Source organism: Prinia subflava, chromosome 14, assembly GCF_021018805.1.
Source record: "Prinia subflava isolate CZ2003 ecotype Zambia chromosome 14, Cam_Psub_1.2, whole genome shotgun sequence".
In the NCBI taxonomy this organism is placed as follows: domain Eukaryota; kingdom Metazoa; phylum Chordata; class Aves; order Passeriformes; family Cisticolidae; genus Prinia; species Prinia subflava.
Genome location: NC_086260.1, coordinates 19,685,076 through 20,170,786, shown reverse-complemented (window position 1 = coordinate 20,170,786; position 485,711 = coordinate 19,685,076). Strand labels below are relative to the sequence as shown.

Here is a 485,711-nt window from a genome sequence, read left to right as displayed (position 1 = left end):
CACTGGGGTAAGTAGTTTTATCTGTTTCTTAATCCTGTCTTTTGAATTTCACATCTGCTGAGTTACCAACCTTTTCCGCCTCAGCGATTCTCTCCTTTTGTTCATCGTCCTCTGCCTCAGGCGTCCGGAAGGCAGCAGCCACAGTGAGCAGCTGTGGAGTCTCCAGACGACCCTTGTTGCTGCATTGCTGCCTTTGCTGAGACTCCTGACTTTTAACTGCTCATCATCACGTTGTCCAGAGTCCTGTGTTTGGGAGATTTCCTGCTTGTAATCTGATTTTAGTGCTTTTCTCTGGGATGTGCTGTTTGGTACCAGGTGAGTGTTTGAAACTACGTAACTCTAAATTCACAAAATTTGTTGGGACAAAATTATTGGTTAAAAGGGGCAGTTTTAAAAAACAAAACCTATGAACTTTGGCCTAAAGTTGAGTCTTTTCCTCTATAAATAGTGTGTGATAAATGATGTGAGATAATCCGTGCTTATACTGTATATGTAAATATAAACCAAGTTGTGCTCTTTAAAATAAATGGTAAAAATCATTCGAGCCGGGGGATAAACGGATTCGGGAATTAAAAACGACTCTGCCAGGAACCCGGGAACGACTGAATTTACAACAGAAAGGAGGCGAGGTCCGAGGAAGATGGGTCTTCTCTGGAGATGGAACTGCGCAGACCCAGCCTTTACCACTGAAATGGATCTCGCTCCACCAGCGGGGACGCGCATTTCAATGCACTGCACGATTCCCAGAAATCGTATTTAATATTCATCTCCCCGTGGAAGAACTATTCAACCACCCTAACGAGGCGAGGATGAATCTACATGAATATGAAGAAAAACTGAAGGGACAAAGAGAGTATGAAGTAATAACCCGTCCCGCTAAAAACCTGTATATCAACAGGACTCACAAAACCAAAGGTGTGAACAGGGGAGCTGCAGCGCGATAGAGGCCGCAGCTAAAGTTCACCCAGTGCCGAGTCACTCAGGGACTCGACACTGATTCCTTGATTGTTGGCTTACCCGAAATTCTGTTCGTTGAGTCTTCAAAAATTAATAAAATCATTTATTAATTTGGAATTTGCTTTACATTTATTATAAGTGGATTTATTTATTCAAGTTGAGAACCAGTACCAGACTCGTGTAACACTTGTTACCCTCCCCCCAAACATGCCAAGTGATTTTTTCTGAAAAAAAGAACAGCCTTTTATCAACGAATTGTACCATATTGTGTGATGAGCTGTGGTCTTAAAATCTGGGAGTACTTGAGATGATAATCACTGCATAAGCCTAAAAGTTGGCTGAATATTGAAATACAAGCAGTTTTGTATAGTTAAAGAAGCCAACAACGATGTTTTAAATCCATATTATATTACTGGCTTTTTGCAAATATTAAAATGAATGTTATATGTATGATTTTAAAGTAACTCTGCTACAAGGGTAGATTTTATGGTTTTTGCTTAGATGTGGTAGTCGGATAGCTGATATATTGTTATGTTTGTAATTGAACTGTTTGGTTGGGATAAATCCAATGAACATGTGATGGGGACCCTGCTATTCATATACCAAATTATCAGCACCTGCTGTCTGAAGAAAGTGTGGACCACAGCCCAAACTCGAGGTGATAATAAAACCACAACCAAGAAACATGCGTGCTCTGAAAGGGCAGTCCCAAGGAGTGGCCATGCTAAACTGTTCTTTGAAAAAGGTGAATATGCAACAGGCTGATGTAATAGAGTATTTAAAGAATCTCTCCAAGATAGTAGGGGTGTCTTGGCTGAATGCCAAGACACCCAGTCGACCCTTTGCTTTCTGTCTCCTATTGTCTTTTTATTAAACCTTTTTAAATTTTACCAGGAAAGTGAAATTCATTTTTCACAAAAGATGACTACAGCCATTCAGAATGCCTCCTTATCTTTTTATTTATCAAAATTCGCACACTTGAGTTCTACAAAACCCCATGTAACAGTTTACTTCTATGTTTTTGGTGGTTTGTATTAAATGGACATGTCTTCAGGTAGCATGAAAACCATTCTAAAGAGACAAACCATCACAAGTTTAAAGTAACATGACCCCATAGTCTATCAAAATTCTCATAATTTTCATAAAAAAGAGGTGGCTCATAATTAATTCGAGTAGCAAAGTGCTGTGCATTTCCATATTCAGAACATTCATATGCACCTCTCAAAACGGTGGCATGAAGTTCTCTTGAGCTACAATGGGAATCAGAGTGTTTTCCAACTCCTTCTGCTTCTGCAGGAGGCCCTGAAATAAATAAAAACGTGAATGTTCTGTCTTCCTCACGCAGCCTGAACTAATGAAGTGTCATTGTTTCATAGTTAAAAAGAATTTCCTTGTTCAGGCCCAATGGTTTTTAAGTACACAACTTGAGAAAAAACAGTAGATGTACAGCCTCATAGACTCAGGGGAGTGGGAACTTCTACAGCAGCCTTCAAGTGTGGCGGGAGTGGGAGCTAGCCCAGTTTCCAGGGATGACCATGCAGGGGGAAAAAGGACTTTTGCACTGGATGAAATGGAACTTTCTCATCTCCCTGTGCGCTGTCTCTGCATGTACAGTATTGTAGTGAATTCTTGTATGAAGCGGAACCCAGCCCTGATGGGCACTGGCTTTTAGCCTTAACACAAACAACACTCTTCAGAGCAAGGGCAGCAGTGCCACTGGAACTGGACCAGTAACAGGATACAGATTAAAATGTCAAAAGGTTCAAGGTTCCTGCTGTGTCAATGGTTCTTGTAAGTACTGATAATAGAGAAAACCTGTCACAATAACACCCTCCTGGAAATGCATCCTTGTCTATCAAGTCATACATGATAGAACTATGTCAAGTATGTGCACAGATTAAAACTAAGTATTTTTACTGTAAATTTTTACAGGATCATATATATTGATGCATCTGGCCCCTTGCTCTCCATCTATTTTAGACTTGTCAGAAATAATCTGGTACCATGGAAGTTTGTATTTTAAAAAAGAGAAGTTATTTTTTTTTTCTCAGAGGTACAAGGCCTAAAGACCTACAGGCTGCTGGCACAGCTCACTACAGACATAATGCAAGGCAGCAGCTCCTACAGCAATTTAGGCACAGATTCCTGGTGGCACCAAAGCAAAGTCAGCAGGGCAGTCTGCAAGACTCCAGTCTGACCCCTTCTAAGGAAGCAGCTGCCTACTTTCAATCACTTGCTGAATTGCTTTCTAATCAACAAGATCTGCTTATTTCTACTATGGGTCTGTGTTTTCAGTCTCTGTGTCAATAATTACTATTTTTAAAGAGCATTTTTTGCGTTTAGAAGCATGTCACAAACCAAGTTATAAAATAAACTGCCTTTAATATTTTATTAAAAAAATAAACCAAGAGCTGAGGAATAAGTAACCCTGAAAGTTGGCAGTTTAGTGTTTATCACATGGGTTGCACAGGTACTGCAATGGGAAATGCCTCCCCAGGGAGCCGTGGCGGTGTGTCCCCACCCAGCCATTGTCACCTGCAGCCCTTGGCAGCTGCTGCTGCCTCAGGAACAATGGGGTCCTCTGGCAGTACTGACCTGGGGGTGAGGGGGGTGTGCTCCTCTTTATTAAACTCTGGCCCTTCTTTTTCACAAATAATTCACTTTGCTCAGCTTATCCACTGACTTTTGATTTCAGTGAGGAAAGTGAGTCTGTTGCTAGTTCCTATTCCTGCTGTGACCTGAGACACAGGAAGAGATTTGCTGTCTTGTAGCAAATGCAGTAACAGACTCACCCTGACCTTCCCTTTGCCCTCTCTTTTCCCTGGGTCAGCCAGTCCCACTGGGCTCTTTCTGCACCAGCCCAGCTGTATTTATCACTGTGGAGTTCAAAGACTGAAGACTGGTCAAACTTATGTGACTATTATGTGAACTACCCCAGACAAAACAATGGCTAAAACTGTTGTAAATATAGATATATATGTACGTATGTATGTAGTCTGAAACTATCAGTCCACTCTATATATGTATATATAAAGGTAAAAGAGTAAAGCTAGATTATCTTCTGAAACAGAAAACTCAGCTTTTTGTATTTCAGACAAAATCCTGCACTATTCATACTTGCTCAGTGAAATAACTCATGCAAAACAAATGCCATCTGTATATCAGGAGACGTACACAATACGTAGGTATACAAGATATACTGAAATCGAACAATTCATGTCCTAAATGTGATGTATGGTATGAAATAATTTGTGTTTAATAAAATATATGGTGTAAAGTCATTCAGGCTTGGGAATAAAAAGTGTTCAGGAATGATATGGATCTAGCATCCATCATCCAGGGTGCATCCCAATACCCAGTTCCCAGAAATCAAATCAAATATTCATCTCTCCTTGGAAAAATATTCAACAGCAAGGAAAAAGGCTACATGAATATGAAAAAGAAACTGCAGGAACAAAAGAAGTATGAGGCAATACCCTGTCCAGCCAAAAAACTGTATTTAAATGGACTCTGCAGAGATTGAATTTGTGAACAGGGGAGCTCTGGTGCAAGAGGGGCAGAAGCTGAGGTTCACCCATTGCCGATGCCGGGCTCAGCACTGATTTTTGCTTGTGGTTTTCTCAGATTTCTATATTGCAATTAGCAATAAAATTCTGTATTGATATATTTGGCTAATCATTTATTACATAAATGCCTTCTGCAGCTGGCAGGGCATTTAAAAAGGAACTCCACATGTTTTAAGTTAACTCCCTTGCAGAACCAAGATCCACTGAAAGACTAATCTTACTGTTACATTTTAGCCACTGCAAAATTGACCGGGTTCACGTGGCTTTTTAAAGTTAGCTTTGCCAACTTTAACCTGCTAAAGTAACCATGGCTTTTGTATCCTCAGCAAGCACAAGGATCAAAGTGTACCTTGAATCTGGCTTCACTCTTAAGCAAAATGCCACTGGCAAGTGAAGTGAAATACAAAACATGGACTTGTCTCAACAAGGTGAACAGGACAAGGACCTAGGGCTATTGCAAACTGTAACTGCTTCCCAAACAGGACCTAGCCCTGGCCAGCTGAAAGTGAAAACACAAAGAACCAGCAGAAAACAGTGAAAGTGCAAAGTCATAGGTTCTGCTAGAACAGATATGGAACTAGAGTGTAATCAGAGAAATGGGTGTAGGTGGCCCATAAGTCTAAAGAAGAACTCTGAACCCATGAAGAACTCTGTGTAATAATTTATGTTAATTAGATTGGAATGGTGTGTTGTATTTGTAAGCTGGAGATGAGAAAACCGCAAGTTATGTAAGGCCCCAACCCCCAGATCTGGGACTGAGAAAAGTAAGTGGGCAGGGATTGGTGTCAGATTTGTACAAGTACAAAAGCTGATGTGAAATGAACAGTAGTGGGACGCAGATGGGGGTGCTGACCCCTGCATGCCCCTGGCACCAGTAAAGGTGTCTTTACTTTACAGTACCTGCTGTGGGGTAGATTCCTTTGGATCAGAAGCCAAAAAACGAGTGTAGATATTTAACAAAAATGTCAATGAGCAGTAGGGAAGACCAGATCCAGTGAAACCAATGTGGGAGCTGTTATAAACGGCTTCTTTTTGTAGTAGTTGGCTTTTGCTAGAATATATTTGCTTTAATTATGAAATTGTAATTGCTTGCAAATAATTATTGTAAGTTTTAAACTGCTTTTTAAGTATGATAAAATTTGTAATTGCTTGTGGTCAGTGTAAATGGGGAAGCAAGGCTTTCACAAGATGTAAGCAGGCTTGTGAAAGATTTCTTTTAAGATATGCTTGCTATTGCAAAATGTATATCCAAGATAGCATAAGCAGAGAGCAGAAGACCATAAGATGAAAAGTACCAAGCCCAAAAGTGGCATTTGAAGACCATCAGAAGACCACCCTGGACTACCAACATCTGCAACTATTGAATTATGCACTGTGAAAATTTGAAGCAAGATTGCAGTCAATGAGCTCAAAATATATCTGCCAAGTAATCTGAGGAAGTAATACAACTGTAACAGTATAAAAGACTGCAGACTGAGGAAGTGGGTGTGCCACTGCCTTTGCCATGCAACCAGGCCTCTCTATCTTTTGCTGTATGTTTTGTCCCTTATTACCATTTATTAAAACTCTTAAAAATGTAAGAGGAGTGGGCTTTGTTTCTCACAGAAGCCGTTAGAAACTGGCCTTTCAGTGTTCTTTGGTCACAACTTTTCTTACTGACCTGGGGAAAGTCATAAGCCTTTTTTTCACAAGGAATTTACCTACTGCTGAAGCACTGTATGTTCATGGCAGGTCTTTCTAAAGCACAACAGGTAATCAATAGCATCAACTACTGCTAATTTTGTTGTGCTTCACTGTCAGATTTTCTTCCCATTATTTTGATTATTTATGAAATTTTCCTCTCTCAAGGCAGAGAAAAATCCTGCTGCTAGCAATAAAGTACATTTAGTTTGGACCCATTCAAAAGCAGGGGAAGATACTGGTACATGTTTATTTTCAGTGTTCTTCAAAATGAAAAGGCAAGCCTGAAGTAAACATTTTTTTGTCTTGCAGTCCTGTCAGGCCATTTAGAAGCATAAAGAGTATGCTCGTGTGCATGTCCAGACCTGTGGCCTCAGTGGCTGTGGGCCACAGATTGTTGCCAACAGGTGCAGTATCCAATTCACTCGGGCTTTAATAACAAGATACCATTACCAGTACCTGACTACAAAGAGAACAATGTGCACAAACTAACAGAGGCTTTTATCTCAGGAGCTCCTGTGTCTGTGGCATTAAGCTATTTTCATTTTCTCAGAAAACCTGTCTGACAAATCCTGAATTTTCTTTTTATATGCTAACAAGTAGCAGCTTTCTTGGAAGGATGTTTTAAGTGTTTACACTTCCAGTTTGCAATTTATAATATTTTTCCAGGCCTGACATGAGACTACCCCACCTACCCTTCTGCACGAACCCTACTGTTCTGTCCTGACCTGGGAAGTGCAGACGAGAAACCTCATTAACAAGGTTCTAGTTGTGTTAAAACTGTTCTTTGGAAACTAATACCTTCCCTATAAACAACCCTAACCACAGAAACCTGGATGCCAAACAAAGTAATTTCTCTTGGTTTCAAGTTTGCTTAGGTACTTCATTGTTTTCTATCTAATTTAAGGATTAAGGAGTCCATATTCTCTCTAAGGACTGTACAAAGAGTGGAAGCAAAATGTGAAAAAGTTAGTAAAATGGAACAAAAATAAAGGACAGGGCTCAAAACATAAACCAAATTATGGAAATCAAATTAAAGATAATGATTTTTACTTCAGTATATATATATATATATACACACAAAGAGTTATCCAATAAATTTTTGCTTACCTGTCTTAATTTTGATAATCCTTTGAGAATTGCTTCTTGTCTCTCTCTGATTGTAACTACATCAGGATTTAGAAGAGGATCTCTAACATGATCTGAGCTAAAAATCTGTCGTGGCATTTGGGAAGAATCTAAAAGTAAATGTATATCAAATCAATTAATAAAACTTTATTTTCTTTTGATTTTGAAGCAGCAGATTTTGAAAGTTTGTGAAAATCAGGGGTGGCTGCTATCGAGACTGTAATCTCTATTTTTAAATCAATCAACACTTAGATTCCTAAACCCTAATCTCTATACAGTAATGGAAGGAAGTGCAATGATACTTCATGAAAGATAAACAAACAAAAAACTGATAATAAATTTTTTTGTTGCTTTTCTGATTTTTAAAAACTTTGTGGTTTTTTTTAACACCGAGTATAATTTGGCTGCGCAGCCTTTCTGTGCACTGCTGTGACACAGAGATTACCGCACAATTCAGTAAAAAGCAAATACGAAGCTGGCTAAAGCTGCAGCTCTCCAGTATAAATCACTGTAACATTTCTCCTCTCCCTGAATCGTTTCAGTACCGTGGGGGTGATGTGTTGAGGGTTGGCTCAGTGGTGCTTCTGGATGGAGGCAATAAACCTCCCGTGTCCGCACGTAGGGCACGAACTGTGCCGAGGGAGGTCTCAAGGCCTCGGCAACGGCAGGGGGGGAGCTCCTCTGCTGGGAGTCTGCCTGGGCGTCCTCTCGTCCACCCTGGTGGTTACGCACCAGGAAATGAGAAGCCTGGATCTGTCTCCGCTGTACTTGGAGTAATCTGTTCCTAACTGCTGGAACCTGTGGTGATTCAGATCTGTATGGAACAACTGAAGTTATAAAAAAGCCCAGACAATACTTCAATTATGTCATTTCCTCAAATAACAGAGACAAAGAATCTTTGGAGGACAGGATTTTTGTTCATCAACTCTGGTTTTATACCAGCAATCTATATGATCTTGTGTATTTTTAATAGTAGACAATTAGATATATCTAAATTCTTTAAAAAAATCAGGAAAGAAAAGCATGTGCATTTCAGTAATAACATATTTCTACATTGCATTAATGTAGAGTATTGACGTACCTTTCAGCATTCAAGTGATTCTTGTGAAATTTTTCTTCCTAGGAGAAAATCAAAGAAGTTAAATGTAAAACAAAAAATCTCCGTGTTTTTTATATTAGTGACTTTGATTTTTCAGAGAAAGTTTGTTCTGAAGGACTGTCTGAGCTGGGTTCAGGAGAAAGGTTTGCATTTCAGAGACTTGTAGTGTCTATGAAATAAATCAACAAATTATCGGAAGATTTGCTCCAGTTTTCTGTCTTTGGCAGCTCTAAGCACTATCAAAAAAATTACGTATATTTTCCTATGTCCTTGGTAAAAACCTGAAAGGTTCAATCCAACATATTAAAGGAAAGGTCCAGAATTCTGCTATTTGAAGATGTGAGAAAGTGAGGTGTTCATGCATACAGAGAGTGAGCAAGTGAGAGAGAGGGCAAGAGAGAAGCCAAGAATATACTTGATAGTATTTTCTTTATAAGACTTCTCCAGCCACAAGCTCTACTGACATAATGCTTACTGCAAAAGGAGAATGACTCCACTAACAAGGATACATTTCTGTGGCAGTGGAATACATCCTCCGTAATCCATATTCTTTGCAGAAATACACATTGTTTTCTTGAGCAGGTACTGCTGTACCTCACCTCTCAGCACAACACAATGACTGGACAAAAAAAAAAGGAAGTCAGTGATGTCACTGTGTCCTGCACACTGCTTACAATCAAGCTCTCTGTTTACATAATAAATCAGTGTTAGTGAGGAAATGAAAAGGAATCATCTGAAGACTGAAATAACAGTAAAAACACAGTCACAAAATCTGAATATGTTCTTCTGCTCCTGATGAACAACAGAGTGCTGACGTAAGGATGAGCCATAGGAGAATTTCAATGCTGCAGTTACATAACTGAATTCCCACCCAGGTAAAACTGGGAGGAACAAGAGTCTTAAAAACACATCATTGTTCTCACAGGCCAAACAGTGACCCACCTTCCTGCCTCTTTGGCTCTTTCTCTTCACAGCTGTTTCTTCCCGAGGTGAGAGAGACCTGGCTGAGTGCCCCTCCCTTCTCGCACTGAGCTGCCCAGGGCTGTTCCTTTCGACCAACTGCAGCAGCTCCATTTGGCGGCGCACTTTGCTCTCTTCCCTCTGTTTCTGTAGTGCTTTAGGGTATCTTTCTGAGGCCGGAATGTATCTTTTCCCAGGCTTGTTTATGTTCCAGTCAGGTCTTTTGCTGTATTTTTCTGAAGATTTAAGGTGTCTGTCTTTTCTTGCATATTGCTCATATAGATCACTGTAAATACCACCAGTCTCTTTTCCTGAAAGTTTATTTTTATCCATATACTGCATTTCCTTCTGGTATTTTTTGCTTTTAGAGGTTTCTTTATATTCCATGGAAATATCAGGCAATTCACAACATGCAGTTCTTTCCTCAGCTGACTCAAAGTATGCTGAAGTATTAAAGCAATCTAAAGAAAAAAATTGTATTTTAACTGCAAGTCTGAGCTATTCAAATTACTTGGTTGACTTTTGTATATGTATCAATCTACCATTATTTATTTTATTTTATAATGCTTTTTTATTATGTTTTTTTTTCTGTGGAAGACAGATAGGACCTGTAGAAGCGAACTCAGTGAGGAAGGGCTGAAACATAAAGACTGGAGAACCAAATCAAGTTACTTAAAAAATATGTTTCTATGTGGGCTTGTGATCCTAAGTTGACACTACATTCCAGACTATAGGACTAGTAACTGGTAAGTAACAACTACACAGAAATATCATTTATTTAGAAGAATAAATAGTGATAAATAGAGGAATAAAGTGCTACACTGTGATACACCAACATGACTGTGCAAGTCACACAGATGTGTCTGTGCAAGTATTTCTAGCTTTATTCCTTGTGAGTAAGAGTGATCTGGCTCAGTTTCACAAACAGGGTCCCCCTGCCTGTCTGGAGGTCCCTCAGAGTAACTCGGGTGCGGGCTCTGTACCTGTCTGCACCGCAGTGTCCTTCCGAGGGGAAGCCTGCTGCTCAGGGGGACTCTCCACACCATCAGGGAAATCAGTACTTTGTGCTGAAATGCCAAAATTACAGTTTCCAAACTCTGTATCACCTGAAAAGTGGTCAAGTTGGTTCCATTTAGTAACCTACATTCAATTTAAACCATGCTTCAGCAATTTAAACATGAATGTTGTGGTTTAGAGCTCAAAGCAATACTGAGAACTCTGGTCCAAATCCCAATACTCTCCATTTTCCAATGGAAATCTGACAGCACACAGGTCTGAATATTCCTGTGCATTCCTGCCAATATCTTTGCATTTCTTCCTTTATGTAATACAGTATGTGAAACTTACTAAAACACAATATTCTCCATAGGAGTTAACACTTACTTATATTTGTTTGAAAGGTAGATAAATTGTAATGAAATTTGGTTTGTGACCCAAATGCAGACAGGGAAACAAAAACCAAAAAAACCCACCCCAATCCCAGAAACAACGAGATTTCAACCACCAAAGGAACAGGCAAACTGTGAGACTTATACTTGCCACCACCAAGACTGTTCTGGTTCTGAAGTGCTGAAATGTCATGTGCCTTCTGAGCCAAGTCTGGAGTGTGCTGTTCTTGTTTTGATCCCTCAGCTAATTCCTGAGCTTTCTCCATTGTCTGATAAAGCTCTTTGGCTTTAAGAGTTACAAGTTCCTTAAAAAAAAAGTAATTATTTATTTTGAAAATAAAATCAATTGGATTATTTAATCACCATATAATCCTCAAGGTTTGTATGTATTTTTATTTAGGGTTTTTTTTTTTCAAAACTGAAACTAGTTAAGTAAATACAGTATGTAATCTATAATTTCTATGATCATAAGTTCTCTGCTGTACTAATGAAAGCTCTTCAGTCTTAGCATTAAAGTGAACATTTAGAGCCTCCAAATTATCTGGATATTTATTTCCCTTCTAATAAATTCCTCTTTTTCTAGATGCCATCTGATGTCAGCCATCTGTGACTTCCTGTAACATGTGGTTTAATGAAATGAAAGGAGTCTAAATAAAAGTAATATACCCCACCTAACTCCTACTTGCACAGGAAGGAGACAGTAAAAAGGTCCCCAGCAAATGTCAGGGGCTTACAATTCCCTGACTCAGTGGGTTTAAAGTGCAGGAGACTAGACCAAGGAAAATCTCATTTCCCAACTGTTATTAGCAGCTGATCCCACTCCCTCCTGCATTTGCAGTTGGAAAGAACAACTGGTGCTGTCACATGTTTCAAAGGAGCTGAGCAATTACAGAGAAAGATGACTTTCCCCATGTTGAACCACTCTGTTGAAGCATCTACAGGCAGATGCTGCACATTTCCATCCAGAAAATCAGGATTCCACATTTCTGCAGGCTTTGGAGAAGACTCTTTCTAGAATCACCTTGTCTTATAACACCATGGAATCTGCTACTGTTCCAAAGAAGGATCAAATAGTAATAGCTCTACTGTGCCAAAAGGAAGAATGAAACATCAGAACAAGTGTTTAACCTTCCACAGAGGTTAAAGGAGGGACAGAAGTGCAAAATCTGTATTTACGAGAGGTGAAAATGCACCTTTGTGTGGGAATCTAAAAAGCAGAAGATTTCTGAAGGTGCAAAAAGACCTCAGAAAGTAGACAAAAAGCTGAAGAAAGGCTGGGAATCTCAATACATTCCCATGGAAAACAAAGGAATTAGGAACTAAGTGAATACATTTATATCGATCATAAAGAACAAGGACTGATTGCTGGTTCAGGATGTAAAAGGTCTTAGATATATGCTTTGCAAAGATAGAAAGTTTCTATTTTAAATAATGAATTATTGTGTATTGTTTCTAGGCTTACAGAAGTTTTATTGTTAATTTTAAACCCACGTGGGTCCTTTTCTGATTTGCTAGAATTATATGACTCTGAACTTTTCTTGAAAACTATTGGTTGTGAATATATCTAGAAAAAGGCTTCGCATTAGCTGTAGTTTTCATCTCTGATCTAGCTTTGCATGGATTCTGTTGTTTTCCTGTGTCTCTTGCCTATTGCTTGTATGATACAGACAAATAATAAATCCTGAGTCTGCAACTAGACCGAGATCCATCCTGTTTGTCTTACCCTGACCGATCTGACACCTTCAGTTTAACTTTTATATGAAAGCACTGTGTAAAGCTCAGCAACAGCTACACAGGGAAAAAATGGAGAACTTGAATGACTTTCAAAATGCCTTTTCCAGACTATATCCTAAGAAGTTTTTAATTTAGGCTGAAAGCACATTCACTCAGATGAACTTCATGGTACTGACGCACCTTAAAAGCATCAAGTTACCAATAACAATAATTGGATCACAGACTTTGAGATATTTTTTAATTTTAAATTTGCATTTTAAAATTGATGTTTCTGCAGTATTTAAAACTTTTCTGGTTTTGCCAGTTCTTATCATTTCCCTTCCTGAAAAGGCCCTTGTTCAAAAAAAGAATCTGGCCTTATTCTTGTATGATGTTTTATGTTTATTAATTTAAAAAGCAGATTTTTGGTTTCAAATGTCTCCATTCTGGATAGTTTTCATTTTCAAAATGATGAGGAAAATTTTACAAGTGAGGAACAAGAACTATTTTCCTCAAAATTCAGTGTTATCACTGACTATCTGCACTAAAGATAATGCAAACCCCACCTCCTTTTGTTTTTGTTTGAGCATTTCTTCTTCAAACTCTTTCTGCAGTTGTGCTTTTTGTCGTGTCAGGCGCAGCTCTTCCTGTTGTTCTTCCCATTTTCTCTGCTCTTCTTCCAGTTGTTTCTTCTTCCGTTTTTCTTCCACCTGAGCCATTATTGCTTTCTGGCAGGATCCGGAAAAAAGGGCAAAGTAAAACATATTACATTAACATATTGTAAGGTCTTTATTTGTGTATTTTTGTGTATGTGTAGTATTGGATTTGGACAAATGAAAAATAAAAAACTGAAGACAATTTATTTCAAACACTCCTGGTTTTGTTTCTGGAAAACCACCAGCCCAATCAAGTAGTCTGAAACACTCAAATAGAAAAAAGGAGCTTTTTCTATTTCAGAAAATACTTTTTCTTCTTGTAAAGAAATGAAGGTCTGATTTTCACCTTATGCACATACAGTAATCCAGGAGTTTGATCCAGCAGTAACAGTGTGACCAGAACAGTCTCTACATTTGTACTGACACTTCTTCACACTGTGCTAGAGACACCAGCACGCAGACACACATTGTTAGGGTGCCACAGAGGTTAGGTAAATGTCAGTAAAGTAGATAAAAAACTAAAGATTCATGGAGTGGGAATCTGTAAATACCAGATTTCTCCTCCTTGTAACAGTGGAGAATGAAGGAAAATGCACACAAACCTGATAGAGCTCTAAAGACTGAACTGTACATTTTTTGAGGCAGAAATTCAGTTCCAGAAATGCAATAATCTCATGCTAATATTGAAAGAGAATTGTAGAGTCTGATTGAAGGAAATACAGACAAACAATGTCATCTAAAGCATAAAAGTCAAGTGCCTCCCTGGGTTCTGGTATTAAATCTCATGCTTTATTCATAAGACATTTCATTCTTTCTTCTTATTAAAAAAGTGTGAGGCTTTAAAACCAAAGTCTACCTGATGTTCCAGCTGCTTCTGCCGCCTCCTGTCCCTCTCCTCAATCTGTGCAGGGTCCAGCAAAGCTGTCATGGAACGGAGGAAACTGTGAACAAAGGGACAAGACAATGTTTTTAATCATTAGAAGATAATTCTTCAGCCTTTCTTAATTAGAATCAGTTAATTTCATTTTCATATTGAGGTTATCCCATTGTGTTAATTATAAATTAATATACAAATTAATTCATAGATTATGCAATCCTTTTCATTAAGGAACAAGTAAGGTTATTTGCAGCAAACTTCATTAATAAAAAATGGCAGCACTTGTGTCTTTCCGTAGTGAAACAACAGGTATTTGAACAAAAGCTAAAGTCAAATGAGTGTAAGGGATATTTTTTTTTTTTTTAATATTTCTGAGGAGGTATCAGCAACGCACTTGCTGGGAAAATAATTACCCTTACCAAGCTCACTCACCTGACTCTCTGACTTTGCTCCAAAGCACCATTTTTAGCAGCTTTTTCTGCAGTTACCATCTGTAAGGGCATGAGGTTGCCTAAAGCTGCAGGTGACAAAGGGTGAATGAAAGCAGTCGGGTCCTTGGGGTCAGGTAACAGGGAAAGATTTTCTGGCTTTCTGCGCATTCCATTTAAGGGGTGTTGTGCATTAACATTAAAGTGGTTCTTAAAAGAATCAAAATGCATTTCCCATCTGTCATGCTCTTCTGCCTAAATAAGTATCAAGTAACAACAACAACCAACAAAAAAGCAAAAACAAGGCAAAAGCATTCAGTTACACTGTTTCTATAAAGTGTGGTTAATAAAACAGACAATACACATTTTGTACACCAGGAACATTTGAAAAGCTACAACGCAGACAGCAGTTAATTCCCTAAGTGAGAAGACAAGTGTTGCAGTTAAAATGCAAGTCAGATCACAGATTATAATGCTGATCCATACCAGGTCAGCACAAACGTATTGCTACTACATTTTCATGAAAAAAATGAAAAGGTCACTCTTCGGTACTTTCAGCCCTCCTTCCACAGTACACCTACCCAAGTAACATCGAGGCAGCTAATGAAGGAACCTTTCCTAGCTGTGGTCTCTTCACAGTTAAAAAACTCAGTTTACAAAGGAAGACTGATCCCTTCAGCAACTCAGGAAAAGACAAGACTTGTGTTGTGCGTAGGTCTGTAACCACCCCTGGCAGCAAGGCTGTCTTTGGAGGGGGAAAAAAGGTAAGGCTAGTTCCTTCAGTATTTTCTGGAGAAGTGCTTGCTTTTCAACTTTTTTAAAGTTTCATGAATGTGTTTGTGTATTAAAAAAATATTTCTAGAAACAAGGTTTTAGCATCATTGCGACACGTACTCATTTTCTCTTTTCTCACCTCCTGTAGTCTACACAAATTTTCTTTTTCCAAAGTGTCTAGCGATGGTCTCTACACCACCTTGCAAACCCTAGTGCTTCTACACATGGTGGAAAAGAGAAAGAAAGTATAGCACTACTGTTGGAAATAATATAACTTCTGAATTTTTATTTTGTCTCTCTAGTTAGGCTTGACTTGACTTTGCCTTGGGGAAAGGAATTTTCTTTAGTTTTTTTAGGAGATGCAGCATCACTCTAAGGAGATAGGCTGAACATACCAACAGATTGGGAGTAACCCAAAGATACCCAGAAAGATAAAAGGCCATCAATGGAACATCAACAAAACATCAGTGGCCATCTACGAACATCCACCCTCAAATGCTGCCTTTGGCAGAACTGGAGATATCTGGTCCAGAAAGGACTGATAAAAATGAAAATTAACATCGGAGGTGAGGACATTCTGATCCAATGGGAAAATGAATACTGGGGGTTGCTCAACTCTGGACCAAGGAACTTTGAAACAGTGCATCTCTATAGGTTTTGACTGTATAAAGTTTGGGGGAAAATCCTGCAAAAACATGTGTGTTGGAATATTTTCCTTGGCACAGCCTGGCCAGAAAAAAAGTAATGCCTGATTCTCTATTACTTCAAATACAGTGCTAGAGGATTTTATTTTTCTCCCCAATTTTTGATGATGCTACTACCACTGTCTCCATTCCTGCAGCAAGCCCTCTAACACACCAGACACTGAAATACTGAAAAGCCATTGGCTCAATGTTCAGTAAGGACATCCTTATGGTGAAAACCTGGACATGCTGCAGAAAACTCCATCTTTGTTGCCACTTCACTAATTACATTTTTTATTTCTTAAAACAAAAACAGAGAAAGATTTATTTCAAAGAGTCCCTCTAACTACAGATACCTTTGATAAATTAAGTTTTTCTTCTATTTTTCGTAGTTTAGCTTCTTCTTTCTGCTTGTCCAACTCTTCAAGCCACTTCTTCTGTTGCTCAGGTTTCAAAACACTAAAAGGTTGCTCCTGTGGCACAGCTTCCTGAAACAAGATAACTGCTAGTTCTTCTACAAAAAATTAAGTATCTTGTCTAGCCACATAATAAAGACTTGGCAGAAAGTTCTGCCTTCGGTTGGTGAGCAAAACTGGGCCTTTCTCTAGCACAAAAAAAGGATATAAGTTTGTAACTACAAGTGTCTGACTGCTAACAGAAAGATGAATTCTGATTATTACTAACTTGAACCATCAGCCTCTCACTCCAGAAAACCCTACTTACTTCTATCATGAACAGAAATCCCCTTTTTTCCTGTAGTTCACTGTTCAGTCTGTGTTCCAGGTAGATTCATCACCACAATCTAATTAGCAGTGATCTGTCTCAAACTAAGGAGTTACCACCTTCATTCTTCTGTTTCTGCTTGTTAAGAGATCTCTGTTATTTAACAAGTGGCACGGGGAACTTCCGATGCCATCTGACAAATCTCTCTTCAATCACTGCCTACCAGCCATAACTTAAGACCTACTTCTTGAACCTTCTACCATAAATGTCTTGTATTTTATATAGATTCCCACTTCTCTATTTCTTCAACACATACTTAAAAACTAATTAATACTGCATGTCACTCTAGAGCACAGCTCTAGTACTGTTCTTCACATCAGCCTTGAAGGAAGTGCTGTCTTCAAAGCATTGATATTTTGGTAAACATTCATTTAGACAAAGTCATTTATACACAGCAAAAAGGTCTAAGGAATTCTTCTTGTTTAAAAGAACTTCTTGAGACAAACATTTGTTGTTAATAAACAAGTAATAAAACCCAGCATGCAATTTAAGATCTTACCCTGAAAACCAATGCTGTGCGACTGCCAGCTGGAAAGTCAGAAGAACTGAAGTCAGAAGACTGCCCAGCTGGAGCTCTTGGAACATTCAGTGCAACTCCATCAGCCTGTGTGGCTAAAGCAGCTGTACAGACAGAGCTTGCCTCAGTGCCATGAACTGAGTCAGCTGGAAACACTGTCTGCAAATAAAGGGATCATTTTAAGACTTATTTTGTTCACCTGTTTTGTTTGTTAACAAAATTGTACTTCTAGAAGCTGCTGTTCATTAAAACTTCAGCCCAAATTTGTAACTAAGTATCTTTTATCCACTATTTATCAATTATGTAGACTGAAACAAATTCTTATGGGACAGAGTCAAAACTTTACTAGGAATGCTGCATGTGCCACAAAAAAATGCAATATGCTTTTGTTGTATGAAATGATAGCAGATACAACCCTAACTTCTGTTTAACAGCAATAAATTTCACTGGAGAAGTCTCTTGTGAATATAATGTATTTATCTAACACAGTGTTTTCAGAATGACAGCTTTTAAAAAAGCTAGAAGTCATACTGGCTATGCTCATTACATAAGCAATCAAATGTATGTGAGAGCTCATGAGCAGTGTATATAATTATATAGCCAGAAATTACATTTGAGACTATTCCCCCAAACAGAACAAGAAAAGATTTATAGTTTTTAGTCAGGAATCCAAATGGAGGGACAAGAATGGGTTGTTCCTGCTATAAAGATCTTAAGCTGAGAAGTTACAAACCAGAGCAACAATTAAGTGTGGACCAGGGACCAGCAGCCCTGAGAAGGCTTAAAGCACCACCAATGCAATTCTAGAGGATTTGTACAGAAAATAAAATCTTCTATGAATTAGAAGTTAAACTCTTCTGCAACAGTTCTGTGAAAATTGTGCTCTTGTATTTATCGACAGCCTTACCTGGTCTGGGTCAGGTGTTTCCACTTTATGGGTTTTATTACTGCCAAGTTTTGCCCAGAAAAAACCCACCTCTCCCTCCACAGTTTCTTTCAGTTTCTTCTTCAGTGCTATCTGTTCATCTTAAACAAACAAAATCAAACTCTAGTATGAGTTCCTATTGCAAACATTTAGCAATTAAAAAAAAAAAAAAAGACAGCAATGCATGTCTCCCCTGTCACTTGGACTGTGAAATGGACATGAGAGTTGTCACCAGTAAGTCTGACCAATCAGTCATGACCTTGCTCTTAAGAGTGTCTGCTCAGGGATGTAGAAGTAACAGGGGAGTCTCTCTGAAGACTAACAAACACCGGAGTAACATTTTCCCAGGGAAAACTAACAAATAACCAAGTATATGAACTCTCTCCATTTTGTTACACCTGTCTTGAACTACTTTAATATTTGTAAAACCAATGGAACTACAATGGAAGCTACTGACAATGCAGAATTAAACCTTTAAACCAAATGGTCTAAATCCAAGTTTAAAACAAAACACAGCACTCCTCCATGTGAATCATAAAAAGCTTGATTTGCCAGAGAGAATTTACTACTGTATTAAACAGTTTAAGTTTCCTCTAGAGATTCCCCTTGATTGGTGATGGGGCTGGACTGCAAACTCTCTCAAGTTCAAATAGCAATTTCATAAACCCAGTCATGCTTGTAGATTGGGGTGATGCTGTTCCCATTAAAAAACAAATGGATTTTTTAACGATAATGGCTGCCAGCTACTGTCAGAATGTGACAAAACTGCAGGCAAGTAGCACCTAAAATACAAAGCATAACAATACATTAATTTGAGATAATATTTAATTGGCAAATAAGTGTTTCTTGCAAGAATTTATAATCTTGGCATAAACTTTTGAAATTCAAGAATCTTAATCCATCTTGGAGACTTATTATTTACTTTTCAATTTGTAGCAACTGTACTGATGTAAGTAAATACCAAAGGGTATCAGGATTATCAATTTTCTTGGCATCCTGAGAGTAATAAAAATTTATCAAAAATGTACTTTATACATGATAAATACCTAATTCCTTCTTCCATTGGGTCTTTTTAAATTCCAATAAGGCTTTCTCCCCTTCTCTTTCACCCAAGGTACTAAACAAGTCAGCAGGTTTCCATAAATCCTTTCTAGAGAAGAGGAAGAAGGGAGAAGAGTTTTATCCAGAAAGCCGATCTGTTAAATTTTACAGATAACTTTTTAATTAGTATTTATAAACCATATTAATGTTATTAAAAACATATTATATGAAATTTTATTGGAGACACAATTTTTGTACACGGTAACATAAATGTACCTAACTTTCTGTCCTGGCTGTGGATGTGCTTCTTCTTTCCTGCCTGAATCAGAGTTTGCTTCATCTGGAACTTCACAATCTTTTTCGAGTGATGCTACAACATTTTCTTCTGATGCATCATTAGTAGCTGTGGGAGAACATATATATGTATAAATATACATATAACCACTAAACTTTCTTCAGCTTTGAGTAAATACTTTGAGAGCAGCAGAAACTTGCAGATTCCCCACAATTTAACAGAAGTGCTTTCAGCCTTGTTTATATAGTTAAGACACATAAGTTAGACCTTCACAGGGTATTTTTAAGGTGCTAGGGTTAGTAATCATTTATTCTTGGCTAAGGGCTCAGAGTTTGGGACTCTAATTGCAGGATGTCTTGGTGCAAAAGCAGACCCCCTCCACAAATCCACCACCAGGAGGAATGATGCAATCAAGAAGATAAGCAACAGTTCTTACACTTCTGAGTAGAAGAATTGGGGAGGGGAAAAGAAAAATACTATTCAGCACTAATAGTCCAGTTAGGCAAAAAGACATATATCTATCTTTGGCCATAGGAAAATGGCAGAACTGCTCTTGAGACAGAGGAAGGCCTGAATTCTTCACAAACCAGAAAGGCCCTTCTCTTTGGGCAGTAGTACACTGCAGGTCTATGTTTTTCCCCTCAGTGTAAAATGGCTCTTATTTTGCATGAAACAGTGACAACGTTTCTTGCTGGTTCACTCTCCAGAATACTGGAAATCTATCAAACAATCTTTTTTACTGTTATAGTTCTGAAATGCTTGGTTCCTCACAGTAACAATTTCACATCCGTAATAGAAATTGTTATTTCGTCTGAGACCATCCAATGTAACATCCCTACAATGTGCAAATAAACTTAAATTATCCACTCAAAATTAAGCTTTCACACTTTTCTGTTGCCATGAACCAAATGCATCCAATGGCTGGTATCTTACCCATTTCCTCTTGCTTTTCATTATGAGTCTCAGAGATGCTTCTTCCTTCTTTAACAATCATCAAAATCTGTTGAAGCTGTGCTTGTGTTAAACACACCAAACTTTTTAAGTCTTCAGCTGATACATGTGGGGCTTGAGGTTTGTGTTTAGTTTTTTTCACAATATTAGGATCGTCTGAATCAGGATATCTGTTTGTCTTATTTCTTTGGAAAACCAAAGAGTAACCTTTAGTTGTGGCTTCATGCGAGGAGTGTTTATTAACATGCAGATTTTCACCTTTTGTCATTGATAAGCTTGATTCACTCCTCAGTTTTGTTAAATTTTCCTGCTTGATACAAGCATTTTGTGTTGGCCCCAAGATAAGCCCAGTGTGCTTTATTCTCAATGCCTGTTTAGGTGCTCTGGCTTTATTACCCATCTGTTAAAGCAAAAAGATTTCACCATCTATTAAATAAGGAAAAAAAAATGTATTTGCAACAAATGAAAACAAGATTGAAGCAACAAGGTAAATAAATGTAATTTTTCTTTTACCAGGAATACTTTCCAAGAGGACGCATCACCTGAATTTGAGTATTTCAAAATGACAGTATAAATAATACTTTAGGTATATATATTTATGTATTTATAAAAATAGATAAATACATATATATATTTAGGTTATAAATAATAACTTTAGGTAGCATGACATTTAAAAGAATTAACAAGCATTAATTCTGCTTTACTTTGGTATTTCTGAAGCCTGGTTCCAAATATACATGTTTTCACCATACAGCCAGCAATATTTCAATTTTTATTTTTCCACTCTGAACTAAAGATTTATCCTTTCCAAGGTCCTTGGTGCACACTTGTAATTATTTCCTGTGTCCTGGGACCTTTTTCTGCTTTTTCTCCTCAAACCCACTGCATTCAAGTTTACTCAGGGATAACCTGTACGACTGAACCTGAAACTAAACACACTTCAGATCTCTATTTTATCAGAATTCCTTTAAGGTGTCTGAAAGTTCTGATTTATATGATTCCCTTTGCTGCTATAACTTCCAGGCCAAGGAAACGAAAGCATTTTGAAAAGGTAAAAATAGTCACAAAACTTTGAATTCATCCTTTTGAACAGCTATTACAAACCTGAGAAATAACAGAATATCTCAAGTTAGAAGGGACTCATAAGCACATATTTCTCTTTCATAATAACTGATATCATATAATTGGTATACATATACATATCATATAATTGATTACAAGCATTTAAAAAGTTCAATTGCTCAATTGTTAACCAATAGTGAATTTGTGTGTTCTAAAAATTTTACACTTACCCTCATGGCAGGCTTTGATTTATCTTTTGGGAAACAAACACAAACATATGAAAGAAGTATTTAATAACAACTTGCTCCTGAAAAACAATCTCGAGAAATTAGTAAAACATTATATTCATCTGATTTTTGTAAATCAGCAGGAAAGTACTTTTCCCATACCATCTGCCCTGATTATTTTACTTTTTTTTTTACTTATTTCAAAAGTATGAAAAATATTTTACATACTTCAAAAGTATGTTGGAAAAATTTGAGATATATTTCAGTAACTATTTTGTGTAAAAAAACCCCCTGTATAGTTTTCTATACATCTAATCAAATTATTGTGCCAGGCTGGCCCTCCCCTGCTATTCATTGTTTCTCACAGAATCCTGTGGTAATGCCTTCTTTGGTTCCATGATGTTCATTTCCATTACTCCCACACGTGTGTCCTGAATTACTCTTCCGCCTCTTAACTCACATCCTAGAGGATCCATAGAGGTCTAGCAGTCTCAAAAATAATAAGTATCATGTTCAATATAATAGTTATGAATAAAGGATATTTTAATATTAATAGAGGGAATGCAGTACTCAAGAAATCCTGTACACAGGATTTGTACACAAAGCTATTTTCTTTGGGTATTTTTTCTGTGTAAGAGGGAAAAACTGTATCCAATAGCAGCTACTGCAGAATAATCCTACTTTAGCCCCTAAGAATGTGAGCAGTGTTTTTCAGTGCAGAAACCAAAATTCAGAAAAATACAATGGGATGCAATTTTTGACAGCATTGAATTCAAGGAAATGCTATTTATATTAGTGTATAAAGAAGTTAATTCTGAAAAAGACTGCTTGTTCAAGGCTAGTTCACAGTCTAAGAGAAGGCTTTATCTTGGAGCACTCTGGAATACAGACTGCCCCTACCCAGCCAAAGATGCTAAGGATGGTTGTAAAGAGCACTGGAATTCCTTCCTGGCTCAAAACACCACATAATGCCTAATTAGGCAGCTGTCTGGTAAGTGCAGAAAATGAAATATAATTTAAACGGCATTTTATAGAGAATTTCTGTATCCTGACCATGTAGAACAGTTAAGAAAAGTAGACTTGTACAGAAATATATGTCTGACAAACCACAAAAATGGAATTTATTGCAGATATATGTCTCATAAATCACTGAAATAGAATTTAACACCTAATTACCAAGGTTTCTCCAGTATATCTCAGATCGTAGTAGTGAGATTTGGCCTAAATATTTTTTATTGAAAATTAAAAATGTTAATCACAAATACTGGATCTCCTTTAAAAATGTGATTGTAATGTCATGTTGTGTAAACTAAGCAGCTATTAAGCCTCTTTTATCCTGGCAAGTAACGTGCTATAAAGTTACAGAAATTATCAAGTTATGCCAGTTGATACACAATAGCACTTAACTTTTTATTTTAATGACAAACTAACTAGTGGAGACTATTTGCCAGCTGTTCCCTGGTGCAGACTATTCAGAGTTCATTATCAACCTACTGTTCCAAATTGGGCTGATGAGAGAGAGGACTTGTAAATAACAATGCACAAACATTCTTCCTAATCGGAAAAATATTTCAGGAAAGCTGGGCTTTATATCTCTTGGATATTAGGTTTAACTTCAAGAAACTCAAGAAACTTTAAAGATTACTTGAGATAAATAATTTTTAAAAATACCAGAAGAAGCTAAAATTAGCCTAGGCTTTCCATCCAGCACTTCAGTTTTGAGCTTCAGTCCATCGCTGCAAAATGAGAGAGAGAGAGGAATCTGAAATATTAAGTACCCTGATAACGGTAAGATCTTTACATTAACAATAAGAACAATTGTACTTAATTGTAACACAGTATTTGCTGTTGTGCCCGATGGTCCTTCACATCGGGACATCGCCGGTCCCTCCTTTCTTTTTGAGGAGTTACTTAAAACAAAGAAATCAACATGTCTTGAAGACGGTATAGTTTTATTGATACTGAAAAAACTGGATTAGCATGCTGCAAAGTAGATCTCTAACACTAAAGATGCCACTCAATATCGTTATACAGAGCAATATGCAACAACAATTTAATAATCCAACTATAGAAACCGGGTGCTGATCGCTAACCAAGTCTCCCGGAACGCCAGCGCTGTTCACAAAGCGGGGCTGTATTCTGGAAACAGATTTTGGTTGTGCTTCCATGCACAGCAATTCGTCATTGCAAGTGGAACAAGCGCTGTCATAAGCGTTTACGAGAAGAGAAAAACGTGGCAGTGTAAAGCACCCAACTGCTTTTCTTTTTTCCGTGCGTGGGACAATCCAACATGACGATAAGCGTTTCAAGTAACACTTTATCTTTACATTTCATTATAAAAATGTTAACAATGAAAACATACAGCGCAGTTCGAGCTCGCACGCAGCTTCCTAAGGGGCACCTTAGAAAGGGGCACCTGAGCAAGCGGAGCCGCCACCGCCCGGCCCGCTCCGCCTTGTGCCGCAGCCGGCGGGGACCGGGGGACGCGGAGGGTGCGCGCTGCCCTCGCTCCGGAACGTGCTGTCCCGGGCATCCCCCCCCTCCACCGCTTCCAGAGCCCGTCCCGAGGCCCTCCCACGGGAAGGTCGCTAATCCCCGGCTCAGTCCCGCAGATCGCTCCCTCGGCCGCGCGGCACTGCGCGCCCTGGCGCGGGACCGACGAGTTCCGCGGGGCCAGGCCCGCCTCTCCCCGAAAAGCCGCGTCCTGCGGGGAGCGCATCCCGCTGCCCGCCCGGCGCGGCGCTGCCTCGCTCGCTCCTCACCCCAGCTCCATGGCGCTGCCGCCGGCGGTGCAGCCCCGCGCATCGCCCGCCCTCAGCTCCGCGCTCCGCTGAAAGAGCCGCGCGCCGATTGGCTGTCCTCGAGGAGCCTCCACCAATGGGCATCGGCAGCACTGCGGGGTGGCGCGCTGGGGAGCGCCGGGAGATGAAGTTCTGTTCATCCCGCGGGGCAGGAGCGCTGGCAATGGGATCCCGATGGAGTCCCGCTCATCCCCCGGGCCCGGAGCGCTGGCGATGCGATCCCGATGGAGTCCCGCTCATCCCCCGGGCCCGGAGCGCTGGCGGTGGGATCCCGATGGAGTCCCGCTCATCCCCCGGGCCCGAAGCGCTGGAGATGGGATCCCAGTGGAGCCCCCCGCATCCCGCGGGCCCGGAGCGCTGGGAATGGGATCCTGCACCAGCCCGTCCCGGGGGCACGGAGTCCCACACACCTTCCTGCACCCTCCCGTCCTGGGGGCTGGGGTCTCACAACCCCGCCGAGAGTGCGAAGCAGTTGCTGGGCGATTATCCCCGGCCTCGAGCAGCTGCGGAGGAAGGAGGGGAAGCAGGGGAACGAGAGGAGGGCGGCGGCTGCTCGCTCGTATTTTAATTTTATTTATTTATATTCTGTTGTAGTATGGGCAAAGCGGACGAGGTAGGAGAGGGGCGAGAGGCTGAAGGTGGGGGCCGGAACGCCGGTCTCGGGTGTCCCGGCACTGTGAGTGGAGCGGCGGCCGCGCAGTCCCGTCCGGAGAGGAGAGGGCGGCAAGGAAGCTGAGCAGGGTAACCGGGGCAGCCGAGCAAGGGAAAGCCAAGACATTGCCCATGGCTGGGGCTGCGTGGGACCGAAGGGCAGGGAGATCCCCAGCGAAGCAGCGCAGCAGTGTCCCGGTGGGGCCGTCCCATGCGGCGGGCTGCCGTGTCGCTGCCGTGTCTCGGACGTGCTGCGCTGCCAGCGCGGTTTCTGCATCATCCTGCTGCTGAACGGGGCCATCCTGTTATGAACAAGTTTCCCGGTAAAAAACAAACAAACAAACCAATAAACCAAAACAAACAAACAAAAAACCAAACAAACCAGCTAAGCGATCCCTGTCCTAGTCCCATAGCGAGACAGCTCCATCCCCCCCAGAAGAAAACACAGAGCACGCATTAGCATGTTAAAAGAGCTCTGAGAGTGCAGCCCCCCTCCTCCCAGTTTGTGCTCACCCAGCCTTTTGGAGGAGTGGGGGTTTTTCCTGTTTAACCCCCACACCCTAGCCAGGTTGAGTAGGGAGGGAAGCTGCTCTGAAGAAAAGTTGCCTGGCAACACTTTCCTACCTCATTGAAAAGTGAAAAGGAGCGGCTTTGGCCTTGATTGCCCGGTTATTGTTCTTTGTAACTACCTCCTTCAGTGGGAATATCTCTGCTGCGAACAGGACAAATGCATATACATTTGTATATGCAAATAAAACCGCCCCGGTGGATCCTGGGAGGGTTTTTTAGGGAAACTGGACCCAAGATAAGAAGCTAGATTCGTCAGAGTAGAATTAGATCGTGCCCTGGCTGAGCAAGAGGTAGATGCACCCCCTGGCCTGGTTTGAAAATTCACCATGACCTATGAGGAGCCTGAATGGAATGGGAACTGGCCAGCTGAAGTGATTGAATCAGACAATAGGAAACCTTTGAAAGTGTTCCCTGCGAGTAAAGAGCTGACTTTGCAGTTCAGTGGCAGGTCTCTTTCCACTGCTCTGCCTTCTGATGATTGACTTGAGAGAACTTTTAGCTGCTTCTATGGGAACAAGGACTCAACTGGAATAGCACCTGCTCCTTCAGATGGCTGCAACAGTGTGGGAAACTCTGATCAGACTTTGCAGTACTGCTGATGACTTTAATAATGAGCTGATCACTTTAATAAAGAGCTGAATGTTATTAAAGGCGTATGCCCTGTTTCTTTCAATCCGGCCCTTGGTGATCGCCACTGGCCTGGTGGTTTCCCAGAACGTGCTCCACGTGCTGGTGCGTGTTCCTGGGTTGTTTGTGATGCTCGAGAAGAGTTTTAGGGACTGTAGATTGGACAATTCTGTTGTGTGGGTACACCTTCTGGAATAACGGGACCATAAACCTGCAAATTAAATGAATCCACGTTTTGCAAAGGAGGATTTGGTTGTGTTAAAGGATATAATCAGATTCAATAAAATGTTTCAGAGCCCGTTATTTTACTATTCAAGATGTATTTGGCCTTGCTTAAGGCCAAATGCTTACGGAATTCCATTATTTCAAAGGAGGTTAAGACCTTAAGATCTGTCTGGAATAGTGTTGCTTCTAGATGGGGTTAATTTTGCCACAGGTACCATAAAAGCACCATAGATAAAGGGGCAGATCCTCTGGTGTGTTCTCCAGCTGACGGTAAGAGAAGTGCTGCCCTTGTGAGGTTGCACAGGAAATGAAGCAGTAATAGAGAAATAGACAGTTGAGGTGGAGTTTATTGTGTGGACAAAAATCTCTGAACTGCTTTGCTTGTATTTCTATAAAATTATTGCTCATCAGACAAAATTGTGACTATTCCCCCCCAAATATTGCTTTGCAGCTTATTTGGTACTTATCTATACATCATCTTAGAAGTCTTTGAAACATTTAGGGACTACAACACGGAAAGAAAAGAAAGCCTGGAGTTTTTCTCAGTAGTGCACTGCTTTATGAAGTCCTGTGAAGCACAGAACATACAGGATAGGTGATAAAAGCAGTGAGATTTCATCCTCTGCTTCACAGTGGATTCCCTAAATTAATAGATTTCCATTATATTTGCAGAATTTTAATATAGCCAACCAGGCCTGGCTACTGCTTTTTGTTAGAAACAGCAGGTGGCAATATAATTTCAAGCATTTTTTCAAAACTTTGTCATGGAGAAAATCATAAGGACTATAAAACAAGTTTCACAGTCCATTTCTTTTCATTTTTTGTAAATTATTAGTGTTTTGCTAGGCAAGTGATACGTTCTTTCAGAAAGCTGATAGTAGTTGATTGGTGATTTCAGAACTTGGGTAAAAGACCAGTTATGTTCTTTGTAGGCAAATAAAGACTACAAAACTTGTCCTGTATATATGGAACAGGATTTTTCAAAACTGGCAAGACTTTCAGGCATTTGATAAAATACTACACAATGTAAAATTATTTGGGCAAATAAGCAGATTGTAAATTGTGTAAAAGAACTTCCTGCATAGTAAAAAAAATGATTGATTCCATTACTGCACACTTGGCTTTATGTTATCATGAAGGCCAGGTAACTTCTTTTTTGCTTTCAAACTGCCTTGGCATGTCATGTGTCATTCCCGCATTAAGAGGCAGAAGTCTAAAAATATCCAAGTTCCTTTAACAGAGCTGCGGTTTCACAAGGAGTCTCTATGGAATGTTTACGTATTGGAGAAGGACTGCATCAATGCATTTATCAAAGATGGAAAGGAGAATACTCTGTCCCTCAGCAGCCCAGTTACCTGTCTTTCACTGAGGGGACGTTGTGCACTAACACAGACAGTACAAAATTTAAGGCAATCTATAAAGTGACATTTTCTTATATGGGTATGGAAATCTTACCTACATGCTGTAATTTAAAATGTTTTTTGAAAATCAACAAAGGAGTCTGAAGATAAATCCTGTTCTGATTCACATTTTAAAAATACTGGTTTTTTCACCCTTCAATATTTGTTACTATTTAAAATTATTGGAACCTTTCAAATTTAAGACAACTATTTTATTTAAAGACTTTTAACATAGGGTGCATCAGGGAGTAAAAACCTTAAGCTGATTTTATCTTCCCTGTATCTTTTCACAAGACATGAATTGCCTCCAACTGACATATTTTTGTAATATGTGGCTGCAGAATCTACATATTATTAGGCATTTTGGTATTTTGGATTGAATTCTTTAGCCATGCATTCCAAACTGTGGATAATATATCTATTCATAATAGTAAATCTAATGGCATGGACTACATTCTAACTTGTCGTGCTTCCGTATTATAATTACCTTTTATAGTTTTATTCACTGATTCTTTGCAGAATTTCACATGGCTATTAGAAACCAACATAATGGGCAGCAAAGGAGTTGAAATGAAATATGTGAGGAAATCTATCTGTTTCCTTTACTGCTTGTCCAAAAATATTTACAGTGCTTGTGCCTTTAGAAAGGAGAATACTTGTTTCTATAATGTAAGGACTGTTGCAGTGCTTGCAGGAAAAGCATTACTAGGCTCTATTTCATTTCCTGATAATCAGCAGCATTCCTAAGTCCTTGATTTATCATTCTAGAGGACTGAATATAAATGCTTTCAGGCTACATGCATCTCTCCTAAGGTTCATGAAACACTATACAAGCACTTCAATCACTAATTAAACTTTTTAGTAGCTCATACAAGCAAGCTAAGAGGGTAAGATTTCAGTGGGAGGTAGGTGCTATGAAAGCCTCATCAGGTGTCTGTCTTGATCTCCAGACACATAAATACCATTAATACCTGGTTGTAATTGACTTAAGAGAACAAGTCACATTGACTTTTCAATCAGTTACTTATGAGAACCCCACTTGGAATGGTTGTATTTGTTTTCTAGGTGGATAGATGGATTGACACAATGATCAAATTCAACACTGTTTCTGATGCCTTGTGGAAGCTGGAACAATGGGGTTTTGGCCTGGAATTCAGTTTGCAAATATATTTACAATGCAAATGCAGCTGAGAGGGTCCCCCAAGAATACATTTCTTTGGGGCTTGCATATGGAATGTAGCCAGATTTGTATTTGCCATTGGTGCTGCATGGGCAAGTGTTTTTGAAATAATTGAATATACTGCTAATGTGGTTTGAGTCCATTAGTTTCAGGTTTTAAACATATTTTTGGAGGAAGGGATTCCCAAACATTTTTAGAATAATGTGACTTTCATAGAAAGTGTATCCTTATACCCTACAGTGATGGGCAGAAATCATTATCCTTCCTCTTAATAGTTGTATGTAGTTTCTCTACCCAGCCATTGCAGTAAAGTAAATCAGGAGCATCCTTAAAGTTTCAAATTCATATGTAGCTTTCAGGGCTTCTGGATTTAAATGGGAAAGCTAAACAGTTTTGGCTTTGCTTCCAATACATTTTAGATAATGCAAATGGAAGTTTTTAGACTTGTTTCCTTGATTGCTTCCTGCAAAAGCAACACGATGAAGAGTAACTATCAAATGAATGCAATCAAAAGCCAGCATGAGATGGTGTTAATCTTTAGCCAGCACACACTTTGTGATTAATGGAAGGAACGTGTGATCTGTGTGCCAAATAAAATGAGTGTTTAAAAAAAATCTTTCTTTTAAGAAAATAATTTGCTTTTTGATACTCCAGTTAATACAGGACTGCATGTTCTGATTCTAAACTGTAATTCCAAACAGAGGCTTACGTGATGTCCATAAATTATCTTTATATCTGGTATCTTAGATTACTACATACTGAGGTAAACTAGAATTTTTCTAAAATATATTCCTCTCTAGCACAGCAGTTCAGTTTTTGAAACATGCCTTTGTGGCCAAGAAATCTGCAGGCCATCCATACCATACTTTTGATCTCAGTATGGGGTTTTGCACATTTCCTTCCTTTATACAGATGGATTTAAATGATAGCTTGAGATTGTGTGCATGGGCACTGTGTTTGCATAATCTGTTCTGTGGAGTAATATATTTTATATTCTCAAATATGCACAGTTTAGACCACCCAGAAGCACATAAGGAATGTAAAGAAAATATGTTCTTACTGCATATATATTACTGAACAACATTAAACTGGGAGGAGAAACTCGGGAGTAAACAACCCAAATTTATGTAAATTGAAACCTGCAGCAGCCTTTTCCTTTTGTAACCTGCAAGTGCTTGGGTTTGATTGGGCTGCAGTCAGATCGATGGGTGATAAAAATGGCTGTTGCTCCAGTGGATTTGCACCATATCAGAACAAGAAATCTTAATTTACCCTTGAGATAAACCCTTCAATTGGCTGCTTGGGCTCTATAGTATTTGCCATAAATATTTTTGAAGTATTTTGTGTATTTGGGTATCTCATGCACACCTAAGAATGCTAGCCTTTGCACTCACCTTTGTTTGTAGGAATTATTAAGAGATTACATAACTGGATCTTTCCATAAAAGGTAACACACTTTTTAAAGCAAGCCTGCTTCAAAAGAATAGGTGTAGTTGCAGAATATCAGTTTGTGCACAGCACTTTCAACTTGCACATAGCCATAGTTCTCCTCACAGTCAATTCCTGTACTGTTTCTTCACATGGAAATTTTAACTGAAAAAAAAATCTTAAATCTATAACAAAAAATATTTCAACATTTATGTGACTAAAAAGGATTTCTGTGTAGATTTATGATAGAAGTGGTATAAAGCGTAGAAGTAGAACATACGTATGGTAAGCTAAAAGGTTATAAAGAAAAGGATGAATTGTGGTCTAAGTTAAGAACCTGAGGGGCTGCAGATTTTTAGCAAGTTTTCTTTCTACATTGTTACTGGCAAAGCAAGAAAACCTCATGGTCCTTTACTGTAATACAGGGTGACTGTCAAAACATGAAGTTGTCGTAATCCTTACAAATATATTTCTCAACAGATGTTGGGAAAGAATAAATTTTGCATTAAAATAGCAGTATTTTCTGGTAATGAGAGATTAGAATGCTATTTATATAATGCCAATATGTAATGTTAACTTTGGATTTTTAAAAAAATTAAATTACAAATGATCAGCTTATTAAGTAGGAATGGACAAGTGTTCCTTTGGAACAATGTATCATTTTCTTCCCCTAAAAATATATTTTGATGTAGTTTATACTTAAACACTAAAAAAGCAAGGATTACCACTTAACATTTCATTTTTGTCAGGAAAGCATCTCCTACAAAGTACTTACAAATGAGTCTCTTCTGCAGTCTTGACTGAAATGCATTATGCAGAAATCTGACAACTGCTCAGTACAATTTGCAAGCTACAGAGAATTCAAAATAGTCTTTGATGTCTAGGCAGAAATTCACTGTACAGCAGGGAGTTTAGGTCAGTTCTCTGCATTTTATCAACCCATGTTGTGTTTAATTAAGACATGGCAAGCATCTCAGGATTAGCCTTTGACAGCGCAGAGTTTTTGCTCCAGGTTAATAAGCCTGATTTTTTTTCCTCTCCTATTTTTCCCCTTCATGAAATTCCAATAGGTTGTCAGATCTTCTACTTCTTTTCTTGAAGGAGGTTTATTTTGGATAGAGACATCAAATTGGCACTGGTGAGTTTTTCAGCTTTATGTACAGTAAAGGGCCCATGTGAACTGACAAGATTTTACTACATAGCAGAAACATTTAATGTTATAAAATTAATATCTCGCAGCAAGTATAAAATAAATGTCCAGTATCAGGGCTGAAGACACTGTACTCACAAGAAATCAATCAGTATGGATTGGAACATATACCAATGAAAGCTAAGTGAAAAACAACAAGAACCCTAGCAAGAAGAGCAGAAAATAGCCACATAATTGAACTAGTGATGATGTTTGTAATTGTTATGAAATATTAATGATTTTCATAAAACCAGGAAAAACTGTCGTAAATCAAATACTAATAAAGTAAAACCATATTATAGTTTAAAAATTAAGAATGTTGTCTTTTTAAAGAGAGTGGAGAAAAGCGGAAGAAAGTTAAGTCCTCTGCATACAAAAAATGGGTCAAGCCACTGAATTTTTTTGAGCAAGCACTTGGTCACCATCCCTCTCATCTTTAAGCTGCTTCTGTATACATACACTTTTAAAGCGCAACATACATTAAAAAGAAAATGTCCATAAATTAAAAACTCCTAAGATAAAAACAACTATATCCATTCAATAAGAAATGTTCATCAGAGCTTGGACAAATCATTATGTAGAAGATATTCTAGGAGAAAGCACTGAAGCAATCAAACTTAAACCAGCTGCAGAAATAAAAAAGAAAATTATAGCTTTGGCAAATGAATGCTAGTAATTATATTTCCATCATTTTGTATTATGTTGTTTGTCTCCTTGGGACAAGATTTAACTTGTTCAGTCTGAACCCTTCTGATTGTTAGAACTTGGGCAAAGGGACTGTTCAGAGGAACCCCTGAGGGAAAGTAAAACCATGTGTTCATGCTATAATGAATCATATCTGAAAAGTGAAAGGTATGTTCTGAGCTCCTGGGGCTTCTTGTGTTCAATTTTTAAAGCCAAAATTTTCAGGGATTTTTGGGTGGACTGAGCACTGAGTTGCAGAGCTCCCTCAACTTGGGAAGTGAAGGCAGGTATAAAGGGGTTTATTTTTGTGTGGGAAATAAATGGAGCCCTGACAGTATGTATCACTGCGAGGCCTAACCAGAAAACAGACTGGGGACACAGGTCTGGGTGCAACAGAGCATGCAGGGCAGAAGACTGCCCCCTTAGTTTATTTTGCTATTATATACCTGTGGCAAGGTGACCATGGATTGGAGAATGGTATCCCCACCTCTCCACCAGCATTGGTCAAGGAGGCTGTCATTCAACCTCCCCTTCTCTTGAGAAGGAATTCGTAACAAGGGCAGTGTTTACAAAACATGGTCCTGTGTTTACATTCACGAACGTGAGAAACTGCACATTTCTCCTTTAATATGAACGCTCGGCAAACCAGGAAAAAACCTCATGGCAACAAGTATGTACAAACAAATATTTTTTCTTCAAAACTGAATATTTAGCATACTTTTTTCAAATTTCTGATTGGGGGGCAACTACACAAGTGCTGCACATGTTAAAATGGTCAGTGAGGGTGTACTAAGCACAGATATTACACTTTATTGTAACATGACTTAGGAAAATAATTAATATACCATTGTGATGTTTAGGGAATATGGGATTATTTTGTGTATTTAAAAGTTTTGTTGAGATGACCAATCTACATTGAAGTACATTTGTCTGATAAAGGTAGAGAAGCACATCCATGGGCCACAGGCAAAAACAAGCTAGCAGACACCTCTAGAGCATTTTCAGATGCTTTTGTATTTTTGTACTTTTGCTGCTCTGATTAACAAAAATCTCGTATCAGCAGATTGAATATAAAGGTATTTATGCTGCAGGATACATAGTAGGATTTTCTACCAAATTTCCTTATCTCTCCTTTTCTTTTTACACTGCAAACTGTAACTTTCATAGTCATTTCCACATTTCTTGTCTTTCCCTTTATTAATATTGGTTTCTTCCCAAAATTTCAGCCCAGTCTCTTTTCCTTCACCTTTGAACTGTACATTTAATTGGATTATATACTTATGTAAGATACTTATGTTTGGAGGGAGGAATGATAAATTGTTGCAAACATCACCTGCTGCATTATATGGTGTTAGAATATGAAAGAAAATGTATAGTTAGCACTATTTTCTGTTTGGTTCCATGGGGTTTTTTTTTTGTTTGGTTGATAATTTATTTCTTATGGTTGTTGCTAGAGTACTTAACCTGAATGTAAAAATAATAATAATAAAAAAAATGTCCTTTTCCTTACCATTTTGGTAGTCCCAGTAACTGTATGACAATTTCTGTTTGGATAGCATACTTTTATATGTATTTTCCAAAGATACTGTTAACATTACAGGTCACATGTCATGGTGAACATAATTAGTACAGTATCATAAATGCTCCCAAATGGAAAGTTTTATTATGATTTTGCCTCTCTCCTTCAGAATTTGACAGTTGTAATTACAGTTGGCAGTGGGTGAAACTTCGTTGACTTCTGTAGATTTATGAACTGTGCCCTAACAGAACCACTTCCAGAAATTCCTTGGAATTCTTTCATATTTTGTGCAGTACTTTGGAGATCTTTGTCTGGCTAAATCATGCATAAAAAAAATTAACTAAAATGGTAATTACAGATTCAGCTCTGAGTAGAAGAAATAATTGCAGAAATTGATTTGGTTAAAAACCACCACTGAATCCTCCTGCTAAAATTAACAATAAAAAAAGGCTTTTAGAATTGGAAATTTTTTGCTTTTATGTTTGTCTTGTTTTTAACCTGTCCAAAACTTAGGTATAGCTGAAACAGAATATGCAGCTTAATGGAGATCTAACCAAAAAGAAAAGAATGACCTATGCTAATGTAATGCTTTCTGTCATCTTTTGTATAAGTGTCGCATTTTGCCAAGTTTTCTAAGCAAAGCTCTTTAACTGTAACTTGCTTCTTAAACCAAGTTAGGCTTGATCTTGGATATATTTCAAAATAATTTTAATAAATCTCAACAAATGCTACTTACTGAGTATTACCATTTTCATTAGTGCTTTAGAATTTCTGAGCGTGTAAATTAATTTAGTTGTAGTCCTTATCAGTCTTTGAAGAGAATGTTAATTATATCTGGCAATAATTGTTTTGCAGAAATCAGCCTGGATCTCTTGAACAGTTTATGATTCAATCCCACTTCATGAGTAAGCTTTGCCAACTGTTTTGTTTTTACAATGAAAGCTTTATATACGTGGGGGTCTGTGTACACATGCATATATATACTAAATATGTATAAATATATGGAGTTCTCATAAGCATACTTACCCATGAATGTAAGTATTTACTATATTTCTTTTCTGCTCACTCTGAAAGCTTCACACTGTTGTATTAGATAAGCTTTACTAGAAACAGATTGGGACACCAGTAATTCAGGATATTCTTTTTAATAGGCAAAGGAGCTTTATTAAGAAAAAGAGATAAAACTTGTGCCTTGTTGTGCCATGGCTTTCAAAAATGTTCTCTGCTTCTGCAAAACAATTATTGCCAGATATAATTAACATTCTCTTCAAAGAAAAAACACTTATCTGGCTACTACAGGACGAGCCTCAATGTGGTGATGACAAGCATGACATGGAACCATCACATTCTTACTGGAGCTCAGGTCAGGCTGGAGTTCCTTCTGCAGGGGCTTTTCTGTCCTGCTGTAATGCAAGTGCACATCTGATAGTGCTGCTGTATTATTCTGGAACAAATTAAATCTGCCAGCCATTATTCCAGTATCTACAAGTAATTGCTTCATGCTTGCACAAATCTTTATGGATTCTAAAAAGTTACCAATTTCTGAAAGGGAGTTCTGTAGTGCTGTGCCATACCTAGGCTTTTAATTGAGTATGCTTTCAAAACATGGGTAATTCAGAAGCATATATTATTGGATCATAATCATAAGAATGAGCTGAATTCTGTCACTGTAATGTACACTAAGTTGAAAATAACTGGAGTTTGAAAGGATTATTGCCAGGCAAATGAACATTTCAGAAAAGGAATCTGTATCTGGAAAGCTGCAACTCTAGAGGCTGCACAGTGACACAGCAATGACCATTTATGTTTCTGTTATAAATGCCAATATGATATTCCAATTAAAATAATAATTTGGTTTATTAATGTTATAAACATAGATGGTTAATTCATATTCTTATAATAAATTAGAAATTTATAAAGTTGTATAATGTGATATCAGGTAGAAATTTATGTTTTAAGAGACTTTGCAGCAAACGGCGAAACTGACCACCCTGAGACTGCCGGCACCTCCATTCATAAGAAAACAAAGGGATTTTCCGGGAAAGCCCGCAGCTGCCCAAGCACCAGGGAGGGGACCCCAGAGATAAGCTGGCACCAGCAACTCACACCTTGGGTGCCAGCTTCGTGGACCATCAAGTCACATCTTCCATATCTCGACCACTCATCAACTATAAGGACCTATTGAAATTGGACATTAACATTTGAACTAAGAAAAGGACTCTTTTCTGCTTGGTCGGGGAGCCTCCCGAATTTTGTTTAGTTAGTGGGGAAACAATGGTGAATCTGGGGAAATATTGCCACGGGCTAAATAAAGTGTATAAATTCCAAGCCCCAAACAGGGTGAATTTGTGAACCGTTGGGGGAGATAGCAGGCTGCCAGACCCTGTATCTCACGGTTCACCCTTGACATTTCCCGGGAAAGCTCTGTCAAGTTTTTCCACTATTGGTGAGTTATCGAAATTCTGTGATTTGATTTGTTATTAATAAACCAAATTATTATTTAAAATTGGAATATCTGATTGGCATTTATAACAATTATGGTGCCCAACGTGGGGCCAGTTTTGGAAAAATCTGCGGACCCCCGTATCTGACTGGGAGGCGCCCCGCCGTAAAAAACGGCCGGGCACATTGGGATAAGTTCAGCAGAACCTACTGGCTAAACGAACCAAAAATTACCACCACAGCGGAAGGGAAAATAGGACAAGCTAGCTTGGGTGGGCTCAGGAACTCAGCAGGGAGATATCCCTGGTAACTGCGGCTTTAGTTCACTCGTAAAAATCTACGTGCACGAAGAATCCACGCAAGAAAAACGGATCGTAAGTATTGCGAGGTTGAGTGGGGGTGACCAAGCGAATGAGAAAGTGTGTGTGTGTGAAAGAGACGTGATATTATCACGAAGCGAGAGCGGATCTTGAGATCGGGTTTCCGTTGTCACGCGAGGGTCGCGGCTGATCAACAGGGAAGCGAGTGGGTTTGCGAAATTTGTGTGTCTCCTGACAGGGTGGTTGATGGTCACTGGGAGTCTGGAAGGAAAGGAGACGTCCCTTAGGAGTTTGGGGAAGAGTAAACCTTCTTGACTGCGACCGTAGGGTCCAGTAATTTTTTCGGTGGCGGTAGTTGAGCCCGCCGTTAAACGAACCTCCCCAGATCAATCCTCTGGCGGACAACTAGTTTAACGGCACCGAGGTCAAAAACAACTTGGGATTTAATTTTTTGTGTAAACCCATAGTAACTTCTGAGCCACGGGAAGGATGGGGTCGAATCCTGAGGATTCTGTAAGAAAAAAACCCCAGCGGAAGCCGCTCCGGAAATACCCCGGAAAAGTCCCCTGGGAGAAATATTGCAGGGATGGCAACAATGCCCAATTAGGAGATGGGCATCTAAACAACATATGATTAATCTGTGTATGAATGTTTGGGGAACAAAGGAAATAGAGAAACTTGTGATTTGGCTGATGTTTGGTACATTTGATTCATGGACTTGTCAGGCTTTGTGTAAGTATGTAAGGAATAAGGAATTGAGAGAAGTAGATGAGTCAGAATATGCACTATTGAGGATTGGCAAAAAAGAGGCTTGCAGGAATTATTAAGGGAAGCTCAAAGGTGTATATGCGGCAAAAGACACAGGCATGGGTGTTGGTAAGCGGCGGTGCAGGAGATCCGGAGTGGGGGACCGCCCCTGGGACCCGAGTGTTTGGGGAGGAAGGGTGGCACTGGGGAGAGATCGGGACAGTCACCCCTGAGTCGGGGGAAGGTGTGTGGATATGGGGAAGCTCTTCGGTGGTTTTTTTTGCTGTGGGAAAAGGAGAAAAATTAGAGGAATTAACATATGTGTTGTTGTGGTACTGGGTACAGGTGAAACTGTATTCTAACAAAAGGGAAATTACCGGATAAGTTGGACTAAGGGAAAAGCCTCTCTCGTGGCTCGGTGGCCAAAAGCGCTGTCTCCTAACCCCGCCTCCTCATCGGTCTCCTCGGTGATGGTGACGTCATCCGAGACCATGTGGAACCACGAGCTCCGCGGCCGCCCCCCTCCTCCTCTCGCCCGAGGGGATTCCTGAGAGGAATCCCAGTCCCCGTTTCAGGTTCTGACATCGAACCTCGGCCACCGACACCAAATTACCGAGAGAAGGGAAGAAAGGGCAAGAAAAAGGAAGGGGGAAAGTATAATGTAGATAATTATTCATCAGGTGAAGCCCAGGCCGAAACCTGGACCCCCGAGGAAGATTTAGGACCTGAGGAAGATTCGGGGTGGGATAGTTATTACAGTAAGGGAAACAAACCCGGGAAAAAGATGGACAGGAGAATGGTTATGCTAGACAGTGGAGCTAAGCAGAAATTACCTAAAGTAAACTGGAACGCGCTAGAGAAAAACTGGTGGTGTTGGGACTCATACAAATCAGATTGGGATATTGTTCGGAAGCCAGTCAAAAGAGAAAAAGAGAGAAAAAAGAGGTAACAGAATCGTATTAATTTTTGGTAGTGGTATACCTTTGTATTTCCTGCTAAGATTTTTTTGAATTGTGTTAGTTTTGTTGCAAGACCATTAAAATGTCTCAGATATATGGGAAAGGGACAGAAACCGTGGTGAGGCGAATGCCGTCGCTAAGAAACAGAAGCGGAAAGTTTTTTTCTCTCTGGTTTTTTTCTCTCTCTCTCCTTTTACCTCTTTCTCTTTTCTGCCTCCGAGTCAATTAGATAAAAGAAGGCGCAGAGTGCTTGAATGAAGAAGTTAGGAAACTAGTATAAATAACAAAAGTGTTTTTTTGGTTTTAAGCAGTTCACAGCGGTTACATTACTGAATTTTTGGGCTTGGAAAAATAGGGCAAGGTCAGATTGGTTTTTTGATGTGAGAAAACGCTTTTGAAATTAGGTATGAAAGCTTACCTTATAGAAAGAAAGCTGCATTTCTGTGTAAAAGTGTCCACGTGTCTAGTGAGGTTTTTGTTTTGCCATAACATAGGTTTTAGTACGTGAATCATAGGTTCGAGAGGATGGCTACTGTTTGAAATCAAGTGGTGTTCAGATAGGAAATGCTTGCTACAATCAGGAGGTTAGAAAAGATATGTGATTTAGAGTTAGGATCAAAAGTGGTAGCCAGGTCATTATAACTAATTACTATTACATCTGCTGGTTAGGAGCTAAGACTTAAAGTGTTGGTTTTTTCTTTCTTTCTTCCTTTCCCCTTTCCTTCCTATCGAGTATTAACCTCTGTAGAGGGGAACAGAGTTTGAAGATTTTCCCAGGCCACATCTGGCATGAGAGATTTCTATTTGGTTGAACTGGCTGTGATTTTTCTGCAATCTTTACCTTTGTGCGTTTGTTTGATGAAGACAGGGATTTTTTTTTCTTTCTAATAGGAGATAACTGATGTTATCCCTTTTGATGTTGTGTTTTTTTGGTTTGTCCCCAAGTTTGGAGGATGCAGGCCACAGAGTTGTTCTAGTGCTTGCATTACTGAATGGTGAATGGTTGTGTAGATTTATTTCTTTCTTAATGTTTGTCAGCTGAGGAATGGCTAAGGTGTGGATTAACTTCTGTGATATTCCTCAAGAGATGTTGTGTTCTCTGAATGCTGTTAACACTACAGGCAGAAAGAAAATTTATACTAAAAATGACTGATATGGGAAGACATTTGTGTTTGGTAGATGCAACAGAAAAAAGACTGGTTGTCTGGGTTTCAATGTTATACACTGAAGGTATCATTCGATTGTCTATTAATTCAATTTCTAAAGAAAAAGTGATTTAAATAGGACTAGTTTAGATTTGAAGGCAAATTGTTGGCTGAAGTAAAAGCTAATTATGTAAAATCTCTTTAGGACAGACAGTAGTACCTATGTACTGGTATCTGTATTGGGAATCTGTATTGGAAAAGGCTGTACCTTCAGCAAGGTTACTGCTCCAAAGCCCCTTGTTTGTATCCTGAGAAATGTTCTGTGAATGATGAAGAAAATAGGTTCTGTTCTCTGTGGTATCAGGTTTTTTCTCATTCTCCCTTTTAGTGTGCCTTGTCTTTTTCTTTTTTTGTGTCGTCGGGGTATTCCCCCAGGACTGTAAGGGAGGTTTTAGGATTTTTTTGGAACAGGTGTTGTTTAGGGTTATTTTTCATAGAATTATACTGCTCACTGATTGTTTAGCTCGGCGAGTTGGGAAGGTCACTCCAGCTGCTACAGCAGGATTGCATCTTGCCACACTGAAATAGGGGTTGGCAACCGATCTTGCAGGTGAGAAATAGTTTATAGGCAGATCTGCACAACTGGCTGATGGAACTGCCCTGGTATATTCCCTGGGAATTCCAGCTTCGCATGGATGGAGTTTCTACACAGGAGTAGGCAGGGGCCAAGAAACCGGTAGGTTTCAGAATTATTAAGATCCGGTTAGCCAAAGATGGTTCACATGTTTAACAAACAAATTGTGACTGTTGCCTTGGAGGTAGGAGAAGCAGAGAAAGTAATTTTCAGTGCCCCTCATGATGTGAGGATTATAGGGCAACCAAAACGCAAATGATTAGCTGTTACAGTGTAAGACAATTCAGGTGGATTTCCCCAGTTGAAGCTCCGTGCTGCTGCGGCTTGAGGCCCTGCCTGGTTTCTGGTCAGGGGGGTGGCGGGGGGGGGGGGGAAATTGCCCTGGGGCAGTGAAATTGCAGGCCAAGGTGAGACGTGTCGGAATTAGACTAACAGCAGAGCTGATAGGGTAGAACAGTAGGTGTGGCTGAAGAAAAGCGAGAAGCTGTTGTCAGGGCCAATGTTTTTTTGGAAACAGGGTGAGAATTGGCAAGGCTGAAAATACATTTAAAATTAGAGATAGAAGATGGCTCAATTGTTTCACTAGAAATTGCTTTCTTCTTTTGGCTATGTGGCTCTGAAAACGGACTGAATAGGGATCTGAAATGAGAATTGGTAATAAAGTTAAGTAGTAGTAGTGCAAGCTCATCACACTGGAACTGCAGAAACTAAATAAGAATGTGGGTAACCTTAACAACTAATCGTTCTGGAAACTGCTGTGATTACTTAGTTTTGCAAGAAGTCAGACCTCATGAGTATTTGTCAGTATAACTATTCACTCCGAATGTGTTAAGATAGATTCCGGAAATAAGCCTGAATAGTTTGTGCCTTTCTATGATTTCTTTAACTAGGAATTTTCTTTAAAGAACTGAAACCTGTGTCAAATGCTGTAGGGTTTGGAATTGTCTTATTGCTTGTGGTCCACTTGCTGTGTGCTCAGTGGATGGTGTCAAAAGTATAAGTGGAACTTGGGAGGAACTGTTTGTCTATTTTAGTATACACCTCACTTAATAGGAGGTAGAATTCTTTTTGTTAATTTTATTTTTTTACAGGATGAAAGAAGATTCTTGAATTTAGCATTGAATAATTTAAAATCTAGATAGAGAATGGAATCATTCATACATGAAAGAAAGATTTTGAGTTGTATGAAGAACTGTGTAGTGAATTGTTTTGTAACTGTTTTGATATAAAATGATAAGTGACTTAGAAACTAGCAAATAAACCCATTCAAATTATTCAGATTGTCTGAATAGCAGTGAAAGTTAGTATTTCTCCTGAAAAGTAATCCTGAAGATTTTTTTCGAAAAGTAATATCCAAATTTAAATTTACAGTATATCTAAATATCAATCGAAAAGTCTAAACGGAAACAAACTTTGATAAAATTTCAAGGAATTGATTTATACAATAGGATAAATCTCAGAAAAGGAACCCTTTCATAAGAAAGGCACAATCTGTGCTAACCCCTCAGTTGGAGGGTTCCCCTGTTCTTGTTTTTAACAGGTACTAGTGCGAAAGAACATCAGGAAGGGTGAATCCGGGGCTCCAGAAATTTACAGAGAAGGAGTTCCACCCCCAGGAGATCGGAAACAAATGGCAGAAGAAATATCCATTCACTGCTCTGAACCTGGATGCCCCTGCAATCCATATATCCATTTCAAATGCAATTATTGTCTTGAAATTTGGGTGGTGCACTGCAAGTGGGGGTGGAGACCGCTGGGGTTATGCTACAAGTGTTCTGAGGAAGAACAGGTTCTGACCATGCGATTCTTAGACTGTGCCACACGTTTGGGATTGATAGAACCAGATTCTCCTGGATGGTATTCAATATACAAAAAGGGGTTAAAGGGAAAATTGGATGTAAAGGCCCAAGTGTTAGCCACTGAGTGCCGTTGAACTATTAAAGTGCAGTGTCTGGCAGAACCGGTAAAGCTGTCTCGGTGGGGAGCTTTTAAAAGGAGGTATGCCGTCTGAACCACCCCGAGGGTCCGAGCAGAGAGCCCCTGCTGTTGCGAAGACGGACTCCCCCGTTGTTGGTTGCAACCCGACAGACGCTGGGCTAGACAGAGGGAAGCTCCTGCGGACCACTCTAGAGAGGGTGAACCAGGCTGTGCACTCGGTGAAGGGCCAGCCCTGTGACATATGGCTCCTCCAAAAGGTTACCCCTGTTAAGACGAAAGTAACTGACGGGCACTCAAAGGCACTCAGGAACAAGGGAATTGGAAAGATCAGAGGAAAAAGCATGAAAGGTAAATGTAGTCCAGGAATTGCTGGTCAGATGTCTCTCCAAGGAACAAGAAAAATTAAAATTGTGAATAGATTTAAAGAAAAATCCGAAAATGATTGCGATGCGAACATGAATTAAATGGTTAATAAAAGAAAAATGGGGGAATTGTTGTAAACATAGATGGTTAATTCATGTTCTTATAATAAATTAGAAATTTATAAAGTTGTATAATGTGATATCAGGTAGAAATTTATGTTTTAAGAGACTTTGCAGCAAACGGTGAAACTGACCACCCTGAGACTGCCGGCACCTCCATTCATAAGAAAACAAAGGGATTTTCCGGGAAAGCCCGCAGCTGCCCAAGCACCAGGGAGGGGACCCCAGAGATAAGCTGGCACCAGCAACTCACACCTTGGGTGCCAGCTTCGTGGACCATCAAGTCACATCTTCCATATCTCGACCACTCATCAACTATAAGGACCTATTGAAATTGGACATTAACATTTGAACTAAGAAAAGGACTCTTTTCTGCTTGGTCGGGGAGCCTCCCGAATTTTGTTTAGTTAGTGGGGAAACAATGGTGAATCTGGGGAAATATTGCCACGGGCTAAATAAAGTGTATAAAACCCAAGCCCCAAACAGGGTGAATTTGTGAACCGTTGGGGGAGATAGCAGGCTGCCAACCCCTTTATTAATTGTTATAAATGCCAATCAGATATTCCAATTTTAAATAATAATTTGGTTTATTAATAACAAATTAAATCACAGAATTTCGATAACTCACCAACAGCGGACAAATTTGACAGAGCTTTCCTGGGAAATGTCAAGGGTGAACCGTGAGATACAGGGTCTGGGCAGCCTGCTATCTCCCCCAACGGTTCACAAATTTGCCCGGTTCGGGGCTTGGTTTTTATACACTTTATTCTGCCCTTGGCAATAGTTCCCCGTATTTCCCATTGTTTCCCGACTAACTATACAAATTCGGGAGTTTCCCCGGCCAAGCAGAAAAGAGTTCTTTTCTTAGTTCAAATGTTAATGTCCAATTTCAATAGGTCCTTATAGTTGATGAATGATCGAGATATGGATGATGTTGCTTGATGATCTGTGAAGGTGGCACCCAAGGTGTGAGTTGCTGATGCTGGCTTATCTCGACAGGTCCCCTCCTGGTACTTGAGAAGGCTGCAAGCTTTCCCGGAAAGTCTTTTGTTCCCTTCTGAATGGAGGCGCCTGCTTTTTCAGGGTTGTTAGTTTCACCATCTGCTGCAAAATTTCCTAAAACATAGACTTTTACCTGATATAAGTTTATACAGCTTTATAATTTTCCAATTTATCATAAGAACATGAATTAATCATTTCACATTTTTCACAGTTTCTAACAGTGATTACAAATATTTTCCCTAAATTTTGGATGATTATTCTTAGCCAATTGTATGTTTGTGTGTGCTTTTGGACTTATATTTGGGGAGTTACATTTCAGAGCTAGATACACTGTGTGCTACTACTATCCTGTCAGAAATGCCCAAATGGAATTTCCAAAGACAGCCTGTGAAACTGCCCTATGGCCAGGAGCTCAAACACATTGATTGCTATTCCTGGATAATTAGGGGGTAACCTCTTCCCTCCCTACTCTTCCATTTGCAAAAAAAGGATCAGGATTAATAAATATTTTGATAAGGTTTTTCTTCAAATATGTTAGATTATGCTCTAAGTGGCATTTCCCTTTCATAGCACGTACACTGCTTTTGTTTCCAGTAACACAGAAAAATGCAGTTTCATCTCGTCTCTGTGGCTACATGGTGTTATGCATTATGCAATATGACTCTTGAAAAATTGTAATTTAATTTTTTTCAAGGCAAATAAATTCTTTTGTTCAGTCTCAGGGAGAAGTAAAATACTGAAAATAATGATATTAGAAAGGCTACATGGTACTTCATGTGTATGATATATAATATTTCATAAATGATTTAAGTAATTGTCAAACTGAAGGACTGAAGCTTTGCATAAAAGCTTCTCTGAAAGGGATTCCCTACCCAGGCCTTGCTGTATACACATTATGCCTGATAGCAGCAGTATAGAAGGGGTGGTTGTCTGAATGATCTCTCCCTTTCTCTCTGTATATATATGTAGAGAGAGAGATAATAAGTAGTATTGTAGTAGTAGTAGTAGTAGTAGTATGTAACCTGTTGCCTTTTTTCACTTCTGTCTCTTTTGCTAATAAAAAGGAGTTACTGTGTTTTCTTCTCTCATGCTAAGGAAATCAACAACATAGAACATTTGAGATCTTTCTGAATCACCTTTGTATGTATACCTGTGAAGGTTGAATAAGCCAAATAACACCACTCTGGGATTAAACTAAATTTTAAGGTCACTTGGGAGATCATAAAATGCTTACACATTTAACTCTTGGCTTGGTCAGTGAAAAGAAGATGATGTCTGTGACAATTAGAACTTTTTCTCAAGGGTGCAAAAATTTAAAAAAGGGAGAAAAACAGGGGCACTGTGGGACTGTTGACTACCTAAATAAGCTGCTGAGCAATTTATGAGGAACTGATTTATGAGAGATGCAAGCTCAAAATACATTCTACAGGTGCTTCAGAAACAGAACTAGTTGTGTTCCTAATGAGTATGATACGGCAATGAAGGCTTTCTATTCCCTCCTTCCATCTGTGTTCTACACCATCTGTCGTACTTTATCCCTGTTTAGATTGAAAACGTTTCTGATTTATGCAGTGTTTGTATTTACAAACTAAACAACCAATAGGGTGCATGTGACAGAAGCTGTGGCACCTGTGGATGTCAGTCCTTGGCAGGAGGGCCTGTGTTACAAGAGGCCATTTTTTGTTCTTGGAGTTGTCAAATTCTGGTCTCTAATGCTTATCACGAAATAACTAAGAAGAAGCACAGTTGCACTCTACTGTCCCTAGGACACACCACCTCTGAATAATAACAGGTCATCCAAAGGATGTCTGGAAACAAGTGAGTGACCAGAATGGTAATACTTCTTAAAATATAACTCAGACTTATCAATTAATAGATACTTCTTCCTCTGATGACAAAGCCAAATGTCTGTTATTGTATATAACATGTAGATGCTCTGTAGACTTTGATGAGCTTTTAATTTGACACAAATGTAATTTTTAACTAAAATTACACAAGCATTTATTTTAGATTTAAAAATGCTATTTGAGCTACTATAAATTTATCCAGTCAATTGTATGTCAGCACTTTAAAGATAAGAATTGATCCTTTTTCCTAGAAAGATATGTATTTAATATAAACAATAATTTAGATGTATGCTTACTCAAATTATGACTAACAAACAAGTTGAAACTGCAAATCAATAACTTGGGAAATATAAAAATAGTCAGAAGTATCCTTACTGTGTTCCTATAAAATATATTGCATCAGGAGAGCAGCAGAGGGAACAGCATATAAAAATGAAAATAACGTTTCAACAATTTATGGGTTTTTTTGATAGCTTCTCTTCAAAATCAGACCATGAAAAGATCATGTATTATGAAAAGGTGGATATAATGTTGAGAGATTCAGTAAAATGAATGAATGTTTAGTCTATGTTTCTGCAATAAAAAACAGCACTGAAATGCTAGAATAGTGCTAAGAAACAGCTAATCTGTTTTTTGAGAACAGGAACTGTGCAACTTTAGGGATATTGGTCCACCTTGGGTTCTACTGTAAGAAGAAAATAGCAATCTGAGGGAGGAAACAATTACTGTGTCTTAAATGCCATCAAAACTTGACTATCAGAGGTAACTGGTGTAGGCATCATCATCCCTGTACTTGAGGTGTGGACCATTGCTGGACCTGGGCTAATAAAAAGTACTTCATCAGTAACTTGGTATCTTTCACTTATTCTTCTGGTATCTAGTCCATAATCACAGCCATAATTCCATTGCAACATGGAGGGTTTTTCTGCTACAAATAAAAATTCTAATGATTGCAGTACCTTATTCTGATCTTTCCCCCACCTCTCTTATTCATATCTTCCTTAGGTTTCTTTCCTCTACTTGTATGTGCCTTAGTCATTTCTACACCTCTGAAAGTGTTCTACATTCCAAGCTAATCTGCCAAAAGCATGTCTAAGATCCACAGTAATTATATGGGTGGCTTTGGTGACTGCAGCTTAAATTTCAAATGGCAATATGCAGATCTTGAACATTTTCTGTTCTATATCAGAACTGCATGATTTTGGAATACCTCAGTTTGCACTTCAGTAGCGTACAGGATATGTCTTTTAATAACTTAGTGTAGGAGAACTGCAGTACCCCAGCCGTCTGCTTTATGCTGAACTCTCTGAAGCATCCAATTTTGTCTTCCAGAACATGGTTGCTGCACATGCTGGGTGCTGATTGCAAGTATTATCTTAAGAGAATCAGTTCTCAATGTTTGAGAATATGACTCTTCTTTCAAAGGCATGATTTGGGGCTTTTTTTATACCCATGCTGACTTCATCTTACCAGGAGCTACCTGTCAAATACCGTCCTTCATTTCCACAGCTGCCTTTGCTGCTGTGTTATGTTTATCAAACAAATTGGGAGGAAGAAGAGGACTATAAAAAAACTGCAGCTTCTTAAGAAGCAAAGAAATTTGCCCTGCAAGAAAAGAAAACCTGTGCTGCAGTGCAACCAGGGCCTGAAACCAAGAATCAGAGCCTTTAGGCACCCTAATCTGTTTTATAGAGAGATATGAAAATTGAATGCAAGTAGGAGCCCTGCAAGAGAAAGTGTAACCAGAATACTTCTGCCAGGCATTTTTCCTTGCCTGCCAACCCTTTGTGTTAGCAGGTATGACAGGAAAGTTCAGTCATGGGTGTGCTCTACAGGCACAATAAGAGGCCCTGGAGATCTGGGCGGTTTAAGTGCTCACAACCTGAACTCACCTTATGCTCCTGAGTACCTGCTGCTGTACCAAACGAAATCCTTCCTAAGCCTGATCTTCTTTCTTCACTTGTGTTCCTTATAATACATTGTGAATCAACATAATCTCTGCTCTGTAATGATACCACAGAAGTGCCATTTCACTCAATTAATATAATTGTAAACTATTATAAATTAAATAAATATCAACTTCCAAAATTTTTCATTTTCTCTAGTTATGCTCCCATGTTCCTGTCTTTTCTTCTCACGAAAAACCACAAAGTAGTTTAGATTACCTTGTATTTCTAAATTAATCCTTCTGTCTCTCAAGCACAGGCCATGGAAATGTTTAGAATCCTAAAATTGCAAGTGAACCTTAAGACCAAAACCATGAATCCAATTAGCTGCATAAAAGAAGCAGACAATATCTTTCCAGTGAGATAAGTTTCTGCAGAGACGTAACATGTTTTCTTAGACCAATTGCTGTAGCTGCAAAATATTTCTACTAATTTTCAAATGTACTCCTCTTCATAGCTGCCTGGTGAAGGTATTAAAAAAAATTATTGTGGGAAATAAAAATATATATTTGAAAATTGAAAATACATTTAAATAAGGAACAGAGAAATTTAAGTATGTATAAATAAGATGCAGAGAAATCTTATTTAAAAGATTACTGGTGCTGTTGCTTCTGCCTCCTGTTTAATCCCAAGGTCTCTCTGGTTCTTAATTCATGTTAAAGGTGGTCATATACAGCTCTCACACAAGAGTAGCAGCACAGTCTGCTCAGAGATCAAGAAATCATGCTCTGTATTTTAGCCTGATCTTTCATGGTTTATAAAAATCTTTTTAACTGAGCTATACTCAAGTGATTAATGCATTTAGCCTTCACGGTGGCTGCTGCTGTAACATATGGTTTGCCTGTCTCTCTTGTGCCATACATATTTTCTTTTTGATTGCTCTGAAGATTTCAGAATAAATTCAGTACTACATGGCAAAACACTGCTTTACCCAACATGAAAAACCTTGTTGTTTAGAGTCATTAGTTCATGTCTATATAGGTGTCTCACATCTGGAAGGAGCAAAGAATGGAAATAAGCTCTATTTGTGAGGTTTTCCATTGCTTTTCTCTTACCTTCTCTGTGACTGATAAATGTAGTGAAATTTTGCATTGCATTACTTCCTCTAGCTTGTAATTTAACAGAAGAGTTTTACCGATACTTCTATTTGTTTCTCTTGCCTGGCTTTTTCTGGGAGTTCTAAATCTGCTTCTCATAGTTTCTATATTGCTTCAGCATAGATGATGGTTTTCTTCTGCTTTTTTTCACATCTGCCAAAAGAATCCTTGATACCAATGCATTGACAGGAGCATATATATTTCTTCACCCTTAAAGGTTTCATTTTAATTCCTGAGTTTTCAGGTGTATAATTTTTCAGCCAATTCAAGTAATTTTTCTTACCAAGACTATGTGTAAATGGACAGGGAAATTATGTGGAAATTAAAGTTGCTATGGTATATTTAATGCATAACCAGAACTGGTTGGACGTAACCCCCAAATTATTATTTATTTGTACCAAGCTTAAAGTTTGACACTTTCCTGTTGTGTGTTTTTTGTTTGTTTGTCGTTTTTTAGTGGCTCTCCCAATAAAGTCAACTAAACAATGAGAAAGTTCACAAAAATGGACAAAGGAAATCAGCAATAATCACACATGGATTTTTTTTTCTCTAAATACTTTCTCAAGTGGTAAAAATAAAAAAAAAATCCTTGAATTTGCAAGAACTTTATTACGAGAGCCACCTTCTCCCTCATGGCACAGTTACACCTCAGGCACAGTCATGCTCATGAATTGCACACACTGAGTCTTGCAGTCCACTAGAAATAGAAGTGCCAGACTGGCAGGGTGGAATTCCTGTACTTTAGCAGCCATTTCATACCCAGTTGTAGGGAAATGTTATATAATGTCAAGCTGACAATTAACAATATTTCTCCCTTTCTATTTTAACTTGTGAGCCTTCTCTTTTTTTTTCCTAAATAGATTAAATAAAGAAATTAAAAATCATCAGTTGATAAAAGGATATTTTAAAGCCTAAATTTTAAAGCCTATATTCAATCTTTCTTCAATTTTAATTTCTTCTTAACATTTAATTTTTCTTCAATTTTAAAGACCAGAACTTAAGTGAAGTAGTCAGAATTGCTTGTGCTATTTGTTATTCTGTGTCACAGCACTGACAATCTTAATGACAAAATGTATATCCAATTGCTGTGAGATCCTGTTGTGAGTAAAATAGGACAACAAAGTTAAGATTACTTCAGTGAAGATTATGGAATATGTGGCAACAGTCTGGTTGCTGGAATGTGGGACTCCTTAGGTTGTACATGAATCAAAATTTACATTAGTAAAGATAGAAACTGAACATTCTTGTGTTCTCTAGGTTATTTTCTTAGCATAGTACTGCAAAAGTTTTGGATGAACCACAAAAGCAGGAAAAGTATTTTCTTCTTAAAGGCTCTGGGACTTTGTAGTAAAGAAGACTTCAACATTGAGACAACCTGAACCTTTGTATAATAGATTTTTTTTTACTGTGGAATTTGTGAAGGTTTTTTTCATGTTTGCATGCAAAGGAGTATTAGTATATATCTAAAAGCACCTATAAAACCACATTGTAAATGGTTTAAATTAATATATAGAATAAATCCAACTCAATTCCCCATAAATGTACTTTGTGTAATCCTGTGAAGTATTATAAAGTGGATATAATGTGTTACCGTCTCAAAACAGTCTAGAAATTGCCTTTAGTGTGTCTGTATAGAGTAACAGATGGAAGACTATCAAGTCACTTTATAATAAACATAACAGTAGTGTAAAGCTCACACCTGCTGTGTAATGTCAGTTATTAGCTAATAATTAACCTTTGTGGGAGCTGGAGTTGCCATCAATGGTCAGGTGTTTTGTATTTCTTGTTGTTCAGTTGGACATGCAGCTTATCAACAGAATCCACAATGAGCACAAAAGCAGGGAAGCAGCTGTAGGTTCATTGTCAGTTTTGTCACAGCCATACAAGGCTACTGTTTTTAATTATTTTCACATTGTTCCTGAATTTGGTTGATCTAATAAGGCCCTACTCACTGCAGAAATTTGGTTCCGTTGGGGACTGCGGTGGTGGATAGAGTTTAGCTCCCTTGGCTCTGGTAGCTTTGTTCCTGCCCCAGTCCTCCCATCCTGTGAATGTGATTAAGTCAGTAACTCAGGCTTCAGTACTCAGCTGTTTAAAATCGGAGGACATTGTGCTGCCAATAAAAGGTTCCCTCAATGAATAACAGTCTTGTAGTTCTGCTGGGAAAGGGTGAAGCAGTCCTACAACTCTAGTGTTTGTACCTGATAAGTTTGCTCTAGAAGTGGGGATCATAAGCAGAGAAGGAGATGTATTTTCTGCAACTGGAGAACTGGACGAGGAGCATCTCAGCTGCCTTCACATGAAGTGCCTCATGTTGACAGTTGTAAGTAAAGTTTTAGTATCTAGGTTTACTTTTTAGGAGTGAGGTTGATATTTGAAAACTTAATTTTTACTGAAAAGTCAGTTGGACTTCAGCTCTGATGTGTCTAAACTGATTAAAAAAACCCTGCAAACCAGGATCTAAGAGTTTATTAGTTAGAGCTCATTTAGCAGCATTTCTATATAACAGTCACTGTGTATATTTATGTGTACAGTAGTGGTAGCAGTAATACCATGTTTCCAACCTGAAAAATAAAGGGCCATTGATAAAATTTAAAATGTTAAATCTAATTCAACATGTTTAAGCTGTATTTGCTACATACTGTTAGAACTTCCTGGAGTTTGAATTTTCCTAAGAAATATTTTTAATACATTGAAGAGTTGGTGCAAAAGCCTATTAATAGCCCTGTTTTGAGATGTGGAAGCTGGAGAATTTCCGTGAGATGGATATTTTTGCTATTAAATTACTTTAGTACTTTTGCTCTATTTGTAACTATGATATTAACAGCCTCTGCCAGAGTAGCTTTATTTCTGTCCTGTATAGATATTGGCTGTGCAGTACACAACAAACTGCTAAATTATGTAATTACAAAAAAATGTATTTTCCTTGTTTGTTAGTTTTTCATTATAATACTTTATAATGAATTCCTCAATGGTCTCTTGTGTGTTCAAGTATATTTAAGTAATGCATTTCCATTCTTTAGAACATATCTGATCATATAAATTAATAACAAATAAATTATACTAACAATTTTTAGACCATGATAGCAGACTTGGGTGATATGTAATGAGGAAAGTCAAAACAGAAGCTTAATGGGTAGTGGAAACTATTTTGTAATTCAGTTTGACAGATATTTGTAGGTGAATATATAAACTGATAAAGAGGAAAGAACAGTCCATAAGTTCATGACTGATGAGTACACCACCTCTGTGGACTAGACTGATAGGGCCTCATTCTGAAATGAACAGAAAATTGAATTTTATTTCAATTCTTTTGTTTTTTGGAGCTTTTTGTTTCTCTTGGGTTAAGTGCTTACTCAAAATCTGATCACCACATCATGGTAAAGGCAATATTTTTTTTTGTTTTTTTTAGTTCTGTAGCCTTCATTGTAAATCAAGTAACACTAGGGAAGCACAGAGGAATAGAGTAGAGCCAGATTCAATGACTAAAGCTGAAGTACATTTTCCTGTGTTTTTAAAGCACACACCTGCAGTTGCTTGCTAGGAATTATGCAGCCAGAATCAAGATTCTCTTTTTTAAAGACATTAAGCACTAAATAACACCCATTTTCACCAAAACATGAAAGGGAGCTAGCTGCTGCTAGAGTCTTCGGTGAGAAGAAAGAATTGGGAAGGATGAAGGGATGCACAGGAATTGAAGACAGTAATATTATACGTTATGTTATTTTGAATTACTTATACTTAGAATAAGTAAACAGAATAGTTGTAAAAAGTATGTTTTATACTTTTCTGTTTCCAAAATCAGTATAGCATAGATGGAAGAAAATAAGAGACTTGGAAATATGTATTTCATATTTACTTTACTGGGTTAGGGCCTTAATTTGGGCTAATTGAAATTTAAAAAAAAATGCTGTTAATTTCAGTGGAGTTTTCACAGTTCCTGTTGTGAAAGCAGAAGGAACTGCGAATATACTGCATTTTTAAGGTAGAAAACAAAAAACTGAAGTCTGCTAGCCAAAAATCTATTTGAAGATAGAAACTGTTGACAAGTGCAAACATTAGACATAGTATCACATGGCACCTTATAATATAAATAATGGTTTAAGTTTTACAACAGACTGTTTTCCTCTAACAGTTGCCTGAAAGATATGTCTAGTAGTTAATGGGAACCTCTTACAATAAGGAAAACAAAAAAAGTCGTAATTTACTCACATGATCTGGCTCTTTTTGGCCTTAATGGCACCTATCCTGCATCATGGCACCAAGAACAACACAGATGGTCCTGTGATTACAGTGAGGAGAACTTTCATCAGCTGCACAAAAGTCAGCCTTAAGGACACAATCGCTATTATCCTACCCGTTGGATTCCAGTGTTGTCTTGAACTCAAGGAATGACTATTATTGAAGGGTTTGGATTATGTGACCCTGAGGTTCTTTGCATGGATGTTGTTTCTACTAATACAATAAGTAGATTAGCTGTAAAATTCTGGTTACTTTTTTCCCCTTCTCTTGAACTGCACATTTTTCTAGCAAGCCTTTTGAGTACAATTTAGCAAAATATTTTTTCCCAGAAATCTCTCCAATGGTTTTATACATGGTTGGTATATTCTGTTCTTTGGCACTGATAATGCTGACAGTCCCCTGTAGAGGGTCTGCTGCTCTGAGATGGGCTGTGATGAACTCTGCTATCAAGTTTATTGAATGATAGCAAGCTTAATTCATTGCAGTGTTGTTGCAGCCTTATGACAACTCTGTCTTCCCACAGTGATTGTTCCGTGGAAAGAAGATTCTTAGGTTACTGGTCCTCTGTGAGGATGCCTCTGGCTTTTGCTGGCTATCACAAGGCCCTCAGTCTTTGCCAGTGAGTGAGTCACAAAAAGATAAGGCAGAACCTGATGTTCCTGGCCTTTTCATATAGACAGGAATGGTGTGACATGTTTAAAAAACTGTGAGCAGCTGACACTACTTAGAACAAAAGTCCTGTCATCATTAAGAGTACTGAGAAAGAATTGGATTTAGCAATATTGAGACAGGTCTGTAAGAGATTCTTATTTCACACTGAATCCAAATTAAAGGCTAAGCTGAAAATGGGCACTTCTTGTGCTCTGAAGCATTCAGTGTAGTGACCCACATTTTGTAGTGCTCATCCATTTTCTTACAGATGCAGACTTGCAAACTTTTGGGGAATACTTTGTTTGCTTTTCAGGTCAAGTGAAATTATTTGTATACGAAACCATGTCCCTTCTTGTCAATTTCTCCAGGAACAGATTTTCTCTGTATTTTTCATGGTTTTGAACAGAAATGTCTTCAAATAAATTTGCAGGTTCAAAAGCAATTGAAGTTTGCATTTTAATCATGGTTATTCCATTACTTTGAACTCAGAAAAAGTATTTGCCCTCTATTGCAATTATATCTGAGGTAGGTGGGTAGAGTGAGTCCCTTTCTTGGGGAAATACAAACTCTTGCTGGGAATGGCATTCTAGCATCTCCAAATAAACATCTCTGACAGCCAAGTATTTCCATGGGCTTTGGATAATTCAGATACAGCAAAAAAGGGATTATGCTAATTTTAAACCTGTTTGGTTGAAATCAATTTGGTTTGACATAGCTTTTAACAGTAATTCCATAGAAGTTGTTCTTCTCAATAATGTTTAATAGTGGCATTTATAGGTGCATATGTGGGCAAGAGAGAAGTAAAATTGAGATTATATTAAAGCTACTACAGGTCTATAGTGGTTCTTAAAATCAATGTGACTGCAAGAAAATCAAGAGAAGACATTAAACATATTTGTGGAATTTTGTGTAGGGTAGAGTCTGAAGGTGCATTGAAGCTGAAGACCGACGTTGATCACTTATGATTGTATACAGAGTGATCCAAACAAGCAACAACAACAACAACAACAACAAAAAAAAAAAAAAAAAAAAGGGGGGGGGGAAATAGGAGAGGAACAAACCCTCTGTATTTAGGATGAGAAGCCAGTGGTGTTTATAAAAGTTTCTCTCACTACCCTTAATAAAAACAATAAAATACCAGGAATAATTTTTAATGCAGTTTGCATTTTTTTTATGAAAAAGGCTTTCAGGCTTTGCATAGCAGCCAATCTGTGGGGCTTTTCCCCCTGCATACTACTTTTGAAAAAAATACAAATAAATATGGATGTCATCTTAACTTCTTTTACACTTAAGCCAAAACACAGACTCAGATTTCTGGGTTTTTTTCTGTTGATGCAAATGAAGGCATATAGCAATGCATTTTTAGATATCATGCTCTGAAGCACCTGCCTTTGAACGTTTCTGGCCTTTGGTGAACAGGGACGAGAAAGCAATTTAGCCTCTGCAGTTTTACGCAGACACAGGTGTATTTTTAGGCTGTTTCACAATGAGTAACACACTTGCAGCCCTTCTCTGGGTGGGGACTGGAACCTGCGGGCAGGCGATGAATGGCCAGCGCCAGACGCTCGCAGCAATCACGGGCTGCGGTGCGTGTGCCGCCGCTGCTGCCCCCGGCGGCTCCGAGCCGCGCCGCTGGAGCGGGGCTCCTCGGGAATGCTGGGAATGTTGAGTCAGGGACTGGCAACCCAGACAGCCGGGCTCGCAGCTGACTGAGGGACACTCGCTGAGGGGCGGAAAGGCGAGGGACAGGGGCACACGAGCCTCCCCTGATTGCAGCAGGTTCCTTCTCTTACCCCTCGCAGGTATTCCGCGGCTCCGGCGCTCCCTGCTGCCTCCTTCCTCCGCGCAAATGGGATGCCGGCTAAACGTGATGTTGTAAAATCCGCGTGAGGACGAAAGGCAGATGCAATGATTTGAAAGGTGAGAAGCTTAAACAAGAATATGGCTGGGATACACGACTGTAAATTTACTGTGATTAAGGAAATGCTACATATTGCTTTTTACAACTGTCTAGTAGCTGAATCTGGAGACGAATTTGCAGAATAGGCTTTTTATATTGCTTTGGAAATACACTGTAATAAATGGGACCAAGTGCACATCTTATTCTGGTAACAGAGTGCCTCTCCCCGTAGAATCGTCAACTAGAAATCTCTCTTGCAATTTCTCTTAAAAGCAGCCATAGGAGTCTATTTTTTTTTCTTTTTGTGCCTAGTGTTTAAAAATATTATTGTTGAAGTTTTCTAAAATAGGTTTGATGAGATTTATACCTAAATAATGGATAATGTTTAGTGTTTTAAAAACCATGTCAAGAAAAAGGTGAGAGATTTGTTCCCTTCTAGTGGCTGGCAAATGGAAACACGCTAATAGGATATTATTTTTCAGTTATGTAATTAATGAATACTGACTGAGGTCCCTTATTTATGATGCTTGGTTTAATTTTTTGAAAGGAAAAAATCATTTTAGGCTGGACAAGTGATGGATGTGATGAATGTGATGAAATCCACGCCTATGTTCACTAAGGATACATACATATTTTTCTGGGAGCACTACAGTAGTAGTTCGATGGAGATGATTTTTTTTTTATTAGTGTGTAATTGATTTCTAGGCGGCTACCTGCTAAGCCTTGTGATGGATGGATGGGAATCTACTCCCTTAGCGGCGAATTGCTCTTTCCCTGGTGATGGACACGCAGGCCGACCACTGGTATTGGCAGATAGAAGCTCGTTGCACACGAGCGCGGCCAATGAGTGCAGCCAAGGGGAGGGCAAATCCTACTTGCCAGGGTTAGTTTTCTGGTCGGCTTTAGAAATCAGTAATTTCACTTAGCTGTTGTCCGTTCGGGATTCGTTTTTATTTCCATCCTCGTACCCCCAGCCCCACGTGAGTGTCCAGGGCGGCCGCCTCGAACGCGGCCCCTTCCCGGCAGCCGCGCAGGGCGCAGGCCCCGCTCCGGCTCCCCCCCTCCTCGGAGGGCGGGGAAGGGAGGGAGGTTCCCCTCCATCAAGTCACTTCGCCCCTGGCATTGTTTTCTCCGTGGCCAAGCCGAGGGCGGAGCAGATCCCCCGTGTCAGCCCCGCCGCCCTGCCCTGAGAGGAGATGCTCTACTGCCCTCCTCCTGTCCTCCCTCCCCCTGGAATTGCAGAGCTCCACAGCCTAGATTGGGGCTGTGGGGAGAGCCCTCCTGCGGCCCTTTCCAGCCCAGGTGCGGGGGAAACATCGGGCACTGTCCTTCTCACCTCCCTGCAGGGCAGCGAGGGCTGAGGGCTCGGCTGTGTCAGGGCTGCGCGCCCCCACGGAGACCCCAGACCAGCCCCTCTGCCGGGGGTACTGTCTTGGCCTCTCCCCGCGGAAGGGCGGGGGATGGCGAACCTCCCACAGCCCAGTGAAGGAAAAACCAGCCATAAAACCCCACCAGCAGCAAAGCAGGCGAAGCTACCTCAGCCGCAGTACCCTCACGGTTGCGTCTGCTGGAGCAGTGCATTCCCCGTTGATTACTTTCACCGAATAAGAGGAGGAAAAGGGCCTTTTTTAAAAGGGTCTATTTCTACACATGCAGAGTGTGCAATGATATATATACAGTTCCCTTAAGGAATATGTTTCTGTGGGAAAAGCTTTCTTAGTTTCTTGATGGAAGAAACCTAAAGTCACAGCCTTGACTGTGTTAAGGGCTGTGTGTGAAAATAAATTCACATCACCTCAGTGCCTTAAAGGAAGCACTTTTACTATTTTTTAATTTTTATTTGTTTATTTTGTTGTTTTTATTTGAAAGCTCTGTGTAAAATGGCTTTCAAAGGCATGAAGGTGAGTTAGCATTTTCACTTTTCCTAGAGGAATCTGTGAGGAAGGAGAGGCTTTCTGTCCAGTGAGTGAAGAAGGGAACATAATTTTTTCTTCCAAAGGCTTATTGAGATAAGGGCAGTCCCTGGAGTTTATGGCTGTCCAGCTCAGCTTGAAACTACACATTTGAGCTAAGAGGAGCCCCATGCTGTGTTTTATGAGCACACAAGGGGTGGGGTAGGTCTTCCAGTTGAGAACGGAGAGATTTTTTGTTTAGTGTTTGGGTGCCTTATTATACTCGTTATCCTTGCTCTTGTGGTTTGCTAGCATTTGAAGCAGACCTATCTCGCCACCTCTTATCCTGTGGTGGTTCTTCAACTCCTCTAACATACTGGTAGTCAAATTCTGGTGGATGGTCAAATTCTGGATCTCTGGAGAGTAAGATCCATTGTCCATGCCAGTCCCTCCTGCTAATCCTTGCCTGCTCTGAAGGCTGGAGAATGGTGTGGGCCATATTCTTAGCGGCCAAATACCAAAATAACACATTCAACCATTTTAGAATGTCAAATGTGTGATACTTAGAGAATTATCTACTCAGCATGTGTGTTCTTGTATAAGCATGCTTAAGGTGATGTTTCTTCTTTTGCTTTAGAAAGATGATTGTTACTGACCTTTGAAGGATGACTAAGAAAAAAGAGTGGGTTGTTCACCCCTCAGAGAGGGTGAGGCAACCAGCCTGTGTATCACTTCCAAAGACAACATATGTTCCCCCACCTGTATCTGTTAGGGTGTTTATTATATTTTTATACACTATGATGCATTTGTTGTCTCTGTTTAATTTAGTTTTTAATGCCTGGGAGATATATATGGAGGATCCTAGATCCACCTAGGAAATATTACTCTGATATCGACTTTTTTTTAATTATTATGCAACCCCTCTTACCTGTGATATATTTGTTTGGTTTAGAACTGTGTTAAAGTATTTTTTGATTTAAGTCTTAGTGTTTGAATGATCTCATATGTACTTAGCAGTGATGAGCTTGCCTGCATATTTTGCAACACTAACGCTAGCTTATGTTTTCTACTAAGTCCTGGTAAAAGGATAAGAGCTATTTGAAAGTAAAATGACTTTATAATTTCTTCTTGAGGGTCATAGTTGAAACTAAATTCTGAAAATGAAATATGTAGTGCTGCTTCTTCTGAGTGATACTTTCACATTAAGAAAATACAAAGGCATATAAGCAGAAAGATCAGTTAAATGTTTTTCTGGAGCACTTTGGTTTTAGTCACTTTTAAAAGATGTAAACTATTTTTGGAAAGAAACAATCTTTTACAGTCTTTCTGAAATCAAGTGAGATGGATTTATTGGTTTGTTGGTTGGTTTGTTACTGCTTGTATGTAAGATGTAAAAAGTCCCCAAACCAGTTTCCTTGGAAAGCAGCAGTTGACTACTTGTGGATGTCCAATGTGGGTTCCAAGCATAGATATCCAATGTTTGTATGACAAAATGTAGGTGTCTGATGAATTAGCATTGCGCAATTTAAATTTTGCTGTTGCCTTCTTGGCAGTCAATTTCAGGGATTTTTATGATTTATTTAGTGATTGTGGCTTTTAGATTCCTGGCTTTAGAATATCTTAAATAGCCAGGTTTTATTTTGAAGTAATGGCAACAATTAGGAACCACGTTTCCTTTCAGGGACAGTCTGTCAGGTGCTGAGCTCTGCCAAAGGAGAGAGGGGGAGCAAAGGTGTTTTAGCACTTCTCTGGATGAGGTTCTATTACTGCTACACCATTTCTGTTCACAGAAACTTGGAATTTATATTAGAAATTTAGACTTTGCAGATTACAGACAGTGTTGTCCCTTTACTTTAAAATGAGAGTAATGAGGGAGATGTGTAGAGTTGGAATTTCTGTGCTTTTAGGAAAGCAGAAGGAATGTGTCGAAGAATTTGAGGTGTATGTCAGAGTTTCAAGTGATTGAATGTGTGTGTGTCTTTAATATTTTGGATGTTTACCAAAGCTGGAGCTTTTCTGAGAAATTTTAAGATTAGGTTTTTGAAAGGCAATACGTGGTTTCTAGGTTATCTTAAAACTTTAACAGTTTCCTGTAGTGCATTCTTTTCCTCAAAATATATTGCTGAAATACAGTTCTTACCAGTTATGTTACTTGAAAAATTCAGGTTAGTAGACAAATATGACCTGGTAAATAAAGTACAGGGTGTTTTGTTGACCTATGTCCAATAAAAGTGGAAGAAATGGGTACTCTCAAGGGCTTCTCTGGAAGACAGTTTGCTGTGTAAAGCAAGTTTATTTTTGATAGCGGAGTCTCGGCAGTCATGAGGTACCTCAGCTTTCATTTATAGACCTCATTTGAAATCTGCTCAAACCATTTGTTTTTCCTTAAGGAAACAGTTACAATAACATCTGTCATCAACTTCAAATGTTAAGTCAGATGCCTGTGAGGACTTATAAATTGCACTTGTGAACCGGTGTGAATGTGCTTAGCTGAGTGTGAGCCCAAAGGGGGCAGATTGGGCTGTGCTATGAAATTACAAGCAAGCCACCAAATGCTTGGGGAACTCTTCAACTCTTTTGGTGAATAAATAAATAAAAAGGCAATTCCTGAAGTGCAAAGTCTTCTAATGGTTCCAGGATGCTGAGTCTATGATGAATTGAAAGCTAATCTGCTAAATCACTTGCATCACTTACAGAGCCTGTAAGTTCCTTGGACAGGTTTGATCTGATGTGGCTGAAGCACAGCCAGTTTTTCTTTGGCATGGTACTGAAATGTGCATGCTCTTGTATGTGAGCAAAGAGAACGGAGGAGAGATGTTCTACAGGTTTTTAAATTGTGATGGTTTCAAAGCATGCTGAATGTACAAATATGCTTCTTGTTTTGCAGTTTGAGTAGGCATATTGCTATTCTAGAATCAAATAAATGTAAGATGCAGAATGGATATTTAGACTTGCAAAAAAATCCCAGTATTTAAGTATTCTAAGAAACTGCTGGAGGCTGCACAAGAAGCCTTCATAGCTGACTATTTGCCTTTTTAATGAGAATGAAAACTTTGTAGCAAGTAAGAAAAAAAAAACAACTTTATCTTGCAAATATGTAAACCCATGTTTAGTTACATTCATCAGAGTAGCCTTAGTGAATTCAATTGTAAGTACTCCATTGTGTGGGAGTATCTCTGTTGGTTTCAAAACATTAAGGGTTATAAATGCATCTTAAAATTGAAAGTATGATGTAAATGCATCTTAAAATTGAAAGTATGATATAATTGCAAATGACAGAATATTTTTAAGCATACTTAATGTGAAAATAGACAAAATTACAGGTCTAACTACAAACTGTCAATTTCCTTTTACACTATTTTCAGTTCTTAGGTTATTTTACTAAAATGAATGTAGTCTCCAATATGCATTATATATATATTACCAGCTGAAGAACTTTTTTTTTTTTTTTTTTCCAAAAAACAAAACAAAAACCAACACCAGAAAAAGTCTGGTCTTTTAGATTTTTCCTAGAAAACTTTTAGGTTTTCTTAAATCATGCTTGTTTTTAAGCTCTACCTTTTCAAAGGGTAATTCAGTCTATAACTGCATTTCTGTAAATTATTTAGTCATTCAAGTTAGGTAAATGCTGACAAAAACAAAACACAACTGCTAATAACTAGGCATAACTTTCAAGTACTCCTGAAGAATGTTGTATACTTTTACATTTTAATATTTTTCCCCAAAGGAGACTATTTTAGTAAAAAACTCAGACATATGGTTATTGTTGTTGCTTTTCTTTAATAGTCATTAAATGAAAAGTACTGTTTGTCTGGTATACCATGTGCCTTAGAATAATTCTCCACAAAATACTGGAGTTTGTAAATGCAGGCTTGCATTGATAAATGAGAATTCTTATTGAGAAGGGAATAAAAGACAAGCGATTAACAGTTGCAGGATGGAAGGCATGATGAATACAGACTAGGATGCAGAATTTAGCACACAAGATATCTGTATACCTGCAAAGACTGGAGTGTTAGGAAATATTTCTCTAGAAAACTGAAAGCTTACCAGGTCTTTAGCAGTATCTATGTATCCTGGGAAGGTCATTCTGGTGTGGGGAAGCTGAGAACTAAAAAACTGAGAAGGGACAGGCAGTGTTCTGGAATTTATGTTTCTATCCCTTGTTGCTTGGATTCACACCATCCAGCCTCCCACCCATTAATAAAAAATAGAATCCCAGTGTTAGGAGTTGCAGAGAGCAGGTGGTCAGCAAAACAATGACACAGTGAGTGTGGGAGCTTCAGACAGTTTAAGCCAAAGTGTTTTACCTTGCACCTCTGAAACTCTTCACACCACTGTTGGTGTTTGTGCTTCATACTTAAAACAAACTAAACGTCCCTGTTTCTGTGGAGTGACTGTTAAATCAGAAGGGACTGGATAGTGAGAAATGCTCAACACTGGCAGGTAACTTGTACAGATTGTACATGGTTGTGTTTGCCCAGATTTGGCAGATAGGCAGCCCTATAGCTTTTTATGAAGATACAGTGTGTTCTCTGGTATAACAATTAAAATTAGATGTGATGGTTCTGCCTTTGCTTGGCTATAGAAGCTTTTTTTTTAGTGCTCCATTTTCAGGTCTTTATGATTTTACACAACATCAGAAAAATAAAATGAAACAAATTCAAAATTTCTCACCTCCCTTAAGCATCTTAGAAACCCCAGAAAGGCTTGTCACATGCAGGACTGCAGGAAAGAATTGTTTTAATGGAAGTGTTAGAGATAAAATGTTAAGAATTGGAGTCGGAGCAACAAAGAGACCAAACTTAAAATTTAGAAAATAAAGAAGGTGTCAACTGGTGGAGTTTAAATACTACTTATGTTATTTAAAGCCTATTTCTAACTATTATGATGTTTTAAAACAATTCCAATGTCTCAAAAATTGTAAAGAGTAAAATGCTTTGAAAGAAATGCACCTCTTTTGAACACTAGGCTTGTTATAAACCCATGAAACTTCTATAAAAGAGTTTAAAAGGTATAGTTGACCCTTCACTGAAGTACATTTGAGAGTAATATAATTGGCAATCCTGATAATAGTGTCAGAACTGCTTGCTTTTCAAGATTTTTAATAAGGCATTTTTAGCAAATATTTCAATTGGTGGAGTATTCTGATTACATGACAAGTATTCATTGCTGTCACTGCAACTTGACAGCATTAGAGTGCCTGACAACTTTATTTTCCGTATATGTCATTAGATGCATATTGAGTAGCCACTCCTTTTGCCTTCATATTTTCTTCTGAAAGAGAATAAAGTGTGAAAAAGAAATGAAAGGCAGGCAGGCCTGGTGAACTGTTCCTATGAGGTGATAAATGCCTGTTTTTCCATTTAGCACTGATGGGAGTTCAGGCATATGAGCTGCTCACTAGATTATAAAACAGGCTTTGGAGCTAATTTATTTACAGCTTCATATGTGCAATTTTTACAACAAGCTACAAGAGAGGGGATAAACAAATGTCTGTTAACTAGTAAAAAGAAATGTATTATGCAGACTGTAGTAAAACTTAAATTTACATATGAAATGCAGCTTCAGGACACTGTAAGGAACCTAAATGAAAATGTTGTTTTTGAAGTTGTCATGTGTGCTTTGTTTTTCAAACTTGTATGGAGTAGTTGAGTAGCAGGAAGAAATTGATTATTTTCCTTTTTGTATTAAAAAAAGCTTGGGGAGAAGAAGTAACTTGGTCAGCCTGGTAAGTAGGAAAGGAGAGTACTTCGTCCTTTTAACAGAAACAGTACTGGTCTTGTACTAACACCATACAAAGAACATTGTATTTATCTTTACTTCAGTAAAAGAAGACATGCCAGGCTGCTCTCTTAGTTTAATGAAGAAAGGAAGGTTCCCTACAACACATTTGGATTCTCTGTATCTAGTTTGTATCACCTTGCTATTTTTTTTTTAACATCAGCTCAGAAAATAAAAAACATGTGAAGAAAAGAATATTCTCTGCTGTGAAAATGTATTGTGCCACTATGAAAGCAGTAGAACACCTAGGTAAACCAAAAGAAAATGCTAGAAATATTTGTGACTTTTAGTCACTACTTTTTATACATACATGCTTCAGTTTTCTGTGTAGAGAGATGTTTTTGTTGTGGTAATAGTATTATAAAAGATGTTATCAAAATAAAGAAATCATTACTGTTTGCTAGGACAACTTTTTATGGAACAGATATTTTTCTGTGTATCTCTTTCCTTTTGTGGTGCCTCAAAGTGCAGTCCTGGCAGAGAACATAGGAGCACTATGTTCTACATTATCTCTTTTTTTCCTGTTTTGCTTTTTTTATATGTTTATATATGGGGAGCTGTAGAGTACTAAGCAGTTTTAGGCAGTTTGGAATTGGATTGATAATTCCTGCACTTAACTGTCACCATATATTGTTTTGGGAGGTTAACTCCAAAGAAGAGGTTTCTTTAAAGCTTTTGGTACTTTTACAAATGCTTGAGCTCTTGGCTCATTGTTAATATTGGCAAGTAGTTGTGCAAAGCTATTACGTATTTGGCTGATACCCAAACTTCCTGCTGACTAGGTGATTCAGGCCACAGGAGGGGACACTAAAAGCCTAAATCATCCCTCAGCATGTAAGAGTGTGTTACCAGTGAAAATCAGAACTTACAGGATACTGTGTATAGTATTTCAAGGAAACTTTGTAATTATGTTAAATGTAGAAGTAAGGATTTGGAAATTAAATTGAGTGAGATCTAGTAGTGTCATATTAGAATCCTATGGTCCATGTTTCTATAAAAATAGAAAGCTAAAAGACGCATTAAAAGAGTTGTCAGGTTTCAGCCATGTGGGTAGTGTGAACCCGTGATGTTGCTGTCTGCAGAGTGCAGGTGATCAGGTGGGGCAGGAATGTGGAAAACAAGGCAAACTGGAGTTGGAACAGGCATCAGGAGGAACTTTGTCATGAATGGTGTTAGGTTTGCTGGGGTTTTCAAGGCTGATGAGAGTATGTCTAGTGCCTGCCTTCTTGCCCCCAGGTGAGAATGTGTGCTTAATTTTCTGGATCCTAGAAGGATCTAAATAAAGTGCAGCTTTGTTTGCAATGCAGAATAAGAAACTCATGATTATAATGGTTAATTTTACATTGTGTGCATTAAAGGCATTTCTTTAAAATAAGAAAATACTGAGCTAAGCAGGTGGGCATCTGGGTTTTTTTTTTCTAGTACTAAGCTGATTTGGATTTTAAAACTTAGCTCTTATAGGAAAATGTGTGTAGTGGGTCTGCAGTCTTTCCCTACCAGACTGACTGAAAGCTGGGTGATTTTTTTTTCTCAGAGAACACTTTTAAGGGGAATATGACCTTTGTGACTCCTTTGTCCTAGCTACTGTAACACCTACAACTTGGGTAAAAAATTACTACTTGAGTATTTCTTCCTCCCTGTCCAATTAATATAGCACTGTAAAATACATCTTCAAGAATAGAATTGTCTATATCTGACCTGTCCACTCTAAGTTCAACTAGAATGGCTCTGTCAGCTGTTCTGTGGGAAGATGGAATCTCTCCTTTCTCTTTTTCTCCAGGCAGATGATGATCTGTGTGGCAATTGTTGAGGTCCTGAGGCTGATATGGCTTCTTCAAGTCTCCAGTTCCTGATATGTTGAGACACACAGTAAATCTTCCTGAAGCTAGGAAGGCTTCATGTATAAACACTAAAGAGCAGAAAAGGATGTAGGTGCTTTCATAAAGCAATTATGTATAGCTTCTACTGTGTCTGAGACTTCACAGCCATAAAGAAGGCTCCAGTTTTATCATTAAGATGTACAAATATTGAAAAAGAATATTTTCATGTGCTTGCCTATTTCTGAGGTGTTTGCAGAAAAGCCAATCTGTGTAATTCAGGTTTTAGAAGGTAACGAATTGCAAATGAGAATGGAGAAACTCTAAGAATTTTTTTAAGTCAGGGTTTTCAGCTTTTTGTCTGTGAGCTGTCCTTAGTAGCCCATTAAGTAAGAAAATCAAGCATATTATCAGTGTGTTTGTGTTTACAACACAAAAGGTCTCTGTTTTGATTAGAGTACTTCTAGGGGAAATATAAAAGAAAGTGAAAATACCGTGGAGGTAATGACACTTTGATTGGTGGTGTTTTGCTTCTCTTTTCCTGTTGCTTTCAGAATTTTCACAAGCTTATGGATGTGACAGTGTTCAATCAGCATTTGAATATTAATAAAGAAGTTAAGTGGGAAGTTAGCCTCCCTTTGGATAATGAATAAGAATCCTTTTTTCAGTACCTTTTTTCAGTGGTAAGCACTGGACTGCTAAACAAGACAGAAATGTTCTCTAAGAACTTCCAAAACTTCACAAGTTGAGAAAAGACCACAACTAATAAGCTCTAAAAGGCAAAACAAGTACCTAGAAATGTGTCAGAGACATAAACAGAAAATGAAGTAAGTTACTTAATAACTCTAAGCAAGAAACATAAATTGCTGATTTATCAGAATGTACAATGAAAAGGAAAAACAGCATGAATGTGACATAAGATACAATATTCTGTACTTCTGCTTCCGAAGAACAAAAAATTTATACCAAACCCTGACAGGACACATGGCTGACATGCAGCATGGTTTCAAGAATCAGCACTTTATTATTCCCCAGTAAAACCTTTTATACCCCTCTCACATGTGTAACCCCTGCGTGCCCTTTTACTCTGTCATTGGTCAATACACATCAGCATTCTGTGCTGCTTTTCCTTCAGTGCTCTTCACCTGTCTTACACAGCTGCACCACATCAGAGATGAGGCTCAGCCACAGCCCCATTCCTAATGTCCCATAATCTGTTCTCCTACGAAACTCCACCACCTGGCTGTGTATCATATCTACTGTATCTAAAAATATTTTATTGTGTGCAGTTTAAATTGACACTGGCAGTTCCTGCTAGCAGTATTGTTTTTTCACCAGACCAGAGCGGAGTGTTTTTTATGGGGTGTTTGTTTTGTATTGTTTGTGATTTTGTATTGAGTGAGTACGAGTGCGGGGTGAATTCTATCAATTTAGAAGATTTGTTGTTGCTTTTGCTCAGGATCTGCCAGGAGCCAGTGGAAGGAAAATTATCTTCAGCTCTGGTCTCATGGGAAGTTTGTCTTTGGAGGAGCTATGGAACTATTTCAGGCAATTAGAAAGATACAAGGATGGGTTTCTCAGAGGGCTTGATGAGTTATTTGGCCAGAGGATGGCTGGCACTTGAGAATTAGGATAGAATTAGGATAAGCAGTTGCATTTCCTCAATCACCATGATGAGAATTTTTTTTAATTGGTCAATGTGTTGGAGTTGAGATGGAAGAAAAGTGAATTCTGGAGGCTCTAAGAGAGTTGTTCCTAATGTCAACAATAAATATTTTTCTTTATGTAAATATCATATTGTCTCTCATTTAAGTCCATTAACATATCAGCTGAGGTATTGGGCCCATATTGTTCATTCCAACTTAGTTTAACAAGCTTTAGCTCAATGTTTTCTAGCAAGAAAGAAATTAGGACGTCTATTTTGATTGAAATTAGTTTGAAAATGCATTTTTAACTGATCATCCTAAATATAAAATGTGTAGTAGTTTTTTGAAATTATTACTCAGGGAAGTGGGTTTGTCAGAAATTGAATGATTACTTGTAAGTTAATTTCCCAAAATGAAAACTTAACTTAATTTCATACTATTTTTTTTCAGGTCTGCCTTTGGAGGAAAACCAGATTTTACCTACAGGAAGAATGCAGTGAAACTGCTGGTATTTCTAGCTGGAATTATAAATTTAATACTCAACTTTAGTGTTACTAGTTTCTTAGTAAGTAGTACCTCAAAGTAGAAGAAAAATGTATGGAAGTGCAAGAACAATCGGCAACTTGGAAGGAAGTCCCTCCAGGTCTCCCCGCTTGCCAAGGTCCCCTCGCCTGGGTCACAGGAGAACCAGCAGTGGGGGAGGAGGAGGGACGGGGAAGACGCTGTCCATGGAGAACATCCAGTCCCTTAACGCAGCCTATGCAACCTCTGGACCAATGTACCTGAGTGACCACGAGGGTGTAGCTTCTACGACTTTCCCAAAGGGCACAATGACTCTTGGAAGGGCTACAAATCGAGCTGTGTATGGTGGCCGAGTCACAGCCATGGGGAGCAGCCCCAATATTGCTTCTGCTGGACTGTCACACACAGATGTCCTTTCTTACACTGACCAGCACGGAGGGCTGACCACATCCTCACACCACCACCACCACCAGGTTCCTTCCATGCTGAGACAAGTTAGGGATAGCACCATGTTAGATCTGCAGGCTCAGCTTAAGGATCTACAGAGGGAGAATGACCTTCTCAGAAAAGAACTAGACATTAAGGACAGCAAGCTGGGGTCCTCTATGAACAGCATCAAAACTTTCTGGAGTCCTGAACTAAAGAAAGAGAGAGTATTGAGGAAAGAAGAAGCAGCCAGAATGTCTGTTCTTAAAGAACAGATGAGAGTTTCCCATGAAGAAAATCAGGTAAGTAATGATGAAAGTTTCTTCGTGTTGATTTATACTTGATGTTTTGCTTTTGGTAGTGTATCCAGTGCTGGCACAAGAATTTGATATTTGCCACAAGAATTGTATGTCTTGGTATATCTGCTTCTGACTACTAACTGTAGGAAAGCACACTAATAAGAATCCAAATGCAAGTTATAATTTCCTTTGTGTATCATCCCTTCACATTTCACATGGAAAAAATAATTGTTTTTACCCTTTCTTTTATTTTTGAAACTTTCTCTAGGGTTTTTTGCAACAGCTGTCTAAATGTTGTCTTGGCAACATTTTTTGAATAGGTAAATGAGCCACATTTGAAAAAGCATAAATAAACACCCAGAGGCATATTTTGTTTAAGCTGTACAGGGATTTAACAGTTTTAAAGTTAAAAGAAGATAAATCCTCATATTCAGCTTTCTGTACTTCTGCGTTACAGAATGAAGTGAAAGTTTTCAGTAACATTTCAGAGACCTACATTGTAGAAAATTAGTATCTTGTAAATAGGTATTTCAAATACTTCTATTCATGATGTAACATTATTTTCCTGAAGTTAGAAAAAGATTCAAATATTTTAATCTGGATGGATAAATCTGTAAAGTCAATCTTTGAGACTTGGCTATATCAAATAAACAGCTAATATACAAAGCTATATGCAACAGCAGCACAGAATAAATAAAAAAAGATTATCCTTTCGTTCTCCACACACTTTTTGGCTTCTGGTCTTATTTTAAAGCTGTTCCTTTTTAGACCATCTGTTAACTTTCCCCATACAAAAACAGAGTCCTGTGTTTCTCTCACTTCCAGATTTCAAATCTAAACTTCTTTACTGGCAGGCAGCAACTACTGAGATTTTTAATTTACTTCCAAGTTTGTGATCAATTAGAGCATCTCAGCAGACTTTTCACCTTTTAGGCATTTTATGAACCTAAATATCTACACAGCTGGCAAGTCTGTTACTTCAGTGGGAAACTGACTGTGTTGTCATCAGGAATTCAGTCCAATGAATTAATTTATTACTTTCTTGTATAACTTTTTTATCCAATCTGATGATAGTACTTGCTGATTATTTATTTATAGCAGATGTACTAGGATGCTGCTAGAAGCAATATTAGCAAAAAGATCCATGATGGAGGTTGTTTTTGAAAAACTTTGTTGGTTAGGTATTTTAATGATGGTAGTTGGTGTCACCTTAGGAGGAGAAATATTCTAATACTCTTGTCTATTTCTTATGGAAATGTCACATTAATATACTGACATTTGGAATTTGAATCTGGTATTTAGAGACACTATCACACACCAGTGAGGTTTGTTTTTTTCCCTAAAAGCTAGTTTTCCTTATCTAGAGGGGAAAGTAAACTAGTAACTCAGTTATGAGTTTATTCATATCGTATCTTTTTGACAAATTCTCATGTTTTCTTGTAACAGTAAACCTGACAAAAACAATCTATTTTGCCCTATGTATATATTTAACACGAAATCGTACTCTATAATACAATAACACAAAGATTAGGTAGCTCAGTATTCCATTGCTTAGAGTCCAGATGTTCACAGAAGAGGCCAAGGACACAGTGGTATCCCCAGAGAGTATTCCTTATGATCTAGTTGCTGTTTCTTTCTGCTTAATAACTCAATGGACTTTAAAATTAGCCAGTTACTTTTGGGCCTGTGTAAAATGCCAGTGTCCACAGGCTCTTGCAGTGTAACTTACCTGTGAGGAACCACTGCTTTTCCTTTTGTTTTGCACTAGAATTGGCTGCTTTTGCTAGGGTTCTCTGTTCCTTTTACTGAAAGAAGCAATAAATAATTGATGTCTGGTGCCAGTCTCTGTGCCACTGTGCCATCATCACATCTCTCCCTCAGCTCTTTTTCAGACAGGAGAATCTTACCATGTGAGATAATTCTTTGCGAAATAGTAACATGTTTTTTCAGACGTATTACATATTTGGGATTTTTTTTAAGGTGAGGAGACCAAAGCATCTTAGTTTTTGATAAGGTGTAAAAAGAGTTGTGTTGATGTTGTAGTGTTTACCCTTTTATTCTGTATGTCTCTCACAGGAATTCTCAACAGTTAGTTTGTTTTTTCCAGTTTTGGATGACTTTATTTTTTCTGCTACTGAATACTAAGCTATTAATGGAAATATTTATCATAGCTGAAAAAAACCTCACCATTAATTCTAACCAGTTAAGATCCCAGCTTGTTATGCATAAAGGTAGGATTATTTTCACTTGTGTGCCACTTTTATCTCCCTGAATTTCATCTGCCAGCCTCTGACTATTTGCTTAGTCTTAAAAAATTCTTCTTTGCATTTGGTTTTTATCTTTGCTGCCCTGAATAACCAAATACCATGAGGGAAATTACTCATCTTACTGATCACTCTGCTCTCTTGGTTACTCAGGAAGTCTCAGTCAGCACAAAGCCCAGCCACAGGTTCCAGCAAAACTCCACAGGGACTTTGTTGGTTTTAGGAGTCAACCATGTGTTTCTGCTATTTCCTCCCTAGTAATGAAATATTTGTGTATAAAAGCAGCCATACTTTTATGTAATTGCTGCTTACTTTTCTTATAGGCATTTGCAGAGGAGCTTTTCTGAAGGAATGGCTTTGGAAGCCCAAGCTGGCTGTATCAGCTTGTTTATCACTCTTATCCAGAGGGTTAGTGATTCTTTCAAACAACTATTTTAGGTTAGAATCATCAAAAAGCTGTAATTTTAAGGAACCAAAAAAGTGATGTGCTCTGTCACATCTATCCTAAAAGTGGTCAGTCTATCCCTGTGTGTCTGAGCTTTATTGGCTTACAAAACTTCCTTAAAAACTGAGTGGTTTCATACTGAAACACTAAAAAGTGTTTTCACATTGGCTGTCCATGATGTGACTCTGCCTGGCTTCCTTTCCGAGTAGAGTTTGGGAATTCCCAGAGACTGGAGAAGGGCAAATCTATCTGCCTGCCAAAAAAAAAGTGAAGTGAGAGAATGAATGAAATACATTTCATTTTTTTTGTATTGGTTTCTGAAAAAATATTGCAAATGCCAAAGAATTATTTGGAAACTGTTTTTTAAAAAATCATTAGCTATGTCTAAGTATAGCGGGGGGGGGGGGGGGGATGGAATAAAAAGAAATATGCTAACACCCAATATGGATTTTGTCAAAAGTAATGTCAAAGAAGTCTGATTTTTCTTGGATGACAGGAAAACACACCTTATGAACAATGGAAAAACAGTAGCAAAATATTGATGTTAACAAAACTTTGTCTCAAAAGATTTCCCTTTAGTGAGCTGGTGGGAAATATATGACAGGAAGTTGCTACTATATGGAGAACTATTTGATTGGAAGCTTGTCAAAGTGTAATCATCAGTGATTCATGGTGAAATTGGAGATATTTCCAGTAGGATCTGGTAGGGATCTGTCATGTGCTGGAGGCTTTCATCAGTGTCCTGAAGGATGGATGTGTGTTGTACATCCAGATAATGTCAAGATATTAAAAATGCTTAAAAAAAATCCTAGAAAGTAGGATAATGAATGAAAATAAATTTGCAACATAAATGAATTAGTCTGAAATAGTAGAATCTGTTTCAGTAGGAAGATGGATAAAATTAAACCTTTTGGAAGCAGAAAGAGATCCGTGAGGAAGTTTATGGACAGTAACTTGGACATTGCTGTTTTTTCCTTTGAAAGTTGTTATATTTCTGAAAGTGTAGACTTTTCAGCACTTGTGCTTTGATATCACAGCTTACCTTTAGTTGTCTTGTTCTTCATGTTCTTTGTGATATTTTCTGACAGCATAACTGGAATTATCTAATATATACGTTGATATATATATAGGGGCAGGAAGTACTCTACGTTTTTTAACTATTTAAAGTGATTCTTCATCTTAGAATTATCCATCTGCAGTGTCTCAAACAGATTTTGCTTTTTTTTTGCCTAGGTAAATAGTTAGTCCCTCTAATCTGGCTTGAATAGAAGATTCTAATCATGTGTAATGGGTAGAAGAGTTAGTGTAGAAGGTTTCAGTAGAGAGCAGAAGCCATGAGGCAGGAAGTGGTGGGAAGACACAAGACATTATTCAACAGTATTCACTTCCAAGGTTGTTGCCTGTCTGTCAAGAGGTGAAAACTAATGTATTGATTTGGATTAGCTGCTTCTAATAGAATACATTAATGTTTATCAGTTGATATGCTGCTTTATGACATTGCAAAAACTGAATCACTATGACATTTAAAAAGCATATCAAGCTCAGCTGCAAAAAATAAAGCCCATTTTACCTACTTAAAAGTATTATTTAATACTACATAAGTAATAAAAAATGGACACTCTGCAATGAACAATGGCTCTTTTTTCAGTCATGGCATGGTTATAGGATATTGGAAATAAATGGGCAGGTAGGATCTTTTTTTCCCTTAACGAAAACCAGGTTTTTTCAATTGACTTAATGTGTTCTTTGAAAAAATATTATGAATTTTGATCTTTTGAAATATAGTTCCTATCCTGATACTGCAGGAATTTACTTCTGATTAATGAGATGGAGAGAGGGTAAAAAGGATTGTGAGCAGTTCCTCTGGGGCTTATAGTTTTAAATGCAAAATTTTCTTGAAATAGCTTCTCAGAATAACTTTTGCCCATCTGTAGCAATGTGTATATCTCAGATGCTGCAATTAGCAGAATAGCACTGATAAAATAATCACTAGAGAAGGGAATGTGTATTCACATAATTCAGAATTGTGAGTAGCCACTCAATGTTGTTTCACATGCTCTTCATTTTCACTTTGATTCATGACAAGTATCTAAATAGAACAATAAAATAAAATATACTAACAAATATTCTGAAATGGTGTTTCCCTTCTCTGTGCTAATTAAACTATGTTCCAAATAAAACATTGATTAGGCTAAGGTATACAGTATTTTTTTAAAAAGTATTTTTTAGATATTTTGTTTGTGCCCTTTGAAATTCTTGTGGGTTTATTGTAGTTGAATATGCAGGGAGTTGCAAACACTTGGGTATTTAGTGTGAGTTCATGTATAGATATTGCGTTCCTTAACGTGTCCAAGTATGCACTTGATTACTGGTTGGAAAGGACCTTTCATTGTTTGTTAATACCAGATGTGGTCAGAGGAGGATTTTTTGGGGTATAAAGTCTTTTCAGCCTATCTTATTGTGTAAATGTGTGAAACAGCAGGGATTTTGAAGCTTATTGTGAATATTAATGAAGTACATGGTTACACAACTCAAAGGTAGGAGCCTGAGGAATGGAAATGTTGTGCTTGTGGTTTGCTATGCTACCTGAGGTGTGTTTTCATATTAATAATCTTAAAAAAAAAATAAATTGGCTGTATTTTTACTAAATAAGTCTCTCCAAAAAAAAATACTTCTAATGTCAAATTTTAATGTAGCATTTACAACCTGTGGAAGATTAAGGTGTTGTAGGACGATTCTGTAAAGCCAGTAGGTTCATCACATCCATTATATTTGTTTTTCACTGTATTGTTGTTTTCTGCTCTCTTCAGCTTTTCAAAAAAATATTTCTGTCTTGAGCTGCATGCATGCTTGTTGGTTTTAACTTTATTTTGCATGTTTCCACTGTTTTCTTCATTTAAACTCATGTACATTGATGGCAATTTAGGTAAGTGCGAAATATTTCTTCTTTACTTTGTTTATTAAATGTGACAAAGCGCTTAAGCTTTTAACCACACAGAATAGATCAAATTCATTATCTGAATCAGAAAGTAGAATGAAATCAGTGGATTTTAAAATTATTTATTTTTATTAATATTTTCATTATTTATTATTATTGAAAATAATAATGTCTGAAATGGGAAGAGGCCACAACAGCAGGACCCTTCTGAGGAGAGAGGGTGTGTAGTTTGTGAGGAGGAGTGAACAAGCTGTGCTAGAAGGGTGTGTGTTTTGTTGTTGTTTCTGATGAGGAGGACAGGCTCCTGGCTCTGGTGGGCAGTAGAATTTGATAAGGAGGGGGCTGTGATACTGCAGATAACCAAGGAAAATTTGAGGGAGTAATAATCTGAAAGTGCTTAAGGGTGAAAGAGGGAATGTAGTTACTTTTAACCATTTTTCCCCCCTCTGTCTCAAAAAGCTTGGTAAGTATTGAGCTAGAAAAAGGAATAATAGGAATGTGACTCTTACTGTGCAAGTACTTGTTTAGTCTTGGCTGAAGCTTTTTGGTGCTATTCTGGTTTAGATAGTAGTCATATATACATCAAAAAGTACAAACTAATAGTTTAGGTTGTATGAGAACTGTATCACATTTTAGTGGTAAATTGGAAAGAATAGTATTAAGTTACACCATTCTGGGCATTTTTGAGGTATAATGAGATCTGAGGAAAGTAATTTTTGATTTTGTTCTGTTGCCCCCAGTATTTAAAAAAAGATAAGGACCATGCATTGTAGTGTTTAGAATTCACTGTGTGTAGTTCTCAGCTGAAAAAGTACTACTTTATTTAGAACAAAAAGGTACTTTATTCATCATGTTGGAAACTAAAAATTATTGAATATTGCAAAATACCCACTTTAAATTCAGCATATAGGTCATTCTCAATTATCCAGTGTTGAAGTGCTAGCATGAAATATTTTGAGAAGGTAGATTGACTCTATAGCAGAAAGATCATTGCAATGAAAGGTGGTTGGGACTGTACAAAGCTCTGTGACTTGAAACTGTGAACTCGCCAGCTTTGAACATAGTCACATCCTTAACTAATATTTGATGGTTCAATCCAAAACACTACAAAATCTGCTGCTGTTTCTGTTGTGGATGTTTTTGTCCTTTAATGGTGGTGACTATCTTAAAACTAAAGTATCACATGAGGAGTTTTTTGAAAAGCCATAGGTTTATTATTTATTTTTGAACTTGATATTTCAGCATTTAGTAATTTCATCCTGTTCATTAAGCTTCCATTGCAACTTCAGATGGATACTGCATTCTCTGTTCCCCAGTCTGATGCATTTTTTTCTACTGTTCAGCAGTGGTTATTGTGTTGCTGTGTGGGTAAAACCCTTTAACAGAAGCCAGGATTCTGACTGGGTCTCAGAAAAGACCACTTCAGGAAAAAATATAGACCTGGCAGAATATTAGTTGGGACAAAACTACCTTTAAGTTACCCTTGCTTTATGCTTGTAGGGCTCTACTTCAATGTGTACCTTCAGCATCTACTGCTAAGCCACACCTGTTGCATTTTACCCCCTCCTAAATTAGGGAAGTCCAGCTTCAGTTCTATCCTAGTAGGTACTTTATGTTGTCAGAATGACTTAAGGAAATTAGGAGAGAGGATATTGTATATAAGCCATCTTGAATTTTGTTAGAATTGGATGGTATTGGATGCATCACATTAATCATAAATGGTTTCATAATGCAGAAATTTGTTTGGAAAGCAAGTTTTACAAAACATTAATGAAATCTCCTGGAGATGCTAGTTAAACATTTAATCTCATCAATAATACAGTTTCTTACAGGTATCATAGATAATACATCAAACATTACCCTTGGAGAATTTCTTTCCCACTGATTATGATGGAGCCAGTAGTTTATGGAGTATTTTTTAAAGTATATTTTTATTTCTCTGTTAGGTTCTCTAAACTGGTTTCCCTCCTTGAGGTCCTAGACTTAATCTGAAAAAAATGCTGGGAATGACTTTTCAGAATTTTCTATCATCTAAAGTGGAAGAGAGCAAAGGAAGTACTGAAAAAAGTAATTTCTTTCTCATTTTACAATTTTAGTCTTTATTAGCAAAATTTCAGATATTTTCCTTACTTTTGGTCCTTTTATCTTGTATTTTCTGGCAGTTGTCCCCAAATCATCTAAGAAGCAATTGATAATGCCATATTCAATTAGCCTGCAATGCAGAACTCCTCTGGGCTGTTTCTGAGAAACGCAACCCCTTTAACTTCTGCAAAGCATTATATTTGTTTATTTTATATATGTGTACAATTTAAAGGGAAACTTGCATGACACTTCCAGCTTTGCAACAGCAAAATAAAAATCTTTGAACATGCAGTCAATTCCCCACTGCTCGTAAATCTGACTTACGACTTTTGCTATAGCTTTCATCTTTGGCTGGTCTGAAAGAACTTCCTAACCTTTCTCTTTTCTGTTATGCCCCTGAATTCATAAGATGCATTTCACTATGTTGTCAGGGTAAGGGCAATGTTGTGATGGTGACTTAACCTATTGGTCATTAATTCAATTTTCTTCTGATTTTTTGCATGTTTAAAATTATGCTTGATTGATGCCATGAGGGTCAAATTTGGACTGTTTATCACTTGCTCTGTTGAATGTGTCTGGCATTCCTGACTATGGAACTGTGTATTATCTGGTGCTAGTGAGTCACTTGTTAAAGCTGTCAGCTGCAAGATAATGTCTGTTACTTGAATTTATTGCTGGGATATCTGTCAGCTGAGTTGGCAAAGAAACTAGGATTCAGGAACCCTTGGCATATTTTGTAAAGGATAACTTTGGTTCAAGCTGGATTGCTTGTGGTAGGAGCAAATAAGTCTTTTGAATCTACTGATTTTGGAATATTTGGCCTGTGGGATGAGGAAAATATTTGCTTTTTGAATTTCCTCAAGCATCTGCCACAGGATAGTTATTGCTCTTACTCTTGGTGTTGCAAGATGATAAAAAAGCTAACAAAACACATGTTAAAAGAAGGCAGTAGATTTCATGTGAAGTAATCTTTGTACCCCAAAGAAAAAGGAGTGAATGATGAGTTTGCCAAAAGGAAAATCCTGAGACAAATCAATGTGAATATTTCAGTGCTAGAGACTCAGAGAATGCTAAGGTCTTGTAAGGTCTGTATTCCAGTCTCATCTATAATTGAATGAGAGGGTGGGGTCTAATCACATGACATTTCTGTAGGAGAAAAGCAACGGTCAGCAGAACCTACAGGAAAGCATTACACATGTTGGGGTGCAGCTTCAGAGGAGCAGCAAACCCAAAAACAAGGCCTGCTTTTTCAACTCACTCAAGTTTCCATTTAACTGACTACAGCATTAATTGTATACAGTTATACAAAGCTCACTGCAAAAGCCTGCATTTAAATTGAGAGGATCACTGAAAGAGGCAGGGAGCTGTGCTTTGAAAATTAAAAGTTTTCTATGTATTTTGACTTAAACTGTGTAAATGGACTCATAGTTCTTGAAATTTGTAGGTGGAAAGGCTGAAAGGATAGAACTGTTAGTGTAAACTTTTTCTTGTGTGTGACATTAACTTCCAGGTACCTGGTTACTGGTAAAGCATAAAACTCTTAACTAATTCAGTGAAGAAATGCCTGAATATTGTGGTATAATATTCCATCTGGTGAACTAGTGGGTTATATTTAAATCATTATACACCAAAGCATAAATAAAATATTTCAATCCTAACTTGAAAAATCACTGTTTACAATCAACATGTCTGTAATTAAAGCTTGCTTCTATTCAATTGATGTGTATATGTAATTATTCACATGTGTACACAAAAAAAATTATACAGACTTTTGCATTCAGTGGTCACTAAATTTCTTACTTGAGTACAGAAACTAAAGTGTATCTTGAGGGAAATCAAAATTCCCAATTACTCTTTATTTGGAAACCAAAATTATTTCCACATCATTTTGAAAATGTACCTTCTTGACAACAGAGCTCTCTGGACTATGGAGTATGTGCTATCTCTTGAAAAACTATTGACATTTATAGTGAGTTTCATGTTAACATGAATACATGTAGGTACATACTATATTGTCTTATCTGTCTTTATATTTTGAAAAATCCAAAATAAACCCACAACCTTTAATATTTCTGATTATTAATACTGCAATGAAAATTACAATATGCCTCTGGAATGATATTAAAATACTTGGAAATCTAAAGTTCTTCCTAAAAAATGTTTTCAGAAGCACATTGGATTGTATGCTGGTGTAAGTTTTGCTAGCAAGAGAGATTTGGCACAGTTTTTCATCACTCGTTAACAACCACTGCTTCCTACATCACCCTCTGGTAGATAAAATTTCTTTTAGTTTTATATTATTGTTATTTTAGTATATTTCTTTTTCTATTTATAAGAATTTACAACTTGTAAATTCCTAGTTTGGTTGAAATATGGGGATGAATGAGCTGCATAATTGCATATGAATGATCTGGTACTTTCCTTACACTTAAGAGTTATTTTTGTCTTCAGATTCCCTGGTGCAGTAAAGGAGGGGAGAAGAGAGCTAAGGAGTAGGAAACACAGAAGTTGCTTAAGGACGCCAAACCAGGCATTCTTCATCCTCTTCAGGCAGCTCATCCCTAGAAGAGGGAGAACTGTCAGACTGAGAATTTGAGCAATTAGATAAGGACACTTGTGATAGGCTTTTCCACCTGAGTACACTGCACTGTCCTGACTTCAGGACTGCAGAATTAACAAGCAGTGCCAGTCAGGCAAAGTCCAAGAAAAAATATTTATAAGTAACATTTTAGGGAACAGATTTTTTTTCTTAAAGATGTATATAGATGTAACAATAAAACATGAATTGCAGGTACCAGTGATTTTGTGTTAAATAGGGCAAGGGCATTATCCTTTTCAGGTCTTGTATAAAAGCATTGCCTCTCTGTGTACAGAAGTGGTGCATTGATGGCTAAACATAGAATCAAATATTGGAGGAAAGATTATGCAAACTTAGAAGAACACTAAATTATCTTGAGGAGTATATTTTTCATACCCTGAACCACAGGGTCTCCTTTTTTTTTGCATGTCACAGTGATCTCAGAAGAAAATAGTAACTTGGTCCAGTTGGAAACTGTATTTAAACTAAATTTTATTCCTGTTTTGCCGGTCGTTAATTTCCCAACTCTGTCCAGTCAAATTATTTCCAAATATGTGAGGTAGAATCTACTAATTTGATATTCCAAAAGCTTAACTCAAGGATAACTTGGGAATAAAATATATTAAAAAAATAGTGCCATATTTTTTAACTTACATATTTTATGGCAAACGTTGTGACACAGTGTTGCATTATTATTTCAGGTACTTTAACACATCTTAATTAAAACCCACTCAAAAAGGTAGAGAAGTAGTTTGGTTATAGGAAGATACTTTTGCCTCACACCAAATTGGTCCCAACTTGTACAATTATTTTGTGCAGCTGCCTTTTCCCTCACCTTTCTCCCCACCAGTCTTCTTTCTCTGCATTTGCTGCACATATGTGCCAGTTCTGGAGACTGACATTATTGTCCAGCTGGCTGGATTATTTCAGAGTAACTTTTTCAGTCCTCTTGTAGGTTTTAGATAATTGAAAATTTGTGAAACTGAGTGTTGTATTATATGAGTTTTTAAAACAAGTCCCATTGTGTGTGAAATTTCTGTCTTTATATTCTGAGGAAGGTTTACCTTCAGGTAAACCATACCTCTCAGGGCATTCTTTCACCATTTGAACATCTATTAGGAACGGGTTATTCACCTTGTATAGTTTTTAAAAAGAGAGTTTCAATTATATTTAATTTATCTCAAGTTCTACTCTTTGTGAGTTGTGACTGTGTTTTAATATCCCAATCTGAAAGTTTGTGCTTTGACAAGTGTGTGTGGCTTAATGCCTTCTGACCTTTGCCAGATCATTCTTTTTCTGCAGAACTTTGGATTTAAGCAGGAAGGGGCACAGAGCACTTGCAAAATCACTTTATTTCTGTGCCAACCAACAATTGCTCATATTCTGCAGTTTTTCCTAAGTTGTTAGTGTCACATTTAGGGTACTTCAGGTGTTTTACACTTGCATATCTGCTTCATGAGAATGTTGCATACTGAGGATATTATGACTCAGTGAAGACCACAATTTACCATTGAATTACACTCTCTTTGGCAGGTGAGTAATGCATTTTAGCTCTAATACAGTGTTTGGTGTTTGCCCTGAACACTTTATTTTGAGATGTCGATAAATATAATTTTTTAATTCTGTCTTTATATTATCTGAAGGGTTGGGTTTTTTTTTTCAGAATCTTAATTAAGATCAATCTTTCACTACTACTGTGGAAATATGTGGTGGTGTTTTGTTTTTTTTCTAATCCTGGCTTAAGAGTGTCTGCAACAAATTTCAGCCTTTAAGACTTTTTTTGGTCATACTTTTTTTTTCTAGAATAAAGTAATCATCTGTTTTTAATGATGATCTTAACAGGTGAGGAACTCTCAAATGTGCAGAAACAAACAGTTTTTACTGCAAAAACTATAGTAAATCTAGTTTGCTATGAATTTTCTTTTGTTTTGCAAATGATTAACTCATTTTTGCCAGATGGTAGAAAATTTGGGAAACCACATAATGAGGCTTGCTGCTGTTTTTGTTTTTAATTCAGCTTGCAAAAGGCTACTGGCAGGATTATCTGTGATTAAGAAGAGTGAGTCAATTTGTATAAACTCCTTATTTATACCATTTACACATCTTACACATTCACTATTTTCCCCATCTCCTCTGCTGTGCAGTTCAGCTTTGACTATGCATTTTCTTTGACTCCTAAATTTAAAGTCTGCTGTGCCTTGAGGCAGTAATTCTGTAGGACAGTGTGGCTGCTTACCTCCTTTTCCCAAATTCAAAAGTAACTCTTTCCTCTTCATCAATGCTTTGAATCATGTGGTCATTAAAGCAGTGTTCCATTCTGTTTCACTGTGCAAGGGAAGAACTGGAGCAGGCATCGCCAACATCTGAGAGGATAAAAAGCTTAGATATGAGGAGGCAGGAGAAAAGGCAATGTTTCCTGTTCCCCAGGGTTTGTCCTTCCCTTTTGCCATATTGTCTGCCTATGGAACTGCTGTGCTGCAGGATCAGCAGTTTAACTGAAACAAGCTGTCCTTTGGGAACAAGGATGTGGACACAATGGAAGAATTTGTAGATGTTTCTAAACCTTTATAATGACCATTATAAAATGGATTCATCCTGCTCTCTTCATGGTTTAGGAAAGAGGAACAGACTGATAGTCTGCAACAAGTTTTTTGGAATGAATTTATTTTCTCTAATAAATGAATACAGGAAAATAGATAATATCAGTTCAAGCTGTTGAACTTGCAGCTCATGGCTTGAATTTCCAGATGTACACAGAGAATTTAAGTATTCAATCAGATATCAATTTTTTGAAAGAAAAGACTTAAAATTTGTGGTTCATAAGCTATAGATGAAAGAAAAAATTTTGGTGCAGATTCTGGGAAGAAGAAGGCACTCTTAAAACAAACAAAAAAGCAAGACTTCACCAATGGTCCAAAAGAGAACTTTTACATTAAAAAAAAGGCTTGAAATATTCCTTTCTTTAAAGCACTAAGAAGTGCCATTGTTAAAGACTCCAAACAGAATTAGATGAACTTTTCTATTATAAAATGAATCTGAAACTCTGAAACCTAATGCTGTAGCTGTAAAGCCAGAAAACCCAAAGGAAACTAATAAAGAAGTAGTTTCTTTTTCAGGTTAAGAAGTGATTCTGTCTGTGGGTGTGAATTGCATTTCATACAACTAGGAGAATAGGGAAGGTGAATATTCTCATGTCACCTGCAGAGGCAAGCAATGAACTTCACATCAATACCTTTGCAACGATTAGATACCTAAAACCAGTGCAGACCATACAATTAAAGAGAACTTCACAATTTAGAATGATTAACTTAAGTAATAGGTTGTTTTATAGTCACTTCCTTTTGCTTCTCTGTTCAATGTTAGCTGGAAGTTGATTGATTTTTGGACCAGTATGTGTCACAACTCCTGCTACTCTGTAGGTAAAACATGGGATAAATTACAACTTCAGGTTGTTTCAGAGAGGAGATTTCCTATAACGTCCTATAATATCAAATATAGATGAAGCTTTATTTCAAAAAAGATATTAATATTTTTTGCATTTCAAGAAATTATACTGAAATGTTTACTTATCTTCTAGGAACACAGCTAGGAGAAGAAAGGTAGGAATTCTGGAGAACCCAGCAGTAGCTTTCACAACTTGCGTAGTAATGCTCAACAAATGTAGTAGCACTTTTCATAGTGTGCCAGGTAGGGAACTGTGCACACTTCTGCATTTTGCAATTCCATTTTCCAGGCTGCTAGATAAGAATCTGAAGGAAACCAGAGCAAGTTGTGATAAATGCTAGAAACAATAAATGTGCATATGCATATTTGCTGTACTGGTATTTTTAAATTCTGCTTGTGCACAGCTACACTGTTAAACTTTACATTTTAAATTGATAATTCTTGTATATAAAGTAACTCTCCTGATTTGTCTTTGCTGTTGAGATGTTGTAACTTTTTCTTTTAATGCCTTTCCATTTTCTGATATTTTTCTTGTGGATTCTTTTGCTTCAGCAGTTTACTTTTAAAATCTAACTATCTAGTATCTAAGTAATGAAATAAGTGAGTCTAAACTCAGTCTCATGATTTTGGTAGTGCTGTTCTATTTTAGTTTACAATTTCCTTTAAATGGGCAAAATCTGAATGCCACAGCAAATCAAGAGGCCTTAGCAATGTTTCCTGTTAAGAGTGGAGCCTTTAGTTATTTGTACAGAATCTTTAAAATAATTTAGCTGTTCTGTATTAATACCTTAAATACCAAGTATTTAAGGAACAAATGATTTAGAAGTGTCTGTATTTGAGAAATAGATTGTGGAAGTTTAATTTCAGAAACAAAACCCCCTGTACAGCAGCTAAAGGAGTTTGTGCTCTGTCATGTCTGGGCATCTGGAAATACTCACTGGATAAATATATTCTTTTTTGGATTTAGCTTCTTGGATCTAGAGTAAAACTTGATGTTCAGAAACCGTCTTGGCAAAGGTCTCATAGCATCTAAGCATATGAATTTCATTCCTGCATTGCTTTTTGAATATGAATTTCTGCCATCAAATAACTTAATTTGCTTTTGTCAATCACAGAAAAGTATTTTTATATTTTAGTGACTGGGCTTTCATTTTTTTTGGTGTGAAATATCACATCAGCTTTCCATCAGCTCAGACTGGTTCTCACTATTTTAGTTGCAGGGTTTCTTGCTGTGCTGTAAGGGATTTTATGACCAAAACTGAACCCAAATCTGACCTTTAAGACCACTAATTTTACTAAATAAATATTCTCATTAATCTTTTGCTAATATTATTCTGTATTGAATTTTATCTCTTTATAGTCTTTGATTATTAAAATATAAACTGAGAGGTTTTATATAAGTAGGACAACAGAACAGTGATTATGCCTAAAGGGATACAGGAAATGCTTTCTTTTTGGTGTATCTGATTCCTTACTGTGATTTTTTTTTTCCCCACTTGTAATTGATAATCTGGAATCTGCAGAGTAATATTCTAAGGTGAGACTAACTCTGTTCTCTGTTAAGCTCTTGGTATGCCTTGACTAACTTCTCAGGCATGCCTGAGCATAAGTAGCTTTTCCCTTGATAATGGAATTATTAATAATAAAACACACAAATATCTGGAATAGGTGCTGACACGTAGCCTGTTGTGTGTCTAGCACCCTGGATGCCTTTTCACAGCCCTTGCAGCATCTCTGTGACTTTTCATGGTGAGCTCCTTAAGATGAACCATGAATATGTTAAAGAATGAGTGACATTTTTTGCAGTGAAGTGGACCAATGTAATAAGATGTTCTTCTGACACTTCTCAGACTACCATAGAAGTATGGAAGCACTCTACAGAAGCCCATTTAATGAAATCCAGTTTTACATTGACTCTTAGTTATCTGTTCTTTGCTTCCATTAGATGGTTGGCAGCATTTGGCAATTCCAGGATCCTACTTTTAGTCTTGCAAAGAATCTTGACACACAAAAGTACTTGCAAGACTTGACTGCTGCTTCTGTACTGGGAAACTAGCAATCTCAGGGGCTTGGGTATTTTGTTTTTGTCTGGTTCCCCTCACCTTGTGTGGCACATCTCTTTTATTCCATAAACTGCTGAGAGATGGAAAAGCTTCTTTTATTGAAACTTCCAGGATTTTCAAACTTTGTGCAAGAATGCTTAGTAGTATTTTTAAAAGTTGCATTTTTTTTCTGAGAACTTTGAATTAATGAACTAAAACAAAATCTTAAGATCTAAAAATTATAACACTTCATTTTTTTACTGTTAATATAACAGACAGGGATTAGAAACTTTCTTTGTTAGTACACCTTCCTAATCTGCATAAGGAATAGGAATTTATACACAATAAGAATAAACTAGCATAACAAATTTAAAACAACAGGAGAAACATAAATTGTCTATATTTACATACAGTATATCCATCAATAGCATAACTGGAAAACATAGAACTCTTTTTGAAGCACAAATAGAATCTTTTTTTAATAAAAACCCACAAAAAACTTGTGTGGAGAATAAAAAAGAGGAATTTCTTGGCCTGCTTCATGGCAGAGGCTGGAATAGTGAAGTATTCAAACAAGAATATTTTTTTTTTTAAATTTTATTCAGTGGAGCAATGGGATAATAAGGCATGCGAAGGGAGGAAGAAATTTGTCATCCAGAAACAGCCAGAACTGCTCTTTTGGGGTTTGGTACAAACTCAGAAACACTTTCCTTACGTCTTAGTGCTGTCTTGAGTGCTACATGTACTGGCTGTTTTTTCCTGTGTTATCAGAATTTACCAAATCAGTAGTCAGCTAAAATTGCTAAAATTGTGTTGTATTGACTCCTCAAGATGGGTTAGGTGGTGAGTGCTGCAGTTTGTGGGTGAAATTCTGGTTACAAGTGAAGGTAGCACCACATCTCAGGACTGGAGCAGGGAGAGCCAGTGGAGGGCGTGTGCTGGTGGGAAGAAATTTGTTCCTAAATGCCCAGTTTGTTCCTTCAGAGACATGCCAAGAAAGAATTATCTTGATTAATGCCAACCTCAGGTATACTGAAGACACAGGCAAACTCTAGGCTCACCTCAGGGGAATATTAATTAGCACCAGCACACCTACTGTTCTGTCTTGAGAACTTAATTGCTTTAGCCCAGATGAGAACAGTGATTCATAAAAAAGAATTTAATGACTGTATTAGAAAAATGGTTGTGAATAAGAACATAAATTAATCCCCAGAGTAATTCCTTCTATAACATGAAATAGGAAAAGTTTCTGCAAATTTAGCTTTATATCTCACATACTAATTTAACTGTCTTTTTACAAAATATTAATTCCGTTTGATTTATTTTTTAACATATACAAAACTGACTTCTTCCAACATATTAGAGTAATACTAGAATGTTCATTTGAACGTTTCATTAGGTGGAGAAAGAAGTGTATATTTGATGAGTCAAATCCCTTGGTCTCAACTAGTTTCTCTTGGGTGAGGTCATGTCTACCGCCAAGTAATTTAATCACCTGAGCGTTTGCCACCTCCCAGCTGCCAGCTCGGCTGCTGGGGCTGGTGCCTCTGGCTGCTGACACACTGCGGTGGCCAAGGCTCTGGTGGAGGGTGAGGGCCCCGAGCTGGCAGCTGCTGCCATCCCTGAGCCCCTGAACCAGCAGCTGAATGTCAGCTCAGGGCTTGTGTCGTTTGTGAAGGTGGCTTCTCTGGAAGGACTGGATTTCCCTGCTTCGTTTTGAGATATTCTGGGTATGTGGAGGCATGGCAAAAAGAAGGCAGTAGCTTGGCAAAAAAATTGGCAGGATATGACCCATCTAAAATAAAAAATGTATTAAGTGATCATTTTAAGGTTGTCTTATTTTAAAAATGTTCATGAGTGCAAAAATGTTTACTTTGAAAAATTTAATTGAGCAATAAATTTCATTAGGTATTCTCTGCTATATTTTACCTGCATGCCTATAATTGAATTTACTCTGCTTGGAGATTATCTCTCTTCCTTACTGTGCTCTGAAGCTGGTGGCATAAATACATACATGGATAAGGAATAACTTTTCTGTCAGCACTCGATGAATATATGGTGGGAGATGAGGGCTATGGAATAAAAATATCTGTGGAACTATAAATACATGGCAATAAAAATTACAGCAAATTGAAAAATTGTGAATGTGATATTTGGTTCTTTCTATATCTCTTTGGTAACTGCTGCTGCTTGTACTTTAATAAAGAAAAACCCCACATCTAATAGCAGATAGGATGGCAACTTCTGTGTTTAATGGGAACATAGTCTTGATACACAAAGGAAGCAGGGATGTACGAAGGGCCTGGTTTTTCCTTCCTTGAATTGGAGTGAATGTTACCCAAACAATACCACTTTTGAGATAAGCAACATATTTTCGGATATCTTTTCTTGAGGTAGAAAAGAATGTTATTATTTTAAAATTAGTTTGTGCAAACTTGTACTTAAAGCTTTGGAGGGAGGTTGTGAAAAATGCCTGGGGAAATTGGGAGCAGATCTCGCTAAATTTAGCTGTTGAATTCATACTGTGAAATTCTTTTAAGGTCTTGCGAAATCCCATTCTAAAGTAAAACATAAGTTTTGAAAAAGTGATGCAATACACACTTTGGCCTTACATTGCTATCTTTTTATGACTGTGAGGTAACCAGGAGGAAGAAAGTTGGTAATTCATTGTATTTTGTATATTACTAATGCCCTCTTTACTTGCTATTAAAAGTAATGCTGAGACCTAGCTCTCCTTTTATGAGTAAAAAATAAAACTTTCTGAAATATTATCTGTAAAAATCCAATTTTTAAAAAATTTTTGTTTCTAGAGCTTTCTTCAAAAATTCCACTGTACCCTTTCTACTGGGCTCCTGGGTCGCCCTGGAGAAACAATTTCATAGGACTTTGCATTTTCTGATTAGATATTTATAAGCACATATTGATTCTTTGTGTATAAAGGACTTTCCATACAGCTATGGAGCATATTGATGTTGTTATGTTGGTATGTGAGAATATAATAATATTTCAGTTTAGTGTAGTGCCAATGGCATATCTGGAAAGCTTATTTTTGTCAACAGTCCAATTCATAAAAGAATCTACTGAATGCCATATGTTCTGTTGAAATATAAAATATGATAAATGATCTCATATCAGTGTTATCAGCTGGATCAATGAATGTCTAAACCCCCTTTTCCTTCTGTAAAAAATGCTGTTTTTGCTCAACATGTGCCCAAAGCACCTTTCTTGATGAGAATAATTTACTCTTTTTTTAAAAAGTGCAGTTATTTTGTTGGTTATGCACTAAAACCAGGGAAGAAGCAGTAAGAGGCCCTCAAGTCAGAGCTGGAATTGTTTATTAATTTATGGTATTTACAGCATACTGTAAAATGTGTAATAAGAAGAAACTATTCAGACTCTTTAATGGTGAAGTGGCTGGAGAGTTAAAAACTCCTTTAGCTTCTACTTTGCCATTTATGACCTAATTCATAGATTCAACTTTCCCAGTGACAAAATTGAAATGGAACCTTTTCAACTTCTGGTGCCAATTTTCAGTGTGCCAAATCCAACTACTTCCAGTCCTTTGCTTTCCAGCAAAACTACCATCTGTTTCACAAAGAAAGGAGGAGGCTTGAAGTCCTGCAATTAAAATTGCCATTTCAGCTACAGTGCTGTATTATTTTTATTGACTGTTTATTTATTTAACTAAGTGGCCTTCAGGTTTGCCAATCAGTGCCCCATTGTGAAGTGTGACATAAAGCCCATAGCAGTAGACAGCTGCTAAGAAGTATTTAGATTTTCTTGGACAGACTGGAGGTAAATTTTTGACAAATTAAGATTTTTTGGTTATATTTATTGCTGCATTTTGATGCAATGCCAGCACCACCAACTTCCAGTATTAGATTCACAAAAGATTGTTACTTTTTTGTTTCTCTCTGTATTTCCCCCATATCTTCTCTTTTGAGAGACTTACAGGCTGTTCTCTATGTATGCAGGTGTAAAAAAAAATCTCTCCACAGTGTTGTGATCAAATTTATCTTCACTATTTGCCTATTCACTGCTCCCATCTCACCTCCACTGTTGTGCTTTTATTGCCCTTTTCTGGGTCCAGGGTTTTTTACAGATTACACATTCTTTGCTGCCAGATTTATTATTTCTCAGAGAGCTTCAATCTGAAAGTTCACCCTAAAGATAATACCTCTTTTCATCCTCTATTTTCGCCTCTTGTGCCTTTTGCTGGCTTATGGCATGTTACTGGTTTCAGTTCTTCACCATTCTTTTCTCAGTGCTTTCTCCCAGCTCTTGTCCTGCTTTTTGCCTCACAGACGTTTCCACATGGCTGTTGTGCCTGAGGTTGCTCATTCAGCTGGAGAATGTCTTTGTACAGATTTGAATGAGTATTAGGGTTTGCTTAAATGAATTTTAACTATTGTTTCTGCTGGTGTCGTCTCCTTTCCATTTTCACCACTTCCTCTATGAATTACAGTGTAGGAGTGTTTGCAAAACCAAACTTCTGGAAGTGCAGGAATGTAAAGTGTTTGATAAGGACTCCTGGTTTCTCTTGTGTTAGTTTTGGTTTTGCCATCTTTATATTCTATATTCCACTGTACATTTGTATGAGGAAGGAAGGAGGGAGGAATTTCATGTCCCTGGAGTGACAGTAGAGGTGGGCTGTTTCATACGCAACTTAAAAAGAATTTCTATGAGCCAACAGAAGTGTGTTACTGAATGTTGAGGGAAACAGCACGACAGCAGAAAGACAAAACATGAACCAGATGCACCATATGTTACTGTGCACTTGTTTTCTGTAATAAAACCATGAGGCATGCAAGGTAAGTGTATTGTAAAAAAAAAGTAAATTTGATTTCTTTTTGCAAGGGTTGGGAAAAACCCCAAATTTATATTTGATTCATTCAGAGGAGAACTACCTTTAGGTCTGAACATAGTGTTTACTGCATTATAATCACTGACAATGGGATTTTTTTGCACTTTTTTTGTGTGCTTTTTGGCAGTTGGCAAGGCCTAAAATGGGCCTCACATGCCATCAAAATCTGGTATAAATATTACTTTTGCAAGAGGGAACCGACTTCTAGGTGAAGAATTTATCAAATGTACATGTATCCCACACTAATACCTTCCCTAGGTGTTGGGGAAATAATGGAGTTTAGGAGGCCTATATGGCTTTTATGCACTGGAAGGTGCATAGATGTGCTCAGATTTCCCTGCTGTTTCTGGCAGCCTCCAATTGTTTTACCATAGCAAAGGGTAGAAAATGGGTGTGAAGGCTATCTTTAAGGTTGCCATGCGGGAATTACCTGAATTACAGAGTATATTTATTGGCAAAATATTTTGTCACCTTCTACCTGGAATTAAAAAACGTAGAAAAAATAGTGGTTTAGTACTTAATGCAAAGTAATTGACTAGTGAGAATGAAGGCACTATGGATTTCTGTGTAAATTTCTGAGTCTATGTGTCTGAAAATAAAATAATCTTTTGTGAATTCTTCAGGACATTTTCCATTTGTAAAAGAAAGGAAAGGTCCACCGTTTTCTCTCTACAGCCCCACAGATCCTAGAAAGCTCCACAGAAAAGAGAGTTTAGTCTTGAATGAGCTATAGAGTTTAGCTCTTTGTATTTTAGAAATTGCAAATGTATTGAAATAGCAGATTAGAAACATGTTAAAATAATGTGATCAGCATAATGATTTTTCTTGTTCTGTCTTAATTTTATGATCTGTGTCACAGTAATTTATGAAATACCCACATTACTTTTATGCATGAGTAAACGAACTTGGTCAATATGTGCCTCCAGTTTCATATATGCAAGATACTGCACTTTTGTAGCTTTTACTGAAATAATATTAAAAGAGCTTCTCTTAATGCTCATATTGTAGCTGCATGTGAATATCCCAGTGTGCAAAGTAATCTTGACGTTCCTTCAGTGTATAGCTTGATGAAGAGAGCTTCACTCTGTAATGAAATAGAAATAATCTTTGAAACATGTGAAAAGTTCTTGTTAAAAAGGGCTAGTAGGATTGATACCACTATAACTCTATGAATACATAACCAAGTTAAATTCTGTGAAATCTTGTTTTTGAATAAGGGCACAAAACCTTATTGAGATGGGCAAAACTTCATGCCCATCAATGATCTGTGCTCTTTGTGTTGTTTTCAATACAATTTTTCTGTATAACTTGATTCTATGCTAAAAGCAATGATTCAACTTTAGATTTTTGAACATATAAAGTTTGCATTGTAGTATTGTTGTAGGTGTTCTGTAGTATCTTTAGTTCAGAGATAATTTTTATAGAAAGGAAGTAAAAGGGAGCCCATCTCTTTTGTTAACAGCATTTACTGAAAAGTAGAGTTAAAGGTTCTGTATTGAATAGACTAAAATGCCATTTTTTGATATGTATGTTTTAATGGGTAAAAATGAGGCCATTATGGAAAACTCCTTAGGAGTTACAAGAGGACCTTCATTTGTTATCTCCAGAGGTCTGAATATTGACGTGCTTAAAAGATTTTCATTTTATGTGCTTTTTTATACATGCATACATTCCACTGTGTAGCTGCTGTGCTGATTGACCAATAAAATAGAAAATAACCCCCCCAACTTTATAATAATGATTTAATTTCTTATATTGTATCTGGAGTAATTTTTGAGAACAGCTGAGATTTCTGCTTTCATCCTTGATTAATTTTTTTGGCTCTTGTGCTTTTTGATCTGTATTGGGAGACTAAATACTTCTGTAGCCAGGGATAAAACTTTGTGATGGCTTCTCTTGCATGCTGGTTCCTATTATCACCTAACAATGAGTTGAGTCTATGCTTTCCCAGTTCATCAAAGGTTACTGGTATTTCAGTTCCAGTTATTTAAACTGTTAATTGCTAGGTAAGCAACTGAGACACTGAGATCCGTCATCTAGGAAGGTTTTTGTTGTTGTTATTGTTTTTTTTCCATTTTTTCCCTTTTTTATTTTCTTATTTTTAAGACATTCACTAAGTCATACAATGACAATCTTTTCTATAAAAGTACAGCACTCAGCTTGTGTTTGAACTGCATTTAAACTCCACCTCTCCCTGAAAGTTTAAAAGATGAATTACCTGGTGGACCTGCTTTGTATTCCAAACCCCTCCCTTAATAAGGGCAGAGTGATCACAGTCATAAACAACAACATCATCAATGAACAGTGGCATCATCTAGGCAAATACATTAGTCTGTGTTCCAGACGTTCTTTCACCCTGCTTGTCTCAACTGGGAAACAGTCTCTAAATCAGGGGAAAATGTGCCAGAAGGACACCTCCATCTGGAACCATGCCTACAGCAAACCTAAATTAATTGTTGGCAAACCTGTTCACAGACAGGTTGTGGTAACTCACTTCACAAAAGCTGTTTGAACACTGAGAAATTTTGATCTCTTAACAGGAGCTGCTGCTATCAAATACAGGCATAATATCAAAACTGCCACATAAATTCATTACAGGATATTTTAGGAGACAATGCATTTGTGTTTAGTAAAGGCAACATTTTATTGGGGAAAACAAAAGTGTTGAGGTGTACCCTTTGATCAGGACTGTTCTGGTCTGTATAGACAAAGCTTCCTTTAAGTGAGTGCTCTTTGTTTTGGAAAACACTCAAAATCCAAGGCACTAGATATAAAGTACCAGAACTGGTTCCATTCTACCATATAAGTTTGAATTAAGAAAATACAATTGAGTTCAGAGGGATGAAGACTGTCAAAAATGTTGTAAAGTTTAAAATCAAAAGTCTAGAAGTGCTTCCTTTTCCTGTAACTTTTAAGTAAGCACATTTTGATGTTTCTTTTGTATATCAGGAAAATTTTGATTTTACTGCTTTCCAGAGTAAGAGCCAGGAAAAACCATCAATGTACTGAAAACTCTAATTAGCTGAAGCTTTTGTAAATACTTGAGTTATTTCTGCTGAAATGAAATTTGAATTCTGGCTGGTGGAAGTATCCTACATTTGGGTATTATTTATAACTGGCTACAGTGCATAGATTTATTTATTGAATGGTTTTATCACATGCTTGGATTGAATCGGGCTTCAGGACAGAAAAATATATCTGTGCACCAGTAATAACAGCCTTCAGTTACTTTGACTCATACAATTGAATTTAATACAGTAAAAATTGTGAGCATACTTTCTTTTGTAGGTATGTATGTAGTTATCAGTCTTTTGCTGTTGGAATAGCTTTGAGGAGTTTCATTTTGAAGAAACTTTGAAAAGTGGATTTAGTACAGAAGAATATATAAATGAAGCTGCACAATAAGTTTGAGTAGAGACGCTTGATTATTATGATTTATTCTGAAATTCTTGGTCAGACTTGCACATTTAGCTAAAGAGAGGTCTTTCACCAGGTCCCTAGTGTCTTATCAGGCCACCCAAGTAAGAAATCATTGAACTCTTTATCCTGAACTTACAAAGACGCTAGCATTTCCATTCTAGATATTATTAAAGAAAAAGGTGATAAATGATTCTATGGAACAAAATAATAATGTAAAATCTATTTGATTACACATGCAATTAAATGTTTAATTTCCTTTGTTTTCTGAATTACCTGGAGCAATTTTCTCTTCTATTTAGTGATAGTTAAAAATAAATGATCCAGCTGGCTGAAAGCTTTTCACTTGGTGGGTAAACAGTATTACTCTCCAAGGAGGTCAGGATATTTTGCATATCATCATTCCTGGAATTTGTTTTTTATGGTCCAGCTTGATTAAGCTTCCCGTGGCACTGGAAGAAAAGGAAGCATACTTAAAGCAAGAAAATTGTTATTTACTAATTGAAGTTTAGGACAACACAAATTTAATATCTTTTTGCTCACTTTCTAATACTACTTTTACTAAACACAATACAGAGTAATCACAGAGCAGTTACTTAGAAATATGCATTGTTTATTTATTTAATTGTCCATTATCTTGCTTGTTGTTTAAGCCCAGCTGGCACCTGAGCCCCATACACCCACTCCTCAGGAAGAGCATTGGAAGGGTGAAAGTGAGCTACAAATAGAAAAGAAATAAAGAGGAGAAATATCTCAAGAAGAAAAGCAGTTTAAACTCATAGACAGAAAAGCATTGTGAGCTTGATGGGCCCCTCCAAACACTTATCCTTGAGGGTTATTTTTCCTTCTCTTAGAAACTGAAGAGAACCAGCAGAGCCCTACGGTGATTACAGCATCTCCTGTTCCCCTTTCCAGAGGCATGTTTTGACGAGTGGATTATGTGGATATCCCAGTCCATCTATGTCTGAGAAATACCTGAGGAGCAGCAAGTTCTCCCCTTGCAAGCACAAGTAATCAGAAGAGATTCCACTGTAACACGCTGGTAGCTTCTGTGATTTGCTGAGCTGAGAGATGAAAAGGAATAGGGTTGATTCCAATACATGTTTACATTTTAGTACAACCGACAAGCTTTTTATACATAAATGTGCATACAAGGAAAGTATGTGGGATTTGGAATGGACAGCCTTTATCTTTCAAATTAATCAATAATAAAAAAAAGTGCTTGAGATTTTTTTAGGTTTTGGTTTGCTGATGAATATTTGTTATGATGAATGGAGGAAAATGGAATGGTTATTCACATTATCATATCCAGATACTTAATTCTTATTGAATATGGATAACACTCATGATTTCTACAGGCTTTGTGTATCAAAGGGGGAAAAAAATCCTCTAATCCTCTCTAAAAAGTATAATGTTTTACTAAGGTTTTTGGCAGTAGAAATGATAGAGTGCTATTTTAAGGTACACTTCTCTGTAAAGCTTTTTTGCTCCAAGTTTCAGAGTACAAGCGGCCTAGACTTCTTTCTCTTAATAGATAAAATTCAGTATCTAGGACTGAACTTGTGTTTCCAATACAACTGAGAATATTAAAAAGAGGGTCAAAGTAACAGATGAATCATGGAGCTGATCAAGGTTATTTCAGTAAAAGACAGTTGGGAGAGGTAAAAAACCCCCAGTGACTACCTTTAACATGGCTTGAATAGACTGAATGTGCTGGGTTTTTTGTTAAAAGTGATAGCAAGTGGTTCATTATTCAACTGAATTTCGAATTAGGAGTAAAGTTATATTAAATAAAAAGTATGAAATAAGTCTTTGAGCTAAGGCTCTCTGGTTCACTACTGCAAACATCAATGAGGTCAGTATGTCATGTTTGTGAGTACAATTGCAGTTAACAAATGCTGTAGTCTTTCTTCTCATTTTGGTGTGGTTTTTTTTGTAATATAATAAGTTAAGTGATAATACAGAGGAATTGAAGCAGAAACAGAAGGGAAAAAGTTCTAGAATTCATATCCTGTGTTGTCTGAGATAATGGTTTAAAACTTGACAAAAGGACAGCGTTCCATTGACCACCTATTTGTTTCTCTCATCCTGTAACATCTCTGTATGAGATACAAAAATGATCATAGGAAAAAATAATGCCTGTAATATGGTTTTTACTGCCATCATTCTGGCAAGTGTTCTTGTTAGGGACAAAAGGTAGTGTAATGCCTTTGAAGTTCCATTTTATTCTCATTTCTAGGATTCCTCATCTCTTTCCTGAACTCCATGATCACACGTTTTGATGACTAGTCCTGTTCTCCTCTGTGTCTTTGAACACAGTCTGGCTGTTATTTTTTTTTTGTACCTCTACCTCGACAGTTCCATACCACTGAGTGTGACATCATTATTTGGAGAAAAGGCTTTAATTATTTTTTTTCTTGTATAGAAATAACTTTTAGTATGTGTGCCTGGGGTGGCTTCCTGTTGTTGTTAGCAACATTATCTTCCCCCTGTAGAGTAAATTTGAAATAAATGAATTATCCTGTGATCATCCATCCACTTATTTCACCAGCAAGTTGATCTGCAGGCAGCAAGTTAAAATGTCTGCTCTGGAGCACTGAAGAAGAGTGTTGTGTTTAATGCTAATTTCTCTGTGCATCTCTAATAAAATATCTCTTGATTGGAGTGATGCTAATGTTTAATTAACAGACTCTTCTGTTTGACGTATTTCAAACATAGTGTTATACACAAGCTTGGCTTCTTGTCCTAATAGTGTTCTGACTGTAAAGATGTTAGACAGTACTTACAGAATAAAACCTGCCTTTGTTCAGTTGAAAGAATGAATGCAATTTTCTGTATAAGTATAGTATCACATTTAATGGCTTAAGATGCAGGCTTATAAATTCATTTATAGCAGCTGATATGAGTTCTCATTTATCGTGGGTTTTATCCTCTATATGAACTTCCTTTGCATGTGGCTTTCTCGTCTGTGGAGTAGCATGCATATTTGATCCAGAGAATTCTGGGGCGTATTTTTACACCTCAAGGAGCATCTTGCATTACTGTTTACCTCAGAGGAGATGCAAGTGCATTTGCTTCTTTATAGATTGAGCGAGAAGGCGGCAAACCGGAAATTATGGGAGCTGTAGCATGTGAAAGAGAACAATCCCCCTGCGATTAATCCTTTGCTGCTACAAATGATCTCATCTGTGCAGCATTAGAGTATTTCAGAGCAGGATCTCTTCCAATTCTTAGTGTTTAGATGGCCCTGAATTAGAGAGCAATAATTCAATATTTTATTACTTCTGGAAGCAGTCCAGTTGTTTGAAATATCACCAATATTAATTCTTCTGTATAATTAGTGTGTGTAAAACTGTTCAGAAAGTGGAATATGCTATTTCTCTTACTGTGAATGCAGTGTGAAAATAAGACTTTGTGGAGTGGTGATTCTTTTGTTTGTTAGGGGAAGAATCTCAGAAGGGTTGGATTCAGCTCTTCTGGATTTGATGTGCAACAGTAGTACTAAGGACTGATGACAACAATAGCTGGGCTAAGAGATGGTATTATGAAGAGTAGTTTGAAATGTTGGAAAACAAAGTAACATTTATAAAGATAATATTTCTTATCACACTCATCCTTCAGTCGTAGTGCTCTGATTGCCATAGAGGCTCTTGGGTTTGCAAGGGGAGCACTTGTATTTTCCAGCAGCTTTGCTCTTAAAATCAACAAATAGTGACCAGAGCAGGAATGCAATGATGCTTTGTTTCCCTTAGCCCTTAAATACAAATGTTTATCCCATAACCTTTACACTGAAATTAATTTTAATTTGATTATCTATTTTTTTAATATAGTCTTCAGTTTACCAGATTATTATTTAAGTGACTTGTCCTGTAAAAAGTGTGCTTTTTGCTGGAACTCTCCTAAATTTCTAGGATGGAATCCGAATGGTGTCCACCAATAGAATCCTTTATCTTACAATAATTAGGTGATATAAGGACATGAATGTAGTACGGTGTACTGAACCTAGGTAGTCTGGCTTCTGAGAGATGGACTTCAGCAATGTCTGAGTTACGAGCTTGCTAGTTAATTTTAAGTCTTTCATGAAAGTCAGGATACAAATTATAACCAGTGTTGTGAAACAGAACTGAGAAAACATTGAAATGTTTTCCTTGAGAAACACCCTTAGGAGCAGCTATCCCACTAAATAATGATTGTCAGTGCAGTCTTTGAGCACCTGTGAAGCAGAAACAGAAAAACTTGTGAACCTTTGCAACACCACAAAGTAAACATAATAAAGGATCATGGAGTTTTCTAAGTCAAATATTAAGTTATAATTATCTAACTTTTTACAAAGAAAATAGCCCATATGTTTTATTCAGTTATTGAGAGAAACTGACATTAGCTGAGCAGGATGCATGGAATGGTCTGGATGACAACAGGAGTATTGATTCTATACTCTCACTTCCTTTTATACAGAATAGAACAAATCCTCTCTAGTCATACAGTGCAAAAACTGGGGATTAAGGGAGGATATGTTGAAGGAGATACTCATTCTGATCACAAATCTGTACTTAAATTGCAATGAGTTTACATTATACAGCCAACAGATGTGTAAGCATGTGATGTGCAGGGAAAAAACCCAAACCCTGGCAGTTACAATTAAATAAACATTTTGTACTTCAAGGTGGCTCTAAAGTCTCTTACCCTGGATCTTGTGGTGTCTTATCCCAAATGTGGGGTGATTGAGAGAAAATCAATAGTAGCCGTGTGCTTGTGGAACTTAGCGTTGTTTTTTTGTGAGTGTAATGCCTGGAGCATAGAGCAGATCCTCAAATTGCTTTATTAGTTCTTAGCTTAATAATTGTTTTCTTCTGCGTTTAGTTGAAAAGTAGTTGCAGAGATTTAATAACTTCTTTCTTAATATCTGTAAAAATTGGATATTCTTACAGCATGCTTACTTAAAGCAGTGTGAAAAAACGAGAAGGAAACCAAAAGACTTTGGAAGAACAGCAGATAGTGCTAACAACTTAAAATTCAGCACTATGGAATGCATTTGGCCTGAAATGACCCCAGTACCTGTTTATTTAATCCAGATTGGCAACAAAGGGCCCCTGAAGGCTTCTGGACACTTCAGTAGTTTGAACACCACTAAACCTTAGCCCAGCATATGGGTACACTATTACTTCAGTAATTAAGATGATGCAATGCACTTGGGGGGAAAAGACTCCACTAACATGCAAGGAAAGGGTGAGGGATAAAAAAAATCAAGTAGTTTAAAATAGTATTTACTGCATACGGTTGCTCCCCTGAAGAGTAACTGTGGATTTGTATCTTAGCTAAGAAATTTCTCACGGTTTGTGAATTGGTTTCAAAATTATGCCATTACTTTGATACATGTTTCTCCAAAGAAATATACAACAGGCTTTATAATCATGTGTGTAAAGAATGTAAGGTAGTAGTACTCAAAACGTGAAATTTGAAATACTTAAATGCTTAATTATAAGTCAAGTATTTTAAGTGTTTTATGCAGTATCAGTTTTTTAATGGTGTTTAGGAAGATACACAGGTTTAACTCTGCTGTTTGTAGCTGGACTGTATCTGTTGGGGCTGCATAGGCATGCAGGCTGTTCCCCATGGAAAGATGCGGGTACACAAGGTTGTATCCAACTGCTGGTGCTTGCAGCACACAAAGGGCTTGGATTCAGCACTGCCCAACCCGCGGGGGTGTCACCAGGGCAGGGAATCACTTCTACATCAGAAAGACTCGGTTCTGTGTCAGATCTTGGAACAAAGAGCCACGGTTAACTTGGTTTCTTGTTCAGTGCTGACTGTAAGTCAATGTATACACTGAACGTGTGTGTGTGTATATATACACACACATGTGGTATATGTGTCTGTCTGTCCCCCCACTACAGCTGCTGAATTATGAAGGGGAAATGACAATCTCTTCTAAAATACCTGATTAAGGCTGTTAATTCTATTTTTCTATCCTGCGATTTCTGTTTTGTTGATAGTCTTATTTATATTATTTACCTGGCTATAGTCTATTTATGTTATGCATGGCCATAGCCTGTTTATGTTATGTACGTAGCCATAGTCTATTTATGTTATGTACGTACTCATAGTCTATTTATTTATGTTATGAACGTTACGTTACATACATGGCCATAGTCTACTTATTTAAGTTATGTACATAACCATAGTCTATTTATTTATGTTACGTACATGGCCATAGTCTATTTATTTATGTTAGGTGCGTGGCGGGGTTTTTGCCCTGGCGTTTTTGTGCTCCGTGAGGATTTCTGGCGGCTGGGGATTCAGTGCCACCTTGTGGGAGCACTCCATAGCTGCAGAATTTTTATGGCGGGTTCCTTTAGACAGCGAGGAGACTCCTACGAAATCTGACAAGAATAAATCCAGATGTAACAAAGTTCACTGCGAAACCAAAGTTCTCCCAACTTGGGAAAGCGTATATGTGTTAAATGTAGGGATCTTTTCGAGCCCTAATGATTTCTCTTTCCTGCATATCAGCATTTCTTCAGTAAACCAGGATGAAATGTCTTTCCAGATGGTTGTCTTGCGTTGTGCTGCATCATTTGTCACTGTTGGATCTAACTGAACTCTGTTTTGAATGGAGCCACTGAAATCCCTGTATTGATTAATTTTTTTTTCATTTTTTCTTTAGCTATATCAGAACACATAGTTCTAAGGCTCCTTTTCAAATTGTTTCAATGGGAAATGATTATGTATTATGGTTAATCAATTCACAGTACCATTCCTAGTAGTGAAAAAGAATTGAAGGCTGAAGAGTGCTCTTTTCTGTATTTTGTGGATTAAAATAGACCAGGGAGAGGTTGAAATTGGAACTTGTATTTCTGGCTTACTAAAAGCTGTGCTTGAATTCATCACGTGAATAACTTATGTTCATATGATTTTTCTAGTGGCTGAATTTTAAAAAAATATAGTTAGAAAGTAGCAAAATGGAATCGTGGCAAGGGTAAGAAAGTCAGCACAAATGTGAAGATGTCCCATTCCCACAGCTTTCGGTGATGCTCTGCATTTGTTCCTTCTGTCAATACAAATTTCCTGTATAGAAACTTCAAGCCCTCAGTTCACACGTAAATTAAACATCAGGGTTTGCAATACAGTGCTGAGGTTTTGCCTGGTCGTCTAGCTTTCCTCTTTTGTGTCTTTCAATATAGGGTAAAATAATCACCAAAATCTCTACTGGAGAGACTGGAAGGCTTTCTCAGTCTGTTGAAGTTCCCTGTATTGCTTCTTAGATATGACATATAAAATGTTAACTTTTACACTATGTCGACTATTAAAGTCCTCTGAGAAACAAGCACATATACTGCATATTACGCCAATAGTTGCTTTTATTTTTTAGACATCATTCAGTGTTTTTTGGCTTGCTGACAGTAGTAGCAACCATCTCTCTTCTGATTGGTTCTGACTTTATAATTGGAAACACTATTTGGACATCTCTGTAGTTTTCCTTTACCTGCATTTCTCTTTGGTAAGCTTCAGCAGAACCTGCACTTTGTCCACAGAAATCCCTTTCCTCAGATTTTATTTCTTTAATGAAGGAAGTAGGATGTTTCATTAGAGGCAGACTACAAAATAGGAAAATAGAACCCAGTTCACATTTTTTTTTAATCTGGGAAAGGATTCATTTTATTTTCATTTCTTTTCAAGGTAATAGTGAGTTCTCTGCCAGAAGCAGAAACTCTATAGCAAAAGTTCAAGCAGATAAAGGGAGGGCCTGAAGATCAAATACCACAAGTTTTTCAGTGTTTGAAATGTGACCTTGTTTGCTCTCAGTGCACTCCTTTTGTAAGGAATTTCTTGACTTGGTGCCTGAAAAAAATTCCTTTAATGTATCCCGACCTCAGTGTTTGAGAAATAAGAAAGTAATAGGCCTGTTTAGCATCAAAGATTTTTGCCATGCTATTATTTTGACTGAATCAGCAGGTTGCACAATATATTCTGCTGTCCAAAAAAAAAGGAGGAATATATTTGCCAAGCATTTTTGCTTATCAGTATTTTTTTTGAAGCTGGCAATCAGAAACTACAAATTCTTAACTTTTTGTTCTCTGTTAACTGCAACGGAGTTAACGGTGCATGGTGGTTCACACTTAACTGGTGTTACAGAATGCAATCCCATGGATATGAAAGTAAGAAGGCAAATATTCACAGGTTTTTGAACAGGTGCATTTCAGTTGTATGTGACCATGGAAGCAGGAATAGAGCTCAGTTCCCTATGACAAATGCAGACCTTAATTCACATGCAATCCTGCTTCAAAAATAAATATTCCCATTATGTGCATTTTGTTTTAATTTCTTGTTCCACTGTGGTTAAACCTAATTTCTCCTCAGACCCCAAACCATCAGTGAGTAATGCTGATCCTGTGGCACTCTACTACTGTTTGAAAAACCCCCCAAATAATTCTGTAGCCTCTAGAGTTTTCTGAGACAGAAAGCTGCACTCCAATAAATCAGTGATCTATCCTGGAACCTGACAGGTAGTGCTTAGACAGTTGCTGATCCACTGGGGACATATATGATTTCACTTTCAGGGGAGCTCTGTATTTTTTTCTTTAAAAACCCCTAAAATATTCCCGCAAAACAAAAACATGCTCGTAGCTTCTCCCAGTATTTGAGTAATCAATTCCCATGTTGGTAACAAATATGTAATTAATTTTATGGAATAAAAATGAAATAAAAACCTGTAGTTTGTTGAGGCTGAGACAAATCATGTTTTAATAGTTTTTTAGTCACTTTAGTTACCTGTTTACTGACTTAATCTAGATATGGTTGTTTCTGTACTGGGCATTGAATACATAATACCCCACTAATTATAACAAATGAAGAATATAATGCTACTTGATATAAGGCTTGATGTTGAACATCTCTGTGCTAGGAAAAAAATCTACTTTGTATGTGAAGACTTGAACTTAGCAATCGGGGAAAATTTTTAAAAATATTTTCTCTCTCTCTTTTTTTTTTTTTTTTTTTTTTTTTTTTTTTTTTTTTTTTTTTAAGTGAAACAGAAACAAAATTTCAGTCTATACTAACTACACAGTGCAATGTTTTGTTGGTGAACAACACTTATTCAGTTTTAAGAATTTTTTCCACAATGTTTTGAGAGCTTTGTGTATGTTTGCAAATATCTTGTCTAAATAGAACATATTGAAAACCCTTGATAACGTACTGTTACCTTCTGAAAGCTTGTGATTATTGCTTTAGGGGTATATTTATTGTGTTGAATCATTCTTCGTAGGAAAGCTTTAACAGCAGAGAAGGCAGTCTCGAAAACAAAGGCTTCCAGAAAGTACCAGGCAGTGCATCAGCAGAATTGAAAACTTACTGTTCCCTCAAGATAAAAGGCTGAGGAAATAACTGGAAGTCTGTTTCATGAGAAACAGAGAGCTAGAAATTTTCTGCTCTTGTGCTTTTTGTTTTTCTTTTAATCTTGTATCTGTTTGTTACCAGTGGGACTCCTGGTGAGATTCATGGGGGGAGTGGAATATTCTTTGTTGTTTGGACAAGGCCTTGAGTGTTTCCTCACTTTCCTAGCTTGTGTGTGATGATGGGAAACTCAGACGACGTTTCTGTTCAGTGATTGCAGTTACTCCCGCTGTTAGCTGTAGGACAGGGATTCTGCTCATCTTTGGTAACCAATGGGCAGTCAGAATACAAATCATAAGTATTGATTATGGAGAGCCAAGACCATGAGGGAAATTTTGTGTGGGGAGGGTAAAGGTTTATCATCCCAAATGGTTTAAAAGCTTCCTTGGGGAAAATGCTTCAATCCTGAAAAAAGAAGAAATGCAGGCAGTAGAAGAGTATCAGAGGAGCTGGAGTTCATGAGGGGATGGAGGATTTCTTACAGTATATAGTTAATTTATATGTTGAGAATAGTTTTAGAATATGAATACCTAAGATTTATTTTTGAGTATTCAGGACTTCTAAACTGTGCATTGTCCTTAGCTGGGTAGTTAATGTTGCAGACAGAACTATTGGGAAACAAATAATAATCTGTTTTTCTTAAACTGAAATTGATTTCCATGCCTTGCTAAAAAACATTCTATGTTTTCCTCCTGTAAGCCGTAAGAAGTAATCTGCAAACAGATTCTTCCACATGTGTTCATATTGGTCAAAACATTTGTCGCTGATGATTTTTCAGTCAGCTAAAGTAGTATTTAGTGACTCTGGCACTACTCGCAAACTACTACTGGCACTATTTCTCCAAAGGGAAGAGGTGACAAAAAGGAGGCCAATCTTGTCATAGCAGCATCATTGGAGCGCTTAAAAGTTGTCATGGTAAGGATCACCTAAATACAAACCCCTGCATTTTGCTATGGTATTGATGACAAATTTTAACGAACCTCCTCTTTTTAAAAACTAAAGAACATTTTTTCCTCCAACATGTATCTTTGCAGCTTATTCCCCTCAAGTCTTTGTTTGACTTTTTACATTTCTAAAAGTCTCTTCCTCTTGACTTTCTGGTTCTTGTGATTACAGTCTACGAGATTTGGCTCATTAACATCTCTGAGCCCACAGCAAACAAAGGAATTAGGAAAGATATATATTTACAGTTTGGTCCTTAAGAAATAGGTGCAAAACTACTCTGGAATTTGCAGTACTAAAACTTTTTAGCCTGTATGGTGATGCATTTTCGTTCAGTGACCTGAAGTCTTTAGGCAATACTTGTTTGTTTGCCAAAATTCTTGTGTGAGATGACCCAGAGAAGCTGACTGAATAATAGTGAAGTCTGATACTTCAGATTAAATATAACTATATTAAGAAATGGAGATTTAAATTTACATGACCAGAGTCCTTATTTAACTTGCAAAGCACAGGGTAAGCTTAGGGGAGTGATAGAGCAGCTTGGTGGGCACTTGATTAGTAAAAGAGGAGGAAGGGTTTGAACAAGAAGCTGATGGAGGGGGTGTCTTATTACAATGTTTGTCTTCTGGAGCAAGTGTACTGAAGCCCTGCTGGCCAGGAAGTGGCAGGGTATGGCCTGCTCATGGGACATGAAGAGTAAATCTTGTGTTTTACTTTGCTTCTGTGCGTGGCCTTTGCATTTATTTTATGAAGCTGCCTTTACCTTGAGCCCCAAGGTTTATCTTATTCCCCTCCCTCCCCCAGTCGTGCTGAGGGGAGTGACAGAGGGTGGCTTAGTGGAGTCCTGGCCTCCAGCCAAGGTCAGCCCACCACATCTGTGTTAAGAAATGCAGATTTGAGTGTACGTGACAAGATTCCTTATTAAACTTGCAAAGTATGGTTGTAAGGGCAAGCTTTATAGAATTTGACAAGAGACAAAATTTAAAGGCATAAAGAAAAAAAAAATAAGGAAAGTGAGACAGGAATTCTCCCTGTTCAAATATATGGTTATATCAGCAAACAGTGTTATGCAAAAGCTCTCACTTCTCGTGCTTAGAGTTTTACATGCTGAAGATGCACTGTGTGTGGTAAGAATCTCTTGTGATTCCCCACAAATTAGGTCTGTCTTTTCCTTCCAACTCTGAGTCCTGTCTTACTCAGGCAAAATTCTAGTCAACTGATTTTCAGTGGTATTTTTTAGATACCAGAATTATGAATTGTAATAGGCAGATGAGGAAATGCATGAGAGAATCCCTTTCTTAATTTATGGTAATGAAGAAAATATCTCCAGTTCTCTTTCTTTTTTTTCTTTACAGAGGAAAATTAGGAATTGCATTTTTCTTTAACAATACTTAGTTACAAGTATTTGCAAGTCTAATGCTCATACTTATTTCAGTAGCACAACTAAATTTAACATAGAAATTGATTTAGATGCAGTTAATAAGAAATCTTTAAGTAGTCTGTTTCCTTTTGGTGGTAGTCTCATACTGTGAAGAATTAAAATGGAACAGTGATAGATTATGGAATAAATAATGAAGCTTGATTTTAGAGAATGAGAGTATGGTTGACAGGATAATTTACTGTTGTATTTGTTCAGGTGTATTGTTCAGGTATAGCTGTATCTTTTTATAGCGTACAGTTACACAGGAGGATTTTTTTTGCAGTCTTTTGTATAATTTTATATTTCCCACTGCCAAGAAATGAGACTGTCATCTGATTCAGCACTGTCAATTCTCTACTTACTGGGGTGGGAAAGAAACAGGAGAATCAGGAGCGAAAATCCAGTAGACTGAGTTCTTGAATGTGTTCTTTGCTTTTGGTAGGAGTGTGATGGTGCAAAGCATGAGAAGCTGTGTGTTTCTGTAGGACTAACAATTTTAGATCAGTGAGTTTCCTTGTGAATTCATTCCCCTCCACTCTTCACCACCTCTGCGCCTTTGGGATGCTCTGAAAGTGTTTATGTGGCCCAAAGCACACTGTGGCAGGATAGTTCTCAGCAGGCAATTCTTTTGGGTGTAGTTAGTTGGCACAGACTAGAGGAACTTCCTTGCCTAGAACATGAATTGATGTCTGGGAAGAGCCATTAGTTAATCTTCCTTTTATAGTTTTCTTTCAGTTTAAGCAGCAATTCACAGTCCCATGGATTGCTTCTTGGAGCTGGGCTGTGGAGAAAGATTAAAAAAAAGTTCTGAGAGAACTATTTATTCAAGAAATTTGCATGGAAATATTTCTGGTCAACTATTCCATTTCTGATAGAAATTATAAAAAATGTGATAGATCTTACATTTTTTTCAAAATCCTGTAAAGTTCTGTCTGTAATGACAGCTGTGTGACAGATATTCACAGCACTCCTACATTCCTTCCCCTGCAGTTAATTATACAATTTCTTTCCACCCTCACAACATTTGTTCTTTCCTTTCTGTAGCAAGCTACAGATACAAAAATCTGTGCCAGCAGAAATCTAAATCTGGTCTACCATGTTCCAAGTCTTGAAAGTATACTAAAATGGATTCTTTTTTGTCAAAGTAGCAGTAGTCTGCTACAGTTGAGACTGTTAGTTTTAATGTAATTACAGAGAAGCAGCCAGAACTACTGCCATACTTAGTGACAAATGTGGGTTTGGAAGAGCCTAAGGACAGCATGCACAGGCTGCTAGGGGCAGAAAAGGAATTTGTCTCATTTATCTTAACCAGAATTGCTGTTTGAGTCTTGATTTCTAATTATTTTTGTGTTGGTCCAACAATTTTTGGTTTTACAGAAGGTTTGTGTGTTAGCAATGTGTAGGTCAAGTTTACTTTTATTTGTGGGTCATGATATTTTAGAATTAGTTTTCTTTTGCTCAGCTAGATTTTTATAGACGTATTCACATTTGGTATATGGAGGCTACTTGACTTTGGAAAAACATTCATTTCTAAATAGGCTGTAGCATGAAGTAATAAATATTGTCTGATTTAACATTAAGAGGATGTATCCTAAATCATTATTCAGAGCAGGGAAAAATTTTTACTATTTCTGGAGTATTGGTAGTTACTGAATATTGCTGTTGCTTAGTTGTAGCATAGTAGTACAGAGAAGGTTCTAGGTCAGGTGTGAGAATTAGGTCAGTGAAATAATTTTGGAATCCAGAAGGTGTAGTCAGTCTTGGGGTCACAAACAGTTGGCACATCAGTAGATTCAAAGCGAGGATGCTTCTACATCTAAAGGAGTTTTACATTTACTGGAGTTTTAAAGCTTATTATAGCTAATTAAAAAGATGATGAGATTAAGAAAAGATAAGAATTACCATTAAATAAAAGCATTGCTCTAAATGAGTGGCCTATATGCTCGCAGCTGAGTGTGTGCCTAATAAGATGCAGATGCTAAGAGAATTAAGATCCAGACATACATTAAAGTAGTGCTTATTTAATGATAGAACAGATTCAGACTGTCTAACTGAATTTTACCACTGGCAATACTTCTTTTCCATTTGAAATAACTGATAAAAGACATTTCAAAAGGTTGGTTTCTTAAGGTGATTTCAAAAGGTTTCTTGAGGTTTTGAATTTTTTATTTAGTTTAAATAATTGCTAAAACCCAACAGATTTACATGTACTTGTATAAAACATGAAGGTAGTATCAAATGAAATTAAGTTTCATTGTTAGTTTGGTGTCTCTGTTGTTGCTGTTTCTTAAGGTCTGATGGCATGCATTTAAATTGCCTAATTCCTTCAGTTACATGTCTTCTGGTACGGACTGTGAGCCTATTCAGGAGTTCACGTTTCTGAAAGCTCAGTATGCTATGTAGGCAGTGAGTAGAGGGAAAAATAAGAGGAAAAACAAATTGTCAGATAAAGCTATTATCTGAAATGAACATCATAAGCTATAGCATTTAGCAATTACGTGTACTCCGACCTTAATGTGGGCAAAATTTGTTTTGATCTTGGTCTGTGTTAAGTAAGGAGTGCAAGATGTACGTCTGAAACAGAGACAGGTCCCTGTACTTAAATGTAGTACAAATATTTTAGGACAAGTTGCAGTGTTCTGAAAAACCTAAAAGTGTAAAAGAATAGCAATGTCCAATAGGAATGTTGTAGTTTACCATGGGACTGATTATTTCAAATATATTTTTCTTTGTCACATCTGTTGAGTAAAGTCTGTCTATAAGTTTATATATTTGAGTGCTGTGAATTTGTTGTTGCCTTTCTGTATAACTCAATAAAATTATTTTTTCTGTTAAAGATACTTTTTGTTGAATTCAGTTCTTTCTGTTGAATCTCCTTTGCTTGCATCTGACCTTTATTTATGTTGATTTTGCTTCATTTTTTTCATTTACCATGCTGTTCAGTTTTTGGATGCCAGAAGAACAAAGGTTTGTCCACTATTTACAGTAAATTTGTTTTTCAAAATTCAGTATTGCTTCTTGTGGGGTTTTTGGTTTGCTTTTTAGAGATACAGTAATCCTGTTTACTAAAGTTGTTCATAGCTTTAGCTTCCAAAATGAAAAACTGAAACCAACCAGGCCAACTCAGTCCCTCCCGAAATTCCCTTTTAATTATAGTGAGGCCCTTGTTTGACTTTATAAACAGCAGTACTGTTGAGCACCACGAAGAGCAGATTTCTCTTTACTCTATGAAGTAATTTAGAAAACATGGAATACTGAGTCTTTGAGCTTTGTAGGTACACATTGATTGTTCTAATGGATGTGTCATTGCCTAGTGCTTGTGTTTGTTACTGTTAATTTTATCTGTAGCTGACATTATTTTGTGTCTGTGTATGCTTTTTTCTTTCTAGAAGTGCTTTAAAGATTTCATTACAAATATTTTCACCTGCATTTGATATTTTATAAGGTCATTTGGTATACATTCATTACTAATTCTAATGACTTTTTGTAACAGCATAGAACAAAACTTTAATCAAATACTAATTGTACATTCAGATCCTAGGCTAATTTTTTCTCTTTCTTCTTCTTTATTGCAGCATCTGCAAATGACAATCCAGGCACTTCAAGATGAGCTTAGAACCCAGAGAGACCTTAACCATCTTCTCCAGCAAGAAAGTGGGAACCGAGGGGCTGAGCATTTTACCATTGAGCTCACAGAGGAGAATTTTCGAAGACTTCAGGCAGAACATGACAGACAAGCTAAAGAGCTCTTCCTGCTGCGAAAAACTCTAGAAGAAATGGAGCTTAGGATTGAAACACAGAAGCAAACACTAAACGCCAGAGATGAATCAATAAAAAAGCTTTTAGAAATGTTGCAAAGTAAAGGTTTGCCTTCTAAAGGAATGGAAGATGACAATGAGAGAACTCGAAGGATGGCAGAGGCTGAATCTCAGGTTAATCATTTAGAAGTTATTTTAGATCAGAAGGAGAAGGAAAACATGCATCTCAGAGAGGTAATGAAAAACTCATTTGTTTAAAATACATATTTTTGTTAAAAATAGTCATGGAACTTGTTGTTTTAGAACAATGATTAGAGTATTGAAGTGTTTTCTTTATGTGGTCTAATTTTTTGATGAAAAGGATAGCATGCATTTGTTTTACATCTATAATAAGTACTCAGCAGGACTATGAAATTGAAAGCAAGAATAAGAAAATACCAAAGAGAAGTAGGTATATTTGGGCTTATTGTCTCTGAAATGTTGCTTTGCAAAGTTTCTTTATCCTTTCATTTTGACTAAGTGATATCTGGCAAGTGAAGACTAGACCTACTGAAGAGGGAAGTAACACCTGTTGCTGCTCTAACTAAAGAGTCATGAGTGCACGCTACCTTTGTGTTGGATTTTTATGCCTCTGGTGTTCAACAAGAGTGCTTTAAAATCATTTACCCTCCATATAAACAAAGACTTCTGCCTATGTGTATTTCTAATGTATTTTCATGTGGGGATACTCCAATTTTTTACATAAATATACCATAATGCCACTTAAACCATAATTTACCATAATGTCAATTGAAACATAGTGCTGCTGTCTGTGCTCTACTTTGAGAAAACCTAAATTTGATCCCAAGCCCACCTGCACCAGCTGCCCACATCACTTTTAAATGCATTTTTGGGACTGGATTTGGGATGATTGGATTAGTACAATTAATTGAAAGAAAACCTGGCCTGGTGTCAAACCCATCTGCCCCTTTAGATCCCAGCAGTGTTCTCATGTGACTCTGTCAGACAAACAAGGCAGGGCCAGTCTTCCTCACAAAGACCCTGCTAAGGAGGGTGAACATTTTCAGGGAGGTTGTGTACAACCTACACGCAGCAAGGGAAGTCAGAAGAAATATGTCTGTTCGCTTAGAAACTCAGCAGCAGTGTGGTCACTAAAAACATCAATTTGCCTGACAGATCAAAGTGCAAAATGAAATTAGTGCAAGAATTAGTGCTCGAGGTTAAGAACATCTATTTACATCTGGAGACTGTTGTCAAAATATTTTCTTTGCTGTGGACAAATTATTTTATACTTAGCTTATGTTCTTCTCTAACCTAGAATATGTATTGAGGACTCAGTTTCTGCTGCCCATTTGAAGCTTAGAAAGTGGAAAACTTTGTGATATACTTCAGTAAAGTTTTCTTGTGAAGGTGTGGATCCTGAATCTTTTCACGGGCAGAATTTTAATTAAAATTGATGTGATGTATTGATGGATTCTGAAAAGAATTGCATAAGGAGCTAATGATACTGAATTTGTGATGAGGGAGGCTTGTGAAACAAGTTCTGTAAACTAGCAGACAGGTTTCTGGATTTAGGTCTTCATACACTGTGTTTTCAAGGATGGGTGATTGTGTGATTGTATTTCATCTGTTGTATCAGTGCCAGTTAAGCTTGTGAACCCTAATGTGGCTATATATGGGACATGAGGAAATTTGAAGAAAGTTTCTAGTGAGAATGGTTATCAAGGACAGTGAGAAACAGAACTAAATTGAGCTTGAAAAATAGACAAAATGTAAGCTTCCAAGTAAAGTCCAATTGACATCCAGTCTTCTGTTTAGTCCAAGGCATGCTGAAAGGAGATAATATTGCTGCCTGTAGACTATGCATGTCTCTCCTGTATTTATACTGAATTAATTTGGTGTTCCTCCTAGTTGTTCTCAGGGGCAGGGAAAACATTATTTCTTCCTCAGTTTATATGAGAATATAGAAGTTGTCTTTTGTCTGGAGTGCTGCAAGTATACAATGGGATTTACTGCTCATGACATGCTGATATACCTTGCTAAGTGGTCAAGGTTTACAATCTTACTAGATTTGTTGCCTGGAATCTGTCCCAGCCAGATTGGCAGGAACCGTCTAATGTTTTGGAGATTTCGGCTCACAATTTCCTTCTTTTTCTAAGAATTCAAGGCTTTGGGTGCAGTCTCTCTCTTCAGCTCTCTTTCTGTTGCACATAGTATTTACAGGTTTTATTTTTATTTATTTTTTTAAGTTTCTGCATATTTGAAGTTTGTTGTAGGGAACTTGGAAATATAATGTGTAGGCTGTAGGAACTCTTTAGAAACAAAATATTTTAGTAGGTGCCTGTTTGTATAACCAGGACTCTAGATATTGTTGTTCTGGTGGACTCTTGGAAAATGTACTGAGGTTCAAATTTTTTCTTTTCCTTTCTTGTTATGGAAAGTTGTCTGCATGCTTTGAAGTAACGTCAGACATTATGTATAGTTTAAAAGCATTACGTATTTGCTAAAAGTCCAAATAGATCACCCTTTGATCATTGTGTAGCTTGGTAAATCCTTGTTCTGCAATTCATTTGAATTTCTGTCTCTGCTTTTAGGCTTCATCCTGCATGGTACAGGTTCTCAATATGATAAACCAGAGGTTACTGGGTTAAATCTTATGCAGCAGCCTGCCCAGTGGATTGATTTTTTTTCTGTAACTAGTGTTTGTAGGTTTTCATCCAAACTGTGTAAATTACCTGGCAGAGTTGCTGACCTTTTTTTTTTTTCCTGAGAATGCTTTAAAAGTAAGCTAGAACTTGGATACATTTTAATAAATTTCATTCATTAATTATTTAATATTCACTCAAATTTTGTTAATCTTTCTATACCTTTAACAAAATATTTGTCATTTTAGAACATCATCTAAAATATTCTGCTGTCTTTATTTTTACAGGTTGGAGTGTAACTCAAATGTTGAGTGTATTCTGAGAAACTAGTATTGAGTCGTGTAATGTTCTGTTGCATCAAATTCTGGGTGGCTGTTTCTTCTCTTTAATTAGTTTTGCTATTTTATTTCTGCTGCTGCACTTGAAAGTCTCTGTGTTAGGGGAGGTTGAGTGGAAATTTTCTTCATGGAAAGGGTTGTTGAACACTGGAATGGACATCTTGGGGAAGTGGTGGGGTCACCATCCCTGAAGGTGTTCAAGAAATGACTGGGTCTGGCACTCAGTGCCATGGTCTGATTGACAAGGTGGAGATTTTCAAAGACTTTGGACTTGATGATCTTGAATGTCTTTTCCAACCTTAACCACTTGGTGATTCTGTGAAACAAGGATGATAAAATTCTGTGCAGCATCATATAAAATTATTCAACAAATAGGGTTTCTGTGTGTGTCAGTTTACCTTTACAATGATAGGTTCTGCTGTAGCTCTCAGCAGAAAGAGGGCTGTCTGTGGAGAAGAAGTTAACATGATGCAAATGAAGTTTAACATAGAAAAAAATTAACTGACGATTACTGATTTTATACAGTCTCAATGCTACATAAAAATGTAGTGTAGAGATAGACTTCTCATAAGCCCCTTGCTGTTGGTATTTAATGGAAAATTACTTTGGATCTGAATTTTTCAGTTAATGAAATCTAATTGTATGCCAACCTAGCTGAAGAAAGGTCAAGGTTACATGTATTTTGCTGAGCTTTTGACCATGCTTTCCCCTAATGCAGCTGTAATTTTCTCTCTTAAGCTGTCCATTTCTTTGTGCTTTTAAACAGTGCAAAGCTGGATTTTCTTCTTTTGTTAATTCATTTTGTTTATTTTTTAGATAATTCAACATGGTAGTGTAAAAAGCTATTAATAATCACTGGTGGGTGATATTTTGACCGAACCAGACCATCAAACTACCATGTTGTGAGAGAAACTGAAGCAAGTGGTCTTGAAACATTGGGAATTAAGGACAACCTCTTCAGCACACTCATATCTCAAATGAATTTCAGTTCTCTCTCCTTGACCTGCACTCCCTAAGAACTTGTCCTACAAGGAATTGAATAGTAAGGGAGATGTTATTTGTTGTGCCACAGCTGCTTTTTTCTAGCTGGTAACTTTTTCAAAGTTCACTTAACCAGTTAGAGAGAAATAACTTTGTGTCTGTAAGCCTCTACCACCTTGTCAATTATTAATTTTCTGCCCCTTTCACACAATAATGCACATTACCAGAAATAAAAATCCTACTGTTCTGATTGGCTGGATATCCAAGAATCATGGAAAAATTTCTTGTTTATAAAGCCATTGATTGCTTCTTGCCCTTGCCCCACCACCCCCATGAGTAGCCTCAGCAGAATTTCATAATTATAGCTGCCTTCAAAGATCTGGATTTTCTCCAGGTTTTAGATGGTATTTCTTGGAGAAAATACAGGCGAGAGTTGTGGAATTGGCTAGTGTACTAGAGGCAGAGAAATAACTCCAGAAAATAAAACAATCTTTTTTTTTTTCTTTATTTGCTTTCACATTCTTAGGAGATACAGACTAACTGTGATGTGTTGACTTTCTGGCTCGCAAAGATTGTACTTTTCTGCAGTGTGCAATGCACAATTCTTTAAACTTTGTTTCACAGAAGCAAACTTGTGATGACAGTTTTACTCAAACTTTGTGTTTGAGGGCCTTAGAAATGGCAAATGTGAAGCCCATTATACAGCAGAAAGAGAATAAAGCTGAAGTTGGAATCCTGCTCTTTTACAGGAATAGCAAAGGATGTTAATGTCAGCAAGGTTCACTGAAATGTTGGGAAATAAGCTGTGCAAAAAATGGGGTTAGATTTTTTTCCCCTGTATCAAGGAGTTTAAAATCTAGGCAATAAGCTTTCACAGGGATAGCTGAATTCCCAGCTTGGAGAGAGTTATTGCAAAGGTTTCCTTAGTTCCTAATTCACAAAGCAAGAGAGAACAAATGTAGCTCTGAGTAATGGTGTGAGCATGTGTTTCTGCTTCAGTTTGAGAGATGTAGCTCTGTTTCATGCTTTCTGAGGATTTCTGCCCAGATTGCACTTGGTTTTCCATCACTGTTAGACTGAATCCTATGCCTTTAACGCCTTTAACTAAATTCACTCAAGTATTTTTGTTAGTGTTTTTCAAAGACAGATGAAATTTATTGTTGATTTCTGAAAACAAACAAACAAACAAAACAAACAAAAAACCAAACCAAAACACCAAAAAACAAACAAACAAACAAAAAAACCCAAAAAAGCTCTTACTTTGATAAAGAAATTAATGTATCCTGCCAGGAACAAAGTGGTCTTTGAAGTACACTGAAGAAAAAGAACATTCTTGGTCTGATAGTGGTTGAAAATCTGTCTTAAAGCCGTAATGTCATACTGTGGCTTTCTTCATGTTCAGAATTAAATATCACTAAATATACATTCCTATCAGAAAATATAAGATGCCTGCCTTAAAGTTCTTCAATTGGTTATCACATGTCTCTTCTAGAATTTTAAATAAACATTTGTTTCTCTATAACTTTGGGAGAACTGTAGGTAAAATGGGGATTTTATCATGTGGAAATCTAGCACAGATGTTTGGTATTAATTTTTTTTAAACATAGTGACCACACATTATTTACCCTAAGTACCATTAAGTATTTTTTTATTATTGCTATTAAAATCTTGCCTAAGGCAAAGTCCCACTAAGTCTCTAGTGAAGTCAAATGTTGAAATTCCAGCAAGTATTTTATTATATATACATGCATGTATATTACACATGCCCTCTCTGTACAACATACAATTTCATTAAAACAAATTCTGAGATCATATAGGATTTTATATACACATTTTAACTCTTATCTAGCATGTATTCTTAAAATAATGTTGCTCATGGTTTAAAGTTACAGCTTTTTTATATTTAGTAGAAAGAAAAATAACACATCTTTATAATAATTTAAAGTGTACTTCTAAACTTTCAAGGAGTTTTTTAAAACTTTGTTCTATCTTTGAACTCAACTTGGTCAAATAATGAGGGCTGCTTGATAGGATTTGAACTGCCATCATGAATTAGTTATTGCATGTTTTTAAAGTTATTAATGGAGCAAAGTTCCTTCTTCCACTATGAATAGAGCAGATGCCTTGCAGACGTTTGGTGTTTACTGTAAATGTCTTACACTGGAGCCAGTAGTAATTTACTAAGGAAATGTTTTATTGACACCAAACGTTTCTTCCCTGAATTTGGTTACACTGATTAACAACCATTCTAGACTGAGCTTTTTTATTAGGTTCATTAGTACCTCTTTCTTTTTATTTCTCCTGCCTCTACTCAAAATATAATTCTTATCATTTAATAGAAAGACAGTTGCTTTTTATCAAAATATCAATAGTGATATGTGTTTTTAAAGTGACTCTTTAAGTATCCAGAAGGACTTTGTAGTGTTGGCAGTTGCTGGAGGCATGAGAAAGTAGACAGAACCTGATTATGCTCTAGAGAATAGTTGTTACTTCTAACGTAGCCCATTCAGATTTTGCTATGTCCTGTGATATTCTTGCCAGGGTGCTTGGTTGCAATATTTTTTTAAATCCATGAGGGATTGGAAAGCTTTGTTCATTTAGAAATCAATTCCTTTAAAAGCAGGATTGACCTCCATGACACCACCACCAGTAGTTTGGAATCTCATATATGAGAAAGCAGTTTCAAACTGCCATGTCCCATAGTAGCAACTAAAAGAATTATTTTTGGAAAAGAGAAAAAACAGATCCATAAATAAGCTGGAATTCTGTACCTTTCCATGTGTGGAGGTGATCAGTATTTGATTCTGCCAGCATTCCTGGAAAGTGTATCTTTTAGAAGGCAATCTGGGGACTGGCTTGAATTGCTGTAATTCAAGTATTGTCCCCAGACATAAAATACCGTCTTTGCAAGGCTCTTTGCTCAGTTCACACGTTTACTACTTTCTGGTTCTGTGTCAAGATTTTGGAGACAAGCCACAATGAAATGGAGAAAAAATAAGTTTTGGTTTCTTTCATATTCTGTGTTCTGTAAACATGCTGCTACTCATTTCTGTGCCAATAATTTCATTATTCTATAATGTAATTAGCTTTCTCTTAGCTTCATCTTCCTGTCCTTTTTCATATGAATGACTATAGCTTATGGATGTGACTCAGAGCTCAGACATGTTGATGTGCTTTCCCAGAATCAGAACTGAATTTTCAGGGAAGGGGAAAGTTGGCCACCCTTGAATTCCAGCGTACACTTATCTGATTTAGACCCTCTGTGTTAGCTATGTTGAGACTCCTTTGTCCTAGGAAACGTTCAGCCTTTTACCTGGACTGGAAATCCATGTATTTTTACATGAGCTGGAGATCCAAAATGGCAACATACCAAGCTCCTGACAGTCTCTATCTGTATATATACATATATATGTATGAACACACTTTTTCCTTTGCAAGGATGCAAAGACTCAAAAGAAGAAAACGTTTTTTCATCTTTAAAAACAACCTCCTCCCTCCTCCACCCCCCTGGTCTGCTAAAAAAGAAGTTTTTAATTTGCTAGGTTTTTTTTTCCTTGTATACGTCTAAACTCTGTGTAAGAAAATGAGTTTTGCCTTGGTATGTGCTGACCCTTACTAAAAATATTTAGTAATAACAGTGGAAGTTTTATTGTAGGTAATAGAACACAGCTAATAATGTAAACCCTTTCTAAAGTTTCACCTAAAACTCAGCTTGATGAAGGAAAAGTGTAATGTTAGATTAAACTATTTAACAAAACAATATATCTGATTTAGTTAATAGCTGATCATATCCTAATTTTATACATGTAGCAATTGACTTGTGAGACAATCCTGATGATGGGAATTTTTTTTGGTTGTTAACAGTTTGAGGCTGATATTCCAATATGGTTATAAGAGTCTCAATGTATTTATGCACAAATACAAAATTTGATAATGGCTATAAATATATTTCATTTCTCTGTAAAGATTTGGCTAAAATATTGGTGAATAACCCCAATGTGCTTTGAAAGACAAATATGTGGATATGTTTGAAAGCCCTGAAGACAACATTCTGGTGGGTTTTTTTGGTTTTCTTTCTGTGTGTCAAAGGAGGTCAATGAGATTGACTGATTTAAGGGGAATACGATTAGACTTGAGAGAATAAAGGTATCCAGACTTGGTTACTGCTTGGTTACACTGTTGGAAGGAAATAGTTTGCTAGAACTTTTCTGTAGGTGGAACCAATGTCTTCACTTGGTTTATTTCCATTTATCATTATTTCTCCCTGAAACATAATCCTTCACAAAACAAAACAATCCAAATGTTTTAGAGCTGTTTATGTCTAATGAGTATATTTAGAATAGTTACTGGTTCTGCATGTCCTTCATTGCCCTGCTTTTTACGCAATTTACTTGAATGTGTTCTTTCTAAATACACATTTTGTGTTTTCTCCTAGAGACCTGTGATAATGGAGGATTTTTTTACATAGTCTAAGTTCCACTGATATTACTAAAAAAAAGAAAAATAATATAATAATTGACAGAGAAATGCTTAGCTGATGGCTGTACTTCGTGGTGTTTCACTGACTTCTGGCTGCTGTATCCTCCATTAACAAAGTTCTTATGCTGCTATTGCTCTGCAATGTTGTCTCATTCCTAATTCCATCCAAACCAGCATTTTTTGGGAAAGACTTCCAAGTGAGGCTAGTAAGGGGCCATTTATTAAAGGGAATGAGCTTCACACAACTTTCTGCTTAAAATATGTGTATGGAGAATGCATTATTTTTAGTTGATAATAGATAATTAACATCTAGTTATCTCTTTTTTTTGTAGTCACACTGTGTTAATTGGCTTTGGCTCTTACACATTTAATTTCCCTAAATATAAATTTATGTATAAAAGCACATAGATATTAGGTTTTAGATTTACAACAATGAATATAAGCTAAAATATGTGGGTTTATTTATCTTTAGCTGATTATTTGACTCAAAATTAAATATTGGAAAAATACTTCTCTAATACATGATCTTTAGAAAGAGAACTTTAGGAATTTCTCATTTCATGGGATCTTTTCACAGCAAGTTCCTGCAAACACTGAGTTCGTTAAATTTCTACTTTTTCATTATCTGCTGAATTTTTGGAAGGTTTATTAACTAAAGCATTGGTCTTCAGATGATGAGTAAGAAACAGTGCATTGATTTCTAGGTATTTGAAAGTAAGGGGAAAAAATACGAGGCCCTAAATAATTCCTAAAAGTCAGCCAGTAGCTAGCTTGAAGATTTGCATCCTTCACGTAGAGCAGGAAGGCACTAGATGGCTCTCTTGAATGAGATTTGTTTCAGTCTTGTTTTCATAGACAACCTCACCCTATTTGTTATATTTCATTGGTCATTTTACAATGGTAGTCAATGCAAAGACAATTCCACACGGATTTTATTTTGATCTGTGATCTGAATGCAGTTTAGAGCAGCTAAGTCTAAGAACCAAAGCAAGGAGACTGAAATGGATAGTGTCCAGCTTTCTACAGAAAATCAGGAATGCAGTCTGAAGAGGTTAGTGGAATTTGGTCCCAATGTGTTAGTCAAGGATTGTAATTTGATTTACAAAAGTGAAAGAGCAAACTAAGGTTTCATTTTCCTCTTTGAATGGGTTGGAGTTTCACCATATCTGCTCCGATACTGCAACTGCCAAAACACATCTGAAAGCACATCGGGGAGCCAGCAGTGCTCATTTCAGGTGTTAGCAAGTTTTTAGCTGTGCTGAATTAAACCACAGCCTCTGTCAGCTTGGGGCACCAGTGAGACACTGGGCCCTCCCATGGCTCCAACATTCCTTGTTTCGATATCTGGAGGAAGAAGCTGCCATTTAAAAGAACAGTGTTTCCACAGAGAGAGCACACTCGTCTGCTATATCTTAAGAATCATAGGCAATGTCATTGCTGATGAACTTTTCTGTCCCTAAATATGAGTAATTAAGCATGTTGCTATTTGCTATTTCATAAGTGATTGTGCAGGTGTCAAATAGATGAGAACACCCAATATACTATCTGCTCAATTGTTGTCTTTGCTGCCATCTATTAAATATCTGTTTTGGTGAAGAGTTACAGTATCCTTGGGGAATTGCCACTCTGATAATTCCCTAAGACGTAGCAATCATTTTCTTTTTCTTTTTTGAATTATTTTATTTTTTTACCTCACATGAAAGATGCCTGTGCAGGTTTCCATAGCTTGAGCAACATAATGATGAACAAAGTTGTGGTGGAGAATTTTTCTGATTTTGTAGTGCCTTTACACATACACATCACAAACAACTTTTTCCCCTTGTAAAGCTTTCTCATAGAGGAAGCAAAATCTATATTCTATTTAAAAATGTACCATTGTAGCAAAGGGGGAAGGGTTTTAATAGCAAATGCATTGTTATCCCAATAAAAATGTTGGTCTGTTTCAGAGCCTTGGTGGACTGAACACCTGCATGTTTGAGTCAGAACAATCAGTTTGTTCTCACTTGTTCCTGATCTGCCTGGAGAGAGTAATTTCAGCTCTCAACTTGCAGATGGCATATTTTCACATAGGAGGACATGTGGCAGAGAAAAGATTTTCTGCTGATAACAAGTTTCAGAAACCATTATCAAAAAAATGTTACCTTTCAGCCTCTTAACAGTATCATGAGTGTTTACAGAGGTCTTGGCAGTGCTTACTTCCCATCTGCATCATTAAGTCACAGGAAGATTGGCCAGAAAAAGGAATTCTTAGCAAGAGATTGGGAACAGACAAGCATAGACCCCCAGGAAAAAAGTTCATTTTAACACCAACTCAGATAATAGAATTTATCAAAATAATAGTGGGCTTCAGGATGGTAAGATAGAGCTTCTGGAAGGATTCCAAGTTGGGGCTACTTTGATCATTTTTTTCCTCTCTGTCCTTCAGCAGGAAGGGTTTCTTGTCTCTGTCACATGTATCTGGAAGCTAGGTGCCATGCACAAAATTTTTCTTTAATTTATTAACTTTTTTTTCTGAATGGCTTGCTTTTCAGGAAAGTCTAAAAAAATACTGGTTTAAACATCCAGAAAACCTGAGTGTTTTTTGTGTCTGATAGAAAAAATAGAACTGGAACATTTCATAAAAATTTCCCTTTTATTTCTTTGGAAACAAGTTTATGAATACATTATTAGCAGGGTGAGTATTCCCAGTATATGAATGTATGGTGGTTGAACTTTACAAGCATCTTTCCTTCAATTTCGTGGTGCTTTAGGTCTAATGTCAAATGTATTTGAATATTGCCTATGATCCCTTCCTGCTAGAGTCATTGGGCAGAATAACAGTGACAAATTCCATAAATAAGGGGAAGTGTGGGCTGTCCAATTACAAATACTTCCAAACACAGTTTAGAACTGGTATGTGCATTATGATATTGTGATATTTGTGAAATGCTTACTAGTTATTAACAAAATACTGACATGTTGAGCAGAAGCTCTCCTAGAAAGACGAGCAAAAGAGCTAGCTTAATATATTTAGTTTGCCAGCTGTAGGAGTTATGCAATTTTTTTGGTAGTTATTTACTACAGGAAAGCAAAATTTAGGCAATTTACAGCATGATGGAATTTATGAAGAAAGCTTTTTTCAGATTGTAATAGGTTTTATACATGATTTGAATAATTGCATTTGCTATTATGACAGCTAAATTTATTTGACTGTGTTTCCTCCAGGTCAAAATTATGTATTGTAAACTTGGCAGTCATTAGTGTTTCTGGTCTTTCACTGGACTGCTGCAACTTGAGGTTGCAGTGACTCGCGGCTTTATGAAAAACCTTCAAGAATTCTCTTTCTGCGAGAATGTCCTCCCCTCCTTTTTCAGAGCTGAGTTGAATACTCCAGATCTAATGTGTTGAAGTTTTGTCTACCATCCCTTTTCCGTTTCACTTTGAAGGAGGAATTCAGCAATAACAGTATCAGCCAGTATAAGGCTGAAACAATTGAGACTTTTCTGTGAGACTTTTGCCTCACTTTGGTATTTACTGTGTCTTATCATCAGGTCATTGTGATGAAGCTGTACTCAAAATTTTTGCCCAAGGCAAGTTTCAGAATTACACATTTAATCAGGTTATATGCTAACCTGTATTCCTTTTGAGACACATTCAAAAAATGAGAAAACTACTCGGTACTTTTAGAGATCAGAAAAGCCTTTTTATTTGAAGTTTTGGAGCCCTTCTTCCCCGAACTGTTAGTCCTAGACTAAGAACAGCTTAAAAATTGTACTGTCTCTCTGAATACCTTTGAATTACTGTAAAGTATCTGTCTCTGAATACATTCAGAACTTTTCTTTCCTGAAGTGTTAAATAGTGCTTGGGGTTCACTGAGAGGTAAACACCAGGACAAGCAACTTGGAAAAAGCGAAGTCTACAAGCTTGTCTGTCCATTGGATTTCTTTGAGGTGTTTTGACCCTTTCTATATTCAACTTCACACCCTACTCCACTCTTATCTGTACTTGGGACACAAAGATCAGCAGCAGTCATGCCTTCTCTTCCCTCTTCCATGCTGGGAGTGTAGCCCTGATGCAGGTGCAGAGTAAGTGGCAGCTGTTTTAGCTCTGTTCCAGGTGTGTGAAGCACAGCAGTAACTTTGTGTGGCTGCCTGGCTCTCACACCTGCCTGGCTGCACATCTTGGACTTCAGTTATTTTCCAGCCTCCTCAAAATTACTTGTGAGTGACAGCTGCGTCTAGATAAATACAAACAGCATACACAAAATCCATGTCAATGTACAGGTTATGAATCTTCCTTTTCCAAGTGAATTTCCTGGCTACAGGAATATAGTATTCTATGTAGAGTAATATACCATATATAGCATCATATATAAAGTGATATTTATGATATTAATGGATCTGTAAAAATGTTTTGGGGGATGATTTAGTATTGGTTCTCTTGTATGATAGGAGTACTATGTGAAATGTCTCATGAAAAAGATGGATTCTAAAGACAGTCAAATTTTCTTTTAAAGATATTTTTAGACAAGTATTTTATTTTTCCTCCAGTGTAAATTCAAACTTGTGTGTATTGCATCCATAGGTGTTTTCTAATAATTCTGAGACAGTGATAATACCAATACTTCTATCATGAACATTTCCAAATGCAAAAGTAACTTTTCTTTAGTGACACAATAAAATTTATATACATGTTAGAAAGAAGAAAATGTTTTGAGTGTAGGAATGTAATTCTCTATAGAACACCTATTTTGTTTTCAGAAATAAAATTGTACTGTCTATATTTTGCACTAATTCTGTCTTTTGCATGTCTTCAGAGTTCTGGATGTCTAAACTGTACCTTCCAACATTTAAGATTTGAAGCACTACACATCCTGATTCCTGGTGTAAAAATAAATTTAAAAATTGACACTTCCTGTGAAAGAGAGGTGATACATACACACAGCATTTTGTAACTGTGGAGTCTCTTACAGAACACCTGGTAGTTGTGGAAATGTACTTCAGAAAATAGATTTTCCAATGCTTTCTTGAGTGAACAGCCTATCAAAAGCTTGCTATTAAAAGGAAATATCTTTAAAAGTTTTCATTGTATTCTCAGCTGTGTTAAACCAAATTATTAAGAGAGGATTTATGCACTCTGGTACCTGAACAAAGTAATTTGTATTGGGATTGTTCAATGTGCTGACAGAACTGGACGTCATTATTTCATTACACTCGTATTTCTTGTTCCTGGCAAGTTCCTGAAGGACATGAGATTTTAGATGTTGTCACACTCTGGGACAGTCTCACCTAACCTGGAAACCAGCAAGATAAAAAAGGAGGAAATGGCCTGTAAAGAACAAAGTTCTTTGGGATTTTTCACGAACTGGTTGGGGATTTCTTGAAAAGGAACTGAATTAATGACTGATTGTGGAGGAAGGAGTGAAAATAATGAGGTGTCATTAATTTTTCAAAATTGTCAACACTACAGGTGATAACTGCAAGCAATATATTGCTTTGTCTTGAAAGCACATGTCAAAAGCTGTTTTAGATGTCATTGTACCATAACAGCTGAGCCAAAATACAGTGTGCTTATATATGAATCTGTTAATCTCATCTAATTTAATGCACTGAGAAATCAAGTCTAACTTTTTTGTTTGCTTTCTCTGTTGGGGTTAAATGAGCAAGCAAATCTTTGACTTTTTAGTGAAAGAAAGTCTGTCTTACTTTAAGCATTAAGATAAAATAGCAATGAATTAAAAGATGGTTTTAAACTATTTTTTTAGTAGCTCACGGACTGTTATAGTATGGGCCATGATTTATTTATTTATTTTTTAGTGGGCCACCTGTTCATTGCTGAATAGCAAGAAAACAGGAGAGGCAAAAATACCAGAAAGTAACTGAGAAAAGTCTTATACTGCATCTTGGTGGGTGGCATGTGAAAAATACAAGTTCTTCACTGACTTTTAGACTGTGTGTACATTATTGTAGCAGCGGAAGAATAGCTTTGGAGCTAAGAAGTTAGTACAGAGGATATTTTGGGGGCTTATATTGGATGGGGTTTTTTCATCTGTGCCCTTTCTTTTTGATATAAAGATCAAAATTAAAAGTCTGTAATATGTTTAAGACAAATTGTGCTAGAGATAATGATGGTTTTACAGAACAATTTCTATAGGCCATTAGGCTGTAGTGTTGCTCTTTCATAATTCCTATTACTACAATGCATTGTTTAGTTCATGCACACCATGTTTATTGCCTAAACAAAAATCCAGAGCATTTGAAAAGCTCATTTTATAGAGGCTTTGGAAAAATCTAATTATATGAGATAATGTGTTACGGTAATGCAAAAGCTTAAGTATAAAATACATTCACTTGTAACCTGAGAAGTGCCCAGACTGCTTTCTGTTAAATGTTTTCTGTTGGAAATTACTGGCATTAAAATCTCAGCAGTTTTTTTCTAATGAGAACAAACCCTTTAAACAATGCTTTTTAATATGATTTTGCTTAAAGTCTTGACAAAATCTAATTTCATAAGTTACAATGTTCAAGATGCTTTGTTTTCATATGATATCACCAGAGAAGTGGTCTGAGAAGTAGAAGTAAGATGTACCTCTTCCAGATTTGCCTGACTTCTTTGTCTCTGCTGATATTTTAGGGTATTTGGAACTTAATAGGATATGATCTTAATTTCTTTATGGTTGAGGGACACTGAGCAAAATTTGAGAAATAAATTTTAGAAAATAAAGCCCACACAAGATGTGTTCAGGGCCTGGACCTCTGAAGCCCAGTGAGCTTTATATGTATTCATGTGAAAATACAGCTTTTATGCTTTAAAAAAATGTGCAAAACTCTTAAAATCTGCAAAAACTGAGGGGAGAGTTTTCTTTGCGATACTTCAATATACCATAAGACTTCTAGCCCTCAAACTCTACTGAAATGGTAAATGCTTTTTCCATAGAACCTTGTGATTTTTTCAGAATTACTGGAAAGAAAACTCAATAGCTTTCTAGCAGTTTGACAGAAGCTCTGCATTCAGGGCAATATTCTGTTTCCCAAGTGGATATTTTAGGATGTCCAGCCCTAATGAAGGTAGTCAGTACAAGTGTGGAAGGGCAGAACGCACTCTGAGCATCCTCATTAAACTGAGTTCCAAGAGGAAGACAAAGAATGTTCTGTAATTCAGATATTTTCAGTTTTGAGCAAACGCTTTGTATCTTAGTGCTGGCAGTATTAGAGGCAATTCTGAATGTGTGCAGAAAGGAAGTGATGGACACCTGCAGTTCCTTCCACTGTTGAAAGGAATTTTTCACATAAATATTTTATTCTGAGTACCTATACTTAAAAATTACAATTAAATCTCTGAGAGACTTTGGAGATATCCTACCTTCCAGCTGTCAGAATATTCAGATCATTTGGTTTAAAGTGTCTCAGATTCTGAAGTCACAGGTTTTTGAATAGTGAGAGAAGCCCATGAGCTTCATTGTGTAATTTGGGTTGTAAGTTGGGTCTCTTCTCATTCAGGCTTGAAAGTTCTGGTCTACTGTCACCTCAATCCATATTTAATGACCTTATAGATCTAACCTAATAATAGAAGTAGAGTCCGCTTTTTCTTCACCTGGTATCTGCCGCTAAAGTAAACTTTCACAATTCAGATGGGTATAGGTAAATAATGATTAACTGCCAAATACGGATATAAACATCTGTATTTAGATGCTGGTAATTGAGCATGATCATGTTTAAACATTGTGCCTAGAATATTTGGTGTGCAAGTATGGGAAACCCTTATGACTATCAGGAAAGACCTACCTCATGAGTAAGACTGTTGAGTAATCTAAGGTAAAAATAATTGATATGAATCTTAATTATTGAAAAAAACCCCATCCCAAACCAACACAACAGTCAATCTCCTGAGAAATGCATAAGCAAAAACAGCAATGTGGCAAAAATTCTTTAATTCTAACCTCTATTGTTTATTGTGAATACATGATTGCAAACTAATTGTTTACAACCACATAAGCTGTGATAATTGAACTATTTTTAAAAGCTATTCTAATAGAAATTTGTTAGCATTATTATGCTCAGGAAAAGAGAGAAAGATATTGAGACTCAGTTTCTCTTCTTTAGTTCCTCTTCCTATAGATAGGAAAGAGAACCAACAAATGAAATTTAGAACCATGTCAGGTCTGGTTCCTGAGCAAGGAAATCCTCATTAACTTGACCATTTCTCATGTCATGAATGAGTCATTGATTAATTCAAAAGAACACCATAAAATGGTACTTGTTCTGTATGTAGGGATTGTTCTGTATGCATACATCTGCAGATGGGGAGAACATCAGGGTGTAGCAGAAGAACTAAAGGGGGCCCCTCAGGGTGGCCCATTCTTCCCGGTGAACCACAGAAGTTCTACCAGCCTTTCTGTGGTAAGTTTGCTCCAGTGAATGAATTATTTGTCAGTCACGCTCGTTTTTATGTTTGTGATCACAGAGCTAACAATTTGTGCATGTATCTGGGAATATTTTTGTTTTCTAATTTTTCAATTAAATTTACTTTATTGTTATATTTTAATTTTTGGTTTACTTTTTGTTTTAAGGGGTTGGATAATGATATGAGCTACAGATCAATTTAGGGTTCTTTCTCCCTTTTCCTGTCTTGCAGATTTTTAACATCTGGTAGGAAACGCATTGCATAGGAGGAAGGTCAGAAAAAGAAATTGATGATCCCAACTTGAAAGACTAAATTGAGGCAGGTAATGATGCAGTTCCTTGGCTTTGTATTTCTGCCTGTTTGATATGAGGCCTATATAGTGGCTGCTTCTTAGAATGCTGCATGATAGATATTAATGAAGTAGAGTACAGAATCACAATCATTTCACCTAATTGCTCTGTAAAATAAATTAAACCATTATTGTACCATTCTTTCTCTTAGATCACCCTATGATGAGCTCACGCTGTGTATCATCATTTGCCTCCCAGAAAGCACCAACAATAAGAGGATCAGAAGAAGCCTGCGAAAAGGATTACATTGCATTCATTTTTTTCTATGAAATTGTCCTTATGTTGTAAACGGTTCTAAAGAAAATGCTGTCATCCAAATGCAATAAGATGAAGAACTTACAATAAAAGTATATAAAATGTAGTTATTTTTAAGTATGTTTTTATTACAATAGCAAAGAAACTGTGGCGTTAGGTTTTTCATAGAATAATAAAAAAAACAAACTGTGTTGTCAGAAATATGGGGAGTGGAGGACTTGAACAGTGAAAGAGACAAGTGCAAATAAGAGATCTAATGTAGAATGATGCTTTAATGTTGGCATGTTTGCTACTAAATGAAAATGTTACATCCATTTCCTTTCTATTGCCTCTAAATACAGTAAGATCCTCATATTCACTTAACAGACTTGCACATGATTTAATCTGCAATGACTTTGCTGGGTGATGTCACTGACTAGAATTACACTTGTGCTGATGTAAATAAGGAGATAGCCAATCCATTGGTTCACAGAAACCTACTGAGAGCCAAGGTTCACCCTGAAATCCAGTCTTCTGAAAAAAGGCACAGAGCAATATCTAAATAGAAAATGAGTAATGCCTGTAAAGGGAGCCTGTATCATGCTGAGGTACTGACTGTGGGCCTGTTCCTGAAGATATTGCTGTTAAGGCAGGAGTTGATGCCAAGAATTCTTGACGTTTGTGGGATAAGTCCATCAATTGGCGTGATATGTGAAGAAGTGATTTTGAAAATGGAGGCTGTGTGGTAAGACATAGGGGCCTAGAAAATCTGCCTGACTCTATTGTGAGAGTCCATAGAGAGCTGTAAATAACCAGGTAGTATTTAAGCAAGAAGTAATGCAGTAAGTAAACTCTGAAATAAATTGTTTCTGTAATATGTCAACAGAGTTATGTAGTTGGCAATTTTCCACTAGCTGACTTTTTATACTCACTAGGTTTCAGTTCTTATTCCACAGTTTCTCTCTTCTCTGTACAGTTCACCTACCTCTTATAATTTTTAACCCTTTAACTATTTTGAACTCTGTGTTTTGAATTACCTTGTGCCAAAATGTCTGTGTTTATCAGCTTTGTTATCCGATGTCAGTAGAGCTTTGGTAATGGTTATTATCAGCCTACTGTTATATTTAAAGGAAATACAGGAAAGAAAAATCTGGAAAAAAGGAACATTTGCCAATTCAGAGACTTATTGGGTAACTTAGCAGGTTTTTTTTTTTTTGTCATTTAGCGACAATTTGGTGTATTTTGTACTTGCTGAGAGCCTCTAAATGTAGCATAGGCAACAAATTAAAACTGTGAAACATGTACAAAAGGCATTTATATATAGACTGAAGATTTGGCATCTTCTGTGGGTCCTGTGTGCTTAAACCAGTGACAGATTCAAGCTCCCTGGTGATTTACAGAAGGCCTAGATCAAATTCCTCACAGGGATGTTTGGGAAGGCATAGAAAATAAACTGCCATACTTGAAAAAATTGTTAGGAATGACCGTAGGATCTTATAGGATAAGCCTGTAAGAATTTTAAGAAAGAAATATGAAATAAATGTGAAATCAAACATTTTAGGTGGTACTGAGGTTAAGAGTTGTTGCTCTGTAGTGTGAAGGGAGAGTGGAAAGTAACGAATAGTCAGTAAGAGTTACAGAATCCCTAAAGAGAAGTGTCAGCATTAACAGACGCCTAACTCCTTACAGAAGTATCAGAAGTGTGAGAATTGAGGGATGGATGAACCACAAATATATTTAAGTGAGGGGTGATAGCTCATTGCAGCCTCAGTGCATAGAAATTTTCTCTTAACTTGGTAATAAGGGAGTTAACAGCATTAATATTTATGTTCTAATAACTGGGTTTAAGACTAAATGATGAAAGAAAATGATTTCATCCCCTAAAATATAGTAGTCTTTAAGGTGGAGACTTGGCAAGGAACTAGTGAATGAAATTTTGTAGTTTTCACTTATTTAGCGCTTTTCGCTCAGCTATTTCAGAGCTACATTATTATGTCTGTGAGATGTTTTTTGAAACTTGTAAGTAAAAGTCAGGAAAAGGTTAGTTCTCGTTTTTTATGCATATCACAGTCCACATGTCAGCACACAAACTAAAGTTTTCTGTTTTCTATTCTGAATTCTAGGTCATAGAATAATCTGAAAAGAATTACTTGGGTATCCACTTACCTACAAGTTTTCATTATGCAAATTTTGTCAACAGTATATAGACTGTGAAGTGTTAATGCATTTATTAGTGCTAAATAGAGATTAAGAATTTTTCAGATTTGCTTTTCTCATTATGGCTAAGGATTCTTTAGCAACATACTGTGTTTTCCGAAGAGAATTGCTCTTTATAAGTGAAACTCTACAAATCAAATCACCATAGTAACCCTGGATTCTTCTGCCAACTTGTGCTGTTGCTAATTTCCTTATCAAACTGAAGGTAGTTACACAGTTATATAAAACAAATCTTTTTCATGTAGTTGGAATGGAGAAGTAAACCAACAGTTTTACTGGTCATTTTGCTTATATTATTTTGTATATTTTCTCATTTACATGGTTGGTATTTTATGTTTTTGGCATTTGTGGGGGCAAAAAGTGTTCTGAAGTGGAATTTTAGTTGCACTACAGAACATATTTTGTGTAAGACAAACCTTGAAGAAATGGCTTATTGACTGAAATGACTTTAACAAGAGTCATTTAGCATGTTGGTGTTTCTGTTTCTACGTATCTCTGCTTAGCAATGAGATAACTGACTTTTGCCTGTGTCATAGGTTAGCCCTGGCCAGATGTTAATGCACCCATGAGTGTATGTTTTTCTTAATGAGCTACTGTGAGATGTGGTCAAGAACAGAGCAGAGCAGGCCTAAAACTTGAAAACAGAGAACAAAACTTTATTACATTACATAAGAACAGAAATAGAAAGGAAAACTTTAAACACACACAAAAACAGAAATGAAAACTTCCCAGAACATTTCATCTCTTCTCCCAATTTCTACCCCTTACACGTTACTCTCTATAGACTAAAACCTTGGGTTTTAAATCAAACAATCACTACTCAAAAAAACGAATCTTCAATTTAGCAAGGGAGAGAGGAGTCTCTCTCGCACCACAGACTGCTTCTCAGAAAACACAGGTCTACTCTTTGTGTGTTTCTATGTCCCCCGTGGCACCGCCCAGAGAAGTCTGCAGTGGTGACACTCTCTTCTCTATGTCCAGTGCTCTCACCACTGTCCATGGGCCGAAGCTGCATACAGGGCTCTTTTAAGGATGCTTGCATGCTGAGCTCTCTCCATCTTTCCCCTGGGGCCAAGGGTTCCAAGAACAGATCTTCTCTGAAGGCAGAGGGCGCTACTACACTCTCTTTTTTTCTTCTCTGTTTGCTCCACTCTTAAAGTGCCAGTCACTGTATCAAAAGCAGAGGCAGCTGCATCCACCCAAATGCAGTTTATGTTCAAAAGAGACTTGAGTTCAGTCTATGGCTAACATTATGCAAGAAAAGTCTAGCTCAAAAGCTACTCTTGTTCATCTCTCTTCTCATCTGGGGTTCATCTTCTTTAATCATCTTGGTCCCAGGCTGTTTTCTCTTTTTCTTTTGAAACTACTAGCCATGAGAATCAATGTCTGGGAAAAAGTTTCCTTCTGCCAAGAAAGGGTTAACAGTTCCTGGCTCCTGGCAGGGTCCCAGACTCGGCACCTCTTTACACAGCCAGGAACTTCTCCTCTCTCCTCCCCCTGCTCTTTCTTCGCTGCTGGCTGCTGCCAATGTTCAAAACTCTGAAGCAGCAGTCTCTCCTTGGGGGGGGACAGGGACGAACAACTTTCACAGTTTTTTACCCCTCTATCCTGGATGGGGCCAGCTCAGCTCCATTCCTGTTCACTCTCTTCCTCCCCTCCTCGGGCATCGGCTTACCTCAGCCCGGCTGCATGGTTCTCCTCCCCTACCTAGCCTAGTAAACTGGGCAGGGGAGGAGGAGAAGATGTTTCCCTGCTGAAACTGGAACCCAACAGAGGCAGACCTTCTGGGAGTCCTTGCTTTTAACCCCTTGTGTTCTCAGAGGCGTGTCCAAACCTCCCAGTGGCTACTCCAAGTGCCAACATAAAACCTGACCATTGATTGGTTTGCCCACAACTTCCTGGAAAATTCACCTCCCCCTCAAGTACAACAGCCTGTCATGGGGATCACATGCTAATTGAATCAAAATGGCATAAAAATAATTTATCTAGTTCAGAAGTATTTTCTAAATAATGAGTTAGACTTGTTCATCCAACTTGTATAAATAAAAGGAATATATTGCCATTAATACTCCCCTGCAGAGCAGTGCAGTGTATCCCTGTTCTGCTCAAGGCTGTTCAGCTGAAAGGGAGCGCTGCATGTGTTTTCCTGATCTTGGAAAGAGGCACCACTGTGGATTCCTGAAACTGCGGATCCTGATTACTTCTGGCACATAAGGTGTCCCATGAATTGTCTTTCATTGTCCTGATGAAGAAACAGTTCTTGAGTGGGACTGCTGAGGTTGTACAATCATTAGACTGGGTGGATGAGGTAGCTCTGTTTGAAGCATTGAATTTGAGTTCTGACCTTCCTTCCCGCTTTAAAATGAGGACTAGATTTAATGGATGATCAAATGCTGTTGGAATGACTTAGTTTGTAGCTTGGTGTCTTCTGTACAGAATTTAGTATCTGTCAAATGCAGTTTTTCTCCATTTGCCAGTTTTCCAGTCTTAACCTGTGCTAAAATCATTACATGGATCTGCAAATTTTTGAAGATTCTCCTATGGGGTCTGTTTTTAATTGCAACAGATAATAGCAGTAATTTCAGTCAAGATTCTTTTGATTTACATTTCTGGAGAAAACGAAGCATTTGGATATATTTATGGTATCTATGCATTCAGCATTTATTTTGGGTACAGATGCAGAATTTCTTTTCCCATTCTTAAAAAAAAATTATTTGTGATAGGAAGTGTTGTTTTTAAGAGACAACATCAGACACTTTTCACTCTGCCATAATTTAAAAACAGATAAGGGTCTGTTGTATCTTTCATGCAGTGATAAAATATGTTGTGGTTCTTTTCAGGTCAGGGGTGGGTTTTTTCTGTTCTGATAAAAATGGAAGACTGGAAGAGGAAATTTGAACAGATGGATTTGAGTTACCAGGCAACACTTAGTTTCCCAGGCAATGGAAAAAGAATTGGAGAAGGTGCTAAGTGGATTTTATTCCTGGGGGGGGTGGTTTTTTTTTTTTTCTTTTAATTATTGTGAGCTGATGTATGAGCTTTACTTTAACAGACGCTTGGCAAACTTCAAAGAATGATAAATATTCAATTAACTACCTGTGCAGGTTGTTTCCTATGTGACTTGAACTGTTCTTTTCTGTAGCTGTGGTATAACACAGTCTGTGCAGCAAAGCTGTTGTAGTGGATGGATATTGGTGTTGTTTGTTTCCCTCCAATATTCTCATATGCAATCAACTCTATTTTTCTGATTTTAATTTATTCCTGTAATTTCAGAGTGAAATAAGTGTTCGGCATTCTCAAATGTTTAGACATTACCCCCTACCTCTTCTCTCTTGAGAAAGACTGACTTGGTTGGCAAATCTCAACTGATAGGCAGAGCTGCATTGAATTGATGGGTGCCTTAAATTCAGTTTCTGGCAGACCCAAAAATAGGGTGCATTTTTTTATTGCATTAAATTAATGCAAACTAATTTCTTCCTTTCTTTTTTAAGTGAGATTGTGGTGTGGTGAGCTCTTTTGACAAGCATAAAATTTTAGCTTTAGGTTAAAAAAGCATGCTATTTACAAGTTGTTTTTTTTAAAAAACAAACTAAAATGCCCACCTGCCAAAGCATGCACATCACTCAAATTGTGTGAAAAGTTGTCCGTGTCTTATCTCTTTAGGTTCCTGCCCTCATGTCCCTCTCTGCCATACATTAACATAACCTAAGAACTGTACAGAACACTGGGGAATGTAGGGATGACATGTCGCTGAATATCTAGAGGAGATAATTTTCTTAACTGAGAACTTTGACTTTCTGTTACATGATGATATGATAACTGTAATCTTTGTTACAAAATATCTAATTATTCATCGAGTATCTCCAACTCCTTTTCTGCAGTGCTACTCTCATTGCACTCGTTCATCATCCAGCCTGTTCTGATACTGGGCACTGCCCCCTCCTGGGTGCAGCCCCTTGCCCTTGAAGGTTCCCAGGAGCACATTCCTGCAGCACTGTCCCTCTCACCCACCCCCTCCCACAGTAATACTAACAGCATTGCTCAGCCTGGTGTCATCTGCAAGCTTGCTGAGGCTGTGCTCAATCCCACTTATTGAGGATTTGGATAGTATTGCTCTCAATATAGGCCCCTGGCGGACACCACAAATATTGTCACAAAACTTTATTTGCATTTTTAAAAAACTTGCTACACTACAGAGCCAATGAACTTACACATTTAAAGTCTTATTAATGCTGGCATTTGCTGGCTTTGCTGATTAAGTTTAAATACTAAATAGCCTAAGCCAGCACTAATTTTAAATGCATGTAAGTAAAACCCACCCATATTTAGGAAAGCACTTCCTGGAGAATTAGGGAACTGAAAATCAAACCTGTAAGTTATTTTAGCTAGTGATTTCACCAAGTCCACTTGAAGAGAAAAGAGACATGTAAATGTAGGTTAGAAATGGTAATAACAGTATATCCATTTGTAAGTATGGACATTAGTGGATACAACTATGCTTTTCAAAATTAAAAAGTCCTGTGCTAATCAATTTGAAGTATTACTGCAACATGGCTGTGGGCCAACACTCCCCTGGGTTGGCTCAGGCTGCTTACAGTGATTGATGTTTTATCAGTGTAAAGTTTATAAAAGGATTCCTACCAGAAAAGTGAACAGCATGTTTGAAGTTCTGTGCATGTTAACACCAGCTAACACATTCTTCAGTAACTTTAAAAGCTCTGTGCAGCAAGTGTGTGAAATATGTAGTACTTCTGGCTTCACATTGTCAAGTGTGACTCTGGTTTTGGCAGGGCTATATTGCTGCCATTTGAGAACTAAGTTATAATTTAATAATTTAAATTGTTTTTGTGTCTGCAATCAGGCTGAAGAGGAGCACTGGTGCAGAGCAGACACTAAACAAGTATTGCTGGGTGTGTGCATAGGTTGGAAGGTGGAGAGAGCACTAAACAGGATATCACCCTTTGTCTTTTTGTTTTTCTAGGACAGAGCTCTTAGGTTTCAGCTTGTTTAAGGAAACTATCAGGAGGTTATAGCTGTATAAGTATGGGAAGAACAATTGGAAAATTGCTTTCCTCTATTTAGATGAACTAGCCTATAGAAATACCACAAGAACTATGTGTTGGTGCTGCTGGCAGCATCCTATCTCACAGTACTGTCCACATTTCTATGGTTTTGCTTTTTTATTATTTATAAAGAGTGGAGCTGGCACACGGCAGCATCTCTACTGTGTGTTCCGGATCTTGGGATTGTATTTGGTAATCTTTGCTATGACTTTACCCTTTTAAGCGTTGCCTGTATGCTTTTGATGGCAGGAGCAAGGGAAGTCTATTCTTAGTTACACCCTAAGGTGGAATTCCATTATTACTACACAGTTAGTGTTACACTTATTCTAAAACTGATGGGATATTGCTTTCTTTTTCAGCCCTATTAAAAAGTTCTTTGTGTGCTTAGGCTTCTAAATGGGAGGGAAGTAATGGAAATAAGTCTTTAAAATAATGGATTTGTTGGATAAGGATTTTTTAAACACTATGGATTACAGAAAGGATTTGTTACAATAAGGATTTTGCATTTTAAGGATTTGAAGATGTGATTTTAAAAAAAGATAATCTTCTAAAGAAAGGTCCCCACACCCAAAACCAAATAGCTAAAAATCCTGTTTTATAACTCCGAATGTTTCATTTATGTCTCCTACTGCAAATTAAGTGACTCTTTTTAGATGAGTTATTAATAAATGAATTTTTAAACATTTATCTTTACAAAGAAAGGCATATTTTTCCATGCAGTTTTAAAGCTTTATATGCACCCAAAAGAGAAAGATTTTACCCATGATGTTTCTACAGTATATTTGCTTAGCAGAAGTATAAGCAGAAGTTGGAACATCTATTTTCTGATTCTAATTGACTACCCCTGAAAACAAATACATGGCCTTCCTTTACTGCAGACACTCAAGCATTGTTATGCATTCTTAAAGAAAATGGTGAAAAGGGTGAAAACTGTTTATCATCAAAGTTTATTGTTCTCAAAATCCATGTTGAACAATAGCTCTTCCTTTTTCCTAAATTTGGAGAAGTAATTTTTGTACGACGAAAAGAGATTAATGATATTGTGCAAAACAGAAAATGATCCCTAGAAGTTTTATTCCTTCTACAAAGAAAAGAAATAAATTTTCAAGAATTCTGATAAAAGTGGAGTTTCAGTAGCTCCTTTCAGGAAACACACTGTGTGCTTTCAATTACAAACTAAATTGTCCCACGTGCATTGCAAGCTTTGTATACAAATCACATTTTCACTTGAAACTTCTTGTATGTGGTCTCTTGCCAGAGGACAAACATCCAGTATGACAACACTTGTGGTTGCTTAAGGTGTTTTTGACATACAGGTCAAAGAAAAGCTCAGTTTCTTAATGCTCAGATTATTTTTCCTGATAGTTTTTCTTTAGGTATGTTAGTAAAACATCATAAGCACCTCTTATAGGAATGAATTCAGGAATATATGGAAATCTGATCGTTGCAAAGAAGTACTTGGTCTTGTGATTCAATATGGTGGTTTTCAACTGGTATAAAATCTCCTTTCTCCCTCACACTCTTCTGTACGTCTCCAAATTCTTTAATGTAGCTCAGGGATGGTGTTAGACTCATAGTTCAAGAGTTGTACTGAGGCCATTGAAATTATTGCTGGACTTGTCTGTTGTGATAGACTATTGACCTTTGTTCTACAGTTTGATGGTGGTCCCTGTGTTAGCATAGTAACACATATTTTTATACCCTCTTCATTATATAACTGCATATTAATTATTGAACTTACATTGTTCTATTGTATACATTGATTTTACCCAAACATGAATTTCCAAGCCCCCCAAACAGAGTTTCTCATGATTCTTATTGCGATCTAACAATAATCATATTCAATTACTGAATAATCATAATCTAACAATCATATCCTTTATCATTTACTGATTACGCAGGTGCAGTTTCACATGATCTAGTAAAGACAGTCCGTTCCCAAGCCTACCCAACCCTGGCTCCCTTTCCCAGGGCCTACCTTTCTTTCCATCCCCCCTGAATCTATTGTATACAATTTCCATGATTTTTAAAACATTTTAACCCTATGCTATGACCTGATTATTGCAATTTCTTTCATATTCATTAAATTTTTTGTTTATTTAAAATGACGAATGGAGAGATAATTAGGCATACATCTGAGTATTTTGCTTAACTCTGAGAACTTAACAAATTTAAATACATCTGATTTACAAAGAAAATCTCTGCAGAACTTCTGTAGCTATCAGCTCTTAATATTTCCTCTAATTTTTCATTTCATGTCCTTATACTCACACATTCATTTCTTCAAGCTCTAAAATTTGTTGGAATTTGATGAAATTTCTTTAACAGGTTTTCCCAGAGATCAAATGCCTAAAATGGTGATATTTTTAAAAGAAAATTCATGCTAACATGATTTTTAGAATGCTTTCCAATAACAGGGCTCGTTATTCCTACACACTGAAGACAGACATGGGAATTGTGTGTTGTCAGTTTGTGGTTTCCAGAAAGCCAAAGAGTTTGATCAGGATTTCTTAAATCTACTTTCCTTTAAATTACTGTGAGACTCTTTTGGCTGGAGGTAGATGTAAAGAGCTAGAAAACAGCAGATAAATCTGTATGTTAAGAATGAATTAATTCCTGTATGTTATATTTTTCTAGTATTTTGGTTAAATTTAATTTGATCAGTGTCTCTAATGGTATCTTTGGCTAAAGAAACACTACTGTTTAGACACTTTAGGTGAGTGCTGTGCTTTTACTTAAATGAGTGATCGAAATATTAAAATACTGCTGATCTAAATTTTAAAGTTCAGACAACCTGACCCTGTGGAAGAACTACCAAGATTTTCTTTTCCAGGAGAATGGAACCAGTGTGCTTTGAGGTGTTCGAGAGAACTAGCAGCTCCGATGGCATTGCCTGCTGTGATTTGCAGATTTGTGCATTTTGTTGAAGGCAAAAAGCTGCATTTACCGACACAGTGGTTTCTCGTGCCAATTTTTATACTGCCTTTAATTTTATTTCTTCCTCCAATGCAAACACTCACTGTTTCACACCATCTCTAAACTGACTGTTTTTCTGAACATTTCCTTCCTAGCACTTTGTGTCGTTATTTAAGGCAGTTTTGCATAAATAAAGGAAAACCTTGAACTGCATTGACAGTATTGGTATCATCCAATGAGAATAACACAGTCATGGATGTCTTGGGAATCTTAATAAAATTCTTCAGAAACAGAGTAAAGAGGGATCAGTTTGCAGCACCCTGACTTTCTGCAGCCAAGGGATGAAATGTCTTTTAATAAAGCTGGGATAAAACCACAGTTTTATTTGGGTAATTAATATTAGGTTCCAATTATGGCACATAGCGGGAATTTTCAGCATCAATGAATAATACCAAAATCTTGCAACATCTTCCTATCAATTTCTTACAGAAAGGTAGAATTCACCTTCCACCAGTATTTTAAGATTATAATCTGTCTCCTCTTTGGACTTTTTTTGGTGTTTAAGTTAGTGGTAAGACTGTGTGCTAAAGTTACTTCTGAAGCCAATACAAGATGCTAACCTAATATTGTGGAATGAGAAAGCAATGGACAAGTTTTGATTGGGTCTCATTTTACTCAAAAGCAAAGACTATTAAAGTAAATTTAATTGTGAAGAAGATCTGAGTACTTGCCAGTTTTGTGTGGGTGCATTAATCACATTGACAACCAAGCACTATCAGGAAATACGAGGTGCGGGCATTTGGTTACACTGCATTATAATTAATCTGCATGTGCAGAGTGGTTACTCAGAATTACTACCATTTGCAGGTGTCATATAGAGGGATATAAAGAAAATCTAATTTTATAAATGATTGCATCTCTGAGAATTTTAGTATAGGTTTTGATTGTTGCAGAGACAATGACACAATAATTTTTTTATGGATATAAGAATCAAGAGTTCCCTTCAATACAGTTTAGGTTTAAAGATACTGTCCCTGGCAAGTTTTTGAATTTTTTCCCCCCACACTTTCTTATTTGTTTCCCTGGGCTTTTTATTAAAAGAAATTGAAAACAAGCAATACACATCATTCCAGAAATGATGTAATGGATAAAAATCTGGTTTCCTTAGGCTATGACGACTTTCTGAAATCTCTAGAATATCTCTTGCTTAGCTGTTCAGGCAAATTTGAAAGCCTCCAGATGACCTCAGACAGTAAAACAATCAGGGTAAGGTATCATGCACATAAAGTATATCCTTAAATTAGTGCCCCAAAAGTATACCCCTGAATCAGGTACCCCAAATGAAAAAGCACATACATAGAACAACATAAATTCAAGAACTGAGCCTTGTGGGAGTCTCCACACATTTGAATCTCATTGGAAGAAAACCCACACAAAGTAATAAAGTGGGAGTAATTTTCTGATCTTCTCCAGAATCCTAAAGTCTGCTTCATTTTACCATCAGGGATAGAGAAGAAAAGCTTTTAAGTCAGCCAGCATCAGATTGATTCATAAAGCAAACAGGAAAAGCATTATGAGGCAAGGCTTCATGCTATGATAGACATCTCGGAATATGCATCTTTGGCAGTCTATACATCTTTGGCTAAGAGGGTGGAAACTCTGGTTTGTCTCCCTGGGCAATGTGTGGAATCCTGTTTATATTCCAGCTCAGTTTATGTGGCCTTGGGGAGCAAAGTCTGGTCTTAGAATTAGCTGTAATTTTTGCTGATCTGATAGTGGTATGACTGGCCAACTATTCTTTTGTGTAACTGTATGACAAATTCATTACATACTCTTACTTTTTAAAACATTTGTGCAGTGAAGGTACTTATTTCATCTAAGACAAACAGCTAGTGGTGATTGAGAAATTCCTTGCATAGGAGATTTACAAAGATCTTTCTTTTTATAATATAGAAAGTTGCATTTAAATTAAAAAAAAAAAAACAAGGAAAAAGGTCTGATCAGAGATACTATTTCATAAATGCAGAAAGAATTTCATAAATGCCAAAGCATTTGAAAAATGCATAAAAGCAAAATTATAAGTTCACTATTATCTATTGGTGGTAGTTTAAATATATGTATATGCACCTGCAATATATTTAATCTAATTTAAAAAAATGTTCAGACTTAGCATTAGGTATACAAATGTGTCTCAGTTATATTAACATATTAGGCTGCACATTTTTAAAATCTATTTTATAAAGATGTTTATTAGCAGTAGGCTTTAGTTTAATAACATACAGTAGATCACTCCTATTACTTAGCCTTTGAGAGCAGTTGTTTCTCACAGTCATGGGTAAGCAATACATTTTTTGCTACAAAGAGGAAACTGATTGATAGTATGTGATACATACAATTATAACTTTTGAACTTGTGGATTGTAAGGTAGGCAAGACCTAGTCAAGAATGATCTTGACTCCTTGACCTCAAGCATAAATGTCTGTTTCATGGCTACAAGGTTAGTTCAGCAGCCTGTGTGGAACACTGCAGTAGAAAGAACTGGGACATAAAGACATCAAGGATGAGACTCCTGTCCTTTAGAACATAAGGACTCCATAAGAGTAGAAACGGGACTGTATCTGTCCTGTTTCAGGTTTTTTTATTCATAAACTTCTCAGATGGTTTATGAGAATGGAATAAGTTTCACCAAAATCTCAAACAAAAGTGTTTTGTCACACTTTTACGACTTTTTTTCCAGATACTTAGGTGAGTTTTTTATTGAGATATATCATACCAAGATACAACTATGGTTTCATGAGACTGAGTGTTGCTGTCTTCGTACTCTTTGGGGTTTTTTTTTATTATTGTTTTTTATAAAGACCAGTATGTATTGGTAGTGTTACCTTTGTCTTAACTAATGCAATCCATTTTTCTTTTGCCAGTGGATTAAGATGCGTAAAAAACAGTCACGAAAATGTGAAAACTGAAATGTAAATGCTACTGTAGCGTGTGCTGCATCAGCCCACTACATAATTATTATCCTTAAAATGTCAAATTTGAATATAATGTGTTTAAATGACTTATTTCAGACATTAGAGGAAAAATCAAGAAGAAGCTGCAGTAAAAGGTTTAACTCTTACCAGTGTTCCAATTAGTAACACAATTGAATGAAGTTTTGGTGTTTAAGCAGCAACAGCAGCATTGGATCTGGACTAAGAAATGCCTTGCTGGGTTGTCATGCTTGACATTAATTATTGATAAGGGGTTTCAGGAAAAGCGCATGTGCTGTCAGAGTTGACTGTAACAAAAGATAGAGAGGGCAGTGATGGCAGAGGGGTTACAGCCGGGGAAGCACCTGTAGCACTTAGAGTTACCTGCTTCTTGTCATCAGACTTCTATTTTGTTGCAGTTAGTTCACGTGAGTGATAAAAATAATGGAAAGATGAGTCGTCAGGCTTATTTCTATCGTGTCCCTCCACAGGAATTGCATAGAAGAACCCAACTTCAGCCTGAGCCAGCAAAGACAAAGGCTCTGCAAACAGTCATCGAAATGAAGGTATGGTCTTTGCATGTTTCCCTGTATGTTATTTTAACAGCATGAAGTCATGTACTGGATATGGATGGGATGGAGTTAATTTTCCCTGCAGCAGCCTGTCTGGTGCTGTGTTGTGAATTTCATTCTGAAAAGTGTTGATAACATGCTGATGTTTTAGCTGTTGTCCAACAGGGCTTACACAGAGTCAAAGCTTTCCCAGTTTCTTGCTCTGTTCCCACCCTACAGGTAGGGTGGGGGTAGAGAAGGAGGGAGCACAGCAGGGACAGCTGACCCAAATTCACTAAAGGGATAATCTATACCCTCGTGTCATGCTCAGCCTCTGCAAACAGAAGGGAGGACATTCAGAGTCACGGCATTTGTCTTCCTAACTCTTGTGCTTGATGAAGCCCTGGTCTCCTGAAAACGGCCGGGCATCTACCTGCCCGTACTGGGAAGTACTGCATGGATTCCATATGTTGCTTTTCTTGCATGCACAGCTTTGCTTTATGTATTACACTGGCTTTATATCAAACAATGGATTTTCCCTCTTTTGCCTTCTGGTTCTCTTTCCCATCCAACTGAGGAGGAGTGAACAAGCAACTGTGACACTCAGCTGCCTACCAGGCGTTGATTTTTACTCTTTAAGTATAGAATGCTTCGTTCCACATCAATTTATTTTGTTCTGTAGCTAGGAATAATTAGTATTTGTTTCTCCTGGTCCATTTTCTAAATTAAAAAAATCAAGTGTAGCTGTGGTGAATAATGAGAACAGAATATTGCTTTTTAAAAAGTCTAGGGTGTGTGTATGTGCTTGTTTTAGGAGATCGAAAGTACATGGAATAAACTTGCTAATGTAAAATGTTTTCCTCCTCAAACTTTAAAACCAGATTTTCTGTTGGTAGTTATTAGGCCATAATTTTACAGCCAGCCTAAGGAAAATATTAGTTGCATCAGCAGATATGACAAGATGCGGTGTAACAGCTCTCTTAGTCCTGACTATAGTTTACTCTTTTTGATATATAATATTACTAAAGTGTTGTGGCTTTTCCCTCCACACTAACAAAGAATAAAAATAGTAATTTGAAAAGTGAAACTGATATTTTTGCATAACTCTGTGAGTCTGGAATGTTCATCTTTAAGAGAAATTCCATGAGACTTGAGATAATTTGTGAGTTGGTAATGCTGTTTTCATTTCAATCTTAAAAGAAAGTACAAATTAAAGGCCTCGTTTTGCCAGTGACTTCTGTTATGAACAAATGAGTTCAGCATGTCTGAACATTGTGGTAAATACACAGTTAAAACAACAGCAGGACTTTATAAGTACAGTGTCTGTCTTTTAATAGATATTAATTAGTTTGGATTATATGAGTAACAAAGAAGGTACATGGATTACAGAATTCCATTTTTGGATGTATATTTGCTTTGGACATTAGTTCAGAAGTCTTTGTATGAAATCTATGTTTTTGCAGTAACTCATTTTCCTAAGTAAATTGGAAAGTAAGATACTGGCTGAGAAACTTGGGATTTCCTATTAATATTCAGAATTATAAATTTAAAAGTTCTGGGATACAAAAGCAATGTGTTAGAATAATGTACAGTCTTTCATGTGGGTTATATACCAATGTAAAGGCCATGTTGAAATTAATTCTCAGTCCCTCTTCCTTTACTAAAAGTCTTTCAAAAGAACGGGACACATGAATGACACATGTGATGACTGTAGTTGCTCCTGACAGTGTCTGTTCCTGAAGACACTGAAGTGTTTTCTGTCTGATTCCCTGGAGAGGTGGGCGTGGTACAATGTTCCACTTTTTAAAAATCAGATCTTTATAGATTATTATAGATATATAGGTATTATAGATAGGGCTTTCATTTGTTGTGAGTGAGGCTGTAATCCTGTTGCTGGAGTGCTGATGCAAAGCTGCTTTTTGCCTCTGAGGCACTCAGTTCTTTCTGTCACTATGAACACATGCCCCTTTGGGGTTGCCCCTGTCTAAAGTAGGCCTAATATTGAAAAGAAAAGGAACAAATGTAAGATGTTGAAATCCACATGATTAAACAGCAGTTTTCATTACAAGTTCCAGATTTGGAACGTTTTCAAGTAAATTTAAATTGCCTTAATCCAGATAGCATTTGTTTTGAAAAAATGCAGAACATTTGTTTTGAATGATGAAGCATTGAAGGAACTGTTTCCCAACAGTGTTGAGGGCAGAATGAGGGAGAGGATTAGCTGTAATATGGCAGTCTCAGGCCATCCACTCCCCCACGCAGACACTCCAAGCAGTTTTACATTTCTCTTCACCACACCCAGCCCCTCACCACTTCAGCTTTTGTCTGAGTGCCTTCCATGGCTCCCCCATGCTCTGCCAGGATGCAGCTTTCCCTCCTTCATAAATCCTGCTATTCTCTCTGTGGTTTTCTTCTGTCCCTTGCCACTGCTGAATTCTTTCTGTCCCTTTTCCCAGTCTGTATTCCCTTTAATCCAATCAAGTATACCCATTTCTCCTACCTATTCTCTCTTGTGTTTGTCCTAGGCATCTGCACTATGTGTCCTGTCCTGTCATCTGCACTTCTCTCTAAAGCTTAGCAAGTAGTTGCTTATTCTTACAGCAACTGCATTTTCTGCATAACTGGTGTCGTGTTGACCAGTGTTTAGCTCCTGTATATTCATGCAAAATAAAAAAGGGGCAAACAAAAAAAAGATGGAAAGTTCACATCCTATGCCTTGACTCCTATTTTTCTTGCTTTATTTATTCCTTTCCAGATATCTATTGTCTTTTCAGATGCATTGCACAGGCCATTCTTTCCTAACTTTCTGGTTTTGCTTCGTGGACACATTTGCTTCCAGATGTCCCATGTCTTCTGCTCTATTGTTTCTCACTACAGTCTTTACTTGGTTCTCTTTACTGCAACTGACCTTATCCTCCAGAAGCACTTTTCTGTGGAAAGTGGAGTCACAAAACTAAGGGAGGGCAGGATGCTTCCCTCTCCCACATGCTCCTGTTTTTCCCTCAGACTAGTCTAGTTTTGATGCAGTGGTTGCTTTTGACTTTCTGACTGTGGGTATATGTGATTAAACTGCATTTTTTTCCCTCATGCCTAAATCTTAGTCTCTTAAAGTCTAAAATAAAACCAGTACATGGAAATCCTTTCCTTTAACTGCAAATGCACTTGTGCTGCTTCCTTGCATATTGTGTGCTGGCAAATGCCAGATGACTGATATCTTTGAATGTATTCTGAATATCAGTGATATTCAATGTTGATTAACATGTATTAGTAAAATAAAAAAGATTAAAAGGAAACCCGCTTTTCACTTGATTTTATGATAAGTACTCCTGAGCACGTGAATCGGGTCAAAACTTGCTCATCTCTGTTGAAGCAAGTCCAGAGGAGAGCCACAGCAATGATCAGAGGGCTGGAGCAGCTCTCCTGTACTGACTCCTAGCAGAGTTGGGGCTGTTCAGCCTGGAGGAGAGAAGGCTTCTCAGTGGCCTTGTAGCCTTCCAGTACTGAAAGGGGGCATACAAGAAAGGTGGGGACAACTGGGGACAGACCTTTCAATAGGGTCTGTCGTGATAGGACAAGGAAAAACAACAGTTTTAAACTGAAATAGGATAGATTTAGATTGGACATATGAAGAAAAAGAATTTTATGATGAGCCCTGGCACAGGTTGCCCAGAGAAGCTGTGGCTGTCCCTTCCATGAGGGTGTTCCCAACCAGATTGGATGGGGCTTGGAGCAACCTGGGATGGTGGAAGATGTCCCTGCCCATGGCATGGAGTTGGATTAATGACCTTGAAATACTGCTTCCAACCCAGCCATTACGTGCTGCTATGGTCTAATACTCTCATCACTAAAACAGTGATATTACTTGAGAGAGAAAATCAGAAATTACCTACAGATATGGCCTAGAACTCAATTTAAGGATAGTATATAGAAAAATGTGTGGCGTCTAGCAACTATAAGTCTTTATAAAGGTAAGCTGTAAAGTAAATGAAAATATTTGTGATTTACCTTACTTGCAGAAAGAGCCATCTTTATGTATTGATCCAGCTGTGATATTTCAGGTATGGGTTTGGTTCTAGAGTAGTGTGTTTCTGTATTTGCAGTGCAACATCCTCTATTGTAAAGATTGCATGAACTTTCACTTCCCTTATCTTCAAAGATAAGCCTGAAATATCTCTGCATTAAATTGATAAGGTAAAAATTCATACAGTAAGGTTAGTTTTGTGTGTTGACAGCCTGTGTATATACATATGTTTAAATTAAAGCTTTATTAAATATGAAATTTCAAATATTTCCTTCTGATGGCTTGTTGAATGCCCTACAAGCAAAATTTTGCAGACATAATTTAAATTTATCATGTATGAATTTTATTTCCTTAGCATTTCCTTACTTTTCCTCTCAGAGCAAAACACCCTGGAATGCTCTATTATATAGAGTTGGACTTGACCTTGGACCTTGTGAGTCCCCTCCAACTCAGAATATTCTGTGATTCTGTGGTTATTTACAAATGTTTTGCCCTTTTCCTGACCCTCAGTTTTTAGGAAGTGTACTATAGAACTCTTGTAAGAACTGATATGATTCATGAAATGTCATTGTGGAAACTCACTTGTTAATGTTTTTCCATTATGAAATATTGTTTTCTTCAGTATCAGGACACATACTAATTTTTTTCACATTCCAAAAGAGGTGGGTTTCTGCTAGGTCCAGCCAGCAGAAACCTAAATAGCCCTAACCTCTCACAGAATATCTGCAACTGTTCTAATAAAGGAGATAAGGAAGAAGTATTGGTTACTGCTGGAAGGAGGGGATAGATTAGGGTGAGTGTCCTGATTTCTCTATCACAAATCCTGCTACATAATCTTATGTCTTTTTACAGATTTAGAGGGCCTGCCTGAAAAAATCTGAGCAAGTGCTGTATTGTTTCAGAGCTCAGAAGATGTTTATTAGTACTATTTAATACTAAACTGCTTCCTTAATATTATTGCAGTGTTGTGATTCACCATAGACTCATGTAGTTTTTTAGAAGGTTGCTGATGGGTCTAAACTTAGAGGTTTGAAGGAAATATTGCATCTGTTCCCATTTCAGTTTCAGAAAGCTTGCCAGACCTGTGCCCCAACAAGACTGGTTGGAGTTTTCCAATTGAATTTTCTGTGGGAAAATGCTGATTCAGCTGAATCAGAAGTTTTTTATGGGAATGTGTCAAAACTTCTGGCAAATGCAAAGCTACCTAACTTTCTATTCATCCTGTAAGTCAGCCCAGCTCCCCTGTGGCAGCACCCACTGGGAACTCTGGGCTCTCTGTATTATCTTTGACCTACAAGGTTCCTCACTTTGCAGCAGTTGTCCAGGCAGGAAACCTGTAAGGTTTTCTTGGCAGGCCAGCATGCAATAGGGAACAGTACCTTTGACTTCCACAAAATTTGTGAAATTTCTTGCTTCTGTTTCAATAAAAAGTTAATTAAAACTTAGTGACAATTTTTCAAGACATAGGAAAATGGCTTTTACACATATCTAATCACAGTATGCAGAGATTGATGAAAAATAAACTTTTCCTCAGAGACTTCAATTTTATGATGAAGCTTCATTTTATGATGTACTTCTTTCTGAAGAAGTACAGAAAATGCTTCCACAAGTTATTTTAGATATTTTCTCATAAAGTTTAAATGTTGTGCTGTGATGTATAAACCTTCTAAAGAGCGTAGCAGGCTGTGCTAAAAATTGTGTCTGCCATATTATATTTGCAAACACGTAAAATACAAAGGCAGTACAAAAAGGCAGACTCTTATAGACTTAGCTGGAGAGATTTGATGAAGACTATTCCCAGATGTCATGTCATAACTGTTCATGTAAGCATTAATATATTTCATTGCAAAGTCATTCCAAAATGTAGTGAAGCTTAGCTTTTGCTTTTATCTTCAAAAATAGGAGGAAAATATTTCTGAAATGAAGTGTAATGGAGCAAGCTGAATTGATTACAGTATCTGTGAGATCTACAATTATTTTTGTGTTGTGCTTAAGTCTTGAGAGCTTTTAAATACTTCTATATCTTTTCTTGCAATATTTTGCCTCTTGCGCAACGTCTTTAAATGATAAGATTCAATGAGAATTCTTCCCCTTTTCATTCCAACACAATACTTTACTTCTTTGTTTTAGAATTGAAATTGATTTTAAAATTAATTTTTGTTGGAATAAGAAAATAACAAAAGAAAACTTCTCTCAGTTTGAGATTTATTGTTGACTATAAAGATAAAAGCAAAAATGTTAGAGGAATGACAGTGAGCCATCTAAATAACATTGCTTAGTCCTTAACTTTCATTCTATTTGGATTTATAACAGTGCTCTTCAAAAATAGTCTGAGATTCTTTTTCACTTCAGTACCAAGAATTCAGATACTTTTTGGAACTTCATCCAGACTGTCCTGTGTCTTAAATTGCTAAATTTGCCTAGCTTTGCTATGAAAGAAGTTATTTCAGGAGTTGGGCTTTTTGCTTGTTTTTATGCAATCTAAAGAAAGCAACAGAAACAAAGTTGCAGTGATTCAAGCTTAGCTTGTCCTTGATAAAGGATCAATTCCATTTGTATTTTTTCCCAAATTAGCTTTCTAACATAATAACCTGGTCTTAGTGAATCAGGTTGGTTTGTTTTGTGTGTTTTTGATTTTTTAAATTTATTTTTTATTTAATATTGATTTCAATGGAACAAGAACTTCATCCATTCTCTAATATTTTATGGGCAGTTGAACCTTTATGTTGTTGAACAGATTTCCTAATGAGTAATTCTGCAATGTTCTTTCAAACAGAAAATTGTGACAAGTTTGTGTAATCACTTTTGTAATCTTTCTAACTCTCACAAAGAAACTTAGCCAGTTTCCAAATGACTGGAAATAACAAAAAAGCTTCACTCTTTTCCAGTGCTGTGCTGGCACACATGGCAGCCTTTGGCTGGGATGTAGAAATTTTTAGTGGTTGTGGGTTTTGTTTATCTTGGGACTCACAATAAAAAGTGCTAAATCCCCTCTTAGTGATGTGGCTAGATTAGTAAAGGAAAAATATATGAGAACACAACCTTTCTCCCTCTTGAGAGCAGGTGGAACTCCAGAGAAACTGGGACCCTGAGCCTCAGGCTGACTCAGACAATGAAGTGGCCTTTGTCCTGTGGGGACATGGACTGGTCTCTCTAGGCTAAGCTTGGTGTTTCAGACCTTGGAAGAATAGCCAAGCCTAGAGGGTTACTAATGATAGCATAAAATAGGGCATCTGTTACTCTCCCTTCATCCCTGTGTAGGAATTAAATGGAATTTGGACCAGAATGTATTCTCTACAGTCTGTGCAGCTATGGTGAAAGAGGTCTGGCCTGAATTCTCTATTTCTTTAAGATAAAGCTGATAGAATTATTCCTGGTTTATGTGCATTCTCTATTTGTACCTTTTATTTTTGCTGTCTCATTATTTGATATTCATTCAAGTACAGATCTACATTTGTTACTCTTTCCTATATGTCTCATATAATTTTCAATACTCTCTTTTTTGTAACTTAGGATACAAAAATAGCTTCACTAGAGCGCAATATAAGAGATCTTGAAGATGAAATACAGATGTTAAAGACAAATGGAGTTCTGAATACAGAGGACCGAGAAGAAGAAATCAAACAAATAGAAGTTTACAAGAGTCACTCAAAGTTCATGAAAAATAAGGTAAGATCTATTTATAAAAGAGATTAAGACTGTTTAAATAATGGAAAGAAAAGTTTTAACCTGACCATTTCCAACACAAGAATCTGTGTGTCTTTTGGTAAATCTCTACTATATAATAATCAGTAGACATGAAGGAGTAAAGCATTTTGTATAATTTCATTTATTTCAAATTAATTTCAAATTATTGTCCACGGACTGTTGGGAGTTGACTGCAGGCAGGTAGTAAATATGTAGTGATGTGACACATTTCCTGGTTTCAAAGTCATAAAACATTATTGCTTGCTTATTGTTTGGGGGTTTTTGCTGCAGAAGAAATGAAAGTGTTAGTGCCCATATGGAATTAATCCAGATTTATTAAGAAAAAATAATAATCAAAGAACATATTTATTCTGTTGAAAAAACGTAGCTCTTAAGGTACTGAAAAATAACTAAACCTTCTAAGTAGTATTATCATCAGGAAAATTATTTTGCTAACCTAACCGTCATTGATTTCAAAGCAATTCAGTTTTAGTGACTTATAGCAAAACTCCCAATGCATATAAGCAAGCCTGTTGATATAAAAATAAGGTACAAACCTTATTTAGACCTTTGACAGTCTCCTGATGTTTTTGTGAGGAAAAGCTTCAGTATATTTCTGTAGCATGGAGAGCAGATGAATGAGAAGAGTATTAAATATGCCTTGTTTTGTCACAGCCTTCTCATCTTTGAAAAATGCCATGTTCTGACGAAGCTTTGTCCGTTTTCTTTCACTAGTCTTTTTCTTCCACTTAAAATTAAGATTTGCAGCAGAAGATGTTATTTTTATCACTCATCTAAGAACTTTTCAAAGTGGAAAAGTATTTATGGAGCTGCCAGTAAACAGATCTTGCTGTACCTCATCTTTTGAATCTGAGGTTATTGATAAATCTGGATAAACAGGATTGATGGCAAAGAACAGTACAAAACTCTTCTGAGATGCTTGAAACTCTTAATACTTTTTATTTATTCTTGAAGTATAACTTGTTTTCAATCTGTTTGTGATTTTAATAAATGGGAAGGTGTTAAAAGAAGGCAGATACTGAACATCATTTATTTACATGAGTGACAGAGAGTGTTTAGAAGTGTTTCTTTTCTTAACTATTTCTTGGTTATATTCACTCCTTCCAAACATAGATGCTTTATTTGTGGCTTGCAGTTAAATAAAATTTGTAAAAATGAGAAAGAAAACTTGCTCAGGTTTCTTTCTCTTGCCCACATTAATACCTTGAGTTTTAGCTTTCATATTTTCCAGATTCTATACTGTGTGACTCTAAACTTCATATAAAGTGTTAGCAAGTTCTCTTCACAGTTTAGTTAGACAAAACAATCTTCTTCCAGCCTGAGAACCCAGGACAACATTGCAGCTTCAGGCCAAGATATATAAACAACAGTGAATTGAGGAGAGCAATCTGGGAGGATGGGACTTCATAACATGAAGCTGTAATTGAACAGTTAACCCTAATATGTAAATAGACCACAACTTAAAAGATGTGAAAACTCGGGACCAGTGGTCCGTCTTGGGTAGAGCCGCAGCCAGGCTCTTGTACTGCCCAAGGTGTATCCTTTAAAGACCTTTAAATAAATGCCTACTTTATTCCTTTAACTCTGTCCAGCCTCTGTTCCAGGTAACCTTTCTAGGCATCAGCTTGATAAGACCTCTCCTTGCTCAGTTTTTGAATGGAGAAAACTTGACATTACTCATATAATACAGAAATTGTCAAAATAGGTCTTAAAGTTTATATGACCAAGAGATCTGCAAATATCTTAATTGAGAATATGAATAAAATATATAGGATGATATGTACTTTTAATAATAATTTCTGCTTAGGAAGACTTCCTTCCCTTACTAGGGTTCATCCTTGGCTGTCAGCCACATATATAAATGAACACAGATGCATTTTTTTCAGGTGTGAGTTTGCAGTTGGCATTTAAATAGTGCTTTGAGTTTTAGAACTCTCATGCTATCCACTGGAGTGGGTAGGAAAATCTAGTGGTAGATTAGTACAATTTCAGCAAATTACAAGTAAGATGAGTTTTAAGTATTGATAAAGCAGTAGTAGGGTGATCTGTGATTAATGTTTCCATGTAAGAACTTTCCATACTGAATGAAGGAAGCGTGCAAGTTCTAGAAGATCCTGTAGGCAAAAAAAACAGGGAAAGAACTACAGTTTTTGGTGGGTGGTGGTGGTTGTGGTTTTTTTTTTTTTTTTTTTTTTTTTTTTTTTTTTTTTTTGGCATGGGTAGGCCTGGAAATTTAACAATGAGTTTAAAATCGCATCCTCACCAACATAACCTATAGAATCTACTGATAGACTTGTAGGATCTACTGTATGCATGGACACTGTTTGCATTGCTACTCTTTTTCCTTTTCTTAAATCCTTAATTTTAAAAAGCAGATGTCATTTGTTGCATCAGACCAAATCCTATGATATACATTAATCAGCATAGTTTCATTTAATGGAATTATTTAGTTAAAGATTTAGCCCATTAACTTGAATATAAAATATTCAGAGGAAAAGCTCTGATTTTTTCCCCCTTTGCTTTCTTGTTACTCTGCATAATGTCACATAAGAATTTGGTGTGTAAAAATAACAGAACACCCATAACAGTTTTCTGGAAATGGAAAATTAATGTATTCTAAAGAACTCAAATTATGGGAGGTGACAGAATCATAAATTGAGAAGGAAGAAAAAGGAATTGGGGTTTCAGGAAAAGAGGTGGAGCAAGATCATATTGGGCAATGTTGAAAAAGCAGTGAAGGCAAATTACATGCATGAAATATGTGAGATAGTGGGAAGGTCAGAGTCAGAGGACAAACTTGGAGTTTTCTGATGCTACAGCATTTATATCCAGACTTGTAGATTATCTTCATTTTAGTCATTATAAAGTATAGAAATGTTTTAGTTGTATTATATGAGACCTTGAGGTTTCAGTGAACCATGACAGTTGGTCTTCCACATCACTTTAAATACAGCAAAAAAGTTTGCATATCTGGTAGAGGCAGCAATCTATTTCATGTCCTGTCTAATTAGTTTTTTAACACACTGAGATACTGGAGAAGTTTAAAAAAGTGAATACTCCCATGTCTAAAATTTCTTGATATAAGTTTTATAGTTTTTTATGACACCTCTTTATTTTTGTGGCAATTTCTAAAATGGAAATTTTAGTACTTCTTCATGATCTTACTTTATTTTAAAAAGACATGAATGTATTTATTGAACAATCATTGTGTGTTTGGTTTGTGTTTTAACTCTTTTTTTTTTTTTTTTCATTTGAGAGCTGTAACACATTTTTAAACTCCTGACGATCTGTAGATCTTGTAGCCAGAACTTTACACTAAACAGATTCTGTTTCTAAAACACAAAGAACACACCTGCAATGAAAGCAAAGTCTTTTAGAAATTTTTTCTATTATTTCTCAGGGAGTGGATTGTGTCATGGAGAGAAGGGGGAAGAGTTTCTAGAAGAGATTAAGCATCTGTGATGTTCATGTGCATCTCATATAAAGCCTGTGATGTAATTCAGATTGGCTGTAGATCTACATTTTGTCTTTGTATCTTATAGACAGGTTTTCCCATTTTTCATTTCCTATCTATTTTCTCTTGGTTGCCATCCTTGCTCACATGCTCTGGCAAGGGATAGAGGAACGTGGTTTGCTTTCCAGAGAAAGCTTTCTCTAACAGCTTTTAATTGCATTCTTTCCTCATGTCTGGTTTTAGTATGTTTCTCTTATTATTTTGATATTTTCAGACTTTAAAGGTGATTTTTTTAATGCTAGGGTAGATTCTTGATATATACAGTAGTTCATGGGTGAGGACCTTAAGCAATGATGCAAACATACTGGGATTTATAAAAAGAAATAAGGAATAAATATATTAAGACATGTATATGGACTGCAGTTGGAAGAATCTTTGTTTTTAAATTTAATTTTTAAATATCCACTTGCAATGTAAAACAAAACAGAAGCATTTGATCAGCAGCAAATATTTCCAGTACCGTACAACACTGAATTTGTGAAATGTTTTAGTATGTGGATCTTTGGAATGTGGTTGAGTAGGATCAACCCATGCATATTCTTTTTTTTTTTTTCTTGGGGATTTTTGAATCATCTTCCATCCACCACTTCTAGATTTCTTGCATCCCAATTGTCTGTTGGGACATGGAAAAGAGCTCTTCATATAAAGGAAGTGATTTCTCTGAGTTATGCAGGTGCAGTGAGGCATTCTATTTCAAATAATTCTCATGAGGTGATGTATCTGGATTCATCTGGTGACCAGTGTTATACCACAAGAATTTAGGAGTAGTTATATGCCACCTAACTCACCTTTCACCTATACCAATCATTCTGTATATAGTCCAGTGCTTTCCACTGACTTATATATTCTAAATCCACTACAATTTTGTGTTCTGTGGCTATTCTTCCCATTTATCATTGTGGAAAGAGGAGAGTAATCACAATTCCATGACATTTACTGATGAACCTTAAATTCACTTAAATTCAGAAGCTCTGTCCTAGTATTGTGTTTCTGCTGCTTCCTCTGGGATAAGCTTTTATAATCTCTCAGCCCTTTTATTGTGTGGAATTTTTTATAATGTTTTCCCCAGACTTCTCTTAAGTTAGTTTTCTTGGCTTGGCTTTTCTACTACCTGAGAATTCCATGTCGACTGCCAGGGAGAAAAATAGGTGAGCAGCAACAAACTTGCAAGAAGAGGACTAAGGTTAGAAGTTCACTTTTCTGTTTTCCTCTCCTTTGTAAGATACCAGGTTTTTCTTTATCAGACTCCTAAAAAATTTCTGACTCACTCTGGCCAATGATAAGTCATGGGAATCATGCTGGTGGAAAGACTTGAATTTATACTTTTGTGAACACTTTTTTTCCTACACATTGTTGCTGTCCTGCCAGACTTGCCTTACATGGGAGACATGTCTTTGAAGTTAAGTGAGATCCGTGGTGAATTTATAGGCCAAATCATCACATATAATCTTTAGGAGTTTCCTTTTAACTTCTGCAACAATAGGGCATTTATTCTTAAGACAGAGTGCATTAAAGTGCAAGAAATTGAAGGTGTGAGTGTAAAAAGTCTGAACCTTAGTTCTCTTCCAGAATTCACAGGTGTCTGATTTGTCATATCATGGTCATTTACACCTTTTAGATTTCCAGTCATGCTACGAGTTGGAGACAAAATTAATGACCTAACTTTTTTCCCCTCCACTGCAGATTGATCAACTGAAACAAGAACTCTCAAAGAAAGAATCAGAACTTCTTGCCTTACAAACGAAGCTTGAAACCCTTAGCAATCAGAATTCAGATTGCAAGCAACACATTGAAGTGCTTAAAGAGTCCCTTACTGCCAAAGAACAGAGAGCTGCCATACTTCAGACAGAGGTATTCTATCTCCTAATCAATGAAATGCAATAGAAATATTGAGTTCGTGGCCAATATCAAGGTTTTGAAGTGTTGGATTCAAGTTTGTGTGGCAGGAAAGTTGTTAAAGAATAATTTAAAACAATTTAAATGCCAGTGTATTTGGTGTATGTGTAATTTTGGTAGTACACCAGCTCTCATTCTAAGATTTTTTTAGAAGCAGTTATGAGTGTCTTTTAAGAAAATGTTTGTGTCTAATTCTCATTGGCTTCAATGGAGGGAGGTGAACCTTAATGACTTGATTGTTGTGATATCATGACCTGTTTCCTCCTCTATTAGGTGACTGGGTTGCTCTTTTGGTTGCTCTGCTTGATGCTTCTTTTCTTCTGTGTATTTCTGTTCTGAAGGGTGAAGCTACTGAAGTATTTTTAAGGGATCTGTTGAAAAGTGCATATTATTAATCTCTGGTTATTTTTTTCAAGTGCAGGCAACATTTATTTTAAAATATGAATAATTTCATTCTTTAAAACAGACCAGTGTATTAATTATTTATGTATCTACAAAATCAGACCATAAAAATGTGAGTAATGGAATACCCATTTGAGATGGTTGTCACATATAAGGGGATGTGTAAATCCAGTGTTTAATATGGCCATTAACTGTTTTCCTGGTGTTTAAAAAACTTCATAGGCTTGGAGCACACAATACTGATTAGATTTATTGGTATTAAAACTTCTAGTTTTTATTTTTAATGCGTTTGCTTCTTTCAGGAAAGAAATACCTGTGGAATTTAGTCATACAGTGCAAATAGTTTCTTTTCAGAGAAGTATATTATTTAAGGTATACAGGAATCTTATAGAATGTTTCAAATGTCTGGCTAGCAAAACTCTAGGAAAGAAAATGGCTTAAACTCATCCTTCTTGTGGAGGCAGGAAATAAATATTTCTAAGATTCTGATTATCCCTTTTTGCAGTATGTCTTGTGCTCTGTGTGTTGAAAAGACAAAATTTGGAATTTCCAGCTTGTGTATAATGGGCCTACCAGCATATGTGTATAATACAAAATAATCAAAACAGAACAAGGATAAAAAGAAATGTTGGTGATAATAATAACTGTAGCAATTCCAGTGATCTGTATCTAGCATTTGAGTAGGAAAGACTGTGTTTTTAATCCTGGGCTCTGCAAATGTTTTGCAAGGCTTGCATGACCTGTCTAACTGCTGAGGATGGTGATGAATTCCATTGGTTCTCCGTTGATTTGACTTGCTAATCCCTTATCAGACTGGTTTGTATTCAGTGTGTTACAGTCTTATGGCTGGCTGATGGGCAGTGGTACAAAGATCTGATTTACAAAGTTCTTGATGAAGGGCTGCTGGGCTTTTGCAGTCCTGGTGGAGAAACAATTGGCTTCTGACAGGTATCTAATTCCTCTTCTCGGTTTCTGCACAAGGCTGTTGGGCTTGAACTTTTACATGATCAGGCCTAGACTGTGCTGTGGTAGCAATCCAGCAGTGCTTCTAGACACAGCAGGTCTGGTTCTCTGGGAATTGGGAAAAGATTTTGGTTGCTTAGAGGAATAGTATCATCTATCTCCAGGCCTCAGGTCTTATCTAAAGGGAGGGCAATGGCTTCCAGCAGCAGATGGGAAAGCAGCTGCAGGGAGATGCAGGGCAAATGGCAGTTCTCCAGCAGGTGGAAGTCATTAGGGAAGGAATTTTGTGCTGTACAAGCTATTGTTGGTCATTCCCAGATGAGGAAAGCTAACAACATTTTGGCCTGCATTAAGCCACACTCCTTTCTTTCTCTGTGTCTACATTGTCTATTTGTAGAATAGTTTTTGTGCCATTTTGTGTCCTAAAACACGTTCATGACTTGCCTTGAAGTGCTTCTTTCTGGAGGTGAAAGTAACCATCAAAAGGCAGTTCTAATCCTGTGCTGAGTAAGGTATTCAGAGTTGCAGTGTCAACTTCCTGCCTAAATAGGATTACTTTGTAATCACCTTGTTGTAATTAAATTAGCATAGTAAATCCTGTAATAAAAGAAACCCTCCACAGGCCCTCAGTTATTTCATAAGTAGCCTTTGATTATTATTTATCTTAATGGCACTCTGCAGGTTATCTTCAGGTTTTGCTGAAGCAGCTGTGTATGATGCAATGGGATGTTATTCACAATATCATTAATGGTTGAGTTGGAAGGGAGCTCTGGAGCTCGTCTTATCCAATTCTCCTGCTTGAGCAGGGCCACCTAGAGCCAGCTGTCCAGGACCATATCCAGATGTCTCTTGAATATCTCAAGGCATGAGACTCTACAATATCTTTGGGTCACACGGGTCAGTGTGAGTATTCCCAATGTCCAGAGGGACCCCCCTGTGTTTCACTTTGTGCCCATTGCATCTTGTCCTCTCACTGGGCTCCATCTTTACAGCCTTCCTTCAGATGTTTATACACAATGGTAAGATGCCCCATTCACTTTTCTAGGCTAAACAGTTCAGCTCTCCCAGGCTTTTGTCATATGAAAGGTGCTCCAATGCTTTAATAAAGGCCTTATTTAATTTAATGCTTTAGTTTCTTTATGGCCTTTCGCTGGGCTGTCTCCAGTATGCCCAGAACTGGACACGATATCTCAGGTGTGACCTGAGCAGTGACTGATAGAGGAGAAGGATCACCTCCCTAAACCTTCTAAGCAGCCTGCCTAATGAGCCCAGGATGCTGTCAGTGTGTCTCTGCAGGGCCACATTGCTGTTGTTCACCATCATGACCACCAGGACGCTGAGGTCCTTTTCTACAAAGCTTCTTTTCAGCTGAGTGAACTCCAGGACATGCAGGTACTTGGCATGGTTCCTCTGCTGGTTCAGGACTTTACATTTCCTTTCCCTGAACTCAGTGAGGTTCATGTCAGCACATTTCTCCAGCTTGTCAAAATCACTCTGAACAGCAGCACGACCCTCTGGTGTATCAGCTGCCCTTTCCACATTTTTTTCACCAGCACGCTTGCTAACGCTGCACCATACGCCATCATCCAGATCATTAATGAAGACATGGGACAGGACTGGATGCAGAATTAACCCTGGGGATGTAGTACTTGTTCTGCTGGAGTGTCCTGATTCCACTTGATAGCCAGCCCTCCACTTACCTACATGGTTCTCAGAAGCCAGGTCTGATAGGGCATGAGGCTTGGAAATAATGTGTTGGTATTAATGACAGGTTTTTATGTAGTTCATGTATCCCTGAAGTTCATTGGTTTCACTGTTTGTTGGCAGATTCTGCCAGTGTTTGTTACTCAGTAGAATGGATTTTTTTGGGGTATAATTTCACGTTTGGAATTTTTTCACACGTTTGGTGTCATAGCAAAATTAGCTCAGAAAATATTACTGCTTTAAAAGTGTAGTTTAAGTTTGGCCTTTATCTTACACAGTTGGTGTCAACAGTAAGAAATTAAGTGTAAGCAGAGTTATGATGATCTTCATCCTGAAGAATACTGACTACTACTGAGGCAGATGTAGTTGGTTTACATATGTTACCCAGATCATCAGAAATAAGAGGGCACTTAAATTTTTTTGATGAGTTTTTGATGAATTTTTTAGATCAGGTTTCAGGTGCAATGGCACTTTGTGACATAATGTGAGAAAAGTTAAAACCATTAGTAGCAAGCCTAGAATCTAAACACAATTTTCTTTTGCATGGTGTGTCTGTTGTTCCAGTGATGCCAGGGTTTTGTTTTGATTTAAATATGTTTAGTTGACTTAAAAAGCTATCCCTTGAAGTATTTTTTGACAGCTGAAACAAAAAGAAATAAACCCTGTACAGCAGTAACTATCACGGTGGCCAGAGTTGGGAGGTCTGAAAATGGTTTACTGCCAGTAGGAAAAATGTTTGGAAGCAGTCCTTAGAAGGTTCACCACCTCTGCTATGCACATTTCATTTTGTTCCATTTTTAAGGTTATATATGATAATAGTGCCAAACTATGCAAACTTCATACCCTAATGTATATACCCTTTGTTTTGATTATCTCTTTATTAATGATGTGAAAACCGTAGGGTCAGATAAAAATGAGCCAATGTAAGGCTAGACCAGCTACAGAAGACTGAAAACGTCACTGTGCTCCATAGAGAATTGTTAAAAGGAAGAATACAACACTTGATGAGGTTTTCCCCGCTGTGTGAAAACCTGTTAAATATGTTAATTTTTAAATGAAGCCTTGTAGTGTCACTGCAGAAGGAAAGAAGTTAGAGTCAATGATCCTTTTCAATTATTTAAAAAGATTAAACACTACCATTTGTATACTTTAAAAAGTGGTAGACAGTAAAGTTTGATTCTTTTTTGTGCATATTTGCAGTGACTGGCACTTAACAACTGCACTTACCATCAGGAAACAAACTTACTATAAATTGATGCAAATAAATTCAACTCAGCTGGGTAGCTCAGTGGAGAAAAACATTTGTTTCGTAAGCATTTCTGACATAAACATACTTTAGCACTTAGTGTATCATTGCTTTAGATAACACACCTGGAAACTGGCAGGTGTGCTGTTTGAAGCTTAATGAACTGTGAAATAAGTAAATGTCTACAAAGAAGTTTTGTAAATAGTGAGCACAGTCCTGTCAATGGAGAAAATGGATTAGAAAAATAGGTAAAGTCTGTACTGTAACTGAACACTGATGTGTTCAGCATACACATATTAATATGGAAAGCCTAATAAAAATGAAGAGGGACGGTGATTATAGTAGTTATTTATTGCAATCTGCTTTTTTGTTTAAACAAATCTGTTTATAGAGGAGGGTTGTGAAATGATTGACTTCTTGGCAGTTCTTAGTTTGCATAAAGAGCAAATAAAAGCAGACAGCACAAAATACTTGGAACAAGACTAAAAAAGTTTTATTTTTCTTTCTATTACAATGTTGATATTTGATATTTCTTGAAATGTAAATCTGCTTTTAATTTTACAACAATAATGGTATAACTACGTTTTTTTCACTCTCACATTTTTATTTTTCTAAGTTAGAGTTTTACTTTGAAATAGTGTTTTTCTAATGTTTTGTGATTTTTCTTGTTTCAAATCAGGCTGGGCCAGATCTTTCAGTGTGGTCTCTTTGCTGTGCTGCCAGGGCATTGTTCTGGTGGATGTGCTGTGCGTGCGAGGGGAGGATCACCCATGGCACAAAGACTCCTCTGGACACCCGGCTACCATTTGCTCTCTGTCACTGCAGCTGCCCACTGCTGTCTTGATAGAGGATCCCATATTTCAAGTGCAGCTTGGTCTCAGGTGGAATGTGCCTGACATTTCAGTTTCTGTGCAGCATTCACGTTTTGTAGGCCCTATGACTGTTCAGAACAGGAGAGAGAAGTGTAGTGGCAGAGCAGTGGAGTCAGAGTTAAGCTGAAAGAACACGCAAGTTAGCAAAATGCGATGTCTAAACAGAAGTAAACTGTGAAGCAAAGGTGGAAGGGTTTTCATTTGTTCTTTTTTCTTTTGGTGTCTGTCCTCTTATTGGATTCTGATTTCAAGGCTGTTCAGAGCCACATCAAATGGCCTGGTCTGATTTTAGGGGCTTCTGTGCTTTGAGCAGGAGGTTGCACTTGTGACCTCCACTACCATTCCAGTGACTTTATGGTATTACAAATTAAGCTCTCTCAAATACCTGATAGGTATTACACACAACCCCACCCCCCTCGACTCAATTAATTCTTAATTATTGTGTTGAATATTTTTTCTTTCTCATGGGGACGCTATTATCTTCATTTCAAAGAAATTGAAACAGAATTTCCTGTGAGCAAAGTGACTGAAAGAGTAGAGAATCCCATTTGCAGGGCCTGTAGAAAGTAGTGCCCAGAGGCAGGAAAACAAAAAGAAAATGGGAAAGTAGAAAAAATGGGCTGTATATTTGGTGTGTAAAGACTTTATGCAAGTTGAGACAAATAGTTTGATGAATGTTAGATTTATCTTGCTGTCAAAACACTTCTCATTTTCATCTATTTTATTGAATTAAAATGAAAATTAAAGTGTAGTTCCCTCCTGCCCACCACCCAGTTCTTAGTTTTATAGAAAATTACCTTGTTGCCGTTAAAAACAATATTCAGTTAGACAGCTTTAATGGGCTTTTATAACCAAGCAAAATTTACTCCGATAAGTCACTAGTGAATGGAAATGATTAGAGAAATATTAATACTGTTAGCTACTAATTTAAATGCTTTGCTCTAACTGGAGATGTTTGAAGAGGAACTTTGATAGGATTACTTCAGAAATGATTCTTTGTATACCCTAACTACTGCTTAAATTGTGATCTAAAGGGGCCTAGTTATGATCCCAGTGTATGCAAAGAAAAATACACTTCAAAACAGCATTGCAATCTCACCAGGTAGATGCAAACCCAAGGGGAACACAAAAATATTGTAATTAGCAGAATAACCAGTAGCTGTAACAATAACCAGTCTGAAACAAATCATGATGTTTTGCATGTACTGCTATAGTGATGAAGTGCATGGAGAAGTTATTGGAGTAGTTTTGCATATTTTGGGGTTTTCTGCTTAAGAAGCAACTGGGGAGAAAAGGCTGGAGCCACTTTTTAAATTTGTGATTTCCTTTTTCAGGATGTCCTCTTCCTAACACGGGTAACAATTCTTAATTCACAATTGCCCTTAAACTAAACACTCAAACTGCAGGAGGTGCAAAGATAGATTCTCAGTCTTCCTCTGTCTCTGCTGGGGAAAAAAGAATTACATGCTTACAACAGAAAAAGAGTTTAAAATAGGAGTATAGTCCATTTTGAATGAAAAAGCTTCTGCAGCTGTGGTCATCCAGAAATATTTAGAGATACTTATACAGTAGACCTCATATGGCTTTTTGATTATTTTCTTGGTAGGATTCTGAATAATATTTTCCTTTATGGCTATGTGAGGTGGGTTGTTTGTTTTCTTCCTTTTCCCCTTATTTATCTTTCAGAAAGAAAGAATTTTCTATTTCTTGGTAGCACAGTGGACAATGGAAGTATAAGGATCTGAGCCTCTGAAAGATTAGTGGTTTTGGAGGTAACCTGCTAAGTGTTCAGATAAGATCAGCTCAGGCAAACAGAACTTATACACTTCATGTCCCAAGTGATAGCATGATATAATTACATAATATTTTACATTTTTTTTAGTTCTTTCTATAATTAAAATCAAGTAATGCAGTCTGTGAAAATTTTTTAAAGATTTGTCAGTGTTATAGGTAAAAGTATTTACAAATTATCCCCTGCAAAAGAAACAGCAGTTGCATTTTCTCCTGAATTGTTTAATTCTGTCATTATTTGGTATGTTTTCAACTAGCTGATGTGATAAACTTAATGGAATTCCAGTTTTGTGGCTTCCATTTTTGTTTTCTGTTAAAGCCAAAGCTGCCTTTTCATTTCACGAGTTGGATGAAATAAAAACCCAGACAGAAAAGTGCCAGTTCCTTTAGACAAGCAAAGGATAACAGCAGTGTGGCAAAAGCTGTCTTTCTGAAGTAGATTTGGTACTTCTCAGCTCTACCATGGGAAGTCATGGCAGTTAAGTTGTATAGCCTTAAGGCTTTAGTAAATGAAAGTCCTTGAGGCTGGCACAGACATGTGGCAACAATCATTTTGGTTTCAGGTTGTTGCAGGGAGGAATTGCAGTTGTGCACACAAAGCCATGAAAACAGTGGCCTGACTTAAATACTTAAAAAGGAGCTGGGCTAAACAACTACTGTGCATGATAGCACCTAACTAAAAAGGATAATAATGTCCTTGGAGCAAAAATTTTTAAAGATAGGTTGTTATTGAGATCGCTCTGAATTGAATTCAATTAAAACACAAAATGCTCTTAAATGCAGGGCAATAATTAACATAGGCTGGACTTGACTAAGAAAAATTGCTTGTAACAAAGATATGAAATCATCTGCCTCCTTTGAAAAATGTTCTTTTTATATCTTTAATCATATGAGTGGTTAATGGTGTTAGTAAATTTTTCAGTTAGATGACTGCCACAGTTCTCCATTTGTTTGATTTTTTGTTTATTTCCTGTGATTTTTTAAAAAAATATGGCATTATAACTTAGCTCTTCAAACAAATACTTCATTTTTGCCTTTTCTATAGGAACACATAGTTTCTCCTTGTTAAACATTAAATTATTTCTATGCAATAAAATTCATAATACAGTAATGTTTTTAAAAGAAATAGTAGCATTAAGGACATTGAATAACTTGAATCTAACTGCCTTTAGTTATTATCTGCTCTATGAAATATGAAGAAGAAAAGCTTCTTCAGAGGGTTGCTTCCTCTGTGTTTCTCCCTTGAATGTGCTCTCTTTGTCACACAGAAGGTTAAGTTACTCCTGTGATTTTCAACATTAATTTCTGCAGTTTTGAGAGAGAACCAATGTAAAAAGTGATGACAATACCAAAGTTTGTTGATGTCATTACAGACACCACACTTGGGGGTTTTCTTGCTCTTTTATAATCATACTTATCCTACCAGCTGTAGTTGGTTAAAGGCTGCAAATGCATCCTGATGAATTTCCCCTGTAAACTCTTTGTCATAGATCTGTCTCTGTTTTTGAAGTTCTTGTTCTCAATAACTGGGAATATTTCAGTTTTACAGAAGAAACTGTGTAAGCTAGAAAAAACGAAAGTTTACAAAAGTGAAAAAAATTGATTTAAAAATGCAAACAAATATTTCTGTTAAATTTGAAGAAATAAGTTACAAAAGAAGGAAACAAGACAAGGTTTTTGTCAAGCATTAAGAATAAATCTAAAAGAGAAGATGAGATATTTTAAAAAATTGGCAGGAAATGAGTGAAAAAAGAACATGAAATTGTGGAGGGGGTTGTAGAAGATGCTGTTACATAAGAGCACTGAGACAGAAACATCTGTGCTCATGTATAGACCTACTTAAGCATTGTCTGAATCAGTGGCGTTCTGCTACAATTTGTGTTAGAAATGTGTCTAAGTATTGTAAAATTAAGACTTAACAAGATGAAATCAGGGATTCACAAGTCAAGTATTTAGAGTTTTGAAAATGTTGGTACTTGTATAAAGTTGGACTGAGAAGTAGATCAGAAGATGGAATAAAATGCATAAGGATGCTTGGTTTCTGTTACTGTAGTGTTCATCTGGCCTGTTTTAACATAAGAGGTCAGACTGTATTTGTAGAGACAAATCTTAATTCTGACATTTTGTAATGTGTGGTGTTGGTTCCCCCTCCTACCCCCCCACTGAGTAAAGATTTTCCTTTAAAAATTGTTGATTTTGTAGATATTCATAAAGGGCTTGTGAACCACTATTGCCTTTGCTCAATACTTTTTTCCTTCTGTCTTTCAGTGGAAGTAAGTTTGATACAAGCAAGGTGTATGTCAGATACTATTATCAGGGCTGGCTGGAAATAGGCTGAAACAATTCTGCAAGTACTGCTTTTATGAGAACTCATTTAGTTCTCGAGTCCTTCTGCTTTTGTTTTTGAAACTCTTCCTCAGGTCAAACAAGCATAACAGCTGTTTCTTATCTATAAAAACTACTTTATTCCAGCTGCCCTGTGCTGAGATCAGGCAGAAGATCAGTATGGGGTGGTAAAGACTGAGGAGTGTGTAAATAAAACCAGTTTGGTCTCACATTCACCGCATGTTTATTTTCCCCTTTCAGCTGCTTAAACTGTTGAAGCTCCAAGAAAATACTTGAAGTCCTTTCCATTAGTTAATTACTTTTACACTGTATCACTCATTTTTCCAAATGTTGTTGGAGCAACACTAATTTGGATTCTGGTACAGATTATAGTATTTATAAATACTGTAGAGTCTTCCTATAATCCTTAATTGAAATAAAAATCAGTGTCTGTTGTATCTGACTATTTCTATATATTTCTAATCTTTTGCATAAAAACCATTTTCCTGTTTTCCAAATATAGGTACTATTTGAGATTGAAATTAAAACATTTTTGTGGCAAGACCAGAGAAAGTGGCTTTCTATTCCAAAATATTTAGTGTTTTTCAGTAGTAAATTTGGAGGAACATTGCTATTGAAATACTCTGCATGGAGGACACAAATGTTGCCTTAAAACTCAGGAGAAATTATGAAATAAGAAAATTGTCAGTAGCAATTTATTACCACTAGCAATAGGAATTGCTAAGATTCTTTTTTCTTTGCTTTCTACAAGAAGTGTTCATGATGCCTGTGTGCCATATCCAGTATAACAGCAGTGATTCTTTGATCAGGGGCTTGCATGGAAGATGGATTACCTCTGGAAAGATTCATCTTTCACCTTTAAATTTACATAAATACCAAAATCATGTAAAAATAAGCAGAGTCCTTACTGGGCAAGGCAGGAAACTGTAGAGGAAAGTGTGCACAGGTATATTCAAGCTCCATATTCACTGATTTTTTGCATGTTTTGGAAGTTTAAAACATAACATGGTGCACAGTTGTTAATGGACTATCTGTTACACTGAATTTCAAACACAACATGTATTTTTGTGTCAGGGTTCCATATTCTTTTCTATCTTTGAATATCTATAGCTAAATTTCTCTGCTTTGGGTCAGGAGCAATAAGATTCCTGAGATGAGAATATGTGGGAATAAATGATGGAAATCTTAATTCTCCTCAATACCTAGTCAGTTACACACTGAGTTACAATAAAGTAATCTTTTTTATTATTATTAATTTAATTTTTTAGTCAAGTGTAAATTTCATTCACTCTTTCAAAGAAAAGAATTTCATTTTCTTCATTAATAGACAAAGGTAATTACTAAGATATTTCATATTAAGCTGTTTACTCTTTCTGCCTATGTGATATAAGAGAAAATTTGTTTTCTCTTACTAAATAATATATTTATTTTTGTTTTAGGCCAGTTTTATCTTTCCTTGATTCAGGTGCTGGTTGACCTTTCAATAGAAGCATTGGATTGGGTCCTTGTTTATTTTGCAATGTTGCCAGAAGTTGGGGGGAAGGGAAGGAGGGGAAGAGAAATTGCCTTTATTTTATCCCATTTTAGGATTTTATGCATGATTTTATAACATTGTGGTGAACACAATAGCACATATTTAATACAGCTTGTAGGTTTATGTTTGCAACAGACTGGAAACAATTGTCAGTACTTTTCTTAAGCATGACCAAAACCATAATGAAGTTTATTCTGCCAAGTGTCAGGCCACAAATAGACAGGCACATGTGTGGTCAACCTGCCCTCCATTTCTAGAAAAGTGCCATTGGACCAAATAAACTCATTTTAAGTCAGGCAGGAAATCTTTGCCAGACTTGACCTAGACTTGTGTGTGTTCGTGACTCTGGGCTCTGCCCAGCCCTGCAGCTGTATTGGCTTCTGAGCCAAATCCAAGTCCAGGCCTCTCTGCACTGAGGTGCCAGTGGCCTGTTCCCTTTTTCTCCTCCAGGGTGATTCTGTGTTCCAGCAGTCTGGCAGCAGGCTCCACTGTACTTTGAGCCATCTTCTGCCATAAATTTTGAAGCATGCTGTTACATACCTAGTGAGAGAATAAGCTCAAATGATGTATGTTTTTCCTGTACAAAGAATGCTTTCAGGAATTGTTCACAATAGAGGAGAATATTTTGTTACCATGCATTTTTATAAATGATAAATTTTGTATAATTGAAATCAGCTTTTGTACTTCTCTAATTATGAAGCTAAATGAAAATGAATGACATGGGGATGGAAGCAAGCACAAGTGTCTGGGAGGAATAGGGAGACCCTCTCTGAGAATCAGGTTTAGGGTTAAGAAAGACAAAGCCCATCTGGACTTGAATATAATGAGACATAGAAAGGACAAGAAGAAAGGTTTCTACAGGTGCAGCAATAGCAGGAGACTAAGCAAAATGTGGGATCAATGATGAATGGGAGGGGAGATGTGATCCTAAAGGAGATGGAGACAGTGCAGGTACTGAATACCTTGCTCACCTTGAGCATTACTAGAAACGCCAACCTTTGGCAATCCTGGGTCTCCAAAACGGCTACAGAAATCCAGTGCCAGGTAAACTTATCCTTGATCTGGGAAGATCAGCTTATACATAAATATCAGGGGATAGTCAAAGAAACCAGACACGTACAACTCCCTAGGCCTTGCTGGAATGCACCTGCAAGGGCTGATGGCATTGTGTCAGTTACCCTTGGAAAGTGATGGGAATTGGGAGAGGTTTCTGAGAACTGGGAGAAAGCCAGTGTCTTACAAAATGCAAGAAGGACGATCCAGGGAACTTCTACTGATTATGTTGATCCCTGGAAGGGTCCTAATAAAGAAGGAGTAATCCTGGAAGCCATTTCCAGATATATGACAGACAAGAAGGTGATTTGGAGTAACTATCATGGATTTATGAATTTCTGGGTAAATTCTCCCCAAGAAAAGCTGTATTTTTGATGAGTTGCTGATAGTTTAATTTGAACTGTTTCCCTGTGTTTATGTTTGTTGGATAATTAAGCATTTTTTGTTATAGTATTTATCTTTTGCGGTTACTGGCAAACTCTCTTTTTCAATAATCCTTTCTGTAGTGGTTTTAATGCTTTTTAGGCAAATAGAAGCCTTGAGAGATCATCTTTGTTCAACTTCATTGTGTAAAGGATGGTAAAAGCTCAGGTACACAAATTCTTACCACTTACCTTATGAACAAAATTACAGGATAGTTGGAATTCTGGGACCTTCTAACTCTTTCTTCTGTGTGCATTTCATACTCAATCCACCCAGCTGCTGTGTGGTCATGGGGAAATCGTCAGAGAGGATTGGGCTGTGGGTGCTCCACCGGGTAGTGTCAGTCCTGGTTAGAGGCTGTCTAGCCCAAGCTTCTGATTTAAGTAAGTTTTAGTTATTGCAGGTTGCTCTGGATGGCATCCAGACAAATTTTGGATACCTCAGGGCTGAATTTTCCATAACCTATTTAGACGTCTGTTTCAGTAGTTGACCAAGCTTGTGGTAAAAAAAAACCCCAAAACCAGCCAAACAAAAACCAGACCAAAAATATGTTTTCCCTATATCGAGGTGTAATTTTCAAGTTCCACATGCTCATCCCTGCCCAGCGCTCCCTTGAGAAGAGTCTGGCCCTGTGTCCTCATGCCCTTCCACTCAGTAATGGCTGAAGACAGCACTGAGACCTGGCTGTGGCTGTTTTGCCAGGGGGCACAGACCTGGTGCCCAGCTTCTGCAGGTACATTCTGTGTGTCAGTTCCTGGCCATCCTGGTGGGACCTCCAGTTGGACTCATACTGTCTAAGCTGAGCTCAGTGTGTTCTAGAGACTGGCTCCACGTCCCCAAGGCATGTGCTGCCTGTTCCAGTTAGCTGCCTTTGTTTCTTGCTGGCTTGGCTATTGTGAAGAATTTTCTGTTCTGCTGCATAACCAAAAGAAGCATTTCTAGACCATGAGTTTGGAGTGGCAATGTGTAATTAATAGTTAATTAATAATATTCCAATAGTTATTATTAGACATACATAAGCCCAAGAACTATTATCCACTTACTGTTCTAAGATAAACAGTTTGATGAAAAGCTCATCTTAATATTTGATATGGTATTTAACAGTTCAGTGTATTAAAAAAAAATCCCAGCATAGTAGTCTGTTAATAAAGAGAACCTTTCCTATTCAGTGAAAATCCTTGTGACAACTATAGGATAAATATGATTGGGAAGTTATCTTTCTCCACAAAGATAGGTGTAGTTTTTATGATTTGAAATTGAGGGTATGTTTTTCAAGCCCTGTCTTGGTCAGTTGCAGGATTACTTATAGATGGATTTTCTTGATATTGTATTTTCCTTGTTTGCTTCTGTTGGAACAGGGAGCAGATGGTTTTGGTGAGCAACTTCTCAAAAAGAACATGCAGAGAAGCTGTGGCAGCAGTTTATGTCAATCAGATGGCATCTGCTGTCACCCGATTTCACCTCTTCATGGAGGAGAAAGAGATCCAGGGCAGGGTGATGTGGTTCTCTGCTTCCATCTCCAGTTACTGCACTGAACCCCATAATCATCTCAAAGGGAACAGGAATAAGGACATGGCATACTTGGAAGTTCAGGGCCTCTCTTTATTTCATTATTTTTGAGCTGGCTGAAAAGTGTCCACAGTCATATGCACATGAGGGTTGGCCAAATGGGTAAGAATCAAACACAGATTTCAGATCTGTAACGTTTGATTTTGCCCATCTAGGAAAGAGTTCTTGTGCAGTTGTTATAGTTTCATAGGTTTCAAATGTAGTGGCAATAATGCAAAATTTAAAAAGATAAACTTCCATCATTTAAAATGTCAAATACAGCAGCTGAGAGAGAACTCAGGATGGCAGCTGTAATATGCCATATTGATAAATCAAAAAAATAAGTTCAAAACATATGATCTCAGTAATGTAATCCTGATTATGTATTAGAGGGTAACAGTTGTGCATTTTCAGTGCTAGAAGTTTACTTTGCCTTTGACCCAGTGCCTTGATGTGCACTAAAGGTACAGTGTTGCTGTAGTGGGATGAGGCATATTTGTGCTCAAGTGGTACTAACAATCTAAGTTTCTATTCAAATGAAACATAGAACTTTGATTTGTAGGGTAAAACTAAAAATATGTTTATTCCATAAGAATTATATTTTCTTTTCTTTGTTGCATAAGATGCAGAGGAGACTTTATGGTATCAAATTTTGAGTTTGGGGGAGGTGCTTGCTGTGGTAAAGTCTTAGAGTGAGTGTGAGAGCATTTTTACACAAGTGATGAGAACCTCCTGGACATGAATGACTTAAATTAGCTTGATTGGTTTTTATCAATTACAGCTGCTTTATTTTGCATAAAAATGCAAAACATCCAAAAATCATTTGCCTTGCAGTGTAGTAGAAATATGGTTTTAGTTAGTCTTTAAGATGTTTCAAATGTTTATTCTACACAGATTCTCTGAGAATGGATCCAGAACATATCCAGTTACAGAGAATTAGTAAAGATATTGTAAACGTTGAAAAAATTAATTAAGGAAAATATGCTGCTTTATGAATTGCGTATTTAGGATTTTGGTTTTTTCTTTTCCTTTAACTGTGTTAAAGTTCAAAGATATTTGTTGTAGTGTCATAATCAGGCATCTGCCATTAAAAGCTAAAAAAGAAAGATTGGAACTTTTGTGTGATGTGCAGTTGCCTGACTTGCTCTCTCAACCAGTGTCATGCTAGAGAGAAATCCTGAATAAATTTCTTTCTAAATAAGACAAGAAAGTTTTAGACCAGTGTTGAGAGTTGCAACCCATTGTTGAAAACTTGACCAGGGAAAAGCTGCTGCTGTTATTTAAAGGCTGTATTCTGTACATGAGTTTTGATATATGATGTACATTTTCCTTTTTGTAGAACTGTACTTGCAAACTCATGATCCTGCCTTTGTTTCAAAGTTTCCCCTATTTCAGTGGCTTAATGATTTTTATAGCATGTGACCTTAAGGCTAATTCAGTGCATCTTTGTATTCCTTAGATGCTTAATGTTGTCTAAGTCACAGGAAAAATATGAATATATAAAACTTGCATAATTTACTCTGATTAATTGTAACCAGGAGTTGTGCTGAAAAAGAGCCCTTATTTGTACATGAAATAGTAGATTATGTTTAAGAGTGAGATTACCTGAAGTCAGTCTTTTGCACACTTTTAAATGTTTTTGAAACAGGAGACCTGTTAAGGTCAAAGCATTTGATTATTTCTAGATTCATTTAGTCTCACATGTTCCTAGGATAATGATGTCAATTTAGATCTTTAGACAGGTACTTGGAATTAAGATGAAGGAAATGGAAAACCATGCAGTTAAGAGCATACTTAATGGTATAATTTCAGTGGCTGAAGAAATTAAGTATTTATATGTATGTCTATATAAAATGTATATATTTGTACACATATGTAAAGAAATCACAAGAAAGTGTGGAGACTTTTCTTTTATCCCTGTGCTATCAATTTCATACTTGCTTTACATTCAAAATCACATCTCCATATATAATTCACTAAATAATTTTTTTAGTCCTCTGTTAGGTCTTGCAGTCCAGTACAGAGATGAATGAGAGTAGAAGGTTATATTTCTTCTTGCATAAATAATACAAAGGTTTAGAAAGTTTCAGTTACAGAAGCACTTAATTGCATCTGCACAAGTTTACAGCCAGCCTGGTGAGGTATTACTGGGGATATAATACATGCAGGAAGAGCAAAGGCTGACTTTGCTGTCCTGAATTTAATTTTCAGGAATTTTAGACATAAACTCCCCTGTTTCTTATAGAGATAGAAATCAAAGAAGCTACTACACCTATGTATTCAAAGATAAGCTTTTGTAATGCAATGTTAAAGTAGATGTTAATTTAATAAATTCATTAAGTATTCCATAGTTGCTGTTATTTGCCAGCTACCTGCTCTTCACTTCTTAGGAAACATCCTTACTAAAGGGGCACTTGGAAACTAAATTCCCTAAGACAGCTTGGCAGCTGCAGAAAGAAGTATTATGACTCCTTTCACATGTCTTTTAAAACTTAGTGGTTTGAAAGGTGAAGGTTTTCTGGGGGGTTGGTTTTGGTTTTGTTTTTTTTTTGCTTTGCTTCCACTTAAGAGATGGTATTGTGATACTCTTATATGCTGAAAAATGCAATTAACTTTGCATAGTATAGTGCAAGATCCTATGTAGTTAATCTATGCTAAACTTTACATTAGGATTCCTGTTGTGTGCTTGCATTGTCCTGTTTCTTGAAATGTATCTTTATTTTCTCAATCTTTTGAGGAGGTTGAAAAAATAAGCAGAATTTCACCCATGTGCAGAATTATCCATGTCTGGGAGAAAATTACTTTCAAAATGCTTTCTTGGAAAAGAAAAACAGATGAGGAACAGTACTTTATTTATTTATTTATTTTTAGAATTTTCTTAATGGGCAGATTTATAAGGCTCCATGCTGATGTCAGCTGTCAGAGATTGGGGAATGAATTTTCATACTCCGGTTTCATTCCTATGACTAGTAAATCTGATTTCATGTAGCCTCTCCTTCTGTGTTAAATTATTTATACCCTAATTATTTAGCAGTAATATTTGTTCATAAATGAATATGCCTATACGTGTATATATGTGTTCTATTTATATATAGACTAAATAGAACAAACTCAAAATATATATACTATGTATATAGTATACACAAAAAAGAATATTAAGAATGATTAAATAATAATTTTTTTTAAAAATTAATTTTTCTTCCACGTTTCTACTTCATGTTAAGAAAATAATTTCCAGTATTTTTTGTATCTTTATACTTAAGGCTAACCTTTGTTGAAAGGGCTGAAATCCTAGAAGAGTCCACCCTAGAAATATTTCAAAGGCACAGTTTCAAGTCCAGAAACTTTCAACAGAAGTCTTTTGAACATAATTAATTGAAAAAGCAGGAATTCTGGTGATATTTTTGGACCAAAATCCAAAGTTTGCAACTTCATTGATAACATAGGATTTAGAATTGAATTTTACCGCTCCCATTCCCAGACAGGATAGCAAACTTGAACAAATACTAAAAATCTATTTATGTTTAAAGTAAAAACATATCTCACTCTGATTATCCTCTTTTGGATTTGCTATAAAAAATTATTTCCCTGATGTAGAAGAAAACCTTTTCAGTTTTAGAGAACCACTATGCATCCATTTTGGTTATGAATTTGGCTAAATTAGGCTAAAGCATTATTTTTTTAATAAGACTGCTATCTTCAAACAACAAAAAATGTCTAATTTAGCTGAATCTTAGGAGAGCTTTCCATGCTGCACCATATTCAGGTGTATAAAGTGGGACATGCTTCAGTCCAAGAGTGATAGAAGTGGTGAAGTATTGGCTAACAGAGGAGCAATGGAGATAGCAGGAAGAGGAAAGACCAGGTTGGGAAAAAATATTGGTGAACCATCTCAAGACCGAGTACTGCAATGAGGCTTATTTCATATTTGCATTGCTCATCTTGCCTGAATTTGGAAGCACACACCTGGAGACACTGAGATGGGAGTCACTGGTGATGATCCTGAATTCTGAAGTGAGAAAAATGGATGAGATAGGGGAGTACAAAATGCAGGATTATGCCCTTTGGGACAAAAAACTAGAAAATTGAAGTGTAAAGGTAATAATAGTGTGTTAGAGGATTGCTGTTAGTCACCAATAAAATGTGGCTCTAGAAAATCTGATACTAGAATGTATCAGAAGAGAGATTTCTGTTACAGAAATTGGAGAATATTTTTATGTATTCTCTGAAATCTTGTCTGAATTGCAGTCATCCAGGTTCAAGAAAGATTAATTCTAGATAGCAGAGATGAAGAGGAATGTTAGGGGGATGATCAGGAAAATAAAATAACCTTTTTATGATGTTGAAAAGGCTCAAATCTATCATTGCATTGTGATTTCATTGCAGGAATGATTGCAGCCAATTCATTTTGCTTATCACTGTTGTGAACTGGTGACATTCTTCTTTCTTTCAGCTATGATATATTGGCTAAGGAATAGTAATTTCCAATTCAATGATGAACAAGTTTTTAAACAACTGTGATTGGTTACGTGAGGTAATCTGACTGGACTCTAAAATACTCTAAAAAAAATCTCGTTTTTACCAAGGTAGAGTTGTCAGTCTGTGCTCAGCATCTGGTAGCTTAAATGTTATTTGACAATTTAGTATAATTTAGATGTCATACTCTGGTATTTCAACATTTTGAGTTTGTTTTGTGCACAAAAATATGTAGAGGTTTCTTTCTCCTATCCCCTTAAAAAGTGGAATCTATTTGTCTTTACATGAGAATTTTGTTCATCTTTTCTCACATTTGCTTTTTTGGGAAATAAAATGAAGGAAAGGTTTCATTCTGAAAGAAGTTACTTGAAATGTCCTTTTTATTTTTTCTCAGCTGAACTTTTGCTTCAAGCTTTCGAATATGGGAAACTTTTAAACAGGCTACCTGAGTAGGAGTACACTGCACTTTCTAGGGGCACTGATGAGATTTTTTGCATAATCTTAATAATAATGCTAGCAGAAGTTGATCTGGAGGGTATCTGCTCTTTAGATGCTGCACAACATATTGCAGGTTTCCTTCCAACCTACTATTATAAATTATAATAGCAGTTCTTTATTGTTTATCAGAAATCTTGAAAATTCTTCACTAGTTTCAGTGGAACAACTATCATTATGGGACAATGGATACTTCCTTGGGAATTCTTGGAAAATATCTTACTCCTAAAGGTCTTTCCAGAAATTGCTCAAGTTTCCTGCTGTCCTGATTCTACATTATATTAAACTATTTACTTTTTTGTGCCTCTGTGGCATAGCGCTCCTCTGACTTCTTGTGTAAAAACACTTCTCAAATTTTTTAACAAAATGTTGTTTTCATGTAGCTAAATAGTCCCCTCAGTTCCCCACTGATTGTTTCTTTTTCTTCCTTACGATATGTAATAATAGCTTTATTTCTCTGGCGTATTTTTCCTTTTGGCAGATAGTACATTCAATCGAGTTTATTTTAAAAAAGCCTCTGCAGGACTTACATTGTCTTTTGCCCAGCCTGGAAATGAAACTAGAGATAATTTTAGTAAGGAGGTAATATAAAAGGGGGTATTTTTTTGAAGGCCTTCAGGAGCAGTTATGGAAAGATGTCCACAAAAGCCCATCCTCCCAGGGGTGGGAACATTTTTTAGGTTTTAGGCAATTAGCGCAGCTGATTAGGAGGACAAGTGTGGATGCAATTCCTCCAAGTCAAGCCCCTTCTCTGGAGTCCCCCTCAGCACCAGCTGTACGTTGTCCATGGAAATGTATCTTCAAGAGTTGAGTTGTTTTTGGCCTTGGTTCCCAGGAAGAGCCAAGACAGCACTGAGCCTTGTACCCCCTGGGGCTTGGAACTCTGGAATTTTTGTCTTTCTCCTTAGGGAAAGGCCATGGCAAATTACTGGGAAAACTAACTATAAATACTAGAGGTGACAAGATTACAAATATATGTGTGAAAAATACAGAGGACATATAAAAGAAAAAAAGGCAAAATCCCCATGGCATCACTTAGAGGGTCTTGGAAATAGTTAAGAGATCTGTGGTTCAAGCCTTTGTGGTGAAGAGCCGGAGTTGGCCTGTGTTCAGCTCAGTTGAGGACACTTTATTTATTTAGTCCCCATGTCTTGGCTGTCACTCTTGGTTTTTGGAGGTTCCAAAACCTTTCTCTGAAAGTAGTTTCTGAGAGTTATTTCTCTGCTGATTCTTTTCCTGAAAGCATCCCTAACATATTTGACAGTGTGAGACCATTTCTGTGAAAGGGATTGCTTTCATATCTGACTTTACGTGGCTTGTTTGCTGTCAAGACTGTGAGAAAAAGCAGCACTTATCAGTTTTGCTTTATCTTGCTCAGGCAGATGCCATTCTGTCGTGAGGAACTTTGTCCCAGATGGAATATAATTGTGGTAAACTAGTAAACCTATAGCTTCCAGATGAATAAAAAACAAATGCAAGATCAGATCTTGACATATCTCTGACTTGCTGTTAGGTGATCCAGCAGACTGGATTCAGTAAAAATATTTGGCAAGGCAATCTTTGTTAGAAAGTTAGGCAGCCCGCAACTGAAACTTTTATGATTTAATTACTGCATAACTTTTTATTTTTAATTTACCATTTAACCTCTCTTAATATCACTGTATTTATGAAAAGAATTGTTATTTTTATTTCCTTAGTTCCAATCTCATGCATTGTTTTGCAGTATTGTTTGGGTCTCATTACTCATCTTAAACTTTTCAAACACTTAAAATATGAGGTGAAGGTCTATCATTCCTGTGGTTATTGAAATTCTTCAGAATAAAATGCCTGTTCCAGTTCTACCTAAAATACATAAAAAAATGTTACTGCAAAGGTGACATAAATAAGGAGTTATCAGTTTGGAATCTGAAACAGTCCTTTTTAGTATTTTGACAGGAGCCTCTCATAATCTAAGTAGCCTTTCTTTGCCTGGAATTCTTATCACAAGCCAGCACAATCTATGGAAACTGGCTTGGAATTCTGTTTCCAGGATAAAGAAGGAAATATTTTTGCAGTGTCTAAGATACCCAGAACAGTTACACTTTTGTTTCAGTAGGAGCATACTCTGCTTTTTGTTTGAGGTGCTTCGTATTAAAAAAAATCAACCCTTGCCATTTTAATAAATAAATTAATATATGTGATACAGTATTTCACAGAGCAATTTCTTAAAGGGCTTAGAATATCCTGAATATCATCTTGCTCACATATGCACGGGAAATAAGCAGGAGGGTTGCCTTGCCTTTCATGGCTCAAAAGCCAGAGCCAGTGGGACAGTTCTGAGTTCTAGAAAGGCCCAGAGAACTGAAGGTTTGGCTTGAGGACGTGTCATAGAGTGAAGCAGACCTGTAACTCTTCCTGGTACTCAAGGTCCATATCAAACCAGCTGATATTTCCTATTGTCTAGGAGATTATGGAGCCTGGCCTCTTGGGAGAGAAAGGACTTCACTCTCAGCTTTTATATTTGGGAAGTTTTAGAGGTGAATTTTTAATTTGAGGGATTACAGGTATCTGGGAAGCTTATTCACTCTCATGAAAAATGCAGCAGTTTTCAGACAAAAGGCTGTAACCTGGTTTTTGGAAAAATGTGGGCAAGAGAGATACAAGAGTCAAAATGGCATATTTCATGGAGAAAATGCTGTGTTGTACTTAAAATAAGCAATATATGTTTAGTGTATTATATTAACCTTCTTCTCTGTTTACCATGTTCTTATGAATAAATGAAAAATAATGCCCGAGCGGTTTTATGTCGCTCTTCTATGAGCTGGCTGTAGATTCTGGAAGATAAATTTGTAGTTGAGCTGATTCCAGCTTGACTTGCTGTTGTAGGAATGTCTGATAATCAAGTAGGTGACACAACCAGGTGCTCTAGTTTCAGAACAGGGTGAATTGTAAGATTCTTCTCTGTGAGATGTGTCTCAGTCAAAAGATGTGAAGTTGAGAGACAGGTCAAGGATACAGCTCATCCCTACAAGCCATAACACAGGCTTTCTAGCTCAGCTGGAGAGAGGTTTTACCTACAGGCACCTCCTTTATTCTGAGTAGGTTACATTTGAAAATCACATATTCATTTGAAAATCACATATTCATTGCTGTGTCAATTATTTTCAATTACTGAATCCTACTAGTAAAAAAAGCTAAACAGAAAAGCAGTTCATGTAAAAATTCTATTTTTACCATATATAAAATTAATGGATATTTACTGATGATTCTTTCATGGAATTCTACACATTTTTTTTTCCAGAAGCAGTTAAACACATTGGCTTGGCTTTAAAAAAAGAACACTTTGGCCTTCCAATTAACTTCCTTTTATTCTATTACAGTACAATAAAACTTGAATGGTATTGAAGACAGACATTTCAGAAGTTAAAAGCTTCCAAGATTGATAGTTTTATAAATTGGTTTTAAGTATTTTGAATTTATAACTATCTTTATGTTGCTAAATAACGTTGACTCTGGAATGACTGGCTTCCTTTTGCAATAATTCAAAAGTATAATGATAGCTATAGTTTTATAGTGAGCATAAAAATCAGTGAGGTAAATTCGATGAGGTAAGGTTAGTGTTGGAAGTTTTATTAATAAAAACTCTAAGTATTAGCACATGAGTTACAGTTCTCATGTGTTTTCCAAAATTTGCTAGAACTAAACAATATTAAAGTCTGAATTTTGGACTATTTGCTTTAAACCACTTAATTTTAGTGGTAAGAATAGGCAAAGATATAAATTAGAATAAACCAGTTGGTATGCTGTTGGCTGCCTTGATAAGGTATACTGATCAGAATTCCTTGTGGCATATGATGTTCCACAAGGAAAAGCTTCCTACTGCCTGAGGGAACCATTAATATCTTGTTTATAATCTCTGGTTCAGCTGACACCTTTTCTGGTGTAGTTTAACCTGTCCATTAACCAATTTTCTCTTTTAAAGAGCAGCATAATCTGGACTGGTGGATAAAAAGAATGTAAGAAAAATAAAGATAGATGGGTAGAGCTGCCAAAGCTGTTGATGGTAGAGATGGGAAGTTTATGAAAATTTTAGGTGTCATCTTCAAGGACAGAGTAGAGTAAGTGATTTTGAGGTGTTACCACACTGGTGCTTCTCCTGCCCTTCTACTGAAGGACTAAAAGAGCTCATGACAGGGATCCTGTCAGGGAAATGGCAGGAGTTTGTTCTCCTGATATGAGCAGCCAACACTGGCCTGTGTTTGCAAAACATCTCCTGTTGCTCACTGTCTGTTTCCCTGGACTACAACGTACTCACCTGCTTTAAACACTTCCCCTTGTGTCAGTTCTTAAATGCTGAAGTCGTGGAAATAAAACAGTAAAATATATTACGCTTTAAAGGATATAAAGCCTATAAACTATCAGCTGAATTGAAATGTGAACTAGAGCAACCATAATACTTAGAGCGATAGATGGATGAGAAGGTTGTTTGAGATAATGCCTGAAAGTGGAATTTTCCTCTGTGAAATGAAAAAGCTAGCTAGCTCACCAGAGTTTCAATTTGGAACAGAGTGTAAAGCATATTAATTGTGCAACATTCAGGTGTCTGCAGCTTTAAAATGTTCTGAATTTTACATGCATCAGAAGATTTTTGATAGAAAGGAATGTATGGCTTGCCAGGTACTGCTATTGCTTTCAAAAAGATAATCTTTATCACACCAGACTAAAAAATGAGGGACAAATATGATGAGGAGATACTTTTCATTGTATTTTCTTATTTTAGAATAGAAGTTTTTTGGGCTTTTTTTTTTTTTTTTTTTTTTTTTGTGGCTCTGGAGAGTACAGTTGGGACACATGATAGCCTTTCTATACTTGTAGTTCAGTTCTCATATTTGCAAAAGGACCCATGTGAGACTATGCTGTCTGTAATAATTCAGTTCTTCTGTATGGAAAATTGGAGTGACAGTTCTTTTATTCTTGGTTTAAATTGGTTTTCATAGTAACAGTTGAGAATTTCCCCAGATGTATGTGGGTGCATAAACACAGGCACTAAGGTCTTTAATAGAAACTTAAGATTTTTTTATTAACTGAAGTTTTTCCTCAAAAGATGGCTGCATAATATACTAAGAGACCAAATAATAGCCCAGAAAATGTGTACAGGCCTGTGGAGCACGTAGTGATCATGAGGAAGGGAGAGAATGATGGTACAACAGGGGAGCAGCTGGACTCGGGCACATCGGCGAGTATTGGTGGCAGTGTGTGCTGGAACAGGGGTGGTTCAGCAGGGGCATTAACAGTGGGTTACAATTTTTTCTCATTACCCCAGCTGTGGTACTACAGCACACTTAGGACTTCAGTAGGACCTTCAGGTTTAGTTGAAAAAAATGCAGTCAAACATTTACTTTAAATGTATCTATTTATGATGGTAAAGTAAATAATTCTTAACAGTGAAACGCAGTAGTGCTGGTTCGTGTTTTACATCCCCATGGAGCTCCTTAGCACTAAACCACTTTCATAAATGATATATGTAATATGGCATCTAAGTTAAACAGTTAACATAAGGAACTTCAAGGAATAGACATCACTACTGAAGCTGGTCATGAATGGCGGGTGATGACATGAAGATTAATAAAGTTTGACTTTGAATTTGGCAATTTTTGCCAGTTACATGAACTCTTTTTTTCCAAAAGTATAACCCAATTCTAAAGTTTTTACAGTGTGTTGCATATTTCCAGAGCAAATGACAGAGTTTATTGTATTAAATAGTAGAAATAAGTACCTGCTGAGGAAAAAGAAGTTAGACAAAATTAAAAAGCAATTTACTTGGAGAGAGGTCTTTGAAATACTGTGTGTTAGATAGCAGATCTGGTTTTGCTTTATTTTTCTTGAAAATTATGATGTTCTTCAGACTGCCAAGTTTTACTAGTAGATATACTGCCAGAGCATGGGAAAACTAAGTGAAGGACTCTTAAAATTAGATAATGTTGAGTGAAAAGCCATAGAGAGGGGTTTTGTGTACAAAAAATCCTTATCCTTTCAAATATAAATCTGTTGCTGTAAAACGACCTGAATTTAATTTCCTTTTAAATCATATTTAAAATGCCTTAGATGGAAAAGAAGTAGTAACAAAATGGAAGAGATTCCTCATAGTATGCTGGCATGCTTCCTCTAGAACACTTCGTCGTTGTGTTGCTTTTGGGACATGTGAATTCACAGTACCAGGGAAGAGACAATTTCTTATTGTCTCTTTGAATTGGCAAATTCACCCTGGCCAAAAATGTAGTATATTTTGCTTCTGGTCTTCCACAAGATGAGGAACTGATTTAACAGCATTTTGGTTTTCTAGCATTTGGAGGTTCTTATTTGACTTATGCAATGATGTCATACACCCTTAGTGCTGAGCAGATAGTGAAAGGTTGCCTGCAGTTCAGGCTGAGGTAGTTTTGTTTCCTATTATGAGAAATGTAAAAGTCTTGGTTCGTGATTACTGGAGGCAGAAAGACAACTTTAGGGAAGGAGAAAATGACTGACATAACCAATGTTCTCCTAAACCTCCACATTGCATTTCTGTGAATAGAAAATCAGTCTCCACACCCAAGACCACACACAGTTGTCTGTTCCATCTTCCAGGCTGGCAGTGGCTCAAGAGTTGGGCCTCCACTTTCAGAATGGCTTCTTGCTGTGAATGTTAGTTTGGGGGATGATATACTTATTCCATTGAAATACTTCATTGTGTAGGTGGATTTTTGAATTAAAGTGCTCTGCTGTATCAGTCTCAAGATGAGGAGATGCAAGAAACTAGATATGTATTTGGAAGATTTTTTTTTCTGCCACCTAAGGACATGCTGTGCTCTTTCCTTCCCATCTCTTGCACTGTCCTTATGTGAAATAGGGTTGATGGGATTGAGATTCTTTGGCTGTTCCTCAGTGCAATTGAAGCTACACTTTGGTTATGCTTTAAGGACTTTATTTGAAGCTAAAGCAGGATCTGAGTCTGAGAAGCTGGAGTGGACAGGAGCTCTGTTTCTGTTTCCCACACAGGTTGTCACTCTGGGCATCTAGAGCCATTTGCTCATCTTCTCCACCCTCCTGCTCCCAAGTTTTATTGCCTAAAATCCCCCCCCATTACTGAGCTGAATCTAGAGAGCCATGCTGACAGAGTGTGTGGGAAGAAATTTGTGAAGAATAGAAAATTGTCTCCTCAGGACTTGGGGTGGGGAGTGGATGGGCAGAGAGGAAAAGATTATTGACTCAGCCACCGCCAGGTTCAGCCAAGCAGGACAGAACTGCATCAGACCTGTGAAAGCTGCTTTGTTATCCCAGCCACGGGGGAATGGTGTTAGTGTTTTGTTTGTCTGGGGACCTAATCACCTCTAGCTGCCTTGATTTGAAGCTTTAGGCTTCTGCCTCCTGGCAGCTGGAAAATGAGCCTGGCGGTGCCCGACCGGGAGAGCCACTCTTGGAGAGCTTCTGCAAGGTCCTGTTGGGCTCCTCAGCTGCAGCTGAAGGGCCCAGCAGAGATTTCTGAGATTTCACTTCAAGGATTGCTTTCAGACGTGAAGCAAATAAGTGATTAGGTGTAAAGTAGATGTGGTAATGAGATTTAGATGAGGTCTTTTATGATCATTACAAGATGTCTGCAAGCTTGCTGCTACTATTATTTATTGTTTTCTAATTGAAAAAGTAATCTTTGAATCCCTTACTGCACGCTGCTTACAAGCTGGGAGATCCTATTACTGTGATATTGTAAAAAAAAGTCTTAAAAATAAAATAAATCCAGTGGAATATAAATCTTTTTTCCAGTGTCTAGAAAGGCAATGAGCCATTTTAAAAGCAGGAAGAACATGCATTTTGAGATCCAATAGATCATCTAAATTGGTCCCAAACCAAGTTTTAAAGTGGCATTGAAAATCCTTTTCTTTGAATAAATTTAGTGTTACAAAACTCAGAATATACATGAATATACATTTGCTGATTGTTTTGCACTTTCATAGTATTCTGATTAACTAGGGAACAAACTGCTTAATAGAGAAGGACCCTTTCTGACTGTTCCATCTGCAGAACTTAAAAGTTCTAATCCTCCATTTATGCCCTTTCAGTGTCTTCCATCTAGTTTTTTATTATGAGTTAACCTTATGCATGTCTAGGAAATACAAATTTTTTAACACTTGTTCTTTATTTTCTGAAATTTGAATGTTTGAAATTTGGATTAGTTAATATAATATTTCTCACTTGCCTGACTGCCTGCAGTTCTTTTGTAGATGGAGTATTATTCTAAATTGCTACATCATACATTTTCAATCCAAACCTTGACTTTTCAGGTGTGAATCTTGCAGCCAAGGAAAGCCTGTGAGTCCACTTAATGTGAACACCTCATGGTTCAGAGGTGCAGAAAAAGCCTCTTTTCAAGGAAAGCTGTCTCTGTAACAATAAATGATTGCACTCCCTTTATCTTAGTTCTCTGCTTTCCATGATGTTTATTAGCACTGATTGAATTTTGTGGGTATACATTTTCTTGTATTATTTTAATTACAAATAAGCTTTCAATAATATGAACCTCACAGCAAAAAAAAAAAAAAAAAGTCTTGATTTTCAAAAACCTCATGTAGGATGAACTCTGTTCTTTACTCCCACCTATTCCCCATCCCCCAGTATCATATGCTGAGAGGTCCTCAGCAATTCATTTGTAGCTGCTTTTCTGAAGCAGAACATGTAAACAGTGGAAGTGTTCCTGAAGGCACCAATACATATCAGGTAGGATTCTTGTAGTAATGATTGTTAAAGACAAACATATACCCTTTCTTCAATGAATTGAGATCTCTGCTATTTTATTATTGTTTGATTTGCATTAAGAGAATAACAAATTTTCATACTTGAATATTTACACAGCAAGAAATGAGAAATTCAAGGGTATTTACAGATTCTGGGCTGCTGGAATTCTTTTGGGCTTTTTTTTTCTTCTTTCTGGTATTTTTTTTTAAACCCCCCAGGTATATATGCAGACTATTTTGCTTAGGAAAATCCTTAAATATCCCTTATTTTGTTTGATGGGGCTTTGTGCTTTCTACAGAGAAGTAGTCATAACCATTTGGTAAGAGACTTGTGAAATTAACACAACTGGAGAAAAATGTAACAAGTAAAACAATGTCTTAGAATTCAGTTTGGAAAATTACGTAAGAGAGAAATAAAACATTTTTTAAGTGTGAATAAAAGAGTATTAGAAAAAAATATGATCTATACTGAACCCTAAATATGTTTGATTTACTTACTTTAGGTTGATGCCTTGCGGTTACGACTGGAAGAAAAAGAAACCTTTCTGAATAAAAAAACAAAACAACTTCAAGACCTCACAGAAGAGAAAGGAACCCTTGCTGGGGAAATTCGAGATATGAAAGACATGTTGGAAGTAAAAGAAAGAAAAATTAATGTCCTTCAGAAAAAGGTAAGACCACTGATGAAAGGATATGTTGAACAACTTCTGAGGCACATTTAAAGGAAATACTTCTGTTTCTTAAAGTGTATTACTTTTATTATAGTCAAAAAGATGCAGAAAGTCTGTAATAGTAAAATTCTCTGATATAAAATGTCTTACTGTTATCTGTGGATACATTTTTATAGTATCATATCATATATATTATATCAGAAAAATATTAGATGCTGCAGTGGTCACAAAATTATTTGAGATAAGGAAAGTACTAAAAATTCTGATAAAACTTCTTATCCCTCAGCATGAGGGATTCCAGTGTCCTTATGAACACTGATTACTACTCTTTCCAAGTAATGTAAATAAAGTGTGTGGTCCTGCTAAAGGATTGGGATTCTGTGTTTTTAGCCTGAAGGACTTTCTTGGGGGAGAGGAGGGGAGTGGAGAAGGAACCTAAATTAAATCAGTTATCTGCTTTCCCTGTGGTATAACGACATTAAGAAGGGAGGCTCCCTTTTAATTTTCCACAAATTTAACTAACTGCATTTGCTCTCTTTGGAAGTTGGATTCAATCATTACAGTTTCCACCTGGGGGAGTAAGGAGAGAATTTCCTGTACAGGCAGCTCTGCAAGGATTCTGCATGCAGTAGTAGAGTGCTCATTTCCATATCCTTTTTTCTCACACTCACGAGAATATTTATGCTACCAGGTGTATACTGTTTGTGTCCTGTGTGTCACTATTTACCATATAGAGATGCACTTGTGAGCCTACAGAGAAATGGAGGAAAAGTTCCTGGCACCACCTATATTTTACTATTCTCCCCTCCTTTTACAGCCACTCAAAGAATGTCTACTCCTCCTTACTGTATTATTATGTAGGTAGTTCATGTTACTGTGGTTTTCCTCCAGGATTCATACAGGGTTCACGTGGTTTGTGCTTCTGTCTGCAGTTGCTTAAGCACCCAATTTAAAAAGCCAACTTCTTATTTTCCAGAAACTGAGAGGGCTCCTTTTTCAGGCCTGGGAAATAAAGCCTATCAAAGCTGGAATATAAGTACTCATCCACTTTAATCCTATTTCTGAATATTTGCCTTGTTGGCTATACTGATCATGTAAAAGAAAGCAAACGTCAAGGCTTTTATCCTGAATGTTAACTAGTTTTGGACATTTCTTGAGCATTCTGAAGAACAGAATTAATCTTTTCTTATTGTTTGCATTCTTAACCACATCCCCCTCCCCTCAACCTCTGAACAAACCTACAATTTACAGTTTCTCTTGTACTTAGATCTTGAGGAAATTGGTCAGTAAGAGGAATGTGTATTCAGTGGTGAAAATTTTGTGATGAGTAACTATCACAGAGCTATCAGCACTATCTGTCATTACTTTGTCCTCAGAAATATGCAGCATAACTTTTCCTGTTTTTAATAAGGCATGGCCATTTTATTAGAGTGGGCAGTGGCCTTGGCTCTTTTGCACTTGCTTCTTAATGGACATCATCATTCTCAAGCTTCACTCTCTCTCTTCACTAGATCTTGGAGTAAAATATGCCATAGCCTCATGAGCTCTAGTATAAAACGGGATAAATCCTGCTAAAAGCTGGGTGAAAAATTTGAGCTAGTACAAAAATGACTTTTAAAACTGGAAGTAAGACTTCCAGTAGCATTTTCTATTTTGGAGGTTTTTATTTCCTTTCATTAGGGGAATTGTGAAGTTCAGTTTTTCTGCTATGGCTTAAATACTGGGTTTACTTAGAGAAGAATGAATTTTGATGATTACTTTAAAAAAAACCCCATAAATATTATGTTTGCATCACATAAGTTGTATGTAGATTTGCTTTTCTGAAGCATTTTTGATAACCACATTCTTTTAAAGTGTAGATGTTAGCATGCCCAAAAATACTAATGTCAGATTTTCATAATACCATTATTTTGTTAATAGGAGAAGAATGTTGTATTTGGAAAATACATTTTTAAAATTATCCTTAGGTCACATTTTCAAATTTGGATCTTTTTTACTTGTGTTTCTCTTCTAATATTCACTCACAGATCACTTGACCAAAGAGAAGTTTGATTGAAATATTGTTGTGCTCTGCTTACCCCTCATTTAAGTAAATCTAGAGTATGATGCTATGAATGATAATTTCAGTGTTTACTTTTCATGTGCCTGGTGTACAATTCTGAAGTAGAAAATGCTGTATGTCACCAATGCAAGCCCAGGCTTTTACGTTCATCCTGAAAAAAAAACCAACCCCAATCTACATGTCTGTTTAACCCAAGTGTTCAGCTCCATTTTGGCAGTGCTTATTAGATCATGACTTCTCATGCTTCGTGTCCTTGAGCATTCCAGTGTCCTTGGCACCAGATGAAATCTCATCTCTGGCTCACAATACTTGCATGCAGAGGGGAAAGTGTTCTGTGTCTATTTCGTTTTTCAAGATTTCCAGGCACAAGTGCCTTTCAGTTCTAGATGACTTTACTCTCACCACATGGAGCTGTGTCCCAGGGCATTCATACCATATACAGTCCATGTGTTCTGCCAAAGGCAAAGGGAGCACAGGTCCTTTTGGAGCACAGGCAGATTGTTCTTTTGGTCGTGTGTTAATTCAGCAGTTTGTTGGACTATGTATAATACTAGTTCCTAGCACTGTGGTATTGTTATTGCAGTATTTTTGAACAGGCCCTTTTCAGGGCTTTTCAGAGCATGTAGTAGTGGATGCTGTGCTTTAAGAAAAAGATTGTCCAATATACCTGTTTTCTTTCCAGTTTTGACAGCATGCCTTTCCAATTGCAAGCATAACTAAGAATAAATTTTGATAGGAAAGTATTTAATATATCCTTATTACAGTAATTTTATCCTTTATTTTAATCTAATTATATCTTTAACTCCCTTCTGGATTGCAAATGACTTTTGCTTTCCTCCAGTTTTTGCTCGTCATCTGAACTTTTTCTCACATCTTCCAGTATTGATTTCACTTTGGGTTGGCAGCCAGATGTGTCTGTGTTGAGAAACTTGTTCTCATTGTGCACATATATGTGGCGAATTCAGGAGTGGAAAGCAGGATGGACCATTTCCTATGACACTCAGGAGGTGGAACAATAGGAATGGATTGCCCTAGGTTTACATACCCTCCCTTGTCCAGGACTGCTCTGGTTGTGCTTACTCTCCTGAAAACCTTTCTGAAAATGAGGGAAGTGCTTCTGGTTCTTCTTTGCAGGTTCTGTCCAGACATCAGATTCTTCTAGCTGTAATATTATAATGCTTCCCTCCATTTTTTCTTTCTATTCAGGACCAAATTTTATACCCTTGTATTTTTGTTTACTTTTGATATGAGACTTGTGAATAATCAGTTGTGTTCCTGCCTTCAGCTGTTGATGAAAGATAGATGGCTACATTTCTCTCCATTCAGCCTGAAGTACCTCACTCAGCCTAAAATAACATTTGTTTTAATGGTTGTATTCAAGTAACTGAAGAAGGAAGAATTTGTGTATAGTGCCTAAAAATATTTCTGTCAGTAATAACCTGAAAGTGAGTAGGAAGGAATATGTAACTTGGAAATATGTAATTTCTAGTCTGTATTCCTTCTCTTATATACATTATCTGCTGTATGGAGAAAAAAGTACAAAGGAAAGAAAACCAGACCCTGAGAATCTCGCTTTGGAAACTGGAGCAGTTCCTTCTCTTTTCTGGATAGCTGTAACACTGGGAGGGCAGGACAGGTTCTGTTGAACGCTCCCTACCAAAGTAGTGGAAGAGTCAAACCCAGAAGTGCTGTGGTGAGGCCCATGGGATGCCACAGGAATGAACACAGGGTAAAAAGACACAGAAAAATTTATGGGCTAGTTAAGGATCTGATGGTATATTGTCCTTCCATGCAGAGATTTGGGTGGAATTTTTGACCAAATTGAAAAGCTGCTGCACTATTCAGTATAATTTTGAGGCTTAAGTGGGGCCCAGCACTGGAGCAACATGTGTTTAGAGGATTTGGATCAAGGTAGATTGGCATGGAGTAATAATAAACTTATGTCAATGTCAGAGGTGCAATATTGCTTAATATTTCTTTCTTTTAGGACCTTTGGCACCACCGTTCCATTTCAGTGCCAGTAAAGTTGGGTATGATGTTTTAATAGCCTTGTTTAACCTGGCAAAGCTAGTCTTACACCTCATATCTGTCAGTTTAGCATGCAGAGGGGCAGACCTCAGAAATCTTTATGTATTTCTTACCAGAACATTCCAGTTCCATGAATGTGGCCGAGTTGTACACTGGAGGGCAAAAGTGCTGAGCTGGATGACGTCCCTTTTTGCTCCCAAAGTTTGCCTTTTGTACAGTGGGTAGAAGTGAAGTGTTTTGTCCTCTAAGAATCTATAGATACTTTAAAACTCCAGTAATATATGCTGAAGTAGGAGTCTTGGTGATGAAAACAGTAGCTGTTGAGACAAGAACAGTGCACAGGGTATAGACCTGGATCATATTAGGACAACATCTTGTGGAAATTCTTTTGTGGGGACTATCATAAAAGAACACTAGCTAAAAGGAGGCTAATATAATATTCTACCTTGACTTGCTACATAACTTTTCATGTAAAATGTTACAGTTTCCATCTTTAATAGTTTAAGCTTTGTGATTGATGAAGTGCTACATGACTAAGGGCCTTAACCTACTAGCTAATTAGCATTTGTAGGAAATGTCATAAAGTCTTAGTTCTCATGTAATAATTGGAATCTCTACCTGGAGTGGCTGGACTATGCACTTTAGGTGATATTGTCCAGTTTGTGTTAAATTGTGTTGCACAATTAACTGGATGCATTGCTGTTGGCTGTCTCCTAAAAAAGAGGAAATGTACATGTGGCCAGGTTAGGAGTGATTGGTGTAAATAAAGGAATCCTACTCTTGGGCTGAGAAATTTGCGTCAGTATTATTGCTTGATACAGGCTACAAGTAGAACATGCAAGGATGTCGCTGATAGAAGATGCTTTTGGATTTTTTTTCCCTATGGTTTAATCAGCTGGAAGCATGTTTTTGTATTCCTGGGAAGGGATCAGGGCATGACAAAAGACATCTTTTATTAACTGTGCCAAATTCTATCAGAACACTGTAAATAGGCTGTTATGTGAGCTGACGTCTTGCAGTCACAAATCAGAGATCTATTTTATTTCTAGGGTCAGATGGCAAATTCTGAACAAGTTATTCTTCAAAACAGATAAACAGATAAACTATAAATGTTCTGCCTGTACATTTCTGGTGTTAAAAAATAAAATTAGGAAGTCTTTCTGATGTAGCATGAAAGTTTTGATGTTACAAAGCTGCTATGGCAACTATAAACTTTTGTATTATTTAAGAATTGAATCTTTAAGAGTATAAGAGTATAAGAGTCCATTTTAAGAGTACAGTGTTCCATGTACTGAGTATTAGACAATTGTACTTTATTGGCTATTTAGGCTTGCAGCTTTGTCAAATCATGGTATATTTTTCAGAACAGTCTGAAAGTGAAATTGAACTAAAAATAGTGAATTGTTCATCCAGGGTGGTGGGTGTTACTGATCCCAATACATTTTCACATAGAAAAATATGTCCTCAAGGATTCTTCACATTCAAATGCAACTTTGGGACTGTTTGGTAAACATAAATCCCTGTTAAGCCTAATCAGAACAGCTGTTGGGATGCTTTCAACCTGTACACAGAGACACTGAGAACAATGCCTTTAAGATCAGATGCAGGGATCCTTTTCATTTTTCTTTAGCTTAATTTCCCATTCTTTGTAATGCATAATGCTACTAAGCTTTTACAGTTTATAAAAGATCACTAGAAATATGTCACATAATATACATTCATTTTGTGAAGCCAATTTGAATGTGCATCCAGCCTAAACCCAAAGTTATGAATCTAGGTAAATCCTTGAACATTGAAATTCAGGATCATTATAGACTTTTCCAGCCTTTGCTTGAATGGTTGTCCTTTCCAATGAATTTGGGACCCACTGAGGCTTGAAGTCCTGAATTTTGTTGTTCTCCCCTACTCTATTCTCCATGACCTTCTTGCTACTGCTGCTCTCTTTCAAGCCTGCCCTTCAAAAGGAGAACAGATGGATTACACACTTCTGCTTACTGGCCTATTTGAAAGTAAGCACTTACCTTTGTAGGAGAAAATCACTGAATTCCTCAAATAGTTTAATGAGATTACAAAATTTAAAAACTTCTATGCAATGCCAGTTCTGTAAACATGGTAATTTCTGAATATCGGGTGTATTGTAAATCATGGACTCTCAAGTAAGAGGAGATATTGACTGCAGCTGTCTACACTACAATAATAGGTTATTGTAGATCAAGTTATGCTAGCTGGTTTTGAGAGGATTCCTCACATGATGAAGAGAATGGGATCATTGAACCCTCAGGTTGTTCATAGCATACACAAGTGCTCCTAGACACAGTTGTCATCTGCAAAGTGGGACTGAGCTCAATGAGGTACTTACGTAAGAGTTTCACACTCCTGGTGTGACACCAGTGCTTCTGGGGAGGAAGGAAGAGAGAGAGCTGCCCTTCAGCTCTGAACTGTCAATACTAATTAAAAAAGTTATCTTTAAATAAGATACTAAGTTTTATTCATGCTGAGAAAACAGCCAACTTATATGCTGGGAATTTTAAGCTGTGTGAAGAGTAATATTTTCTTTTTAATACAGTTGGGGGAAATTTCTTTTGAACTGTGAAAGGGCTTGGTTATGTGCAGTGTGACTGGGCAAAAGAGAAGTTGTCATATTTTGGAGGTTCAGTAGACCATAAAAGAATTACTTAGGGAAATAATGGCTACCTGTATATCTGAAAAAGAATCAGGGAAAATCAGAATTGTTTAGGAGAAAATTATTTTTCTTGAAAGAAGTGAAATTTCTTTCTAAAAATGTAATAGAAGACTACTGATTGGAATTAAAAATTATAAGGGAGATTTTTATAAGTGTAATAGAATAATTTTACATAGAGAGGTATCCTGCTGTGATGACTCACTTAGAATTTTTAGCTGCTGAGTGAGGGTGTATTCATGTGATTCCCTGCTCTTGGAACTGCATCTTTGAGTGGCAGCCTGGCTATTTCCCCACTGTCTCAACATGACAGATGCAGCTGGTTTTGTACCTGCCAGCAGTTTAGCACTGAATCCTTGACAACTCATTGAAATGACACAAAGTCAGATCCCCCAAGAAGCAGCGCATGGAACAAAGTATTGCTCAAGCCCGAAAGGCTTGTATGTCTTATTACATGCTGATGTTTTTCTTGGAAACTCTTTCAGGGTCCATCCTCTAGGTGAGTGATTTATGGCAGGGAGGAAGGAGGTTGGGTGGCTTCTCATCTTCAATGACTGACGCAGACATTGATGAGGGGGATTCACAGGGACAGGTAGATCTCAAATCATAATTTTATGAAATGTTCCTTAGTAAAATAAATGAATCAGCTTGTTAATTATATGCCATGACCTCCATGACAAGACAATTTTAAATCTTAAGTGATTCAGAAATTATACATTTTATGTATGATTTCATCTGAGAGATTAATTTTTTATAGTCTGCTGTGCAAAATATTCAGCAATACAGTGACTGAATAACTTATTAATCAGGACAAACCATCATTGCTAATCCTCAAATAGATCCCACTGCCCTTGTTCACCTACTTGCTAAGATCGGCAGTTACACTTGATCTGCAGCTTTACCTAGTGTATATCCAAGTTTATTATATCTGGAAAGGAAAAAGAAACCTTTCCTACTAAATATAAAAAAGTATGGTTATGCATTAGCAGTTGGGTTTTAGCAATTTGTAGTATATTAAAACTCTACTCTTCTGTTGGCATAGACTCAACCACCCTAATTTATACATTGCTAGAGCTCCTTGATGTTGGCAGTTGTGCTTTCCTGGTGGTATTCCATTGTTGTCCCTCTGACTGAGCACTCGGGGACTAGAGACTAATACCTCAGTAAACTGGGTATTTAATCACATTTGCAAAAGCGTCACCCTTCACCTTTGAGTGGAGCTGTTATGGACTTCATGAAAACATGAAGTTCAAAGACTCAGGAGTATGCATGCAGATAAATTTAATGGTAACAATAAATGAGAATTGTTATCTTCATACTTCTCCCTTCATATTATTGTTACCAGATGTGGCTGGAGCTAGTGGTGCCAATTTGGTCAGATTGCTTTGATAATTTTCTTGTTGCCAAGTAGTATGTATTTCTTGGTGGGAGAATCAGCAGTGATATGTTTGAATATGAGTACAGTAAGTCCAACTTTAGAAAGAATCTGAATCTAATTCACTTCCTTTTAACACACCTGATTTTAATTTTTAACGCCCAGCCAGGCACAGTGCTAAGATCAAAGTGAAAAAAAGAGAAGGGAGTAATGCAATTCTTGGAAAGTAAAAAATAAAAATGGCATAACACTGCATAATCTTTCATATATGAAAGAAATATTTGGCTTATTTACCATTCACTTAAGAATAAATCTGCAGTAAATTTGCCAAAGGTAATTATGCCAGAAACTCCCCTTGCTTATCAGGGAGAAAAATAATGTCCACTATATTTATTGCCTTAATTTAACAGCAGAAATCTGCATCAATGTCCCCAGAAGGGCAGAGTCCTTTATTGCTCAGTGCTTAACCCCATGCCAAAGTGACTGTACACCATGGGGACCTCTGCATGCTGCTCTCTGTAGAGCATTCTGGTGATCTTGAGGGAGAAGCTGCTGAAGGTCCACAGGAATTTGTCAAGTCTTCATCTTAAAGCTTGTTGACAGACAGGATTGGGAGAATGTTAAAACATAATTTGAATTTGAGTGAAGTACTGCTGTGTCCTATCCTGAAATCTTCATTCATGGTTAAATCTGAGATTTCGTTGTGGCTGTTATGGGAACCATAAATAGATTGATTTGAATGGTTTTTTTTATAAAAATCCATGACTTTTGAGATTCTTTGAATGTAGGAAGGATAGTAAACAGCTGATCAAATGGGAAGAACTTCAAAGTATGGAATTAGAATATAGTAATAGAAAACAAGAGTTTGCTAATTTTGCAAAAGAGGTCACCCCCATAAACTCTCCTAGGGAGCTTGTCTTGTGTTGGAATTACAATAATTAGAGTTACAATAATTTCTTCTAATGACATTTTCTGTTCATCAGTTCTCACTGTTTGCACACGTTAACTGTTACTGATTTCTATGTACTCTCAGTTTATGAAATGTAACGTGATTCATCTTCTGTCCTGAAATTTTTGAATTGCAGCACCTTCCATGAGTCCTTATAAATACCCTCCTTTGGGGAGGGAGAAGATGATACACCCATGGACAGTAGCTCTTTTCTGTCTCTGACTGTTCTGACAGTTTTTTAGAGAATTTTATAGTTAAAATTAAGTGCATATTCTTGAAGAGAAAGCCTGACAAAAATTAATTGGTAATAATTCCAATGCTTGCCGAAGTACAGAGATAGTCAATCTGTGTAATATATCGATACAGCCTGCAATACATTGATACAGAGATAATCTCTAAAGGACTTCCAAGTGTTCTTATCTTCAAGATCCTAACTCACCACTCTTGTGAGGGTTTCATCCAGTGTCTGTCAAACCCCACCATGTAGAGGGACACAGGGAACGAACATGAAGCTCAGTGGGAGAGAGCTGCATCTGACAGTTGCTGAAACTTCACATTATCCAGCAAAGAAACATAAATCAGGGAAAATAGAAAAAAAAAGACATATTTTGGTATAGTATGTGTGTGACGCTGTCACTGTCATTGCAGCAGCAGGTTACCTCCAAATGCATCTTCAGGATTTTCCTGTAATCGCCAAAGGGACAATAAGAGTTCTTCTTAGTTCCTTTCATCAAAGCTTTTACAATAAACAAAAAACTGAAGGAAGCCAAATGGAAAAGGATGGCTAAATTGACTAAAAAATTGTAGGCATCAAAGTCTTAATGAAAAACTGATTCAGAGAGAAAAATACGTCTGTCATAGGTGTACTTAATAAAAATTTTCCTTTATTTTTGTGTAGTTGATGGTATTAGAGTAAGGCTAAGTTTTACAGACCAACCTGCTGGTTTTGAGGAGATACAAGATAAAGAAAATTCCATCGTTTTTTTAAAGGACATTTTTCATACCAAAAGCAAACTCTCTTAAACACAAAACCATATCCGACTACAGATTACTTTCTATTCAGACATTTCCATAAAAGCATTGCTGTCTTACCTTTGCTGCTATAGAGAAACTGAGCTGTTCAGCAGATGTTGATTAAAGACATCCAAGTTGCTGCATTTAACATTTCAGTTTAAGTTTAGTGGTGCTTTGATAGTTTATATGTAGAAAGACTGTGTCTGGCCTGCAGCAACTAATGGTGAAACTCAATATGTGCATTGTCTTTGGTGCAGCTATAGTGAAAATATTAAATTACAACTCATAGTAACAAGAATCTGAGTTCTCTGATGAACATTTTGAACACTTCAGCTCTTAATGGGTCTAAACTTATGTACATTGATCATATGTTAATTTAGAACAATTTAGAAAAGACATCTTTAAATAAGGGGACAGGGTTCGATTATCCTTCTGCAAAAGCTTTTCTTTCATATAAGTATATTCCACTGTCCCTTATATAGGAATATACATGGTTTCTGTAACCAAGTAGCTATTATTTATGATTAATTATTGCCTAACCATTTCAACTTTGCTGCTCTGAGGCTTTTTCTTACTTTTTACCACCGGTACTTCAGGAAACGCACATAAAATGATACCACGTGAAACTGGATTCTCCACTACAATATTTTAAATACAATTTCTAAGGCCAGGATGTTCTTATAGTACAAATCAATATAGCTGTACTGAATTTCTATATCCCTTATTTATAGCAGTGAGGGGACAGGGCTGTTATTTTTACTTTCAATTCAAATTTTTTTGCTATTACAAATTTTTAATTTTTTTTTCATTTATAATTAATTTCAATTTTTAGGGCATCCCTCTTCCCTTGTCGACCTTTCTGCTCCTTTATGGCTTAAGTTGAGAATAAAGTAGTGTAAAGTTTAATATTTTTCCTCTGTTGATGGTGTATTATATTATTAAGTAGAATGTTTTATAAGAAAACTGGAAAATAAGAGAATATAGGAAATCTCAAGAAAATTTGTAAGAGTGTGGAAAGAGATATCTAATTAAGGACTAAATAGGACTGAGCCATTTTAAAGCACCATACTTGCAATGTTTTCCTTTCAGGTGTGAAATTTCTGTGATTTACAAATTCTATGCAATTTCAAATCAGGAGTAGTACATTTATGTGGAAGTTTCTCAACTAATGAAAGTATACTGGGATTTTTCTGGGTTCTGAAACAATCAAATAAAACTAACATTATCTGTTGAGTGAATTATCTGTCTCTGCTTTTGAAGTCTTTGTATCATATGTTTAATATTGTCACACAGTTCTGTGTTAAAGGGATGCTGTGATACTGTTCATATAAGGAGATATAAAATTACGGTTATAACGTGATTTATGGCCAGGTCTTCTGACAAAATTAGTTGTAGCATGTTGTGATTAGACATTTGCTATTTTTGGAATTATGCATGATCTGAGTTACACTGTCCTTTGGAACAGTATGATGATGTTTGAATGTGCACTTATTTTGCTTTTGTCTAGACTCTTGTATCTTTTATAGCTTTCCATTGGAATCAAAACTAAAGGAGTTGTTTAAATGGGAAATGTATTGAGTTTCAAATTCAAACCTTACAAAGCGTGTTAAATATCTCTTTAAACTTTCCAGAAAAGGAAATAAAGGTATTCTTTTCTTTCACTCAGGCTGGTGATTTAAAGAGTAACCTTAAGCCATCAATAGAAATATATAGTGGTGTTAGTAAAAATAAAACAGATATTTTGAAAATATTGCAGTGCACATGTGCATCAACTAAGATATGAAAAATAGGCAAGAAAAACTGGGATACTGCAAATTATGACAGAATTTAAATTTGGTGTCAATTCTTTAACTGGATTGCTTACATCAAGTGTATGGTGTTTCAGTGGAGCAGTGACTTTCTAGATTTGAAATATTTTTTATATAAATCATAATTCTGGATTGAATTTAAAAAAATAATCCAAGAGAGCAAGAACACAAGTGGAAAAAATACTTTAAATAGTAAAAAAAGTTTTTGAAATTGGTTGAAGAGCGATTGTGATAAACGCCAATCACTCGCTTTTTGAAATTTATGAAAATTTAATAAAGAATAAAAATTGGTAACAAAAAAATTAATACAATAATAAAAGTTTAAAAAGTTTTCAGAGACAGGACAAATAATGAGACAATAAGAGCAAAGAAGGTAGCCCGGGTCTACCGTCCCCCCTCCCTCTCAGACAAAGGCTGTGAAGGAGAAGGGCCTCCTTCGGGAGGAATGCCCCCTTTTTGAAGACCAAAATTTCACGATTGTGCAATCTTTATCTTAAGACAGACCCGTTTGCCCAGAGTCCCCCTTCTAATCCTGGGCGTCCAGGAGTTGGGCTTGACCAGGTGGTTCGTGTGGATTCAGTCTGGGTTGACCAGGTGGCTTCTGTGGATGCAGGGAGATATGCCTCTTGTCTTCTGAAAGTCCTAAGGGGGGATTCTCTTCTTCTTGTTGTAACTGTTATCTCTGTTGAGAAACACCTCTGGGCCTCTCCCTTTTTTTTTTTTTCCTTCTTGAGCTAAAGAAAATATCTTACACACAATTCTTTTATTACTAAAACTTAATGCTAAAAATTACATTTACTATATTATTCAAATGTCAATACAGCATAACTTTTCTACCTAGCATTATTGTATATAGTAAATATCTGCATAGAGCCACACACAACAAGCCTTTTTCACAGCGATCAAAAAGCAACTGCAGTTAAGATGAGAGAGACTTATTTGAAGTGAGAAGGCACTTTTATCTCAGATATAACTTTATTCAGCATTTTCATTTAGAAAATATTCTTCAGCATTTCAATCAGGAGAAGAAACCCCAAGTACCTTTGAATCCAGACGAAGAAAAGGATATGATGACTAGCCCAAAGAGAAATTTGGGGTGTTAATGCCTGGAGGCTGAAGGCAATGATTAATGCAGTTTTGAAAAGTATTTCAGACGGGATGTGGTAGTGAAAATTGCCGATATTCTGTCTCCAGAAATAATGGCTAGTGAAGCAAAAGATAACTGCTCCCTAAATGACTTTTGTGTCATCCCACCTGAAAAACCATGTGTGATTTCAGACATCTTGTGGTCAAAAGAAGGATGGAAATGTGAAGGTGTCAGACAAGAAAAATGGTTAGAAACCTGTCGGGTTTGGGTATCTGTCTAAAGTCAGTAGAGCTTAGTTTTTTATTTTAACATTCTGAAGGTATAAATATCACAAATGAGGATAAATTATTTTGGACAGTGTAAATCTTAGAAAATGAGTAGCATGAAATCAGATTGACAAGGTCATCTATTAAGTGATTGGATAGCCTTCAAATGGGAAAGGAAATTCAATTATCATAGTTTTTTTCATTGCTGGGTAACATAGGCAGTCCTGGAAAGGATCTTAGGGTATTATAATATGTTTTACTGCCCAAAAGCAGGATTTGAAGGAGATTCTTACAGTGAATGAAAACATTGCTTTTTCTCTAGGGATTAAGTCAGGCTTCGAGCCTTTCCATATCACAACCTGCTCAACCTTTTCACTTTGAAATGAAGCAGTTTGTAAGGTTTCTGCCTGTTATTCAGAACTCAAGGTTATGGCTCTTTTCTGTAATGGAACTCTTTTTTTTCTGGATACCGCTCTGTTTTTCTATCTTAATATTTTTCCAAAGGATATAAAATAACTACATTGCTTTTTAATAACTATTTTTATTTTAATAAGATGTTATAAAATGAAATAAATTAAAAGTAAGGTAATATGCCTTTTAGTGTTTTTCTTGTAATATTTTGGATACTGAGACTAAATCTGCTTTCAGAAGAGACTGGTCATCTATTTTGCAGCTTATGTTATTTTTCCTTTTGTATACATATCTTTCCCTTTGTATATTTCTGTATTTTAAAACACAGCACACACCATACACCTTTTGTTACTCCCTGTTCTTATCCAGCCTTTTGATTTCTCTGTGTTCATTCCTCTGGAAAATTTCCCAAGCTACTGTCGAACTGGCTTCCTACTCTCTTTCTGCAGCCTCTTGAGGTGCCTATTCTTACTCTATTTCTTCTGTAGCTTCCCTTTTCAGTGTTCCCTGTTGCCCAACAGTTGTCTGTACAACTTGTCAGATGCCTCTCTCTTCTCACCATCTGTTAACTTTTTTATGAGATGTGCTGTAACTTTTCAATCTGGACAGAGGCCCTCATGTCTTCCTAATTGATACAGACATAGTAGGAATGACAAGATACACACTAAAAATCACATTCAACTTCAGTGATCTGTATTAAAAGTATAAGAATACCAAAGCAGCATTTTCGTCCATGTGAATTTACATTACAGTATGTTAAAGTAGATATTCTTCTCCCACTGGCATATGACACAGTGTAATAGTTTTTCATGGTAAGTCTTCTTTAAAAATTTTTCTGTAAGCCAACATAGCCTATTTTATAGGCGTATACACCAAATAGTACAAAACTGGCCATGAGTAAAATATCACCAGATGTATCCAAGCACCATAGATATTATTGAACAGAAAGGTATGATTTTTCGTGGTTAACTTTGACAAGTAGTTCAGGTGCTCTCAATATGCAAATTGGGCTAGACTTCAAAAAAAATTCTGTAATCAGCCTGTAACTCAAAATATTGTGAGCTGTAGGTACCCAAACAACCCAGTTTGAAAATCTGGCCCTCATCTATACAGACAGACATTATAAGAAGCATTAGCATGTTAAGAATGAGTATCTGCCTCCTGTTGTCATAAATGGAATTATGTGTTAGTCTATTTTGTATTTACTATCTGGAAAATACCTATTGCACTCTGACTTACATCACAGTAAATACATTTAATGAGAGCAAAAGTTTTTCAATGGATGTCTCACAAGCTTGTGAGTTCTGCTTAGAAGAGTCCAAGAGTCAAGCTGTTTTGTTCAGAGAATTTATTGGCCCCTGAGGAGAAGGAGACAGAGACTGAGTATTTCCAGATACACAAGTGGATATTATCAGCCCAGGCTTCTTTTGGCTAGCTTCCTGGTGAAGGTTAATTTTAGCATTAAGTTCCAGCTCTTTCTCAGCTGGAGTCTGGCAACAGAAGCCAAGCTTTCAGTCCAGGAGCTTCTTTCTGTGTGACAGCCTTCTCCTCTCTTGGCCCATTTGCCAACTGACCTGCTTTTATAGCCCTGTAAAAGTATCAGTTGACTTGAGGGCAGAGCTCTTCCCTAAGCAGCCCTAGGGGAGTTTTCTTCTGCTCTCTGTATGAAAACTCAGAGCACACCTCTTCTTTCTTAATGCTTATTGATTCCTCTGAATCCTTCCTGTACCTGTACCTTTAAATCCTGTATTATGGAGTGATCTAGAATCTTAGAGTAAGTAAAAATGGATGAACTATTTCCTTCAGTGACTGCACAATAAAACAAACATACGTGCTTGTTTTGGAAGAAGAAGAAGAAAAGATACTTATCACTTTTGATCTCCAATTTTAGTTGCATTTGCTTCTATTTATTGAGGCAATGGGATGTCTAAGTTTCTGTGTATACATGAGACAGTAGACTGATGTTTCCAATCATGGAATAAAGACAATTTTTTTTAAAGTCACATATAACAGGTACTGACTATAGAATATTACTGTGTATCCCAGTAAATGACATACATTTTTCCATATTGATCAACAGTAAATAGATTCTTCTCCTTCTTTATATATATATTTTTCCTCTCTCCAAAATTATTTGGTATATGTATTTTCTCTTTAAGTGATCTTCAAATGCTATTTTTTTAATATACTGTAATAATACTTTATGCTTCTGCACTGTGCTGTTTTCCCTTGGGTTTCTCTAATCCTCAGCTGATGCATTTAACAAACTGAATCATACGGAACAAATAATGACGTGGGAAATAATTGCACATTATGTGAGTAGATCTTTGGATTCTACCGCAGACTTGCTTGCTGTCCTTAGCATACTCTGGGAAAGTTTAATTACTGTGTAACAGCTGTTCAGAAGCTTGATATGGATGTTTCATGTCTTCATTAATAACATTTTTTTGTATTTGTAGCTTTACAACTATACTATGGTAGATGTGTTGAGTAGACTGTCATAGCGATGGATAGTCAGAGTGAACATATGGGACTAAACTGTTTATAGCCAAAATGTCTTCTAGATCTTAAAATATTCCTTCATTCCTAAATTGCTTACTCCTCAGGACAGAGATTTGTTGTAAGAAAATGTGACATTTTTAGTAAGACACAATATAAAAGTAACTCTGAGTGCTGTTCAGGTGGCAGAACCCCACAGCTGTGATTCTGCTGTCAGTGTTAACTACTTCATCATACTTCATAATTTTATACCTTTCCCTTCTTTCTGCCTGTTCTATTTTCTTCAGTTAATTCTGTGAAAATTCCCATCTCCATATATCAGCATCTGTGTAAACTTGCCTTTTTTTTTGCCTTGTGTTTTTTTATATTTGGTTGCTACTATAGCTTTAGTGTTTAATTAGACACCAGTTAGAATTTGAAGTCTTATTTTGCTTAAACACTCTGTAAACTAACATCCTCCTGGCCCAAAGCACTTGCTACCTCTTTAGAGATAAATTGCATGTAAAAATCAGCAACTTCAAACAAAGGAAGAAGGAAGACGATGGTTCTGCATTAAATAAAATGGACACTATCATGTGATTAGAACATAATAATTTACATATATAGAATATAGATATAAAAGTAATGATCAAGCATAAAATTAAGTTTTCAAACCCCAGTACTAATCTGATCAACTGTGTGACCTCAACAGCAAAAATATGCATTTGAAGAAGTAGAAAATGTGTTGTATTGAATTGCTGTGACTTTGGGGGGCAAACAGTGCAAGTGTACATCAGGAAAAGTGTTCTGATTAGCATTTTTTTGTTCTGGTTTCCTATTCTGATCCTATATATATTTCTGTTTTTTAAGCTTGACAAGTAACACCAGATTCTGAAGGATTATTTTCTTCCTGCTGGATTTGGTAGGGAAGGTGGCAGCAGGGTGATTACCAGTGCTCTATGCCCTTGTCATCAGGTTGATGTGAGGGCTGATGTCTGAAGCAGCACTCGCTCCATCAGCTCCTTTGTGACAGTCACTCTGCAGCTGCACTGTGGCACTTTGGACTGTCCTCCTGAAGGCAGTTGGAGGTAAAGCCTTCAGACAGATCAATCACTTTTTGTGGAAACCTTGCAGGCCTATTGAACTGGAGATTGCTTTCTCCTTGGGAACGCAGCATATCCGTAGTTGGAATTTTTTTTTTTTACATAACCTAAAGGGCTATGTAATATTTATGGACAGCTTTAAAAATACCTTTACTGTCTCTGATGTAGTAATCCAGTAGGACTGAGCTGGCCATACGCTTTGGGCCATTTAGAGCCTCTGGTGTTGAAGAAATCCTTGTGGGGCAAAATAATATAAGAATATAGAGCTAAAAAGTACTATTGGACCATGATTACTATTGTAATCTGAAGTAAGTAATGCTGCTGTATTACTTCAATTTGGAAAATATAAATTTGTAAGGTAGTAACATGAAGGCACTTTGGAAATATTTTAACTTGAGAACATATTGTGCAATAGGCAGCTGTCAGGAAGATGTGTTACTCTTTTAAGACATAATCAAACACTTTAGTGGATATTGGATCTGCTTATGGAATCCAATAGTATTTTATCATGTCATTATAAGATTAACAAGCTTTTTTCCAGTTACATTAGTCAAGCAAAAGATTAGTACAAATCTTACACTTTAATGAACATATTCAGCTGCAAGCAGCAACATCCTATTTTATAATATTTTAAGGAGTTTTGTATTATAGGACAATTTTTTAACATAACATTTATTTTAATTTTTGAATCTAAAAGTATGTGATATTTTGCTTTTGTAAAAACATTCCTAGTTAATGCTTGTCTATCTGCCTACTTAAAAGGATGAAAAACAAAGTGAAAGTTGCTGTCACAGGTTGAGAAAGCGCTTCTGGGGCAGTCTCAAGTCCAAAGGCAATCTGCTGTGTCAAACTGTTGAAGCAGACGTTGTCCTTCAATGGGCTTCAATTTTATTATTGGAAATTCTGCTTAAACTAAGAACGCATTTAGGTGGTATTGTGACTCTAAGGAAAATTTCCCCTCTCACTCCATAGGCTGAAACTTCAAATAGCTGCTGTAAAGCCTGTTAATTTTCAAATACTTTGGGTGATATGATATTTAGTAACTGCACACGATTTGGTAAAAAAGTTCTTGCTAAAAATCAGCAGTCCTCTCAAAAAACTATACCTCTGTATTAAGTTTACTATTAGTACTCAGGTAGTCATACTTTTAAAGTCATGGTAGGGTAAAGTAATTCAATTTTTTCCAAGTGTTTCATTACAAAGTAAGCGTGCACACATCCATACACACCAAAAGGAGATGTTGGGATGTCTATAGACATCTATTTTGCTGAGTCACTACCAAAGCTGGTTTCACGTCCTGGGACATCTTGAGATGTTTCTGAAAAGGACCATATATGAGCCAGAACATTTACCATGAGTCTTACTAATAAAAATAAATGATCTGTAAGTAGCCATTTAGTTTTATATTTGAACTGTGCCTGGTTTTTTTCTGTTTTGATTAATAGTTACATTACTTTTGTCTTTTGTTATCTATACCTATAAGGCAGAAGTGAAAGTCTGAAAATGAAAACTAAGTTTTAAAGTAGTCATAGATAATGCTCATGTTGGATGAATGCTGCTTATTAAATTCCTTTTTCTTGTAATGCCATTACTTGTTTAAATTAGACTGTAATAGTACTTGTAAAATTGTTTAGTAGGATTTACTTTCTCAAAATACAAAGATTTTTTTTAGTAGGTAATGCTTCCTACAACAGAAGAAAAGTTCTGTTTCTCTCCTAGGTTTCAATTTTAAATTTATATCAAACTAAACTTATGTTATTGATCTACTTCACTGGAATTCACATGGTCTGCACTTCAATATGAAATAAATCTCGAAGACTTCTGCCTATAGAAATTTAGAATAGAGCAAAATTAACTTCTGGAGTAAAAACCCCATTGCTACAAAATACTTATTGTCTGAGTTATTAAAAATTCAAATACAGAGCAGAGAGGGAAATACTTGCAGCTAAGTTTAAATGTATGGCTTTACGGTTTCATTAGCTAGGCCCAAGAAATCTTAGGTAATTTCTCTCTCAGAGGTTCTTAAATTCTCTTTAATGCATATCTCTGGAGGCAAAGTGTTGCAGAATGGAACATTTTCTTTGAATATATAATTTTCTTACAAGTTCCATAGTACAGTACCTTAATTTTGACAATGAAAGGAATTTTCTTTTGAGACTTTGGGTTACTGGAGAATTTTAAAGCCTGTCTGTGGGTGAGATTTAATTTAATCCCTTGAGTATTTAATAAGCATTCCTGAGACTGTTGCCAAAAGGTGACAAGATTAGCACTTGAGGTTTATTGACAGGATGCCTCATAGGAAAGACATTTATCTGTAAGGGTATTGTTTTAAAAGAAGGATTAAAGTTTGGGTTAAGCCCTGGGAATATACACACTTTCTGAAATACAGAAAGAATAGAGTAGTTTCTTTTCATCCTGGCACAGGGACTTAGCAGTTTACAGAGGTAAGAAATAGATGTTGGCAAAACTTCGCAGTAACTAACTTTCTATCAGAAAAAAAATATAAGTACTTGAGGGTTAAGAAGGTCTTAACAGTCCCTGCTGTAAACTGAACTAAGGCATGCTTAAAAGTCATTATTCAATAATAGTATTGTATTCTTACATAAATGCTTGTACACAAATATATATGTGTGCTGGAGAATGACAGAGGTTACCAGAGGGTTTGTTGTTCTTTCTGGATTTAAAAAAAAAAAACTCAGGAAGAACTAAATCATATCTTGTGTTCCAAGATTTAGCATGTGGGACCTTTCAATCCCTTTGTGTCCTGTAATTTTGTTGAGAGGACTCTGTGATTAACTGGTCATAAAGTCTTGTCTGCATCAATAGGTCTTTGCTAATCCTGTGCCCATCCCAACAAACAAATACTCAATGGTACTGATTCTAATTTCACATACCCCAGTGTGGTCCTGTTCCCATCAAAGAATTTTCTTCAGGTTTATATAGCACAAATAGAAGAATAATTAGATCCTTTCCCCTAATTTTATCTATGGAGGGTGTATTGAGTGACTTATTTTAAAGCAGTTGTGATTCAGTGGGGATGTTTTTAATTTGCTGCCTGTTCTCTTTTACCTCTGAGGAAAGAATTTTGTAAATGCTGAATAATTTTAGAACATGTTTTCTTGGTTAAGGGTTGGCTCATATTTTCAGAGTTTTAAGAGGAAGGAAATCGTGTAAATGCTGTGGAATTCAGATAAGCACTGTGCATAGGAAATAAGTACTTTAATGTAGGGTGCCTAGAATTGGTAGGTCAAGCTGATGATAGTAAAGGACCATATCTTAACTTTGTTTCAAAGAGCATGTAATCAATATTCACTCTCCTGTTTTTTTTCTCTTTTACTTGAGAATTTGTTTTGGTGAAGCTGAAATGTGCAATTGCTTAAGTATTCCACAGGGTGTCATGAGGTAGTTGTTGGAATCATTAATACTTGGATGAAGTAAAGAAAGAAACATAGTGTGCAGTCCTCGGAATGCCAGTTAATGTAATTTTAGATGTGACTAATACACATGCCATAAAATAAAAAGTTCTTAACTCATTAACACGTGTATCATGTTTCTGTATCTGTATAAAATATACACACGAAGAAAAATATTTCAAGAGGTCATTCGCAAGAGTAAGCTATTCTATGTCAGGTCTTCCTAAAAAGACCTTTCTATATATTCCTTAGTATTTTATAGTTTACACAGCAAGTGGAATCTTTGGCTCATAGCAGTAATCTGATACACCAAACTATGTATCTTAAGAAAAAAAAAAAGAAAAAAGGTACAAGACTTGTATTTGCCACACTATAAAGAACTTCTAATTGAATTGTGCTCCTCCAAATTTACTTTCAAATTTTATTTTAATTTTTATTTAAATAGTTTAAAATTTTAATTTAAAAAAACCACACTTTATACAGTGCACGCAGCTGTGCTGTGGATTTTATGACTTGTTAATTGTAGATATATAACATGTCAAAACTTCAGGATTTTTTCTCCTGCACTTCTATAATGTAGTAGGAGGAAATTTTTTCCAAAGTGTGCCCCAAATTAAAGTGTATTTGAATATGGTGGTATGTTCTTGCATGTGGAGATCAAATTGTTCTTGACGTAACTGTTGACTTCTGCAGAGCTGCACATGCATTGAAGTCAACTTCAGGTTTGCAACGAAATCTGTGAAGTAACTGTAAAGGCTCCTGCTTCTGTTAAAATCTGAGTTGCTCTAAATGAAAAGATATTGGCTATGGGAAAAACAAAATCATTACATTATGAAATGAACAGGAAAACTGAATTAATTTCAGTAGCAAGAGAATGTGATCCAAAGTGAAAAATCACTGAAAGTAAGAATTTGAGTATCTGTTGACAGTAATAACGTTTGTCTAACGTTGACAACGTACTTAAAGCCAGTCTTGAGCAAATGATACTTCATGGATTTTGGCATATTTTCTTATATTATCTAAAAAGTCATACTAAAATAACAGACCGGTTAATTTTCTTGTTACTATTTATTTGTGCGAAGTCTTAAGTAACAAATCTTGGGTTTGTGCCAGTTTGTGCATAATAATGAGTGGCAGTGAGAGTGCAGGATGGAGGGAGAGGGGTTCTTCCAACAGACAATTAATGAAATTTTACACATCTGACATGACACACTTCCTCCCTGTGTTCTGCCCAGAGGTCACGGTGCCTTACAGCCACAGAAGGGGATTGCCATGACAATCAGTAGCTGAGTGCTTTACTCACATTTGCTTCCAAAGTCCACATTGCTCTGTGGACAACCTTTGGTGCAAAACCTTTGCGATTTAACTCCTCCTGATTTAACCACTATAAATCATGGCAGTGTGCTTATAGATACTTTAGCAACATGTTCAGGTACTTTCTAGATGAGGAACCAGATTTATTTAAAGAAGTTAAAATATCCAAAATAGAGTGATGTACTTTAAATATTCGTGGAGGTGAAGAAAGTGAATAGAAGTGGTGTCCCTTGAGATTTTTTGTTTGGTTGTTTGTGGGTTTGGCCTTTTTAAGAATAAACATCCTGATCTCTGCCCAGCTGAATTTTCTTTACAGTGGGGAATCATGGAAGAAGAGATTTTTAGACAGGGGGGTTATCATCTTTCTTATTCCTCATTTTAAGGCTCACTCAATTTGCTTTGCCTCACCCTTTCTTTGTCCTTCTTATTGAACTAGAACAATCTAAAGGGGTAATTCCAGACATACTTTGAATTACTGAGATAATGCAGTACCTTAAACTAGAGTGATTAATATCAGAAAATATTTAAATAATAAAATACCTGACCACCTTGAGATTTTTCCTTTATTTTATTAGAAAATTATACTTCTTCAACAAAAGAAAACAAAATAGAAAGGACTGAAGTTTAAATCTGTTGATGATATAGCAGTTACAAACCTGGCAGTATACCGAGGCATGTGTATCATATGTGTGATGTGTATGCACTCAGCACCCAAGTCCCTCTTGGAACGTTATGACAAAGTTGATGATTATTGTGATGTTTTTATTTACAGATTGAAAATCTCCAGGAGCAACTTAGGGACAAAGACAAACAACTAACTAATCTAAAAGACAGGGTGAAGTCACTGCAGACGGATTCCAGTAATACAGACACAGCACTAGCAACCTTAGAGGAAGCTCTATCAGAAAAGGTAATTTTTCTCATGAAAAGATTCATGTGCTGCTCCTGTGGGTGAAATGTGTGCAGAAAACGTCCTTCTGAGTTGGCCTGACAGCTCTCCCAAAGGCTATGCCTCTTGTCAGGGAAGCAGGTGGCCCTGTTCTGGTGGGATGAGCAGGGAGTGACTGCCAGGGGATGAACTGACACAAGACTTGGAGGGGAAGGTCCTTTGAATGCTCATGGAGAAAATGGCCCAGCACATGGGAAGATTTTGCCTTAGTCAGATGACTGGTTATTCCCTGAAAGAACTGAAAGGCATTGGACACCTGACTTAAATAAGGGAGAGTTTTAGGCATTTTTCTGTCTTTGTGATCTTGATTATCCTGTTCTTTTGTCCAATAAGCAGGGCAAGTGGCTGTACCAACTGTTACCTTGGCTTGCTGCGAGCACTATTGACTTCCTGCACTTCATTTTTAAGAGAAACTGTTTCATAGAAAAAATAATTGAGAATTCCTTTTTTTCTCCCTTACAAACTCTATGCCTTTAATTTTAAAATACCTAGGAGAAGGGATAAATCTGGGCTGTTTAAATTAGTGGCAACATTCCTACCAGTTTCAATGAGGTCAGGTTTCTTCTTTCAGTTGACTCTGAATACGAGGTAATGCAAGTGAATTTATATGCCCAAAAATTAGTACAAATATCCACATTTTGCAGGTCACAGATCTTAATATATACTACTTAAATGTCAGCAGGTGAGTGTGACTAATATGTGCCATTCTGCAGTGTGTAATCCTATGAAGGTATTTATGACTGTATATGACTTGAAAATGCCACTATGGTGTTGGCACTGACACATACAATGTTAATGTCAGATTTTTTATTTCTTGCATGTTTAATTGCTTTCTTAGCATTTGCTTGGTCAGCAACAGTGAAAAAAGTTGTCATTAGTATTGATTCATGTAGATAACCATTTATGTATACAGTAAAATTACACATTTCTCTAATCTTTTACTGCTAATCTGGACACAGTGTTTGTCAGATTCACAGCATATTAATAAAAAATGCCAGAAAGTACTTTTAAATCTGTTTTCTCTCCTTGTAAACTATCTTTTCTGGATTAGTCACTTTCCCAAAATGCCCATAGAGGCAGAGGTTTTTGAAGCAGTCCTTTGGGAAGCAGAGTGACTGTCATAATGGAGACTTGCATTGGAGTAGGAGGCAAGCAACACTGCAGAGACAGGACTCAGATTAGCTTTTGAAAAACAGGGTGCTTGATTTGAGAGCATGAGACACAATGAAGAGAAAGTTTCCAAGGTAAAATCTCTCTGTGTGATTCTGATTGTTTGTTTTACAGGGAATTCACCCTCAATTTCTTTTCCATTGTAAATCCCTTGAAGGGCACACTTGGAAGGGCAGATTTTTCAAAGTCAAGTGATTTCTGGGATGTACTTACACATTAAGAAAGAAGCCAGTAGCTATATTTTAGAAATTCCAAATGGACAATTATGTCTGGCTTTCTTCTGTCTTCTGGCAGCTAAATACTTTGACAGTGTATGTTTACACATGTGCCTCATTCCTTTCTGTGTCCAGCTTCCCAATTCCTCCTAGCTGCTCTCAGTAACTTTCTTATCCCTATTCCCCTCTGCAGCAGCATTCTTCAGACCTATAGATTTATCAATTGTTATTAAATATTTCCACTGGGAATGCTGATATAAATACGGAATAGTGGTTTGTCCCAATGGAACAAGGCAGGAACCCTTAGTGGGTATTTTCTTAACATGTGAATCAATATAAGTACTTTTATCTCAATATGTAATGCTGTCAAGGAAGGATGATGCTTTCATTTAAGAATACCTGATTTCCATTTCCATGGAAATGATTGTTTGCGTGTGCTTTGTTTTTCTTTCTGGAAATTGTATCAGACCTACTTTTTAACTATATAATTTTTTGTTTATACTCTGAGATTAGGCTGGTTTTTGTGTTATATTAATTCTTTGTCCAGTCAATAGTTTTTAGAATTTTGATTTAAAAAGAATGAATAAAATTCTTCAAGAGCATCATGGGAAGCTCTTTTAAAATAGAAATAAAATTTATTCATACCAGTTTAGCTAACCACAATTTACTGGAATCTGATTGAATTGCTTTCCTTAGCTTCTACAGGAAGAAAAACAAATTAAAACATGATCATATGACATTAATTAATTATAAAACTATTTTTAAAGCCCAAATCTCAAATGTTTTCCTGCTTTTTTCTTGAAAATACACAGATTAAGATTTGACTCTGAATTAGAAAAAGTGTCTCCTTATTCTTTATGAAAATAGATATTTTCCAAGAATCTCTCTCTTGACTTTCTGTCATATTTAGTGGTTAAGTATCTTGGGAACACTTAATGAGAAATTAATGTAGACATCATAAAACAATGTCAAATTTTCCATCTCTTAATCTTAGTATTTTTCTTATGATATTGCTGGTGTGATTTGTCCTCTTGTCAGGAATTAGAAACAAATCAACTTCAGTAGCATTTGAGTTCATTTTGGAACTAAGCTGCAAAACATTCATTCAACTATTTATCCCGAATTTCAGAGCCTCTCCTAAGCACTGAAAATTTGTAACAACAACAATAAGGATTACATTGCAATTAAAAAAGAAAAAAAGAAGTTTGAAAATCAGACTGTAAAAGTGCTATCAGCTGCCTTGATGTTATAACAAGAAACTTTTCAAAGAATATCTCAGCTCTTGGACTGGCCCAAAGCAGCTCAAGTGGTTGCTTTCATGAAGCTGATATTTATAAAGTTGATCCTACTGTAGCAGCATACAGCAGATAACAATGGAGTATGTCTGATAATGGAGCTATATGCTGGGGCAATTCAGTTCCTGCTTCTGTGATAAAGTGCAAATAGGTTAGACCTGTGAGGTCCCAGATTAGTGCATGAGGAAAGCTGGCCAATGCAAATAAGACTGAAACAAGAACACATTGTTGGGATTTCTGCAAGTTAGCTGTTAATCAAGTAAAACATGGTATATTAGGGCCTTTTAACACATTTTTGACGTTTAGCCTTATGCAGCTGACAGATAAATTAGTCTTCTTTTGTGATGGACTGAGAAAAAAAAATATACTGTTCATTATAACGATGAAATAGTGTCATGCTTAATTTGTTATGGATGAAAAAATCATTTGGGTAAATAAATCTCCAGGAAGGAATTGGTATAAAACTAATTCTGAATATAACGCGGTGGAATCTGAAAGGTGATTAAACTATTCTACTTTATGGAGGCTGGCATCTCAATATTAATATTCAAAGTATTAAAAGTTCATATTGTTTGTTATTAGGAATAAATCTGAAGTTATATAGTATCATATGTTTTGATTGGAAGGACATTAAAGATCATCACCCTGTTCCAACACCCTTGCTGTGGGCAGGGACACCTTTCATTAGACCAGGTTGTTACAGCCCTTAAACCTTCCTGGCCCTCCTGAGGACCCTCTCCAGCACACCCGTGTCCCCGTGTTGGGGCCCCAGAGCTGCATGCAATTCTTCCCTAGGTGGGTGTCAGCAGGGCAGGACAGAGGTGCAGTCACCTCCCCGACCTGCTGGCCATGCTGCTTTGGATGCAGCCCAGGAACATAGGTGGTTTTCTGGGCTGTGAGTGCTCATGGCTGAGTCATGTGGACCTTTTTGTCACTGTATGCAACAAAGTCCTTCTCCTCTGGGCTGCACTGTCTGTTCTCTTCCAAGCCTGGGATTGCCCTGACCCAGGTGCAGGACCTAAATGATGTTGCTGCTACTGCCCCCCTGAGTGCCACCACCCAAATGATGCCAGTAGCTCTCCTGATACTCTGCTTAAAGACCTGCTTCCAACTGAAATGCAATGCTGGTGGTAATTTCATTGTACCCTAAGTGTTTTTCTCTGATTAGTATTTGCATCCTTCAAGTACTGATGAAATGTGATTTTGTAGATCATTATCAGAGCTTAACAAAACCATACTACTGTGTCTGCTTTTTCCATTTCTTCCTTCCAATTAATCACCCAATCAATGACTGGTTATTTTCAGCAAACCTTGAAATAGTTATTGGAAATCAGCAAAGTATGCAAAAACATGGTTGAGTTTAAATGTCTGTACGGTTACTCTAAATTAGACAAATCAGAGGAAAATCTTCCTTTGGGTTTCTTAATTTGTACCAGGGTACCTTTTCTGTGTCTTGGACACAGAAACTGTTTTTTGACATTTCAAAATATAATACACGTAAATTGCGAATTACTGATAACGAGTGGCTGATTTCTGATTAGATCTGGAGCCTTCACAGCTTATTGAAAGCACTGTAGTGCTTCACTGTATTGAAGCTGAGTAATCTGGTCATGGCCTCTAAGGAAACTATTCATGTATTTTTTGGAACTTTTATTCAAGGCTTCAATCACTTACGAATACAGGAAATACATTATTGAAGTGAATATCTTTCTATGTCTATCACAAAATGAAACATACTCATATCAGTATAGCTCTTTAATGAAGTTCCCGTACTGTGTTACTCTTATCAAGTATTTAAAACCTTGATCTTATGATTTTGAAATCCAGAGAAGTCTTGCACTGACTTTAATACCATTAACTCAATCATCTGCTTCTTCTGAAGGTTTTTTTAAATAAGTGCTACATAATGCAAACAAATTTGATTCTGTCTTTTCTTAAAATGATTCCCAACTTTTCCATTTTGCAATTCTTTCCCTTCTTAGGAAAGAATAATAGAGCGTCTGAAGGAGCAAAGGGATCGAGATGACAGAGAAAGACTTGAAGAAATTGAATCTTATAAAAAAGAAAACAAGGACCTGAAGGAGAAAGTTAATGCTTTACAAGCTGAACTGACAGAAAAAGAGGTCAGTCTTTTCTAAAAAACTCTGCTCTTCTATCTATGTCATTACGATGAAAGAAAACGCATTAGGATTACTCTTGAATCGTGTCAAGTACTGAAATTCTGCCACTTCAGTGTTCAGCTTCAGAACTCATGTTTTCTTAAGTATTCTTCACAGTCCTCATTTGTACACAAAATATTGCTTCAGTTTTTACATAGTTGTGCGTCATAATCTCCACTTTGTCCTTTACCTAAGCTTCCACTAGGCTCAGATATTCCATTGCTGCTCCTGTTTTTGTTTGTCAGTTAGAGAAATGGTTTTCAGCGTGTTTGTACCTCCAGAATATGACACAAGCTCATCTGTATGATGAATGTTTCTGTGTTTCACTGCATGCCAGCTCCTGTGGTTCCAGTTGTATGCACAAAATGGTGTCTTTTGCTATCAATGCCTATCTTTGAGTCAGCTCTTTTTGGGGGAGGGGGAACAGGATCCAAGTGATTGCTAAGTTGGCAATGAGTTAGTGTCCTGGTGACTAGGAATTAACTTTTTACTCTTGGTCATTTTCCAGTCTAGTTTAATCGATCTCAAAGAACATGCATCTTCATTGGCATCAGCAGGGCTGAAAAGAGACTCCAAACTTAAGTCTTTAGAAATAGCCATAGAACAAAAGAAAGAAGAGTGTAGTAAGTTGGAAGCACAGTTGAAAAAGGTAAGTTCTATCTTAAAGAGCAAAACAAAAATCAGCATCCCATACCCTCATTTTGAAATGATGAGTTTATTTACTCTTTTGGAGTAAATCTAGAATCTACCCGTCTTACGCTGTTTGCTGATGCTTGCATCAAATACTGCTTTTTCTCAAGAGGTTTTTATCAAAGCCACTAGTGAGTCTCAGAAATTGTCCTGAGTACCTCTATGAGAGAATTCTGAGAAGCTGCAACAAATAGATGAGAGCAGGACATTGGAGGGAAAAGGGCAGAAAGAAATTATCAAATCAGCAATGTATATGTATGTGAATTAACACCACTTTTAGAAGTAAATTGAAATTTGAAGGATGAGAAAAAAATTAAAGGCTTGTTCAAGAAATGCTGGAATTCCTAATAATAAAAAAAATCAGCTTCCAAAATGAAAACTCCAGCTAGGTTTTATTTTGATGTATTTCTGGCTCTTTTGGTGAACACGTTTGTGATAATTAAGCAAAATAATCAAACGTGTAAATCAACTGGCAATTCAGTATTTCTATTCAGCAAGAAGTGGAAGCAAGCATTTAGAGGAAAATGTAGAAACCCTGTATTTTATTACACGGTTTTACTTAAATTGCTGCAATAAAGTAGATTTTGCTTAAATGATTTGCAAGTGTTTTGATACCATTGTTTCTTTGACCTTTCTCTGTGTTGTTCAGTAATGTCTGCTCTCACTGTTCTCATTACGTATTTGATGGGGTCAGGCATTACGTCTGCCTTCTGCAGTTCATGACTAAATGTACATCAAGCATTAATATTTTTTTAATAGTAATATAGTTTTTCATTTTCTGGTAAATAATATTTGTTCTTTGAATGTTATCACTGTTAGCATAATATTCTGACACTCTTTTTACCCAGGTTGATTAGTATCCTGCTCAGTGATTAAGCATTGTTTCAGTAGCCTGTCCTGTGAAGAAGGTATTGCAAAGTATAAAGGATACCAGAGTGTAAACCTTATACTTGTATTCTTTCTTAATTCAGAGTGAATATGTGCAATCAGGTGCCTGCATTAGATCTTCAGTTGAGAGGAGGGGAAGCTTTTTTCAATAAACATATACAAATGGAAACACAAATAATTTAAATGTCCTATAGCTTAAAAATGCTGTTGATGGCAGAATTAAAATCTGCAAAGAAAAGGTTTCTCTGGAAGTAATTTTGCTTGCTTTGATTTGTTAAAATATATGTTTCTTTACTTTGCACTCCACTACAACAGATACTTCATGACAATCTGAAATATCTTTTTTTCATAATTTAAAAAATATAGTTAAAATAACCCTGGAAGCACAGATCACTTTAAAAACCCTCATCAAAATCTTCTTGAAGGATTTGAAATGCTAAGTCAACAGTTTATGACTATACATATAAACACATAATACAGTCATGGAAAAACAAGCACTTATAAAAGTCAGAGAGTGTCTGGGATGTCTTTTGTATAAAAAGGGAACATGTTTCTTGGGTATAAATACAAACAATTATTGAATGAAAGTTGAAAACATGATAGTTTTATTATATAATAAATACAGCATGAAGCCCCAATGGAAATTCACCCGCCATTTGTAGGAGACCAGGTATTTCCACAATAAAATGTAGTTACAACCTTATTTCTGGGCATGCTTAATTGAACAGAAACAGTGACTGTTAATGACAGTAGGCTCCAAACAGTCATTTTCAATTCACATTTTCTTTAATGAAATACTTTATGTTCAAACCTGTAAATACCCTGCGTTAAAAGTAATTGGTCCCCAGAAAAATACCTGCACCGTGTTCTGACTCTTCAGGAAATGGAGTGAAATGGAAACCTGGGTCGCTCTTGCACATGTCTGGGTCAGAGGAGGAGGGGACAGCCACAGGGCCATAAATGAGCCCACATGCCCCATGAGTGTGCTCACATGTGAGCATCACCACTGCAGGAGCACAGGGATCTGGCACAGTTTACATCTCTCTTTTAAAACCCGCTCCAAGGGGCTTTCTCCTTGAAAAAATTCCAAGCAGCTTACACAGTATTCCTCTCTAAAAATATCATAGAGGAGGTACTTTGTTATGCTGCTGTAAAATAATTATAGTTCAGTGTTGATTTATAAGTTTTAACAAATTAAAAGAAATATGAAGATAGCACTCTGCACGCTTGGTGGGAGTGAGTTTTGCATGAACACTAATGGTGGTAAGTGCTATGTCTGAAGGAAAATGTGAACAAGGGGCAAGTCCAAACTAAAACCTTAAATAAAAAAACACCAAAACAACTTCTAGAGTTTCTTCTCCCCAGCTTTCTTTTCTTTCTGTTTATTTGAGACAATAAAATTCATTTTTTGATAATAAAGGTGGATTTTATTGGATCTGGTTAGATCCGAATATTTTTCAGTACTTCATAACTGGATTTTTTACATTTTGGCAAGAAATTCAAAACATTTCAAAAATAATGAAGAGGATATTTGTATAAAGTAATTATTCATGTGACTGTGCCATATTTTGGTATAAAAAGTAATTTTTAAAATTACAGATATGCTTATTGAACATTTTGTGACAAATATTATGGATTGAAATTCATAAAAAATGTTAAAAGAAAAAAAATCTAAATACCAGAGAATGGTCAATGCTTTTTTCCCAAAATTCCACAGATTTTTGTTGACTTTGTATTGCTACTTGTGAAAGAACAGCAGGAATTACCTACTAGGTAGTGAAGTTTTATATATACGTGTGTATATATAATCTTTATTATCCACTCTAGAATTTCCTCTTTTTGTTGTTTTTCATGATCTTAAATTTACTTGCTTACTGACATATTTGCAGTTGCTAAAGTATTATTTGCCAGGCTGTACTCTTTGAAAGTCATTCTCCATAGAAAATTCAGTATTGTATTAAACAAAAGGAGAGTAATAAATTTAATGATACTATTTAATTAATCTTTTATTATTACTGTCTTTAAAGCTTTGGTGATAAATAGCAGCCTCAGCCAAAACCACTTCTCGTGATTCATTGCTTGAGACCAGCACTTAATGTATCATCAAAAGTGGACACCTCTCTTTATTTCATGGGTTATTTAACTTGAGAAAGGGAAAGTAACACAAACCTTAAAGTTCTTACTCCAGCTATTCCTTTTTAGGAACCAAAGTCAACATTTATGTTTCCCCAGTGCCTATCACTTTCACCAAGGAATGTTTAGAATCTTAAATTTCTACTTTTTTTTTTTTTTTTTTTTTTTTAATGACAAATTCTTCTGTGCAAATGTTCTGTGCAAATGCACTGGTTTTGTTGAGCTAATGCTGTTTTCCTGGATCTTTCCTTCTTTTCCTGTCTGTGCTTCACTCCCTACCAACTTTGCAATGTAGCAAGCTGAGCAGTTGTTCAATCAGATGTACAATCCAGTAAGTTCATTTTTAAAACATCCGCTGTAACATATGGAAGCATGAGGATCCATTTCCTTACTGTGTTGTGCTCTTCCTCTGTAGAGCTTTGCAGAACACTCCTGATGCTCACTACGGTGTATCCATCATATCCAAATAAATGAACTTTGTGGACTTGAAGGCCATTTTAAGAATCTGAAATGTATTAAATAGGCACATACTGTGTTTCTGGGAAAACAAATGTCCTTTAGGTCCTCAACTTCTCCATTAGATAATGCATGCAGAATATTTTTTCTTTTTACTTTGGTTTTTGATTCCTCCTTCTGCAGTACTTTATTCGATCCTTCAAACTTATATAACTTCAAATTTACTCAGTTTATCTTCAGTGAGTGAGTTAATTAGATGAATAATAATATCTAGGAAATGACTGGCAGTATTTTCAAAAGTCCATATGACTAAAATAGATCAGTTCTACTCATGAAAGAGTGTATACATTTAGCATATATACATTAGGAACGTGGAAACCTTGTATTTAAGTGAAGAAAATACTGAGATATAAAATAATAAATGCAAAAGGCAATTTTTGCAAAAGCACAGTATTGCTTTGGCTTGTTTAACGTTAATATTCTCACCAATGCCTGCTTTTATTGCACAATATCTCTTTTGACTTTACTCCTTTTTTCAACTTGAGAAAGAGCAGCAATGAACATTTTCTCTGCAGAGAGGAGTTTCCATCTTTTTGGCTGAGCCTGTTACGTTTAATGTGCTGTGAGCATCACAGGACAGAAGAATGATGTAACTGTGAGAGCAATTTAAAAGCTATAGTTTACATAGTAATCTTAGTGAGAATTACTATGTAATCGGGATAGTGTATAGATAGAAGAATTTGGTTTGTAGCTTAAGTAATGTGATACCACACATTAGAGGAGGGATTGCCATCACTGAAGTCAATGGAAGCTTTGCCATGAATGTCCATGGTCCAGGGTTCCAGCTTTGGAATCTATTATGGTTACGTTTTGTAGCTCTAACCATGTAATGGATATGTCATGACTTTTTTATGGGAAAAAAGAGTCCCACAGAATGTGCTGTATTTACTTTTAAAGTTGTTGGTTAACTGTGTTTAGAATTTAGTCATAGATCATAACACAATAGCATAAAACCTGATATTATCACCTCTACTCTCTGGCACAGTGCTGGAGAAAGAGCTTGTCCCTTTCAATGATAAATCTCTTTTTTCCATATCATCCTGGATCGCTTTTATGGTAGTTATGTTTCTGTTCATATCATTTGCACTGTTCCTGTGCATATCTTTTCAGACTGGAGTCTTTTTAATGTTAGTTTTTAGCTTGCTTTTCATAAATGCTGGCCAGTCATTAGCTCAGTATTAGTGATTCTGCTGTATAAAATTCATTTGTTACTTCCCAATCTGTTTGTGTGCAGTACTCCAAAGTCAGTCCTTTTCTTAACTGTTTTTTATGCCTTTATGTGGTTAATTTTCAAAAGGACAGCCTGTTGGAAGTTGCAAAACAATGGATGCAAGATCCTTTTCCTTTGGCACCAGGCAGCAATCATACTATACCCACAGGATGATTTTTTTAAAATAAACTTCTCTTGCTCACCTTCTTTCTTCTCCTTCATATATGAGAATAAGTTGTAAATAGAATTAGACATACATTTCTTCATGCTTTAAAGGTGAACTTTTTGAAATATCAAATGAGATTTTGTGAAAAATCGATTATAAGAAATTACAATATTGCCTCTGTGCTGTAAGGAAAATATCATGCTGTACTCAGTCTGGAGTTCAGGTGAACCTCTTTCTGAATATTGAAGACTAAATTTTCCAAGATCTGTCAGAGAAATGCTAGATTAAAATTTAAACTACTTATAGAATACACTCTAAATTACTTAGAGCAGTTGCTAAAGTTAAATGAAAACCTCCTGAGTTTTAAGGAGACAGAAAATTCATGTGACAGCAATCTTTTTTCCCCATTTATTTTTGAATGTAATAAAATTTGAAGGATCTTACAAAGTAATATCTTGCATGTAGATTCTGCTGTTCCTTTTTTTAAAATTTTAAGTACTCAATTAACTTCTGTGTATGTTTGTGTCTGAAGCTTTAAAAATCAAATCCTTATCTATCCATCCATTTCTGTTATGCAGAATAATACATGCATGACTGTACCATAAGACTTTAATAGCCTAAATAATTCATGTTGCATGTCTGTGCCACACTGTTACGAAGTTTCTGTAGAAAATTTGTGGTTTACGTAAGGAAATCTTACTTTTCTTCTAAAGCATTTGCAGTGCTTGTGAAGCAAAGATCAGAATAGATGTATAATTAATGTAAAAATTTGTGAAATTCTAATGGTAGAGTGATCTGCTATTTTTACTCAGTTGTAAAAATAACATACAACATCACAGTCATAATATTGGGAGAAAAATCATCATAAAGTGAGTGGTTTAGTTTGAAGCTAACTTAATCCGCATGCACAAGGGTTATCATTTGCAGATACAGATTTAAGAAAGCTGAAAGATAGACATGGATCAGTCTCTCTTACCCATAAAAGCCCCATAGAAATGGAAAATCTATTTTCCAAGGTAACAGAGAACTTAGGGAGAAAATAGGGGTCAGAAATTAAACAGGAAAAGTAGAGAACAGCAGAAATAGGCAGAGACTTTCTGATTGATGTGATAACCATGCAGCTTCTGTCTAGAACTGATGCAACAGTCTTCAGCCTAAAAAAAGCCAAAGAAATCTGCCCTGTCCTGGCAGGAGCAGGGTCAATATCAACTGAGCTGCCTTTTAACTCCTTTGGGCCTACTGTCTGACCTCAAAAGTCAAGTTCCATCTGTCAACAAATCACCCCTGATCTGTACACAGCAAATTCAAAAAGGTACCTAGTTCTGATCCAAACACATCTTTCAAAGCCATAAAATAAAATGGGGCCTTATAAGTCATTCTATGCCTTTGTCCTGGCAATGTCAGATGGATTGTGTTTTTCTCTTTTCTAGTATCAGCAGTTTTGTTTGCAATGTGAGGATTCTCTTAAAGGAAATTGAAGGTTAAAGTACCACCTGCAGAAACCACCTTGTAAAAATTGGTTTTTGTTGCTCTCCCTTTTTAACTAACTTTCCTTTGCTTCTTCATTTGGGCAATACCCTTATAGAAATCTGGTTCCTGCTGATAGTTCAAAAAAGATTCTCTAAATGCTTTGAAAATAGAGGAAATCAGCTAATTTGGTAGTCTGCAATATTGGTGTGTTTCGATTGGTGGTTTTTTTTTTTTTGTTTTGTTTTTTTTTGTTTTTTTGTTTTTTTGTTTTGTTTTAAATAACAATAACCTTATATTGATTTATATGTGACATTGAATGGATGCCTAATCACATTTAATCATACTTTAGAAATTCCACTTCATGTTGGGGAAATGGAGTGACCCAGTTTGTGCTGCAGAATTTCCAAAAACACATTCCACAAATATGGAATAGCATGAGTACCACAGAAAACCCAAGAGCTGAAAATAATTTTGCAACTTACTGTTGATATTCTTAGCATGCTGTTTTGCAAAGATTTGAAGGGCTAAACCGAGGAATATATCTACTATTTCAGGTGATGATTTGCTTATCAGCTGTGTAGTAGATAATTTTTTTCAGTGTATTTCTGGGCTGCTGTGTGACAGGAATACTCCATGGTAGTAGAGCACTTGGCATTTCTACCTGGGTGATGCTCATGATCTTTCCCAGTTATGCATTTTCTTTGTAGAAAGTGCAATGTGGCAATGAAACATAAAAAAAGAGACAGGCTCCTCTCTCTCATCTGCATTGCTTTTTGCCCTGGGAAGGGGTAGAGGTAGGTAGGAAAAAAAGTTTGGGCTGAAGCTGAGACTTACTTTATGCTAAAGTGAAGACTGGTTAGAGGAAGGAAGGTGGGTATTTCTCCTCTCTATGAAATAATGGAAGCAAGACTGTTATGGGTACCAAAGTAAAGGGAAGGCACAGAAAGGTGACAGGGAGTAAGGTGAAAGAGCAATAGCCTTTAGAGAGAAACTGTTAAATTCTGGATTTACCTTTGGGAGAGGAGGAGAAATCAGAAGAATAGGGAACAATATGCTTTTTGCATAAGTTTCTTAGCAACTCGAAGGTGGGAGTTAGGTTGTATTTCTTTTTTCTAGAGTGAATTTACCTATGGAATTAATTTATTCCTTGCAAAATACATAATGATAAAGGAGTGTATAATATTGTAATGGCACTGATGGACAATCAAAGTGTTTTCTCAGATAATTGGCCTTGAGTCTTAGTATTACATTGACTTCAAAAATTACAAACCTAGTTCAAAGTAAATTTCTTGTTACAATTAACAACGTCTTTGAAAGAAATCCAAGCATATTATTAAGGATGATGATGAGCCTGAAAAGGAATCTGTTGCTGGCATTTCACTCAAATTTAAGATACTTAAGATACAAAATCAAGATACTTCTGGGATGTCACCTTGAAACAAGTTCTAGGTTTAAAAAGTCCCCCATCTGCATGGAATTAAGGATTGAAGCATGTACCAAAACAGAGATTTTGAAGAGTAAGGTCAGTAGGTTTATTAGGCTGCTCATGTGATTCCCTTGGCTTCTTTTGGTGACAAAATATTTCTTCTGAATAAAAACCTCTGAGTAGGATAAATAACTCTTCAAATCTACTATGTTTTTCTTATTATCCTCATGCTTAAATGATGTTACATGCAAACCCCCTAAGTTTCTTCCCTACTAATTTCAATTTTTGTTGTGTTTATAATAAACTCAGACTTGTTTTTTATTTATACAGAAAATGTTAACCATTGCAAAGAATATGGACCTTCTAGTGTCTGTAGATTATATTAATTCTTTCACAAACATGCATGCTTCATTTTGATCTGCATTTCTTTCATTCCTTGCTTGCATTGTCCATTCCCTGAAATTAAGAATAAGTAAGTCCACATCTTCTCTGCGTACTAAGATAGCTGGAGGACCTTCAGTTCTAAATATCATGAATTTCTGTAAAAATCCTGTATGTTACCTGAATTTTCTATGTTTAATGTGTACTACCTTAAACTACTTATTTTTTCCTTGCCTGCTCTTTCAAGATGCCAATTAGGAATAATAGGAAGCAAGGGGTAGGCTAAGCATTGCAGTGCATCCTTGTTTCCATCTGTCTGTGATTATTCCAGCCAACAATTTAAAGCACTCGGTGCCAGGTCATGCTCCCATTGAAGTTAATTGGGTTTTTGCCGTTAGGTTTGATGGGAGTTGGGCTGGGCTCTGCACTGTTGTTGTTTTCATTGCGTTCTCTCGTCTGTGAAACTGCCACCCATCCATGCATGTGTTTGCCAGGTTTGTGCTGTTTTCACCAATGGGCTTGTTCCTCTGATGTTTCAGGTTAAGTACTAATGAGAAGATAAAAAGGATTACTGGGTAAGATGTCTGCTGAAAACAGCTTCTTAGTTCATTGGTTTATCTTAAAAAAAAATCATCTCTGCATTAAAAACAATTTCTTTACTTTAAATTCTTCATATCAAACGGCATTTGAAACATCTGGTGATACAGGTATATACAAATGTATATATGTATCTGTATTTGTATATTTATATATGGATGAAGTGTGTATGTTTATATATTAGGGTAAGAGGACATGATTTGTTAAGAAATTGCCTATATATTCAAAACACACTGAGCTTAATGTGAATTTAATGAATTACAAGGTGAGTTTTTTTAAAATTTGAAAATGCACCCTTAAAATGGGGTCACTTACACTTTAAAATGTAAAAACCCCCTTAATAAATCCCCTCCTCTTTCAGGATGATAGATTTTGACTACATAGTTATTTTCATTTCTTTTTATAATGCAGCTGTAGAAAAGCATCATCAGACAGAAATACCCATAATCCTTTTTAATGGAAACTTGAACTCCGAGACTGAAGAAGTAAAGCTCTTAAAGCTATTTAAGTTATTGTCATCTTTATCTTTTTTGAAATATTTATTATGAAGGCTCATGAAGCTGAAGAGGAGGCACGGATGAATCCAGAATTTGCAGACAGAATGAAACAACTTGACAAAGAGGCATCGTACTATAGAGAAGAATGTGGTAAAGCCCAGGCTGAGGTTGACAGACTTCTAGAAATACTCAAGGAAGTAGAGAATGAGAAGAATGACAAAGATAAGAAAATCGCTGAGTTAGAAAGGTAATTTTTGTATTATTTGTCTTACATTTTTGCTTACTTGATCTTCATTTCAGAAGCAGAGAAGTTAAAAGCAGAATATGTTTTTAAGAGAATATTTGTGTTTTGTAAAAGAACAAAAAAAGGCTACTTGAGAACTGCATCTCCTGTTGGCTGACTTTGGAAAAATTTAAGGTCTCCACTTAGTAATACTCTTCATAAAACAAGCATATATATGAAAAGTCATGTGCAATTTACAGGCACAATCACCCTCCCAGAAAACACTCTTGGGGAACAAGCCTGTGTTTTACTAACTGGTGAATCAGACCTGTCCCCACGTGTTTCTTTAAGTTTGGACATAATCAGTCATTCTCAGAGGTCCTGAAAAGCATTTGTAATTATTTCTAAACCATCTTGTGACTATTTAATGATAGTTATAACAATTTCTCAGTGTTCCTGTAGTCTTTGTTTACTTCAAAAGAATATTTTCTGGTGTTGACCAGGCAGTGATTGTCTTCTGTTTAGGAAGGTTGTAGAGGCTTTCCCTAATGGAGAGAGGAGGGTTTGGGGATTTGTCTCATGCCCTTTGTAATTAAATAGAACCTACTCCCATATGGTGTCCTGCTATTTATTTGATTGATCTGTTTTCCTTGTTCTCGTCCTTTAATTAGACACTCTTGCTTGAAAGAAAGAAAGAATTCTGTGTTTTCAAATAATTTATGTAATTGTTTGATTGTGATCAAATCAGACAAAAACTGTATTATGGTTCCAAAAAAGAAGTTTAAGTGATTTCATTTTTGTGATCATTGCTATAGTTCCAGTCAAGACAAAGCACCCATTAGGGAGCATGACCATGAAAGAGAGTCAGAAATGTTGGTTATTTTGGGGGACAGAAAACAGTCAGCATGGAAAGAAAGATGTGTAGAGCATCTTTTTCTGGAATGACTTATCAACTTTCACAGCCACTTGCTGCCGAAACTTGTTACTCTTTGCAGATGTTTGGTGAAGATTAGTGATGGTTAAGTGTTGTGAGAATGAAGACCTCAAATTCAAAGTGAGAGAAGATTTGTATTTAAAATAGAACTGATTATGTCCATAAGGATGACTTCAGTTGGTAGTTGTCTCTCTCACCACATCATGCACCTATTTTAATGCGTAAAGGAGGTCCCAGAGAAAGTGAGTAATCAAGAGTGGTCACTTTATGCACTGTGACTATGGGCTCTGCCTACTCTCTCCAAAATGCTAGAGCAGCATATTGGAAAAATACCACAGTTAGAGGTTTTGTGTAGATGTGAAAGTGCTGCTTTTTCCATGCAGCACCTTTTCGTGGTGCAGGGGAAATGACACACCTAAACTTGTAATGCAGCAAGTCCAGGGGTGACCACCAGGTGTAAACAGCAACTGATCCCCTCCTGGCACTGTAAAGCTGAATTATCGTTTGGCACCAGACTCAATAGTAGGCACAGTAATCTTTTGTTCAACAGGGTAATCTGAAGTCCTTTATTAGATAGCAACCATGAACTTGTTGAATATTAAATTGACAAAATTTAAAGATGATCATGATGAAATACTGAAACTTGCAATCTCAAATATCTGGAAATGTTAATTTGATTTAAATAGTTTATGTAAAATGAGATAAAGAATTGATAGAAATTGATAGAATTTCATTTGAATTGAAAATTGTTAATTACAAAACAACATTTACAAAGAAAAAAGGAACTAAGGGGTCAAGAGGTACTGGTACAGCATTGTGAGCATACAATCTGTTCTTATTGTCTGAGAATCCTGTAATGGGTGATGCAATGGAGAGGATTTTCTATTTTTCTATTAATTTTCTTTTCAAATTTTTTCTACTCTTAGCAGTGAAGTTTTGAAACACCAATTTCTAGTCTGTTATTGTTGATGAGGGTGTTGACCCTGAAATAACTTTTCAGAATATAAAATACTCAGCAGGGTACTGCTGAGTGAATGCAGACTTTTGAAGTGGATGTACTGTACTTAGAATGTGATGGAGTGGTTAAACTTTGCTATGGACCTTTAGCATATATTTGACATTTCCTCAAACTTCAGATGGAAGGGCATCTCTGGGGTCCTGTAGCAAAATGAATGTGATGTTAAAATGCATTTATTCATTCATAGCTTGCTGGAATCCATGTTCGCTGCTATGCCAACATCTTTATATTGCAAGATAATTGCAACAACATAAACTTTCAAAATATATAGACATAAATTTCTGAGGAAGTGATAAGCTGGACTATTGCAAGTTGTGGTATCCTCACAATATTTATTATATTCACATACAAATTCTTCAACATAATGAAATGTGCTTGTATAAATAAGTTTGAAAAGTAAAAATGGTTGTGATAAAGTCATCATTTACAAATTCAAACAAAAGTTAAAACAAGATGATGAATACTAATGTTCTACTAGTCAGAAAGTATTGACACACAAAGTGTCAAACACTTGGGTAGAAATATCTGCTTTGAGATATGGGCAGTTACATTTACAAGTGTGTGCTACTTGACAGATGAGCATTATTAATAATTATGAAGAAATCTTCATATGAATAGTAATTATTTTGGTTTTAATGTGATTTTCTTGGCTCAGAAACTATCACACTCCTGAGCGTCATCACTTCAGATTAATATTATTGCTCCTATAAAATCATGTTGGTCTGTTTCTTAAATTACTCTCTCTATATTAACTTTGTATTTTACAGTTTCTTATTTCTATACAGAAGAACCTACTCCTTCTATACTAAAGCTATTTGACAACTTTTATTACAATTTTCACAATTTATTTGTTTATAATTAAAAAAGTTGAAAATAAATGCAAGATACTGCATTTAATGTAAAATGTGCTTTTGTTAAACTTAGCTTGCTGTTCTTCTTTGGTTTTCTTGATGAAGGAACTGTGGGTCAGGGTTTTTTGGTTTTGTTTTTGTAGGATATTTAGTAACATAATGAAAGTGGATAAGGTAGTGATCAGCTCAAGTTTGAATGTCAAGAGTCTCATCAAGGAGAGGGAGCTGCAGCTGATACAGAACTGTCAGGATTGAAGGATTATATTATTTAAAGCTTTGATTAATGGTGTTAGAATGAGAAGTATATATATGAAATGTGAGAGAGAGTTTGAGTCACAAAATGAAGTGAAACGCAATGGCATAAAACGCATGTTTGTGGAGTTAGGACCATAATGCTGCCTAATATAAACTAAGGCTAAACCTTGATACAGTTCAGGAAAAGAAGGATTGGGTGAATTTGCTTATGGCTGGGTCATTGTGAGACATCTAAATAATGAAACGGAGATCTAAATAATGAGGAGTGAATCCTGTTATGTCAGAATAAATATCTGCAGTAAGGATAGGATTAATGTCATCAGGTGCTGGCAGGGCTCTGTGTGGAACGCTGCTGTGTACTTCTCATCAGTCATATGCCAGGAAGTTGAATGAAAACTGGAAACAGGTGCAGAGAGTGCTGGTAAGAAGGAATGAAGTGCTCATATGACACAGGAGGAATCTAAGCAACAGTGGTTTATTTCTCTGGCAAAACAAAGCTCTGTAGGGATGCTTGTTCTCTATAAATATGGGAAGGGGTAAACACTGCTGGGAAAGAAGAGTGATTTCAGTAAAAGAGCACTGGCACAGAATACAATATAAATTATCCATTGGTAATTTTAGACTGAAAAGAGAAAGAAAGTGATGACTACATGATAAGGATTACAAAATCATGGATCCACTTTTCTCCAGTGGTATGTGAGATCTTTGGCCATTTGCTTGGCTAAGTGTAGCTTCTCAGCAAAGATTGCAACGATACAAAAGTCCATTTAAAAATATTATACTAGCTATGAGACAAACCTGTTTCTACTTAAACAAGAAGGGTTTTTTTTCCATTTTCTAATTCTTGTGTGCAGCATGTATATAACACTATAGATGTGTATTCAAGCTCTTGGGGTATTCAGAATAAAATTAATTCATTCTGGATTGATTTGGATTTGAATTCTCTTGAAGGTGAGTCCATACAGAAGGGACAAGTCACTGCACAAGAGAAAAAATGTCAGCATGTGGAATAATTGCATTTTAAAAATATACTTTTATGGCTGTTAAATATGCTCCTTTTCCTAAATGCACAAAATGCTGTATGTAAGGGACAGATTTAAGGACTAATCTAGCTGGATGGGGATTGTTTTGGCCTTACTTATTTGAAAAGGGTGTGTTAGGTATTTTTTTTTAACAAATAAAATTATAAAAAATCAGAGTATTTTCCATGCTGAAGTATTAAATCTCTTCATACTGAATTAAAAATTTGCTGTCAGCATTGGAAGGGGCGGCATTTCTTGGATGAGGTAGGGTGTACAAACCTCCATTCTTGATTATTACCTGCAGTGCTTTGCAAACTTTAAATATCTTTGAACAAGTTGCCAAATTGTTTAGCTGCTTTGACTCCGATTGGAAGACTTGATGAATGAGGGTCACCAGCCTATGATAGTTCAAATGAAAGACTTTGTGGCATATGACGAGATGTTTGTGTAGCAGCAAATGCTACCAATATTCATCCAATTTATTTATTTTATTTGGTGTGTCTATGAATTTGGATGGTTATAAATATGAATGTCTTTCTGCTGTCCACCCATGACAAGATGCCCTTTTGTTTTAAAGTTTGCTTTCTTCAGTGCACAGGAAGAACATAGCTCTGCAGAAATTTCATTTTAGTTCTTCCTTTTCCTTCCCTTCCCTTTCCTTTTTTAATTTTTTTTTAAAATAATCTGCTAATATAACATCTGCTTGTTATATTTTTAAAGAACTAATGTGTTCCTCCCTTTATTCTCTTTTGCTGTCTTCCTCCCTATCTGTTTTTCTCCAAACTACTGCTTTCATCCCTACTCCAACCAGCTTGACTTCCAGGTCAGTATTTTCTGCTCTCCTACTTAATGGGCCTTCCACAATGAAGGTTTTCATTGATGCTTCATTTATTTGGTTGTTTTGATTCCACATTATTAACTTCTGTTTGTATTTTGTTGTTTTTATTCTGCTTGTCTCTATTGTGAAGTTTTTGGTCATTTCATTTCTAGACCAGAAACTTTCCAGTAAATGAATCTTTTTCTTGAATGCCTATAAGAAAAAAAAGTCTATTAACAACATATTCAATTCATATGTTGTTTTGTGTGAAGATTTTTTCTTCTTTTGGTTTTGCTTACATTACCTTTGTTTAGGAGTTCAACACTGGAAATAACTTTTTGGTAGCTAATCCAACTCAGCATGTAATTAACAGTGACAATTGTATACAGAGAGATTTATACCTAAATCAGAGACTTAATACTTTGCCATTGCCCCCTTTACTGCTTACCAACAGAATATGAGGAGTTGCAGTGGTTCAGAAACTTTTAGCTGGTTTTGCTGGACCAGCACATAACTGCAAAGGAGTTGACTGTATGTGTTTTTATGCTGTGTTTGTATATAACCTCTTCTAGTCAGGTTCCTGTTTTAAATTCTTCCAGGTTGTAGATTAGTTTAGCTGGCATTTGTCTTTGCACACTGTTTCTGAGTAAACTTTTCAAGTATTACATGTCTTGTGGTGCTCATTGGAAGTAAAAATTATCTAGCTGAATTTTTTTTCTCTTAGTAGGCCTTGATGTTAATTTTCTTTCTCATGCCTGTGGTGGCTGTAAATTGTAAGTTAGCAAAATCTTAAAACATGTTAAAATACATGTTTTCTCTTGGGAACATTTTGGTCTCAGCCTCAAAACCAAACACAATTCACATTTCACAGTTCAGACATGCCAGAGAAGTCTTCGAACTGCACGTCTAAAGATGGCTCATTGCAAAAAGATTGATACAAGATTTTTTCCCCCTGATGTACTTTAGTGCATGTCACAATCAAAAGTTACTTTCCAGCTGAAAAGTTTTGTTCCTGAAATTTAAGGCTTATTGATTGCAGTAAAGATTTGGATGAACCCTAAATTTATTGTCTGTCTACTTCAAGCACATTTCTATGTGCTTGAAGGGACAGTTATTACAACCAGATTGTGAAAATACTTCAACATTTTATTTCTAGAATATTTTTTTATTCCAGAAGTTAATTAAATGCATTTCTTATGGAGTTTGCTATGATGAAATTATTGTCTGAATGTGATGACTTCGCATTTCTATCAGAGCTTACTCAACATAGATTGAAAATCTCTCTATCTCGAGAGCCTAAAGAAAGGTATTATGCTATGTGGTTATCATTATAGTTGATTTCACTTAAATTCATTATTGATATGCAGAAACATTTGTTCAGAAGTTGAAGGTGCAATTTCTGTTATGTTTTATTGACCTAAAAAACCAACTGACCTTGTTGAAGCAAACTGTCCTCATAACCCTGCCAACTTCCATTCCTTGAGTCCCAGATACGTTGTAGAGTCTGATTAGAATTTATTGTGGGAATTCAGTGAAGTGGTAAGTTTTCTCAGCTTGAATCTTCATTACAGTCAAAACTTAATTTAAGAAACAGACCTATTAATTTCCGTAATTTCTGCTGATCAGTACATTCTTTGCTGTCATTTTAGTCATCTGTACTCCTATGGGGTTATTATGGTTAGAAAAATGCTACATCTGTTTATGGTAGGTTTTTGATACTGATGACAAACAACAAAATCAAATACATTGGCATAATGCCCCCATGTGCACTTGCCTATACAAGATACCAATGTTCTGAGCACAACCATCAGCATAGTGACTTCCCCACACCTTTAGGTTACAGCAGGTTATGTGCTCCCCAGACTTTCTTACCTGCAGATAAGGAGGAAATGGGTGTTTTTTCCATGTGAATTGTACTGACCAGTGCTAGAAAGTTTCCCACCAGCTCTGACGTTGGCCTTCCTAATTGTTTCTGTGGGAGGCCAGAGCTCAGTGAGATGTGCAAGGGAAGGTTCAATGGAGTTTTAAATTTAACCTAGAAGCCATCCACAGTTTTGTCAAATGTCAGTTTGATGGTTCCAAGGGCAGAGTGATATGTTGTTCAAAGATAATTTCCCTGGAGAAATTGAGATAGTGTACTACTGAAAACTGAGAGAATCTGTGATATACATTACTCTTCTGAGAGACTGGTTATTCTGAGTGAGAAACATAGTTGTCACATTGGATAACAGGCAGATTGCTGACATGTCATTCTCTTTCAGTCTGTTTGCTACATATGCAGAACCAATGTTTTAGCGTTTAAACATTTTGAAAGAGATGACATTTTGAGATGATATTTAGATTTATCGATTTTATGTGTGGTTTTAAACTTTTGTACATTTCATTTCTTAAGCAATAGTAAAGTAGAAAGTTTGTTTCTTTGGTATTCTACTTTAAGGGAAAAAAGGGGAAAATATTAGATTTAAAAATAAGTAGAAATCATAGTGATGAACAATAAAAAGATACAAACAGGGCCCTGGGACAAGATGACGCACTGTTGTTCAATTTCATCCCACTCACTATTGAATTTGTCAGCATTGTCCTGTACTTTCCTTTTCAGTTTACTGAAAGCCATTCAAACATTAAAATAGAAAGGGATTATTTAAATAAAGAAGATTATTTTATAATTTCTAAGTGATTTACTTTTTTTAAGATTTGATTTGGAGGGTAAATACTCTGTAAAGTAAATTGTTATGGAGAATGAAGTGGATATGAGGAGAAAAGAGCTCTGCCTTGCTGAAGGAAAAATATCAACTTTGGATTTGGTTGGATGTGACAGCACAACTCTGTTGGGGAAGAGAGAACAGAAGGAGCTGTTACTCTTCCCTTTCATGATTACTTGTTCAAGACATCAGTATTTCTTGTGCTTCTCCAGACCTGCTGCCTCCACTAGTTTTCCTCAGGGGCAAGATCCAGGGGGCATATTTCTTTCTCTTGAACCTCTGCATAAAGTAGAGCCCTCCCTGGGGAGCTTGGTGATTGCCTGAGCTCAATGCTGTCAGGATTCCCTGTACATGGTGGAGGGGTGTGTGAGTAAAGAATCGCTGTGAGATAGCACAGCGTGCCCTCAAAAAGCTGTGACTGAAAAAAGACAGACACTAAATTTAGGAATTGGGCTGTTGGTGGAACCACTCCTTCCACTCTTTTGTTTGCTTTCACAATGGAGGAGCAGCATGCCTGGCCAATATGACTATGCTCTGATCTGAATTCATAATAAGGGGAAGATTGTATGTCTAAACCAGAATCATGCAAAGTGTACCTGATTTATTTGGAGGTCTGAAGAAGTTACTGCAAAACTGCAAAAGTATGGAAAGCTTGATTTATGTAATGGATGATAATGGCTGGATTGATCCTGAGAACTTCTAGGGTGAGCCAGGAGCTGCGGTCAAAAGATTTGGTCCAGAAGGAAATTGCAATGAAACGTGGAGTGCTGCAGAGGAGATGTGATCCTGATTGCTGTCAGGCTGGGCTGGACATGCTGTGGAGCAGTTGGATGCAGAGAAAAACTGGAAAGAGTCAGGAGGTGGTGGAGCTTTTTTTCCATGTTTTTCTTTTTTTGTTTGTTTGTTTGTGTGGAGATGCTTTGTTAATTTGGTATTTTAAAGAAAAAAACTTTTCTTTAAAAAACTACAGCTGGGAAGGACCTGATGGGGTAGTTGCAGTAGCAGGGCTGCAACTTCTTGTTTGCAAATTTCAGGCACAAACTATTTCCATTAACTGGTTACAGTTATTGCTAATGGTGTCAATTAATAAAATAGCTGAGCAAGCAATTGCCGTATAAAATCAGATCAAATGTCCTTCTCATCTAGTGTGCTGTCATCAGCAGTGGAGGTTTGATTTTTTTTTTTTTTTTTTTTGGTAAGAAGAACATCAGAAGAAAATGCACTACAATCTTGGGTGTACGAGAAAGATGTGTGACAGATGAGTCTTGTGGTATGAATTTCACACATGTTCATGTAAAGTGTCACCCAGCAGGAATGTGCTGAGGAAGACAGCAGTGCAATGTGCTGGGTTGGAGTTTCTGTGGTTGCAGTGTAGATCTGCGTTGAAGCAAAGTGACATGAACCATAGTTTGGAACAGGATTTTAGTACGTCTCTTTCATTCATGCATTATCCTCACGTGGATATTTCTAGCATCTCTCCAGGGCTTTGGAGGGAACTGTGTCAGACTAAACACTTCTTAAATAAAGATTTTGGAAAACTTCCCAGAGTGTGTGTGTTAGGTAAACCCTTCCTCCCACATTTTTGCCTTTGAGGTGAGAAATGTTTCAGTGACTTCTGTGACACTTGCTTTATTTCTACCAGGCAGAGTTCTCGGTTGTCCCAGGACAATAATGTTGTTTTGTGGTGCGTTGGAGGTAAAACAGTTGTCTCACTGAAAAATTATTATAATATGAGTTAAGAAACCTGAAGCCAGCCTTCAGGCAATTGAAATGATGAGATTTTAAATGGGGGGAGTGTAAGGGGATGGGAAGAAGGGCTTTTTTGAGACCTACAGGTTTCTGTGGGCTACAAGTCTGCTCCTTTCGGTGAAACTGAAATAGTTATGTAACCTGTCAGTAATAGGAGCTGGAAATGAAATGAAAACATTGAATATACTAAAATTCATTTATCTTAGCTGCTAGTTCTGGACATGATGGCCTTTTTGCATTCAACTGGAGAATTAGGGATCTAGGAATTAATATATTTTTAGATACTTTAAAATTATTTTAATATTACTTGGTTTGAATTATTTTTTGTCCCATGTTGGTGTTGGTAATTTTGTTTCCAGTTCTTTCTATCAAAGAGATCTGGAGAGAACACAGAACTCTGATGAGCAGATGATCTCAGTTCTGATGAGCAGATGAACTGTGACATGGAGTTTGCCATAGTCTCAGCATCAGGTGAATGGCAGAAAGAAAAGCAAGCATTGTTCTTCAGTCAGAGATAATATGAATTTCTTGTGATAGTATTTTCTCAGGCATATGGAAAACACTGGCCTTCATTACCTAAAGATAAAGTCACTTTGGCCAAAGTTAACCAAAAACAATTACCTGCTTTCAAATTCTCTTGCTCAAAAGACACCAAAATTTTACTCAGTTCTCATAAGCTCTGTTCCTCTGGGAAGGTCTTAATGTCCCATTAGCTTTCCTGGCAACAGGGGAGATCCAGCCACAAGCTGATGACATTTTCCTGTCTCTTCATGGGGCATCCACTCAAGTTTGCTTTCTCATCCCAAATAATAGATGTGCTAAGGAAGCTGAGTTTCTTCCCTTTATGTCACTGTAGAATAAATTTTATTACAAGATCAAATAGCACAATTGTAAAAATGAAATTTTGTGAGGTTATAGATTATGTTATCACAGATTAGGGGTTTAAGAAATTATAAAGGGAGTTGAAGTCTTGCTCCTGCTCATTTTCAGTGGGAAATAGAGAGGGGAAAATGTGGTTCTTTCAAATAGAAAAGGAAAAGATAAGGACTAAGGTCTGCTAGATTTTCTACTTTGGAATTATGACAGCAAGAAGGACAATGCTGAAACAGGATATACAGGATTTCTTTTCTATAGGATGGCAATATGTTAGTCAGATATGCAAAGAAAGGAATTCCTGGAGATTTGGGGTGAAGTATTCCTCCCAAGTAATGTGACTTTTATGAAAACAGACATGTAAAAAATTCTTGATTTTGTTTCTTTTCTTCTGAGTATGTTTAACAAAATCAAGGAATACTTACTTATTTATTATTTATTTCTCCCTCTCTTAAGAAGTTTTCATTCAAAACACTTTACTCCCCAGTGTCGATGTAGTGGTCTATATTATTTTGTGAACTTTATAAAGGGTCTTTGACTGTAGGAGTATTTCTACTTTTAATGTTTAAGTTTGGTAGACCAATTAATTTCTTAATGATTGGGATACCTTTTTTTGTTTATTCATTTAAGGTATTTAATTTGCTATCAGTGTAATACTTGTATTAGATAACAAAAGAAAAATAAGCTGAGAATAAGGAAACACCAGATTTTAGAAGATGTCTTGGACACTAATAATTTCTTAAGTTATATGATCTTGATTGAAAAAGAAACCAGTGTGAAAGTTTTAAATGCAAGTGACAGCACAGGAAGTCATTGCTTAGTTTTTTTATTACCGTATTATAAAACTTACAGTGACTGCTTATTAAATCAATTCAGCAGTTAAACATGAGGGCTTTCTTTTAGAAAAAATTGCTTTTGTTCGAGATTTGTTTTCTTTGTTATATTAAAATTCAGCCTGTCACAGATAGAGGTTTTCTTATCATGATAATATCTATTTTCTACAGAAACGTCCATCTCTGGGCTGTAAGTGAATAAGCAGGGTCCTTGTTTCTATCAGAAATGTGTCTATCAGTACCCCTCTTAACACCTCTTGTGGTGATTTTAGTCTCTTAAGAGTCCAGCCCAGGACTATAGATAGGTAGTAGCAAATGCATTTATATTCCATGAAACTTCCAGGAACAATACTTTACTTGCTTATGTCTTAATAAAATTCTCGCTTTTGGATTTCAATGAAATTAGACCTGCATTTTGAAGCATTGCCCTTGTGCTGATTTTGCCATGACTTGGTGAAGCACCTGCATAGGCTCTCACTCTTAATACAGTGAGAAATGAACTGCTTGGAATATTTCTACTGAGTCTTACTGAAGTCATGTAATTTGGAATGGACATTCACATGGTTGGGATTTGGGGGATCAGGTCTTTTGCATGACTAGCTGCTGAGACCCAGAGTGCCTAGTAAAATGTTAAATTTGTTTCATTGGTCACATACATGAATTCTTTGTTAAAGTGTGGGCTATTTATAAAGGAGAAAGAGAAAATAATTTCAAGTAATGATGAGGGTGATATTCTACCAAGTGCCTGCCTAGAACACCAGTTTATGTTTATTTATTTAAAATGAGTGTACTATACTGAATTTTAAAACACATTTTTGAGGATTTCTTATTTTATGTAGATTACTTGTTTTGACTAAATTGTATTTCATAAAATAGATTTGGCTTGTTTGGGGTTGATTTTTTTTTTTTTTTTTGCTTGTTTCCCTGAAAACATTCCTACTCTGATTTTTTTGTCTTTTATTTGCTGAGAAGCACAGCTTCCTAGCACTCTGGAGCATTTTTTGATTGACTAGCAGACAGCTGGTCCCCTTGCAATGCTGTTTAAAGTGATTAAAATTATTGCAGAGACATATTCCTTTAAAAAATGTTACAGATTTTGCTCTTGGGAGTATTTTGCATGTCTGCATATTTTGAATGCTTTGAGAGGAAAAAAACCCTTACAAAATAGAGTAAAGGCTATATTAACATGTAACACTTATTTTTGGCTGACATTACCAGCTTTGTGGCTAAGGTACCCAGGTGGCTAATTAAAGCAGGGAATTTAATGAAATAGTGTGATTTTCTATAGCTATCACAGATGAAAGCATTGGAGGTTAGACAGCACACACTACTGTAAAATAAAATCTGAGTGCTACTCACGTATATGCAGAAACTTAGTGTTTAATATTTGTCTTAGAAGTTGAATTGAAGGAATTAAATATCCTGTAGTTAGACCTGCGAGATCTATTTGTGTGCTACTCCAGAAAATGAAAAAGCCCCAAACACGGTTAAAGCGTAGTCATTACAGTTATGTTCATACCAGCAGAAACTAAGTGGTTTTGCTACTGTTTTGCTGTTTATCTTTCTGCTGGTCCCAGGTGTGGGTCTCCATGGCCCTGATGTCTGTCTGCTGCAAAGACATTAAAGAGATTAAACAGATTGAAAAGTGCATTAGAGGTAAGGGCATCTTGCGCTTTGCTCAGGAAGATTGATGGGCTCCAAGTCCTTTGGACTGGATGTCATAAGAGATAAAGCTAAAGGGCTGTTTGAGAGTGTTTTGTCTTTTCCTGTCTTGCTTGGATCTGTGATACACTAAGTGTAATTAATAATTTAGCAGTCATAGATGATGATTCTTCAGCAGCAGAGAAGTCAGAGCTGCTACAGTCTGTTGACTCCAGCACTGACATTCTGAGGCCATGTTTCTCAAAAAATTGTTGGATGCTGAGAAAAACAGAAGTGTAGGCATTGCTGTCATGGAGATATCTGATTTTAAGTCTACTGCCCAGTTGAAGTGCAAATTAATTACTGTAATTAATTAATTGATTATGGACCATTCTGTGTATTGAGAAAGATTATAAAAAATTATCCTAGGTCAGAAAGATTCAGGAAGAGGTTAATTTTTATGGAGTAGCATATCTAAGGGGAATGAATATTCAGTTAAGAGCAGTGGCTTAATCTAGGAATGATAAAATAATAAATTTAATGACTAGTAAGGTAGCTTCTAGAAGAATATGTTTCTTTATATTATCATTTGCTCTTCTTTAGGAGCAAGAGAATGTCTAATGTAATAAAATAATAAGATTTTATTTAGAATTTTTTCTTTTTCCTAGCATTCATCTCCTCTTTATTAACTGCCAATATTATTGGTGTCCAGTATTTACGTGGCAGGGGGTGTTTGCTGGATACTGCTTCTCTGGTACTGGATTATCAAAAGAGTTAGGAGATGCCTAGGATATCATCCTTTAATTTGTAACTGGAACAGAACAGAACTAATTTCCTTTTTAAAATCTCTTAAAAATTATTTTTATTTTAAACTATTCAAGATATGTTTATATTCTAGCTCTGTTTTCAAGACAGTTTAGTTTCACTCTCAATTCTTCTTTGTTCCTAAGCTGCTAGATATTCTATAACAGTTGCTGACTGGCTTTAACCACAGGAACACAAACAAATGTAAATTTGTTATCTGAAAAACTGTCATTAATCCTACTTTTTAATGTTTGGCCAAGATTAAGCATCTGTGCCGAGCGTTAGTCATCTCTGCTGCGTTTTTACTCTGCTTTGTTTCTTAAATGTTTATGAGCTCAGAACATCATTTCTTTAAGCCAAATGTAGTGTTGGCACTACTTCAGGGTGCTATGGGCTTGAGTGTCTCAGAACTGGTTTGTAGCCTGGTTTTCCAGTTCTGTCAAGTTTGCAAAATCACAAATGCAGCAGAGTGGTGGGTTTTAACTAGCTTGGGATGACAGTAATGTCAGGTTAAGAGGTTAAAAAATTAACCTAAAAGAGAATAGATAAATAATAATCAAATAATAAAATTAACCCTGGAAGAGAATAGATACACAGCTTTAAAATGAACTATAACAATGTGGAGAATGAGAGAGCATTGGATTTAATCTTCCTGCTCTGGAGCAATTACACTATCAGAAAATGTTACATTAGCAGAAGATGATTAACTTGTGATGGTAAGAGGAACTCTACTGACCAGACCCCTGAAATACACACTTCAGATTTTAAAGACATATATCTTAAGCAGTAGTCTTTATTTTATTCTGTCTACTGAATTTTGTGGTCTTAGAGCTTTAAATTCAAGCAGTGTAGCAGAACAAATGAAAGGAATTCCACATGCTAAAGAGTAATGTAGACTCAACTGTGCATATCAGCATTGTTATTATGTTACTATGTGGATGTTTTATCATATATTCTCTATGGTCATGGCATATGATATTTTATGCTGATTGAGTACTATTCCCAAATATTTTTCCATTTCTCATGCATATTTTTTACTTATCCTAATCTTCTATTTTATTGAAAAGCATTTTAGAAACAGAAGAGCTACATGAAAACATACCAGAGCAAACAACTCAAAAATTCTACTGGACTAAGGATTATATTTGATATTTGCTATTAAAAAAAAAAAAAAAAAAAAAAGCTGGGAAATATGTTTTTTGTATTTATTTGCTGCATTGAACTCCCCTAGTACTTTTAATGCAGGCCTAAAAGAAAAACTCCTCAACCAGGCTTTTTAGCTGTAGCATTTTCTTTTAATTTCCATAGGTATGTAGCTAGTTGTGGAATAAAGAGAGTCTATGACATAGCTTTCTTTTATTTCTTTCTCTTCAAGGTTTTGCATATCACAGGCACCAGATGTTTTTCCTTTGCAGCTTTACCATGTTCTACTTTTCAGTGTGGCATTAGAGAGCAGCTGAAATGGGAAGTTGTGTGGGGGAGGGGTGATGAAAGAAGTGGCTAGCGTTGTCATAAAATTGAACTTCTTACAGAGATTAAATGCAAATGAATTTATCATTTACTCAACATGAGGTTGGAAACCAATTTATGTCTTAACAGCACAAAGTCATATTGCACCACCAAAATTTCTGCCAAATACATTTATATATGAAGTTGTGGAAGTAATTTTTTTCCAATATTCATTTTGGTTTTATGCTGAGTAAGTCTGTGCTTACAATTATGATACAGACTCATGACAGGGAACTGATTTTCACTTGGAGTTGCAAACAAATAACCTCAAATATATTTGAGCTGGCTGTCCATGCTGTTTTTTTTCTCCTGGGCAGGTTTATGGTACTTTTTTTAGTTGTAATTGATTGGATTTTCTCTAATGTGCTGTACTTACAAACTTTTACATGAAGTATCTTTTAAGAATTTTTAATACCATGGCACATTTATTGATTGCAAATAATTGTTATTTTTTCAGCATAAATAAATAGTGAAAAAAAAACATTGGTAGGACAAAGAAACCAGTGATAGAAGTAAATATTAAATGACCCAGTTTCTTTAGCATAATAAAATCTGTGCAAGAAATGTATTCTGTAACTTTTTTCACTGCTTCTGATGTGGAAGCAAAGGAGGGATTTTCAGTGGTCCTTTTGGGCATTGAATAATATTCTCTTCATTTGCCACAATAGGATTAGTGAGTAAATCTCATTAGGAATTTGCACGTGGCTTTTATTTTTTTATAGATAAAAGGGAGCAAATTCCTCCAAGTCAAAGAAATTCTGGAAAATAATATCTAAGAATTCAAGCAGGTAGGAAGAATTACTGCAACGATATGTTCTCTTTACCTGACAGACAAAATTAGTTTGCCTTTCTTCTTAAAAGGGTGTATGCTAAGTCTCAGAAATGCTTCTGGTAACTTAATGAATAACATCCAATAAAATTAAATGGTAATTAAAATGGAAATGATTAATTCTTTTTTATTAATACAGTCTTAAAAGAAATCATATAAGGGTGGCAAAGATTGTTTCATTATTTAGGAATGGCTCAATAAATTTGTTTATTGATTATCTTTTGTAGAAAGAAGTCCTATTATTAAAAATTATATAAATGTTTTTGTCATGTACAAAGGTATTTGTAAAGGCATCCTTTCTTCTTCATGGCATATTTATGATGTGACCTTCTACCCCATCACACTTTAATCATCCTGAACACTGTATTTGTAGTCCAGGTTTTAAAAAATTTAATTTCACAGCATACTTTAGTCATCACCTTCACCTTCTGCTCCCTTTGAATTTAATGCTACTTGAAGCACCTATTAAAATTGTTTCTGAATGCAGAGTGTGTAAGAATTGTTGGATAATCTCTCTCTTTCAACAATTTTTCTGCATAGAGCTCAGAATATGTATGAGTTTTTGTGAGGAAATCATAAAAAAGGGGAAATCTTTTAAGCCCAAAGAATTGCTTTAACACTATAATTGAAAGCTGTTTTGATATTCCATCTGGAAAACAAGATGAAGTTTTATTGTTACAACTGATGCTTGGAAAACTTGTGTTGGAGAATCAATGTCCTGTGTTGTAGTCACAAAATTAATCTCTATTGCAAAAGAAGTGATTGCAGTCATTAACATTAATGGGCGTGTGTGTGTGCAATCCTTAGACATATGAAGGACCAAAACAAGAAGGTTGCCAATCTGAAGCACAATCAGCAATTAGAGAAAAAGAAGAATGCACAGCTATTGGAAGAAGTTCGTAGGCGAGAGGACAACATGACTGACAACTCTCAACATTTACAAGTGAGTTTATTTTTCAGTTTTTATTAAAGCTATCTAAGAAAATACATTTCTGTTCCAGTGTGTGTCTTCCAAAATGTCTAATAAATCTGTTCCCTCGAAGAGCTGATGGTTCCTTCCTTTTCTGCCAGAGGATGCACTGCTCATCTCAGTTGTATCCATGAAATATTTACTATTTAGGGTGAGGAAAAAACCAAGAGAATTTGAAGTCCTCTGCACAGTTACTACATCAGAAACTGTTTTTTTCTTACAGTTGGAAAGAAAATGTTCAAGTATATCTCGTCTGTATTTCAGATAGACTTTAAGCCTTATTCCAGGAGAATTTCTACAGTTTAAGTTACTTAGTTTGGTGGTTGAGAAATGAATGTTCTTAAATTGATCTGTTTAAGTGATACGTTACACATGGGGGAACTTGTATTGAAGGCCACAAATTTGATGCTTGACTTAAAAAGTGTTCTCCGAGATCTTACTTTGAAAAACCACGAAGAGAAGTGCTGATTTGTTGACAACATCAATGTCTCCATGCCCAGTGTTTATAGGCTATTTACAGTGCAAAATATCAATTTTTGCCTTGATCTGGTTAATATAATATGTTTCTGGAAATTTTCCAGTGGATGGAATTTGACCCTCTTATGCTTCATATGGTTGTATTTCTCGTGTGTTCTTATATGCAAAATGGAAAAATTAACACCACATCTCTTTTTTGGCTTGTGTTGGTGAAGCTTTATGTCAGAATCAAGTTCAGGAAATGATACATTATTTATGTATCTGTGCAGTGTTATATTTACTTTACAGCCTTGCATCACCATGCATTCCAGTGCACAGGATAGAGAAATAAAAGCTTATGAAGGATTTGGTCTGAAAATATGATATATCAAAATTTAATGTCAGTATTGAGCAGCTACTTGTAATTATAATGGTTCAGTAAAGAGAATAAATTAAGCTTATTTTTCAGTATTATTTTGGAAATCTGTTACAGTGGGGTGATTAGAGAATAGAAGCTATTCTCAGGATTCGTGATGTAGCTGCTATACTTGGAGGTTTCTACTCATGAGATGAGATTGGGTCTACCAAATGGAGGTGTGTCGTGGTTGGGGGGAGGTGAATTTTTCCAGGGAGTTGTGGGCAGTCCAATCAGTAATCAGCTTTTCTGCTGGCACCTGGGTTGGTCACTCAGAAGTTTGGACACGCCTCTGAGGACACAAAGAGTTAAAAGCAGGAGCCTGAGGGGGGTCGGCCTCTTTTTGGATCCCGGCTTCAGCAGAGAGAGGTCTCCGGTCTCTTCCCCTGCCTGGCCACGAGGCTAGGTGGGGGAGGGGAAACACGTGGTCGGCTCAGGTAAGCCGGAGCCCCGGCGGGGGGAGAAGAGAAGGGACAGGACTGGAACTGAGCTGCCCCGTCCAGGATGGAGGGGTGGAAAACTGTGGAAGTGCCTTCTGTGTGTGCTCACCCCCCTCCTCCCCCCCAAACTCCGGGAGATGGTGTTCAGCCACGTGGGGTTTGCCGAGCCTGGGACTGCCCCCGCCTGCAGCACCCTGCCGAGAAGAAACTGTTAACCCTTGCTTGGCAGAAAGAAACTTTTCTTAGACATTGATTCTCACGACTGGTGGTTTTCGGAGAGAGGGAAGCAGCCTGGGACCGAGATGATAAAGCATGATTAGAAAGAATTCGATGGAAGAATGAGAGGAGTAGCCTTGGAGCTGGACTTTTCTTGCATAATGTCAGCCATGGACTGAACTTGAGTCTCTTTTGAACATAAACTGCATTTTTGGGTGGATGCAGCTGCCCTTGCTTTTGCTACAGTGACTGGCACTTGGAAGAGTGGAGCGAGCAGAGAAAAGAGGGGGAGGGTGAGGTGGCACCCTCTGCCCTCAGGGCAGACCTGCTCTTGGAACCCCGGCCCCTGGGTGAAAAGGGGAGAGCTCGGCATGCAGCATCCTTAAAAAGCCCTGTATGTAGTTTTGGCCTATGAGACAGCGGTGAGAGCGCTGGACATAGGAAAAAGAGAGTGTCACCTTAGCAGACTTCTCCGGGCGGTGCTATAGGTGACATAGAAACACATAAGGGGTGGACCCCTGTTTTCTGAAGAACAGTTTGTGGTGCGAGAGAGACTCCTCTCTCCCTTGCTGAATTGAAGATTAGTTTGTTTTTGAGTGGTGATTGTTTGATCTAAAACCCAGGGGTTGGTATGTAAAGAGTGATGGGTGGGGAGGTAGAAACTGGGAGAAGAAATGTTCTAAGAAGTTTTTATTTCTGTCTCTGTGTGTGTTTAAGAGTATTTCTGTCCCTGTTCTTATGTAATTAATAAAGTTTTGGTGGGTTTTTTTTGTTTTCAAGATTTAAGCCTGCTCTGCTCTGTTCCTGATCTCATCCCACAGGAGTTGTTAGGGAAAAAACATATATTCATGGGTGCACTAACATCTGGCCAGTGCTAACCCATGACATTCTTGGTTCCCTGACCGGGAAATCGAAATTTTTAAGTGAGTAATAAGAATGATAGAATGAAAACTGTGAGATATGATCAAAGAGGAACAAGAGCAAAGCATGAATTAAGTGATGATGTAAATTTATAGATGTAATGTTAGTTGTTACTTTAAGACAGTGTGTCCTCAGAGGCGAGGGGTGGAGACTGTCGTGGTTGGGGGGAGGTGAATTTTTCCAGGGAGTTGTGGGCAGTCCAATCAGTAATCAGCTTTTCTGCTGGCACCTGGGTTGGTCACTCAGAAGTTTGGACACGCCTCTGAGGACACAAAGAGTTAAAAGCAGGAGCCTGAGGGGGGTCGGCCTCTTTTTGGATCCCGGCTTCAGCAGAGAGAGGTCTCCGGTCTCTTCCCCTGCCTGGCCACGAGGCTAGGTGGGGGAGGGGAAACACGTGGTCGGCTCAGGTAAGCCGGAGCCCCGGCGGGGGGAGAAGAGAAGGGACAGGACTGGAACTGAGCTGCCCCGTCCAGGATGGAGGGGTGGAAAACTGTGGAAGTGCCTTCTGTGTGTGCTCACCCCCCTCCTCCCCCCCAAACTCCGGGAGATGGTGTTCAGCCACGTGGGGTTTGCCGAGCCTGGGACTGCCCCCGCCTGCAGCACCCTGCCGAGAAGAAACTGTTAACCCTTGCTTGGCAGAAAGAAACTTTTCTTAGACATTGATTCTCACGACTGGTGGTTTTCGGAGAGAGGGAAGCAGCCTGGGACCGAGATGATAAAGCATGATTAGAAAGAATTCGATGGAAGAATGAGAGGAGTAGCCTTGGAGCTGGACTTTTCTTGCATAATGTCAGCCATGGACTGAACTTGAGTCTCTTTTGAACATAAACTGCATTTTTGGGTGGATGCAGCTGCCCTTGCTTTTGCTACAGTGACTGGCACTTGGAAGAGTGGAGCGAGCAGAGAAAAGAGGGGGAGGGTGAGGTGGCACCCTCTGCCCTCAGGGCAGACCTGCTCTTGGAACCCCGGCCCCTGGGTGAAAAGGGGAGAGCTCGGCATGCAGCATCCTTAAAAAGCCCTGTATGTAGTTTTGGCCTATGAGACAGCGGTGAGAGCGCTGGACATAGGAAAAAGAGAGTGTCACCTTAGCAGACTTCTCCGGGCGGTGCTATAGGTGACATAGAAACACATAAGGGGTGGACCCCTGTTTTCTGAAGAACAGTTTGTGGTGCGAGAGAGACTCCTCTCTCCCTTGCTGAATTGAAGATTAGTTTGTTTTTGAGTGGTGATTGTTTGATCTAAAACCCAGGGGTTGGTATGTAAAGAGTGATGGGTGGGGAGGTAGAAACTGGGAGAAGAAATGTTCTAAGAAGTTTTTATTTCTGTCTCTGTGTGTGTTTAAGAGTATTTCTGTCCCTGTTCTTATGTAATTAATAAAGTTTTGGTGGGTTTTTTTTGTTTTCAAGATTTAAGCCTGCTCTGCTCTGTTCCTGATCTCATCCCACAGGAGTTGTTAGGGAAAAAACATATATTCATGGGTGCACTAACATCTGGCCAGTGCTAACCCATGACAAGGTGGTATGGCTGAATGGCTTGAATTTAGAAAGAAAATACTTGCCTGGTGTGTAGTTCTTCTGTTCCATTCACTTCCTGTAAAGCATCTATCCACTAAGAACAGTTTATGACAACGAGTTAACCAAGAGCAGTTATTTATTGTTACTATGCCTTAAAATGTCAGTATTTTTAAATGATATCCTTCAACATATTACTTTCAGTAATATATGTATTAATGAAATATAAATAATATTTCGGTAATATATTACATTTCAGTAGCTGCAAGAACATCAGGAGAAAGGAAGCCTTGGTTGTCTGTGCTGCTGGATGGATTGTAGGGATAATCCTGCCTTCTCTGCCATACAGACAATCAGCTGCCCTCATCAGTTTGCTGCTCCAAATAGTTGTTGTATTTCCTCTGTCAAAGATTTCCACATTTCCTTGGCTTATTTCTTCTCAAGCTTTTCTTAACACTGAAGAGTGCATGGAAGTTTGAGGTTTCCCTGGGATTGCAAGATTTTGCGAGGTTATATTGCTCTGCAAAACAACTGTAGTGAATCTTGGAAATAAAATAAATGCTCTGACATTAGATATTCATGTCATAGTCCAGCTGACATGACTCTGATGTACATTTAATCTGTTTATAGGAAAGCATTTTTATTTAAAGTATTTAACTGGTACAGTTTGTTTTACATGTGTGAGGTAATTACAAATGCTAGGTGACAGCATCAAGTCTTGTTATATAAATCTGATAGCTAGGTGACTGACTTGTTGAAAAGCCAAAAAAATTCTAAAGCTCCAGTCAATTAGCCTTGATATAGGAAGGAAATTTTTTCATAATTTTTTAAGACAACCTCTCCTACTTCATGGAATTGTGTAAAAAGTAATGGCAGTGATCTAAGGATTTAAATGAGGCAGCATTTTTTGGGAAGACAAATGATGTGACATGATATACTTTGAAAAAAAAATTCTAGGAGTACTATGCATCTACTAATTAAAAATAATATTAGCTGATGTTCCATCAAGTGCTTAATTAGCATTTTAGTAAACCATAGCGACTTGACCACCTTTTCTTACTGTTCATAATATCTTCTACTGCTTTTAGTGGGAACACCCTGCATTTATATGCATTCATAACACACAGTGCTTGTGTCTACAGTGTACTTGTTGCATTTGTGAATGATGTATTGAGCTGTTAGGGGAAAAGTGTATCCTAAAATTCTCTGGCCTGATGTAATGGCTGTATTTGTTGGCGAGCTGTGATAAGCTGGCTGTTGGCTGGCTGTGATAAGCTCAGCTGAGAATTGAAGAGCAGTCAGACTGGTCAAATTACATTTACTCCAGCCAAGTCTCGGCCCTTTTTGCAGAAGTAGTGGAAAAGATGAAATAAGAAAGTGAGAATGGTTGTCCATGTACCATTCAGGGCCTGCTCAGGGCAAACTGAGGCGATCAAATCCCCCCTTTCTGTACAGCTCACACGGGCTGAAGCTATACCCATTCGTCTGTTCATCTGCTTTCCGATGGCTGTGAAGAGGTTCACAAGTCTGTAGTTTCTTGGAAGCTTCAATAGTATGTGACAGTTCCTGAGGCTTGTACCACCATGTGTATTGGTGACACTTTTCACATCTTTTCAGGTAAAAGCTCTCAAAGCTGGTTCATGTCCCAGTGTCAGTGCTTGCAGGGCAAGTTTGATTCTCTGGTGGCCCCATCTCACAGCACTCCAGGGCCGCTGCTGTGATGGAGATTGCTCTGGGATGCCTGGGGAGGAAATTCACTTTGGTCTCCCTCAGCTATCATCTGTAATTGTGAGTGATGCTTCAGGTGTGGTTTTGGGGGGGTTCTTTGCATCACTGTAAAATTGGAAACATCAGGGAGCCAGATTAGTTCTCGGGAATGAAGAATAGTTGTGAGATTTTCTGTTCTTTCCTAACACAAATCAAGGGCAGACCTCTGCACATCTTGCCAGACATGATGGTCATATATTTCACAAAGCATCACAGCAGGAGAGCTGGACCTTGAACACTTCGTCATGAATTTTTTTTGACAATGGTATATCTAACATGCTTTCATTTTTCTGTCTTTTTTTGGTCTGTCTTAAAAATGATAAGTCTTTTTGAGAAACACTGAGCTAAGAAATATACAGACAAATATACACACAAATCATATAGATTTGTGCATAATTCTTCATGTCTCTTTAAAGGATCTTGAAACACTAGAGATGTGAGGCTTGTTTATTCCATGAGATTAATTTTTCTTGATTCTTGTGTGGAATGTGCTTCTCCCAGTTACAGTGGTACCTCAGTAGAATTGGGAAAGGAAAAATTTGCATAACATTAAGAACTTGAATGCATTTGGTTTTGATTCTGATTTTCAAATCTGCTGCAACAATAACAACAACAAAGTCTTTTTGTTTCTTAGAGTAAGTAATAAGAGGGTGTACTAAAAATATTCCCATGTGTCTCATTACATAGACTCAAAGGGAATTGAACATACACTTTTGTTTCATTATGCTTTTCATAGATGTAATTTATCAATAAGTGATGTAAATCTAGAAACACTTCTTTGTGGAAGTTTTATGCAAACTGTCTGGTGCATATGTGTCACAAAAAAAGTGCAGGGATGAACCAGAAAAAAGTTAATAAGTTTAATCCCTATTCTGCCCTGATCTACAGCTTCTGGGTGTTTCCTCTCTTTCTTCCAGTTCATCTGCTGGCAAAGTTTTTGACTCTCCTTATGTTTTAAATGTTTGGGTAATTTGTCACAATTCTCTTTGAGGTGGCTTGGGTTTTCTTTGGCTGGAAATCCACATGTGGAAAAGAGATATTTCACTAACAAAATTGTTTTTGAGTGAGACAATGTGTAGTTCTCATTGATTTTAAATATCATATACAGGCAGCTTGATCAATGGTTTATGCCTGCAGTACTGTGGAACAGATTGCGTACACATGTACATTTTCCAGGTGTAAATACCTTACTTTTTAAACAGAATTCAGCTTGTCAGTCATGCTTTTTCATGGGATGTAGTGAGGCAAGGCAAGAGATCCAGTTTTCCAATAGCTCTGTACTGGCTGGAAATTTAGTCTTAGGCAATGAATAAAACATGATCAGGAGGAAGTCCTGTCAAAAGAGATTAAAAAACTGGCTAGTTAATGTTACTGCTTTCTGATTCTTGCCATGTGAATATCTTAATCACTGAAAATAGCTCCCAAGAGGTTTCACAGCTAGTCAGCATGAATCCTTAACCCTAGATTTGTTGCTTTATTTGTCACTGTGTGCTTTACCATGTAATTTTCAACTCTATAATAGCTCTAAAAATACAAAATGTACCCAAGGCATTGTACACTGCTGTATGTTATTTCTGTGTCTTAGAAAATAGCATGACCTAAACAAGGGGTATATCTGACATTACTATGAATTTGCTATAACTTCTCTTAATTCAGTGTATTTCCTACTGCATTGTCTCAAAAGCTTTGATACTATAATATAAATAAAAAGAGGAAGCTAGGGAGTGAGATGAGGTCTTGCAAACAAAAATGAACAGAGCAGTGTAATCAGTGCAGAGGCAGAGGAAGCAGTCCTGACTGTTATGCAGACAGGCATTAGTGTATGGAGCTGACACAAGGCAGGAGAGAATTCATTGCATAAACACACAGCTTTGTATTAGTAGTGCTGAAATTCATATGCAGTGACAAAACATAACCTTTTAAGAGGTTAAAATCATGAACTATTGTCTTAAAAGTAAATTCTAGTTTAAGCATCCATCCTAAGGTGGACCTCTACCTTTCTGGACAGCTTTAATAATTCTCAGTGTTTAGTAATTCTCAGGGTTCTGTATGTTTCTGTTCTTTAAAAGGCTGCTAATTTTTGTGGGGGACAGACAGCGGTAAGATAGGGATTTTACCTATTGATACCACTCTTGTGATTTCTACAACACGCGTGTGTGAGTTGTAACTCGTGGTGTAACGCTGATGTGTAGAATTGCAGAGTTGCTCAGTACCTCTCATGCTGTTGTGGGCAGAGGATGAGGGGAATGGAGGTGACCTCTGTCAATTTTCCTTTCTTAATACTATTAGCAATCAGAATATACAGATGAGATATATTGAACATATTTGAAATATGTTCAGAGACAGGAGGAGGATTAAGATATGGCCTGAAATGCTTGTGAAGATCTTCCTTCTCCCTAAGATTTCTGCTATCAGATATGAATATTTTGAAACAAAATCCAGTTTCTTTGTAAGTCTGTGTATGAGCTGCACCAAGTCCTTCAGTCCTTGTGTAAGATGTTTGTTGGAGCCAGTTCAGTGACAAATTCAGAAGGTGGGATAAGCGACAGTGAGAATTAAGTTCTCCCTTAAAAGTACCCATGGGCTTGTTTGGGGAAAATGCAGAATAGAAATTAATTTCTATTATGATTGTAATGAGTTAATTTTACCAATTTTACCAAAACTCTTCTATTATTAAAGCAGAAGTGTAACGATGCATCTGACGTTTAAGATTCCGGACTGTGATCGTCTTGTGTTATAGATGTCCTCTTTACTATTGCAGCCCAAACAGAAATAATTTCAGGAACAATTTTATTTCCAAAGTTTTGCACTAAATTGCTTGATTTCTTTATTTTTTTTTTCTAAATGGATATATTTGTTCAAACTGTTGCAATTACTTTCTAATAAGTGAGTTGATTTCAAGTGCGACTGAAAAATTCTTGAAATATTTTTGGCTAAGTTCCCTCTATATAGTCTATTAAGTTAATGAACATATGAAGAAATGTGAAAGTCAATATTTTATGCCAGTTTTCGCTAATATTTCTACATAATTCTTTTCATTTTAATGCCTTAAAACTAACATTGTATGCTCTTATTGTATGTACACTCCAAACTACAGTTTCTTTAGGGACTGTAACATTTTGTATTTGAGTGGTTAAGCTGAAGTTTGGTCAGTTTGTAAGAAAATTAGTTTCACATCAGTTAGTGTCACCCTTATAAAGCAAGTGTTATGTACTAGACAATGGAGAGAACGTAGCAAAGTGCACAGCTGTGAGCAGTAGTGAGGTGTTCACGGCTATTTCCTTCGGCATTTCTCTGCTTCTCTAATTGTAGGTGGATTTTGCCAAGAAAGAGTGTAGGAGTAACTACAAGCTCAAAAATAACCAGCCTTCAGCAAAATGTATAGCATATTATAAGCTTCACATAATTCAAAGAACCGTTTTTTTCTCATGTAACTATCTGGGAAAAATGCCGGAATTGCGTTTTCTTGAAGTGGTTTATTTTTGTGGAGATGAATATAATTTTTAATAGACATTTAACAAAAGTCTTTTCTGTAGTCATTGATAATGAATCTATAAAAACCCCACAACTTTGAGTGGAGATGAGGCAATAGAAAAAAAAAGAGTAAATCTGTGATGCTGTAGTGCAATGTATTAAAAAACTATTACCAGACTAGAAATGCATAGTTACAAATCTCAGGATAATCCACTCAAACACATATAAGACTATTGAAGACACAACTAGTGTACTTATCTTCAGATTTCCAATATAATAAAAATACAAATTCAGATTGTAAACATGGATGGACAGTTGGGAATTTTCCTTCCTTGGCCTGTGGAGGTTCCTTACACTGTGGATAAATTCCATATGTGTTGCTGAAAACGTGTGTTGAACTCCAGCCAGTAGTTTAAGATTATGTTGAAGAAAGTATTTCTAAAGGGTTTCAGATGAAGAAAGGTATTTGAGAAGCTACAGACGGCAGGAAGGTTGATTGGTAGGTCTGAAGATCAATACCAGAAGTGGGTTTTTTGGGGGGATTTACTCTGACATTTGTTTTTATAGTGCAGTGTAATCCCCAGAAGCCAAAACCCACTCCTGTTATAAAAAGTCCCTGTAGGCGATATTTGAAAATCTCACTTGCAGATCAATTTCTACTAGAATCAGAGCCTCGTAAATTTTTATTTTTTCTTTGTCATAATTGGTGAGTTGTCAGAAGTGGTGGGTTGACAGAAGTCCCGCAGTGTTCTGTGATGTGTTGATCTAACCACATATAATATGAAAAAAAATTGTGGTGGGCAAAGCATTATCAGCAAAACCATTCTATGTAGTTGTCATATCCTTTCTTTTGACTAATGTATTCCATTATATGAGTAAGTATAAAATAACATAATTTTTATTCCTAGAGATATCACAATATGTTGAGATATCACAATCTGTTAATTTTGGGATTTTGTGCAAGCACACAGTATAATAGAATATTATGTATAATTTTTAATACACTTTTTGCATTATTACAAAGATTTGTAGGGCATCCCATATCAGACAGTCTGAATACTGATTTTCTCATCTTTCTCTTTTTCTACAGTTAAGTCACAAACTTAATAGTATTCAGCATTGTCTATGTAATTTTAATTCCCTGCTTTAGCTACCCAGGAATAAAGCCTTGACTTCCTGGTTTGCAGTTCTTCAGAAATCTATGAACTGCAATTATGGACAAGTACTTTGTTTAAATTAAATCAAATCAGTTCTTTCTACTATATGCTTTAATATGTTTTGTTAGTTGAAAATGGCATCTATGGCACTGGAAGGGAATGTTGTTGTTGGAAAAAACAATACTGCAACAATAGGAAACAGAAAAAAATTCATGTGATACAACTTTCTTTTCTCCCCCTCAGTATGTAATAACTCACACGTGCAGGACTCCTGAAGTCTCCAGGGGGCAATTGCATTCACATGCATCAAAAGAAATACTTCAGTTAAACCAACTCTCCCTGCCCAGTAATAATTACTACAGGTTTACACTGAGATATAGTTGCAAAAGGTTAGTCAGTAGGGCATCTGCAAATCAAGTTATATGTCAACTCTACATCAATAACCTCATTATATTAGATGTTAGTATTTCAGCACATTACTGTCTAATATAGCATTCCACATATAGCTCCTTTTTAGCTTTTACATTGAGTTATAGCTCATTTAATACATTACTAAATTATGTATTTAAACACTCTATATTACATAAATTACAATTAATGACAAAGACAATGATTTAGATTGAAATTCTACAAAGTGAAATTGCAATAAAATGTCTGACCATATTTGTGTAGCTGCCTTCATATTTGTGTAGCTGTCTATTCATATAAGATGAATATAGGATGTTTAACCATCTAATATAAAAGAAGTGTAATGGCAATTAGTATTAGCATAGATTTTCCAGTGTAGGCACTGCTTAAAAATGTTATCTATAGATTTTTCATTTTCAGTTATTGTAAGTGAAAGCTGTTTTCCTACATATAAAGAAGCAAAAAAGGTAAATATGTTCTCAAAGTACAACCAATTACCTAAATTCTGTGCAAACTCCCTCCATATACTTCCTTATATTTGTAGCTTATCCACAAGCTATAACATTTTTGCTGAAAGCTTGATAGGCTGGGTGAAAATATAAAAAGGTTTTCAAAAACCTTCTTGTGGTCTGCATCAAGCTGAGATTTCTACCTAGTTCCATAATTTGGTTTTGTATTTACCTGGTTAGTAACCAGTGAGAGCTGCTGCTGCTGCTGTTTGTAACTCTCCATAGATCATTTTGAAGTCTGTTACTAATACATCTGGTCAGCAACAAAAGTTCTGGTTGATTAAGTCTAAGCAGAATATTTTGATTGGTTGTTAATAAGCCAGATTTATACTTATCTCTCATTATGAATGTTCTGTAATAGCCTTATACATTATTACTTACAGACTCCCTTGTGTACAGACTGGAAAGAGAAGGAAGCAAAGCACCTTCATATATAGTCTTGTCCTACCTTGGAAATTATTATTTATTGTAACCCCATCTTTGCTCTGAGAACCTTTCATGTGAGAGACAAAAAATCTCTCTTTCAGTAGAAAAAATCCAGGGCCAAATTGCCAATTGTAAGGTAAATAAATAGAAAAAAAAGTTTGTGTTACATTAAGAACTTTCAAACTTGACAAAACATGCTTTGTTAATAAATCTCAGAGTATCCTAAAGAATAGACTTGGAAGTAATACACTGAATGAAACTGAGACATAAGAAATAAAGGTTTTATGCAAGGTGTCCCAGCTGGTTGATGAAACCATTAAGTAGCAGAGACTTTGTCTACTCAGTATTCCCTTTACTTGTCTGAACATTTGACTCAGAATACTAAAATGTTGTTAATGATTTGTTACTGATTGAGGTACTTAGTGCAGGTGAAGTTGATACAGTTTTTGGCCCAGTGAGTGATCAAAAGTTTGTGTTTAGGACATGAAAGACAAGGGAAAACACATACCATATTAATTATTTTGCAATTTAATAGTCTCTTGAGTCTCAGAGGATGGTGAATAATAGCTGCACATGAAGAAATAGAATACTAATACTTGCAGTTTAGAGGCAGCTGCCTTTTTAAGCAGAAGTGGCAAGATAATCAGATAATTCAACAACAAACACTGGAGTGCAGTATATTAAATTTTGTAGAAAGCTCTTCTTTCAAGTTACAGCAAGGGTCCTCAACAAGCATTTCTTTGATCCATTATGTCTATTTATATTTTTCCATTTCTCCTTTTCCTTGGGAAAGTCTGTTTAGATTTTCTCCATCTGACAAAGGCTCCTCTACAAACACCTTGGAGAAAGCTTGACAGATTTGGGATATTGTTGAATTCCAAAGTTTTCATGAAATAAATGTATTAATACAATGGGAGCTTTTTCTACAATGCCTTTAATAATTGCAAATAGGAAAAAATGATCTTATTTTAAAATATGAGTACAGAAAATATAAAAATGTTAGCTTTGAATCTGAAAAATCACAACTATGCACAGAACACAGATTTTTTTTCATATTGGCTTTTAAAAAAACATTTTGATTTATTCTTTGTATTTCTACGATATTTTAGTGACATGAATTAGAAATGCTATTTCAAATGCATTTGTTCTTTAGTGGAGTACAGCTTTATTGAGCAATATTATTTGGCATTAGGTAGTTACATTTCTTTTCACAGTTGCATATTGGCATAATGAAAGAAGCATTTTACACCTCCTCTTTAGCTGTCACATACCTTTGTCATATTGACAACTACCATAATTTAGCCATCTAGAAGTTATGACAGAGATAAAAGCCAGGTGTTTGTGATCCCCTCCTCCTCTTTGTTTTTTTAAACTTCAAAGGGGCATTATAACAATGTGAACAGTGTGTCACACGAGTGTTATAGTCTCTTCATTTTGAAGAAAGAATTTTGTGTTTTCCTGCATATGGGGTGAATTCCTGGCTCTACTAAAGTTAATGAGATTTTTGCCACTGCCTTGTCAGACAAAAATTTCTCACATAAAGAAAAAATAATTTAAAAAACCCTGTACAGACAAAAAATAAACTTAAAAGGTCATTAAGAAAGCAGATTTCAAGTAAAAATGGAAACAGTCCATTGTCATTCATCATTTACATCTGATCTGTTGATGGGAATTGTAATTTGTGAGAAAGTCCTTCTGCAGTCAGCTGTAAGGCTTGTTAAAATTGGCTTTTCTGTCTGGGTGTTCTTTTATAAGAACATTTGGCTGCCAAGTCCTAGCAAATGTAATTATTTCTCTTAATACAGACATTAGAAAAGATTGCTCAGAGATTGCTGTCTGGCTCTTGTGCTTTCAACATAGGCTTTGATCCTTTATACATGATGACTTTGTTAACCTTTTTCTTATGAAACTGATAAACAATGAAATAATTAGTGTTACAGGCTGGATAACTAGTAATTTGAGCTCCTTTTTTTTTTTTTTTTTTTTTTTTTTTTTTTTTTTTTTCTTCTCAGTGTGAAGTAAGTGCATCACAAGAATACTAGAAAGCTATCATATAAAACACCACCTAGTAGCCTCCTGCATAGAAACCTTTGCTGTGACTACATTAACTGGTTACCTGAATGAAGGTATCCTAAATCCATTCTGGTGGATATGAATTATAAGCTATGCTTAGGTGGCAAACATAAACTAACTTGTGTATTGCTGGTGCTCTAAGATGCTCTATTCCAATTTTCAACTGCAAATTGCCTTCTTTGCCTTATCTAATTGATCTCTATCTAGTGACCAGAGACAGGATGTGAGGGACTGGCCTGAAGTTGTGTCAGGGAAGGTTTAGGTTGGATATTAGAAAAAGGTTCTTCTTGGCTGGGAGCTGAACAGGCTCCCCAGGGCAGTGGTCACAGCCCCAAGGCTGTCAGAGGTCAAGAAGTGTTTGGACAATGCCCTCAGGAACGTGCTGTGATCCTTGGGGATGGTCCTGTGCAGGGCCAGGACTGGGCTCAGTAACACTTATGGGTCCCTTCCAACTCAGCATATTTGTGATTCTGTGATTCTGTAATTGAAATGTGTATGAAGTACCTATTAAATTAAAACACAAATTATCTAGTGGACAGTCAAGTGAAATAATTTATCTCACATGCTGAGAATGTTTCTTAAAATGGAAAATTTCATGTAACTGTTGTCCTGGATGATTCCTCAAACAGTGATTTCCCTGTTCTCTGTGCTGTGGCACTTTGAAAAGCCTGGGCATAACAGACAGTGAAGATTTTTGAACAACGTTTATTTCTGCCACTTTCCAGTGCAGAATTCCCCTGCAGTAGTGCTCTCCCGGTTATAACAGGAGCAGCAGGGACCATGCATGTGATGGTGCTGCTGCTGGTGCCAGTGATGGAGCTGCAGCTGGGCTCGGGGACACCCCAGGGACAGCACTCGGGCTGGCGGTGGGCAGGGCCTGAGGCAGGGGTGGGAAGGCCCCAGAGGTGCCATTGGGACCAGTGCCGCTGACAGCAGCAGTGTCCTTCCTCCTGCCTCTGCGAGGGCTGGCTGTGGAGTGGCCCCTTCGCCGTGGGCCAAGTGAGCTCCTCAGGGGCCTCTCTGGGAGCCGGGGCAGGGCTGCGGCCCAGGGGCTGCAGGTGGGGGGAAGAGTTGTGGTCTGAGGCTGCTGCCACTGGGAATCCCTCCCAGCACAGTGAGGGGCCCGAGGGGGCAGGGGCAGCTGCTGAGGGACCAGGGCCCTGCGAGGAGGGGCCGCAGGTGGTCAGTCCGTGCCCCACGGCCAGGTCACAGGGCAGCTGTCCCTTGGGGACCGAGACACGAGGCCACCCAGGCCTGGGCTGAGCCCTCACCACTGGGCACAGTCCCAAAGGTCTCAGTATGGTGGGCACGGCTGGATGCTGACACCAGCTCTGCCCACAGTCCGGGTGGGACTGGGACAGGGTCCATAGTCTGCCCACAGTCCGGGTGGGACTGGGACAGGGTCCATAGTCTACCCACAGTCCGGGTGGGACTGGGATGGACAGGGACCAGGATGGCATCAGGGAACCCGGACAGGAGCTTCAGGAGGGTGGACCGGTGGCTGCCATGTATCCACAGGTCCATTCAAGAGATCAAATCCTGACAACCAAGGGCTGACCTCTGCCCAGGGATGGGGTTGGAGGTGGTAAACCTATACCTGTATTATGTACTCTGTGTCCTTCACCTTACAGTAGGTTTGACCTACTTATTTCACACAGAATCCTAAAAAAATCCATATGAAAATAAGAGCAAGAATCCTTCAGTCTGTAAGGGAGAAATGCTGAAAGGTAAAGACTCTCTGAAACCTCTGTACATCCTTTGCTCTGTCTCCACTCCTAGTGTTTTAACCAAGCAGAGCCTACCAGAAATATCCTGTACCGTTGAGTTTTATCTCAGTTGGAAACATCATTCAAATACAAAGCAAAACCCTCAAGAGAGAAAGGGGAACATTTTACATAAACCCAGTATTTTAATTTAAAATAGTTGAGTAGTAATCATTCAGTTAAAACACTTTAACTAATTTCAGTATTACTACGTGGTATATTTATTTTCCTTATCTTTTACAATGAAGAGGTATCAGATTAGTATTGCTACATGAACATTCTGAGAAAGTAATAAGAAGTTTTAATGGATATTCGAAAAATCTCTGATGCACATGTATTAAATTCTTCTTCAGAGGTTTTACCACATGTGCAGTGGCCGTTTGTTCTCTAACACAGATATAGATAAAGCAATTGTAAACCTGTGTTATCTAGCAAGGTTCTGAAGGTCTTGGTGTGTCTGATAAGGTTTGTGTTTTGTTCTGTCATCTGTTTTCTTAATTTTTTTCCTCTCAAATTTATTGTTCCCCAAACTAGTTCGCAATTATAAAACATGTGGCCAGATGTTTCAGGTAGTTTTTGAAAACCAGTAAATCAGGCAGAATGTAACTATAGCATTTGTGCTTTAAAGGTAAGTGTAATCAGTAATAAAGTCAGTGAGCTAGCAAATGTTTTTCAAAATGTTAGGATGCTGAAAAATAGCTCAGTATTTTCATGAAAATTTGAGATATTTAGCACTGAATATGTGTTCCCAAGGGAAAAAAAAAGAACTTTTCCCTACCTTTATTAATGTAATTGAATAAAATCTACTCCATAATGTGAATATGTCAGCTATAGCATGAATCTAGAATGAGTTTTACAAATAATGTAGACTACTCCTGTTAATGGAGAAGTGTGTGTGTATTTCTGGAAAATATCTCTACTTCATAGGATCAATATTTGAAATATGAACCAATGGAAGTCTGCTTAAGAGCATGTATTTTGTGAGACTTTTAGTCTTAGTCACATTCAACATCCATATTGCTGTTATATGTCAAAAAGTGTTTAAAAAAGACAGTCAAAGGAGTAAAATCTTTACAGGCATCATGAAGGCTATTTAAAGAAAATTATATTGGCTCAGAGGAAATGGATACCTCATATCATAAACTGCTTTAATAAGACCAAACGGAAACCAGTGCAATTAAACAGCAGGATAAAGGAAGCTATCAATAAAACCCCAAAAAACCAAACCAAACTTTCTCAAAACTGAAATTTGTCTATTGAAAAGAACAGAATCATAAAACCTGGCAAAAAAAGCACAACTAGGCAGACCATGAAATGCATGAAGCACAATATGGAATAAGTAATGAAATGCACTCAAACTGATAGTTTTGAAATGTGCCAGAAGGCAGAAGCCAGCCAGAGAATCTCTAGAGCCAAAGATAATCAGGGCATATAAAGAGTGCTTTCAGAAAATGGGGTCATGAAGTCAAAAAAATGAGTTATTTCTTGTTCTGGTGTTCACAGAAAAAGCACTTGGGTAGGTTCTGCTTCTAGAACTCTTTTTTACAGGTGAAGTATTGGAAGATGTATCTCAGAGTGAGGTGACAGCAGAAGACACTGCACAACAGTTACTAAAATTAACAATGCTGCCACGATGGGATCAGATGTTAATTCAGGTTGAAACGTACTGCCAAGTTCAAACTCTTGTTAAATGTACAGTGAGGTTGTAGTCAGGGCAAGTTTCTCTCAGTACCAAGCAGTTTTCATGCTAACCTTCCTGAAAATTAAAGGTAAAATATGTGAATTTCTAACTTGCCTAAGAACTGGAGGGTGACTAATGTGATATCTCGTTCTAAAAAGAGTTCCTTATAAGTTTCAGAAAACTACCTCCATGAGTTATCTTTATTGGAAAAATCAAGAAAAATTGTTTTTTAAAAAGTAGAATTAGTGGGCATTTGACCAACTAATTTACCAACATAGTAGTTGGTAAAGAAGCCAAGTGCTTTTCAAAAAAAATTGTCATTCTTCTTCACAAGTTTACCAGTTGTTATGTTTTTCAGAAGTCCCATAGGAATATGCATTAAGACTTAGTCATGGTTTTAAAATGCCTGGAAAAGAGTGAATAGTTTAAAGAAATAAAGCATCATCCACTTGAAGACCAAGGATTGCTTCTTTAGTTGTGCTGCCCTGCAAACTCAGGACACTGGATAGTATTTAAAATCAAACCTCACAAGATAGAGTTAAAACAAAAATGACAACTGTTATAGAATTAGAAACCCATTATGGTATGAAGCTATGTAATAATGTTACTAAATGCAGTACTGATGGCTAAAATTTTAAATGTTACTGGGAAAAGTTTAGTGAAAAAGGTTATGCAGAACAGAAAAGAACATTTTGGCAAAGTCAGGCTGATTTATGATGGCAGGAGGAATTCTGTGGGTTTGCATGATTTTGACCTTAAACCTGCAAAAATATGTTGGATTTGGCAATGTTTCACTTGGAGTTTTGGCTTTCTTCAAGCCCAGAAGTCAAAGAAACATTTGGGATGTGAACCAAAGCCAAAGAAAAGGTTTGGATGAACCATACATTCCATAACAGCCAACAACTCTGATTTTCATTTTTCCCCTGTCTTTATTTCTCTACAATTTTTTCCAGAGCTGCTTTTCTATTTCCGAGTCTTAATGGATAGGAATCTGTATACCCAGTAAAAGCCTTTTCAAAAGCCATGCATAAAGGGATGAGAAGGGAGAACTCAGAAGGTTATTTCTCTCATTTTTGTATTACAGCAGAATTTGAACAAAAATGTTGCACCTGAAATGATAAGGTGTCTTCACGTCCATTTTTGGAATATTTTTTAGTGGAAGTGAAAATGTTGGATACTTAGCCTTCCTTGTGTGTGTTTCGTATAATGAAATGACATAATTAAGACATCCAAAACACTGAACGGTTTAAGAAAAGGATATAGTTTTGTTTCTTTCCATCACTTATTACCAAGTATCTCTCAAATATGGTCATGTAAATACCACTTTCCATGAAGACAGACACGCCTGTACAGTAAATGGTGCATGTTCTGCATCTCATTTGGATCTCATGAAGCTGTGGGATATGATATGTTCAAGCTGCTGATCTGAGAAGTGTCTCAAATCCATGGTCTTTATGTGCACATCAGACACTACACATATGGTAAATGATAAACATACCATATGGGATTTGGGAAGTTAAGACTATCAAATTCCTATCCCATTATTTTTTCTTACATTGTATGGTCAAATCAAAAACATATTATTCTTCACATTATTAAGGGGTTATGTTTGTGGCTCCATCTATAAGGTTAGAAAACTGATCACACTTTCAGCTTTCCTTTGGCCTAGAAATTTTCCTGGTTACACTCTGGTTGTAATTTAAAAAAAGGAAAAGAAAGGGGGTGGTTAGTGTTTGTGACGTTTGCAGAGTCGGCCAATTTTTGAATTACAGTTTTGAAAACTTCATATGTAACTGTAGCCAAATATTACAGCTAAAAAACAGCTGAGCTTAAAGATAATTTTGAAAACTTAGTTTTCCAGAATTTTATTGTGTGTATTGTGAAGGTGTTATCTGGAAAAAGAGTTTCAGACCTGACAGCATGGTGGCTATATGTGCCCTTTCATGATAATTTTATTTTTTGTGTTGGCTTTCTGGACTGGGACAACTTAGTATCCTCAGCTGAACTATCAAATGTTTATCTAAAAAAAAAAAAATCAATTCAGTATGTCCTTTGCTTACTTTCAGATGGCAAAATTATTTTCATCTTCAAAGAAGATTGAAATTAATTACTCTGTTGAAAAGTTTCCCCAAACAGTACTTACTCTGTTAAAGAAACGTGAATTTACATTAGGTTTGTATTTCACCTTGGAACTCTACTATTTGTTAAGCAAAAATTTACCTTCAGTTCATTAAACAGAAACTGGAAAAGCAGCTTTACCACAGTAAACTGTGGCAATAGGAACATGTGGGTAATAGGGGAGGAACTAGAAAACAAATCTTGAAAAGTGTGTCAGGAATCACAGGGAAGGAAAAAAAGATTTAGTTCCTCTTAATGCTGCATAACCAGCCTTGTGCTGCTTGGAAAGCAAGGACTGTGTCCTGAATGCATGAGAGTTCAGCTATTTTTGTGTTCTCTTCCCATGATAAGCCAATAACTTAAACAGATTAGGGAGAGAGACTCTCCTCTGTGGTTGAAAACTCTGTAGTTTAGTGTAGACTTCCCCCTACCTGTTTTGTTGTTTTATTTTGGAGGTGTGTGCAGAATATTCCAGAAGGTTTCTTAAATAACTAAGAATAAAAAAGCTGGAATTATTTTCCCTTTCATGTCTCTCTCTCTTTTATTTTCTAGATTAGTTTTCCACTGAGACATATGTGCAATTTGTAAGCAGCAGGAATATGGCTGAGTAAAGCTTGTTACTTGTGGAATGTGTAGTTTTTTCTTTACATTAAGATATTACAAGTTTTTCTTCTAGAAGATGTCATGTTGATGATGAAGAATGTGTGTAAAAAATTATATACCACCCTTATTTTATGTTTTTCACAGCATTCTTTTCTCCAGGGACAGGCAGCAGAGAGAAGGTTCTGCATGTGGCCTTTATGTAGATTCATAAACATGTGAAAGGCTTCTGTGCTCTTGTACTGACACTTCTGGTGTTCGGACAGTTTGGTCCTGTTAATAGATATTTCATCAGTGAGGGCACTCCCTGAAAATTGCCCAGGAACAAAGAGTCAGACATGTAATAATGTAGCCTTGGGGTAAGTGGCATAAAAGTTGCTGGAGAGATTGAATGCTAAAAGTACATGGGAGTTATATGAAATATCAGGCTACCAACACGGAGAATTCTAAAATTATTTATTTTTTAACTTACTGTAAGCAATGAAAATATCTGTTTCTTTGGGAAGCAATACTTAGGGCACCAATACAAACCTGCAGCTTTTGATGATGGGCTGAATTGTGTGCAGTGTACTTAGCTAAGAAAGTCAGCAGCTGAATAGAAGGAATAGGAATTGCATTTGGAACTCCCACTTCATATATCATGACCTGATCTCATCAATTGAGCTGGGATTGAAGAACATTGTATGTAAGCTATACTTACTGTAGTTTCTATTGTATACTAAAAACTACAAGAGTATGTTAGAAAGGACATAGATGTTTGTCTGTAGGGTGAGTGAGGCTGTATACCATATCTGACTGGATTCCTTAATCTGAAAACCTTTGGACCAGATGAGAGCCACAGGCCTTACACCTTGGAATATCAAAAGTGGGGAGGTAGAAGAAAAGCTCTTGATTTTGTTTACCAAATAGGAAATTACTTCATCTCTAGGGGTTCTCTGAATGAATTTGCTTTATCCATGGAACTGGCATCTAAATCAATCTCTTCCTTTTAACTGGTTCTTTTCCTTGCCAGCCAGGGATTCAGATTATCCAGTTGTATTCCTACTGCAAAGCACTGTTATCAGTTGTGTAATGAAACCTGGTCATGAGAACTTTATTTGACCTATCCATTATATATGTGGCTCAAGAGTCACAGTGAGGAAACCCATTTAACATACGGCCAAAATGTGCCTTAGGTTAAACAAAAATAAGTATATATAAATCTTTTAAAGACAATCAACTCAAACAAGGAAACTCTTATAACTAAAGAATTAAGCATCTCCTGCTCTCAGTGAGCATACATTTGGACCTGAAGTTTAACTGAGCTCTGTTTGAATCTATTGCAATTTTCCCTTTAAAATGAAAGAACAGCACACAGATTTCATTGGTCCTTTAATTATGCAAAACATACACGTCTAGGAAATATGTTAACATGCAAAATTATCAGGGACAACAGAAGCATCAGTAAAACTGATCTAGATGGAATAGTGCTCTTATACAGCATTTTGGGGAAATCTGCACCAAGATAATTGTTGAGCATTTTTCATAGCCTGTAAGAAAGGTAAAATTAATTTTTTAATGAAATGCAGGAAACTATGACCCCCTAGAAACTAGAATGACCCCAAGACTGAAAAATATGATCTATTTCTTTCTGAAGGACCCTAAGATTGATTCTGATTGAAGGCAGGGTAATTATCAGGCAAAAGCTATAAATGTGAAAAGGAAGTGGAATATGTAGGGAAGGTACTCTTAGGCTGCAAAAGTGAAATGGAGGTGCATGGTACTGCCCTGTCTCAGATCTTCTGGAGGTGTTCAATGCCCAGGTAATGTCTAAGTAAGGAGAATACGCTTTAACTGGTCCGTGGGTACATTGAGTCTGTTGCTCAGACTTAGGTAGTAGATTAATATAATAAATTTAAGATCTCTGTTTTATAACCGTGAGCATACTACCAGTTAGTGCTGTACTTTCTAAAACACTATGGAAATATGTACAAAAATATTTTAGAATATTTGTGACTGCAGGAAAAATCTAAAAATATTATGCTTGAATCTTTTTAAGAGTCTGTGAAATAAATTTAGTTTTCATAGAGCTTTAAATTTTTTTCTTTAAACTTTTAAATCTGAACAAAGGCCCTTAACTTTTGTACCTGGAGAAGAATTGATGTAATTTTCTCTGTTCTTCTCCCCCAGGCCCCCCCAACCATATCCTGAACATGAAAAAACTTAATGATGTAAATCACCAATTGCTTGTAAAATCCCAAAATAAACTCTTGACATCAAGGCCCATAATCAATCCAGCTAGTTTCTTAGTTTCCAAGGAAAGAATCCAAAATGGCAGCTCAAAGGACTCTGTTTCGTGAGTCATCTGAACTGTGGTACAGAGTCTTTTGGAGAAAAATGGTTTCCTGAGATTTTCATACGATCATTAAACTTCAGTAAGTAATAATGTATGTAATGATATGGTATATATACATTTTAAATTCCAGTGTTGTCAAGGAAAAATGTGCATTGCATTAGTGTAACATTTTGTGATTTACAGTAGGGCACTTCTCTCTGCATAACTGAATACCAGAGGACCAAGAGTATCTGTTGGGTCTTATCTACCTACTCACAGCTGTATTTAAGCAACTAATACACGTTTCTATAAACAATGTGATTTATAGACAAAGTTGGCCACTGAGAAGTGAAGTTTTCCTGAAGGGTAAGGAGGCATGTCAGTCTTCAGGTTACTGGGGAGATCACAAATGTCCAGCTCCTGTTGTGCCTTTTGGTGTTCAGTACTAACCACTTTACTCTCCATACTTGTGAGTCCTTTTAAATGTATGATATATTCTGTCCCTTCCTAAACATTTATTTTATTTTCATGAAGCTTAAGTGCTTTTTGTACTTTTATTCTATTTACTGTCATTAACTCTTCAATAGACTTTCTTGATTTTAGGTAGAAACATAAAGGGATTTGACTTTTATTTTTCTGTTTCAGAAACTTAGTTGATTAAGATCTGTAACGGTCTCACCAAAAGTGTTTTCTTCACTCCATGCAAAAATGGACTGAAATTTTCTTCCAGATATGAATGTTTTTGCATTTCTCTAAGTACTTTTTACCCAGAGTGATTTGGGGTTTGTTTGTGATTTTTTTATTTATATATTTTAAAAATCCGATTCCATATAAGGCCATACATTACAGTACTAAGGCTCTGAGGCTGAATTAGTGTAACCTGTGTCACAAGCCTGAGTGGTTTTTAGGCATTTCCCCAGAATGACTCTTAGACTGTAAGCCATGCACAGCAGTAGTTTTAATAAACATCTGCAGTTTTTGTGAACATCTTGGAAACTTGTTCTGTAATTTTGCATAACAACTGCCCTCTGTGGATATTAGTATGATAAATACACTTTCCTGATGAATTGAGAATGCATTGGTTGCAGCAGTGTTTTCAAAGAAGGAATCATCAGCATAAGAACTGGATCAGATAAGAGATACATCTACTTCAATTTTTTTGTCCTAGTCAGCAGAAAAAAATTAAGTAAAATAATCCATGTATCGGTGCATGAAAAATTAAGATTAGGCACAGTGTTTTTTCCTCAGTATCCTATCTCAGGCTTACCACTGGGTAGCTTTAGGGATGGAAATAGCACATATATTGCCATGTTTAGAAGCCAAAGGACTTACAATCAGTAAAGCATTTAAGACTTTTGGGCAGTCATTTTGGTGCTGAGAACCACCCCAGATCCTTGAGCTGTACAATGTAAAATGTTATATTAAGAGTTTTGCCCTTTATGTGGTTTTTAAGCCTGTTGCCTAGTAATGTCCGTAGGTGCCCATAATTCTTCAGCTGTGAGAAACAGTGAACAATAGTTCCCAGTTCACCTTTTCCATAGCATTTATAGTCTCTTGCTTCTTTTTCAGTAGTGCCTTTTCCAAGGTGAAAAGTCCTGCTCGAGTCTGCCTTTCCTCATTGCAGATGGCTTTGTTTGCCTTTCTTAACTGGGAGAATAGATTCTTCTAAAATTATTTTTGGCAAGTCTGGAATGTTTTGTCTAGTGATTCTTTTGTGCATTTTATACTAGAAAATAAGATAACAGGCTTTATATACATTTAAAATTGAAATTTCATAGAAAACAAATCCAGAAGGGATGAGACAGTATCTTTAATGTGTCCATAGTATTAAGTGAGTATCAATTATACCACTGTTGTTTCTAAGATGTTTGTCTTGGTTTTAGTGACATATATAGTAACTTTGTTTGTTATTCATAGTCCACAGGTATGAAAAAAAAATCTCTATTATCTTATTTTAGTCTCTTTTTCTGTAATTTTAGGCAGTTATTTCTTGTCTTATCCACAGTGGACATAACAAATTGACTTCCCTCATCCTTTGTGCAATTGCATATTGTGTTCCTTAGTTCCTCTTCTTGAAGTTGATAGACTCTAATTCTTTCAGTCTTACCACAGAGGTTTTGTTTTCTAGTTTTCTCATTATTCTTATTGCTTTTCTTTGTAGTCTTTCTGGTTTGTTCACATCTTTGAGTGGGTAAAACTTGATCCAGTTCTCCTGCTGAGATCTTGTCAATGCCAAAGAAAGCAGAAAGATTACTACTAAATATACATCTCTTCATAGTGTCTTTTTTGCAACAACATTGTAGGCGTTGGACTGGCAGGGACTGACAGTGAGCTGGCCTTGGCCGACACTGAAGTCAGCATCAATCTGAGGCCATGGAAAATGGGATGATAGGAAGTATGAGGTTATGGAGAAAAGAATAGGATTATGGGTAAAATTATGTTAATAAAGTTGCACTACATAAGACTATGTTCTGAGTTCTTGCATATGAATGGTTAACTACATTTTACATATAAGGTAATGTAATTTTTCATTGGTTCACTGTCCTGAATGAAGTCTATATATTGTTATGTTTGCCCCATCATTGGGTCTTTCGAGGTTGCCCCATACTGTGTTCAGCTTATGTTTTTTTGTTGGCTCAGGCTATTATTAAAGTTATTTTCCAGGCTTACTTGATCGTTCGTGTCCCTATTTCAATTGCCTCCCCGGCTGGTCTGCTTCGTGTCACATTGCCAGCGACAAAACATGATATTGTTGACTTGTCACCTTAATGTCTCTTGATCCTTTTCATTAGTAGAAAAAGACAACTTCTTAATCAGTTATTCCTCCTCCTGGATTTGTGGAGTTGATCAATTCTCCTGAAGTGAATGACCTTACTTTTCTCCCTATTAAATAGCATAATTTTTCCCCTGTTCAGTTCTATCTTTACAATCCCTTTGTTTTTTACTTACTGCAACTTTGTAGTCTTAGTATTTGGGGTTGCTCAGGAGCTGAATGTCCTATGGTCCTGCAAAATTCCATTTTTTTTAAATGTCTTTCTCTTTTCACAGTGAATTGTTGGTGACTCACCAGAGCTCCCAAAGAAGTTTGTCATCCATGTTAGGTGGCTTTCAGTTGGCTTATATTTTTATTTAGTTTGGTTATGTGAATATCTTGAAATTTACTACATATGACTTCTACTCCTTTTCTTCAATAAAGCCGATTTCTCTGTCATATGAAAAATTAATTTGATATGGTTACCTGGGAACTCCATATTCATTCTTCTAGGTGTCTGAAAACAGTCTGAAGCAGATGACTTGTTCCACTAAGTCTCAGAATCAAAACTGACTTATCCATAATTCTTCAGTCTTACTTTTTTTTTTTTTTTTTTTTTTTTTTTTTTTTTTTTTTTAAAGATCAAAATTATATTTTTCATTCCCTGGTGTTTTGGTATCACCAAAACAGTTGTTCTCCAAGAGTTCTCAAAAGCACTTTTGTTTTCAGCAGCTCTGAGATTTTATCAGTCATATCTACTCCTAGGGCAAAATTGCCTATATCTAGCTAGTATGAAAACATCCCAGTGTTGATTGTACTCTTGGATCAGTGCTACCCTCGGCTAAAAATGATATGAAAGAGCCTTTTGGTGGTCTTGGCATAATCATTTAATATATTTATAGATGTGCCAAAGAGACTAAGCTTAATAGAAGCAACCTCACTCTTTCAGTATAGCTTTAGTCATTTTGTTTGTGAGTTTATTCACAACGTTCTTTTAAAAGTTTGCAAATAAGAGATAATGCTGTCTCATCTAGTAAAATATTCTTGGACATGAAAAGGCAAAAGGATGGTGGAGAATCCATTTCATAATTATGATAGTTAATAATCCCAGTGGAGTTTGATATCTAGCAACATCCAGTAACTTTAGCACAGACAGATGGTAAAAGATGGGGGAAATATAGTTGTAGCCTCAGGCAGATACTCAGCTCATGCAGCTGTTTCATGCATTCTGGCAACATGACTCAGTTAAAATCAAATAACATTCCTTATGCCAATATTTCTTACCTGCATATGAAACCAGTTGTCTTTTATTTTGCAAAAACATGATAATTCAAAGAGCATTAAAAAATGTACTGTTTCTCACACAGAATTTATATCTTGCAGCTGCACACTAATCCAAGTGAAATGGAGTAGAGTTTCACTTTATCAGCCAATCATAACTTTAAACTGTTTTTACAATATAGCGTACAGTTTTTAAAGCCAGATTTAAGTCTGTATATGAAAAATAGTCTACTTGATGTATGAAACCATAGATTAGTCAATATGTATTTAAAGAAGTACTTCAGTAATAGCAGAAGAATGACTTCAGAGAATTTACGAACTAAACTCTGAATTATACATGTGGAATGTAAGTGTTATGCCATCACTATATTTAGTACTATGTATGAGAGGAGAAGCTGAAAAATATAGTTAATTACCTGAAATAATACCTGATCCTGGTATTTTTTTACAGCTGTCATATCAAGATTATTTGTCTATCCCATATTAGAGAAAATCATAATATCATTTAGGTTGGAAAAGACCTCCAGGACTGCTGTTTACCCAGCACTGCCAAGGCCATCACTAACCTGTGTCCCTCAGTGCCACAGCTACATGGTTTTAAACCCCTTCAGAAAGGGTGACTCCACCACTGCACTGGGCAGTTCATTCCAGTGCTTGACAGTACTTTCTGTGAAGAATTTTTTCCTAATATCCAATCTAAACCTCTCCTGGTTTCCTCATGTCCTGTCACTTGCTAACTGGAAGGAGAGACCTGACTACAATCTCAGGTGTTGTAGAGTGATAAGGTCCCCTTCACCCTTCTTTTCTCCAGCATAAACACTCCCCCCAGCTCCCTCAGCTGCTCCTCATCAGACTTGGGCTTCAGCCCCTTCCCCAGCCCTCTTGCCCTTCTCTGTATAAGCTCCAGCACTTCAATGTGTGTTTTGTCTTGAGGGGCCCAAAACTGAACCGAGAGTTTGAGCTGTGGCCTCAACAGTGTCCAGTACAGGGGGACAATCACTGCCCTGGTTCTGCTGGCCACCTTATTGCTGATACAGCCAGCATGCTACTGGCCTTGGCCACCTGGGCTCACCTGGACTTGGATTCAGCTGCTGTTGACCAACACCCCCAGGTCCTTTTCCTTGAGCGGCTTTCCAGCCACTCTGTCCCCAAGCCTGGAGAGATGTGGGAGACTGTTGTGATCCAAGTGCAGGATCCATCACTTTACTGTATTGAACTTTACACCACTGGCTTTGGTCCATTGATCCAGCCTGTTCAGATTCCTCTCCAGAGCATTCCTACTCTCCAGCAGATCAACACTCCCACCTAACTTGGAGTCATCTGCAAATTTACTGAGGTTGCCCTTGATCTCCTCACCCAGAGCATTGATAAAGACATTGATGGAACTGGCACAAATGCGGAGTCCGGGAAAACACCACTTATGCCCCAATCCCTTAACCAGCTATCTCGAGGCCCTGGCTTCTAGTTTGCCCCTTTATTTCTGAGAGAAGCTATGCAGAGTAGTTGTGTTGTGTCTGGGTGTTGCTGAACCTGTTCAGTATTTCTTTAGTTAGGATATTGAAGATGAACAAACAACTAAATTTCTGCTTGTGACTACAAATGTCATGTAAATATACTAGGAGGTTATCTTTGTCTTCACAAGACACTGCTGAGAAATGAATTAAACCTCTAAAAAAAAAAAAAAAAGCCACATCATAGTTTCTATGACTTCTTTAATTCCCTCTTAGGGATTATAAGAATTAAAGACATATTAATTCCTTATATTAGGAAATAAGGGGCAAAATCATCATAATGCACATAGTCAGCACTCCTCCTCACACACCAGTGGTAGATTTGGGACTGTATATCCAGAGAAATGTTTCATACTTCATTTTCTGTGTCTGAAAGTGTCAGGAGAATTCTAAGATAATGATTTGACCTCATTTCCTTGGGTCAAGTTTGTGTTTTGCTAGGAATAATGCCGTCACGTGCCCGGTGATGTGGCACTTTGCGGAGGCACGACACTGCCCCTGGGGTCCTGGAGTCCTAAGCAGTCGCTGCTTGGGTCAGTGTAGGAAGGAGTGAAGTGGGCTTCACAAGCAGTCCAAGATTTCTTCATTATCACATCATATAACTCAAATATTGTGCAGAGGTGAAGACAAGGAACAAAGCCAGGACCGTGGGTTTTAAGGAACAGAATCTAGGTGGGGTTTAGGGTCAGGGGGCCAATAGGGAGAAGACTGGGGAGGGACACAGAGTGAAGTTTACAAACTATAAAGCCAGTGGGAAGGCTAATATAAGGAGGTTTATATAAACAAACCAATGGAGCTTGGAAGAATAGGGGATTCCCAAGGGCCAGTCCAGACAGGGGCTGGTACCAGGGAAGATGGACAGGGAACATTCAGGAATAAGGGCAGGTATCAGGGAAGACAGACAACCCAGGCTAAACCACCACCCTGCGGGGGGGGGGGGGGGGCGGGGGGAAGGAATAAACCATAGGGCATTGAAACACAAAATTACACATTGCAACAGAATAAAAGAAAGATTTTTTTTCTTTCACACCCATATTAACATACATTTTGTTCTTCTTCAGCAATCTTTTTATTCTATACAGTCTTAGATAATTTTGTTTTAATATGTGAAAAGGTTTTTTTGTGTTCTTAGAGGTTTATGGTACTTAGTCATGTAGTTGTACAATGAAAATTACAGCAGTGACTGCATGTGTGACTGTAGTGACCTCCATTTACACAACACATTTAAATATACTCAGACTTAGGTACACCCTCATGTACCAATTGATTAACAAGCTCTAAGTATGACTTAGAAAAGACAGCTTCCAGGAATAAAAAAGTATTCAAGTTTTATACCTACTCCATCCTTTAAAATTCATTTTACTGTAATGTCTGATACAATTTCTATTTGATGGTAATTAATATATTTGTCTATTTTTGCTGTTATCAAGCTATTAAACATATTACTATTCAGATTCTTTTGGGTATGAAAAAGTCTTTCCTATTTCAACTTTGTTTTTTTATAAGTAACTTCCTGCTACAATAATATTTTCTGGAAAAATGTCAAGAATACCTAAATACCTTAAACCAGTTTTACAAGTTAACAATTCTGCTATAATTAGTCTTCAGGCTACCTCTGGCTCCATGGATTTAAAGCTATCAGCGTTTACTGTTTTGTGAAAAATATGTTTTACTTTGTTTGGACATGCTTGTCATAAGTTTCTCAGTATATCATTATGCTTTAAAACCTCCCACTGGCAGTGTCTGGAAGGAAAAAATGTAGTGTAAACTATGGAAGACCTAATGGCAGCTTCCTGCCAACGTTCATTCTTGAGTCAACAACTCTAGTTTTTGTTTTTGCTTTTGTGAAAATATGTCACAATCTAGTCTTTCATATAAGTTGGCTATTTTTTTTAGCAGCCTAGTAGAGCATATATCCGTATCTTCTACTTTCCCCTATTTTTTCTTCTTTTCATTCCATGGTATCTGTGTTTCTGGTCTTGCTACCAGTGAGTGCACACATAAATTACACACCTAAAACCACTCATCGCTAGAAAATTTATTGCTTCTAATATCTTTCTCATGAACAGTTGTGTTTATTTCTGAGTTGACTTCTCTGGTAAAGACAGCAATGCGCTTAGCTTTGGTTCAGTTCTTTGTTTTTTCAAGACTTTCGTTTTAGATATTACAGTGTGTATAGGACCATGTGCGCTTTTAACCATAAGCCTGTGCTGGGAATAGGAAAATAGTTTTAGTTTATAATTACAATGCTGAGTAAAAATAATAGTGGATTGCTATCCTTATGAACTCTACTACTTCTGTCTTACTGAAGCAACGGGCAGTACATGTGAGAAGAATATATCCTCCTGACAGAGCATATAATTGACATTTTTTCCCTTTTCCCTTTGAAATGCTATTTGGAGAAGGCAGGGGGCAGGGAGGAAGGCTGCTGTCCTTTTAGGTAAGGAACTTGAGTCTTCTTTCTGCGTTCAGGACATGTTACTTGGTTTGGGAAATCTTTTATCTTCTGGGCTTCCCTTTGGCAGCTTAATTACTAACTCTGCTTAATTAAAATGAAGGAGAGACATACAAAAATAGTCTTTGAAAAGTAGATACTCTTCTTTTTTCTTTTGTCAAAAAACAAAAAACAAACCAAACTTCTTTAAGCATTCTTTGCCAGTATTTTGGCTTTTTAACTCTGAAATACTAGCTGATTTGTAGTATTAGAATAACATAGTAAGTCAATAGCAGTTATTATTTATATTATCTCATGTTATTCTGCATTTGTAGCAGTGAGGGTTATTCTTTTGTGATAGGTAATTTTCCCTGCTCTTGAGTTGGAATGTTGTATAACGTTACATCAAGTACCACGACAGATTAAACTACATTCATAATGCAGTACAGTAGGATAGCAGTTATTCAAATAACTTGTATCTCACCCCATTTATCCAGGGGACTCATGGGTTTGTATTATGAGGAGTCACTGTTGGACAGGAAGACATGTACAGCAGGGAAGTTTGGATAACCAGGATCATACTGTGATTATTTAGGCTTTTTGTTGACCAAATCCATTATATGTAGAAAGGCTATATATCTTTTTTGTTCACTTATAGAGACCCTCTGTAAAATTATGCTATGAATTTACAGAACAGATGTTGTATGTTCAGATCAAACTGTTACTTTTGATCTTGTCATGAACAGTAGATTTTAGATAAATGGCACCAGCACAAAAAAAGACCCCAGACTGAAAAAGCCAACTTAGAAAAAGAGAAATGCTGATCTTTACTTTTGAAAAATAATTTTATTTACTCACTGTACACCATGTTTCTTAAAAGGAAAAAGAAGTAAACAACAACAAGAAAAAACTTAAGTTTTAAGTGCCAAGCTCTCTTCCTAGATAAGAAAATATTAAAAGCACATCTTATATGTACGCAACATTATTTTTCTCAGTATCCCTTATACCAATCAAGATTAAGAAAAATCCAAAATCTTTCACTAAAAAAACCCAGTGGTTGTCTAAACTGTGTTGCCTAAGTGAGTGAGAATTATTGAAAGTTCCTATAGATCTCCCTCTCTGTGGAGATTTTTGTGGAGATCTACTCTTTGTAGGTGTTTCCTACAAAGGAAATTCATCTTAGGGAGGAATTCATCTTAGGGAGGGGAAGAAATTTAGATGTCATTTATGTGCATATCTGTCTGCTCACTGAAGTGATTTTGAAGCTCTTATGTATGCACCAAGAAACTGGAGAAATTAGATATTAGGAAATGGAAATTGGTGGTCTTCCAAGCAATATTGGATCTAAAAGTGCTAAACCCTTTAATAAATAAACCTTGATTCAGACTGGAATGTCTTGGCTTGATCTTAAAGGTGATATTTTGAGGGCCTTCTAGCTGTTGACTAGCCTCAAAATAATTATCTGTGCATTCCAATCTTGTTCTGCGATCAGCAGTGTCTGAAGCCTAAATGGAGCAAATGTTATTTCCACTAGAAATACATAATATTTAGACTAGCCTCATTCCCAAACATTTAAGAAGTATTTGTATCTGATTGGAAATACAAAAAATAAAATAAATAACCATATGACCTGATTCGAACAGTCCTGTGTGCCTTATTTCAGCCCTTGTAGGCAGTTTTCTAACTGAAACTGTATGTTGTGAGCAGACAGTTATATTATTGGGCTTACTACTTTTGTTGGGCTGTAGATGAAAGAGTAACCTGTTCTTTACTGAACATTTTGAACACAGTATTTCTTAAAACACATCAATACAATGTAAATTTCTTTACTGTAGCGGATACTGGAGCTAATTTGAGGGACTGAATAGCCCATCAGAAATGGAATATATGGAGTAGCCGGCATCTTGAAATGGATAGAAAAGCTTTCGTGCCTTAAAAAACTGACACCTTAATTCATATTGCATAGCTGCTTATTTAATACAAGATAAATCTAAGAATCTTTTGGGTTTGTATTTGAAGTTCTGCTTGCACAAGTCAAACATAAATTTGATTCCTTTAAGAACTTCTGAGTATAGCAAAGGCTTTTGTAATAAAGTTTTTCTGTGGGACAAAGGCATGTACAAAGTTGGAAAAGAAAGGAAGCATTAGTTTATAAATACTGTTTAGATATGTATGTTTGCATATGCACTCTAATATGGTTTTAATGTATCCTCACTTGTGGGATTGTGTGTTCCATGGATATGGACTCTAGATGTTAAAAAAAATCCTTCAAATGCACAACTTAATGTGTATGTAGTTATGTCTGTTCTGCAAAACCAAGACTGTCTTTGGAAAAGAGGGATGTAAAAATAATAAAGTATATGTCCCCATGAGAGTTACTATACAGAATATGAGCAGTGACAATTGAGTTTACAGGAAAGGTCAAGCAGATCCAAAATAAAGTTCTCATCAAAGCCAGTTTAATCCTCCCATCTGTAAGATTTTTAAGTCCTGCCATTTAGCTTGTGGTCTGAATGCCCATATATTTTGCCTCAAAACAGAGTAAATAATATCAGCTTGTAGATCTGCATTTTTTCTGTTTATACTCTCCTTAACGTTGCCTCATGTGGGAAGAGACTTGGGAGACTTAAAAGGCAAAAACCCCCTTTAGATGAGGAATAAAAGGCAGCTTATGTTAGTTAAAGATTCTATGACTACTTTTTCTATTTTCATCTGGTGAGAAATACTGTTATTCTCATCAAAGTTTGTCTAATATATTTTGCCTACAAAAATACACAACTGCATAAAACTTACATTTATGTATATGCCTAACTTATAAAGCCCATTACTTTGGTATCTAAATAATGCCCATACAAAAGGAGTTACAACAGGAAAACCTTTAGTAAATTCCACAGAGGAATTGTTATGGTTCAGACCAAGGCTTAGAGTATAATTTCTCTTGGGTTTCTTCTTATTAACTGATTCATAATTTATCTGTACAGAAAATTTCTTCATAAACAGAATTCCTCTATCTTATGAGAAAGCCTTTCATAAGGTTTCCCTTTGTAATGTAATGTAAAGTGCAATTTAGGAAGCACAAATACTCAACCTAAATACTGATAACTGCTCTTCTCTATTTTCTCTTGCACATGGCAAAAAATGCTTGTAATCACTGAGTGAGAAAAGCTGCCTTACACAAGGTTTTGAGCATATAACCCACTGACAGGCTGAGCAGTAACTGCTTCATAAGATGTGGGTAATCAGTGAACTTCCATAGGGAAGATCTGTTAGAATATTTCAGAGTGTGAAGTACCGTTTTCTGCTGCCTCTTGCTAATATTTTCTTGTACCTGTTAGATTCTATGGAAGAGCCCAGTAATAAGGTGGAGTGGCATAAATATTACAATCTTCTGCTCCCGTTTTTCAGTCTAGCAAAACAAAATCTATCACTCAGTGGAAATGCATTTGGCTAGTCTATCATTAGCTATGAGACAAACAAAAAATTTAGGTTTTACAGCAAATACTGCAACAGTGAGTTGCAGTATTTGCATTTTTATACTTGTTCCAAATTCTCATGAACTGATGTAACAGAATTGAAATATTTGTTTTCTTTGTAGATGAGGCAAAGGTCTAAGTGACAGTTATTTTTCTTCACTGGGGTACACTCACTGACATTTGTTTTGATTTAATAATAGTCAGACAGTGTGGCTTTGTTGTTTGGAAAAGTGCAAGTTCTATAATTCAGCATCTTTGTTTTTCCCAAAAATGTGAAGTACTGCTCAGTTTCCCAAAGAGATGGAGATGAACTTTTCAGGAGCTAACCTGTTATAAAACCATTGTTCTGAAGTTTTTTACTTCCTTTTCCTGCAAATAGTTATTGAGAAAAAATGTTCAGTTTTGGAAGGATGCTATTTCTTGGGCTATCTTCCTACACTTGTCAGTGTTGTCTCCCTGATCTGATTTTCTTCTCCCATCCCTGTAATCACAGAAAACCATTCTTACAGTCTCTTTTCTGCATAATGTGTTGTTGCGAGAAAGGAGCAGAGCATCAAACAGACGTCAATATGATTAGGTTTGATCTCTGAACCCACGTTTATTTACAGTATACTCTTATTTATCAGGTTACAGAGAAGAAAGCAAGCACAGCTAAACAGTTGGTGATTGGCTAAAAGTACATATACATATACATTAAATGATTGTTCATTGGTCCACGTTATTTGGCATCTAGTTTACCTTTTGTTCTACCTTATGACTAGCATTCTGTTTTCTACATCCATGAGAAGGCCTAACAAGTTGTTACACATATTCAGCATCCGTGAGAAAGCATCCGTGCGAAGGCACACTAAATTATTACCATTGCTACTTTCTTACTAATTCAAGGCCTACAAGACCAGCACAGGAACAATAAAGACTCTCATACTGTTCCCTGGTAGCAGGGATTGTTCAACCCCCCTATCAATAAATCATGACCTCGCTCTTCTAAAAATTCTATTCTAAAAATTCCTCTACAATGTGTGTATGTGGAATTGTGCACATTCTGTGTCTCTGCACCTTGGCAGCACTGGAGTGGCTGTGCAGTTATGTGGAAGGACCTGTTCAGTTGCTGCACCTCCTCCTGAGCTTGAGTGGCTGCAGCGTCGTGGAGGCATTTAAGGCCTCTGTTCCTTCCCTTGGCTTTTGCCAAGTGCTGGCAGTGCTGCTTCCAGAGGCAGCTGAGCCTCTGCCACCACATCCCATTTGGCTCCCTTTTCACACAAGTTCTGTTTCGTGGGGCTGTTGAATTCTGCTCAGCATCCTTTCCCTCAAGCCCTGCTTCTTCCACCCACAAGGAATTTCTCCCTCCCCTGTCAGTTGAGGGAGGCACTGTGATCAGGGACTGATGTACCCAGTGAGATTGTTCCTGTGTAGTAGCTGTGGGGATAGATTCATGGACAGGGAGCTACAGATTGAGCAAGATTTCTCTTTAGTGCTCTGAAAAATTGACATGCTGACTGTGAACTGCCTTCATGGAGGAATTCCTGTTGACAAATTCTGGGTTGATATTTTTGCTCCATCATGTGATCATTCCTATCTTATCATGTGTTAATAATGGAGTCCAGTTGTCAGACATTTTGTTGTCCTCCTCAGGCCTCCCCGACTGTCCCATGGGCTGCCCTACCCTGGACAGCCTCATAAGCACTTCAGTTCTGTGCCTATTGACTGGTCTCTTCCTGAAGTGACTCTCCAAAATTGTTTTCAACTGCTTTTTAAAAAAATTATTATATTACCCTATTAGTAAACTTCTGTGGCTTGTGTTCTTTCTGTATCTGAAACAACTAAATTAGTCAACTGTTTGTAGTTCTGTTCTATGTGTTCTACTTTCCCCATGGCTCTGAATAAATTTGAGTCAGGTTGTAACTATCAATTGTTATACCAAGTATTAAAATTTTTCTTATTAAGAGTGATATGTAACTGGGTGGGCCAGAGCTAAAATTTGTCTCTTTCATGACAGACATACTTGACTTTTCTTAAAGTTATTGATATAGTTGATATTGAGTTATATACAATAGGAGATAATTTTTGTTTTTAAGGAGATAGCATATCCATGCCATTGACTTCTTTATGTATGCCAAGCCAATAAAATATTACATAAATAATTTTATAGGAAAAATGCTATTTTAACTTTTTTTATTTTTTTATTCCAAAAATGGATTAAGTAAACAGGGCAATATTATCTGTATTAAGAGAAGAGCACAGATGTGTCTTCTTTGGGCATTCAGTACTCACATGAACTTTTAAAGTCACAAACTTTTAGTGATGGCATGAAATTATTACTGATGCAGAAGCTATATCTTTCAATCAGTTACATGAATCTTTTGCTGTCTATTAATATTATTGATTAATATTTACTGTGTCAAACCTTGTTAGGAAATTGTTTTTTCTGAGATTCCTCACATAAAATTATCCAAGTATTTTCATACAATAAGATTTTCACTTAATTAACTCTTACTTGCTGTTTCACAATATGTAAGCACAATTCAGGGTGTGGAAAACCTCTTACTTACGTAAACTACCTGTTTGCAGTAAGACTTTATGCACACCATGTGAATCCCTGTGTTTGGATACATTGTAAGGAAGTATTTCTAACTTTAATAATATATTGGGATTATGGATTAAGAGCAGTGGGGAAATAGATTTGTGCAGTGTAACCTAACAAGCGTGCTAAGAATCAACTTTTGGCAAGAGAACTCCCAATTTGCCCTCTCTCCCAGAAGTTGACCTGGTGGATGAAATAGTAGATGTGTGCATGATTCTAGGCATGCCTTCTCCAAAGATCAACATTTGTACACGCTTTAGTCACCTTTTATATGCAGTGCTATTGACATTAACCAGGGAGGCCGCTCTGACAGCGCTGGGCTTTAACACCAGCTAAAGAGTTGCACTGCTCTGCTTGCATGGTTTATCTGAAAGGACTCAACACCAAAATCACACAGCCTAATTGTTTTCAGCCCATAAGGGTTCTCTTCCAGATACAATATCCTGTAGGACAATTGAGTGTCCTACTGAAATCAGCATATGTTCAATAATCAACTCAATTTACTTTACTTTTGTTCTTCTGAAAACGTTAGATTAAGCTCTGTAATTTATCAACACATTATATAAAATCTGCTTTCATTTGCGCATAGAAAAAACACTTTTCATGCTACCTTTGTAATTAGATTTGGACAGTATCAAATAAGTGCAAGAGCAGAAGAAAGGCTGCTAGCTGATTAAAAAGATCATAGACTTGCTCAGATGAAGCTCAGTGGAAAAGGGGAGAAAATGAAGACATGTCAATGAAATAACTAATTTTCAAAGTAAAAGCCAAAATAAAAGGATGCTCCTTCCATTGTTTTTCCCTCTAAAAAATGGATTTGCACGGTTATTAGGTGCTTGATCTTGTTTCCATCACAGTGCATGTCTGAGTGACTGAGTTGAATGGGGCCAAGTGTGAATTAGGCCTTGTCAGGATGAAATTTGCTTTGGAAAAAGAGCATTTCTTGACTGATTCTTCCAGCACTTTAAATACTGTATCTTTATTGACATGATGTGAGGTCTGTATTTTTTTATTATTATTTTTAAATGTATACGGCCTTCAAATATTAGAATGTGATATTATTTACTTCATCATATATATAATAGTGTTTTGCTAGTGGTGAAGGAGCTTCTGTTTTGGACAAAACATTCCAGCTGCATCTGAGAGGAGTTCTCTGTTCTCTTGCCCATCTTTTTCTGTTTTCCTGAAGGTTACATTCACATTTTGTCAGTGGGTAATTATATAGTCTATTTTAGCTGAAGCTGTGAGAATATTGTAACTGAGGGCCAGTTGTGTTTCACGAGATGAAGTGTTTAAATAGATTACAGTATTCCTGGGACTGCAGGGATATAATTTTTGTTTGTACTTGAGAATAGCTTTTGTCTTCACCTGTCTAGGAACATGACCCTAGAGCACAGAGTATGTTATGTATGATCTACATAACCCTACCGTTATGTAGATCATAATTATGTTTGATTTAATAATAAAAGAAAAGGTATTGCTTTTACTTGTTGGTTTGATTTGGCTTTTTAAACTGATAGTTACTCTATTTAAGTGATTATGAGCAGTATTTTCCAAAATTATTTAATTATGTTTTTCAATTATAGGTGAAATCCCTATATTAATTGGAAAACTAAATCACAGATTATGAATCCAAGAATGATATTGTTGTGGTCCTATATTTTACTGAATTACTGAGGCTTACAATAAGATAATCAATGTTCTAACTGCCAGTACCAGAAAAGTGAACCATTTGAATACAGTTTCCAGAACTTTCTTGCAAAATCTTAACTTAATGAAGACCAGAGCATTAGTAATCCTTTTACGCAGGATATCTATTTATTTTAAGCTATGGAATCCACTAAATTCCAGAATAATTCTATGCAGAGTTGGACATATGTCTCTGTCATAACGCTGTGCTTATATAAATTAACATGCCTGGTAATCACCATGTGACAACCAGCAAGGAAATACTAAGGAAACTAAAGAACCTTCTCTCCCTGGCTGTGGTACCTGCAGGTCTGAATGGGAAATATGTGCCCTCTCTGTGCTGTGTCTCTTCTTTATCTAAAGGAAACAAACCCTCATGTATTCTTAACACAGCTCTTAGGAGGAGGATTAAAATACTTTAAATCCTACTTTTGGTAATGAAGTAATCTCAGTGAGGTTTTTGATGTCAAATTCTGCAGCATGGCGTCCCATCTGATAATTGTGCTGTTGTGTTCATAAGGACATGGCCCTTCCCTGGGGACTGCTGCTTCAGTGCTTCTGGTGCTGCGTGTTGAATTGCCATTGCATTGCTGGCTGATGTCACTGGGCCCTATGTGTCCAGTCTTTTATGAGGTGAAAAACCAACCTGGAATTTATAAATTCTGTGTAATATTCTGCCAAATCCTTCACTTGTGATGTTTATTTTAAAGCTTTTATGCATTCTAGAGTGTGGTTACTTTTCTCTTCTTTGACAATTTCCAAAGTTGTGAGACACACCGTGTATCTGATTTCTTTGTTTGGAAAGGTTCAAGAGCATTAGGCTCCATAACTGCACCAGTTTTGTTAGACCTGTTTCCTGGGTTTAAGAACTGTGATGGAAGTCAGAGGTGAGGAATTTGTCTGTGGATGATAAGTGGGATGGGAAGAGAGGAGAGGGGAGGGTGACAAAGAGTTTATTTCCATATCTTGCAAAGCTCAGGATGACAATTTTTCTGTGTCTGTTTGCTTTTGTGAAAAACACCTTTGTAATGAAATTGTTGAGGCAATTTCTCACTGAAGAAATTTGCATTAGGAGCAGGAAGAAGCAAGGGATTTACAAACGATATTGCAGGACAGCACTGGCAGTTTTAAAAGCAGTAGGTCCACATGACTGATGCTGGCCCTCCTGTAGGTGTATAATTGAATCAGCCATAAGATAAAGTGGTTCCCTGCATGGCCAGCGGCTGCTGGGACAGGACCCTGGCATGCCTGGTACTCACCTTCACTGTTTGAGGCAGAGGCAATATGTTCATGTCAAAGGCTGAGCTCTCCAGCCTGAGAGTCAGAAGAGCTGGTAGGTGGATATTTGCTGTGTACAAATTCTGACTTTTATCTGTTTTCCATCATCTCTGTGAATGTGTTTTCTATGCCCTCTTAGTCCAGTAGCAGAATAAATTTGTAGGAAAGCCACAAAGAAAAACTTTGAGGATTATATTCTTTTCTTTTTTCCAATCTCATGCTTAATCTTGGGAAAACCCCCCAAATATTATTTTTATTACATTAGTCTTCACAGAGCTGTAGATAACTGAAATTTATGTAGTGTGTGACTTGGAGTAGAGAAAAAAGGCATTTCCTTAGGAAATGGAAAAAGAAAACCCCTTTCAAAACAACTGGATGGATTCTTATGCTGAATGACTTATTATCAAAATGCATCCAGCTTTACTGAAATAATGTAATTGTTAAACTTTCTTTAAAAATGTAGTGGTTAATATTTTAATATTAAAGTAAAAGAATCTCTAAATAGATGGGTTTATTTCCTTTTACTATGTAAAATTCATAAATGATCTGTGTGCTAACACAAGATTAGGTTTTAAAATATAATAGGTATGAAATTTTTGTATAGCTACTGATACTTGAAAAAAAGTCAATTAGGGAACTCCCAAACTCTTGTATTTATCACCAATATTGTTGCCAAAATGAAGTGCCAACCCTTTAAAGGTAGTAGTACTAACCATACTAACCTTGACTGCTGGAACATTGCCAGCTCTTCATCCTGCAGATATATATTATATATGAACTGAGAAAACATGCAATTGTCCCTCCCCCTTTTCATTCCCACAAACTGGAACGGTATTATGTTAACCGGAGTTGTACTGAGCCGAATCCAATCTGGAATTAAGAATGCTCCAGGGCATTTTTAATAAACTGTCATTCATTTGAACTCTAACCTCCTTTAATTTGCAGAATCTGGTAACGCAGATGTATTCTTCAGCCACAGTTGTTTCTTTTTCTTTTCTTATCTTGGTGTGAAACACTGCTGATAGCACTTAAAAATGTGAAGCTGCAGAACAAGTAGAAAGTGTTCATTGAAAATAGATTCAAAACTAAGGAACAATTACTGTAGTTTAGTTTGCTGGGTTTCTGCCATTCTGAAATGTAAACTTAACTCTAGTGCAGATTTTAATAAAATCCTCAGAGCGCCGAGGTCAGTTAAGCTCTTTCTGAAAGTAGGGGGAAAAAAAGGCTTTTATTACAAAATGTAAAGGATAAAATGAGGCCCTTGTCTTGCAAAAGGGAAGAAAACCCAGCTAATAACATATTCAGGGCATAGAATACTCCTCAGCTAAGTGCATTCACTGAGATTCTCACTGTAAACTCTTTCAAAACTTGTATTCCTGGGAATTCAAAGTGTGCAGGGTTTGTGATTAGGAGCATTTACACAGAGGGATAGGGCAGGGAAAAGGGAGCAGCTTCCAGGTGGGAACTGCCGCAAGCGCCTCTGCCCCTGCCAGGTGGTGCTGCTGGGCTGGGGCAGGGATTACCCAAAACCAGAATTTTAATCTGTAATACTGCCTTCAGCAGTTAATTTTCCATTATAACACAACTGCTACAGCTATATAATTAACATGGTGAGAGGATCGTTTGTGCAACTTCAACATTCACATGTTTATTTTTGATAGGAGCTAATTTTAAAAAAGAAATCAATTTCTTGTGCACATGCCTACCAGTTGAGTTTGGCTGTAGGTATTGGTAGGACAGTTAACTAGGAAAACGTGCAACCATGAACTTGGGTCACATTCAAAAAATGAAGGAAGAACTAACAGGCAAATACTGTGCTGAAAGTATAAATGAAAATAAAACTTTCAAGTTGACACGTGTTAACTATTTGTGGTTTGAAAAAGTTTTCGTATTTAAATTTTAAAAGTTTTTTTCCTTCTCTTCCAAACTTTGATCTCTTGTCTGGTAATGGAAGAGTATGTTATTAATAGACATTAACAAATCCACAGCTTTGTTTTCCACAAGTCTTTAATTCTCATAAATGTTTTGAAATGTAAATTATGTGATATATGTGATATGAACTTGGGTGAGGATTCAGTCAATCATCAGGTTGGGTACCAAACTGAGAACATGGAAAGGGAGCACAATGATACTAAAAATACAGAAGTGCAAGAATTTTGTTTGTTACAGATTCTCATTTGCCCAACAAATCTGCAAGTGGGGAGTGTCTTGGTGTTTAAAGATCCTGTCTCAAAGCTGGAGTCTGTATGAATTAATGACTTTTCAGTTCTGATCCTTGCTACAGTTTCCATTAAGATATGTTGTGTGGAATTAAGTGATAGAGTGGATACTCAGCAGAAACTAGATGTGGTTTTTAAAAGATACAAGGAATAGCCTAAGAAATAACCCAGAAAACAGTTAGAAATATCATATGTTTTAGTAGTTGAGTCTTGTAGTTGTTGGAGACAACATGGGTTTATGTTCTTGCACTAAAGCAGAAGATGAAGTATCTGGTGTTATGTTAGAAATTGAATCTGTTTTTAAAGAAATAGGATCTGACTCTTTCCTTCTGGCCTGTTAATTCTTTTTTTCATGGGATTTAAGTGCAAATCCAGCTTTTTTATTTCTTTATTTCCCTCAAGTATATCTTCTCTTTGCTGCTTCTACTATGAGCGTTCACTAGACAGTCATTTTACAAAGATATCTCAAGTCATCATCCTTCTTTATGGTTTCTTCAGTGGAGTCTTGCATCTGCAGAGACTGACAAATTGCACTCCTTCCTATTTCATTGACATCACAATTACACTGCTTTTACTTTCTGAATGGAAGGCTGAACATCAGTAGTTTCAATACTATTGGTAGTTCTGATCTGCATTCATGAAATACAGCTTCTTATGCACTGCAGGGTATCAGACATGTTCTAGTATTTCATTGATGTTACTGGAGTGCTTGTATAGATGGTGTGGAAGGAATAAGTAATCAGTGTATCATTGGCAAACAGACTGTGAGTCCTCATTATAATTCATAACAACTCTATTATTTATTTGTATTATTTATTGATCTTTTTATATAGAAGCCAGTGTATACTGAAATCAAAACAAAAATGTGGCTTATAAGCACTGATTGCATGCTAGTAGGCTTTAGAGAACAACAGTTAAGCATGAGCTTAGGAGAAGTTGCCACACTGATGATATGAGCACCGTGGAATTTGGTCAGACTTTTCAATTCACAGCAAAATTGAACTCCTTTCAATACTTTGCATAACATAGATGAAAGGAATATATCCTCTTTCTCACTTTATTTTATTTCATTTAGAAGTTCTTCCTGAGGTGTTTTCCTGTTTATAAAATGATAATATTTGGACAAAGGAGGTGAGCAAGAACATACAGGAAATAAGACATTCAAATCATTATGTCTCATAAAAAAATCTATTCCACTTAATGTAAACTATATCATTTGAAGAGGGGGAAATCCCACTGGCATGCTGGTTGCTGGAGGCCATTCACATAAAATGATTCACCCCACAAGTAAAGCTTCTGCTGCCAGACAGGTGTCATTGTATAGTCTCCATTCTTTAGTGCATTCTTTAAATTTCCCCATGACATTTCTCCATGCTAAGGAAAGAGTGGGATCACAACTTTCCTACACTTCATGCTTCAGAGCTTCTCACAGTCATCAGAAGGAAAATAACTTGATTGTCATTAGAGAAGTTACAGACCTTTAAAATTCAGGATGATAGAATAATTTGATTAGAAGGGATCACTCAAGTCAATGCACTATAAAACCCTACTCAAGGCAGGAATAACTTCAAAGTTGGATCAGATTCTCCAGGCTTCATTCAATCAAAATCTTAAAACACTCAAGGACTGGAGAATTTACAGTTTCCCTGGGCAACCTGTTTTACAAAGGTGTACATTTTTAATGAAAAATGTTGGGTTTTCATGAACACTTTTTAATTAAAACATGCATCTATAGCTGCATTTAAAATTTATAAAATTACTTTCCTGATGAGTTACCACCACTCTGAATTTAAATAATACAAATGGTGCAGGACATGTTTATAAATTGTATCTGTATGTGGCAGTGGCCCAGGTTAAATAGATTTCTGCTGATCTGTGTTAGTTTTATTTTTTGTATAAATATTGCCTATTACTAATGGATTCATGGAAACTTTGAGGATTTTTTTTTATTTTGAAACACCACTGTTAGTTTTTAAAGCAGTTATGATAGGAAGAGATTTGAACAGCCATTTAAGGGAAATAATTCCTTCAAATTTTTTCCCCCCTTATATTTATATGGATTTAATATTTTCTTGTAAAGAATATGGAGTTTAAAATGTCCTCTCTCTTAGGTAGAAGAGCTGATGAATGCACTGGAAAAGACTAGACAAGAATTAGATTCTACGAAAGCCCGTCTTGCCTCAACACAGCAGTCTTTGGCTGAAAAAGAAGCTCATCTGGCAAACCTGAGAATAGAGCAAAGGAAACAGCTTGAAGAAATTCTAGAAATGAAGTAAGTACCTTGATCTCTGCAATTTCTAGAAAAAAAAAAAGAAAATAATTACTTTTGCCATTGGAGAACATTTTGATGTGTTTCTTTTGGTGTTATGTTTTAATTTTTCTCTGCATATATTTAAGGCTGAATCTAAGGACTTTAATAGTTTTAAGACACTTAAATTAGTTTAAAAACACAGAAGTGCAAAAATCTTCCTTTTAGAAGTATTCAACATTCTTTTCTAAGCTGTGCTTTGTTACATGCAAATAAAAATATCAGCACTATATAACTTCTATGAAAAACTGAGAATCCAAAGCCCCATCTCTCAGTGGGAATGCAATGCTGGAATCTCTGCCAGTGTCACATTCAAGGGAAGGGAGTTATTAACTTTCTGTTGATGGTGCAAAGCTTATTGCTTTCAATTGTTTAAAAACACCCCCAAAACTAACGAAGATGTTATTGCCTACACTTTATCACTGTGTATATGTGTTCAGAATGAAAAAGGAAGAGAGACATATAATTTAAAACTAACTTTCTCCACGCAAAGAAAAGTAAATATCTGTAATTATGGGGCATTAAAGCTCTGATATGATCTTTAAAATTGGCAAAAAGGGTGAACCTGCTATGACTTGGCTAGGCTGTTAATTGTGTAGTTAATATTCAACAAAGAAAATTTACAGTTGTAATTTTGAAACAGTTTTTTTGAGGGAGGAAGCCATATATAACTTCAGGTCAATTGTTACAGTATCTTTGTATTTTAAAGGAAAGGGAAATATTGAGAAAAAACGAGTTTTGTAAGTTTACTGTAAATATGACAAAGTGGAAATGGAGTCACCTACTTAGCAGGGTTTTATAAAGGGGAATTTTAAGAATGTCTGCCATGTAATACAGGTGTAGAAATACTGTGATGGAAGCAAAAATGTTTCCAGGGACATCTAAAGAATTTCTGGTTTTGACTTTAATGTGGTCTACATCCATACAGCAAAATGGAATTACATATAAATTAGAATACTATGTGACATTATATTCTGTATAGATAAGTTTTATAATAGATAAATAATTTGTATAATACATAAATTTTTAAAGTTTTTTTTTAAATTTCCATTATATGTGCATAATAATTGCCCCATCATAACTCAGATGCTCAGTGCCAGTCATCTGTTTTCTGTGTAGTGCTTTGATCTGTTTCCTCAAGTGCTTTTTTTTTTGTCCTTAATATAAGATTTTTTAAAAAAAATCATAATTAACAATTGCTGAACAAAATAGAGAAAAAAATCTTTAATTCTGTTGATATGAATTTTTAAATTTGGTACAAAACCCCTCACAGAACAATCTGGAAAATGAGGTTGGCAAAAAACTGGTGAGGTAAAACTCCTTTTGACAAAAGCTCTTCTATTTTATGAATGAAGGGCTGGGTGAGTAGTATTAGAGGTGAAAGACTCAGTAGCAAAGATCCTAGTTAGGAATAGTATGGAATTGAAAAGAAGATATTAAACACATAGAGTGTTTTTCAGTATAAATTTTAAAACTAAAATAATACAATTAAGAGCCTGGTCTAGTGGAAGGTGTTCCTTCCATGGCAGGGACATGGAAAATAGATGATCTTCAGGTCTCTTCAAACCCAAACCATTTGATGATTCTGTTCATCAATGTGTTTTAGAAATAATCCAGGTATTTCATTACAGTAGTGCATTTTTTGCAATTGCTCACTGAAATAAGGGAAGCAAGCTTTATAAAACTTTATAAAACTGCATTATGACAGAATACACTCAGTTTTGTTTTTTTAAAAATGAACAAGATCTTCTCAAAAACAGATTTTAGATGCTAGCTAGGACCTAGACATCTGCAGACAGAATAATGATCATTGTGTGTTGTAATAATATAATAAAAATTGTGTCTTATCTCTGGCATTTTAAGGTAATTTATTAATTGGAAGCATTGACCATAATTTCTATTTATCATTTAAAAAAAATCAAGATTGAGCAGTTACAGATTTTGGCTACTAGTTTCCAGTTAAATAGGCATGAAGTGTGTGTTCAAGTATATTCATGATGATTTCCTATGCTTATATTATTTTCATGCTCCAACCATAACTCTGCATTCTAGGGCAATCTGGCTGTCATTGTTAAGATCCATCTTAATTTACTGGCCACAATCACTTGTCAGTTTTGGGTAACTTCTTCAATTGTCATTGCTTTTTCCCGTATGAATCCAGTTATATATGGAAGTTTAGAATAAAAATGGATAGCACCTTAGTCTTGTTCATATCTGGTTGGTCTTTTTGAACTGGAAACAAGATAAGTTACCATTAAATGAAAGGTAGTTTGACAAAATCAGCACTTTCTTAACTTGATGCCTATTTGTGAAAAAATAAGGTTTATTATAAAGAGTTTGAAAGTGTAGGTTTGAAGAGGGAGTTGCATTTGCATGTTACTTTCTGAATATGGGATTTTTTTTCTGAAATGTCTGTTAAAAGTATTACCTTAATAGTTCTGGAGGAAATATTTTTATTATGGTGATATTATTTTAGCAGTGCACACGTAACTCATACTGACATTAATGGAAGTTATGCATACATGTTAACAGTAAAATGCAGCATGTGCTCAAATCCATCATTTTGTATAATTGTCTTGTTACTTTGTGCTCTATCTCTGAGCATAAAAATAAAGAAGAATGAACTTTATTTTTTAGTAAGTGATACTTTCAAAAAATCTGTATTGCATAGTGTGACAAAAGCCATGGTAATGTTTGTTTAAAAAATGTCATTATTGTCCATAGAAATATTTCAGTTGGCCTGAACTTAATATATGGTAGTTAGAAATATATCCTAAGACTATTTTTTCCAGACATTATTTTTGTTTTCTGAGAGTCCACAAGTAGGAGCACAACCTCCTGAGAACTTCTCAAGGCTTGCCTAGAAAAGCCTTATTCATTTTGTAACATGAAGAGCTTGAGGGTAGGAGAAGTTTAGTGCTGTGATGTGGTGGAGGTTTGTCAGATGTTTCAGAAATGCCATATTTATGGAGCATACTTTCATGACCACAATGCTTTCATACAGATCTCCTTTCCTATGTGGTGGTTCCTTCCAAAACTCATAAACATGCTTGTAACAAAATTAGGTAGCTGTATAGATAGATGAATGAGTATTTATATAATATTAAAATTGCCGTTTATATATATGTGTAAAATAAATGCCTGCCCTCATGGAAAGTGGGTTTTGCTCCATGGGACAGATCATCTTTTTAGAAATGGTCAAAATTATTTTCTCTTTGAAAGACATAAAGTTTGACCTAGAGAGCTAAAAGTCATAAAAGAAAGTCTAATGGCATGTTGTGGAAAAGATATAAAAATGATTGTCACTCTTTTTGTAAGTTCAAGTTTTAAAGTTATATGCATTTTATCTTCAAGTGCAGCCTCTAAAGTTAGAAAGAAAACACAAAACTCCAACACCCAAGCTCCCTGCTAACTTTGTTATCAAAATTTACTCTTTTCTTGCTTGATAATCTTTAAATTAACTTTCTGTGATGTTTACTCTATTTTTTGTTTAAATGCAATTGAATTAAATACATTGGTTAAAAAATATTTCATTGTGGTTTTGCATTCATTTGATGATCTTTCAGTGACTTAATTCCACGTGACAAACACTGTACTTAGTGAGTGGCCATGTGATTAAACCCCCAAAAGATTGAACCTCATGTTTTGACCTGAAGATCTGACAAGTCTTAATTTTTGAGATTTAGTTGTTAATTACTGAGTGTTTCCTCTGTTAACTCAGCATACTCAATGCTCTGAAGCTCTCCGAGTACCCTGAATTAAATTCTTGTCAAGAGTTTTAAAGGCAATTTCCTTGACTTTAATAGAGTTCATGCCATCACCTGTGGGTATTGCTAAACCAGTTTTGTTGGAAGTGAATTCGCCCTACTAATTCACTCCAAATTTCCAGAAGAAAATATATTTTCCCTTATGTGGAACAAATCAGATGATTAGTAATGAAGCATTAAAGATCTCCTAAGAAAAACTCAGCTACTAGTTATTTTATTCAGTAAGAAAAATAGAACATTGCTGTGCTGTCCAAAAAAGATATTTTAAATTAGATTTTGCAGTAAAATTTCTTACAGTGACAGTATAAAATTAAACATCCCTTCCTTTGTTTATGTACAGTCACCATTTTTTCACTGAAAATTATAAATGAATATTGCTTATCTTTGTTTTTAAGTAGGTTTATTCATTTAATAGCACCTGTGTATAGTCAGGGATGAAATAGTTATGGGAAGAAGGGAATAAAATGTTTTTTCCACCAAGCATTCAGTCCTGGCAGGTGCCACTCTGTGCAGAAGTGCTGAACACATAGTGCCCTTTCCCTACTGGGTCAGTGGCTCAGCTGCTCTGCCAGACAAGGAGAGGGCACTTGGATTTGCCACTAGATGCCAGTCTTGGGTGCAAGACCATGGTCTGGGGCTGCTTACTTCAACAAACTGAGAATAAGCAGCTCCATGGGGCGAGGAAGAATCTTGTCCTGTTGGGAGGAGAATGTGCTTTGTCCCCTTATAGTGGCTCTTCAAGATATTGTAGGGATGAAGAAGATCTTTGAATGGATTCTGGAAGTCAGGGTTCACAGCCTAAGGGAAAGACTGTGTAACGTGTAAAACTAAAGAATCCAAATTTGTAGGGAAGTCAAAATGCTTTATGAAGTACCAGTGGCAGAAGTATTAAGAAAGTCTAACATTCATCTGGTTTTCTGCAGACATACCCCTTTTTTCCATCTATAAATTTTACTGAAGTAGAAGTTGGGGATTTCACATCTGTGTAGTAGCTCAGCAGGAGTTGCAGCTCTGACAAGAGCCATTGGATGTTCAGAGAATCTATCTAGATGTGTTTCCAGCACCTGGACAAATCAGCTCATGTCCCTGCCTTACATTTCCTATTACTATTTCCATCCATCATGATCTGAAACTGACACCTGGAGAGGGAGCTCAACATGTTTGCCTTTATTTATGTCCTAATTGCTCAACCCTAAGAGGTTCTGACACCCACAGGAGAGTGGTTTCTTCCTCATTGCTGTGGGTGAAAAGTGCTTCTGAAATCTGTGTGAGCAGTAAATCCAGTGCATCTGGAATGTTTCAGAGTAATTATGTATGCAATTCACCTGTTCAGGGCAAGCATAGGCCAGAGGCTTGACACTCACTGACAGGAAAATCCCTGATTAAATTGCAGGGACTCTATCTGCATGTAGTCATGAAGTTAATTTCCTTTTTTTTTGGTTCTTCTATACAGCACGAAGGATGAGGAAATGAATATAACAAGGTAGTAGAAATTGGCAAAGGGATTTAGAGTTGGAACTGCTCTTTGAGATGTGTGGAACTCACTTCTTAAAAGCATTTAAAAGGATGGTTTCCCTAAAGACCTTACTGCTTTCTGTGTTACAGCCAGGCAGAGCTTTCCCCTGCACCCATCTTTTTCAAAAAGAAAGCAGGAATGGAGATAATCCGTTCTCTTCCCTACGCTGGAACCTGAGGTGTTTCCCTAAAAGGTGTGGGCAAATTTGCTTAGTTTATGCTCCTTTTTAAATGCTGGTATATTCTAAAACTAGCCAGCATCTACCTTGGCTATAGTTCTAGGCTGAAAGAGCAGTAGTGGATACATGACATTAAATGAATCTCTGAAGTTTAAGCAAACACAACAAGGGTCAGATTTCTTATCTTTTCAAGAAAGTATTATTCTGAAAGATGAATAATTTTATTTTTTTTCTACTTTTCCAGCTGTATTTCAGCTTCTATTTGGAGAACGATATCTATGATAATTTCTCTAATGTGAAATCTTTAACATGTCTCTATTCAATAGGTTAGATAACAGAACAGTGTATAAATAGCTGTAAAGAAGAGAGAATTTCCAGGAACAAGTTGACTACTTTTTTATAATTTTATTAGAAAGATTATTTTGACTTGTTTCAACTGTGGTAATTTATACTATAAACATGTTCAGATAGCAAGTTGATTGTCTCAAAAATTGTACTGTTTCAAATGCAGAATACTAGACTGTTTTTTAGTAACCTGTGGACTGCTTCAATTTAATTGCAGGATTCATGCTGAGAGTGTAGAGAGTCATATCCCAAGTTAAATACAAACAAAACAGCAGGATGTTGATACAACTGTGACTTCCATAGGAAGTAGTTAGAATGGTAATGTGGTCTCCTAACTTGGGTGGAAAGTCTCTTGTGACTGTTTTTGCCCAACAGACCTGTAACACAGCATGCCTTGACTAACATTTTTGACACCAACTTGCAAACACCATAAAGATTAGAGAAGGCCAAATGAAGGCTTTGTTCTCTGGAACAGAAGCTTTCTTGACTAAAATGAAAAGATGTTTTTCTTTTGTAAACAGTGAAGGGGCACTAAGCAATAAAATGTTTCTCTCTGTGAGAATAGAATGAGTGAGCTGTTTACTTGTCACAGTGCTTCTTAAAGACATATGAGTGTCACCAGGTTCCTACTTACTTGAGAGTCTCCTATGATGAGACTAAAGGATAGTATACTTTGATTTTTTTCTGTAAGATTCATAATGTTTGAAATTTCATCAGCATGGGAAGAAAATTTCTTTTTTAAATTTTGTTCTTTTTAAGGTCATAAGTTACTTTCAAAATAGGTTGTCACCTGCTATTGAAGCTAAGTAAGATCAGTTTAGGATTTCTACAAACTGTGATATGAGAGACTGTATTTTGCCTACTTTTATATCAATATCCAAGTAAAGGAAGTTGGATCATCTGCCATTGTTTCTTGTCCCCTTTAGACAGTGGGAGAGGGCAGTAGCAACCTTTTTTAAGTGTTTCCAGGGAGACAATGCCTTCCTCTCTGTTATGGAAAGGTAGCAGTTCTTCTGTCACAGAGGCATTGTCTGAAGGCAAACCAGGAGTTCAAACATATTCCAGACACTGCTTTGGTTATAATAATTAAGCATACTTTTCCCAGCTAGAAAGCAAGTCTGGCTTGTTTTCTTCATTTCATAAGGATTTTGTCTCTAGTTGTACAAGTGGTCTTTCAGGTTCCTTTGATCCGCATGATTTGAGGCACCTGTCAGGCAGAAAAAGAATCTGATGATCATTCCCACTCTGTATCCTAGGAGTGCACTTTGCTTTCCAGTTTTGTTGCCATTGTGTTTTACTCATTCTGGTACCTTGCCTCAATAGAAAAATAACAGTCAGTGCTCCAGAAAACATTTTATGTTGAAAATTCTGCAATACTTTTCAGGGGTTTAGTGCTTTCCCCAGGACCTGAGCAGTAGAGAGATCAAGGGGGTCCTGCAGCTGCTTTATGAGGGAAAGACTTAAAAGACTTTTGACTCTGGGGAGGGTGAGGCAGGGGGAGGATACGTTTGAAGTTTGAAGAATCGGAAAAGAAGGCATAAACTCAATGTAGAGTTTAAACAGATCTTCCAGTTTGAGAAGTATCAGGCACTTGCTGAATTTACTCAGTGATCGATTTGAGGAGGACAAGTGCTGCTTTGTGGAGTGATTGGTTGGTGACCTTCTGGAACTTGCTTCCACAGAGACATTAGCTCAGACATCATTCCAAAAGGGGTTAGACAAATTCATAGACAAGAGCTGCTCTTTTTGGACTTCCTTATACTCTTTGGATGTTGTTCTTGACCTGCGTTCCTAAATTTTTTTTCCGTCTGAAGTATCAGCTCTTTCCTCCCACATTGCTCACTTTCACACAAACACACATAGTTATGATTTCTAATCCCTTTTTAATTTTAATTTTTTTTAAAGAATTGGTTATATTAAGACCACTAATAGAATATGGAAAAATCAATGGATGAATTTTGAATGGCCTTTTGTGTCTCCCATTCCCATATAGCGTATAAGTGGATTTGCGAGACGATGTAAGTGATAAATGGTTGACTTAAAGTGCAGGTTGTGAGATATGCCAGTTACATGACATCCTCTAGTGATTTAATAACTTAGAAGACAGGCAGGATTAACAGTGTTTCAGGTTTACAGGTGTTTAAAACTGCTTGGAGGATGTGGAGATCCAGAGTCCTCTAGCCTTTTGTAATGTGAATGAAAATTTGAAGAAATAATTGCAATTGAAAATCATTGCCTTTACTTCTCCCATTATTTCCTTTTTCCCTTTAAATCATTCTCTTTAAATTAAAATGCCTTTCTGGTTTTTATGTATAAGTACCATAGGGGTTAAACTTTTCTAAGGAAGCCTGTTATTTTTATCTGAATTTAAATTACTAAGCACTTTAGCAATCTTAACTTCTAGATAAAGAAGAAAAAGTGAATATGCTATCTACTAAGTATTAAACACTTTTTGTCTGTTTTCTATTGCACAACTTCTTTATTTGCAATGTTAGAAAATATAAGGAATAGAAAAGATTGTACTCTGCAGTTAGTGATCTTGACAAAGCTGTATATACTTTATTTTAAACTTATCATTAAAATGCTTTTCTTAGGTAAAAAATTAATGATGGTAAAAATTATTTATTATTTGATAGGATGGCATTTGTTTTGAGGTTCAGCCAACATGGGAATGTAGAGGCCTCCACTTCTGATAATACACTCAACAGAGCAAATGACTCAAAAGTCAGAAAGGAAAGAGTAGGAGGCTGAAAGTAAAAAAAAAAAAAAAAAAAAAAAAAAAAAAAAAAAAAAAAGTTAAGTTTCTGTTTCATGGATTTTTTTAAAGCTGACTGAATTATGCCCTTGTCTGCTGAAACCCTCTTAGTGTAATTCCCATTGGCCTTCGTGACACCTAGGGCAGTGCTGATCAACTGCAGGCTCCATATTCCTAACCTCGGACCGCTCAATATGATTCTAGCAGATGTTTCTGCATTCTAAACCTCAGAATATGATGGGTCAGGGTTTTGGCTTTTTTTTTTTTTTTTCTTTTTTCCAGTGGCAAACCATGCATACTTGAGATGCAGGCCATGCAATTCAATGATAGGAATTATGAGCTGAAGGTGTCCCCAGTGGGGTAATGCGGAACTTAATGTAAACTCAGATCTTTGAAGATGGAGAACCAAAGTAATTTTGAAGGCTTAGATCATTTAAACTAGACTGGTGGATTATTCTTTAATATTGTATAAAAATACAAAATATAAAATGTGCTTAGAAATGCATGTTTTCTGTTAGAAGGAAAAGGTCTTAGAAAGTAAGGAGAGAACAGAGTCAGAAGCATTCAAACAGGAGCAGTTTTCTTAGCCACAGAGGGGGAAAGATTTGATTAGCTTTCTCTGTCTTCCCATTATTCCTAAGGTGCTGCTAAGTAAATCCACTTCTTCCTTCTTCCTGTGCTTCCTTAGTCCTCCCTATGCCCTCAGCCAAACAAGTACTTCTCTCTGTGTTGTGGAAAAACATGTAAAACCCATTCCTTAGTTCCCTCTAGTTGTGTTCTCTCATGTAGTAGGGTGCCAAGGTGTGCTTGAAGTTTCGTGCTCTCTTGTCCAAGAAGGTTCACTGATGGTTCTCTAATGTGCCTTCTCTTGTGCTTTGTAAGGTGTGAGCTCACAGGGCAGCGCTTCTGCCTGCAAGTTCCTAAGTAACATTTACTCTTTTATTCAGCTTATGTAGTGACACCTGTAAAAAATTATCTTCCTAGAGGTTCGTACCTCTATCTTGAAATGAGTAAAAACATTTGCCTTTTGGAGGAGACACACTTGTGGTGGTGGTGTTTGTGCCCTCCCACTGAACCATGTCTAGATTACTGATTGTGACCCTGACAAGACTGATCCATCCTCTTTACTAATACAGTGCCAGATAATGGGTTCCCATCCATCATAACTATAATAAACAAGATAATAATAAAATCATGCATGACGTTGTGACTGCCAACGCTATCTGAACAATGCAAATACGGAAACGTTGCAGGAAAAAGAGAGTTCTTCAAATACGATTGGTAAAATATGACATAGCACACAAAAATTACTAAAGCACAATCTTTTCAAGGAACAACACCTCTCCTTTCAATGCTGTGTTGCTGTTTAGTAGGGACTAACAGATCATGAATTATGTGATAGTGGAAATCAGGATGAGCTCATTTCAATTTTCTTTGATTTTGAACAAAGCTGGCTGAGTGCACACTGTGTGCAGTGTACCAGGGTATCTCTGCAAAGAAAACCGCTATTTAAGAAAGTACATTCTGTAAGTCTGTGCTAAGTCCTATAGTCAAGCTGTTTTGTTCAACATAAACATCACCTTAAAAGAACACCTTGTCTTGCTTCCTTAGGGTAAAGTGGTTTCTGAATAGACAAATTTTCAAGGTGAAACAAAAGGTGGGTGACAGAACAAACTTACACAGAATATCTTTAGTCAAAGATTTTATGGCTGTTGATCAATAGAAATGCTAATTTTGTAGAGGAGCTTGCATAGTTCTAGGAGGAGTACTATGCTTATCGTGTTACATTTTTGTACTAAAAGTTATTGGAGAATGCAAGTGAAAGGTTTGATATATTTTCCCCTCATATTTAATAATGGTTTTCTCAAAACCCATCCAGTTTCAAAGCCATCCAGTTTCAGTTTTGTAAATGTGTAGATACTGAAGGGGAAATGGTGATTTATTGCCTTAGATTAGAAATGAAAATACTTTTTTGTGGTTAAACTCTTCCCAGTTTCTAACCACTGCTACCTCAAACATGTAGTTTATCATTGTTGCATTCAGCTCTGACCAAAATTAGGCCACACAAGACTCTGATGATGACCATATTGCTAAAATCATTCTAGTTATGATGTATTTATTCTTCTCTGCTTCCCAACAAGCTGCTTGTGGAGTTTGAAAACCAGCTTACATGATTCTCATCTTCTAGGTGGGAGGGTGAAATGTAGACTGATCTATCAGAGGCAATCATTAAATGTGCTACTTTGTTCTTTTGGTTTCTAACCTCCTTGCCTTTATTATGGTTAGGGAACACAGACAGATACTTAATAGAAAACGTCAAAGGAAGGGTTTTTTGTGTAAGGGGACTTTGTGGTAGTTATGGTCACCTGTCTGCATGTTATGGCAAACTGTGTTCCAGAGGCTGGTTAAGTGCAGTTGATAGGGAGAGTTTTTAAACCGAAAGGAACATTTATCCCCACTCTAAAAGCCCCAAAACACAGAATTCTCTCATTTTGTTAACTTGTGAAATTTTTTTATGAGCTGGACAACTTTATCCAGATCTTGCATGACTACCTTGAGAAGTTTCTTGCGGTCAATAAACAAAAGTTGGGCAACCGGTGTCTGTGAGGTTTAGAGCAGGAAGCTGGTTTGGGACTAGTGTGAAATTCAGTAGCAAAAAGCAGGGATTATTATGTAACACCTAAAGAGTAGAAGCCCACCAAGCAGGGTAGATCGTCATCTAACATCCAGCAACCTGATACCCTCTTAGCAGAGTGGAAAATGCTCTGACATTCATGAACTTAAGAGAAAAGAATTTTCACCTAATGAAAAATGTTTAAACTTGCAGCAGGCATGAAACAAACTTGACTGATTTCCAGTTTTGTTTTGGGTGCCCATTACCCTCTGTGCCCACCTGGATTATTTTGTCAACAACTGACAGAAAACTGCTGAAATGAAACCAATGTTCCTGGTTCTTGTGCCTGTGCATCCCACCCAGGTGCCTACTGCTCTCTTTTAAAAGTTCTACAGAGATCCAATCAGGAAAGAAATTTACCTACAGGATTTTCACGGTTCTATTAAGAAATAGAATTTATAATTTTTTTTCTCTCAGGATTACCTTCCTTCAACACTTCAATATTGTGACATTTTGTTTAGTCTAATGTAGGTTTTAGTAGTATCTAGTCTAAAAATGAATCTAATTAACAGGTGAGTTTAGGAACTCCCTCCTGTAATTTAGCAACTAAATGAATAGGGTGTATCAATATCTGACAAGCAAGTTCCACTTAAGGCTAATGTAACCATACCTCATTAGTACAAGTTTCCACTTTTCAAATAAAACCTTTATTGAATTTAAATATATATTTGACAAAGGACTAGATGAACTTATGTGAAATTGGCTTTGTGAAATTATACTGCCTTTATTGATACTGACTAGCTTTATAAATGTTTATCTTAATTACATTTTATTGTGATTAAAAAAGATGGCAGATACTCTGCCATTCTTGTAAAGTGAGCTGTTGGAGCTTTTTTTTGTTCAAGGAGGGGGCAGGGTATGGAGAATAGTCCAGCTCCAGAGAGGAGGCCCCTCACAGGCCATATGAATCCACTTACATGTAAATTGCTTGTCTATATGAATTAAGGTGAAGGTTATGAAAGAACTGCATTTCTGTGTTTATTGTGGGATTTTTGACAGTCTCTTTCCTCTTTCAAGTAAATTTGGCTTAAGTCCACACTCAGTACAGTTTTAAGTAAACTCCTCTTTTGTTACATTAACAAGGTTATAACATCACAGAGGCAGATTTCCAGCTGCATGAATTGAGGCCTGAGCATGCAGACTGAGGGGATAATTAAAACCTTAGGGTGAGTGAGTTAAACTACCAGCTAAAATTGGATAAAAGGCTAATTGTCCTTTGCAACATAGTGCGTGTTTCTAAATATCTGTGAAATAAAGATAAATATTTCTGGTCTGTTAATTTCTTTTTAAAAGATCATATTCAGGTTATGTTTTAGAACATAACAAAAATCAAGAGAAAATAAATAGAACGCCAAAGAATTATTTCCCAGTTATTGTTTTATTTTAGTTATTAATTGCAAAACAGAATCCTTTTGAAGACTTCAGTGATTTTCTGACTTACTTTACAGTTCAGGAAGCATTTTTGTGTAGGAAGTATGAGCCTCACTGTGTGATACAGTATATCAGAATGGACTGGTCGGTACTTTGTCAAAATTTGTCATATCTCTTTTTCCTTCCTCCTTTTTTTCATTATTGAGAGTGGAGTTACATACCTTTAGTGACCCTCAAGAAGATGACATAGAGTCAGGCAAGATGATACATTACCACAGAGTTAAAAAAACAGAATGGGTTGTAATGGCAGCTTGTACTGAACTAAATGAATTGTGAAGGCCCATTTGTTATTCATTAGGAGAAGCAGAGCAGATACTGTTCTGCCTTCATAGGGAGCCTTTAAACTTAAGGTCATTTTACACTAGTACCCTTGTGGCATGGACAGCATTTAATACATTTTTAACAGCTTTTACATTTCCATGGTTTGCAGCAGTGCTTGTTGAATCATTTCTCTAATGAAGGTGTTTTAAAGTAGTTTAGAGTTACTTTGGGGGGAAAAACAGGAAAAAAAAAAAGAAATAATTGGGTTGATAAAGTGACTTTATATACTAAAGAGCTAAGCAGGCAGAACATATTGCTGTAAAGTAATGAATGCTGATTCCCCGTTACTGAAGTACAGCCCTGGGGAACTGCACTTTTGTGTTGTTGTTGATTTTGTTTGGGGAGGGCTGTTTTTAAAAATGTAAGTAGAATTAAAGTTGGTTTTTTTCACAGTGGTCATTCCTCTGGGGAAGGAAGATATGAAGATTAAAAATTTGGGCATATTTTTGAGCTATTTCTGAGTTGCTCAGGAGTCTGATGGAGAACATTTAACATTCTGGCATTTTTTTGGGAAAGTGTGCATAATGTCTATCATAACCATTAATAAGGACATCTAAGGAACCCATCATAAAATGAACATGGAGTGGAGGGTTGAATTTTACTGATCAAAATAAATGTTGATTACTTAATTGCCTCTCAAATGGTTCAGTGGTGCTGTGGAAAGTCAAAGCAAAAAGGTAGGTACCAATATCAAACACTCTGAGAATAATTTTTTCAAAAGTGCTGAACAATTCTAAAAGTTTATTAACCTAAAGAATGATTTGTAACTCTAAATAAAGGTTTAATAAACCCAGCTAAAGGAAGTAATCATTTCACAAACTCACATTTTATTTTAGGTGATAGCCTTTCATATTTACTACCTTCAAATTATGTTGTGGATTTAGCTGTCAAGAGCCAGTGACTTTTTTTCTGTTCAAAGTATTAGAACACAGTGTACTGAAGTTCAAGAATTGTTTACAAATAAACTTAATTAGGAAAATGCTAATTTAAATGTAGGATGGTTTTTCTTCCTGAAACCAGTCCATCCTTAATTTTCTTTAGATTAGCAGCATTCAATCTTTGCTTCATTGCAGATGGTTTTCACTGCAGTTTTTAAACTGATTTTACTGTTTTGTGAGGATAAATTCTGACAAAGTGCATGTGGATCACAGTCAGAATTTGAGGAAGAAAAATTATTTATTCTTTTGGAGTAGAACTGGGTTTTTTTCTGAGATTTTGAGCAATACATATTTTAATATTGAAAGGCTATCCATCTTTAGAAAATAGCAAGCTTTAAAGAACATTTTCAGTGCAACCATATTTGCTGTTATTTAAGAAGAGAGTATAATGTAAGAAGCTGTGAACTCTAAAAATCTTGTTGTTTGACCTATATATGTTTTTAATAAAATTAAATTCCATTAGTATAAGTTTAATGTTCAGTTGCAGCAGTATTACTGACTTGTCCTCTAAGAGAAATATTTGTCTTCTTTTACCTTTTCACAAGCTCCACACAGTTGTTGGTGGTTTGTGAATTAAAGCTGTTTTAATGAAAGCTGCTTTAATCTCTGTAAGGTTTTACAAGTTCTTCACACATTTGAAAATACAGACTGGCAATATATGTCCATTAAAGATGTCAAGAGCAATTTTGTTTGACCAGAAAATGAACCCCATCACTCCTGTTATTCTAGATTTCTGAAAATGCAGTGGAGAGACTGTTATCATCCTGTGTCCAAGTGATATCCTAAGAAAGGCATAGTGCCACCACTTTCATTTGTAAAAATATGTGAAGAGAGTATAAAGAATTCTGTGAAGGCCAGGCATACTTATCCTAGGAATTCTAAACTGGGCTATGATATGAATTCCATTTAATTTTTTTTTCAAGGTAAATACATGTAATTAATGGTAGTCATACAGCCTGAAACTGTTTATTTTTCATTTATGATACCTTACAACTTTATTTTCATGGTTTTAACTTATTTGTCAGGAATGTAATATAAAGAACATCCCTGTAAAAGGAGAGTTCCAATGTTAACTGCCTAAGACACTTTGATGTCCATTTAGCACAGAACTATCTCCTCAGTTGAGGATTTTACTTTCCCCAGTTTTGAAGCTACTTTTGGTGCAGCCCTGCACTTAAGCACCTCTCAGGTTGCCATTGCTTGGGCATCTTGTTAACATCTTCAGATGGATTTTGTAGCAGCTGTGATCAATAGAACATGAGGCAGCCAAAACAATTGCTGCGTGCCTCCAGAATGTTCTCTGCATTGTGTATCAACAGGATGGTCCCTGTGACAGTAGTGTGCCAACTGGGGCTTTCCTAGAACAATTCCAGATGTTTATTCTGCCACTGGAAAGCGATACATTTAGTCATATGTTTTGACTCAGGCAAAAGCTCCATAGTTTGAACAGATTAAAAAGCCACAACAAATCAAAGCAAATGAAACAATAATAATCTCTTGAACACTGGCACACATCACATGGTTTACAGTAATGACTATTGAATCAAGTAGAGACACTAGGAGGAGAAAAATCTTTTCTAGAAGGGATGCTCATATTAACATCTTGTTACAGTGAATCTATTGACACCTTCAAAATTAAATTAATATTCACTAAAATAAGACACTAAATTTGTCTCAGCTGATCTGCAGGTCGAGTTTGTCTTCTATAAGTGGTGTAAAAAGAGTTTGGTTCTACAAGTGTTCACTGATGCACTAAATTTTTAGGTTGTTTTAAATAGTGGTGACTGTATGTGTGCATCCTTGACTGAAATTTGATTATAAAAGTTGTCTGCCCCAGTCTCTGGAAAGGCATGTAAAAACCCCAGACACAGGTGATGGGCAGGCCGAATTTTATAAGAAACAGCTTTTTTCTACTCTACATTTTTTAAAAATAGCTCAATTTTGAGACAATAGAAGTGTACCTGTGGTGGCTTATTTTCTTTGATCCTGTGCAAGTCAGCCCTATGAGTGATTCAGTGCATCTGGGCAGACAGACTGTTTTTACCTCTTGTTCAGAATAAAGTGTCCCCTTTTGCTGGAGCAAAGAAGGGACATGGTGCAGTAGGATCTGCTAATGGTTAGAGCTTTGCAGTGTGCCTGCTTCTAGGATAGCTGAATCTAAGTCTGCAAATAATCAAATTTGACTAAATAGTTATTAGGTATTACAAAAAAAATTGAAAAATGTATTGAAAGGCTGGATACATGGTAATCCACAGGCAAAATCTAGAAGCAGTTGTGGGTTTTTTCTGTGTTATTCTGTTGTAAAGCAAGCAGGGAGTTGCTTTAAAGAAAGTGTAAGGAAAATAGCTTGATTTGGAAAACTCAGTATTGTGGTAAATCTGATGAAATTATGAGAGGAAGAAAATCTTCATTTATATTCCTTCAGGTAAATCATGTAAATGCATACAGGGACTATTTAATGTGTTCTAATCCCAGTGCTGCTACACCCCTTGTTTCTAAATCAGTTGAACCACAAAGCAGACAGGCTGGGGTCTCAAAAAAAGAGCAGGCATTGGTAGTACAAAGTGTAATATCAGTCCTGTGTTTGTATAGGCAAGAGTTTACGCCGACTCAAGGTGAAGAGCAGCAGGTTCCAAGGTCATCCTGCTTGCCAAATCTGTGGAAAGCCTGGAAAACTCTATAGTCCCTTAAGTTAAGGAAGCAGTATTGGGACAAGAGCTGAGCTCAAATGAACTGCACAGTAATGTGCTGTATATTCTTTCTGAAGTGTTAATGTACTACACCTTGTAGGCAGGTGGTAGTAACAGTCGAAAGTCAGTTGTTGAAGTCAAAGTCAAGAAAAGGAAGGTGAAGACATAAATAAATTAATATGTATAAAAGGGAAAAACTTCAGCAAAACAAAAGGAAACGCTCTCCAGTGAGAAAAAAGTATTTGTCTGAAATCTGGTACAAGCTAGTTTTTCGTCTATTGGGAGGTAGGGGAATTGTCTATGAAAGTTCGATAGAATTAACGATTATCAATGCTTAATACAAGAAAAAAATCAAGAATGATTCTTTTTCCTGTAGTTGTGGAAAAGCCAAAAAAAGAAAAAAACACACAAAAACAGTGAGATTGACAAGTAGAAAGAAGAGGTCACTGGTCAAGAGGTACATTAGGGGTTGTTCAATTGTAGTGATAACTGGAACTGATAAAGTTAGCTAAGGGGGTTTCTAGCACTGAAAACCCCCAGAGGATGTAAACAACTTTGTTCCCTCTGTCTTCCTTCTGAAATTGTCCAGTGAAAACTAGAGCTTGCTTCAAGCACTCTCTCACAATTTATCTTCTCTTTGACCTTTTGTTTGCATATACTGCCTAATATATAGCAATTACCTCAAAGCTATTTGTAGTCATCATTGGGGATCATGTGGCTGGTTATGTGAACTGCTTTTTTTTTGAAAAGTTGGAATAAAAATTGTTCCAGGCAAAACAACCAAAAAGCAGAATTGTAAAACTGGTTGCACATGTGTTTAATGTAATGAAATTTATGCCTGACTCTTTCCCTAATGCTGCATAATAGATCATGATGATCTTATTTCTGTGCAATGTAATCTCCTGTGTGTCTGGGTTATCTGACTGTTACACTATTGTTTAAATTGATTTGGGTACTTCTTTCTCTCCTTTTTTCCTCTCCCTCATAAAGACTGATCATGTGGACTTATATGTTTCTGTATTTCTTCTAATGATCCAGTTTATACTTATCAGCAGCTTGTATGAAGGTTTTCATGTACTTTCCTAAATTGACATACTCTGCCTCTTCTTTGACTGTATATTTATCCACAGCCTTGTTTAGAGGAAAGAGCTCCAAGCATGAAAGATCCAGAAGACAGCAACAATAGGGAACAACGATGTACGTTTGAAGTTATTGCAGTGATGTGCTGACTTGTAAACCTGAATTATTCACTTTGGAATTTTGTTCATTCAGTTTTACAAGATCTTTGTCAGTTTTTCAGTGCCTACAAAACCCATACATGCACACACATACATTTTGTATTTGTCAGTGATGTGAAAGACCCTTTAACCCCCTTCTGGTGTCTGAATAAGTTCAGGAATTACTGCTTTTAAAAGCACTTATTGACCTGATGGAGTCAGGAAAATCCCATACTTCTAAAATGCAAGGTTTTCAGTGTCAGGAATATTATTCATTAGCAAAATTGTTCATTTATCTAAATTTATCCTTAGCCTAGGCTTGAGTACTTCCTATAGGTCTGTAATTACCAGCTGACATGCCAGTTCCATGCAGATAGAGTGTCAAGAGATTCTATAAGCTCCCTCTAGGGAAGGTCAGAGACCAAGAAACATATTAGCCATTTGAACAAAAGTAGTTACATAATTTCACAAACTTTACATTTATGGAATTACTTGAATTATTCCTATTTAAGGACAAAAGCATTTGTGTTTCCTTACCTGCCCTTTCTACACAACAAATATGTTGGCTGCCAGTTTCATACAGAGTTTGTTTATGTTTGACACAGTAGGGATGGCCTGCACTTTCTCAATCATCTGCTGTATTTGCATAACCTTGCAGAGTTAATGGCTGCCATTCTGACAAATTAAGCTGGTTTCCTATGTCTTTAATGGATTAAGTCCTCTTGGACAATTTATACTTTATTTTAATCCATGAATAGTGTTTCCTAAGTGTTGTAAATAATGCATTATTTTGTTTAATTCTATTTTTTTGACTTGTGTGCTAAAAAATATATGTATGAAGAATGGAACAAAACAAGTTATTTATCTATAAAAAGATAGAATTAATGAATTCTATATTCTATTGATAGAATCAATACTTAATAGAAGAAAAAATCAAGTTATGCTTTAATTACTGTCAAATATTCAAAAAAAATTGACTGTGAGTGTATTCATACTTTCTGAGCTTTGATTTCATTATGGTAGAAGCTAAGTTCCTGATTCCTGAAAATGACATAATTTACACTGTGTGCTCCAAGTGTAGCAGGAACATTGCAGCATATGGTTCATATGATAAACGAGTTTCCTGACAGCTGCAATATATGTTGGAGTTGTCAATATGTGTGAACAGGATAGGGGCAAAATATTGGAATGGAATGCATGCTAATGTTAAAAATTCCTGAAGATGTCATGTTTTGCAAGTAAGATTGTGTTTAAAAATAGACATCTGTGGGAAATGAACAGCACTGAATTTGAGGCAACATCATCTATCCATTTATAGAATAGTATTTTAACAATTCATGAATGATCTATAATGGATATATTCTTAAGCATCCTGGTATGGTAGAGAGGTAGTGCTTCTGCAGTTTTTACTCTCCAGATAACTGGAGGTACAAAATGAGTTCTTTTCATGTAAATGAAACTTTTTACTGGAGATTTTTCAGCGTGAACATTAGGCCATTCACTAATTTCCAACTACTTCAGGTTGAGCATTTCCTACTTTGCTGCGTGTGCATTACTTCAGAAATACATCTGAGAATTGGGAATGCAAATATGCATCTCTGTTCATCACACTGGCATTTGTTTAGATAGGAGAGATTTTCTCAACTTCGCAAAATACATGATAAGATGTGTGATTAGAACTGCCTTGTGACTGAAATGTTGTATTTAGCCACAATTTAGTAGAGCTAAGTACAGAGGAATTGAATTGTTCCTGGCTACCAGACCTTCATTCAATTCATTAGACCACACATACACTGCACTGATTTTTTTTTTTTTTTTTGGTAACATGTCATATCTCTGGCAGTATTCCTAAATGCTCTGAGTTTTGCGTTCACAGGCTTATAAGCTAAGTCTTCTGTGTAAGCAAATCTGAAAATTCTCTTGCTTCCATATAAGTCCTAAGCATGAGAACTCTCCATGAACTATAGAATAAAACAATGCTATTTGTGAGATATGACATAACAACAAAATATTAAACAGGAGCTTAATTCTCCCCATCCTCCTCGGGACCATGACAGTGGGCCTCCTACTGGGAAATACAATGACCTGTTATTAAAATGACAGCCCCACCTAGGGAGACAACAGCCCAATTCAAAAGACAGAGCCAAAAGCACCTCTACTACCACCACCAGCAATTGGGATCAGCTGGTGCACTAAACAATCCCTGGATTTAAACATCTGGTGGCAGGGCTTTCTCAGTGGAGGTCCGTTGACTGTGGAATTCTCTTACACAGACACATACATGGTTTAACAAAGCCAAAGTTTTTTTACCCTCAGGGTACAGTGTCAGGCGATTTCCTTTCTCAGGCAGCAACATTTCCTGATGGTTCTGCTGGCATCCAGTACTGCATGACAAGAATTGTCCTGGAGGGATACAGCCAGTCTTGCCAGAGGACGAGCTGCTCTGCAGAGTCAGTTCCTCACCAGCTCTCCACAACTAGCAGAGCCCTGGAGGGAGTGCAGTGTCAGAATATCTCTTATTCTTCCATGAAATTTGTTATTTTTGCACATTATCCAGTTTTACACAGGGGCTGCACACAGCTAGAAACTAGGAAGTCAGGATGTATGTGTCCTCCTGTTTTGCTTCCTAGAGCTTATGTTCAACTGCCCAATTTCCCAGGGTGCTTCTTTAATTAATCTGCCCAAAATGGGAAATCTTCATTTTTGGTTTGCAGGTATGGCTCTGCAATGCTTCTTCCTGTCTACATCACACCCCTAAAGTATGTCTGTGTTAGAGGCAACATTTCAAAAACACTTGAAGTTACTGTAAAAAAATAACCAGGCTACTACAAGCCAGTTGCAGTGGCAAAGAGAAGACAGTGAATTTATCTTGCAGCTGTGGCCTGTTGTTGAACCTCATGGACGAGGGGTTGCTGTTCTCCTAGGTTGTCTCTGGACACTTTTTTTCCTAAAAGTTGAATGTTTCTTTTAGGATCAGGTGAAATCTGCACTCGCCATCATTTATTTTGTACTACTATACATATTTCAATTTATGAGCTCCCAAATCAAACATAACATGACTTATTTCACATCATGGTTTATTTCAGGGTGTTAGGAAATTAAGACCACACAGATGAAACAATACTCAATACAGAAATGTGAATGAAGAACGCTGTGGTGGAGGAATTAATCCATATCTATGGGTTTATGCAGGAGTGTAACACAGTACTAAGTGCTGTAATGTAGATACAAAGCAGGACAATTCCTCCTCACTGCCCCTAAATCTTCTACTTTGCTAAGTAAATATAAGAAAGAAGTTTAGCTGAAGAAAATAAGTGTACTGACTTTTGAGTGGTTTTCAACCACCTTTTAGCTGCTTATCTACATGATGAAAATTCATTGTGAAGCCTGTGATAAGGAGATGCTGCTACTCTTAAAATGTCTGTAAAACTTTAAGTGTAACTATAATCTAGAATTGTGCATTGCATTGGATTTCACTGTGAAAATGCAAAAGGAAAAGCTTAAGTGAGGAAAATTAGAAATGTCTTCTGTACTATTTTAACCAGCCTTGGTTTGAAGACTGTGGTAGAAAGCACATGCAAGTAACTTTTCTGTATCTCTCTCAGCTGGTTATGAATGGGAATGACAGAGGCCAGGACACCAATATATTTACATACAACGCCCTTGAAATGATGGTTAATTGAGATGTATTAATTTCAGCAAGTCAGTAAAAAAAAATTTGTTTTTTAACTAGTTATGTAGTTTTATGTTTAGTTTCTTTAATTACTTTTATGTACTTCATATAGCTAATTTTACACCCATTTTCACAGCAGTTGCTAGCTTATATAGAAATAAATAAATATGCTTTTATGTGTCAATGTAGAGGGAAATATATTTAACAAATAAATATAGGTTAACAATATGTTAACAATATATTATGCAGAGTATATGTTGTTGATGTTTGTGAAAGATAAACACTTGAAAGACACAAGTGTATAACATTCATTTAGATTTTTTAAAATTTATTTTACTTTTAGACTGGACTGGCCATTACTATTACTTTTAAGTCTCTTTGCATTTTTCTTTGCACCTAATTCTTTACTTTTGAACAAAAGAAACCAGTGCAGGGCAGGGTAAAATTCAAGATGGTTGTGTATTTAGCATATAGAAGAAAGACATTTATTTCTTTATGTGAAAAATTACGTTGATTGTTTTGGGTATTTGAAATAATTCTGTGTTTATTTCTGAAACAAAAGATGTCCAGGCTTTAAAAAGGGCATAGAAAATAGTTTTATGAGTTTCCACTTAAAGCCCTTATTGAGTAAGCGCAAGTAAAAAAAGTAATGCAAATAGCAGAATCCAAAATATTTTTGAAGTCATATTAGCAAACTTAACTAATACCCACTCTTATATAAAATAAACACCAAGCTTCACCACCTTCCCTCAGGCATAGTTAAGAATATCCGAATGTTCCAAAATGGCACGTGTCTTTGCAGTTCTAATATCATCATTATCCAATAGATGCTATCCCACAAGTAGGAAAACAAAAATGTGTTCCAGAGCGTTTTCTGCTGTCTACATGTGTGGTAAAAAATTTCCATGCACCACATGTCTCTTCGCTATATCTATATGGTGTCTGCCAAAATAAATATTTTATTCCATTTATTTCCAGTTGGTATTGCACAGGTTTTTCTAAGATTAAACAGTCAAAGGTCAATTAAGTTGAGATGAACTACAGTTTTATAACAGTTGTGCTGCTCATAATTGTGTGTATAGAGGTCTTTAGAGATATTCACATATACAGACATACATCTATAGATACACAGACATATTTGATTAAAAGCTGAGGATGTTTGCTCAGCAGAGAAGCAAAACCATCATTATCTGATTGTACATGGAATCCAGTGGCTGCTAATCAAACCCGGGGCTGCATCTAGTTAAACATACTTGGCATGGACTTGTTACAATTAGAGGTTTTGCCATGTCAAGGGAATCTTTCACTCAAAGCGGCGACCCATATTGTACTGAACAAACACATCAGTTTTTAATTGAGAACAATAGCTTAACAAACCACTTCCCAGGACCAGTGAAAGAAACAATGTGCCTGTGGCAATTCTGGCACTGAATTGTGTTTATTTGAATCCATTTATTCCAAGCCAGGATTCAATATACCAAGCAAATAAAAAAAATTAAAGTCAACAGGGAAAACAGAGTTAAAGTGAGAAAAATATAGTTTGCTGAAATGTAATGCTAATCTGTAACTGAAATACTTGTGATTTAGCAGATCTGTGTATATATACTTGTGCACGCCACTCTCATAACTTTTAAACTTGAAGATCTGCACTTAAACTATTTTGTTTCATATGTGTACGAATTTCACAATGTATATAGCTGTGATATAGTATGTATTTACATTATAAAGTGAGCACTGAATATGGCTTTTGTTATATAGAATTTATGCTACATCTGTATTTCACAAAACAACTTGGTATAAATTATTGTATATTTAGAAATAGCAGGAAATGGTAACAAGGGCATAATAAACAGTGAAGAACAAAATGCTTAGTTTGGGGGTTTAGGTGTTATATACACTAGCCAGTGCCCCAAAGTTTAACTAGTACATGTGGTATTCTAAATTCAATAATATCTAAAGTGTGAGTATATTTCTAAAGATATTAGTTAGCCCAAGGTAAATTACTGAAAGAGAATAGCAAAAACTTGACACAGTATTTATGATACTGGAATAAGAATTAGGATATTTTAGTTGTATTCTCTGTTTTTCTACAGCTTTCTCAAGATTTTGATCCCACAGTTTAATAACAATTTAATAACCTGAGGTGTCCAGTGGAAAAATATTGTCATCTGCTGATTACATGCAACTGTAGGTAAAGCTGGGTACTCAAAAAAGGAGGCAACTAGAACAGTAGAGAATTCTAAAGGTTCTATTCTTGATTTTCAGGGTTTGTCTTCTTGACAGTTGGTCTTATACTCAAAGCACTAATTTTTGTCCACTCTGCCATCCTGTTGGTTATGTTTCTCAGTCATGACTGGAATGAACCAACTTCATACCAGGGACACAAAGGTAAAAGGAAAAAGCAGGGAGGAAAGAGAAAGGGAAAGGTAGCTTGGACTGGAAAAGGTGTGTACTGTAGTCATGGTGGACATAGCTCAGTTTAGCTGTGTGATACAGCTAAATGTTAGCAAGTATGAATTCTGTAAAAGCTTGCTCTTGTGGTTCTTTTTTCACGGAAAGCATGTTGACCCTATTCTACATCAGATATTGTCTGACTGTACGACTGCTGTGCCCTGGCATCCAAGAGGACGAACTGTACTCTGGGGTGCATGAAACTCGGTATAAACAGGTATTTAAAGGAGAGTATTATTCCATTGTATTCAGCATTGGTGTGACCTCACCTGGAGTGCAGTGAGCAGTTCTAAGACCCACCATTTAGGAGGGACATTAAGTTGGTGTTGGAATGCATCTAGAGGAGGGCAGCAAAGCTGATGAAAGGGCTGGAGAGTATGTCCTGTGAGGACAGCCTAAGGACTCTGGCTTTTCCAGTTTGGAGAGAAGGAGACTGAGGGGCAAACTCTTGGCTCTCTACAGCTTCCTGAGGCAGGAAAATGAGGAGGGAGGTGCTGATCTCTCCTTTCTGGGATCCGGTGATAAGACGTATCATGTGGGAATAGCTCAAAGCTGCACCAGGGGATGTTAGACTGGATATTAGGAAGCATTTTTTTACAGACAGGGCAGTCAGACACTAGGACAGGCTTCCTAGAGAGGATGTCAGTGCCCATCCCTGTCAGTTTTGAAGATGTGCTTGGACAATGCCCTTAACCATGCACTAACTTTTAATCAGGCAGTTGGACTAGATGGTCACTGTAGGTCCCTCCCAGCTGAACTACTCTATACAGGAAGCATTTGTGTCCTCCTGCAGGTAATTTAAAACTGGGAGAAACACCCTGTTTTATGATCAGCTGGTATGATGGAAATGCAGTTATTCACACTTCAGCCTTTTTTCCACTGCTGGACTTGAACACTGCATCCAACACTGCACAGATCTTTGAGCATTTAGAGTCATGGTGTTTTGTTAAAACAAGGCTAAAATGTTTTCCTAATCAAGGAAAACTGCTTTCTTGTATCATAATCAGAATGTGTTTGTGATTTTGTATCACAAGTGCAGTTTCATCTCATTATTTTTAGTAGTATTATGTAATTTCTGTGTTAGGTCCGTTTTGATGGTGCTGCTGATGTTTACATTAGCATCCTTGAACTCTACTGCAAATAGTGTCGCTTAAGTTTTGTGTTGGGTGATTGGCAATGAAAGGTTGTTGAACTAGGGAGTGTGTGTTTTTTGTCCTGTGGGCACATGACACCTCAGTAATATGGAAAGAGTAACCTAAGAAGTAAATTACTTGACTGGATGTTGAAAATTCAATAATGTTTTATTCTTATATGTAATATTGATAATAAGATAACCCTGAAGCATTAATTCATTCAAGGAATACAAAGTTTGTGCAATCTGCTGCTTGCAGGCTGTCACAGTAAGTCATTGCAACTTAGAATTTTCTCACTGATTTCCTAAAGACTTATTTCATCACTGGAGTCTCCTCCTGGCTATAGCATAGTTTTTTCATTACTGTTTCTTTATACATTTGTCCCAGAATAAATTCCAACTTGTTGACAGCACAGCCTTGTACTAACAGAGTAGTAGAACTGAAATACTGCTATGATAAACCAGCCAAAATAGAGTAGAGGGACACACTGTTTTGTTCTTAGAGATGGCTTATCATATCCGTTTTGGAGTTTTGTTTATTTTGAATGTAGCTTGTTTTTTAAGTTAGTCTGAAAATGCAATAGCCAATGGATTTAATTTTTAACTTTGTACTACAATCTCGGTGGATGGAATAAAAATGCTGGTAAATTTTCCATGATTGATTTAACCATCCCATGTGTCAGCCTCCATTCAGACACCCTGTTCTGGCAGCAGCTGAATCTGGTTATGGAGTTGCCTCCTCAAGTTTAGCACTGTGTGTTTATACACTGCTAGTGGTGGTGGTCCTTTGTACTTATATTTGCTTTCTATCCCAGTTCTGTCAAAATGATCAAAGTTCTTTAAAGATGTTGCATGATTTTTCTAAACCAGATCATTTTGATTGAAACAGATTTACAATTACATTTGCTGTTTTACTATGAAATCTGAGGAGATGGGGATGTTCCCTCACATCAGACTTACAGGAAGTTGTGCAGTTAGGATTTAGAAAAAAGGAAGTTGGGCAGCCCCATTTTGTAGGATCTTCAGTGATATGGCAAGTGAGGCTACTGGTGAACCTCAGCAGAAAATAGTGATTCATTTACAACATGTGGGTCTGCCTGTGTTCATATGAACATTTGAAATGAAGTTATGGTTAGTTACAAAACCATGAGTTAATAAACCCCTGTATTTGCTAACTATTTATACTGACTACTCTGCCAATACAAATGTGGACAACCATCAGCAGCACAGATTTTTTCCTCATCTTTTCCTCCTGGGTACAGAAGAGTGTTAAAAGAAGAGTGTTGATGGTTAGGATTTTGGATAGAATAGCAGGAGGAAGGAGGCACACACTAGGAAGCAATTGAAAATTTTTAGATCATTATTTATTTGCAGGAATACTTTGAGCCAGAGTAGTCTTCCCTGATCCACAGGATATGACTTCCTCATTTACCTTAACCCACTGTCTTTCTTGTTTCTTTTGGCACCATCACAAAAGACTCATGTTTTTGCAAATAGCACCTCCTTGCTCCATCCACATTCTCCTAACTTACTAATATGCAACATATATGGAAGCACCTCCCTCCAGTTTCTTAATGGCAGCTTTGTCAATGCAAGCTAGTGCATTGACAAAGCCTAAGTGAGCCAGGGTGCTTTGAATTGATTCTTCATGCCTCAGTGAATATCAGTCTATGTAGCTGAGATAAAATTATGTAACTGTTATATTCAGTTACAAGGAATTTTTTTCTTTCAAATTGTTGTTAATTCATGGGCCACAAGCCACTTTTGGCAGCATTAACATGTGAATTGTGAGCCATTCAAATTCTAAGGAAGAGGGGTTTGGAAGCATCAATAAAAAACTTAGCATCCTTGAAAACTGCAGTTTGGAAATTATTTTTACTTTTTCAGGCAGGATGGTGTCTCTAGCTGTCTCTAGCAAAATTACAGTGCATGTCAATTGATAATATATGGTGAAATGTGTGGAAAAATTTAATTGTAGCTTTGTTACTTCAGTATGCACAGATGAGCTTTTCTTTGGGCTGTTGAGAGCGAGTCATTCATCACTTCTTCTAATGGAAGTCATATGTTGTGGAAATGTACTTTAGCTACTCCTATCTGGGAGAAATAAATATACACTGAAAGGTACAGTTATCATTTGGAGATAACAGAATATAAAGGAGCTTTCAGTCATTCTGGAAAGAGTCATAGGCTGTGCTCTAGTTCTGAGAATAAATTTTGTAGAGTCTTTCCAGCTGCATTAATTAAAATTCATCAGAACCTGATAAAAGAACTGAAGAAGGAAGATCAATGGTGATACATAGGCATTAGAATCACTGACACCTTTTTATGTAGTCGTTTAATGGTATATCATTAAAAGGGCAGTAGACTTTATACAAGAAAAGCAAGAAGAGATTAATGTATCTTCATACATGTAATGCACAACATAGAATCATGTTTATTTTAAAAGAGTTTTCAATTCTGCTGTGATGGATTCCACAGTATTCCTTGTTTTAAGAATATATTAAAACCCCGAACCAAACAGTTTTAGGTGCTATAGGTACTGTAATGTAGTCTAGAAAGTTCAGTGGGAGCAAAAGCATAAGTGACTTTTATTTAGTGCCTTATAAGGGTAATTATTTAATCTTGGTAAAAATCCTAAATATAAATTATTGGATATTCTAGTATATATATATTTGTCTTGTGAACTGTATTAGTTTTAAAATGAGGGTTTTCTTTAAGCTGAGAAAAAATATATTTTTGCCTCAGTTAGCAGTATGTTGTACACTGTACAGTTAGATGACCTAGAATGTGAGACTTAATGGAACATAGCTGGAGGTTATGGTTAAACTCACTTTTATTACAGCCATTTTATACACTGTTAGGATGATTTAATTAGCTAATAAGCAAAGGAAGTTATTTCAACCCTCATCTGTTAAGGGGTTGAAAGAATCAGATGGTCCATATGGCTGCATTTAGGCTTCCTGTTGTGTTTTTTTTTTTTTCACAGTTCAGATATCTTCTTTGTATTAATCTGGGGGATCAAATAAGCCAGACATGCCTTAACTGGCACCAACAACAAAGACAAACATCTTGTAGTTGTGAGACCTCATGAAAGTCAGACTTTGGTCCCTCTGACCTTTTTAATACCATTTACATGTGTACAGAGTCTATTAGTGACATTTTTCCTAATGTGGAATTGTTCACCTTTGAGCTTAGTATAAACTGAGAGCTAAAGATTAGATATTTCATATGACACAAAGTAAATGATGATAACACAGGTTTTATTGACTGCATGATGCTTACAGAATATTTAAGGAAATAAACTACTGTAGAATATGCATGGTTCCTGTTTCTTTTGGAATTTTATTTCACTTAGGATAATGACTAAAAATAACTTATTATAATGGATAAATAGCTCTATAAAGCAATCTTCCATTCAGGAAATGACTCATTACATGTAATTTTCAAGTTCAAGAAGAGACTGAGGTCTATCCTATAACAATACAAATAGTGGGTCCTACCACAAAATCTGAATTCCAACATATTTAGTAGTCTAAATAATCACTATTCAGCTAAGTAATGAGTCACTAAAAAAAAGTGTAAGTGATATGCCTGTAGATTTGCTACATGAAGAGGAAGTTTGCTACCTTGACATCTGTTCACTGGAAGAACAAATAGTCTTTCAGTTACTTTATAGCTTGGCACACTACTAAACTTCAGTTGTCTAACATTTTGGACAAATATTTATGAAGGGTGCCCTGCACAGTTTCCTTGTGCAGGGTAAGAAATATTGGCAGTTCAACTGATGTAAATCTACAGAGGACCAGAGACATTTCTTTTGATCTCTGTCTTACTAAGATCCTGTAAAAATGACCAGAACCTGATAGCACAGTCTCATCTCATAGAAGCTGATCTGCTGAAGAAGTCCTGTGGGACATGGTTTTGCTGAAGGGCAGTCACAGGTCCTGAGCATGTCACAGATACAGGTCTCTACTTTGCATTTATTCCATAAAGCTTTGGAATTGCTTTGTGGGAATATATTTCTTCTAAGAAATTAATTTATTCCCTGGAAAGTTTTGATGAACCGTGAAAGCTCAGCATGGCACTCCAGCCAGCAGGTATTTTGCTATCCCCTTATAATATTTTAAAACACTTTAGAAAAGTAAATAAAGATCTGTATTTTGCCTTTCATAGTCATGTATCCATGAAATAGAAGCAGTAAGTTTTACTTACTGGTGTAGCATGATCTACAGCTGACTTTAAAACCTTTGTAAGCTAGTAGAGAAGTCTGTGTTTACCTGTGTTTGGTAGTTGAGAAATCAACATTTCTTTTTTCTGACACTCTCTGTCTGACTTGAGAAACTTCAGTGTTTGCAGTGTATCATTAGGAGCACAGGCAGAAAAAGTCAAGCTGCATGAGTCCCACTCAAGTGGGAATAAAGTAATGCCCTGAGTTCTCTTACAATTTTTTATGTGAAAGGCATATCCTGTTGCATGTATTGAACATTGTGCAGACAAATATTGTTATCCAATCCTTGCCCATTGTCTCATTTATTAAGTTGTACTTTTGTGAACAAAACCATGGGAATCCTTGCTTCCACTGCTGAAGTAGGCTGACTGACATGTCTTAGTGATCTCAAGGGTAATCCTTAATCGTAGCACTGCAATAATACAGAATGAAGGTCAAATGGAGTGATGACCTGCAATTTTTCAGCAGCAGAAGGCTAATATAAGCTTGTTGTAATGTAAAATGAATTGTAAAGGGCAAACAAATTCAGCAAGAGTCAGGACTCAAACTTATTTTGGTAAAAGTTTCAATGTGCGGCCACATTTTACTAAGCAAATAAGCTTTCATATTTATATCTATAGAATTGTTTTGCACTTTGTCCAGTGATAGGAACAAGGGGTTTCTTTCTTCTCAAAACAAGTAAGATTTTTTTTGTTTCTCTCCTTCAGTCATTGTAGCAGAAGGAAAGGTAGTGCTTAGGTTCTCAAAGAAGGGTACTGATTTAATTTTAATTGATAGGTTCTGGTTGAATCCAAGTGCTTCATCTGCCTGGAAAATGTAACCTGGTGACTGGCAGTCAGTCTCTCCTGATACATTTGCAATAATGATCTGGAAAGAGAAAAGAAATATTACTCTGTTTATGGGACACCTGTATTCCAATCCTTGTACCTGTGAATTTAAAGGAAAAAACCCAAACATTTAACTTTAATCTTTCAGTTACTTTTGTGAAAAAAAAAAAAAAAAAAAAAAAATTGTTTTCTTTGGATTGATTTTCAGTCAGTTTTTGTCCAAGCTTCTTTCTGCTGGACTAAGATACTGGGAAAACAAGGATACTGAGGTGCTGAGTTCAATTTCTGATACAAGATGTTGCCTCTGATCAGCACACAAATGACATTTGAGTGTGTTGCTTCTATGATTTTGTGGTTTTGTCACTGTACATTTGTGTTGAGCTCTACCTGTAACTTAAAAAGAGAATTTACTCCTATTGCTGGAAACCTCTCTGTTTTTAAAGTCTGTATATGTGCACAAAACTGCAGCCCCAAATTCATGAGGACAGACTGGATTTCCTGGGTTCTTTTCTAAACTTTTAATTGAGGAAAAAAACATACTGTGTTCAGTAATGGTGATCTCCCTCACAGTTCAACACAAAGCCTTAGCTGCAATCTTAAGAACATCAACAGATATTCAGGGCTGACATATGTATGGTTTGGGTCTGTGGTATGTTGTGTGTTTGTGGGGGGAAGCATGAGGTTGTAATTAAGGTTTTACATTGTACTGTGTGGAAAGATTAATGTGTTTGTCTGTAATGTGTTTCTTCATCACTGGGGGACAGGGGAAGTTCTTAATAATGATGACAAGCCTGTCACTGAAAATATGCCATTTGGGCACTGGCATGAAATTAAGTATTGTCCCATAATTTGTCATATCCTGGGTTTGCCTTATGAGTGATGCATTTATTCATCTTTTTTTTTTAACATGGAATTTTTATTAAGAAATTTGACACTGAAGAAAAAGAAGACTAGTACTTCTTTGTAACAAATTTATCATGGAATATTAATTTTAAGAGTGCGTGAATAAGAGGCATCCTTTTTGAGATGCTTGATCATAAACTTCTCCCTATATCCCAAATCTCAGATGTTAAAATGAAAAAAAAAAAGAAAATATTTATTTTTTTTTATAAATCCTTTAACTTAGTTTATAAAAGGTACTTTACAGCATGTGTTTATCATTCTAAACAGCTATGCTTGACTCTGTGCTCATGGGCAGCATTCTGAAAAGCAGGCTGGAAGAAATATGGAAGCACGCGAAGCATTTCGTAACTAAGTTGAAATACCACTGCTGTTAATTTAAATGGCTGAAACACCTGAAATAGTTCTATCACACAATAATTAATTGAGGAGGCAAGAATCGTATAACCAAGTATACTTAATGAAATTTTTTAAGTTGTATGACTAAAGATATTTAAATTTATTTAGGAAGTGGAGTAAATGTTGGGAAAAAGGTAGCTAGTATAACAGGTCTCTGTCCATGGCTGGGTTGTAGCCAAATGGCCTTTAAGGTCCCTTCCAACCCAAACCATTTGATGGCTCTTTGATAAGTCTGTGATTTTAGAATGTCAGAAAATGATAGGAGAAGAAAAAGGTTAGGATGAGTAAATTCTTGGTGATTTGTATGGGAAGTGGAAATACCAATGATATAGCTGAACCAGGGAGGAAATACTAGAGAGAAAAAAAAGATTAGTGCAGAGATGCTGGAAAACAATTAGGAGAGTCAGTACTAAAGAGCAGCACTGTTTCTATATAAGTGCTTATTTTAATGTAAAATGTTTTTAAACCAGTTTTTGTTGCCTCAGGGACGCTTCATAAGTAGCATTCATCTTTTCCCATCAGTGCTCTGCACTGGCGTTTTACCAGTAAAGTACATGTGAAGTTGTTTCACTGCAGGGCCTTAACGTAGTTCTCAACTCTGGGCCACCAATAAAGAACCATATGTCAGGTTACTGTTTCTCATGTGATCCTATTGTTATGATTTTAAAATAGTGTCATTTTATTTCCTTTTAAATATGTGGCCCATGAAGATAAAAGAATTGTCACAACCGGTGCCAAATTGTTCATCCCACAGGGAATGGATCTGTGGTACAAGTACCTGAACTGAGCAGAACCCTGAATGTTGGCTGGACAACAGGAAGTTGAACTGCTCAGGAGTCACAGCCCCTGGCTTAGGTTTGGGAGATGAGTGTAAAGTAGACATTGCAGTCTTCTATCTCCTCCCCAGCTGTCCTTCTCCATCTTATTGGATTCCCAAGTCCTACTGTGCCTTCATAGGCTCCTAACACCTTGGTAACCTCCTTACACCCCTTACATGATGGATTTATATTGTACCCTCTGGAGATGAACGGGTCTTTTTTTAATAAGGATGTTTATATTTCAGCTGGGGGTGTCCAGAAGGATGGATGCCTGGGAAAGTCAATGATAAGGGAAAAAGCATTTGCTAACAACCGTAATGGAATGACATAAAGCAATATATGCAGGAATGTGGCAGTGAGAGCAGGGTACAAATGATTTAGCAATAAATTTCTGTGTTTAATTATGCATGGATTCAGACCACATTTTTTTCTTCCCAGGCATGCCTATCATGGGAGAGATAGCACTGTAGAGGCTTAAAAATAAAGGACGAAGTTTCTCACGAGTTTTACTGAATTAGTGAGTGAACAATGCTTTAATACACCAGACCTCTCTCTGAGTAAGAAATATTGCAATAAGTTATAAACTTAGTTCAGCTCTGAATTATGCATTGTGTACTTAGGCTATGCTAGACCTGTAGTATGTTTATCTGTTGACTTCTACTAAGATTTAGGATCTATTTTGACTTAATGACTTGCTTTATTTTGTTTGACATGTATTTTATGTCTTCCATGTGCATGGATACATAAGATACACAATCGTGGGTGAGGGTCTTGAGAGAAAGTACAGCACTTTAAGTGCTAATAATAGTGGTTGTTGCATAAAAACACATTCCTCTTTTTTTCTGATGTCTTGTCACTCCTTAACTGATGTAGAAGCCTTAATAATGGTAAGAAGCATAAAATAAAGCTGTCTGTAATGCTTTTATTATATTTTACTTGTCAAGTCCAAAACATAAAAAAAATAAATAAATAAAAATTAAAAAGATATCTCCTATCCTGCCGACACACAACTAGTGTGTTCAGTGAAAAAATAATTCCACAGAGTGTACTGATGATTGTCATCCTATTCTACACCTCAGTTTTTCTTTATGTTGCTAAGAAAGATTAATGAACAACTATATAAGCATATGGAATTCTCTTAATTTTAGATATGATTTATGATACAATGCAAATTAAATTGTACTTCTTTGGAAATTGTTTCAGAATACATATGCTTTAGAAAGCAAAAAAGTTTTAAGCATTTTGATCTTTGTTGTTAAATAGAGAAAGATTAAAGCTGAACTACTATGTATAGGAATTCTTGTACATTATTTCTGTCTTGTAGCTTTTCCACATTTGGCTTCCTTTTACTTCATGGTTTATAAAGGAAGTCAAGGGCAAACTGCTGTTGTTATGGACCCCTCATGTTTCAGAGCAGAGCTGAAGCTAATCATTGTTTTCTTTGAGATGTATATAAGAAGATTAAATAAAAAAAAATTGGACTTTTAGTGGAGGAAGCATAATCCTTGGGGTTTAATAAAGTTTTAACTGAGGTGACAGGGCAATCCTTGCCATTTTATCAAAGATGATCGAGGAATAAACAAAAAGAAATAAAATTCCAGAAACAAATCCAAAACAAGGAAGCAATCTGTCCAAAGACAACTTTCATTTCAGTGGAGTTCATAGGGGAACTTGGGAAACTTGCACTATCTTGGTCCTGCTTTTCTGACCATTATGCCCCTCTTGAAGTGCTGGTAAAAAGCACTGGTGAGATTCTGTGTGGGGAAGCTGATTTTAGTTTTACTTTGGGCATGCATTGGCTGTTTGGTATATTTGAGGATTTGGGATTGTAGGTAGGTGGTTCTGTAGGGTGGGTTTTTTTTAAAATTAAGGTGATTGACATAATAATGAATAATTCAGACTAATCTCCTGAGAAACTTTGGTTTATGCATTCTGATGTAGAAGACAGATGTGAGTGATTTTTACAAATGCTGACTCAATTTTAATGGAAATCTGTTAGCTTAGCAGGAATGCAGTGTCAGAAAACACAATAACTGAGGATGATCTTCCTGTTCTGTAGAGCAGTGTGAGTTTGAATTCTAGGAATTCTAGAAACTGCAGCAATACACCAGCATGTAAAGCAATTAACCTTGTCAGATCTTGTTAGCTGGGATGCAGCTCTGAGCCTATGGAGCTGGAGTCATCATACTTTGGAGTTATTTAATTTGTGCTGTGTCAGGGCTGCACACAAGCCCTTTGAACCAGCAAAGCTAATGTGAAGCAAGATAGATCTCACTGCTGTTCTTGCCTTTGCCTAGTTTTTTAACTGCATTACCTGAGGATCTTGGGTTATAGAGCAAATTTCACCTTTATATTGCTGTATTTATCATATTGCCTGACACAGTAGCTTTTGAAAGGCTAAGGAAAAAGCTTATCTGGAGAATACACTATTGAAACACAACTATTTGTGGATATTTTGCAATGGAAATATAATTTATCTTCCTATGTCGTAATTTCAAGATCAAGCTGAGGGCAATGTTCCAGGCAATGTAATATGATTATACTTTCCTTGGGAGCTGGACAATATATCCTTTTTGAAAAATGATTGTATATTGATGACTGAAAAGGAAAACTTGACAAACCGCAGTGAAAATAACATCCCCCTTGAGAAAGTTTGTTTGATAAAATTACGACATCTCAGTACAAATTCACTATTGCACCTTTCCTAATTTTTTTGACCCCTTGGAAAAAAATTCTGTGATCAAAATAAAACTGAAGTTTTGATAGCAGAAAGTCTTCCTTACCTGATATTAAAACCATGGCTTTTATGATTTCAGGGTTTTGTCCAATATTTTGTTGTGGTTTATTTTTTCATATACAAAACTAACTTTGAACTGTTGTTTCTCCAATAAAAAAATCAATTTATGGTATATGTATTTATGTAGAAACTGAGAAAAAATTCTGCTAATGCACTCCTGAATAAAGATCTGTTAATTTTTCTATTCTCCTTTGTGTTACATTCCTCTAAAAAAAGAAGTGAAGGAAGAAATAGTTGTAAGTGAATACTTTTTTTTTTTTTTTTGGTTGTTGTTGTTGTTTTGGTTTTTTTTTTTTTTTAATTTTAACAGAATCAAAATATGATCCATGCCTACCAATAGTTAAGTATTACTTGATTTTTAGAATGCATATACTTTCCCTGATTTTTATCTTGTATATTTGTAACCACTACCAGAATCAAAGCCTCTGGATGTTCCCAAATGAGAGCTGTAAACTTCATTATTAATACAGAAAATTATGCTTAATATGTCTCTGAGAAAATAAGCAAAATTCAGAGCTGTTTCATGAAGCTAGTTGAGGAAGCTTTGAAACCTCTGTTGAGGATGGTGTAGTAAAAATTGACACTGCTCAGACACAGACTTACCATAAACTGTTTTTTAGGAGGAAAGACCTTTTCCTAGGTGAACAAGGACATTATTTATTGACAATATATGTCTGCACAGTGAGGGATAATAAGTTTACATAGAAAAGCAGTCACAAAGTAGTTTTACTATTACAGTTGGTGTCCTGGGCCAAATTAATCCCTGGTTTTTTTCAGGTAGATCAGTAGAATGGCATTAGGGATTAATTTATCGCTTATAAAAACACCCATTCCTCAGCTGTAACTTCCAAAGCCATCACCTTCTCTTGTATCAGAATATAGTCAAATGTTGTGTATCTATGTATATATATGCTGATTTTACATGCCTTTTGGCAAAAGTTACCATAACATACCATTGCTCACTCCAGTTGTGAAAAATAAAACACTTAAGCTAGAATTACAAACAGAGAAGAACTTGCACTTAGGATATTTTTGCATCCCTTGATATGAATGTCTTGCATTGCAATCAGTCCTTCTCGATAGGGGTTTGTGAAAGCCAGATTTTCTAAGTTCTCCAAGTAAGATAAAATTTTTGCAGTGGCATAATGTCTGGTGCTAAGGTCTCGTATTTCTGATCTTGCTATATGAGGAGCCTACACTGACTTCTAATGAGTGAAAGCTATCTTGAGTCACAGAACCACACGTAAGTATGAAAAGATAGCTATCTAAATTACTCAGTTTCTTTTTGCAAATTTTTACTTAGCATATTTTGAATTTAGGAGGCGGAATAAAGGTGTGTTTCCTTAGCAAAAAAAAAAAATAAATATTTTAAGTGGCATAATATCTCTATTTTATATACATATATCACCCAGGCCTGTTTACATCTAAGTGTCATAACGACATTAATGTAGGTAACTTGTGTGATGTTCCTAATGTGATTCCTATTTGGTAGATTAGAGATGATGTAGAAAGAGACAAGCAGATTTGAACAATTGTGTATAGATCTACACAATTAAGAAACAGATCTTCAGTGTTTTCTAAAATGACAGGATCAGCAATAGAAATATTTTTCATTACATGATCTAGAAGTATTATTAGCACTAGCTTCTGTGATTCATACCTTGGGTCACCAAGCCCACAGGAGATCTATCACTAGATATAAAAGAGAGCTTTATGAATGTAGGTAGCCTTCTTTTCTCTGGAGCAGGAATGTCTTCATTACTCAAACTCTCAGGAATGTTTGGTAGAAAGGATGCAAACAAGGTGTATCACTGTGTTGAAAGCCCATGAGTTTCCAGCTCCCCTGATGGTGAAGATTTGAGATGTAATTAGCTATGTGTTATGTTTGCCATGGACTGGTTACTACTTACCAGGTATATTTTTCAGAAGTTCTGTTGAGTTTCTATCTATATCTTTAAATATTCAAATACAATTCTTTTCCTCAAAAATTTTTCAAGTATAAGTAACTTTAAGTAACTTTACCCAAGTGATTTGTAGAACCTAGAACAGAGGCAAGAGGCACATAATTATCTCATGCGTGGTCCTCCAACTGTACTGGGCTGTTAGTATTGGGCAAGTTAGTTCTGGCCTAGTCAGTACTAGACATGAAAATGTGAAGCTGTGTTCTGGAGAGGATGTTAAGAATGCTGTGAACAGGTAAAGGACATCAAAGGTGTATGACAATATTCATTGTGGCCACAGGCACATAGCAGCTCTCTTTTATATTGTGTGTTATGTTAGCAGTTCATCTTTCTCTGAAAGCCCTGCCCTGCTTGCAGTTAACAAAGATTCATTACCTCCTCTCCAGCATTCCATGTCTGCACAGCAAGAGGTGCTGACATCTTCCTCTTTTCATCATCTACCTTCAAAAGTGCCTAATGCGTTGCCTGTTGACAAAAATTGTAGCCTAGATTTCTTCTGCCTATGTTGGCAAGGATCTAAGAACATAGAAGCATAAAACTATATCATCTTATGTCAAATTCTTCAAATAGCATTCACTTATGCAGCAATATTGGAGATGAGAGATGTTATGCATCCTTTTGTGGAATTATTTTATGATTGCAACATGGAGAGAGTATATTAATTTTTAAACTTTTCTGCTATCAGTACAAAATTTCCTTGTGGTGTGTTAAGATATTAATAATGAAACTACCTTAAGTGTTAGTTCACATGGGATCATTTCAAGATACATATGTTAATGAGTGTAGTCTATCACACAGACAGCTTGGAGAAGTTTATTGAAACTCAAAGTACTTACAGGCCATTTAGTCAAATTTGTGTACCAAAAGTTGTGAGCTGCAGCTCAATTTTTGATCTTACTATTGTGTATTAAAATTATTTCTCAAATTTTATGCCACAATTCTTTGTTACTTAGCATAGTAGTGAGGAATTAATACATAAGTAATAACAAGACGGATTTTTTTGAAAGTAGTTTTTCCTCAGAGGAAAATACAGAATAAATGACTATCATAAATCTAGATATTTTGAATTAAGAAACAACCACCCTCTAATATTTAATTGGAAGAGAATTAAAATAGAAACCAAGTTTTTTGTTAGTTCACTTTTTTTTTTTCTTTTTTTTTCTCTGTCTGTGTTTTTCAAAGTTCAGCAGTTGAGCATGACTTCAAAAACAGTAAAGTTCCCTTAGGGACACTTTAGGGATTAGAGACATACTGTAGTAGAAAATGTAAACATGATAGAGCAAAGAGCAAGGTCATGCCGAGCACTGTCTGTTAGCATAAGATCTTAAAATTGATTCACTGCTTCTCTATAAATTCTCTCTGCAGAGAAATACTGATCTCTGACAACCATAGACTGGGTGATCATTCTTGCAGGAAGGTTTTGCATAAAGTATAGTTGCTTAAGAAGACTGGAAAGATGACACTTTCAAATAATCAGTTGTGTTATTCCAGTCTAGAATTAATGGTCTTAGTGTAAAGGCTTGTTAGACTTAGAGACAATCAAAATAAAGTAAATTATTGTAACCTAAAGAAGTTTCTAAAGGCTCTAGGATTATGGATTTATATTGTGCTTTAAAGAAGGACATAAAGTGAAGCCCAGATGAGTGCCAGTGCAGTATAACTGATCTAAGGTACCAATAAGTCCCAAACTCCTTGAACTCAACTTTTAGCTACAACATCAAAAGATACCAGTTATTTTTAATATAAAATTGTGTTTCTTTGGGTGTATTGCTTTTTAGAGCAGCTGGGCATCATCAGTGTTAGATGTGTGTGTTCATCACCTCTTGCAAATCATTATCACCATGGTTTTAGTTTGGAACAATATTTCCCTTACTGCCTGCCCATATTTTTGAGTGATAGTGAGCCTGTCTCCTGTGGGCAGCACAGACAAGCGACTGACTCTTATGTGGGTCTGAATTAGCATCCAATTCCGCAAAGGCAGAAGTGCTATGTCTGCCTGCCAATGTTGAGGTTTGCCACTGGAAGTAGGGAGGATTACAAAGGATTTTAATTTTCTAAGGTATCCTTTCCTTAATGTGCTGCATGATTCCATTTTTTGATCACCAAGCTTTTAAAAAGAACAGATTTGTTCTCTTAAAGAGCCTGGCAAATATTCTTGGAGATATACTTTTTAGTCAGGGAGCAGAATAGAGATATCAGGATGCTAAAACAGCTGATAGTTGTTATCTGAAGATTAAGTAAGATTCTGATGACTGTGAAGACTGTTGAAGAATGTTTGTGACCCTTTACCAACTCCTACAACCACAAATGGATGGAATTTAAGGCAGGATCTTACAAATAGGAATCTTGCTGTTCTTGACTAGCAAAGCACTTAAGCACTTACTCACCTGAAGCATGTGGGTCACATCTTATTTGGTTGTGAGAAAGTATATACTGAAATGCTTTAGTGAACTGGAGCAGATAACTCTATGGCTTTCAGGACTTGGCCGTAATAGTCAAGAAAAAATTCTCAATGGGATTCTGTAGACTTGGAGTAGAATCCCTCAGGGTGAGTGCAGTTTTTTGCCCACATCTTTGTACCCCCTGACCTAAGGAAGTCTCAGAGTCACTTGCTCCTGTTATGACTTCTACATATGTATGTATGTATCCCTCTTACAGTGTTTCTCACTTTCCTTATAAACTGTATCTTCAGTAATTTGAAAAATTTCTTTTGCTCGCTGTAACTCTGGCACTGTATGGAAAATCTTCATTGTTTGTTTTACAATGGGCATGGGGGGGGTCTTTATATTTGGGGTGAAGAGAAAACAATATTTAATCAGTGTATTTCAAATATATTATACAAGGAAATTATAACCCAGAAATTCTAGAATAGGGAAGGGATGGAAATTATTTTGGCAGCTTTGATCACGGTGAAAAACCCCTGATCAGTGCAAAGTCATTTTTATAGTTCTCAAGTTTTGGATGGACCTCTTCATTGTTGCAGTTGTATGATGTTTCATTTATTGCTGTTAGAATTACTGATTTTAAAATGTTCATTTGAAGTAAAACAGTTGTTAGTCTAACTTATGTAATAAAGATTGCATTTTATCTAGTGCACTTTTGCTTTGTCCCAGTTGTTCTCTATTATTAAAGTAGAATATGCAAATATACGCTCTACTGCTGCATTATACATGATTAATTCATAAGACAGAATCAATATATTTGAAAAAAAGCTACTGTATATAAAGCAAACTGAGCATTTAATAACATTTAGATATGAACACCTATTTTTAGTGCATTTGGCTAAATGTAGATATTTTGCTCTATAATGCATAATAGTAAAGAGGGTACTGCCATCTTACGTGCATGAGATCAGTAAAATGGAACTTTTATTTTGGATGATTTTGCATTGCAGATTAATAAGCTGTACACAATTGCAATAGCTGTGCAATTGCAATTTTAATAGCATGATCAGTTTGGAAAAAAAAAAGCTGGGTCTTTCATGTCATTGGGGAAAAGCTCTGGAGAACACCAGTAAAAACAGTTGAAGAAAATGCCTGATGCTCTTTTCCGTTTATCCTAATTTTCCTTTTTCTCTGTTATCTAAACCCTGTTTGACTGAGACATGTACCTGGTCCCATTGGCATTCAGCAAAATGAATTTTTTTCCTTTTCACTGCTTGCTTAAGTAACAGGACTGGGCGTCTCCTGAACTCACTTTTGCTCTGTGCTTCAGTCTCCTTCCCTTGTAAGTCATTCCATATGTTTATTGTACGTGTCAAATTGTTCAAACTGTTATTTCTAGATTGTTTTATTTAAGATTTATTTTTAAACTGGCAAATAGAAATTTAGTGAGCCTGCCTCTGTGTGGACCAGTGTTGACACCCTGCGGCTAACTAGATTAAATCACAGAGGAGTATTTAGCAGGGGTATCCTGAGGTACATCTCCCAGGCTTTAGCCACTGCTTGAATACAGTAGTCTCATAACTGAGCTGTGTACTAACTGCACAGCAGGCTTCTGCTCTCATTTCCTTGAGAGAATATCTGAAAATAGTGCAATAATATATTGAATAACAACCGAATTTTATGGCTCCTTTTCCTTATCCTGATTCGGTACCTTTTAACTGTGTATATGCTAAGGGAAGAGCTGGATGCCAAGTGTGCCAAAGCATTATGTGATGTATATCTTTCAAACATAAAATCAGTCATAAAATCAGTGTTCTATTCATTGACGATTCCAAACATTCAGTTACAAAGTCTATAAGTCTTTTTTATTGTTGTGAACATGGCCTTTCTCTGGAAATTGTTCCTATGTAATTTATTTTATATCTGAATGTCTGTCTTTATCCTAAGTGCAGTGCTTCAACCTTAAAGCAGCAAATTCAGAGCTGCACCTCTGAATGCAGAGACTTTAATTGACTGGGAGTAAGGTGTACTTAAAGCATTGATAAAAATATGTATTTTTAATAACATACTTTGACTTCTATGGATTTAAGACCTCATGTGAAAATATAAAGCCTTGATATTATTTTTTATTATTTAGCTGTGTAATAATGGCTTAAAAAAGTTATGGACCACTCAAAGTACTTTTTTATCATTCTTTAAGGAAACACCTCAAGTGAAACCAAGGAATAAAGAAAACCTTGGAATAATTTCACCATTTATGAAATCAAAGGCTGAATTTTTGTCAGTAGTTAATGTGTTCATTGAGTAGTCATGAATAGGAAATCGTACCCTCTTCAGGCACTCAGATGAATTGATGGTCCTTACAGCATAACCTCATGGACTGGTTCACATTAACATGTGCAGATTTTTTCCTCCTTCCCTATTCCTCTTTATTTCCTGCTGCCCCCAGACACTCACACTTCCATTGGGAGTACTCTCATACCAGGTCTCTCAAGCTGCCCAGCACAAAGGAAAGGAAAGAGGGAATCTCCCAAGGGAGCAGGTGCCTAGCCATTTAAGATTTTGTAGATCAAAACTAGAACTTTCAGTTTCACCCAGATGTTTGCAGACAGCCAGGGTAGGTCACAGAGTATTAGTGTAAAGACCTTTTTCTAAAATACATTATTTGCTGAATAGATTGCTGTTTCTGCATTAGCTCAGATCTCCCCTTGCATCAGCCCTGGAGTTGCCTCACACTGACCACATCAAAGAAATTAGCCCAAGAGAGCACTTTAAACTAAATTCTTACCTGACTTTACACTTTCTACAGTGCCAGCCATCCCAGGGTATATGGTATCTAAATCAGAACAGTTACGATATTAGTTGTTGAACTGACACCATTGTGAGCTGCTTATTTTCTGTAACTACTAACTAGAAACTTTCCTCTCTTCTTAAATAAATTGTACGTCAGCCTTTTTTGGGACATTGTACCCACTGATGCCATATGATTTGTATTATCCATTAAGAATAATGTTATATCTGTTATATCTTCTGTGATTTCAATCTTTTTTATGATCTAAAGAAGTACCAAAAAATTCTATATTCTTGGGTTAACTGAGGAGTTCTGTGGCAGTTTATTTTTGGAAAATAACTAGTTGAGACTTTTTCCTCCCTATCTCTCCATGAGGTGAAATTATTTTAATATGGTCTTTTTAATATTTCTGCTTGCATTTTAACCCTTAAGTCTGGGCAGAAAGCTGCCCCTTTGTAGTGCTCTATGGGTCCCTGCTACCCCCCGAAAGATTCTTCCACTTTAAAAACTCCACAGTCCAAAAGGCTATGTCACTTCAAATTTATGCAACCCATGCTGCTTTTGCTGTCCTGAAGATTTTTCTTATGGTTTTGAGGGAGAACAGGTCTGCCTTGTGAGCTTTCCATCCTATCTCCCTTTAACCTCTCAAATCTCTTTGCCTCGTTTCAAGTTTCATTACTTATACTTTGACCAGCTTTACTTGCTGCCAGTTTTGGACTTTTGCATTCCAGTTATTATATTCTCTTGGGAATAAAGGCTTGGTGTGCTATTAATTTACTTTTCTTTTACAAGGAACAGAATATATCGCTTTGGAGGTTAATCTATTGTCCCCATTCATCTGATAACCTTTGGGCTGTTTCTTTCTTTGAGAAAGTGAGTGAAAACATATTTTAGTGTTCTTGTAACAACATATTTTAGTATAAGAAATTAAAGTATATGGATTTACTGTATTTTAGTATAGTCTTACATGTAAGGATCTCAAAGACAGCATTTAGAAATTTTTAGACAATGGACAACTAATTTAACGAAAACACAGTGTGGATCCTCTTAATTTTTTTTCATTTACCATGGGAAAATATGTTTCTTTTCTCTTTAAGTGTTTTACTCTTCATAGTCCTCCATAAAACTTGGAAGTGTCAGTCATCTAGATAATTGAAAACATATAATAAATGTAATAGTTATATAGTTGTTAAATTAACTACTGAGTACATTTAAAGACAAAAGTTTATAGCAAAGAAAGGTTTTTTTCCCAAGTATTTTATGCTTCTAATTATGCATTAAGGAAAAAAAAATGATTTTACAGTTAGTGAGGTTAAAATATTCTCTTCTGTTTAGTCTTTCATCTTGAGTTTTGAGAAGATGAACTACCATGTTTATCATACTTATTTTGACCTTAACCTTTTTTTAATGAAAGAGAGTTAAAATGTCCCAGCTGGCATGTCTCCCACTGTTATGGAAAAAAAAAAAAGAAAAAAGAAAACTTTGAGTAGCTCTTCCTGTGCAGTAGTCGTAACAGGCTGAATAAAACTGTATAATGTATTAAGCAGAGAGTCAGTAATCTGTTATTTGGAGATGGAATTTGAGACATGTCTTGCCCCAGTTTGTTATGAAACCTATAAAGAAACACTTTAGAGAAAAAAAAAAGGCATAAAACATATTAGTATGTATAGAAAATCATTAAATTATGCTTTGTTTTTATAATTGTGAATTAATAAATACAATCCCAACAATAATCATAACATCTTTATAATTACAATGTAAGGTAGTTTGAATCAGTGCAAGGTTTATTACCAGACCATTAAGTTTGAACTAGGACATTCCCTGTGTTTTTGGTGACATTTACCAAATGTGTGCCAACTGGAACAAGGAACATTATGTAAACCTCTGTACATTGCCTACAAAAGCACACCAAAATTACAGGTGAGAATTAGTTCTGGAAATATGTTCTTGTATGAGAATCAAAAGGGTATCATGTCACATAAATCAGAAGATTATGCATTGGTGCAAAAGTAATGAAATACAAGGATTATCTTTCTTTTTAAATTAGTTTATGATTTTTTTCACAACTGCATCTTGCATCCAATTTAAAGGGGATGAAGTGTAGTTGTCTTGCTGTCTGTATCAGATGTCTGTTAGTATTATTGTTAATATTGGCTAAGAGAGCTTCTGAATGGAGAACACCTTGCTCCATATGGCTTCCAGACACATGTGGGAACCAGTGTAAGGCTTCCCAAATAACAGCAACATTTGGTCAGGGTCGAAGATGAGAAATAATTCAATGCCTTGGGTCTTATTCTAGTGATGTGTATTCTGTTCTGATTCTCAGAACCTGAAATGCATCCATTTACTTTTTGGCAGTTCCTGCAATTCTAGAGGAGTAAATAACACCTTTTCCTTTTGAGCAGAGGGAGAATCTAGCAGACATACCCTCTAGCTTATGAATAAGATTTAGGAGAAAATTTCTAGTAACTCCTTATAGGAGTACTTCCCCTGCAAGCTGTTAACAGCTACAAACTCTAGCTGTGTATAAAACCTGTGTATGTTGCTGCTGATGTTATATGCGGAATTAGAATTTTATCTAGGTAAGAAGTTTCTCTTCTCTTAGAGTACTAGAAAGAGCATCCTTTCTGACTCCATTGAGGTTATCCATGCTTTACAGGTATCACTGCTAATTAGTGCAATATAAAGTTCTTGAAAGCCGTACTTGAAAGCCACACGTCAGCAAATGCATGCCCTTGTGCATTCATGTAACCTGTTGGTGTAACAAGGACTTTACTCAGTGTGTAAACTCAAAATCTGTGGGAAGTTCCTCAGGAGTATTTGTGATGTCAGTGTTTCAGCTGTTCAGCTCTAGTATCTCAGCTTTTCTGACTTTTCTACCATTTCTGCCTAAATATGGGAGAAGGTGAAAATGTTTTTTTTTAACAGGACCAAAGTCCTTGAATTTATATGTCATGCTGAGAAGTTGCGTGCAGTTGTGGCAATGCCCTGGAAGGAGCTGTGACTTTGGTCAGTCTTGTGGCACCAGCTTGCTAAGCCTGTTTTAGCCTGATACACTGTTGGATCAGAGGGACAAAGGGCTGTGAATAGGAGAGAGATTCAAGACTTTTGTCTCAGCTAGTTTATTATTCTTGGTAAAAATCATAAGTGTTGATGGAGTAAGATGGTAAATTTGTTCTTCATGAATGATTTGAGGTAATTACAAGTTAATATTCCAGAAAACGATATTTTGTTAAAAAGCCTATCAAGTAGCAGTATTTTTAATCCAATGTCTTCTGAATAAGAAAGAAGTAAATTAATGAGATATAACTATCTAAAAAGTATTTACTTGAAAGCTGTCAATCTTGGTAACTTGAAAAAAACACCCTCAGTACATATTAAAGAAATATACCATATTTAAACATTAGATGGTCATTATCATATTAGTAGATATCTTAGGGGTTTTTTTTCTCTTTATGATACTATTGTGTGAGGGACAGGTAGTGGTAAAGTGATATTTAAAAGCTTGGTTATGGTGGCATTATGTAACAGTCACTTTTCAACACAGTTATAGTGTTTCAATTTGCAAATTTTACATACAAAAACAAAAACAAAAACAAAACAAAACAAAACAAAACAAAAAAACCCGAAAAAAACCCACAAAAAAACAAAACAAAACAAAAAAAACCCCAAAACCCAAAAAACCCAAAACAAAACAAAAACAAACAAACAACAACAAAAAAGACAAAAAACTAAAAAAAAAACAGTTCAGCAAGCTGCAAACTTTTAAAGACTTTAAATCTGCCAAATTATAGCCACTTATTTTTGCCTGACATATTTTCAGCTTAGACCCACATAGGAGCTGCCAAACTTGTTTCTTTTCATTACCTGTTCTATGTCTGGCTCAAAGTTTAGATTTTAGAAAATGGAAAAAAGCTGTTTGTGAAATCACAAGGCTCTTGAGCTCTTAGTTTCCTCTTAGTATCAACGTTTATTTATTTAGGTTTGGGCTGGGTTTCAAAAGAATGAAATTGGAAACAGAGAAGGTGACTCTGAATACCATTTATCTGTATGTAAGTGAACATTCAATGTACATTTAATTTAAAAAATTGCTGTTTCCTACAAGAGGGAGATATTTTTCACATTGTTAAAACATTTTTAGAGGTCACTAGGTGGTCATGTCACCAGCAGGGAGTTTTTGTTTGGCAGGCTGCATTAGCAGTTAGTAACAAATGCCTCCCATGATTCTGCGTTCAAAAGGAGTTGCTTTGTAAGTAACAAATACTTACAACCTGAGAACTGAAGTATAAAAAGTAGTGACAGGAAAAAAATGTTTGGAAATGTAAAACAGCATCTTTAGTGGCCAAATTGGAGTGTTTAGGGAGTTGAAGATTACATATCTACTTTATAGTTGAGCTTGGAGTTTACAGAAGCAATAATATTTTCACTACTGCAGTTGTGAGTATCATCATTTCTAAGGAACAGTAAATTTGCAGCTTACAGAAGTCCTTGGTTTGGGCTGTAATTAACTCTTTCGATATAATTGTCATCAGAGCCTTCACACCAGTTTTAAATTTTTTTTCCTTATGTAGATTTGCATACTTTATGAATTTCTAAAAATAATATGACTTAATTTTCCTTAGATTTAAAATGTTTTAAAAATTAAAAAGAAATAAAACTGAATAATACCAAATGTATACAGAAAGTTTGGCCAAATCTACACTGGGAGAGAATAGCAGCCATGTTTGAGAAACTCTGTAATCTCTTACTTTGTTGTTTTTCTGGATTGAGATATGGTGTTTAAACATTTGCTAGTGGGAGTACAATGGAAATAGTATTTGGAAAGTAAAAGTACTGAGAGTTGGACTGAAAATATCCATTTGTTATATGTGTAATACAATTAATTTTTAAACAAATGTTATTAGTAGCTGGAACAGCTAAGAATTTCTTGCCTTAAATATATGGTTGACCTTTTTCTGATAAATGTAATAGAGACATTCTGGGTATTCAAGTGTATCATTTAGGCCCATGTAACCCTGCCATGCAAAAAAAATCAGGGAAGGACTCTAGAATAAAATAATGCCCACGGTGATGCTAGTCTGAAGCAGCTACTTAGGATTGCATTGATTCATACTTAAGCTCTGACCCTGGCACCTCTGTATTGCCAAAATCTTCACAATCCCTAGTCTTTATGCACTCAGATGTCCTTGATAGGCTGGCTGTAATTTTTGTTTAAATTGACCATGTCCAGAGTGAGAACCTCTTGGTAGGGGAGGATCTCTTGTTGGACATACTGCCTTCCCAGTTTCACATGAGCTGCACCCTCTGTGGATAGTCTGCAAGGGGTGAATTGGACACATGTGGTCTTTTCCTTTGGCACCTCGAAATACATGTTTTCTTAAAACAGAGCTTTGCACTTCTTCAAGGGCATCTCTTGTTGATGGACAGTGCTGAAAGTCTGCGAATGGAGATTCTCTGAAGGATGGCAGAATGAGATCTGCAAGTAATCCCATCAGCTCACCTTTACGCTCAACTTCCACGGGAAGGAAAGTCTAGAATATATGAGATAGAAGAGAGTTGCTGTGCCCTCTGATCCTGTGACCTTGTTAAAATGGGGCTCCCAATTGGATGAGCTGAAGAGTAATATGCACCAGCTGTGCAGGCTGCCTGGAGCATGGGGAACCAAGAATCTATGACAAAAAAGGTGCTTGGAAAGGCACTTTAGGCCAATTGATACCACATGGTGACCTTATGAAGACCAGGGTCCTTGGAGTCCCTTTTCAGAATTAGACTTGGACCAAATCTAGCAGCTGGATTTTTTTTACTCTTGGGGGGTTGCTGTGGTTTAGTTAGCTATACTATTGCTTGTCTGTATTGAATAGGAAAAAACCATGCCTGGAATTCTCAATATCTCTATTTTATTATACTCAGAAGACACATTCTGGTAATTTTTTCTGGGGATTCCTGGCAGGAGCAACATGAATCTTTATCCTTACTTCAAGTTCTGTGGTGCTGTAGTAGTTTGTACATTACTGTGGATAGGGCTCGTGAAGGTGCAGGAGAGCATTTTCGCAGGTCCGTGGACCAGTGATAGATCAAGGAAGGAGCAAAGGACTTGTCTGTCTCGTGTGTGTGTGTGTTACTTGTTGCTCTAAAACTTGTCAGCAAACTCTCCTGTTCCCTGTTTCAGTGTGGTCATTCTGCTCAGGTAAGCTGGTCTGGTTCCTGAGAGAAATGCTTATGTTCATTAGTGAGATATAATCACACAACACCTGGAAGCAGTGAGTGTGCTGGATACTGACACATTCTATGCCTAATGAGATTTACTTAAAATATTTTTTTGATTAGGATTTTCTAAACTGGGGTCTTAGCTAATTGGAATAAACAACAATAAACTCAGTCCAAGAGTTTTATGGTCCTTTGTAGGTTTCTCACCACTTCAGTTTCTGTGCAAAAGTGATCTGTGGGATATTTTGAATATCTTTCAATAACTTCATTTTTCTTTAATCAATTAGGCTGAAGTTACAGGTTTTTTTAAGAATATTTAGGCACATATTTTGCTACATACACTATGAAATAATTTGAAATTTGGTAGGTAATTGTACATTAAAGAACACCTTGAAGGTGACAATTGAAAATTGATCTGTGAGTCAGTAAATGTTGGGAAATGCTATTTTTTCTTTTGGTAATTTCTCTCCTGTCCTGCAGCAGCTGAACTTTGCTGCTGGAATATATTAATTTAAGGCGACTTGTACTCGATTGATCTTAAGAAAATAAATGCCATAGCTTTTAACTAGAAAAATTTATCAACAGCTTTAGCAAGTTTCCTGTGAGGTGCAGTAGTCATTGTCAATAATCATTTCTTTGTGGATTTGGAAATAGTTCCTTAGTCTCTGTTCTATTAGTTGAAAATCTAAGGCCTCCTTCAACAATCAAAACATGTGCTTGGTCCTTGGAGGAATTTAAGGTGTTTCTGAAAGGAGCTGGGGACACAGCTGGGTTTCTGTCCATCTCTCAGTTCAAGAATTGGTCATTTTTAAATACACTCTTGAACTTTGGGGGTTTTTTTCAGCATATTTTGTTTGTGCTCTGATTTATTCATTTTACTGCATTATGGCTGGTTTTGTTGCCATATAATGACAGAAACTTAATGACGAGGCACTACAGAGAGTAAACTGCTCTGATAAGCTCTGCCAGATAGGTTTAAGGTTTATGCAGTTTGTCCATCAGTTGTCTGTCTATCAGATGACTCGAACTGGGGATGGTGGGGTGCACGGAGCAGAGATTTCAAGCCAGCCACCTTCCTGGATAAATGACAATGCTGGCACAGCTGCAGGGTGCAGAGGAGCTGTTGGTACTGAGATTAAGTGGAAGTGGCAGCAGTACCTGCTAAGAGAGGTAGGAACAGCACGGGTCTGTGAACGGGCAGGGTGTAAAGTTGGATCACTCAGTGGGATGTTGCTCCTTAAGAGATTTTCAGATGCAAAAAGGTTGGCAACTAATGACATTGGTTACAGTCAAATGGAACGAACTAAAAAATAATCTCCATTTAGTATTCCAGATCCATCAAAAATTCACTGGCTAGCACCAGGACTTGATTATAACCAGTAGGAATTATTCTACCTGTTGAAAAGTAGCTATTGAGGAAATACCTATTAGCAGTTCCTCCTTTTATTATAGTGTGCATGTGTCTTATTGACTGTATTGATTACATAGAAATAAAAATAATTTTCATTATTATTTGAGTGTCTGATACAGTGTTTTCTTAGAAAACATATTTTGGAGGTATTGTCAACATGTGTGAAACTGCGTTCCCATACACTTTGCTGATTTGCTTTTCACTTAGGTAGTCGGCACTGGTATGATGGGTTCCTTGTTCAGCTCTCTTGCTTCAAGCTACTCTGCTTCCTGTAAATGTGAACTGAATATGTCAGCCTTTATAAACATCATATGGACTCTGTTCCTCCCAAACAATTGTAGCTGTTAGTAATTGTTCATTACAGAGTAACTTCCACTAATGTTCAGAAGCATGGAAGTAATTTGGGGAGAAATATACTTTGATCTTTTGTACTTTGTATAATACCAATCTCTGCCTTAAGGATAAGCTGAAGCCAATCTTAACTGTAGAACTGTGAAAAGTGTTCAAAAGGTAGCTTTAAAATGAGTAGAACAAAGAAACAAACTATGTCTTTGCTAGGTTTTTAATACTTGAATGTAGTTTTAAATGTTTTAAATATTTTATTAGATTTTTACGTAGTGTTTCCTATGTTTAAAAATACCTCAGTTCTTTGTTAACTAAAACTTTGTTTTCTGTTGTTAAATCACAGGGTTTTGTAATAAATGCAATAATAATCTGTATACCTTTCTCTGTTTTTGGAAAAAATAAGGTAGATACAGATAAAATTTCTTTGTGCTAGAATCCTGATGTGAATTTATGTTTTTTTGGTTAATCCTCTAGTCCAGAAAGGATAATTCTCTCTTTCAGCATCTTTTTGGCAACTATTTGTGTTACTTTCTATTTGGGGAATTACTGTTATAGTCAGCTAGCATGGTTCTCACATACTTTAAAGTAATGTCTAGAATATTTCACATCATTTTGTATTCTGAGAGTGTGCCTTTTCTTTTGTACTGGAGTGCACATTCAGCAGCAGAGGTACCTGCAGAGTTGAGTTGTAGTGACTGAGGAGGTCCCTTTTGTGCAACAGGAAAAACATCCTACACCTACTTTTGTAGGTTTGGATGACTTTGATATGGTTACTTTCGGCTTCTTTGGGCAGCTGAGGTGCCATTATTTTCTCCCATCTCTATAGAATCTCTGCTCATTGCAGAAATTACCAGCTGCTGTTTCATTTCTCATAGCAATAGGCACTTCTATTAGCATTCCTGCTTCTAGTGATAGCTCATCTGAAAATGGAGCACATTATTTGTGAATCACAAGGCCACCCAGATAGCAATTTCAGCCTGCATTTTCCTTAGCAACTACTTCTTAGGCTGATTCTGCCACAATTCTTTCCAGATGTGCTGTTGATTCAGGTAATGTTCAAAATCCTGCCCAGACATATTTAAGTTTTTGTTGTCTTGGATTCTAGAGCTCATCTATGGTTGCAGTAAGTGTACAACTTTGTACAGAGTTTAAAAAAAAATCAACCATGGACATGCAGAGGCCCCAGAACATGTTCTCTTGTTCTCTATTTGGTTCTAAAGAGGACTTTTTTTTTTTTTTCTAAATTGCTAAATTTGGTTGTTTTTCCAACAGCACTATTGATTTTTGTTAAATGAACAGTCCATGTCATACATTTTGGAAGGAATTTATGGATTTTTGTACCATAGCTACTGTAGAAATTTAGCAATCTATATTAATTCAAATGTTCTTGCAAACATACCTCTTGTAGTACTATCCCTGAGGAAACCTGATTTTGCTATCTTACCTGTTTTTGGTAGCTACTTCTGAGAGAGTCTCAATGCCCTCTTTTCTCAATAATATTCTTCTAAGTTATTTTATTTTTTAACATATAATGAGAATACTGACTAGACCAGTTAATTTATGACACAGATCTGGCTGATAGCTTGAGAAGGAAGTGTTCTAACGCTGGAAAGAGATGATGGCTAAAATATTGACAAGAAAGAAAAACCAGTTTGATTGACCTACCCAACAAACAGTAACAGCCATACAGTTTTTTTATTCTAGTTCATCTGTCCTGTGGGCTCTAAACCTGATCATCTATGGTTATACCTCTTCAATCTGCTTTGAGAAAGCACAAAGTGTCTTCACTGTGAGCCAGTGTGGGTTACTTTAGAGCTCCAAGACTCTACATATGCATTTTCTAAAATGTTTCCTTAGTCAGAAACAGATTTTGAAGCAGTTAACCCACCAAAGAAGATCAATGAGAAAACTTCTTTATGTAAAGTTGAATCATGTGAGGTCTTCATGCTTCTGGCAATGCTTGTGAATAGCTCCATTAGCAGGGAAGTCACATAGTTAAATAACATCATGTGGTATCCTATCTCTTTCATTCCCAATCTTTTAAGATACTAATTAGAGAAATATTTGTGTGCTGCTGCCTAATTTCCTCTCTCCATATAAATAAAATATCTTCTTGCTACTTCAGGCTTTCATTGTCTTTACTGATACTTTTCTATTTTATAGTTATTAATTTCATATGATGTATTTTGAGTGTACAATATTTTATTAAAAATGGAATTTGGTTTTTTTTCCATTGAGATACAGTAGTGATAGTAGGGTTTGAATAAATATGCTCTGATAAAGTGCTTAGGCAATTAGGTCTTTATACATCCTGTACCTAAAGGAATTTTGGCCTGCTAGTTAGAGAAGAAATAAAAATAACTTATCTCCTTTATCCAGGTGTTCAAATACTATATTAAATTAAATTAAATTATATATTATATTAAATTTAAAAAATAATATTTTTTTTTAGTATTAGCTCCAGTAATTATTGGTGTTAATACTTGATTTTCTGTGGCTTCTTCCAGTAGTTCCAGATATAATGAAATTGTCAGAAATGTTATGTTAAAGTTTCTTCTGTGCCTAGCAATACCTTATCACCCAGGCAAATTTAACAAAAACATAGTTTTACAAAATAAAAATGTTGAGTTGTAACAATTGGTAGATTTTCCTGTATCAATCAAATTAAGTTATGTAACTTTTAGAAGACACTCTTAATGTAGAAGTAAGTGATGAATGTCATCATGTTAATAAAGGTAATGATGTTTCTGATTTCACAGATCTAAATTTAAATAGTTAAAACATGAAAATATCAGCCTTCTTGGGGATTGTGTGTTAGGGGTGTTTGTTCAAACATCTGAGGGGTTTCTTGGTTTCAGGTTCACATACAGAGTGTACTCTGACATGTATTTGTGACTGGTAGGATTTCTATGGCACTGGTTTACACTGGTCTGACGCCCTTTTTAGTAAGTGAGCATTTAAACTATGCCCTCACACCAGTTATCAAATATGAATTATGCACTGCCAAGAGAGTGCATTCTGTTAATTCTGTAGGTGCCCAGGCAGTTTTATTTGTCAAAATTGCCTTCTAATGCACTGTAAAGCTCAAGGCATAAATTCTAATATATTCATACTGATTTCTGTATTTTGTTTCAAAATGGAGCTAATTTGTGACATATTTTCAAGTTCAGTTTGATCTACATGGATTTTATGAGTTTTATGTTTGTTTTTCAAAGGGAAGGTCTTTGTAGTATCATGAAAATTAGAAGGAAGACCTTAAGTTACTTCTTTTAAAACGAGATTAATCTTTTTCTTAAATTTCCAGTGGAAAGGAAGAAAATAGAGTTTTGTATATATTTGTTAATGTGGATAATTTTCTTCATCAGCATTTATTAAAAGTTGAAAAAAGCCCAACTGGTTCCTTAATATAACACTCTTCATTGCAACAGATGATTATTTGGAATATATTGTAAACTCAATCTAAAGGACAGATTACAGTTAACAAAAGTTTAAAAAGAAGTGTAGGGATTTTTTAATATTGCATTTCTGCATCTCAGTTTTATATGTCTTTGACTCAAATATTTTGAATTCTCTGCAAATTCATTAAAACTATAACAACTCTTAATAGTAACATTTTCTCCAAGCTTAAACCTTTATTTGGCAGTTCAAAAACATTACCAAGGACTAAATTCTAAAGATCAAACCATTCCTCCTCCAAACCACTTTTATCTTTGTCCTCTATAAACAAAAAAGCAGTGTTGAAGGATGAGGGGGCTGACAATGACAGATTACCTGTAGTTTTGTTTTCCTGTTTAACTTAGGTGGACCCTGTGTAGTGCCACGTTGTGCTGTAACACAATCCCTGTGCTCAGATGCCATTGTTCTTCTTCCCAGCAATCCCCATTTCTGCACTGCTTTGGGCTGTGGCATAAAGCAGGCAGAAGTATTTTATCTTAGTGTTGATGTCATTCCTGTGGAGACTCAAACAAGGCCAAATGAGCAACAGGAGTCAGTTCCAGTAAAAAGCTGCAGAACTCAGGAATCATTGTCATCTCATTTCTTCTGCTATGCTTTGCAGGACTGTAAATTATGTTTTTCCTCTGTATTTCTCACACAATCTGAAGCTTGTTACATCTACTCCTGTGAGCAATGCTGCCTGTTTGAATAAAATGATAGTGCAGTGGTTATGGAAGCATGATCTATGAAACTATGATGTAATTGCTTTCATGATGTCTTTTCTGGGGCATCTGTTTTACTTATCTGTCATTTCTAAAATATAAATTATCAAGACATCAGAAGTACAATGTTATAGGGCTTGAAAAAGTTCCAAGAATTCAAGGGGCAGTTGAGTGGCTACTTCTTACTTGAAAACTAATCCCAAAAGAAAGGCATGAAGTTCCTTCTTTGCCTTCTAAAATCTGAATTAGTTTTCTTTCCTTAACAAAGGACCTATATGCACATTTCAAATTGCTGTTAAAGAGGGAAAAAGTGAATAATTTGAAATTGTTAATGTAAAGGAAATGTGGGAGTTGTAAGTAGAGGTGTAATTATGGGAGTAATGAGCTGTGGCTCTGGGGAGGTAGAATGGAGGAAAAGGAGATATGGATGAGGAAGCTGCTTTGTCAAGAAATTCCTCTGAGATTATTCAGAGTAAGGTCCTCTCTTTTGCTTCTTTCCTTTTACTCTGAAATTTCACATCAGGAACAGATGAATCTTCCCTTTTTCCTTGATTTTAGTCTAATCCACATCTAACATAAATCTAATACAGATGTAATTATAGAGACTATTTGTTGTTCATCTCATATAATTGTAATCATTGATATTTCATCCTCACACCTGCTTCCAGTGGCAGACTGGATCAGATGGAAAATTCAAGATTTGATAGTCGGATAATGTGAGGAAATATTCTTGGTGGGTTGGAGTGTGGAGTGGGGTGTGTAAGAGCATGTCCCCCTTTTTCTGTCCCACACTTAATGGAGCAGCCCTTTCTTGGTGTGTTTGGGCTGTGGAGCATCAATAGTCATCTGTGTTTGCTGTTAAGGGAACCAGAACAACCCAAAGTGCCATTTCATGCTTTGTCCTCTGACAGTATTTTGAAGGGGTTTGTTCTTTGACAGTGCAAGATAATTGTTCATTTAAAAGGAGTAATCTATAAATATGCTTTTGTCAAGCAATTGGAGAGATAAATTTTCTGTCAGAGAAAGCTTTAAAATACCAATAATATTCTGAAGTTTATTTTCTAAGTTGCATGCACATCCATAATGGATTAACAGCATGTTTTAACAAACCATTTATTTGCTTTAGGAGCGACAGAGAGAAGCTGTTTCAAACAGGATCTCTCATCACCGTCTATCTCTAGTCACCTCCTACTGAACTTAAGGTTGAATACTGGGGGTCACGAGGGAAAGAAAACAATAATTAAAGTGAAAAAGTTGATTGAACTAGCTTTTTTTTTGTCCTTCAGTATGATTAGCATGTAAGAAGCTGGCTGAGTACTCTACAGTATATCATTAGTTCAAACATTTCTGACTTGATTTAGCTTTAATAGTGACTTTTTAAATTGAATTTCTGTATTTTGTGGAAAACGGCTTAAGTAGTAAAGGCAGTAAAAGTTCTTTGTTAGAAGGTCTTGTTTCTATGAATCCTTATCTTGGAATTCTGTTAGGTTACAATTGGACTGTTTCTAAGAACTCACCCTACCTCCCCAAATGGCTTCTTTTATTAAAGCCCAAAAAATTATTCTTAGACTAACAGAGGTGGGGAGTAAGGCAGGAGTGTTTACAGAGCTCACTTCTAAATTGACTGTGATAAGTGGCGATGCAATGTATTATGATTAGAGGTTTCTGGGAGACTCTTTAAGAAGGTTAACTGCAAGGCAGCTCTCAAAAGAAAGCATTTATCTTAGTGGTCATCCTTCAGTGTTTTATACTACTGAGATTTTTGTGGGTGGTTGGAACCATTTTTTTGTGTTTTATTAGCTGTATCTTGAATACCTCCTACTAGCTGAATGACAGTTTAGGGTTATTAAATCTGTTCTTAGTACATTTTTTTATCCTAAGTTAATCTTGACTAAATATATGCTAGTGAGCAACCCTTTTTTCTCAGTTGTTGCCCATACTTGTTAAAGAAATTATTCCATTTGACATTTGTTTAGGCTGAAGTTTGATAAAATACTGTATACAATATACTTTTTCAGCTTGGCATTCAACAGGGACTTTCATGGATTTATTTCTTCTTGCATTATCTTATCTTCCCTTCTAGTACGCTAAGACTTCCTTTTCATATTAAGTAATTTTTTCACTCCAGGACAGATGCTTTCAGAAATGCAAACTCTTTGTGTGTATTGCTAGAGATCCTTAAGATGGCATTTTTCAGGTATTATGTAACATTTATGATTGAGTTACTTTACTATCATTTACTTTCTCTAATCCTATGTAAGGGGTTTTTTTTTAAATTCAGATTTTTCTTTGAGACCACTTCCAGTGACTTTACTAAGATTTATATTATTTTATACTTTCTGTTTGTTTAAAAGCTTTCTCTACTATTAAAAGCTAATCTCAGATTAATAAGTGATCATTCCTCCAAGGAAAGGAATCTTTGTATTTGACTATCACTGTACATTATCATTACACCTTGGCTATATATTAGGAGGAAAAATATTGCTGTTTTCTTCTGCAATTTATGGACATTTCTTCGTGCTGTGTGTGCCATGCATACAGAAAATAGAAGTTCTATTTCAGTTTGACATAGCATTTTAGGTTCTCATTATCATCTTGTCACTTGTAGACTATTGTAGTTTCTGCTGATGTTTTCTTATCAATCATTTCTCTGCCTTTTCCCACATTTTTCAGGGAGTATTGGATTCAGTATTTCATCTAAGACCTTTTGTGTAGATGAAAAGAGTCACTTCAGCATTGCAATCAATTTTTGTTTTTACTTCTTAATATGATACTTGCCTTATTCACAACAGATCATCAATATGGAGTTTCTCCTTACTTTTCTAGACAGCATCTTTGGTTTCTAAAGACCAATTTTATTCCTGTCTTCATGGCACATGAAAATTCTCCTGTTCTGAAACCTCATTGAAATGTAACAAGTAGGTTTTCTAGTCCATCATTCATTAGTTAATGAAAGTATTATACAAACTGGAATTTTACATAGAACACAACTTGTGTAAATAAATTAATTCCTGGCCATCAGACTGGCAGTGCTTCTTTCACTTGTTTTGTATTTAATATGAAGTGACATTAGGTATAGTCAGATTTTTCTGCAAATTTTCTTGATATCTCTTAAAGGAAGCCTTCAGACTGTCAGCCCAGATCCCTCAGCTGTGAGAGTGCTTATTAAGAGACTGTTGTATTCACTGGCTCTGTATTAAGGAGACTGGCCTGAGATTGCTGTGGGTTGTTGCAGTCAGCCTTTGCCAGGAGAGGAGAAATTTAATTTCATAGGTTTTGCTTTTCCAGGGAAAAGTTTTCCCTCCTATCCTTGCAATAAGCAGCATATTATAGTGGAAGTTGGGAATCCTAGGAATTAGTTTGTGCAGGTGAAAGCAAAACGTACAGAATAATTACCAACATGGAGCGTTTGCTGTCAGGTTTAATACGTATTTTTAAATTTGAGAGTTTACTTGCTTTTACTGTGAAAAGTTAGAGTGATTTTTTTTTGGTGTTAAAAATACTACCCTGTTATTTGTATAACAGATTAGTTTGCCAGAAAAAGAGAGGAAAAACTACTAATAACAAAAGGGATTACTCTTTATAAATATTACTGTTAAAGAATGTAATTTAATCCACTGCTCTAATAAATTATTTTAAAATGTATTTTATTGCTATAATTTATTAAACAATAAGGAGACATTTTGGCTGCAAATAGTGATAACATCTCTGTAGAACTGTATTTGGCTAGTCGTTTTTTTTCCTGACACAGTAGATAATTAGGAATTATAAATTATGCTTACACTCTTAGGCACATTAGCTGAGAGTATATAGCTGTGTGTTGTTCTTGGTGCCAGTTCGGGTCTTGATTTTCAAAAATTCTTGCACTGAAACTCATGATGAGTTTCATTTTCTAGCAAAGTAGAAGTGTATGACTTACCTGAGAGATTTAGGTAAAAAAACCTTGCCACCATTTTACATTTTTGAATGAACTTACTTCATGTTTATAGGTGAGAAAATCATTATTGTCAGCCACTTTGGTGGCATCTTAACCTTGTTCCTAATGGCCAAGTAATCTCATTTCAAATGTTTGCTGCAAAAATAGTTAATTTTTTAGCAAGGTCACTGAACAGCTAAAATAAATTGCTTCTGTCCATGAGGTTTTGTTCTACCATAGGAGACTTGAAGTATGATGATGGGCTAGCATAACAACTTTCACAGATGTGGTTAAACTAGTGTGCAATGTGTAATAAATAGGATATGATAACACAGAGATTCTGATCTGTCCTGAGAGGCAGTTTCATAAATGCTTGGATCTCTTCACTTCCAATGCCTCACAAGTGTGGGCAAGGTCTTTTTCAACCTCTGTCTTCCAGGGACTTAATAGGAGCTGGATCCTAGGCCATGCTGGAGTAGAGGAGGACATGGCTTTCCTCAGGTGCTCTGTCACAACCTGCATCTTTATTTTGTACTCTGAAAAATAATAATATAGTCTGTTTGGCTTCTCTATCTTCCCTCTGTACAGACATGGTTAATTAACAAGAATTAAAGCAACCAACATAGCATTTGGTAGAACACACAGTTCAGCTCTGCCAACCTCTTGTTAACCCGGATGCCTGCTTAAATGCCACTTATATTTGAGGTTATTGCTGTTCAAATTATCCATGATAATAAACATGGATAATATGCTGGCACATCCAGGAATATGTCTGGACAGAGAGGTGCTGTGCCTACACTGGCAGGCTGTGTGAGCCAGCCGCAGTCCGGAAGCAGTCAGCGCATTGTGTGGCACTATGCCTGAGCTAAAACACCTTGTCTCTCAGATAACTGAGGCTTTGCAGCTTCTGAATGGAGCCTGACTCTCATTGGGGTGGCTCCAAGAGTGCTGGCAGTGTGAATTTGCCTTTAAATTGTTCATCATTCCATGTGGCTGGGGAAGCACTTCCACAGAAATTCCCACCCTCAGATCACACAGTCATCTCTCCACATTCATAGGTTTAAGGCCTTCCAGCTCCTCTTAAATTAACTAAAAAGATAAGATTTAAAAAATGTGTTGGCAATGATTTTGAGGGTGCAGTTCAAATATATATGTGCTGTGGGTTAGATTCAAATCTTGGAGTGTCTCAGTGGACCACTTGTGGTGTCATTTGACAGCAGCTATTTCACATGACTATGAACCATCATTTCCTGGAAGTGCTTGATATGAGTCATTATTTCCTGGAATAAAGTGTTTGGTCACGTATTTTCCCAAGCATTTTTCAAGATAGGAAAATCCCCATCAGCTGAGAAAATACATGCTAGGATTTGCAAAATTTTGTAGGTTTGGGCCTTCAGAATCCAGAGTGCAGATTTCTCGAAGCATGTTGACTGGCTCTCCTCTCCCATGAAAGATTTTACCTCATCAGTTACTTTAAAGTGGAGTGGAGAATATTGCATAGCTGAACAGTTAAGAGCACAAGAATGTGTGATCATTTTGGCTGGCAATGCAAAAAATATGGATGGGACTGAATCCTATTATCAGATATTGAAATGATACCAAATAATTCAGTAGTTCTGACTATCCTTCCTCACTAGTCAGGTTTGTGTTTTTACTGGCAATTTAGAGGCAGTGACATGATCTAAACTTCAGAGAAGTGAAATTTCAGTATACCTTCATGTAGTTTTCAGCCTCTGACTTTAACCTTTTATTCAATTTTTGGCTTTTTATAGCTGTAATATGTGTTAAATAACCATATATCATTAAAAACCTCATGGGTGGCAAGTATTTACTGTGGAATTTGCTATTAGAGAGCGAAAATATTGTGTTTGGGCTGGCTGGCATGGAGTTAACCTGCACAATTTAGGAATGAACCTAAATATATTCTAAAACCTTGGAAATCCTGAGATGTAGATTTCTTTAACATGCTTACAATAAAAACAGGTAGGTTTGGGATGGTAGCATTAATGTTTATTTTCAGGTATAACTGGAACACTGTTACACTTCTAACTAACTTTTCTCTATAATTTTATCACAGTGTGCTTTCAGGAAACTGCAGAGGAGCTAACCTATTTTGATTTAATTTGGAAGAACATTTTATGCCTATATATAATATGCTGTTTCTTTTTCTTTGGCTTTAAAGTCACAGAATACCTTTATTTCTGCCAGAGAACTTGTTGTTATCACACCTGATGTCTGTCAGGGCACTGAGGCCCTGGCACAGGGTGCCCAGAGAATCTGTGGCTGTCCCATCCTTGGCAGTGTCCAAGGCCAGGTTGGACACAGGGCTTGGAGCAACGTGGGACAGTGGAGGTTGTCCCTGCCCATGGCAGGGATGGTACCAGATGAACTTGAAGGTCCCTCCCAACGCAAACTGTTCCATGATTTATGATAAATTGCTTGCTTTCTGCAAGTTCAGAGGAAATGAATAGAGCAGCAAATCACCTTTCTTCTATTTTGGTGCATTAAAAATGTAATATTTTAATGAAAATGTTATGGAATAGGTGCTTGAGCACAACATGTGAACAAACTGACAGTCTTTTACAAATTACTACACAGCAGGTTTTATGCGTTATTATGAGGTTTATAGAGAATAATATACCTATATTTAATTTCAAATTAGCATTATGGACATGCAACCCCTCTGATATATATATATTTTTGTTTGATATTAGTTATTTAAAATAATTAATAGCTTTAATTTAAATTAAGACTGTTGGAGTCTTACGACATCATTCTCTTTTAAACATCATTTAACTGAGATTTGAATGAACAAGACAGAATAATAAATGAGACTATTAAAGTGTATGAATAAAATGCAACTGTTTATCTAAAATTGATCCATGTCACATAACTTTGACTAATATAAATGGGTTGTTTTTCTTTGACTCCATCAGAAATATTGTCCTATAAATATTTATATTAATACATTAGGAACTTTGAAATAAAAGTGAAATAACTTTCTTGACATTTTTCCTGGCAAGCAAGGGACTGTGAGAATTCCAAACTTTTAGCTCACCTTGACTGTATGAAGTTCATGAGCTGTATTCTTACATTTATTAGCAGTTGGAGCCTAAGGTTAATTTATGATTCATTTATCCATGTTTATTTTTTAATGATTGATCTTATACAGTTCTGGGAAAAGGTACAAGCCATAACATATTCTTTTCTAAAAGCTATTAGGTATTATGTGCTCTTTCTTGGCTGATAAGTTGTAGTCTGTCACTGAATATGTTGCAGAAGGTGAATATATTTCTTTTATTTATGAAATTAAAGGACAGATTATGGCCTTGCCAGAGCATGAGCATTTTAGGGTATAAGATACTGAAAGATTTTTGCTTTCAACTGCATTTTGTAAAAAATTGTCTTTTTCCTATATTCTCACAAACTATTTGTGATGTGCCCCTGTGAGTGTCTATGTTATCCCATATATATCTGGGTGCTGTAAGATTAAGTTTGCTCTCTAAAACTGAGGGGTCAAGATTGCAAAGGAAATGATTTCTCATGAACAATCAAATAAAAAACCCATGTATTTTACTTCTAGAAATATATTTTTGTGTTGACACACCTAATAATAAATATATAGGAAAATATGTAAGTAAATATGAGGAAGGTATCCAGAGATTCCTGCACTGAGGACCCTAGGATACCAAGTTAACAGGATAATATAAAAATTGGTTTTATCTGTATCACTTTGCTGTCTATTATTCAATGTCTGTGATCTGAATAAGTCAAAAAAGAGATTTGTGTAAGTTATTCTAGAATTCAGGAAAGTGAATTGCAAAAAAATTCGAAGATTTTTAAAAGCAAGAAATTTCACAGAACTATTGTTAGATATCATGTTGTAGTAAAATAGACTGAGATAAATATTTGACGAAGCAAATAATGAAAATTCTAGAAGAGAAATTTTTGGCTAATGAGTTTATTTTATAATTTTTTTAGACCTGACAATGTTTGCTATTTAGAGTGTTCAGAAGGTAGATAATTCTTCTCCTAGTGATTGAAAGGAACATCTCACATAGTGTGGTATAATAGTATATATTCTGTTTTAATGAGAATGTAACAAATTTAATTTTATTTTATTTTATCAGACAGGAAGCTTTGCTTGCTGCAATTAGTGAAAAAGATGCAAATATTGCCTTGCTTGAGCTGTCTGCTTCAAAGAAAAAGAAGACTCAAGATGAAGTAATGGCTCTTAAACGAGAGAAGGACAGATTAGTACATCAGTTAAAACAGCAGGTGGGGAGACATTACTTTTCATACTTTCATGGCAACCAAAAATTTGCATTATTTTCATTTGTACTTTTTCATGCTGATGTCCCTTTGGAAGTGTTCAAGCCAGGTCTGACATGTGACAGCAGTTGCAAAAGGTAGGATGTGTTCCATTTAAGTGTTTATTGCTTCTCTGGAGTTATTAAGAATTAGCTGCACATTTGCTTCGCTCATGCTATAGGCAGCCAATACATTTTGTTTTCCCTCTTCGTATAGTTTCCAACCTTAATTCCGTGAGAGAGGAGAGCAGTTGCTCTTTGCATAAAGCAAGGTCTATCCATTCTGTTAACACTTTTTAACCTCCTCTTGTTCAGTAATTTGCTTATCTGTTGTAAAATAATTGTGTTTTCAGAAGGCTTCAGGCTTTCTGAGAGGTTATCTAGAAATTCTGATTATCCTTAAAATAAATTCTCAAATGGGTAAAAAGCACTGTGTCTTCAACAAGTAATACAAGTAATTGGAGGTCTAAATAAAAACGACATGGTTAAAAAACCCTTTAGAAACAGATATCACATATGTTCCAGCCATGATGTAGTTGTGTCTCAGGTCAGTCAGGAGACACAGGAGCCCAGGAGACATTTCACCAAAATTTATATGATAAATAGGCAGATGTGCTTCATGCTTTTTATCACTTCATCCCACTGTGCTGCACCAGAGCAGATGATGTTGAATTCCAAATAATTTTAGGGATTTTTGTTTTGGTTTGCTTTGGAAAAGAGAGGGTAGTTATTTTCCTTTTTTAGATGCCTTCTTTTTTGCATCTTAGGTTACGGAAGAGTAAATGAATATACCACTTTGCCATGTTCCATGATACTTGTCATGAATATTTTAAAAAGGTTTAAACTGTTTTTCAACAGTTTAAAGATCTGGGCAACTGTTTTATTGTTGTGCTTGCTTTGGTTTGTTTAGTTTTAAGTTATTGCTGGAAAGTGTTCAAAACATTCATAACTTTCTTCAGACAGAGAGAAGGAACAGCAGAAGAGGATTGGTAGAGAAGCATTGTGTTGGATAATTTCAGTTAGAATTGTAACCAAATACTTCAAATACCTCCATTATTTATAATGATAAAGATCTTCAGTAAAGCTATTTAACTAGATTAAATTGATGCCAAAATAATCTCCCTGTTATCTCAGACACCACAAAAAAAGAGCCACCAGGAACAGGAATGTGGTTTAACTAGGTCACCCCTTTATTACACTTCAGAATTATCTGATAATAGAGGTTGTAGACTTCACTCATACTTCTTTAATCCCTTTGGGGAAAACCACTGTCAACTCCCGAAGGTTTCTCATGTGCATCCACCACAAAGGCTTGCTCTGACTTTGCTGGGCAGGGGGTCAGTGGCAGATTCCCCCTGTGTGATTTGGCCCCCCAGTTCCTCCACTTCCTTGGGAGATGCTGTGTCTTGAGCTGTTTCTGATTCACAAGAATGTCAATGAATCATCAGCTGCAGCCTTGCTTGTTTTCTTCTGGTCTTATTTGTCCCATCCTCCATTTCCATAGCTATTACACTGCTGAAAGAGAGAATTCAAAAAAGCCCAACTTCTCCAGCCAAATGTGAGCATCAAAGGAGAAATATTTAAAAATATTAGAAGATGAATCACTCGATAATGCTAAACATTAACATAAAGCCCTAAATTCATCCCTGTTCTATATTGTAAGGAATTTTTGCTTGGAGAGACAAAAAACCATGTTGGTCCATGATTAAAAAATCTATATTCCTTTCATATATATCCACATTTTCTGGCCTTTGGGAATGTCAAACACATTGTAAACTCCTATTAGGACATTGATTTTAAAGTAATTTGTCACAATTTTTTTCACTGCAAAAGAAAAAGAAGCGTCTTAGAGAAATGAAATGTCCTGCCTTTTTTAGGAAATGAGAATATTTATGATTTATTTTAATAAAGCTACAGACAGGCATATGGTATTTTAGAGATTAAAATGTTATTTATATGAATGAGTTGAGCCATCTTTTTATGGATTGTGACTGTGACAGTTTAAGTAAAAGTTCTATTATTTTTAAGCAGGGAGAAAAGAATTGTTTTTATGTCAAAACCTAGATAACCTAGAGAAATTATTTGTATCACAGTGTATTCAGCTGTAAAATTAGTAGTAATAATTCTGACCTCTGTGTTGCAAACATATTCTCACAAGAAACAAACGTATTTAATTGCAATAATTTAAATACAATTAAGCAGCTGCAATCTGTCCGTTAAATATTTATTGTTTAGTGCTTAAATAATTGGGAGGCATAGTAATACACTCCCACAAAACAAAATCACTGAAATTGCTTTGATTCGTACATCAAATACTGTATTTTGAGAGCTGTAGAACTTTGTAGTAGGCTTTAAAAAAACCTTTCAGAAATACAGTATTAAAAAAAATTGCCATGTGGGCTTGTCTGAGTGATTACATAGTGTGCCTAATCACCTTGGCCAAGATTCCTTTTGAGAATTCTGAGAAGCTATTTTTAGATAAATTCGTACAGTGATGCAATCCTTCATGAAATAATTAGCTAAAAAGTACATTTTTAGAACATCTCAAGACATTTTGGTAAGAGCAGAAGAGACTGCTATGTTACTGATTCATCCTGAACTTGGATACTGCAAGAAAATTTCCCAGTTGTCTCTTCACTTTTAGGATATAGTGCCAAAAATGTAAGTGCAGTTGGCCAAGATGCAAGGTCTTCTAACTCCTTGAGAGCATTTTATTTTTCTTCTCAAAACATGAAATTAGAAACCTTTTCTGTGCTTTCAGGACTGCAGGTGTACATAATACTCTGGCCAGAGGCAAAGCTGGTGTTTGGCAGAGTTCTCCGTCTTTTAGTTCACTGCTCTATATTTCATCACATCAACATATTGCTAATGCAACAAAACGGATGAGAAACAATTAAGGAATTTAAAAAATGTGTGTAAGCACACTTCCTCAGCAAAATAACAACCAGCAATATTTTCTCCTGCATGTAATACACAGAATTATTTCTTACAAATTACATTGTAAATATTTTAAAAAGCTCTTTCAGCAGCAAACAAATAAAGTGGAATTGGAAGCAGTGTGTTGCATTCCATATACTGTTCTAGTTAAATACTTCAGAAATCTTGCTACTGTGATATTATGGTGGTGACATCAAGCATTCAAGAATAACAGAATACCCTAAGTTGCATTTGCCCTGATAGATTAATTCAGCTTCATTGCACTGTGAAATTTATGATATTGAAAATGTTTATATTACTGTGTGAGAAAAAGAATATTATTAGAAGTTGTTGTGATTATGATTATTCTAGCAGCCCAAAACATTGTTCTGCAGCACTGTGAATTAATTAATTGCACTTAAGCTCTCTTTATGCTTAACAAGCATGGGAGCAAATAAGTCATGCAGTGGTTTATTACAGTGTAGACATTGTCATCTCTAGCACTTGTAATCAGCAGCAGCTCTAGTGTTGGTTCCTAATCACTGTTGCTTTGGTTTCTGATGCTATACTAACTTAATCTTTCTGATTGCCTTGAATGTCACAGTGTGAATATTATAGGACCATATAATTTTATTCTTGTTGCTATTGTCACTGTTGTTGTTGCTATTTTATTGCTACTGTGTTCTTTACAAAGATCTGCTTCAGAATGACATTTATTGTGCAGTTGAATCCAATTATAACTGCACAGTGAGTAGAACCCATGTTAAGAAACCATTCACATGGGTACTGCAGTCATAATTGACCACTCTGTTCTTTTTTACCTCTTCTGCTTATGCTGGTTACTATTACTCATAATATTGATCTCATTCAAGCTTTAAGCACCTAATTTTGAACAAAAGAGAAGTATGAGATTCTTAAGTTTTAGTTTTATTTTTGTTGCACTTGTGCTACAAAGTTTTTTGTTTATTTTGGACAGGTAAAATTAGATGTCCTAATGACTCCATAATCAGGCTGTCTATTTTTTCCTTTAAAGTTCTCAGAAAACCTAGTAAAATGGCTTTTACTCTCTGATTTTAAATGTGGCTGTTCAGATCCCATTTATGACAATACAAGGCATTCAGTGGCCTTACTATCTTAAAAATCTTTTTAGTTTATACTTTTTTATTCTTTAGGAATATACTAAAGTAGTATTTCTGCATGTCTTAGCATTGGAGTTTATTCTCCTAATTTTTAACCTGATTTTTGATTCTGTGTGTTTGAACATGGGTCATGACAGTCATTGCAATTGAATTGCATCTCAATTTTACCCAGTGCAGATTCCTGGGGGGTGAAAGTACAGAATGCCACTTCTCCCTGTAGCTTAACACAGGAGGCGCCCAAGGTAGGAAAGGCAAGGTGTGAGTGGAGCTAAAAGCCTTTGCCTGAACACCTTAGTTGATTCAAAAGACATTCTGTGTTGGAAAAATACTGAAAATGTTGGCAGTGGTCTCATAACAGTTTTCACATATTCTTGGTAAGATTTGACAATTTATATTATAAAATTTGATGGACTTTGATTATAGCTGGATATGGCATCACTTTTTCCTCCTTATGCTCTCAGGAATTCGAAGTCTCTTGCATGGTGTTTTTACACAAACCTTGTCCAATGAGAGAGGCTTTTTTTACCTGTGGCAGTCAGTCCCTGAAAGCAACACAGGCTTGGTACATAAGCCCTTTCCTGCTTTAAAATCTGTTTCTACTTGTTCTCTGTTCAGAGTTTTTTGATTCTTGAATCTGTGTCACAACTTAAGCCTGGCCATGGCTCAAGGCAGCCTTTTTTACTGGTGATAATCTGGTTGTGAACTTATCCTAGAACTTAGTTCAGACAAATGGTTTAACTTCACTGAGACTGAAAATCTTAAATGGAAAAAGTAGGTAATGCAGATACAAAATAATGTATATATTAACACTAAAACTTTTGAAATTCTGGCTTGCTTGGTAGGTGAAAATTATTATTAAGTATCTCAAATAAGAATAGTGAATATCTCTATTATAACAATCTGAACTCCCAAGCCAAAGGGATTTTTCTCCATGTGACATATTTTAAACAAATCCTTATGTTTTACTGCAACGTATCCCATGATAATAAGACTAAATATAGTTTAACGTTTGATCTCAAATGCAGTGCCAAGTAGCCAGCCATTTAAAAAAATACTGTAAAAACTGGGTGTCAATATTTCTGATGCTGTAATTGCAGATAAAACTGGTAATTCTTACAATCAAGCATCAAAAAGAAATAAGTTATCTGCAAGATGTCTCTATTAAGTATATGCAGACAGTGGTGTGATCTTATCTCCAATTCAGTCTATATTTAAATACAACCCATGTATTGAAATGTATCTTTTATATAGCAATTTTTGTTGCATACAATGGAAGAAATGTAGTAATTTCAACTTAAGCTATATTTTGTATATGATACAAATGGGAGACTTGGGCTTGTTATTGAAATTGTAAAAAATACAGCTGAAACTCACTATGCAGACATTAAAGATGATGAAAAATGACCAGTGCTGCTAACTAGAGATTTACTGTTTCAAAGGTCTTATTTAGCTGCTGAAGTTTCTGATTCATGTCTGAATTTAAATAATTATTACGGGGAAATATCTTTTTAATGAGTTATTTCCTGCTGTAAAAAGGAAAAAAGAGAACCTTCCTTCTTCCGTTGCTTGTCTGTTTTTAGTAGGACCTGGCCTGAGATGTCCTCAGGCAGCTACAGTTTCAGAGCTTTAATTATGCTTTTTAACCCACTTCTTTGTGTCTATGTTCTTACATACTTCTATGTAATTACCAAGTTTAGTAGTAGGACTGAGACAAATACCTTTAGCATGACTTGAGCCTATACATTACTGAGTATGCTGTATTATTACAAGATATTTCCTGCGCTTCAAGCCATACATTTAATTCACAGAGCTTTAAAAGACTTCAAACCCACAAATTCTAAATGCAGGAAAAATGCACAAAAAAAGGTCAGACAAGCCATGTTCAATTCAACAGAGCTTTGTTTAATCACAAGTGTCAGAAAAGTTGAATTTTGGCCTCAGTACTTTAGATAAGTGTCTGCTTGGCACTTGGAAGTGCTGCCTGTCTCCATCTGCCAAGTGTCCAATATCCCAGCTGGTGTTTGGGAGGCTGTTGTCCTTCAGCTTGTGAAGGAGGACGGCTTACTCTGAGCTTTAACTTCTTTCAGGGTAAGTCAGTCACATTTTGTAATCTTGCAAAGCAGCAGGTGTAATGGTTGTTCATAGCAGTTAAATAGTGCTCTAATTAAAGAAGAACTGAAGTGTCTGTAAAGCTTTTATACTCATGCTCAACAATAAATTACCAGACCTGAGTCTTTGAAAAGATTTACATAGAAGTTGCTTTGCACTGCTGCAGAGGAGTCAGAGTATTAATTTGTCCAGCAATTGATTTGGATTTTCTGTGGGAGGAATGTTGGATTTAATGAAAACTTGGAACCTTTTCTTCCTCTCTATTTTCTGTCCTGTGAGGGCAGACAGGGCCTGAACATCAACTACTCTGGGTTACATGTTACAGATTATAAAAATTCTAAGATTTAAATGTAAAAATACCATGTGAGGTAAGTTTGATAAATAACTAAATAAGATGTGAAAAAGAAATATATGTATACTTTCTTAGCATGAAAACTTGACTGTGTTCTTTACATTGTATGGAGCAGTCTTATCATTAATGAGGTAAAACCTAAAAAGAGTTAAATGCAGAGTAGCCTTTTCTGCAGTAAGCTATTATGCACACTCTGAGCCTGCATGCATCCTGTCTCTCACACTTTCCAAGACAAGTCATACACTATAACAGGAAAAGAAAAACATGCTTATTAGCCCATTTGGAATTTTAACAGAGAAAAAATTGTGTACTTCAATGGAGGCAGGAAACAAAGCAGCAAAACTCATGTTAAAATGTAGTTAAGAGTAAGAATGTAGGAACAGATTACATTACAGGGATGTTATAAAAAGAAAATTCATAATTAAAGCACTCAGTAAAACATAACACTGCCCATAGTGATGCATTCCAACACCCATACGGTTATGATTATCATACTTATTTAGCATTTGGAGTTGCTGGTTAGTTAACATACTGCAATGTTTTTGTTATCTTTCGCTTGCTGATGAGTGCCTGCAAACTTAAGAGTCTCGACCTCATTTTGTTTCCATTGTAGTTTTCATGGTATCTAAAACCTCCCTGCATAAGCAACAAAGAAGCCTGAATCAAATACTATTGTATATTTATTCTCATTTAAGACAATTTATTTTGGAAATAATTAGCATGATGTTGTTAGTATTACACTGTTAAAAGTGGCCTGAATAATTAGCATAATGTAATACAATCTCTGGAAGTCTATTTTAGTTCACTTCTTCCATGCAGCTCTAATACTGGCAAAAGATCCCTCAAAGCAATAATAACTGATTTACAGATCCTCTGGCTTGTGGAAAAATGACACTTCTGTCAAAACCATACTTGGTGGATGTGTTTTAACAATTTGTCTCATTTAATCATGTGGATTCAAGAAGAGTGCTACCATTAAAAATGGAACAGTCTCAAAGTTTGGCTTTCTAGCAATAGCCTTGGAATTTTATTTTCTTCTACAGCTAGATAGTTAGTGAAACAGTGCCCCAAAGTATATCAAGGAATTTTCACAAAAGTTTAAACTGAAACATCACAAAGGAATCTCTCCTAAGTATCTTTTCTAGATGGCAAATGAATCTCACTCTTTGGCTTATTTTCACATCACTTGTACAGGATGCAGGTATCTCTGTAGGCTTGAGATGCTAAAAGCAGGTGGAACAATGATAGTGAGGTTGAATATGTTTTTTAAGAGGCTTCAAGGTTAGAACATGAACTTTTTTTTTTTTTTAATCTCAGAAAAATATTTAATTATGGTGAGACACAGAAGTGGAATAAAGGAAAACTTGCTGAAGAGGGCTTAAAAAATGACTAGTGAACTTTATTAAGTTCTGGAAATACAGGCTTTGCACAACATTTAATTTCAGTTTTCTTTGTGGCTTGTAGCTTATGATGAGATTTTTGTGTTATCAAAAGTCACCCTAAGGGTTACTTAGAAGCATGAGATTCTGTGGTGCCTTCTGAAATACCTTTTGTAGCTACTTTCCAAGACGGTCTTCCTGTTACACAAATGTGGTAGTCTACAGTCTACATTGTTTTATCGTAATATTTTGGGGGTTTTTATATAAGAAAATACATTGGTTTTAAAAATTGATAATTTTGTGCAAACTTTTGTAGTCCCTTAAAAGACTATGAGTGACAAGTGTAATTTCTTGAACTTTAGAGGTGCTTGAGGTCAAGTACAGCATTTGCTGTCCAACATGTAAGGAACTGTAACTTGCCGAATAACAAATCCACATATAAATTGTATTCCATGGCAATTAGAAACTTCTGAGTTGTACAGCAGTAGAAATGGTAAGAAATTCTTCCCTTGTCTTCAGACAACAACCATTTTCAAAGAATGTGCAAAAATATTGATCTAATGTGAAAACTGGATTTATCTGGAGAGAATAAAGCCAGAGCTGGCTTAATTAGCAAATATTTTGTTAACCCTCTGTTAATGCAACTGAGGCCTGAAGCACTGGATTAATTCAGGAAAACCAGTTGCAGTTGCACACGCTTCCATTAAATCTAGGTTCATTCCAATAAGTTCATGCAGCTTCTGGATAAACTTGGTGAACTCTGTAGTCTGAAGAGTGCAATTTTTTAGATCATTGCCCTTTTCTGTTTTCTAAAATATTGTCTCAGGAGAATAAAAGGTCAGATAAAATTGCCTATGATTAAAAATCATGAAGGCTTGAACTAAATGCCTGCCACATGAAGTTTTCAGAGGTTTTTTGTGAAAATATTAGAATATTTGTTTTCAAACAGTGAGATTGCAAGAAGAGTTTCTGTGTCATTCAAGACAACAAGAGGCCATTGTAAAATCAAACCTAGAATGTGGGTCCCCAGATTTTAAATTTCGTGCTTTAAGAATTAGACCCCAGGATAGCTCCAGGACAGCTTGTAAGCTGTCTCCTTCTTATGCAGGGAAAAATCCTACCCTATTGAAAGTGAATAGTCTAGAAATATTTCAAATTCCATTAAATGAAGAGAGAGTGAGAAGAAAATCCAAAGGAAAGTAATAGCTATTAAATTGTATTACACCTATATCCCAGAGCAACAAATCTTACTATTTTTCCTCATTTGAACCTCATTCATGAGAGTTTCATTGTTAACTTGATCCAGATGACAGATGAAAGCATAGTTCTCTATTGCCACCTTGCTAAAATATTTTGTAAAAGACAGTTTTAATATTACAGTTTTACAGTTACAGATTGCTGTTAAGCTGTTTAGTCTGTTACCAGTCAATCAAAGACTTTCATTTCATTATATCCTTTCTTAAACTCAACAGACTTTTAGGAGGACAAGAAATATCTGTCAGTTTTCTTACAGTGCTAGATCATAAATTCTTTGGTAAGTGGGTTAAAAATTCAGTTACACATACCATTCATGACCTTGACAGCTTAGCAAATAATGATATTGAATGATCAAAGACAAGTGTTTCAAGCCCTAAGGGTTAATATACCTGTGCAAGTAGATCTAAGCTGCTTTTAATTCCTCAATCATTCCTTTTTTCAAAATGGATGCAGTATTTTTTGAATGTAGTCAATAAATTAAGACCAAAAAGAGTCTGAGGACACTGTTTAGGCTGGAACTAATAAGGCTGTACATGGTCTTTAGGAGACAGAGTTAATTAATTGTTGCATTTTATAAGTTAACATGTTTTTGTTTTCTAGTATAAATCCAAATCAAAACCTGTTCCTTCTCAGATGTGGCCCTGTTCTCTAGACATTTTCAAAAAGAACTGTTGGCATGAATTTTTTTTTGTTAGAGCTGTGGCTATGTAAATTCTTTGAAACCCCATTTTCAGATTTGAGAGGAGAATGTGGATAGAAGATTGACCAGTGCAATATAACTATTTCAGATTGTAGTTTGACTTGTGCAGAGTAACCAGTGGTGCACATTAGATATTCCAGAGTTTGCATGTGTGGTCACCACTCTATTTTTCATTAATTGTATATTTCAGAATTTAATTTCTTGATCAACTAGAAAAGTCATATTGAGCAATGCGCTGTGCTTTCTAAAGAAATGTAAGAAAAGGTCTTCCTAGTCAAGGAGCTTGAATAGGAACTTTTTGGGCATGCTGAAGATGTTGCAGGAGACAATGGCATTGCCAGGTCACTGCGTGGTGTTTTCCCCTCTCAGGCAGTACTGAAGCAGTCCCTGAATGTGTTGATCTGGCACCCAGAACATGAGAATTTTCCTCTGACTGATAAACCAGTGTCCCAACACGTACACACCTTTCTGTGTGTGCCTGTATGTAGGTGTAGGGGTGTGAAGCCCTGGGGTCCTGAACAAATTCCAATGTGGTTAATTAATTCCTTCCTCAAATAAAAATATAGTTGGCATTTTAAAGCCTGCTAAATATCAAAAACTAGCAAAGGAAGCAAACAGAAGTAATGTTGCAGATTTTTGTTTAGAAGGATGTGAAAAGGACTGTATTGTTCTTCAGGATAGCTTTACTTTTGTTGTTCTCCAGAAACCCTTCTGCTTGTCCTTCTCAAAAGTCTTGCTTTTAAAAGTTTGAAATCATACGCTGTTTGTACATGTTAAGTCAAAGCTAAGCATACTTGGAAACTACAGTTCAGTGTGGAAGTGGAGCACTAGCAGTAGCTAAAGCAAAGACAAACAGAACATCAAAACTTTATTTGTTATCATTTGAAGAGCTAACAAATAAAAACAAAAACTTTTAATATTTTTTCAAGTAAAGTGCATAATTTTAAGAATTAGTGACAGTTACCAGTCATGTTGAAATTTAGATGGCTTGATTGTTACTAGAATGGAAAAGAAATTCTCATTTTATATTTCTTGTATATTTTGCTCCCAGAATAGACACACTCAAGGAAGGCTACTAAAGAATTAACATTTCTTTGTTCACATTTTACTGCACTCTGGCATGCAAAAGGAAGAAACATTAGAAGTAGTTTATTTATATTTCAGCACCAAATTAGAAAGATGACATAATTCATTTACAGTTCTTATCCCATGACACGCCTAATCCCCAACACCTCATTACAGAGGACACTTTTAGGATTGCATATATCATCTTGTTTAACTTTTGCATTCTTTATGGAATACAGTTGAAAGGTAGGAAATTTAAGGCTGTTCATTGATAAGAAAATAAACTAATAAAATTTTAGAAGCTTCCCCAAAGAGGCAGGGTATGACAGTGTTTAGAGTAAGTGGCTTAATATTTGTCTTTTAATTCTCCATTTTTTCCACTCTTTTGTTCAAAAGGCCTTCCTCTTTGAATTTAAAGACATACAAACCAACTGTGATGATTCTGATTGAGATGATCTTTTTAGCAAAATTGGTAGAAAATCACAACTGAAATTCATTCAGCTGTGTGCTTCCATCTTTGTATTTGGGAGGGAGGAAATGAAATATTTCCAACTGTGCAGTTTCTTCTCACTCTATAGCATACAGAGAAAATCCTCTTACAGTGCTATGGAGATATTCAGAAAGTCTGATAGTGCACATCTGACCTGTGATTTTTCCTCTGTCTTTTTGTTGTTGAGGCTTTTATTGGGTTAGTTGATTCTTTTTATTTAAACTGAGTACAGCTGCCCTCCTGTAAAGCAGTTTTCTATGATCCTCTATTGAACATCATGTGAAGTGCTTGAGAAACATTGTGACAACTGAAAAAAATTAATTGCTGAAAAGGCAAGGACATCAGGATTTCCTAGGATTCTGTGTCTGTTTTCCTTGCATTAGACTTTTTTATTCTTGAAATGTTATGTAATGCAAATATTTAGTTTGCTTGCTTTTTTCAAATCTCTTTTAAACTTCAGAAAAAACATTAAAGTTGGGGAATTTAATAGCAATCTCTGAGTTTTAGATTTTTAATTAAAATATACTTGCCTGTGAGATTTTCCAAACAGAGACTTTGATACAAGATTGTTGTCAAAGGAAAATCAAATTACAGCAGTCCTGGAAGTAAGTTTACCACATACTAGCTATGGGACACAAGTTATCTCATGGGTACTTGGCATTGGCAGTTAGACCAGTTAATATAGGAACATACTGATCAAATGAGTTGTGCTCAAATCCATCTGCTTATGTTGGTCCTTTGGAACTCATTACTGTGGGCAAAGTCCAGGAGAATGTCTTTAGCTCCCATCCTCAATAGGGTTACCATGAATCCAGCTGCCTAGGAGCATGACATCAAGTGAGTTAAGACTGCTATCTTTCCTTCAGTCATCTGTGTGGTATTAATTTTATATGCCTCTAACTGATAATTTTAATTTTGGAAGAGGTCTTTGGGAGTTAACAGCATTTTTTTCTGGGTTTTGTTAGTACAAAATTAATTAAAACTTAATTGCAGTTTAAAAGGTTTTCCTGAGAGAGTCCTGGTAACACAAAAAAATTATGACTGTATCCATCGGTATCAGACTATTGGTAATAAGATATTTTTGGTGTTATGAGCAAGGTTTGAATTATTCAAGTTATGTATTTAATGGTATGGCATAATTGTAATAGTGATAAAGAGCAGCAATGTATCTTGTTATCCCATGGTGACATAGATTTTATTATCTGTACACAGCTGTAGCTGAAGTGTTGATCTCTTTTTCAAGATCTATATATTAGACTTCCTTCCATTCAATAATGTGTCAAGTTCCATAATCACTTATTTCTCTAAGTGCCTGTGTTTCTATTACTTAGTTTTCAGATTCGTTTTACTTATTGTTTAACAGGGTGATGTGGTCTACAATTAAAATAAATTACACAAAATAGAACTTTTAGAACAACTATTCAAGATTGTTGCTGATATGCCTTTGTAGCTAACTGTAAATGTTTGAAGTACACTTAATATTCCTTTCAGTGAGATTTAAAAAGTTAACTGTTAAGACATAATGTTAGACTGGACAAAATAGGAAACAGCTTTAAAATAATATATTTAGAAAAGCTGAATGTCTTTTTCCCTTCAAACACCTCATCCATCATCATTTACTTTTCTGACTTCTTCATGTCATTCTATGGATGTGAAAGCTGAAACAGAGGATGTGTTCACAGACTTTATTTCTCTATTTCTCTTTCGTTATCTTTGTGAGCCAGCAGTCTGGATTTCTATTCTTAGATCCTTCAGCTAAAAAAAACATCCCCAAAACACCCAGAGCCAAGAACTTCCTAAAGCACTGTCAGAATAATACATTCCAACATGTAATAAAATTGTCTTGCTTTACATCTTAAACAGACACAAAACAGAATGAAGCTGATGGCAGATAACTATGATGATGACCATCACCACTACCACCACCATCACCACCACCATCACCATCGATCTCCTGGGAGGACACAACACAACCACAGGCCCTCTCCGGATCAGGTTGGTCACCTCTTTCTTCACCCTCAGTTTTATAACTTTGTTATTTTGCTATTTTGGAATGAAATAAATTTTCCAAAGAACTAATAAGCAATGATGCATTCTTTGAACCAAAACTAATAGCTCTGGTATTTATTTCTGTCCTGAAATAGTTTAAAATTTTGGCTTTTTTTGTCTGATGCCTTATTTTTCTGGAGTAGAAAAACAGTCTGTAGAAACAAGTAACTCATTTTCAGATGAAGGAGCCTGAAGAAAAATTCAACATTGCTTTTATATGAAAAATAATTTTTTGATACTGAAATAGGCTATACGTTCATAATGTCTGGGTAGAAATAAAAGTGAAAAACAGGGATGAAAATATAATGGGGCTGTATGATAGACTACTTAATTGGGAGAAGGAAGCTAAAAGGCAAATTACACTTTTTTACAGAGTGACCAATGGAATTGTGTTAGAGTCAGGGACAGGTAAGAATAAGAGAACACAATTTCTTGGATACTAACACAAAGGAAAAAACCCAAAAACACAAACCACAAACCTGAACAATATAACACATAATCCTTTGAATTCTTGGAACATGTTAAGAACAGCTTTTTCTGTCAGAAAGAGGAGAAGGGAATTAAGGACTGGCTGTCTTGGTTTGGTTCTGTTTCTGATGAACAGAGGTAAGTTGGCTGAGTTTGTAGAAGAAGGAGAAATTGTATGGAAATATCTGTAAAATAAAAAAATGTCGCGGTGCTTCGAAAGCCTGTTGCTTTCCGCCGGGCCAGCTCGTGCACCACGGCACAGTAAAGAAGGGTCAACCTGCAGCAGGCTGAGCAGGATTGATCCCTGTGGGTTCTTGTGCCACCAAGAGAGGTTCTCTCGTTCCTCTCCAGGGCTTTCCAAGCGTGCAGAAGCAAGAAGGGAGGGTCCAGACGCAGCGAGAACAGGAACGGGTTTATTAACACAACCAGGAACCAGACGATCTGAACCCAGAACAAAGCTGTGCAGCAACTTTTAAGGGACTAGAATAGGGGCGGGGAAAGGGGTGTCTCCTTATCTCTAGACAAATCAAATACTATCTCTGGGGAGCGAAGGGGAGGAGTTGGGGAACTGGGACCAATCAGGAGGAGTTGGGAGGAGCAACTCAAGGCGGGAAAAGGGATTGACAGTTAACTGAGGTGCTAAACATAGAACAGGCTGTAGGTAACTCAGCAGGGAGTCTGAATATCAATTAGGGAGGAGGGGGTACAGAGAAGGGGAAATACAGAGAACTAAACCTGTACAAACGTAATATAATTAAACCTTAATAAAACCTTCTTACTAACGTTTCCACATGTCTCTTTTCCATCCACAATAGTAACCCACTCTACAATCCTTTTCTACTTCCCCTATCTCAGTTTCTTCCTTCCGTAATCCTTCTGTCAGCGCCCTCAGCTACAACTCCAAATAGCCTTTCAAGAATCTTCTCCTTCGTCTGTCCATCATCCATCTTGACACGAACTCTCTAGATCACTTACTAAGTCCCTCATAGAGTCTCCACCCCAGCTCTCATCAAACAAGGGTCCACAAAAGGGTCTAAACATAGCTCATAATCACAACGCACACCGCCACAAAAAAAGTTTTGGCTTTTTGCAAGAAATTGAATGAAAAAAAAGCCCCAGAATGAGGGCAAGAGATGTGAAAAAACAGGTAATAACCGCTACAGTGTTACTGAAACCCAGACACTGTTTTCAACTAATTCGAGAAACCTGAACCTGTGAAAATAATTTGAGGCAGAAGACAATATAAGAGAGCTAACATTTAGTCAAGTGCTTTTCAATGCATGGTAACAGCTTATTCAGAGAAGAGAATGCATAAGAAGCATAATGGAAGTCAGTATTCAAATTCATTCAAACATATTCAAGAACATTGAGATGTTATATGAATGGTGGAAGTAGGTGCATGATTAAAGATAGAGCACGTAAAATAGTAGGTATTTTACTAGTATTTACTAGCACTTGTGCTCTCAGCTTTTTTCCTAGGTGATAGTTTTGGGCCATTGTCTAAAAAAGAATGCTGGTCTAGTATACCCATCCTATATTTAGTCTATTTGAATTTGCCAAGGAAAATTATGTCAAGCAAATCTAATTTCCTTTGTAAGGGTAACTGGTTTTGTGGTTAAGGCAGAAAGTGGTAACTTTTAATTCATCAGGTCTTTAACACTATCCCACCAGATATTTGTAATATGCAAATAAAGACATAATTTTGTAATGCAATGAGTAACTAATTTAAAATGAATTGCAGTAAGAAAAGCTTTAATTAAAAATTGTATTTTTAAATTTAAATAATTATGAGATTGCCATGAGATGGATGTGCAACCAATAGACAAATTTTCCATTGGTCATTTTCAGACAGGAGGGCCAGTTACATCTGGGTTCCAAAGAGGTCTGTCCTTTATCTGATTCCATGGAGTATTTTTAAGAGATTATTTCACTGGTGAAATAGAAATGCCATTAATATTGTTGATCATGAATCAACCTGTGAGAAGCTCCAAGCACAGTAGGAGCAGTCAAACTTCTCAATAAGGTGCTCCAGTCTTGATAAGACTGGAGAGTCTCAAATAAGTAATTTGAAATTCGGTAAAGACAAGTCTGCTTACAGGAGAGAAGTCACAAGTGCTGATGAGGGCATAGAAAAAGGAATCTAAATTGCACAGTGGAATACTATTGTAATGAAGTTGGATCTAATTCTGGGATAGATAGAATACTGGAGAAGAAGCAGGAAGAAATTATTCTCTTCCTTCGAGCACTGGTGAGAGCTCATCTGAAAAACTGTTTACAGTTGTGATCTCCATGCTTTAGGAAACATAGACAAAGTAGAAAGGGACAAGAGGAGAGCAACAAGAATGATAGAAGTTTTAAAGAACATGACCTGTGGGGAAGGCTTAAAGAACATGGTTTGTTTAGTCTAGAAAGTACCAAAGGGGAGACATAAGTCTTCTAATACATAAAATATTGTTGTAAAGAAGACAATGATCAATTGTATTCCAGTACCCAATGGAGAAAGGGTAGGAGCACTAAATTTAATTTTGCCAAGAATAACTAGGTTAGTTGTTAAAAAGACGACTTTTTCATCATGAGTCTAACGAATCTGTAAATGGAAACAAAATGTGGACATTCTTTCATATGTGTGTAATGGAAGGTCCTTTCTTAGAGATTTCTAAGAACAGGTTAGATGAATATAGCTTTATTTCATCTTGTGTTGGACTCAGAAAAGGTGATGTCCTGAAGTGCTGTCATCCCTAAATTTCCACAGACTGTGAACAATGGAGCCCAGATTACTTGTAAAGGAAGAAAATGGGAGATTAATGGCAAAATCCTTTCTGAAATAGTCTTTGAGAACAGTACAGTCAAGGATAATCATGAATGAGCTTTAGGCATTGCTTTATCTTACAATTTTTAAACATGGATTTTATTTTTTTCTTTACTTTTTGTGTCATTATTTACCCCTCTTTACAGCATTCATTTGTGCAGTAATTTGATTGTTGTGTGCCATAGAAACCTGCATTTCCCATTCAATATTACACACAGATTCTGGATATGCGACTATAATCCAACATGTTTGATAGCACAGAATAAGATGGGAAAATAATAAACCTGCAGATCATCAGAGGGCATTTTTAGCTTTTTAAGGAGATGAAGTTGTGCATGTTGTAGCATAAATACTGTTTAATTTGGTGAATGCTTGAGAGGGATTTTGAAAGATTTCTCCCAGCTTCTTGAGAGGCAGAGGCAGTTGAACAGTGTTAATTTGAAACATTCCTCATTTCTATAGATAATACTGGTTTTTCTAATCTACATGCTACATTCATATAGGGAAATGCATGCCATTATATGGCTGTAAAGGTATGTACATGGGCACTGGAGTACGTGTTTGTAGCAAAGAATAAGACATTTCTGTACCCTTTGTAAAGAGAAAGGTGTACCAGCAGGTTCTTGGAAGACCTTGGAAGACACACATCCTGTTTGAAATAGGCATAATTTTTATGAGAAGCTTCCTGTTCAGGTATTCACACTTTTTTAATGATAATGTTTTTGTTATAGCTCTCACCTCTTACCTTCACTTAGTGAAGGATAGGATCTCTGACTTCTCTTGAAGGAACTAGTTGAGCACCTTTTTCCAGATACAGTGGATGTGCTTAGGTCTTCTGGCTGCTGCTAGAGAACAAAGACAAATTTTCAGTCACTTTTTGCCTTTATTCTCTCTTTTTTTGCTGTCTAGGGAGAGCATAGGGTGACCTGTTTCTGCCATCCTTGTCTAGACCCAACTCTGGTCAAGTTGTAAGGAAACTTCAGACATTAGGAAGACTCTTAACTCTCATCTGCCCATACACATGGTCTTGTAATAGTTGGTCATGATGTGATGCCTGCTTGTGTTGGTGCATCTGATTTTTATTTGACATAAATAATTTTCTGGAGATTGGTGCTGCCATGTTGGGAACATATATTAACCATTTTTTACTAGTCTTTAAAAAACAGGAAAAAAGATAATTTTGCAGTTTTGCACGAAATCTTAAATTTATTCTCTTCAGTTCTGGCTTGGTAGTTGGCAATCTTTCTTAATTTCTACCTGGAAACATTTTGGCAGTCAGTGTGTATCCTGAAGTGCGGGTGTAATACTCCTAGAATGAAAATAAGCTTAATAAGCATTTTGTTCCAGCTTCAGTTTCCAAGGAGCATGTAGCCCCTCGTAGAGTGCATTACAGTAATCTAATCTGGATTGCTGCATCCAGGAGCTATCTGGAACAAAAAAACACCCCATGGCTAAATGAATTTGAACTTCCAGATTTAGCAGCTGTCTTGTCCCACAACAGACTTTATCCCAAACCCTACTGGTCCAGCTCCCTGTCTCTCATATGTCTCACCTCTACATCCTTACTGTTTTTGCTTAAAACCTTTTTGTCTTGGCCTCAGTTGCCCACATCATCTTTCAGTTCTTTCCTTTTAATGGAAAATGTTTTGAAGGAGGTGCCTGCTTGCGTCACACCAGTGACTGTGTGCTCTTGAAGCAAATTGCTGTTGTTGAAAGTTGTTAGGAATCAGCACATTTGTATTCCCTGCCAGAGCTGCTTCCCTGAGCAGCCCTCCTCAGTTGTATCCTGTCAGTTTGGGAACAGGTCTGTGAGTTACTAGCCAACAGAGAATTCTGCCCTGCTAACCACAATTCTGGTCAATTTGTGATATTCCCTTTGGTTTTCAAATCTCAGGAGCCCTCCCTGTTTGTTTCCTGTTCCGAGTTTGAGGCTCCAGTCACCCACATTCACTTACTGTTTATTTCTGTGGGCATTTTTCACTCCCTGCTGAAAGTCCTTACAGTCCTCAAGTTACTGGCACGTATGACCAACCTCTAACTCTAAGATGGTCTCCTTATAAGGAATAGCAATCTTCAGTTATTACCCAGGACTGCTTCAACTTCATGAGAACATTAAGATGTGGTTGAAGGTTCTAAGTTCAAGATTCTATTTATGGAAAACTTAGTAAAAAAAAAAGGTAATCAATTATTTAATTAAAAGTGGCATCTCTACATGAAAAAAGAAAAGTAGGAAATCTGACATGCATATGTCTCAGATATACATAAGTTGGTCTGATGAAATTCTTAATAGGGTATTTGAGAGATCATAGGGAAGAACTTGATTCTGCAATAACACAGTTTAAGACTGGAGGTATAATATCTGAAGAATTTTCATACTTTAGATTTTTTTTGCCAGACCTGATGATTATAACAACTATCAAATCTTCTTACTTCCCATAGCACTGGAGCTTTTTAAAGAAATAAAATATACAGTGTTCTTAATCTCCTAAGAGTTTCCTGAATACCTGAGCTGTAGTGGATTCAAAGCTGAATGCTTTACTCTGTGGTCACCAGGGCTACAAATATATTTTAATTTTGTTTTATGAGAGATTATGTGCTCATAGAAAAGAATCTGATTTTTAGAAAAATGTGAACATTATAGGGCATGCTTTAGGAATTGGCTGCTTTCCAGACAATTGGTCCTATTCTTTGAAGCTATAATTGAGGACAGAATGTCACATGGTGCCTAAGCATGTAAAAAGATGTCCTTTTACATCTTTTAATCCTGTCTGGCTATATAGAGATTTTTTTTCCCACTTAAATTGATGGCCCTTCTACAAGATTTAGTGTTCGAAGTAATTTGTTACAAACTCACCAACAAGTTTTCTGTTCCTCTGAGATCTCAGCAAGGAGGCCTAAAAGGTTTCTGAACTATCCTCTTATCTAAAGGAAAAGTCCTTATCAGGACAGCAATGGGTCAGGGTGTATCTCTGGAGCTTCCCTTCCTGCCACTCTCCAGTTACAAAGCCAACTGTTCCAAAATGAGCCTGTCTTACTATTAAATGTGCCTCATTTTAAACAGGCTTTTAAAAAGTATGCTGGTAAACTCCAGCATTTGAGAAAAGAAATCACATGCAGTGATGCATGAAACTTGACAACCAACTGACTGTCACCAAGTAGGTGTATGCCACTAAAAACTAACTTTTTGAAGAAGACCATGTACTCTGAAGAAAAAGTGTTTATTGATTTGTAAAGTGGTGACTGGTCTTGGCAACAGGTCTTTATTCATCAGCTGGAACTGCTAAATATCCTTGGAGTTGCTGAAAGATGATATGTGACAAACTCTGAACAGGTCAGATGGGATTTTGTTTGAGGTGGATGACTTGGAAATCAGAACCAGGGGACAGTCAAACAACGATTATTATTTTAGTGTCTGGATCCTGATCTACAAATCACTGTATTGATCCATGTGTAATTTTAGGGGAAGGGAGAGCATGCTACTTTGTGTATTTTGGCAGTCCTAGTTGTTAGCATAATGCTTTATATTCTGTGGCCACCCTGGAAAATTGCCAGCCTTAAACTCCTGAACAGGCCTCAGGAATATCAAAACTGAGATTTTTTTCCTTAAAAAAAAACCCCAACACAAAACCAAACAACAAAACCTAAAGGCCATAAAACATAAACTAAAACACATTATTTAATTAATGCAAATAATCATGGTTATTTGAAAAGCATAAAATTTTTCAAATTTCCTTAGAGTGTGAGTAGAAAGTTCAGTCAGAGCAGAAGTTTAGAACCTGGAAAAATGAAATATCTTATTTGGGAGTTTTCTGCATTGTTGAGACTTTGTCTTTCAGTTGTTCAAGAAAAAAGAAGAAATAAGAAAAGAAGGAGAAAAAAAATTACATTGTCCTAAATAAAAAGAGTGACATGATATAGCTGCCTAATGCACTAAATTAGAATTATTGCTTTCCTCCCTGACCCAGATTCTTTATAATATTCTGTGTGTTTCTTTATCCTGATGTTTACACCTTGTTTTTGGGCAGGTGTGAGCTTGCTCTTGTCTGTTCTCCAAATGGATGTGAACTTGTTCTGCTGGTGCCTCAAGCTGCAGGGCAGCACGCAATTGCATTAGCACCGAGCTGAGCCTGCACTAAGCTCATTGGAGTCACATGGATTTATTTAATTTAGGAATTTGGGCAGGGCAAGGTTTGCTTGTCAGTACATTCAGTATAAACAATACCAGACATATGCACTGTAAATAACTAGTATTGTGCTGAATTAGTGTTTTGAGAACTCAGAAGTGCAGTGCAAATTAGTCATGTAAATGCTTTGAAATTTTTAATCTTTCCTCTAATTTTTCATCTTTGCTACACATATTCTTCTGGAACAAAGAACTTGTGATTCATATCACACATTGTTCAGACTTGCTGAACTGAATGCAATAAAATCCTGTTTGTATCATGGTCACCTTTAAAACACCAATTTTCCAATTAAGTTTATGCAGTTATTGTAGCTATATTGTTTATTATAAACAGCTACTGTATGTCAAATACTTCTCTTCTAATGAGGAAGTAATTTCTGTCTAAGCATTTCCCACAACTCAGTGAGTGTTGTCATGTGTCATCAGGAGATATTGAAAAGTTTGCCTGCCTCTGACATCTATCTAGGTATTTCTGTCTTTACCCTAAAAAACCCCTGAAATAGCCTTCCATAGAGGCTTGCCCACATTTTGAGGTTTGGCTTCAAAACTAAGGGTCATTGTGAGTTACACTACACTTGTGATAGAAGAAAAGAAAGAGCCTTGAAATCTGGAAGAGTCTCTCTGAGTTTGAATTTATCTTTCAGGAGTACTCTGGTTCTTGATTTTGATTTGCTGCCATTTTGCAGTGACAAACATTGTGAACTACTCAAGATTTCTCACTTGAAAGTAAAAGCCAATAAAAATTTGGAATATTTGTCGATGTTTTTGTTACTCCTGCCTCTTAATTGCAATTGTATTGCAGCCGTGTTACTTTTCAAACATCTTTTACTGATATTAAATTTTTAATTTACAAAAAGACCACTAAACTGGAGTTGTATTAAAAACAACAAGTAGGAAATAGGTTTTGCTATCTTTGATACTGCTGGAGTTGGGGTTTGCACACTGAAAAGTTATACCTCTGCTTTGCTTACAGAAATGAATTTATTTTATATTTTGAGGTTTAATGAATGTGATATAAATGTATACACACTGAGCAGTGTGTATATTTATATATATCTATATTTATATGTTAGCTTTCCAGTCTTTTCCACATATGGAAGAATTTTTTGAGATCATGTTTAGCTATAGAAATCTCTCTCCTTCATTTCCCCTGAATGTGTGTGTTATAATATACAACACTTATATAGAGGTTTACATTTATCTTATATTTCTCAGTAGAAAAATTATCTGCCACCATCATAGTATAAAATAGGTCTTTAGACTTACTGAGAGAGCCAAAAATGCATTTCTGGGAGACAGTAACTTGATAACAAAAGTTGCATATCTGGCGCTGGTTACTTAAGTGAGATAACATGTCACAGGCTTTCACTACAAAGGGGACCATAAATTTTTGCATTGCAAATCTGATTTCATGGACCGCTTCTTGTAAGAAGCATTGAGTTTCCGCTTCATCTAGTGATAAAACTTTAGAATGCATGAATATCTGGTGAAACATCTTATTCATGTTAACGCTAGTCTGGGTGCTGTAAAGTAAATGGTCAGAAACAACATTTCGCTTTCCCCCATGGCTGTATTTGTGATTGATTTTAACCCAACTATATACAAACAGAACAAATGGTGAGATGGGATTTAAGGCCATTTTCATAACTGGGTGATGCATGGTCACTTGTGACCCCTTCTGTTATGGATAACTTTGAAAATAGACCTCTGACATGAATACATATTGCTGAAGCAATTTTAAAGATTTATTTAGCTTTTTGAATATACAAATGAAATATAAAATAAAGACCTTTTAAAGCTCTATGCCCCAAACACTTAAATGAATCCACTGTTAGTCTTTCCACTTTTTAGTTACAGGCTCAGTTCTTCAAATCATTCCTGCACAAAACTCTTCTGCTGTCAATTGTTCTGTGCATGGAGAGTTCATGTGATTTGTCCTCAGCCATGTTTGCTCCAAGAAACTAAGCAACTGATAAAAGTCTTTTTAAGCTCTTAAGTTTCTGATTTTTAGACTAAGTTCTTAATTTGAAAGAAATGTCATTGCTTAGCAGGTAGATTTCTTTGTAAAAAGGGGAAATTAATATTTGTAAATGTAAGTATTGCTGTAAGTAGGACAGTTTCACGGTTCAGAGCCAGCAGTTACACATTTAATGACCCATTAGTAGCTGTAGATAATAAGGAGAGCAGCATAAATCAGTCATCAGAAATTTAGTTGCTGAGATGAGCAGGTTATCGCTAGATTTATTTAACCCAAGTTAAAACATCTTAGCATGCAGCACATGAAAAGGAAATGAGATGAGCTTTGTCAAGAAGGGTCTCCTGTTGTGGGAAGAGAGCCAGAAAAGCTTAACTCATCAAGTTTTTAATGTTGCCTGTATGGTGAAAGCTAAAAGGAGATCAGGGCTTTTTTTTTTTTTTTTTTTTAAGAACAGATTTTTTAAAGATAGTTGCATGCCATAGGAGGGAAGGGAATTGTGCTGTAACCAAACTTTATACACCTATTTTCATGAGATGGCCACATAGTAATATAGTAATACAGAATTTTGCAGTCTTTGAGTGCACCTACATTAGGAGTTTAGTTCTGATCAAGAATGCAGATTTGAATCCAGTGCTCCTGGTCATTACCACTTCTTGCATATGGTTCATATCCAGATGTGGTGTTGGATTGGGCACCCCAAGTTTCTGTTTGATTCAACTTAAATGAAAGTTACATTCCAGGAGGTCCTCCAACACTATGAAATTGCTAAAGGAAATTCAGTTTTGGGCAAAATTAATTCAGAATACCCCCCAAGACAAGTGTATTGTACAGAGGCCACTCTCAGGACCATTGCAGTGGCTGTAAATCTGTTGCTGTTGGAACACACTGCTAAATATTACCTCCTGCAGCTACTCCATGTTTACCAGTAATCAAGAGTATGCCTATGACTGAGCTGATAATTTCTGGCATCTGATTATTAAAATTTTGTAGATAGACTTAATCGTGTAGAACATGATTAGAGTTCTCCTTTGTTCTAACCTGCTGTGTACGGTAGTCCCTGTTACCCAAAGGCCAGTCTCAGATTTACTGCTGACACTGATGAGCCTTAGAGAATTCATGGATGAGAAATCTGCCTGCAAAGCTTGCACTGAGATATATTCCAAAACAAGACAGAAAATATCTCTATACAAGCTTTCTACATTTATGTGTAGTTTTTCCAAGCACTATTTTTTAAGTTTCTCTTTTGATACTTTGAAGCCATATTTGAGGTTTTGTGGCAATCTGATCAGAACAGTAAATCACATTTAATGACAGCAAATACATCTTTTTAAGATAGTAGGCAATTATGGTAAGTAGCAGCACAGAAATAAAAAAAGAACTAGCAAAAGCATGAAATAAAATCAATGATTATGTAAAAGGCCTTAATGGGATTTGAGATTATTCCATTTTGCTATAAATACAGGTCCAAATTAGATACTGGGGTGTCCGTTCTAAAAAAATCAAGGCATTCAATATTTTAAACACTCTGAATTGATAACAGTTGTATAGCAAGTGTGTATACTAATTTATCAAGTGAAATGGTATCTCTCAAATTTTGGGATTTTTTTCTGCTTCACTTGTCAGTAATTGAGATTTTGCTTTGCAGTTTTTGTCATTGAATTGCTATTCTTGACCTTATAAACCAATGAAAGATCCAAGTTTAAAAAGCAGTTAATGTACACAAACAATAATGAAAAATTGCTTGATTGTAGTTTATTGTTTGAAAGAGCCATAGATTAATGATTCTGTAGGATACACACTGATATGAAAAACTAAGCATACTTCTGGAATCCTCTGTTCCAATATTAATAAATGATAAGGCAGAACTGCAGCTTTTATTTTGCTTCACAGTGTGTCAAGAATGCAAAAATAAGTAGTGAATCTAATTTGTCTCAGAACTTCAGTGACAAATTCTATATTCCCTCCATTATCTGTTTGCACTGAGGCACCAAACCTTAGCTTCTTGATACAATACTTTATTCATGGAACCTATCAGAATTACAGTCCTGATTCTTATGTGCTTTTTATCTGTGATTTTGAGTCCTTGTTGCTATCCATGCAGAAAAATTTGTAACTATAAGTTAGGTTTTACACCAGTTGAGACTGGTTTTGAGATTGCTCTTAATATTAAAAGTTTAAAATACAGTGATGTTATTTTGGGGGGTTTTGGTGTTTTAAAATGATTTTAATTCAATTTTATGTCAAAGCAGAACACTGTGGTAATTTTATGAAATTATTAGTCAAAAAATTGGAAAATATGTCATAAACTTCTTGTGTACTTCTTGTAAGGATAAGATGGATCATGGAACACACATTTTCATTGAAACAGATGTGAGAAAAAAATGATGGAAGAGGATTTTTATTAATTGAAGCTGTTGAAGGTTAAGTGGACTGTGATCTGGACTACTCAATAATTTCTTCATCAAATCTATGTTTTAAGAAAAATTAAATATAATTAACCATATATTTTTAGAAAGACTTGATGTGAAATTTTCAAATCATCCAGAAATGATGAGTTACTGAAAAATATGTCCTGTATTTGCAGTGTAACTACATCCTCTAAATCTCTGTCTAGATTTTTTACTAAAGAAAAGATCTGTCTCCTTTTCTCTGTGTTAGTTAATAATGATCAGAAAATCTTTTAATGTTTTCTGAGAGATCATTGAGGTTGAGTCTCTTGTTTCTCACTGCTGAGTTTATTTTTCAATAATTTTTTAGCTGTTTCCTGATCTGGTTACAGTCTTTCAAATATTCACAAGGGTGTGACATGAGCACCAGATGTGTAATTCTCTTAATGGTCTTATGCTTCTCTATACAGCAAAATTCTGAGTTTTCTTTCTTTGCCTGTATTTGTGTTGTTAAATCCAACGTTGTACCATGTGTTCATTTCCACCACGACCTGTAAAGACCTTTCTGACATCCTTGATTTCTGAAGTAGCTCCCTTTCTTCTAAGCCTGCCCTATATGTTTTCCAATTATCGTAGAGGATTCATGATTTCAGGTACATGTCCGATAACATTTATTCAAATAACTTTAAATCTGTTCAATTTTCCAAGAAAACTTTCTCGGGCTTTTCTTTCAGATCATGGGAATATGGAACAAGTTTGGGATGAGAAGGGTATCTGGGGGTCCCCTTCCTTCTCCAGCAAACATTCATTCATTATAGAGCAAATTGTTCTGACTCTATGTCATGTGGCACATAATCAAATGCCTTACAGAAATCTCAGCATATTATTTCAAAGCACTTACCTTATCAAAAAGAATCTCTCTGTCACTGGAAAAGACAGAAAGTTACTTTGACAGGACTGGTACTCAATAAAGCCATGTTGATTGACATTAACTGAGCTCCAGCTTTTAATTTATTGCTTTTTATATATCAGGATCAGTGTCAAACTATATTTGCCTTTAATTTTCAATGCAACTCTACAAACATTTGACAGTATTTGATTTTTCAACTCTTCTAGCATTCTGCCAAAAGAAAATTGCACAAATAATTGAAGTAAAAATGAATGTCTGCCTGTCTGAAGAATTGCAATACTCTGAAGAGCAAATCAGCTGTGTGTAGTTAGGGGAGGAGTCTCTTGGAAACCTGTTGCATTGTCCATTTTGTTGGTTTCTTGCTGTCTTTAAGGATATCACCAAAGATTAACCTAATGCATTATGTTAATGAAATAGGATCAAACTACTCAGTGGAAAAGAAATCCTTCATTCTTTCTTCAACCTTTACTCTGGCCAAAACTCTTGTCAACTTGAAAGTCAGTTCAATTAACATTTGTGAGCCTGGACAGGAGTGGCTCCTGCAGAATTCAGAGGGAATAACTTGTGTTTTCAATGAGGCAAACCCAAGTTATTGGAAGTTTTACAGAACCTGTCCCTTTGTTTCAAAAATAAATAAGGATATTCAGGCCTTACTCTGCCTTTGCTTTATGGCGTATTTGTGCAGACCTTATAACTCAGATGTGTTCCAAGTTAACTGTAAAAAATTTACCCACATTTCTTCTGTGTTAAATGATAGCTAAGTTTATAGTGGACTGTCAGATTTCTTTACTTAATTCAGCAACATGCAAGACATCTATCTTAACATCTGGTTTTTAATAACAGTTGACATCTGGGAGCTCCTTTTCATTCCAAGAACAGGTTAGGAACAGTAGGGATACTGGCAGTGTATATTTTCAGGCTAAAATTCCTGTCCATTTCAATCATAATTAATTACCATTCATTTTATTAAATTTTTAGATCTAATTAAATGCCAGCAATATGTTACACCAGCTAACTTCCAAGGTTTTGAAATTATAGAATGGGTTTATTGCATTTTTAAATGTTTCTAAGATATGAATGGGTGATTTTTAAGGATGTCTAAAATGATACGATTTTATTTGATTTTGAAATGCTGAGTTAACTGAAAAAGACTGCGCTGTGCACCTCCAAGTTCTAGAAGCTGACATCATTGGGCACAGTAGAACTATATATAGAGATAGCTGTGCACATGCAGATCTCTGTGCATAGATAAAGAGTCATTGTAAAATTGCAATCTTAGTGTATCTGGGGAAGAATATTTCAATCTCCTGATTTAATTCATGTTTATTTTTTAAATTTTATTAAAATTTATTTTTATTATTAACTTCAAGTTTATAATAAATTTGAAGAAAGACCTTCTGCTTTCACCTTGTCTACCATAAATTAATCCCTTTTAAGAACAAGTTCACGGAATCGTTATGAATTTTTGTATTTGTCATTCATGGTTTTTTTTGGTAAAACTTGAATGAACTTAATGGTTCAAAACTGGAAAAAAGGGGAAGAGCTATTTACGAGCATCCAAAAATGTGCAGTGTTTAATGTTTGTTGAAAAGATAAATTTAATTGATAGCATGTTGGGAAAGCGTGCTTTTGCTTTGCTAATGTTGAGTTTTTTCGTTATTCAGCAGTTTTGTATCTTTTAACAAAATATATGAATTTGATTAAATTTTTCTTTTGCTTACTTAAAGTTTTGACCTTTTCATTGCTGTCAATGTTGGTTTGAATTGCATGCAATTAAAAAACAGATAATCTTTTAATATTTAATCTTATAATTACCTTCCTACACACTGTTTTAACTGGGAGGGAAAAAAATTTACATCACTGTTGTTGTTTCTCGGTTGCTATAGATGCAGATTCTTGTATATGTAACACAAGCTTGTTCAGTTGTGTTCACTGGCTTACATTAAAAAGAAGGTCATGTTTACAGCCAAGAAAATTGTATTTTTGTATGCACCAAAGTAACTAACCTTTCTTTCTTTCTTTCTTTCATTCCAATGCCGACACCTTCTCTGTGCATCTCCTCATGTCTGGCACCCAGGATGATGAGGAGGGTATATGGGCATAGCCGTTCCTATAAACCAAAGTTCCAGTTTTGTTTTGAGGGGTGAGAAACTCTCTTTTCTCTCTTTCTCAAGTTGCAGTCTAATTGTTATGTTTTCTTTTACACTGCATGGAGCTGTGTATTTCTTGACAAGTGTGTTTGTGAATGCAGTCAGGATGTTTTCTCATATGCAGTGAAGTTTTTTGCATAATTTGATGTGGCTAAAGGTGTAGATGGGTACAGAACTTTAAAAGATACCTATTTGTATCTCTCTAAACAATTCTCTTTTTTTTCAGTAGGTAAGTTCTTTAAACTATTATTAATTTGATATATCCTCTCTAAAATATAATATACACTACGAACACTGTAATATCTTTTCAGAGTGTGTATCAAAGTTTGATACTTAAGAAATTTGGCCACAGATTAAGCATGCAGTTTTACTAGAATAGAATTTATGATATGCATGGAAAAACATGAGACTACCTCTTAAGCTAAAATGTTTTAGTGAAATTTTAAAACAAGTAACAGATGTTGAATAAGGAAAGTATAATCTGTTGGTACTCTTTGTATTGCTCAAAGAGCAATACATGCTCTTTGTCTGAAATATTATCATGGAGTAACATCCATATGATAATTTGCTTGTGATATTCAAGAGTACAAAATGCAGCTTGTATTGTTTGTCTCAAATTATGAGTAAATACTGTATTGTCATGGTGTGTCAGGTATTGGTTGATGCCGATCCACTTGTTTAGGGCTTGCTTTTGAAGCTGTGGGTAATTTGTAGCTCCAAATCACGATGTTCTCAACATTGTTCAGGATACCAGGCTTTGGTGGATTTCTTGTAGAAACTGTTGCTCATTACTTCTTGCAGGAACAATTTTATTTACTACAATAAATAAATTTGGCCTGTTCAGAGGAGCTAGATCTACTAACATAAGCAAACATTAATGTCTTATTAAAGCTTCCACACATTATATTGCTTTTGGCATTTTGCCATTCTACCTCTCACACTCTCTGCTGATTTTCATAACAAGTAGTATGGCTGAGGGAAATCAAACTCTCAATCAACTGAGTGTGTACTAAAACACAACATTAATAAAATGAAATTGAATGTATATCTATCTTATTTAGAAAAGCTTCTATGTATTTGTTTTGTTACTGCAGACATAATTGTGAACATGAAGAAAATAAGAGACCCAGTGAGAATGAACATGAGGGATATATTTATGTTGGAGAGGAAAACAGAATAGATACAATTTAATTTTAAAAGTACTTCAACTGCAAAAATGTGGGTTTCTAGAAAAAAAATCTTCACCTTACTATTTTATACTTTGTATATTTGTCATAATTTGTAATTACAAAGTTAAAATTATTTAAACTATGAATGCATTTCCATTGCAACATGGAACATTTTTATGAGCCAAAGTATATTTTTGTGCTTTTAGAGACTCAAACCCACATTTCATTTGGTTTAAGAAAACTTGTGCATAAAGAATACAATGATTTTGAAAGCTGGCTGACAAGAGACTCAGGGAATATTTATTTAGCATTTATTAGAGCAGTGTAAAATAGACTATATGCTTTTGAATTATAGTTGATTTTTCTTTAAGGGGATTTTTTTTTTTTCCTACTAAAACACAAAAGTGCCTGATACACCAAAACATTTAGCTTCTGGACTTGATTTGTTCCAAGACTAATTGTTATGATTGATTTATGTGACCAAAGCTTTTCTGGAGGCCATGAGGTGGGACTCTGCCTCAGTAAAGATGGTGCAGGCTGGTCCTCTAATTATGTTTAAAATGTAGTTGGTTAAAAATAAGTCCCTTTAAACTTTACCACTTCAGTGCAGCTTGGCAGGATGAGAAAGTGTTGTAACATCATAAAGAGCACAGAGAGCTGATTACTTGCTAAGGAACAGGCAAGGTGTGCAGGGAAACCTCACAAGCCAGCCCATTTAGCAGTAATGTAGCTGCAGTGCGCGAGTCTTGTTAGAAACAGGATCTCTCCCCCTCTTCTCACCCTTAGAGAGGAAAAAAAAGAAGGAAAATCATGAGGTGATGATAAGTTTTAAGAATTAAGCCTATATAGCAATCTGTCATGGGTAACTGAAGCCATGTGACCCTCAGAAAATATGTTTTGTGGCACAGCTGAGGAGTGCAGGTAGAACACAAGTGCTTGTTTTCCCTTTCCAGTTCCAACCACTTAAATGCAGCAGACACTGGAAAAACAGTTTAGACTTTGCTGCAAGCTGTCCATGTGTGTGTTGGGGAACTCAGCACAAAACCTGTTTGTACAGCACTGTAGACTTCGTTCTGTGTCAGATGTGAAGTAGATCAGATGTTTGAAAAGATGCTGAGGAATGTTTGGACAAATTTATTGTCTGTTACATCCTCAGAACAGAGTTACCTTTGCACAGGAAACAGAGCAACTGAAGCCTGTGCCTGGCAGCAGCTGATGTCTAGTGCTTTTGAAAATAGGATCATAAAGCTAGACTGCCAAATTTGGATTTAGGAGCAGCCCATAAAGTCTTTAAATTTAAAATTTGGCCAGCACTTCTTCAGAAGGCATCAGTGCCATTCAGTAAAAAACTCCTTCAAAACAGAAATTGTCTGCAACATGGATGAAAGACTATTGCTTAGGCAAATATTCACTGTTCACTTCAAACTATTGGACGTGTTTCATATGCTTCAAGGAGGAGGAGAAGGCTGTTATAAAACAAATGTGGTGCCTAGATTTGTCTTTGCTGAGATGTGGTGAACAGTTCTCTTCCAAAATGTGCTTACTAACAGCAGTACAAAACAAAACAAAATTTGGTCATGTTGTTATATAAGGATATATTTAAAGACATTAACTATTAGCTATTGTTCTGCTTTTTTGTTTTCATTATTTCAAGTTGACTTTTGTAAGTCTTTTTTTTTTTTTTTTTTTTTTTTTTTGGCCTGTTTTTGGAAAAAACATGCTAACTTTGAAATGAGCATCAGTAGCATGCAAGGCAAGGGAAAAATCAGGAGCATGATGGTTTGCAGTGTTCATTTAAATTTTCTCACTGAGTGTGTGAATACCAGCTCTATGCTTAATTGGATAAATGGGTGTTGCTGCATTGACTGGAGCCCAAGGGCATTTTGGATTTGGGAATTCTTACGCATGATTGCTGTTTTACTGTAACTTAGTTTTTGCTAAACAAAAGGAGGAACCTCCCTAGCCATGCTTGTTTTCCAAACCATGGACAGATTTGTGATTAGTCTTTATTCCTGTTAAAATACTTTTATTCTTAATGGAAGACCTTCCTAGCTTTTATTTTTATTGGGACATTTTATATTACTTAAAAAGTTACCATTCTTTTATTCTTAAAGATTTCATTACTACTTTTAGTATTTTTAGGTATTAATTGCTCACTGCTGAAGACAGAAGGTTTTCATTAAAAGTAGGAATTTGTTTAGCTGTATGTATTTGGTTATTTTTTATTGATTATATAGTGGCAATATGTCAATCACTTGACATGAGAGTTATGGCTGGAAGTTGAAACCCTGGGACTGTTAGAGTTAAGGAAAGCCCTGTTATTTATTTCAGTCCTGTCCAGTTTTTACTTGGAGGAGTTTCTTCGTTTTGCTTGTTCTATTCATAGTAGAAAAGCATCTGTGCATATACACAAATGTATTCTCAGAACTCTTTGTATGAACTAGATATTCTTTGACAGGCATTTATCTCAAACATTGTATTTATGAGGCTCCTAATCACCCTCATGTGTAGCTGTGGAAATGAACTATATAAATTCAATACTTTTTGTCTCTCAGCTGATTTTTAGCTGTGTGAGTCAGGCCATTCTGTCTGAACTTTGGCCTCAGCTTTTTCACTGCAGGTGCAGAAGGTGTACAATAAAAGAGAAAATGTAGCTGATGAACTAAACTTTAAAGTTTTTGATGTAGTCAGTCTGAAGACAACAATCACAGGGTCTACCATCATCATCTGTCGTGCTCTTTTATAACTTTCCATAGTAAAAATAAATAACATACCAGAGCAGTTTTAAACACTGTAGAAATTGAGAAAAGGCTGTATGTGTTTTCACAGCTTTCATCTTTGTTTTAAAATGCTGGAGTTGCTGTAAACTGGAGTATTAAATTACTGATTTCACACAAGTAATTAAATAATCTAGCTGTTATTTAAAATCTGAAGCTAAGTTGACATCTTGGAAAAAAGTAGCAAAAATCTGCACTAAAGATATGAATTCAGTGATGAATTGCATGGTGTTGGATTTGACTTCTACAAATTATCATGTGAATATGTGAAATTGCTATTATTTTATTTGTCTTGAAAACAGTTTCAAGGAGTTAGTGGGTATGAGAGTATGTGAATGTGGGACTGCCTGCAGATCATTCTGATAGAAGGCTCTGGTTTGTTTGGAAGCAAAAGTGCCTGCTGAGCTAATGAAAGGTCATATGACAAAAGCTTCTGAATGTAAGATTTTACAATTTTGAACACTAAAAGATGAAAAAAAACAATTTTGATTAAAAGTAGATTTATATAAATTGTTCTGGGAAGTTTACAAAGAAATACAAGAGAAAATGTTAATCAAAAGATGGAAAATTCACATCTAATTATAATATTATAATATTTATTTTAATATTCTATTAGTTACAATACTATAATGCCACTTTAAAAATAAGAAAAAAGTAATGAAACCTCCCTGTGCTGACCTACTTAACATCAATGAAATACCAGTTGTCAATACATTTGTCTCTTGGTTTTCTCAAGGAAAACCTCTGAGAGGTGATGACTGCTGTCAGAGATAGCCAGTCTCACCAGCCACAAGACTGGAGCCAGTTTGAAGTCACATCCGCCCTCTCTCTTATGCTTTCTGCTCTTCTGGCACTCTTCTGGTTTTATAGGGAAGCAGGTTTTCAGATCACACACCTTCAATAATGGAAACACATCTTCAGGGATTGGTGTTTAGAGCTCAGGCTGAGCTGAGGGAGGTGTAGCTGCAAAGAAACAAATAAAAGCATTTGGCTGTTCCAGCAGGCATCCTTGCATACTCCTTTCCTTTTTCTGACAGAGTAAAGGCATTGGGCAAGATTGGATTGTCTTGAGTATAAGCCTAAAACCAGTGGCTGAAACATAGATAATTCTACAACAGAGAGTAAAAATGCAGAAATGTAAGAAAAATACTGTGGTTTAATTGAATTCAGTATTTGCATCTTGGGATTGTTTTGAAAATATTAAGCTATTTCTACACTTTTGCTCCAGCAGTAAATACCAACATAATGGATTAGAAATAGCTAAGAAGTGCCTGCTAATATTTATGATATCACTATGCTGTCCCACTCTAATTAGTCATCTGTTTCAGCATCAATATTCTTATTTGTTCAAAAAATCTCTTGAGCTAATTGCTCATTTCAAGTGGTGATGGAGTGTCCCTCCATATCAGAAATGGCAGAGCCATGCCGTTTCATTTTGTTTCTGTTTTGATCTTTGCTTTGCAGACAGTTAACCATGAAAATGTGTATAGGTCTGTTTTCCAGAACAGCTGTGATGATTTCACTGGTTCCCTCCTGGAACCTTTCAGCACATCTGGCTGGCCAGACCATGAGCTCTTCTTCAGCTTGGTTCTGAGTTCTGCCAAAGTCAGCCAAGCTAGCTAAACAGTTTATGTACTAGTTTTACTTTAAACTAGAACTTTTTTACTAACATGAGCAAGCTGCTCACTTGAACAGTTTCCTGCAGGGTTTGAAGAGGTCTTAGTCTCCTAGGGGAAAGGGAGGAGAAGCTGGATTCCTTACACAGCACACCTGAATGGATGAGGAAATCTATGCCCAGCCTAAGCCATGCAGCTGTGCCAGCTGAGGACATTGTTGGCACCCACCATTATCCATGCTGCTATTTTTCTGCTGAGACTGTAACCCCCCAGATCCACCAGCAAAAAAAATTAATCCCTTATCAACTTCAAGCCAGCTGAACCAGGTTAGCATAAGTAGTGGTGAGTGCCCATTCATCAGGATAGCCTGGTTGTCCTTGCCTGGTGTGGATAAGGGAGCACGAGGAGCAGTGATAACACCCATCTGGTGGTTGGGGGAGAGCAGCCAGTGGCACTAATATCTTCAAGTGGAAAAGCTTAGCCTGGGAGAGAATTGTATCCCTAAGTTCAAAACAAAAGGACCCTTCCTGCAATCACTTTATTGTCAATGGCTATAGCACCAATTTAGGTAATCAAGTTATTAAAATAATTTAAATTTATCCAATGCAGTTTTCTTGTTTGACTAATCAGAATCAGAAATTCTTTGTTCATTTTGCAGATAGAGATATCTACCAGTTGCAAGCATGGAGATCAGTAATACATGCTATTTTCCATGAAGCTATAATTTTGGAGAGTAAATCTGTGTCATGTTTTAGGAAAACAAGTTCTTCTAAATTTTTTTTGGTTGGAATTTTTTGATAGATCTTGCAACAAGCTTTTTTTTAATGATATGGTTAGTTTTGTTACACATGGTTCTAGGACCTTGAAATCATGTGATAAATCTCAAACAAAGCTGGAAGCTGGCTACTGTTCCCAACGTGGCTGAGGCCTAAATCTGAGTTTGCTGGAGCCATCAAAGCAACACAGTCGCATTCTTTGTATCGTGTCTTACATCTGCTGCCTTTGCCAGCTTGTGAGCTCTTCATGAGGATTTGTTTTAGCTCTAACAATATAGGGAGGGTCTAATGTAAACACTGAGGTAAGTTTTTAATGATTTAGGGATTCTGCTAGCTAGGATGATTTTGATTATGGCAGTTTGAGGTTTTAGGTCTGACTTTAGTTCTGCAGGCTGATAGGAATTTATACCTGTGTAAGTAGGAACAGATTCCAGCATTCTGATTGAATTATGTTCAAGCCTTTTGCATTGAAAGTCCTCTAAGATCCCCTTTAAATTTTTTGAAAGTAATTGAGTATTATATCTTTATTTACATTAATTGCAGGGCAAAAAAAGATAAAGGTTTCTTGCCTTCAATGTTAAACTGCTCAAAGAAGTTTTTTCCAAGTTTTTAAATTCTCTTGTGTGCCTTACTCGATGTTGCAGCTGTGACATAAAGCTGTGGTTAGATTTAATGAAAACATAATTCCTTATCCACCCTATTTAACTTACCCACACTCATGCTATGTCTGAGATTGAAAAAGTGGTTGAAAAATTTATGTAGATCCTGCTGCACTCATTTGTAAAATATTTATGAATGATAGGACATTTTTTAAAAAAACTTGTAAAACTGCTTGAAATTTGCTTGCTGCTTTTTTTCACCAGATTTTTTTACCAAACCGCATTCAGCTTTTAATCCATCTGTTGCACAATTCATTTCTAAGAGATCTTATTCTCTATTTGTCAGTTTGCTTCATTTCTAAACTCAGTGGCAGAAACCTTAATAAGAAACTGTTGTATTGTTAACTGTTTTATAATTGAAACTATTTTTCAGTTGCAAAACTCTTTATCTTGAGGCTTATAATCTATTTGCATTGTGTGATTAATAGGTGGAAGCATGTATTAGAATTAGAATGGCTGTTCATTTTTAGGAAAACAAATAATCCTCAAAAATATCTGCTAGTAGTAATAGTTCTTAGAATTGAACCTGTTGACCAAAAAGGCCTGCAACTTATTGCAAGAGACAAAAGAGCTCAGAGTGCTAATTTTTTTTTTCATTTATCTCTTATACTTAGTAAATTTTCTAATTTTTAATTAGAAGAAGTGAAGGCAGCTTGTTCGAAAAGTGCAGTGTCTTAGGATACCTTTTCTTTTGGTTTTGTGGGAAAGAGAGGTCTTAGTATGAGAACTACTGAACTTCATTGAATCCTCCACAGATAGTGTCTTATTGCTTGAAGGAAGTTTGAAAAGTTTTATCTGAAAGTGATCCTTCAGAAGTAAAATACCCTGTCTTTCCCTCTTAAAAACAGTGTAGATCCAAAAATGTACTTTAAACAAGCTGAGTGAAAAAACCCTACCTTAGTTACAGAAAAAAGGTACAGTACAGAGAAGCATGAGCTCTCTGGGTATATTGACTGCTGTTAGCACCAAAACAAAATGAGTACTGCCAACTGTACTTTTACCAATGTGCTCTGTTTCTCCTTGAGGATTGATAGGTTTAAATGTACTGATTCTCTCCTTGAGTCTGTCTGTCAAACTTTGATCTGATGCTGAAGTGTTCAAAAGCTTCATGTGTTGCAGGGTTTCAGCGAACTTGATCTTACAGGTTTAACTTAAATATTGTTTCCATTTTGAAGTCTGTCATATGGGTGTACCACAAAGATGTTTGGTTTTTGCCCTGATGCCTTGAGTGGTGGTATGCAGCCAGTAACAGAATACTTGGAATAAAGAAAAATCCTGAAATGAATCCCTGCAGCTATGGGCCAGTTGAGAGCAAGAGAGACAGGATGTAAAGTAAAACCAGTACGTCTCCCTTTGATCAAAGGATAGATTGCCCACCACCACCCAGCAGGTGATTAACACGTAAGTACATTCTCCCCTAAATGGGTGGAGGGACAAAGCTGAGTATCTGCTTAGCACCCATAAAGCAAACTTCAGTTAATACTGATGTTAGAAATATTTCAAATGCTGTCTTTGTGCATTCAGTTTCATGGTTTTATGTGATCTGATACATGTAAGCACCACTAAATTGTCTTAGAATAGGAACTTCTCTAAAGGAAGAATTGCTAAGCACCTTGTGAAAATGCTTTTTTATTTTCAGGAAAAAAAAAGGCTACATATTTTTCATTTGTGTATGCTTTCTATATTTGGAAAAATTCATTAATAGTCAACTGCACCGTGAATTTGGAGTATGGTGCAATAGCCCTGCAGGGTGTGGTGGTACATGGTTTTATACATAAAAACTGCTCAGAAACTGACTTGACCAGCTGGAAGATCTGAAAGCCACAGACTGTTTTTACTTCAGAAATAATGACAGTGGGTGTTTCTTTTTTTTTTTTTTTTTTGTGGCTTTTTTTTTTTATGGCTTTTTTTTTGGTGAAATTACAATACTGGGTTTAGAAATCTTTATTTTCTCATGGTTTCATCATATTTTATTTATTAACTGCCAAATACATGTTTGTTGAAGAGGAAGAATGTAGCACATGAAGCTTCCACTGTCCTGAACGATTTACAACACAGCAACACATTGATGTCAGTAAACTGTCATTGTCCCTCTGACTTTTTGAGCACAAGATTTAACACCAGAAATTTTGGAGACAATGTCAGCTATGCTGTTCTCATTTTCGTGGTTTTGACTCTCTTTGCAGTACAAATCAAAATGCAGTGACCAGAATCTAAATATAACACACCTTTACTGTATTCTACTCCAGGCATGATAGAAAAATCTCATCAATGAGTGTTTTTAAAAAGTGGCCTCACTTGAATTACCTGATGGAACATCATCTTAAGAAAAAATGTATTAATTGTAGTATAAGTATTTTTTATGTGGAAAAAAATCAAAACATCTGTCTCACCAAGCAGGATCTACCACATATCATCATCATTCAGAGACCACTCAGCTAATTAGGAAGCCCAGTATTTTTTTCATAATTTTATCATGTGAGATCAAATGTAGTTATAAGTATGACACACATGTTTTTTACCAGGATCCTGCAAACACTAATTAATGTATTTATCTTGTTGCCCAAGAACTCTTACATTGTTGTAATAGCATGATGGAATTTTTGAAATGGACAGATATCCATTGCCAGATTCTAAAAAAACATGGAATATATAAATCTAAAATTAAAAAAAGCTGCCGATATAAAAAAAACCAAGTGTGGATGTGGTAGTCTAGAAAATAAAGCTCCCAAATCTATAAAAGCTGCACTGGTTATTGGCTTTGTTGCAAGACTGTACTGTGGTTGCAAGACTGTACTGTGATTGGTCCAAATTGTTTGCCTTGCTATTGGTATTATAATGCAATTTTAGCAAGCTTCAATATAAGAAAAATATTGTTTATCAGCCAATCACTTTTCCTTAGATCAAAAGCAAAACTTGAAATATAAAACCTCAAAATCTGCAGGAGGGGTGTTTGACAAAATAATGTAATTTAACAAGATGGAATAACATTGGTTTAAAATGTTATTTACATATTGTTTTTCTATATTTTTCCCAGAAGTGGTGAGTGGAGTGTGCAGAGTTTGCAAGAAACATTACTCTCTTGTCATGTTTCCATGACTGATGCTGTGGTAGTTCCAGCAGCATAGTTTTTAAATTATGACATATAAATGCTCTGTGGCAAGGTAAAAACAGGTGCTGAGCATCAGAACGACTTATTCTGTGTCTTGGGGGGCTTTTTTTAATAGTAGAAAAACTTATTTCTTCTTCAGTGCCCAGTTTTATGTTGCTTTCTGATTTTAGCTTGAGATCCATGTTTTGTGACACACTGCTCAAAGCCGTGTCTCGATACAGTTGTGACAAAGCATCACCAATCTCCTGAGCACAGCCCCAGTTGCCAATCAAGCAGGCCCTGAGCAGGTTGGTTCTGTCCTGAGTATCCCAGGGCTGAATTCTTGTTTGCATTTCCTTTACAGAAAGCCTGCGGTTGTTATTACACCTGCTGGTGTTCAGTGTCACTGACCTCTCACCTAAGGCACGATCAGGTGCTCTTTTTTAACAGGCAGTCTGGCATCCAGCCCACTTCAATTAGGTTCATTTGTCATGTACTCCTACCTGCCAGCAAGCAAACTGAGGAAAAAGAGGTCAAAGTAGGGATTTTTCAAATGTAAATGTTTCCTGCAAGCTGCTGTTGAAACTTAGACATGTCATTCAAAATGCATGTTGCTGCCTGCCCCTCGCTCAGCAAACTACAAGAGCTTGTTTTTCTCGGTGTCTTTGCAAGTGTTGTCTGGGATTGTTGCATGCATATTCCTATTGCCAAGTATTGTTGCAGGCAATAAATAAATCATTATATTTAGAGCATATTTCACCCAGATGCTGCTTTGAAATATTAAGTGAAAATGGGGGGGGAGTGTTTTAAACCACAAACAGGAAGTATCCAAGTATCTTGTTACAACTTGTGCTTTTCTTTTTGGGATGTGTTCAAATTTATATAAAATATGCATTTTAATTCTAAAAGTTTTTGTCCCTCTTTATGGTTTGGGGTTTTTTGCTTGATTTCAGTGTTCAACTTTTTGGTTTATTTTGCTAATTTAGTCCCTAGGGCCACCATATGAATAACATAGTAAGATGTAGTTTCTGGTAGTAGATTATCTTTTAAAACTTAGTGGTAATTAATGTCCTGCAGAAATGTGTAGATTCTGCAAAATTTCGAAATGTTTCAATGCCTATGACAACAGTACAGCTTATATGAGGTAGTGGTCCTTGAATTGAAATTACTGCAGGAAAACCCTGCTATTCCCAGGAACTGAAATGAAGCATGATGAGGTGACAGAAAATATTCTTCCTGCCTTATAAGATAATAATTTCATTTTGGTTTTGCCATTCTTATAAACTTTGAAACTTCATCAAAAAATGATACAATTGGACTTGGATCAAGATTTAGCAATTTTGGCTAAATAATATGCTGGCTTTCTTCTGCTTTTTCATTCCCATTGCCAATAGTTAGGAGGAAAGGTTAGGCTTGTGAGATGGGAGTGAGAAGGAAGGAAGAGCTTGGTTGTGAAGTTGGGAATTGGCTTTCTGGGACTGCAGATGGAGGAAAAGAGCCCCCTCCAAAGCTGTGATTGTCGTATGTGATTAATGACAGGCCTGCAGTCACCAGTGTGTTTTCAGCAGGGGGAAGCAGGAAGGAGCTGGAGAGAACTGGGTTACTTTTAGCACTAGTGCAGGGTGTAGTTTGTTTTGGCAGGTTTGAACTTCTGAGATGGAGTGAAAAGGTGAATGGCAAAACAGGTTATTTGGGTTATGTCCAATGAGAGGAGTAGGTAAACTGTGTGCTAAGAGCATTAGGGGTAGAATTAGGATACGGGGAGAACAACAAAGGACTGAGAGAAAAATTGTTGTAATGTCTTTCAACTCCTCAAGTTATTCTTTAGTGGATTTTCTCCATCATTCTTTTGAATTCAGTTTGTTTCCGTTTTCTCCTATTTTCTTTTATCTCGTGTTTTTCCCTCTTGTCTTTGGATAATCTCACTTGAAAGTACAACTTATTTACTGTGGCTTTTCTATAGTTCATAATGTGTATTCCTATCCCATAACTTGTTTTCTCCCAATTAAAATCATGGCTACTGCAACCTTAGGCATCCAGTTATTGACTCAAGGAAATATATGTAAAATATATCATCTACCTTTTGCTTCTGTTTCTTTGTTCCATAATTTAACTTTTCTAATAGTCTGTTTTAAATAATTTGGTTAGATTCCCCAAAAAGTCAACTTACCACAATTTGCAATTTACTTTTGCAAGTATGTAAAATGAACAGCACACAGCTGAGACCTCAAAGCAGGAAAGGAGAGGGAGGTGAGGTCTAGAATAAAAAGGAGGGCGAGGTTTTCCTTCTGTCTTTGTTTTGTCTGTGTAGTGCTAAAGCAGCTTTTGTTTTGCTGTTTACTTCAGGCTGTGAAGGTGAAAGCCCCTTTAGAAAACTGACTTTCAGAATAGAAAGCAGTTGTTTTATTCATTGCTAAAGGTGATAACTAACATATATAAACTGTCTGCTCCTCCAGATGAGTCACTACACAGAAGTTTTAATACAAAATAAACTGCCTGGGATTTAGTATGGATGGAGAAGTAGCATACACAGCATCTTACCAGCCCAAAAACAAATCTTCTGAAAGGCTCTTCTAATTGAGTTAGACAATTTATATTGATTTCATTACTACAATAAAGCATGACAAAAACTATGTAGGCAGTAAGAAATAGTCATAGTTGGCACACTGATTTAAATTATCTTCAATCATATACAGAATAGAGCATAGAAAAAAAAGTAGCTGAAGAACAGGTCAAATTGTAAGTAAAAAAATCTACAAACTATTAAACCAATAGTATTGCAACTGATATTATTTGTTTCAGATGCTTTTATTTGCTTTTGTGAGCTACCAATATCACATGAGCAATGAGAACTTTTTTTCTTTCATTGTGGCATTTTGTCAATTCTTGCAAAAGCTCTACTCCCTTTAGGAAAGACTAAAAAATTGTTATTTGTTCTCCACTTGTTTCTGTAGTGGGAAACTATACTGAGAAAAACATCTTACCTGATTTTTATTGTCAGATGTTTAAATTCAGTAAGATAGCCAGGCTCCATTTAGGTTTTGAAATTGATTTCTTTTAAGAATTGTCCATTAATGGATGGAGATTTCCGACATATATGATGGATTTAGAAACGCACATGTACAATATAGTTAGATATAGAACATAAAAAATAATATATAATACAATTAGAGATTCCCTCTTATTACTTAATGAAGTTTTGAATGAAACTCCTCAACTTTTCAAGGTTAATAATACTCTGTCTTCTGCTTTCCACTTGGTAAAGTGTTTGAAAGGTCTTCAGAGAATTTAACAAATTGTAAATAATTTTCAGGAGCTAAGGAGTAATCAGGAATGGTGTAGGAAGTTGTGTAAAAGATAAAGTAAATTACTTTTTCCCTCAGTGTGGATGGAGCATCATTGACACTCTGGTTTTCATTTCTAAGAGCCAGGGCCTTGTCTGCTGGACTCTTCACTCTACAAAGACAGTCAAGGGCTGCTATGTGGCAGACTTTCAAGGCCACTCCAAATGTAGTTTAGTTATAGGAATCCATTTTACTGTTCTCCCTCCAAACAAGCAGATGCATCCTAATTTCAGTTTGTTTTTCTACAGAACACGAAGAGGGGATTTTAGAAGGAATCTGTGAATACAGAGTGTGCAATATAAATTTACTCCTATGAAATCAGGAATGGCTCGAAGCTTTGGATATGTGGTAGAGAAAGAATTTTTGATCCTTATTGCCAATTTCCAAGGCAACTGCTGAAATGAGTCTTGAACACTTGTTCTCACTTTAGCAATTTCTGGCAGAGACAACATTATATTGTATAGGACAGCTTGTATGATATCCAAAGCAGGACAAAAATTTGGAAACAATGGAAGAATTTGGCACTTACTAATCTGTAGGGTGTGCACATAGTTTAAATAGCTTTACGATGTGAAATCTCGGTGCTTGGAGTCAATAATCAAAAGCTTTATGAGTTTAGCAGAAAGAATTCCATTTTAAAACAAAATTAACATGTCATAAAAAAAAATCAGTGTGAAACTGGAGTGCAGTATGATGTAATGCACCAAGGCTTACATGTCCAAATGCTTTTTTCTGCCCTTTTTTGAACAAAGATCAGTACACACATGCAGACTGAAAAAATGTATCCAATGTAAGTTAAGCATCAATATGTTTGGTGCACATAATTTTATATCTGTATTTGAAAATATTGATTTCCCTAAATTACTATTACATGTACATTTAGATTTATTATAATGTTGTTTTTACAAACTGTCATTGACAGCAGATGAAGGCATCTCATGCTTATGTAAGAACCTATATACTCTTTTGATAGCTTCTTTTTTGCCATTTGACATCTACTACATTTCCCTTTTCTTCTGATTTTCTTAGAATTGTGCACTATTTGCATTACTGTGGTATAAGAGCTGTATCATGGTAAAGAACATGACCAAAATGCCCATACATCATCGAAGAATTCCCAATGCTAAAAACTGTGAGTGGGTTTGATTCACCAAATTTAAGCTGTCTTTATGTCCGGGCAGAAATCAGCTCTACCAGATTCCAGATCAGGTCTGTAGTGTTTTCCCAAGGGTTTACCACTTAGTGAAAAGGCAGCTTGTTGTGCAGAAGTCTTAGAAGTACAAACTCAGCTATTTTGGTTTTGTGGTTAGGACAGTGCTGTTTATTGAGTTTCCAGCTAGGAATCTGGTAGGTTATCTAGCACTCAATAAATTACAATATGGCCATTGAGCTAAAAAAACCCCAAGATACCTGCAGTGTCATCACTAGAAATTAATTAACTGGTCAATCATCTTATTTGAAACAGTATTTCAAAAATTACAAGATGCCCTTTGGCATGACTTCCTGGTTCTATAAGGGCATATTTGCATTTGCTTCCTATTTACAACAACTTCAAAGAGAACTCATTAATTGCCTGGGCATATATGCTATGTTTTGTTGGTTTATTTTATGTTTACAAGTGTACTCTAAGCCCAAGTTGTATATATATTGTAGTGATTAGATTGGCAATTTCCTAATTATTTTATTTTCTGAAACCTTGCGAAGTTGACACGCATTGAAAAATAAATACATCAACATTTGAGTTTGAAAGAATTCATGTCTTGGCTCTTTCTCTTTGGTGATTAAGATATATTTTTAATGCACAGTTTTACTATCCTGACATGTTCAAGGAAGTCCAGATCTAAATTCCTTTGGCCAGCTGGCTTGACTCTTCTTCCAGAGACTGAGCAGTGGTGCCAATTTTTTTTATTCATCCTTATTTACACAGAGTGACTGGAAGCTTTCAGAGTCAATCATTCCAATCACTCATACCTGAGCTGAATCCACATGAATGCAAATGGCATTTACCCATCCCATTTAATTTGCATTTTGAACTGTATGGGCTGCGTTTCTTGCAGGCATAGTCAAATAGTGTTTATTATTTTGTGAGACCAGCTTGACCAGCAGCATCCTCTGCGAGGCAGGGAAAGAAGGAAGGGCTTATAAAGGACACACTCAGGAGCAAAGCCCCAGCTGCTGTTCCCCCAGGGTTCAGGCAGAACATGTGTGTGCTGGAATAGGTGCTGCTCAGTGTCCCTTTAGCTGCCCGTGTGGTGTGAGGGCCAGGGTGATGAGGCAGAGCATGCCAGATTTCCCTCCCAAAGGATTGAGCTGTTCATATTGACAGGAAGTTTTACTCACCAAAGTGGTTAGCAACTGGCAAAGCGAGCACATCCAGGTCTGAGGTGTTCCTTACACACATTTCTTCATGGGAATTTCTTGTGTTAACAAAGGTACAGTATGCAGCGTACTTAATATTCTGTTCTATTTATCAAGGCAAAGAAACAACTGTATGAGAAAGGTCAATATACAGTAAAAGTTATTTTAGGTTGAAGGTCAATTTTTTGGTCCATGTGGTTTGTTGTTTAAATCTTTAGAGATTTTATGTATTAGCAGTGATTTCCTGGAAGTTATAGGAATGATGTGAAATCCTAGAAGGATTTTCACTTTTAATTTTCCCTATCTTCCTTTGAGAGGAGAATGGTACTCTGCCTCCTAAAATTAATTCATTCCTTAGTTGTCAATTTTATAAAACTTTTGAGGACTTTAATATTTTGTATGTATTAAATAAAATGTGTGACTATGTTTTAAAAAGTACACAGATCTCATTCATATAAAAACGGAATAAAATTAGGTTAATTGAAGTGTTATGTTTACGAAACTTTTACTTTCTTCTAGTCTGCACCAAATAAAAAACTACAGATGATCCTTCTTAAATGCAGTAAGTCCAAGGAATTCCCTCCTTTCTCTGGGACATGATGTCTCAATGCACTGTCCTACCCTTAAGTGATTTCTTTTCACTACTGCATTTGATCTAGAACATTATTTTTTACTGAAACTACTAGAGTTTAAATCTTTTTATTGAGGAAACATGTTTCTTCAAATAATGCACTGAATAGCAGAATTAATTTCTACCCGTTAAAAAGTCCCCAAACTCACAAAACTGTTGTCAGTCAAATCAAAGAAACACCAAATAGCAGTTTAATAGTTTATTTAAAAAATAACATTTGCAAATACTATTGTCAATATTAAGACCCACCATGTGTTTGTCTTAAAGGTTTTTGATGGGGCACTGATGGGCTTAGTAGTTTGTAATCATTCTGATGGGCTGGCTGCTTACAGAACATCCCTGTGGTTCTCTGGAGATCAAAGTGCAACAGCTGGAGAACAAGGTCTTGGATCTGAGCAGTTCTTCTGGAAAAGGGAGCAAAAGGCTTTGAAAGAATCTTCTGGCTACCTCCATCCCTTCACCTCAGTCACAAGCTTTGCTGTATGTGAAATTTAAGGGCAGATGAGTTATTTCCACAACAGAGGAAAAATTTCCACAAAGGCTTCTGTGTTAGCAGGTTTTAAGGCTGGCTCCATGTTCTGCTGTCACTGTTTTCTCAGGGGGATGACAACAGCTGTTCTTTGATTGAAACATGACACTGCTAAAGCAGCTTTACCTCCCAATTTGCTGGTCTTTATAACATGGCTACTAATAAGGGATGCTGAAACTGAGCTTTGTACTTCAATTAAAATCTTGCAATTCATGTGAATCTCAAGAAATTTTTCTTCATGTAGCTCTGCTCTTTGAGACAAAATACACCCATGTCATTTTAAATAAAAGGCATGGAATAATAGGGCCTCATCTGACCCCAAGGATTTTTTCCTTGTTATTCCTTATGATTATGAAATTTGCCTTTTTGATGATTTATTGGTCTCTTTTTATTTTTGGTATTTGAAGTGTTTTGTGGTTGGCTAGCAGTAGCTTCTTTTATCTTCACTTCCAAAGCTGCACTTGTAGGACCACATTCAGCAGCAGATTAATTCTCAAATACCTTGGTTCAGTTTCCACAGTTGCTGCCAAGGAGCCTTTCTTTCACAGACCATTTTGTAGTTTGTGATACTTGTAATTAACAATCACTTATAGCAAGATTGCTTCTGTATTCTCCACAATGGGAAGTAATCCTCACTGATGTCAAATACTAATGAAGACAAAGAACACGAAAATTTATACGAACTTTCTGTCTCTTAATTTTAAATGCTTTGAAGAAGAGTGGACAAATAATCTCTTGGTGATATGCCCCCCAAGTGCTCTGTCAGATTTTTAGGATATAAGTAGGACTGAAGAAATGGTCAGATCTGATTTCTTCTGATCTCATTTGGTTTTTGGCTATGTGCAATGATAAATGGCATTCTCTTAAAAATGGAGTGCTGCTTCTAGTGTCTGCTTAAATACATTGGGTGTCATTGGAATTGCATTAAGAATAAAGGGGACTGGTAAGGTGTATTTCCACACAATACATCAGGTGAGAAACTAATCTCCCAGCCTTTTAGTGACTTCCAAAAAATATGTATCATTGCCAAATTTTCTTGCCATGACATTGAACCAGTACATTTTTTCAGTTCATCTGTAGAGCAGGTTTTGCTGCATTAGGAATTGTGTTTCAGCTTTAATTCAACACATGTCAAAACATTTTCAAAATAACAAAACTTTATATTCAGTTTCAGTCAAAGTTAAAAAAAGTTTCAAAAAGTTAGAAAAAACCCAAAAGTTTCAGTAGGGTTTAGTTTCTCTCCATGATGATCTGTTTCTAATCTTTGTATTGCAATTAAAATAAGAAATATATAACTTTTTGGTATTTTAAATTTGCAGTACACATAAGAATGGGAGTAGCTGCACAGAGTAAACAACAAATCTGAAGCAAGCATTCTACTCTAGGCTCTTCCTTCTGCTCCTTTCTGGGGCTCCCAGAGCCTGTTATCATTAAACAGTTTTATATTATGCAGAGACTTTAAGAGGAATGGAAAGATGGAGTGAACTAGAGCCCCCATAGTGGGAAAATCCTGAATTGTTTGGTGCAGTACTGTGAGGTCATTATAGGAAAGCAAAGAATTTACAATAAATTTGGATGAAATAAAGAAATTATGCTTTATTTTAAATCCTTTAAAATTTTAGTAAGACTGTAGTTCATTTTTGAGAAACTCCAGTGTCACTTCCAACCAATAAGCCCCATGAAAAACAGTTAGAACAGTGAGATTTTTTAGACTATTATTTTCCTCCAACATTGTTTTAAAGGAGTCTGACTAAAGTATTTAGGTATAGCTACCCTCACTGTACCCATTATCACTCTTTCTTTTCTCTTATGTTTAGTGAATGTAAACCAAGACATTTTTAGCCTCCCTGGTTTTCATTCAGTTTTTCAAACAAAGTGATAGTGACTAAACAGCTCTATCAGCCTCTCAAGGAGGCCAATTTAAGCATTGGCAACTTGCCATAAACATAAAAATACTATTTATTTATTTATTTACCACGTGGGGGGCTAAGATGGAGCAAGTGCCCCTTTTTGTTTTCTTAAACAAAAATCAAATTTGAATTAGTTTGAATCTTCTTCAGTAATAAAGAATTCTTTTTCAAATTTAAAAATTAAATAATAGCAATAATTAAAAATGTTGAAAGGGGATTGCTAGGTTGAGTACCTACATCCATTGTATGCTGGAAAGAAGGTCTCGAGTTTTTTAATTACATTGTATTTCTATCCAAGTGAGTAAAAATACCTTTTAAATTTTTAATATATATATTTCAGTGTAAAAATCAATTCACAATATTATTGATAGCATTCATACCATGTCCTAAGAAATATCTATTTTGTTTGCCATTTCCAAAGCTGAGTCAGTGTTAGAATTTAAGGTTGAAACTTTGTTTTGAAATTTTGTGTACGTAACTTTGCCACCCAGTTGAGGCCCATGCCTCTGCTTTGCTCCTAGGTGTGACCCTAGTCTTGAAAGGCTCCATTTTCAAGTCCTTGTTGCATTTATGACTGGATAACATTTTCTGGTGGGGCTTCACTTCATGGGGATAAAGTAATCCATCTCAATTTCTGAGAACAGTTTGTGAAAATTCCCACCTGATTTCTGAATCCAGCCCATCAGCTGCATACTTGGGTTGACACCTGGTAATCATTTTGTCATACTGTGAATTAAAAAAATGGACACCTCAGTTGGTCTCTGGTTTTTATTTTCCAAGCTGTAAATAATAGTGGTACTTTTAAAAAAATAATTATTTTCAGTAACATTGATATCACATTCATTTGCTTTCCATCTATTTGCTTTTTCCCTGGTCAAAGATATTTGCATCTTAAACTATGAAAATAAAAGTCCGTGGAATCAAAAACGCATATGTTCATTCTAGGAGGATCATCTATGATGTTCATCTTTTAGCATAATTTTTAAGCAGTGTGGTGCTTCCTTTGAAATACAAATCAGGGATTTTTGATGATTTAACAAAATGCACAGTATGGAGGAGTGACTGATAAAAAGCTTAGAAGCAGATGTGCATCAATATAAGAAACCTTATGTATTGTGGATAAGTTATAACGGGGATTCTTAGAGGAAAGTGATACACTGTTGATTTTAAGGTTTAGAAAATGCATCCTGCTGGATTTTATCTAGAAACTGATACAGCTGCACAGACTGCAGACTGTGAACTGGTCCCTCTTCTGTTGGAATGCGCTCTAGGTGGAGTGAATTACAACAATTTGTTCTTCCAGCAAGTTAGTGATTTCTGTCTTCTTATTGGAGCAGGAGTTTATGTAATTCTCAAGGTTAATGCTCACCAACTGTGACTCCATAATGAATGCAGAATTTAATGCAGGATTTCAAGGATTTCATGCCTTATGGAAACAAAATTTTGTGACAGTAGAGACACAAGTTGTCCCAAAATGTTCATCAGATTGCAAAGCTGGGCTTCTTCTGGTTGTCAAACATTCAGGTGGAGGTTAATACTTTAATAAAAGCAAGGTATTACCTTATATTACATAGACATACCTTTGGCTCAGAGTGGAATCTGGGGTTGCAATTTTGTGCTAGAAGAAGGCATAGATAATTTTGGAGGGAAGATTGTTTCTGTCTCCATGCTTATTTACCTACAGCAACCCATGCCTGGATAGGAAATTTCCAAATTGCATTCTAGGGGCCACTACCTGTGTATTGTGCTGACTACAAGAGTCACATAAAAAGAAAAGTTTGATGCTTCCTAGTGAGTCAAAAAATGCTGCCTATTTAGGTTAAGTGATGGTAAAACAGCACCAGGGTTGCACAGTGCTGTAAAGGATGCATGAGATGAGAGAGACATAGCCTGCATACTGCTATTCTGTCCATGGAGAATTCAAGCCAACTCCTTTTTATTTCAATATGTTGTTTTACTCGTTGTGAAATCATGCTGATAACACTGCTTCTGACAAAAGAATATATTGGGTTGTTTGCTGTCATATTGGGTGTGTCACTGTTTTCAACTTGTCTTCAGATCACCACATGGAAGTATTGCTCTTTAGGGTCAAATCTAACTAAGGAAGTCATTTTCTTGATATTCTGCTTCACTTAAAACTCTGCATTGTATTTTTTACTGGAGTCAGTATGTTTTAACTTTTTTTCCTAAACTATTCAATCACATTGATAGTTTTATTTAACTTTTGTTGATTTTACCCCAAATGAGGTGTGGCTTGAAGTGTCTTGGTTCATATACAGTTGGTTTAAAGGGTGGGTGGATATCTGTCTGGATGACAGATGTTACAAAGATAAACCACTGTCATATGCCCTAATATTGTTTCTGAAGATGATTAATCAAGTGATTAGCAGAGCTGTCAGAATTAGCTTATATTTAGTTCCTCTAGAAAGCCTTTTTTTAGCCCCTGACTTGTCTTTCTTTAATTCAGAACTGGAAACCTCTCCTGTTCCTGTGGGGAGAAAATGTAGAGATCTCCACTTCCCAGGAGGTAGTTTTTGAGGCATAAATTCTTTACCTTTAAAGAATAGTAAAAAGAAAAATGACAGTGCAAAGGATTTTCTAAAGTAAAATTTGAAAAAAATAATTATAGAAGACATTATAAAATAATATTTTTGGTTACATTGAGCTGTAGATGTATTTTCTTGGAAATGCTCTTCAGTGATTAAAGAGATGTTAGCTATTTGGTTGGTTTATCCTCTTTCGTGTGGAACTTTAACTAGGCCTGCATGAAAATAAAGCTGATAACTGGATTCCTGATTTGAAGTTTGTCTAGGAAATGTAATATTTTCTGTATTACTGTCAATAATTACTTGGACATATGATCAGTGTGAATGCACAAAGGTGACGGTTGTATTTTCAGATATGTGTTTGTTAATTTAAAAGAAAAATTGTCACATTTTAAAGACAACGGAGCTCTTGATATCTTGTTGTAGTGGTTAAACTTTATATACTTGTTCTGGAGGAAGGATATGAATAGAAAGAGATTTTTTTAGAGACAAAACTGAACAGAAATTTGTAAACAAAATTGGATTTTTTAATTTACTTTCTGCAATGCAGTTTTTTTCTGAGTTTCTGTACAGGCATGAAAACATGAAAGGTTTAACTGAGAGTCTAAGAGAAGCTTTGGAAAATGAATGAATCCCTCTTCCTTCTAATGACAGATTATAAAGGTGGTTTAATCTTACAGTGTGAGTGAGTGTTCTCCTGGCAGGTTCTCATGTGGACAGATTAGACATCCATCTGAGACACTGTTATCATATTGATTCCTTCCCTTGGAAGAATGCAGGCTTTTATTCATTTCAGAAAAGATTCCAAGTGGCTTGCTGAGATTACATTTTGCATGTGAATTTTAGCTGGGATTATGTTACATGGGAGTGACGATTTTTAACAGGCATGGTTCAGGTGATGCTGCAGGTAAGGAGTAGCTGTGCTCAAAGGGAAAAGCTGCCATACACTCATGTAGAAAGCAGGTCCAGGGAATTCCTCAGATAAAGTTCTTGAACACTGCATATGTACACATAGAGAGTAATATCATGATAATAAATAGATTTATATTCTCAGAGAATAGACAGTTGTGTATAAACCATGCTCATGTATGGGTGCTTCACAACAAAGTGGCAGCTCAGATCACTTTTAAAGGCATATTCATTGATGGACAAAGGGGAATAAATGTTTCCTGAGCCAAGCTTGATTAATGGTGTAGAGTGCTGTGGCACTCAGTTCCTATTCAGACAGATATCATGGATAAATAAAAATCTTATGTAAAACTCAGCAATTAATATTTTGTATAAATTTTCCACTATATGTTGGCATACATAGATTTTTACTTAAGGTGACATTCATGCTTGAATCAGTGCTGACTTCAGGGTTAGATTAGGTTTGTTTGGACTGAGATATTTTACCAAGAGCTTAGAGTATATTGTGAGTGAAATTTCTAGACACATATAGACAGGTAGTACAGAAATGAGAATACTTTATGCATTTGTCTGTCTGCCTTTCATGCCAGCAAAGGTGAAGCAAAGCTTCAGAGGTTATAATAAAGTACCAGATGTGACTGAAAGGTCTTTGCTGGCATCACAAGTTAAATTTAAATGAGTCTTCTCAGCAGGAGAACTTGGGGCTTGTATCAAAGAGACTAGTTCATCAGCAGTCAGCCAGGAACAGGGAAGTTAAGAATCGCTCTTACGTGTATATCTTGCATATCTACAGATCATTAAATGCCCTTCTTTTCTGCGTGAGATTGAGCTGCTGTGAAGGGAATTTTGCTCATAACTTCCTGGTGACACCACGATTGCCAACACACTTTGGGATGTGAATTTATTAGAGAAGTCAGAAGAACCGTATGAATGAACCTCTTTTCTCTATTTTCAAACTCTGAATTTTTTCTTCTCTCCTTGATTTTTCCCTTTAGATTTCTAATAATACTGTACTGGCCAACTATATAGTACTACTTAGAGTCTGGTAAGACCTCAGAACATAGATGATAGTAACTAACTCAGTGTTGTGCAGCTATGAGGCTGTTATTAGGCTATAGTAATTTTCCAGTAATTGTTTACTGGAATCTGTTACCTAAAGAAGAGCTTTATGTTCCTTTATCAATAGCCTGCCTTGTCCATTTTCCTACCTTCATAACACAGAAATCAAAGGAACTTGCAAACTTCTTTAATATTTTATAGGAGAGTAAGACGTTCTAATTAATCTTAATTTGTTATTTTATAGCCATGTGAAATGAATAACCAAAGAATACCTCTCAGAAGGCAGCAATTATGCATGAAAATAGAGAGACAGAACAGTGTATATGGGAAATACAAAATGGGAAGGCTGGTGTAAGTGTACTGGTGCTTCTATGAAGGATGCTCCTGCCATTTCCTTGACTCCTGAGTCCTTTTTGCCATTCTTAGTACTCATGCTCAGCCTACAGATCTGGCTGCACACTAACCCTTACCAAAAGGGAAAAAAAAAAAGAAGAAAAAAAAAAATTGCTCTGTTGAATCAGTGAGTTTATCCAGCTCACCAGCTGCCAAAAGTATATTGAAGCCAAAAAAGGTCACTGGTGGGAACAGCAGCCTGTGCCTGGGAGGCTCAGGGAGAGGACGCATAGGAAGGCAGGATGTCCAGATAAACTGAAAGCAATTATAAAATTATGTCCACTGGCATCCAGTGAAGTATTCAGAGTTATTGCAAGTTCGTGCTGGTTTAGGAAGATGCTGCTAAAACAAACAAAAAACAGTCCAAGGAGTTTGAATTTCTAGTGTGTTCAACCAACCAGGGGGGTTTTGTTTCCTCTAAACAGTTCAATAACACGAGGCCTTTGGATTTTACCTCCATAGCCCATTCTTTAAAGGTCAAATACAAATTCACGCTGTCATGTCTTTACTGATTCAGCATAACAAAAATGGATTTTTCCCAGCATTGTCAGCTGTAAATCATTCAGACTAGTCTTTCTTTGGATAGTTTTAAGTTGTCATTTCTTATATATAGCACTTGAAAAATTATTTCTAACCAGAAGTTGAACTTCAGTAACAAAGTGCCTATTCATTAGACATGATATTTCCTGGATATCAGAGGGGTATCTGCAATAGTCTTTTATCAAAGAAAAGATAAGATTCCTCCTTTCCCTGTGACTGAGCCAACCCCAGCAAGGAGCAAAAAGGGGAGTTCTGTAAGAGGGTTTTGTATCCTGTTCCAGGTAGTTAAGTCAATTGCTTTCCAGTTGGCATTAATAAAACATTTCTTTCAGTGGTAGATTAATCCCTGGCAACAGATGTCTTTACATAGAAATGCATTACATATTTTAAAGTTTAAATATATTAAAGATGCTTACACTAAGATTGGGTTTAAATATCCATTATCCTACACACAGAGAAAGTTTTCTGTTTGTCACAATCATAAGTATGTACAGACTTTTCAGAGCAAACTGAGTAACACAATGAGTGAAGTCAAAGTAGAGGGAAATAGAATTAGTTCTGCATAATGGGCCTTTCCCATTGTAGAAAAGAGGATTTGAAACTTAAACAAGCCAAAAATATATAAAGAAGTGGCAGTCACTGGACTGCTGTAATTTACATTCCAAAAGGTGACCTACAGTTTAAAGCCTTGGTCCTGCAGAACTCAATAAAAACAATAGAAGTCACAGCAAACTCCCTGGCTTGCCGTGACAATCCCTGACATGGAAGAGAAAAAGACATCTGAGATGATGCAAACTGAGAAGTGCTTCATAACAATGCTGAATTTTATAGGTCTTCCAAATAACAAAAAATCTCTTAGGAAAAAATTGAGTTTACACAGATTTCTTTATTTACTGATTCTTTTATCTTAATATGACAGAATTTAGTCTGATGTTAGATGTTTAAAAATAGTCTAGAAAATTGTAGTTAAATTGCTTTGCTTAGATGTGTGAAACCCACACTCAAGTCATGGTGGCAAGTCTGTAGGCATGAATTTTGCATGAGATTATTTCATGTATTCTTACAAGAGAATGACCAAATGGTTGTTGTGGTTTTCTTTTAAAGGGGTTTCATTTAGTCATTGTTTGCTTACTAATGAATCTTTCCCCAGTGCTTATATTAAAGTCATTTATATATCTTGCATATATGAATAACTGTTTCTAACAGGGAGTGTCTGTAAGGAATGCAACAGAGACAGAATTTTTTAGGGGAAAAAATCACAGTACAGAAGGTCAGCAGAATGTAGTGACCTTCATCCCCAGGACACCATTGCCAGGAGCAGGAGGAGGCAGGTTCTGTTCAGCAAGGTACAGTGGCTAGCAGGAACAGGGGAGGATTCACGTGCAGCTCTTGTACCCGGCTGCGGACTGCAGAGTGTGCCCAGCCATAGCAAATGTACTCACAAGGCACAAAGCATCTTCTGTGTCTTCAATCCCACCATGTATTTTCCCATTCTTTCTTTGCTATTCAAGCTGTTTAAGGATTCTGAAATATTTTCAAGGTAAAAATTGATCTATACGTTCCTTACAAATACCTCTTTGTGAAAGGGTTGTAGTTAAATCTGAATAGTCTTATCTGTGTTGACTTAAATCTCATTTTTTATCCTTAAGATGTCCCTCATGAAGGTTTATATTTCTAGACACCATGTACATCCACCTTCACTCAATGAGTAAATAACACTCTTCATTGTCTCTGAATGTAGTAACAGTGCAAAGATGTCTTAAGTAGCATAAGTGGGTTTAATCATAATATTGAAGGAGAGCAGAGGAAGAACCCTCAGAAATATGTGTTATAACGTGGATGCAGGGACAGTGTTCACTTACATTTTCTTGCACATTTCTATTTGCAAAGTGCAGTCAGCACAAAATCTACTTTGCTGGGTAATTCAAAAATTAAATACTGCTTCATTTTTTTTCTCTCCCTCAGTTTTCCACTGTATCTTCTAAAATATTCAACCCTGCTGTAATTATACTGAAGTTTATTTAGTAGTACACTATTTCATTATTTGAGAGAAAATAATGAGAGAGAACCTGCAAATTTGAGTTAGTCTGCCATTGCTGCTTTATCACAGAATCATAGAATGGTTTGGGTTGGAAGAGACCCTGAAAGACCTTGTCATTTTCCCACTACCATGGGCAGGGATATCATGTCCCCTCCCCAAATATCCTTCCCTTCAGTTCCAATGTGCTCATTTTCCAAGCCCCAGGATTCCTCTTGGGGGGTCATTTCAGTAAACAAATACCCTTGCACATTATTTCATATTGTTTTATTGTTGTCACTTATGTATAGTTTCTTATGGTACTTTCTGGACATTGATTCTTTCGTTACTAATATCACTTGCCTTTCATTAATTTGATTTCAGCAGTGACAGACAGGGTAGAAAAAATAAATAAATGGAAAGGATGATCACTTCTAGGATAAGTCAAATTTTAGGCTTTGGTGTTAAAAAAAACCAAACCCACAACAAAAAAACAAAACCATCACCCTATAGTTCAGTGAAGACTTTACAGTCTATTAAGTTAACAGTGTAAATGTTTATTTAACAAATAGTTTTTTAAAAACTTGTCACTGACCCAGTGTGATAAATAACCAAGGCTGGATTAATTTAAAAACTATATCCAGCCATAAGCCACAGGTCATAAGAAGTTTATGTGAAGAATGCAAAGCCGTAGTCTCAAGCACTTGCACTGTGGAGCTTACAAGCTGCAGGATCTTGCTCTTACAAAGTTTTGACTGGATTTTGTCATATACACAACTGAGGAGTGCTCCAGAAGCATTAACATCAGCCCTTTAGTTGGGATTCTGTTGCATGTGCCAAAATGTCTTCCTGTTTCCAACATTTTTCCTCTCATAATTTGGCAGTGGGAAGACGTACAGGGCACACGGTATAGCTGCCACTGGCCAGAGGAGACAAAATCAGGAGAAAGTAGTGGTTAGCCTTCCACTAATGTTTGAATTACAGCTGGTCTGATTAAACTGAGTTTAAAACTACGTTCTAAACCAAGAACTTGCTCTGTAGTATGGGGTGAGTCTGACTGTGTCTGCTGGGAGCATCACTGGAATGTGCCTCAGAGGGAACAGGATGAAATGTTCTCTGTCTCCTGGAGGGCTGCTGAAATGGGCCCTATCTTGGAGCGCTTAGACCAGTGTAATTCCTGAGTTTCAGAAAACCTGCCTGTAGTTGTTCTTTAAAGACAAAATGCGCTGGGTTTGTGTATCTCAATCCAGGTTTCACAAGCACAAAATCTCTACTGAAAAGTCCCTTGTCTGGTCTGACTCCCAGCCATGGTGAGTTGTGCAGTGGTGTGTGTGTATAAAGGCAGATACATTCTGTGCAGAAATGGGCTGATGTGTGCTTTTCAGTACAAACATACAGGAGAATTCTAAAGGGAATGGAAATTTTATTTTTTTCAGTGATAATATATACTAAGTCCTTGCATATTATATATTGTTTTTCTCATAGTCATACTTGATGGGGAATTTGGAAGACAGGGTACTAGGAATATGAGTTTTTTCAAATCCTCTCTTAAAGAGCAAATTGAAGAAGACAATTCTGCGCCTTTTCTCTCTACCCCCAAAAAGAATTTATTTATGGGAAAACAAACACATCAGTGTTCCACTGTGGACTGTATCACCACTTGATGTTTTATGTGCCTCAGTTGTTGTGTTTTCAGATTGCAAGCCCCAAGGGGCAGGGACCATGTCTTCTTTTGTTTGCACAGCACTGAGCCTACTGTCAGCACTCCATAAATAAGAAGTAATTATAGTGTAATACACCCATGTATTTTGAAAGCTGGGACCTACTCCTGTTGAAATCCAAAGAAATTTTTCCCCTCTTACTTCAGGGACAAAGGATAACATACTGTATTAACTAGCAGATTTTTTTTTGCACCAGGGGAGAGTGTTTATGTGAGGAAAATAGACTCAAAAACTATAATGCATCCTTTTGATTATGTTAAATGAATGTATTGGAGCTGTTGTGAATTACAATACTGTTTCAAAATATGATAACCAGTTTTCCAATGCTAACGACTTAGCTTATTAATGCAATAGTAAAATAAGAAATGGAACTGCTCCCAACTATGGAAAATTGTAATTAGAATGGAAAATTCCATCATTCTACTCAGTAGACACAAAGGTTTTTCTGAGTGCAGAGTGCAGAGAATACTAGAACAAGAATGAGAAACCTGTTTTGAGCTACCATGTAATCTGAAAGGCACACCATTTTTTTAATATATGTGAAACATACTTTAATGCTGAGACCTTGTGTGTTAAGGTTCTGCCTGAAGTGAAGTTTTATGGCCAATTTATAAGGTTTTGCAAACAGGAGTTTACAGTGGAAACAGTGACTCTTACCTTAATTGTAGCAATGTCAATAGCTTTGCTGTAATGAGCATCTGGCTACATTCCATCTGTTGACCACACCAATGGGTTTTGTGCATCATAAAAGAAGTGTTTCCCCTCCATATTTGATTTTCCACATGTCAATCCCTCCTACATGCTCCAGTCCTCTCAGTTTGTTGGAATCCCCACACGTGAGCCGTGTGAGTGGGAAGATGAGTGTTTCTTCCATGGCAGAGACAGCCCAGCCCATGCAGGCCCCATGCTTTTTGAGCTGCCTGAAACTGCCCTTGTCACTTCCCCACTGCCATCTGAGTCCCACTGCATGAACTTGGCTGGTCATCCTGTCAGTGGTGTGCAGTGCATTAGGTTATGGGTTTGGAGAGAAGCAGCAGCACCATGCAGTAAATGCATGAGCTCTTGCAGCAGGAGAGCATGAGATGAGGTCAAAAAGAATGAATTTCATGTTTAGCACGTAACACTTGGCAGATCCGGTTACTGGGATGTGCTTGGAGGCTGCTTACATGTGCATTTGTCCAAGCTGTGTATCTAAAATGTTACAAAAATCAAACTGCCTAATTTTTAATTAATGCTTTTCAGTTCTAAGTCACCTCATTACATCTTTAATCAAAATAATAATTGAATACATGTCCCTACAAAACTAGCTAAATTACTTGGGATAAAATATGTTTCATATGAAATGCAAATAAAATCTTTTTGTATGAAACTGCAGATGTGCATGTAGGGTTTCACAGCAGTACAAACAGCGGATTTTCTTCTTCAAGGATATGTTCTCCTGTTACTACAACTTTTAAGGGGTGATCTCTTCCAATACCAATCACTCTTCCATCTCCCCCAGGGTGAGATGCTATGAATATCCTAGCTGTTTAATGCAATGATTCACTTTTAACTTGTTCATGTTTGGGGCCTGGTGCACTTATTGTAGGAGCAGCGACAGTTTATAGTGACCTGCTGCTGTTACAGACCTGTATCTCTGTTCTAATACACAGCTTGGCTTCCTGAGCACAGAATAAAGTAGAAGTGCTTTAACTACTTGCTGTCCTCTCCTGGTTTTGTCAGCATTCAGGCCCCCTGGCTTAACAGATCACACCATCAGTTTCTCTCATATTTCTTCAAGGTGAGGGGAAGCTCTGTACAAATCTGTAAACTCACCACCATGTCTCCCTTTAAATCCCTAATAATTATCCTTAAAGGCTATTCACTTCTGTCTGACAAAAGAGGATCAAGTCATGAGCAAAGCTGATAAATACACATTCAGATCAGTGCTGTGTCTTCCTATTTATCTCACCTTTATTTGTTTCTTTATAATTTTCTCTGAAGTTGTAAAAATTTGGACAAAAGGGACTGAAGTCCATGAATGGATAATAGGCACAATTGTAGTAGAAATTACTAATTCTAAATGTTATGATCTGTGTGATTTTGAAATTTCATTTTCAGTAAATCACAGGGCATCACAAATTGGGAGATGTGCACTCAGGGAAGTTTATTGAAAGCAATTCCGTAAAATAGCAGTTCCTGGCCATTCTTGTGCAGATCGTTTTTTGGGGGAGAGAGAGAGGGTAGGGAAAATTTATCCCACAGTTTCTTAGGACTGTGACAGTTTTTGGAGAGCTGGGAAAGCTGTATCCTCACCTGTTACAGCCATTGCATTCTCTTGCTCTGAAGTAGATGATTTTCCACCCTCCTTAAAAAATTTCAATTATTATTAATTTTGGCTGCATGGGGCAAACAAAAATTTCATCTGAATATCTTTTCCAGAAGCCCTCACTACCCAATATACTTCACTTTTTTTTTCCTTATATGCATGTGTAGAAATCGTAGTATTTCTAGAAGTGTACTAAATAGTATTTCTAGTGGTAATATTTCTAAATTGCTATTGCCAGGAGTTACTTAGTTTTGCTATTTAGGCTTTTTTTCTCTGAGGGATAGTTTTTTTACTTGTTCATTGTAGTCTGCAGTTTGTATGTCATAGGTACCCTAAATGTTTGCTCACAACAGAAGATGTCAGTCTTTCTCTAATAAACCATAGAAGGACTACTAATTTTTGAAATGTCAGAAGAATACTATAACCATAGCTGTCCTTTTTAAGGACAGGTGAATAATTCCTCTCAGTGAATAACGTGGACTCAGGAAAGGACTATTGACACAGGAGGCTGAGCTTGGTCAGTTGAGATTCCCAGTTTAATGGGGTCCTTTGGCTTTGCTCTGTGCCCTGTAGGTATTCACTGTGCAGTACTAGCAGAGCTATAAATGCGTAGTTTAGATTACTGAGCATGTTGTTTAGTCCTGGATCATTCTGTGCCTCCTTTCACTGATATCTCCCAATTCACTTAGGAGTGATTAGAATTTAGGAGTGGAATTAGTTACTTTTTTTTCAATTTGTATGTGCCTGCCTCATGACTGCTGACAATGGCACTAAAAATATAGGGGGCTAACCATGCAAGTACGAGGCAATGAGAAAGCTAGTTCATGAAAGGGTTCCACAGATCTTGGTTGATAATTTTCTTTGTAAACCAATCTGTGATTGTCCCTTTTGCTTTCGCCCTATATTCAGAAATAGTTAAAAAAAAGATATTCCAGTGATCAAAAGCAGAATAGGAAAAAAAGACATATATCTAATGTGCATCATATTGTCTTATAAGATGCTTCATTGGTTTAGAGAGAATTAAAAAACAAGGTATTATTGTGTATAGTGGCTTTCATTTCCCCTGTTCTAAGCACTTCCATGGTATTGTATCTGATATTTGGTTCCTTACTGTAACATACCTCAGTCAGGTATTGTTTGCTACCTGAAAGTCTCAGGCATACCAGTTCAAAGTTGGGTTATTTATTTATTTGCTTATTTGCTTTGATGTGTTCAGAGAAGATAAGTATCCAAAGAATCAAAGACTTAGATGCTTATTTTCATAGCCAAAGGTTTTGGAGTCTTTGAGGATATATCTCTTGGAACAACAATAAAGAAATTTAATTTTATAGGAGCCAAAATATTTTTCAAATGTTAGTAATTAAATTGAGTCCATAAAAAGGCTTGGATATTAATAACAAGGGTGGCTATTTCAATATTAGGAGAGATGGCAGATTGCAGGATTCATTATTAGGAATGTAGTTCAAAACGACCATAGTTATACCTTTAACCTACAAACTATTGTATTTTAAATTCTAAACCCTACATAACCAGAGCATGCCAGTGGCCTTTTTGCACTTTACTATAACAGAGGAAGCCACAGGGGTAGGAGGCTTTTTCCAGTGATGTTTTGCAAAGTGAGACCAGGAACAGAGAATGTGGAAATCAGAAATACACTCTTGCAGGAAGAATTTAAGGAGTCTGATGAGTGAAGGAAGATTATAAATTAGACAAAACTATCAGTCATGTCTGTAGAAGAAAATAGGGGATGAAATGCTTAGAAGCACTCTCACAACATTCATGGACTGAAAATTGTACATAGCCACTTAGGATGACTGGAAAACTGTGATGGAACTAATTGCAGCATATGTTTCACACATACACACACAAAACTAATGGGGCAGATAAGAGAGAAATCTGCAACTGGAAAGAATTGAACAAAAAATTGTGCTGGGTTCTGTCGTTGTGAAACTTTCACTTAAGATACACTGGTCCAGCTAAACAAAAAATTCTGGATCTGTTGAAGAATCACTTGAAGACATGTTATTCATGATGTCATGGGGGTTCTTTATCAGTTGTTTGCTTGTGGCTTTAGCCATGAGGGGCAGCCAACCTGGAGAAGTGTTAAGAATTTTGCTATAAAGAACTGTTGATTGAACTTGCCCACCACCCAAACTGGTGCCCTCCACGATCAAGACTTTGCTCTGGAAGCCCATGTACAAATACATACTCAACACTTAGTTTTTACACTCCTGTTAATAGTTTCTAATGATACCCAGTATAAGGCAGTTGTGATCAATTCTACACTTGTGGATAGTTTTAATTTCAATTAGAATTAGCAGGTGATCTGAAAATGTTCATAACATTGTATTTAGATGACTGCTGCAATCCATTTTTTTGTCTTAGAAATTATAAATCTCAGAGCAAAACAGACTGTGTATGTGAAACAAGAGCAAGAGCAGAGGAGTGAGGAGGAAACTCCATTGCCCAACTACAGCTTCAGAGTGCGTGGTAGACACGGCAGTGTCTGACATAGTGTCCTCCCAAAGGAAAAGGAGCAGTGGTGGAAGCCCAGCAACCCCATTTGGATCTGATCTCGGACACTTGGCGTGTAGGATAAGGGACTTGCTCAGGCGTGACCGTGGAGAAAGTGATTGAAGTGCAGCCTTCTTTTCTCCAGGTAGACCTCTGCACAAGTTTGGGAGCATAATTTCTATCCCAGAATTAAAAAATAGTTGAATGCATTCCTAGTCAGTAGGAGATCAGTTTGTGGAATGAAGGGGCTTTCGTGGTATAATATTTCAGCTGGTCTCTACCAGTGCTAAGGAGGTAATTATCACTGTTACTGTTTTCCAGGGTGTCAACAGGGGGGTCCAAAATGCTTTTTCTGTCTGATAATGTGCTTAACTAGCTTTCAGTGAAGTTGCACATCATGGTTCATCGCCCTTGAATTTTTTTGAGGACCCTAAGTGACTGGTTTAGTGACTAGCAGCAATGTATCAGTGCACATCAGCAGCAGATAATTTAGTCTGATCTTGTTTGATTTTATGGGTCTCCTAAAAACTTTGTTTCCACATACCAGCAGCTTAACAGACAGACATATGATTTCAAGCTGCTAAACTTCAAGGCTTGTTGTAGAAGGGGCAAGAATGCATGGTGGAGGAAAAAAGCGTGGAATTAATGCTGGGAAAGAATTTGACTCTGGCTTATACTCTGGTGCCTTTCATTTTTGGACACACCGAGTATTACACATTTCTGCATCTGTTTGTGGTACAAAACATCAGAGATGAGATAATTAAATTTTAATAAATAAAAATGTTTTCATGTGTATATGATTCTCCATAGCCTTCTAAAAGGAAAAGAGAAAGTTCTTCACAATTCTAAATATAATTCAATCTACAGTGATTCTTGAAGTTGTTATTATTTAAAAGTAACCTTTTTACAAATAAGGATGTATCTTTCAAGTACTTAATAAACACAGAATATCAGTGGACTTAGCCGGGCTTTCAGACTATGTTGATCTCAAGGTGTAACTAAATGGATTAAAATGTAGTTTGGACTTTCTACCTTTAAAGTGAGAAAACCCAAGGCTTTTGTGTTTTTACTTCATTTATACAGTTAGAAAAACTCTTGTGCCTAAGAACTTTACAAAAAATGGAGCCCAAGGAAGATAAAATATATTTGTATTTTTATGAATTGTTTTTGTCCTAAGAAATAAGATGATATTCTCATTGAGTTCAACAGACATTGTCCTCAACCATTTTCTTGGTCAGCGAATAAATCTGATTTTGAAATATCTTATATTCTAATCTTAAAATTATATGTTGAAAAATGACAAAGATTTATATTTTAAATGTCTCTAGTTCTTGTCACTTCTTCTACTTAGGTTTATTTTTCCTCTTATAGTAAAAATTCACATTCAATATATTAAATAATAGCATTTCTTTAATTTTAGGCAGGATTAATTTGAATCAAATTTAATGGTGGTTGTATGTGTAGAAGAAGCCAAAATACTGTAACAGAGATCTGTCTGGTATTAACCAGGGATTGCGGGGTCTCACTTTTATGTGCCTAAGAGCTTGATGTATTTATGGAGTGTAGGATAGTGGATAGTTTCCTTCTAGTTTTTTTTACAGTTTGACAAGGTATTACTGGTACGAGCAGGTATTTCCTATATGCAGAGTAGGAAATACTGCTAATACAGTTAATAACCCACCTAATGGAGGAAAAAAATTTAAAGGAAATGCTTTAAGGGCCCTCATGGTACACTGTAGTATTAAACACATGGCAGCCCATGGTCTCCAAATAAAATCTTATAATTTGGGTGTGATGTCACAGGTCAATTATTTGACTGTGGCAGCAATACTGATAGTGATATCACACCTATGAAAACTGGAATTCCTCCAGCTGGGTTTGAAGGTGTGATCTCCAATCCATCAATGTCTGCTGAGAGTCAACCATTACCTTTTACATCAAACCATAAAAGCAAGTTTTACCTTCTCTGCTGAGGCATAAGGGTGTTCAAGCAGCCCATACTTTTTAGGTGTTATGTGTATAATTTATGCATCAAGTTCCTCTGTGAGGACCTGGCATCTTCAATCATAATCAATATCTGGTGTTAATTGCTGCTACTAATTTGTTCTCTTTTCAATAAACTTAAATTTCACAAAATAAATTGTAAGGAGGAGCAATTATATTTCCACTTTGAAAGTGAATTATGAAGATCCATACATAAATTCTTTGGTATTTATTTATTTATTTGTATTGACCTGGACTATGGCAAATTGTGTCCCTAATTTCACTATGGACACTAATATAGCACAAAATATTAAAAGAAAAATCATGTTATGATAGATTTAAATATATTTAATGAGCTGGCAATACTGTAGCTTGAAAGTATTACGTATTTGTTTTTCTTCCCTTGAATATATATGGACGCAATAATTTTTTATTTCTATCATTCTTAGGAAGAAGAATATGAAAATTGTATAAATACATGACAATTTAAATCAATATGGAAAAAATATAAATATATAAAAAACTGCTTGTCAATAAAAAATAATAAGAATTTTAACTATATGTATTGTTCTGCTGAGTTTTAATGGAGTTTTCAGCTACTTTAACATCATTATTAAACAAGATTTCCCTCATTTTTTATCTTATAATTGCAGCACTTCAGAATTTCCATTCTGACAGCAAAAAGAAAATTAAAGAAATCATTACAGTAAAACAGTAGTATGGGGTTTATTTATCTACATTATATATTCCCAGTTTACAGTCCTGCCTAGTTATTCTTTCTTCTTTTAAAGGTTGTCTGACCTTTCCCATAAAGAAATCCTTTCTTTTAGCTGATAATTTTATAAAATTACCTGGGACATTTGCCAAGTGAGGTATCTGTCTGAAGAGTTTATATTCTGCACAAATGGTTCCAGGTGCTTAGCTGGAAAGTCTCAGCTGTTTCCAACACAGAGAATAAAGAAAAAGAAAGCAAAACAGACAAACCAACAAACTTATAAATAATACTTGTTTTAAAAGACTTACTGATCCAGTCGCTTCAACATGGTGTCCTGAGTGTTAGCAGTTGGACCGTATTAATTTCATGGATGTATTTTGTGTTGTCCAAGAAAATGTTTGTTAAATATGGTTACTATAGAAGAATTGTGCTTTCCATGAGATTCTTAGGGAATTTATCTAGGAAAAGATATCATAGGAAAGAAAGGATAAGTCAGCTATGGGGTGAAGTAGATCTGAGGTACCTGTGCAAACAGGTGGGAATAATGGTTGGGGCCTCAGGAGACAAGGAGGAAGTTGCTAAACTCTGCAGGAGAGGGTGGGGAGATCGGAATTGGAGGAAAAAAATGATTGAAGATGGAGGGAATATTTTTACTGACAGAGCAAAATCCTTGATGGTAGAAACTGAAGAGAGTCTGCAGAGATGAGGATAGATAAGGGCAAGTGGACCAAGTAGTGGACACTGACCGTCAGGTAAATGGATGCAATAACGAAACAAGAAAGAATGTCCTAGAAAAGCCTAAATGAATCAATGTGTTTGTTTGACATTTGTGTCTGAGCAACATTCTGTTAACCAGTTTGAAGATACAATGGATCAAACATCTTGGCTAGTTGATCATAGTCCTGATATTCCTTCTGTGTACTGATTGAGGGTGGAGTCCTGGGGAAAAACAAAATATGCAGAATTAAGGGCTATATCATAGCTGATATCTAATAAGGTTCAAACTTCAAGCTGAAGAGATGATCTGTGTTCTGGAACTTTTTACATTTTGCTTGTTTCAACTCATAAGCTGATAATGCTGTTATACTATAGTGGTTTCTTCTATGTGTAGAGAACATGATGTAGATTGTATGCAAGATAAAAAATGTGATAAATGTCTAGGCTTTAATTGTATTATGCAGTTAACATTAAGGTAGGTAGCAGAAAGAAAGATCAACTTCTCAGTATCTTTTTAATCAGTAAAATACTTACTTGTTCATCCCTTCAAGAGATTAAAAACACAGCAAGAGATCTGCTAATTAACAAAAGCTGTAATGTGTTTCATCTTCAGTATGTATAGCTCTATCAGTCAGTTTGTAATATTTTTAATAATTATTTTGTAATCAATTGCACTGTTCTGCTGAGACACTGTTTCCTTGAGCGAGCTGCATGGCCTGACAGCTTTTACTACGGAACCTAAATGTGTCAACATTGGCAAATAGTTCTGTCACTTTTTTTTTTTAATTTACAGCATAAAATCTTGAACTCAGAAAAGTAAAGTAAATAAAACAAATAGGCTAAAAGAGACAGCTGTGTGCTTTTGTGAAGAGAAACAGTAACAGGATAAATCAGAAAGCTGAGGATGGCGTGCTGCAAATAAACCGTAGTATGACATATGATAGTTCTCTGTTTAGGATTTTCTCATAAAGGTTCAAGGTATAAAAACTTAAAGATGGAACAGAGTACTGCCAGAATCTCTGACTTTTCCTGTAGGCAACTTTTTGATGCAATGGAAGTATTTACATTATCTAAATATGTAGAATTTATTGTCCAAGAAGACAAGGTCCATGCATGAGCAGTGTTTACAAAACAATGGATGTCAGACTCCAAAATGGGGTTTTTATTTGACAGAATCTGGTCAGTAAGGTAGTACATAGAGTAAACATGATGGAATGGAAGGGAATTGAAGAATTCTTTTTTTTTGAGAGTCTGGTGCAGAAATCTCTAGTACCCAGGAACCACAACTTCTCTTCTGCAAAATTAGAAAGTATCTGGTTATTCAGAAAACTGATACCAAGGTGCTTGCCCTTGATTTGGGAGATTTTCTGTGTGTTCACACAGAACATTATTTTCATGTCATCAGTGTAGCATTGAGCACTAAAAGAGGTATAAAGTGTAATACGCTGGAAACTATTTCATAAGTCTGCAAATATGTTTGTAGGGTTGTTTTTGTTGGGGTGGGTTTTTTGTTTGTTTGTTTGTTTTGTTTTGTTTTCTGAATATGGAGATGAGCATTTATACTAATGTAGAAACCAAAGGTTTATCTTAACCATCAACTATAATTCTGGAGTTAAAATCAGAAAATGTGTCTCTCTGGATTTCAGCAGAGGTTGAGAAAATCTTAAGCAATGTTTTCCTCTTCCCATTATTATTGTCATAGGCTCTGGAGGACCTGTTATTAAGACAAAGACTATGTAGATCTGTCTAAATTTTGTATTGCTAAAGCCTGTAGTTCTTCTTGCCATATGATTCTTTTCAAAATTCTACGCACAGATTAGATGCTGCTTAAGCATTATGTGCAGTAGCACCTGGAAATATTTTTAAGTACAGTCAATGAGGGGAAAAACATCAGTGATTATGACTTGGAATTCTGTAGAAATAATTAATTACTGATTTTTTTATCTGGATTTGAAAAAAATCTGTGTTTCCAAGGAGTTTTTTCCATTATTTTTTTAAAGCATTTATAAGGATTTAAAAATAAAGAGATGTCGAAATAAGGCTTTTAGTGCAAGATTAAAAAAATTAATGCCACCTAAAAGATCTTCAGAGTCAGCCTGTCAGGTTCCTTATGGCAGTGAAGCTCTCACATTATCTTTTTAATGTTGAAATCAGTTCAAGTCAGTGAAATTTCTTTAATGAACTTTAGGGCACATCTTCAAAGAAACCTGCAATTGAACCTGTGGAAAGACCAATGCCTTTGAACTGTGGAAAAGAAGTTTATCCTAGATTAGCTTGATCTTTTAGTTTACTCTGCCTTCTAATCTAGTAAGAAAGATCTAAGCTTTAAGAATACCCCTGAACTGCAGTGACAACCTAAAAGTAGTGTATTGTTAGGGAGAAATTCATTGCTTCCCTTACGTATTGGCATTTAAAATTTGCAGGGGTAGCAAAGTTGTTTATTTTGTACTGTGAACATGACTACTCTGGGGCTCTTTGAGCACTACATTTTCTTTAGTTGTTAAGAGACGTTTATTTGTTTCTTTGTTTATTTCCATCACTTGTTACTACCTTAGAAACTGAAAATTTAACTTCATTTTGTTTTCATTCTCTCTCTAACATTTAAGTGTACTTCTATCTGGTTCAGTCTTTCATCACTCAAATGTGGAACAATGTACCTTCAAATGTGAAAGAAATAACAAAATCTGGAACAAATTACAAAGTGATGGTTAAGGGAAATGCAGAGCTGTATGGAAGTAAGCGCATTAATGCATACGTTCTGATGCACATGAGTCTGTTTTGAAGGACACTTCATTTTTAGTTTGAACTTCTGCTTTTAAATTTTACTATAATATGATATAACATTTGCTTGGGTGAGTACTTGAGGAACTTTCAGTGTTAGCAGTATTTTTTTCGATAGAAATTCCATCGGATTTTGGATTTTATACTCTTTCCAGATTACAATAAGAAAAACATGGAAGAGATTTTTAATAGAAAAAACCAACAGTCAGTGGTTTGCAGCTGGCAATCACAATGCCTCTACTGCTGCTTTTATTTTATTTTATTAAGTGGAACAGGTCAATTCACTATCAAAGCTGACTGTGTTCCTTCTCTGGTGAAAGTAAAAATACAGGTCTATCAAAAAAATTCAATTAAATGACCATTAGTTTCGTCTTTTCAATCATTCTGTGAAATGTCTTTTAACAACTGTCTCATTTTGTGGAATCAAGGAGGACAAGGATGGTTATCTCTCAGCTGGCAAAGGAAAATGCGCCTTTTGTCTACAGCACTGACTTCCATAAGTGACGTTGTTCAATGTCTGCTTTTAATTATGGATTAATAAGCATTTACACTATGATGAAAGTGCAGAAAGGTGAAGTTAGGTAGAAAGTCTTGTTCAGATGAAAGAAATCCTGTTTATAAAATAGGATTTTTGAAAAGGAAGGTATTGAAGGGAATAATATAAAATGCATTTGAGAGAACAGAGAAGGAGTGAAAATTATATATTTATCCAGGTTATAAATTATGCTATATTTTCCTGTATTTTTTTCTAAAATTAATTTCTTGACCTTTTAAGGTCAATGACATTTTCACCGCTAGCTTGATTGGTACTATTTCACCCTTCATCTGTGAGAAGCAGTTTCTGCTTTTTATTACTATTCCAAAATGGTAGCCTTCCTTTTCTTCTCTCACTCCAGTTTCCTAGGAATTTATTATCTATTGCATCAAAAGGAAATTTTTTTCCTGGTACATGCTGTATAGTTGATATCAAGTACCAGACAAAAAGCTGGCTGACCTAATGGGCTGATTCCAGCAGAGCAGATGTTTTGAATCTGGACTTTAAGAAGTTATTGAGAGTACAGGATTTTTAATGCTTTTATCCTTTTATTGGTGAATGCACTAAAGTGCATGCAGACAGAGAATGTTAAAGTGGTAGTCAGATAAACTTGTTAAAGCAGTGGGAGTTTTTCCTTTCTTTCTACGTCATTTTATCATCACAGTGGAGTTAAAAGGCAATTAGCCCTTCAGCTCTTTTCTGGCCAGTTTATTGGCATTTTACACACAACTGTTGAATAGACAGTGCCGTATTAAAAATTCCAATGAAGCTGGCCTGGGGATAACAGACTCTCAATTTCGTTAATGTAGGTTTCCTTGAGAGGAACTATTGCCAAAAAGCTCGGGTGAAATTATCTAAAAACAGTACCTATGCTGCATGTACTCATAGTTGATGGAAAATTGTAGTAGTCTTGCTACATGCTGTGTTACATTTCCAGGGAAATATTTTTATAAAGAGTGTTTGATGAAAAAGTTTATTCCTTTAGTAATAACAGGCTACCCACTGTGTTTCTTTAGGCAATGAACATGATGAGAAGAATGAGATGTTTTCATCATCAGAACAACAATCATACTTGCTTTGCATTTCTGTTACTTTTGTCTGAGGTCATTAAAACACTTTACAAACACAGATTACTTATTTCTTTCAGTATATGAGAAGGTGAGAAATAGATTGTTATGTCAAAATCTTGACCAAATGTAGTCCAAATTTTTTGGGGGTTTTGTTTGTTTGTTTGGATTTTCATTTGTTGGTTTGGTTTGGTTGGTTTAGTTTGGTTTGGGTTTTTTTCTGTTTGGGTTTTTTTTAATTGTTATTTTGGGGTGGGGGTGGGTTTAGAATTGTAAAGACACATTGTGGGGTTTTCTTATCATTTCAGGGTCAATAGAAGATCAAACATATATTTTGCAGTTCTTGCACCCCAAAGTATTATGAACCAAAACCTGACCTTAATATTGTTCATGACTGAGGAGAATGAAGTACAAAAACAAGACACATAAGCTCACTACTGGAGAGCAAATTGGATTTTTCATACCATTTCAGTTTTAATGTGGTCATGCCAAAGCAAATAGAAAGCTTTTGATAGATGTGACTGAGACTATTATTGCATCTTAATGATGCATTAATTGCTCCTATGAATAAATTTATTTAGTTAAATTTTGTACCTGATTTTAATTTACTGATTTTAGATCACGAGAAATCCATTGAGGTCTGTGAGTGTGATTGAGAGCCAGAGGATAAAAACAGAGAGTAGGTCTGATTTTTAACCTGACCATATACACTGCTCACACTGTTCCAAGCTGCACTGAGGAATCAGAAAAAAGTCCAACTGAGTTTTGGATCAGATCTCTTTCAAAGGGGGGAAGGAAAGCTGGTAGGTTTAAAAAATCAGAAAACCTATTTTCACTATGTTTTAGTTTGCATGACAACTCCAGAGGGCACTCAGATTTTATTTAGAGAGCAAGTGATGAAATTAATGCTTCAGTGTACCTTAACAATAAACAAAGCACATTAAAATGCCTTCATTTGCTCAGGTATATAAGTTAGAATTTCTTTCAATGCACAACACTGATTTGAAGTGATCCCCAATAGTAGCAGGTCTATTTTTAAATGGTCTGTACATGTATTTCAACTTTGTTAAATCTTAAACTTTACTTCTGATACTCACAAGCCATCATTAAAATAACCTGTAACTTTTTTAATACAGCAAATACACATTGCAAGACAACACAATGGTTTCATTAAATGGGTATTAACATGTAAATTGAAAGTCTGGAAGTTGGAAAGTGCTGGATTTAAAGTAGCTCATAGAATTATTTTTCTAGGTGTTCTTTTGTACATGTTACAGCACTTTTCAGTTACACAGCCATTTGCTGCCTTTTCTGTAGCACCTCACTGCTGTTGCATGCTTGCTCCCCATTGCACTGACTCCATTCTTGAGCTGCATTTTAAACGGGACAGTAACTGTGGGAGAGACAAACAGCTACGTTAGTGGGCAGCTTAGCCCTATCCATGCTCGTTTCAGATTCCTTATGAGCTAAAAAATTATGTAAAGCAAAATATAGGTATTGTATGAACTTCTATGCAATTCATTCAGGACCTGTCTGAGATGCAGAGAGGACCCTCAGCAACTTCAGAGTGATGAAATCTCTGCCATGATGACAGGAAGAGTGTCTGGTCATCGAGGGTAAAACCAGTGCTGAAGAAGGAGTGGTTCTGAGCTTTAGGTCATCTCTGACAGTTTTCTGGGCTGCCAGGAAAAAAGCAGTTTTTTCACACCTACAAAGTGAGGAAAATAAAAAATACAATTTTATTTTATAGACATGTCAAATATAACATCTTGAAGTCTATGCAACTGTTTTAAAAATGAAAAGGAGTATAGAAACTGAAGAACTTTACACAAGTAAGTCTAATACATCAGAGCAAATGACCAAGACATCTGCAACAAAGACTTTTGAAACTGTGCCCAGTGTCTGTGCACCATCTTTTCCCACACAGATAATAATTTTCTTCTATCACAAAGAAGAAAGTGGACTGTTAATGCTCTAGAGAGATCCAGATACGGTGATGAGCAGCATAGGAAGACCAGGAAGCAAACAGCACTATAGTTTCAGGGAAATGCTTAGCAAAAGCAGCATTTTAAAAACGTTGGTAGTGCTGAAAGCAACTGCACTGTGTAAGGAACATTTGTCCAATGGACAGAGTGACACAGAGCCCGGAGTGAAAAATAACCCTTGATCATTAGTTAGAAACAGCCATAATTTATAGACACCAGGGGGCAGAATTAAGGTTGTAAGGACACCTATAAACCTGGCATTCCTAAGCAGAGGCTATTTATGTTCAAACTCAAGGACACTTTTAAATTTAAATATTTCAGCGTATAGAATTTGTTGCAAACAGCATTCTGTTTGTAGAAACAAAAACATTTAAGTGCAGTTAGAAGAGAACTGTGGTTGTTCATTTGTTACAAGCGTGAATTTAACTAAAAGCTAATTTTAATTAGTTTCTGCTGATGTTCAAATTTTATTGTTTGGGCATAAATTAGTAGAGCTTTCTAAAGCAAAAACATCAAACAAGTCCTTTCTTGAAGGTTAGGCCTCTTTTTCTTACTTTCTGAACTGCAGAAAACACTGTAGATAACTGCAGCTTTTTATTTCCAACCTGACCTTCCACATTCTGAAACTAATTTGCCATACTGCTTCTCAAAGTCTGCTCAATGACTTGCTTTAGCAGAATAATGTGGTTCTTATTAAGCACATCCTATAAGACCCAGGAGGATTGCATGCAAAGAAAATGAGACGGAAACACAAATGAATTTCCATCCTCCAGTCAGATATATGATATTGATGACCAGGATGCATATGAAGGATATTGTAAAGAAGACAAAGAAAAAGAATTAAAGCAAATGTCTGACAAATTGGCTGTCTTCAGATGCAAGGATGACAAGTAGTCTGTGCAGCTCAGTGGAGGACATGGAGGCATCAAGCCAAATTGTTATGTAGTCAACAAGTCTCTTTGAATCCCATGGTTATGTGTAACCTCTCTTTTAAATAAGGCCTCAATTTAAATTACATCATCATGAAAGACTTAAAAGCCATGAAGTTCTATGTGAAAGCTGATAATTTTGCTTAACTCCAAATGCTGTTCTTCACAGTTATGAATTTTATATTTTTGCAGGAATAATGAGATATTCTGTTAAAGTGGAACTTCTTTCAGATATAACTTCCCTATTTTTTAAGTAGATGCACCAAATACAAACAATTGTGGAATCAGCTTTAACTCCAAATCAGTTTCTTCCTAAATTTTTTTTTCTACAAGGTGACAAAATAATTTCATGCTAGCATAATTTGATGGAAAAATGCATTGAAATAGCTTCAGTGTACTATAATCTCCATAACTTGCGATGTTCTCATTCCAATGTAGCTAAATACAGATTTTAGAAGTTCTGCAAGGTTAATGAGGAATCTTTACCCTCTGTATGCAACTCAATGCAAGTGTAATTTAGTGAATTGGCTCCAGAATTATCACTACTTTTTCATTTCATTCTTCAACAAGATGCAGAATTTGGGTACTCAGAATTGTAGTATGATTTTTCTATTAGTATGTTTTATGTCTGATATTTTCACCATGACTAATCCATGAAATTTGTCAACTTTCTCTGTGATTTACACGAGCTCTATTTATAAAGAGAACTTGTTTGAGTCCTAAGGCATGGAATATTGTTTCCCAGCATGCTTTTAGTGACTTTTTACTAACAAGTATAAACAAAATGTGCTCATTGACTATATTATTATTTCAAGATCAGGAGGTAAAACATGAGGAATTTTGAAGAGTATATTCCCTGTAGCAGTGTATATTAGTCTTAAGTCATTAAGAAGAAAATAGCCTATCGTATCAGAGTTGGTAAGGATGGTTGTGATCATAAAGTTTACCTAAAATAATTGGATAACTTGCTGGTAGATTAAAAACATATGTGATTCTTGTATGTCTTAATGCTGAGGCTTTAGAATTAATTGCTGTCAGCATAAACCAGACCAAACAAAAATAGATTTGCATCAATTCTTTGTAATGGGGGAAAAAGAAAGGCTTGAATGACAGTGAAGATAATTCTGTTTTGTATTTGGGAGGAAATGGCTACACAATGTTCACATACAGGAGTGCAATTTACTATATATGGGAAAGAATACAGATCCTTTATGTAAATGTAATAACAGGCAAGTAATACCTTCAAAGGAAAGAAAAACAGTCTCTTGGGTACAGAGAGTTCATCTGCTCCAGCTGTCGTCTCTCACTTGTTGGGGGAAGACTTTTGGGGAAAGGCCAAAACACGGATATTCACAAAGCATTAAGTTTTTAGCTCAGCACAATGTCTTAATCGGCTTTTACTGAGCTACCCTGCTCTGTACCAAACAAGCTATAAATGTGCAGCACACCCGTGCATGTAAATAAGTCCCACTGCCAGTGGTGATGAGAACAGGATGACTCTGGGTTCAGTAACAGCACTACAGGTAGGGGAGAAGCAGCATCACCTCCTCTTCCAGCCGAGCAGGGGCCTGCATGAGAATTGAGCAGGAACTGCTGAATGCCATGGCCTTCTCTATGTAATTTCAAATTCCTGATGATATGGTTTTATATGCAGAAGTCATACACATTGAGATCACAAATGGCCAGCTTGTTACCAGCCAGCTAGCAAAAGCTTGGCCTGCTCTGAAATCTGGTTATTCTCCTGCAGAAATGGCCGTAATTATTCACATGTCCATCAAGTTATCAAAAAAATACAGACACCCTCTTTCATGGTCCCTGTGGTGTGAAATGCCCCCTCTGTGATCAGATCTTAGGAGAGCTCCTGGCCATGTGGAGAAAGTTCAGGCAATACAGTGTCCTCAGGTGTCTTCTGCCAATGCCATGGGGTTCTTATGTGATTGCCCAAGCCATGGCAGGGGAGTTCTGTGCCCTTGTGCTGCTGGTTGGCCTTCTCTCTATCCCGCTTCCTTAATCACTGTAGCTCATGTTCTCAAAGGCTCAACTGCCTCTTAATCTGATTTCTGAATGAAAACAGTCAGCTGCACCATGTAGAAATTCTTATTTCCCAATGTCCTAAGAGTCTAGGGGAAGTTTGCCCTCTCCTCCAGGCTGGAATCTGACCTCAGAATTACAATTTATTTCAGACTTGCAAAAGTATTTAGCCCAAAAGGATATTTTGTGGCGGACAGAGAAGAATTTAGGGTACGCAGACGAATGTTTTACACATGATGTTTTTGCACTTCCCTAGCTAAAAGCAACTGAATATTTTTTATTTTAAGGACTCATAGAATAAAATGGAAAATAAGTGGAATCTCAGCCATTTGAAAGATATTTTAAAAATAGTAGGAGTGAAAAATAGATGTTTAGCATTACAGTTTGATTTAATACAGTACCATAAAATTTAGAAGCCAAAATGATTTATTGATCCTCTTAGTTTAATATCTCAATGACTCCTTACAAGTTCAACTGCTCTTTTTAGAGCCTGGTAACTTGTCAAATACTACTGACACATGCAATGGGGCTACATGGGTTCTGTTACTCTTTCTGGATATCCTAGATACTTGGAAGTAATATTTTTTATATCTATTATCCCAATGTACACTGAATTGCTTGAGCCACACTTGAAGCTACATCAAACTATGGAAGCTCTTTGTTTAATCCATTTACTGAATAATCGAGCAAAGACTCCTGCATTTTCTACATTTAGGCTCTTAAAATTATTGTCTTTATGTTATAAAGAATTCTGCTCTACATGGTTAACATGACATGTTTGTATAAGAAAAAATGTGTAAATTGTGTCTACAGAATTTGCTTAAATATTTGTTGCTTATGAAAGTTCTGCAGCAAGGCCTTTTCCTCAGGCATACATTTATCAGATGAAATCTTGATTGTTTTGCCTGTATTATGTCACTCACGTCTGGCAAGAACAGCATCCTGCTGTTTGTGAAGCTGACCTCCTGCTGCTGCTTAGCCACTTGTAGGCTTCTATCCCAATTCCTCTTAATCCACTCTGTTTCAATAGCACCATATTTGGGCTCCTTCACAGATTCTTTTGCTGTTCTGTTTGGGATGCTCTATGAGCTGAATTAGAATTTTAATGTTCCGTTCAAAACAGAAGGAACCTTTTTGTTAAATGAGAATATAAGGAATAATCTCCTCCAATCCCTTGGACAAAATTTCTACACATGCACTGTATTATTTTCCTTCAAACTTTTGTCCAGAAGTTTGGGGCACTATTTCAATATATTGGTTTACTTTGTGTAAATCAGATCCAATTTGAGATTTAATGTTGCAACAAAGCCTGCTACCATCCTAAATTGTTTCTTTCCTGTTGTAACTTCTCATTCAGGGTTCAGTGCTCCTTGTTTCCATTATGTCAAGGGTTTACTGAAATCTTTTCAAGCTCCTTGTGCAAGTCAGGCCTAATTAAAGCCGAGAACTGAAAGGACTCCAAAAATGGTGGTAGAAACGACACCAAAGCACAAGTGCACTGTAGGTATTTTTGCCATACTTTCAAGAAGTCAGGAAAGATTTTCATATGTGTTTTCCCAGTAGCTGTTTTCTGATCCCCACATGAAACAAGGTTTAGAGAAAACAACTCAAAGCTTAAATGGTACATATATATATGGGTGTGTGTATATATAGGGAATATTTATATATATGGGGTCTGCCCCTTTACTTCACACCTAAGTCTGTTAACTTTGCTGGATCTATTTGTGGTCAATAGAGCAATTGTAAAAAACAGGATAGCAGAACATGATCCTTTTTAACACAGAGCTCCTGGGCTTATACTTGCTTTAAGAATTATTTTTAGAGAATGAAATTTAGTTTACTGAAGAATAAACATGTGGTTAAATGATGATGCTAATTTTATTCTCTGAACAAGTTCTTTGGACACAATGTAATATTGCATGATCCTCTTATACAATCTGAAAAACCTTCAGTGCAGTATACAGAGCTTACATAATTGTTTAAAGCGAAAAAAGATATTATTGAAGTGAAACATGTTTCAAAACTTTCATAAAGTGTTGTACCAAACTTCCTCTCCGAAAAATTCATTTTAGAACATATGCCATATTTGCTGCAGCAGTAGCTTTCTGCAGTCCAAAGCTTCCTTCCAGCTGGATCTTCATCATCAGAAGCCACCTGGTGCCAAGACCTGCTGAGAAACCTTGTGAATGGGGTCAGGGATGCAGTTGGAAACTGGAAAAGACAACAGCTAGAGCAGTTTGATATAATGATAAACTTTACAGCTAGGAATGGAACAGAGAAGATAACGAAGAAAATGGGAAAGAAAAAAACTTCAGAAAGAGGGGGTGAAACAGAGATAGAGGCAGTGAAGTATGGGAGGAAGCAGAGGAAACAATAGTGAAGAAAAGAAGTGGGACAAAGAAAATATATTATTTGGTCTCCTTTCTTGCATTTAGCAAGCGATGTGTATATATGATTTGTTCACAAATGTGTTAACATTTCTAATGACAGCAACATAGAAGAAAGATGTTTGACAGCTTTTATCAAGGGATTTAATCTATGGAATCCAAAATGACGAGTTTTTTAAGTGATCCCTTCATGCAATATCAGTGAGATTTGCGGTTCTGCTGCTCCTTCTCTGTTTGTACTTTAAAATTAATTGAAAGCCTCATTGTTTTGTTTAAACTGTGAAAGCTTCCAAGGTCAATGAGTGAGGTAATTGACCTGCCTGTTGTAGGACTAAAATATGTATGTTAAATTGCATAATTAGTTTTAATTACATAATTATGGTGTTTAATATGGGGGGGGGGTCAAAGGTTACTATTACATTTAGAAGTCATGGCAAGAAACACAAAAATAAGCAACATACCTTAATTCTGTGTTTCTTTGGGTTTTAAAAAAGGGTCCACTGTGATCTATCCTTGACCTTGGATATTTGATGATTATAGCAAATAATATATTGCTGTTACCCTTTTTGGAATCATAGAGACACCTTTGTAAATGACTAAGTGACTTTACCAAAGACTTCATTTAGGTTCAGAGTACACAAAAGTTAATCAACAGTGGGAACTCAACTGACAGCAATTTAATCTGATTGGGTAAGGTAATTACATGATTACCAGGAGTGTTTATATATGGACAAGGATATTTTTATTGGAAAAAATCCTAATTGCTTTCTTACTGAGAAGAGAAAAAAACAAACAAATTTGTTGTTGCAGGTTAAGAGGACATCCTTCATTCCTTGAAATAGCTCCTTTTCATGTTTTAGTGACAAAATGAAGACATAATTCCTCACAAATTTGCACTGGGATTATTTTAGGAGTTCCTCTGTTTCTGAACTTGAAATAATGCCATCAATATCTTGTTTCATTTAAGCAGCTCATTGCTTGTACATCAATTGTATGATAGCCTAAAGATGTCATGATGCTTGTAATTAATTATCTTTTACTCTATGTAAACACTTTTGCTTAAATACAGGTTGATTTCACCAAACTTAAACCTAAAGATCCATTATACTAATGGATATTTTTGGGAAGGAAGGCAGTATTTGTTTTTCCATGATGGGAAAAAAAACAGAAAAAGAAAAAGAAAGAAGGCATCATGAAAAAGATAGGTAGATAAAAGATGGTGTTCCTAAATGCTGGAAGAAAGGTATCATTCAAGTTCTCTGAATGGTCCTTTAGAAAATGCTCTTTCATTTTATTGACATAGAAGAAAATGTTAGGAGATGTAACATCATTAACAAACTTTGACCTCTGTGCTTACCTCCTGAAGAGCACTACAGAGTAGAATGCCATTTGGCTGATAAATACTTGCTTGCTTCAAAACCTGATAAAGGAGTGGGCTGGGCCTGGCACTTTGTAGGGTTGTATCTAAGTCTAGAAGCCAAAAAAATATTTGACACTTAAAAGAGTAACTTCATGTCACACCTGTAACTTTTGAACATGTTCTACCAGTGGAAATGGGATGCAATATTCTCAAGACTGACTTCTAAGGAATTGAAAACTTAATGAGCTATATGTTAAATAAGAAATGAATGAATTTTTGAAATCAAATATATAATTATGGAAAGAAGTTCTGTGATATATTCCATGTTATAAAAAGTACATGTTCTCCCTTTTGCTAATTTTTTACTTGTGAGCGCTTTAGAAAATATTACAATTTTGAATTGTTTTTCTAAACCAGATGATCCAGTCACTGTTGGAGGCACATAGCCACGGCAAAATCTCATGCTGTACATTGATCACCTGTCCAACCTTTGCCTAGAGTGTGATCCCCAGTTCCTTCAAGAGATCCATCTTTACCTGTCTATAAAGAAGAAGAGGAGGAGGGAGACATCTGGGATATTCAAGTATCAAAGTTTAACACCAGAGCAGGTCAAATCTTGATTTATCTTATTCTCTATATGTATTGCTAGTTTTGACTGATATTTGGCTGGAGATTTTTTCAGTGATTGTATAGTATGGGTGGAAGTTGCTCCAGTGTTAAAGCGTTTTTGTTTGGACTGCTCACTTGCTGAAACTGCACATACATTTTTCATAGTTCTGTGGTGTGAAATTGAACCCAAAGTCACTCTGCTATTGAGGAAGTTGGCTAATACTGAGCATGCCTTGAGTCTGTACTTCTCCCTTGAACATGTGCTGACCACAGAGACTAAAATGTCACAGCTTGTTTAAAACTGCTCATTGTCCTCGAGCTGGACCATTCTGTATTTAGCACACAACCAAATCCAGTCCTCAGCCAGTACGATCATGTTCATTCCCTTGTTTAGCTTTCGTCTTACTCTTCATCTTTCCTTTGCAAGAGGGCTTTGATATCCCCCAAAAGCCTAGGTTTTGCTTACTGTCCTAAGGACTGCCCCTTTAGGAGTGTAGCACAGCCCACACACAAACCTGGAATATGTCCAACTTGTTCTTTGAGCAGAATGTGAACCCCTGACCTCCTGGGCCTCCGGCAAGAGTGCTGCCTACTGAGCCACCAATACCCAGGCCATCAATAAGTTTTAAATGCCAGTTGCAGACTTCACAGAGATAATGACTTCAGTGTGTAAAGGTTTTGTTGTGGAGGCTGCAGTCTCACACATGGCGTGACAGAGTAAATATGCTAAAACCATAGAGAGCCCTTGCATAACTCGCCTTGATATAACAGTTTTTGTAATATGTTTCAAGGCATGGAATATTATTTAAAGGGACCCTGTTATGTAGGCTTAGGCCCAAAATGAAGCTATTATGAAAAGAATGTTTAGCAAAACCAGAAATATGTCCATGAAATCGTTGGAGTGGGAATTTCAGGGTAACCTTGCTTAGATTTAAAGTCGCCTGCATGACATTGCACTGTTGTGCTAGGGAATGAGAACCAGCAAATGAAAATACTGTTAAGTGAGAATCAGAAACTGAGCAGAATAAGGATTTTAGAAAACTATTACTATTGTTATAACTTCTTAAAAATCTTACCTCATCCTGAGAAAGATGAGATGAAAAAATAAATTCCAATTGAGTGATTCAATGCAGCATTATTGACACAGGTAAAACCATGCATTTTAATAATATGTTTAACCTGATCACAAATAAGTTCTTGTATTTTAAGTACTTATAAAGTAAAATTAATATGAAATAAGCTTTCAGGTTTTGGCACATTTCACTTTTATTGATGTTTCCTATTTAAAATTTAGCATTAAAAACATGCAAGAGATATGTTGATGTTTGCAAACAAAGTGTTATTTATAGACTTGGATCAGGAAGGAAAACATGGCCAGATTCAAGCTGACTTAGATTATTGAAAGGCTGTTAGATAAATTGCATGAGCCTTCTGTGGAGCACAGGCCAGGGACCCAGGACTCATTTTCCCAGCTGAGTGCCCAAATCACTAGGCTACAGACTCTTGCTCCCTCTTGTGTTCTTTCTCCAGCCCAATGAATCTTGTATTATTTTTTGTACAATGCTTCAGTGGTAGAACTTTGATATCTCCCTCTCCTTGTCCCAGCATTTACTGCAGCCTGCAGCCACCTGATTGGAATGTTCTGCTAAAAGATATTGCTGGGTCCTAGGCTGAAGAAGGAATGAGACAAGGGCCTTTGGCTTCTGGGATGAGCAATGCTGCTGCCAGGCTGGAAATGACTGGTGCTCACATGCTGTTTTAGAAAGAAATAGCACCTGAAGAATTCTGTAGGGAACCCACCTGGTTGTGTTTACTAGGCTGGCTTTGAGAGCACCTGGTGGGTCAAACTCCTCACGTCAGCTGTGCAGCTCTCCACAAGATTGGCCCCAAGCTGAGCTGTGAGATGAAGCACCCTGGCTGAGCAGGTGAACTTTGGCCATGCACGGAGATGCAGCTCCTGGGTCTGGCCCGCATTACTATCAAAACTTTTATTGCCACCAGAAACAAATCCAGGATGGGGTACAGGCCTCCAGGATCACCATTTTGGCTATGCGTGCCGAAATCCTTCTCACAACCCATTTTGAATTCCTACATTTTCAGGCTTTTTAATTTAACAGCTCTTTTGAATGTAGAACTGAGAAATTTTATAAATCTGTTTTTCAAACAAAAGTTAAGTTGTAAAGAATGTGTTATAATTAGGCAGTATGACAGGAAGAATCTGTCATTCAAAAGTGCATCAACAGTTACGAACCAGAGACAAACATAGTGTGTTTTGAAGCTTAAAAATTGAAATTGCTTTGAACACGTTAATGCTGTTCAGGCAGTACTGTTGAGCAGTGTGTATTAGATCTGCACTTAGGAATAGCCAACTAAATTGATTGCATTGCAGTTATAAAACAAAAGTTTGTCAAAATTAATTACTTTATTCCTAGGCTCCTTTTTTGTCCCATATGTGTGCTTTTATGAAGTCCTGCAGTGCAGGCCCTTATTCATGAAAATGTATTTATCTGCTTCAGTGAAACTATTCTGGTGAATAAGTCAATGTCTAAGATCAAGTAGGATGAGTCTGGGTCTTTTTTTAAATAGAAATGCTAATTTCAAAAATGACATCTGTGCATTATTTTAGTCTGAAGGCCTATAGACAGTATAAAATTAGAACTGTAGATTTCCTAGGTAGTTTTTCTATGATTGTTTCTACCTGTTTAAAACATGGAGGAATAATGTGTTTCATGACACATTACTTTCCTGGCAATAGATTTATCACCTATTTTGGTATCCAAATGTGAACTATTACTGCTTTGTAATGTGGTGAATTGGGGTGGTGGAGGTGGGAATAGAAACTTTTCATCATGACAGGTGGTTGGTTTTAAAGACAAATGGTTTTTTGCCTTGCTAGTGTCTATTTTCATTGCAAGGGAACTTTCTACGTAGTAGGAGAACACTCTGAAGTAGGAGGGATGCAGTCTGTACCCAGTTGTTCGTGGTTTAGTGCAGTTCCTTTGGTTCCACACTCAGGTTCCACACTCAGGACTTTCACTGTCCCATAATCTGGCTTTAGCAGGGCTACCATTTGCTCAGGGCAACATTAATGTCTCTCCTTTCCCAGTGAACAGTAGTTGAATTGATAATGACTGTAACCATATTAATGATTCTATGTGCATTGGTATAGGGAACTGCTTAGCATGGTGTTGACTTAATTGCTTTGAAGTTGGATATGTGTTGGTATATTAAAGGGGGTCTTTAGATACCACTGTTATGAATTTGGGATAAATAGCTAAAAAACCACACTGTAGTAACGCACATGATGACAGAGAAAGGTAGAGAGGACATGATGAAAGCCAGAATGGGAAAATTGAGGAGGGGGCATTGCTGCAGAAAGCTATGAGTTGGTGGAGTGGTAAACTTGGGAGGTGAGTAGAGGTCTTAAAAAGTGAATGAGTTTTGTATAATTGTGGATAAACTTTATTACATGACTTTGGTTGATTTCAGTCAGTGTAATTTGGGAAGCCCTGCACAAGGCAGCTACCGTAACTAAGCTGAGATCAATAAGCATCTTGATGGAGGCCGTAGTCTAATGCAAGGTCAGCTATAGAAGAACAAGCTAAGAAAAACAGACTTGTAGTTCAAATGACATGAAAATTGCTATTGTGTTTAGGAACAACGTGCTTCCAAGATTATAGATTGGAAGGGTAAAAGTAAATCACTGTAAATACGACTCATGTGTTAGTGAAAGCCCACATTAAAGACATTATCCTCCCAGCTATAAAAATAGTCAACTTCGTTGTCAGTTAGGAAAAAAAAAAGTAGTATGAATCCTGTTGTTTTTTTACACAAAACATTTTTAATTTTATTACATATTTTGTTATTTTTATTTTATAGGAGAGTTGATTTGTGTATGATTAGTAGCAATGATTCCTCAGTCTTAAATCAAGTGATATCTTGAGGAGGAAAAGATTGCATGGCATGGTCTTGCTGTCCTCTTTTTAGTGTTGCCAGAAAGGAAAAAGATTGTTTACAAATGTCTGAAATTTTTTGCATCTGCTCTTGGAAATACTAAAGCTAATAGGGATTTTTCTAAGTTAACAGAGCTTTTGATAGACATTGCTGCTTTATCAAACCGTAAACCTCTCTCATGTCAAGGGCAGTTAAAAAAAATTCCTTTAAAAAGCTTTAATTTCAAATAGCAAATAAATAATTTATTGGAAATGGAACTGCTGAAAAAGAAACCTTGAGAGAAATCTGCATTACAATACCCAGAGCCTAATAGTTAGGGCATTATCCTTTAAGACATGTGACTTTGGTTCAATTTCCTTTTCTGAATCTAGCTGAATAGAGACTTAAATCCAGCTGAATATCTAATGCATCCAAGGCAACTGTCTTTACCACTGGACTATTGTCTGTAATAGCTTGGGTATCTCTGCTTTTGTGAAAATTGTGAAAGGATTTGTCCTAATACTAACAAGACCTTTCTGAAATCTTCAGAATTCTTATAGGCTGGGAAAGAACCTTTGTGCTTAGCTTTATTCATAACCCTCAGGCTCTGAAGAAATGCCTGTAATAATCATTATTTTATATATTCATAGCAGGCAACATTTGTTAATCTGGACTCTAAACTAAATATCAATCTCAGACTCCATATAGAACTGTCTTTCTACACCTCTGTTTATTCTTGTCAGCTGTCTTGGGTTTTTCTGTTTTTCCTTTATCCATTCTTTTAACAGTTCAACCAAATCTGCCTAAAAGTAGTACTTGGGTTATAGTAATGAATTTAATGCCGTTTTTCAAAGCAGTCTTTTGCATTCTTTACACACTTAACTTTATTATGATAAGCTAACTCTGTGATCACTGCTGAAGATACTTCTGGTTGAAATATCCACTTAATGAAAATAAAAAAATCCAAAACATGTAAAAAGTAATTTGATGGTGGTTAGGACATTGTTTTGGAGTCTGCGGTGGTGATGGATTCCATGAAACCAGAAGAATCAGGACTGTTTGGTGGCCTGTCAGAGTGTAGGTATTCTTCTGAGATTACCAAAAGGGATCAGTTACCTTGGTAATGTGTCTACCAATATTTATTGTGTCTATTTCTTTACACAGGCTAACAAACATTCATCATGTGGGAATGTTGGTCATGATCAACTTGAGCTGAATTTAAATTGATGACCTAAAGGTTAAAGCGTCTGTATCCCATTACCTCTCCCTTGGGCTGTCCAGTCTTCCTACAACTGGCTTTAACACCACTTTTAGTTTATCAGTGTCTTTGGAGGAAGAGCACTCTTTAGAAGTGCTGATCTGACAAACACCATGGATGGATGTCCTGTTAAAAAAAGCTCAAACCAAATCAGTCTGACTTTTGCAACTTGTCAATACTTGCTGACAAAGGTTCTGAACAAGTATTCAGATGCAGGACTAATAACTTCACCAGCCTGTTAGAGAGCTTTAATCTAGTCATATGGGAACAAAATGCAGTGTAGCAGCCCAGTGAAACATGAAACTATGAGAACAGCTGAGTAAATTTAAACACATTTTTGAACATTCTAACCTTTGTCACAAAAAATCTGATAATATAGAAGAAAAACTAATAACGCTTTTGGTTTTGTTATTTTGTACAGTAGTTGAGAAGACATTTCTTGTGGCTGCTGACTTGAAAGCAGTGAAAATTTCTAGCACTACTTTTTGCCCCATATGAAGTTTATTCTTTCTCACTCATTAAGGAATGAATCTGGTTTCTGTTTTATTCAATACTGTATATACATCTCACCCATAAATATTTAAACTGAGTAAATATAGAATCTTAAACATGGAATAAGCTTTCATTCTAAACTGGTGGCTGTGGGGGAAGGTAAAAATGTTTTATTCAAAGACCAGTGGTTCCTTTGGATGAAGAAAAAAAAATGTTTTGTGCGTGCTGTAGGGCAGTGAACTTTTTACCAGATTATGCCTTTATTGTTATAAAGTTCAGACGATAAAGGATCCATAGGAAAGGGTTTGCAGATACTCACTTCAAAAACACATGGCTAGTATTCAGCCCCTATATCTGGGGCTAATTTAATTCTTCTTTTCCATTCAAAGTGCCTCTCTCCTGTCTACAAATGCAGAACAGATTCCCGGGTAATTTTCTTTCTTGGAAGTACCGTCATTTTATTCCTAACTGGGAATAGCATGAAATGGAAATACATTTATGACTCTACTTAAAAACAAGCACCAAAGAAAACAAAAGCAGGGATAATATGAAAGATAGTTCCATACCAAACTGAGTCAGAAAAATGCAGAAATTTGAAGCATATTGAAAAAAGCACATTTTCACTGGGAAGACTTCCTTTAGCAAACTGATTTTTGGAAACGGGTAATGCGGCATACCTAGAGTAGTTAATAAATTTTGGCCAAACGGGTAATTCTAATTCATAGTTTTAATTTGGTCCTGCAAGCAAAGTCCAGTACATGTCTAGGTATGCAGCAGGCCTAGATATCTTAAGATACGATGAAGAGGGTTGCAAAATTCAAATTTAATAAAACTGAATATAATGAACAGTGGAGATTTGTGCTTTAGACTGTTATGACTGTGTGACTCCTACATGCATTACCCACTCATCTTTCATATATATATTGTAAAATCAGAAGTGCTGATGGATACTGAAGGTTACATCCTGAGTCCTGCTGAGATTTTCTTGGAAAAATTCAAGCTCTTTGTTATATTTTGTAGTCTGAGCTTCAAGGTGGCAAAAGGGTTGTACCAGCCTGTTCCATAAGGTCTGAATCCTTTTGTGGGTAATATCTAGTTGAAATGTAAAATAAGCTTTGATTATCAAAGGTGACAAAGAAAGTTACAAATTTAGGTCTTTGTTGTGTACAAGGCAAAATCAGATCAAGCCTTGAAACAGAAATGTAAAGTAGATAATGTAAATTATATAATATAGGTAATATAAATTATAAATACATAATTAGCTGATCAATATGAATTTCCTTTGGTGATTTTGATGAGGTGACAAAATTGATTTTAAAGAGCAGAAAAAAAATCCACCTTTTAATTTATTTTTGTGTGTGGACCAAGTACCTGAACTGGACAAATAGGAAAAACTGTTTTACTAAATTTAGTATTGCTTCTAATGTCCTTCTTTCCTTTCAAAACAGAAACAGGAGGGTAGAACAGTATTTTCAATAAGATTCAGTGCCTCTTGTTGACCTTATAATGTTAAACCTATGTTTATGGAGCAAAAGGCAATTTTTTTTTTTTTATTTCTAAAAGAAAGATTGGGATACGTTACTTTTGCCTACTGTAATTACCATAATAAAGAATTATTTGATGTAGAGTTTTTTAAAAACCTTGGTTTTGGGCTGCCGTGTCAAGGTCTGCTGGTTGAAGTGTTACAGTAATGAATCCTCAATTCAAAGATGATTTCTTAGGAGTGTGGCTTTGTTCTCCTGTGCAGACTGACAGATACAGGGAGGACAAAACCTTTTTTCGGTCTTAGATCAATACTGTCATGAACATGCAAATACTTGTGTGTGTTACCACAACTCCCATAGAAGCACCATTCACATGTTGAGTTTTTTCTCCCACTTTGATTAGCTGTACTGGCACACAAATTCAGCCTGTGTTGGCTCAGAGCCCTGGAAAATTAAGGCAAACAGAAACTGTCCCATCATGTCTCTCTGTGCTTTTATTTTCCAACTCTTCAAATTGTCCTTCTGCTGAAATTCTCTACTTCAGCTTTGTGGTTACTCTAAATACATCATTTTACTAAATTTGTTAAGTGAATCTAGACTTCTGAGCTCCAAGTACCATTTTCACATTAACATAAACTTTTTTTTTTCTTCTTTTTGTGGGCATCTTAACTCTGCTGTGCAGAATGAAGTACAGTCCCTTTCTCTGCAGTTGTAATATACTTCATCAGTTTCCAAAAGACAATAACTTGCTTTATTCCCATTTTATAAGGATTAATTATACTCAGAAAAATCTCTCAAATAGCAAACAGAAAAGGAAACCAGATGTTGCAGAGTTATTTAACCAGTGTAATTTGCAGACAAATATTTAAACTATGTGATTTAATTTTTGTGGAACCTTTAGAAGCTGGCTAGTGAGTGAATAAAACATGCATAGTGTATGTGAAAACATATTTTAGCTGATAGTATCATTTTTTCACTTAACTATTACAGGTAAATACTTTTTCAGTTCTTGGCAACAAATTTGCAAAAGTATTTGATTAGAACAGGAACAATCCCCAATGCATATTGTGTATAGAGTCATAATTTATAAATAGGCTTTTGTTGCATAAAGCACAGTTGTGCATTTTCAACAGTTTCAGATTTCTGTGCACTATTGAAATGGAGTAGTGATAAACCTTTGTGCAAATTTGTTTTTCTTATAGATGCAGAATCAAATAATGAATCTTTAGAACAAGCAACTAAACTCATCATCTGAACACAAATATTTATCTATGTTTCAGCGAGACCAAGCTTCACTTCTGGAAATGGTGTTTTGCAAAACAGATGAGGGTAATTTCTCTTATAGCTATGGTTTGTATAGGCAGTTAAAGGCATAAAGTTTTAAATATTTAAAAGGCATATGTTCCTCAAACTGATCTGTTTTAGCTAATGTTCGTGTTGTTTAGTCCCTATAAGATTTGTAAAATATTGTTCTAAAATATAGAAGCTTCCTATTCTAGACTTTAAAGGCTAAACAAGAATATCACTTTCTATTGTCTTTTTCATCATTTCTATGCTCTTGATAGCCAAGAAATCCTGAATTGTTCCATCTCTCCAAATTAGTCTTCCAATTTTCCTCTTGCATACCAAGAGCTTTTAGTCTGGCAACCACTCCTGTAAAAGACAATCTACCTCATGTCATTAAGAGAAATTTTCTAAATGAAAAATGTTGTAATATTCCAGTTACTAATATCTCAACACTTGCATGGATATGCCTCATATTCAACTTTGTCTTCCCAATTCAAGAAAGCACCTTATCCTTATTTTCCCAGATTTGCTCTTTTAAAATTTTGTATTCAGGATTTCAGTTTCTTCTTTCTTAGAGGCTGTAGTGATTCTTCATTCTCTTATCTCCTTTCCCTCTACAGCCTTTCCCAGTTGCAATATTTCTTCCAGGTTTTGAGGCTCATTTGATTTCTTTTCAATCCTACCTCCAGCATCTTTTCCCTTCTTCCCTCATTTGTAACCTGCAGGCTCTTCAAACCCTCGTTTTTCAAACTTAAAACCTCACTTTCCCAGGTTACATAATTTCTCCTGCCTCTTCAGCCTTTTCCTACTGATCTTCAGTGGCCACAACTTCTGTCACAGTTACGTTACAGAAACTTCCACTGTTCTCTTCTGACCTTACAATTTCCTGTTTTTTGGTCTGTGCAACTGGTCAACTTGATGAACTTTGCACTGAACATGATCAGAAGAAAAAGTATGTAGCTTCTGTCATCAGAGATGATAATAATTTGTTCATTGTTTTTAAATACCATTTCCTGTTTATGGAAGCCCATTATTGCTGACAGGTTATTGCAAAGAGGCATCATTCTTAAATATGCATCCATTTTAAAGAAGTTTCTGCAATTTTTTTACTCTATGCAATATTGTATGCTTTATGTAACTATTTCCCTTGTCTAAATGTAATTTGCAGGATGCGATGATAAATGTTTAATGGTTCTTGTAAAACTCTTTGTCTTGGTTTGAGAAGACAGGTGTCTGCCAGGGAAAACTGGAATTTCCCTTGGAATAGAGAATGTAAACCCCCCTCCCTCCAGATTATTATAATTTTGCAGTTAAAGGCTTTCAGGCAAAATTTTGGGAAATGGAACAGTTCTTTACTAGGAATATTAAAAATGCAAATGTAGTAGTACAAAAGCAAACAAACAAACAAACAAACCTAGAAACCTGACAGAGTCAGAAATACAACCTGACACCCTGTTGGTCAGGGTGTTGGAAGCAGTCCAAATAAATCCTCCTGGTGAAAGAGATGTTCTGTTGGAGTAGAGATGATCTTGTAGAAGGAGTCCGGTGGTGGTGAGATGGGTCTGGTCTTCCTCTGGGAATCCAGTGGAAAACAGGCTACCTGGTGGTCCTATGTCTCAGTTTTTATATTGGTAGGAACGGCTGGCTCCCCCCTCCCTGGGCAGTGTATCTCACAATGGGATGATGTAATGTGTCATGTCCTTGGTGAGCCTTAATGGTCCATTAACAGAAGATACTCCCTCCATGGTGGACAGTGGTGAAAGAGATAAGAAACACTGTTCCACCTGGTTTTAACAGGTGGTCTATTATCAGAAGGCATCTGCCCCTCCTCCCCCCTGGAATTACAAGAGATAAAGAAAAACATCTCCCCAGCTGCTTTCAACAGATGAAATAGAATACATATTTTTTGGTTACATAACTCAAGACACTCTTGCATTGTCAGTCTCAAAGTTTAGTGAAACAACAATGTTTGCATTTGATGGCAGCACTGAAGAATGTCCAGCTTTCATCACAACACGGTTGTTTAGTTCTGTAAAAGTCTAAATACTCTGCTCTTGGGAGATATTTCACTGTCACCTGCTCCTAAATTGAAAACTATGTGTTCAGCCAAAGGTTGGGGGCAAAGGTTTTAAAAAAAGAATATTTCTTTTTCTTTAACAGACATTTTTGATGTGGGACAAACTCTTTTCAATGTGAAGTAAATCAAAGTCTGAGAAGCTATTAAACAATCTTTTAGTTTAAATATATCCAGTTCTAGATAAACAAAAAACTGTTCCACCCTTGTTCTTTCTTTCTCTATTCAAGATGTGTAGATTTTCAGACAAACAGTTCTATTGGCTACATCATGAGCTTCTAATCACTAGCAATTGTGTTGATGAATAAAATGTAGGGCTAGATGAATTTATTTAGAACACATTTTCAGTAAAAATCTTAGAAATATTTAGAAACATTTATCTTGAACAAGAGGTGTAACCATCAAAGTCAGTAAGTTAATGTCATTCATGCCATAAAATATTATCAAAGAGCTGAATGTTTCTCATCTTTCCTAAACAATTAACAGAATCAATTCAGCTCATAATGTCAGAAAACCCTTAAAACTGTATAGTGCAAATACTGCCTTGATTTAAGTGTGCATAAATAAGACCTGTTGCCATATTCACCAAGATGCATTTAGCTTATGCATAAACAAGAACTTTTTTTAATAATGCCCTGCTTATCTTTAAGAAACATAAGATGTAGGACCAAATCAGATTTTGCTCAAAAGGAATGAAGGAATGCATCAATAAATGTATTAGTACCTAGTTGAACAATATTGTCCAGAATTCTGTAGAATTTTTTTTTGAAACAATGGTTGAGAATATCAGCAGGTAAGCTCTTCCAGAAGATATGGCTCCTCAGGATGAAAAAGGAGCATGAGGCAAATATTACAGGACTAGAGAAAAAATTTGCAGAGAATAAGAGACAGAAAGGAGGAAAGAGATGTTGAAGTGTTTTAAATTTATTTTCCTAGTCCTTGTACAACCAGGATAACCCAAAATAAAAACCCTACAGAAAGTTCATGCAAGCCTGAGGTGTATTGTAACTTTGAAGTCTTAATCTATACATCTTAAAACAGAAAATATCTTGGAATATTCTGCCCAGAAACCTATGGAATAACAAGAGTTGTCATCTGGGTTCAAAGTTTTCCCATTGGTACAGACCTCTTATTTCTCTGTCTTCCTAATCTGATGGTGGTATGACCATTTGGCTGGGGAACATTTATCTTTTTAGAAACAACCTGTAACAATTTTTCTGCTTCTTTTCTTCCCCCAATTTTTTTTTCACTTCTGATGCGATAAGTACTTCATTGCTTAGACTTTCTTTGTAAAACAAGAAGTAATTCTGTTGTCAATAGATGCTGCCCTGCTGGCACAGGGCTGTGCATTCTTGGTGGCCTTTTTAAGCAGTATCAGACATCTAAATATTAGGCATCTCCTCCTGATACTAGAAAAATGCCAATTAAAGAGGTGATGATTGGGGAAGACCTAATTAACAGAGGTCTCATCATGGAACTAAGATATACTATAGATTTATCTTTCTGCCTTCCCTCCCTTTCAGATTGCAGACACAGATATAAAACTTAAATTGTCACAAGGTGCAAAGTGATTTACAGAGGGAGTTGTGTGTCCAGGCTAAAAATCCCCATAGATTTGATAGCCACAGCAGAACATAATACTCTGTAATTCTGGACAGAACTGAAGAGCATTCTTACATGCCCAGTTAACACAGCTGCTGTGAATCCGTGTCTTCATGTCTTCTAACAAGAGGTATAAGGAAAAATCCTATTTAAGGGATTTTTACCTTAGTCTTGATCAAGTATTTGCTACAGGGGCTCAGAAATTAGAAAGTAGCAGAAAAATGTCTACCTTATCCCGTGTTCAAAATGCTGGTCAGATAATGAGCAAAGAAGGAGAACTTGATATTTTCTTTATATATTATGAATTTATAAAATGGAAGAGAATAAGGAAAAGAATTAATGCTCAAATGTACATGGCATCTATTCCACAGTGAGTACTTGGACTTTGCTTACAAAACTAGCAGGTCTCAGATGATTGTCTGCTAGGTTGCTTTTTACATAAAACAAGTGTCTACTCAGCCCACCTATGGGCCAAGAGGTCATTGCATTATACAGGATATGAAAATAAGTATTTATCTGCCATCCTGATAGTATAAAGTCATGGGTTGGAGTAGGCAAATCAGGCCTATGTGTTTGTGTGTGCAGTAAGCAGGGCTGGTGTGTGTTTGTGTGTGTGTAAACAAACATGTTCCTTTGTGTACACGTACCGGCTAAACAAGCTTAGACAACACTGTGCAAAGAGCTGTCGGAACTCGTTTCCAGGTTCCAATCCTGTTTACAGCCTCTGGGCATTATTTTAATGTAAATAACAAATGGAGGGGGGTGACAGGGGGTTGTGGTTTCCACTACGGTTCCTTATGTAGGGCATTTTTCATGCTGCTTTATAATATGGTAAATTTATTCCCGTGATGGAAAGCACTGGACAGGACATGGCTGATGTGTCAGCTTCCAGTTTGACAACAGTTGTTTGATTGAATTGGGCTTTCTAGAAGTCTAATCCAAAGTTTGCCATGTAGTGATTTTGTCAGATATTCAGATTTCCTTGTATTTAATATATCTTTTCCTAGTTTGTTTTGACTGTATTTATTTATGTATGTGTTTTTTACTTTTTTTCCAATTTTTGCTTTCTGTTATTTATGCAAGTCAGAATTTCAGCACCTCCCCTTATCCTCATATTGGGAGATTTACTACTCCTGTAGAGAACTTAGGGTCCCTTTTATACATATATACCCATATAGGAATTTCTCCAATCACTGAAACTTTGCATCTTCCAGACAACATTAAACTCCTCACGACCCAACATATAAAATCAATATGTACAATTTCAAGCAACATTTTCAGTAATGAGTATTTATTCAATACAGAATGTCCTTATATAATATGTAAATAAATAAAAATAAATATGTACAGAAAGGTTTAATCAGTCAGACTTAAGCCTTTTAACTTGCATATCTTAAATAAAATAGTTAATAAAAATTGAATCTTGATGATAGCTGAAAGAGGGTCCATTTTATATGATCTTCTCCCCCACAATACATAAGGTTTGATACAAGCCTGTTACAAGATTCCAGGTATTGCACATCTTTTAATAAAGAAATATTAATGGAAATTTAAAGGGCTCTTTAGAGGAACTGTTTCATCAATTAAATAGAATTTATCAACAATGAAAAACTTGATATATAATTGTTACTTAATGTTTATAAATGTATTTGGTACAAAATGCCTATGCATGAAATGCATTTATATGTATTTCATATTGAGTCTACATTTAGCTTATGTTTATTTTAAGATTCATGAGTAATACAGAGTATAGTAATTTTTTTATTTCAACCAGAAAAAAATGTAAATTGAAGTTGGCTGAAGTTGCTGAATTCCTTAGTTACACTTATTTATTAAATCCATTCACAACATGACTTAAGAATATAATAATTAAAAAATAAAAAATGGTATTTGGCAACTTTAAATTTGTATGAGACCGGGAATGATTTATTGAAGCACTGAAACAATGCCAATCACAGAGCCATATAAATCCTTCCCTGCTTTTGTGTCATTCACAAGGAAAGAACTTATTATCTGTTTTCAATTTCTAGTCTGCATTCCTGCTCTATACTCTCAGTTTGGATATGGAAGGTCTGGAAATATCCAATGGCAAATCTGAAGTTTCTTGAAGCTTACAGGTTATTTTTTTAATTCCTTATAAATCAATAAGTAATTATTAATATTACAGCATGAAACTAAACATTAAGAGAATATTTAAATTATAAAATACAAGAAATTACTGGTACATGAGTTAGATTCTTTCTTTCTGGGTAGAAGGGCATAGCATGACTATCAAAGCTCAGTTGTGTATGACTCCCGATGAGAACTGCCAAATGCATGAACAGCTCTGCTGTGCTGTGGGGATGGAGCTGCTGAACAGGTAGCTGTGAGTAAAGGACGTTCTTTTAAAAGCTTTTAGCTTAGCAGTACCACTGGATATGTAGTTAATAACAAAAACAGCTGCACAAGCATTCTTGGATGCCATCATTTAACTGATAAATCTGCAGTGACAGATATCTGTGATGAAGTGATCTGCCATTAGTGGATTTTATTCCTCTAGTGATCATCTGTATATCTGTAGCATCTGACTGAAGAATAAAGCTCCTTGCTTAAAATCCACTTGGCATTTTTTTATGAAAGTAAAAAAGAGCTACATTTTGTTTTAATACTTTGTTAGGAAATACTTTCAAACAGCAAAATTGGTAGTTTTCCCTAGCTTTTTGGTAAACGGAATAGTTTTACAGAAAAATCTGTGAGCAGTGTTAGTTTTGTCATCACCAATTCATGCAGCAAGTGTACAAACATAGAACAAGTTACTGTTGCTGGAGATCAGCCAGAGTCAAGACAGCACTCAATATGAGTTAAAAATCTTTCTCGTTTATTCAGCTATTTGGCATACATTTACACTGGGCTAAGCATATCATGCACCTAACTCTGAACATCACTGGTTAAACCATAGCGTTCACGTGTCCTTGCAGTAGACATAATTGGTTCAGAAGCTCTGTCCACATGGCTGGATGCTATGAGCCTTCCCCAACTTATGGTCAGCGCATCTGTCTAGCATCCTGTTACAGCTATTGCTCCAAACTTTACTTCCTCCTTATTCCATCTAACGAACAGTTCAAGGATGTTTCACTTCTACTCATCCTTTAGGCTAAAAGAGGATTGTGCACATGTCCCTGCTTTACCAGCCACGCATCCACAAGTTACTTTTGAAGAAAAATTACTGCTGTGTGTGAGACATAAGTAATTGCTGGAAAAATCACTGAATTCTTAGTGTTATGGCATGGATAGGAATGTGATTTCTTTTATCTCCACAACTCAACTTTCATTTTAATGGATAGAAAATTCTCTGAAGCGAGAACCATGTCCATTATTATAAATTCTTTGGATTATTACCAGATAATTTTCAGATATCGGCTATATTTCCCAGTCCCTGTACAACTGCAGAAATATGGACACAAACTATACTCTTTAGGCCAGAATTTTGGGGGCACAGAGGGCTGTGTTCAGTGTATGCAAGTTTGTGTTTCCACTGAACACCTGAAAGTTCTTTCCTTGAGCAGTTTTGAACTGCTGACTGCAGATCAGAGGGTCATGTCCATATCTTGTGTTCTGGAAGTTGTCCAGCTTCTGAACAGACACTCATAAATTCAAGGAGCCTGTTCTAATTCTGAGACCAGTTGGAAACTGCAGTAGCAGATGAGAGCTTGGGCTGGCTCATGGGTATAAGGTAGGCAAAGGACAAACACATTAGTTTGAGATTACCTTAGTTAACCAAGTAAGGAAATGTTCCTTACTCAGGATTGTCACAGTGATGAAGAATTTTCCACAATAAGTATGACTGCTTTGGCTAATGGGTTCAACCAATGTTAATATCTGCATTTGGATTGTTTGGATTTTTTTCCTGGTTAGGACTTTCTTCTGTGGAAAAGGTAATTATCAATTAATTTTATTGAAATAAAAACTGTAGTAAGCAACTATAGAATTGTTAACAAAACTTTATTTTAGCAAGTGTTTATATCTAGATTATGGACCGTACAGATTTATTCTTTTCCTAACTGATGTATAAAGCAGATAGATTGATGGATAGAGAGGAAATTTTATTTTAAAATTTCCGTATTCTTTAATTATAAATCAGTGCTGCTTTTGGAGAGGGTTTTTTGAGTACTTTCAGGAAGAATTGCTTTCAACCCATGATCCTTATTGTCATGGATCAATGTGGTCTGTATTTTACAAATCTTTCTTCATTGGTGGTCATTAAAACTATTTTCACTTTCTTCTTGTTATGATATGTAACAAATTAGGAAAGTAAATGCCTTAGGCTAGATGGAAATCTGTAATAAGTCATCATACATACATACATCATAAATGCTCTGATCGTGGTTCAGAAACCCTGTGGAAATTCTAGCCTGAAGTATTTTGGGAAATGTTTCCAAAATCTGGTGCTCTTTTCTTCTTCCAGATTAGTGGTTTCTCTCAAAATGCAGGTTAACTTCCTCATTTTTTTCCAGTTCTATGCTACACTTCTGATGTACTTCAAAATTCACTGCAAAGCTTTTATCAATTATTTTTATATAAAGATAGCCATCAACTAAACCATGAGATTACAAATGCCATGGTGTCATTCCTGTTTCCAAAACCAGTCAGCCATACAAAATGTAATATGGTGCCAGTTTCAGAGAACCTAACCTGAGGTGCAAACCTCAGTCCAGGTGGGCAGGGCTGCAGGGCTCTGGCTTTTCTGGCCCTGCACTCCTGGTGCTCCTGCACTCCTGGTCACTTCTCTGCTGTCCCCTGAGCAGTGGGAGCTGCCCCTCCCTGTGCTCTGGCTGTGCAGGTGACAGCCCCTCTCTCCAGCTCTGTTTCCTAGCATTATCAGCACTGCTGAAGTGCAGAATTCTTTCAGGCTGCTGTGCTCGGAAGAGCTGGAGATGCCTTTTGCCCATGGAGCAGCAGCAGGAAAATGCAAGTTCTGCAAGTTCCCCGTTCCCTGCCAGGACCCCTGGGTGAGGCAGGGCTGTGCAGCTCGTGGCTCCCTTGGGGATCACACCAGCCCTGGTCCAAGTGTCCCACGGGCATGTCAGGAAGGCGACACCGCTGAAACAATGGGAAGCTAATCATCAGGCTTGCCTGTGCTTCTGAGAGATTGCCTTGTAAGCAGTGTGACATCTTGCTGGGGGTGTTAGAGTACTTGTGACATTCTGTAAGCCAAGAGTTCTCTGTGGGTGACACCATGACTAAAATGTTGTACCTCAGCACTGCCCGTGATTGCCTGCACAAGTGCCTCTGTGTGTGTGGCTTTCAAACTCTTGTAGAAAAGTGCCTTGGCACACAGATAAGAGAGAAATCTCATTCCTTTTCCTAGGATTCTGTTGCTAGTTTGGGCCTCAGTGTCCTCTCATGTATAAAAATTATCTTTATGTGGGATAATTAGGAATACTTTTGTTGAAAAATTGAAATTTGTTTCCAAAAAAAGTTTTGAAGGATGCTATAAAGTGTGCAAATTCAGGTCAGACTTGCTGAATAGATGTACACTTTCTTTGAAAAATAGTGTTTTTTAAAAAGTTTTAAACATTTGTTTTGTTCTGTAGATTAGGCAAGTTAAGATAAACTCATAGACAAGCACAGCAGGTTTTTACCAGTGTTGAACCTTGTGTGCAGAAACCAGCATACACTTTTGAATTTTTTTTCTTTTATAAGATGTCTAACTTTACTGCATGTTTGTATGAATTTACATGCGTTTCATATACATATGGTCTGTCATTTAATTCTCCACTGCGTCATTACACAAGAATGCCAAAGCTGATTCTAATTGTTCAGCAAACTAAAGGAATTTAGGGAGGTTGCCCAGAAATTCAACGTTTCTTAAATAAAATGCACATGTATTTTAAACCTTTTAACAGACATGTTCTGTGCCATACCCCCTTTACTAATATTAAAATAAGGCTTATCAGCACAAGCTGCATAAGGTTGTGCTGCTGGAGCCAAATCCTGGGATCAACATCCAGGCCACGAGCCTGCAATCAGTTACACTTATGTTGAACTTCATGCACATTTGTCATTCTTTTGAAATCAGCAGGATTATTCACCTCCATAAGACAAGTATGTGTGGAACTGATTCTGTGAGCAGACCCTCCATTTTTATTGGCTTTGTTATGAATCTGAGAGCAGGAACAAAAAAAAATAAAATAAACCAAATCTGCATTAGGACCAGAGAATCTAGCTTCTAGGGATCACACTGGAGACAAAACTGTGGCACTCAGGCTGCTGGTGTCAGTGAAGGAGAAAAGGATCATGCAGATGACACGCATGGCCGGTGGTGGAAGGCGTGTTCTGGGGATAAAAGAGATTATGAGAACAAGAGAGCAGAAAGTTATTCCATTGGTGCCCTGGCTGAACTAAACCTTTTGAGCTCCTGTGAAAAATCACAAGCACATCACAAAATGGTAGGAATGTTAGGAAAACAGTAGAAGTGTAGAAGGAAGAATTATAAAGGGCTTTTTTGGTTTGTAAGTTCACAACATCTGTATCTAGTAAATATTTTGATCCCAGAGTTTCCCAAGAGGTTTAATTGAACCTGCAGAATGATTTTTTTTTTTTGGCTCATCCTAAATGATAATATCATGTAGGAAACATTTTATCTTCACTTATTTTTTACATCTTTTCTGGAAGTGCTATATGCATTTTCAGAGTTATGTGCAGTAGTTATAAAATCTTTTGTTATCTGTGCCAGTATTTAGCAATAAAATTTTAAATGTGTGTGCAAGTATGATATTAATGATCTGATTTCCTTTGATCCTTGAGGAATTTTTGTTTGCATATTTGGGATTGCGTCTTTTCATAATAACATGCATGCCCTCCCTTCACTGCCCAAATGAAAGTCCAATAGTACCTCTGAGGAGGCTGAACAGGCTAAATGAAATCTTGTTGCATTGGAGGAATGTAACTGCTGCAGGTAATTAACGCTTTTCATTTTGAAGAATGAGTTAAAGCACTTGAGGGAATTTGGAACAATATTTTATGTTTTATTCCAACTAGTAATGTAGAAAGGAAATTAAATAAGACTAATTTTATTTTCCATTTTTGCTGTCTCTCCTCTCTCTCTGTTCTTTCTCTTGTTGAAAAACTATTGTCATTTATGTCATTAAAACACTGAATTATTGCCCCCAGACTTTCAGTGAACCACAGCTGTTGACCTTTTTTGTCAAAAGCTTTGAATACAAAGCTACATTGGGAACATTTGTAGCCTGTGGACCATGACAGTACTGTAGACTTCTCTCCTGTCCTAACAGAAGAGAGTGCCAGAGGGTGTGCTCACATAGTGACTACATTATTTTCTGACAATTGTGGTAAAGATTTCCTGGCTTTGGGTTTTTCTGCCTCCTCTCAAGTGTACAGTCATCCTTCAGACCTATTATACCACCTTCTAAATGCTGTGGTTTTGTCCCTTAGGCTACATAACTCATTGTGTAAAATGTTTACCAGTCCTGTAAACAGATATTAAATTAAACATTGGAGCTTGACATGAAGTATGTCAATACTTGAAGCTGGATTTAAAAGACATCTTGATTTCCTTGCTGTGTAATAGTATATTACATTGAATGGGAAAGAGAGATAAAAATTAAACTTTTATAGTACAAAAAGTGCTAATTTTCAGTGAAGGCTTATGAGTATTAAAGTAAAAAATAGTGAATACTAAGCATGTGAAAAATTTGAAAGATGCCTTCACTTGAAATGTGCCATAAACTATTTTATTTTTCTGGCAGAATAAAATAAGCACTTGTGAGCAGTGCACACCAGCTGCTGCATCTGTAGGGAAACCAAGTACTTTCCCACAGTACATGCTGTATATTTCATTCTTACAGCATTTTATTTTGACAGGTAATCTTCGTTCTTTTGCACATGGAGACAAAATTTAGAGGATAAGTAAAAAGCAAAGGCAACATTCAGTGTTTTTCACAGTTTATGTGAATTTAAGTAGAGCCATATTTTTATGACAAATATGAACACATGTAAAGCTCTCATGAATACATAGTCTACATGTAGCACGAAATGTCAAGTTTGGACCTAATTTCTTCCTTCTCTGTGCAGCTGATATTACCTCCGTTTTTTTCTTGTGAGTGTGTGAAGGAAGCAGAAAGGGTGGTAGTGGAAGGGAATTCTGCCTTTTTTCATAGGCTAATTTTCTCAGTGAAACTTGATCTGTCTTGGTTACATTTATGAGACTTTGAACAGAGAAGTAGCAATGTGATGTGAATGCAAAAATCATGCATTTTCAATACAGTTCATTAGATTTTACTGCAACTTATATACAAAAAAAAAACCCAAAAACAAAACAAACAAAACAAAACAAAAACAAACAAACGCCCCCCCCCCCCAAAAAGACCAAAACAGAAAACCAAAACCCAACCAAACCAAATCCTTTCATAACTGAGGTTTCTAAGCATTACCATAATTGTAAGCATACACTTATTCTAAATAGTCTTTCCTTAGAGAATAAACAGGTACATTTTTTCTGAATCCACAGTCAAGTCCACTTAGAGGTGCAAGGAACAGAAATTGTACTTGCAACTCAACTGGTATTTTGAAATTATTCTGGCAGAAAAGAGGCTGCCTTTCAGAAAACTGTTTTCTATATGCTTCCCCCTCCCATCCCCCCCTTTTCTGTAATAGGACAATACACTTCTTTCAGCTGAGCCTCGAAGTTCTTGAATATCCTGAAAATCAAAATTGGGATTAATGCTGGAAATGTATGCACATATCCCAGCGAGTTTAACCTGTGACCCACAGGCTTCCGGTCACTCCATGTCCCAGGAAACAATGCTGGGCATATCAGGCCACAGGGATTAAACAGGAATGCAAGCTCCTCTGCCTTAGGTAAAACCAAAGAACTACAGCAGTGTCCAAAAGACTTGGTAGCAAAAAGGATGAAGAGCAGCAACAGGCACCGAAGACATGGTTTAAGAGAACTTCATCCAATAATCTCTTCTAAATTTACAGCAATTTTACTGAAAGACCTGAGTGAATGAAATGTCTACAGCTATTTATAATTAGAATGCCTGTATACATGAGTATAGTAGTTAAGAAGGTAAATGACATCAGATTCCTCAAGGGCGTGTGATAGGATGTGGATCTCGGGCTGAGGATGCACTTCAAAGCCCAGGGATGAGCGAGGGTTCCTCAGTGCTGAAGACTTCGATGGGAAAAGGGAGTAGGAGCATCAGGACATTGGCTCCTGACACTAATTCTGAATAAAGCAGTTATGTTGAGCCATATTTGTGGCAGTATTTGAGCAGAAAAAGTACATTATGTCCACTCAAATCCATCTTCTTTGGCTATTTCAATAGACTGTTATACTATTATGAGGTACAAATTTCTTCCTTTTCTTTTGATAGTGGACATAGTATATCTGTTTTATTTTCAGTGTAATTACAGGGAGAATGGCACAAACCCTACTATAGGAAAGGAATAAAATGCTAGTTGTAGATATGAATTTACCTGTAGATTCTTTGTAATACACTAGGACACAAACGGAGGGTTCTTGTCAATATTTTCTTGTCATTAATGTGATCCTGTCCTCCTGCAAAATGAAAGCTATAAACAATTATAATATGTAAAAAATAAGATGAGGATTTGTTATTGAACAGCATGGCAGTGGAAATAGGTATAGACTAAGTAAGGAGGTTAAAGGAGTACCTTAAGTAACGCCAGAGGAATCACACAAAGACCTGAGAACTGAAATTCAAAATAGCAGGGATCTAGGAAGTAGAGGTCAAATCCAGCCAGGATTTGGGGATCTAAGAGTACCATACCTTTCCTATTAGTATTTTCTATTTATATTGTTTAGGTAATTAATGTTAATCTCTAGAAAACCAAAAAACCTTAGATTAGTAAGAAGGCCCTATCTGCTCACTTGTGTGTTTTGAAAACTGAAGTTTAAAAACAAGGGTAACCTATTCTTAACATAAATATATTTTTTTTCTTTACCCAAATAAACCCTGTTCAACACACTTACTTTTGGCTGTTACTTCATTCAAAGTCTAGATAATATGAAAGGGCCGTCTTCCTGAGCTAAACTGTCAGGGATCCTTCCATCACCACCTGTTGCCTGAGGCTGCTTTGTCCCAGCCCAGACTGTCCTTTGTTTGGCATCTTTACATAAAATTATCTTCCTCCAACTCTTTTGACAGGGATTTTTAAAAAACTATTTCTGCCTGAAAACACAGGATAGCCAGTCTTCCTCCTCTCTGAGGTTTTTTCCAGTGACTCTCTCCTGTATCCCAATTTTCTTCTGTTATTTGAATAAAAATCCATTATCTCCCAACTGCCACTTGCTTCTATGGATGGCATTCTGTGACCCAAAAGTGCTTGCAAGAGACCTCGGTGGAGTATAATTCCACTGGGCCTGGCCTTATTTTGGAGAAGAACTCAGAAGTCCCAGAACACAGGTCAGAAAAAAGACTAAATGGCTGAGTCCTGCAAAGTTGGGGTTTCTTGTGCAGGGCAGGGTATAGCAAACAGGGGAGAACTTGAAATGGTGAGGGCAGAGTAGGGAAAGGTATGAGAGGAAGAGCAATCCAGAGTTTAAGGTTTCTGAGTGTATGAGATGGGAGATTACAACTTCTGCTCGTGTTACTAAAGTGCATTCATTACTTTGTTGTGCATTTAATCTCCTGAATCTTTTCAAGGTGATCTTTATCAACTTATTAGGTACCCTTTTTTTTTTTTTTTTTTTTTTTTTTTTTTTTTTTTTTTTTTTTCCTGAGAAGAGGAATCTCTGTATCCAGAAAGGGAAAAAATGCCTTACTGCTATTATTGAACTGTGTGGGAGGAAAAAATCATTAGAGCATTTGTTTTTGAAACACAGGGTTGAATTTTTTAGGTCATATGTGGGATGTTGAATACTGACAAAATCCCAACTCAGATGTGCCTCTCCACTTTGCACTCAGTGTTCTCTTTTGTATCCCAAAATTGAGCTTTATCATGGAATTATTGTGTTGTGTTACTTCATTACTGTGCTAATATCAGAAGCACATCAATGCAAAAGAATTTTTTAGAGAGAAATTAGAAGAGTCTGTAAAGCTCAAGACAATTGTCAATCTTAAATGACAATATTTTAATAATAAAAATAAGAAAACAAGTCTCTCTGGAAGAAAGAGGAAACAAGTAGGAATTAACTGGCAGTTTTTCTCCCCATGTGATATTCTTGGAAAACAAATACAGTAATGAAAACAAATTAATTATTTTTCATGTTATAAACTACATTCATAGGCTGAGATGTTTTTAAATTCTTGAGAAAATTGAAATCAGTATGTATATCTATTGCCAAAATAAAATACAAGGATGACAGATTCACAATATGAGCAAAAGAACATTTTTGAGCACATTAGATGCAAAAAGACTGGAAACTATTCATCTGATTTAATTGTAATCTTTTGCCAAAAACATTAACGCATTACCTTTGAAGAGTAATTGGTATAAAGAATATCCGCAAAGAGGAGCATTTCCACATGCCTAGGCTTTATTTTGCCTTCATTAAACTTTATTCTGAGTTGAATATTTCCTGTATATAGCATAGGGATTATTCTTGTCCTGCAAACATCTTAACATATTAGTTTTGTCACATTATGTTCTCTGATGCCTTTTCCAGATGTAAATCAGTTAATGACAATCAAAGGGAATGTTTAAGCCCTTTAATGTTTGCAGGTTTGCCTTTCTCCTTTGTTTAACCAGACAGGTTGGAAGCTCATTCTGGTCAGCCAGTTCATCAGGTGAAATGGGCACATTTCTAAGCCTTAATTGCTTTCAGGCTGAATAGGAATATGTACAATATGTACAGTGCAACTTAAGATCAACACCAGCATGAATTAAGGACTGATGAATGCTAAGAATGGTGGGAACCTTGGGCAGTACTGTCATCTACATTACTTTTAGTTCCAGATTTGACTTAAGGACTCAGTTAAGGAAATCCTGGTAGTTTAGCATCATATTTATGGATTTCTATGTGACCCTGGCTTGCAGTCTTTCTCTACAACTTTGAATTTATACCTTTTTTTGTGGTAGGCATTAGCTATATGTGCATCATGATGAACCTCTGGCTGTTAGATGCTCGAACTGGATAAAATCAAGGCTTGTTGTTTTTATCAATTTGTATCTTAGTCAAATGAACTGATGCCATTGTTTATGAACTGGATTTATTTCCTCATGAGCTCAAATCAACCAGATCCTTAGAAGTCAAGATGATGTCACAAAATGGAAGATATATTAAAAATAAAGTCTAGACTTACTATCTCTATCTCTCCCCTCTCCCTCCCCTCAACATCCACTTTTCCCTGCCCACATTATCTCATGAACTTTGCTTCTCACCATAAATTTGTCTGATACTGACATTTCCAAGATAGTAAGTCTAGACTTCTGGAAACTCTAGAGACAAATTAAAAAGTCATCGAGGTGGTTCTTAAGTGTCTTGGGCAGTGTTCCCAAGGCACCTTTAACAATCACCGTTACTTTTGCACTCCATGGTCAGAGGTCTTCTCCATTAGCTTCCTGCCTCAGGCTGACCCTATGGACCCAGCCAAAGCCTATGATAGGGATTTTGTGGGTGTGTGGTCCAGTAGGACATTTCCTTAACTTCTTGTGGCCTCTATAGTCACAACATTTCTTAGGGATCTTTGCCATTTTTTGTTATTTTGAGCTGAAGGTTCCCACTCCTGGGGGATAATCCTGGCCATACAAAGCCTGGTAAAGACATTGGCTGGTTTTGCCTGCTATTGATCAGTCACTAGCAGCAGGTGTAAGACACTGCACATGATGTAAAACCTCTGCTGTGAAAGCAATTTTACCTGTTGTTATCTGGGGGACCTGAATTTGATGTGTTTGGACACTCTCGTGCAGCCATAATGAATGCTTTGGCTGGTACTTAGCAGGATTTTATTTGGGTTTTAGTTTACTTGTTTCATTACAGCTTGTAAAGTGCTGACCAAAGCCAAAGGGGCAGAATTGCACAAGAGGAGATCTATTTTGGTAAAACAGGAGCCCAAGGGCCACAAGAAAGGATCAGGCTGCCTGCAGACACACAGTGTGCAAGCTCATTAAAAATATCTCCCTTGTTAATGTCTTTTATCACTTACTGTTAACAAGCCTTGCATAGATAGAGCTTTGAAGGATGTCATATGTTTTTTAAAAAGAGTTTTGTCTGACAGTTAGTGGGTTTGAAAGTTATAGCAGAGGATCTCAAAGCCTTGGCTTGGTTCCCCCTTTTTTTACAGATATTATATTGCTTTGTGATTAAATAATGTCTAGAGATGAATATTCCAAGTGGTCACTTCTTCCAGGTATCAAGTATTTTCTGCCAACTAAAGAATTTGATTTTTTGGACATGAAGAAACATTGCACACAACAGGTCTCTAAGTGTGGCAAATGTCACATTTCCTTTTGTGAACTGGAATTGATTATATAAATAAGACTTGATAGAGTAACTGTTTGGATGTACATTTCCATCCATTATGAAAACTGCTAATTGCTAATGGCTATGTGTTTAGAAGCATACAGTTGGGTAATATAATGATTTATTGTTTTCAAAACCTACCAGCTCAAATAATTTAACAAAATTTTCAACTCTACTGTGCTTTTCCCCCTGCTATTATGAGTGTCCACTACATATTGTCTATATTACACATAGTAGACTTGAGTATATTTATAAAGATGTTTCAGAGATGTGTTTGAGTGTCTGTAATGCAGTCACTGGTGCACAGAGATTTGTTTCACAGGGACTTGGTTCAGAAATGCCTGACTGTGCACACGCTATTGGCAGTAACATCAGTAGTATCATCAAAGCCCTGCTCACTTACATCTCCCTGATGTTATATGTGTTTTTACTTCTAGTCAGCACTGAGGAACCTGTGCAAAAGCTTTGATTCATCTGTCTGTGTGTTAGTTTTCAACCAATGTCTTTGGATGCACCAGTTCCTCTTGTATCTGCTCTGCCCATGAGTTCCTTTGACCTTTCTGGGAAGGTTGATGAATGTGTTTTTAAGTATCTGCAAGTGAATTGTAATATGTGCTAAAATTATATATTTTCGCAGTATTTCTGCCAAAAGGAGCTACAGTGGATGGCTTGTGTCAGCATTACTTTGGAATGTGCATGCTCATAAAATTTTACACAGGACATTTGATATTTTGCCAACATTCATTTGCTATCACATCACCATCACTTCCTACTTTAAACTTGTTAGTACCAAGTGCATGTACAAGCAAAGCTGTACAGTGCTTAGGACATGGTGCATTTAGAGGGGAAGGGGAGATGAAGTCACAAAGTCTGTATGAAGGCCTATATAAGCAGCATAGCAATGTTTGAGTTTTGTTCATCCTGCCTTAGACAACTGCATGAGATGTGTAAAAAAAAGAAAAAAAATATATCCATAAGTAAATTTCTGGTGTTTGTGGTATTTGCATACTAAGAGTTTCTCACTCATTAAGTTAAGGAAAATTTTTGTCAATAACATGTGAGAACTTCATTAATATGCACATAAGCTATAATCCAGGAAATAACAGGTCAGAGGCATCTCTGTTGTCAGAAGAATACAATGAAAAGACCTGTTTTCATTATTCGTTTATTTAAAACAGTATTTCTACCTTAAAATAGAATTACAGCTAGAGAATATAGAGGAATGTTGTCAAGGTAAACTACGTAGCTCCTATTTGTAACTAGTATTTTGGGATTCTGCAACAGAAGAGTGTTCCAAAATCTGTATTGATTCTAACACTTAGTTCAGTTGTACATTTTCATTTCATTTTGACAATTACCTAAGCTGGTCTATTGGTTCATAATTCTGCTGTATTCAGATTCACAGCACAGGCTAGGGACATGCAATATAAAATAATTTCAATTAATATTTATGTTATTTTTGAACTTTGAAGGCATTTCTACTCTACTCCTTTACAAAATGTCTTTTTTTAATTCTTTTTCCAAGTATTTAAAGTTATTACTGTTGGACCTGTTGATATGCCATGTCTGCCATACACCTACACATTCATACCAGCAAAGATCTACACATCCACAGGGGCTTTTGGCTGGCAGGAGGATTGGATGGGCTTTTCTGGAAATGTACATCCTTGTTGTCAAGATGACCTTTAAAGGAGATGGACTTATAAGCTCTTAATAGCAAGGTATTCTCAGTTGTAGAGGATGTTTTGGAAAGAGAAAATTGGATTCTGAGAGGAAAGCATACCGAAGTTAGGAGGAGAGAAAAAAAGTTGCTATTAGTTTGAAATAAAATCAAAATATAGAGACAGAAAAATATAAAAAGGAAATATAAGAGGGAATAAATACATATAAGAAATATAAGGAATATAAGAGGGAATAAAAGTAGAATGAATGATCCCCAAAGCTTCTGATGATTCTTCGGTTGTCCAAATTTTTCTACGTTACCTGAACCATCTAGACTTTTATACTCATTTTCCATATTACATCTGCATGAGCTCATGCTATAAGAAACAGAAGTACTTGAAAGAAAATGAATAAACAAGTCTGGTCTTTATTAGCAAAAGAAAACAAAGGACTAAAGCAAAATTAATCCCCTTTGTAACCATATAAAGTTAAGAGGCACAGCGTTATGAGACAAACAACAGAACAATTACATCTGAAGTCTGTAATAAGATTTACAGCATTATATTTGAAGTAGCTTAAAACCACATTTATGAATGTTTTGCATTTTATATGAATCTTATGAAAATATATAATTTCTCCAAGGTTTCTGTACTTTAGGAGTAAAACCTGTAGAAAAGGATAACTTGCTGCACTGCAGTCAGTTCAGAATTTACTTCTAACCCCACTGTTACTGGGCTTTGCTACTTAATTGCATTTATTTCATGCCATGCAGTCACTGTCTGCTTAAAAGATAAAAGTCAGATGTTCCATGAAACAGTCCACATTTCATATACGATGTTCTGTTGAGACCTACCTCAGAAAACAGAAATGCTTCTTATAGTGGTTGAGGGCATTACAGTAGTCTTCAAATATTTGAACAACAGGCATGTGAGATAAAACTGGTTGAGTGCAGGAAAAAAGGGATTGTAACAAAACCAACTATATTGTTGTTTCTTCTGAAACTCATGATAAATTCCTTGTAGCATGTTTTTTAGGCAGAAGCTTTTTTCCCCACCTTGCTTCTGGAAGGCACAGACCTCACCCCTCTTCGTGGGTTCTTCCTGTGGTTAACAGGCCATGGACAAACTATCAAATGCCATTTATTTCCAAAGAGTTTGGGGGATTCCCTCTGATTTTCTTACTAAAATCTGCAATAGAATTCTTTCCAGAACTGAGGATAGCAGGGCTAAAATTCAGGCTTTGGTAGGATTTGGCACACTCCAACAGGGAGGCTGTGAGTCTTCTAAAGCTCATACAGCCTAAAGCCAGCCCTAGGTCTTGACCAGGAATTATGCAATTGCAGTGGATATCTTCTTTCTTCAATGCCTTTGTAAATAAATAAAATCCCCATGGGCTATTCTGAGAATGAGACAAATTCGAGTTAAATACCAACTGTATTATGTGTTTTAATATATGGGTGGGTAACAGCAAATATTATGTAACTATTAAATTTTGGATAAAAATGCAATGCCTTGCTTTCCTGTTCTTGGGCCCTTGTTCCCTGGGGTACTGAACACTCATTTTCTGTAGTAATAACTCGGCCCATTAATTTCATCAAATGATTGCATCAGATAATACATTTTAGTTTGCGTAGCTTAAAACTAGTTTAATTAAGAGATTAATAAGGGTATAAAAGTAAACAGAATTAGTCAAATTTCACTAAGAGAAAAGATTGTCATGGTACTATTTTTATTCTTGTTGTCAATCTATCAAAAGCAGACGAGGCAAAATTTAACCCTGAGTGGTGTAGCAGCAATTCAGGATTTCAAAACTTCCCAATTTCCAGAAATTCTGCTTTGCAATTGTAACTGTACAAAACAGAATGAAGATCAATGTCAGGTGCATTAATTCTATGCCCTTTGCATCTTAAAACAAGATGCAATTAAAAATATAAAATAATATCAGATATAATGCATGAAAAATGCAGATGTGGCATTGATAAATTGATTTGAACTGGTCACTTAACATGTAGTTCATCTACAAAGAATTTATGATGATGGATCTCTTGGACTTCCATTTTGAGAAAAGCAATGTTGATTAGTAGAGATCCAAGACAATTTTTTCTGACTTTTTACTTTATATTGTTTTTTCAGAATAAATGTTGTTTTGTTTTGTCAGAATAAATTTGCGTACCTATCTTTGAAGTAAAGTGTTGAATCTCTGTCTTCCAGAGATCTTCAATCTTGTTCTAAACAGAAAGTTAATTGTACTCTGATCCCACTGGGAATGCAGCCTTCAGGGTCAATTTTTGTCCACATGGAAACATGGACAACTGAAATTAAAAAATAATGTTATCAGTTCAACCATTCCATCTTCCTTCTAAGCAATTATTTCTGCTGTTATGTTCCCAGACCTATTAATTTTGGATAATATCTCAGCTTCAAAGACAAATTTTTATTGTGTGCAAAACGAATCAAAATCATAAGGAAGTTTGTCTTCCAGTTAGGCCTGAGATTTTAGCTGGAGTGTGTTCTGAGTGACTAATTTATGCTAATTTAAGGATCTACATTTCTTTGGGGTGGAACATCACTGCAGGGAGCAAGGCCCTATAGTCCAACAGTTGTAGCAATGAGTGGGCCATTATTCTACTGTAGGAGGTGGAACAGACTGTGTCACCTCTGTCTTTGATGCTGCTTTCAGGCTTTATTTGTCTTATCTGTTTAGAATGCTTTTCACTGCGCTTGTACAGCCATTCCAAAAGCTACTTATTATACAAATTTATGATAACCACGGAGTTGGTTGCAGACTTGTCCTCCCTTTGGAAGAAAATTTCATCTCATATCCCACTGCAGAGTGAAGATCTGGAAAGGACCACATTGGCACTGACACATATTGCGCTTTTGACTTCAAGATAAATGAAAAGCAAACAAACATGTCTTTGTCTGGTGAGTTTTGTCTTGGGCACACCCACCAATCCTTCATCAGCCAAGATAAATTGCTTCAGAGGGAGGACTTCCATGTTCACAGAAGGAATGCAGAAATTCTTTTTATTTTGTACATTCTTAGCGTCTTTCCTTTGTTATCAATTTCACGTCCTCTTTGTGTTTTGAAGCTCTGCTTGGGAAAAGAGGTTATAAATATTAAAGCTCTGCACAAATTCTTAAGAATTATTTGGGATTTTTTAAATTATGTTTTGTCTTAAATATTTTTTGTTTCTGCTATTTTTAGCTCAAAACTATGCTTCCTCATCCAAGCTCTGTATTTTTAGCTCATCCAAATAGTTGAAAACCTTGTTATTCATTAGACAGAGATTACTTTTGGCTTTCCTCTTTTCCAATTCTATTGTAGTATTATCAGCACTGAGAAACACACACATTTAAAGCAGATTTTGCAAATATTATATGAAAGATACAGAATTTATATTTTGTAAGGACTTTAATGAATTCCTTACAGTAAACAGCAAGAGTTTCTAAGTACTGGAATGTGTGTCTTAAGTTGGACTTCATGAATAAACATCCAAAGACTTTGTTCATAGTTACATAGAACTTTGTAATTAAAAATTTTAATATGATCAGGCTGTGCTTGATATGGTTTCTTTATCACTGTAGACAATGCAAATATGTTTCTGGCGTGACTTGGATGTGATGAGAATTTCCATTTTCCTCTCTCATAAGCATTTACAGCAGTTATTGACACCTAAAAGGTCAGGATTTCAACATTTAACTATGGGGAAATGCATATATTATATTGAACCTCTAGCTGTGGGCCCCATTTTTTAGCTCACATCCCTTTTTTCTAGGGAAAAAAAAGTTACCTGGAACTTTTCCACATTCCTGTATTTTGTTTGCCACGTTAGTACATAAATAGACCCTTTTGCCTCACATGTGTGGGTAATGTCTCCCTGTGTCATTTCCCACAATAGGGGAACAGTGGGAAAGGATATGGAGTAAGTAATAAAAGGAAAAGTCCAAGTGCAAAGCAAAAGAAAAAAGAGTACTTTCTGTAATTGGTAGGTCCATAAATTACTGTAGCCCTGAGGTCAAATATTTGTGTGTGGAATTGCTGGATCATTTAAGCAGCTACTCATTAAAACCATGTAAGTACTCCAACAATAAAACTATCATTTTACACTGGTAGTGGTACCTGCTCCCAAGGAGGGAAAGCAACTGTGTATTGATAAGGATACCCTAAGATAGATTCCCACAAATATAGCCCTTCTCCACACAAATATCTCCTCAAAGACATACTGTCATATAAACTGCAGATTTTCAGCCAGGCATCTGTATCCTGATGTTAAGACCTGCTCTAACACCAATGGGAAAAAGCCTACAAGAAAAACAGAAAATTTCTCTGCTAGTGTCTCCATTTGTTGATGTTTTAGCCTAGAGTGCAGCAGGAGCAGTTTGATTTGCCCGCATGAAGGGAGCAGCAAATATCCCAGAGGATCCTTCAGAGCCACAAAGCCATCCTCGAGGTGATGAGTGCTCCTGTACGACCTCTGCACTTCAGTCTTCCCTCTTCCAGTTTCTCAAGCACAGGGAGGAGGGAAGGATTTGCTCAGCAATGGTAGTTTGCTCATAGTTTAATTAATCCTCAACTGTGTTCACTTTTTGGCAGCCTTCCAGTGGAGTTCAGCAGGGATGGTGCATATCACTCGTGCCTGTACCTGCCTTCTTCCTCTTCCAGGACTGGGGAATTGCTCTGCAGGCTCAAAAGCAGCAGTGCCACTCCTCAGTCCCCTCAGTGTGCCCTGGCACAGAGGGTCCCTCAGGTGTAAATCTGCTGCTGCCTTTGTTTAGCACCCTGTTTTTCTTCTAATGCAGTCTTCCCTCTTTAATTGCCTGGGGTGCTTTATCTCTTCTCTCTTTTTCCATCTCTGTATTTAAATTCAGTTTTTCAATTTTCCCTGTGCTTTTCCCTTTCAATTTTCCATTGTAACTGTTATGATCAGGTGCTGCTTTGTTCTTCTGATCCTTTCACCACCCTGCTGAGGTGAGGTCCCTCATTCTTCAGCCCCATGTGATGTGAGTGGGTGAGCAGGGAGCAGATGACAGAATTAATTTGCAGGTGTCTCCCTCCTTTTTCTTTTGACATCCTGTCATTTGCCATGTCCTTATGTCTAGGGGGTTATTTGTCAGTGTTGTGCAATCCTTTTCTAGGTTAGCATTGAGCAATTTTAATTATTTCACAGACAATCTTTATCTGAATAGATATTTGTTGAGGAAAAAGACTTTCAAGTGTATTTCTTTTAAAAACGGTTGGATACAGTAAAATGGAAAATGCAGAGAATTAGTGGCATAATTTTATGGCTCGTCTGCAGCTCCTCTAAGCCGTGAGAACAGAGTAGTTTGCAACAGAACAAAAATGTGCAGCTTGAAAAAGTAAAGATAATAACAGTAAGATATTGCTGTGTGTTCCTCTTTAATCTTAGGAGATGACATATGAAAGGTTTGGTCTACTGTGCACACAGCTGCCTCCTGGTGTGGTGGGGCATGTCTGTTTGCAGAAGTACAGGGTGGTTGACTTATATATATACGTGAACTTCTTCTTTGCACTATCATTTGTTTACTGGGAGGATTTACTACATATATTAAGTGCACACTTGAATATAATCATATTTATTTGATTGCTATTTGATTTCCTTTTCAAGATTTTAGTGAGCTTTTTATTATTTGTTGGGGTTTTTTGTTGGGTTTTTTTTTTAAATTCTGTTGGCTCATCTACCAAAAATTCATTGTTCTTAATGCCTCACTTTGGAAGGAGTATGTAAATAAAAATGTTCAAAACTGTAGGTCTTGTGAAAGATCCTTCATCTTTGAGCACTATAGATATTATTCCTTGGAATACTTGTTGTGCCTAGTCTTAAGGGAAATCATCTTTCTCCATAAGAAGTTTCTTTTCACTATTTTAAACATTTCTGAGAATGACAAGTGAGATTAGGTGAACACAGTACACATTTGGGGAAAGGAAGGAAGAACAAGAAATTTAAATGACGTGAGCACCACTATTCCTTTATATGGGCTTCATGCTAGCTATTGTTGTGTGATTATGAAGAGCAAATATTGTGAACAAGTCATTGGAAGGAGACTTCTTTAACTGTGGCCTTAAATGCATTAAGTTTTTTAGTAAAATAAATACGTGCACATCTGTGATGTAATAGATAAAGGAAATAACAGCTGGAAACAAATTTGCAATTCTTCAGTGATCACTGAATGATAGTTGTTTTTTTATGTTCAATATTACAGTTCATATCTGGCATGGAAATAAGAATCCAAAGTGAATTATAAAAACCAGAAATATTTGTCTTGATTTTTTTTTTAAGCTTTCAGGCTCTGTGCTGAAATCCTTGCTGTAAATTATGAATAATATCTAGAATGTAATATGGTTGCAGGCCACATTTCAAGACTAAATGGATTGATGATAATTTATTCTTCATAAATTACATAAATGTTCAAATTCCTTTCACTGGTTGCATGTTCCCAGTGACTTCAGTGGGAACTATTGGTACTATGATTCTTTGAAAACCAGGGCAAATACAATATTGTGAAATGCTCTTTGTGGGGTAGTTTGCAGACAGATGTGCAAAATTCAGTTCTGACACAACCAGAAATCCCCAGGAAGCTCCAGCCTCTCCCAGTGTCTTCGTGGGAAGATGGTATCTTTTCTACAAATCTATTTCCAAGCATCCCAGATTGTTTAAATTGTATTTCACATCATGTTAGGCTTTTACAATAAAGCTGACATCCCTTCTGTGAAATTGAAAAAGTCTTAACGCTCTTGTGTTGGTGCTTGCTTTGCTTTTTAAACTAACTGTCTGATAAATCACCTTTTTAATATTAGCCTAAAGATTGGCCAAGCGAAGCTGAACAGGCTGAATTGGCTTTGAGATGGGGCAGAGCATTTGACCAACTGGGAAGGGTGACAGAGTGAATGCTTAAGCCAACTTGTCTAATAAGGGTGTTTGTCACAGTTCTCCCTGTCACAGAAGGCTCTTTTACATGCTTTATTTATAATGTCATGTTGCCATTTTATTGTGCCTTTAACAGCTATGCAAGGGTGATTAAAAACAGTCCCTAAGTTTCCTGTGTCACTTTTCACTCATCATCATTGCTCTGAATGGTAACAGTTTAAACCTTTCCATGCCCCTTAGCTAATGCCTGTTAAGAATATAACATTGGTCTCTTTCTTTTTATTGCAAACTTCATGAATCCATATTATTAATTTTTCATTGTCAAGCTTATGGGAGCGATCCAAGTCTGGAAATTTAAATAACAATTAATCTTCCTTGTTTCTTGTCTCTGAATTCGTCTGTGCAAAACTCTACTTGACACAGCATTACTCTAGAATTAGTTTCAGTGCCTTTGCCTAGCAACACAAATACATTTTACACTTTCCAGGTTTCTCCTGTTAACTTCTAAAGCTGAGTATTGTCCCCGGCATATCTTTGTTTGCTCTTTATTTGTCCTGGTCCCTGACTGAGCAGGGCCCAGCTCTGCCCTGGCCGGGGCCTCGCCCGGCCCTGCCTGCTCAGGCCGGCTCTCCACGGCCTGCGCTCACGCCACATCCCCAGGAACAACCTCTTGCTCCCATTGAACTCAAATATTTGCACTGTTCTTCTTCAGGCTGAGATGGAAATTTTCACATTAAACTTTTGACATTGCACAGAATGCGCCAAATCCAAAATATAGAATCATCTCTATGTCCTTGCATCGCTTTCTTCCTGCGTTAGGAACACAGCTTTCTCAGGGGGCACGGTCCCTCTTTGCAGTGTTTCTTGCTGCCAGCCAACTCCTCTTCACCATTACACAGTAAGGAGGGTTTATTCTTTGGCCCAAAGCCTGTGCCTTTGTTCATCCCTCTCCTGCTTTTTGCATCATCTGTCTTCTTGACCCACCCTATCTTCATGGATTTAAAAACAGTGTTTAATACTGTGCTCCCTTCAGATTGCCCCAGGAGGGTGGTTCTGCCTTCTCAGGCAATCCTTAGCAAACTCACTGCCCAGCTCAGCACATTCTTGGAGTGTTAGCAACATCTTTGCTTGTTCTGTAGTTTCTCTGGAACAGAGGTGTCAGAGGACAGTGTCCTCATCAGATTTGCTTGGGGTGTGGAATGGAGGGGAAAGAATGAGGATGTGAGGGCCTAGCACAGGTTTGCTCCTGCCTGTCTGAGGCTTGGTGGGAGCTGGCACTGGTATTTTTCCTGGTACCATCTATCCTGTGTGTCTCTTCCTGAGTCACTGGCTGGGAGGGCTGGCTTTGCACCCCAGGGATTGTGTCCTGCTCAGGCGGGGAAGCAGCACTTGAGCAGCACTGGAGGCCCTGTGGCTGGGCTGCTGGATGTGTGGGACAGCTGCTCCTGGCAGCACAAAGACTGGCTCGGAAGGGAAAAAAGCAGCAGCAGGTAAATCAGTGCTGGTTGCTCAGTAAGAGCCCTACAACCACACTCCAGATTTGTCATTTCAGAGCTACCGCCAACACATTCTGCACGCAGCTGATGCCAGTGCTGGTGGGAGCCCTGAGCTCCAGCCTGATTTCCCTGACTGTCTTCTCCTCTTGCTGGTCACAGCCCCACAGGTGTCACCCATCCCAGCCCCTCTCACACAGAGGATTTCAAACACGGACAAGTGGGACAAAGCTGTGAGCGGAACCTGTGCTGAGTTGTCTGTGAAGGGCTGGTGCTCCTGGTGGCCCTCAGTGTTTAGATTTCCTTGAGAGAGTCAGTGCCTTTAAAGAACATAAATGAAATGTTACTGTAGAACATCCTGAGCACGTGTGGGTGTGTGGTTTTGGTGGTTTCGCGTAATATACATGATTCTCGGGTTTGTTGATTTTTAACAGTGCACTGCATATATTACCACATGTGGGGTTACCTATCTGTTCTTTCTTTGGACAAAAAGAAGGCATTTGACTGGAGATTGCTTTTCAGTGCACATGCCACTGCTACACACATTCATGAATCAGTTACAGTCTGTATTGGGAAATATATTGTGAATATAATTGGTTTAGTGAAATGAAACATTTACAATGAGTAGTAGAAAGATACTAAAGAATTTATATTAAAAAAATATTAAAAGCAGGAAAGGACATGACCTTCTTATGTTAGTGATGTTTTTTGTTATTATAGGAATGAGAGGCTTAATTCCTGGAAGTGCTAGATTTTTTTTGTTGGCTAAATGTGTCCTTCATAGTAGTCTGTTTGTCATCCCAACCTTTTTCTGAAATTGTAATTCAGATTTGTAGCCAAAACCAGAATATTTTTTACTTTGTATTGAGGTTATGTAACAGATGGTGAGCTAAAATGTGCTTGATGCTTCAAAATTATTTGATGAATCATAAAACTGAATAACACTTTTTCCCTCAGATCATGTTTTGTTTCTATCTAGGGATGAGTAAAACTGTTAAATTAGAGAAAACTCTATCTGAAATGTTAAGCACATATCTGAATCATGACAATCTGTTGGGATTTTTATTGATTCATTTGCCTGCGTCTTGTCATGTAGTAAGAAGTACTTGAGATCATCAGAGAAAAATGTGCAATTTCTGAAATGTTTAAAGAATAGCTATGGTTTGGTCAACATTGAAACTGCAAACAAAACCTTCAAGTTCTCTGAGAGTTCAGCTGTTCTGTTTTAACTGGAACCAACATAAAGTATCTCTCTTTAAAACTGCTGTTTTCTTGTATATTTGGAATCAGTGGGAGCCAGATTCCTTTGGAAATACTTTAGAGGGTCTATTGGGAAATTAGGTGTCCAGTTCATTAAACGTCTGTCCCTAATGCTGATGTGGTGGACAAGCTTAAAAGGCACATGTCCAGTGTGGGAAGTTTCACACCATGGACATATCCAGCTCCTGCTGGCATGAACCATCATTTTCTTGGATGTCCTAGTAGGTGCCCTTAGGTGCTTCTGCACCTCTATTGGATGTAAGATAATGTCACTGACATTAATTAGGTCTCAGCAATCCACATTTGGTCCAAACACTCCCTGAACCATAGTTCAGTCTGGTGCCTTTTAAGAAGCAAGGCTAATCACAATATTCTTCCTGGGCTAGGAGGGAAAAAGAACAGTGTTTGTGGTTTTAGCATACTTTGATTAATTTGTGAGGTCTGAGCAGATCTCAGTACCCACAGAACTGCCTGCATCAAGGGGGCAGGACAGGTCTCTGAACGGGGGCTTGCAGGGACTGACAAAGGAATTGGCCACTAGCCAGCTCTTGAGTTCAACTTAAGGATTTTCATTCAGAATACACTCTGTTTATCCAGGCCTAAGAGAAAATCTCCATTATCACACCTTACTGTGGGTATATTTTTAAGGTAACGTACACATTGCTATAGAAGAAAGCAGGAAACGCAGAACACTTCTATCTCACAAGTACACAAAAGTGTATTATATATACAAAGAATACACACTTTTGAAAGGGCTCTTAGGCCTGCTTGTGATGTTTACATAGAAACTTAGGATTGCCATTCTTCGTGTATTGGCAATATTTGCCTGAGAAAGATGCCATCCCTTGAATATTTTTTTAAGTTATATTTTTTTCTCCATCTAGTAGCTCAAAGCTTGTTTTACTACAACTGTTTTTTGCTTTATTCTCAAAGATGATAGGTAGATGTTAGAGTTCCAGCTTTTCTTCCTGGTATTCTGTGTCTCTATTTGCATTCTCTCAGCTCATGTTTTCTCAGATGCAGAAAATTATGTAATTAGTTGTGGGGTCTCATACCATCGTTTCAGAGATGTTTCCCATTTAAATTAAAGGCCTGTTCTTCTACCCAATCAGTAATTGTCTAGATCTTTTAAGATCTCCTTCAGCTTGATTTAATTGTTAAACATTAATTTAGTGGGAAAAAGGCTTCAAAGGGGAAAAAAAAGAACTGCTGGAGGGGCAAAATATTAATAGGTGCTTAAAAGCAAAACAGTAATTCTTCCCTTTCTAAGCTTGCAGCCCTTCAGGCCTAGTGGAAAAGAAACAATTGACTGTATTACAGGATTATATAGGTTTCATTGACTTAAAATGAACTGAAAGCAGCTGTAGGGAGATTTACCTCAAGTCTTTATTATTAGCCATATGAGGCAAAAAGAAAAACAATGTTTTGTTTGAGTCAGAAAATACAATTTTCAATGGTGGTTTAGAAAAGGTTAGATAAAGAGAGCATTGCTTTTCAATAGGGAAAAGGTGAGTAGAAAAGTTCTGTTTTCCCAGAATTATATACCATATGGAAGACTTCAGCCAGCAGAAAAGAGCCTATCTCATACTTGTAGGGTCTTTGTTTTGTTTCATTTCTGATGGATAATCTTGGAGTTTAGTATACTTGATATCTCTTTTACTTACTAATGACTGTAATACTTCACTCCTTTGAATACTTCTATCATGCAAATGGAGATAAAGATCACAAAAGTGTTGCTTTTTTACAGAGAAAATCCTTCTAAAGTCTGCCTCTCATTGAAAAATACATTGATACATATTTCCCTTCAGTTTTCTGCCTTTGGTTGTTAAAAATTCTAATTAAGGAAAAACTGAAGAGTTTTTAGAGAAAAGAAGTTGAGAATGCAAAGTCAGAATCTATTCTAAAGATCCAGAATATTTCCTTACCGTGAAATATTTTAAATACTTAGGACTGTTTTACCTACCACAGATTTGGTTTTTTTTTTTTTGAGCCATACATGTAATTAAAATTTAGTGAACAGTAGTTGTTTTATAAATGGTCTATACTTAGTTACTTCTGCAATTCAGGATGTTGCTTTAATTCCAGTGATGTACTGAGAATGGGAACTGCTCCCTCTCAGATAAAAGTGCCCTGATGTGCTCCAGTGTTGGGGGATAAGCAATCTGTAACCATATACAACATCAATAAAAACTGACACCTAATATCAGTAATAAGATACTCCTTTATCAGTAAATATAAAATTTGCTGTTGTATTGGGATATTTGATACAAGTTTCTTATTTTTTAAAACTTACCTTTATCCAAGGTCACATGTGTTTTGTTAGGTGGTGGTACTGAAGAGATCCTGAAATATTTTTTCTTCTGCTGGGTTGTTCAGGTGAAGGGCTTTTATATAAATGTATCCACAGCAGCATTCACTGTGATGCAGGAATTAGGCAATTTTGAACATTCTGTTAACGATGCATTATATTATATATTGGCATTGCAGCAGCAACATTTCAGTAGAGCTGAACTTGATTTAAAGATATAAAAAATAATTACAAAAATATCTATGGCCACTGAAGAAAAGCTGGAGTTAAATTCTCACTGATATCCAAAAATATTTTCTGAACTTATAGACCAGCCACTCTTTAGCTGCTATTTTTGACTGAAGAAAAATGTAGTGCTCTGGTACAAGGATGAACAACTTTGTGTAGCTGTGAGTGGTTATGTACCCACTTGGCTATAAAGTTCCTTCTCCAAAGGAAAGTCTACAAAGAAAGCTGTGGCTGATTCTGTTTGCAGCAATGTAGCTTTGAAGTGTATATTGCTGCATCTGGTATTCTATGCATGCAGAGGTGGAGTTTTTCCATGTTTAAGAGTTGTTTTACACTCTCATATTCAATTACTATTGAATAATAACTAATATTGAAAACTGGTATGCCATTGTGTAATTTCTCAAACTCTTTTCAGTGAAACAGTATCTTTTTGAGGTATTAGAAATGGGAACTTTTAGAACCTGTAGCAATGTCATCTTAAATGTCTGGTTTGATTTTGGCATATTTAAGGAAGAGATGCTCTCAGCTCTAACATTCATGGAGCCAACACAGCACTCAACTACCAATTTTTTCTCTTCAATGCATAGAATCAATTCAAGAACACAGAATGTTTTGGGTCAGAAGGGACCTTGAAGTTCATCCACTTCCACCCCCTGCCATGGGCAAGGACACCTTCCACTAGACCAGTAATTCAAAGCCCCATCCAACCTGGCCTTAAACAGTTCCAAGGATGAAGTGTCTTTCTAATTCTTACATAAATCTTTCAGTAAAAGGTTATCTTTCCACAGCTGCATAGAAGCTATTAAAAAACTGACTTCAGACTGGTGAACCTCAGTTTTGGATCTTAAGTTATGGGGAGACTGAATTCTTTGTGAAAGTAAAACTTTTTTTTTTTCAAATTTGCCATCCAAATCCACAATTTATGCTTTTAAGAGGTAAGCCATGGTTCCTTATCAGCCTGAATTCAGGTAATAATGCATATATTTATCAACCTAAAGAAAGTGAAAATGGTGTAATAGTGCAGAAGTAAGTGTAGAATTTACATTCTGCTTTGCTTTGTAATTTGAAAGGGACTTCTCCAGGTTTAGTAGCAGCTTTTTTGTTTTTGTTTTTGTTTTCAGTTAAGAAAATCTTGATAGAGATTAAGCAACTTGCTCAAGGTCTCAAAAGGAGACACTGACACAGTCAGAGCTGAATACTGAACTCCTGTCTTGTTCTCAACACTTAGGTCACAGGGAAGGTACACTTGCTCTGGTGTTTGGAGGAGTTCCATCCTGGAGTCTCACCCCCTGTTTGCTTCTCCAGCAAGAAATCCCCATCTTCCTTATCTCCTGTAGTTTCCAGTAGGGTCCTCCTTCCTCATGCTAGCAGCAGACACTCCTTCTTATCAATGTTTCTTCTAACAAGAAGTCTAAGTACCTGCCACTGTGTGTGTGTAGGAAGTCGATGCTTTTATTCAGGCTGATGGGTTTCATGCTCAAAAGTATTCATTTCTAATTGAGACCTCAAAAAGATAAGAGTTCAACAAGAATTTGGTGTATTTGCTGTAGAGGTGTTGTCAGACTGGCTCATCCCAAACACTGGTGGGGCTAGGAAGTGGAGAGTGGAGACAAGTGACCTGAAACACCCCTGAATGGTTTGCACAACTACACATGTAATTACTGGATATGTGCATGCATTTACAGTGCTGTAATTGCATGTCTGATGCACTTTTAGTTACCTGTTCATCTGTTAATCTGCTGAAGAGAACAGAAATATTGAACAAAATGAAACATTTCCAATGAGCCATCGTATTTCATGCCCATGCTCACAAAAAGGAAACTGACCTGGGTGCATTGTGAATGTGGGTTTGTGCTTCTGACACAGTAGGTGCTGCTGGTAGGACAGGAGTAACCTCCCTTCTGGGAAGTGACATCCAAGTATTTGTGTACAGGATGTACAGAATGTTCAGCTTCCTTGGGCAATGTTCTCTTTTCAGAACTGTGAGGAGCATGTTCATTGTGTTGTTAGTGATCAACAGGAGTTCTAAATTATTGAAAGTTAACACCTGCCAGGCATTTCAGGGCAGTAACCTGTAACAAGAAGAGGCACATTTCTCTAAATGAATACATTTTCATTCAGAGGGTTATTCACTTAGCCAGCATTAAATGTAATCCTCTTTGAACCTCATGGCCACCTCCTACTCTATTCCTGCCAGTTTTCATCTCCTGAAAAATCATGAATCCAGCATTCAAAAGAATAATAGTTTGGTTAATTCACTGTGTAGTTTTCTGCAAAAAAATACAAGAGGAATTTTATAGAATTAATGCAAAATAGCTCCAAGTCAGTTGCTCCAATATTTACATCATAATTAAAGTATTCTTTTCTTCTTCTTTTTCATTTATTTTTCCTTTTTTTTCCCCTTTTTTTTCCTCTTTTTTTTTTTTTTTTTTTTTTTTTTTAAGATGTAAAGGTGTTTGTCTCTAATACAGCATCGTCACCTAAGTTTATGCTGATTTCATTGTCAGACAAGGCAGATGGCAATGCTGGCCACTGCGATTTGCTGCACACCAGCTTTGCAGAATATAATGGATTGGGACAGTATTCTTTTTGATGTGGTTAATCTCTCTTGTACTTGTCCCTCTCCTGAAAACTGCACTGTGTCAGAGAGCCTTTTGTAGCCAATGGTGACAGGAAGATCAACAGACAGAGGTTGCTCCATTAACCTCTGAAGTAATGAAGTTGCATTGCTGGCAGTCAACACTCACACTGCCAATTTATTATCATTTAAGAGGAAGTGAAACTACTTCAAGCCACTCTGGTGTCCACATTTTGATGAATACCCAGAGCACTAATGTTCTAATGCTAACAATCATGCTAACAATCAGCCTTGAAGGGACCTCTAATGGCATAGGGTGCTGTGGCTGTGTCTTCTTGCTCTTGCAGAATGACCTTCACAGAATCAGCACCAAGGGAACAGGCCAAGTCTAGTTACTTCCATACTGAATATGCAGGTGTAGTTTTGCTGGTAGTTCCACCTGTATCTGTCCATGTGGAAAGGCTGAAATTAGATAAATTATTTGATAACAAATTTGTGTAAACTTTCAAGGGTACTGAATTTAGACCTCCAGATTTATTTAATTCTTCTTTCCCAGGTGCTGCACATTGTTAAGGGTATTACTTTCCCTCTTAGAAACTGACATAACCAAAATCTTGGGAACACGTTTAAACCTTCAATTCATTAAAATCTTGCAGGATTGTCTTGACCTTATAAGATTTTCACGACCAATAGTCAAATCCTGTGAGAACAGCTTTCTGAGGAAGCAATAACACTAGTCTCCCCCACCTCAGCAGTAAAACAGGCTTGTAAAAGAAAACATTGCAAAGCTGGCATGACCATACCCCCATTCTTCCCAAATTCTGCTCCTAGGCATGGTCTTTGGCACATATTTTTTTCCTGCTAAGGGCAGTGTAATTTACATGTCTGGCTTTCCATAAGTAGTGAAAACACTTTTTATATATAAAAAATCCAGGTGGTTTCATAGCCATATCATACATTCCTTTTCTCCCAGGGTGACATAAGTAGTTATTTATCCACAGTATTTGAGAGACACAGAATCAAGGTGGTCAGCTAAGTGCAGTATGTTTCTGCTGGTTCCTTGCAGGATTTCTGATGTATTTGTGTTTGTGCTGTGGGCCCAGTTTTGGCTGCAGATGGGGCTCTGAGCGTTTTCTTCCTGGGACTACTTGATGTATCTCCACTGAAATAATTTGGAAAACTCTGGATGGCTTCTTTCAGTGTCTGGGAAGATAAAGTACTCAGTAAAGCACAGGGAATGTTACCTGCATTGTGTGAAAGAACTTTGTTTATGAAGAGAGTATTCAGCCTTGGCCTTGTGCCCACAGTGTGTGATCACTGTTCCTCCTTGCCTCTCCTGTCAGTAGCCTGAACTGTCCTGCTCTCCCTCTGAACTGCAGCCCTTCCTGCTGCAAAGCACATCCTCTGACTTACTTCCTCCCCCCTGCCTCTGCCTAAGGAAGGTGGCTGCAGCTCCTTGCTGGGGCTTTCCTGTCTGGAGCAGTGATTCTTGCCTGGACTCCTTATCCAATGAGCTCTGCTGAGGGCCAGAGCAGTGGCCACAGGGTTTGGAAAAGCGCCCTGAGCTAGGCTGCTTGCCAGAGCTTGAGACAGACCTGGTGCCAGGATGAGGACCACAAGCATCTCCCACATGTGCCACAAAGCTGCATCCAGCAGTGCAGCCTGCAAAGCTTCATGGGTTTTTTTCCCCCTCCCTCTCTCCCCTGCCGTGACCCATTTTTCTCTTTTGAGACAACAGGTGTCTCAAAACTCTCCCTTTTGTTTTTAGGCAGACAGGTTTGGGAAGGACCCCCTGCCAGGTTCAAGCACAAGGTCGCTTTTGAGCACCTGACTTGACGCATAGTTGTTGGCTTTTTCAGCTGCTCGGGATTGGGAGCTCTGCCCTGGCTGCCACAGGGGTGGTCCCAGAGAGAAACCCACACTGCTGCTGGGGCAGCACATCTGAGGAGCACAGCAAGGGTTCTGGACCCCAACAGCATTGCAGGAAGATGTTTGGGATTTTGGGGGAACAGGCTGGGGAACCTCTGCCGCCTGCGCAGGCGGTGCTGCTGCAGAGCACTCACACTGCCCACGTGTCCTGGACACCGTCAGCAGCTTCTCCAGGACACCTTGCAGAGGGATGGGGAAAGCTGACAAGAATTCCACAGCAATGCTAAAGCCAAGGAAACATGGGCAGTCCTCTGTGGGTTAGTACTGTTACAGCATGCTCTGCCCACTCAACCCCTTCCTTACTCATCCTTACTAGCATTAACAAACCACACGAAAGGCACTGTGTTTGGGACAGAGTAGAGAGACAGAGTCTGTGCTGTTGGGAATTGCAGAAAGATGTTTTTGGCACCATTATCAGATTTTTAGGTGGTGAAAATTTTCATTTAACACAGAATTAGTTTATTTATTGTATCTGTTTTCAAAAAGATGGGATAAAATTAGGCAATTCTGAATTGTAAATTGTAAATCTACAATTTGTTATTAGTTTGCATCTGAATTTTTATGTGATTTAAATATACAGCTCACTGTTCTTAACTTCCCTTCTATGTTTAGCCAAAGTGAACTGCTGAAGAATATGAAATATATTATTTTATTGGCACTGAATCACAAATGAGTCAGTGAACTTTTTTGCACTTACAACTAAAATTGGATTGTAACCTCCAAAAATTTATGACAATTGCTCCTTCTTGTGGCTTGAATGTTGACATATAATTAATTTAGGATTTCTTCTTGAGATTTCCTGTCTAGGTTTGTACCTGTCACAAAAATATCCTTGGAAGTTTATCTAACAGCTGGAACACCACGAGAGTCAATTGAAATTTAGCAGAGATTTACTGGGGCCAACAGGAAGTGCTCAGAGCAGGATGGCATAAATATGGAGAAAGAGCTCTTTTATTTCAGCTGTTTTAAAGGGTCCCAGTACAGGCTGATAGTGGTGTAATGCTGAAAAATACTGACACTGTATCAGCCAGCAGCACCAGCACAGCAAAGGATTCCACAAGCATGGCTTGGCACTTTGTTGAATTATGCACAGAACGGACCTGTGTCTGTTGCCTTCCCTCCATCCCAGCTGCCATGCAGGTTTCAGCTCATTTTTTTTGAGAAACTAGATATATTTAATGGGAATTTCCCACAAAATGGTTTTGAAATCTGTTTTGTTGTTCTGCAGGACTGAAGGAATTCTGAAAATGCAAAATCTATGTTGCAGTGACTTGAGGGACTGGACAGATGTAATTACGTCTAGATAAATTTAAAATGAAGCATATGGAAGAAAAGCAAACCCAAACTCTAAGATTGCATTGTAATTATCAGGATATAATATTAGCTATTACTCTTCAGGATGGAGATGGTGGAATTCTTCAGGATGGAGGCACAGTCCTCTAAAAACTTACCTTTATTTGCAGTAGTAATAAAAAATGGAACCAATGTAATAAATAGTTGGAAAAGACAAAGTTATTTCAACACAAAGCCATTTTTAACCCCTGTACCTATTCAAGGCTTTCTCACATCTTTGCTATTCTACCCATTTCTGATAAACCACTGAGAAAGAAACAAAATCTAAAAAAGAAAAAGGAGATTTAAAATTGTTTCTATGTAAAGAGAAAATATTGTAATATAAATATTCAGTTTGGGAAAGAAATAGAAATATGATAAATTTTTAAAATCATTAAAAATCAGAAGGGGGTGAAGGTGAATTGAGTGGTAAATTTTCCTGCAATTTGGACACTCAGTGAGATGGGCTGGCATTGGTTCTGAATAGAACACGGGCAATACTGATGGGCATCACGGAGCTGTTGGCCAGGCTTGACGTTCTATCTGCAGAGACCACGAGGACAGATGAAACTGGAACTGTGCTAAGTGGTTTGTGGATGTTCTTGGCCTCCTAAGGGTCATTAAATGCCATATTCTGTGTTTAGCAGGAGCCCTGAGCTCTCAGGGCCTCATGCATTGCAGGGAGCCTGGAGGGTTCATTCCCTCTTTCCTTTTGCAGAGGGACAGTGGAAGGTGTGAGTTGTTCCTGACCCACACTTTGAAATTTGGAAGACAGATAAACTAGAAATGATAGTTGGAACAAGCTGCATTTTCTACAATGAGCCTACAAAATCTTCTCTGATCATAACTGTGGTAGTGCCTGATGATGGAAGGTGCATATCTTGGGGAATTAAAAATAAGATTTCGTTTAATGAAGTGAAAGATCCCCAAATATTCTACTGGGAAAAAAAAAATCTGCAGAGGTCACAGGTGATGCTCTTCCTCCTGTGCTCCTTTTTCACATCCCCTGTTTGTGAACTTGTGACTTGCATGAGAAATTACTGTTTGTTTTTTGGTTTTGATGGGCTTTTTTGTTTTTGTATGATTAACCATTGAGTTCTGCTAAAAAGCTATTCCTGGCTTAAACAATAACTTTTGATGATAAAAGAATTGATAAATTATAGTTGGGGTATATTCTAAAAAAAGAGGCTTGTTCAAAAGAACAAGTGGCTTGGATAAATTAATAAAAAGTTAGCTTGGTTTGATCCCTGGAAACGTTTGTAAAACCAAGATTTCCTCATTAAAAAATGCAGTGAAACTACATTCTTTGACTTAATCCTCACATTTTCATAATACAACATGCTGCATTCAGATATGAAATAATGATCCAGTTGTGCTTTATTTGCTGAACCCTGAATCTCCCACATCTTTTTGTCCAAATCCAATGTTCCTTATACAGGACAGGCCACTTTGTCTCACTTCCAGACTATAAAAATATTAATGTAGAGGTGAACCTAGAAGTGGTGACCTATATATCTTTAAGTTCCTATAGAGAATTAGGCAAGATATGCAAGTGTGAGAAAAATCGAGAAAATCAGAATTAAATGGGCTAGATAATTTTGGTTGCATTTAGAGTATTTAATGAGACATTAGGGTATGTTGTCAAATATGGTTTTACCTTCTTGAATTAAGAGAGTTGTTAAAAACAAAGTTTCTGGAAAGTAGCCCTAAAACTATCTTGTCTTTCATGTGGTTGTTTCAATGGGAAAGATTTTTTTATAAGTACCTTTTTAGTTGTTGCTCTCTCTTGGAGGAATGAACAATTTTTGTGCTGCCGTCATTATTTTTATTTTCCAAGTTGTTTCCATTAATTAAGTTCCACTCTGGGCTTTACCTTTTCCTCAGTGAGATTGGAACATTTGTGCGTGCACATCAAGAGTATCTTCTGGGTTTGTTTTGCTGCTTCTAATGAGCAAATTACTGTCCTCAAAACTGCTTTGTGTGAACTGCTCTTCTCATGTTTTATCTTGTTCCAAAACTGCAAGATGCAGGGAAAGTAGAGGGTGATAGTGTCACACCATTTCCAGCTGCTATCCAGTGCCACCACTCAGCAGTGAGTTGGGCAAAGGTTGGCAACAGAGCCTGACAGAGTGGAAAGAGCTCTGCTGCAGAGAATGACATGAAGAAAAAAGTGAGGAGAAATAAAGCTTAAGCAAGTAGAAAATAGAGAGAGAAGTCAGACAAGGTCTGTGCGCAGCTGGAATGGGACATGGAGAGGAGGAAGAAAACAGGTATAGAGAAATAGGTGCTCTCTTGAAAAAAAGGTGCTACTCAGTGTAAATTGTAGTTAGCAATGAATTGTGGTGATTATTCTTGCTCATTAATTTTCTTGTCTGGTTTTGCTAAACAGTTTAATTGCAATGCATCAATTTTGTTTTAATAGTTTCAAATAGAAAATGTCACCATTGTAGTTTTAAATGATTTCATTGTGAAGTTCATGTTTTTAGTTGTAAATGTTTACTTGTCATTTGGCACTTACATGGATGATTTGAGTATCTTTGGAAATCTTGCAGTCTAAGCCTCTGATCTCTCCAGTTCTTACACACCTTATGTTTTTTAGTGTACAGTGATTATTATAAAGATGGTGTTTGAAGATTGGGAGGGAGCAAAATTTTGCTTAATGCTATTTTATCATTTCCCTTTATGTAATACTCATTATCATTGGAATGCTGATAAATGTGGGTCCTCGGTCTGCATGGAATTATATGTGTGTTCCTTTAGTTAAATGAAAACTTCTAAGGTCCCCTTCAGGATAGACTCTTAAGCCTTCTCTTAATATTAAGCATTTTTAAGTCTCACATAGAGTAAAAATGAAAAAATTGAAACATATGCCTGTATGTTTAACAGACCTGGCCCCTAAGTCTTCCCTATCATGCACTGAGAAATGCGTGGGCAGAGCCATAATTGTGGAGAAGCTCATAATATTGGGGCCTAAATTATAAAAATTATTGCATAATTAGACCACACAAGTTAGATTTCAAAATGCTGCGTGTTACTTGGATGGGTATTTAAAAAATAAGTAGCTGGGGAGCATGTATGGTCCTGTTCCCAGTGCCACACACAGTCATTGTAAAGCTTTAGCAGTTTGAAGGGGTTTAAATGGATCCAGCATTGGTCTTCAACAGTCCAAACCTACTAACCTTGCCTTAGTTGTATCTCTTTCTTCTTAATATTAAAAGATGTAACTGTAACATTAGACACCGTTTTTATAATCAGTTTCATACCATGAGCCATGTAAAATAAAAAACATATATTTAGGATCATTAGTATATCGCATGTACTGTAAAACAGGCTTTTTGTGTACAATAGAGCTCTGACTATACTTTGACATATAGATTTATTTTATATTGTTATTACTAATACAATAAACATACCTCACAATGCCTTCCACAGTACAATCAGTATTTAGATATACCTGGTAGGACAACTTCAGTGAGTACTGGGTTATTAACTGACAGAACAAACTAAGGAAATGTCATGTTAATGGTTTATCTAAATTATGAGGTATAGATAGGACATACAGCTGTTGGTACAAATATTCAGATCCACAGAGCAATACCCTGAAGCTCTTTAGTTTATTTGCAGCTTTAGAAGATGAGAAATCTGAGGTGATTGGGAAAGCAGACACAAGCCATGAGATGCCTCTTTGTTGAATTTCTTGTTATTGCTTGGTTAAGGAAAAAATATCACTAGCAAACTTTCAATAACGTACTGGAGTCCTGTGCCTGAAGGACAGCATGCTTATGTCCAGCATTTCTAAGAAGACTTTTTTGCCCTGGCTAAGGATCCACCCTTTTCCTAGAGGCAGAAGTAGGCACACACATAAAGCACCTCAAACCTGCACTCAGCCCTCACCACCTCTCTTCTGCCTGACTCCATCCAGCCTTTGGGTGCATCAAAAGAAGGAGTACAGCCCTTGTGCTCCTCTTCAGTGGCTGGGATCCTTTTGGAGTAGACTTCCTCTCCACAACCACCAAATTTATTAGTATTTACTCTGGTACAACATCTAGTAACCAATATGCTTCTAAAAACAGTGTGGTAGCAGCTACAGTAACTAGAGTTATCCAAGCACAACAGCCAACCAATTTTAGCTATGTTGACTGACTCTGGTAGGATGCATGAAGTAAAACCCAAATTATACTCTCTACAACCAGACAAATATGTATGAGATTTTACGAATTTCATTCTACTCACAAATTATCAGCAAATCTCAAAAGATGGCAGAAAAAAACCCCACCTTCTACAAATTCTAGAATTTTCCCTTATCCAGAGAAAAGCCACAGCTCTGACCTTTCTTGGCTGAGGCAAACTCTTGAAAACAGAAAAGAAATGCTCCTTCACCACTGGTGGCCAAAGAAAAAATGTGCTTTGCCCCTGACATAATTTTCATCCCTCCAGAAGGAGTGGCCAGTCATTTCTATGGATCAGCAAGCTGGAGCTCAGGGAACCCTCAGCTGTGCTGCCAGAGCAGGGAGCTGAGGGCACCCAAAGGGCGACCATACCTGAGCAAAAACCCCTGGAAAAAACACAGGGGACAGCACCAGGGAAATGCCTGTGCTGCAGACATAAAGCACAAAAGATTGCCAAAGCCTCCCCTCCTTCAGCCTTGACCTGTTTTTATCCTGCTCTGCACATTTCACCTCTTACATAAGCTTTGGCTCATCTGGGGAGGAGGGCAGAGGCAGCACGTAACAGGCTCCAGGGAGAGACAAATGTTTCAGATGCACAAGTGTTCAGCCAACTCGTCCTTTGCTCCATATCTACAGACTGGTAGCTCTTGGCAGAGATTAATCTGCAGATGAATCATAAAACCTGAGACCACAACACAGTTTTGAGAGGCAAACAGAGCCCTCACAGCTGAGGGACGATAAGCATCCTCATCAAAGTGCAATAGAAACATTGCACTATTGCCTGCAAAACTGTGGTCCACAAAGAGATTAGAAGGTGTATTCTTCTGCGTATTAGGGTTTAGAAGTGAAATCTACTCCTCATTATGTCTTGAATACCTCCTTTCGGTAATTAATCTTTCTTGTCCATTTCACAATTCAGTTTAAAAATCTGAATTAAATGTATATTTTATCTTAAAGAAACAGAAAAAAATATATAGTGGGGAGTTGATATGTAAATAAGTGGATGCTCATAAGTGAAGCTTATCCCAGCTGAGATCTTTTTGGGTTTGTTTTTTTCTGGTTTCATTTTGCAGTGAATATCTAGCAACAAAGATTTCTCTCTCCAGTGAAAATTTTCTCTTTTAAGAGAAAACAGCATCTTGAGGTTTCCTGTCTCTTTTTTTTTTTCTTCTTCTTAATTAAACAAAACATGTAGCAAGTTGCAATTAAATTTCAGTTAACAAAGCGCAAAAATACACCCACCCTCCATCTGCCAAAAGTAAATAGTTTGAAAAGTAATTTCACATCCCTGACAATGACGACTGTGTTTATGACATATTTCTGGTTCCGTATTCCACTCTCCTATCGCTGCCAGCTTGCATGCAGTATTTAGAAATAAACCAGAAACACATTGAACTTGCTGAACTAGATGTTGCCAAACTGCAGCTCTAATGGGCTTAGTGACCACAACCTACAGGGGCCAGAATGTGTCAACAGCAAAAGGGCCAACCTCAATCACTGTCTGTGCTTTTACAAAGTTGTTACATGTTTAATTCTTTGCAGCTTAGTTCTCCTGCTGTTTTGGCTGCTCCAAACCAAGGCTCATATATTGCAGCAGCCCTCTCTACCTCGTATAATGCCACAAAGGTCCCAGCAGGAGACCTTTCAGTGGAGCAGACAAGCCACAGGCGAGGGCAAACAGGGCATCACAACTTCCTAATAAGATGACTTATTAGACTGGGGGCTTGACACAGCGTTTATTTAACCACTTCTTTTCCCAGCACCAGGCACGGCGCTCTGTGCGCGCTCGGGGCTCCGCCGGCGCTGCGCGGGTTCTCTGCCCAGTGCGCTCCCACCGCGTCCCGAGCAGGGCGCGGGGCGGGGGACAGCTCTGTCTCCACGCCGCTGCAGTAACTTGGCGCTCGGCGGCACATTTGCAGCAGCAGGGTCTCCGCTCGGCGGCAGGGCCGGCTCCGGGCCGGCAGAGCGCGGGTTAAGCGCGGCCGTGCCGGCGTTTCCTGCCCGCACTTGCCGTGGCCCGAGGCGGTGCCGCCACCGGAGCCGGGCGAGCCGCGCCGGGCCAGGTGGCGGGCAGGCACACCGTGTTATTAGGCAGCACCAAACGCGAAACCTTGATCTTCAAAAAAACCTAAAAAAGGCCCCTAATTAATCCCGCGCATGAGAATAAATGGCATTCCACATCAGTCGGGATGGAAAAGGCACCTTCCAATTTCCAAGTGATCCCTGCTATCGACGGCTTTCAGGATCACGTTGGGAGCGTCGCTGTTTGAGGCACTTAAACCCAAGAATCCTTCTTTTCTTGTCATTTCAATTCGATTTAAATAATGACTACAAGAAGTAACAACGGTCTCGATGTGCGGTATCTTTAGAAGTCAGAAAGGTCTTGCCAAAGAACTCCGTGCCCTGTGCTGCTGAATCCCAGCCGCCCCCCGTGCGGCTCCGGGCTCTCCGATCGATGGAGAAAAACACTTCCATCATCTTCACTCCAGCTCAGCCCATTGAAAAGTCCTGCTCTGAAGCCATCCTTAAAGCTCCTTATAACCCTCTTTGTAGTTCAGTGTCCAAGTGACAGACTGAAGGATATGTACTGAGTTTTCTCATATTTCTGAAGAGCTTTGACTGGGATAGGACTTGTTTTCTGAAAAGAAAAAGGTTCTAAGAAAAAAATAGCTATCTTTTAACTCATGTAGCAATTGTCTAATTTTGATTTATTAACACTCCCAGGAGAAAAGGCATCCTTGTCCAAATAGTCTCAAGGTTCATAAACCTAATCTAATTTTATGATATAATTGTACAGTAGTTTTGAAGGACTCTTACTGTCTAGAGGGCTTGAATCCATTTGATTTTATTCATCCCAATGGTATCTGCTTTTATCCCTAAGTAAGATTAACAATTCTGGCATTACAGCAATATGGAAAGTTCATCACATTCGTGCAGTGATTCTACCAGCAGCTGCAGATCCTTCTGAAGTTTACTGTGTAATGAATTGAAAACATAAATAGCAACAAATGGGATAAATAATTTCTTTGCCAAAATTGGAGCAAAGTTAATTCTGTCTTTATAAATAACTTTTTATGCTTGTGGGTTTTTTTGGTGGTTTTTTTTTTTTTTTTGGTGAACCTTTCAATATTTAATTAAATCACACAGTTTCTGGATCTTTATTTTAGATATGTTTTACTTATGTATTTATAATTTTGAAACTTTTTTTGTAAGTAGCTATAAACCATTGAAAAAATAAAGAGAAAAACGGTTTTAGTTTTACAATGTAGCTAAGAAGATATTTTCTAACATCTAAGAAATAGACCTCAGAGTTGCTTATTCAATATCAAGAGTTATCATTACCAGGGATATTTCACATTATTATAAAAGAGGGATTTGTTATTGGGATGTTGTAAACTAGGTCTGAGCTCTTTATTTTCTGAAACGAGTAGAGCAAGACACCTTTTGCTGAGGTGAACCTGAATGTTGTCAGACAGTTGCAGATCTCCCAGGTAACATTTCCTTAAGAGGAGTTTTTAAGAATGACAAAAATTTGTTCTCCTCCAAGCAGGGTGTTTACTTTCTGTGTCCAGTGTTCTCCAGATAATGTGCAGTGCTGCACTTACCTTTTGAATCAAGAAACTTCCTTGAGCATTACTTTAACCTGTGGGCTTTATTGATTTGACATGTAAAAAAATTGTATGGCAAAACTTTGGTTATTATAACTAGATCTAAACAAGAAAGACTAACATCAGTTTTGACAACAAACAAAACCAGTTTTTGTTCTATCAGTTATGTTTAAGAGATTCCAATTTCAAACCAAACACAACTTGTGGTTATTCTGTCAGATATTTATATAGCCACTGGGGCGCCATAGTTATGCACCGCATACATCATTGTATTTTTAAAATGTACTTAATGAACATTTTTTCTTTTCTGGTAACTACTTCATTGCCTTAAATGAATGCATTCCAATAGAATTTGTAACAAATGAGCACTTTGTGTTTGCATTAATGCCAAACACGTTTAACAAATTTTTAACAAGGAACACTGGCAAAAAGCCAAACTCCTAGAGGGACACTGAAGGAATGCTATAAATTTAAACTAGATTTTACCTTTTCACTCTGCTCAACAAGTGTCTTAGGTGTCTTTGGCATCTCAGCATTGAAAATTTTCTACGTAGGTTGGATACAAATTTATGCCTTAATTATTTTTCTTCTTGGCCCTCCTCATCAGAGATTTCCATGTCGATATAACAGGCTTTAACAGGTTACTGTGTTCTTCAGAATGTGAGAAGTGGGTTTTCTTTCTTTCCTCAAGAGTTAGGCCAGGAGGAAGTAGAAAAACCAGTATTTATTGTTGGGGCTGTAGTGACAGGGAGGTTCAAACAGCACATATCATGCCATTGTCACCTCCTGTGTCAAGGGGCCTTTGCAGTGGCGAGGGCTCCAGTAGATCTGTGCTACCCAGTTTTGTTGCTTGTGCTGAGTTGCAAATATCTGAGCTGTGACTGTGTTTGCAACTGCACTTCAGGGCCAGGGGAAAGCAGCCCATAGTGCTCCCACTGGCCTGAGCTCTGACACAGCTCACACAGAAGCCACAAACAGATTTTTGGCTGAATCAAACTTCTGGGGGGTTTTTCAGTTGTTAAGTTATGCCCACATGGTACATGTCAGTACAGACTTTGGGAATCACCTACTCTGTAATACATGTTCGTATAAAAAGTGTTACAAGTAGCTCCACAAACCACATGCTTGCTCTTTACTTGTAACTTAATATATTAATTTAATTTTTACTGTGTTATTTCAGTTTTAATCAAATGCAGGAACTGAAAAATAATAATACTTAGCACTCATCCAGGACTCTTAAGGCACATTACAAACATTAAGCCTTGCAAATTCCTGTGAGGAGCCTGATGTTACGCCTGCTGTAGCAAAGAGCAAGTTAAGCACAGAAAAAATGAAATCACTTTTTCCTTAGTCCCACAATAGGCTGGTGGCAGGGATAGAATTTAGAGTGTCAGAACTTTGTCTTTGTTAATGGAGTCACTCTTTTCATGGTTTTCCACAAAGGTAAAAATTGAGAATGCTTTTTTTTCTCCTTCCTATAATTTACATTATGTTGTTGCAAGAGGCACAGGCAAATCCCAGGACATCACTTGAGAAAGACTTTATGAGTTATAGCCTTATTCCAGTCTAGTTACTTGTTTCCAGAAAATGAAATAATTTCCCATCATTTGTTGGTACTGTGATTGCAGTAATGATGAATAAGTCTGGAGAAGGAAACTGAGGAATTCATCGTGACAGATTTTTCAAGGATGTCACATGCTAAGTACAGAGGCCTTGTCATAGAATAGGGAGCAGAAATAGCCCTCACAGGTTTTCATTAATGATATCCTTCTCTACTAACATTTGGTTAGATACCAGTTCCCTGCAATAAAGTGTCTATTCCCTCTCTTTCTTACTCACTAATTACCATATCAGTTGTTGGCCTTTTATGTAGGTACCATGTGTAACAGGTTAGGAGAGGGCAATTTAAGCCTATGTGAATGGGTATCTGTTTTTGTATCTGGGTGCTTGTTGCAAACATTTGGAAAGCATATGGAGCATAATGGACATTAACCCAGATGTCAAAAATAGCCTGCATTTTACTACTGTTATTAAACAGTTTCCCCTTTAACCCCTTTGTGTTTACCCACCCTCTCCAGCTTGTTTCTGCAAATCACTGCTGAGAGGAAAGGATTGGAGCTAAAAAGTACTAATCAGGCAGGTGTCTTTATCCAAAGGAAAAACAATCTGAACAAATATTTGTGGGCTACTACACTGTTATATCTTCACATCCTTCTGCTGTTTTCATTGATCGGTATCTAACGGATTGACAGAGGTGCCAGACTCATAAGATGTTAATTTCAGCTGGAGCACTGCTGAATTCAGGCCCAATGCATGTTACCAAACTTTATTTCTGTTTTAGAGGTTCAGTGACTTTTACCAAGTACAGCATTGAAGAAACAAATATAAATTTAATTTACTCAACCTCAGTTGGAATTTGACAGCAATATCCTTTAAAATATTTATTCGACTTACTTGAGAAATACTTTGCATTTCCTACCTGTGGTGAACAAGTTTTTGTTACACTTCCAATACATATATGGTTTCCTGATGAATGGGTGGGTTGATTAAGTGGGTGAGGTTTATTTGGGGGCTTTCGTTCTTAGTAAAACCCCAATGAAAATCTGAGGAGCAGGCTGGAGAGGGAGTGCATTTTGTGCTTTGCTGCTGCTTTCCAATCCTCAGATTCAACACTTTATTCTGGATTCTTATTTTTTCCAAGCATAAAAGTGTTAATTGCAGAGGAACTCCAGCTTGTAAAATAGCAACTACATTAAAATTTTCTGTGATTACATTTTAGTTTAAAAACCTTGGCATTACTGTGCTGCAGTTTCTGGAATGTGCTCTCCTCATTAATTTATAGGTGTGATTCCTCTGCCCCAGTATCTCTTTGAATGGTGATTAAGAAATTCTCAGCACACAAAAGAATGGGAGCTATGCACAGTTCACCAAACGTAATGCATGCACTGACTTACAGTTTTCATAAAAAGTTTGCAACGATTTTATGTGCCAGAAGTAGTAACATGATCTACTTTAGGAACTCCCTGGCTTTCCAGCTCTGCAGAAGTCATTTTTAGACTGTTCAAGGGCCAGATCCAAAACTTGTTAAAATCGGTGGGAACCTTTCCACATTTCAGTGGGCTTTGGATTAGTCCCTAAGTGTTTTAACCAGAAGAATTGTACCAACTTCTCACTGCAAAAGGAAAACTATTATTCTAAGTTTGTATGGTATAAACTGTTATGTGTGCTTTCCAGCAAGATGTGAACTTGAAAATAGGGATTTAAAATAATATGATCATTTATTCTGTAAACAGTGTTTCACTTTACTCACAGAATAATTTATCTGATAAGTACTAGATTCTGAAATTTTAAAGGGGAATTTTAGTCAAGTAGTTCTATTTAAAAAACAAAACTTTTCAGCTGTATACAAAACCCTAAGCATTGTACGGCTAATTCTTTTTCATAAGATTGGATGTTTTGGAAACTTTTAAGGTTACATAAATGGAAGGGCAATAATGGAGAATCCCATACATAATGCATTTCACATTTTCTAGAGACAAAGTCGGTGGATAAATGAACATCTGCCCTCTAAAGGAATAATTTAATTCCTCCCACTCATCTGATATACAGATAATGTGAATAAGACCAATTCACTGCTCTCTGTTCAAGAATATTGTGCTGTTTGCTTGGAGTACAATTAAAGTAGCAAAAAAATCATTGAGGCCTCACTCTGTAGTCACAATCAGAGTCTCATCCAAAGTGGGTGGAAGGCAGGAAGATTCTTCCCGCTGGCTGAGCTGTGCTGACCCAGCTCCCTCATGTAGTCCCCTGGGTTTCGGCAGTGCCAGCCAAGCCAGGCAGAGCACCTGAGATTAGTGGGTGTGTGGCTGAAAACCTCCTAACACATTGCTGTGTGTTCTAACTTCTGCAAATCTGAGCTCTTGTATCCATAAAACCTTTCTCAACTGTTCTGCAAATCAAAGTGAACTTAAAGTGCTTAAAATATGACAGGAAAACGGTGCTTCAATTTTGGAAGGCTGGTATAGGTACGACACATTCCCACCTGCCATGGAACTGAGTGAAAATAAATGAATGATTCCCTTGGTTCCCACAGAAAAATATTTAATTTTGTTAATAGCATTTCCCTTTAAAAGTTACATTGCTTATAGACAAGATCAGAAAACTCCCTGCTTACAGAATCACAAGCACAACAGAATTTGACATCTTAGAAGTCTAAAATATTTCCTATATAGGGGGAATCGTGTCATACAAATCAGCAATAAAATTAACTGCCTCCTTATGAATGCAAGTGAGTTCAAACTGAATTTAAATGCCTTACTTAATCCTCAGCCCCTAGAAAAGGACTATCTCCACTCATATGTATGAGAATCTTGATTAGATGAGAACTAAGATGTTCTGGATGTTACAGTCATGTTGTTAATTGGAATATTTTTTCCCTTGTTACAGTTGTCAGAGGAACTAGTGAAAAAGGAAGAAAAAACTGTAGCACTGGAAGGTAACAATGATAATCTATTGCATTGGATCTCCAAACATGACCATGATATTCTGGAGAAGATCACAGATGCAGAAAATGAATGCTAAGGTTGATATCTATTGAAATGCTGCATTAATTAGCATTTTCTCCATTATTTCTTGTAGTCTATTGTGAAATTAGATACTTTGGAAAATAATGAAGGAGACTCAAGCAGAAACTTTAAGAGCTTCATTTCTGTCTTTACTGGGTCTTGTGAGTTACTCTGTTTTTACAAAGAAACCATCTGTTCAGAATATAATTGTTTCATGAAGTTCAGTTAAAGAGGTTATTTAGCTAATTTTTGGTAAATTAAATTAATTTTGATTTTAATAGGTAATTCAGATTCCCTTAGATATGGTATCTGCATTTGCTGATTTTACCTAGTCTGTTCTAAAGTATCACTTCTATTTTGCACTAGATTATCAAAGAGATATTAGTAAAATGCTATATAAGGGTGTTGGCATTAACTTTACCCCCAGTTAGATACAGGCTTTTCCAAAAAATAAAATCAAGCCGTTACCCTCCTCTGTTTTCTTTTATCTACTGATAAAATAATATAAATTAAAACCAAACCAAAACCAAATATTGATACTATAACCGGTATTAAGCTCTGGGCCAGGTTGGAAATGAAATCAATTTTTGGTACTAATAACTGATGACAAAGTTTTATGAAAATATGGTGTGTGTCTCTGACAATGCATAGGACATCTAATTTGAACATAAATATATGATTATATACAAGATGTATCTATTCCTGGATGGTAAAAGCTTGAGGTGTATATAAATACGTATGTGTGTAAATATATGGACATGTACACAAGGATGTATCAACCTTTTACCATCCAAATGCATACATGTTTTCAACAATAAAAGCTGGGACTCTTAAAGAAACAAAGAAAAACAAAGATAATATTGCTGTGAATACAGTATATGCACTAGGTCTCCTGTAAATGTGGAACTGTTTGTTATTGTTCTCTGCATTGGAAAACAGTCTCCAACATGGACCCCAATGAATCTTAGATGTTAAAGAAAATACCAATGAACAAACAGCACTTGAAGGCTGTTTGTGTCAACAAAATGTGTCTAGTAAAATAAATTTAAAGCACATGCAAGGGAAAATAAAAATGTGAAGTCATTACATTCAGTAAGAGACTCTTAACTGACAGTCAGATCTCTATCACTTCTCAAGGAGAGGTTCCTTCTGACTCCACAAACATTTTCAGTCAGTCTGGAAAACATGTGCAAATGTTGGGCTGTTTTGTTGAGGCATCTTTTTGTCCATGGAAGAAATGCTTCCATGCTGATGGCAGTGGAAATAGAATATTTGCATTTTTAAAGGACAAACAATAAATTTAAGCATGGGTGGCCTTAATCCTTAGTAGTTTTTCTTTGCTGCTGTTAAAAAAAAAAAAAGAAAAAGAAAAAAATCTAAATGGATACTCCTAAAGTCTTGCACTGAATTTAGAAAAATTATTTTTTGAACCTGTGGTGCAATTAACCCTAAACATCCTACATGAGCCATACATAGTAATCCCCTTACAATTATTGTCTAGAGATGATATTTTATTTGTATCATGATCCTCGGTGCAATCAAAGAGCAATTTATTTGAGCAGGAGTCCTGCTGGATGTTACTGTCTTCAGTAAATAGAATAAAATGTATAGAATTAGCATAGCATAGATAATCCGAATTTCATTCATGTTTAAAAAGTTTGTCCTTTAACTATCAATGGCATTTTAGATCTTTGTTTTTGAAACAGCAAAGCTTTTGGGAGTATATTTAGCACATATGACAAATGTTGCACTTGGAAACTCAGACAACAAAACTGGTTTCTCAAATTTGTTGTCGCAGTAGGGGACAATCGTCTGTGTCTCTTACAATCAGGTCTTTACCTTAACTCTGCAACCGAATACTTGAAGTAGGATATAAACTAGGGGGGAAATAGGGTCACAGATACAAAGCTGTATAGTTAGATATTTATATGTATGTGCCAATTTTGTCACAGATATTATTTTAGGGGCACTTTTGCCCCACTCATGTTGGTATGAGTATTGATCTAAACTTTTATCAGGGCCTAAAATTTAGCCCCTAAAGAGGAAAAACTTGTCTAACATTGATTTTTTCTTTCTTGCTTTGATTTTTTTTCTCCTTCTTTTCATTTCATGTGATGTTTGGAAAAAATCTTTTCATATCCTAAAACAGAATCTCGGGGTTTACAATAAACACTGTGATGTTGGGAAATATTTTATTTGAGCAATGCTTGGTAGATTTCTTTTTCCCCCTTCTGAGTGTAATGAAGCAAACCAACCTTTGCTTAACATTTAAGATAATGGTTATTATTTTCAAGTGAGATCAGTCTCGTACTGCACATTCTTTCTTTCATTTAAATGTCCAGTATGAATTTTGTATTTAATGAATTTTTGTGTATCCAGTATGCACGTACCTGCACATTGACTTTCATTTGAAAGTGGGTGTCAATTTCCTTTTCAAACAGTGTTTATGAAAAGACCTCAGATGTGTTGACACAAATTATATCCTCAAAGTTTCTTTTGTGTGTGTAGGGTGACATTTGAATGTGATGTTCTGCAGCAATGGGTCAGTATCCCCTATTTACCTTAGATCCTCATTTGATAGTGCTTCTTGTAATAATTTTTTCAAGTGAGTGGCATGTTCTGGATTGTGATATTGATATATGGTTAAGGACATTGATATGAAACTAAGGAATTCCTAGAAATTACCAGTGGGCATGTATTAGACAGTCATTGTAATTTAATGTCTTGTAGAAGTGTAAAGTACCAAGGTATTTAGAGTTCATAACATTGTTATCATGTGTATGGAAAGTATTTAGTGTTGACCAGCTTGTTTATTTTCATCAAATAAACTTTGTTTCTTTCTGAAATCAGTGTTGTGTCATTAAAAGCAGGTTTAATGACTGTAGGAAAATGTGTGAGAGATGTTTTCCACATGGTAAATGGATCACACTCCTTATTTCTCTAATTGCTACCATTCAAAGTAATTTATCTTCCTGTTGTTACTATCACATAAACTGTTTAAGAAAGCATGAAAAGGAAAATGTCTCGTAGGCCCGACTCCCAGAAATGCTTACAACAGCTTTACTAAAGTGAGGAACCATTTTCTGGATTGGGCTCTTAGAGAGCAATATGCTTTTGAGTGGGTTTCTAAAACATAATATTCTTGTGTGACCCTGTGTAATTGCATAGAAAATTACATTTTGTTTATGTACTTTACTGACCAAAAGCCATAAGGTGTGAAATTCACTGCACAGTCAGCTCCTTTTTCAGCTGCCTGGTAAGTGGTTCCCCATTTCCATTATGTTCACTTTTTTTAGAAAAGGAACTTTTGTTGACCAGGAATTTCTTACCTCATAGAACTCCCTGGACCAGCTCAGAGCACACACAGCAGGAGAATAAAAGGTAAGTAAGTATGCATTTTACTTAGCTTATTTAAAAACACAGTCTCTTAGTTTTAAGCTCTGTTTCTTTACCTATAAATTAGTTTTCTTCATAAGAAAGTACTATGCACTAACATAGGATATTAAGTTTCACTTTTCACTACAGCTAAATATATATTTATTGTCTATTCTACTTATGCCTGCTTAGCTTTGAGCTCCAATTTGTCCAATTGAGTAGCAATTTGTCTTCTTTCCAAACCTGCACAACTATTTGAAGCAGCTTGTTCTGTGTTCTGTTGGTGTCTGTATTGGGGGCTGCCCACCCCGTTGGAGACACATTTTTGATTCCACTTTCAGTGTTGATCACTTCCTGCTTTAAAGGCAGCTCCTGCTTCCCTACCTGGTGACAAGGACAGTACGTGCCAATGTGTCTTACTAAGGAGCTGGAGAGGACCACAGTGGATTTGGGGAAGCTGTCAAAGGCCCTTAAAGCCCATTTTCTGTAAGATGGTTCTCAGTAGGGATCTTTCCTGTGTAAAAAACGGCTGTGAGGAGCCCAGGGGAGGGGCAGGACCAGCATGTTTGTGTCTGTGAGTGCTGCAGAGGTTGGGAGCTCCCCAGAGGGCAGCTCTGGGTGCAGGGACATCACTAATGTTGAAGTTTGAGTTCATACTGTCAAGAACTCCTCCAGCTCTGAGAGAACCTGATTAAAGATCAAGCTCTTCTGAACTTGAGGTTTCCTCCTCAGAGAGGCTGTTTGTTCACTCCAGACTTGAGCCCGGGTAGCTCAAGGTTTGAGCAAGCAGAAGTATAAACAGTGGGGGACAGTCAGGGGTTGAAGCTGTGTCAGCTTGCATTTCAAGCCAACATGTCAGTTAAGACACATTTTGAGAGTCTCAAATAGCTCCATGCCAGCACGAGTTGCATAAAGCTGAACTCCTACTGCATCCCAGGCTGTTCACACAGTGCTCAAGGTCCAGGATTTGTTCCTGAAAGAGCCTCACTAACCAGCACACACTGGGTCCTGCCCCATGCTGAAAGCTGTCAGAAAGCACAGAACTGAGTGGCAAAGAAGGGCTTGTGTCACCTGTTGATATTCATTCTCCAAACCACAAAACTTTTAATAACCAGAGTATTAAATCATTCTAAATAAAGCAAGTCAGCTCTAAATAAGTAATACATTTCCCATTATGAAGTCAGTGGGAGCTCTGCACTTTGCCAGGGCATGATTTGACCCACAGATGAAAAGTACAGCTGATGAGGGGCGGCTGTGCAGATTTTCTTCCTGTAAAATTACAGTTATGTTATTTCATGCTCATAACTTTCCAAATAAGATACCTCTTCTTCAAATGCACCTTTTCAGACAAGAGGCAACCTCTGCCTTCATCAGGAATAGCTTAGGGCACATTGTTTCAGCATTTGTAGGAGGCTGGAGACACTGGTGCAGTAGAAGCCTACCCTTGATGGATGCAGTTGCAGAATCAGGGACTAATTTTGTTTGGGTTTGCATTCCTTCCACTCTTTGCTCTTGAAAGTGACTCTTTCTTCAGAATGAGACTGTTCTAACCCCAAATCTCCACAGGTGAAGGGGAAGAGCAGGCACAAAGCCAGTGCATCCTAAAGACAATGCATTGTATCCCTTTGAAACATGCACTTGAATTTGTGTTACAGACAGTTGTCTACTCCCACGAAGCTGCAAGTCTCAGGACAAAAAGAAGAACTTTGAACTGATTCCGTTTCAAATGGAGGCGAGTGTCCAACTTTAAAAAGGCCGTGCTTTTCGTCCTCACCCCAGCAAGGCCAGGAGACAGCAGATGTTCTGGCAGCTGCAGCTGTCGTGCACTTGGGGAGCCGGGGCTGGAGGAGAGCAGCCAAGCTCCCTCCAGATGGAGCAGACGGGGGAGAGGCGAGTGGGAGGCTGCGCAAGGAAGTGAGATAGCTCCAGATAGCAATGGACTGATGATATGTGGCTCCAGAGCACCTAACCGGCTTCTCAGAGGCTGCACAAGAGAAATCAGCACTGATCCACAGCTAACCTGGGTTCAGCAAGAAGCCTTCTTGCTGTGGGAAAATCGATAGAGAGGAAATATCTGTGCAGAACCCATGATAGTGGAGCATAGTAACTACTTTTTATTTGAATACAATTTGGACAAATGCATTACTCATAAGTGAGTTATCCAGGGCTTGCCAAATATGTGGTTAAACAGTTATTATAGCAAATTACACCATCATCTAAACACCTCTGTTTTGGCTCTTAGTTGTCTCCTTTTGCAATGAGGTTGGGGTGTGGGTTTTGTTTTGGTTGGTTTTTTTTTTCTTTTTGTCTAATATTGTTGTCTTTACTGTTTTGGTTACCATAGAAATAAGTAATGACATAAACAACAACATGCATTCAAGTGAATAAGAGCATTTTCTGAATTTCATGAGTAGAACACCCTTGCTAATGAAGATCTCTATGGCTGTATAGTTCTCACGTCTATTGATTCATGTCCTCATATGCATTTTATTATGGGCTTTATATTTCATTTTAAACTTCCAAAAATAAAGAAAAACAGCTGAAGTACATTTTTTTTAAAATAGCCAGATTTTGATTAGAGGTTAGCACAGGCCAAAAGAGAACATAGATTTGCCCCCAAGCTCTTGCAGTTTTGTTTTGTTTTAATAAAAAGATCCTTATTACCATCCACAAAAGGTCACAAAAATGCAGCCATTACAGACCAGCCCTATTCCTTGTACAGCTCTCCTGCCCTCTGCACCTTCTCCAGGCTTAGATCAACCAAATGTGTGAAGGCAGGACTGTTGTCAGTCATGATAAGCATGTACATTAAGGGGCTAATTCAAACTTTACTGAAGTGAAATGAAAGACCATTGATTAAATTTCTTCTTTCTGAAGCAAATGTGTACATTTACAGGAGCATGGGGCCAAACTGTTTCCTCTATATATCAAAATTCCAGCTAAATGTAAGTCAGATGAACAGACTGCTTGACTTTTTGAATGCTTTGTGATAGAAAAATAGATCTTCAGTCTCATTACTGAAGTTCATTTATAATGTATTTTGTCTATAGTTGTCCTGACTGCATATCTAGGCCAGCACTCAATTCCTACCAAATCTCAACACAATCTTTCATTGTGGTGTCTTTACATTATGGTCACATATCTCACTGGATTTGTTACAATTTAAAAAAATATCATTTAGTACATTGGTTACTTTGCTATTGCTAAAGGTAGGTCTGCTATTGCCTAGAGAAGTAATATGCTTTTTTTTTTTTTAAGAGTCTGTTTTCTAAAACAAATTAAATACTGAACAGTCTTGCAGCTTACAGGAGAAAGAAGAGGCAAAACCCTCCACCATAATTATTAACTCCCAGGACTGTCCATGTAGCTGGTTTCTAGAGGATTTGTTTCAATTCTGATGCTATTCACCATGTCAGAGTTGTTCTCTCTGAAGTTAAACAACCAGTCTCCGTATCTGAAAGCTGAAGGTTGTAAATCTCCCTTGTGAATGTTGGTCATGACAGGGAAGGAAAGACTTGCATAATTACCACTTGTACTTCCTCACAGAACATGAACTCAAGTCTAAAACAAGGAGTTTGGTCAATAAAACATCAGAGTCTGAAAACTACAGGAAAAGACCTGTCCAGCTCATATGATAAGAATTTTTTCTTTGTTAAAAGAAAATTATTATTTCAGAGGAAGCCTCTTCCTCAGATCTAATTATTTTGCAAATATTCTTAATTTTTCTTCAAGGTTTACCATCAGTTAATGCCATTCATAGCAAAATTAACTGAAATGCCTTACAATCTTCCTTCTCTGTGAAGCATAGCAGACTGGATATAGTTATTCTGCTGAAATATGGAGGACCATTTACCAAGCTGACTATAAATGTTATTATATTCAGTAGTGTCTGTGAAACAGGTTACAAGTTTAAAATCAGGAAGCAGGAGAAGCACCTTGTTCCCACGCTACTGAAGTCAGAAGGAATTACTCTCAGTCCTCCAGTGAGTGAGGGATATCAGTGCTTGGTATTTGGGGCTATAATTGGTCAGATAGCTTATAGAAGAATACAAGTACTCATGTGAGCAAATTTTTACAGGACTTAGAGCCTGAAATCAATTATAAATGCATTTGGGTTAATGTGAATGCTTGTGGTCATACTGGTACCTTTTCACAGCAATCCTTGTCCACATCTGTTCTCTACATGGGTCACAGGGAAAGATTTGGGTTAAAATGTTTATGCATTGCTGCTCTTCTCCACTGTTTTTTTTTTCTACTTCCTGCACTGCTTTGCACATTTTTTTAGCTCTAAATTCCCTCACAGAGAATTTCCATGTGCATTCTTTGAAAACTTCTTCATGAAGAAACCCTGTGATTCTTCAGCTGCTTTGCTGTCTTCTCTGGGGGTGCACAGAGAACTTGGCATGAGGTAGGAGACACCTAAGGTAGGACTGACTGAAATTAAACATATGCTTCAGACTTGGATTGCCCATGTGTCCTATGCAGTATGGAATGCCCTCCTCCCATTGATTGCTGTGGGATTTGAGTATAACCAGTATCTGGCACAACAGAGACTGAAATAAAAAAGACTCTTAAAACTTTCTTGATATATATTGCGTTACCATCATCAGTGTCCCAAGGGAACAGGCTAACCAGGAAATATCAAAATTGGTTGTTTAGAAATGTTTTTTCAGAATTCACCTGGGTAGTTTGACTCAATTATTTTTCCCTCCTAATTGTGAAATTCCAAATACAAATTGTGATGCATGCACATTCAGTAAACTCTGAGGGATTAGAGAGAAATTGCATTGGAGGGGTATTTTCTGCAATTGGTTTGTTTGGCCTTGCCACTAGAGCGAGTTTGGAGAAGAATTTAGATTACTTACCAACACAGATACTAAACTGCAGCCTGAAAATAAAGTAAATGCATTTGAATTGAATAATTAGTATGAAAGAAATGGTGTCTTCATGTGTGATAGCCCAGTACCTCCAGGAAGGTCAAGCACCAGAGGAACAGGACAAATTTAAAAAATCAGATGTTTTTTGTTTTTCTAAATTTCTTCCTATTTGCATTTCATTTCAAAGTCACTGCCTTAGACTATGCTGTAAACAAAATGGCAATTGAAGAGATAGTTTTGATGTGATGCACATCCTACTTGCACTGCAGGAATGAAGATGAAAAGGACACTTCTTTTGAGAGCCACATCTTAGTACAGTTTTGTAATTATGTTACATAGACAATATTAACAATTCTTATTAAATACAGGATATCATCTGGAAATGAATACCAGACTTTAAGGAAGGGCTTTGTAACAAACATTTTAAAAATCTGATTTTACTTTGAGTTAGCTCTCAAAATCCAGTCCAGATATATGTAAAGAATATAGAACATAAATATATTTTCTAAAGTACTACAGTATGTGAAATTTATAAATTGTTACATGCTTTCCTTTCCTAATGCAGCTGGGTGAAGCTTAGTCTCAGATCAGATAGAATCTTTTAGATAAATCATTTATGACTAGATGACTTCTTATC

The 485,711-nt window shown here is 36.6% G+C and overlaps 2 protein-coding genes and 2 long non-coding RNA genes across 11 annotated transcripts; 3 read left to right on the top strand and 1 right to left on the bottom strand.

Annotated features, from left to right (window-relative positions):
- Window positions 1–1,045: 1,045 nt before the first annotated feature.
- On the bottom strand, window positions 1,046–24,937 carry CCDC66 (coiled-coil domain containing 66). Of its 8 annotated transcripts, XR_010082225.1 has the most exons (20): window positions 24,473–24,937; window positions 23,382–23,446; window positions 21,714–21,736; window positions 20,404–20,821; window positions 19,452–19,578; window positions 19,181–19,284; window positions 18,117–18,235; window positions 17,192–17,368; window positions 16,266–16,397; window positions 14,457–14,707; window positions 14,004–14,088; window positions 13,058–13,219; window positions 10,930–11,083; window positions 10,374–10,496; window positions 9,373–9,851; window positions 8,413–8,450; window positions 7,877–8,145; window positions 7,314–7,441; window positions 3,553–3,695; window positions 1,046–2,259 (listed from the first exon to the last, which is right to left on the bottom strand). XR_010082225.1 is itself a non-coding variant. In XM_063411310.1 (19 exons), the coding sequence occupies exons 1-19, from the start codon at window positions 24,649–24,651 to the stop codon at window positions 2,179–2,181; spliced, it is 3,075 nt and encodes a 1,024-aa protein (XP_063267380.1). In that variant the 5' UTR covers window positions 24,652–24,937; the 3' UTR covers window positions 1,046–2,178. The 8 variants fall into 8 exon arrangements, 5 of the variants coding, with proteins under 5 accessions (XP_063267380.1, XP_063267384.1, XP_063267379.1 ...); XM_063411310.1 differs by lacking the exon at window positions 3,553–3,695 and having other exon boundaries at window positions 10,374–10,457; XM_063411314.1 differs by lacking the exon at window positions 3,553–3,695 and having other exon boundaries at window positions 20,680–20,821.
- A 27,907-nt stretch (window positions 24,938–52,844) lies between these two features.
- On the top strand, window positions 52,845–355,304 carry ERC2 (ELKS/RAB6-interacting/CAST family member 2). The gene is made up of 17 exons (XM_063411966.1): window positions 52,845–55,356; window positions 66,926–67,725; window positions 107,124–107,540; window positions 138,372–138,446; window positions 145,966–146,121; window positions 151,358–151,525; window positions 179,674–179,841; window positions 202,602–202,739; window positions 207,441–207,581; window positions 208,126–208,266; window positions 217,645–217,838; window positions 234,459–234,594; window positions 278,200–278,360; window positions 340,756–340,903; window positions 354,206–354,337; window positions 354,936–354,997; window positions 355,211–355,304. The coding sequence occupies exons 2-17, from the start codon at window positions 67,069–67,071 to the stop codon at window positions 355,302–355,304; spliced, it is 2,988 nt and encodes a 995-aa protein (XP_063268036.1). The 5' UTR covers window positions 52,845–55,356; window positions 66,926–67,068.
- Window positions 120,602–124,842, top strand: LOC134558077 (uncharacterized). The gene is made up of 3 exons (XR_010082277.1): window positions 120,602–124,127; window positions 124,363–124,453; window positions 124,633–124,842. It is a non-coding gene; the product is annotated as an uncharacterized LOC134558077 (long non-coding RNA).
- Window positions 355,305–369,077: 13,773 nt separating the features above from the next.
- On the top strand, window positions 369,078–479,661 carry LOC134558089 (uncharacterized). Its single transcript, XR_010082281.1, has 3 exons — window positions 369,078–369,269; window positions 419,051–419,241; window positions 476,704–479,661. It is a non-coding gene; the product is annotated as an uncharacterized LOC134558089 (long non-coding RNA).
- Window positions 479,662–485,711: the final 6,050 nt, after the last annotated feature.

What these genes read in the sequence shown, in the direction of transcription:
- CCDC66 (XM_063411309.1), bottom strand. Translation starts at nt 24,651, where the DNA reads ATGAACAGAACTTCATCTCCCGGCGCTCCCCAGCGCGCCACCCCGCAG. An exon ending in AAACACCTGACCCAGACCAG is followed by an intron (nt 17,369 to 18,116) that starts GTAAGGCTGTCG and finishes CTTTATTTGCAG; the next exon opens with ACAGTGTTTCCAGCTGACTC. An exon ending in AGAAGCAGCTGGAACATCAG is followed by an intron (nt 13,220 to 14,003) that starts GTAGACTTTGGT and finishes GGATCCTGCCAG; the next exon opens with AAAGCAATAATGGCTCAGGT.
- ERC2 (XM_063411966.1), top strand. Translation starts at nt 67,069, where the DNA reads ATGTATGGAAGTGCAAGAACAATCGGCAACTTGGAAGGAAGTCCCTCC. An exon ending in AAAACATGCATCTCAGAGAG is followed by an intron (nt 107,541 to 138,371) that starts GTAATGAAAAAC and finishes GTCCCTCCACAG; the next exon opens with GAATTGCATAGAAGAACCCA. An exon ending in AGGAAGCTCTATCAGAAAAG is followed by an intron (nt 202,740 to 207,440) that starts GTAATTTTTCTC and finishes TTCCCTTCTTAG; the next exon opens with GAAAGAATAATAGAGCGTCT.